Source organism: Rana temporaria, chromosome 2 (assembly GCF_905171775.1).
Source record: "Rana temporaria chromosome 2, aRanTem1.1, whole genome shotgun sequence".
In the NCBI taxonomy this organism is placed as follows: Eukaryota; Metazoa; Chordata; class Amphibia; order Anura; family Ranidae; genus Rana; species Rana temporaria.
This window is the reverse complement of record NC_053490.1, coordinates 102,721,425-103,232,838: the sequence shown is the minus strand read 5'-3', so window position 1 is coordinate 103,232,838 and position 511,414 is coordinate 102,721,425. Positions and strand designations below refer to the sequence as shown.

At 44.7% G+C, this 511,414-nt stretch overlaps 3 protein-coding genes and 1 long non-coding RNA gene across 7 annotated transcripts in view; all 4 read right to left on the bottom strand.

Moving 5' to 3' along the window:
- CSAD (cysteine sulfinic acid decarboxylase) overlaps positions 1 to 60,398 on the bottom strand; it is a 95,766-nt gene extending 35,368 nt beyond the window's left edge. Inside the window, 9 exon segments of the mRNA XM_040340639.1 lie at positions 142 to 221; positions 19,481 to 19,596; positions 22,185 to 22,291; positions 25,973 to 26,063; positions 26,148 to 26,274; positions 28,233 to 28,366; positions 41,823 to 41,915; positions 45,673 to 45,871; positions 60,328 to 60,398. Coding sequence (XP_040196573.1) covers positions 142 to 221; positions 19,481 to 19,596; positions 22,185 to 22,291; positions 25,973 to 26,063; positions 26,148 to 26,274; positions 28,233 to 28,366; positions 41,823 to 41,915; positions 45,673 to 45,724 — 800 coding nt within the window. The 5' untranslated portion in view covers positions 45,725 to 45,871; positions 60,328 to 60,398.
- Positions 60,399 to 77,953: 17,555 nt separating this feature from the next.
- Positions 77,954 to 258,252, bottom strand: LOC120929306 (sterol O-acyltransferase 2-like). 4 transcript variants are annotated; one of them, XM_040340635.1, is made up of 15 exons: positions 257,995 to 258,251; positions 234,905 to 234,954; positions 185,475 to 185,602; positions 167,184 to 167,243; positions 135,322 to 135,429; positions 130,511 to 130,790; positions 128,483 to 128,549; positions 126,603 to 126,687; positions 125,718 to 125,763; positions 111,292 to 111,421; positions 110,877 to 110,974; positions 101,437 to 101,535; positions 101,201 to 101,336; positions 97,299 to 97,444; positions 77,954 to 78,407 (listed from the first exon to the last, which is right to left on the bottom strand). In XM_040340635.1, exons 1-15 carry the CDS (start codon positions 258,074 to 258,076, stop codon positions 78,357 to 78,359), a joined length of 1,566 nt encoding a protein of 521 aa, XP_040196569.1. In that variant the 5' UTR covers positions 258,077 to 258,251; the 3' UTR covers positions 77,954 to 78,356. The 4 variants fall into 4 exon arrangements, with proteins under 4 accessions (XP_040196569.1, XP_040196570.1, XP_040196571.1 ...); XM_040340636.1 differs by lacking the exon at positions 167,184 to 167,243 and having other exon boundaries at positions 257,995 to 258,252; XM_040340637.1 differs by lacking the exons at positions 185,475 to 185,602; positions 257,995 to 258,251 and having other exon boundaries at positions 234,905 to 234,951.
- LOC120929307 lies at positions 225,640 to 230,301 on the bottom strand. The gene is made up of 2 exons (XR_005747364.1): positions 229,973 to 230,301; positions 225,640 to 225,873 (listed from the first exon to the last, which is right to left on the bottom strand). It is a non-coding gene; the product is annotated as an uncharacterized LOC120929307 (long non-coding RNA).
- A 6,969-nt stretch (positions 258,253 to 265,221) lies between the features above and the next one.
- Positions 265,222 to 508,685, bottom strand: LOC120929305 (sterol O-acyltransferase 2-like). The gene is made up of 15 exons (XM_040340633.1): positions 508,472 to 508,685; positions 503,772 to 503,839; positions 474,331 to 474,419; positions 422,379 to 422,438; positions 373,216 to 373,323; positions 362,793 to 363,072; positions 342,393 to 342,459; positions 340,262 to 340,346; positions 337,415 to 337,460; positions 325,663 to 325,792; positions 325,250 to 325,347; positions 308,044 to 308,142; positions 307,812 to 307,947; positions 306,991 to 307,135; positions 265,222 to 265,544 (listed from the first exon to the last, which is right to left on the bottom strand). Exons 1-15 carry the CDS (start codon positions 508,557 to 508,559, stop codon positions 265,523 to 265,525), a joined length of 1,521 nt encoding a protein of 506 aa, XP_040196567.1. The 5' UTR covers positions 508,560 to 508,685; the 3' UTR covers positions 265,222 to 265,522.
- Between the last annotated feature and the right edge of the window lie 2,729 nt (positions 508,686 to 511,414).

Genomic DNA, 511,414 nt, shown 5'->3' with positions numbered 1-511,414 from the left:
GCCTTATGATTATAAATAAAGAAATATAAAAAATTACATTTACAAATAAGTGATAATTTCGTGAAAACCATGAATGGCTGAAACAGCAAACATATATAAGAACCAGTTCCTTTATGAATTTTTATTGGTATTCATTGTTACCTGCTGCTTGTCTTCACAATAATAACATTTTCAGTCCCAATTCCAAGGAATGCTGCACCCTTCTGGATGGAGTAATGACTCTGTAGAAGTTAGATTCAGGTTATGTAATAGAAGGTTTATGATTAAAGTTTTCAAACCACAAGATCTACAAATTAAGAAACATCTGGAGTCATATTATACAACGTATATTAATGAAAAAACTTTTCAAACTATACTTTTATAGATGTTAATATTGAAGCTTAGATATACATGTATATTTACATATATTTATTATACTGTTCATCTATTTCAGTGATAATGTAACAATGCAACTTGATGTCATGTTTCCATTCCCTAATGCCGCGAACACACCATCACTTTATGTGATGGAAAAAAAAAAACTGTTTTAAAAAACGTCAATTTAAATGACCGTGTGGGGGGAAAACGTTGTTTTATGTCTTGTAAAAAACGACATAAATTTTTTTTAAGCATGCTTCAATTTTTGTGTCGTTTTTCAAAATGTCATTTTTTGTTTCACAAAAAATCACTGTGTGTAGCAAAAAACGACGTTTTTAAACCTGCGCATGCCCAGAAGCTAGTTATGAAGCGAGCTTCAATGGAAAAGAGATGGTGAACTTAACCTCGCTTTGCTAGAGCATTGTGAAAAAACGATGGTGTGTAGGCAACGTCACTTTTGAAAGATGAAGTTTCGAAAAAACGTCGTTTTTTACTTCACAAAAAAAAGACTTTTGTTTTCAGCACATAAAGTGATGGTGTGTACGTGGCATAAGAGTCGGTTCACACTGAGGCAACACGACTTCCAGCACGACTTTCAGAGGCAACTCCAACACACACATTCAACATGAACCACAGGCCGATCTGGGGCGATTTACACACAACTTGAAGTCATCTCCAGGACAGGGAATGTTAGAAGTGGCCAATCAGAGCTTCTAAGCTCTTTTGACATCATTCTTCTTCCTGTTTCATTTCTTCTTCCCTGTTCCCTGTTTTTCTGTGTCCAAAATGCTCTCTGTGCGTTACGTAATGCTGTTGCTGGGAAATAATCCACTGGTGTGTTCTATTGTTCCTGTCAGTGATCTACTGTTGCTATAAGGCGATCTATTGTTACTGTCAGCGATCTATTGTTTCCAGGGGATCTATTTATCCTGTCAGGGATCTACTGTTGTCAGAGATCCAAGTCCTGTCAGATCATAGGAGACTGATGGTGTGTTCCAGTATAGAGGAAACACAGATTGGTCTCCTCCCCTTGTGAGTCCCCTCCCTTACAGTTTAGAATCACTCCCTAGGTAACACATTTAACCCCTTATTCGTCCCCTAGGTGTTAACCCCTTCCTTACCAGTGACATTTATACAGGTAATCATGCATTTTTATAGCACTGATCGCTGTATAAATGCCAATGATTCCAAAATAATGTCAAAAGTTTCCAATATGTCCGCCGCAATGTGTCACTCCAAATAAAAATTGCAGATCGCCGCCATTACTAGTAAAAAATAAATAAAAAATAAAGATGCCATAATTCTATCCCCTATTTTGTAGACGCTATAACTTTTGCGCAATTCAATCAATATACGCTATAAGAATACATATCGGCCTAAACTGAGGGAATTTTTTTAAATTGGGATATTTATTATAGCAAAAAGTAATAAATATTGTGTTTTTCTTTCAAATTGTCAGTTTTTTTTTGTTTAACTACTAGCCAACCAGCCACTGTCATTATACGGCGGCAGGTCGGCTCTCCTGGCGAGAGCCCGTAGGCTATACGTCCGCTTTTCGAGCGGCCACTAGGGGCGCTCGCCCTCGACTCCCGTGCGTGTGCCCGGCGGGCTCGATCGCCGCCGGGCACCCGCTATTGCTCGTTACAGAGCGGGGACCGGGAGCTGTGTGTGTAAACACACAGCTCTCGGTCCTGTCAGCGGGGGAAATGCTGATCTTCTGTTCATACAATGTATGAACAGAGGATCATTTTTTTTCCCTAGTGAGGCCACCCCCCCCCCCACAGTAAGATAACCCCAGGGACATACTTAACCCCTTCCCCGCCCCCTAGTGTTAACCCCTCACTGCCAGTGGCATTTTTATAGTAATCAATGCATTTTATAGCACTGATCGCTATAAAAATGCCAATGGTCCCCAAAAATGTGTCAAAAGTGTCCGAAGTGTCCGCCATAATGTCGCAGTACCGAAAAAAAATCGCTGATCGCCGATTTTTTTTTTACGAAAAATATGTAGAAGAAAACGTATCGGCCTAAACTGAGGAAAAAATTTTTTTTTTTATATATTTTTGGGGGATTATTTATTACAGCAAAAAAGTAAAAAATATTGCATTTTTTCGAAATTGTCGCTCTATTTTTGTTTATAGCGCAAAAAAATAAAAACCGCAGAGGTGATCAAATACCACCAAAAGAAAGCTCTATTTGTGAGGAAAAAAAGGACGCCAAATTTTGTTTGGGAGCCACGTCGCACGACCGCGCAATTGTCAGTTAAAGCGGCGCAGTCCCGAATCGCAAAAAGTGCTCTGGTCTTTGGGCAGCAATATGGTCCGGGGGTTAAGTGGTTAATAGCGCAAAAAATAAAAAACACAGAGATGATCAAATACCACCAAAAGAAAGCTCTATTTGGGGGGAAAAATTATCAAAATGTAATTTGGGTATAACGTCGCATGACCACAAATTGTCATTCAAAGTGAGAGAGCGCTGAAAGCTGAAAATTGGCCTGGGCAGGAAGGGAGTGAAAATGTCCTGTATTGAAGTGGTTAAAGATATCTTTGGGTGCTGCAGTTTTGGCCTGTATTATATTTCAAATTAATTGAATGGAGAACTTAAAAAATGCTAAACATCGTAATAAAATGGCAGCAGATGTTAAATCACACAATAATGTATTTATTTTCATTGAATCTGTGTGAATGAGCCATAACTAGTACTTTAAAGGACAAAACTAACTTCTAACAGTAACATTGCCTAATAATATAGTCACAGTATTCACTACTAATGCATTTCCACTTATTTTGTAAAAATGAATAGTAATCTCAGCACATTCGTTCCTTCTATGGATAACATTTTACAGTTGATTTGATTTCAGTCAGAAGAATACATTGAAACCCTGTGACTGTATATTTCTATGAAGAGAAATAAGTTCATTGTTGAGTAAGGTTACTGCAATGCATATGTGATCTGGTTTAATGCTCCTTTGTGAGAGGCTATGTTGACTTCTACAATCCGGGCCATTGTACTGGAGAGGGTGGAGAAATTCCAGTTCACAGAAAGTTGTTATACTCTAGAATGGTACTTTTACTGCCAGCAAACAGAACTGGTCATATTCAGTAAACAGTTTGTGCATGTTTATGGAAAACAGTCAGTTTGGCATGAAAAAGGTAATTTTAGACAATTTCAGCAACATATACGTAGAGCAGTATTAAACCCCAAACCAAAGATTAATATATTGCAGTTTGCCTAACATTAGATGTGGTGGCTGCATTTGTTTGCTTTTATAGGATTTCCCCCCTCTGTTTTCACCTGGTGATCTGGCCATTAACATGCCTCCTGTATTAGAGTGCACCCACTCTAGATGAAGAAGCACAGGCCCAGATAGCAAGCAATTGTTCTGCAAGTTTGAAAATGACTTGCTAAGCTATTGCTAGACTTGCCAGGCTTCACAAGCTTGTTGCACAATTGCAGCAAATCCGCATTGCATGACTCCAGATCAACTTTCTTTGCAAATATTCTGCAAGTCTGCTGCAAGTACTGGTTCAGTTTATGATGTGCAATAGTCATCCCACCACAGGTGTCACTGTGGCTGATTTTACATGCTGTAGACTTGCAGAGCTCTTTCTGTAGACTCACCACTGCAACTTTGCTCTTGCTATAGACTTGCCATGCAAATTTGCTACAAATTGGAAAAAGTGGCAACTGGAACTTGTGCTTCAAGTGCTCTGCAAGTGTACAACTTGCCAGTGAAAATGTGCAGCAAGTTATTAGACTTACAATTCAACACTGCCCACAAATTTGTGACAAGTTATTCTTGCTATCTGGGGGGGGCACCTTTGGACATCAGCATTGTTAGTCTGGGGGGGGGGGGGTGTTAGATGGACTAGCACTAGGGATGAGCCGAACACCCCCCCTGTTCGGTTCGCACCAGAACTTGCGAACACACCAAATTTTCGTAGTGAACTTTAGAACCCCGTTAAAGTCTATGGGAACTCGAACATTTGAAATCTAAAGTGCTATTTTTAAAGGCTAATATGCAATTTATTGTCCTAAAAAGTGTTTGGGGACCTGGGTCCTGTCCCAGGGAAAATATATCAATGCAAAAAAAAGTTTTAAAAAACGACCGTTTTTTTTCGGGAGCAGTGAATTTAATAATGCTAAAAGTGAAACAATAAAAGTGAAATATTACTTTAAATTTCGTACCTGGGGGGGAGGGGGGGTTGTAATGTTAGCATGTGAAATATCGCATTTCCATACATAGAACTGTCCCTGCACAAAGTGTCATTTCTGAAAAAAAGTCTTTTATAAACGGCTTTGCGGCTATAATGAATGTCGGCTCTGGCAATTCAGAGCAAATTCATTCATAAAAAAAAAAAAATAGCGTGGGGATCCCCCAAATTCCATTACCAGGCCCTTCAGGTCTGGAATGGATATTAAGGGGAACCCCGCCGTCAATTTAAAAAAAAATGACTTGGGGTTCCCCCCAAATATCCATTCCAGACCCTTCAGGTCTGGTGTGGATTTCAAGGGGAACTCCACCCCCAAAATAAAAAAAAAATGGCGTGGAGCTCCCCCAAAAATTCACACCAGACCCCTTATCCGAGCACGTTAACCTGGCCGGCCGCAGAAAAGAGGGGGGGACAGAGTGCGGCCCCCCTCTCCTGAACCGTACCAGGCCACATGCCCTCAACATGGGGATATCCTCCCCATGTTGAGGGGGACAAGGGCCCTCATCCCCACAACCCTTGCCCGGTGCGGGGGGCTTAATCAGAATCTGGAACAAAGGGGACCCCCAGATCCTGGCCCTCCCTATGTGAATTGGTAATGGGGTACATTGTACCCCTACCATTTCACGAAGGAAGTGTAAATAGTTTAAAAAAAACACACACACACCGTAGAAAAAAGTCCTTATTAATAAAAGAAAAGAAAAAAAATTCAGCGGTGACACTCGTTCCCGGTTTCCTGCTCCAACGTTGTCTGTATCCAGCGACGGGTGCGGGTGATCTCCGGTCCAGCGATGAGAAGATCCATCCATCCAGAGGCAGCATCGCCGACCTCCTCTCACCGCTGGACACAGCCCAGCGAATGAGCGGCTGAAGCTGTGACATTTCTTATATAGGGGAGACGGGGCCACCCGTCACGTGACCCCGCACCCTCTGACGCACCCTCTGCTACGTCACTGGGGAAGCCCAGTCTTCCCCATTGGCTCCCGCTGCTGTCAATCAAATGCTGTGACAAGGAGTGGGGGGCGGGGGCCGAGTCAACAGGTCTGTGTCAATAGACGCAGACTGGGTGGCTCGGGAGCGAGCAACACAGGTGCCCACCTTCGTCTCCTCTTCTCCTGGCCCCCTTCTTCTGCCAAGTGCCCCCAGAGCAAGCAGATTTGGTTGTACCCAGGCAGGCTTGCTCCTGAGTCACAGCGCTAGCATGTCCATTCACACACAGAGCTGTGGCGCGGCCCACCCCCTCCCTCTCCTGATTGGCTCACTGGTTGTGAATTGCAGCAGTGGGAGTCATGGCTCCCACTGTTGCCTCAGCCAATGAGAAGTGAGAGTCCCTGGAGAGCTGAGGCTCTCATGCACATAATTGGATCGAGGTGGGGCTCAGGTAAGTATTAGGGGTGGCTGGGGCACTGCTGCTCACTGAAGTTTTTTTACCTTCATGCATAGAATAAAAAATCTTGAGCCTTTAGAAACACTTTAAGTATATTTTTTCCTTTTTTACAGGGACACAGTGTTCGGCATATAAAATTTCATTTTTAATAGGTAGGGTGGAGTTCCTTTTCAAGAATAAGCTAGCATGCAGGAATGCCTGTTGGATTCCTAGGAAATATTTGCATTATAATTTCTTTCCCTTCTGCTTTTTATTAGTGGTTAAAGCAGGCATAATGGCGATATTCTTTAAAACAGCGAACAAAACTCCACTAGGTGGCCGAAGTGATCCTTTGTCAAAAAAACAAACAAAAAACAGCATATGCAGCTTATCTATCTTGCAGCCAAAACAATTAACATCCTTATCAAGTATTAATCTTATGATTGTCAAATAATCAGAACACTGAGTACTTTCTTTGGATAAATATCAACAGCTTACATAGCTGGAAGTAGAAGATGCAAACATTGTTTCTACTGCCAGGAAATGCAAAAAGATAGTCAGAAATATATATATATATATATATATATATATATATATATATATAATATATATATATATATATATATATATATATATATATATATATATATATATATATAAATAAATAAAAATGACAAATGACAAGTAATACATCCTTGGCATGGATCTCAGCTGCCCTGTGTACAATGTTGGGCTAGTGAGAATACATACTAGGAAATGACTCCTAACATGTTTCGGACCTTGTAGTCCTTCCTCAGAGGCTTAGGCTGGCTTCACACTGAAGCGTCAGCCGCGGTGACGGTATAGCCACGCTATTTGTAGCGCGGCTATACCATCGTGTTTACCGCGATATTCGGGCACAGCGGTGAGGTTTTAACCCCGCTAGCGGCCGAAAAGGGGTTAATACCACCCGCGTTGCGGCGGTATACCGCGGTATTACAGCGGTATTACCGCGTTTTCCCATTGATTTCAATGGGAAGGCGCGGTATAGGAGCGGTGAACACACCGCTCCTATACCGCGGTAAAGATGCAGCTAGCAGGACTTTTGGAGCGTTCCTGCTAGCGCATCGCTTCAATGTGAAAGCCTTCGGGCTTTCACATTGAAGAGTACAGGGCATGATTTTTCATGCGGTATATCAGCGCTATTTTTAGCGCTGTACCGCATGAAAAATGTCCCAATGTGAAAGGGGCCTTATTGTCATTTGAAAAATCGTGAATGTTCTATAATAAAAATATAATGAACATTAGTACAAATAGTATGTTAATTACAATATATTTCAGTAATGAATTAACCGCTTAAGGACCGCCCACTGTATATATATACGTTGGCAGAATGGCACGGACAGGCATTTTCACATACCTGTACGTGGCCCTTTAAATGCCTGCCGTGTGGTCGCGAGCACGCCACCTTTGGTGCGCTCGCGACCCTGCCGCCTTCCCCGTGAGTCTGACCGCGGGTCCCGCAGACTCGATCACCACGGAGATCCCTGTGATCGTCTCATGGAGGTATAGAGCGGGGAGATGCTTGTTTACACAAGCATCTCCTTGCTCTGTCTAGTGAGAATGACACTGATCTCGGCTCTGTGTACTCGGAGCAGAGATCAGTGTCATGTGACAGAGAGCCCACCCCCCCTACAGTTAGAAACACAAGGCAGTGAACATTTAACCCCTACAGTGCCACCTAGTGGTTAACCCCTTCACTTGCCAGTATCATTTTCACAGTAACCAGTGCATTTTTATAGCACTGCTCGCTGTGAAAATGACCATTGTCCCAAAATGTGTCAAAAGTGTCCGATGTGTCCGCCATAATGTCGCAGTCACAAAAAAAAATCATCGCCATTACTAGTAAAAAATATTTTTATTAAAAATGCTATAAAACTATCCCCTATTTTGTAAACACTATGGGCCAGATCCACAAAAGGGATACGCCGGCGTATCTACTGATACGCCGTCGTATCCCTGTTTCTAACTATGGAACTGATCCACAGAATCAGTTTCTCATAGTTAGGCAGAAGATCCGACATGTGTAAGGGACTTATACTGCGGATCTTAGGATGCAGTACCGCATCCGCCGCTGGGGACATTTCGAGTCGAAATGCCGCGTCGGGTATGCAAATTAGCACTTACGGAGATCCACAAAGCTTTTCAGCTTCGTTTTTTCTCCGTAAGGATTAGTTTGCAAACGCAAAATTAGGGCTGCTTTTACAAGGTGTAAAGTTAGTACACCATGTAAAAGTAGACCCTTCTTTCCCACGCGACGCTGTCATTTTTTTTTAACTTTTTTTTCCCGCCGTATCTTTTTTTTTTTTCCGACGCAACTTTTTTTTACCCGGCGCGATTCACAAAACTCGGCGTAACGTAAAACCGCGCAAAGCACGTCGGGGAAAATGACGTCGGGAGCATGCGCAGTACGTCCGGCGCGGAGCGCGCCTAATTTAAATGGGACTCGCCCCCATGAAATTAGGAACGCCTTGCGCCGGACGATTTTAAGTTACACCGCTCAAAATTTCTAGGTAAGTGCTTTGTGGATCGGCACTTAGGTAGAGATTTTGCGGCGGTGTAACTTAAATGGAAAAAAATATGTTTGCGCCGGGTTTTTGTGGATCTGGCCGATAACTTTTGCGCAAAACCAATCAATAAACTCTTATTGTGATTTTTTTTTTAACCAAAAATATGTAGAAGAATACGTATCGGCCTAAACAGAGGAAAACATTTTTTTTATATATATTTTTAGGGGATATTTATTATAGCAAAAAGTAAAAAATATTTAATTTTTTTCAAAATTGTCGCTCTATTTTTGTATTATAGCACAAAAAATAAAAACCCGCAGAGGTGATCAAATACCACCAAAAGAAAGCTCTATTTTTGGGGAAAAAAGGATGTCATTTTTGTTTGGGAGCCACATCGCACGACCGCGGCAATTGTCAGTTTAAAGCGACGCAGTGCCGAATCGCAAAAAGTGGCCTGGTTTTTGACCACCCAAATGGTCCGGGCCTGAAGTGGTTAACATAAGAATTTTACTTTAAACAAAAAATGCATGTCTACACACATTTAAAAACATTGCAGAAAATTTGATTATACTTACATAGATGAGCAAGTCACTGATAAAAACAACCAGGGGAAGATGTTATTCCTGACTGGATTCCCATGGACTGGCAGATGCAGCTGTAGTGGACCCTGGACGGCACCCGAATGGGGAACGGACCCACGACTGGGGACAGAGGACGAGAGGGGAAGCACCTATCCCAACTGCAAGAACCGAAGGCTAATTGTACAACTCTGCCAAATTGCCGACCACTGAGTAATAGAGTATGGATATTTTCTGCAGAAAAGTGCGGTTGGTATGTCTCTATATAGATGTAAAACAAAGAGAGACAAACAGAGGCCAGTGAGGGTACTATTAAAGCACCATCTTAAGAATCGGTAAGTAACTAAGCAAAATTGATTAACTTCATGTGTTAAACAACGGCCTAAATATGTTGTTAAGTAAAATAAGTACAATCAAAGAAAAAGTAAATTAAAAGTTTGGAGAGTAGTAATATTGTGTTCTGCTAATGTACCTCTCTCTCATGTTCTATATCAGATTGTCCCACATCACCACGGCATCGTTGTGGATGTCTGGGGTGTCTGTAAATATATAGCTAATAAAACAAGCTGATGGCAAGAAAAATCAGCTGAAGTGGGCATGACAGATTGTAGCGCCAAGCATGGATACCATAGTAGCACCCTAGTTTCTGCCAACCACAAATCACCTTTCGAAGAGCCCCTCCCCTACGTGATAAACTTGTGCATAGCGAATATATAAACGAAGAAACATGATCATATAAAACCAACAGGGACGTTCATGTGTGGAAACTGCAACTGTTGTCAGTATATGAACCACTAGAAAAATTTAGATTTACCAAATGGAGAGAAGTTCATATCCAAATATTTTGTGAATTGTCGCACTCCCGGAGTGGTGTACTTATTATAATGCGAGTGCAACTGCTATTATGTGGGGAAACTAAGTTTGAATTCTGGCAAAGAATTTATAGACATCGCCAGTATCAACAAAAAAGATCCTGACCTACCCTCTTGGTAGGCATAGCCGTACAGTGCAAAGTGACAGCATCCCCAGAGTGCAGTTTCTTGCATTAGACCATATCCCTAACAACCCAAGGGGTGGTGACTCAAATAAACTACTCTTGCAGAGTGAATTGAGGTGGATTTTCCACCTCAATGCCACCGCACCACCGGGCCTCAATGTGCGAATTGGGACTTTAGGTGTAGTAGTGTAAATCCTTTAGCAAGATTAATATAAACTACCATATCTATGCATACGCAGTGGCACACATCTCACCTACGGATACACTTGTTAGGACTGTAATTATGTATGCTCGTTTATGCTACATTTGTGTTACATGCTTGACTTTATAATGCAACATTGTCAAGTAACTATTTGTTAATTGAGATTTGATATATTTTTTTCAACAGATTCATTTTTTTTTTATGCCAGAGATTTATTGTAATACTGATAGTTGAGCTTCTCCCTGCTGACCCCCAGGTGGTACCATCTCTGTTGGACTGCCTTTACTGTGGCCGACTGTGTTTCAGAGGATAGATCGATGGGTAGACGGCCTCAATTTTTTTTCTGGGGCTCGAGATTGTGTTGCCCTGCCCCACTGCCCGGCACCCGGGTCTTTTGGTTTCGGTCACCTCTGTGGCCGTACCTGGGACCTCCCTGCCTTTGGGAACCTGCCTTTGAAAGGTTACGTCCTGTTTGCATTCCATTGTGAGGCAAAGACAGGTAGGCCGAACGCGCGGTGGTGCGGGACGCGACTTCGCCCCCATTGGGCGGGCTTGCACCGCGCTTCATCACATCAGGGACTCCCTTTGGCTTCCCATTGACTTGGCGCTACGATCTGTCATGCCCACCACAGCTGATTTTGATTGCCATCATGCAATTGATTTCAGCTTGTTTTATTAGCTAGATATTCACCCACACGCCAGACATCCACAGAGATGCCGTGGTGATGGTGGGACGATCTTATATAGAACATGAGAGAGAGGTACCTTAGCAGCACACAATATTGCTACTCTCCAAACTTTCTTTTACTTTTTCTTTGATTCTACTTATTTTACTTAACAACATATTTTGGCCGTTGTTTAACACATGAAGTTAATCAATTTTGCTTAGTTATCGTATTTATCGGCGTATAACACGCATCCTAACTTTAAGAGGGAAGTTTCAGGAAAAAAACTTTCCACTGCACCCTGCGTATAACACGCAGGCACAGTTTACCCTCTATTTTTAGGGTAAAAAAGTGAGTGTTATACACCAATAAATACAGTACTTATTGATTCTTAAGATAGTGCTTTAATAGTACCCACACTGGCCTCTGTTGTCTCTCTTTGTTTCTACATCTATATAGAGACATACCAACCGCACTTTCTGCAGCAATTATCCATACTCTAATACTCAGTGGTCCGAATTTTGGCAGGAGTTTGTACTCCAATTAGCCTGGAGTTCTTGCAGTTGGGATAGGTGCTTCCCCTCTCATCCCTTCTGACCCCAGTCATGGGTCCGTTCCCCATTTGGGTGCTGTACAGGGCCCACTATGGCTGCATCTGCTAGTCCATGGGAATCCAGTCAGGAATAACATCTTCCCCTGGTTGTTTATATCAGTGATTTGCTCATCCATGCAAGTATAATCTCATTTGCTGCGATATTATCAAATGTGTGTAGACATGCATTTTTTGTTTAAAGTAAAATTCTTATGTTAATTCATTACTGAAATATTTTTTAATCAACCTACTATTTGTACTAATGTTCATTATATTTATATTATAAAACATTCACGATTTTTCAAATAACAATAAGCCTCTGAAGGAGGACTACAAGGTCCGAAACATATTAGGCGTCATTTCCTAGTATGTATTCTCGCTAGCCCAACATTGTACACAGGGCAGCTGAGATCCATGCCAAGGTTGTATTGAGTTTACTTGTCATTATATATATATATATATATATATATACATACACACACACACACACACATATACACACACGCACTCTTTTATCGTGTATTTTCTACCCTTTTGCTACTGCAATTTTATTGTATGTTTATAATAAACACATTTTTTATTATACTACCTGGTCTGTCTTTAAAAATCCAGAGGTGTATTACCATGCCTTTAGCATCAGGTTTTCTCTTTTTCATTAAATGGTACATACTGTAACTTTACTATTGGAGCATAACTTCACTATTGGCTGTCTTTCTTCCTTGGCCACCCGTAAAAATTCTACATTATGTGGCACTCTATGTCACGTAGTGTTAAGAAAAACAAACTGCACTGGTATAGTAACTTAAAAAAATGCTGCAACTCAAAAGTGAAATACACACCAAACAAAATAGAAAATAAAAAAGAAGCTGTGCTAATATTGAATGAGCAAATAAATGTGATCTAGTGAGCAAATAAACTTAATGGTTTGGTTCACAAATATAATAAAAACCCTGCAATATTGAAATAATAAAGGGTTAACAAATATACATGTAGCGCCCCCTTTACTTTCAGTAAGGGCACTACGCTAAAGTTAGTGGGAGAATGAGAGAGATAAGTTGCTCTCATTCTTAATTTAGTTAAATTTGTCTGTCGCCAAATTCTGGATTGTCCTGTGGGTCAGTTTGTGTGTCCAGAGATATGGTCTCATCTCTGGACGGCAGATGGCGCCAGAGGGGATCCAGGCGGAGCCACTTCTTCCCAGCAGCCAATGAGAGGAGTTGAGCCTCGCTGTGCATGCTGGGAGGGGGTATTTCTGTGGCAGAAGCCGTTGTTCTTGGTTGTTCGCGGGTTCCTGGTTCCAGGTGCGGCACCCACCTTTAGGGTGTGCGCACATCGCAGGCCCCACCACTATGGCCTACCTGGCCTAGGGTCGTGCGCAACACAGAGTTCCAGACTCTGGGCCCTCCTGGCCTGGAGCAACTGATGCCACAAAGGGGCCCAGTGACTTACTGGGTCCCCCTTCTACTGAGCAGATCCCAGGCTGTATGCCGTTTGGTGGGGGATCGGCTTGAGGAAAACCCGGAGGCGGGTTATCCAAAAGGGCTTGAACGAACCATCGGGGATCTGGTGACCGGTTACTGACAGGTACGCTGGAACTGTCAGACGGTGACCCTAACGTGACTTATTGGGAAGATTCGCTCTGCTGTTCACATTGTCAGCATTGAGCCTGTGGCATAGGTTTCATCTGACATCGTAATCTAATCAGAGCCAGGCCTGTGGCAGAGGCCTGTTCTTCCCAGCAACCTTAAAGTGACGCTCCGGCTGCCAGGCCTGTGGCAGGGGTCTGTCCGGGGGCATTTCACCCCCTCTGGCTGGAGTGGCGACGAACTGTGTTATTGCAGAAAGCAGGATTGCTTTCCTACTATCCAAGGCCTGATACCGCAAAGTTCCTTTACTTCATCAACCTTTCCTATCTACCTCAAATTGATGTTGGTCGTGTTGGGCCAAGAAATAAAGCATTCAGAAAACCTTATCTACGAATTGGACATTCGCTTATTGCTCTACTCACTAACTTCACCCCTAGACAACACATAGATGTAACTTAATACGCTGATCCCAAATCAATCAGCGGCTCCTGAGGGGGTAACGCTACATACAAATGCAAATAAATGCAATAAACCAAATTAATCTTGTGAAGTGACAAAAAGGGAGCAACCTGTTAAGTGAAACAAAAGTAACCCATTCAGCAGATAGGTGAAAGTCATAAATTATAAAATAATGGTAAGTGAACCAAAAAATACGGAAATAAAAATAAAAGTCTCTTCCATAATGCTTCCCAATTGGGAGTAAATGTTGAAACACCCTGTGAGAAATCTTCTATATTCAAAGGACACATGAATCCACTTCCACATAAATTGAAGGCTTACAAGCTAAACAAGCTGTCAGAGCTTGTGGCTAATACCCAGTCAGGGCCTTTAAATCCTCCTGACACCTCCAGTGGCCAGCGGCCGAGCTTTCCTGAAGTCTTGATGTATTCCCAGCAATCAAGCAAGTGGCCGCGAATGTATCCTCGGGGAGTGAGCTAAGCCCACAAAGAGAAACAAAAAATGTTTGTCATCTGTAAAATCAGGTTGTGTTTTATTGTAAAAAAGTCTGTGCAGACAAACAGACTATGCAGTTACAACAGACTATGCAGTTAAAAGTTACATAAAAACAAGTAAAGCCGGCTGGCAAATAGTACAAACACGCCCGTGCAAGCAGAGCGTGATAACAGCGCGGTGATGTCAGCACATCGCTCCTCCCTACATGTTTTGTCACTAAACGGACGTTGTCCTGGGGCACGGGCGGCGTACTATAAATAGTTCCACTTAAGCCTTGATCTGAGCCATGAGCGGCTGATGCTGTTGACACCATGTTGGTTAAGGGAAAACAAGAGGCCAAAAAGGGTAAAAACATTAATTGTGGAAGGGAATCAATCCTAATTGCAGAGCAGTCATACACTGTTTGACAAAGAGTTGAACACAACTGCCCTAAACAGTGGGCCAAAGGAGGTGAGAATACTCTAAAAAACATAAAGTTCCAAATTGCATATAGCAAACCTGATAACAACTGCGCAAGAATTAGGCGATAGTAAATTGTAATATATACCTAATAGTAATGCCACACTCCCATATTGAGACAATAAGCAATGGCATCACTTGACCCCTTCCCTTTGGTAGGAGTCTATATTGTAAATTTAGTTTTAAGTACTGTGATGCCATCACTTATTGTCTCAATATGGGTGTGTGGCATTACTATTAGGTATATATTACAATTTACTAGCTCTTGTTCATTCTTGCGCAGTTGTTATCCAATTCATTCAGCGTATGATACAGTATTATGTATCTATATTGGATGTTAATTTTTGAATTTCCAATGTGAGTACTTAATTGGACTACCATGCGGGTTTGCCGCATTGTCTGTCCATACATTATCAGTTTATTTAGAATTGTGTTTGTATTTCTTACCATTTATCTTTTGACATAAGAGGCTATAATAATGTTAGTTTTATTGGCCCTAATATTAGCATTCTTCCCTTGGTGACACTCAGTATTGTTACCTAATATTAGGTTCAGGTTTTCTATATGCAATTTGGAACTTTATGTTTTTTAGAGTATTCTCACCTCCTTTGGCCCACTGTTTAGGGTAGTTGTTGTGTTCAACTATTTGTCAAACAGTGTATGGCTGCTCTGCAATTAGGATTGATTCCCTTCCACAATAAATGTTTTGACCCTTTTTGCCCTCTTGTTTTCCCTTAGTCAACAGCATCAGCCACTCGAGGCTTGAGTGGAACTATTTATTGCGGTGCATCAGTACGCCACCCGTGCCCCAGGACGACATCCATTTAGTAACGAAACGCATGGGGGAAGCGACGTGCTGATGTCACTGCGCTGTTCTCACACTCCGCTTGGACGGACGTGTTTGTATTATTTCTTGGCCAGCTTTACTTGTTTTTATGGAACTTTTTGCATAGTCTGTTTGTCTGCACAGACTTTTTTTTACAATAAAACACCACCTGGTTTACCCATGGCGAACCTTTTTTGTCTCTTTTTATGGGCTTAACTTATCAATTTATGTGGTGGTGGATTCACGGTGTCCTTTGAATATTAAAGATTCCTCACAGGGTGTTTCAACATTTACTCCCCGATTGGGAAGCATCATGGAAGAGACTTTTATTTTTATTTCCGTATTTTTTGGTTCACTTACCATTGTATAATTTATGACTTTCACTTATCTGCTAAATGGGTTGACTTTGTTTAACTTAACAGGTTGTTCCCTTTTTGTCACTTCACAGGATTCGATTGGTTTATTGCATTTAATTGCATTTGTATATTTGTTCACCTTTTATTATTTCAATATTGCAGGGTTTTTATTATATTTGTCAACCAAACCATTACGTTTATTTGCTGACTAGATCACGTTTATTTACTCATTCAATATTAGCGCAGCTTTTTTTTTGTACTCGACTGTCACTTGACTGTTCATCAATAGATTTATGCCTAGGCTTCTATTAATGGGCTTGAAGTTTATTAAAAGGACAGGCATGGAAATGTGCACTGGACTCCAGATCTGATAGGATGACTTAAAGGGGTTGTAAAGGTACAATTTTTCCCCCCCTAAATAGCTTCCTTTACCTTAGTGCAGTCCTCCTTCACTTACCTCATCCTTCCATTTTGCTTTTAAATGTCCTTATTTCTTCTGAAAAATCCCCACTTCCTGTTCTTCTGCCTGTAACTCCACACAGTAATGCAAGGCTTTCTCCCTGGTGTGGAGTGTCGTGCTCGCCCCCTCCCTTGGACTACAGGTGAGTCAGGACACCCACTAACACACAGCTCCTTTCTCTAGCTGCAACATAGAGAGCGTCCTGACTCTCCTGTAGTCCAAGGGAGGGGGCCAGCACGACACTCCACACCAGGGAGAAAGTCTTGCATTACTGTGTGGAGTTACAGACAGAAGAACAGGAAGTGAGGATTTCTCAGAAGAAATAAGGACATTTAAAAGCAAAATGGAAGGATGAGGTAAGTGAAGGAGGACTGCACTAAGGCAAAGGAAGCTATTTAGAAAAAAAAAAAAAATTGTACCTTTACAACCCCTTTAATAGTTAAAGCGGAGTTCCACCCAAAAGTGGAACTTCCGCTTAATCCACTCCTCGCCCCCTTACATGCCACATTTGGCATGTCATTTTTTTTGGGGGGGGGAGTGGGGGCTTCAGGAGGAGTGGGACTTCCTGTCCCACTTCCTCCTTCCGCCAAGGGGCTGCTAAGGCGAATAGCCTAATCGCCTTTCTGCAGCCCCTCCCTGTAGGCGATCGCCTGGGACACGTGACAGGTCCCAGGCGTTCGCCTGTCCAATTGGATGGCGCAGCGCTGCTCGCGCATGTGCAGTGACGCTCGCGCATGCGCAGTGGGTGCCCGGCCGTGAAGCTGAAAGCTGTCGCGGCTGGGTGCCCACACTTGGAATGTAGATGCCGGCCGGAGAGGGGGGGAGAGGAGCGGAACGCCGGTCAGCGCGTCGCTGGAACGTGGAGCAGGTGAGTGTATGTTTATTGAAAGCCAGCAGCTACAGTTTTTGTAGCTGCTGACTTTTAATAAACATAAAAAATGACTGGAACACCCCTTTAACATAAGCTTGACTGATCACTGGTGGTTTCCCAGTGTAGGCAGGTGCAGTCTATTTTCTCAACCGCAGGTGGCGCTCAAGCAGCATTGCAGAGGGAGAGGAAGTGAAGACATGGTTCCTCTATGGTTTCTGGGCTACTGGGGAAGTGACCCATGCAGTAGATCGACTTCTGTACAACCTCCCTGCTCATACACAGATCAAAATTCTGCTTGTTCCTGCTGAACCGGACAAATATCGATCCATGTATGGCCAGCATTATGTTTTACTTGTGAAGGTACCCCTTTCCCTTTTTTTTCCTGTATACTGTACCTTACTTTACAATCTTAGTAAAAACAGTTTGAGTGAAAAGGCACCATCATCCCTCCATAATAAGGTGACCAGATTTTTAAATTAAATCCGGGGACATATGGTATTATTCTTTTTTTACTAGTAATGGCGGCATTCAGCGACTCTCTGCCCGTCGCCGCTCGCCAAGCAGCCTGTCAAGTCTTACTCTCCAGGCCCTGGCTACTACTGGGTGGGGAGCAGAGGAAGATCAAGGAGGAAGCGGAGGGAGCGGAGAAGGCAAGGAGACAGGCAGCTGGCTGGCCAGGACTTGAGCCAAGGCAGAAGAACATGCAAGCGAAGCTGAATGGGCATGCGCCCAAAACTGGAGAAATATTCCCTCCGCTCCAACCAGCACATGATCATCAGAAAGGGACACAGATAATGAAAAATAGACACCTCCCCCCAAGCTAAAGCAGGGGTGTGTAATTCAGATTTTTTTTTAATTCTGCACTGACTGTCTTTGAAATTGCCCCAGCCCCTGTTCAAATCCAATCCGGGGACAAAACCGGGGAAAGACTTTGTCCGGGGACAGTGTCCTCAATCCGGGGATTGTCCCCGGAAACCGGGAATGTCTGGTCACCCTACTTCATAATCAATATCCAAACAACTTTACCATAAAATTGGATTTTTGAGGTGCCCACTCATGCACAGTTTATACACAACTAAAATAATTAATTTTTTATTTCTATTAAAGCCATAAAAGAATAAAAAATATATGACAAAGGCATTTAAAAAAAAAAATCACAGTATATTGTTGTCTCTCCCACCCGACGTATTAGTATTTGACTTCCTTGGTTGCATGAATTCAATGCTGGAAATGTTCAGAGGAACCTTTGTAAGTGGGAGATCCACAATTTGTCACAATGTGTTTTGTGGACACCATAAGCCCCCTTCCTCAGGTGTCGTGAAACTATAAACCATAGGTCAATATTTAGTCCAACAATAAAGGTTTAATATCTATCACATACAAATATAGTAAATATCTACTTTTATTAATTATCAAGCCTGTGATTCGGGGCCTGAAAACTACTAAACAACACCATGGGCTGGATTCAGATACAATGGCGTATCTGTCCGGCCGGCGTAACGTATCTCCGATACGCCGCTCTAACTTTGGGCGCGAGTTCTTTATTCAGAAAGAACTTGCGCCCTTAGTTACGGCGGCGTAACGTATGTGTTGCGGCGTAAGTCCGCGTAATTCAAATGGGGATGTAGGGGGCGTGTTTTTTTTAAATTTGTGTTGACCCCGCCTTTTTTTACGTTTTATTTGAACGGCGCATGCGCCGTCCGTAAAATATTTCAGTGTGCATTGCTCTAAATGACGTCGCAAGGACGTCATTGCTTTTGACGTGGATGTAAATTACGTCCAGCCGTATTCGCGAACGACTTACGCAAACAACGTAGAATTTCAAAACTCGGCGCGGGAACGACGGCCATACTTAACATTAGCTATCCCTCATATAGCAGGGGTAACTATACGCCGGAAAAAGCCGAACGCAAACGACGTAAAAAAAAAGCGCCAGGCAGTCGTTCGTTTCTGAATCGGCGTAAATCCAAATTTTCATATTCCTTGCGTAAAACATACGGAAGCGCCACCTAGAGGCCAGCCTGAAATTGCAGTCTAAGATCCGACGGTGTAAGACACTTACACCTGCCGGATCTTAGGGATATCTATGCGTAACTGATTCTCTGAATCAGTCGCATAGATACGACTGGCCGAACTCCGTCGTATCTCTTTCTGAATCCGGCCCATTATGTCCCACTGGAATGAGAACCATGCAGAGACTGAGAGGAGAATTTAAATGTTTTATTTTTTTAGAAAATAAAACTAACAAAATAGTAGGGACCCAGAGAGGAAATAACCTCTTATGAAATAAAATTCCTGCAATGTATACCCTGGTACAGTATGTGATAGATATTAAAACTTTATTACTACACTTCTGTTTCTTGTCTGTATATTTGTACAGAAATAAATGTGTCAGACATTTATAATTCATTAATAATAGTAACAATAATAATAGGTTTGCCTTTATCTCACCTCTTGTGAAGTAAACAGTACCAGTCTGGGAAGGGAATGCAGGCCTTTCTCTTTGCAGTGCGGAAAACGCTGAAATCGAGCAACGTTTATAGCATACATATTGGACATGGAGCCCCCTGCAATAAAAGATTAGAAGTCCTAAAAGCAGGGATGAAACAAGGGCCAGACAAGGTATTCCACTCCAAGCCACCTTCCATACATGCAGGTACATTTATTTATATTCCAGCAATGTGTGCCTGCTCCAGAAAAGGCAATATGGGTGATACTAGCAGCAATGCTAAAGAAGTGCTGTATGTGCAGGAGAGCAGTATGCAGGATATTAAAGTAGACTAGTTACATTTTTAAACTTCATTGGGACGCATGCCTTTACACACTCATGAACTTAAATGGCATCCCAGTCTTAGTCCGTAGGGTTCAATATTGAGTTGACCCACCCTTTGCAGCTATAACGGCTTTAACTCTTCTGGGAAGGCTGTCCACAAGGTTTAGAAAGGTGTCTGTGGGAATGTTAGACAATTCTTACAGAAGCGCATTTGTCAGGTCAGTCACTGATGTGGACAAGAAGGCCTGGCTCTGTTTTTTTTTTTTTTTTAAGTGTATTTTGTGCGTGTACTCGAGAGAGGAGCCGGACTGCAGGAGTTGGGAGTAGGCAGGCCTCCTCCAGAGGCAATCTGCCACCTTTCTCCATGCCCCGGGTGGCAATGGTGGGTGTGTGAGGGGGTCCTCCCACACAGCCCGCCCTACCTGCTCCGCTTTTGAAGCCCAACGGGGCAGAGGGACTCCCTATAAGGGAGTGAGAGGATTAGCACGCTCAACCAGCCCCGTTAGTCCTTCGCCTCTCTTTTTTAGAGACCGCGTGGTCAAAGTGCGTGCATGTTAACCCAATTTCAAGTGCGTGTAAGTGTTGTGGTTTTTGTGGGAGGGGGGTGGGCGTACTAAGCGCAGGCTTACCTCGCATAGCACACCCACCGGGAGTCGGGCTGAGACCACCAAACTCAATTCACATGTAGCTGAGACCGGGATCCGAACCTCTAGCTGCAGAGGTGAGTGGCTTGTCAGCGCAGTGCCAATCGCGTTGAGCCACCGCAGCTCCAGGCCTGGCTCTGTCTTCTAATTCAAACTTGTTCATCCATGTCTTTAGCTCTCGTTCACACTGAACAAATTTGACATGTCAAATTGCATGGCAAATCGTAGCCTGTCCGAATCGGTGCGTCACTGACTTTTTGGCGCTGCACCGATTCCCAAAAGAAGTTTCTACACTACTTTTGGCGACTTCAGGGGCAATTTCAATAGACATCTGTGCATGAACCTGCACAAATGTCTGTCAAATCAACCTCGAAGTCAGACTGAACTCGCATGATTTCAAACCTGCCCTCAGTGTGAACCTAGGCTTATGAACCTTGCTTTGTGCACTGGTCCACGTCATTTTGTGGAGGGGGGATTATGGTGTGGGGTAATTTTTCAGGGGTTGAGCTTGGCCCCTTAGTTTCCAGATTTCAGGCTCTCAACTTTGTGGGAACAGTTTGGGGATGGCCCCTTCCTGTTCCAACATGACTGCACACAGGGCTTTTTCGTTCAGAGAATAGGTGCTGGGACTGCCGCTTTTTGACTCACCCCTTGTCTCTGCCCATATCCACCTCCGAGCACCGTTGCTTGGTTCCATCCCCTACCCAACTCCCAGTACCGCCCTTTTAGAGAATACAGTACCAACTACCAAGTATAATTTTGTGGTTATAGTATTTTATATATAATTAGTTAATAATGACAATAAAATAAGTAAACTAGATCCCCTGCAGCTAGCAACAATAGACCCCCCCCCAACAACAATGGACCACCCGCAACAAAATATCCACTCAGCATCAATAGACCCTCCAGCAGCCAGCAACAATGAACCCCCATCCCAACAGTAGATTCCTCCCAGTAACAATTGCCCCCCCTCCCCAGCAACATAAGCCCCACCTTTAGCAACAATAGATCCCTCCACTAGCAACAATAGACCATCTTGATAAATATATCACCTCCAATGACAATTGACCCCCTTGCAGCCAGCATCAATAGACTTTCCAGCGCACCCCTTGCCATTACATACAGTGTTGGAGGTGCGAAACTGTGTTCCCTTGCGTTCCTGCTGAAAAAAAGCCCTGAATGCGGTCCAGTGCACAAAGCAAGGTCCATAAAAACATGGATGAGCGAGCTTGGGGTGGAGGAACTTGACTGGCCTGCACAGAGTCCTGACCTCCACCTGGATAAATTAGTGAGGAGACTGCAAGCCAGGCCTTCTCATCCACTTCAGTGCCTGACCTCACAAATGTACTTCTGGAAGAATGGTCAAACATTCACATACACACACTCCTAAACCTTGTGGACAGCCTTCCCAGAAGAGTTAAAGTTGTTATGAACGAAGACTGGAATGCCATTAAAGTTCATGTCCGTGTAAAGACAGGATTCCCAATACTTTTGGTAATATAGTGTATGTGTATATACCATGTATCATATATACATAGACTTTCTTTCAATGATATGGTCTTTCTATGTAAACTAAAGACATAAAAATGTAACAAAAAAGTGATCACCAGAATGAATTAAATTAGAAATGCCTAGAACTCTATTCCTTGTTTATGGCTGGCCTAAGAGCTCAGAAACAACATTGAGCAGGACACAGGATTGAATCATAATGATGGTGTACACGTGTTGATTACATTACCTGGGCAAAATATGCCATCTCCTGTATTCCAACCAAGGAAACTTCTCATTGTTCTAAGCACTTCATCTTCCATCAGAACAAACACTGGAGCAACTTCATAGGTGTATCTGCAGAATATATGGACCTGACTGTAATGGGCACAGGCTGACAAAAAGATGAATGTTCATGGGCTGCTATTGGTTAACAGACACCATTCCTTATTGCACACTTTTATTAAATAAGCTTAAGAGTCACAATCAACCCCCCCCCCTCTTCTTCTGATCTTGCCTTTTGCTCTACTTCCCAAACCCCCTATCATATATGAAACTTTCTTAAAAGGTATCGAAGATGCCAGACTTCCTTCATAGGCAAGGTCTTACCTTATCCCAATTCTGATCAGTAGGAATAAGCTTTATGTTTGGGTCGAACATGAGTTCGACTTGAACATTGGCTGTTTGCCCGTTCGCTGAATAGCAAACAATTTGGGGTGTTTGCGGCAAATTCGAAAGCCGCGGAACACCCTTAAAAAGTCTATAGGAGAAATCAAAAGTGCTAATTTTAAAGGTTAATATGCAAGTTATTGTCATAAAAAGTGTTTGGGGACCCGGGTCCTGCCCCAGGGGACATGTATCAATGCAAAAAAGAGTTTTAAAAACGTCAGTTTTTTTGGGAGCAGTGGTTTTAAAAATGCTTAAAGTGAAACAATAAAAGTGAAATATTCCTTTAAATTTCATACCTGGGGGGTGTCTATAGTATTCCTGTAAAGTAGCGGATGTTTCCCGTGTTTTTAACAGTCCCTGCACAAAATGAAATTTCTAAAGAAAAAAAGTAATTTTAAACTACTTGTGGCTATAATGAATTGTCGGGTCCCGGCAATACAGATCAAAGTTAATGAAAAAACGGCATGGGTCCCCCCCCCCCAGTCCATTACCAGGCCCTTCAGGTCTGGTAAGGATATTAAGGGGAACCCTGCGCCAAATAAAAAAAATGGCGTAGGGCCCCCTCAAAATCCATACCAGACCCTTCAGGTCTGGTATGGATTTTAAGGGGAACCCTGCACCAAAAAAAAATGGCGTGGGGTTCCCCCCAAAAATTCATACCAGTCCCTTATCCGAGCACGCAACCTGGCAGGCCGCAGGAAAAGAGGGGGGACGAGAGAGCGCCCCCCCTCCTGAACTGTACCATGCCACATGTCCTCAACATGGGGAGGATGTCCCCATTTTGATGGGGACAAGGGCCTCATCCCCACAACCCTTGCCTGGTGGTTGTGGGGGTCTGCGGGCGGGGGGCTTATCGGAATCTGGAAGCCCCCTTTAACAAAGGGGACCTCCAGATCCCGCCCCCCCCATGTGAATTGGTAAGGGGGGTGGGATCTACCCAAAAAAGTGACAAAAAAAGAAAAAAAAAAACACACACAGCTTGGGACAAGCCCATTAATAAAAAAAAAAATTTCAGTCCCGCAATCCTTCTACGAGTCCGACCTGCCGATACGAACGATACCGCCTCCATAGGAGGCGCCCACTTGAATTATGCGCGAGCCATCTGGCAGCTCTTAAATAACCATGGGCGTAGCCACCCGTGACGTGGACGGGTGATCCCGCGGTGATAAGAGTGCCTTGTCTTGCGCTGACCCGGACCTGGAGTCCTCCCCACTGTCCGAAAGGTACTGGTCCGCATCCTCTGATGCCTCAGAATCAGGGCCCTGGGCCACAACCGGGCCCAAGTCAGAGTCAGAGCTATCCCCAGGAGATGGTGGGGGGAGGGGGCGTTTTTTACCCCCTTTGTGCCCACACACCGCTTCCACCCTGGCAATGAATAATTCCAGGACCGCTGACAAATCTCTCCCAGCGGCTGAGGCTGCGGGATGTTTTAGGATGAATGGTAGAAGGGGCCGGTAAATATGTAATTTACTGACCCCTTTCCTGTCTGATTAAACATAGTGAGAGATTGATACTGTGTGTTTGAGCTTTGGGGTGCACACCCTAATGCCATAGGCTCCGCACACCTATGTGTAAGATAAATATTTCCTGATTCAGCCCCGGAAGAAGTTACTCGCTTCCTGACCAGAGCATTTTTTGCTATACGGCACTGTGTTTCTTTATCTGACAATTGCGAGGTCATGTGACGTTGCACCTAAACAATATTGACGTCCTTTTTTTCCCCACAAATAGAGCTTTCTTTTGGTGGTATTTGATCATCTCTGCGGTTTTTATTTTTTTGCGCTATAAACAAACAAAGAGTGACAATCTACAGTACAGACCAAAAGTTTGGACACACCTTCTCAATCAAAGAGTTTTCTTTCTTTTCATGACTATGAAAATTGTAGATTCACACTGAAGGCATCAAAACTATGAATTAACACATGTGGAATTATACATAACAAAAAAGTGTGAAACAACTGAAAATATATTTCATATTCTAGGTTCTTCAAAGTAGCCACCTTTTGCAGCAGACACATCTCTAGAACTGTTAAGAGGAGACTGTGTGAATCAGGCCTTCATGGTAGAATATCTGCTAGGAAACCACTGCTAAAGAAAGGCAACAAGCAGAAGAGACTTGTTTGGGCTAAAGAACACAAGGAATGGACATTAGACCAGTGGAAATCTGTGCTTTGGTCTGATGAGTCCAAACTTGAGATCTTTGGTTCCAACCCCCGTGTCTTTGTGCGACGCAGAAAAGGTGAACGGATGGACTCTACATGCCTGGTTCCCACCGTGAAGCATGGAGGAGGAGGTGTGATGGTGTGGGGGTGCTTTGCTGGTGACACTGTTGGGGATTTAATCAAAATTGAAGGCATACTGAACCAGCATGGCTACCACAGCATCTTGCAGCGGCGTGCTATTCCATCCGGTTTGCGTTTAGTTGGACCATCATTTATTTTTCAACAGGACAATGACCCCAAACACACCTCCAGGCTGTGTAAGGGCTATTTGACCAAGAAGGAGAGTGATGGGGTGCTGCGCCAGGTGACTACCTCTTGAAGCTCATCAAGAGAATGCCAAGAGTGTGCCAAGCAGTAATCAAAGCAAAAGGTGGCTACTTTGAAGAACCTAGAATATGAAATATATTTTATTTATTTTTATTTTTAGTTTTGATGCCTTCAGTGTGAATCTACAATTTTCATAGTCATGAAAATAAAGAAAACTCTTTGAATGAGAAGGTGTGTCCAAACTTTTGGTCTGTATTGTACATATTTTTGGTAAAAAAATAAATACATTGCAATAAGCAATTGTTTGGTTTTCACAAAAGTTATAACGTCTACAAAATAGGGGATAAAGTTATGGCATTTTAAACTTTTATTTTTTTATTAGTAATGGTGGCGATCTGCAATTTTTATCTTGTGTGCGACATTGAAGCGGACAGATCAGACACTTTTGACACTATTTTGAGACCATTAACACTTATACAGCAATCCGTCCTATAAAAATGCACTGATTACTGTGTGAATGTCACTGACAGGGAAGGGGTTAAACACTAGGAGGCGATCAAGGGGTTAAATGTGTCCCCTCAGTGTGTTCTAACTGTAGGGGGGATATGCTCACTAGAACATGACAGAGATCACTACTCCCGATCACTGGGAGCAGTAGATCCCTGTCATGCTGCTAGGCAGAACAGGGAAATGCCTTGTTTACACAGGCATTTCCCCATTCTGCCACTTCGTGTCACGATTGCGGGCCAATTTTTTAAAATTCAGTACACATTCACTTTAGTTATACAGCATATATTGTAATGGGATCACTAGAGTATACTAAATATATACAGTATATCTCTTATTTTTGGTAAAAACAAAAAGTAGCGGTTGAACTTACTGGCTTGTGTTCAGAGTCTCAGTTATGATTCTACCGGTCAAGGCATAGCGATCTAATCCGGAAAAAAGTTGGTTGAAGAAGCGGGGGTGTGCTGAAATAATAAATGTATATATTATAAATTTATATCCTAATTTGTTGACATTGCAGAACCTTAAAACACAGATTAATGGAGGACCTGTTTTAACGCTCAGTTTAATGATGTCTCTGCAGTATCCTAGCAACACTTCCTTCGATTCTCCATTACTCCTCAGGTTTAAATCCAAAACTTTCTGTAACGCCTCTGGCTCCATCCATTCACATACCTAGAGTTCATAGAAAATGTACCACAGTGGTAAATTGAGATTAGAGTGATATAATGCCACACAACAAACAAATGCTGCTCTGTGCACACCTGAATCATGAGACCCTTCTGTACAAGCTCCGCCCTTTACATAAAAACGATAACTATATTGTGCTATTGGAGGTACTTTGTTCAGACCAACTAGAAAGATTTGGTTTTCTATTTCTTAAGCTGTAGTAAGTCTTTTGACTCTCAATATTCCTTCCACCCCCCCATACCCCTAAAGCTAAATTGTTGTAATAGCAAAAAATGTCCAGAGGTGCTTGGTGCTGCCCCTGATATATCTGTTAGCCCTGATGAAAATACAATCATGTTTGGGGTGTTGATCCTCATTGTTGTGGGGGAGAAAAAACAGTTCATGGAATTTTACTCTGAGCCTTAAAGCGGCGCTCCACCCTAAAGTGGAACTTCCACTCAACGGATTCCTCCCCCCTCCGGTGCCACAATTAGCACCTTGCGGGGGGAGGGGGGACAGGATACCTGTCTTTGACAGGTACCCTTTCCCACTTCCGGGAGTTCGGCCGTGGCCGTGATGCGGCAGTGACGTCACCATGGGGCTCCACTGCCGGGTTCCATTACCTGCAATGGCGGTGGCAGTGTAGCCTTTCGGGTTCGCGCCGGGAACCCTACTGCCGACATTGAGGGACAGCAGGACAGGTAAGTATCCATTTATTAAAAGTCAGCAGCTTCAGTATGTGTAGCTGCTGGCTTTTAATATTTTTTTTTCCCCCGGACCTCCTCTTTAAAGTGTATGTGACCCTAAAATATGGCATTTCAGATATGTGTCTGTGTTTACACGCTCTTTTTGATAAATGTAGCCTGTTGTATTTTTATTTCTTGGCTAGCTGGTAAATACCTGCTCAGCGGTGGCCTGTTCATTATGGGTGCACGGGTGCCGCCCCTAGGGTTGCCACCTTATGCCTTTAAAACCGAACACATATTAATTCTACAGGTTCTGAGACTGATTAAGGTTAGCATTAAATTAGCCTCAGAACTTGCGAAATTCATATGTGTTCCGGTTTAAAGGGATGAGGTGGCAACCCTAGCCGCCCCCCTATCCCTGCGTCCGGCCACCTAATCTACGTGCAGGGCACCGGATGCATGGATTCCAACGGTGGGGGGTTAAGCACGTGCTTAGAGCCATAGACTTCAAAAAAGGGTGGGCTTGGGGAGCAGAGCACCGTGCTTTAAGCCCGCTCAGTTGTGTGCCAAAAGGAAATGAATATTCACTATTGTCACACTGATCCTCCCCTCAGCAAATCAGGAAGCGGGTCCTGAGACCCATCACCCAATTGGCTGAAAGTACAGGTGATCCTATTGGATGCCTAGGAGGAGGAGGGAGGAGACGGACGGCGGAAGCCTCCGTGATGCAGTGGAGGAGGAGACGCGATGGAAGCCGTGGTCCACTACCTGCCACCCGTAGGAGAGCTGCCCACCCGCAACCCAGATGGGGTAAGTAAAGGGCTCGATGACTGACCACCCGCGCGCCCACAGTGGGGTGGTTGTTTGCCACCCCCCCCCCAAAAAACACCAGCCGTCACTGCTGTTGATCAGTAAAAGTTTGTAATTGTCACAAGGAGTCTCTTCCCCCACCTTTTAGAGCCCATGAAGCTCTGCTGAGTCGCGGTCATTTGACCAATGAAAAAAATGGATTTACAATAGCACTTTAGTTTTACTAAAACATGTTGGCTTGTATTACCAATTCACATTGATTAATGAGTTTTTTAAAGAAATGGTTCACATATCCTTTAAGTGAAGTGCCGCCATGACACAGGAGAAGCAAAGGGGTGTGCTTAGCGGAATAGGATCTGACAGATTTATGACATGTTGGACACATTTTGTGCTGTTGAGCTGAAGATGTGGATGTGTACAGTATTGTTTTTTAGGTAGTGGCAGGTTCACTTTAACTACTGTGCTCACCTTATAATCCCTATTAGTGGAATTTTGCACTCCTTCCTCAATTATTATTTTAAAGGCCTCTTTCAGAAATTCATCTGCAGGGTTATCTTGTTTATGTGAATATTCTCCCGCCATCAAAGTCCTTACAGGAAAACCTGTAATTGTAAGACATACAGTATAAACACTACATATATTAAGGGATTGTCCCCTCAGCCCAGGAAAGATACACAGTTCTCCCAACCAAAAAAAAAAAAGGAGAAAAAGGAAAATGGGAATGCAGGAACTGTGCATTCGCTCTGGAGTGAAAAAAATATACATAAAATATATATATATATATATATATATATACCGTATTTGCCGGCGTATAAGACGACCCCCTAATTTTCCAGGAAAAATTTTGGTTTTGGGATATACTCGCCATATAAGACTACCCCCTTCCTACTAGTCTTTCTGGAAGCTGAGGGGTAGCCAGAACCGCTGACAGAAACAGGCTTTTTTCAAATCTCACTTTGCCATTACATTACATTACATGCCTCACTGTGCCATTACATTACATGCCCCCACTGTGCCATCACTTGCCCCCACTGTGCCAACAGTGCCATCACTCTCGTTTTGCTGATTCTGACTTCCAGGCCGGTGACAGTCTCCGTCTGCTGCGAGCGTCCATGATTTGAAAACTGCGCCTTCTCCTCAGACTGTCCTGTGATAGGCGGAACACAAATTTTCCCAGCAGCGCCTCTGTTCTGTGTTCCGCCTATCACGGACGTCCTCTCGTCCGAGGATGAGAAGGCATCTGTGATAGGAGGAACACAGAACAGAGGCGCTGCTGGGAAGATTTGTGTTCCGCCTATCACAGACACTCTGAGGAGAAGGAGTGGCTTTTAAATCATGGACGCTCGCAGCAGACGGAGACTATCTCCGGCGTATAAGACGACCCCCGACTTTGGATGCATCTTTTTGCATCCAAAAAGTCGTCTTATACGCCGGAAAATACGGTATATATATATATATATATATATATATATATATATATATATATATATATACACATGGCTCAAAATTTCAAATCTTCAGCTACTAGTCAGGTCTCAAGGGTTACTCGCCACCAATTGCCCCGCCCGACTTCTACCATGTCCGGCCCCAAATCCCGCCCCTAGACACACCCTCATAAATTATCTCATGAAATGACACTTAAATGTTTTATGCAGAATTAAGTTATAAAAATAAATATTAATAACTTTATCTGTGCCCGTGTCTACCAATGAAGCCCGTGTCCCCAGTGCAGCCTACCTGTGCTGGGTAAGAGAGGAGAGCCGCCGGCGCCGCCTGGTTGTTCAAAGCATGGGGAACATAACAGCTTTCATTTCAGTAGCTGTGTTCCTCGCCGCGAGCTGTCATATACAGCCCCTCCCCCTTGTCTGGGAAATTTTGATAGACAGATCACCCGTCCAATCCTGTAATGGTTGATCTGTCTATCAAAGTGGCCGGACAAGGGGGAGGGCCTGTATATGACGGCGCCCAGCGGGGAACACAGCTATTGAATTGAAAGCCGTTATGTTCCCCGTGCTGTAAACAACCAGGCGTGGTGGTGGCGGCGACTCTCCTCTCTTTTCCCCTAAGATCACTCCCAATAAACCTAGGCTGCCAGCGGCGCTCGCCACCCCCCCCCACTCCCAGGCAGCCCACACTCGCCAGCCCTCAAAATCCACTCGCAAAATGCGAGCAGGCGAGTGGAAATTTTGAGGGCTGTATATATATAGGTCTACTCTGGATGTCCTTGTACATAGAATTAGTAAGGCACCTTAGAACCAGTAGGCCAAGGTAAAGACTGAGGCTGGGTTCACACCGCAGCGGCTCACAGCAGGGGTCCTGTGCGTCTCCATTTATCGCTTCAGGTTCGATTTCAGCCCAATTTTTTGGCTGAATTTGGACCTAAAATGAAAGACACACAGAACTCGCACCTGTGTCGTTACGGAGATTTCTGAACTGGCTCTATAGAGCCAAATTCGCAATAGTGTGAACCCAGCCTGAATCAGAACTCTTATTACTAGTTTTTTGACAGGTTAAACAGATCATGGGGGTTATTTATGAAAGGCAAACCCACTTTCCACTACAAGTGCAAAGTGCACTTGAAATTGCACTGAAAGTGCACTTGGAAGAGCAGTCGCTGTAAATCTGAGGGGTAGATCTGAAATGAGGGGAAGCTCTGCTGATTTTATCATCCAATCACGTGCAAGCTAAAATGCTGTTTTTTATTTTCCTTGCATGTTCCCCCTCTGATCTACAGCAACTGCAGTTCCAAGTGCACGTTCAGTGCATTTTCAAGTGCACTTTGCACTTGTAGTGCAAAGTGGATTTGCCTTTCGTAAATAACCCCTCATGTGTCCATTGTTTAACTATACATTCAGGTGTTTGGCTTGGGTTCTACCCTTCAATTATTTAACCACTGGATGTCCATAGACAAAAAACTCTGTTTTCAGCTACACAAATTTGAATTTAAGTATAAAAACTGTAAGGCCGTGTACACACGGTCGGTCCATCCGATGAGAATGGTCTGACGGACCGTTTTCATTGGTTCACCGCTGAAGCAGACAGATGGTCTGATGTGCGTACACACCATCGTATTCAAAACCGATCGGGTCAGAACGCGGTGACATAAAACAAACGACGTGCTGAAAAAAACAAAGTTCAGTGCTTCCAAGCATGCGTCGACTTGATTCTGAGCATGCGCAGGTTTTGAACCAATGCTTTTGCGTACTAACCATCGGTTTTGTCCTATCGGTCAGCCGTCCATCGGTTCGATTTTAAAGCAAGTTCTAAAACTTTGGTCTAAAGGACAAAAGTTCGATGGGCCGTACACACGGTCGGTTTGGACCGATGAAACTGAACTTCAGTCCGTTTTCATCGGTTTGGTCCGACCGTGTGTTCGCGGCCTAAAGTATCACCATTTCTATACTTGTCATCATCCTAACATCCTACTACATCATTCTTCACCCTCCTAATTTTGAACAGAATACAACAAAATACTTTCATCAGTAAAATGAAGAAGTGATGGAACATTTGTCAGAATATAATTACTGTCTGTGACAGAAATATTTTATATTTCCAAGTCTTTCCAAAAAGTTGGCGGAAGTTGAAGTTCAAAAATGCCAGGTTAAATGTGTGTGAAAGGCATACAAAAGAAACTGTACCAGTATAGAGTATAGGCAATGACTAATTACATTAAGACAGTTAAAATAAAATTGCAAATACAGTAGATATTGCAGATCTTTGATTGGGTACCTTTAAGTGTGTGAAGATTGTGCAGGTAGACGAGGAGTGATGTGTGTAAAAAGGTAGTCTTGTGTGTTAAAAGATGGCCAATGCATTTTTTGGGGTTTGGGCTCTCTCTTCTTCAAGGCTTTGATAGAGTTTGATCTGTTTGACATAGACATACCTCCCAACTTTTTGAGATGGGAATGAGGGACACATCCCCTGTCATGCCCCCTTAAAGGAGAATTGTACAAAAAATTGATTGCTTAAACCCACATGTGTTTTTTTTTTTACCACTTCTATTCCTTTATATCGGCTTTTGGAATTTACAGATGCATCAATTAAGACACTGGATGAAAGGTTTAGCACTGGGAAACACTTTTTGATAGATAAAATGTGCATTTTATATACAACTATGTAGATCAGACCAAAATGAGGGACAAATGAGGAGGAATGAGGGACAGAGGAACATTGTTCCAAATGAGGGACAGTCCCTTGAAATCAGGGACAGTTGGGAGCTATGGACATAGATACTGTAGTCTGTGCCCTAATATGACGATGTTCCAGAGGGGGAAATTTACTAAAATCGGAGCACCCAGAATCTGGTGCAGCTGTGCATGGTAGACAATCATCTTCTAACTTCAGCTTGTTCAATTAAGCTTTGACAATAAAACCTGGAAGCTGATTGGCTTTTATGCAGAGGTGCATGACAGTGTCTATGCTTGCTGTGTCCCTACTAGGTTTTTAAGAAGAAGAGGCAAGGGTAAATCTTCAAATAGGAACACATGCCTTGGTGACACCTAAGAGTGGAATTCTTCCTTCTTTGAAAATGTTTTCTCTCGTTTCCTGTTGCAATTCCAGGACAGGAAGTGAAGGGAAAAATCTTTCAGACAGGACACATTTAGCAAAAAAGTAAATTCTTGAAGGAGTTGAAAGAGAAGAACAGAGAATCCAATCTACCAAGTGGTTCATGTGGGGGTAGTGTTACAGCAGTATAAACCTAGTTGTCTCAGAATGGGGACACATGCCTCATACACACGATCGGTTTTCCCGTGGTCAAAGGTCCACCGGGAAAACCGAGGGGGAAAACCGAGAACCTGCTCGGTTGCTTTTCCCGTGTACACACAGCCGGTTTTCCCAACAGGAAATGCTACGGAAAAGGGAGTAGCCGCTCCAGGTGGGAACCCAGATGAATATCCTCCGTTGCAGACAACTCAGGTGCAGGCAATGCTGACTACTGATGCGTTTCGCACTGAAACTAGTGCTTAGCTTCAGCTTCAGTGTGAAACGCGTCGGCAGTCTGGTTTTATTTTATGTTGCTGTGATTTGTAGTGCTGTCCTTCATTTAATAAAGGCTACAATTTTTTCAGAGTGCGGCTGTCCAGAAATAATTTTTGTTCCTGCTTAGGAAAACTGCTACGACAGCTTTGGTCGGGAAAAACGGCTGTGTATATGCTCCACTGCAGTGTTTCCCATAGGAAAACTGCCAAGCAAAAAAACGCAGAGAATCGCGTTGGGGAAAAAAGAGAACAAGTTCTAATTTTTCCTGTCAGGAAAACTACTATGGAGCATACAAACGGACATTGTTTCCGACCAAAAGAAAACATGGCAGTTTTCCCGTCGGGAAAACCGATTGTGTGTACGAGGCATCAGGGTCAAAAAGAATTCTTAGGCCTTGTACACACGGTCAGTCAAAACTGATGCAAACGGACTGAAGGTCCGTTTCATCAGTCCAAACCGATGGTTTGTAGGCCCCATCGGTCCGTTATTCTTCGGTCCAAAAATTTAGAACTTGCTTTAAAATTGAACCGATGGACGCCTAACCGATCGGTCAAAACCGATGGTTAGTATGCAAAAGCATCAGTTAAAGGTCCACGCGTGCTCGGAGTCGAGTCGAGGCATGCTTGGAAGCATTGAACTTCGTTTTACGTCACCGCGTTCTGAACCAGCTGTATCAAACTGGCAGGTGCGTGGCTTGCTGGCGGAACTTAACCAGAGTCCAAAACCAGGCTGAGGGTCAAGCACAGGCAGGTAAAGTAGTTCCAACACAGCCAGAGGTACAATGTAGAGGACACACAAGGCAAGTCCAGGTCACAGGCAAAAAGGTCAAGGCAAGGAGATAAGAGGCAAAGTCCAGGTCACAGGCTGAGGGTCAAACACAGGAGACAAGTGGAGTCCGTAGTACACGCCAAGGTCAGGTCCAGGAGAAGATCAGCAGAGTCAGAGGCAATACGGGTCACAGCAGATAGTCAAACACAGGAACAAGTTACAGGAAACAGGAAGCTGAAGACAAGCAAGCAATTCCTGTATGCACTTCCTGAGCTTTTATAGACAGCCAGGAAGTCATGTGGTGCGTGAGTGTTTCACTGTCAACTTTGCTGCCATCTAGCGTTCAAATGGAAGTAGAACATGAATCTTCACAATGTGTTTCTTTCTCTGACAGTATCACTGGAATACAGTACCCACTTTCTCAATTCTGCGGAACAGACAAGGAAGAAAAGAAGTTTGGGGGTGTTCTGCTCAGATGGTTACGTGTATACTATAATGGGAGCTGCTGCCTCCACTGAGACTCCTACCTACCTATGAAAAAATCTGGAAAAATAGTGGAGGTGGCGCTGCTCTACAGATGTGTGTTTAAGGGGCTGATGCTTGTGCACCTCTCAAGGTACTCTATTTAATAAAACTAAAGTGTCTAGCATCCTAATTCCAAAAATGATAAGTATTCTTTAAGTAAAGTGACAGGTGTTGAATATATAGTGACTTTAAACATATGTAGCCGGGATCAGACTACAGCTATATGATACTGCAGACTTATCCTCCATTTCTTCACACTGTCTCTGTGTCCCTCTAGTGCTGGGCTCTGATTACATGCATCACATCTTTGAGCCTAGAGGAGAGCAACGTGGGAACTATAGTCTCTTGAGCAGCCATTACTGAACTGTTGAATTATCTATAAACTACACATGCCAGCAAGCCATTCTCTCCAGGGTAGAATTATGGGAGAGGCTTAAAAGGGATCTGCCGTCCAGGCCCACACTCTCTTGCTTGACAGGATCCATCAAGTGACACCGCTACGCAACTTTCTTGGGCAGATTGCAGCTTACCACGCTATCCACAGCATCTGCAGTTCCAGCCCAGGTGAGACAGACTCTGCTCGCCATGTCAGGGGTACCCAGCAGCTTCGCTGACAGCAAAGGTATTGTACAGTCCACTGAATCAGCAGACTGAACAGCCATCTCATCTTGCTTGCTAGAAGAAGGACAGACTTGTATAGTTTAGCGGTTAACCACTGTGGTCATCAGGATTGGTGAGCAGACACATGCCTAAAAATCTAGTTACCAGCCCTTAGCACATCACTTTGAACACTGTATACAGACATCACAGACTCACATTGCCCAGAGGATTTGTCACTAGTCTGGTCAAGGTTCCCTGCATTGATTGCTGATCACTTTGCAACATTTAGGAATTCTTTGCTTCTATGAGCTCCAACTGCCGGTAAAGATAATTGCAAGGCCTTGTATTTGGAACACTGTCTTTTCATTGCGCCTAAAGAGGACAGGTTACTAGACATGTGCATTTGTTTTCGTCTGAATATATTTTCGTCTGAATTTCAGGGATTTTCGTGTTCGTTTTAATAAATAATAACGAACATGTAAGATCCGACATAAACATTTTTTTATTTCCGTTTCGTTGCGACAACAGTTCGATATAGAGAAAGATTCGACATGACGGTGACAATAGCGATCTGTGTCTATTGAACCTGCGGTCAAATGTGCCTAACCCAACTCTATTATTCCAAGATTATTCGACATAGAGAGAAAAGATTCGATATTATAGAGACATGAAGATTCGACGAAGCAGTTAAAAACACATGATCGCCACAAACAGACATTTATGGTCAAATGCTCCATCCATAGGCTATAGAAGAATTCTAATAGTTGATCAAGGATTAGCTGCTTTGGGGAAAGTACAGGGGCCCTCCATGCAGCTGGGGCCCCTGGGCAGTGCCCAGGTGTGCCCTCTCATTAAGACAGCCCTGCTTCTGGGGCTGAAGTGGTTAAACAAACAAATCCTGGTTTCATAATTAAAGTGACAGGTGCTAATTATTTGTGAACAGACCACAGTGTAGGTGAATATGTACAAACCATCAATGATGATAAATATATATGCAATTGATAGAGTTTTTAAGTTACATAAGTTGTCACTTTATCGTGACACTCCAGATCAATACATAAATAATCAAGTACTGGTATTTTTAATCAGTCTATGTATGTTGAAAAAAAATTGTTGAAAAAATGTAAAGCAGCTCCTGATGATGTTGTACGGATGAAACACGTAGGACTGAGCTTTAGCATCATTGCGTCACTTCCTTTTGGTCCGTTGACCACACGAGATCACAGACTTCCTGTTTTACACTGCTCATTGATTTTAAAACAAATGTAAGTGCATTTCTGTATGTTTTCACATGGAATAAAAGAGTTAAAACGTTACTGCACTATGTAATGTCATTTATCTTTGCATATACTGCATACACTGAGATGAAGGGGCTAACTGTATAAAGAAGCAAGGATATATACCAGCGGGGATCTGTGTCCTAAAATACAGCTGTTTGACTTTGAACGTGTGATACCCCCTTGAGGGGAGAACACTCTGGGGAGCACAGAGTTCAGCACCTGCACTTTTATCTGTTTAGAAGCATTGATAAACGGCACCAGTCACTTCAATTTTGAATGTTTGCTTTACTTTTTTCTTTAACAGTTTTTTCAACATATATGGACTGATTACATACCAGGACTTGATTATATATTGATCTGGAGTGTTAAGATAGAGTTTTTAAGTTGCATAGGTTGTCACTTTATCAATTGCATATTTATTTATCATCATTGATGGTTTGTACATAATCACTTACACTGTGGCCTGTTCACAAATAATTAGCACATGTCACTTTATTTAGGAAACCAGGATTTGTTGGTTTAATTTGGATTGACATACTATTGGATTGGCCAGATTCACGTACGGTGGCTTAAAGTTGTGCGTGCATGGGGTATGTAATTTACGTTACGCCACCGCAAGTTAGAGAGGCAAGTGCTGTATTCACAAAGCACTTGCGTCCTAAGTTACGGCGGCGTAGCATAAATGTGCGCCTAATTCAAATTGTGAAGAGGTGGGCGTGTTTTATGTAAATAAAGCATGACCCCACGTAAATTACGTTTTGAACGAACGGCGCATGCACCATCCGTGGACGTATCCCAGTGCGCATGCTCCAAATCACGTCGCAAATAGTCAATGCTTTCGACGTGAACGTAACCTACGCCCAGCCCTATTCTGAATCGACTTACGCAAACTACGCAAACAACGTGAAATTCGACAGCGGTTCCGACGTCCATACTTAACATTGGCTGCGCCATCTTTTTGGTGGATTATCTTTACGCCTGAAAACGCCTTACGTAATCAGCGTATCTTTACTGCGACGGGCGAGCGTACGTTCGTGAATAGGCGTATCTTGCTGATTTACGTATTCTAGGTGTAAATCAGTGTACACGCCCCTAGCGGCCAGCGTAAATAGAAAGCTAAGATACGACGGTGCCGGCGGTCGTATCTTAGCAACATTTAAGCGTATCTCAATTTGAGAATACGCTTAAATATACGACAGCGCAGATTCGGAGTTGCGACGGCGTATCTACTGATACGCCGGCGTATCTCTACCTGAATCTGGCTAAATATGTTTAAAGTCACTATATATTCAACACCTGACACTTTACTTAAAAGATACTTAGAATTTTTGGAGTTAGGATGCTAGTCACTAAGGGCCTGATCCACAAAAGGGATACACCGGCTTATCTACTGATACGCCGTTGTATCCCTGTTTCTATCTATGGAACTGATCCACAGAATCAGTTTCTCATAGATAGGCAGAAGATCCGACATGTGTAAGGGACTTACACTGTCGGATCTTAGGATGCAGTACCGCGGCCGCCGCTGGGGGCATTTCTCGTTGAAATCCAGCGTTGGGTATGCAAATTAGCACTTACGGAGATCCACAAAGCTTTTTTGCTTCGTTTTTTCTCCGTAAGTATTAGTTTGCCGTCGCAAAATTAGGGCTGCTTTTACAAAGTGTAAACTGTTTACACCTTGTAAAAGTATACCCTTCTATCCCGCGTCGCTGTCATTTTTTTTTTTCCCACCGCAACTCTTTTTTTTTTTACGCCCGTCGTGATTCTTAAAGCCCGGCGCAACGTAAATCCGCGCAAAGCACGTCGGGAAAATAACGTCGGGAGCATACACAGTACGTCCGGCGCGGGAGCGGGCCTAATTTAAATGGGATTTGCCCCATTAGATTAGGCACGCCTTGCCATGGACGGATTTAAGTTACACCGCTGAAAATTTCTAGGTAAGTGCTTTGTGGATCAGGCACTTAGGTAGAGATTTTGCGGCGGTGTAACTTAAATGGCAAAAGTTAGGTTACGGACGGTTTTTGTGGATCAGGCCCTAAATTTCGGTAAAGTTCATTAAATAGAGAGGTGCACAAGCATCAGCACCTTAAACACACACATCTGTAGAGCAGCGCCATGCGCGTTATTTTTCCAGATTTTTTAGATAAGGAGGAAGCCTCAGCAGAAAAAAGGCAAACTGTAGATCGGTCTGAGGCCCCGTACTCACGACCAAACATGTCTGCTGAAACTGGTCCGCAGACCAGTTTCAGCAGACATGTTTGGCCGTGTGTTGGCCCGAGCGGACCATTTTGGGACGGATCGGACAGGTTTCCAGCGGACAACTGTTTCCCGGACTTGTTTTAAAACAGTCCGCTGGAAACCTGTCCGCCCGGACATGTACGGTCGTCTGTACAGACCTACCGTACATGTCCTGCCGCCCGCATCCCTCGCATGCGTCGAATGACTTCGACGCATGCGTGGAAGCATTTTTAAGGCGGCCCGCCCACGTCGCCGCGTCATTGTCGCGGCGACACCGCGTCATCGACGCGGCGACACCGCGGACACGCCCCGCGTAATGTTTACGCGCGGGCTTCTGTTCGATGGTGTGTATAGCCATCGAACAGAAGTCCCCGGGCAGTCCCCGGCCAGACATGTCCGATGGAAACGGTCTGCAGACCGTTTTCATCGGACATGTCCTGCCGTGAGTACTCGGCCTAAGATGATCCAACAGAGCCACCAGAGCATCCACTGCAATGACTTTAATGACTAGAGAACACCTGGACCTGGAGACAAACCATTCTTTGTTGTTAAATCTGGAAGCCAAGAAATCCACATCCGGCATTCTCCATCTGTGGCAGAGGTCCCTCAGCACCTTTGGGTGAAGAGACCATTCTCCAGACACTGTTGACTGTGGAATCTATACAGTGGACAGAGCTGGAATGTGACGTTGATGGTTGACATCTGCCACAGCCATGACATTGTCCAACGGTCTCCAGATCACATAAACATACAGTTGAGAGGTGCAGTTGACGGGTTAACTGAATTGCTCATAGCTCCAGTATGTTGTTATGGAAAATAGTTTCCTCCAGTAACCTGCAAGGACAGGGTGTCCAGGATTCCACCCTAGCCTGCCAGGTTGGAATCCATCATACAAATCTTCCTGAGCCCCCAGGCCAAAGACAACCTGAGCATCTGTGTCAGATGCATTGGTAGGTCAAGAGACTATACTTTCTTCTGCTACACAGTAAGAACGTTGAGTTGCAGTGGTCTGGATTTGAGATGGGCAACATGAAAACCTTGAGAGTTGGACAGCTCCTGGACTGCACTGCACTGTGGAGACTTGGGAGAAAAAAGTCAGGAGTTCGTCCTATGGAATAATAATTCTGGACTGAGCAGTATCTAAAAGGAGACCTTAATACTCCAAATGAGTTGAGTCAGTACAACATTTTTGTAGGGCCTGAACAGTGTTTTGGATATTGATTGTCAGTATCTGAGTGGACTGTTCTTTCAGAAGAAGGTCATGCAGAAATCCCACAATGTAAATATATTTTTGAACACAGCAGACCAAGCACAGAGGCTAGCACCTTGCTGAATACTCAAGGTAAAGTAGACAGACCACAGAGGAGGGCAACAAACTTGTAGTATTGTGTGCCCATGGCAAAACACAGGTAGCTTTGATGAGCTAGAAAAATAAAATAATGCAAGTAGGCACGCTTGATGCCCTCAGAGGCCATAAAATCTCGGAAGGAGAAAAACAATGATTGAACTGGTGAATTACATGGCCAATATCTGCACCCAAAGGAAGGTATTAATAAATAACTTTAAATCCAGAGTGGGGTGTATGCTTTTGGGGACTGTGAACAGGTTTGAGCAGAAACCCTGAAACCTTTGTATTTAATCTTTATAGCATCAGCCCCATAGGAGAAATAGCAAAAGACCAAGTAGCACACTCCTGGGCATTTACAACACATTTAAATTTTTTTGCCGTCTGTGCACTGAGAGGTTTGATGAGATACAAGCGCCCCAGCGGCTCTCAAAACACAACAGAAAGGTATTGGATAGTGACAATGCAGTTCCCAGTGAGATAGTTCACATCAGACAGACTTCCCCAGGTGGACATGCTCCCAAGTGATTTCTCAGGGACAGCCCTTGACCTGCAAAGTGCTCTGGGGATAACTAAATAGGACTAGGTACCAGACTAGGTACCAGAAGAGTGCCACAAGCGGAGCCCAGTGTATTCGTCATGGTGGGGTCTGGGTACTGTTTCCAAGGCAATGCAAAGGATCAACCATTCCTAAAAATTGCTAAATAAACTCCCTCGACTTTGCAGCAAATAAAGAATCTTGATAGAAGAAAAAAAATCTTGATAAAAAAATAAATAAATACAAATAATTTTAATAAAAAGGATCTGCTTTCCTCCAAAGAGAAAAGACATCCATTTTCTGAGAACACCCCCAAAAAAACTGAAGCAGAGTTTTACTGGTTGATTAACAGTTCTTTGTTGCTAGTGTTCAATTCTTCTGAAGGTGGCAGTATAACCAAATTGCTTCAGTATTCCTTCTGGCCCTGTGTCCCTTAATAAACAATAAAAAAAGGTTTGGTAAAGTTCATAATGGTTAAACATGTGCTGGTGTTTCATCAGATTAGATGACCTATCAGAACATCTTGCTACACCCCACACTAGTCCACAGTAAGGATGCAGTGAGAAGGCAGAAACCGGACATCTTATTAAACCCACCGGAGTTTTGGATTTTACACTTATTTTTAACAGTAAATAGTGCTTATATAGCGAAATTCAGTATTTTGAAATCCTTCAGACTGTTTTGATGTTGATTTTTCAAAGCAGCTGTGTTCTGTCAGATTAGCAAACCTGTGAGATCAGCAGACTTGCCGCTGTTTTTAAAATTCAACATCTAACAGTCAGACGCATTTTTAAATACTGCATTTCAATATATAAGCTTTGTTTACTGTAAAAATAAGTGTGAAATTCAAAACTCTAGTAAGTGTAACAAAATGTCTGCTTGCCACCTTCTCACTGTATCCATACTGTGGACGAATGCAGGTGTAGCAAGATAGCGGAGACGGAACGTCACTTCCGTTACAAATTCTGACGAAACACCGGCACTGAGGACTATGGGCCAGATTCAGGTACAATTACGTTACGCAGCGGCGGCGTAACGTATCCCATTTACGTTACACCGCCGCAAGTTTACAGAGCAAGTGCCTGATTCACAAAGCACTTACCTGTAAACTTGCGGCAGTGTAACGTAAATCCGCTCGGCGCAAGGCCGCCTAATTCAAATGGGGCGGGCACCATTTAAATTAGGCGCGTTCCCGCGCCGAACGTACTGCGCATGCTCCGTCCGTCAAATTACCCGACGCGCATTGCGCTAAATGATGTCGCAAGGACGTCATTGGTTTCGACGTTAACGTAAATGGCGTCCAGCGCTATTCACGGACACTTACGCAAACGACGTGATTTGTCAAATTTCGACGCGGGAACGACGGCCATACTTAACATTGGCTAGTCCACCTAGAGGGCAGCCTTAGTTTTACGTGGCGTATCTCGACGGAAACAACGTAAAGTTAGAGCGACGGGTAAAGCGTACGTTCGTGAATCACCGTAACTAGTAATTTGCATATTCTACACCGACCGCAATGGAATCGCCACCTGGCGGCCGGCCTAGAATTGCATCCTAAGATCCGACGGTGTAAGTCAATTACACCTGTCGGATCTTAGGGCTATCTATGCGGAACTGATTCTATTAATCAGCCGCATAGAAACGACAATCGTATCTCAGAGATACGACGGCGTATTAGGAGATACGCCGTCATATCTCTTCTGTGAATCTGGCCCAATGTCTATTTGGATGAAGCAAGTAATTTTGTTAAAAAAACATTAGATTTGTTATTTATATTGATTTACCTTTCAGATGCAGGTTATGTCCTTTGATGAGAGGTCTACATATAAATCGGAAAAGATTCATTGGTGTAAAAAAAAAGATCACCAGAAAAATTTCTGTGAGAAATAGATTTAAAAGAAAAGAGGATTTATTGTAGCTGCACTTTTATTGAGGCAACATAAATGATTGCAAGGATTTGTACATACTTTATTACAGACTACAACCTCCTGTTTGTTAGCAGAAACTCTCACCTGCAATTCACTCACTTAATGCTTTCTATTTGCCAACTGCCAAGTGGGAGCGTCAGTCTGCTACATTCACAGTATTAGTTCCTGATGTGGCAATAAAAGGAAAAACTGCTTTCGAAAACCAGTGCACCAAGTACAATGCCTTGAAAAAGTATTCACACCCCATTTTCCACATTTTGTCATGTTACAACCAAAAATGTAAATGTATTGTATTGGGATGTTATGTGATCGACCAACACAAAGTGGCACATAATTGTGAAGTAAGAGGAAAATGATAAATGTTTTTCAATTTTTTTTTTACAAATTATAATCTGAAAAACGTGGCATGCATTTAGCCCCCTTTACTCTGATACCCCTAATTAAAATCTAGGGGGACCAATTGCCTTCAGAAGTTACCTAATTATTAAATAGAGTCCACCTGTGTGTAATTTAATCTCAGTATAAATACATCTGGTCTGTTAGGGAACCTTAGTGAACAAACAGCATCATGAAGACCAAAGAACACACCAGACAGGTCAGGAATATGGGTGTGGAGAAGTTTAAAGCAGGGTTAGGTTATAAAAACTATTGCAAGCTTTGAACATCTCATGGAGCACTGTTCAATCCATCATTCGAAAATGGAAAGCAAAAAGCAGCGTTTTGCATGTAATAGAATTCAATGGGCAATGGAAGAAAAACGCAAGTCCTGAATGTTTGATGCTTTTTGTTGCGTTTTTGATGCTTTTTACATTATGCGGTTTTGGAAGCAGCATGTGATCAAACACCTGCCCTTTAAAAATTAACTACCCAGAATTCCTTGGGAATGAGCAAATCCAGTTTGGGCTGCAACAAACATGGTGAGGACAGAGCATTTGATCAGCCTGGTGAGGCCAAAAACCTATCTGTACACTCCTGCTGATCCCCAACACAAGGATTGTAGAAAATGGGACCAGGGGTGGCTTGAAATTGCCAAGGAGTTGTATCCACAATGGGATAGTTTCTCCAAGAAGCAAGCAGACTTGAAATGTAAGTAAGATTGAAAACGTTTACACACACTTAAAATGTCATGTTTCTGTGATGTTAAAAAATGAGACAAAGAGATAACATTTGAATAACGTTTTCCACCTTAATGTGACCTATAAACTGTACCAATTCAACATAAAAACTTACTTAAATCTTTTATGGGGGAGTCAAAATATAAAACCACTAATAATGTTGTTGTATAAGTGTGCACACCCTCTTATAACCGGGGATGCAGCTGTGTTCAGAATTAAGCAATCACATTCAAACTCATGTTAAGGAGTCAGTACACACCTGCCATCATTTAGGCCTCATTTCCACTGGCGTTTTTACAGCCACGTTTCTGAGCGTTTTTTACAGCTTAAAAACGCCTGTCCATGTTATTCTATGGCTTCATTCCCACATAGGCGTTTTTGAGCTGCAAGTGGCATAGACGTTTTTGAGCTGTAAAAAAAACGCGGGACCAGGGCGTTCTGAAGCTCCAGAGTAGAGCTGTAAAAACGCCAGACGTTAAAAAACGCGCAAAAACGCGCAAAAACGCGCAAAAACGCTCAAAAACGCGACCGCGGCATTTTTTAAGCTGCAGCTCACAAAATAAACATGGACAGGCGTTTTTAAGCTGTAAAAAAGCCTAACAACAGTGGCTGTAAAAACGCCAGTGGAAATGAAGCCTTAAAGTGCCTCTGGCTAACCCCCATGAAACTTTAGTATTAATAAAGGTGGAAAAAGTTAAGAAATTATTTATGTTTGTCTCATTTTTTGACATCACAGAAACCTGACATTTTAGCAGTGGTGTGTAGACTATTAAGATCCACTGTAACTATGCATGTGTCCATGTGCAGGACAAAAATATTTTTGAGAGTTTAGTTTGGTTTAATTAGTTATTTACCTATATTCATTTAAATAAAGTCGCTACATTTTGTAAATTACTTGACGGAGTTAGTGGAATTTTACTTTAGAATTGGGTAAAATTTTCATAAAATTTGGGTAAAATTTTCATAAAATTTGGGTAAAATTTTCATAAAATTCGGGTAAAATTTTCATAAAATTGGGTACAATTCTCTCCAAATTGGGTCCAATTTCCTTAAAATTGGGTCAAATTTCCTTAAAATTTGGTAAAATTCTCTTAAAATTGGGAATTCCGAATTTGTGCAAAATTTCCTGAACTTGTGTAAATTTCTTTCGAATTTGTGCATAATTTCCAGAATTTGTGTAAATTTCTTCAGAATTTGTGCAAAATTTCCCGACTTTTGTATTATTCTGCCTAATTTTGTATAATTATTCAGAATTACCTATAACTTATAATACATTTAAATATAATAGAATACAAAAAAATTAATAAAAAAAAAAAAGAAAATATAAAAAATATAGCCGTTATTCTATTTTTATTTTATTCTATTCTTTTCTCTTATTTTTAGATATTTTTTAGGAGATTCTATTATTATGTTTTAAATTAGAATTACATTTTTATTGACTTGAATTTTTACATTTTGGTAATTGTTTAAATTAAATAATGAATTCAGAGACCTCCAAATGTCCTATTTTCAACCAATTCCTACAAACTTGACTAACTGCACGTGTCTAGTCACTTTCCAGTATCTGTAGCCCCCAAAGTGTAGGAGATTAAAATGTCCCTTTGTTTCTAAAGTGAATAGACTTTTGAATAATGTGTATTCAGCCTGTGGTCCTGCTGGTTCTATCATGCCTCGACCTTTGTCAGTGATGCTTGTAACGGTCAGCATTGCAATGCTTCATGGGACTTGTATTTCACTAACAGCTTGATTACCAAAAATTCAAGTACAAAATAGTATCTTAATGTCAGATACACATTTTTTAATTCATGCAAAAACCTTAGAGCATAGCTCGAAAAATTGAACAAACATAAGCTTAACAAAAATAAAATTCACAATGTTTATAAGATCTGCAAAATTTGATCTATCTAGGCTATTGCATCTAGCTGCCATGGCAGCTGACCTTCTGGAGACATGAAATATGAGCAGAAAGTATCTCAGATAGCAGAACCACTCATGCTGCCCCAAGTGGATCTCATTTCAGCTCTTGTCATGGCCTGATTGGCCTGAGTGTCCTCAAATTGGAACGCGTCATGCTCTCGAATAAAATTATGGAGAGCACAAGTAGCTTTCACAGCCTGTATAGCATGTTTCATTTTTAGATATATTGGTGTGTGCAACAAACGCCATTTGTTAGCCAGTGAGCCGAAAGCACAATCAACAACTCTCCTGGCCTGAGTAAGTCGATAATTGAACACACTTTTTTTGGGGCTCAAAGAGTGGCTTGAAGAGGGTCTGAGAAGGTGTTCCCCTAGCGCAAATGCTTCATCAGCCACAAAGACATACGGCATTACAGGCCCACTAGTTCCAGGGAGTGGCCTATTGGCTGGTATTCCCAGCCTATTTTCTTGCAGAAGATGACCTAAGGTTGAGTGTGTAAATATACTCGAGTCTGAACTTCTGCCGTAGGACCCTATAACTACATATACAAAACGGTAATTGGCATCCGCCAGTGCAAAAAGAACAAATTAAAAATATTTTTTATAGTTGTAAAAGCTGCTGCCACTGCCTACTGGCTTCTGGATGCGTATATGCTTTCCGTCAATAACACCCACGCAATTTGGGAAATTGTACTGCTGCCAGAAGATATCTGCTATCTTTGCCCATTCATCAGTTGTAGGTTTCGGGAAGACCACCTCTTTAAGAACATCCCAAATGATGGAGCATGTATCCTGGATTAGGTAGCTAACAGTTGATTTCCCAATCAAGAACTGAAAGTGCAGACTAGAAATGGAGTGTCCAGTTGCCAGGTATCTGAAATTATAACAAAAATATGTTTTCATTGTTTTGCAGTAAAAGCGTTGCAAACAAGATGGCGAAAGGAAAGGAGTATTAGAAGTGGATCGGCTGCAAAGTCATTCACACCGTACTCCTATGCCAAAGACCTTGAATTTTTGTGATCCATTCTGTAGATGCAAAGGTAATTTATATATAAAAAGGGTATTATTAATCTGTGTTTCTGTCCAATTATTACCTGCCCCCCTAAAAGTAATGTTCTGGTTTGTTTTGTGATTTGCACTCATCAGCGCAAACACAGGAGCATCAAAAAAACAAACAATCTCCAAATCAGCAAAGGGCAGAGATAGCTGAAGAAGAGGAACAGGAGGAGGGGGGGCTGCTGCACCAGTGCCCAATTGTCTCACAACTAAGACGGTCTGGCAACAAACGGTCAAATGAAAAGAGTCTGCAAAAATGTACACTTTATTAAAGAAATTGTCACTGTCCCAAACATGATCTGGTTCAGGTAAGTGAGAACCCTGGCATGGGTACTGGAAACCAACTGGAGATGGCTGCATGCCATGCATTTTGCTCCCCATATTGCTTTTAATACTTATGAATTGTGATCACCTTTATTTATATTTTATAATGTATATTGATTTTTTCATTAAAACCTCTTTATGACCTACACCATTGGAGCCCCCATTTTTTTCTTCTCTTTACATGAATTTGTGGAAGATAAGGTTTTTTTGAGCCCTCTCCAGTTGGTTTTCAGTACCCATGCCAGGGTTCTCACTTACCTGAACCAAAAAATATTATTTTTTTTCAAAATTGTCGCTCTCTTTTTGTTTATAGTGCGAAAACTAAAAACCGCAGAGGTGATCAAATACCACCAAAAGAAAGCTCTATTTGTGGGAAAAAAAGGACACCAATTTTGTTTGGGAGCCACGTCGCAAGACCGCGCAATTGTCAGTTAAAGCGACGCAGTGCAGAATCGCAAAAAGTGGCATTGACCAGCAATATGGTCCGGGGCTGAAGTGGTTAATGATGCTTAAAGTGAAAAAAATGTTTTGAAAAATTCCTTTAAATATCGTACCCGCTGGATGTCTATAGTATGCCTATAGTATGCCTGTAAAGTGGCACGTGTTTCCTGTGTTTAGAACTGTCCCTGCACAAAATGACATTACTATAAGAAAAAGTCATTTAAAACTGCTTTAGGCTTTAATGTAATTTCTGGTCCCTGCAATATGGATGAAAATCATTGAGAATAGCAAAATTGTGAAACAAAGATTGGTGTAAAGCATCAGTGGACAGGAGACACCTCTTAGGCCCCCGAACACACGACCAAACATGTCTGCTGAAACTGGTCCGCGGGCCAGTTTCAGCAGACATGTTCGGTCGTGTGTAGGCCCGAGCGTGCAGGATTCCAGCAAACATTTGCCCGCCGGGCCTTTTCCCAGCGGACAAATATTCCTGGACTTGTTTTAAAACAGTCCGCTGGAATCCTGCCCGCTCGGACATGTACGGTCGTCTGTACAGACCTACCGTACATGTCCGAGCGCCCGCCATCCCTCGCATGCGTCGAATGACTTCGACGCATGCGTGGAAGCATTTAACTGGCAGGCCCGCCCATGTCGCCGCGTCATCGTCGCGGCGACACCGCGGACACGCCCCGCGTATTGTTTACGCGCGGATTTCTGTACGATGGTTAGTACAGAAATCCCCGGCCAGACATGTACAGTGAAAACGGTCCGGCGGACCGCTTTCATCGTACATGTTTGGTCGTCTGTACACGGCCTTACAGTAGAGAATTTCCCCTTCCTGTTGTCTCCTTCCGTTTGCAAGTAGGATTTGAGCCCTAGGTGTGATGCCGCGTACACACGGTCGTTTTTTGTGATGAAAAAAAAACGAAATTTTTAAAAACGTAATTTAAAATGATTGTGTGTGGGCAAAACATTGTTTTTTGTCTTCTAAAAAACGACCAAAAAATAATTCGAACATGCTTCGATTTTTTATGTCGTTTTTCAAAATGTCGTTTTTTTGTGTCATAAAAAATGACCGTGTGTGGGCTAAAACGACGTTTAAAATGACGTTTTTAAACAGGCGCATGCTCAGAAGCAAGTTATGACGCGAGCTTGAATGGAACAGAGTGCCGTCGTACGTGCTGTACGTAACCACGCTTTGCTAGAGCTTTTTGAAAAAACGATGGTGTGTAGGCAATGTCGTTTTTTAAAATGAAGTTTGGTGTGTCTCCCAGCCACCTGGGAGACACACCAAACATGTGGAAGAAGGTGCTCTGGTCAGATGAAACCAAAATCGAACTTTTTGGCAACAATGCAAAACGTTATGTTTGGCGTAAAAGCAACACAGCTCATCACTCTGAACACACCATCCCCACTGTCAAACATGGTGGTGGCAGCATCATGGTTTGAGCCTGCTTTTCTTCAGCAGGGACAGGGAAGATGGTTAAAATTGATGGTAAGATGGATGGAGCCAAATACAGGACCATTCTGGAAGAAAACCTGATGGAGTCTGCAAAAGACCTGAGACTGGGACGGAGATTTGTCTTCCAACAAGACAATGATCCAAAACATAAAGCAAAATCTACAATGGAATGGTTCACAAATAAACATATCCAGGTGTTAGAATGGCCAAGTCAAAGTCCAGACCTGAATCCAATCGAGAATCTGTGGAAAGAACTGAAAACTGCTGTTCCAAAACGCTCTCCATCCAACCTCACTGAGCTCGAGCTGTTTTGCAAGGAGGAATGGGCAAAAATTTCAGTCTCTCGATGTGCAAAACTGATAGAGACATACCCCAAGCGACTTACAGCTGTAATCGCAGCAAAAGGTGGCGCTACGAAGTATTAACTTAAGGGGGCTGAATAATTTTGCACGCCCAATTTTTCAGTTTTTTATTTGTTAAAAAAGTTGGAAATATCCAATAAATTTCGTTCCACTTCGTGATTGTGTCCCACTTGTTGTTGATTCTTCAAAAAAAAAAAATAGTTTTATATCTTTATGTTTGAAGCCTGAAATGTGGCAAAAGGTCGCAAAGTTCAAGGGGGCCGAATACTTTCGCAAGGCACTGTATATATACTGTACATGAAAAGGAAAATACAGTTCTGGGTCCATGTTCTAAAGTGTATGAGATACCCTCAGCTGTCATAGACATAAGGGTAGAATAGAACTTCTAAACATTTTAGATGTTGAAGGAACTCCTAGTGACGGTACATTTCAATAGAAAAATACTTTTCAAGTGACCACATTTGGTTTATGTTCCCTCACTTGCTGTCCCAGTGACAATGTTATCACCAGAGCATAAAGTGAGAAGCATGGGCGGACTGACCATTGAGGCCCTCGGGCACTGCCACTAGGGGGCCCCATCAGGGTTGCCAGGCTCAGTAAAACCAGGGACAGTATGTAAAAATCTGTGTTTTTTTTACATCTGTCCCTGATATGTCTGAAACCGACATGCTTTTGATATAAAAATCCTGAGATTTTAGCTGCCCCGCCTCTGCACTGCCTCCTAGCGTGGTGGCCATCTGTAAGCCCAGGGGCCCCATAATCTTCTATGGCCCCATGAGTTGTCAGTCCGCCCCTGGTGAGAAGGACTGTTTCCAAAAAGAAAAAAAAATATCAATAATAAAGCATGTATTATTTGAATAGGGGAACATTCCAATTGTGAGAGAGGAGGGAAGGTAGGAGTGAATGCAATGATAGTGGGTGGGAAGGGTGAAGTACACTTTACTTGTTTACTGGCAAGCTGCCACCCTGTGGTCGCTGTTTTTACTGCATGAATTATTGTATATTCCCCTTTGTATGATGTAAGTTGCTCTTTCCTGAGTACAGGAAAGACACACTCTGACATCAGGAAATAAATAGTGTAGTCATTGTTTAGGAAGGGGTGTATTTTGGATGTGGGGCCAAAAGGAGAGTTCAGAGTCCAGGATTAGACCTAGCATCAGTGGCATTGCTAGGGGGTGGCTATTGGGGCTATAGCCCTGAATCTGGGGCCCATAGCCCAAAGTCTCTTACCACAGGGGTCTCTGTCTAACCAGCAGGCTTGGCCTCTCTGCAGCCAGGCCGCAGCTGTGGTGAGCGGGCAGGCTGCATGAGAGAGCTGGGCAGGCGGATGAGAGAAGCGAGTGGGCAGACGAGCAGAGATGACATCATCTCTCTCCACCCGCCCTGCATCACTGATCTTCTGCCCTCTATAATGTCGGAGGTGCAGCGGGGAGCAGCGAGATGACATCTCTCATTGCCTGCCCCGCATCATTGTACTCCTGCCCTCATTCAGAACCGACAACTCCCACCTGCCTCTGTGCTAATTGGACCAGTGCTGCCAGCCAGCCACCAATGCAGTGACTACGCACATTTGCTGGCATGGCAAGTGACAATCCACAAATAGTGGCAGGTGACATGGCAAGCGATCATCCACATCTGGTGGCAGGCGACGTGGCATGTGACAATCCACATCTGGTGGCAGGTGACAATCCACATCTGATGGCAAGTGACAATGCACATCTGGTGGCAGGCGACGTGGCAAGTGACAATCCACATCTGGTGGCAGATGATGTGGCAAGTGACAATCTGCATCTGGTGGCAGGTAATGTGGCAGGTGACAATCTGCATCTGGTGGTAGGGGAAGGGGGCAAATGATAATCCACATCTGGTGGCAGGCGACAGTGGCAAGTGACAATCCACATCTGGTGGCAGGCAACAGTGGCAAGTGACAAGCTGCATCTGGTGACAAGCAACGGTGGCAAGTGACACGATTAGGGCTCCCACTGATTCTGTATTATGGTCAGTTGAACCACTTTATTATGTATTACAATGTAACAATAGAAATAATGCACTTCAATCACCCTGACACCATATCAACCATGGTGCCGTGATAATTGAAGCGCCAACACCACATGCGTGTCCCCCCTGGGTTGGTGACTGCTGCTATGGGCTCAGGCTCGGATCTTTTGCAGAGCCAGCAACACCGCTGCCTAGCATTATTGAATTCGGGGTTGGGGTCGATGATTGTGCCATTGACAGAAAATTCAGGGGAAGGGGCACATGGGGGAGGAAATATTATGAGCTCGTTTTTGGACAGGATGAGTTTGAGGAAGTGTTGTGACATCCAGGCTGATATGTTGGTCAGCAAATTAGTGATACTGTACGTGAGGAGACTGATGTTGTGAGCTGAGGGGTAGATAGATAAATTTGGGTGTTGTCAGCATAAAAATTATATTGAAAACCATTGGAGGCTATCAACTGACCCAGGGAGGAGGTGTAGATTGAGAAAAGAGGATATCTAAGAACAGAACATTGGGGGACCCTGACAGAGAAAGGAGAGTAGAGGAGAGGAGGAAGTAGAGTTGTAAGTGACACTGAAGATGCGGTGGGATAGATAGGATGAAGGCCAATAAGGAGCACAACAGAGGCCAAAGCCTTCAATTATGCCTCCTACTGGCCACACTATTCTGACTTTTTATACTGAGGCCTCTAAGCTGTGAATAACCATGTCACTTCAAATCCTTCTGACAAAGAAAAAGTTTATTACGACGATCAATCACTGTGTGCATTGTCATTATATTCATACACAATCTGGATTTTTTTTTTTTAAATGCACTGTATGTTTTTTTTTCATGTATCGCTGGTCTCCCAATGAGTGGGCGCTATTGTAAATTTACGGGGCGTCTGAGCCATAGTTGGGCTCAGACTCTGCTAATTCTATGTAAATTTGTCTCTGTTCTGGCCGTGGTTTTGCTTGGTAGAGATTTCCCCCTGTTGCCTGTAGGTGGCGTTACTACCTTGGGCCCATGTTGAAACTCAGGCGAACCATGGTGTGTTGGGTGGCCCTTTTCGGCAGCAGCCCAGTGGGAGTGGTGCCCTGCTGTGCATGCTGGGGGGACACTTGAGGGGCAGACGCCATTTTCTGGGGTCCTTCGCCTATGGCCCTCCTGGCGCGAGGTGGGTGTGCGTGATTCCAGTCTCAGGACCACGTTGGTCTGAGGCTGTACTTCTATCAGGTAGGCCCAGCTATGCTGACGGGGGCCTATGGTTCTACAAGGGATCCCAAGCTGTCCATCCAAGTGGGGGAAACTTCTTAGCGAAGGAAACCGGGGGAGGACCTGCTCTGAAGGAGACCAAGCAAGGCAAGCTGATGTCTCTGGAAAGGCCTGGTGACCTTGTTAAGGCAAAGGATCCACTATGCAATTTGTCTTACGGCCCGCCGGGTTGGCTTTTTTGCTGTAAGACAGGAAGTTTGGGACTGAAATCATGTGGCAGAGGATTCCTGATTATCCATCCTGTGTTCTCAGACGGTCTGTGGCAGAGACTGTTTCTATACTGTCCGTGCATAATTCCGGCTGCTAGGCCATGTGAGAGGAGTCTATCCGGGTAAGCAATACCCACTCAGGGGTGAGTGGTGAATACTGGAACCTTGAATACTTTTTGTGCATTCTGTACCGTGTTCCTGAACCTTCCCCTTCTCTCTATACTCTCTACTTCCTTCACAAGTTTTATTGGTTTTTCCCTGGGCATTCCCCAGGTTTTGTTGTTATCTGTGTTAGCCTTCCTATGCCACTTACTGCGATTGCCAGCAATAGATGGGGGCGGTGGACACGTTTATGTTTCACCTGTGGTGTTTATATTGGTCCAGCAGTGCACCAGCACCTTTGCGGCCATTGTGCTATATGCTGGGTGTTTGGTGTGCTCCTATACCTTCAAGGAGGGGTGGCTCCCCTTCAGTCCACCTGCCCCCATCTATCCATTAGAATGCATGTGCCTCCACTGTGGGGACACTCATTGTTTAGTGTTAGGACCACAGATTACAGGGTGCCTTGGCGCGGCTCTGTGGCTCACGCATGCGTTTGCAAATGTGTGCGCACAAAACCCCTGTTTTTAACGCATACTGTTAGACAGGTTAATTTGGTTATTCTGCAGGCCGGTCGGTAAGGAGGCTTGGTTTTTCCCTGGGCATTCCCCAGGTTTTGTTGTTAAAGGACTTTTGTGCCTCTGACACTAGGTGGCAGTGGTCGTCAGAATAAGAGACTCTTTAAAATTTGATATGTGGTCTTTGAGAAGGAAAGTTTCCTCTCTTCGGAGATGCAGCTCTGCTTCCTTGTAAATATTTGTGATGTCTTTTTGAAAGGTATATTTTTCTATGCATGTTTGTGTTCTCTTTTAGGTACCAGATCTGCTGTCAAGACCATCGGAGAATGGGGTGGGATTAGACAGTTAGAGAAGGGTGGTAAATTGTCGTGTGTAATATAGAATGTGCTGATGTCTTTTTGAAAATGTGTGCCATTGTTATACTTTGTTTCCTTTCCTTCTTCTCTCCATCCAAATTTTTGGTTCTGGTACCCAACTCTCAAACTTGAGAGGTTGTTGTTTTTCTTGTAGCGGGGGGTGTATGTAGCGCTGGTCTCCCAATGAGTGGGTGCTATTGTAAATTTAGGGGGCATCTGAGCCATAGTTGGGCTCAGACTCTGCTAATTGTAAATTTGCCTCTGTTCTGGCTGGTTGTGCTAGGTAGAGATTTTCCCCTATTGCCTGTAGGTGGCGTTACCACCTCGGGCCCATGTTGGAACTCGGGTGAACCATGGTGTGTTGGGTGGCCCTTCTTGGTGGCAGCCCAGTGGGAGTGGTGCCCCGCTGTGCATGCTGGGGGGGATACTTGAGGGGCAGATGCCGTTTTCCGGGGTCCTTCGCCTCGTGGCCCTCCTGGCGCGAGGTGCGTGTGCGTGGTTCCAGTCTCGGGATCACGTTGGTCTGAGGCTATACTCCTATCAGGTAGGCCCAGCTATGCTATGCTGGCTGGGGCCTATGGTTCTACAAGGGATCCCAAGCTGTCCATCCAAGTGGGGGAAGCTTCTTAGCGAAGGAAACCGGGGGAGGACCTGCCCTGGAGGAGATCAAGCAAGGCAAGCTGATGTCTCGGGATAGGCCTGGTGACCTCGTTAAGGAAAAGGATCCACTATGCAATTTGTCTTACAGTCCGCCGGATTGGCTTAAAGGCTCTTTTGCTGTAAGGCAGGAAGTTTGGGACTGAAATCCTGTGGCAGAGGATTCCTGACTATCTATCCTGTGTTCTCAGACGGTCTGTGGTAGAGACTGTTTCTATACTGTCCGTGCATAATTCCGGCTGCTAGGCCATTGTGAGAGGGGTCTATCCGGGTGAGCCATACCCACTCAGGAGTGAGTGATGAATACTGGAACTTTGAATACTTTTTGTGCATTCTGTACCCTGTAACTGAACCTTCCCCTTCTCTCTATACTCTCTACTTCCTTCACAAGTTTTATGCAGCAAAAATAAAGGCTACAGTTGAAGGTTTTATATCTTGTGTGGACATTGCAATTTCTACAGACTTCCTTTCCTGGACAACGAACTTAGCAGTAATGTGCAAAACCCAAAATCTAAACCAGCAGCTCCTACGGGGGTAGTGCTACATTCACATAGATTTTTTTGTTTTCATTTTTGTATGGCACAATTTTCTGTGATGTTCCCCTTGTAAATGCAAGTTTATATTCAGGTGCCTGAATTAGTTAGTGTCCTTATATTTAAAGTCAGCAGCTACAGTATTTGTAGCTGCTGACTTTTTTTTTAATTATTGCTCTTGCCCTTTGGAGGAGATTTTTCTGACACCTTAAAAGGCAGTGGGGTTACTAAAACTTGTGCAGCTGTGTATTCTGACTCTGATTGTTGTGAAGCGATTTATCCCATGTGAGACCTACTGTATATGCCTGTGCCTATAAGCAGATATAATCACTAAGGACAATCCTCATCAGATAGCTTGAACTCACCAATACCATTTCCATCCACAGAGGTGTTTATTTCTGAACATCAAGTTACAGCAGATGACAGGATACAACAGATGTGGTATTATGTGGTCAAAAAATTATATTGTTTGTAGCTTACTGTGCAGAGTACATGTGTCCTGCTACATGTGGCTTGCTAGTTAAGGTGACCAGATTTTTAAAATGAAATCCGGGGACATATTTTTTCTTTACTAGTAATGGCAACAATCAGCGACTCTCTGCCAGTCGCCGCCCGCCTCACAGCCTCTCAAATCTTACACTTCGGGCCCCGCCTACTACTGGATGGGGAGCGGAGGAAGATCACTCCACCAGGGAAGGCAAGGAGATAGGCAGGTGGCTGGCCAGGATTTGAGACAAGGCAGAAGAACATGCGAGCAAAGCTGAATGGGCATGCGCCCGCAACTGAAGAAATATTCCCTCCGCTCCGAACAGCACATGATCATCAGAAAGGGGCACAGATAATGGGAAAAATACACCCCCTCTATGCTAGTAGGCATGGCGGAGCGGGGGGGTGTAATTAAAAAAAAATAATTTTATTCTGCATTGACTGTCTTTAAAATTGCCCCTGCCCCCTATTAAATCCAATCTGGGGACAAAACCAGGGACAGACTTGGTCCGGGGACAGTGTCCTCAATCAGGGGACTGTCCCCTGAAACTGGGGATGTCTGGTCACCCTATTGTTAGTTGCATCCATTACACAGGAAGTACAATTAGTCAATCACAGGAATAAGGGGTGGAGCATTACATACAAAGGAAGCTTGTCATACATCAGAATATGGAAAAACAAGTGCATTACTACAAAAGGTCACTAGATGGCAGCATGTGAACTAAACATAAACGTCCATAGAAAAATGGTTCAGGGAAACAATATACAGTAAAACCTTGGTTTGCGAGCATAATTTGTTCCAGAAACATGCTTGCTATCCAAAGCACTTGTATATCAAAGCATTTTTTTTACAGGGAATAAAAGAGAAGAGGGGCACCTCTAAGTGTAGTTATAAGTTGCTAAATGTTGTACCTTCATTAAATGTAACCATATTGCTACACTTAGGCCCCGTACACACGACCAAACATGTATGCTGAAACTGGTCCGCGGGCCAGTTTCAGCATACATGTTCGGTCGTGTGTAGGCGCGAGCGGGCCGAATTCCAGCAAACATTTGCCCGCCGGGCCTTTTCCCAGCGGGCAAATATTCCTGGACGTGTTTTAAAACCGTCCGCTGGAATCCTGCCCGCTCAGACATGTACGGTCGTCAGTACAGACCTACCGTACATGTCGGAGCGCCCGCCGTCCCTCGCATGCGTCGAATGACTTTGACGCATGCGTGGAAGCCTTTAAATGGCAGGCCCGCCCACGTCGCCGCGTCATCGTCGCGGCGACGACGCGGACACGCCCCGCGTAGTGTAGTGTTAGTACAACCATCGTACAGAAGCCCTCTGGCAGGCATGTACGGTGAAAACGGTCCGACGGACCGGTTTCACCGTACATGTTTGCTCGTGAGTACCCGGCCTTAGAGGCTCCTCTCTTCTTTTTTTATACTCAGTTGTGACATGACGCTACTCAAGACATCACTTGTATATAAAGTCAAAATGTATTTAAAACATTTTGCTTGTCTTGCAACATGCTCTTAAACCAAGTTACTCTCAAACCAAAGTTTTACTGTATATGTATTCTATGCCCCTTTGGGGTGGCACACTGTGCATGTTAGCTAATCAGCTTCTAACTTCAGCTTGTTCTATCAAGAGTTGAAAAAAAAAAAAAAACTGGAACTATGCAGATCTACACCCTCCAGTTTTAGTAAATCAACCCCAATGTGTTACGAGCATTTAGCTGTCCCTACAAATTGAATCTTAAAGTTATTGTTTGTAACAATTTTTCTCATTTACATTCTGTTATATTTATTATACTGTATATCTGACAATACTATGTAGCACCCTCTAGTGTAGAGTTTGTACATAGTTTTTTTGGTAGTGTAGGTAAATTTAGGCTTGGCTGGTAGTGTATAATAAAGGTAAAAATAATGGAATCCACATATTACATATATTCCAAATCTCTGATACGTTTGTATAAGACGGGATACCTCCCAATAGACACTGTATAACAGATAGAAAGGGGGAGGGGTGGATGAGACAGAGGTCTCAAATATTGTCTTTAAAGGAGAATCAACAACAGGGTCGAATGGAATAATGAAAAAAGCTTTATTGATGAATACATACACAATTCAATATTAAGAATTCCAACTGGGGTGGTGCATGGACCTCCCGAGTAGGACCCGTTCCTCCAATGTAAAGATATCTATAAAGACTGCATAAAAAATAGCAACGTTGTATGATTTAAAAAATGCTATGAGACAGACCAACCGCTTTCAACTGAAAGTAAACACCTCTCAATCTGTATGGTCAGATATCCAGTATATGGAGATGAATGCAGTCCTTCGTTGTAAGAACTGATCTCTGAAAATAGGCACATAAAAATATATGTATGGATAACCCAGCTAGTGTGAATAAAGAAGGGGAGGGAAAAAAAGGATTCAAAAACACATATTTGGTGTGTACAGCTGATCAGTTTGGGGAATATGTCCAAAAGGTACTCAAGGTTGCTGGATGACACCAAATGGTGGTGAAGTGCCCTGGAGCAGATTGCATAATCTCAAATTGATAAAGATCAAGCAAAAATAGTCCTTAGATGCATCCTATGTAAGAAAAGCTCAAACAGGTCCATTCATAAAGGCGTGTAGCTGCCATGAATATACAGGGAATAAAGATCGCAGTCACTGCCAAGCTTAAAGCAATTATCAAACCTCAATATGTCACTTGATTGAATATGAAGTGATTTTGCTGCTTTGGTAGGTAATAGATTTCCCTTGGGTTTATTAGAATGTAGGTTCAGCTTAAAACAACATAGACATTGGAATCTGGGTCAGGGTGAGTGATCCAGGGAGGCTGGATGACTCATAAGGCAGCACCTCTGGTATTTCCCCCTACTTGCTGGAACCTTGGAGAAGTTTCCAGAATAATGGGAGGGAGGTTGGGAGGAGCTGCCTGGAGTGCTGATGAGGGCCCCAGCCAATCCCCAGAAAAATGGTCTGGCAGGTGGCAGGCCCCTCTTAAATACTCAGGGTCAGGCCAGCAGTGGCAGTGAGGAGTTCAGGTGGAAGCTGGAGATGGAGTGCTGAGGAGGCTGTTGGAGGCCCTTGAGGGTAGCGCCCTAGTCCAGGGGTGACCTCGGGACTGGGGCCCACTGAGCAGGCGGATAACAGGTCCATCTATGCTCACTGTGCTAAGATGGACCTGTTAGAGACTACTCTATGGGAAGATTAGATGAAAATAAACCACCTGTCCATTTTCATCTGATGCGATTCGCCCGGCGGATGTAAAATAGAGTCAGGATTGGATCAGATAGCAACGGGTGTCAGCTGACATGTCACTGCTGACATCTGCCGCTCCATAGGAACGAAAGGAGTGAATAGAGACTCTGATCAGGTCCGCCTTAAAAACTGACAGGCAGAGCTGATCGGAAAGGCCAATGCGAAAGGGGCCTAAGTAAAATAATTACTTTATCCCTTTCACGCCGACGGATCGCATATATGCGTCCTCGGCTTTCAGGGGTTATACCGGGATGATGCCTGCAGCCGCAGGCATCATCCCGGTACCGTTGTTTAGAGCGGGCGATCGGCTTTCCAAACATAACAACCGATGCGGCTAAAAGCCGCTCGGTTGTTATGCCGGAGGAGCGGGAGGGGACATCCCCCCCTCCCGCCGCCTCTCGCCGCTCTGACCGGGCCTCCCGTCCCACCGGGAGACCCGATCCACGATCCGGCGCCTCCAGCGTCTCGGCGAGCTCTGAAACAAAGCCGTAAACGGCTTTGATTCAGTGTCCGCATTGAAACCACGGAAGCGGCGTCATGACGTCACTTCCGGGTTTCTCAGATGCCAATGGCGCCGGATTTAAAAAAGTACACAGTATTCAGAATCGCCGTTTTCGGCGATCTGAATACTTTGAAGTGCAAAGGAGGGCTCGGGGGTCTTTTAGACCCCCGATCCCTCCATAAAGAGTACCTGTCACCACCTATTGCTGTCACAAGGGATGTTTACATTCCTTGTGACAGCAATAAAAGTGATCAAAATGTAAAAAAAAAAAAAAAAAAAAATTTAATATTAGAAAAAATAAATAAATAAATAAGAAAACAAAACATTTTTTTTTTAAAGCGCCCCCCTCCCCGCGAGCTTGAGCAGCAAAGAAAGCGCATACGGAAGTCGCGCCCGCATATGAAAACGGTGTTCAAATAACACATGTGAGGTATCGCCACGATCGTAAGAGCGAGAGCAATAATTATAGCACTAGGCCTACTCTGTAACTCTAACCTGGTAACCGTAAAAAAAGTTTAAAGCGTCGCCTATGGAGATTTTTAGTTACCGTAGTTTGTCGCCATTCCACGAGTGCGTGCAATTATAAAGCGTGTCATGCTTGGTATCTATTTACTCGGCATAACATCATCTTTCACATTATGCAAAAAAATTGGGCTAATTTTACTTTTTCATTTTTTTAAAATTCATGAAAGTTAATTTTTCCCAAAAAGTTGTGTTTAAAACACCGCCGCACAAATACCGTATGACATAAAATATTGCAACAATCGCCATTTTATTCTCTAGATTCTCTGCTAAAAATATATATTTAATGTTTGGGGGTTCTAAGTAATTTTCTAGCCAAAAATATGGATTTTAACTTGTAAACACCAAATGTCATACATAGGCATAGGCATGAAAGGGTTAATACTGTGTCATAATTTTGTGTCTGTATAATTGCATTGCTATTCTGAAATAGCCAAACCCAGTGTGTCAGAGGTGTCGGGAGACTTGCAAGGTCAGGTCAATCATTGGGGTCAAATATTTTTAAGCAGCCCCCATGGGGGTAGCGCAACATGCAGATGTGGGCGATGCTTGATATATTGGGGGGGCAGCAAACTAACACCAAACTCCCCCCCGCAGGAGACAGCCAGGAATGCGGCAATCACACCCCCCCCCCCCAGAGTTGGACATTAAAGGTGATCAAACTCCCCTGCCACCAATGGGAGACTGACAGGAATGCTGTGATAGACACCCCCCCCCCCCCTCACAGGGAGACGAACAGGACAGGGGCAATCAGGGCATTTACTTTGGAGTCAGGGGGAATGAAGAGCTGGGCAGTTGATTCTCCTCCTGGACTAACAGGGAGTGTGTCCTGAGACACAATTGGCCAATCAGGTCACAGGAACTGCTTCCTGATTGGCCGGGCCTGATTGGCCGGGCCTTTTTTGAAGCCAATTAGAGCCTCAGGCTCTAATCATGTGCTTAAAAAAAAATCATTAGAATCCATGCTTCCGGCTCCCCCTCATGTAGATTGGGCACGGGCGCTTGGATTAGGGGGGCCCACTACTGGCTACATGTATGTATAGATGGTAAAACAATCCTATGTCACCAGTACAGGAAGCAGAGGGAACACATAAAGCAAAATATAACCTAGCAGGGGATCTAGCTGTTGGTTGCTGTATCCAAAAATAAATGTAAAATTTGCCTGAGAAACTCTTTAACAAGCATCCAGTAAACAACTATGACTACAGACTAGGCCTCGTAGTGACAGTCTAAAGCATGTAAAAAGACAAACAAAAGAGGGTGATATAGTGAACTGAGTCAATGTTACCTGTATGTTGAAGTGAGTGTGTGTCCTGCAGGTATGAGCATACAGCTTCTACACATACAGGAGCAAAGTACAAACATATTACAGGCCTCAATTAGGTGTCAGAGTCCAGAGGTTCGACCTGTCTGTAAATAATCACCAGTGACTTGTTTAAAAAAAATTACACTGTAGATTAGTTTATGTATAAGGCCTGTCGGTCACCAAATGTAAAAAATGGTGGTATTAACGAAGCACGCAAGTCATGTGAAACACGTTACCTTTTCTGCCTTTGCCATATGCTTGTACATCTGTTTTTATGATCTCCTGGAAATAAATTTATTGCATTGAATTGGGAGCGCAGCAGTTCCTTTCGTCTTCTCTACACACCAAATGTAAGACTTAAAGCTCTATGCATTTCTCCCAACTTTAGAACTTGAGAACGAGGGACACTAGTGATAGTGACCTGGCAAAAAAGTGGGAGTGACCAAATTGTTAACAGTTAGAGGGGCTAAAGAGTTAAAGTTAAACAAAAAAACCTGGGCTTCCTTTTACCTATAAATAATGCTTTGCAGACACTCCTAGATAACACCTGATCTCCTATACCCGCACTCCTAGATAACACCAGAACCCTCCTATACCCCTGTACTCCTAGATAACACCAGAACCCTCCTATACCCCTGTACTCCTAGATAACACCAGAACCCCCTTATACCCCTGTACTCCTAGATAACACCTGATCTCCTACACCCCACACTCCTAGATAACACCAGAACCCCCCTATACCCTGCACTCCTAGATAACACCAGAACCCTCCTATACCCGCACTCCTAGATAACACCAGAACCCTCCTATACCCCTGCACTCCTAGATAACACCAGAACCCCCTAATACCCCTGTACTCCTAGATAACACCAGAACCCTCCCTATACCCCACACTCCTAGATAACGCCAGAAGCCCCCTATACACCGCACTCCAAGATAACACCAGAACCCCCTTATACCCCTGTACTCCTAGATAACACCTGATCTCCTATACCCGCACTCCTAGATAATACCAGAACCCTCCTATACCCCTGTACTCCTAGATAACACCAGAACCCCCCTATACCCTGCACTCCTAGATAACACCAGAACCCCCTTATACCCCGCACTCCTAGATAACACCAGAACCCTCCTATACCCCTGTACTCCTAGATAACACCAGAACCCTCCTATACCCCTGTACTCCTAGATAACACCAGAACCCTCCTTTACCCCTGTACTCCTAGATAACACCTGATCTCCTACACCCCACACTCCTAGATAACACCAGAACCCCCTTATACCCCGCACTCCTAGATAACACCAGAACCCCCCTATACCCTGCACTCCTAGATAACACCAGAACCCCTTTATACCCCGCACTCCTAGATAACACCCGAACCCCCCTATACACCCCACTCCAAGATAACACCAGACCCCCCTTATAACCCTGTATTCCTAGATAACACCAGAACCCCCCTATACCCCGCACTCCTAGATAACACCAGAACCCTCCTATACCCCTGTACTCCTAGATAACACCAGAACCCTCCTATACCCCTGTACTCCTAGATAACACCAGAACCCTCCTATACCCCTGTACTCCTAGATAACACCAGAACCCTCCTATACCCAGCACTCCTAGATAACACCAGAACCTCCCTATACCCAGCACTCCTAGATAACACCAGAACCTCCCTATACCCCACACTCCTAGATAACACCAGCACTCCCCTATACCCCTGTACTCCTAGATAACACCAGAACCTCCCTATACCCCACACTCCTAGATAACACCAGCACTCCCCTATACCCCTGTACTCCTAGATAACACCCGATCTTCTGTACCCCCCACTCCTAGACATAGCTCCCAACTGTTCCTGATTTCGGGGGACTGTCCCTGATTTGGAGCAAAGTCCCTCTGTCCCTCCTTACTCCTCATTTGTCCCTCATTTTAGTCTGATCTATATAATTGTAAATAAAATGCACTTTTTATCTTACAAAAACTGTTTTCCCAGTGCTAAACCTTTCATTCAATTTCTAAATTGCTGTATTGTATTGAATTGTTTGTAAATTTTAAAAGTGAGTATAAAGGAAAAGTAGTGGTAAAAAAAGCCCTTGTAGATTTAAAGCGGAGCTCCGCCTTAAAAAAGCCAAAAGCTACAACTACTGCAGCCGCTGACTTCTAGCGGCTGCAGTCCAGCGACGTCGGCAGCCAAAGACGAGCAATCGCTTGTCTCTCGGCTGCCCCCACTGCCATCATCGGTGAGGGAATCAGGAAGTGAAGCGTTGCGGCTTCACTGCCTGATTACCTACTGCGATGAGCGGAAGTTCCACTTTAGGGTGGAGCTCCGCTTTAATTAACCTTTTTTTGGTTAATTTTCCTTTAAGGGGGTGTGGCAGTTTGCATGTCCCATGCCTACATACATTTGTTAGTTGATGTCCCTCATTTCTATCTCAAAATGTTGGGAGGTATGTCTAGATAACACCAGACCCCCTTGTACATCCTGTACTGCTAGAAAACACCTGATCTCCTATACCGAAAAAAACCCAAATGAAACGAAAAAAAAAAAAAAAAAGATTTTTCGGAAATTCGGAAATTTACGAATTTTCGAATTTCGAATTTTCGGAAATTACGAAATTCGAATTTTTCAATTTTTTCGAAAATTGAAAAATTCGAAAGTCGAAATTTCGTAAATTGTAAAAAAATTCGAAAGTCGAAATTTCGAAAATTGAAAAATTCGAATTTCGTAATTTCCAAAAATTCGAAATTCGAAAATTCGTAAATTTCCGAATTTCCGAAAAATCTTTTTTTTTTTTTTTTTTCGTTTCATTTGTTTTTTTTTCGGAAATTCGGAAAATTTGTTTCTTCAGTTTTTTTGCTTTTTTGGAAATCCGAAAATTTCCAGAATTTACGAAAAAAGCAAAAAAACTAATAAAACTATTTTTTTTTCCAAATTTCAGAATTTCCGAAAAAATAATAAAAACCAATGAAACTAAAATAAAAAAAACAAATTTTTCGAATTTCCCGAATTTACGAAAAAAAAAATGAAAATAATAAACGAAAAAAAAGATTTTTTTGGCAGTGCACATGTCTACTAGATAGTATTTAGGAGTACATGGGGTCTGTGGGGACATAGGGTTTGTGTGTTATTTAGGACTACAGGGGGTATAGAGGGGTCTGATGGGGGGCATAATGGTCAGTTGTTGTCTAGGAGTGGGGGTTATAGGAGATCAGGTGTTATCTATAAGTGTAACGGGGTCTAGTGTTATCTAGGAGTGGGGGTATAGGAGATCAGGTGTTTTCTAGCAGTACAGGATGTACAAGGGGGTCTGGTGTTATCTAGACATACCTCCCAACATTTTGAGATGGAAATGAGGGACATCAACTAACAAATGTATGTAGGCATGGGACATGCAAACTGCCACACCCCCTTAAAGAAAAATTAACCAAAAAAAGGTTAATTAAAGCGGAAATTTCGAAAATTGTAAAAAAATTCGAAAGTCGAAATTTCGAAAATTTCGGAAGTCGAAATTTCGAAAATTTCGGAAGTCGAAATTTCGAAAATTGAAAAATGTAAAAAGTCGAAATTTCGAAAATTGAAAAATTCGAAAAGAAAAAATTCGAAAACTGAAAAATTCGAAAATTTAAAAATTCAAAAACTGAAAAATTCGAAAATTCAAAAATTCGAAAACTGAAAAATATCCAAAAAGTATGCAAGATGTCCGGAGGCTCAGAGTGTAAACGGTAAAGGAGAAAAAATGAGGATGCACATAGTGTAATTCTGTTTAAACAATTTACTTGGGAGCAAATAGCAAAAATTTACACTCACATTTCAGTAGACACAAACAGGCATGTATCAAATAAGCAGTAGGGTCAGGATGGAGTACCGACGCGCTTCGATCTCTAGATGTTTGTGTCTACTGAAATGTGAGTATAAATTTTTACTATTTGCTGCCAAGTAAATTGTTTAAACAGAATTACACTATGTGCATCCTCAATTTTTCTCCTTTACCGTTTACACTCTGAGCCTCCGGACTTCTTGGATACTGCCCATGGTCATGATTGGTTGCTATTGGTACCATCTTCCATCATTTACCTTATATTGCATATACAGTGGAAACCCTCAGGCCTCGTACACACGACCGGACATGTCCGCTGAAACTGGTCCGCGGACCAGTTTCAAAGGACAGATCCGATCATGTGTACAGGCTAGCGGACAGATATCCAGCAGACAAAAGTTTCTTAGCATGCTAAGAAACTTGTCCGCTGGAGAGCTGTCCGTCGGACATGTCTGCTGGTTAGTACGTCTAACCAGCGGACCGAAATCCCGCGCATGCGTCGAATTGATTCGACGCATGTGTGAAAGCATTGAACTCGCGCGATAGAGAACGTCGGTGTCGTCTACGTCACCGCGTTGTCTGTCCGCGGGGTTTTCGGTTTGATGGTGTGTACAGTCATCAGACCGAAAATCTCAGAGCGGACATGTCCGATGAAAACGGTCCGCAGACTGTTTTCATCGGACATGTCCCCTCGTGTGTACAGGGCCTCAGAGGTCTATCGTTTTTGTCTACAATACAAGCTGCTTTGGAATCGGGATACCGTTGACCTATTAAGTATATGCTTATTTAGGTCCACTCTCTCTGGTAAGCCTCCAATTTATACCTTTGTTGGTGGATCTACCATCAATTTCTCACCTTTATTTTCCACAACATGTCACTTCGGTTTTGGATCTTTTTGGATTTAGAACTTTACTAAGGGGCAGATTCACGTAGAATTGCGGCCGTGTAACGTAACCCGTTTACGTTACCACACCGCAAGTTTTCAGTGTAAGTGCCCGATTCACAAAGCACTTACCTGTAAACTTGCGGCGGTGTATCGTAAACACGTCCGGCGCAAGCCCGCCCAATTAAAATGGGGCGGGTACCATTTAAATTAGGCGCGCTCCCACGCCGGACGTACTGCGCATGCTCCGTTCGCAATTTTCCCGACGTGCTTTGCGCGAAATTACGGCGGCGCGATGTGTTTGTGAATCGCGACGTGCGTAACGTACTTACGCCGGGAAACAAAAAAATTCAAAAGCGACGCAGGAACGACAGGCATACTTTAACATGGTGGAGTAGTTTTACACTATGTTAATAGCACCCCTAACTTTGCGACGGGAAACTAAGACTTGCGCCGACGTAACGACGGGAAAAACCTTTGTGGATTGCCGTAACTGCTAATTTGCATACCCGACGCTGGAATACGACGCAAATTCCACCCAGCGGCGGCCGAGGTATTGCATCCTAAGATGCGACGGTGTAAGACAATTACACCTGTCGGATCTAAGGGCTATCTATGCAGAACTGATTCTATGAATCAGTCGCATAGATACTCTGAGAGATACGACGGCGTTTCAGAGATACGCCGTCGTATCTCTTCTGTGAATCTGGCCCTTAGATTGTATTTATTTACCACTATTTATGGACTTTTGAGCACTTATGGTGTTATCATTATATGATTATAAGATTTATTTCTATAGTCTCTTTTGTTTGACACATTTATTTACCACTATTTATGGACTTTTGAGCACCTATGGTGTTATCATTATATGATTATAAGGTTTATTTCTATAGTCTCTTTTGTTTGACACATATATTTAGCGCTACACTTTTTGTTTTTGTGTTTCTATGTTTGCAGAATTGATCTAGTTCTGCTGTGTTGGCTGCCATATATATGCTAATTGAGGTAGCGCGGTATTTATATACATACTCTGTATATTGTTTTTTGATATGTAGCAATATGGACTACAATCATAAAGCACTGTACCTGAGCGACATCCCTCTAAAAATTGGAAGGAAAGGAGAGGAAGCTAATTACCTACCCCCAGTTAAGGGGGGTTTCTGACAATAATTAACACTCCCTTCTTGTTTATAGCCCTCAATTTTTTTTTTTTTTTTTAGGGCTGGGAGAATATTTTGGATATTGGGAAAATTGAAGTAAAGTGTGCAGTAGAACACAGATGGGGGTTAAGCTCAGAAATAATGAGGAATTCTAGTGCCTGCCTTTTTCTCCTTTTTTTTTTTTTTTTTTTTTTTTCCTCTGTGTGTATTGGGGATATCCTGAGAATATTTCGCTCCCTTCGCCTTTTTGTATTTTTTTTTTTTTGGAGGTCCTTTTTAGGCCATTTCCAAACGCTGGCTGGTTACTGGTGTTTTAATGCTGGTGTAGTTGGATTTGGGGTAAACGTATTTGGGATATGTTGTGGGTATGCTCATGATTATAGAAGATTAGAGGCCAGAATTGCAAACCAGAAACCAATATAGGATATGATTGGACTCCCCGTCCACCCGTCCACCAAAGGGGGGGGGGGTGGGAATTTTGGGGTTGAATGGGAAGGGTAGGGGGTGGGGAGGGGAGGGCTAGAGGGGAATTTTGTTTTTTGTGGGTTGGATATTGGATTGTATGATATTGTATATATTAGGTCAGCAGGGGTTTAATGGTTAAGAGGCAAATATCATTTCACTAAATGAAGTAGGATAAATGTTACAAGGGGTTTAAGTATCAAGTGGGAACAAGGATGGGTAAGAGTGAGACACGAACAAGTAAGGGAATGGGAATGAGTAAGAGAGGCAGTGTAATAAGGAAGGAATTGATCACACAGGTGAAATAAAATAAGAGGACTTGAGAGCACTTGATTTAGGGAAGATTTTTGACACTAATGTCTAGTATATCTAGACACACTAGAGGATGGGGACAACACAGTCAATAGAGGACTAATTTAAAGGAATGACACGGGGAGGGGGGGGGAGGAATGGGAAGGATTCGGAGGAGGGGGTGGGGAGGGGAAAGGTTAGTGGGAGATGGGGCGAGGGGAGGAAGGGGGGGGGGGGAGGGAAAGAACAAATAAGCAATAAGCAACCGAAAATAGGGATTCTGTGGAGCTAAGGAATAATGTAAAAGTATTAAGATTGCAAGATCGGTGGGCCATGGCAGGGAAAAGGAGATAAGAGAGAAAGAAGTGAGAGGAGGGAAGAGGAGGGATGACAGGAACGACAGGTATATATAGAATGACATGTATGTGATATGTATGTATAATATTGTAAATATGTGGATACCGAGGCTATTGAAGAGGGATTAAAAGGCCCAGATATAAAAAGGCTGTTAGCTGTATAGGAGACGGAGGGAGGGAGACGGAGGGTGGGGAGAGGGGGGTGGACGGGGGGGGGGGGGAGAGGAAATTTTTTTTTTTTTTTTTTTTCTCTCCCTCTCTCTCCTCCCTTCTTGCTCCTCTCCTCCTTTGGTCTGTGTTTCTCTCCTTTTCTAGTGGGGAGAGGTGGGAGACCAAATAGACGAGGGGCACCCGGACCTACGGGAGGGCGCGGTTCTCCTTGTTGCTCATACATCGACCCCCATTAAAGCGTCTCTCCTCCGTGTGGAGGGAAGTCGGAGACGCTAGGTGGAGGGTATTTTTTGGGGTTTTTTTTTTTTTTTTTTTATTTTTATTTTATTTTTTTTCCAGATCTGAGATCCCAGGGGTTAAACCAGATCAGGTCAACCCTTTATTTTTTTTTTTTTTCCTCTCTCCCGTTCTCTTTCCGGGCTTGCCTCTTTTTCCCCCCCTTCCTCGCTCACTTCCTCTCACGCATTCTTTTTGGCCGGGGGGTGGAGACCCCCATCATCTTATTGTATCGACCCCCGATCCCTTTCCCCTCCCAAGAAGAGCTGTGGGGGATAAGCTAGTCAAAATTCCAAAATGTCAAAAATTACGGTAATGACCTATAATGTGAAAGGGCTAAATAAACCGGAGAAACGATCAAAATTAATGGCAGAACTATGGAGAGCAAAGGCACAAATAGTATTTCTTCAAGAGACTCATTTTAAAAAAAATAAAATTCCAAAGCTAGAAAATCACAGATTCCCAAAGGTGTATCACAGTTCCTCATCGTCAACAAAGACAAAGGGAGTGTCAATTATGCTCTCAAAAACGATATTATGGAAAGAGTTAAGCATAATAAAGGAAGAGGAAGGACGCCTCCTTATTGTGAAAGGATACATAAATGAGCAGAAGGTGACCCTGATAAATGTGTACTTGCCCAATGACGGTCAGATAGCAGCATTGGAGAAGTACACAAACAGGGTACAACAGATTATGGAAGGTATTGTAATAATGGCAGGAGACTTAAATATTGCTCTAGATCCTATTTTAGACACATCAAGGGGAACCTCACATCTAGCATATAGCAAACTAAGCAAAGCAAATAGGCTCCTACAAGAAACACAGGTAGTAGACTGTTGGAGGTCCACCCACCCACATGAGAGAGACTACACTTTTTTTTCAGCGAAATATAGAACCTATTCCAGAATAGATTATATATTTGTATCACAAAATTATTTACAGGGAATAGATGAAGTTACTATTGGGTCTTTTTCAATATCTGACCACGCACCTATAAAGTGTACATTGAAATGGGGGGAAGAGGTAGCACGTGAATGGCACTGGAAAATCAATGAGTCCCTTATAAGGGACCCAGAGTATGAGGAAAAGATAAAACAGGAAATGGAGACCTTCTTTGACAATAACGAGGATGGAGAAGTGACCCCAATGTGCATTTGGGAAACACATAAGTGTTATATCAGAGGATTATTGATATCTCTGGGAACACATAGGAAACGAAAGATAGGAGCACAGATGGATGCTCTGATGGGAGAAATCCGTAGACTAGAAAAAGTACACAAAAGATCTTTGGCAATAAAGGTAGAAGAAGAGCTGAGGAAGACACGAGAGGAATTGAACCTAATATTAACGGATAAAGCGAAAGCATCATTAAGAAGGTGTAAACAAGCGTTTTATGAATTTGGCAACAAACCAAGTAAGATGCTAGCGAGAGCTTTAGGTGAAGTAAGAGCCCAAAACCATATAGAGGGTATTAAAACAACGGGGGACAAAATAACGAAATCCCCACAAGAAATTGCTAAAATATTTAGAAACTATTATGTGAGTTTGTACCAAATAGAAGGGGAGCAGAGGATGGCGAAAATGGGGGAGAGGGAGGAAAAAATAAAAGAATACATAGAGAAGTCAGGAATGCCGAAGCTATCAGAAGATATAGGGAGAAGTCTAGAAGGCCCGATAACAGCAGAAGAGGTTAGAAATACGCTTAAGCAGTTAAAACCGGGTAAAGCACCCGGCCCAGACGGATTTACCCTTCTTTATTATAAGACTTTCGCAGAAAAGTTGCTGCCGAGATTCTTAGATGCTTTCAACTCGATACGAGAAGGACAGAAGATGCCAGAAGAAACTCTTATGGCACACATAGCGGTTATACAGAAAGAGGGGAAAGACCCAGCGCAATGTGCAAATTATCGCCCAATATCTTTACTGAACGTTGATCTGAAGATCTTTGCAAAAATTTTAGCAAATAGAATATTACCATACACGCCTAGCCTGATACATCAGGACCAAGTAGGCTTCACGCCAGGAAGAGAAGGTAGGGAAAATACGCAACGTGTGATAAATGCAATCCACCTCTCGCAGTCACATAAAAAGCCCTTAGTATTAGTATCTACGGATGCTGAAAAAGCATTCGATAGGGTTGATTGGAAATTTTTAAAATCTATTATCCAACATATAGGACTGCGGGAGGGAATGCAAAGATGGATTATGAGCAGGGCTCGAGTCCTGCGGGAACGCGTGGGAACGACGTCCCTGCACTTATTTCACAGCGGGAACGTCGTTCCCTTTGCAGGACTCGAGCAGAACCGTGACAGTCAACTGTTATGTGTCAGGCAGCGGCAGCCCCCGCGTGCGCGCTTGCGGCTCTCAGCTGTTTCCAGAACAAAACCCGGCGCTCCCGCTCTGATGTGTGAACACTCACTGTCCAGCTGCAGCCACCCCTCCCCTCCCTTCCGCTCTGAGATCGAGATCATGTCGTCAGTCACAACAAACACTCACCTCTCCCGAGTTCCGCCCCTCCTGTGTGCTCATCCAATCCACCTCCAGCATGTCTGTCACAAGCAGCCTCAGACTTCTCCCGAGTCCCGTCCCTCATGTGTTCTTGTTTGTGAAGGGGAGGTGGGCGGGAAGATTAAAAACAAGCAGCCACGCTGACAATCTGCTAAAGAAACCAGTGAGCCAGCCCATGGGAACCATTCCAAGTGAGCACTTCCACTGACCAGACCCTGCCCTCTCTCCCCCCCCTCTCTCTCTCTCTCTCTCTCTCCCCTCCCCCCTCTCTCCCTCTCTCTCCCCCCCTCTCCTCCCCCCTCTCTCCCTCTCTCTCCCCCCTCTCTCCCCCCCCTCTCTCTCTCTCTCTCTCTCTCTCTCCTCCCCCCTCTCTCCCTCTCTCTCCCCCCCTCTCCTTCTCCCTCTCTCTCCCCCCTCTCTCACCCCCCCTCTCTCTCTCTCTCTCTCTCTCTCTCCTCCCTCTCCCCTCCCCCCCTCTCCCCTCCCCTCTCTCCCTCTCTCTCCCCCCTCTTTCCCCTCCCTCCCTCTCTATCCCCCCCCTCTCTCTCTACCCCCCCTCTCTATCTCCTTGCCAACAACAGTCTATCTCTTGTTTTAACTTCTTCCTTCCCATCATCTGCTGCAACAATCCCCTTTTCTCGTGGCTGCGCTGCGGCTCTGATAAGTCTCGGCTGTGACTGTCTCACACAGCCGAGCAGAGTAAAGCCGCTTCCCCCTCCTCCATGTAGTCTACAAGTGCTGTGTGAGCAGCACGCGCTGATCATATGAGCCGAGGTGTAACGAAAAAGGGCCTTAGGTGCAAGGTCCTGTGTAATGTAAAGGGGTCCAGAAGTGCAGGGTGCTGTGCAATATAAGGGGGTGCAGGGTGCAGTGTAATGTAAGGGGTTCAGAGGTGCAGGATGCTGTGTAATATAAGGGGGTGCAGGGTGCAGTGTAATGTAAGGGGTTCAGAGGTGCAGGGTGCTGTGTAATATAAGGGGGTGCAGGGTGCAGTGTAATGTAAAGGGGTCCAGTGATGCAGGGTGCTGTGTAATGTAAGGGGTTCAGAGATGCAGGGGCTGTGTATTGTAAAGGGGTCCAGTGGTACAGGGGGCTGTGTAATGTAAGGGGTTCAGAGGTGCAGGGTGCTGTGTAATGTAAGGGGTGCAGGGTGCTGTGTAATGTAAAGGGGTCCAGTGGTACAGGGTGCTGTGTAATGTAAAGGGGTCCAGTGGTACAGGGTGCTGTGTAATGTAAAGGGGTTCAGAGGTGCAGGGTGCTGTGTAATGTAAAGGGGTCCAGAGATGCAGGGTGCTGTGTAATGTAAAGGGGTCCAGTGGTACAGGGTGCTGTGTAATGTAAAGGGGTTCAGAGGTGCAGGGTGCTGTGTAATGTAAAGGGGTCCAGAGGTGCTGTGTAATGTAAAGGGGTCCAGAGGTGCAGGGTGCTGTGTAATGTAAAGGGGTCCAGAGTGCTGTGTAATGTAAGGGGTCCAGTGATGCAGTTGTGGAGAGGGGGTACACAGTAGTGACAAAGAGATATTTAAGGATACAGGGGGCACAGTGGGGTGTTTTTTACATTTTACCGTGGGGGGGGGGAGGTGCCAGATATAGGATCCACCCCGGGTGCCAAATGCTCTAGGTACGCCCCTGGTTGCAAGGCACGCCACGTCTGTGTCCCTCAGCGGAGCGGAACAAAGCTACCTCCCCTTCCTCTCTGTTTACATCCACAGAGAAGGAGGAGCCCACGAGCGCAGGACACACACCGCACTGTGTATTGCTGTTCTGAGGTCTGTAAGGGGGGTGTCTGTACTACTGGGAGTCTCTGTACTTGGGGGTTCGGCACCAAGGGGGGTGCCTGTACTGAGACCAGCACGGCCAGCACCCTGAGGCCAGCACAGCACTGATTGTTGACTCAAGGATGAGCCAAGTCTTCAACTCAAGTTGAGCAAGTCTTCAGAACTGTAAGTAAATATATAAGGGGATATATGTGTTAGAAATTCCCTGCAAGGGAAAGATCATCACCCATTGTGGTGATTATTCTGTTAGTTTGACAAGTTAACTTATTTTGTTTTTGCAAACTGGCACTTTACAATAAATGTTGCACTGTATTTTCTGTGAAATATATATGCATATGAGCGTATCATTTTTTTTTTTTTGGTGGGGGAGTGGATTTTGGGTGGGAGTTCCCACACTTTTTTCCCCAGGACTTGACCCCTGATTATGAGCCTATACTCCAGACCAAAAGCGAAAATAAAGATAAATGGCATTATGTCAGAACCCTTCGATATAGGTAATGGGACACGACAAGGGTGTCCTTTATCGCCTTTGATCTTTGTTTTAACATTAGAACCTTTTTTAAGAACAATAAGGCTAAGCACAGATATCAGAGGAATAAAAGTAAAGGGGGGAGAGCAGAAGCTTGCGGCATTTGCCGATGATTTAATGTTTTTTGTGACAGAACCAGTACTATCTCTGCCCCCACTGCTTGCGGAGATAGATAAGTATGGAAAAATCTCAAACTTTAGAGTAAACTATGACAAATCAGAGGCAATGGGGGTAGAGATAAATAATACACAACAACAACATTTAGCGAACTGCTTCCCATTTAGGTGGACGAACTCACATGTAGGATACTTGGGGACTAAAATACCGAAGAAACTAAGCAGAATATTAGAGTTAAATTTAGCCCCGTTGGTAAGACAATTGAAAAAAGACTTACAGAAATGGGACAAGGAGGTGTTTACCTGGTTCGGGAGGATTAACATTCTAAAGATGAATGCAATGCCGAGGTTATTGTACGTACTACAGACACTCCCAACAAGGATACCGCAGGGATTCCTTAAAGGAATCAAAGCGAAGTTTGCAGGATTTATATGGGCGGGGAAACCGGCAAGAGTGAGAAGAGATATCTTAACACTGCCAAAGGAAAAGGGGGGAGTAGGATTCCCCGATCCGCTAGCCTATTACGAGGCAGTTCATCTGTCGAGAGTACTTGACTGGTGCGTTGCGCCAAAGATCAAACCTTGGATCCTCTTAGAACAAGAAATGACGGATATCCCACTGGAGGGGCTATTATGGCTCTCCAAATCGGTCATACCACAGACAGTCAAGAGACACCCAACGATAGGGACGACAATAAGTACTGTTAAAAAAATACTCAAAAACCTAGAGGATGAAACGGAAGTCAACCCGATGACACCAATTCTAGGGAACCCACTGTTTACTCCTGGCCTGAACGATCCAGGATTTGGGAATTTAAAAAATAGAGGTCAAACCAGATTGATACACTTTCAGAGAGAGAATCGGGTAATGTCTAATGAAGAAATAGAAAGGGAACTGGCCGAATACCTAGACCCGTATAGGAGAAGACAGTTAGGGGGATTTCTCAGAACTATTCGAGGACAAATCAGGGTGAGAGAAATATTGACAGAATTTGAGAAAATGTGTCTTAAGAGAGAACCAGTAAGACATTCACTATCCCTGTTCTATTCAATGGTAAACGAAATAAAAGCACCACGAGTAATAGGCTTTATTCAGAGTTGGGAAAGAGACCTAGAGGTAACATTCACGGAAACTCAGAAGAAAAAAATCTTTCAATTTAATCATAAAGCATCAATAGCATCTAAATTCCAAGAAGGAGGATATAAAATTCTGAGCAGGTGGTACAGAACACCGGAGGTCTTAAATCGGATCTTTCCCCAAGTATCAAATATTTGCTGGCGATGTCAGAAAGAAGAGGGAACTCTGCTACACATTTTTTGGAACTGTGAAGGAGTCAAAGACTTCTGGAAAATGGTATCTGAAGTGATAGAAGAAATAACTGAGATAGTGTTGGGGGATGAACCGGCGACATATCTGCTATTAGATTTACCCATGTCAATAGAAAAATTTAAGAGATCCCTAGTGAGACATTTAGTGGTCACAGCCAGATCATGTATCCCGGTTCTTTGGAAGAGCGCATGTTCCCCAAGCAAATCACAATGGATAGCCAAAATTACTGAAATGCAAAGCATGGAAACCCTCACAGCTTCTTTGAGGGATTGGGAGGAGAGGGTGGAAGAGATATGGGCACCATATGTCAGATATAGGACACGGGAGGAGGGGGAGGGGTAGGGGCGAGGAGGAGAGTACATTGGGAGAGGGAGGGAGAGATTTAAGGTTTTTTTTTTTTTTTTTTTTTTTTTTTTTCTTTTTTCTTTTTTTTTTTTTTTTTTTTTTTTTTTTTGGGGCCGAGTAATAGACTTGGGGGAAGGGGGGGGGAGGGGGAGAAGATGGGGTATTAGTGCCTTAAACGGGGGAAGAACACGTCAAAGATGGTAGAAAAGGGAGGAAAAGAGGAAAAGGAGAAAAAGTACTTGGGTAGAAGAGATGTAGAGGAAGAGCGGCAGATAAAAATAGAGGAAATCTAAATAGGAGATAAGATAAACATAAGAATGTAGAGTATGAAGCCGTTTATATTGTTTGATGTGATATGAACCTGTGTTTTAAGGCAATGTGATATGTTGAAAAATGGAAAATAAAGAATTTGAAAAAAAAAATAAAGCACTGTACCTCCCAGTATCTTGGAGCATTGTCTGTCCCTCTAGTGATCAGTGTAACACAGGAGGGGAGGTCAAGGCCTACCACCCAGAGTTCCACCCTCCAACCTGTAACCTGAAGAGCCTAGCTCTGTTGTTTGCTGTTCAGACATCCTTCCAGCATCACTCCGCTCGCCTGTCTTTCGGTGTGTCAAGCTTCACGTCGGGAGATCGAGACATCGGATCTGCTGCACAAGTGTCGCTATACGAGTTCCTGTACGGAAGGCGTAAGATCGGTCTGGTCGCTGTTGCCTAGAATTCAGCAGATCTGTTACCTCCTCTTTGTGACAACGTTTCCCATTATTGGTTCAAGTAAAATACATAAAACCTAAATACACAGAGTTGTCTGATTATTACTGTACAGTGATACAAGGATGTCTGAACCCAGAGTGTCAGATGGGTTGGAAGGTTTACCAGGTCATGGCCATGCAGATCAGAAGGTTATTCTAAGCAATCCTCTAGGGCACAGGTGTCAAACACAAGGCCCATGGGCCGAATCTGGCCCTCACACCTCTCCAGACCTCCTCTGGTCCTCCTCCAGACCCTTACTTTCTGCTTTCAAGAAATGTATCCAGCTTCTTCTCAGCAGCAGCATAAGGTAAGTGGGGTGCACTGTGATGTAAGGGAGAGTGGGGGACTCAACTTCTAATGATGGGGTGGCTCTTGACATCCAATGTAAGGAGAGGGGATGCACTGGACATCTAATCTTACAGATACAACCGGCCCTTTGGAGGGCAATAAATGCTGATGCGGCCCAAAATGAAATTGAGTTTGATACCGTTGCTCTAGGGGGTCGTGCTACACATACATGACCATCTGATGTGTAAATGGTTTACAGTTACACTGAAAGATTTTTCTGTTGTTTTTTACACCTCAGTGGGCAGTTCACATAACCTCCATTTGAAGGTGCATTGGTTGTGTGCTCAATTTAAATAAAATAGTGGATATTCAGATGAACCAACTCTTGTGAAAGGAGGCTGTTGCTTTATGACCTAAATTTATATTTATGATAATGGCACATCTGCATGTTCAGTAGAAGCTGCTGACATATCTAGGGCATAGTAGAACTTGGATCTGAATGCTTCATATTTTAATAATGGCATACCATAGCTGATCATAGGTTCAACTTTGTGTCAAAACCAAGAACAAGCAATCAGGGCCAGATTCACAGACATTTAGACTTGCGCGGCGTATCAGAGATACGATACGCTGCTGTACTTTACTTGGCGTACTTTCAAATCCACAAAGATTACACGCGGTAAGTTACGGCGGCATAGTGTATTTCAAATCGGCGGGTAGGGGGCGGGTTTCATTTTAATGAAGCGCGTCCCCGCGCCGATTGAACTGCGCATGCTCCGTTTCGAATTTTCCCGCCGTGCCTTGCACGAAATTACGTTGCAACAACGTCATTTTTAGGACTTCGACGTGAGTTACGTCAATCCCTATTCACGGACGACTTACGCAAAAAAAGAAATTCAAATTTCGACGCGGGAACGACGGCCATACTTAACATAGCATGTCTAACTATACGCCGCAAAATACCAGCCCTAACTATACGCCGGAAAAACTCGACTACAGACGACGTAAGAGAATGCGACGACCGCGCATACGTTCGTGGATCGATGAGAAAAGCTCATTTGCATACCCGACGCTGAAAACGACGCGAACTCCACCCAGCGGTCGCCGAAGTATTGCATCTAAGATCCGAAGGCGTACAAAGCCGTACGCCTGTCGGATCTTACCCAAATGCTGTCGTATCTTGGTTTGAGGATTCAAACTAAAGATACGACGCAGGAAATTTTAAAGTACACCGGTGTTTCAGTAGATACGCCGGCGTACTTCGTCTGTAAATATGGCCCTCAGTTTTTAGTTTCAGGCCATTGATTGTTCAAGTTTTTAGTCAGAAAACTGTAGTATATTTGAAAGTCAGTTCTAAAAGACACGTTTGTACCTCCATCATTAAGGCTCCTTTCACACGGGCATAGCTCCCAACTGTCCCTGATTTTGAGGGACTGTCCCTGATTTCGCGGCAATGTCCCTCTTTCCCCTCATGTGTCCCTAATTTTGGTCTGATCTATATAGTTTATATAAAATGCACTTTTTAGCTTTCAAAAATTGATTCCCAGGATCCAAATTCTGACAGGGGGTGTGACAGTCCTATGCCTACATATATTTGCTAGTAGGTGTCCCTCATTCCCATCTAAAAATTTTCGGGAGGTATGCACGGGGCTGTCCGTTTTGACAGACTCTGGTTGCCTAGCAGGTATTGATCTGTTAATCTCCGCTAAGCAGGCGGATGACAGGTCTGTCTCCGCTCACTGGGCAGAGACGGACCTGTCAGAGCCCCTCTCTCCTCTATGGGAGATTGAATGAAAATGGACCACCTGTCCATTTTCATCCGATTCCATGCGATCCCCACACTGATGGAAAATAGGGTTTCCATCCATCTGGATTTGGTGGATAGCACCGGATGTCAGTGGACATGTGACCTCTGACATCCGTCGCTCGATAGAGGTGAATGGAGCATCTGTTTATGTCCACCTGAAAAACGGACAGGCAGACCTGATCGGGCAGCATGTGTGAAAGGGTTCTTATCCACAAAATTAAAAAATTATTTATGCAATTGTAACAATAAGGCGTTTTATTTTTTTTCAATTATTTTATTTAACCAGAAGAAGGCAGCTCCAGTTTAACAGGTTGTTAGTACAGAGACAGGTAATGGTACAAGAATATAAATGATATAGACAAATAAACTGTAAATACAAATTAGCATGTATAAAATCTGTATAAAGTCAGCAGATCAATCAATTGAACTTTATCAATGAGAAGAGTACCGAATTCCCATCTAGCCCAAACGGTCACTTGGTATGGACCATTCGGGGAATCACTTGGGGCTACCCATTCCATTCCTTCTTTTTTATACATACTCGAACAAAGAAGAAAATAGCAGGGCAGCTCAACGAACATAAAAATATAAGTACGAGTAAAAGCATCCCAGAATGGTTACCTGACAAATGTGTTCATATTAAAAAGAGAGCTACCCCTTCCTCAGAACGGTATATTATATTATAACAAACATATTCCACAACCTCCATGTTTTAGAATATTTTTCGTGTGTTTGTGTTGCGCTGTGAGGATTGAGTCTTCCATTTTATTTATTTATTCCACTTTGTGGAGCCAAAGACTTACGGTCGGTGGTTGTGTATTCTTCCAGTGGAGGGGTACAGAGGATTTGGCAGCATTCAGAAGATGACAATTAGGCATTTTATTGACACTAACCCCTCAATGATACATGAGGCTTTCTATTAGGTTACTTTTTAAAACTTTAGGTAGGGTACATTGACTAGAAAAAAACATATTTGCTTGCAGAAGTACATTTTTGATTGTTGTGATGTAAGGGATTTTTAGTAATCTGTAGAATAAGGTCCATACATCCAGTCACTGGCAAATGTTTTGCACTTTTCTGTGCATAGAGTGTAAAGCTTACGTATTGAAAGTTCCTAGAAATGTATTTGATTCTTTGGTCATAAGTGGCAGGACCATGAGCGAGGTGTCACAAGTCCCCAGAATGTTTTCTGCAAAAAGAAAATCCACGGATAAATTGATTTGTCAAAGTTATTTGCATTAAATTGACAGTAAACAATATTCTTATTCTCTAAAAAACAAACCATCTATAGAAAATAATTTATACAAATCCACTCTAATGACTCTGTAACCTATGTTTATGAAATTGTCCCTTACTGTGTTTTTCTGCCTCCTTGTAATGCCCTCCTGGATTTCCCAAACCTCTTTTCCCACCAGAGATGTATCTTGGCATAGGCCGACAAGGCCTAGGCCTAGGGTGGCACTTTGCGGGGGGCGGCGTTTCGTGGCCCCCCCCCGCACGGAAAAACCCCCAAACGTCTTCCCAATTCAGAGGCAGCCACCCGCTGAGAATGCTTGCCGTGGAGCTGCCGGCTGCCGCGGTTGGCTTCCGCGGCTGGCTGCCTTTCTGTGTGTCACCGTCAGGTCCATCACGCTGCATACTGTGGGGAGCGACTGAGGCCCCGTACACATGGCCGAGGAACTCGACGTGCCAAGCACGTCGAGTTCCTCGTCGAGTTCTGGGATGAAGCCGCCGAGGAGCTCGGCGGGCCGCCTTCTCCCATAGAACAACGAGAAAATAGAGAACATGTTCTCTATTTTCTCGTCGAGCTCCTCGGCGGCTCCATCGAGCCAAAACTGTACAGACGACAGAGTTTCTCGGCAGAATCCGGGTTTTGACCGAGTTTCTCGGTGAATTCTGCCGAGAAACTCTGTCGTGTGTACGGGGCCTGACAGTGCCGCCCATATAGATCTTAGCTGGTGGATGCTCTGCCTCCTAGCCTCCACGCGCATCATAGCATCTGGTCGGGATGGGAGGAGGAGCAAGAGAGAGAGACAGAAGAACGATGGTGGCCCATGGCGTAAAAATAAAATAAAGTTCAGGCAGCAGCACTCAGATCATCATCGAACAGGTACAAATCGATGAGACAGGCAGTACACACCGCCCCCCCCCCCCTGATGTCTAACGAAGCCCCAAATCCCTGCCCCCCCAGCTTAGTAACTTTTTTAAAATGTGAGTCCAGCATGATTGATGAACCAGTGATTCTCAGCTTGAGTGTGAGTGTTCGCCCCCCCCCCCCCCCAACCCCTACTTATTAACTTCTTCTTTTAATTTAAAGCGGAGGTTCACCCTAAAAACATGTATATAACACTACATTCTGCATACTTCCAACGTTTACAGTATCCTGTTTTTTTGTTTTTTTGCTGTACATACCGTATTATTGCTATTTTCCACCCGGCTGTGTGGGGTGGGGTCATATTTAAATTAGGGGGTGCATGAGTTTAGTCAAGCCTAGGGCAGCACAAAACCTAAATACACCTCTGTTTCCCACCCCTCATTTTCATTTGTTTGGAACAACTAGTGCATGATAATTGCGGTCCTGTACAGATGTACAGTATCTCACAAAAATTAGTACACCCCTCACATTTTGTAAATATTTTACTATATGTTTTCATGTGACAACACTGAAGAAATTACACTTTGCTACAATATAAAGTAGTGAGTGTACGGCTTGTATAACAGTGTAAATTTTCTGTCCCCTCAAAATAACTCAACACACAGCCATTAATGTCTAAACTGCTGGCAACAAAAGCGAGTACACCCCTAAGTGCCGCCGCAACTATGTATCTAAATTGTGCCCAAAGTGTCAATATTTTGTGTGGCCACCATTATTTTCCAGCACTGCCTTATCAGATCACTCTGAAACTATGTCTCTGTGTGCATTAATGGTTCAGAAGTGTTTTCCGGCGCCATAAACTGAGATCGAAGGAACAACTGGGTCATATCTTGGTCATACTGAGCCCCTCCCTTTCAATTGGCGTTGTCAATTTATTTTTTACCTTACCTTGACATATGTTCACGATCGTCTTTATTTTTTAAATCTGTGTGGGGGAAGTATAGATTTGTTAAGTGTTTAGGCAACACGAACAATAGGCTTTGGGAAAGCCTAAATAGTCCTGGGTGGCTATTATACAGTGCTTTGGAAGCACATAGAGCATTTTGGAAACGCACATTATACAGTGCTTTGGAAGCACATGAGGCGTTTTGGAAACGCATACATACCGTGTTTTGGAAACACAAAGGGCCAGATTCTTAAAAGGCTTACGACGGCGCAACGCCATTTGCGCCGTCGTAAGTCCTAATCTGGCCCGGCGTATCTATGCGACTGATTCTTAGGCCTCGTACAGACGGACAGACAGTCCGCTGAAAACGGTCCGCCAGAACGTTTTCAGCGGACATGTCCGCCCGGAGATTTCTGTCTGATGGTTGTACACACCATTAGACAGAAATCCGCGCGTACACGATACGCGGTGACGTGGCCGCGACATCGCCGCGACGATGACGCGGCGACGTGTGTGGCCCTGGAAGTTCAAAGCTTCCACGCATGCGTCGAATCACTTTGACGCATGCGGGGGATGGCGGCCAATCGGACATGTACGGTGAGTCTGTACAGACGACCGAACATGTCCGACGGACAGGCTTCCAGCGGACATGTTTCTTAGCATGCTAAGAAACATTTGTCCGCTCGAAAACGGTCGGGTGGACAAATGTCCGCTGGAAACCTGTCCGGTCGGCCGTACACACGACCGAACATGTCTGCTGAAACTGGTCCGCGGACCAGTTTCAGCAGACATGTTCGGTCGTGTGTACGGGGCCTTAGAATCAGTTACGCATAGATATCCATTAGATCTGACAGGCGTAAGGCTCTTACGCTGTCAGATCTTAGGTGCAATTTTTTTACCCGCCGTTAGGTGTCGCCGACGTCGTTTTCCCCGTCGTCTATGCAAATTAGCTATTTACGCGAGATTCCGGAATGTATGCGCGGTCGACGCAGTGAATTTACGACGTTTCCGTAGCATTTGCGACACGTAAAGTTCCCCCTGCTATATGAGGGGAAACCAATGTTAAGTATGGCCGTCGTTTCCGCGTCGAAATTTAAAAAAGGATGTCGTTTGCGTAAGTCGTCCGTGAATGGCGCTGGACGCAATTTACGTTAACGTCGAAACCAATGACGTCCTTGCGACGTCATATTAGCGCAATGCACGTCGGGAACTTTTAGGGACGGCGCATGCGCAGTACGATCGGCGCGGGAATGCGCCTAATTTAAATAATCCACGCCCCCTACCTGGATCATTTTAATTAGGCGGGCTTGCGCCGGAGAATTTACGATACGCCGCCGCAACTTTACAGGCAAGTGCTTTGTGAATCAAGCACTTGCCCGTAAAACTTGCGGCCGCGTAACGTAAACGAGATACGTTACGCCGCTGGAGTTTTACTCCATTCTACGAGAATCTGGCCCATAGCGTTTTGGAAGCGCAAGTATATAGTGCTTTGGAAGCACACACAAAATGTTTTGGAAACACATAGAGCGTTTTGGAAACGCATATAAATAGATCCTAGACGGATCTCATAGTCCTGGGTGGCTATTAGGGGAAACTTAAATTTAAAGGTGTATACACAAAATAGATTGACACGTTGTTCCGATATCTCAGGTTGCTTTTGCTTATCTTTCTATCACATAGAAGTATACGTATAATCTTGTATAGAGGTATAAGAATATTGTTGGTGCCTGGTAAGTGCCCAGAGTGTGAGTGGACTGTTGGTTTGCTATCACAGTAAATCAGACATATTTTAGAGTATAAGAACATTAATAATGTCTCATAGATGTTCTGAATGTGTTGTGGGTGTACTGTTTTGTTATTATGGTAGTCATACATATTTAATAGCAAGTATACCAGGTGGGTATCGTTCAAGGATGGGTAAGGGTCCATTGTTCCGTAAAGGTAAACCCTGTGTCCAGGTGCTGAAGTTCAACCTACATGTGCCAATTGTTTTCAAGGAAGGGTTAAGAGACTCAGGGGTCAGGTACATAGGAAAGGAAACAACCTTTTAGTTTGCCCCCGGTCACTTTATTATTTAGATCCCTCTTGCATTTCACAAATAATGGGAAAACCACCCCCTATGTTCCCCAAAAGAATGTGCAATGTTTGTACCCCACACTAACGGTACCAGCTCAGCTCTCACATCAAGGGTTTTTGGCTGCAGCAGTTTATGCTGTGGTCCACAGGGGGCATCTTTGGAATCAATGTGATCTTTTTTGTCTGCCAGCCATTCTGACCCCTCCACAGCCCTACAGCCTGACACATGGAATGTGTCTTCAGTCACAAGCAGTTATGGATTGGCTGCCCTGGTAAATAAACATGGGATAGAGGCAGGGTTCACCACAGTTGGTTTTATAATATACCACTTCTTGTTTTACCTGTTACCAAAAGTGTTACCAAAGGCTGAACCTCCCTTCTGGAAATATGAAAGCTTTATCCGGGTGCCCAAGTAAAGGTATCTGAATAGTGCTGAGGTTGTAGCACCCAGATTTGGCCTCCTCGCTATGTTTGTATGCAGGGGACAATTGTAGGACTATGGCAGGTGTCCTCACCAAAAAGAACATGGTGGAGAGCTTTGCCCTGTGTTTTTTTTCAAGGGTGGTCCCAGTTCAGGGTATGCCTCCTGAGCGATGGTGGTATTGGATGGCAACATCATTTACCCTGGGCAGACCAATTACAATGTTACTTAAAGCGGTGGTTCACCCTCCTTAACATCATTCTAGCATTACATTCGGCATCGTAGCGCGAGCTACAGTATGCCGGTCTTACATTTTTTATCCCCGTACTCACTGCGCTATTGCACATTGAAGATTCCGACTCCCGCGGGGAATGCGCGTGCCTATGGAGAGGGAGGATGATTGACGGCCGGCTCTGGCACGTCACACTCCCCGAAGACAGCCGGAGTAGGTCTCGGCTCTTCACGGCGCCTGCGCACAGGCTATGCGCAGGCGCCGTGAAGAGCCAAGCCTATTTCGGCTATTTCCGGAGAAGCGTGACGTGCCAGGGCCGGCCGTCAATCACCTTCTCTCACCATAGGAACGCCCATTCCCCGGAATCTTCAATGTACAATAGCACAGTGAGTACGGGGATAAAAAATGTAAGACCGGCATACTGTAGCTCGCGCTACGATGCCGAATGTAATGCTAGAATAAAAACATTTTTTTTTTTTTTTTTTAATAGGGTGAACCCCCGCTTTAAAATATTCACACCCATGTCTTCTCAAAGATTGGGCGGATATGGAGTTATTCCAAAGGCTGGGATTTTAATGCCTTTTTGGGATTAAATAGGAGAACAGGGTGAGGTAGTGTCACAGCATGACTGTATACACATTGCTTAACGGGACACTTTTCCCAGGTAATTTATGACTTCCACTGTTTTATCTGATGTACACAAGGGTTTTGAAGATTCTGCTGTTATTAGAGTGTATTTGCAGAGTCAGCTACTAGAGCAGCCAGCACACACCCAAATGCCAGTACTAATACCTGGAATAGCACTGCTAGATCATACATTATTAGATCTCCAGACACATACCACAGAGAAAGATTTAAAGGTTTGGGCAGGGGATGACTTGGAAAGAGGGGAAACCATGCATCCCCGCAGCTAGTCCATGCATCTCGCAACTGGTGCGCCTTTGTTTATAGCCCAATACCATGGGGTAGGTCATAGAGGTTGGCAGAACACATGTGAAATTTTACTGAAAGATTTCTTTATCGCAAACCTACCCAGCTTGTTAAAGCATGTGTCACGGTACATCACATGAATCAGGAATAATCCAAATATACCACACAAGGTGAAACATGAACATCTCCCATATCCTACTACACCTTTCACTCATATGTAAATAGATTTCACCCACATGCCAAAGAAAGGGATGAAGCAAGAATGGGTGGAAGCATTCAAAACCACAAGAGAAGACACACAGACAGTAGTGCGCATACTCACGCAGGAAATCATTCCTAGGTGGGATGTCCATTGCAAATAGGAAAGCCACAGGGAGATATTTCCATAAATGGGAGAAAATGTTACCAGTAGTTCTTGCCGAGATCAGAATGACCCTGGTAAAGCCACAGGGTAGTTTCCATTTGAGATTCTTATGGGTAGACCCTTTCCCACCCCTTGGGCCAGAACACCCCTTCTCTAAGGCCCCATACACACGATAGAATCCATCCGCTGAAAAATCCCAGCGAATGGGTTTCAGCGGATAGATCCTATGGTGTGTACACTCCAGCGGATCTTTTTCCGCGGACATTTATCCCCTGGGATGGATTCCAGCAGATAAAATATTTGCTGACATGCTAAACAAATCTATCCGCTGGAATCCATCCCAACGGATGGATCCGCTGGTCTGTATAGACTCACCGGATCCATCCGTCCGAAGGGATCCCCCGCATGCATCGTAATGATTCGACGCATGCGTGGAATTCCTTATATGACAGCGTCGCGCACGTCGCCGCGTCATAATCGCGGCGACGGCGCAACACGTCATCGCCAGAGGATTTCGGCGCGGATTTCAATGCGATGGTGAGTACACTCCATCGCATGAAAATCCGCAGAAATCTTCGAGAGGATTTATCCGCGGAAACGGTCCGCTAAATCCTCTCGTGTGTATGGGGCCTTAGAAGCAGGAGATCTTGATCAGATAAGGGAGGAAAAATGTCAGAAAGTTAATTGAAACTTTAGACCAAGTTGAAAGAAATGTTGCTTGCACATCTCTTCTTTTTGTTCACAAAAACCAACACATTCCTTTGGACCTCCTATCACTAGAAGTCGCGGTGACCCGAACAGCCATCCTAGTGGAGAATTCCCAAGCCTGGATCCATGCCAGTCAAGTAAAAAAGGTCAAGGTGGATTGTGCAAAGCAAGACAAGACACAGATAAAGCTTCAGTTCCAGACCAAGGAGATGAAGCAGGTGTTGTAAATCCTCGAAAAGTGAATACAGCAAAATTACTTTGTTTACTGCTCAGGATTCTGAGAAACCTTGGACACTTCTGGGGCTGACCACACTTTCAGTGTTTCCCCCAACATGGATTATAACTAACTGTATATACCACCCAGAAGATTTAGGTGTCATAAAAGACATCTGTGGAAAAGGAACTAATTTTAGCCACGCTGAAAGACATGCTAGAATGAAAAGAGAAATCTGTGAAAGTTTTACTGACAAAATTTTATTGTCAAAGTTTAAATATGCTTATGCTAGGAAATCAGGATATGACAAATGTTGGATATGTAGTAAATTCCACCCGGGTACCACTAGAATCCTTTTAAGGCTTCACTCCTCTTCTAAAAGGGTACCCCACTTGTTTGTCTTACTGATGTCACAAGAACATTTTCAGACAACACTTTTGTGTTCCAAGCCATGGGTAGAAGCTGCTCCATGACCTGGCCATTGAAAGCATGAGTGCTGCACTCACAGGTCTATGTGAAGTCACTGACTATGAGTGTTACACTTGGGTTCATAATACATCCATTGAGGTCCATGATTATTGTGAAATTATCGCCCAACATAAAAAGGAGGTAAACAAGCTACAACAAGAGGCCAGGGATATTGGCAAAACATGGAGCTCCTTTGAAGCGGGAAGGTTTGGATTTGGTGGCATTTTCTCCTGGCTTAAGGATATCGTGCTTACCATTATAATGATCCTAATCTTCGCAGTTATACTATGCTTATGCTTTCAGTGTTGTATGTGCATAGTAGAACGGGCCCAGCAGCCCCCTAGCGATATACTGCCTTAGGAATGTATATGAAAGCTTATAAGCACATTGAAATAGGTTCTTAAGCACTCTGCATATAGTTATTAGAAATCACATATAAGAGGGGTTGCAACTCTCTGTATTGCTAGTTGTATTACCCCATACCCCATGTGTATATGTAAGCTAGGTCACCATATAATCAAAAGCTGTAGGAATTAATTTTTATGAATGAAGAGGGGATTGAAGGAATATGAACCAATGTGACTCCATCTTAGAATAAGTATCCATCGTAGGGATCATTGCTTAGTCATATAATCTACTGCATATTGTTTCTCATCCACACATATTTAAAGTAAACACTTTGTTTGGGAACAAGTCTAGGTTAGTTTCTTGTTCCGTGATAACATGTGATTTCTTGTTATTGACGCTTGACTATCTTATCACTATTTGTGTCTTTTGTATTCTCAGTAAGATGTTCCATAACAATCTAGCTGTAATATTGTTTACTGTTTCTGTTATATCAATGTAGCGGGGTCATCCTGTCAAGAGTCTAATGACAGGCCATCCCCGCTGGAACTTTATCCACGCCTGTAGATCTGTACAATACCTTTAAGAAGTTATGCATTTTGGGACTCCGAGTAGCGGGAGATATGGACTCCATTGACTCTTAGGAGAAACAGACTACACTTTCCACAATGCCCTGTGTTATTGGAACATGTGACATCTCGGCACAGACTTATGGGGGAGGTTACTTAAGGAAAGGGAGTGGCTGATCTCTCTCTCTCGGGACCTGCATCTTCTCCTCTGCGGAGCTGTTGACTATAGCACAGTCGTGCTGTTAGGCCTGGAGCCTGGGCCTAACTTTTCCGGGAGACCAGCCATCCAGAAGGAAGCAAGACCAATATACCCAGCTCATGTTCCAGGAGATCGGAGAGGCCGTCCAGCTGACAACTGAAACAGTGGAGAGCCTGATGCCGGGATCCTTGTGCTGTGAAGCAGTGATCTAGCAACGCGCCTTTCGAGAAGAACTCAGGCGGATCGGGCCTGTCGGTTGAGAGAGCACATGCTCAACTTCCAATCCTCCCTTATAGACAGTTAACTTAGTGCCACCCTACAAGCCGGAGACACGTGTTTGGCCTCCAGCTGAAACTTAGAGGCCCTCTAACTTTATAGTTATTATACAGAAGTGACTGATGCTGACGAGCGATCAGTTCACCAATGTTGCTGTTCAGGATGATTTGTTTGACTAACTTCTTTTCATCGTATACCATTTGCGGATTATAAATTAACGTGCACCAACTGGCCGCAACGTGGACCTTAGTCTCGAGATGTTCCTTAGCTGGTTTGCAGGACTGCTCGCTAGAGGGAGCTCTCGGGCATAGATTGCTTACACTAGTCTAGTTTAACTGAATGGTACCATTCTTAGCTCAGTTATTTTCATTATTGTCATTACTGATTCCCGCAAGGGCCCTTGCGGAATCATATTGTGCCATTGCATAACAATTGTTTAATTGTGTTTCAACCCATATTTGCTTTCTCTAACCTATATAAAGTAAGCCTATCTTCTTTGGTTTAAATATATTGACTGTGTGGAGTCTATTTTTCTCACCTGGAGGGACCATCCATTAAAGCAGGTAATACTGTTGATATACTGTCATTTCATGTTGTGTGCCTGCTATTGTGACTCCAGCCAAGCAGAGGTCACAATACACCCACCAGGTTTCTGATGTGTCAAGGGAGGGTTCGAGCCAGTTAAATAGGGGTGAGCTAAGCAAAAGAGAGTAGATCCAAAATCAACCAGCGGCTCCTGAGGGGGTAGCAATACACGTGGGGGCTCGTCCGGGATTCTACTTCTCAAACTATCAAATATCCCCTCATACTGAGTCCCACCCTTGCCAAAATCAGCCATGGATGCATCCACTGCAACCAAGTGGTGCATAGACGAAGGTGTTCCTGTGAAGAAAGGCTTAGTGATTGAAGTGCGGGGAGAAGCTTGGAATGAAGAGGAAGTACTCTCAGTCCTGAAAACTTTGTGCCCGGACCAGAGGCTGTGGGTGATGAACTCGTGGGTGGATGATACCAACCCCCACACCTATGCCCTATGTGAATGGGCAAATGGAGTTCCAGACTGTTTAAAGAAACCTAGTGTGAAGACCACCGATGGCACGGAACTCTTTCTGATACAACCTGAACAAGAGTCAGCTGTTCCTTCCTCTTCTAGTACAGTTCCTCTTACTTCTCCTAGTACTCCGGCACCCATGGGGGCCCCAGGGAAAACAGTGAAGGGGTCTGCCAAAGCACCACTTAAGGACTTCAACCCAGAGTTATGTGCTGTCCTGGAGGAAATCGTAGCCCAGTGAAAGAAGGATTCTACAGATTGTCTGATCACAGGATATAGAAAACTCAGAGTCTTCTCCGGGAGACGCCCTGTGCCATCTTCAGAAGATGGCTTTGAGGAATGGATGGATCAGGCCGCCCAAGCTCTGGAAGAGTGGGGAATCCCAGAAAAGAATAAGAAGCAGAGGATCATGGAAAGCCTCCGAGGACCAGCCCTAGAGGCTATACGTAACCCCAAGATTATCTAGATGTCCTACAGAATGTGTTTGGGAGGATTGAAGACATCAGTGAGCTCCGCTGCCAATTGGAGCACTGCTTCCAAAAGAAGGGAGAAAAACTATCTGAATTCGTCAGCCGCCTGGATAAGATTCTGCATCGGATGTTGTTAAAGAAGGAGATAGATCCAAAAAGAAGTGGATAAAACACGCTTCCAACAAGTGGTAAGGGGAGTGTAACGGCTACCCATGTAGTGAGAGGGTCTCAGCCGTTGGAGAAGTCCTTTTCCCTGGCAAGCTGCGATATGCAGGTACCGCCGGTATATCCCATCGAATGCCCTTTCAAGAAACGAGACGGGCTACGTTTGCAGAGTCAAGCAGGACTGATTTTTAATGGTTCACTCTGAGATTTTATACAGTATTCAAGGCACATGAACAATCAAACTGTCCCCACCCACACATCACACCGTGGGGAAGCTTCAATCACCTTCTTTGAGCTAATTATAAACATTTCTTCATTACCAGAACTCAAACACAATGATCTCCTTGAATCAATCAGTCTCTAGACGTTCCGGCACCGAGATCTACTTAACATGACCTGGCCGGGCACATTCCTTTCTCAATAGAATTCAATTAACCTTTAGAACAATATACACTCACAGATCATCACGTTAGCATACACCTGGCAAGAGGCTGTTAACTGGTAATACACAACAGAGCGTCAATTAGCAATTAGCAGTGAAAAAGTCCCTCTACAATTACCCCCTTTGAGCTCAGTAACCAGTCATGCAGTCCTCTGTAGGCAGAATAGTTCGTAGGTCCGTTACAGGGAGCCCAGCCCATGGATCCCATTGTCTTTCAGTTGCGAACCCAAAAGAGAAGCAGGGTGTTGAAGTATCCTGATCTCATCCGGATCATTGGACAGGAGGAGGACCTCCTAGACCAAAAGAACAAGTACCAAGCCACAGAAGCTCCTGCACGAGTGCGTGTCATGGCCACTGAAGACAGTAACCCCCAAGTTGAGCTCTTAAAGACACAAGTGTCTCAGTTGACGGAAATGGTAGCTGCTCTATCCAGTCAAGCAGGATTTCCCCATACCAACCCAGAAGGGATAAAACTGAAAAGCCCGTTCATGGACCTTACAATGCAAAATAAATCAAGAAGGTTTACTTTCTGCTTCAACTGTGGAGGGGTAGGACACGTCAGAGACATTTGCCCCAGCCCGGTCAATGCCTACCAACCGGTGTACCAGCCGGCGGAAAACTTCAGAGGGTCCCGGTGAAGGAGTCAACCGGGAGCCCACCTCTTGTAGACGGCTCCAAAGTGAAACAAGAGACAGAAAGGCTGAAGGGAAAAACCCCTTCAAGAACGCCCCCCAATCCCCGCCCACGTGATTGGATAGGGAGCAAAAGAAGCCCTCGCAAGAGAGGTGTGAGAATACAAGTTGCAGGGGGGAGAGGGAAAGCTACACCTCGAAAGTTCCCTGAGAATTTAGTGGGGCCTTCCCCACTTGTTCCTATTCAAGTAGAAGGAATCTACACCAAGACCCTCCTGGATACCGGAGCACAAGTGACTCTTCTGTACAGAGACTTTTACGACAAGTATCTCTCTCATTTGCCTCTGCAGAAGTTAGAAGAGCTGGAAATATGGGGCATTGGAACTCAGAGTTTCCCTTACCATGGGTATCTACCAATATGTTTGACCTTTGATCCTTCAATAGCTGCAGTCGCAGAGACCTTTGACACCCTGGCGATCATCTGTCCTCGGCCCCCAGGGGCCCATAAGAGCTCCCTCATCATAGGGACAAACACGGCTTTGGTCCAAAGACTCCTGACCCCCTTAACCGAAGCAGCAGGGGCCTCAGCTCAAAGGGTCCATCCAATGTTAAGGAGGGTGTTCACCAGCTGGTGATGGAGAGAAGTGCCCCTGAAGAGGGGGTGGGAAGGATCTGGCGGTTAGGGAGAACCATGAAGATCCTGCAGTCTGGAGAGGTAACCTGCCTCAGGGCCTCAGTCAAACTGACCTGGTCTCAGCCAGGCCCGTTTCTTGTCCTTGAACCCGACCCGGGTGGACCCTCAGAGGGATTGGAGGTGATACCTGAAGTGATCCCATTGAAGGTACTGAAGAAAAATCGTGGATGGGTATCCATCAACATCCGGAATACCACCACCAACCCTGTGAAAGTGCCAGCCAGAGTACTACTAGGCCGGGTGTATCAAGCCACCACCGTTAGTCCTTCCGATCTGGGGGATGGCAAGAAGATGGAAGACTCAAAGAAGAGCCTTCCGCCTGATGGCGCTGAACTTCCGCCAGAGTGGAAGGAGAGAAGGGAAGCTCAACTTGGTAGGTGGCAGAAGATATTTTTGAAGACTTAGTTTGATTCCGGATATGCAAAAAGTGCTACCCACAGGATCCGACTGAGAGAGGACAAGCCTTTCAGAGAACGGATCCGAAGAGTCCCCCTGACGGATTTGGAAGATCTCAGGGAGCAGCTTGCAGAATTGAAAAGGACCGGAACTATCCGAGAATCCAGGAGCCCTTACGCTTCCCCCATAGTAGTAGTAAGGAAGAAAAATGGCTCTTTGAGGCTGTGGATCGACTACAGAACCCTCAACAAGCGGACTATTCCTGACCAGTACACCACCCCTCGGATTGAGGATGCACTACAGAGTCTGTCAGGAGCTAAGTGGTTCAGTATTATGGACCTGAAGAGTGGTTATGGTCTTCTCAACAACCAGAGCCTAGTACTTCGTTCCTGCCCTCATCTGAAGTGACAAGTAGTGGGACACTTCTGCCAGAGGCCCCTGAATTCATACCTCAGAATGTGCTTAACGAAGAATTGGAGGATGATGTTGATTTGTACTCTACAGAAGGTTTCATGGAGGCCTCAAGCCCGCCAAATGGAGACTTAAATAATTCAGGAGATGTGGAATCTGTTGTGTCGGAAACTGAGGACAATGCTGCTCTTCAGAATAGTGAAATAGACCCTGTTCCTTCTAACTCCTTAATGCCTGAAGAACCTAAGGAAAGAAAAGTCATCCACCCTCCAAAGAGGTTGACCTATAGCCAATTGGGAGAGTGTTCTGAAGAAGCTATCCTCACCTCAAAAAGGTCCAATGTTTTGTGTGATCCTCCAGCTGCAAATTTAGCGGAGGATAACCCCTGCTCACCCCCTGACACATCGGAATCTAATACCTTAGTGTTGGTAAACAGTGGACAGGGTAGCCTGCCCATACCCAATGATTGGTGGGAGGATCCCCTGTCCACCCTGTGTCAAACAATGAGTTGTTTAGCTTTGAGCAAAGTTTGTATTTTGTATTTTGAGAAGCATGTTTTAGGATACATACTGTTGCCCTCTTTGGGGACCAAAGATTTCAGGTGGGGGGAGTGTGTAGCGGGGTCATCCTGTCAGAGTCTAATGACAGGCCACCCCCGCTGGAACTTTATCCATGCCTGTAGATATGTACAATACCTTTAAGAAGTTATGCATTGTGGGACTGCGAGTAGCGGGAGATATGGACTTCATTGACTCTTAGGAGAGACAGACTACACTTCCCACAATGCCCTGTGTTATTGGAACATGTGACACCTCCCCATAGACTTATGGGGGAGGTAACTTAAGGAAAGGGAGTGGCTGATCTCTCTCTCTCTCGGGACCTGCATCTTCTCCTCTGTGGAGCTGCTGACTATAGCACAGCCGTGCTGTTAGGCCTGGAGCCTGGGCCTAACTTTTCCGGGAGACCAGCCATCCAGAAGGAAGCAAGACCACTATACCCAGCTCATGTTCCAGGAGAACGGAGAGGCCGCCCAGCTGACAACTGAAACAGTGAAGAGCCTGATGCCGGATCCTTGTGCTGTGGAGCAGTGATCTACCAACGCGCCTTTTGAGAAGAACTCAAGCGGATCGGGCCTGTCGGATGAGAGAGCACATGCTCAACTTCCAATCCTCCCTTTCAGACAGTTAACTTAGTGCCACCCTACAAGCCGGAGACACGTGTTTGGCCTCCAGCTGAAACTTAGAGGCCCTCTAACTTTATAGTTATTATACAGAAGTGACTGACGCTGACGAGCGATCAGTTCACCAACATTGCTGTTCAGGATACTTTGTTTGACTAACTTCTTTTCATCGTATACCATTTGCGGATTATAAATTAATGTGCACCAACCGGCCGCAACGTGGACCTTAGTCTCGAGACGTTCCTTAGCTGGTTTGCAGGACTGCTCACTTGAGGGAGCTCTCGGGCATAGATTGCTTACACTAGTCTAGTTTAACTGAATGGTACCATTCTTAGCTCAGTTATTTTCATTATTGTCATTACTGATTCCCGCAAGGGCCCTTGCGGAATCATATTGTGCCATTGCATAACAATTGTTTACTTGTGTTTCAACCCATATTTGCTTTCTCTAACCTATATAAAGTAAACCTATCTTCTTTGGTTTAAATATATTGGCCCAGATTCAGGTAGATCGGAGCAATATTTGCGTGGGCAAAGAGCAAAGATTTTTCTCTGCGCCCACGCAAATATTTCGATTTGCCCGCGATTCACGGAGCAGTAGCTCCGTAAATTGCGTGGGCGCTATGCTAATTAGCCCTGTGTAAGGGCGCCTAATGTAAATGATCCCGCCGGGGGCGTGAATCATTTAAATTAGGCGCGCTCCCGCGCCGAGCGAACAGCGCATGCTCCGTCGGGAAACTTTCCCGACGTGCATTGCGGCAAATGACGTCGCAAGGACGTCATTTGCTTCTAAGTGAACGTGAATGGCGTCCAGCGCCATTCACGAATCACTTACGTAAACGACGTGAAATTTAAATTTCACGAGCGGGAAGCGCAGCTATACTTTAGCATTGGTTGCCCCTGCTATTAGCAGGAGCAACCTTACGCTAAAGTTGCCGTACGGAAACTCCGTACCTTGCGTGCGCAGGGCCCGCGCAACTTTTGTGAATCGGTGGTAGTATGCAATTTGCATACTATACGCCGATCACAATGGCTGCGCCCCCTAGCGGCCAACGCAAGAATGCAGCCTGGGATATGAAGGCATAAGGAGGCTTATGTCTGTCATATCCTAGGCTGCAGTCGGTGTAACGAGGTTCCTGAATCAGGAGCACTCGTTACACCGGAGCAAGTAAGCCCTTGCGCCGCGCAACCTATGGTTGCGCGGGCGCAAGTGCTTCTTGAATCTGGGCCATTGACTGTGTGGAGTCTATTTTTCTCACCTGGAGGGACCATCCATTAAAGCAGGTAATACTGTTGATATTATGGTGTTTTCATGGTGTGTGCCTGCTATTGTGACCTCAGCCAAGCAGAGGTCACAATACACCCACCAGGTTTCTGATGTGTCAAGGGAGGGTTTGAGCCAGTTAAATAGGGGTGAGCTAAGCAAAAGAGAGTAGATCCCAAATCAACCAGCGGCTCCTGAGGGGGTAGCCAAACCAGTCCTTCAGAACTCTCTTCTATTCATGGAAACCCTTACTCTGCAACTGCAAACAAGTCCCCAGAAGACCGTTCATATTCTACTCTGCTATAGACCACCGGGTCCAAAATCGCAGCTTCTCGCATCAGGAACAGAGTTCATCTCCACTTATACCCTAAACAGCAAACACCATTTGCTGCTCAGGGATTTCAACCTCTGGGCCAACTCCTCACAGGACCCCGTCGCAGACGCCTGCATTTACCACCTGGAAGGATTAGGTCTGCAGCAACTAGTATGTGGGCCCACACATGCTTCAGGTCACACGCTCGATCTCATTTTCAGACAAGATCTGGAAATAAACATTCTGAAAAATGAGCCGTTACCATGGACAGACCACCATGCAATTAAATTCATAATAACCAAAAACGCCCCCTTAACAAAAACGTTAAAACCAGTGACAACGCACTGGACTAGATCTCAGAAGAAGCTCCATTCGGAACTCTTCAAAACTACATTAGGAAACAAAATAAAAACAATCCAACTACATCAAACTGCCACAGAAACACTGGATGCCATAAACACAGCTCTACTACAGTCAGCTGACTTAGTAGCACCCAAACGCAAAACCTGCATCCGGAAAAACTACTCCAGCTGGTTTAACGACCAGCTGTCGTTGCTAAAGCAAGAGCGCAGAAGAGCGGAAGCAGCCTGGAAAATAAGCTCTTCAGAGGAAAACCACACCATCTATAAGGTAATAACAAAAAAATACCACAAGGAAATCTTTAAAGCAAAAAAAAAAACATTTTTCCAATGTCATCACTAATGCCCTAAACCGCCCCCGCAAACTTTTCAATTTAGTAACCCAGACCATGAATTCAGTCTGTCTTGAAGCCCCCAATTCTGATACCCAAGAATTTTGCAATGAATTATCGGAATATTTTGTTAACAAAATTGAAAAAATCTGTGAAAGCATTCAGCGAAACAGTACCCCCTTCACCCCCCCCCCCCCCCCCTTAAACATACGCCCAATACCCACATAAATTTGCCGCAATCAACGAAGTTCACTCTAAAACTTATCTCCATCGATGCCACTAAAAATATCATCGGTACTCTGCGAAATAGCACAGCGCCTAATGATATCATTCCCACTAAACTGCTGAAAGAATGTGCAGATATTCTGGCACCGCCTATCAAGCAGCTTATAAACCAGTCGAAGGAGAATCTTGTCTTCTAGTACTGTTGGACCTAAGCACAGCTTTTGACACGGTAGACCACAAACTATTACTGACTTGGCTAGCTGAAGTAGCCAGAGTCGCGGAAGGTGATCTATCCTGGTTCTCCTCCTTTTTGGAAAACCGATCACAAATAGAGAGTTTGGGACTTTTCACTTCTGAAAAACGCGCGGTGTCATGCGGAGTCCCTCAAGGATCCCCTCTGTCGCTGGTTCTGATCAATAACTATCTCCGCCCTCTCTTTGAAATCATTAGTAGCCAAAAGTTACTTTACCACTCTTATGCAGATGACACACAACTGTACTTTCGCATCTGCAACAAAGTACATCATCATCTCGGTCTAGAGAAATGCCTCTCTTTGATTGAAAATTGGATGACAAAGAGTTATCTTAAACTCAACGGTTCGAAAACAGAACTTCTCCTGTTTCACGCCAATCGAAAGAATCAACATGCAACAACATGGATACCCCCGCCCATTCTGGGAAAAATCATCACCCCTAGCACCAAAGTCAAAAGTCTCGGAGTCATCTTCGACACCTACATGACAATGGATGCGCAAATAGGGTCAGTAGTCAGCGGATCGCACCATCTGCTGCGCCTACTACGCAGACTTATTCCATTTATTCCAAAAGAAGACACAGCAGTCGTGGTGGGAACAATTGTTAACTCCAGACTTGACTATGCAAATGCTCTCTATCTTGGACTCCCAAAGTACCAAATCACTCATCTGCAAGTCGTTCAAAATACGGCCGTAAGACTTGTGACTGGGAAAAAACCTTGGGAATCAATCTCACCTTCACTGAGAACCCTTCATTGGTTGCCAGTAAAATACAGAATTACTTTCAAAGCACTCTGTCTATCGCATAAGTGTATTCAAGGAAATGCCCCCCAATATCTATGCGAAAAACTAAAAGCTCACAACCCCAATCGCATTCTGCGATCCACCAACCAAAATCTACTTTAGATACCCAAAGCCAGATACAAGTCCAAAGGATAAAGAAGATTTGCGGTCCAAGGCCCCAGACTATGGAACGCTTTACCAACCAGCGTTCGGATCAAAGATCAAAACCCATCTCTTTTGAGGACAAAGGAGAAATGGACAACGAGCGCCCAGAGGCGATTTAGTTCGCATGTGCTGCGCTATATAAGTTTCTCACTCACTCACTCACTCATGCAATAATACAGCATTATCAGATCACTCTGAAACTATGTCTCTGTGTGCATTAATGGTTCAGAAGTGCTCTCCGGCGCCGAAAACTGAGATCGAAGGAACAACTGGGTCATATCTTGGTCATACTGATCTCCTTCCCTTCAATGTAGAGCAACAATTCTTTTTTTCAGATCCTCAGAGTTCTTTGCCATGAGGAGCCACGTTGAACTTCCAGTGACCAGTATGAGAGAGTGAGAGCGATAACACCAAATTTAACACACCTGTTCCTTATTCACACCTGAGACCTTGTAACACTAACTAGTCACATGACACTAGGGAGGAAAATGGCTAATTGAGCCCAATTTGGACATTTTCACTTGGGGGTGTACTCACTTTTGTTGCCATCGGTTTAGACATTAATGATTGTGTGTCGAGTTATTTTGAGGGGACAGCAAATTTACACTGTTATATAAGCTGTACACTCACTACTTTACATTGTAGCAACGTTTCATTTCTTCAGTGTTGTTACATGAAAAGATATAGTTAAATATTTACAAACATGTGAGGGGTGTACTCACTTTTGTGAGATACTGTAATTTACAGCAGGTTTTCCACCTAGATTGGTGGTGTTCTTCCCCAGCACACATTTGTATTCACCTGGTTTTACAATTTAGCAATAAAAACAGTTTTCATATGCCCTACTTTGAGACATTACAGAGTTTTGTACCTAAGCCCTAATCCCATATCTGCAGAAGACAAAACCAGATAATAACAGATCAAAGATAAGTATATAGTATAGAGTAAACCTAGTCATCAAGGTTGTATCACTCAAAGTTGAGCTATACTTTGAAATGAAGACTGTGAGTGATTAATGGCTGCTTTTCTTTTATATTATCTTACAAAATAGATACTATTCTGGATTATGCACAATATTGCTTAAATGATAAAAAAAGTCAATGTACCTCTGTGAGTGGACAATGGATCTGTGCATACCATTCCTGACAGTATAGAGAAATCTGGATGCCCTGACCAATGAACAGGGAGGCCCATACTATTATATTGAACACTGGACTTTTTTGCTTGTCATTCATTGCGAAACTAAACAGAACTAAAAAACACAAGAATATACAGAGAGAGATTAGTTATTCACAGTACAAATATTTCTATACATGGCATACTGTATGCAAACCAGAGCAAAAGTAAAAAATTCAAGTCTACTACAACAACCATAGTCAAGCTTATTCAACAAAAAGTTCAGCAACCTGTGGTAACTGATCAGAGTTTAGAGATCTAACTTTAGTTATCTAAAATCTGTTAGCTATGGGTTATTGCCCTTTAGTTTTGCCACCATCACTGAATATGCAAAGATTTAAAAAAAGCGTTGTAGACTCCGCCAACGTCACTTCTGGTTCCTATGGTATATCCAGCCACGCCCTACGCATTACATCACGACACGTGACCTTATCAGTCCCCTGATGAAGTCATGTGTCATGACGTAATGCGCAGGGGGCGTGGCCGGATATAACATAGGAACCGGAAGTGACTACAATGCTCGGTTTGCACTTTATTTGTTCGTTTGTTATACTGCTTTTAAATGTAAGAGCCCATTTGGCCGTTTAATAAATCACTTTATTATACGTTATTACGCTATGGGAGGCTCTTTTTTATCTTTTTATTAAATCTGAAACCAGGAGATCCACATTTAGTTGGAAATCTAGAAAACCATCGGCATCATTGGCGTTCCCTAACCAGCTCTTACATCATCATGAACTCAAGATCCTGGGAGGTTGGGAGTTGGCGTTTGCCCTGGTTTCGTGAGATCGAGAAGGTTTACTATATTCCTCTTTGAGGTAAGCGCTCTGTGAGCATTAAGCATTGAAACAATCACCAAGATTACGCAAAGAAGAATTTTGACACATTACTTTGAAGATTTATATGTGTTTCTTGATTTTTGGTTTTACACCACTTAGAAGAATCACCACTTTGGGATTGTGGAAAAGTGTGGAAGTTTTATTTACATTTTATCCACATCTTTATTACACACTATTTGAGTTATTTGATTGAGTTTAGGAAACTAGGAAGTTACACTGATCATTATTTATTCATATACAATTCTTGTGCACTTGTACACTTTAGATCAAGCAGCATCTTTCGTTCATTTTTTGGTTTATTTATTTAATTAATTAATTTATTTATTTATATAGTTCACTTGGTAGCGTGAGGGATCACACTCCTTTTAAAGTCAATAAACAGCTTGCAGTGATGCCCTTTCATGTTAAATTAGAAACTTGCACTTTTTCCAATGTGGTTGGTGGCAGGGCCGGACTGGGAGTAAAAACCAGCCCTGGAAAAAATGTCATACCAGCCCCATAGCATTATTATACCAGCCCAACATAATAACGTCATTATTTTCTTGTTCATGAAAGGGAAAACCATAAAGCACATTTGAAGAGTGTATTATATATACTGTATTTATTGGCGTATAACACTCACTTTTTTACCCTGAAAAAAAGAGGGTAAACTGTGGCTGCGTGTTATACGCAGGGGGCAGTGAAACTTCCCTCTTAAAGTTAGGGTGCGTGTTATACACCTGTGCGTGTTATACGCTGATAAATACGGTAGATAAGACAGATATGAAAGCACATAGGGCTAGGGATAGATAGATAGATAGATAGATAGATAGATAGATAGATATATCTATCAGAAATTCCAGTTAAGAGTTAAAACCATGCCAGGGGCTGCGGGCATGGTACAGGAGATGCCAGGGGCTGCAGGCATGGTACAGGAGATGCCAGGGGCTGCGGGCATGGTACAGGAGATGCCAGGGGCTGCGGGCATGGTACAGGAGATGCCAGGGGCTGCGGGCATGATACAGGAGATGCCAGGGGCTGCGGGCATGTTACAGGAGATGCCAGGGGCTGCGGGCATGGTACAGGAGATGCCAGGGGCTGCGGGCATGGTACAGGAGATGCCAGGGGCTGCGGGCATGGTACAGGAGATGCAAGGGGCTGCAGGCATGGTACAGGAGATGGTCAGAGAATGCAGACATGGTACAAGAGATCAATGCAGCCTCAACAGTGCCCATCAAATGTAGCCTCACTGTACCCATCATTGCAGCCTCACTGTGCCCATCATTGCAGCCTCACTGTGCCCATCATCGCAGCCTGACCGTGCCCATCATCGCAGCCTCACCGTGCCCATAATGCAGTCTCACAGTTGAACTGATTGGACTACCCATTGTTTTGTATGGGGAGGCGAATATAAACAGACGTGTCCATTTACACCTGCCTGCATCCGCTCTAGCAGATTGGATGACAGTCAGACCGGTCCATAGAGAACCCCACTGAGCAGGTGGATTTGCTTGGCAGAGTCTGCCCATGTGAAAGGGCTCTAAGGGAGAGCTCTGTGGACTGTAATGTAAAGGGAAACTGATGTAAGGGCCAGTTCACACCAGACGCAGTTCCGTACAGTTTTGTGCGTATTTTTTTTGCAGTAAAAATGCATGCACAGTGTTTTCCATGTATTCCAATGGCTCTAGTTCACACCATGCAGTCAGTTTCTGGTGCAGAAACTGACTGCATGGTGTGAACTAGAGCCAACAAAAGCCATTAGAATACATGGAAAAAACTGTGCATGCATTTTGTGCATAAAAAAAGCAAACGGAACTGCGTCTGGAGTCAACTGGCCCAAAGAGGTACTCTTGGAATCCTCACGTAAGGGGGTCTCTGATCAGCAAAGCCCCCACGTACATCAGAGTCCCCCTTTACATCACAGTCCACAGAGGTGTGCTCAGAGGCTGGCGAAATGAGAGGAAGTGGGGGGGATATTTCCCTTACCATAAATGAAGGCTTGGGCCCTGGATTGGTCAGCAAACAAGGCCTACTAGTCTGTACTATACATATACATAGGCTGGCAGAGCATGCTGGGGCTTGTAGTGCACCACACTAGGGAAACCCTAGTGGGCTGCTGTGTTGGTTGAGGGACTCTGGAGGTGACAACACACTCTGTTCAGCCCCATCAATGGCTGACCCACCTGTGTGCTGCTTTCTTTTCATTCACTGAGAAGTTTCATTAGGAAGCAAGGCGATTGGCTGACCTGGAGAGCTGTGGATCCTCTGTGGAGGGTTGCAGCATCCATATTACAAGCTGTCCTTCCCTCCACTATCTACCTGCTGCAGGCTGCTGGAGTTTCTCTTTGGGAAGCACGGAGGAGCTGCAGAGGATTGGAATGTGGGCGGGGCCACAGGGACACACACGAGGGGGGGGGGGTGAGAGGAGAAGATCCTGCTCTCTGTATCCCTTTTTTCTCTCCTGTCTGACGTCCGTTCGAGGAGGGGGGGGGGCGTTCTGTCAGTGTGGGGTCCAAGCATAACTGAAGCCAGCAACCCTGAAGCCACATTACTAGCTTTTGCCCCAACCCCCCCACAGCAGACACAAGCTGGTCTAGGAGGGGGGGGGACTTTTCAAACAGTACCGCGGCCAAAGTCTTCACACAGCAGACACAGGCAGCTCGCAAACACACAGCGGGGGATGCCCGCTGACTCTATGTGAGTGTGACGTGTAGTGGAGGAGGAGAGAGCGGATCGCTGCGCTGCAGCCACAGCTTAGCCCAAAGCAGCCTCAGGGCAGACAGCCTACCGGGAGATGTCCCGGGATCCCGGTAGGCCAGTCCAGCCCTGGTTGGTGGTTTCTGATAAAACCCAATTTATTGGAAGTCATTGGATCCTTAAAAAACACAGGCAGAAGACCCTGCAAGATTTTCACGAACCCAACATAACCCAAACATTAACCTAAAATCCACATTCCTGCCACTTGATACCAACAATACAAGTAATAAAAGGTTAAGAATGACCTCCATCTGTACCTCCTAAAATAGCAAAGAGGCAAAACATAACTGGGTAAAAATACCCAAGTGACATTGTGAAGGCATATTCATGCACAGAAGCGGACAAGAGAAACACGACCAGTGTCACTGCTGAACGAAACTTCTTATTCAGCAGCTGAAAAAAAAAAAAAAAAAGAAGAAAATCAATCACTTGTTTTAAAGATGAAAATTATTTTTATAGGTTGTCTATTTTTGTCTCCCTACCAGGCCCTTACCCACAGAAGGTCTTGGTACACATAATAAAAGAGCCAATCGTGGATTATCACATTCCATGTCCGGTAATAGTTTGAGAATGATGTGGAATTCCACCAGTCCTATATAAACAAAACAACAGTAATAATGAGTAATTTAAGACTGGAGAAAAGAAAAATGCTTGCACTGCCCAATAAATCATACTCTGTCATTTGTTAAAGTACAGGTTAAAGTTAAACAGACAAACCACTAAATACTGTATATACACAGATACGTTTGAATAGGTTTATTGTTTTCCCCCCAGGCCCCCACAAAATTGTAATTCATCACAGCTGTCCTTGTAATTCACAAACACCTCCTCTGATGACAAAGCTGATCATTCTGCCAATTCTCAGTTCAGGTTAAAGGCTAAGTTCACCCAATTTTTCTAAATTCCAATTTCCCTATGTACCATTATACCATTAATGTGTCTCTGTTTCAGAGAAAGTAAAAGCTTTCTTTATGTTCTAGGGCAGGCGTCAGCCACCAGTGTCTCCTATTAAAAGCTCCTCCAGTACTTCCTGCTGTCTGACCCTTAGGCCACGAAAACCTGTTAGAAGGATGGAGTTCAGAAATAGACCTCAATAACACACCCTGCACCTGCCCTCGCCCTCCAAGAGATTGCTCTCGCCCACCTCTGTAGTGAGTACTGTTCTCCCTCTATACACAGCAATCAAATGTTTTGTACCATTATCTTGTATAGATCATTTATGTGGCAGAGTGTGCAGAAGCTAAGCAATCACATAAACGTTTATATGGAGCCTAGGTAATCTGAAAATAAACCTGCCCCCCCCCCCAATTTTTTTGTAAAGCAGAAAAAAATGGGCAAGTGTGTGACTTTGACAAGGGCCCCATTGTAATGTCTAGATGACTGGGTCAGAGCAAATCCAAAACTGCAGGTCTTGTGGGATGTTCCAGATCTGCAGTGGTCAAGACCTACCAAAAGTGGTCCAAGTAAGGGAAATTGGAAAACAGGTAACAGGGTCATGGATGACCAAGGCTCACTGATGCACATGGAGAGAAAACGTTTGCCTGTGTAGTCCAATACAATAGAAGAGCTACTATAGCTCAAACCACTTAAAAGTTGCCAGAACACAGAGTGCATTGCAGTTTGTTTCGTATGAGTCAGGGTGCCCATACTGACCCGTGTCCACAGTCAAAAGCACATACATTGGTATGTGATCATCAGAACTGGAGTACAGAGCAATGAAAAAAGATAACCTGATCTGATGAATCCTGTTTTCTTTCACATCATGTGCATGGCTGGGTGAGTGTCTGCCCCTTACCTGGGGAAGAGACGGCACCGGGATGCACTGTGTGAGCAAGGCAAGCCATCCGAGGTGGTGCCTTTCTTTGTCATGCATTGGATTTCTTCCCTCTGTGTCCTCCACGCACAGACAAGCAAGAATAAATGCAATATAACAATTACAATACAAATCAGATAATCTCCTATAGTGTGGCTCCCTGAAGTACATCAATACAGTGTGCAACTGAGTTTAAAGAAGTTGTGCACAATAGAGATGAAATAAGAAATGTTCATTGGTTCCGGTTATCTTCAGCTAGCCTTTGTTCTTTATACTGCAGTTAATTGTAATCCAATATGCCAAAAAGGGTAGCAGAAGTGAACTAGACTGTAATCTGTTTGAATAAAAACGATAACCAGTGTATGTTCCTCGTTTACTGTGACAATGAAGTGTTAAAAATACTGACTTTATAGACAAAGGGCCAGATTCAGGTAGATCCACGCAATATTTGCGTGGGCAAAGGGCAACGATTTTTGCTCTGCGCCCACGCAAATATTTTGATATGCCCGCGATTCACGGAGCAGTAGCTCCGTAAATTGCGCGGGCGATATGCTAAATAGCCCGGCGTAAGGGCGCCTAATGTAAATGATCCCGCCGGGGGCGGGAATCATTTAAATTAGGCGCGCTCCCGCGCCGAGCGAACAGCGCATGCTCCGTCGGGAAACTTTCCCGACGTGCATTGCGGCAAATGACGTCGCAAGGACGTCATTTGCTTCTAAGTGAACGTGAATGGCGTCCAGCGCCATTCACGAATCACTTACGTAAACGACGTGAAATTTAAATTTCACGAGCGGGAAGGGCGGCTATACTTTAGCATTGGCTGCCCCTGCTATAGCAGGAGCAACCTTGCGCTAAAGTCGCCGTACGGAAACTCCTTACCTTGCGTGCGCAGGGCCCGCACAACTTTTGTGAATCGGTGGTAGTATGCAATTTGCATACTATACGCCGATCACAATGGCCGCGCCCCCTAGCGGACAACGCAAGAATGCAGCCTGAGATATGAAGGCATAAGGAGGCTTATGCCTGTCATATCCTAGGCTGCAGTCCGCGGAGCGATGTTCCTGAATCAGGGGCATTCGCTACGCGGGAGCAAAACAGCTATTGCGCCGCGCAACCTATGGTTGCGCGGGCGCAATAGCTTCTTGAATCTGGGCCAAAGGGTATATAGACCTCAAGCGATTGCTGTGTGAGGCCTGTTCAGAAGTAGATTCACATCCGTGGAACTACAATTATCACCAGCCAGTCTGTATAATTGTTACTCAGCAATACAGTTGATAATTAACACCGCTCACCACTACAACCATCAGATGAATGGATCAGATGGATAAAGGGTTCCAGCCTAAATTCCTTGCCTCTGTATCCCTCTTCCTGTGGAAATGGCTGGCTATCCGGCTTCCCGCTGGGCTAGGTTGCAGATTCTCAGCACTCCCCCTCACACAGACCTCCTGCTGGCAGGTTCAGAATGGCATCCAGAGAGACTGAAATCAGGCCCCACCCACCTTTTTATTTCCTCTCCCAGCAGGGTGTTCTGTGCGCACAGACTTCTGTTACCTGTGGTCCAGATAAACCCTGCTGACAGTGTCACTTCCTTGTTCCAAACTACATGTCCCATGATGCTTCGCTCTGAATTTTCACACAATGGTCCGGATTCACATACATTAGTGCATATTTATGTGGGCGTAGCGTATCTCCTTTGCGCTACGCCGACACAGCGCAGAGAGGCAAGCATGGAATTCAGGAAGCCAGTGCTCCCCAAGCTGCGTCGGCGTGGCTTAGATTTTGAAGGCGTAAGCCGGCGTAGGTGGAAGTGGGTGTGACCCCATGCAAATGATGGTCCAAACGTGGAGCAGTGTTTTACGCCCAGCGTATCATGAACGGAGCATGTGGAGTGACGTGGACGTATGACCGCACCCCTGTGCGCATGCTCACAACTACGCCGGCGCAACTTCCTGGGATACGCCGGCCCACCGGCTTACGCTGAGAGCATAAATACTCCCAGCCATATGCCCATCCGGCGCAAAAGTACATCCTGCTTGTTTCCCCCCCTGAAGCAAAGTACTTTTGTTGAGAGATGGCAGCTGCTAAGGAGAAGAGAAAGAGGAATTTTTCTAAGGAGGAGAGGGCTATCCTGATTTCGGCGTAAGAGGGAGATCCTGGAGGAGATCACCCTGGAGGTCAATGCCCTTGGGCCCGTGATAAGCTGGCCAGCATGAGGAGGCACGCCAGGGGCACGGGAGGAGGACCAGCTTCTGCTCTGCGGTTGACTGATGAGGAGGAGGTCATCGCCAGCTATCTGAAGCGGGAGCAGGTGGAGGGCATGGAGGGCTTTGACTCCGGTGACCAGGCCTTGAGGACAGGTAAGTGTGTTTTATCCCCTATCCGGTGTGTAGCATGTGAGGGGGTGCAAGGGAACATGTGACAAGTGTTGGTCCACCAACATGTGAATGCTTTGTGTCATCCACAGATGTGCTGGAGGGAACGGGGCCATCGTCAGCTGCTGGATGACCCACGCCATCCCCGGAGTAGTGTGCCAACACCTCTCCTTTAGAGGAAGTTGAGGAGGAGCATGGTGACCTGTCTACCTTGCGGAGGATAACATCACCCCTGAACCCTCCCAAACCTCCTCCCCCATCAGGGGAAGCCCCTCAACCTCCTCCCCCATCAGGGAAAGCCCCTCACCCTCCTCCCCCATCAGGGAAAGCCCCTCAAGGGCCTCCCCCATCAGGGAAAGACCCTCAAGGGCCTCCCCGTACAGATGGCCCCAAGCCTCTCCTGACCCCAGGAAGGCTACGCAGAAGACAAGGTGTGTTCCTGAATCCCTACAACAAGGGCTTGCGAGGGAACAGGCCCTCCAGACGCGCCACATGGGTGCTATTGCCTGTGACATGTGCCGTGTTCAGACAGCCTGGCCTCTTCAGCCAAGACCCAGGCTGAATACACAGTGGTTGTGCAGGGCACCGCAGCCACTGTGCAGCAGTGCCTCACACAGCAGGCTGAGCAAAGCACCTCAATCTCTGACAGCCTGCAGGATGTGAGTGCCAACTGCGCTGCTATGGTGACCTGCATTGGGGAGCTGCAGGCCACAACATCAGGCCTTGTGGCAGAGGTGAAGAGCCTGGGAGTGGCTATACAGGCCAACACGGCTGCCATCGAGGCGGAGGGACGGCAGACCAGGCGCCACCACCGGCAGACCACCACCCGCCAGCTGCGGATGCAGGTGCAGACGAACGCTGTGCTCACCCGCATTGCCCTTGCGTTGGAGGGCAGGCAGCCAGCATCTGCCAGGAGGGACAGACCAGGGGATGATCCTCCTCCTGATGCCCCACCCCCCCCACCCAAGGCTCCCCCCAGACAACCGAGGAGCCGGAGCCGTGGCACCATGCCTGGCCCACGAAAGGGCAAATGAGTGCCTTTTTTTTTTTCGGCTCAGATTATGAGCTTTTTTATTTTCTTTGCTCAGATTATAAGCTTTTTATTTTCTTTACTCAGATTATGAGTTTTTTTATTTTCTTTGCTCAGATTATGAGCTTTTTTATTTTGGTTGCTCAGATTATGAGCTTTTTTATTTTCTTTGCTCAGATTATGAGCTTTTTTATTTTGGTTACTCAGATTATGAGCTTTTTTATTTTCTTTGCTCAGATTATGAGCTTTTTTATTTTGGTTGCTCAGATTATGAGCTTTTTTATTTTTGTAGTCAGTAGTGCAGGCTACAGAGTGACTGGTGTGTGAATGTGGGTAACATTCCTGCCAGCAAGGTGTGTCACCTTGGGTCGTCAGGGAGAGGTTATCCCCACGACTGTGTGAATGTGGTATGAATGGACAGCAACACCATTGGGGCCTTGGCGTGGCGTTGCTGCTCCCAAGTCCTGCATGGTGGACTTGGGCTAAACCAATGTGAAGTGGATGTGGTGTGTGTGAGCACAGGTCCCCAGATGGCAAGTCACCTTTTTTTTATTTTTTAGAAAAAAAAAATGTTTTTGATATTTTTAAATTAATTTTTTTATTATTTTTATTTCCTTTTTTTATATATATTTTTCTTTATTTCGTCTTTCTCAATTCGCGGCAGCACCCCCCTAGGCCCATGCCTGAAGCTGTGTAAGGGGCCCCATAATTCCTGATGGCGGCCCTGCCTGGCATGTTGGCATACAGATGTGTTGTCCTGCAAGTGTGGTTGCTCAGCTCGTCCGTAGCGGTGCTGCTGCAGCTGCTGTCCAGCTGACCTGTGCACGTCTGATGCTGAGTTACACCTGCTTTATGAGGAATAACTTTAGGCCAGACGTTGAACTTACGCACACCGCGTGTAGCCTGCGCCGGGCGCACATATTTCGTGAATCGCTGTATCTCCCTCATTTGCATATTTGAATAGAAAATCAATGGGAGCGCCACATGCGTCCAGCGGAAATATGCGCCCACGATACGCCGGCGTAGACAAGTTACGTCGGTCGGATGAAGCCTATTTTCAAGCGTATCTAGTTTTGTGGGCACGGCGCATAGATACGATGGCGCATATTTACACTTACGCGGCGTATCTCGAGATACGTCGGCGTAAGTGCTTTGTGAATCCGGGCCAATGTAAAGAAAAGACACACACATATAGGGCCAGATTCTCGTAGACTGGCGTAAAACAGCGGCGGCGTAACGTATCTCATTTACGTTACGCGGCCGCAAGTTTTACGGGCAAGTGCTTGATTCGCAAAGCACTTGCCTGTAAAGTTGCGGCGGCGTAACGTAAATTCTCCGGCGCAAGCCCGCCTAATTCAAATGACCCAGGTAGAGGGCGTGGATCATTTAAATTAGGCGCGTTCCGGCGCCGATCGTACTGCGCATGCGCCGTCCCTGAAATTTCCCGACGTGCATTGCGCTAAATGATGTCGCAAGGACGTCATTGGTTTAGACGTTAACGTAAATGGCGTCCAGCGCCATTCACGGACGACTTACGCAAACAACGTACTTTTTTAAATTTCAACGCTTGAACGACGGCCATACTTAACATTGACTGCGCCTCATAGACCCAGGGTTCAACTTTACGCGTCGTAAAAGCTACGGAAACGTCGTAAATTCTCTGCGTCGACCGCGCGTTCGTTCGGGAATCTCGCGTAAATAGCTAATTTGCATAGACGACGGGGAAAACGACGTCGGCGACACCTAGCGGTGGGGGAAAAAAATGCATGTAAGATCTGACAGCGTAAGAGCCTTACGCCTGTCAGATCTAATGGATATCTATGCGTAACTGATTCTAAGAATCAGTCGCATAGATACGCCAGGCAAGATTAGGACTTACGACGGCGCAAATGGCGCTGCGCCGTCGTAAGCCCTTTGAGAATCTGGCCCATAGAGTCCAGCATACACTAAAGGGAGCCATATCAATACAGTATAACAATAAAGAAACTGTCCCTTAATCATAAACATAGTAACAAACCTTGGCTACAGAACTATCAGGCCCCGTACACACGACCGGATCTATCCGCTGAAACTGGTCCGACGGACCAGTTCCAGTGGACCGATCCGGTCGCTTGTAGGCCAAAGCGAACAATTGTCCGGCGGATCGGATAGCTTCCAGCGGACAGAAATTGCTTAGCATGCTAAGCAATCTGTCCGCTGGAAACCTGTCCGTCGGACGCGTTCGGTCGTCTGTACAGATTCACCGGACACGTCCGACCGACCACCATCCCCCGCATGCGTCGTACTGAATCGACGCATGCGTGGAAGTGTGGTGGATTAGGGAAAAAATTCCTATTTGATAAGATTGAGCTTATTCTTTTTATTATTAGAATCACTTAAATGTTGCCAAATGTTGCTTTTTTTGTATTCTTATAAGATATATATGCATATGTATGTATGTGTATGTGTTGCAATGCAGATATTGTCGAATATTGATAAAATGAAGAAATAAATGTTTTAGAGTTATAAGTACATCTTAGAACTTTGAATATACAAAGGACATTCAAGAGGAAGCTTCCCCACCCCCCTTGTATTTCCTGGATACTTTCAAGAACAGATGCTGCCATCCTCCATTTCCCCCCCCCCCTCATGTTACAGATGTGCTCAAGCCTCCCCCTTCTACACACTCAGAGGAACTTGTGTGACGTTTGAAAGAAAACCATTAATTTCTGTGACTGAAAGAAACTAAGTCGTGTAGTCTTCTGATTGGACTGGTCAAATCCTTGCAAAGTTGGCCGGGAAATCTTGTGTATTCATTTCGAACAAGGGACTGTACATGTGGTCACAGGAGGGGAGGGTGAGTGGGAGGATTGATGGGTGTTTCTGTTTAATGTGAACCAATCAACTGTAATGCCTTGTGATTCTATGTTTTTTTTTAATAAAGCTGTGGGGGCATAGCTCGCTCTCTTGGCCGTTGACCGTTGGAAGGTGAGCATGTGGTCTGTTCTCTCCATAGATTGCATTGTTTCACCATAGCAATTTGAAATCAGCCGGCAGAAATGGTTAGCCCTGAGTTTGTCAGGAAATTGATTAATGATCAGAAGGTTTGACCTTCCAGGGCCGCCCACGTCGCCGCGTCATCGTATTGTTTACGCGCGGATTTCTGTCTGATGGTGTGTACAACCATCAGACAGAAATCCGGCAGCCGGACGCAGCGGATCTGTCCACTGAAAACGGTCCAGCGGACCGTTTCCAGCGGATAGATCCGATGGTGTGTACGCCGCCTCAGATTTATTTTAGACACCATGATAACTAAGAAATGTGTACTAGGAGATTTGCGGTTTAAGACCATTAAACCAGTAAAATTAAAACAAATTATGGTAATCACTTTATGCGGTCATGTTGACCACCTACAGTAGGTATGTGCAGGGCAGCCATCAGGATCTATTGGGCCCCTTACACAGCTTCAGGCATGGGATGGGCCCCCTGGAGCAGAGAAGCGGGGGGGGGGGGTGCTGCCACCTGAAATTGAGAAGCGGGGGGCTGCCGCGACTTGAGAAGAGGGGGTGGGGCCTTTACAAAAAAAGAAGAAATAAAGAAAAGAAAAATATATATAAGAAAAGGGGGTAGCCATCCGGGGCCCTGGGGACCTCTGGGCCCTTTAATAAACAATAAATAAATATACTGTATATATATATATATATATATATATATATATATATATATACAAATTGTTATTTTTTTTTAATAAAAATAAATTACAAAAAAGGGGGGTTGGCACCCGGGACCTTTGGGCCCTTTAATAATAATAAAAAAAAAAGAAACCTCTGGACCCTTTAATAAAAATAAATACAAAAAAATATATAAAAAAAATGAAATAAACATTTATATAAAAAAAGGGGGGGGGGTTGCCATCCAGGGAAACGCCGATTCACGAACGTACGTACGCCCGTCGCAGTAAGCTACGCCGTTTATGTAAGACATACGCTGGCGTAAAGATAAACCACCAAAAAGATGGCGCAGCCCATGCAAGCGTACGTGAATGGGGCTGGGTGTAGGTTACGTTCACGTCGAAAGCATTGAGCATTTGCGACGTGATTCTGAGCATGCGCACGCATGCGCCGTACTAACGGCCTTCATTTACATGAGGTCATGGTTAATTTAAATGTAGCCCGCTCACTACATGCCTACTTTGAATTAGGCGGGGTTACGCCGGCCCATTTGCGCTACGCCGACGTAACTTACGGAGCAAGTGCTTTGTGAATACTGGCCTTGCCTCACTATGTTATGTCGGCGTAGTGCAAATGGGATGCGCTACGCTGAACTAAAGATGCGCCCTCCTACGTGAATCTGGCTATATCAGACTAAATCCCGACCATACCAAAACGCGGTGACGTAAAACACTACGACGAGCCAAAAAAATTAAGTTCAATGCTTCCGAGCATGCGTCGACTTGTTTCTGAGCATGCGTGGATTTTTCTCCGATGGAGTTCCACACAGACGATCGGAATTTACTATCGTTTTTTTTTTTAATTGGAAAAATTTAAAACATGTTCTATTTTTTTACACCGATGGAAAAAAGTTCAATGGGGCCCACACACAATCGGTTTCTACGCTGAAGAAAGTCCATGGGAAAAAACGATCGTTTGTACACGGCATTACACTTAAACTACTTGATTTATTTGGGCAAAAAACACATATTAGACTTGATAACAGAATAAATGATGAAGAGATGTCACCTGGTAAAACATTCGATCTGCAAAGCGGAGCATCTCTGCGAAAGCATTGTGCCAGCAGTGCAAGAAGCCAAAGAATGCCAGCAGCAGCACAAGGGTACCTGGAAAAACACAACAATTAATCATAGGAAAGTAATCTAAAATCTGAATTTAGACCTTTTGAAGAAAAAAAGAAAAATTTGAAAAATAAGGAAATTAGGTAGTTTAAATTCTGGCAACCTTCACTCTCTAATCAGACATTACCAAATCAGTGCACAAAGAAGACATATGTACAGTATAGAAGAAAATCAAGCATTCTCATTCCTTGTCAGTAGGCCCCATCATGGCCATATGGACTGTCATAAGGGTTTCCACCCCCACTAACGTTCACCTGATTCAAGGCACTAAACAGTTAGAAGGGGGCAGAGATTCTTCTCACCTGGTAGTGTAGCATGAAAGATGGATAACACCAAAGTCTTTACACTGAATGGCTGTTTACTCATGTTGGTGAACACTGGAATACACAGGGTGTCCATGACATAGTAGATGAAAAGCACACAGCCTAGGAACTATCAACATCGAAAAAAATTGTTAGATAAAAATAAACCTAACTTTATAATTGTAGGTAATAATAACAACAACAACAATACAGTATAACACACAATTGTAACAGTTTTGGATTTCCTGAAACTGTTCTGTTACTAGAAGCTTGGTAGTAAGCATTTCTTTGATAGGTTTATTTGGAAATTTCAATAAAAAATTTGATTTCCATTTTGGGGTAGATGGTGTTCCATTTGAGGTATGACCTATCAGTTTTTTGGCACTGCCCAGGCCAGCCATATTTTCTACATAATCACATATAACATCCAGCAGGAGAGGGAGATGGCAGTTTTTAACTTGAATACTAGCTAAATCTTTTATAGACCTGGTGGGTGCATAGCCAGGTATTAGGGGGGGAAATACTTTCTTTGAGATTCCCAAGATGTTAAACTCTACCTATTTTTTTAAATGTGCCCCTTGCAGCTTTATGCCATAATGTGCTAGTATGCATCTTTAAAGAACACTCAGCGAGTGTGCCCTGAATGCAGAGGTACTGTGCATACACTGGTGATGTCATCGCCTGCAACTTACAATCTTCTAAACGATGCAAGTTTTAGATGATATTGTAGGCAACACTTAAATAGCGCTGTGATAGATAGGAGGAGAACTAGGAAAGAGCAGAATCTTTGAGGCCAACGGAATGGAGTTTATTGGGAAGGAGAGGGTGGTCAACAGTATCAAAGGCTGCATAGAGGTCTAGTAGTAGTAAGAGTATGGAGCAGTGACTATTAGTTACCACTTGCAGAAGAGACCACAAAAAGACAGTCCCTGAAAAGGATTACAGAGCTTTGAAATAAATCAATACTTTATACAAAAAGATCAAAAAAATTAAAAATTATGAAAATAGTACGAAATAAAAAAATAATCCTCACCTTTCCTTCTTGGATAAAAACATCTATGACAACCTTGTCACGTTTCCAACGTCCCCATAAACGTCTCTCACACGTCCATACACAGCCAGAGATTGGTTCAGCTCTGGCTCATGCAGTATGCTCAAGTTGTTGCACTACGTGTTCATACAACTTGAATCACTTGAACACAGCTGCAAAGCTATGTTATCACTAGTGGCGTGTGCGTAGCTTTGGGCAGCACCCTGATGCAGGGCAGCTGATAAGGCAGTACAACCAGCCCTGTTGTACCGCGGGCCTGGCCCCATCAGTTCAACAGGGGGGAAGCTTTATAGTTCATTTCTGGCTAAAAAATAAAAGGGTTTTACTAAACCACACCCACACTCCTACTTGCTTTCCATGGTGTAAATAAATTATCCTGGGCCCCATCAAGTCAACAGAGGGGCCCAGAAAATGTGTGGAAATAAAGGCACTTTCTTTCCATTTTCAGGGCGCAGGCAGATAAGCCCACACCACATAATGCACTGCCAAATTGTAGTTATGGCCGTGGTCACTCACTGCTCGTACCATCTCTGGAGGATTGATTAATTTGTACACCACCTCCTCAGTAAGTGCTGTGATCTGAGGGAGAGACATATGTGAGACTGGCAGGTGGCCGAGAGGGCCCAGCAGACCTAAACCGGCAGTGGGTAGTGGTGCACAGCTTCAGGCAAGCGGCGGCACACATTTAACACAGTGACAATGACTACTGTGGAAGGAAGGTACAGTCCCCAGACTCCCCACTGTGTTTATGATCATCATTATGATAATCATAGCACAGCAGGTTCTCCAAGGCTCTTTCCCTGTGTCACATGGCTGTTTGGTGCTGACTTTGTTTATTTATGGCTGTACTGTGTTACAACCATAACAAAGTCAGCACCTAACAGCCATGTGGCACATGGAAAGAGCCATAGAGAACCTGCTGTGCTGTGATCTTAATAATGATGATGATTATAAGCATGAGATGCTACTTTACACTTGTGTTTGGACGGAAGCAGGGCAGTAAAGAACATTTCACCCATGCTTTCCAGTTATGTTTGTCTGTCAGTTCTTTATTTGGACCAGATTGAAAGCTCCATGTAGGTCTACAGGAGTCCGCATGTAAATGGACTTGTGCGGATGCACAATAGCGCATCCGCGTGCGTGCCTGCGAGTGCGCGCGCCTCCTCCAATCCTGGTGCACGGCGCCCTATTTAAACATGGAGTCTGCTTTGTATCAGTGCTGGATCGTCTTCAGCGTGTTCCCGTGTTCCTGCTGCCTATTGTTTGTTTGACCCTACTTCTGAAATACCTGGCTTGCTCTGACCATTCTTCCGGATCCTCCTTGTCTGTCTATCTGCCTCTGCTTATTAAACTGACCTTGGCTCGAACTTTGACCACGGCCCTGCTCCCTGATTGTGTACCCTGCTGCCAGCCTGTTGCTGACTTCTGCTTGTACCTGTTTATCCTACCTGGTTCTCCCTGAACGGATCTGGTGTTCGGTAGCTACTGCTTCTCAGAAGTTCCTGTTCTTCCAAGACTCCACCTTGACCTGCAGGCACCTGCACCCTTTTGTGCCCCTGCATTCCACTCTGGCAATCTATTGCGGCGCTCCCTATTAGGAATGCTTAGCTTGGCTTAATAAAATTATCACTGCTTCACTATCTATGCTTCAAGCGATTACATGGAGTTGGTGGCTTTTGAGGTAAGAGCACACTGAATTTGCAAGGCCCACCTTTGTTATGGTGGACATCATAGCCTTGGAATGACATACTGTTTCGAGCTGCAGTCCAACAAGCCATATTATGTTTAGAATTATAACATCTGTGTTGTGTATATCAATTATGCATCTACAGCATAGATACTAACATTGGAATCTCCATGCCATGATACCGCTTCAGCTGACCACAACCCTAATACCGCGTAAACACGACCGTTTTTAATGTCATGGGAAAAAACAACGTTTTTCTCAACATGATTCTTGTCAAGCCTGCCTTGCATACACACGTGAAAAAAAAATTGTTCGAACAAAGCGTGGTGACGTACAACACGTACGACGGCACTATAAAGTTCCATACGGATGGCGCCACCCTTTGGGCTGCTTTTGCTAATTTTTTGTTAGTAAAAGTTTGGCGAGAGACGATTCTCGCTTTTGAGTCTTCGTGCTATTCAGTCTGTTACAGCGTGACGAATGAGCTATCTCCATTACAAACGCTAGTTTTACCAGAACGAGTGCTCCCGTCTCATAACTTGCTTCTGAGCATGCACATTGTTTTCCCATCGTTAAAGCCTACACACAACCGATTTTCACGTCGTGAAAAACGACGATAAAAATTAGAGCATGTTCTAAATTTTTTATGTTTTTATCCAAGGGGGAAAGAAAGGTGATGGTTAATTTTTATATTTTGTACTGCAAGTGTTTAATAGTATAGTTGCCCAGTTATAGGATCACCCCAGACTAAGGAATGAGCATTCATCAAATGACACCATACTTATTTTCATTTTGTAATTTTGAGTACTGGCTGTTAGTTTTGGCAAGTAGTTAATCATTATGGAATTTTAGTAGGGCAGTTTATGTAGAGTGCTGCAGGTGAAAGCTAGACTGTAAGGGACCAATAAGGTTGTTTTCAGTTAGGTAGGTGCTCAGACGGTTGTAGACTCAGCATTCTAAAAGTTTGGAGGTAAACAGAGCAGGGTGATAAGTCTTAAAGTGGTTGTAAAGGTATTTTTTATTTTATTTTTAAATAACAAACATACCATACTTACCTCCACTGTGCAGTTTGTTTTGCACAGAGTGGCCCCGATCATCGTCTTCTGGGGTCCCTCGGTGGCTGTCTTGGCTCCTCCCCGCAACAGCAGTTCTGGGAAGTGCTCTCCCAAGGGGGTTAGCTTGCGTGTGTACTCCCGTGATACAGTCAGTGGCCATAGCCGCCGACTGTATCACTCGGCCCCCCCCTCCGGCATGCCGCATTATTGATTTGATTGACAGCAGCGGGAGCCAATGTCTGCGCTGCTATTAATCTCCAATAAAGAGCCACCTCAAGCTGGGGAAAACCCATTGCGGGATCACGCCCACGGAGTTTCGTGGCTCAGGTAAGTAAAACGGGGGGGCTGGGGGGCCCGAGAGTGCAAAGAATACAGTGGGTCTCAAGGGAGGAGAGAGAGAGAGAGATAAGAGAGGAAGCTATTTCCAGTGCAACCCCGATACATAGACAAGGCAAAATGCTTTGCTTTCTAGGGTGTCAGTTCACAGCACAACATTGCTGTGGTGTGTGCCTAAAAATCTAATAACATGCAGTACTTTTTGTCAACACAGTGGGTGCACCACAGCATTGCAATGCCAGCGAAGTGAATAGAACCCTGTTGAAATGTCACACATGATTTATTTTAATAATGTTTTGTGAAAGCAAATTGTGCGATGTGCTGAGATGGGTGCATTGGCACTGTGTCTCACAGAGCACACCAGCAGCTGTGCATTCAGCGTGGCTGAATGATAAGTCGGTTTCAATAAGCTTAGAAACACCTGCTGTACATTTGAATTAGAGGGCTTACAGACTGGCCAGCTTCTGCTTTCTATTGAAAATAGCTGGGATTTTAGTGCCTCTGTTTTGAAATTTGAAGATTATTTTCTCCAAAATGCCTATAGCTACAGAGGCAAATGAGGAAATGCTTTAAAATGCTTTTACTGCTGATAGATCCAGATCAGCAGTAAAAGCATTTTAAAGCTAGGAAAGGGGGGGGAGGGAGGGATTGGGGTAGGGAGGGCAGAGTGGAGGGAAAGGAAAGGAAAAAGAGGATATATAAGATTTTAATATGTATATTGTTTATGTATTTATTTATTTTTTGTACTGTCTTGGAAAAATGTCCTCACTAAATTAGAATTTTAAATAAAAAAAATGCTTTTACTGCTTGTCCTGGATATGTAAAAACTTTATTGTGTATAGTTTTGGGCACAGGTCACATTACCTGGAAAAAACAAGAAAATATACAAAGCAAAATAAATATATATTAGCAATACACTTATCTGGGAACAGGGTAGTGTTAGATGCACTAGCAAATAATTTAATTTGATGTAAGCTGTAAGCAAAAATCACATACGGGAAAGATAAAACACTACATTTCAGGAGAGCAAATTTTCCTGCTCTCCAGGACTTAAGCCCCATACACACTATCAGTTTTCCTGCAGGTTTGATTGCATACAAATTGAAACTCTTATGCCGCGTACACACGGTCGTTTTTTGTGTTAAATTTTTTTTTTTTTAAATGTCATTAAAAATGGCCGTGTGTGGGGAAATCGTTTTTCAAAACGTTGTTTTTTGTGTCATTTAAAATGATAGTGTGTGGGTAAAACGACGTTTAAAACGACATTTTTAAACCCGTGCATGCTCAGAAGTTATGACGCGAGCTTGAATGGAACAGAGTGCCGTCGTACGTGCTAAACGTAACCGCGCTTTGCTAGAGCATTTTGAAAAAACTATGGTGTGTAGGCAACGTCTTTTTTTAAAATGAAGTTTGAAAAACGTTGTTTTGTTTCATGATAAGAAACGTTGTTTTATTTCATCACAAAAAACGACCGTGTGTACGCGGCATTAAGGTTTGACCTCATATTAGATGGTTTTGGTAAACCTGAAGAGAAAAACCTGCAGGAAAACTGATAGTGTGTATGGGGCTTTAGACTGGGAGAGAATATTGGCATCAATGGGCACGGAACAGAAATGGGAATTCTTCAAAAAGACTGTTTGTGAACTCATTGCAAAGTATATTCCCATACGTTTAAAAGGCTAAAAATAAAACCTAAGTGGCTCAAAGTTAAAAAAGGTATAAAATATAATTTTTTTTTTTTAAATATAAAAATGAAGGAACACTAGTGTCATTTAAATGTTACAAATAATATAACAGAATATGTAAAAGGGAAATCAAGGAATCAAGGATGCAAAAATTCAAAACGGACGACTGATTTCTAAATATAGTAGGCCAAACCGCCAAAAAATCTTCAAATATATTTATAGTAAAAAGGTGAAGTCTGAGCATGTAGGCCCTTTACAAAATAATCTAGAGTGGGTGACTGGGGACAAAGAGAAGGCTAATTTATTAAATACTTTCTTCAGCTCTGTGTATACAAATGAGCATGGGGGAGCTCATGTCCATAATGGGGGTGGTAGTGACACAGCCCCAAATTCACAATGGCTTAAAAGTGATATGGTCCAGCAATATTTAGACAGAATAAAGGTGGATAAAGCACCTGGGCCTGATGGCATACACCCACGGATCCTAAAATAATTGAGCTCTGTAATTTCAAAGCCATTGTATGAAATTTTAGGGACTCATTAATTAAGGAGACGTCCCCCCGCTCTGGTGAAGCTGACAGGAAGGAGTTTATGGTGGAACTACGGCGGTGGTATCCGATCCTGATAAACCAAGTTTTGAACCGCAGATTGGCGGTGACAGGCCTGCAGTCCCAGTGCCGGGTAGGCACTTTTAAAGTAAGAGGCCATTTGGCTTTCCGTTGTTTTTAGTTGTTTTTATTATTAAAACGTTATTACGCTATCGGCGTCTACCGGTTCTCTTTTTTTGCATATCATCCTTATCTGGAACGCCTGGAAACGAGATTCAATAGTCCATATCCATGTGTGTGTAGGCACAATCCTGCACTAGCCCGTATGACCATCTTTTTAAGTAAAGTGGTCAACAGGCTCTGGTAAGAGCACTTTATATACAAAGCACCTTGGGTGGAAACAAGTGAAATTTGAAAAGTATGGTGGTGGCATTTTCTACTTTTCTCCACTAGGAAGATCACAGCAATTGTCAAGATTCGTTTGGCTTTCTATGCATGCTATTGGGACTCTATTTTTTTATTTTTTTGGTGTTTAACACAGTGAACTTCAGTGTTTTTTGCTTACACTGCAGAGGAATCTGCGTATTCATGCACATTTGTGTGGGACATTTCTGCTGTATATTGATTTATATTGCTTCAATCACTGTTCACATATGCTTTTGGAAACGTATTTTATTATTAATTGTTGCACGTTGTTGTGTGGTATTCCACATTTCACAATCACTATTGTGTGGTTGAGCGCCCGCTACCTTCCATTTTCAATGACAGGAATAGTACCACTGGATTGGCGCAGGGCGAACGTGGTGCCTATATTTAAAAAGGGAACAAAGTCTTTACCAAGTAACTATAGACCTGTTAGTTTAACTTCTATAGTTGGGAAGATACTGGGGAGATTAATAAAAGACCACATAGATGTGTTCTTGCTGGAAAAAAAATGTAAGCAACAGACAGCATGGATTCATGAAAGACAGAATTTGTCAGACAAACCTGATTTCTTTTTATGAAGAGGTAAGTATAAATTTGGACAGAGGGGTGGCGGTGGATGTGGTATACTTGGATTTTGCAAAAGCGTTCGATACAGTTCCCCACACACGGCTCATGTGTAAGGTAAAGTCTACAGCAGGGATATGCAATTAGTGGACCTCCAGCTGTTGCAGAACTACAACTCCCATGAGGCATAGCAAGACTTTGACAGCCACAAGCATGACACCAAGACCCAGAGGCATGATGGGACTTGTAGTTTTGCAACAGCTGGAGGTCCGCTAATTGCATATCCCTGGTCTACAGGATTGGAAATATCAGTTTGTAAATGTATTGAAAACTGGCTAAAAAATTGAATTCAGAGAGTAGTGGTTAATGATTCTTACTCTGAATGGTCTAAGGTTATCAGTGGTGTACCCCAAGGTTCAGTGCTGGGACCCTTACTTTTTAATATCTTTATAAATGATATTGGGTCTGGGATCAAATGTAACATTTCTGTCTTTGCAGATAACACTAAGCTATGCAGTGGAATAACGTCCTTACAGGAGTGTCTCCAATTTATAAGCCACCCTCAATGCTCTGTCTAATTGGGAGACTATGTGGCAGATGAGGTTTAATGTTGATAAATGTAAAGTTATGCACTTGGGGGCTAAGAATATGCATGCATCATACATACTAGGGGAGAACAACTGGGGGGATCTGTAGTGGAGAAGGATCTGGGGGTTTTGGTAGATCATAAGCTCAATAATGGCATGCAAGCTGCTTTTTCCAAAGCGAGCAAAGTCCTTTCTTGTATTAAGAGAGGTATGGACTCCATAGAGAGAGAGATATCATTTTGCCCGTGTTCAAATCATTAGTAAGACCTCATCTGGAATACGCAGTTCAGTTTTGGGCACCAGTTCTCAAAAAGGATATTGGAGAACTAGAGAAAGTGCAGAGAATGGCAACCAAACTGATAAGAGGCATGGAGGAGCTCAGCTATGAGGAAAGATTAGAATAACTAAATGTATTCACTCTTGAGAAGATCCACAGGGGGCATCTTTGGAATCAATGTGATCTTTTATGTCTGCCAGCCACTCTGAGCCCCCCCCCCACTAGGATTCTGACCCCTTCACAGCCCTACAGCCTGACACATGGAACGTGTCTTCAGTCACAAGAAGTTATGGCTGCCCTGGTAAATGAACAGGAACACCACAGTTGGTTTTTATAATATACCACTTCTTGTTTTACCTGTTACCAAAGGTGTCACCAAAAGCTGAACCTCCCTTCCAGAAATATAAAAGATATATCCGGGTGCCCGAGTAAAGGTATCTAAAAAGTGCTGTGGTTGTAGCACCCAGACTTGGCCTCCTCACTATGTTTGTATGCAGGGGACAATTGTAAGATTATGACAGGTGTTCTCGCCAAAAAAAAAAAACATGGTGGAGAGCTTTGCCCTGTGGGGTCTTTTTCCCCAAGGGTGGTCCCAGTTCAGGTTCAGGGTATGCTTCCTGAGCAATGGTGGTAGGGGATGGCAACATCATTTACCCTGGGCAGACCAACTACAATGGTACTTAAAATATTCACACATGTCTGCTCAAAGTTTGGGCGGATATGGAGTTATTCCAAAAGCTAGGATTTTAATGCCTTTTTGGGATTAAATAGGAGAACAGGGTGAGGTAGTGTGACAGCATGACTGTATACACATTGCTCAACGGGACACTTCTCCCAGGTCATTTATGACTTCCACTGTTTTATCTGATGTACACAAGGGTTTTGTAGATTCTGCTGTTATTAGAGTCTCCAGACACATATAAGATTTGAAGGTTTGCGAGGGATGACTCGGAAAAGACCATATATGGACTTTACCTTGAAGAGGGGAAGACAGGACATGATGCACCCCCGCAGCTACTGCATCTTTGTGTATGGCCCAATACCATGGGGTAGGTCATAGAGGTTGGCAGAACACATTTTACTGAATGATTTCTTTGTTGCTAACCTAGCCAAGCTTGTTAAAAGCATATGTGTCACGGTGCATCACATCACATGCAAACATACCAAACAAGGTGAAACATGAGCACCTCCCGTATCCTACTACACCTTTCACTCATCTGCAAATAGATTTCACCCACATGCCAAAGAAAGGGACAGAGCAAGAATAAGTTTTGGTCATTGTGGATGTATTCTCACGATGGGTGGAAGCATTCAAAACCACAAGAGAAGACACACAGACAGTAGTGCGCATACTCACAAAGGGAATCATCCCTAGGAGGGGCTGTCCATTGCAAATAGAAAAGCCATGCAAGGAACTTTAAAAGACTGGTTAGTACACTTACCCTCGATACTATACCAAATCAGAAACACCCCTAGTTCAAGAAATAGACTTTAATGGGAAAGCCCATTCAGAAGAAAAAATGGTACAGGAACCCTAGGCAGGATCCAAACTTATATTCTCTACAGGAAGAGTACGTGAGAGATCTTGTAAGTACACTTAGTGAAAATTATGAAGCCAGTGGCTATCACCTTTCCTCCTTTTTCCACAGATCCGATCTACCGGGTCATACCGGGAGACAAAGTCCTAATAGAACAACTCACAGTGAGAAAACATATAGGACGCGTTTACACCAGCCCACATGAAGTAGAAAAAGGTCTCCAGGCTGTACTTACTTCCCAGGGACCACAATGGATCCGTGCATCCCTAATAAAGACGCCCCCCCCCTTTTCCCCTTCCAACTCCGGAGGCACTGACAGAAGAGCAGAAAGGGAGGGACCAACAAGCCACACAACTGGAGGACTTAATCCAAGGATTGGAACAGGTCACAGTGCAACTACCTTGAACATTGTCAAAGACTGGTCCCCAATTTGCTCCCCCGTTTCAGTCCCAGACCACGTCCAACTCCACATTGGCCCAAGTTGCAAAATATTTTTCTTTGTCACTGATTGTTACATGTTGTGTTCTACTTATTGAAACCCCAGGAAAATTATATTGATTTGCGCTTTTGTTATATATCTGATTGCTAAAATAACCCTTTGCGCTATTGGAAAAATGACTAAACCTCATGTGAAAAGGGGTGAGAATGTCAGCATGACAATGTTGACCATAGAGCAGAAATGGTATAATGAGTGATCGCGTAGGCTAGAGCCTACACAATAAAAGGAGGGATTGAAAGGCTAGAGTTCCCCCATAGATATCAATGCATTGATAGGCTATAGTTCCTCTATACTAATAATGTATTATAAGGCTTGTTAGAGTTCCCCCTTAGTGATTAATGCTTGTATGAAAATGTATCCTTGAGCTTCTAGGTGAAGCCAGGAACCTTGGCTATATTATTATTAGGGATGAGCTTCGAATTCGGCGAAAAACGAACAATTAGAGGTGTTCGCGGCAAATTCGAAAAGCCGCGGAACACCCTGTTAAAGTCTATGGGAGAAATCTAAAGTGCTAATTTTAAAGGCTAATATGCAATTTATTGTCCTAAAAAGTGTTTGGGGACCTGGGTCCTGTCCCAGGGGACATGTATCAATGCAAAAAAAAGTTTTAAAAACAGCTGTTTTTTCGGGAGCAGTGAATTTAATAATGCTAAAAGTGAAACAATAAAAGTGAAATATTACTTTAAATTTCGTACCTAGGGGGGGTGTAAAGTTAGCATGTGAAATAGCGCATGTTTCCAGTACATAGAACTGTCCCTGCACAAAGTGTCATTTCTATAATGAATTGTCGGCTCTGGCAATTCAGAGAGAATTCATTCATAAAAAAAAAACCCTTCAGGTCTGGAATGGATATTAAGGGGAACCCCGCCGTCAATTTAAAAAAAATTACGTGGGGTCCCCCCCAAATATCCATTCCAGACCCTTCAGGTCTGGTGTGGATTTTAAGGGGAACTCCACCCCAAATTTAAAAAAAAAATGATGTGGAGTTCCCCCAAAAATTCACACCAGACCCCTTATCCGAGCATGTTAACCTGGCCGGCCGCAGAAAAGAGGGGGGGACAGAGTGTGGCCCCCCTCTCCTGAACCGTACCAGGCCACATGCCCTCAACATGGGGCCGGCCAGGTTAACGTGCTCGGATAAGGGGTCTGGTGTGAATTTTTGGGGGAACTCCATGCCATTTTTTTTAAATTTTGGGGTGGAGTTCCCTTAAAATCCACACCAGACCTGAAGGGCCTGGAATGGATATTTGGGGGGAACCCCATGTCATATTTTTTTTTAAATTGACAGGGGGGTTCCCCTTAATATCCATTCCAGACCTGAAGAGCCTGGTAATGGAATTTGGGGGGACCCCCACGCTATTTTTTTTTTTTTTTTATGAATGAATTCTCTCTGAATTGCCAGAGCCGACAATTCATTATAGCCACAAGTCCGGTTTTAAAATACTTTTTTTCCTTTCAGAAATGACACTTTGTGCAGGGACAGTTCTATGTACGGGAAACATGCGATATTTCACATGCTAACTTCAAACACCCCTAGGTATGAAATTTAAAGTAATATTTCACCTTTATTGTTTCACTTTTAGTATTATTAAATTCACTGCTCCCGAAAAAACGGACGTTTTTACAAAAAATGTTTTGCATTGATACATGACCCCTGGAGCAGGACCCAGGTCCCCAAACACTTTTTAGGACAATAACTTGCATATTAGACTTTAAAATTAGCACTTTAGATTTCAAATGTTCGAGTCCCATAGACTTTAACAGGGTTCTAAAGTTCGTACGAACATCTGGTGTGTTCGCAAGTTCTGGTGCGAACCGAACAGGGGGGAGTTCGGCTCATCCCTAATTATTATGTCCTAGTCAAAGAGCATAACATTAGATAAGCTGCAGTAGAAACCAGGATCAGTCAGGCGCCCGGAATACAGATTGTTATATTTTACACACGATGTATAATTGTGACGAATATTACTTGTATAACCTAATAACTTAGATATGATTGGCTGGGATAAGGGCGTTCCCTTCTCGTATGATTTGATTATGAACAAGTACGCATTAGAAAATAAAGCTAGTGTGGACATACCATGTGTGCTTGTGGATGTTTTCACTACCAATGCATTGGGGAGCCTCCATACATCCAGATTGTCCTTAAAACCTGGGTCTAGTTGAACCAGCAACCTTACAAGATTAAGGGGGGGGGGGGGGATATGATCAACATGTACACATATATAAGGGGTCCATATAGTGAACTTGGTGTTGAGTTATTCACTTTACGGTCAACACAGAGGACAAGGGGGCCCTTTTTAAGTCTATAGGAAAGGAGATTTCATACATCCATACATCCAGATTTCATACATCCATACATCCAGATTGTCCTTAAAACCTGGGTCTAGTTGAACCAGCAACCTTACAAGATTAAGGGGGGGGGATATGATCAACATGTACACATATATAAGGGGTCCATATAGTGAACTTGGTGTTGAGTTATTCACTTTACGGTCAACACAGAGGACAAGGGGGCCCTTTTTAAGTCTATAGGAAAGGAGATTTCATCTCCAAATACGGAAAGGTTTCTTTACAGTAAGAGCTGTGAAAATGTGGAATAGATTCCCTGCAGAGGTGGTTCTGACAAGCTCAGTAGATTGCTTTAAGAAAGGCCTGGATTCTTTCCTAAATGTACATAATATACAGTAACTGAGTACTAAGATTTATAGGTAAAGTTGATCCGGGGAAAATCCGATTGCCTCTCGGGGGATCAGCAAGGAATTTTTTGGATCATGCTCTGCTGGGGTTTATTGCCTTCCTCTGGATCAACTGTGGGTGTAGATTGGGTATATGGGATTGTATGATATTATTTATTTTTTGTTTGTTTTTCTTATGGTTGAACTGGATGGACTTGTGTCTTTTTTCGACCTGACTAACTATATAACTATTAACTGTACCACGAGAGTCCAGTTTTCCTCCATTTTCTCAGATTTTTCTATTTAGTTTCAGGATGAAGTTACTTTGTTCATTTTTTATCAAGTTGCATTTCAAATGCTAAAGGTTTTACATAAATAAATAAAAGATGACCATTGTAAGCACCCCTGTCAGTTTTAAATGGTTTGTCTCAACCCTCTAACCGCCACTTTTTCTGGACAGCTCAGGTCGTCTGTTAAAGCGGAGGTCCACCCAAATTTTTTATTCAAATACAGGGGGTCCCCAAGTTACAAACAAGATAGGGTCTGTAGGTTTGTTCTTAAGTTGAATCTGTTTGTAAGTCGGAACAGGTACATTTTTTAAGTGTAGCTCCAGACAAAAAAAATATTATATTAGCTTTTTGGATAGCATGGGGAAGGGTTGTCAGCCCTGTAACATTTGTTTTGCTGTCTGTGCCCCTGTTCAGAAGATTTCACCTCACTTTCTGTCCCAATGACCATTGGATATTCTAAAATTTAGGGTTATTAGGGAAACAAGGATTGGTGATAAAGCATCAGTGGAGACACCTTTTTCCTATATTAACTCTTACAGTAGAGAATTTCCCTTCACAGGGGGTAGATTTCCTCTCACTTCCTGTTGTCTCCCTCCGTTTGTAAGTAGGAGTCGTTTGTAAGTCGGATGGACACTTACCCGTCCAGCACGCCCGCGATGTCGGCAGCCGAGGCCGAGCAATCGCTCATCTCTCGGCTGCCCCCGGGGGCAATACTCAGTGAGGGAATCAGGAAGTGAAGCGTTGTGGCTTCACTGCCCGGTTCCCTGCTGCGCATATGCGAATAGCATGGCGCACCCTCACTGGTCCCCGATCTCTCCTGGGACCAGTGTGTTTCCCAGGAGTCAGCCGGGGGGAGGGGGGTTGTGGAAAGGGGCGTGACTCCCATGGGAGTCTATGCCCGGAAGTGGGTGCAAATACCTGTCTTAGACTGGTATTTGCACCCCCCTCCCCCCTGAAAAAAAACGAATGCATGCATATGGCTCATAGTCACTAGTTGTGCATTTCTTCCTTAACAATGTACACAAGTATGGGTTGTATGCACGAATAGTCAGATTAATGTTTATTGAAAGAGGTTATTTTAATTGGATTTGCCAGTTTTGAAAGAGATTTCATATGGCCTTTGTTAGCTATAATTCCTACTTCTAATTTATTACATAACGTTATGCAAGTAAATACATAAAAAATCTATAATTTTCATGTCTTACCTCTGCAAAATACTTGATTACGTATTTCCACCTGATGTATGGGGTTCTGCACAGAGAAATTAATAACAGTGAAGTTCACACGATTCTACTACACTTTAGCCAAAGCATTACAGCACTCATATTATATCACTGGGTACCAAGAGGGCTAACAATAGGAAACAATATTTTTATGGAGCTCTGACAACTATAGTCCTAAAACTAAAACACCCACTGTAGCTGCTAACGTTTACTATTACCTGTCCAGGGAGCCTGTGGTGTCCTCACCCAAGCCGATTCTTAAATTATTAAAGGGGTTGTAAAGGAAAAAAAATGTTTTCATAATAAGCATCCTTTACCTGCAGACATTCCCCTTTTCACTTCCTCATTGTTCGTTTTTGCTCAGAAGTTGCTCTATTTCTTCTCTGTTCTGTTCACTTCCTGCTTGTCTGATTGTTACTCACCACCGTGAAGGGAGGCTTTACTGCGGTGGTCAGTGACGTGCTCGCCCCCTCCTGGGAGCTACATCTGTGCGGCAGGACGCTCTCTACGTGTTAGAGACTTCAAGGAGGTGTGAATTACTGGACGTACTGCAATGCATACTGGGAAATGTAGTTCTTACATGAACGAGCGCCGCAAACCAGGAAGTGAATGAGAGAACAGAAACTAGAACGCCGGAGGTGATATAGATGAAGGAATTTATTAGGTATTTACTCGTTTTTTTAACAGAATCATTACACTATTCTGTCTGTCTACCTTGCAGATATTAATTTTAGGCAAAAAAATGTTTTCCTTTACAACTCCTTTAAGCCCCTTCCACTGTTGGCTCAAATTTTACCACAGCCACAATTCAATGGAGACAAGGGTTGAACATACATACAATGGTTAGGTTATAATAAGGCTTTTTACCTGGGATAGCTGTCTCTATAAATTAGAGTTGGACAGAAGAGGAAATACAGGTAACTGGAAAGTTTTGGCAGTTGAATTTCTTTTTCTGTAAGAAGTACATGGAAGCTATATTAAATTCACATCCATGCGAGCCATACCCTATACCAAAAACACAGCTTTTATATCTGCACCAGTGTTTCTCAACCTTTGTTCAGTCAAGGCACCCTTTAAAATTCTGCACAATGTCGAGGCCCCCATTCTAAAATGGTAAAAACTAAATTAATAGTTTTACAGATGCAGCAACATCCACACATAGGACACCCAACTGTAAAGGTGATTTATTCTTCCAAAGCAAAACACGCCTTTGTAGTATTTCAATGTTTATCTTCCTAGCAGAGCTAATGTGACCCCAGTACTGACAGAAAGGGGCAAGGGAAGGGCAAACAAGGATGATGTGCAGGTGCCTGATGTCCTCTTTATCAACCAATGTCATTGTTCATTAGGAGGCAAGCAAACAGTGGCGGGCGCTCCATTAGGGGCCCAGGTGCACCGCCCCCCTAATCCATGTGCCAGGCCCTTAATCTACATGTAGGGCTCCAGACACATGGATTTCAATGTTTTTTCTTTCTTTTTTTGAAGCAAGTAATTAGAGCCTTAGGCTCTAATTGACTTAAAAAAAGGGTGGGCGCGGGGCGCAAAGCACTGCACCCTGAGCCCACCCAGTTGTGTGAATTAATATTTGATAATGTCTTCCTGCTTCTCCTCTCAGCCAATCAGGAAGCAAGTCCTGGGACCCGATTGGCCAGGGATTCTTAAGACTCTCGGCCAATAGGGTTTCAGGACCCACTTCCTGTGCAGCATGGCCCCGGCTCTTCCCTCGGAAAACTGGAGCAAGGAGCAGCATCGGCTTCCTAAGGTAAGGCCACTGATCGCTGATGTCTGTCTCCCACAGGGGGGCACTGATCACCGATGTCCATCTCGCGCGCGCGGGGGTGGTCATAGTGCAGGTAAGGGGGCAGGTTTGTTTGTTTTGATCCACCTTCTGGTATGTAGGTTTGTATTACATTTTTGGGCAATTTTTAGGAATTTTGCTAAGACACCCCTGAAGAAGTCTAAAGATACCCCAGAGTGCCTGGGCACCCTGGTTAAAAAAGACTGGTCTGCACTGATAAGCACCAAAATGCTTTAAAGTGTTTTTTTCCCCCTGTAGGGTAAAGTCATAATGTGCTAGTATGCATCGCATGCTAGCACATTATGTGAAACTTACCTTGAAATAAAGTTGTTCCAGTGTCGCAATGTCAGCGCTGCAGCCACTTTCATCTTCACCTGTCTTGCTTCCAGGTTTGCGGGCTCTGGCTCTGTGACTGGCTGGAGCCGCGATGACGCATCCGTGCGGGAGCCACACTTCACAATACAGGGTTAGGAAGGAATGGCATTGGTGATGTCACTGGCTCCTAGTAATGTAAATATCTCCAAAACGGTGCAGGTTTAGGAAATATTATACTACCTATAGGTAAGCCTTATTATTGGCTTACCTATAGGTAACAGTCAGTAGAGGAAGTTTACTTCCTCTTTAAACATCTGTGCTATAAAACAGTAGTTCTTCAAGTACAGTTCACCAATTGAACAGAACTTGGGTAGCACATGAAAAAAAAACCTGCATAAGGTGATCTTCTAGTGCTAGGTGTTGGGAGAGGGACAGTTTTATTACCGGGTAAATAGGACCTTTACAAATAGACTATGTATCAGCTTCCTGTAACAAATACAAAATGTGGCATTCTACTTTGGTGGACTGATGAGGTTGGTAGCAGTTTCCATAACAGACTAGAAGAAAGGGAGTTCAGACATCAGAATGGACACATTTGTTTCTTTTTAAAAACAAAAAAAAAGCCCATACTTACTTTCTTTATGTAAAACAGTTGGAACTACCTCTCTTAATAACGAATAACTCTTCATAATCAATCGAGCCTGTATGAAGAAAAAATAAGCTCATATTTAAGGACATAGAACACGTGTCAAACATTTCATGTGGCCCTCGCACCCAGGATTGTTTTTTCAGCTCTGGCCATCCGCTCCCCACTGCCACTTGTAAACACAGAAGCCTTCTCTGTTTACAAGAAGAACTTTCCTCTTGGTGGCTCTCACAGATCCCTGCCTGCCTTGCCCTCATGGCAGAGACAAAGGAGATGCAGATGCAGGTGCAGGTGCAGTGTGCAATGGGGCATCACATGGTAAACTACATTGTGATCCCAGGAAGGGAGTCACCGCTCCAGGTGAGTCTTGTGAGCAATTAAGGAATTGTGATCCCCATCTGTGCCAACCAATGATCTCCCTGCAAGTGAGATAGTGAGGTGGAACCTTCTACATTGTCAAGAGGTACTAGAGCCGGGCCAAGTAGATAAGATGCGAGTAAGCTTCTGGGGGAAGGGGGGGAGGGGGGGGCAAGATAAGGGCTTTGGAGGAAGATGTGTGCAAAGGTGGGGTATAGGGGAAAGTGGTAAAGAGGTCAGAGCTGAAGCGAGGTGGAAATCGAAATCTGTAATCTGAATGTAGCACACTCCTCAACCCTGCATTCTGTACACAGCACACCCCTGAAGTCTGCACTATGCACCCTTGAAGTCTGCACCCATAAACTCTGCACTCACTTTGGGAGCAGTGATTTTAATAATGCTTTAAGTGAAACAATAAAAGTGAAATATTCCTTTAAATTTCGTACCTGGGTGTGTCTATAGTATGCCTGTAAAGTGGCGCATTTGGCGCAAAATTAGATTTTTAAAGGAAAAAAAGTCACTTAAAACTGATCACGGCTGTAATGAATTGTCGGGTCCCGGTAATACAGATACGATTCATTGAATAAACGGCATGGGTTCCCCCCCCCCAATCTATTACCAGGCCCTTTGGGTCTGGTATGAATATTAAGGGAAACTCCAAACCAAAATGAAAAAAATAAATTGTCGGGGTCCCCCCAAATTCCATAACAGGCCCTTCATGTTTGGTATGGATATTAAGGGGAACCCCACACCAATTTATTTTTAAAAATGGCGTAGGGGTCCCCCTAAAAATTCATTCCAGACCCTTCAGGTGAACCCTGCTCCAAAATGTAAAAAAATGGCGTTGGGGTCCCACCAAAAATCCATACCAGATCCTTATCCGAGCACGCAACCTGGTAGGCCACAGGAAAAGAAGGGGACAAGAGAGTGCCCCCCCCCTCCTGAATCGTACCAGGCCACATGCCCTCAACATGGGGAGGATGCAAAGTCTGCTTTACCTTTGCACCATCTTTTTTGAATCACACTGTAATAGTCCTCCTTCATAAACAGCAGCACCAGTCAAGGCCTATATACTGTATGTGCTCTGTGGAAAGGTACATATAGCTGTGTTACCCAAGTATGTACAGCACTAAAGGACACCTTCCACAGCTCCCATTTGCCAATAATAGAGCCTAGACTCTCTGGGATGGATTTACTGAAGCAAATAGACTGTACACTTTTGCAAGTGCGGTTGCTTCAGAGTTTAGGAAATGAAGGGAAGCTCTGCTGACTTCCATCATCCAAATATGTGCAAGTAAAAATGGCTTATTTTTTTTTTCCTTGCAAGTGATTGGGAATTCTATGTGAAATGAAGCTTTGCCACATTTACTAAGCTCTGGAGAAATTGCATTTGTAAAATGCACAGTCTATTTGCCTTTAGTAAATCCACCCCTCTGAAATAAAAAAGCAAGCTATCATGAAAGAAATAAGTAACCACTTATCCACTCAGGGGAGCTATAGACAGGAAAGATTGGCACAGCGTCAATGTATGGCTGATGCCATTTCAGCCAAATAAACCTTTTTAGCCAAAGTCTTTGTGACATACACCTTCTGTCACCATTGTTTATGGGCAATTTTGTTACAAAATGTATGACAATCACTCCTATTTACAGAACTCACTTGTTCCAGAGTTACAATAAAACCTGAAGCTGGTGGCAGCCGAAAATGTTGTGCCACATAGGCAGGGAAAATACAAAGGACACATATCTGTCCCACAAGTAGGAGTATTCCTACAAAGGCAGACAACATGATTTTGTGATTAGATTTGGGATACAAAGACCCCCAAAATACTAGTGCTTTATAAGGCACTAGCAGTGTATATGTAAATAGACAGATCCAGGTCCATGCAACTGTGCCAGGTTGTCCAAAGGCAAAAATGAGAAGGCTAGGGTCAATCAACCTAGAGAAAAAAGAGAGAGAGCAGAGGCTGTAATTACTGGGATCAGTCACATTTCAGTTGTGATTATATATTGTATACATATACTGTAGATGTACTCTCACAGTTTTTGTGATAAATTTATAATAAAAAAAAGAATCCTTATAAAAAAAAAGGTAATATAGACCCCGCCTGGAAAATAGGTCACTTCTGTCCAGTGAATTCTGTCTCAATATAGGTAGGACCATAGAATCCAAGGGAAATGTGGAAACTAAAACTTGGCACTGGAGCAGCAGTTCTAAAGAGTAGAAGCGACTCTGGCTGGCAAAAGGATAAGAGGTAGCTAACACAGTATAACACAGTCATAGTCAAGAAACATCATTTTGTATGAGATGTCTTTATCATCATAAAACATATAAATTAAGTTACAGACTGGAAAGACGGAAATGCAAACCTTACTATGTTTTAGAACGGGGGTCAGCTATCAGTATATCACGGACAGATGACTGATAGATCACGGTCTGGGCTTGCTGACCTGCCAGAGCATCAAACAGAGTGCAATACAGAGAGACTACTTGTAAAGCTGGATGTGTAGTAGGGAGCAAAAGCCCTTATAAGCCGATGCCTCCTCTGTAGTGCTGACCCCTGTCCCATGCGGAGTGATTCCAATTGAATTACACCTCTTATCCTGGCTAGCGGTCTCCAGAGTGGTGCCAGCAGCAGGAAAGAGATCCTCAGGTCAACGGGTGACCACATTTCCAAACTGCCATTCAGGGACACCCTCTCTTCCCAAAAATCAACGTGTGCTGTAACGAATCACAGCACAGTGATTGGACACAAGAGGCGGGATTTATGATTTCTCCAATCACAAGCAGGGGTAATAGTCCTCCTTCATAAACAGAAGCACCAGTCAAGGCCTATATACTGTATGTGTATCCTCCAGGCATTCCCGGCTAGGACAAGTACTGTCAGTGAGTAAAGTGGTGATGTGGCGGCCTTTTTTGGGGGCATCAGATTGGCCCTGGGGGGTGGCTGTGTCAGTTTCATTCCGGGACACTGTATTGTCCTAGAATGAATGTGCCCGGGACAGACCTGCAAAATGCGGGCAATCCGGGACACGTGGTCACCCTAGGTCAGTGTGACGCAATACACTGGACATAATAGTATAGGGCTGCTTTTACACTGATCCATTACGATTTGACAAGTGTACCTGCAGCTTTCCTGCTGATCGGCCATAAACTTCTATTATATCCTGCGGGTTTGGTGCACTTTCTGAATGTGCCCCAAAACTCCTGAATGCAAGATGTCTGGGGAACGTTAGAAAGTCCACCACATCTGCAGGATATAACAGAAGTCTATGGCCAAGTGCAGCTAACCCTGGAAAGTCACAAATGCACTGTGATGTACCACATCAGTGTGAAAACAGCCTTATAGGGGGCTCAGAACAGTAAGTGTTCATTTACATTTTGGGGTTTGACAAAACCCCATAGTGAAGATGTGTTTTTACCACCCCTTCCCCAACTGAACCCCCTTTAGCTGCAGTGGCCAGGGGAGTGCACATGTCACAGCCGCAGCAGGAGTTAGGCCTCGTACCCACGACCGTTTTCCTCGACAGAATCCATTAAGAAACTTGGTGGCAGAGCTTTTTTGGTGAGGAAAACGGTCGTGTGTATGCTTTTCATCGAGAAAACTGTCGAGGAACTCGACGAGGAAAAAAAGAGAACAAGTTCTCTTTTTCCTCGACGGGAGTCTCAATTTCCTCATTGTGTTCCTAGTCGGGCTGGTTTTCGACGAGAAAACACGATCGTGTGTATGCTTAGAAATGCTTAGAAACCCGCGCATGCTCAGAATAAAGTATGAGACGGAGCGCACCTTCGGTAAAAGTAGCATTTGTAATGGAGATAGCACATTCGTCAACGCTGCAAAAATGATTGCATCGTTTAAATGCTGCGCATTTAAATCATCTTTAGAATGGGACAAAAATTAACAATAATTATCTTCTTTTGCTGCTGATATTCACAGTTCTGACTAACTTTTTGAAACCTTTTTCATGCTGATCTCATGAATGTTTTTGAATATTTTATATAGCCTGAATTTTTTTTTTTTTTTTCAAATACAGATCTTAATTTTTAAATATTATTTAATTATTATTTAATTTCTAGTCATCTCCATGTTTTTTTTTGGTGTCATGTTACCACCATTGTAACATTATTGTTTGGTCTTATCTGATCTGTCCCTGTATAATTAGACCTTTTTTTTTTTTTAAGTTAACCTCACTACTCACAAGATACAGTACATTTTTGGTTGGAGGAAAAACACATAGACAAGTATGAACTGTAAACAAAAAATTACCATTTATTCTGGTAAATAATATAAAGTAAATAAATACAAGGCAGCACTGAATAACCTGCTGCCATTTGTGCACTTGTGTGTGGAGACTAAAATTGGGACATTGAGAGGCACATACAGGAGGGAGCTCAATCTGGTCTTGGACTCCCAGAGGTCAGGAACAGCAGCAGGTCAGATAGATGTCCCAAGGTTGTGGTACTACAGCAGGTTGCCTTCTGTCAGACCACCTTGAAGCAAGGCCATCACTTCTTGTTCTTCCTGACAGCCTCCCTTGCTCTGTAACCCTCTCTACAGCCTTCCTTCTCTGCTTGGCTGGAGGCTGTGTCTCTGGGGGTATACTTTTGCCAGGAGGAGGAGAAGAAGGTGGATGAGGAGGAGGTGGAGGAGAAGAAGGAGGAGGAGGAGGAGAAGGAGAAGAACTAGGAGAAGAAGGAGGAGGAGAAGAACTAGGGGAAGAAGGAGGAGGAGAAAAAGGAGGAGGAGGAGAAGAAGAAGAAGGTGGAGAAAAAGAAGGTGGAGAAGGAGGAGGAGGAGGTTGGGAATAAGCTGGTGGGGGAGGATGGCCATGGCTACAAATAACCATGTCCTCTGTAAGTAGCCCCCTCACCCCCTTATTCACCAAACTTATGAGAAGGGGCTCAAATAAGAGGCGTTGGTCCTCGCTCATTTGGCTCATTTTGGCCATTACGAGGGTGCCATAGCCCTCTTCAGGGGTGATTGGCTGCTGGAGGGTGGCCTGTGCCTCTCTAATCAGGGCCAGTGCTGCCTCGCTCACCCTCATATCCCTTCTGCTCCTTCTTGTAGGAGGGTGGATGGGAGGCACCTGGCACCTTGTGCTGCCACTTGGCCCTGCCACCTCCTCTGTGCCACTCACTCCTGCCACCTCCTCTGTGCCACTCACTCCTGCCACCTCCTCTGTGCCACATTCATCATTACATCTACACTGTGGATAGCCTGGTGGTTGCAAGCATGTGTGCACGTTTATCATCAAGCACTGAAGCAGTTTCTGTGGAATTTGATTATCAGTGGAGCACTTATGCACTTTGAAAATCTATGATTGTTATTTCCTTTTAAAAATATTGGATTTGACATATTCTGCACAATTGTGCACTGGACACGTCTTTTTATATTATTTTTTATTATTTATTTATGACACTTTTTATGTTTAATCCCGTGGTGGATTCTATGGGACACCTTCACTGCAGACAGTTTATGGACTGGGTCGCGTTCACCCATGCATGTTATTGAACATTTCTTTTTAAGGAATTTTTTCGTACTATATTTTTATTGAATTTTATTCACTATGTATTTCACATATTATTGCACAATGCACTTTTAGTGGACTTTATTAACTTATATTTATTCACATATAATTATCTTATATTCATATATATTTTATGGTGAAATTATTGCTTAGTATTATCTGAATTTTTCAAGATTATTTATTTGTTTTCACCTTATCAACACTTTTATTGGCACGTTTGTTTACCTGAATAGGTAATTTTGATTATTACTTTACTCCCATCACCCTCAACATTAATTTATTGATGTTGGGCGGTTCTTTGATTACATCTGGAGTGGAACACATTTAGACACACAGGAAGTGGTGGATTTACTTTCTAAGAAATTGCTATTTGTTCGCACTATTTTTGGAAAATATTAATATTTTTTCCACCAACAGGAATTGTTATTATTATTATTTAGTTTTTACATACTGAGGAAGATAGATGCACAGGGGAGGCAGTCTGCCTCCTACCTACTTCATGTCTGTTTACCTGCACTGTCATCATTGTAGGGGCCCCAGAGCATTACTTTGCCCAGGGGCCCATGATGCTATTAAGACTGCCCTGCATGAACAGGCGCCGCAAACCAGGAAGTGAATGAGAGAACAGAAACTGGAACGCTGGAGGTGATATAGATGAAGGAATTTAATAGGTATTTACTTGTTTTTTTTAACAGAATCATTACACTATTCTGTCTGTCTACCTTGCAGACATTAATTTTAGGCAAAAAATATTTTTCCTTTACAACTCCTTTAAGATTGCCTACCCCTGCTTAAGGGCAATCACCATCCAGTACTGTCAGAGAACAGAGGAACCTGAAGAACCTTCAAAAGTACAGGCCCATTTTCACATGCAATTATCCCATTTTCTGAAAACTCTAATAAAAAATTATGGAGATATTGACATTTGAGGAATTCACTAACCTGCCTTGGTCAATGATATCCACAGCTGCTTTACTAATAATAAAAACACAGAAGGCAGCCACAAATATGTTGTAAATGATCTGGAAATGTCCCGCATCCTTCAAGTCACTGGAGAAAAAGGGAAGAAGATACAACACAATTAATGGGTTTACTAGACATACTGTAGCGGACTGTACTAATGTCACATCCTCTGGACTGAATAAAGTAGTGGATGGAGCACATAGGAATAACCGAAAAAATAAGAGAATTATGTTTCAAAAGGACCAACTATAGGTGTGGGCACACCCAAATCACCCCATGTGCACCAAGGTGGTTGATGCTTCCCTGGGGGTATACTGAATCCTACTCTATCCATTCCTTGTCCTACAGATTCTTGGACTATATACAGCCGCACCTTTCTGTGACAGACATGGGTCTGGCTGTTACCCATAGTAATAAGACCTATATTTGACTAAATGGGTGCATTTCCAAGTCTACGGACCAAACACAGTTTTGAAAGGCCTTGGATATACCCCCCCCCCCTTTTCTCATTTTTTTTTATCAGCTGGTGTATATATGGTATATTTATACGTTACTCTGCAATAAACCCTATAGGAAGAAATATTTCCGTTCCTTTGCTACACAATATTTGGCCGCTAGCGATGGTAGAATACCTTTTTCTCTTTCTTCTTCATATGATGAGCCTTGAGGTTCAATCTGGAGTCTCCCATATGGGTTAATTGTGTGCTTAAAAGATAGTGAGACCTGTTATTTTCGATCATCCCCAAGTGTGTCCTGATGAAGCGAAATAGCGAAACACGTTGACTCACAGGGGCTCACTGCTGCCCATTTGGTGTCAACCTTCTGTTCACATCATAGTTTTATGTATCTTTTTGTGTTTAATGTATGTTTTATAACTCTTTTCATCAAAAAAAAAAAACTATTACTTGATGGGTAAAAAAAAGGTGAAACAAATGGAGCCACTGGGGTATGAAGAAGTGTTGGATCGCCCTTCTCAAGGAGAGAGAACGTCATATAGAATATACATGCTACCCTGGGTGCATTGACTGAAAATATCAAGCAGGTTACTGTAGCAGCTCCAGCCATCATGATCGTGTTATCTAACAAATACCCCCTATAATTGTAAAGAAATATACAATAATATAATTGTAATCATCAATAATCAAAAAAACAAATATATAACAATAGTGCATCAACACAAGTGCAGTGCTTAATATTGTCTCTTATAAATAGTCCCAATATGTGCGTTACAGTGAATCTGATATCAAAATCTTCTTAACAGCTGTATTCTTTCTTAAGGTGATATACTTCCGCCACCAAACATTAATATCTTCTGTCATCCAAAAGTGCACAACATATGAATGCGCTTACCAGAAATATCACTTCTTTATTGAAAATGAAAGTCAGATATGGCTTTTAGCAGGATTGTGCCTGCACACATGCTCGATTGACAGGAATGTTCTCAAATGTCTCAAATGCCTCACTCTCAGCGTCCCAGGTTAGATAAAAAAATGAAAAAACTAAAAAAACAAAACAAAAGAATCACTGCTGTGAAAAGAAGACTCCTGCCACCGAATGGAATATAAGGAGGCTTACCGAAACATATGGACCCTATTCAGTTTATATTAAATGGGTCAAACAAGCAGTAGTGTATCAACATACAGAAACAGCTTTGCTACAAACTTCTCCAATTGATCTAATAGTAATCGAAAGGGTTGCTCCACAGCTACCGAAATAAGTGAGGTGAGGCGCTTCAGAGTCAAAAAATCAAGATTAATACTCAGTACATGAATCCAAGGAGAGAAGGTATAAAACTCGACATAGTGTAATACCGTATAAATAATTATTTATTAAAAAAGGTTAAAACACTCACATTTAAGTAAACGTCAACAGGCATTGATAGAACGATGCATCAAATTATGAACCTGGCATAAGCAGGACAATAATGAATATACTAATAACAAATAACAAATGAACCCAGCCTGTTTAGAGGCCCCCAATTCTGACTCACAAGAAGTTTGCAACGAATTATCGGAATTTTTCATTAATAAAATTGAAAAAATCTGTGAAAATATTTAGCAAAAAAAGAACCGTCATCAATCCCTCCCCAAACCACAAATCTAATACCCACATAAAACCACCGCAATCAACGAACTTCTCCCTTAAACCCATTTCCATCGATGCCACGAAAAATATCATCGGTGCGCTGCGGAACAGCACATCACCCAATGATATCATCCCCCCTAAACTGCTGAAAGAATGTGCCGATATATTGGCACCAGCTATTATGCAGCTCATAAACCAATAGTTTCAGGAGGGCTCGGTGCCCACCTTGCTGAAACAAGGTATAATAAAACCAATTAAAAAAAAAACACCCTTGACCCCAAAGATCCAAACAACCGTCGACCCATAACAGGCCTAAATGTTTTCTCCAAGGTATTGGAGAAAGAAGTTGTACAACAGTTACAACATCATTTATACACCCATAAACTACTCGATCCATTCCAATCGGGTTTCCGTCCTGGTCACGGAACAAAAAATGCGCTGCTTAACATATGGGATGACGCTCTCGAGGCAGCAGACGAAGGAGAATCCTGTCTTCTGGTACTGTTGGACCTAAGCTCAGCTTTTGATACAGTAGATCATGGACTACTTCTGACTCGGCTAGCTGAAGTAGCCAGAGTCACGGAATGTGATCTAGCTTGGTTCTCCTCCTTCCTGGAAAACCGATCTCAAACAGTGAAACTGGGGCCTTTCACCTCTGAAAAACGCATAGTGTCTTGTGGAGTCCCTCAGGGATCCCCTCTGTCGCCCGTACTGTTTAACATCTATCTCCATCCTCTTTTCGAAATCATTACTAACCAGAAGTTACTTTATCATTCTTATGCAGATGACACACAAATGTATTTTCGCATCTGCAACAAAAAGGATCATCGTCTCGGACTAGAGAAATGTCTTACTTTGATAGACAACTGGGTGACACAGAGTTATCTTAAACTCAAGGGTTCGAAAACAGAACTTCTCCTGTTTCACGCCAACCGGAAAAATCATCCTGCAACAACATGGACACCTCCGCCCATTCTGGGTACAGCGATCTCCCCTAGCACCGAAGTCAAAAGTCTTGGAGTCATTTTCGACTCCAACATGACAATGGATGCACAAATAGGGTCAGTGGTCAGCGGATACTACGCAGACTCACCCCCTTTATCCCGAAAGAGAACATTCCAGTTGTAGTGGGAACAATTATTAAATCCACACTTGACTATGCGAATGCCCTCTATCTCGGACTCCCCAAATACCAAATCACTCGTCTGCAAGTCGTTCAAAATACGGCCGCTCGACTCGTGACTGGGAAAAAAACATGGGAATCAATCTCACCTTCACTGAGATCCCTTCATTGGTTGCCAGTAAAATACAGAATCACTTTCAAGGCACTCTGCCTAATGCATAAGTGTATTCAAGGTTGGAGGTGAAGGTTGGAGGTGAACCACTTGGCCTTCAGGAGAAAGATAAAAACCTATCTCTTCTGAGGTCAAGGGGGCTCTACACATGGAATCGATTGATTCAGCGCCCAGAGGCGATTTAGTTAGCATGTGCTGCGCTATATAAGTATCTCACTCACTCACTCACTCACTCACTCAATAACCATTTGGAACCCGATCAGTATTAATGACGAACACTTAAAGCGGAGGTTCACCCTAAAAATCATCTATATACCATTACATCCAGCATACTGCTGACATCTACAGTATGCTGGTATTTTTTTTTGTTCGCTGTACTTACTGTCTTATCCTCTTGACCACCGCCCCATGTCAAAAAGACGTCCTCCTTTTTAAAGTTGAATATCTCGATAACGGCAGCAGCTGCTGCCACAACCGAGACATTCATCTTTTCAGGGGGCGGTGGTGTACACGATAACGGCGGTCTCCGCGGCGGATTCGCCGCGAGATCGCCGTAATCGGTGGCGGGAGAGGGGCCCCCCCCCTCCCGCCGCTCTCCCGCGCCCTCCGCCGCTTACTGGAGCCGTCGGTAGCGGCGGAGGGGATCGGATGTGTCCGGCAGCTGAGCGGGGACGGGACTGAAGGAGAAATCTCCTTCACCCGTCCTCATAGCTCTGCTGGGCGGAAGTGACGTCAAAACGTCAGTCCCGCCCAGCCTCTTAAAGAAACATTTTTTTTTTTGTCATTTGAAAAAATGACATTTTTTTTTTTTTTTTTTGCATTTAAGTCTAATTATGAGATCTGAGGTCTTTTTGACCCCAGATCTCATATTTAAGAGGACCTGTCATGCTTTTTTCTATTACAAGGGATGTTTACATTCCTTGTAATAGGAATAAAAGTGATCAATTTTTTTATTTATTTTTTTCAGTGTAAAAAATTATAAAACGAAATAAAAATAAATAAGAAAACCAAAAATTTTTTTTTTAAAGCGCCCCGTCCCGACGAGCTCGCGCGCAGAAGCAAACGCATACGCGAGTAGCGCCCGCATATGAAAACGGTATTCAAACCACACAAGTGAGGTATCGCCGCGATCGTTAGAGTGAGAGCAATAATTCTAGCCCTAGACCTACTCTGCAACTCAAAAAATGCAACCTGTAGAATTTTTTAAACGTCGCCTATCGAGATTTTTAAGGGTAAAAGTTTGACGCCATGCCACGAGCGGGCGCAATTTTTAAGCGTGACATGTTGGGTATCATTTTACTCGGCGTAACATTATCTTTCACAATATATAAAAAAATTGGGCAAAATGTATTGTTGTCTTATTTTTTAATTCAAAAAAGTGATTTTTATCCCAAAAAAGTGCGCTTGTAAGACCGCTGCGCAAATACGGTGTGACAAAAAGTATTGCAATGACTGCCATTTTATTCCCTAGGATGTCTGCTAAAAAAAAATATATAATGTTTGGGGGTTCTGATTAATTTTCTAGCAAAAAAATTTTGATTTTCACATGAAGGAGAGAAGTGCCAGAATTTACCTGGTGGGCAAGTGGTTATAGTTCTTTTCACCCGACTTCCGGGTTCTCACTCCCGTGGGGAATAGGCGTTCCTATGAAGAGGCGTAGTTGATTGACGTGCATGTAAGGCGCGTCACACGTTCCGAAAATAGACGAACTATGACTCGTTTCTATATGGCGCTATACGGCGCCTGCGCCTGCCGTGTAGAGCTGACTGCGCAGGCGCCGTATAAAGCCGAGTCCTAGTTCGTCTATTTTCGGAACGCGTGACGCGCCTTACCAGTCTTTCCACAAAACACCCTTTACCCTTTTATCTGTCCCCCAATTTCCCCCTCCCCCAGCTCGCGAGCATGGACACATTGACTATAATATCGTTAAATGCCAAAGGGCTGAACATTCCCCAGAAAAGAAGAACGCTACTTCATGGTATGCGACGCCTGAGGGCGGACATTGTCCTGCTACAGGAGACGCATTTCAGAGAGGACAAATTCCCTGTACTAAAGAACAGGTACTACCCCACGGTTTACCACTCCTCATACGCCAATGCTAAATTCAGGGGTGTCTCTATACTGATAGCTGCCGGGGTTCCGTGGACACTTGACAATGTACACAGAGACGTTGAGGGACGCTATCTGTTCCTGAAGGGCCAGATTGGGTCAGCAAAGGTTACCCTGGCGAACCTTTATGTCCCAAATGACCATCAGGACGTTGGTGTTTTTTTTTTTTTTTTTTTTTTTTTTTGGGCGCACCATATTCAATAGACGGGCACCAAAATCGCAGAGAAGAGGGGGGCCAGTACACTTGCTTGTGGCTCCGAATACCCTTATCCAAGGCCAAAGACAAAGAGCGGAAAAATTATAGCAACCCTAAACTGTGATAAATGAAACATCAAAAGGCACTGTTTGGTGCTATACGCAACATATATTGTACTCTTTCCACGTTATACCTCAGTATTCACAATATATAGGCGAGTCGGCAGAAAACGTGTTTAAAAATCCCTTGCAGATATAACTGTAAAAGCGTAGTACACAGTGCAAGTAAACAGACCATAGAGCCCTGAAAACCCATAGAAGGAGGTCCTTGAGGTATACGGGCGCTGGAGACCGACAAGAGGGGGGGTCAGTATACGAGTTGGGTGCTCCTAATAGCTCCAAGTCAAGCTAAAGATTAGAAATACTATAACAACTATAAATTAAGATATAAGAAACATCAAAGGGAATTGTCTTGTGCAGTAGACACCAACCACAAGTTCAAACGGTCTTCCCATAGAATCTCTCTAAAGTGACGCAGTTACAACTCAGGTGTGAGGATGACCACAAGGGGAAAAACAGTGAAAGGTGGGGCAATCCCAAAGGTCCCCCGCTTAAGTCAAAGCCCAGGCCCGATGTGTAAATTTGTGATCCATGGGACAAATGGAGATAATCAGCACATAGAAAAACCACCAATTGGTAGAGGAGGCCAAGCAGAAAAAGAAAAGAAAAAAGATAAGAAAAAAGGGCCTGCGAATACCTTGGCAGACTCAGAAATACTCTCAGAGTCACTCTCAGAGATTAGAACAGACCAAGATAGAGAAACAGACAAAGAAACAGACCTCAAACAGGGTAATAAGGAAGAAACGCAGGATATGACACTTTTGCCAACAAAAAGGGAGATGGAAGGCATGTTCGCTGCGTTAGAAAGATCACTCAAAACGCAAATGGAAAAAATGGAGAAAAACATGGGGCATATATTGGAAAGAGTGGAGGAAGTGGAGAAAAAAGTTGACCATAATGTAATCTCATTTAAAAAACTAGAGGATGAAATAAAAGCATTAAAAATAAACCAACGAGAACAGGCGTATAAATTAGAAGATCAAGAGAACAGAGATAGAAGAAAGAATATAAGAATACGCGGTGTTCCAGAAACGACACAAGCCGAGGACCTCCCAGAAATAATAAGAAAAATCTGCAATCCAATTTTAGAGAGAGAAACAACTTCCCCACTCAGAATAGATCGAGCACACAGAATAAGACGTCCTAGGGAGAGAGCACAGGATTACCCAAGGGACATTATTGTGCGTTTTGAAAGTTGGGAAGAGAAAAACCAGCTATGGAGAAAACTGAGAGGGAAGTCGCCGTTAGGATACGATCAACATAATATTCAAATTTATCAAGATTTGTCACAAGAGACGTTAAAACGAAGAAGAAGTTTAAAACCATTGCTAGGTGTCCTGCAGGAGCATAATATTCAGTATAATTGGGGATTTCCAGCGTGCCTAATAGGCAGAAAAAATGGTGTTTCGGCAAGACTGAGGTTTTTGGAGGAAATACCAGAATTTTGTCATAGTTTAGGCATCCCAATACCAAGAAATTATTAGCGTTGATCGGCCGGGGAGGAGGGGAATTGTGGGAGGGGGGGCTGTGGGGGGGGGGGAAATGGGGAGGGTCAACATAGTAAGCTATCGGAGTCGGACCGGGGAGAGGGGAGACCCAGAGAGTGCTTCTTCACCAGTTCCCTAGTATAGGGGGACAGGAGACCGGGCTAAAATAGAACTCCACCTCAGCCTGAGGAGCAAAAGAGCGCCAGGAGCGCCAAATAGAAAAAGCTCTAAAAATGACCAGAAGGTCAGGGATCGAATGGGGGGGGGGAGGGGAGGAGAAAGCCCCAAAAGAAGAACAAGGGGGCAAGGTACAATTGGAAGGGAGGGGGGGGAGGGAGAAGGGAGGGGGGGGAGGAGATCGGGTGGGAAGGGAGAGGGGAAGATTAGAGAGGGGGGGAAAGGGATTCAGATCTGTGTGTCATGCAGTAGGAAAGAACATACATACCCAAGACAGAGGGAAAAAAAAAAAAAAAAAAAATATGACAAACATAAAGTTCTTAACATATAACGTAAGAGGTCTCAGTTGCCCCGAAAAAAGACATATGGTACTAAGAGAAGTTGAAAGGCATTCCGCTGAAATAGTTTTCCTGCAAGAGACACACATAACGCTGGACTCTAATGTCAGATTGTATTCTCGGGCAGTTCCTAGTTGGTACTACGGGGACTCCCCAAAGAAGAGAGCAAAAGGGGTCGCCATAGGAATAGGGAAGAATATCTCCTTTACAGTGGAAGATAGGAAAGTAGACCCGGAAGGTCGTTATTTGTTTCTAAAAGGAGTACTCCAAGGGAAAAAATACACGTTAGCAAATATTTACTGCCCAAACAGCCAACCGCATAAATATCTGAGGGGGATTTTGAATGCCTTAATGGACTTTAAAATAGGACATGTAATACTAGCAGGAGATTTCAATCTCTCAATGGACTATGAACTGGACAGTACATCCGGGGCTCAGAGGCGAAATATTAAACAGCTTAGAATATTAAGAAAAAAAATGCATAGCTACTGTTTAATAGATCCCTGGAGGATTACATATCCAAATAAAAGAGACTACACTTACTATTCCTCCGTACACGGAACATACTCAAGACTGGACTATATATTGGTAGACCATGAGTTATTGGAAGAGGTAGTAGATACTTCGATAGGGGTATCTACAATCTCAGATCACGCTCCTGTTATAGCGGAAATTAGATTCAAAGAAATAGAGCAAAGAAAAGGATCATGGAACCTGAATGAAGAACTTATAGAGGATATAGAGGTAAACAACATAGTGAGAACGGAATTGGATCAATATTTCACCCTTAACAACACACCTGAAGTAAGGGTAGCTACCGTTTGGGAGGCCCATAAGGCATACATCAGAGGGAAATTAATCTCAATAGGAGCAGGGAAAAAAAAGATAAGGAAATTAAACATGAAAAAATTAACAACTGAGCTATTTGAACTGGAGCAAATGCATAAAGAACGAGGAGAAAATGAAATATATCATGAAATTATTGTAAAGAGGACCCAGCTTAGAGATCTGATGAAGGTTGAAACAAGAGACATATTCAAAAATGTTAGAAAGGAGAGATATAAATGGGGGAACAAACCAGGGAAACATTTAGCCAAAATATCCAGGGAAAAAAAAAAAAAAAACTACATCGAAAAAATAAAGAATCAAGACGGCCTTATGAAATATAAGACGTCTGAAATAGCGGAATCCTTTCGGACTTTTTATAGCTCACTATATTCAATAAGAACTAAGGAAACACAAGAGCAAGAAAAGATGAGAAAAAGGAAAATCAGGGAATACTTAGAAGAAGTGAAATTACCTCAAATTTCTCAAAATGACATTGAATCCCTAGAGGCCCCAATAACTCAAGAAGAGGTACATAGAGCCTTCAGGGAAACCCCGTGCGGGAAAAGTCCAGGCCCTGATGGCTTGCCGATCAAATATTATAAAACATTTAGCGAACTCCTGGTTCCAGAGATATGTAACTATTTTAACAAAATAGGAGAGGAAGAAGAAATAAGAAAAGAATCTCTTTTGGCAAATATCTCTATTATCCCTAAAACGGGAAAAGATGGAACGTTGTGTTCCTCCTATCGTCCAATAGCACTGTTAAACGCAGACCTGAAAGTATACGCGAAAATATTAGCAACCAGGATAAAAAGTTTAATGCCGCAATTAATAAACTCAGATCAGGCGGGCTTTGTAGCAGGCAGAGAAGGAAGAGACAATAGTATAAGGACCCTGTTACTGTTACAACAAGACCCAAAAAAGAAACCCCCAGTCGTACTCATGTCCTTAGATGCCGAAAAAGCATTTGACAGAGTCGACTGGGGGTTTATGATGGAAACTTTACAAAAAATAGGCATGGGCCCAAGGTTCATGAAATGGGTAAAGAACCTGTACAGCCACCCGACGGCAAGGGTGAAGGTCAATGGGAGTATGTCATCTGTGTTCAACATGGAAAACGGAACCAGACAGGGGTGCCCGCTCTCACCTCTCCTATATGTAATAGCTTTGGAACCGTTGTTAGCAAAAATCCGGGAAAACCCGGGGATAGGAGGGGTGAGAGTGGGAGATGAAGAACACAAGGTGGCGGCGTATGCGGATGACATACTCCTATATCTGACCAAACCTAGAGTATCTCTCCCTAATGTTATAAAGGAAATAAAAAGATATGGAGAACTTTCAAATTTTAAAATAAACCCGATAAAAACGGTAATCTTGAATCTGGGGATAGAAAAAAAAGAAGCAGAAGAACTACAGAAAGAGTATCCATTCACATGGGAGAAAGAAGCTATAACGTACTTGGGTATAAAAATTACATCTAAAGTTGAAAAACTCTATTCGGCCAACTTTGTCCCCTTAATCAATGACATTAACCATGACCTGAAAAACCTAGCAAAAAAACATATCTCCTGGATAGGCAAGATTAATGCGTTTAAAATGATGATTTTACCAAAGATAACATACAAACTTCAAATGCTCCCAATAAAAATACCGCAAAGCTTCTTTAAAGTAATTAAAACAGTAATTTTGAAATATTTATGGGCAGGTAAAAAGGCTAGATTAAGCTATTCATTGTTGAGCTTGAAAAAAAAAGGAGGGGGGTTGGGGCTCCCCGATATAAAAAGATATTATTTTGCTGTAAACTTAGCTAGGTTGGTAGAATGGACAAACGCACATACACAAAAAAAATGGGTACGTATGGAAGAAATATTAAGTGGGACACTATTAAATAGAAATGTATGGATACCACCGAAAATGAGGGAACTTAGCACGAACACACACAACATAACAAGGAACGTATTTAGGATATGGGACACAATATTGAGACGGGAAAAATGGGAGTATAACTCTCCATTAATCCCATTAGCAGGCACAAATTTTTTTCCACCAGGTAACGGAACACGTTTTGGAAAACACTTAGGGGAGAAAAAATTAAAAGATATTGTTACACGGGGAAAAATTAAACTTAGACAAGAGATAAAAATAGGGGAAGGGGAACAAAGCATGAGTGAATGGGAGTATATGCAGTTAAAACATTTTGTGAGCACACTACCACAACCAATTAGGGAAGACAAGACACTATATCCAATAGAAAAAATATGCAGCATGGACAAGCCCCTGATACACGGTATATCAAAGGTATACGGGATACTAACAGAACTCGAGACCCAGGAAGCATTGCCCTTTTTAGAAAAATGGGAAAGCGACATTGGTAAAAAAATTGATAAAACACAAATGATAGGTGCAGTATATAACCATGCCGCGGACATCACCACCATAGAAGCAAATTATAAATGTATGGTGCGATGGCACATGACCCCATCAAGAATGAATAAGATCCACCCTAGAAATTCAGAGTTATGTTGGAGAAACTGTAAACAAAAAGGAACAACACTACATATATGGTGGGACTGCCCGAGAATGCAGGAATATTGGAAAGAAATCTTGAAATATATCGCAGAAATAACAGGAGAGACGATTCTATGTAGCCCGCTGACCTGTTTGTTTCACGGAACTGAAAAAACAAAAAAACAATATGGAACAACTCTGGTCCCAGTGTTGTTAAACGCAGCTAAGGCTCTGATCCCCAAAAATTGGTTACACCCAAAGAGGCCATCAATTAAAGAGTGGATAGAAAGGGTGGAATATATAGAAGAGATGGAGTATCTTGCCTGCAGAGAGTTAGGAGAAGAGGACAGAAACAGGATGGTTTGGGAAAAGTGGAAAGTGTTCAAATCCACAGAAAAGTTCGTCCAGGGAACGACAGAAGCAGAAAGATGAAAAACCATAAAAGAAGATTGCATGGCACACAGATCCGGGGGGGGGGGGGGGGGGGGGGGGGGGGGGGGAAAAGGGGGGAGGGAAAGGGGGGGGGGAAGAAAGAAAAAAAAAAAAAAAAAAAAAAAAAAGGGGGGAATAATAACGATATGCTAATGTAGTTAGATTCGTCAAGCGGGAAAACACCAACTTAACAGTTTAAAAATGTTAAATCAGTAATATCAAAAAAAAAAAACACAAAAAAAAAAAATATAAACAAAAACCCACGAATGATGCGAAGCCGCAAGAGAGATGCTAAGGGCGGGCGAACCGTGAGCTAGCCTCTCGGCCATATGTGAGCAGAGTCTGACGTGAAAAAAAAAAAAAAAAAAAAAAAAAAAAAAAAAAAAAGGATGGGTTTCTGACGAAACACCTAGACCGCCTGACACGTTTTACAGAGGGACAGCTTATTGTGGGAGGCAACTTTAACATTCCCCTAACGCCGTCGGAGGACACCTCCACTGAACTGTCCTCGACCTCGGGAAAGGTACGCGGCCATATACAGGCGACGCTTCATGCCTCTCAACTGGTGGATACTTGGCGATTATTCCACCCGGGAGAGAGGGACTACACTTTTTTCTCCAGGCCACACCAGTCCTACTCACGTATCAACTACTTCCTGGTCCCACACAGACATTTGTCGGCGGTCAAAGACGCCAAGATCGGTTCGATCACTTGGTCTGATCATGCTGCAATAACACTGGTCTACGCATTGTCAGAGGCCGAGGCGGTGCGGAGGCACCCCTGGAGATTGAATGAGACCTTACTACAGGACCCAGTAATCTTGACAGACGTGGTGAGGGAAATAGGACACTATTTTACCACCAACAGTACCCAAGACAGTAATCTGGAGGTGGTGTGGGAGGCCCATAAGGCCGTCATCCGCAGCATCCTCATCAAACACGGAGCCAGACAGAAAAGACCAAGATCAGAGCAGTTGACGACTTTACTGTCCAAACTACAGGCCTTATAAATGCAGCACAAGCAGACACCAACACGACAGCTGGGGGCTGACCTCGACATCATACGCAAGCAAGTCACTGACATACTGCAATACAAAGCCAAAGCAGCCATTCAGATCTGCAGATGTAAGGTATATGATTCTGGTGACAAATGTGGGAGGATGTTGGCCCAGACTCTTCGCTCACAGAATAAGGCGTCCTACATCCCGCACATAATCACACACAGCGGACAGAAGGTGTCGATCCCACAATCTATCTCCCGGAAATTCAGGGAATTTTACCACACTTTGTATAATTTGCCCCCTACACCCCTAGACCCTGACTCAGACCCATCATCCGATTACCTTACCTCCTCAAACATGCCGACCTTGCCTTCAGAGACCAGAGATCTCTTGGACGAACCCATCACCATGCCTGAACTCCAGGCTGCACTGGGCAACACCAAACCAGGTAAGGCCCCGGGTCCGGATGGACTAACCATCAGCTACTATAAGACACTGCTCCCCTCCCTTGGCTTATACTTGTTATCCCTGTTTAACAATCTCAGCACGGGGTGTCAAATGGAGAAAGGCACATTGCTCCACGTCCTCTGGTCGTGCCCGCGACTTCTGTCCTTCTGGGCAGAGGTTAGGTGGATATCACAAAAATTCACGGAGCGCCCGATCCCTGATAACCCGGCATACTTCCTATTACATGCTAACGATATCCCCACACGAGTCTACAAAAAATCGATCATTCGACACCTTCTGGATGCAGCCAAAGCGTGTATCCTGCTCTGCTGGAAGTCCCTAAATCCACCGACCGTCCCAATGTGGCTACGGAAGGTGGATGATATTAACAAGATGGAAGACCTGATTCTCACAAATCAAGATAGACACGGGTCATACACAAAGACCTGGCAACGCTGGAACATCTTTACTTACTCGGAGGAGGGACAGGCCCTTAGGGGAGCCACTTAGAGCCTCCGACTGGGATCCACCCTCTGAAGGGTATGGACCCGACCTGCTGACCCGATAAACCTGGAGACAGATTTGACAGATACGATAACCCCTGCTCGCGAACTGTTCCCACATCCCCCATACTCCCCCCTCTTACTTTATATCTCCTTCCCCGAACCCACTCCCCTGTGTTTTTCTCTTTCCCCGCTCTCCCGTGATATCTTCGGGAGCTGCTAATACTTTTGTTTCTCTTCTCTCTTCCTAGCACTTCTGTATAATGGAAAAGGGAGGGCGGACCTAGATGTTACATTGCATCCTCTAAGCATGCAGTGGCCGGGTGGCAACACTAGTGTGGCTATGCCACGGATGAGTTTGCAGCATGTATGCTGACAGTCTGGTGCCCACATCGCCTGCAGACATGGGTCTAGCTGAAAATCCGTTGCAATTGTGCAATTTGTTTGAATCAAGGGACATATATGCTTGCCTAGGTTATGTATATGTACTTGTGGGTGTCATCCTGTTTACACTGCTGTTGTGGTCCATGTGGACGCGCTTTCTGTTGTGAATAAATAAAAAATTTGAAAAAAAATAAATAAATACAGCCCATTAATTGTAATGTGCCTATGCACACAGGCACCTAAACCAGCGCCATCTATTCTTAAGTAAAGAAAATTTAAGAAATCTGCATTTTTGGTCAGTAATTTACGCCTCATGTGTGCACGTTTGCGTGCATATTCGCACAGGTTGTCCATTGACATAGACAACATGAGAACAAGCTTCTGCGCATGCGGGGAAATGTGTGCAAATTTGCGCACAAATCATACGAACACATATGTGCGAATATAAAATAAAAGTCTGAAAAAGTAGATGCTCAAACAGGAGTAACGTGTGCAAGAGACCTTAGGGGGGCTGAGGTGGGAGCAGCAGACTAAAGGTAATAAACCTTAAGCCTTTACAACCACTTTTACCCCCTCTGCCTTATCCTGCACATCTGAACATTAACCCCTTAATTACCATATTCCCATTGTCACCCCCCTAGACCAGGGGTGCCCAAACAGTGGCCCAGGTGCCACATGTGGCCCGCGGAGCCCTCTGATGTGGCCCACGACCTCCTGCTCTGGGATGGAATACAATAGAATAGAATACTGTTATTAAAGGTAAGTTTATTACTAAAATCATAGGCCCGGATTCACAAAGCACTTACGCCGACGTATCTCAGGATACGCCGACGTAAGTACAAATGTGCGCCGTCGTATCTATGCGCCGACCCACATACTAAGATACGCCTAAAATAGGTTTCCTTACGACCAACGTAACTTGCCTACGCCGTCGTATCGTGGGCGCATATTTACGCTGGGCGCATTTGCCGCTCCTATTGATTTTCTATTCACATATTCAAATGAGGGAGATACGCCGATTCACGAACGTACTTGCGCCCGGCGCATAATATACGCGGTTTGCGTAAGTCGTATGTCCGGCGTAAAGTTATTCCCCATATATGAGGCGCAACTCATGCTAAAGTATGGACCAGGGAACACAGCCGTCGTATTTTACGTTGTTTACGTAGTACGTGAATAGGGCTGGGCGTAGGTTATGTTCACGTCGTAGGCAGTGATCCGTCGAATCTTAGGGAGTAATTCCGACGTGATTCTGAGCATGCGCACTGGGATGCGTCCACGGGACGGCGCATGCGCCGTTCGTTATTCGTATCTTTATGGCGCTCGGCCCATCATTTGCATGGGGTCACGCCTCATTTGCATTGCTCACGCCAACTCCCACTTACGACGACTTACGCTTTCAAAACCCAGCGTAGATTCGGAAGCAAGTGGGAGCAAGTGCTTTGTGAATACTGTGCTTGCCTCTCTGCGCTGCGTCGGCGTAGCATATATTCGATACGCTACGTCGGCATAAATATGCGCCGATGTATGTGAATCCGGGCCATAGTGTATATATGGGCATATCTGTTCTGCAGTGGTTACTGGGCTGCTTTTAAACTGATTACCTGCACTGAGCCAAAGATTTTTATTACCTGTGAGTTTGTTGTGCTTTCTGAAAGTGCAAAGTGCAGCTTACCTGCAGGAAAGCCACAGGTGAACTGTGCTGCACTCGTGATGCGGGTAAACAACCATGCATCAGTGTGAAAGCAGCCTTAGGCCCCTTTCACACAGTCAGTCAGACCCAATCAGACCCAATCAGATCCTCCATTCACCTCTTAGGAGTGGCAGACGTAAATGGACTTGTGTCTGTTTACAAATGCCTATATACAATCTGATCCTCTAAAAAAAAAGAGAGTAGAGTGGTCTGCCATCCACCCGCTCCGCTCATTGTGGCCACTGACCGGTTACCAAGTCGCTTAAGTGGCCCTCGCTCTTCAAAAGGTTGGGTACCCCTGGCCTAATCCCTCTGTGTATGACCAAGTGCAGTGTTATAGCCCTCTCATTAACAACATGTTTTCTTGATCATACATCACGAGACACAGAGCCTTAATTACTTAATGGGTTATGTAGTCACCACAGGTGATTGGACACTGGCAAACAGAATTAAAATTGAGTTCCTCCCCTATATAACCCCTCCCAATTGGAGAGTACCTCCGTTTTTTCGCCAGTGTTAAAGCGGGGGTTCACCCTATCGACGGGAAAAAAAATAATTTTTTTTCTTTTACCTTTAAATCAGGCATTGTAGCGCGAGCTACAGTATGCCTGTCCCGAATTTTTTCCCCCCATACTCACCTTGTAGTCGTCCATCGAAGATACCGGGGAATGGGCGTGCCTCTGGAGACGGAGGATGATTGACGGCCGGCTCTGGCGCGTCACGCTTCTCCGGAAATAGCCGAAATAGGCTTGGTCTTCACGACGCGTGCGCATAGCCTGTGCGCACGCGCCGTGAAGAGCCGAGACCTACTCCGGCTGTCTTCGGGGAGAGTGACGTGCCAGGGCCGGCCGTCAATCATCCTCCCTCTCCATAGGCACGCCCATTCCCCGCGGGAGCCGAAATCTACGATGGACGACTACGAGGTGAGTACGGGGTTAAAAAAATCGGGACAGGCATACTGTAGCTCGCGCTACAATGCCTGTCTCGATGGTAACATCAAGTACGAGAGGGTGAACTACCGCTTTAAGGTGGTTGTCACGTTCAACATGTGCTAAGAAGAAAAATGCTCTTTTGATGGTCTGGCTGCGGGACCTAGGAGCTATAACCTGATCCATTCCTCGGGCTGATATCAAAGGCCTAAGATGGTTGGTACCCGGGCCTCGTGTTGAGAAGAAACAAGTTTTTCCTGTAATGTCTCTCTGTGGAGGCCTGGGCTTGAGGATCCACACTTTGGTTTACTAATACATACGTGGCACGAAAAGTTTCTGGCAGAGCCTTCTACAGGTCCAGGTATGAGGTTTTCTCTAATAAAACCCTATGTAAACCTGAAGGTTGGCCCAACTTGCCCGCCGTGATGGGTGAAATTTGGAACTACTTTGGTAGCTTTCCTGTGGCGTGGATAAGGTAAGAGGAAGATCATTTTTTATATTTATATATTATCTTCCTGGAGTAGGATGTGTTTCCTGGTTTTCACCACTGGAGGGAGTAAGTGCAACCTGGTTTTTTCTTACATAGCCTCCAGGATACACATGCTCAGTGAAGTCGGTCATAATGAACACCTCCTTAAAGGAACACTAAGGCCCAGATTAACAAAGGAGATACGCCGTCGTATCTCTGAGTCTGGGCGGTCGTATCTATGCGCCTGATTCTTAGAATCAGATACGCATAGATTTCTATTAGATCCGACCAGCGTAAGTCTGTTACGCCGTCGGATCTTAACTGCATATTTACGCTGGCCGCTAGGGGCGTGTACGCTGATTTATGCCTAGAAATATGTAAATCAGCTAGATATGCGAATTCACGAACGTACGCCCGGCCGACGCAGTACAGATACGCTGTTTACGTTAGGCTTTTCCCGGCGTAAAGTTACCCCTGCTATATGGTGGCGTACATGCGGCGTACCAATGTTAAGTATGGATGTCGTTCCCGCGTCAAAGTTTTAATTTTTTACGTCGTTTGCGTAAGTCGTCCGTGAATGGGGCTGGACGTCATTTACGTTCACGTCGAAACCAATACGTCCTTGCGGCGTACTTTGGAGCAATGCACACTGGGATATTCCACGGAGGACGGTGCATGCGCCGTTCGTGAAAAACGTCAATCACGTCGGGTCACAAGTTATTTACATAAACACGCCCCCTGTTCCAAATTTGAATTAGGCGGGCTTACGCCGGCCTATTTACGCTACGCCGCCGCAACTTACGGAGCAAGTGCTTTGAGAATACAGCACTTGCCCGTCTAAGTTGCGGAGGCGTAACGTAAATAGGATACGTTACGCCCGCACAAAAATACGCCGATCTGCGAGACTCTGGCCCACAAGGTTCGTGTTTTATTAGATCAATTGATTGCTGTAAGCAAGAGCATTTAAATATCACTTACCTCGTTTTTCCTTTTGACCTCCAAAATACAGTAATCCAGGTTTGAAAATGCCATTTCCTGTCACTCCTCTTCTTGCTTTCCACCAGCATCTGAGCCGTTATGCATGGTGGAAAGCAGAATGTGCTCACCCCTTCCCTATGACTACAGCCCTGCGTGAAGATGCTCTCTATCCCTCACAGGCATGGAGGCTAAGCCCAATGGGAACTGTTCCCATTAGGCCGTGATGTAGCAAGAATGAATGCGCACCGCAAACCAGGAAGTCAGTGAGAATAACGATTCAGGAGTGCTGGAGGTGAATAAAACAGCTCGATTTCAACAGGTATCAAACTAGTTATAATGCAAAACATTACTTTTTACTTTATCAGCTACTGTCAGACTTTAATTTAAGAGGAAAATATTTTTGTCTTTACAACCACTTTAAGCTGCAGGCTCTGCCACGAACGCATGCAGGGGTCCTCAGATGCCCCACGGTAACGTCTCCTAGGAGCTGTCATGAGTGTGCGCTGGAAACGATCGTTTGCGGGAACGATCGTTTGCGCCAAACGATCGTTTGCGCACCGGAAACAATCGTTCGCGCCAAAAACTTTCGTTTCTAATAGGTGGAGACATGGATATGGGAGGGCCCAAGGTGGTTGCAGTTTCCGTGCTCAATGCAGGACACCTGTGTGCAGGTGCCAAGAGGCTGGTTCAAAAGCCCAGCACGCCAGAGCCTTCTGTAAGCAGCATGGACACAGAGCTGTGGGCTGTAAGCATCCCTGTGGATTGAACCAGGCAAACCTAAGAATCCTACTCGACATCAGGTTGTGCAGTGAGCTGATATGTTTGTGTATTGTAAGACTATAGCACAACAGTGATTGCATTCAGGGCCGCCATCAGGGGGGTACAGGCAGTACACCTGTAAGGGGCCCGAAGGCCCACAGGGCCCCAGATGGCAACCCCCCTTTTTTTTTATTTATTTTTTATTAAAAAAAATATATATTTTTTTAATATATTTTTATTTTATTTTTTTTTAAAGGGACAATTTTTTTCTTTTTTTTTTAGAGGTATGGAGGTCCCCAGGGACCTATGTATATATATTATTAAAGGGCCCAGAGGTCCCCAGGGCCCGATGGCAACCCCCTTTTTTTTTATAATTTTTTTTTTATATTTTATTTCTTTTTATTTAGTTATTTTTTTTATATATAGATTTTTTTTATTAAAGGGCTCATAGGTCCCCAGGGCCCCATGTGGCAAACCCCCTTTTTAATCATGTATATTTTTTTATTTTTGTATATATATATATATATTTATTTATTTTTTTATTAAAGGGCCCAGAGGTCCCCAAGGCCCCGGATGGCTACCCCCTTTTTTTATATATATTTTTCTTTTTTTCTTCCTTTTTTTGTAAAGGCCCCCCCCCCCCCGCTTCTCAATTTGCGGCTATTCTGCCCCTGCTGGCCAAATTACAGGAGCAAGAATTGACACAGTCTGCTTGCTTCGTTCCCAATGCCAAAAAAGGAAGGGGTGTAGCCAGTGCGGCTTCCTTTATTAACAATATGACATCACAAAACATATGCATTCACATTGGTCAGCTCATACAATTCACTCCCATTTTACACGCCCCCCCCATGACGTCTGTTCTTTGCAGACGGCACACATTCTCCTTGTAAGTCCATTTTTGGGCATGCTGCACACATCCTTCTTTCCATGTGGCATAAAAGTCTCCTTGTGTCAAACAGGGATTCCCATTGAAGCCCACAGGGGCAACATTCTCTTCAAACCCATATAAGCTCATACAGAGAGAGAGAAGGAGGAGAGGTCCTTGTGCAAGTCCATATTTGGCATAAACAGTTCTCTTGTCACGAGACACAAAGTTCCTTGTAGCTGTGGCATCCATTCGCTGTGCTATTGCCGCTTTGTGGGAGAGCGTGTGCCCGATTCACCGACACGCGGTTTCTGGGTGAGTCTCTGTGGCACCAGAGAGAGGGCTGGAGCGCAAACAATGGAACCTGCTGGGACGCGAGCGGCGTGTGGGGGATGACGTCACTTCCGTGGACTAGAATGCAACGCGTTTCGATGTATGTGCTGTGATCTACTGAGGATCACAGCTACGGCTCAGAAAAGGAAGACTGATTGTCTGTTCTTTATGCAACAAGGCCCGAAGAAGGGCCAGGCAGCTTCAAGATCCACTATTGCAAGGTGGATTCGACAAGTCATTATTCAGGCCTATGGCTTAGAAAAGAAGATCCTTCCTTTTCAGGTGAAAGTGCACTCGAACTAGAGCAGTTGGTGCTTCATGGGCAGTGCATCACCAGGCCTCCATGGCTCCGATCTGTAAGGCTGCTACTTGGTCTTTGGTCCATACATTTACCAAATTCTATCAAGTAGATGTAAGAGGTTATGAAGATGCCGCCTTTGGGCGTAGTTTGCTGCAGACAGCAGTATAAATCCTCTGGCTCAATAGTGGTCTTATTCTGATCTGTGTCTCCCTCCCCTCTAATTTTAGCATTGCTATGGGACATCTCATTAAGTAGTTAAGGCTCTGTGTCCCGTGATGTATGATCAAGAAAATATGATTTTTTAATACAGCTTACCTGTAAAATCCTTTTCTTGGAAATACATCATGGGACACAGAGCTCCAACCCCTCTTCAGAGTTAATGTGGAACACTTATTGCTTTGCTACAAAAATGAGGTAATCTCTATTTTGGAGGGGTTATATAGGGGAGGAACTCAATTTTAATTGGGTTTGCCAGTGTCCAATCACCTGTGGTGACTACATAACCCATGATGTACTACATCAGGCAGGTTCTCCTAGCCAACTGCTGCAGGAGCATCCAGATCCCAGGCACCCAGGATTTTCCTTCCCCTTTAGCTTCCTGCTTCCCCCGCCACGCACAGAAACCTGCCACAGGTAAGGCCCAGTAAGATCTGGCCTTCACTTCTTCCCCCTACCCTGGGACGGTATGCGGCCGTCCTTATCAGGATAAGCCGCTGCTCCGGCCCAGGCTACGGCCCGACCCCCCCCTCGCGGCCTAACAGCCCCCTGCCTGCTCCCCTTCACCACCCACCCCACCCTTTAAACATCGGGGCACTAACAATCCGCCCCTGATATCGCGGCAGCCGCATCCAGGAAATCTTTTTTCACAAACCCCCCTCTCAAACTCCTCCAAATACCCGGTCACCAAGGACGCCCTGCAGCGCCCCCAGGATCCCCTAGATCCCCTCCTACCTCCCCCTCGGCTGCCACCGTACTAAAGCCCCCAGGCTCGGGCCTAGTCAAGGTCGGCGGCAATCTTGCTACACCAAAGCTATAGTTCCACCACTATAGCTCACCCCCACCTCCCTTCTGCTGCCTAGGTTCCAAGGATTGCCTACCGCCTGTGATCACATGCACAGCTTCAGTCAGTGCAGTGCAGTCAGTGAGGCAGGACGCTCTGCAGCGAGTCTGCTCACTACACCTTACATCCATCAACCCCCCCTCAAACTCCGCCAAACCCCGCGGCCCAGGAGGATCCCTAGTACCCCCCCCAGTTACCCCTGAGCCTCCTGTCACAGACGCTGCAGACCCCCACACTCATAGCCCCTGGCTTGGGCCTGATCTCAGCTGGTGGCCATCTTGGTACACCTAGACTTTGTGTCATTTTTTTCTCCTGACTTCAGGCTTGAGTCTGAAAGCGAGACTCTTCTCCAGGGCAAGAACTGCATTTCAGTAGCTACCGGCGCACGCATCCTAGGAGTAGGACGTGTGGCCCATGGGATGTAGATAGGCCCCCCCCCAGCCTGAACAACTATGGAGAATCGATCGACAATCGACAGTCAAACACTACGCCTGCCTAGCCAAACCAAAGCCCATATTATGCGCTCTGGTCAATACAAGATCAGCAGTAAGACACCGAATAGAAATTCATGATCTCATCCTACAATGCAATTTAGACTGTCTCTTTATTACAGAAAGCTGGCTCACAGCTGACTGTAACACCATTCTCGACAAACTGGTGCCTGAGAACTATCGCATAATAACAGAAAACAGAACAGGACAAAGAGGAGGAAGCCTGGCAGTGATCCATAAGAGTTCCCTCTCGATCACTAAACCAGTCCTTCAGAACACACTTCCATTCATGGAATCTCTCTCCCTACAACTTCAAACAAATCCACAGGAGACCGTCCATATCCTACTCTGCTATAGACCACCGGGTCCAAAATCGCAGTTTCTCACATCTTTGACAGAATTTCTGTCCACTTATACACTAAACAGCAAACTTTTTTTGCTGCTTGGGGATCTCAACCTTTGGGCCAACTCCTCAGAGAATCCCGTGGCCGTCGCCTGCATTGACCACTTGGAAGGACTAGGTCTGCAGCAACTAGTATGTGGGCCCACACATGCTTCTGGGCACACCCTCGATCTTATTTTCAGACAAAATCTGGAAGTAAAAATTCTGGAAAATGAGTCGTTACCATAGACAGACCACCATGTAATCAAATTTATGATTACCAAAAATACCCCTTTAACAAAAACGCCCAAACCAGTGATAATGCACTGGACCAGATCTCAGAAAAAGCTCCATTCGGAGCTCTTCAAAACAATACTAGGAAATAAAATAAAAACGATCCCCTCACATCAATCAGCCACTGAAACCCTGGATGCCATAAACACAGCTCTACTGCAGTCAGCCGACTTGGAAGCGCCTAAACAGAAAACTTGTATCCATAAATACAACTCCAGTTGGTTTAACGACCAGCTATTGTCCCTTAAGCAAGAACGTAGAAGAGCGGAAGCAGCTTGGAAAAGAAGCACTACAGACGAAAACTGCACCATCTACAACGAAACAACAAAGAAATACCACAAAGAAATTTTCCGAGCCAAAAAAAATAATTTCTCCAAGATCATCACCAATGCCCTAAACCGTCCTCGCGAACTCTTCAAGTTGGTTAGTCAGACCATGAACCCAGCCTGTCTTGAAGCCCCCAATTGTGATACCCAAGAATTTTGCAATGAATTATCGGACCATTTCGTGAACAAAATTGAAAGGATCCGTGTAAGCATTCTGCAAAACAGTATCCCCCTCAACCCCCTCAGCAGTCCCCAGCCCAATCACCACAGGAATCAGGCCCAAGTAACAATGTTTACTCTAAAACCCGTCTCCCTGGATGCCACTAAAAATATCATCTGCACTCTGCGAAATAGCACAACGCCTAACGATATTATCCCCACCAAACTGCTGAAGGAATGTTCTGATATTTTGGCACCACCCATCAAGCAGCTGATTAACCAGTCACTCAGGGAAGGCATTGTGCCCTCCCTGTTGAAACAAGGGATAATCAAACCCATCTTAAAGAAACCCACCCTTGACCCCAAAGACCCTGAACATCGTCGTCCCATAACAGGCCTGAACGTTTTCTCCAAGGTAATGGAGAAAGTGGTGGTACAACAGCTGCAACAGCATTTAAACACCCATAATTTGCTTGATCCTTATCAATCGGGTTTCCGTCCAGGGTACAGGACGGAAACAGCACTGCTCAAAATATGGGATGATGCTCTTGAGGCCGCAGACGAAGGAGAACCTTGTCTTCTAGTACTGTTGGACCTTAGCGCAGCTTTTGATACGGTTGACCACAAACTATTGCTAATTCGGCTAGCTGAAGTAGCCAAGATCGCGGAATGTGACTTACCCTAGTTCTCCTCCTTTTTGGAAAACCGATCACAAGTAGTGAAACTGGGACCATTCCCTTCTGAAAAACACACACTGTCATGCGGAGTCCCTCAAGGATCACCTCTGTCACTGGTGCTGTTTAATATCTATCTTCGCCCTCTTTTTGAAATTATCAGCAGCCAAAAGCTGCTCTACCATTCCTATGCGGATGACATACAATTGTATTTTCGTATTTGCAACAAAAAGGATCACCATCTCAATCTAGAGAAATGTCTCTCTTTGATAGAGAACTGGATGACAAAGAGTTATCTTAAACTCAACGGCTCAAAAACAGAACTTCTCCTGTTTCACGCCAATCGGAATAATCAACTGGCAACAAACTGGACACCTCCGCCCATTCTAGGAAAAATGATCACCCCTAGCACCAATGTCAAAAGTCTCGGGGTCTTCTTTGACACCTACATGACAATGGATGCACAAATTGGGTCAGCAGTCAGAGGATCACACCATCTGCTACGCTTATTACGCAGACTAATCCCATTTATTCCTAAAGAAGACATAGCAGTCGTGGTGGGAACAATTGTCAACTCCAGGCTGGACTATGCAAATGCCCTCTATCTCGGACTCCCAAAGTACCAAATCACGCGCCTGCAGGTCGTTCAGAACACGGCCGCGCGTCTGGTGACTGGAAAAAAAACATGGGAATCAATCTCCCCATCATTGAGAAGCCTTCACTGGCTACCAGTAAAAGACAGAATCACTTTCAAAGCACTCTGTCTAACGCATAAATGTATTTGGGGAAATGCCCCCCGATACCTATGCGACAAAATAAAAGCCTACAACCCCAATCGCGCCCTGCGATCCTCCAACCAAAATGTACTCCAAATCCCCAAAACCAGATACAAGTCCAAAGGAGAAAGAAGATTTGCTGTCCAAGGTCCTCGACTTTGGAACACTTTGCCAACCACCATTTGGTTGGAGGAGAACCGCTTGGCCTTTAGGAGAAAGATCGAAACCCACCTTTTCTGAGCTCAAGGGAGCAGTGGTCAAACAAGCGCCCAGAGGCGATTCAGTTAGCATGTGTAGCGCTATATACAGTTTTCACTCACTCACTCACATATCCCGTGATGTATTTCCAAGACAAGGATTTTACAGGTAAGCTGTATTCAAAAATCCTATTTTTTAAATTTCCATACAATTAGATCACACTGATGTGTCCACTCATTTTGAGGTTTTCATACTGTCCTGTCATTTTTATTTGCTATGTTTTATAACAAAGTTATGGAAACGTATTTTTTTTTTCAAAATTGTGGTCCTTTATATGTACACACGTATACATACAGTATCATATATATATATACAGTCCTGATCAAAAGTTTAAGACCACTTGAAAAATGGCAAAAAATCTTATTTTACATTGTTGGATCTTAACAAGGTTCCAAGTAGAGCTTCAACATGCAACAAGAAGAAATGAGAGTGAGACAAAACATTTTCTGAGCATTCAATTAATTGAAAAAAACGATTTAACTGAAACAGGCTGTTTTTCAGCTGATCAAAAGTTTAGGACCACATGCTTTAAAAGGCCAAATCTGTGCAAAGATGTGGATTCATTGTCATTTTCTGTCAGGTAGTCACACGCAGTGGCGTCACTAGGGTTGGTGTCACCTGGTGCGGTAAAATATGGTGTCACCCCCCCCCCCCCCAATAACATTTTTCAAATATTTTTTACCCTACTGTTTGCTCGCTGTTCTCCTTTCTTCCCCTTTTCTCTCTCTCCCTATCCATCTTTCTTGTTCATTCTATCCCTTCTTCTTTCTCTCCATTTTTCTTTGTCCCCTCCCCCCACCTCTCTTTGTCCAGAACCGGAATTCACATCTCAGGAGCCTATAGGCCAGGGGCGTACCTAGAGCATTTGGCACCTGGGGCGGGTCCAATATCTGGCACCCCCCCACATTAAAATGTAAAAACACCCCACTGTGCCCCCTGCATACCTCTGCATCCTTCAATATCGTTTTGTTACTACTGTGTACCCCTCTCCACAACTGCACCTCTGACCACTTTACATTGCACAGCACCCTACATCACTGGACCCTTTATTTTACACAGCCCCTGCATCACTGGACCCCTTTAAAATTACACAGTACCCTGCATCACTGCACCCCTTTACATCACACAGCACCCTGCATCACAGGACCCCTTTACATCTCATAGCCCCCTGCACCTCTGGACCATTTTACATTACACAGCACCCTGCACCTCTTTACATTACACAGCCCCTGCACCACTGGACCCCTTTACATCACATAGCCCTCTGCACCTCTGGACCCCTTTACATTACACAGCACTCTGCACCTCTGGACCCCTTTACATTACACAGCACCCTGCATCACTGGACCCCTTTACATTACACAGCCCCCTGCATCACTGGACTCCTTTACATTACACAGCCCCCTGCATCACTGGACCCCTTTAAAATTACACAGTACCCTGAATCACTGGACCCCTTTAAAATTACACAGCACCCTGTATCACTGGACCCCTTTACATCTCATAGCCCCCTGCACCTCTGGACCCTTTTACATTACACAGCCACCTGCACCTCTGGACCCCTGCATGTTACACAGACCCCCCTTCAGTGCAGACACCCCCTCAGTGCAACCCCCCCTCAGTGCAAAGCCCCTCGGTGCAACCCCCCCAGTGCAAACACCCCCCCTTAGTGCAAACCCCCCTTAGTGAAAACCCCCTCAGTGCAAACACCCCCTTAGTACATCCCCCCCACCCCTTCAGTGAAATCCCCCCAGGTGCAAACACCCCCCCTCCCCATTTAGTACCTCAGATCATCGCATGCAGCGCCACGGCACATGGACAGAAGGTCCCCTCGGCCCCTCCCCCTCTGTACACACAAACAGAGAGGAGTGGGCTGTGCCTGTGTGCCAACTGCCGACCACTGCTAACAGCCGTGGCTGTGAGAGGAGGGGATGGATGGTGCTGCGGTGTCACCCCGCAACCCCCCTCCTCTTGTACCGCGGCGCTCGGCACTCCGATTCCGCGGCGCTCATCGCTGCAGTCGCGGGGGAGAGCCGCCCCCCCCCCCACATGTCAGCTTTTTTTTTTAAATCGGGATGGTGTCACCCCTCTAGTGGGTGTCACCCGGGGCGGCCCGCACCCCCGCACCCCCCTAGCAACGCCTCTGGTCACACATTGTGATGGCAAAGGCAAAAATCTCTCCCTTTTTAAACGTGGTTGGGTTGCTGAACTGCATAAGCAGGGTCTCTCATCAAGACACGATGATCCTCGACCGAAATTAAGGCCCTTACTGGTGCTGACTGCAGCCACATACTCATCAGACGACATTTGAGACTGAAGGGCTTCAAAAACAAAAAACGTCTTCAAAAACCTCATCTCCTTGAACGCCACAGAACTGCTCGTTTGGACTTTGCAAGAGAGCACCAAACATGGGACATTCAAAGGTGGAAGAAAGTTTTATTCTCTGATGAGAAAAAGTGTAACCTTGATGGTCCTGATGGTTTCCAAAGTTACTGGCATGACAAGCAGATCCCACCTGAGATGTTTTCTACGCGCCACAGTGTAGGGGGGCGCCATAATGGTCTGAGATGATTTTTCCTTCAGTGGAACAATGGAGCTTCAGGAAGTGCAGGGGCATCAAATGGGCGCTGGCTATGTCCAGATGTTGCAGAGAGCATTCCTCATGACTGAGGGCCCTCGTCTGTGTGGTAACGACTGGGTTTTTCAACAGGACAACACTACAGTACACAATGCCCGCAGGACAAGGGACTTCTTCCAGGAGAATAACATCACTCTTTTGGCCCATCCTGCGTGTTCCCCTGATCTAAATCCAATTGAGAACCTTTGGGGATGGATGGCAAGGGAAGTTTACAAAAATGGACAATAGTTCCAGACAGTAGATGGCCTTTGTGCGGCTGTCTTCACCACTTGGAGAAATGTTCCCACTCACCTAATGGAAACGCTTGCATCAAGCATGCAGAAACCAATTTTTGAAGTGATCAACAATAACGGCGGAGCTACTCATTACTGAGTTCATGTTTGGAAGTTGGATTTCTGTTTTGGGGGGGTTTAGTTTTTTTTTTGGAGGTGTGGTCCTAAACTTTTGATCAGCTGAAAAACAGCCTGTTTCAGTATATTCGTTGTTTTCATTCAATTGAATGCTCAAAAAATGTTTTGTCTCACTCTCATTTCTTCTTGTTGCATGTTGAAGCTCTACTTGGAACCTTGTTAAGATCCAACAATGTAAAATATGATTTTTTGCCATTTTCAAGTGGTCTTAAACTTTTGATCAGGACTATATATATATATAGATTTTTTAGAGAAAGGGACGTTGTTCACATTGAACTGTTATGCTGCAACTTGTTTAATAAAGTTACATTTACCATTATGAGCCTGGTCTGAAGTCATTCAAAGGGGTACAAATGGGTGCTGGTGTATAAAAAAGTACTTGGGTCTGTAAATTCACTATGGGGTGTAAAGTACCAGCTACAAAAGGATAACTCCACAAGACAAGACGAAAGGAGTAGTTGCTATGGGTTTCCAAGTGAAGGAATAAGTTACAGGCAACCAGTCATTAAGCGTAGTACCTGGTAAGGTGACATGTCCTCCAGTAGCGAGGGGGCCATTGCCTGGCTTCCTCCCCACTGGTCAGTTTCCAGAAATCAGATCCAAACCAGTGTTATGGAGATCAGTGAGATGGCCTGATCACGAGGTGTGGGATGGAAGGAGTTAATGAGCATGCATGAGGTCCACGCTATGTGCTTGGGTGGGGGACCCCATTCTGTTACTGGGATTCAGGTAACAGAGGTATGCTGGGCTGGTGGAGTGAGTGCAGGCTCTGCACATCTCTCCTAATGCAACATACTGTATATTAGTTACAGTGTGTAGTAGAGCTGCACGATTAATCATTAAAAAAAATCACAATCTTGATTCAACCCCCTCACAATCTTAATTTGGCATTTCCACGATTTATGTAACAAATGCAGAGCCTTTCCTTGCTCACAGCAGTCAAAAAAGCAGTTGGCCGATGTTTATCAACAACATGCGCTGTAAGAGATAAAAATAAACAATGGGGTTGATTTACTAAAGACAAATCCACTTTGCACTACAAGTGCACTGTAAAAGCACTTGGAAGTGCAGTTGCTGTAGATCTGAGGGGAAGATCTGAAATAAGGGGAAGCTCTGCTGATTTTATCATCCAATCGTGCAAGCTAAAATGCTGTTTTTTATTTTCCTTGCATGTCGCCCTCAGATCTACAACAACTGCAATTCCAAGTACATTTGCAGTGCAAAGGGGATTTATTAAATAAACTCCATTGCATTGTTCTGTTCTTTTAGAGATCAAAAGGGATGAAATTCGGTCTGCCAATGAAGTCAGTTTAACCACTTAAAGACAAATCCTTTTTCTGACACTAGAAAACTACTTAGAACCCCCAAACATTATAGATTTATTTCAGCAGAGACCCTAGAGAATAAAATGGCGGTCGCTGTAATATTTATGTCACACTGTATTTGCGCAACGGTCTTTCAAGCGCAATTTAAAAAACAAAACACTTCAATTAATAATAATAATAAAAAATAAAAAATAAACAGTAAAGTTATCCCAATTTTTTGTATAATGTGAAAGATGTTGCGCTGAGAATCATAAAATAATCGTGATCTTTAGTTTAAGCAAATAAATTTTGATTATCATTTTATCCAGAATCGTGCAGCTCTGGTGTGTAGTAAGTGACATGTAGTGTCACTTTTCATAGGAACTCTGCACTTTATTACTGCACACAGTGAAATCTCATCTCTAATGCCAGGTATACACGATTAGAAAATCGTACTAAAAATGCTGATTTCGGAGCGATCGTACGATAATCTAATAGTCAGTAAAGACCTTTCGAGAGCCGATCAGGACCGTTCATCTGATATAGTTTGATTGGACAACTTTTTTTTCGTACAGTGTCAAATCGTACGATTTTCATTTAATCAGCCCAGTTGTTCCAAAATGCAATACAAATGCATTACAACACATGACATCACTTCCGAATTTTTATTCTGTTGTACAAGAATTTTCGTGACTTTAGTAAAGTCGTCAGATTCAATCTAAGATTATCATGCAATAAAAAATGGATGATCATTCGACCGATAATCTCATTGTGTGTACCAGGCATTATCAGGGAACTGCCTTAAAGTTAGATTCATCACATGACCGCAGTCTCTGCCTGGTTTGGCATGGATTTTAAGGGGAAACCCCTACGCCGAAAAAACGGTGTGGGGTCCCCCCAAAATCCATACCAGACCTTATCAGAGCACGCAGTCCAGTCGGTCAGGAAAGGGGGTGGGGACGAGCGAGCGCCCCGCCCTCCTGAACTGTACCAGGCTGCATGCACTCAACATTGGTTGTAGTTCTTTGAGGCAGGGGGGGCGCCCTGCGGCCCCCCACCCCAAAGCACCTTGTCCCCATGTTGATGCCGACAACCCTGGCCGTTGGTTGTCGGAGTTTGCGAGCAGGGGGCTTAACAGAATCTGGGAGCTTTTTTAATAAGGGGTCCCCAGATCCCGGCCCCCCACCCTATGTGAATGAGTATGGGGTACATCGTACCCCTACCCATTCACCTAGGGAAAAGTGTCAATAAAAAAACACACTACAAAGGTTTTTAAAGTAATTTATTAGGCAGCTCCGGGGGTCTCTTCCGACTTCTCTGCTCTCTGCGGCCTTTTCTCTGTGCGCTCTGGTTCTTCTCCCGCTGTCCGGTGTCTTCTGCCTGGCTCCTCTGCTATCTTCTGCTCTTTTGCCTGCTCTTTTGCTAGCAGTTGCCCAGTCTTCTCCGTTGTCTTCTTCCGATGTTGACGCAATGCTCTCCCCCCGCTGTAATGTCGTGTGCGCAGTGCGCAACGACTTAGTTTGGCATGGGGTGTGGTCACCGGGGGATGTGATTCGTTGATCCCATTTCTTATGACGTTACCACCCGGAGCATTATGGGACGGTTTGTTAGGCAGCTCCGGGGGTCTATCCCGACTTTGGGGTCTCTTCTGACTTCTCCACTCTCTCTGGCCTCTTCTCCGCGGTCTCTGATTTTTCTCCCGCTGTCCGAGTGGGAGAAGAGCAGAGGGAAGAAGACGTGAAAGAAGAATGGGCAAGCTAGCAAAAGAGCAGAAGATAGCTTAGGAGCCCAGCAGAAAACACTGAAGAGCATGGAGAAGAGGATGGAGAGCGCGGAGAAGTCAGAAGAGACCCCCGAAGTCGGAAGAGACCCCCAAAGCTGCCTAATAAATTACTTTAAAAACCTGTGTAGTGTGTTTTTATTTTTGACACTTTTTTTCCAGGTGAATGGGTAGGGGTACGATGTACCCCCTACTCATTCACACAGGGTGTTGGGCCGGGATCTGGGGGCCTCCTTATTAAAGGGGGCTCCCGGATTCCGATAAGCCCGCAGACCCTGACAACCAACGGCCAGGGTTGTCGGGAAGAGGCCCTTGTCCTCATCAACATGGGACAAGGTGCTTTGGGGTGGGGGGCGCAGGGCCCAAAGCACCCCCCATGTTGAGGGCATGCGGTCTGGTACGGTTCAGGAGGTGGGGCTCTCTCTCGTCCCCGCCCCCTTTTATGAGCAGCCGGGCTGCGTGCTCGGATAAAGGTCTGGTATGGATTTTGAGGGGGGACCCATGCCGTTTTTTTTTATTTGGCGTGGAGTTCCCCCTCAAGATTCATACCATACACAGTGCCTGCTTCTGTCTGGGATCAAAGTCAGATCCTTGTTCATTGAAGTTGGACGCATGTTGGACTTCAAGTAGCAGGGCAAAGTGGGATCCAAAGTAGTATGACTGTCATGTTGTACCAGTGTGAACCCAGCCTGAAACTGACTTAAAGCTTTGCAGATGATTTGGTAAAATTGTGATCTCTTATACAATTTGTAGGCAAAAGCGACAACCCTATAAATGCTATACCTGGTACCATCTTAGCTTTTATTTTTCCGTTTTTGTATACTCGCCATAGGTTCTTAGCTCTTTATCTTTCTACCAGGTTTTCTTTCTTGTTTTTTTTTTTTTGATCCATAATTAGCACAAAAAATGTCTTAAGTCTTTATTAAGAATATTACATTAATACCGGTAGTTCTAATTATCTGACATTGTTACAATATACTTGTAAAAACATAAGTAAAATGTCTTCTGCTCACTAAACGAATATAATAAAAAAAGATTGGAGATATCCACTTACTCCAGCAGGGACATACGATGCACAAATGTTTTCCTTCTTTCAGACATTGATCCCTGGGGTCTAAATCACAAACAGCATTTTAATATAAAGTATATTATGTACATATAAAAATGCAGTGACCTTACATAATAACATAGCAAATGGCAAAAAAAAAGTTTGATTTTGTTTTCTCCTAACTGGATGCCAAATGTGAAAAGAGTAGTTGTTACATCCAGCAGGAAAGGGATTATGGTCGTACAATGTCACAATACACTACTCCCCCCATTAGTGGTCACTAATTGGGAACAAAAAACAGAAAATACAACAGATAACAGGCACTACTTTAGAAGCATCTCCTTGAGGCTTAATTCACACGTTGTACAATGGCAGACGTTTTGCCGCACTGCAAAACCTCAGGGAGATGCAGAAAACAATTGTTTCCTGTGTGTCCCATTCACAATGTAATGCAGTCTGGGGCTGCTCTAAAATACAGACATGTTCCATTTTATCACAGCGCACCGTGCCAAATCGCAAGGCACAGTACAGGAACGCAGTTGCAGACCCCCAATGTACTGCGGATGGTTGGCCCTTGCAACGCTGCTTGCATTGATGCATGCTCCCCACCGACAGCCACTGTGATTGTACACATTAGGAGTCTGTCAGCAGATCATCTGTGTCCAATAACAGCCCACAGCCCTGTTCTAAACAGTATGTTGTGGTATTATTGACAATCAACACAGGGCTCTGTACAGAGAGAGGGATCTTTCTGTTTCTTATCCCTGCAAATGGATCAGAAATACAGAGATATTTAGTAAAAAAACAGCACACATTACACATTATTAGGCACACATTTAACCCCTTGATCACCCTAGGTGTTAACCCCTTCCCGGCCAGTGTCATTAATACAGTGACAGTATATAGTATTATCACTGATTACTGTATTAGTGCCACTGGAGATGTCAGTGCCAGTTAGTCAGTTCCCCTCGGCGTCAGTTAGTGTCAGACTGTGTGCTGCACTTTCACAGTCCCATTATAAGTTGCTTATCACCATAAAAAAAAAAAATCCAATATATTTAGTGCCTTGAAAAGGTATTAATACCCCTTGAAATTTTCCACTTAGTACAACCAAAAACGTAAATGTATTTTATGGGATAGATCAACACAAAGCGGCACATTGTGTTGTGGCAGGAAAACTATAAATGGTTTTCATTTTTTTTTACAAATAAATATCTGAAAACTGTGGCATGCATTTGTATTCAGCTCCTTTTACTCTGCTACCCCTAGCTAAAATCTAGTGGAACCAATTGCTTTCAGAAGTCACCTAATTAGTAAATAGAGTCCACCTGTGTGTAAGTTAATCTCAGTATTAATTCAGCTGTTCTGTGATGCCCTCAGAGGTTTGTTAGAGAACCTTAGTGAACAAACAGCATCATGAAGGCCAAGTAACACACCAGACAGGTCAGGAATAAAGTTGTGGAGATGTTAAAAGCAGGGTTAGGTTATAAAAATATCCCAAGATTTGAACATCTCACAAAGCACTGTTCAATCCATCATCCAAAAACTGTAGAGTATGGCACAACTGCAAACCTACCAAGACTTGGCAGTTCACCTAAACTGACAGGGCTAAGAGAGCATGATGCCCCGAGTGGTTTTCCCGTCGAAAAAAAAAACACTATGGTTTTCCAGACGGAATTCATCTCAAGCCTGCCTTGCACACACACGGTCACACAAAAGATTTGTGAACTTTTGACTGCCAAGAACGCGGTGACGTACAACACTACGACGAGCCAAGAAAATTAAGTTCAATGCTTCTGAGCATGCGTCGACTTGATTCTGAGCATGCGTGTTTTTTTCCTGTCGAAAAGCATACAGACGAACGATTTCCCGCTAGGATTTTTTCCTGATAGGAAAAGAGATCCTGTTCTTTTTTTTTTTTTTCTGGCAGTTATCCTGTGGGAAAAAGTCAGATGGAGCATACACACGGTCGGGAATTCCCGACGAAAGACTCTCATCGCAGTTTTTTTCCGACGAGAAACCAGTCTTGTTTACGGGGCATCAATCAGAGAAGCAGCCAAGAGGCCCCATGGTAACTCTGGAGTAGGGATGAGCTTTGTGTTCGAGTCAAACTCACGTTCGAATTGAACATCATATGTTCGACAGTTCGTCGAAATACGAACGTTACGGGCCGTTCGCGCCAAATTCGCGAGTGGCGTGTCACAGCCCATAATTCACTGCGGCATGGCAGTGCATTGCTGGCTGATGATTGGTCAAGCATGCACTATGACCCCGCAATGCTTGGCCATTCACAGCTTGCAAAAACGGAGAGCCCATTATTGGCCAAAGCCAGGGTGGCTTTGGCCAATTATGGCTCAAGGGGGTTTAGTACATGCCCCACACTATAAAAGACCGCCTTCAGGTCGGCCTTGTGTAGTGTGTTGCAGTGGTTAAGAGGAAGACAGAGAGAGAGAGAGAGAGAGAGAGAGAGAGAGAGAGAGAGAATGTCATTTTTTGTAGGTAGGCTAGTCAGTTAGTTACGTTGTGTCGAGGATATACTGTATATGCATCCAGGTGTTGTGTATATATTTATACACTGTATAGTTTAGCTAGATCCACTCTTCCTAATTTTCTGACAGGCGGCAGGTTATGGGGTAGCTGCAATATTCTCACATGGTGTGTACTGTCTGTGTGCTCAGCAGTGTGCACCTAAAGCTACGGGGTTGTGTGTACTGTCCGTGTCCTCTGCACATTGTGCACCTAATGTAAAGCTGGTGTTTCTCATATTTACTCCTAGATGCAGAGATGTTTTCATATTAATAATACAGGCAGGGTATATTGCTGAAAGTACTTTCACATGGTGTACTGTCTGTGTCCTCTGCAGTGTGCATCTAAAGCTATGTGGTGTGTGTACTGTCCATGTCCTCTGTACATTGTGCACCTAGCGTAAAGCTGGTGTTTCTCATATTTACTCCTAGAAGCAGAGATCTTCTCATATTAATACTACAGGCAGGGTATATTGCTGCAAAGTACTTCACGTGGTGTACGGCCCTGTGTCCTCTGCAGGCCATTAGTATGTCTGGAAGGACAACATGGAGAGGCAGACAGTCACGAGCCTATAAAAGAGGGCAAGCAGGCTCTGCGTCTAGAGGCAACATTGCTGTTCGTGGACACGGTGCATCCTTATCAGGCAAGTGGCCTTGAGACACGCGCGTCCTTTTTTTTCGGCAGCTGGCCATGTTGAGCCACAACATGCCGAAGACTTGGTAGAGTGGATGACCAAGCCGTCCTCATCCTCCTAATACCTCTCTCGCCCAGGCTCAGGGTACTTTGTCTGGCAAAGCAGCTGCCAACGCGGCCTCTTCGAGGAGCAGAGGTGCTCAGTGGCCTCAGTCACTCCTTCCCTAGCTCCACCATGTCCTCCTGAGGAGTCCCCCGAACTGTTTGACCACAGTGTTGGGTACATGCTGCAGGAGGATGTGCACCATTTTGAAGGCTCCGATGATGGTACACAGCTAGAAGAAGGCAGAAACGTGAGCCCAGAGAGAGGGGGTGCCCAAGAAGGACAGCAATCTGGCAGTCATGTTCCCCCAGCTGCAGCATACTGCCAGGTTTTCTACAGTGATGAGGAGGGAGGGGATGATGAGGTCACTGACTCTACGTGGGTGCCTGATAGGAGAGAGGAGGAGGAGGAGGAGGCACATCTCCAACGAAGCAGGATGCCCTCCAGGGGCCAGATTAAGGGCAGCACACCGACTGCATCACAATGCAAAGCTACGCATGTGCAGGGCGCTGCTGTCTCTCAGCATTATTCCAAAAGTTCTTTGGTGTGGGCCTTTTTTGAGATGAGTGCATCAGATCGCACTGCTGCTATTTGCAACATATGTCTCAAGCGTATCTCGCGTGGCCAAAACATCACCCGCTTGGGCACCACATGCTTGACCAGACATATGTAGACCTGCCATGCAGTTCGTTGGCAAGCGTACCTCAAAGACCCACACCAAAGAACAAAGCGGAACTCTCCTGGCTCCTCATCAGCTGGGATGTCCAACCCCACTATACCCTCAGTCCTCTCTGAAGCCTGCACTGATAGGACTGAAGGTGTAGAATTAGGTGTGTCACAGCCAAGTACTTGCGGGCAATCTACTATCAGTACACCGATGACAGATTGTACCAGGCAAATTTCCCTGGCCCAACTGCTGAAGCACTAAAAGAAGTTCTCTCTCAGCCATCCACATGCCCAGCGGTTGAATGCTAGCACTTCAACTGCCGCCTTTTCAGCTGGTAGATTCTTCCCCCTTCTGTGAGTTTGTGGAATGTGCGGTACCTCAGTGGCAAGTTCCCAAACGCCACTTTTTCTCACGGAAGGCGATTCCGGCTCTCTACCGGCATGTAGAAGGCAATGTCCATGCCTCGCTGGACAGGGTGGTCAGTGGTAAGGTGCATATTACCGCTGACTCAACGTCCAGCAGGCATGGACAGGGATGTTACCTATCTTTCATGGCACATTGGGTGACTCTGCTGGCAGCTGGGAAGGACGCAGGACAAGGTACGGTAGTGTTGGAGGTTGTTCCGCCACCACGCCTCCAAAATGCTACTACTGGTTGTGACACACCTCTCTCCTCCACCCCCTCCTCTTCTTATTTCTCTGTGGCCTCTTCCTGTGCTGAATTGTCCTCTGGAAACAATCGGTGCTCCGTAGGCGTTCAAGGGGCTACACAGGTACGCAGGCAAAGAGATGCCATGCAGTGCTTGAGCTGGTGTGCTTGGGGGACAGGAGCAACACTGGGCCAGAGGATCTGTCAGCTCTGCAGGGGCAGGCTCAGAGGTGGTTGACACCATGCCAGCTTAAGCCAGGAATGGTGATTTGCAAAACAATGGCACCAACCTCCTCTCCACCCTGCGACAGGGACAACTGACCCATGTGCCCTGTTTTGCTCATGCCCTTAACTTGGTGGTGCAGCGGTTCTTGGGCAGGTACCCGGGCTTACAGGATGTCCTGAAGCAGGCCAGGAAAGTCTGTGTGCATTTCCGATGGTCATATAATGCCAGTGCTCGGCTGGCAGACCTCCAAAAGGAATACAACCTGCCCAAAAACTGCCTAATCTGTGACATGCCCACCAGGTGGAACTCTACGTTGGCCATGCGGCAGCGGCTGCACACGCAGCAGAGGGCCATTAATGAGTATCTGTGCCAATATGGCAGCAGGACAGTGTCAGGGGAGCTTGTTTTTTTTTTCCCCACGCCAGTGGGCCATGATCTGGAAGCATGCACTGTCCTGTCACCGTTTGAGGAGGCCAAGAGGATGGTGAGCAGTGACAGTGCATGCATCAGTGAGACTGTCCCTCTTATTTACCTGTTGAAGCACACGCTGTGTGGAATAATGGAGAGGGCCCTTGAGGCAGAACAGGGGGAGGAAGAGGAGGACTTCCTTACCTCTAAAGGCCCCCTTTATTCAGACAGTGTTCCTGCTTTCCCGCCTATCACACAGGAAGAGGCTGATGAGGAGGGAGGAGGATTGTGTCAGCCTGGAGGTAGAGCCTAGCACTCAGCATCAGCAGCAGTCTTCAAGGGATCAATTACAGTCCCAAGAAACCCATGGACTTGTACGTGGCTTGGACGAGGTGGCTGCGGATCATGTCGTCCTCAGTGACCCAGAGCACTCGCAAATCTACGTTGTATGGCCTCCTGATCCTGCAAAGCCTGCGGAAGGATCCTCGTATTCGTGCTATCAAGGAGAGGGATCATTACTGGCTGGCAACCCTCTTGATCCACGTTACAAGAGTAAGGTTGCGGACCTGATTTGCCGGCGCAGAGGGAGCAGAAGATGAAACATCTTCGGGAGGCCTTACAGAAAGGTCTGTGAAACGCCTTCCCAAAGACTGGGAGATTACAAAATCCTGGTCCTGAACAAACAAGGCTTCGGTCAGTCACAGAAGGAGCGGTGGAGAAAGTGAGCGTCTGACCGATGCGTTCAGGACAATTTTTTAGTCCGCAGCCCCAAGGTATGACCGGTTCCAGCAACTATCGCCAGCGTCTGTTTTACATGGTGTGGGAATACCTAGGGGCAAGATCAGACTTGGACACCTTTCCCACCGAAAATCCTCTGGCTTACTGGAGTCTTGAGGATGAATCACTGGCCAGAGCTTGCACAGTACGTAATTGAGCTACTGGCTTGTCCTGCATCCAGCGTTCTTTCAGAAATGCACATTCAGTGCTGCTGGAGGCTTTAGTAACCGATCACAGGGTGCGCCCTCTCCACTGACTCGGTCGATCGATGACCTTCATAAAAATGAATCAGGCTTGGATCACCACCAGCTACCAAGCACCTGTGCTGATGTAACTGAATAATTTTTTTTGAAATGTCAGATCCCTTCAAGACTGCTATGCTGATGCTGAGTAGCCTGTTATGCTGAGTGACTATACTTTTCCTCCTCAATGATCATGCTGATATCTTGTAAGAACATTTTGGGTTCTGGGCACCACCACCAGTGGCTAAGGCCCAATTGTTCTGCCCCTGTTTAACAGGTGAGTGTAATTACAATTTTTGATGCAATACTTTGCAGCGGGCTCATTCCTGCACTCCAACTAGAGTATCTGTGAGGGGTTGCAGTGTTGTGGCACCAGCACCAGTGCCTAAGGCCCAATTTTTCTGCCCCTGTTCAACAGGGTGTGTAATTACATTTTTGATGCAATACTTTGCAGCAGGCCCATTCCTGCGCCCACCGAGAGTAACTGTGAGGACTTACAGTGTTGTGGCACCAGCGCCAGCACCAAAGGCCCAATTTTTCTACCACTGTTCAACAATGGCATGTAATTACAATTTTTGATATAATAGTTCACACAGCAGGGCGTTCCAGCGCCCACCAAGACTAACTGTGAGGGCTTACAATGTTGTGGCAACACCAACACCTAGGGCCCAAATTTATGCAGAGTATATACGGCAGGCCCCTACTTTCAAACATCCAACTTACAAACGACTCCTACTTGCAAACGGAAAGAGACAACAGGAAGTGAGAGGAAATCTACCCCTAGGAAGGGAAATTCTCTTCTGTAAGAGGTGTCTTCTGTCCACTGATGGTTTATCACCAATCCTTGTTTCACTAAAAAACCCACATTTTCAAAAAATAATTTGTCATTGGACAGAAAGTGAATTGCAATCTTCTAAAAGATGCACGCATATGTATCGTCTGGGCCTTGATCAGGACGTTCCCGCCTCCGGGCTTTCCTCGTCGGTACGGGGTATACCACGCACATGTGACTCCGCCATATTGTTATTTGACACTGAGAAGGGGCGTGGAATAGATGAAAAAGTCCGTCATGGGCGGGCGAAGAGGGTGGCATTTCACGCATGCGCTGGATATATAAGGAGAACGACGTGACTACGTTGGTTACGCGGAGTAAGGACGAGCGGAAGTGACAACCGACTGAAACAAAGGTAAAAATTGAAAATGGGGCCAGCAGTGGCCTATATAGAATTAAAGGGGAGTCCGCGCTAGGATGTAAATTAATGCTGCTGCACTCCCTAAGGAACCTCAGTGAAGAGATCAGTGAATATAAAAAAGGTTGGGATGATGGCGCTGCAAATTGGATCACCCTTAGGTGTTTCACAGTTCCCTGTATAATCACAGGTGTTGGGTTAATCTGTTTATAGGAAAAGTCCAATCCAATGGACCTCCCTAGTAGGAAACACAATCCTTCAGATACCCTATTTAATGGTGCCAATAATATAGCTGCCTCGGAGAGGTGTTAATGTGGGAGTATCCTTATGCAGGGTCTTTAAACCTGGTACCTCAAAGTATAAATGTCAGATAAAAAACTAGTTGCACGTGTAATGTCAGATGAAGATATAAAGATATCTCTGATTACAAAAACAAAACAAAAACAAAAAATGCGGTCTTCAAAAAGATGTGGACAATGATCTATGTAGGCAGATCTAATTGTCATCTAGTTATAAGTGAATAATTAGGAGTGCTTAAAATAAATAAAAATACCGTGAGAAAGTATATACTTTCTCACGGTATTTTTATTTATTTTAAGCACTCCTAATTATTCACTTATAACTAGATGACAATTAGATCTGCCTACATAGATCATTGTCCACATCTTTTTGAAGACCGCATTTTTTGTTTTTGTTTTTGGTAATCAGAGATATCTTTATATCTTCATCTGACATTACACTGCAACTAGTTTTTTATCTGACATTTATACTTTGAGGTACCAGGTTTAAAGACCCTGCATAAGGATACTCCCACATTAACCCTCTCCGAGGCAGCTATATTATTGGCACCATTAAATAGGGTATCTGAAGGATTGTGTTTCCTACTAGGGAGGTCCATTGGATTGGACTTTTCCTATAAACAGATTACCCAACACCTGTGATTATACAGGGACTGTGAACACCTAAGGGTGATCCAATTTGCAGCGCCATCATCCCAACCTTTTTATATAGTGGCCTATATATACTTGAGTCATGATATCAAGGCAGGGATGGCGGGTTTATGTTGATTGGACCCTTGACCAATTTAATCTTGGGGCCCCCCATGCAATTTTGCTCTCCATCTGCTCTGAGACATCTACAATATATATATGCGAGACTCAAAAACAGATTGTGATTGTTGGACAGAGGTAATTAGCAGTGTATCATCAATGCAGAGGGGCATGATACAGTATATACACATGAATGGTGCCTTGATGAATGCTCTCATTACTTTGGCATATTAATGCCACTTATTTATTTAGATGTAAACAAAGGGTCTGCAGGTAAATCATCATTACACAACAATGGGGCAGAGCTGGGCAGCATTTAGTGGCAGCAGTAGACACTGTGTTTAAAGGTCTAGATTGTGATAAGATTAGGACAATTTGAGCTGACCTAGGGCCAGATTCAGAAAAAGATATGATGGTGTATCTCCTTACATACTGTTTTCTATTGTTCTATTCAAAAAACACCCATTTAGGGTAAAAATATATATTTTACAGTGTTTTTTTATTTGTATGTATTTTATTGTTATTTTAAGTTATTTCCCTATCCACATTTGTTTGCAGAGTACTTGTCATGCTCTTACCAACATTTTGCTGCCATTTGCAGTCCTCTAGCCCTTCCCCTTAGTGTTTTAGAGACATTTTTGTACTGAAAACAATCGGGTCCCCATTGACTTCAATGGGGTTCGGGTTCGGGGTCAAGTTCAGGTCCCGAACCCGGACTTTTTTCCGAAGTTCGGCCGAACCCGTCGAACCCGAACATCTAGGTGTCCGCTCAACTCTAGACTTGATGCTATATTCTGATTAAAAAGTGTTCCTTTTGAGCAGTGTATGTGTGTGTATTTTTTATATGATTGTGATATATTTATTTTATATGTATTTATTTATATTACACACACATTATACTATATAAATATATATATATATATATATATATATATATATATATATATATATATGTACATATATATATATATATATATATATATATATATATATATATATATATATATATATATATATATTTATTTTATACACACACACACACACACACACATTATACACACACATTGTTTAGCATACACCATACAGAAACCTTTGTTTGTATTGTTCTTTCACACAAACCTATACCATAGATAGTGTAACTGGTGTGCATGCATGCATTACCTGTGTCCATACACCTTCCTGCCTGCTGATCACAGCTGCAGAACTGAAAGCTTCCCTTTCTGCTGGATCCAATAGGGGGGAGGGCTGCTGTGACTATCCTGTGCCAAACCCAAAACAGGCTTACTGAAACGTCCACTTGAAGGCAAATTCTCTCTCTGCTATCTCTATGTCGAGTGGACCGGAGATTTCTTGGAACTCTGGGGATAGAGCTGTATAGCTGGTTTCAAGCCTGTTTTGGACTATTTTCAATTACAATTGGTCACGTGTGCTCTGGTAAGCAGTTTGGATGTTTATCTTTAGTGGATTCCTTCTGTTCACACTGCATGCTATAGCATGCAATACATTTGTGTGCAGTGGCGTCTCCAGCTTTCATATTTAGGGGGGCACATGGGGGAACAGGGACAAAAGTAGGGGGCAAAATATAAAACACAATTTAAATATATATATATATACACACGCACACACACACATACATGGGCCCAGATTCACAAAGCACTTACGCCGACGTATAACAAGTTACGCCGACGTAAGTGCAAATGTGCGCCGTCGTATCTGTGCGCCAGACCCACAAACAGATATGCGCCTAAAACCAGGCTACACCCGCCGACGTAACTTGCTTACGCCGACGTAGGTTGGGCGCACATTTAGGCTGGGCGCATAGTGCCGCTCCCATTAATTAGCCATTCAAACATGCAAATGAGGGAAATACGGCGATTCACGAACCTGCGTGCGCCCGACGCAGGCTACGAGAGGTGCGCGTAAGTTGTACGTCCGGCGTAAAGTTAGGCCCCATAAAGGAGGTGCAACCCAGCAACAGACATGCAAAGGTCTGCACCAGGGAACACAAGCCGGCGTATTTTACGTTGGACGTGTGTCTGGCTGGGCGTAGGTTACGTGCACGCTGTACACAGTGATCCGGCGTAGTTTAGGCAGTGGTTCCGATGTGGTTGTGCGCAGGCGCAGGGGGATGCGTCCATGTAATGGCGCATGCGCAGTTCGTGATACGTATCTGTCTGGCGCTCGGCCCATCATTTGCATGGGGTTCACGCCTCATTTGCATGGGTCACGCCCACTTCTACCTACGCCGGCCTGCGCCTTCGAAACCTACGCCACGCCGATGCAGCGTTGAGAGCAATAGCTTGCTGAATGCAGTGCTTGCCTCTTCGCGCTGCGTCGGCGTGGCGTACGGCGTTTGCGTTACAGCGGCGTAATGTGCACCCATCTCTCTGTGAATCTGGGCCATGTATTTCAAGAGGTCTTGTTAGAAAGAGATGTTAGCTGAACATTGCAGCTGCAGGGCTACATGCTCTTCAATGCCACCTATCAGTGCCACCTATCATTGCTCATCAATGCCCCCTACCAGTGCAGCTTATCAGTGCTGTCTATCAGTGCTCATCAATTCTGCCTATCAATTCCCATCAGTGGCACCTTCAGTGCCTATCAGTGCAGCATATCAGTGCCCACCACAGTGCAGCCTATTGTTGTGGAAATTTAATGAAGATGTATTTAATATGTATTGTCATAGTGGCACCCATTGTTGGTTTTCCCGCAGCCCGCTCTAAAAGAGCTGACTGGGGCAGACTGAGACTGGTTGAGATACACTTCCTGATTTGGAGAAGGGTGTTTGTGGAGTGGGGGTGTCGGCCGGCGAAAGGGCCCCTGTGTCATGCACAGATATTCGCCTTCCGGGTGTGTCCACTCTGCAAACGCATTGTCGGTTTAACTGGTGTGCGCTCCTGTCATCTCTCGGTGCCTGATCAACACTGTTTTGTGATGTGAATGTACACCTGCATATAAGCTCCCCTCTTCAGGAATTGGTTATTGTGTTATTACTGTATCGTATTGTTATTGAATTATTACTGTATCATATTGTTATTGTATTATTACTGTATTGTTATTGTATTATTACTGTATTGTTATTGTATTATTACTGTATCCCTGTCGGAAGGGTTTATCATGTGCTGCCAAATTCATTTATGGGCATCTGCTGTGTGGAGCCTCCATGCTGTGTCCTGACTTCCCATGGAGGAGGTCACATGTTGTGACATCACTTCCTATAGTCACATGCTGTGATCTCCTCCAATCAGCTGTGGGCTGTGAAGGCTTTTGTTGTAATAAAAGGAGCCGTGAGGAGCTTGAAAAGAAAATGATGGCGGCGATGGCGAACTGAGAACAAGCTGGTGTCATGGTCTGTTATTGAATGAATGGAAGGGGATGAATGGTGAGTGAAACTTTTAGTTTAAAGATGGATTATTTCATTAAGACGAAATGTGTTACTTTTAGAGACACGATATCTGTCTGTGTGCTCTGCATACAGCCAAATTTCTATGACAAATGGCGGGCCAGGACTTTAGGAGTAGATGAAGCCCCTTTAGGCATCGGCTCAGATGGGGGAGAGTGCTATGTTCCGATGCGTTGGGGGCTCTGCAAAAAAAATAATTTGTCGTCTTTTTGAAATAATGCTTGAAGTTCGATTGTGTGTGGCTGTTTGTGTGCACATGTGAGTGTCTGTTGTTTGGAAGTGTGACCGTGTGTGGTTGTGTGCGCTTGTGAAATCGATTGGATGTGTATGTGTGATTTTGATCATGTGTGAATGTCTGAATTTTGTATATTGTTTGACTGACCAGATTGAGACTGCTTGGAAAAGCTACCTTTGTGTACAGTTTGTGCAGCCAGGCAAGGCTATTCTATTGTGTAAAATGGCTGCCATGTGCCGATTGTTTGGTGTGCCATGAGGCTCGGGTGAGGGTTGACCAGTATGGTGAATAGGTCTGTGTGTCTTTTGACATTACAATTTTCAGAACAGGTTTATGTGTAATGTGTTCATGATCTATGTGAGGAATATAAATGGATAAATTGTGATTTTTAACTTTGTATGGGACCAAGACACATGTCCCACATAAGTGTAAAAGTATTTTAAGAAAATAGTTTTTTTAAGGTTTTAAATGATGTAACAAAATGTGTCGTTCGCGCCAAATTCGAGTGACGCGCCACGGCCCATAATTCACTGCGGCATTGCGCGCTGATGATTGGCCAAGCATGCACTATGACCCGCATGCTTGGCCAATCACAGCGCCGTCAGTACAGGGAGCCGTAATTGGCCAAAGCCAGGGTGGCTTTGGCCAATTATGGCTCAGGGCTTTAGTACACGCCCCACACTATAAAAGGCAGCTAGCAGGGCGGCCTCGTGTAGTGTGTTGCGGCCAGTGGCGGTTCGTCCATAGAGGGCGCTGGAGCGCCGCCCCCTCTGGCTCTCACCGCCACTGAGTGAAATAACATAGATTCATGCATTGCACGAATCTATGTTATTTTCGCCGCTGCCGCTGTTATTCAGATGGTCGGCGCTCAATGTCCGGCCATCTGAATAACACCAGCTGGTTGGCTGTAGGGAAATGTCTATCAAAGCCAACGGCTCTGATAGGCTTTCCCAATACAGCCATCTGGTCCTGGAAGCTTATTCACGGAGCGCACAGACTGTACGCCCCTTGAATAAGATGACAGGCGTCTCAGCCAATCACGTTGGCCGGTTCTGGCTACCTGTAACCTGATTGGCTGAGACGCCTGTCAGTCATCGAGGGCGGGAGAAGACATCGTGGGACGTGGATGCCTGACTCCAGTAAAGGTAAGTGCCGGGCGGGCGGGGGAAAACGCAATTTACAGGGCACAATTAAAGGGCACAGTGGCTGCGTTTAATGGCATGGCACAGTGGTGACAATGGATGGCACATTGGCTGCGTTTAATGGCATGGCACAGTGGTGACAATGGATGGCACAGTGGTGACAATGGATAGCACAGTGGCTGCGTTTAATGGCATGGCACAGTGGTGACAATGGATGGCACAGTGGTGACAATGGATGGCACAGGGGCTGCGTTTAATGGCATGGCACAGTGGTGACAATGTATGGCACAGTGGCTGCGTTTAATGGCATGGCACAGTGGTGACAATGGATGGCACAGTGACTGCGTTTAATGGCATGGCACAGTGGTGACAATGTATGGCACAGTGACTGCGTTTAATGGCATGGCACAGTGGTGACAATGTATGGCACAGTGACTGCGTTTAATGGCATGGCACAGTGGTGACAATGTATGGCACAGTGGCTGCGTTTAATGGCATGGCACAGTGGTGACAATGTATGGCACAGTGGCTGCGTTTAATGGCATGGCACAGTGGTGACAATGTATGGCACAGTGGCTGCGTTTAATGGCATGGCACAGTGGTGACAATGTATGGCACAGTGACTGCGTTTAATGGCATGGCACAGTGGTGCGAATTGATGGCACAGTGGTGCGAATTGATGGCACAGTGACTGCATTTGATGGCATGGCACAGTGACTGCGTTTAATGGCATGGCACAGTGGTGCGAATTGATGGCACAGTGGTGCGAATTGATGGCACAGTGACTGCATTTGATGGCATGGCACAGTGACTGCGTTTAATGGCATGGCACAGTGGTGCGAATTGATGGCACAGTGGCTGCATTTGATGGCATGTAACAGTGGCTGCGTTTGGGCACAGTGAGACTGCAATTTTTTTTTTTTCCTTTGCGCCCCCCCAAAAATTTTGAGCACCAGCCGCCACTGGTTGCGGCACTGGTTAGAGATCAGTCAGAGAGAGAGAGTGTCTTTTTTTTAGCTAGAAAGAGCAGGCAGGCTAGTCAGTTAAATTTACAGTGTGTAGAGGATATATATATACCGTATTTATCGGCGTATACCGCGCACTTTTTTTCCCTAAAAATCAGGGCAAAATCGTGGGTGCGCGATATACGCCGATACCCGCTTTCCCGCGCCGAGTTTGAACACTGCGCCGGCATATAACGAGCGCAGTACCCTTGTGTATAGTCAGGCAGGCTCGGCTCCTCTTGCGCTCACGTCCTGGACGCCCAGGACGTCCAGGACGTGAGCGCGAGAGGAGCCGAGCCTGCATGACTATACACGAGTGTACTGCGCTCGGTATATGCCGGCGCAGTGTTCAAACTCGGTGCGGGAAAGCGGGGATCAAGCGGGGAGGACACCGCAGAAGGACGCCGGACCCAACGAAGAGGACACCCGAAGCCGCAGACGGATGCCGGACCCGACGAGGCCGCCGATGGACGCCGCGCAAGACACCAAAACTGTAAGTACTAAAATGTTTTTTTTTACAGGAATGCGGGTTCACTTTAGGGGTGCGTGCTTTACGCCGGAGCGCGCAATACCCCGATAAATACGGTACATCCCAGGTGTTGTACATATATTTATACACTGTATAGTTTAGTTAGATCGGTTCTTCCTAATTTGTCAGGCAGTTGATTGTGCTAGCTGCAGTATTCTCATTTGGTGTATTGCCCGTGTGCTCTGTAGTTTGCACCTAAAGCTATTTGGTGTTTACTGCACTTGTGCTCAGTAGTTTGCACCTAAACCTACTTGGTGTGTACTGCACTTGTGCTCTGTAATTTGCACCTAAACCTACTGGGCCGGATTCAGATACCTGAGCGTATCTTTGTTCTGGGGGAACGTATCTCCGATACGTTTCACCGCTGTAACTTTGGGCGCAAGTTCTGTATTCAGAAAGAACTTGCGCCCTTAGTCATGGCGGCGTAACGTATGTGTTGCGGAGTAAGGCCGCATAATTCAAATGGGGATGTTGGGGGCGTGTAGTATTTAAATTTTACTTGACCCCGCGTTTTTGACGTTTTTTTTGAACGGCGCATGTGCCGTTCGTGAAACAATCCCAGTGCGCATGCTCGAAAATCCGCCGCAAAGCCTCATTGGTATCGACGTGAACGTAACTTACGCAAAGCCCTATTCGCGAACGACTTACGCAAACGACGTAAAATTTTCAAAATTTCACGCGGGAACGACGGCCATACTTAACATAGGATACGCTGCACATACCCCTCATATAGCAGGGGTAACTTTATGCCGGAAAAAGCCAAATGCAAACGACGTAAAAAAAAAACGCTGGGCGGTCGTTCGTTTCTGAATCGGCGTAAATACTAATTTGCATATTCCTCGCGCAACTATATGGAAGCGCCACATAGCGGGCAGCGAGAATATGCAGCCTAAGATACGACGGTATAAGACACTTACACCAGTCGGATCTTAGGGATATCTATGCGTAACTGATTCTCTGAATCAGGCGCATAGATACGACCAGCCAAACTCAGAGATACGACGGCGTATCAGGAAATACGCCGTCGTATCTCGTTTCTGAATCCGGCCCACTTAGTGTATACTGCAAGTGTGCTCTGTAGTTTGCACCTAAACCTACTTGGTGTTTACTGCACTTGTGCTCTATAGTTTGCACCTAAACCTACTTGGTGTGTTTACTGCACTTGTGCTCTGTAATTTGCACCTAACTCTACTTAGTGTATACTGCAAGTGTGCTCTGTAGTTTGCACCTAAACCTACTTGGTGTGTACTGCAAGTGTGCTCTGTAGTTTGCACCTAAACCTACTTGGTGCGTTTACTGCACTTGTGCTCTGTAGTTTGCACCTAAACCTACTTGGTGTGTACTGCACTTGTGCTCTGTAATTTGCACCTAAACCTACTTAGTGTATACTGCAAGTGTGCTCTGTAGTTTGCACCTAAACCTACTTAATGTATACTGCGAGTGTGTTCTGTAGTTTGCACCTAAACCTACTTGGTGTGTACTGCACTTGTGCTCTATAGTTTGCGCCTAAACCTACTTAGTGTATACTGCAAGTGTGCTCTGTAGTTTGCACCTAAACCTACTTGGTGTGTACTGCACGTGTGCTCTGTACTTTGCACATAAAGTTACTTGGTGTGTACTGCACGTGTGCTCTGTAGTTTACAAATAAAGCCATTTGGTGTGTACTGCACGCGTGCTCTGTAGTTTGCACATGAAGCTACTTGGTGTGTACTGCACATATGCTCTGTAGTTTGCACTTAAAGCTACTTGGTGTGTACTGCCCATGTCCTCTGCAGTTTGCACCTAAAGCTACGCGGTGTGTGTACTGCATTTGTCCTCTGCAGGCCATTATAATGTCTGGAAGGACAACAAGGAGAGGCAGAGTGTCACAAGGGCAAGCAGGCTCTGCGTCTAAAGGCAACAGTGCTGGTCGTGGACACGGTGCATCCTCAGTAGCACGTGGCTGTTGGACACGCTCGTCCTTGTTTTCGGGAGCAGGCTGCGTTGAGCCGCAACATGCAGAAGACTTGGTAGAGTGGATGACCAAGCCACAAGCCGCAACTATATGGAAGCGCCACCTAGCGGCCAGCGAGAATATGCAGCCTAAGATACGACGGTATAAGACACTTACACCAGTCGGATCTTAGGGATATCTATGCGTAACTGATTCTCTGAATCAGGCGCATAGATACGACCAGCCAAACTCAGAGATACGACGGCGTATCAGGAAATACGCCGTCGTATCTTGTTTCTGAATCCGGCCCACTTAGTGTATACTGCAAGTGTGCTCTGTGCTGGACTGTCCCGGGCAATCCAGGACACGTGGTCACCCTAGTGGTGTGTTGATACATACACTGAAGTTGGTGCAAGGGTCTTGTCTCTTCATTCACCATCTCCCTTGGATTCCATCTACTTTCTCAAGTACCGGTATGTTGGATTGTCAAAAATAACTATTTTTTTGTATTGCTGATATAATGCTGATATTATAAAATTATGTGACCATGATTGCAGGCATTTTCCACCTCCCCATGCCTCTGACTAATAATAATATGTCTACCATCTATTATCCCGTATTTATTACCCTAGGTAAGATTGTTAGGACCACTGTTACGTGTTACCCTTCTTCTCCTTCTTGTTATTTACCCCTAACTAGTATCATACCACTATTTATCTTTTACCATAGGTACCCCTAGCCTCTACCTGCTCCTGATGAGTGGAAAATGTCCACGAAATGCGTCGAGCCTACCCCATAGAGGTCATGTCACCTGAATCATGGCTACTACCATGGGCCTTTGAATTATCCGAATCATGTATCTTTCTGTATCATTTATTACGATTTCACACCATTCTTGGATATGTCTCAGATCGCAATGTTACATTGTTTACCATTCTATAATTAGAACCTTTCAGGATCGATCTTTCATGACTCTATCATGCAATCTAACTTACTTATTGATTTACATTGTATACCTACTATGCAAATTTTGCTGGTTGCATCGTTCATCATATGTTACATTGTTTACCATGTTATTATTATTAGACTTTGTCATGAATGATCGATCCTGTCTCTATTATGTACTTTACTAATATTATTGACTACTGTCGATTTTAGTGCCCATCATGGGTTACATTGCTTACTATGTTACCATTGGAACTGTTCAGGATCGATCAGTCATGATTTTATCATACACTGTCAACATATTACCTATCTACTATGTACATTTACCATGCAATATCGCTGGCTATACTGTTCATTATATGTTACATTGTCTACCATGTTACATTTTATTTGTTATGACTGATCGATCATGGTTCCATTATGTATTTTAACACCTTATTGATTACATTATTTATCTATTTATGCTTCTTATCCAATTATGCTATCAATAAACGATTTATTATTTGATTGATTGATTCGTCTTGCCCCAAGTGTTTTGTTTCATATAAAGTCCCAACTTATCCTTATTCCCCAATAGTCCCCCTCCGTTCATGATTGCAGATCACCTTTAATACATTAACATATCCATTGATCTCACCGTTTCTTTATTACAGATGTTGCAGTTTTATCTCCATTCCTGTGTGATTGCACCTTCTCTGTCATGGCTTCATCAAGAAGGGTCCCTAAATGATTGCTTACATCCTCCACAATGTCTGCCTTCACACCCTAGAAAAGAGAGATTTCTCAGATTCTGTTCAAGGCCAACTCCACACACCTTTATTTGTTATTTACTTTTTAAACCCTTAAAGTGGATTTTCAGTTAAAATATGAAGACTTAATAGATTATAGGGAATATTATTTAGAAATATTAATAATGCTGAAACAGTAACTTAAAAAAAAGTACCTCACTACACTTCCTAAGTGTGCCTAGACACTGCTACCACTGACTGATAGTCACAGGAGATTTGGAGAGAGATTTGATGATGTCACTGCTGTGATGCCCACCATTTTTCTTGCTAGCGGGTCTAACACAAGGAAGCAAAAGCCCTGCCTCTATCAAAAATTGCTGCGTCTGCACAGAGACACAATGCAAAACAAGGCATTTTAAATCTGTAAGTTTCCATGCGCAGAGGTCCTCTGAACCTTTTGTATTGAATTATATTTTAACTGCACAAACCGATGGTGCATAATATTAGTAACAATAATAATAAATCAGCTTCAGGCAGACTACAGGCAGTGCTTATGACTTGCCCCAGCCTGCCTTTTTTGTTAGAGCTTCCAAGTACATTTCTTGAAATGCTTACGTCTGTAAGGAGGAGCAGCATGGTGTACTGCAATGTCATGCTTCTGGCTTCCAGCCGCATCGGAAAGTGGCTATGACAGACACCGTTCCAGTATTATGCCTCCACCCCTTCTTATGCTTTGCCATTTAGTGTAAAAAGCAATCTGTGTGTAGCACTACCCCCAAAAGAGCTGCCGGTTTGTTTTGGGCGGCATGTTACCTCGCGTTTCTCCGATGTCTAGGGGTGTTTAGTGAAAATTGTAGTAACGGAATGTCCACGACAGGTGTCTTTTTCTGTGCTCTTTATTACCCAGCCGGGTAAAAACAATAAAACTTGGTGAAGAGTAGAGGTTTAGTAGAAATGAAGATAGCAGATCCAGATGTCAGTAATAGGGAAACAGTCCTCCTCCCACGTGTAATGTCTCTTTCACCACTCCAGCCAGAGTGGGTGTAGCGCACCTGGACAGGCCTCTCTCACCAGCCTGGCAGCCAGAATGTCACTCGAACCTTAGGAAAAAAGTCTCTGCCACAGACCCTCCTGATAATTGAACAGCGGAGATAATCCTCCTTAGCAGACTTTAAAGGCACAGATCAATCTGCGGTACTCCCAAAAAGTACAATTGAAATAATGTTGAATATAAATAGTGATAAAAAATAAAAAGTGAAGTGCTGCACTCAAAAATATAGGAACCTAATATTGGGCTCCAGAAGACATACTGATACTCCGGCGTACTTTCAAATTTGCCGCGTCGTATCTTTAGTTTGAATCCTCAAACCAAGATACGACGGCTTTTGGCTTCAATCCGACAGTAGGGTGACCACGTGTCCCGGATTGCCCGGGACAGTCCCTTATTGTGGAGCTCTGTCCCGTGTCCCGGCTACATCCATTGCGGGACAATACATTCTCCCGGCCGGCCGATGCAGCCGTTCATAGTTCTATATGGCCATGTCTGTCTCCTCTCTTCCTGATTCTCTCCTCTCCCGCCCCACCAACGATTTCATCCTATCAGCAGAGCAAGGGGGCGGGAGAGCTGCACAGTCAGCAGGATTGGAGGAGTCTTTTCACAACAGCTCCTCCCGCCCCCTTGCTTTGCTCTGCTGATAGGAAGGAAGGTAATACTGTAGATGGTAATTGGTTGGAGGATCGAGGCAGGCAGTAAGTTATTCAGTGGATGGAGGTGTAGGTTGGAGATTGCGGTGCTGGCTCCCTGCTAGACGTGCAGCTGTGACTGTGATCTGTGTCCTGGCACTGCTAGTCTCTCGTGACAGAAATGGGGGCGCCGGTCCTCATTCCTCAGGTCCCTCCTAGGTGCTCTCCCCCTCCCCCCTAGCTCTGATCCAGGTCCTTCCAACTGTTCCAGGCTGTGTAATGTTTAGGATCCCCTCTAACACTGTCCTCTGCTCCTCCATTGAACCCTGTGTGGGAGCTCTCTCCTTCCTGTACCTCTCATCTACCCTGCATCCAGCCACCACCCCTCTACTCTACAGAACCCTGCCCCCAATCCATAGTACCCTGCACCCCAACCCATAGTACCCTGCACCCCAACCCATAGTACCCTGCACCCCAACCCATTGTACCCTGCACCCCAACCCATAGTACCCTGCACCCCAACCCATAGTACCCTGCACCCCTCCACAGAACCCTGCACCCCAAACCATAGAACACTGCACCCCTCCACAGAACCCTGCCCCCAACCCATAGTATCCTGCACCCATCCACAGAACCCTGCATCCAACCCATAGTACCCTGCACCCCTCCACAGAACCCTGCCCCCAACCCATAGTACCCTGCACCCCTCCACAGAACCCTGCCCCCAACCCATAGTACCCTGCGCCCCAACCCATAGAACACTGCACCCCTCCACAGAACCCTGCACCCCTCCACAGAACCCTGCACCCCAACCCATAGTACCCTGCACCCCTTCACAGAACCATACAGCCCTCCACAGAACCCTGCCCCCAACCCATAGTACCCTGCACCCCTTCACAGAACCCTGCAGCCCTCCACAGAACCCTGCCCCCAACCCATAGTACCCTGCACCCCTCCACAGAACCCTGCCCCCAACCCATAGTACCCTGCACCCCAACCTATAGAACACTGCATCCCTCCACAGAACCCTGCACCCCTCCACAGAACCCTGCACCCCAACCCATAGTACCCTGCACCCCTTCACAGAACCATACAGCCCTCCACAGAACCCTGCCCCCAACCCATAGTACCCTGCACCCCTCCACAGAACCCTGCCCCCAACCCATAGTACCCTTGCACCCCTCCACAGAACCCTGCACCCCTCCACAGAACCCTGCACCCCAACCTATAGAACACTGCATCCCTCCACAGAACCCTGCACCCCTCCACAGAACCCTGCACCCCAACCCATAGTACCCTGCACCCCTTCACAGAACCATACAGCCCTCCACAGAACCCTGCCCCAACCCATAGTACCCTGCACCCCTTCACAGAACCATGCAGCCCTCCACAGAACCCTGCCCCCAACCCATAGTACCCTTGCACCCCTCCACAGAACCCTGCACCCCAACCCATAGTACCCTGCACCCCTCCACAGAACCCTGCACCCCAACCTATAGTACCCTCCACATAACCCTGCCCCCAGCCCATAGTACCCTGCACTCCTCCACAGAACCCTGCACCCCAACCCATAGTACCCTGCACCCCTTCACAGAACCTGCACCCCTCAATATAATCCTCACTATTGGCTGGCAAGTGACACTGCATCTAGTGGCTGGCTTTGGTGGCAAGTGGCACACAGCATCTGGTGGAAGGTTACGGACGGCAAGCGACAAACTGTATCTGGTGGCAAGTGACAAGCTTAGGATCCCCTGTTTCGGCATTATGGTGAGTTGAAACTATTTTATTTTATATATTACAATATAGTAATAGAAATAATTGGATTTCATCATCTTGACACCATATCAAGCATGGTGTCGGATGATTTAAGTGCTGACATCAGCCATTCACCCGACAAATCACCCGCCACTGAATTCCCTGTCAACCCACAGACTACATTCCTTCCCCTTCCACAAAATCATTCCCCCATGCAAAAAAAGGTTGGGTTGTTCTAAAGCGACAGCACTTTCTCCTAGCACTCTATGAAAAAATATTTTTTTTGGGGGGGGGGGGGGGGTGTGTCCCTGAATGGCAGTTTGAAAATGTGGTCACCCTATCCGACAGGCGTACGGCTTCGTACGCCTTCGGATCGTAGGTGTAATACTTCGGCGCCCGCTGGGTGGAGTTTCCTTGTTTGACCCTTCCCTGCCCTTCTCTCTCAACACTGGGGTCACATTAGCTAAGTGATGGAGAGAAGCTGAAGGAGAGGAGAAACTCTGGACTAGTCAGTACCAGTGTGCAAAAGTGTATTTGCTTTGAAGAATAAATCAGCTCTAAGGATGGGTGTCCTACATGTGTCGATGCTGCCGCATTATGTTAAACTATTAGAATAGTTTTTTCATTTAGTATGGGGTGCCTTGAGACTGTCCATAATTTTAAAGATTGCCTTGAGACTGTCCATAATTTTAACCACTTGCCGACCGCCGCACGACTATTTACGTTGAAAACACGGCAAGGGCAGGCAGATTGGCGTACAGGTACGTCCATTGTAGAAAAATATGTATCAGACTAAACTGTGGAAAAAATATGTTTTTTATATATTTTTGGGGACATTTATTATAGCAAAAAGTAAAAAATATTGTCCGATGGTGGAGTCTTCGCCCCGAGACAATGTTTTCCCAACGTCTCCAGAGAGGTGGCCTGCATTGCCACCTGATGAAGACAACTGGAAGGACCTCCAATTTGTGTTTGTCACAGATGAAGCATTTGGTCTGGAGAACATCTTATGATACATTCCCCCAGAGGTCCCTCACCCCTGAGAAGAGGGTTTTAACTACCGGCTGGCCAGAGCCAGAAGAGTTGTTGAGAATGCCTTCGGATAATGGCCAGCCAGTTCTGGCCTGTTCTTGAGTCCTGAAAGCTATAAAAATGGCGGAGTATAAACTCAACGACATTGTGCTTTCCTGCTGCATACTGCACAATTATCTACGCCAGGAATCCAAACTATGCCCTCCAGCTGTTGCAGAACTACACATCCCATTAGGCATTTAAAAAATCTGACATTACAGACATGACTAGCCATGATGGGAATTGTAGTTCCTGAACAACTGGAGGGCCATAATTTGGAGACCCCTGATCTACGCAAAAATGAACTAAATTATGTGGCCTCATTGGGCCTGAGGCAGGAGTTCCCGAAAGTACCATGACGGCCCTGGAAGCTAGCTGTCCTGGCTTGCCCCCCCCAAAGTGATGTGAGACAAAAATATCTTGAATATTTTACGGGTAGGGGGGCCATTGTTATGCCTGAAAATATGTAATAATTTTTTAAAATAAAATAAAAAGTTTATATCTGAAATCATCTTGAATGTTATTTATTGCTTTTGTTTCTTTTAGCTGTCTCCTACAGTAGGTTCTCCTAGTGCACTTGTGCCAAGTGTTTTTTCCATTATTAATAACCCCTATTGTCACTGTAACAACCAAATCAGGCGCACAGGTGCTTTGCACCCAGGCGCCTGCAGAGGGTAGGGCGCCAAAGTGGCAGAGTTCTCACTCCCTCTGTCATGTATCAGGAATGACCAGAACTGTGTGGACCTGCAACAAAAGAAACCACACACAGAATAGGTAAAAGTAAGTAAGTTTTATTTAAGGTAAATACATATAAATGTGAATACACCACAATACAACAAGTGAACAAACCAAACAACCAAAACAGTGACAGTAACCAACCAGCATATGTAACAAGGGGAGAACCAGAATCGTAGTCCAAGCCAGGCCAGGGATCATTAACTGAGATCAGGCAGATGGGGAACCAGGAATAGACAGACAGGGACAAGAAGGAAGGAATCAGGCTGCAGGGAAAGGATCCAGGGATCAAGAACAGATACATCGGGTTCAGGTATCAGGTAAACAGGCTGCAGGTCAGGGCACGAGGACAATACCAGGGCAGTGTGTGTGTGCACTTGCCGGGTATTTATACTATTACCTGCTAACAAGCTCAGGTGACGCCTGATTGCAGAAGGTAATATCTGCACCACACTCCCAGGATCCATCCGCTGGTGGACGCCAGTACTTGGCCCAAAGATGACAAACACCCAGCAGGTAGAAGCTCCCCTGACAGTTCCAAACTGCTGGTGGACCCCAGTACTGCACGCCAAATGATAGATATTACCAGCGGATGGAACCTTTCCTTACACCCTCCATCTCTCCTTGTTTGTGTCCATCCAGAACTTGTGTTCCTGAGCATAGGTGTTGTGATAGACGTGAAACTAAAATGAAAATTTTATGTTATGATTAGAAATATTAAAGTGTATTCGGTTAATATTTTCTTTAGTATATTGCTTATTTTCCTTGATAAGTTCTATCAGAGATTGTTTTAAAGGGATTTGATGTTTGTGGAAAAGCAGAACTGTTTTCCAAAGTAAGAAGCAGAGGACTTTTCAAAGGAAGCTATCCATTTCCCTTCCCCCTGCATTCCTGGAAATTTCACGTTGGATAAGCAATTGTGGATTCTCTATAGGAAACTGACTTTGCCCATCCCCCACATCCTGACTTTTACAGACCCCAGAAGGAGCCTGTATGACTTTTGGAAGAACATGAAATGGACTTGTGAGGAGAAACCACCCTTCTATATGAATTGACCAATAAAAGACTCACAAGGGTGATGGGGAGGGATTGATGGGTGTGTATTTTGTGACATCATGAAGTCAATAAATCTAAGAGGAGAAGGCCGCCTCCCTCTCCTTTTTCATTCTTTTACAACATTCTCTGTGTGTGCATCTGTCTGTTCTTCTCTTCTCTCATCTTCCTGCTGTGCACTTCAGCTCCAGACCACAAGAAGCTGTGTGTGTGTGTGTGGTGTGTGTTTCGTTTGTCTTTGCTTATTTCCACAGATTATACCAGGGAATCATTACAAATCTAAATCAATTGGCGTCCTCGTGCTTCTTTTGGACTTCAAGGACAGACTTTGTGGACGCACAAGAAACTGGCTGAGAATTGAGGGACCGTCTACCATTGAAAGGGGCGTCATGAACCCCTAAAACACGGTAAGTGCGAGTTGCTTTGGCTCCCTTACACGTGTTACAGGCTGGACGGCCTCTATTCCCATCTAGTTTGGTCTGCAAATTCCGAGCCTTTGAAACAGACGGTATAAATTCTGGTCCGAAGCGAACCCCGCTTGTGCTGATTCACTGCTATTAATTTTTTTTTTTTTTGGTTCTTGCCTGTTTGTATGCTGTGTATGGTTCTGGAAGGGTGTGAGCTGTTTGTGTGGTTCTGTAAGGGGTGTGTGAAATCGGCCTACTAAGTTAAGGTACTGGTCGTGCATCGTCTCGGATTAAGCCGATGTGATAAAGGTGGTGTGCACCGGGAGTGCATGCTGGCTGGGGAATTTGAGCCTGGGCAGCTCTAAGAAGTTAGCTGCGAAGTTTATATGGGTTTGTTTTATTTTTATGCTTGTGAAAATATTCCAAACCTCCTTGTTTTGTTAGATTAATTGGGAACTGGGATTCTGGGGTTTATTTGTGTATGAATGTAGTGAGATATATGTGTGTAGTCAGATATCTCCCATCTGCCTTGCTTTGAATTTCGCGGGGTTTTGCTTACAAAGTTTTCCTGTGTAAGAAAGGTGGGCTGAGCTGGAGGAGTTTGTTGCGTGTGTCTGCTAAGCTGTGTATCTGTTTCTATTCTCGTATCTAAATTGTTTCTTTTCTTGCACTTCTGCCTTTTGTCACAGTTGGCTAAGCAATTAACTCTTGGTCTTTCTAACTAGCATTCTTAACTCCTTCGTCTCTGGCTTCTTGCTCTGCTAACTGTGCTGATTTGTGACCTGAAACCCTATGCCTTTCATCACAGCTGGATACCAATTAAGGGTTTTCTGCCTAGCAGTCTTAACTCTTGCAGTCTGACAGGAAACTTTTCATTTCTGTGCCTTTCCTAGTTAATTTTTTTTGCTGGGATAATCCTTTTGTCTTTCTCAGTATGTATGTGTTTTTATTATGCTGGATAACTGTGTTTGACTGAATAGAATATCTGTTTTTTTTTTTTTTTTTTAATATATATATAAATCGACTGCTTTTGTCGCTGACTTCTGTTTTTAATATCTGGCTGAAGTTTGAAGTTTTTTCTCTCCTCTTTGCTTTGTTTTTACTTTTTCCTTAAACTCCTGATTCCCCCCCTCCGCCATTTTCTTCTTAGATCCTCCCGTCTTCTCCAAATCTTTGCCGCTCTTTTTTCATAGCTCCTCCCCTCTCCACCATTTTCTTCTTAGATCCTCCCGTCCAACCCTTTCTTTGCTGCCTACTACACAGCCCCCTATCTTCCCCTCCCTCTATGTAGCATGCTGATTGTACTGACTGTGCTAGAAGTGATTTGATTGCGTCTAATGGTACATTGTGTCTGTACATATAACTTATGGTGGTCTTTCTTTGCATGCACTTTTCGTTTGGGTTTCTCAACTCTGTGCTGGAATCGAAACTCTTTCTTTCTTATTTCTTTCTCCTTTCTTCAACCCTTTTTTCTTCTTCCCATTGAAATTCATTGATCCCTTTTCCCAATTCCTGTTGGCAAGTGGTGAATGAATTCTTATTATTATTATTTTTGCTGTTTTTTTTTATATTTCTGGGAGTGCCTCCCTGATATATATATACTCCTGCCCCCTCCCTGGTGGGGGATAGAACTGGGTGTGTGAGAATGTGGGAGGTCCAGACCCCTGCATCCTGCCCGCCCTGAGCTCTGCCACATTTGCAAGTTGGAGGATAGCCCCCCTCTTCCCCCCCAGGACGACAACCTAGGAGACAGTTTTTTTTGTAACACAGAGTTTTTTTTAACAAAAGGTTGACTTGGATATTGCAAAACTGTTTCTGTACAATTAAAATTGGGTCTGAATAGGCCTGTTACATTGTACGCTGATTTATCAGATAATTCGATTTAACTAGAAATAATGGGATATTTCTCCTGAGGTTTAAAAAATATGGAACAGACATTTGATGCACATAATAAGCAATTGTTAAGTCTTTATTTTACAGTTAAATCTTCTACAGAGAATTAATTTAGGTGAATTATTCGTCCCGTTTTGTTTTTAACCTTTTAATCGGATAGATGAATGTGTGTTCTGTGGGGACCTGTCCATCTGGGTTGCCCACTTACACTTACACTGACGATGCCATGCACTGTATTTTGACTTGATACATAGAGGCTTTTTGCCAGTTTTGAAATTTATAATGTGATACCCAGGGCCTGTTATTGTCTTTTCGTTTCCCTCATGTTCTGCCCACGATGCTGCTGGAAGCATGGGCCCCGCCGACTGCTTGAGGGCCGTGCCCCTTCTTTCCCCTCACGTTCTGCCCAACTCTATGCCCCGCTGGAGGAAGCATGGGCCTGCCCGGAAGCTTCTTCCCTGCTGAAGGCTTTGCCTCTCGTTCTGAACGCATATGGTGTCGCCTCCTGCCCGCTGCCCGCTGCCCATACTGGATTCTGTGCCCTCCGGCCCACGGGCCTTCTTCTTCATGCCCTCCTTAGTCTGTCCAGGGGGGGGTAACTACAATGCCACTTCGCTGGACAGACGCGTTGGGATGAGAATGATGTAGATGGGAGTGGCAGACCTACCTGAAGGTAGAATCCGCTCATATGCTGTCACGTGTGCCCAGACCTCAATGCCTTGACCTCATGGGGTGCCCAAAAGCGGTAGAGAGAGTGTGTAATCCTGGCGTTCATGACTACAGAAGCTGTGTTCAAAGTCACAAATGAGGGATGAGGAGATTCTGGGTATCACATTGGAACAGTAGAACATTTTACATAGTACATTTAAATGGTTTATTCCACATGCTGTGCCATGCCATCCTCAGGGTTAAGTGGGTAAGTGGCCCCAAGGGGGGAGCATTCAATACATTATCCCTTTCTGAAATCTTGTTTGAGACAGTCTCTAGATTAGATTGTTTATGAGCTATGATTATGTGACCGCTTTTGAAAATAGGTAACTATATTCGTGTACGAGTTTTTCTCACATTTCTGATGTAGTACCGATAATTACCAATATCCCCTGGGTGATGATTAAAAGGTTCCTTCGAAAATATTCTCTGGAGATGAGTGATATGATGGACTGTGCCCAAATCTGAATGAAATTATATATCTTTTTTCAAATACATGGGATTGTGACCACTGGGGTTTGTGGGTTGGAATATCTCAAAGGGGGGTCCTTGTTACATGGGGTAATTAGTTAATTAATGTCAGAGTGTAAAGAAGTTCTTTAATAAGTTTAATTCTGCCTATAAATGTTTATGAATATGTTTACCCCAACAACTGAAAATGTATTATGACATGTCAAAGCATAAATATGGGATTAGAACAAAGGTTTAATGGGAAAATTGTTGATTGAGATTGTGTGAAGAATTGTATACAATTCAGTAAATGGTAAACAACATGGTATTTTATGTTTAACTGAAATCCTACAGATCTGGTTGTAAGAATTAATAAGTTGAGGTTTGAGCAATGTTTACAACAGATTCTAAACTTGGGTTTGGTTTATTATAAGGTTCCCCAGAGAAAAATATTAAAATATGAAAGTTATGTTCAATCTAAAAAACTTTATAAAAAATATTATTATAAAAATTGTAAAAATAAAATTAAAAAAATAAACAAGTGTTAAAAGTTATTATAAAATGACATTTCTGATAAAATATAGATTGTGAGTAATTATGAGTGACTTTATCAGTAGAAAACAATGGTCGGTTCATGCGCAGGGACTGGTCAGTGGATTTCATGAGATTTGTCCTCTAAGCGATCTTTTGTCGCTATTGGAAGTTAAGGAATGTCATGTTATAATGTGGTGTACATGATTTTTGGCAGATGTACAAACCAAATATGTTTTAAAATTTTGAAAAAGAGTTAAAAATGAGAAAAACGATGCAATTCGATTGGATTGTATATGGTCTAAAACTTGTACAATCTGCTCCAAGCATGGGGGGGACAGATGTTTTCCCTTAGAGGTCATTAACAGCAGATCAGGTTACAGGCTGTGGTGGTTTACAGGAGTGAGTGCTAGCTTGAAATCCTACTCCCAGTGTAAACATCCTCAACTTTGCCTAGTTTGAAGGGAAAAATAAATAAATATCAGAGTTTATGTTAAGTAAACTATGGAAGCGTATTATGAGGGTAAATCTTTCTTTAATAATAAAAGGTAATTTGTACACAATCATTGGAAGATCTGAAAGAAAGCCCTTATTAATAAAGTATTATTTTTCTCTTTCTTTTCCTTTCTTTCTTTTTCTCTCTCTCTCTTCTTTTGCTCTTTCTTTCTTTCTTTCTTCTTTCTCTCTCATTCTTTCTTTCTCTCATATGTTACTAAACTGTGGGTTTTTTGCACCATTTGGTTTGAAGAATACCTTACTTTGAGGGTGTCATTTTAAAGAGAATGATAATGGTGTTAATCTGCATAGCTTAAGAAAGTCAGTTAAAATAGTTTAAAAATAAAAATACAATATGGATAGATGATGCAGATGATGATGATTTATGGATTAAAATGTCACTTTCTAGGCTTCAGATTGACGAATGTATTAATGGAAGAATAATTGATCTCTTATATTTGGATCCATGTAGGGGAACAATGAAACTTCTGTATGTTCGTTTATGCTGAAGGCTGCTATGTTTGTTTAAACAGACATGCGACAAGAATATTCATGCTGCATGATCAGTCCTGAAAACTAGGTAATGTAATAAAGTTTCTTTAGGAAATAAAATATTTAGGACAGAGCCCAATATAAAATTAAAATGCTAATGAAGGGAAATATAGTAATTTGGTGGAACGGATGCTTTTATGAAATTTAACTTAGTAATGTAAATGTAGATTGGATAAATTCTGGTTGCTATGGTCAATAGAGGTTTGTTAACTATAAACAAGAATGCATTCCAGTATATTACTGAACACCTAGAGGCCACTTCACAAATGACTTTGTATAAAATTATGGCCTTATACAGGATATTAGGTGAACAAGGGGGGGCATTTAGAATGTCACCTGCGGACAATATTTTGGGTGATAACACATTTGTACTCAAATAGGTATAGCAATTCTGTTTATATTGGTTATGATAATGTTTTGTTATATGGACCATGTCCTCCATTACCGTCCTTGTCTGTTAAGAAATAACAAAGAGAATAAACTGATAAAATATTCATTTCAAGGGGGGGCTGTGATAGACGTGAAACTAAAATGAAAATTTTATGTTATGATTAGAAATATTAAAGTGTATTTCGGTTAATATTTCTTTAGTATATTGCTTATTTTCCTTGATAAGTTCTATCAGAGATTGTTTTAAAGGGATTTGATGTTTTGTGAAAAGCAGAACTGTTTTCCAAATTAAGAAGCAGAGGACTTTTCAAAGGAAGCTAATCCATTTCCCTCCCCCCTGCATTCCTGGAAATTTCACTTTGGATAAGCAATTGTGGATTCTCTATAGGAAACTGACTTTGCCCATCCCCCACATCCTGACTTTTACAGACCCCAGAAGGAGCCTGTATGACTTTTGGAAGAACATGAAATGGACTTGTGAGGAGAAACCACCCTTCTATATGAATTGACCAATAAAAGACTCACAAGGGTGATGGGGAGGGATTGATGGGTGTGTATTTTGTGACATCATGAAGTCAATAAATCTAAGAGGAGAAGGCCGCCTCCCTCTCCTTTTTCATTCTTTTACAACATTCTCTGTGTGTGCATCTGTCTGTTCTTCTCTTCTCTCATCTTCCTGCTGTGCACTTCAGCTCCAGACCACAAGAAGCTGTGTGTGTGTGTGTGTGTGTGTTCGTTTGTCTTTGCTTATTTCCACAGATTATACCAGTGAATCATTACAAATCTAAATCAGTGTGTGTCCGTTCAGAACTGATGTGTCTCTGATCATCACCTGTACTATGTCTGTAGTCTCTGACCATCTCCTTTACTATGTCTGAAGTCTCTGACCATCTCCTGTACTATGTCTGCATTCTCTGATCATCTCCTGTACTGTGTCAGCAGTTTCTGATCATCTCCTGTACTGTGTCTGCAGTCTCTGACCATCTCCTGTATTATGTCTGCAGTCTCTGATCATCTCCTGTACCAAGTCTGCAGTATCTGACCGTCTCCTGTACCAAGTCTGCAGTGTCTGATCATCTCCTGTACTATGTCTACAGTCTCTGATCATCTCCTGTACTGTTTCTGCAGTCTTTGATCATCTCCTGTACTATGTCTGCAGTCTCTGATCATCTCCTGTTCTGTGTCTGCAGTCTCTGATCATCTCCTGTACTGTGTCTGCAGTCTCTGACCATCTTCTGTATTATGTCTGCAGTCTCTGACCATCTCCTGTACTGTGTCTGCAGTCTCTGATCATCTCCTGTACTGTGTCTGCAGTCTCTGACTGTCTCCTGTACTATGTATGCAGTCTCTGACCATCTCCTGTACTAAGTCCACAGTCTCTGACCATCTCCTGTATCATATCTGTAGTATGTCTGGGGGCTCTTTCTAATAATACTCTCTAACAGTAACCCTCTCTGTGTGCATTAGAGAGGCCCCCCTCCAGGTCCCAATAAAGTACTCTGCTTCTATTCCTGTATTTTTTATTATTGTTAAGAGATCATGTAAGGATCCCAGGGTAATGAAGACTTCGTGGGGGAGCATCTCTGTGGTTGAGTCATTGCCATAGAAACATTTGTAAAGGGGAGGAGTTAGTGAAATAACCACGCCCATGTAGGGGCGCCAGAAATATTTCTGCACCCAGGCCCTGTGACCCTAGGATCGGCCTTACACCAAATTATTAAAAACATTGGTATTGAGCAATGAAATAATAAGCCACACATAGTTGAGTATAAAAACTTTTACTCTGTGCACATTTACATGTGCGTTATAAAATGTTTTGGTCAAAAAACAACATATTTGGTTTTATACATTTTTTCCTAATTTTTTTTTGTGTTTTTGCATAAACAGGAAATGTTTTAAAACATAACATACACAACTCTGGAACTTACAAAGTTCAACATTGAAAAACTGAAGGCAATATCAGACATTATAGTGTGTCCAAACTGTCTTGATCTTGCCTTCAGCAGATGGGGCGATGTCACCCCTGAACAAGCCAAATTTTGAAGATGCACAAAAATTGAGATGCTAAATGAGGATTTCCCTCCTGATCCCATGCCTAATGTCAACATGTGCTATATCCCATAACGGGGGATCAATGGATGTGTTTTGGGGGTGCAACCCCTTCCTCCCACCTACTACTAGTTCTAAAGAAGGGGTTACACCCACAAAACACGTACATTGACATCCCCTGATGGCAGATAGCACATGTTGACACACTGGGGTAGATTCAGATAGATTAGCGGATCTTTAGATTTGCGTAATCTATCTGATTTACGACCTGCCGGCGCAAGTTTTTGAGGCTAGTGCTGTATTCAGAAAGCACTTACCTCAAAACTTGCGGCGGCGTATCGTAAATCCCCCGGCGGAATTCAAATTCCGCGGTTAGGGGGCTTCTACAATTTAAATCAGGCGCGTCCCCGCGCCGATCCAACAGCGCATGCGCCGTCCGCGATTTTTCCCAGCGTGCATTGCTCCAAATGACGTCGCTAGGACGTCATTGGTTTCGGCGTGAGCGTAACTTGCGTCCGGACGTATTCTGAATCGACTTACGCAAACAACGTAAAAATTCAAAACTCGGCGCGGGAACGACAGCCATACTTAACATAGGATACCCCTCACATAGCAGGGGTAACTATACGCCGAAAAAAGCCGAACGCAAGCGACGTAAAAAAAAAGCGACGGGCGGGCGTTCGTTTCTGAATCGGCGGAACTCCTCATTTGCATATTCGTCGCGTACAAAAAACGAAACGCCACCTAGCGGCCAGCGGGAGATTGCAGCCTAAGATCCGACGGTGTAAGTCACTTACACCTGTCGGATCTTAGGGAGATCTATGCGGAACCTGATTCTATGAATCAGCCGCATAGATCCGACCGTCGGAACTCAGAGATACGACGGCGTATCAGGAGATACGCCGTCGTATCTCTATCTGAATCCGGGCCACTGTGTGCATCTTCAAAATGTGGCTTGAAGAAAGTAGTAAAATATGTGGAAATAGGGCATAACAAAACAAAAGGGGGTAATTTTGTGTTTCTTTAGATTCGCCCCAATACATCAATCATTCTCTTAAATTTTTGTTTAAGAACATTGATATTATTTTTCATGATGTCTTGTTCCCGACTACACACCATGATTTCCTTGATTAATTTTTGTGCACTAGAACTTGTGAAACGAGGAGTTTCTTGTTCACCAACATGCACATCACCTAAAAACAAAACAAAAAAAACATGTATTATAAATATGCAGACCTACATCTCTTACATGAATCTGTGTTGTCAGACACTGACCTGTTGTGGTGACAATTTCCACCACTTCATCCACCTCTCCTTCCTCCACATCTTCAGGTTGGGGTTCTCTCTGGTCCTGGTGTCCTCAGATGTCCCAAGTCTTCTCTCTCCTATGAGAATGAAACAAAAGATAAACTTAGCATACAGATATTTTAGGCCAGAAATAGGAATATGAAACATTGCTTGAAAGTGTGGTACAATTGTGTGTTTTGGCGGGAGTTCCAAGCTGAAGACATGATTTTTTCCCGCAAGTCTTGAATACTTACTTTTTTTTGGCCAAGTTTCACACATATAGACACCCCAAGTATCCACTGGAGCACCTGAGTGGGACACCCTAAAAAGGTTGCTCTGGTGTCCCACACTGAGTCTAGATGTGTAAACAGCTGCTGAGTGTCCTCTCCTTTACACTGAATCAAGTTTGCATTTCATTCTAGTTACAAATACATCTAGACAACAATGCAATAAACATATTTTTCTACAAATAGGCATGACGAAATGTAGTTGATCCGATATCTACCAAAAACATTGTATGTAGTGGGCGAACTATGTTTACCACGATCGATTACTGTGCCCACTAACATGAGAGTTACCATTTTAAACTGTCCAACAGTAAAGAAAAGCACATGGAGCAACATGCAAGTAATAATCATAATAGGAACACAGGACAAATACGTACTCTTTTGAAGCATTTTCTTGATCCTTCTGTACTGGTCGTGCTCCCTCAATTTCAGGTCTGACCAGCGTTTCCTCTTGGATCGTCGTTCCCCCGAAATTCCTGTACAGACTACTCACAACTTTAGACATGATCTTGGCCTTTCTCACATTAGGGTTGGTGTACGACACATGCTTCCCATCATAGTCAGTCCTCTTTAAGATGTCCACCATCTCCGCCATCTCTACAAAGGACATATTTGAGGCCTTATATCGCCTCCTGGATCAGGACAATTCTTGCTCCGTGCTTTCCTTGTCATTAGTGGTATTATCACGCACCTGCTGTGTCTCTGTCATGTTCCTTTCCCACTGCGACGAAAGAGAAGGGGCGGGGAATATACTAGAAAGAACGTCAGGGGTGGGCAACGTGTGCGGAGATTCACGCATGCGCAGTGTATTTAAAGCTAACACACATGTGTCGTACCTATGCTCTGTGTGCGGAGGAAGGAGTAAGAACCGAATGTGAGACCGAAAGTAACATTTTAACTTGGGTCATCAGTGGCCTATACTGCTTGGAGATCGTGGCCTATATGGGGATAAGATTAGGAGAGTTTAGACTGACATTAGTGTTTTTGTCTTGTGTTTTGTCTTGCAGAAATAATGAATGCAAAAATGACGAATTTATGAGCGAGTTCCTTGACAAGTACAGGGAGCTGCCTGTTTTGTGGGAAACCAAAAACCCCATCCATAAAATTAAAACAACAAGGAAGGCAACGCTAGAGAAACTGCTGCAATTTGTAAAGACGGAGGTCCCCTAAGCAACCATCGAGTTTGTGGACAAGAAAATTGGGAACTTAAGGGGCACATACAGGAAGGAGCTTAATAAGGTCCTGGATTCACAGAAGTCAGGAACAGCAGCAGAGGATGTGTATGTACCCTGTCTGTGGTACTACAATAAATTGCACTTTCTGGATGACCAGCTTGAAGTGGCCATCACTTTCTACCCTTCCCTCCACCCTTCCCTCCAGCTTTCCCTCCAGCCTTCCCTCCAGCCCAGCTGAGGCTTCCGAGGACCAACCTGGGCCTTCCATCCTGGAAGAAGTGGATGCGCCCAGCTGGAGCCACGTATAGTATTTTTCTCAATATTTATTGTCCGAAAATTAATGATATAAACTAAGTGTTAATATTGATAAGAAATTACTGTTTGAACAAAAAGTGTTTTACATATCAATAGACAGTAGTGGTCAAAAATTATTGAGATAAGACTGAAAAATGCTGGGGTCAGAATGACAGTCTTTTCTATTTATTAACATTCAATTTGCAACAGTCATGAGCTGAAAATTGTGTGTGATTGATGAACGAAAAATTTAAATTATGTCCCTTTTTTCTTTTACAAAGTATTTTATTGCGAAACAAATAAATTCAACAGGTTACGTTGACAATGAGATGGTTACATGATACTGAGCATACAGAAAAAAAAGGATCCCAACAGAGGGATGCCATTACTGGCATAGAAACAACACCACAACGTCAAAGTAGTTGAAGTCCATGTGGTGGAGCAGTCATTGCTCCGGATTATAGTACATGGTGAAATAAAATCAAGGCAGATTAGATGCACAACTAAAGTACAAAATAGTACAATCAAAAAGAAAAGAGGCTGCCTATATATGCAAATATATTATACATAAATAGTGGTATGCAACCATTGTAACCATTTAGTGCAAAACATATTTCTTATAATATAACAGCAACTGAGGCATAAGATAGAAATTAGAAAGAAAGGTGGAAGGAATGGAAAGAAAAGAAAGGTAGAGAAGAAAAAAAAAGGAGGGAAAGAAGAGTCCAGTGGGGGATGCAGCGGGAAACCCTTAAATTGAAAGAAGTCTATTGTCGAACATGGGAGATTGGGTTATCCATGGTTGCCATACCCTGAGAAATTTGTTGTGGGTGTCTGAAACAATGGCCGTTAATTTCTCATTGATCATAACTGCTTCAAAACTAAGCACCGGGGACTTCCAGGCTCTCACAATGGTCAGCTTGGTGGCAGAATTATGTCCCTTTTTTATACACAGGAAGAGCTCAACCAGGATGAGGGTCTGGAAAGTGGCAGGCAGGAGGAGACAGGGGGAAATGGCAGCCAGGAGGAGGCCGGGCCCAGTGGCAGCCAGGAGGTGGCCGGGCCCAGTGGCAGCACCCAATCCCAAGTGCCTCCCCTTCGCCTTCAAACAAAAAGGCCCAAGAGGGGTAGGAACCTGGATGAGGTAGCACTGGCCCTCATTCGGGATGCACATGCGACCCTCAGAGAACCCCCCACTGCTCAGGAGGGCTATGCCTGTCTAGTCACTGACAAAATGCAGGAAATGGTGAGGGGCCAACGCCTCCTTTGTGAGTCCCTGATTTTCAAGGCCCTAAAAAAGGGGTTAATGGGTGAATTAATACCAAATACTGACCTTTATGAGTTCGCCTATCCTCCTCCTCCTCCTCCTCCTTCTCCTTCTCCTCCACCTCCTCCACTTCCTCCTCCTCCTCCTTCTCCTCCTCTTGTCACAAGTCCACCTCCAGAGCCACAGCCTCCAAGGAAGCGTGCAGAGAAGGCTGCAGGGAAGACTGCAAGGAAGGGTGCAGGAAGACAAGAAAGTGATGGCCTGGTTTCAGTCTGGTCTTACAGAAGACACAGGCTGTTGTAGTACCACAGACTGGGGACAGATATGTTATCTGACAGACCCACACCGCGAATTGAGGTGTCATTCAAATTAATGGCATCTCAAATTCGCATTCCGCGATTTGTGGTGTCACGACTTGAGGTGTCTTTCAAATGAATGGCATTTTAAATTGTGAGTTCCAAATCTGTCTGCAATTCAAAATTCTTTAGTGTGACTGCAGCCTAAAGGTAATCTAAGGTAAAATAAAAACAAAAAGATAAAAAAGTTAAAAGACAGATGCAAACACTGACAAGCCTTTGCCACTACCCCTACATTGCTACATTGAGCGTACCAGATAACAGGAAATATTTATGTTTTCTGTCAGGTAAACCAAGGACATGGACATGGAGTTCTTACATAAGAATATGGGGAAAAACAAGCCATTGAGAAATATTTCCTTTTAGATGGACCCAGCAATCAAGGGTTCACCCACATATAGTAGAGCAGTAGATGCATGTAAGGCAGGGGTGTCGGATTTTCCGCAGACACATGTTGGATGGCATGCTTTAAAATTTTCCGCAGACAATCTGTTGTCAGATTTTCCGAGAGTCTGTACATGGACAGCCCCATGTGAAAGGGGCCTAATAATTTACAGAGATAGATGTGCTTTTAAGTGGTGCATGATTTTGGTCCCATTTGGGGGGCATACATTTTTTTTACATTAGCAGGTAAATCAATCAAGCATGCTAAGTTAATTTATTGCCTGTCTTCAGCCTTCCAGCTTCTAGCTGAAGTAGCCATAATAAAAGGTAAAGTGCACACTAGAGCTAACAAACCAGGGGCCAAGGAAATCATAAAGCATACCAATAATGCTGCATTACAGCTGCAGACACTTGCAAAGTCTGAGCAACTCAGATTCCATCCCTAGTTCTTGCTCTGCAGAGCTGGTATTATTAAAGTGGTTGTAAAGGGTTTTTACATTCATGAATTCTATGCATGAAGGTAAAAAACCTTCAGAGTTAAGCAGCCTCGCCAATACATACCTGAGCCTCATCTGGATTCAGTGATGTGCACGAGAGCAGATCTCCTGTGTCTCTTCCTTCTCATTGGCTGAGACAGCAGTGAGCCAATGAGGAGAGAATGGGGGTCGGGCTGAGACACACTCCATGTGTGAATGGATACACAGAGCAGCGGCTCGGGAGCAAGCCTGCTCAGGTGCCCCCATAGCAAGCAGTTTGCTATGGGGGCACTTGTCAGGAAACAGGGCTCTAGAAAAATGGTGATCTTTTATGTCTGCCAGCTGCTCTTCTCACATGATGGCCAGCTTGACACATGGATTGTGTTATTAAGTGAAATCATTTATGGATGCCTTAGTAAATGAGCATATGATAGCTTTAGGGTCCACCACAGTTGCTTTAAAATATACTGCTTCTGGCTGATGGTGAATCTTACTGCAAGGCCACAGTAAAAAACAAAAGGGTTATTAAGCGTATTATTAAGCGTAGTTTGTAAGCATAAAGTCCCAGAATCAATAGAGAGTAACAGAGAAACTCCCTTTATAAGATAGATCTTACACAACATTTAAACAAATTTTTCAAATACCCTACTGTCCATAAAGTTTTGATAAAGTAAAAAGGCTTAATGAAATTATGCAAAGCAGAGTAGATAAGTCGATGTCAGAAACTAGAAAACTATGGTCTGAATGTCTGCTAAGATTGGAATGGCGCCTAGGGGAAATACTGTACTTTCTGTACTTTTTTTTGGCATTATGCCATGCACGTCCTTAAATTTTTCGCAGCAGCTGAAGACCTTTTCACAGAGAATGTTGTTGATCTCCAAAGGTTTTTTGACTAAAACTCGTTTTCTCCCCAATTCTAGATTCTAATGCCGCGTACACACGATCATTTTTCGGGTTGTAAGAAACGACGTTTTTCAGGCTCTAGAAAAAACTTGATCATTAAAATGGCCTTGCCTACACATGATCGTGAAAAAAAAAATGCTCTAGCAAAGCACGGTGACGTACAACACGTACGACGGCACTATAAAGGGGAAGTTCCATTTGGATAACACCACCCTTTGGGCTGCTTTAGCTGATTTCATGTTAGTAAAAGACGATTTGCGCTTTTCTGTCTGTTACAGCGTGATGAATGTGCTTACTCCATTACGAACGGTAGTTTTACCAGAACGAGCGCTCCTGTCTCAAAACTTGCTTCTGAGCATGCGCGGATTTTTCACGTTGTTAAAGCCCACACACGACCATTTTTTACAACCCGCAAAACGACAACATTAAAAACGTCGTAAAAAAATAGAGCATGTTTGAATTTTTTTTGGCCCGTTTTTCAGAACCCGAAAAATGCTCTGAAGCCCACACACGATGTTTTGACAACATTAAAAAAAAACTTCATTTTTTACAACCCGAAAAATGATCGTGTGTACGCGGCATAATGCCGCGTACACACGGTCGTTTTCTGCGATGTAAAAAAACGACGTTTTCTGTGAAGTAAAAAACGACGTTTTTGAAACTTCAATTTTCAAAAACGATGTTGCCTACACACTATCGTTTTTTCACAGTGCTCTAGCAAAGCGAGGTTACGTTCACCACGTTTTTCCATTGAAGCTCGCTTCATAACTAGCTTCTGGGCATGCGCGGGTGTAAAAACGTCGTTTGAAACGTCGTTTTTTGCCACACACGGTCAATTTCTGTGAAGTCAAAAACGACGTTTTGAAAAACGACACATAAAATTGAAGCATGCTTCAATTTTTTTTGGTCGTTTTTCAGAAGACATAAAACGTCGTTTTCTCCCACACACTGTCAATTAAATTGACGTTTTTAAAAACGTCGTTTTTTTACATCGCAGAAAACGACCGTGTGTACGCGGCATAACAGTTTGGAAGAATATCAGATTAAAGTCAGGTGACTAGGTGGTTGTTAAAATATTTAGTAGAAAAGGTTTGGAATCACAATACAAAGCCTATTTCACATACTCCTAACAAAACTTGAATGACAACTCACCTGGACCCATGCCAGACACTGCAAACATTTCTTTTCTTTTTTTTTGCAATAAAAGTTTTATTGAGTCAGAAAAAAATCAGGTACATCCTTATATATAGCCATAACAACAGAACTGAATGTATTCATCAAGGGTGTATAACCCTTTCGTGCCTAAGCCTATGTCTGACATTTGTTACTTGCAAGTTCAAATCCTTATTTTTTGCTATAAAATTACTTAGAACCCCCAAACATTATGGGCCAGATTCACAAAGAACTTACGGCGGCGTATCTATTGATACGCCGCGTAAGTTCTATGATACGCCGTCGTATCTTTGTTTTGTAACAACGCCTGAATGTGGGCTAGATCCGACTGACGTACGTGTTAGTACGCCGTCGGATCTAAGGTGCATAGTTATGCTGGCTGCTAGGTGGCGCTTCCGCGTCGAGTATGCAAATTAGCTAGATACGCCGATCCTCTAACGTACATGCGCCCGGTGCATTTTTTTACGTTGTTTACGGAATGCTTTTTTCGGCGTAACGTTACCCCTGCCTCTATGAGGCGTACACAATGTTAAGTATGGACGTCGGGACATCGTTGAATTTTCCATCGTTTACGTCGTTTGCGTAAATTGTTCGCGAATAGGGCTTTGCGTAAGTTACGTTCACGTCAAAAGCATTGACTATTTACGATGTGATTTTGCGCATGCGCACTGGGATACCCCCACGGACGGCGCATGCGCCGCTCGTTCAAAACGTCAATCACGTTGGGTCACGATTCATTAGCATAAAACACGCCCACCTCTTCACAATTTGAATTAGGCGCGCTTACACCGGCACATTTACGATACACCGCCGTAACTTAGGACGCAAGTGCTTTGTGAATACAGCACCTACCTCTCTAAGTTGCGGCGGCGTAGCGTAAATGAGATGCGCTACGCCGGCCTATATATGCGCTGATGTAGGTGGATCTGGCCCTATATATATATTTTAGCAGGGACCCTAGAGAATAAAATGGGTATTGCTGCAATATTTTATGTTTGGGAAAAGACACTTTCATGAATTAACACAAAAACATATAGTAAAGTTTGCCCAATTTTTTTGTGTAATGTGAAAGATGATGTTACACTGAGTAAACATATACCATACATGTCATGCTTTGAAATAGTGCACACTCATTGAATGGCGACAAACTATGGTACCTAAAAATCTCCATGGGCAACGCTTAAAAAAATAAAATAACGGTTACCAAGTTAGAATTACAGAGGAAATCTGGTGCTAGAATTATTGTGCTCGCTCTGACGATCGTGGTGATACCTCACATGTGTTATATGAACAACGTTTACATATTGCTGCTGCGACTTAGGTATGAGTCTTCTTTGCTACGCAAGCTCACGGGGACAGGCGCGCGATTCATTATAGAAATACATGGGCTTGTGAGGAAGAAAAGTTGATTGTCTGCATATGCAGCTGTTTTATAGATTTTTGAGTTTATATTGAATTCTCTTATGTTAGGGTTGTGGTTGAACATCCAAATAAAGGGTTCTAGGGATAGGATAAATAAAAGAGGCGAAAGGGAGCAACCTTGTCTTGTACCATTGCGTATAACTACCGTGTCAGAAAGGGTGCCGTTGACTTTAAGTCAGGCTTGTGGTTTTTGATATAGGGCTGATATCCAAGCTAGCCTACTTAAACTAATGTGCTTACAGGTTTCAAACAGATAGTCCCAAGCATCGAAGGCCTTCTCCGCATCTGTAGACATGAGGAGGCCGTCGATTTCATCTCTTCCAGCACAATGGATCAGATTAAGGGCCTTTGTGACATTGTCACAAGCTTCACGTCCTGGCCTAAATCCCACTTGCTTTGGGCCTATGAGCTTCTGTAATAAATCTCATAGTCTAGTTTTTAATAAAGATATCGGCCTAAAGTTAGTGCAATTGGTGTGATTTTTACCTGGCTTAGGAATCAGCGCTATATGAGCTAAGGTAAACAAGTCTGGGATACTTTGAGGTTGCTTCAAGTGATTTAGGGCTTGTAAAAGGGGAGTCTGTAAAATGTCTATAATTGTCTTATAATAATGTGAAGTAAAACCATCTGGACCTGGGCTTTTGCCTGTTTTAAGGCTTTTGATTGCTAAGGAAAGCTCGTCTACAGTATTGGGAGTCTCCAAGGAGTCCACTTCAGCAGCGGACAATGTGGGCATGCCGCTTTCCTTTCCGGCCCAGCCTATAGCAAAATGACGGTCAAGGGATGGTTCCGTTATCCTGACTGGACGTCATACAGTATGACGTCTTTCTGAATAACAGCCAGCGCACGCCTGCGGGGGCACGCAATGTGGCGATCGGTGGTGTGATGTGTCAGTCTGACACACTGCGACACTGATCTCGATAAAAAGCCTCTGAAGGAGACTCTTTACCACGTGATCATCTTTGTCCAATTACAGCTGATCACGGTGTAAACAAGAAGAGCCATGTATCGGCTTTCCCTTACTCAGGTCTGACAGAAGCAAGAAGAGGAGAGCCGATTGGCAGTTCTCCTGACACTGGGTCTGCGCTGATTCAGCACAGACCCCTGAGGATGCCCACCCAGGACCACCAGAGAAGTCTACCACTGATGACCACCAGGTATGCCACCCATGGCCAGCAGGGATGCCAATCCGTGCCCACAATTGATGCCAATCTCTGCCAAGAAATTATGCCAATCAGTGCCCATCAGTAATGCATATTATTGCCCATTATCAGTGCCACCTCATCAGTGCCACCTTATCAGTGCCTGTCAGTGCAGCCTATCAGTGCACATCAGTACCACCTATCAATGCCCATCAGTGCTGCCTATCAATGCCCATCAGTGTTGCATATTATTGCCCATTATCAGTGCCACCTCATCAGTGCCACCTTATCAGTGCCTGTCAGTGCAGCCTCATCAGTGCCCATCAGTGAAGGAGAAAACGTACTTAATAACAGAAATGAAGAAAACATTATTATTTTTTCAAAATTGTTGGTCTATTTTTTATTTGTTTAGCAAAAAATAAAAACCCCAGAGGTGATCAAATATCAATGAAAGAAAGCTCTATTTGTGGGAACAAATTTATAAAAATTTAGTTTGAGTACAGTGTTGCATGTTTAAAAAAGCGACAACGCTGAAAGCTGAAAATTGGCTTGGGCAGGAGGGGGGAAAGTTTCCAGTATTGAAGTGGTTAAGTGGTTAAAAAAATAGGATGCGTTTTGCCTTAAGATTAAGCAGTGATTGTAGCTGTTCTCTTGTATCAGACAATTCCTTAGCTAAACATTCAGCTTTGGACTGCTTATGCTGGGCTTCAAGTGAGACCCGAAGGAGAAAATGGATGGAGGGGCTGCATGACTAGGAGAGGAACAGGGTCAGGGAATGGTCAGCTAGGTCAGTGGTGGGGCCGGGGGCAGGGGTGTAGACCTTACCTGATTGGAGGCAGAAGTTAGAATGGGCAGGGTCCAGAGGAAAGGGTCTTGCGTAGGGGCCTATTCTTCAACATTCCAAGGAGTGACAACTTCCGGCCCTCCCGCCCCGGTGTTAGGAGTTAGCGCATTGGACAAGTAGTGGGCATATTGGTGTCTCTAGTTTTGAGTGAGTTTGTTTTTCAATTTTTCAATTTTTTTTTTAAATAAAATAAGAAAAAGAGAAAACTAAACACACACAAAAAAAAAAAACTGTATATGGGTGTCATTTACTGACTATTGTATATTGCTCGATTTTGTCACAGCAGTCGGCGGCTCAAGGGGTCTTTGGGGTGTCAGTTAGGAATTACGTATGTAGCACTACACCCGAAGAAGCTGACGATTTCGATTTGAGCCTACCGTTACCTTACTGACGCCATAAAGGAGTTGTAAAGGAAACATTTTTTTTTTTGCTGAAATGACTGTTTACAGGGTATAGAGACATAATAGTTAACTGATTCCTTTTAAAAATGATTAAAAATAGATAAAAATCAATCATATAATGTACCTACAGTTTCAGTTTCGTTTTTGCATGCTGTTCCCTGCTCTGTGATGTACAGAGACTCAGAGCCAATACAGGGCAGTGATGGTTTGTAAAACGAAACTTATTGGTGTTGAGGGGTTTTAGACACACATAAATCACACCTCCTTGATTAGTGACCACAGAGAGAAAGCTCCCATGACTTTTTTCATCAGGAAACAGACAACCAGGAAGTGTTCAGAACAGAGAAGGATTAGAGCAAAAACGAACAATGAGGACATGAAACCAGCACTGCAGTAAGGTAAAGGAAGCTATTTAGCTAAAACAAATTCCTTTAGTGACCCTTTAAGTCTTCCCTTCACTGGAACTAAGGGGCCAAGCAACCCCCTGAAAAACAACCCACACCATAATCCCCCCTCCACTAAATGATTTGGACCAGTGCACTAGGGCTGTAACTAATTATTTTCATAATTGATTAGTTGGCTGCTTATTGTTTTTTTCAATTAATCTAATAATAATAACCCTAAAAGTGATGTGTATAATTTAGTTAATATGTAAAGTTTTCCTTTAAATGAAAAAAAATGAATAAAAAAATCTAATTTTTAATATAAAGAAAAAAAAAAATTAAAGACTGTTTTGCCGATGATTTTCAGACAGAACTGTAATATGTTAAATGCTGGCCATAGAAAAACAATGTCTTCCTTGCAAAAAAAAAAATTTTTAAGAACGTTCGTTGGATTTCCTAATCTTTTGTGGAGTCAAATCAACATTTTTGTTCGACCACAGTGACGGGAAGATTCGAAAGGGGCAGAATAGAAAACTTCTTGGTCAAAGGAATTTTCAGACAATGTACAGTATGTAAATTAAAAAATTGAAGGGGTCGTGGCGCTGTCTGGACTAGAGGCTGGATGTACCAATAGAGAGGTACGATAATGACTTGTATGTGATCCAAAATGAGTGAAATGAATACAAGTGCCTGAGTGTATTAATACGTGAAATCCTAATTGGCATGTACTGTACACTCTAACAAGCATGTGATAAAAACATATTAAATAGTATACAACAAGTGTTGAAAAATGCAAAATAAATCAATAGTGGCACTTGGCCGCAAAGGTGGTCGCCCACTAGGTGAACTACTAACTATAATAGCCACCAGAGGTTATAGTATATGGTGAGAAAAATAAATGAAATCAAATAAAATAAAATAAATTAAATCAAACTTAGCCATGATCGCCTAACAGCGATAGGTGAAATCAGAAAGTACCAACGTAGTGGTGAATAACCAATGAGTGTATAGCACAACAGTGAAAATTGTGGAACTATAAACAAATATAAATATAGATAAATGTAAACGTCCAGTGGCTATGGTACAGCAAAAAGCTCATCAGTCCACATATATGTCAAAAAATAAAAATAAACATAAAAGTAAAAATAAAAGTGTCCGTGAACCGGTGCACCCACTCTGGGTGATAAATCACAAAGTACAATTGTGTGAATTCGCACAGTGCTCCCCCTCCTGGGTCCCTACTCACCGAAGGCACTCGCCCCTGCAGGGGTAAAGTGCAAGTAAGATTACTCTCCAGCAACTGCGATTTCGTCTTCCTGGGTCCTATGGATGCACAGGTTTCCTGGTCTGGATGGCTCCACTTCTTTTTAGGTTATCCGAGAATCCGCCAAGGAAAAAGATAATCTCATAGCGCAGTATGTTCAGAGTAAAAAAGTTTTAATTAACACTGCCAAATAGGCATGTGCAACACAGCAGGCAGTTACAAAAAACTTCTAGAACCAGGTTCCATAAGAGATAAAAAATAAATAAAAGAAAAGAAAAGAGAAGGACAAATTGATAAAAACAAAATAGCAGGCAGCTATCTATGCGATAGCATAAGCCTCCCACCACAGCACTAATAGCCGGTGAATCGAATGTGTCAGCTCCAGCTGGGGAACGGCGTGCGCTCCACTGGAAGACAGCTGATCGGTCCGGGAGTGCGTGTGGGTGTGCGTGTAGCCGCTTTACGCACGTTTCGTATTGATTACGTCTTCTGAAGCGCTTCAGAAGACGTAATCAATACGAAACATGCGTAAAGCGGCTACACGCACACGCACTCCCGGACCGATCAGCTGTCTTCCAGTGGAGCGCACGCCGTTCCCCAGCTGGAGCTGACACATTCGGTTCACCGGCTATTAGTGCTGTGGTGGGAGGCTTATGCTATCGCATAGATAGCTGCCTGCTATTTTGTTTTTATCAATTTGTCCTTCTCTTTTCTTTTCTTTTATTTATTTTTTATCTCTTATGGAACCTGGTTCTAGAAGTTTTTTGTAACTGCCTGCTGTGTTGCACATGCCTATTTGGCAGTGTTAATTAAAACTTTTTTACTCTGAACATACTGCGCTATGAGATTATCTTTTTCCTTGGAGGATTCTCGGATAACCTAAAAAGAAGTGGAGCCATCCAGACCAGGAAACCCGTGCATCCATAGGACCCAGGAAGACGAAATCGCAGTTGCTGGAGAGTAATCTTACTTGCACTTTACCCCTGCAGGGGCGAGTGCCTTCGGTGAGTAGGGACCCAGGAGGGGGAGCACCAGAGCACTGTGCGAATTCACACAATTGTACTTTGTGATTTATCACCCAGAGTGGGTGCACCGGTTCACGGACACTTTTATTTTTACTTTTATGTTTATTTTTATTTTTTGACATATATGTGGACTGATGAGCTTTTTGCTGTACCATAGCCACTGGACTTTTACATTTATCTATATTTATATTTGTTTATAGTTCCACAATTTTCACTGTTGTGCTATACACTCATTGGTTATTCACCACTACGTTGGTACTTTCTGATTTCACCTATCGCTGTTAGGCGATCACGGCTAAGTTTGATTTAATTTATTTTATTTTATTTGATTTCATTTATTTTTCTCACCATATACTATAACCTCTGGTGGCTATTATAGTTAGTAGTTCACCTAGTGGGCGACCACCTTTGCGGCCAAGTGCCACTATTGATTTATTTTGCATTTTTCAACACTTGTTGTATACTATTTAATATGCTTTTATCACATGCTTGTTAGAGTGTACAGTACATGCCAATTAGGATTTCACGTATTAATACACTCAGGCACTTGTATTCATTTCACTCATTTTGGATCACATACAAGTCATTATCGTACCTCTCTATTGGTACATCCAGCCTCTAGTCCAGACAGCGCCACGACCCCTTCAATTTTTTAATTTATTTTCCTTGTGTCCCCTAGGGGATTACTCATTAGGGGGGCTGCAGTCTTCAGCCACACTCACACTTAGTGTGTTTTGAGTTTACTCATATTATTGGTACCACCCTAGTTCTTTGCTCCACCCACACTATTCGCTCCTAAGCGCGGCACCCCCCCCCCCCCACTTCAATGTACAGTATGTGTTTTAAAATTTTATGTTACGACATTCTTTCATTCAGCGATTGTAGAAAGTACAGAATGTAAGGCTTGGTTCACACCTATGCAGTTTGCTTTTGATCCGCTTCTACAGTGCTTTTTGCTGTGAGATTTGCATTTTTGCACATGCGATTTTGCTGCGATTTGAGTTTTGCATTCCTTATGCTTTTTTTTGGCCAACTTGTTAAATTGCCGCAAAAACGCACTACCCTCTTTTTTTTAAGCCTCTCCATTGAAGTCTATTGAACCAAAAAAAAGCATTGTTTTGCATTGAAAAAAGTAATTGACCCTTTCCAAATAAGCAGTGGCTGAAAAAAGCATAGATGTGAACGTGTCCCATAGGAAACCATGTAAAATGAACTGTAGTGCGTTTTTGCAAATAGCACCAAAAAATGCATAGGTGTGAACCAGGCCTAAGACGTTTAGTAGCAGCAGCATGATTTTTCTTTTTTTATCACCTGTTATCATGGAGTTAAAAAAAACTAAAATGGGCCATTTATAGTACAAGACCAGATAATTGCTACTGTAATGCTGCGTACACTTGACCGTTTTTAATGTCATGGAAAAAACAAAGTTTTTCTCGACATGATTCTTGTCAAGCCTGCCTTGCATACACACAATCGTGAAAAGAAAATGCTCAAGCAAAGCGCGGTGACGTACAACACATACGACGGCACTATAAAGGGGAAGTTCCATTCGGATGGTGCCACCCTTTGGGCTGCATTTGCTGATTTTGTGTTAGTAAAAGTTTGGTGACGATTTGCGCTTTTCAGTCTTCGTGCTTTTCAGTCTGTAAGGTTGGATTCACACCTATGCATTTTTTGTGCTTTTTGCATTTTGCTGATTTGCACCACAGTCCATTTAACATGGTTTCCTATGGAACACGTTCTGTAGTGCAAATCTGCAAAATACAGAAAGCACTAAAAATGCCTAGGTGTGAATCAGGCCTTAGGCTGGATTCACACCTATGCATGTTGCTTTTGAGCGATTTAGGAGTGCTTTTTGCGGTGCTTGCCGTGTTTTTTGGCATGCGTTTTTACCACGATTTGCGTTTTTCATTTTGCATTTTTTTAAAACCAATTGGAACACATCACTGCTTGAATCGCAGAATGTCAGGTGACATTTGAACTTATTGCTTCCTCCCTAGTCTTGGTGGGTTTTGCTGCTTAGAATATCCTGGTTTCAATGTTCTTTTTTCTAGCATTAGCCACAGCTACTGCTGCAGTTTTGCTTGAAGAGGAAGCCGAAGAAAAGGAGCAAAGGAAAACAAATTAGATTTTGGGTGCATCCAGTGATTGCTAATAGGGAGCAGAGAGGGCAATTCTGGATAATTTACAACGACCTCAGAGCCCATGAAGACAATTTTATGGATTATACACGGATGACTATTAAAAGGTGAGTTCTTTATTTTGTACCATTACCTACCCCTACTCTGGTTTAGAGTTATGTTAGGTTAGGGTTAATAATCAGGTTAGGGTTAGGTTTAAAATTAGGGTTCTTTTAAATTGTCGGGTTAGGGTTAACATTAGGGTTCTTTTTAATTGTCGGGTTAGGTTTAAAATTAGGGTTCTTTTTAATTGTCAGGTTAGGGTTAGGTTTAAAATTAGGGTTCTTTTTAATTGTCGGGTAAGGCCGCGTACACACGGTTGGTCCAAACCGATGAGAATGGTCCGACGGACCGTTTTCATCAGTTCACCGCTGAAGTGAGCTGATGGTCTGATGTGTGTACACACCATCAGTTCAAAATCCGATCGGGTCAGAACGCGGTGACGTAAAACACACAACGTGCTGAAAAAACTACGTTCAATGCTTCCAAGCATGTGTCGACTTGATTCTGAGCATGCGCAGGATTTGAACCGATGCTTTTCTGTACTAACCATCGGTTTGGACCGATCGGGCAGCGGTCCATCGGTTAGATTTTGAAGCATGTGGGCTATACACACGGTCGGTTTGGACCGATTAAACTGAACCTCGGTCCATTCTCATCGGTTTTGTCCGACCGTGTGTACGCGGCCTAAGGGTTAGGTTTAAAATTAGGGTTCTTTTTAATTGTCGGGTTAGGGTTAAAATTAGGGTTCTTTTTAATTGTCGGGTTAGAGTTAAAATTAGGGTTCTTTTTAATTGTCGGGTTAGGGTTAAAATTAGGGTTCTTTTTAATTGTCGGGTTAGGGTTAAAATTAGGGTTCTTTTTAATTGTCGGGTTAGATTTAAAATTAGAGTTCTTTTTAATTGTCGGGTTAGGGTTAGGTTTAAAATTAGGTTTAGGGTTCTTTTTAACTGCTTGCTGACCAGCCGCCGTATAACTCAGGTCGGCTCTGCTGGGCGAGTGCACGTAGCTATACGTCACCTCGCCCAGCAGCCAATAGGGGCGCGCACGCCCGAAACACACAGCTCCCGGTCATGTCAGGGGAGAAATGCCTGACCATCTGTTCATACAATGTATGAACAGCGATCAGTCATTTCCCCTAGTGAGTCCACCCCCCCTACAGTTAGAACACACCCAGGGAGCATACTTAACCCCTTCCCTGCCAGTGGCATTTTTATAGTAATCAATGCATTTATATAGCACTGATTGCTATAAAAATGGCAATGGTCCCAAAAATGTGTCAAAAGTGTCCGAAGTGTCCGCCATATTGTCACAGTACCGAAAAAAATAAATCGCTGATCGCCACCATTACTAGTAAAAAAAAATATTAATAAAAATGCCATAAAACTACCCCCTATTTTGTAAACGCTATAACTTTTGCGCAAACCAATCAATAAACGCTTATTGCGATTTTTTTTTTCTACGAAAAATATGTAGAAGAATACGTATCAGCCTAAACTGAGGAAAACATTTTTTTTTATTTAAATATTTTTGGGGGATATTTATTATAGCAAAAAGTAAAAAATATACATTTTTTTCAAAATTGTCGCTCCATTTTTGTTTATAGCGCAAAAACTAAAAACCGCAGAGGTGATCAAATACCACCAAAAGAAAGCTCTATTTGTGGGAAAAAAAGGACGCCAATTTTTTTTTTGGAGCCACATCGCACGACCGCGCAATTGTCAGTTAAAGCGACACAGTGCCGAATCGCAAAAAGTGCTCTGGTCTTTGACCAGCAATATGGTCCGGGGTTAAGTGGTTGATTGTCGGGTTAGGGTTAATTGTCAGGTTAGGGTTAAGAGTAATTTAACCCTAAAACATTTTTTTTTGGAAATCTCATGAATAAATAGCCTCAAAGTTGCTGCGTGTATAGGTGACATTGTGCTTGTGGTTTTCTCAATGGCCTTTTTTACCCTCACAGTTTTGATGCTTTGCTTGGATTACTCAGCAGCAGCCTGCAACATCAGAACACATCCTTCAGGGACTGCATTCCACCAGTTGAAAGGCTAATTATTACATTAAGGTAATTCTTTACTTTTTGGTTTATACTTTAACCCACAAAGCGTTAATCAAATGAACAGGCACAGTAAGTGTGTATTTCACAAAATAACTTTATTTTTGAGGTTCCTTTAGAATTTGGTCACAAAAATATAATGTGTAGAATAGCTTCATTCTTTATAAAAAAAAATCATATCACAAAATAAGTAACAAGGTAGTAGGCTCATCCCTATTTCAATATAATAAACACAAATGTAGGTTTCCACCATATGTATTTTAATTATTTAAATAAAAACCACAGAACTAGGATTTTTAATTATAAAATATGGAAAGTAAATGGGTCTTGGGATGCCTCAGGTTGCTGGGAGGACAAAGAAGGAGCACTTTCTCCATAATGCTGTTCCTGAGCAATGCTTGGTGCATTTGTGAAACGGTAAGGTGGCCCCCTATTGCCCACATCTGGTGCTCCAAAACAGGGTCCTGGTGGCCCAAGTGCAGATGGCAGAGGAGGTTGTTGGTGTTCAAGATGTCGCAGTGGTGGTCTAGATGGGTATTGATTTCCTGGTCTGTAATTTTGTTGCATAGGCATCTGGTAGAATAATGGGGAGTTTGGGAAATAAGCATAAGTGGCTGTCAGTGCTGGCTGCAGTGGTAGATTTCTGTCTGTCTGCAAACTGTTCTGGGGACTGGGGAGATATGTTTTTTTTTTTTTTTTTCTTTTCACGTCAGACTCTGCTCACATAAAGCCGAGAGACTAGCTCACGGTTCGCCCGCCCTTAGCGTCTCTCTTGCGGCTTTGCATCATTCGTGGGGTTTTTTTTTTTTTTCTTTTTTTTTTTAAACATTGCAGGTTTAACATTTTTAAATATTTAAGTTAATCTTTTCCCGCTTAACAGGTCTCACAGCCTTCCTTGCTAGCGTAGCATAGTTAATCCCCCCCCCTTTTTTTTTTCCCCCCCCATCCCTTCCCTTCCCCCCCCCTCCTCCCCCCCCCCAGATCTGTGTGCCATGCAATCTTCTTTATGGTTTCTCAGCTATCTGCTTCTGTTATTCCCTGGGCGAACTTTTCTGAGGATTTAAACACTTTCCATTTTTCCCAAACCACCCTGTATTTGTCCACTTCTCCTATCTCTCTGCAGGCAAGGTACTCCATCTCTTCTATATATTCCACCCTTTCTATCCACTCTTTAATCGATGGCCTCTTTGGGTGTAGCCAGTTTTTGGGGATCAGAGCCTTAGCTGCATTTAACAACACTGGGACCAGAGTTATTCCATATTGTTTTTTTGTTTTTTCAGTTCCGTGAAACAAACAGGGCAGCGGGCTACATAGAATCGTCTCCCCTGTTATTTCTACAATATATTTCAGGATTTCTTTCCAATATTCCTGTATTCTCGGGCAGTCCCACCATATATGTAGCGTTGTTCCTTTTTGTTTACAGTTTCTCCAACATAGCTCAGAATTTCTTGGGTAAATCTTACTCATTCTTGATGGGGTCAGGTGCCATCGCACCATACATTTATAGTTTGCTTCTATGGTGGTGATGTCCGCGGCATGATTATATACTGCACCTATCATTTGTGTTTTATCGATTTTTTTACCGATATCGCTTTCCCATTTTTCTAAAAAGGGCAATGCTTCCTGAGTCTCGAGTTCTGTTAGTATCCCGTATACCTTTGATATACCGTGTGTCAGGGGCTTGTCCATGCTGCATATTTTTTCTATTGGGTATAGTATCTTATCTTCCCTAATTGGTTGTGGTAGTGTGCTAACAAAATGTTTTAACTGCAAGTACTCCCATTCACTCATGCTTTGTTCCCCTTCCCCTATTTTTATCTCTTGCCTTAGTTTAATTTTTCCCCGTGTAACAATATCTTTTAATTTTTTCTCCTCTAGGTGCTTTCCAAAGCGTGTTCCATTACCTGGTGGAAAAAAATTAGTGCCTGCTAATGGGATTAGTGGAGAGTTATACTCCCATTTTTCCCGTCTAAATATTGTGTCCCATATCCTAAATACGTTCCTTGTTATGTTATGTGTATTCGTGCTCAATTCCCTCATTTTCGGTGGTATCCATACATTTCTATATAATAGTGTCCCACTTAATATTTCTTCCATTCGTACCCATTTTTTTTTTGTGTGTGCATTTGTCCATTCTACCAACCTAGCTAAGTTTACAGCATAATAATATCTTTTTATATCGGGGAGCCCCAACCCCCCTCCTTTTTTTTTCATGCTCAACAATGAGTAGCTTAATCTGGCCTTTTTACCCGCCCATATATATTTTAAAATTACTGTTTTAATTACTTTAAAGAAGCTTTGCGGTATTTTTATTGGGAGCATTTGAAGTTTGTATGTTATCTTCGGTAATATCATCATTTTAAACGCGTTAATTTTACCTATCCAAGAAATATGTTTTTTTGCTAGGTTTTTCAAATCTTGGTTAATATCGTTAATTAAGGGGACAAAGTTGGCCGAGTAAAGTTTTTCAACTGTAGATGTAATTTTTATACCCAAGTATGTTATAGCTTCTTTTTCCCATGTAAATGGATATTCTTTCTGTAGTTCTTCTACTTCTTTTTTTTCCAACCCCAGATTCAAGATTACTGTTTTTATCGGGTTTATTTTAAAGTTTGAAAGTTCACCATATCTTTTTATTTCCTTTATGACATTGGGGAGGGAGACTCTAGGTTTGGTCAAATATAGGAGTATGTCATCCGCATACGCCGCCACCTTATGTTCTTCATCTCCCACTCTCACCCCCCCTATCCCCGGGTTTTCCCGGATTCTTGCTAACAACGGTTCCAAAGCTATTACATATAGGAGAGGCGAGAGCGGGCACCCCTGTCTGGTTCCGTTTTCCATGTTGAACACAGACGACATACTCCCATTGACCTTCACCCTTGCCGTTGGGTGGCTATACAAGTTCTTTACCCATTTCATGAACCTTGGTCCCAGGCCTATATTTTGTAAAGTTTCCATCATATACCCCCAGTCGACTCTGTCAAATGCTTTTTCGGCATCTAAGGACATGAGTACGACTGGGGGTTTCTTTTTTGGATCTCGTTGTAACAGTAACAGGGTCCTTATACTATTATCTCTTCCTTCTCTGCCTGCTACAAAGCCCGCCTGATCTGAGTTTATTAATTGCGGCATTAAACTTTTTATCCTAGTTGCTAATATTTTCGCGTATACTTTCAGGTCTGCGTTTAACAATGCTATTGGACGATAGCTGGAACACAACGTTCCATCTTTTCCCGTTTTAGGGATAATAGAAATATTTGCCAAAAGAGATTCTTTTCTCATTTCCTCTTCCTCTCCTATTTTGTTAAAATAGTTACACATCTCTGGGACCAAGAGTTCTCCAAATGTTTTGTAATATTTGATCGGCAAGCCATCTGGGCCTGGGCTCTTCCCACACGGTGTTTCCCGGAAGGCTTTGTATATCTCTTCTTGGGTTATTGGGGCCTCTAGAGATTCAATGTCATTTTGGGAAATTTTAGGTAGTTTCACTTCTTCTAGGTAATCCCTGATTTTCCTTTTTCTCATCTTTTCTTGCTCTTGAGTTTCCTTGGTTCTTATTGAATATAATGAACTATAAAAAGTCCGAAAGGATTCTGCTATTTCGGACGTCTTATATTTCATAAGGCCGTCTTGATTTTTTATTTTTTCGATGTAGTTTTTTTTTTTTTTTTCCCTAGATATTCTGGCTAAATGTTTCCCTGGTTTGTTCCCCCATTTGTACCTCTCCTTTCTAACATTTTTGAATATGTCTCTTGTTTCAACCTTCATCAGATCCCTAAGCTGGGTCCTCTTTACTATAATTTCTTGATATATTTCATTTTCTCCTCGCTCTTTATGCATTTGTTCCAGTTCAAATAGCTCAGTTGTTAATTTTTTCATGTTTAATTTCCTTATCTTTTTTTTCCCTGCTCCTATTGAGATTAGTTTCCCTCTGATGTATGCCTTATGGGCCTCCCATACGGTAGCTACCCTTACTTCAGGTGTATTATTAAAGGTGAAGTATTGATCCAAATCCGTTCTCACTGTGTTGTTTACCTCTATATCCTCTATAAGTTCTTCGTTTAAGTTCCATGATCCTTTTCTTTGCTCTATTTCTTTGAATCTAATTTCCACTATTACAGGGGCGTGATCTGAGATTGTAGATACACCTATTGAAGTTTTAACTACCTCTTCCAATAACTCGTGGTCTACCATTATATAGTCCAGTCTTGAGTATGTTCCGTGCACGGAAGAGTAATAGGTATAGTCTCTTTTATTTGGATATATAATCCTCCAGGGGTCTATTAAACAGTAACTATACATTTTTTTTCTTAATATTCTAAGCTGTTTGGTATTTCGCCTCTGAGCCCCGGATGTGCTATCCAGTTGATGGTCCATTGAGAGATTGAAGTCTCCTGCTAATATTACATGTCCTGATTTAAAGTCCATTAAGGCATTCAAAATCCCCCTCAGGTATTTATGTGGTTGACTGTTTGGGCAGTATATATTTGCTAACGTGTATTTTTTCCCTTGGAGTACTCCTTTTAGGAACAAATAACGACCATCTGGGTCTACCTTCCTATCTTCTACTGTAAAAGAGATATTCTTCCCTATTCCTATGGCAACCCCCTTAGCTCTCTTCTTTGGGGAGTCCCCATAGTACCAAATGGGAACTGCCCGAGAATACAATCTGACATTAGAATCCAACGTTATATGCGTCTCTTGCAGGAAAACTATTTCAGCGGAATACCTTTCAACTTCTCTTAGTACCATATGCCTTTTTTCAGGGCAACTGAGACCTCTTACATTGTATGTTAAGAAATTTATATTTGTCATAGTTTTTTTTTTTTTTTTCCGCTTTCGTGGGTATATATATTCTTTCCTATTGCATGACACACAGATCTAAATCCCTTTCCCCCCTCCCTCCCTAATCCTCCCCTCTCCCTTCCTACCCCAACTCCTCCTTCCCCTCCCTTCTCCTTCCCCCCCTCCACCAGTACCTTACCCCCTTGATCTTCATTTGGGGCTTTCTCCTCCCCTCCCCCCCCCCCCATCGATCCCTGACCTTCTGGTCATTTTTTAGAGCTTTTTCTATTTGGCGCTCCTGGCGCTCTTTTGCTCCTCAGGCTGAGGTGGAGTTCTATTTTAGCCCGGTCTCCTATCCCCCTATACTGGGGAACTGGTGAAGAAGCACTCTCTGGGTCTCCCCTCTCCCCAGTCCCACCCCGACAGTTTACTATCTTGACCCTCCCCATCTCCTTCCCACCCACAACCCCCCCCCCCACCGTTCCCCCCCTCCTCCACCAGTCAGCACTAATAATTTTTTGGTGTTGGGATGCCTAAACTATGACAAAATTCTGGTGTTTCCTCCAGAAACCTCAGTCTTGCCGAAACACCGTTTTTCCTGCCTATTAGGCACGCTGGGAATCCCCAATTATACTGAATATCATGCTCCTGCAAGACACCCAGCAATGGTTTTAAACTTCTTCTTCGTTTTAACGTCTCTTGTGACAGATCTTGATAAATTTGAATATTATGTTGATCATATTCTAACGGCGACTTCCCTCTCAATTTTCTCCATAGCTGGTTTTTCTCTTCCCAGTTTTCAAAACGCACAATAATGTCCCTTGGGTAGTCCTGTGCTCTCTCCCTAGGACGTCTTATCCTGTGTGCTCGTTCTATTCTGAGCGGGGAAGTTGTTTCTCTCTCTAATATTGGATTACAGATTTTTCTTATTATTTCTGGGAGGTCCTCAACCTGTGTCGTTTCTGGAACTCCGCGTATTCTTATGTTCTTTCTTCTGTCTCTGTTCTCTTGATCTTCTAATTTATACGCCTGTTCTCGTTGGTTTATTTTTAATGCTTTTATTTCATCTTCTAGCTTTTTAAGTGAGGTTACATTGTGGTCAACTTTTTTCTCCACTTCTTCCACTCTTTCCAATATATGCCCCATATTTCTCTCCATTTTTTCCATTTGCGTTTTGAGAGATCTTTCTAAAGCAGCGAACATTCCTTCCATTTCCCTTTTTGTTGGCAAAAGTGTCATATCCTGCGTTTCTCCCTTATTTCTCTGGTCTAAATCTGTTTCTTTATCTGTTTCACTATCTTGGTCTGTTCTGCTCTCAAGGAGTGATTCTGTGAGTATTTCTGAGTCCGCCAGGGTATTAGCTGGCCCTTTTTTCTTATCTTTTTTCTTTTCTTTTTCTGCTTGGCCTGCTCTACCAGTCGATGGTTTTTCTATATGCTGGTTATCCCCGTTTGTCCCATGGGTCACAAATTTGCACATTGGGCCTGGGCTTTGACTTAATCGGGGTACCTTTGGGATTGCCCCACCTTTCACTATTTTTCCTCTTGTGGTCATCTTTGCGCCTGAGTTGTAACTACGTCACTTTAGAGAGGTTCTGAGGGAAAACCGTTTGCACATGTGATAGGTGTGTACTGCAAAAAACTTTTTGATGTTTCTTATATCACAATCTAAAGTTCTTATAATATTTCTTCTCTTTGGTTTTGACTTGGAGCTATTTGGGGCACCCGGCTCATGTACTGACCTCCCCTCTCCTGCCCGTCTCCGGCGCCCGTATATCTCTAGGACCTCCTTCTACGGGTTTTCCTGGCTCTGTAGTCTGATTACCTGCAGTGTATATAATGCTTTTACCGATGCTTTTACCGATACTTTTACCGTTACGTCTTTTGATGTTTCATTTATCACAGTTTAAGGTTGCTGTAATATTTATGTTCTTTGTCATTGTCTTTAGCTTTACACAAAGGTATTCAAAACCATAGGCATGTATACTCGCCCCCCTCTTCTATCCGACTCCAGTGTCCGTCTATCAAATATAGTGCAAAAAGAGTTCCGTATGTCTTGTACACCAATTAATCCCCATAGAGAAAAAAAGAGAAAGTATCCAAAAAGGGAGCCACCAGAGAAACTATGAGGTTACCGACCTCCTTACAGGAACCCAAAAATACAGTGCTGAACTCATGTCTCTTATGTCACATTTTTTCACATTTTTATGTCACATTTTTTCATGCTTTCATATCAATCCCGATCATTTATCAGTCTCCTCAGGGAGGGGTGTCCCATTTGTTTATTTCTATTTTCTTAATTCTTAAGAAATAGGACGTTTGTACTCACCACTTCGATGGTTAGAGTGCACTGTGGTATGTACTTACCATTCCAATGGTTGTCTACATGAGAGGAGCTTACCATCTACTGTAATAGGTTCCAGGGTTTTCCCCACCTACTATTGTGGCTGTGATGTGATGGTAATGCCAGCCGCAGACTGGGTCCTCTTAGTCTTAGTCTGGGACTGATGCCCCATTTCGCTGGACTGCAGGGCTACAGAGCCAGAGAGCCACCCAGCACTGCGTGTCGCCCCCCCCCCGAGCCCCCCTCCCGGAGCCGCGCGGCACGCCTCCGCAGCGCATTCGCTCGCACTCTCCAGGGACCCGGGCAGATCAGGGAGACGCCACACCAGGACGCGGCACCGCTGCCTGTCAGACCGGAGAATCAGGGGAGACGAGGGAGACGCAGCACCGCCGCAAGCTAGTCAGCCGGGAGAGTCGAGGGAACCGAGGAAGCCGCCCACGTGACAGCCCACGTGTCAGGTAAACAGATCGGGGGAGACCCGTGCTGGTCCGCTCCAGCCAGCAAGGAGCTATGTTCCGAAGAGGGAAGGGAGGTGGAAGGGGGGGCACCGGCGCCCTAGTGGAGGGAGCGGAGGAAGCGGGGGATCCGGTTCTCGCTCATTTCAGCGTGGGTTCGGAGCATGGCTGGGGAGCAGGCATCCCGTCTAGCTACTCCTCCACACTGACCGCGCCATCTCTAGACTCCTCCCTCGATCCCGTGGGGAGATATGTTTTGATGCATTGCATCACAGAAATTTGCATCTCCATTTTCATGGCATCGGGCACCTGGTCAAAATAGAGGACAAGGGTATTGGCAAATTGTTGGGACAGTGACAATTGCTCAGTAAACCAATCAGACAGATCGTTTAATAAAGTGTAATAAAGTGTACATTTTTGTAGACTCTTTTTTATTTGACCGTTTGTTGCCACCCCTCCTCTTAGTTGTGAGACAATTGGGCACTGGTGCAGCAGTCCCCTCCCCCCCTCCTCCTGTTCCTCTTCTTCAGCTATCTCTGCCCTTTGCTGATTTGGAGATTGTGTGTTTGGAGGCTCCTGTGTTTGCGCTGATGAGTCTTCTTCACCAGGTTCATCATCCCAGCAGGTGTCTGTGCTGCAAATCACAAAACAAACCAGAACATTGCTTTTAGGGGGGCAGGTAATAATTGGACAGAAACACAGATTAATAATACCCTTTTTATATAAATTACCTTCGCATCTTCAGAATGGGTTGCAACAATTCAAGGTCTTTGGCAAAGGAGTATGGTGTGAATGACTTTGCAGCCGAACCACTTCTAATACTCCTTTCCTTTTTTTAAATGACTGGTAAAGCTATCCTTGGCGCTTTGCCATCTTGTTTGCAAAGCTTTTACTGCAAAACAATGAAAACATATTTTTGTTATCATTTCTGATACCTGGCAACTGGACACTCCATTTCTAGCCTGCATTTTCAGTTCTTGATTGGGAAATCAACTGTTACCTAATCCGGGACACGTGCTCCATCATTTGGGATGTTCTTAAAGAGGTGTAATTTTCTAGCAAATAAATGATGATTTTTCCATGTAGGAGAGGAATGTCAGAATTGGTCTGGGTGCTCCAGAACGCCTGATGGTGCTCCCTGCATGTTGGGCCTCTGTATGTAGCCACGCTGTGTAAAAGTCTCACACATGTGGTATCGCCATACTCGAGAGGAATAGCAGAATGTGTTTTGGGGTGTAATTTGTGGTATGCATATGCTGTGTGTGAGAAATAACCTGCTAATATGAAAATTTTGTGAATAAAAAATAAAATCTTGATTTTGCAAAGACTTGTGGGAAAAAATTACAACTTTAAAATACTCACAATGCCTCTTTCTAAATACCTTGGAATGTCTTCTTTCCAAAACGGGGTCATTTGGGGGGTATTTGTACTTTTCTGGCATGTTAGGGTCTCAAGAAATGAGATAGGCTGTCAGTACATCAGATGTGATCAATTTTCAGATATTGGCACCATAGCTAACTTTCACAAAGACCAAATAATATACACAAATTTGTACTTATTTTTAACAAAGACATGTAGCAGTATAAATTTTTGCGAAAATTAAGAAAAATTACAAATTTGCTAAATTTTATAACAGAAACAAAGAAAAAAAGTTTTTTTTACAGAATTTTCAGTCTTTTTTCTTTTATAGCGCAAAAAATAAAAAAAACAACGGTGATTAAATACCACCAAAATAAAGCTCTATTTGTGGGAAAAAAAGGTCAAAAATTTCATTTGGGTACAGTGTTGCATGACTGAGTAATTGTCATTCAAAATGTGAGAGCACCGAAAGCTGAAAATTGGTCTGGTTATTAAAGGTGTTTAAGTACCCAGTGGTCAAGTGGTTAAGATACTATTAACCACTTAAGGACCGCCTCCTGCATATATACGTCAGCAGAATGGCACGGCTGGGCACATGTACGTACAGGTACGTCCTGTACTAGTACCCAGCCGTGGGTCGCGGCGCGCTCCCGCAAACCCGGTCTGAAGCTCCGTGACCGGGACCGCGGGACCCGATTGCCGCTGGAGACCCTCGATCGGTCACCGGAGCTGAAGAACAGGGAGAGCCGTGTGTAAACACGGCTTCCCCGTGCTTCACTGTGGCAGCTGCACCGATCGTGTCATCCCTTTTATAGGGGGTCACAATCGATGACGTCACACCTACAGCCACACCCCCTACAGTTGTAAACACACTTTAGGGAACACATAACCCCATCAGCGCCCCCTTGTCGTTAACTCCCAAACTGCAACTGTCATTTTCACAATAAACAATGCATTTTAAATGTATTTTTTGCTGTGAAAATGACAATGGTCCCAAAAATGTGTCAAAATTGTCCGAAGTGTCCGCCATAATGTCGCAGTCACGAAAAAAAAACGCTGATCGCCGCCATTAGTAGTAAAACATTTTTTTTTATAAAAATGCAATAAAACTATCCCCTATTTTGTAAACGCTATAAATTTTGCTCAAACCAAATGATAAACGCTTATTGCGATTTTTTTTACCAAAAATAGGTAGAAGAATACGTATCGGCCTAAACTGAGTAAAAAAATATTTGTTTTATATATTTTTGGGGGATATTTATTATTACAAATATACAAAATTACATTTATTACATAAATATTACAAAAATATTAAATTTTTTTCAAAATTGTCGCTCTATTTTTGTTTATAGCGCAAAAAATAAAAACCGCAGAGGTGATCAAATACCACCAAAAGTTAATAGACCACCAAAAGAAAGCTCTATTTGTGGGAAAAAAAGGACGCCAATTTTGTTTGGGAGCCACGTCGCACGACCGCGCAATTGTCAGTAAAAGCGACGCAGTGCCGAATCGCAAAAAGGGGCAAGGTCCTTTAGCTGCATTTTGGTCCAGGTCTTAAGTGGTTAAAATCAAATTGCCTAATTTGTCTAATTTGCCTAATTTGTACTTGAATTTTTGGTAATCAAGCTGTTAGTGAAATACAAGTCCCATGAAGCATTGCAATGCTGACCGTTACAAGCATCACTGACAAAGGTTGAGGCATGATAGAACCAGCAGGACCACAGGCTGAATACACATTATGCAAAGGTCTATTAACTTTAGAAACAAAGGGACATTTTAATCTCCTACACTTTGGGGGCTACAATTGCTGGGAAGTGACTAGTTAGTCAAGTTTGTAGGAATTGGTTGAAAATAGAACATTTGGAGGTCTCTGAATTCATTATTTACAAGTAATTATTATTACCGAATTTAAACAATTACCAAAATTAAAAAATTCAAGTCAATAAAAATGTAATTCTAATTTAAAACATAATAATAGAATCTCCTAAAAAAATATGTCTAAAAATAAGAGAAAAGAATAGAATAAAATAAAAAGAGAATAACGGTTATATTTTTTATATTTTCTTTTATTCTCTATTATTTTTGTATTCTATTATATTTGAATTTTTTTGAAATTCTGCTGAGTTATAGAAAATTCTGCATAATTATACAAAATTAGGCAGAATAATACAACATTTTGAAAATTTTGCACAAATTCGTCAGAAATGTACACAAATTCTGGAATTTTGCACAAATTCAGAAGAAATTTACTCAAATTCTGGCAATTTTGTACAAATTCAGGACATTTACACAAATTCTGGAAATTTTGCACAAATTCTGAAGAAATTGACACAAATTCAGGAAAGTTTGCACAAATTCTGAAGAAATTGACACAAATTTGGAAAATTTGGGAATTTGACCCAATTTTATGAAAATTTGACCCAGTTTGAAGGGAATTTGACCCAATTTGAAGGGGATTTGACCCAAATTGAAGAACATTTTACCCAATTCTAAAGCAAAATTCCACTAACTCCGTCAAGTAATTTCCAAAATGTAGCGACTTTATCTAAATTAATTTAGGTAAATAACTAATTAAACCAAACTAAACGCTCAAAAATGTTTTTGTCCTGCACATGGACACATGCATAGTTACAGTGGATCTAAATAGTCTACACACCACTGCTAAAATGCCAGGTTTCTGTGATGTCAAAAAATGAGACAAACAAATAATTTATTTTCCTTTTCCTCCTTTATTAATACTGAAGTTTCATGGGGGTTAGGCCCCTTTCACATTCACATCCGTTGCGGATGAAAACGGGACATACATTGGTCCCTATGTGATTGCGGGAGTCAGCGGATGACCATCCGCTGACACCCGTAATCACCCGCCTCCGCAAAGATCTGATTTTTCGGACGGAAGAAAATCCTATTTTTCTTCCGTCTGGCGGATCGGATCGGGTGAACACGGAAATACGGTCCGTGTTCATCCGATCCCCCCCATAGGGGAGAGCGGAGGAAAGACTGGGATTTAACGGAGGATCCCCGCTGAGCTTGACGGACACACGAAGGCTGATCATTACTGATCCGCCCCGTGTGAAAGGGCCCTTAGTCAGAGGCACTTTAAATGATGGCAGGTGTGTACTGACTCCTTAACATGAGTTTGAATGTGATTGCTTATTTTTTAACACAGCTGCATCCCCACTTATACAACATTATTAGTAGTTATTATTTTGACTCCCCCCATAAAAGATTTAAGTACGTTTTTACCTTGAATTGCTACAGTTTATAGGTCACATTAAGGTGGAAAAAGTTATTCAAATGTTTTCTCTTTGTCTCATTTTTTAACATCACAGATGACATTTTAGGTGTGTGTAAACTTTTTCAATCTTACTTACATTTCAAGTCTGCTTGCTTCTTGGAGAAACTATCCCATTGTGGATACAACTCCTTGGCAATTTCAAGTCACCCCTGGTCCTGTTTTCTACAATCCTTGTGTTGGGGATCAGCAGGAGTGTACAGATAGGTTCTTGGCCTCACCAGGCTGATCAAATGCTCTGTCCTCACCATGTTTGTTGCAGCCCAAACTGGATTTGCTCATTCCCAAGGCATCCTGGGTAGTTTATTTTTAAATGGCAGGTGTTTGATCACATGCTGCTTCCAAAACCGCAAAATACAAAACGCATCAAAAACGCAACAAAAACGCATCAAACATTCAGGACTTGTGTATTTCTTGCATGCCCATTGAATTCTATTACATGCAAAATGCTGCTTTTTGCAGGAAAAAAGTCCCAGACCCTTTCCAAAAACGCAGAGGCACAAAAATGCATTGATGTGAACATGTTCCATAGGAAGCCATGTTAAAAATGTTCCCTGCATTTCTGCAAAATGCACCAAAAAACGCGTTAGTGTAAATGGAGCCTTATGCCGCGTACAGACGGTCGTTTTTTGTGATGAAAAAAAAACGACGTTTAAAATCATGAAATAAAACGACGTTTTTGAAACTTCATTTTCAAAAACGACGTTGCCTACACACCATCGTTTTTCCAAAATGTTCTAGCAAAGCGAGGTTACGTTCACCACTCTTTTCCATTGAAGCTCGCTTCATAACTAGCTTCTGAGCATGCGCGGGTTTAAAAACGTCATTTTAAACGTCGTTTTGCCCACACACGGTCATTTTTGGTGAAACAAAAAACAACGTTTTGAAAAACGACACAAAAAATTTGAGCATGTTCGAATTTTTTTTTGTCGTTTTTCAGAAGACATAAAACTAAGTTTTCCCCACACACGGTCATTTTAAATGATGTTTTCAAAAACGTCGTTTTTTTCATCACAAAAAACGACCGTCTGTACGCGGCATTACAGCGTGACGAATGTGCTATCTCCATTTCAAATGCTAGTTTTACCAGAACGAGTGCTTCCGTCTCATAACTTGCTTCTGAGCATGCGCGTGTTTTTCCCGTCATTAAAGCCTACACACGACCGTTTTTCACGAAATGAGAGCATGTTCTAAATTTGTAATGGCCATTTTTCATGTCGAAAAAAATGCTCTGGAGCCTACACACAATCGTTTTTAAAGACCAATTAAAAAAATTGCATTTTTCACTCCATGAAAAATGGTGTGTGTGTAGCGGCATAAGGGATTAATTTATACTGTGAAACAGTGAAAGTAATAATATATATTACTTATATCATATATATATATATATATATATATATATATATATATATATATATATATATATATATATATATATATATATATATATATATATATATATATATATATATATATAATAAGTACACCCAGAAGTAGGATATATGGGCATTAGAACTAGGAGTCAGACATGAAGCTCTATGAAGGGTGGAAGGGAGATATAAATCTTTTATGTTAAAGTAGTACTAATAGCTGAGACTTTTTTTTCCATGAATATAATAATTTTAAATATAATGCACAATACTGGTAAAAGTTTACTTTAAATGTAATTTGAATGCCTTATATTACCTCCAGTCTATCAGCCTCCATCTTCTCTGGGTTCAGATGCTGATCTTCCCTGCACACAGTCTTTAAAGTGATTTTTTTTTAAACAACAAACATGTTATACTTACCTGCCATGTGTAATTGTTTTGCACAGAGCAGCCCTGATTCTCTTCTTCTAGGGTCTCCCACCGCTCCTCCTACCTTCAGAGTGCCCCTATAGCAAGCTAAAAAGTGTAATATAGAGGGCCCATATAGTGAGGTAAAAAAATTCTGACTTTAGAACCACTCACTTCCTTCCCAGGACTACAAGTCCCATGAGGCATTGCTCCTCACACATTCACAGGTTCTCAGGCACTTACTGACATGTATGGATGGTGTACTGAGCTGTATGTGTGTTGCACTGTATATTCTGATATTTAAACAAATAATGCATTCTGTATGCAGGTCAAATAATCGGCTAGCCGATTAATGGATTATGAAAATAGTTGACAACTATTTTCATAATCAATTAGTTGTCGATTAATCAATTAGTTGTTTTGGCCCTACAGTGCACAAAGCAAGGTCCATAAAGACATGGAAGAGCAAGTTTGGAGTGGAGGAACTTGACTGGCCTGCACAGAGTCCTGACCTCAACCTGGTATAACACCTTTGGGATGATTTTGGGCTGAGACTGTGAGCCTCATCAGTGCATGGACTCACAAATGCGCTTCTGGAAGAATGGTCAAACATTCCCATAGACACACTCCTAAACATTGTGGACAGCCTTCCCAAAAGAGTTGAAGCTGTTATAGCTGTAAAGGGTGGGCCATTTTAATATTGAATGCTACGGACTACGACTGGGATGCCATTAAATTTCATGTGCATGTAAAGGCAGGCGTCCCAATACTTTTGGTAATATAGTGTATTTATAAGCAAGTAGGAGCAGGGATTTAATTTAGAAAGCCCTATTCTTTTATTTTGCAGAAATTAACTGTAAAGCTGCCTGGCAACCCCTGTTGAGCTGATGGGGCCGGGCCTGGTACAACAGAACCGGTTGTACTGCCTTATCAATGGCCCTGTAGATGAAGACAAAGGGAGAGAGAACTGTCCCCAGTGGAACCCCAGTTATGCTGACCACCCTGTCTGACACACAGTCTTGCAAATACAAATACTGTTACGTGTCTGTGCCAAAGGTTAATCTGCAAAGCCACAGGATCTGGGTGTAAAGCCTCGTACACATGACCGGTTTTCCTGCCAGGAAAACTGCAGGGAGAGCTTTTGGCTGGGAAAACTGGCCATGTGTATGCTTCCTTGCAGTTTTCCCGACAGGAAAACTGCCGGGAATCCCGGCGGGAAAATAGAGAACCTGCTCTCTATTTCCCGCCGGGATTCCCAGCGTTTTTAAACCCGGCAGTTTTCCTATGGGAAAACACTGCGAGGGAGGATACACACGGCTGGGATTCGCGGCCAAAGCTCTTCCCGCAGTTTTCCCAATGGGAAAACCTCTCGTGTGTACACAGGGAAACTAACCAAGCAGGTTCTCAGGTTTCCCGTTGGGATTCCCGGTGGACTTTATACCGCTGGGAATCCCGGTCGTGTGTACAGGGTTTGAGGCCAATTATCCTATGAACATGTTTTTATGGAATTTTTAATCACAATAAAAGGTCATCCTATAATGAAGAAGCTGCTCTCAACTATTAGGCCCTGCTCACATATCATGATTTTAAAAGCACAATTCACACAAGTTTTCAAATGTCGAGCATAGGGTAGCCCATTCACTTCAATAGTTTTCCCTATGTGTGTTTCTTGCACAAAAGATGCTCAGGGACCAAATGTTGGCCCTGAGCCAGGCATGGTTCTGCCAGCCGTAAAACCTGCCGTGGTCGGAGGTAGAGGGGAAGCTGTCGCCACTAAGGGACCGTCCACGCTGTTACCGGGGACCCCCGTGAGCAGCTGAAGCAAGTACCAGAGCAGTATTCTCACCAACCTGGGATGGTGAAGAATTGGGAAACTTCAGCAGGTGTCAAGCCAGGGATGCAGCCAGCGGAGGTGACGCTTGCAGAGCAGCCTTGTGTGCCAAGCCAGGGACCTAGCAGGTCAGCGGGGTGACGCTTGAGGAGTATCTGTGAGTGCCAAGCTAGGGACCCAGCAGGTACACAAGGGGTGATGCTTGAGCAAGATACTCAGTGAGAAGATTAGAAGAGCTCAGGAGATCCAGTGGCAGTGGATCGGTGGTTCTAGGTGATAGACTGGGAGCTCAGTTGAGTGAAGATCTAAAGAGATTGTGGAGGAAGTGAAAGAGTTCATTGCAACCTTTGTTAGAAACTTTTCAAGATTGTTACCATAGGAGACAGCGTATCTACACATGCAGATGTGGTGTCCATCTGGGTGCCTTTCCCTGCATGGCTGTCTACCTATAGAAGTCTCGGAGTCTGCTAATTGACATTGCAACTACTAAAGGGTGTCCTGGCTGTAACCCTCTCTTCCAAAGTTCTGTTTAAGAGAAAATAAATATCTTTGCATTCTAGAAGTGTCTGGTGCCCATGAATCTACCTTGCACTACACCCACCATGCCTCGTAACCCACTCAGCATAGAAGGATGTCAGTTGTAGGCATGTGCATTTCGTTTCGTTCCGAATCGAAATTCGGACAAATTTTTCATTATTCGGACATTCGGATGCATACGAATTCCCGAATTGCAATATTAATGAATTTACCGAATCCGAACAAACGTTTTCGATTCCGAATCGAAAACCCGTGGACGAAATTCGATCGGAATTAAAAAAAAATAAAAAAATTGATCGAAATTCGAAAAAAAATAAAAAAATATTTAGAATCGAATTTGAAAACAAATTCTATTCGAAAAGAGACTATTTGTTTTCGAATCCAGTCGAAATATTTTCGAATTCGACCGTATTTTTCAAAATTCGGTCGAAAACGAACGAATTACGAAAACGGTCGAAATATTTTCGAATTCGACCGGATTTTCGAAATTCGGTCGAAAACTAACGAATTCCGAAAACGAATTTAACACATGTAACGAATCTAACTTAACGAAATGAATTAAATAACAAATTAAAACGAAACAAAACACATTTTTCCCTTTTGCACATGCCTAGTCAGCTGTTCCTAACGCTGGAGGCCACCATTAGGCCCCAGGGGCCCTGGGAACCTTGCTACATTAGGATAGGGGTTGCCTATGTATAACATTCCCAAGAGTACGAAATGTGTGTTACAATAGTGGTATGGTGTGACCAGGCCCCAAAACACACTTCCTTCATTCTTATATACTTTTCACTGTCATTGATGAGGATGGTCTGACACAAACCATACATAAGAAAGTTAATCAAACATTTAGCCGACCACTTACCTCCATATGTCTTTTCAATTCAGTAGGGCTGTTAATATCAGATTCACCACCTGCAGTATTAAAAACAGCAGTCAGAGACCCAGAATTGGTGCAGCAACCTGTATTCCTTTCCTATCCCCTTCCTTCCTTAGTCCAACCCCATCCTTTCCTCAAAACCAGCAGTGGAAACCATTCAGTCTGGTTATCTCCTCTGTTAAGATCATTTCATTTTTTAAACAAATTTCTCATTTTATTACGGTCAATCCGAGTATGTACATTAGTATTTCTTCGCTGGAACCATAATGTATTCGGGAAAAAAAATGCATTTAGAACAGGAATTGAATAAATGTGTAATGAGTTTGTGTGTAATGGACACAGAACTATTCATATCAGCTTCTCCCTTAGGCCTCGTACACACGACCGAACATGTCCGCTGAAACTGGTCCATCGGACCAGTTTCAGCAGACATGTTCGGTCGTGTGTTGGGCCGACCGGACAATTTTCCGACCGAGCGGACAGGTTTCCAGCGGACAACTGTTTCTTAGCATGCTAAGAAACATGTCCGCTGGAAGCCTGTCCGCCAGACATGTCCGATGGTCAGTACGACTCATCAGACATGTCCTCTGGCCTGAGAACCCGCACATGGCGGCGGAGTGATTCGACGCATGGGTGGAAGCATTGAACTTCCGGGTTTGCGCGCGTCGCCGCGTCATCGTCGCCGCCACGTCACCGCGTCGTAACCGCGTCGTCAACGCAGGAAATTTGGTCTGATGGTGTGTACAGCCATCAGACCAAATGATCCCAGCGGACATGTCCGATTAAAACGGTCCGCGGACCATTTTCATCGGACATGTTGGGTCCTCTGTACGAGGCCTCATTGGCACTTATGATGTTATTGGAAAACACCTTATTGGCTGAATTTGGTCTGAAATTCTACTTTGAACAGTTAATTTTAGCAGCAATTTTTTACAAAAATAAACACATAATGCAAAGGATGGATCATGTATAAAGGGCCTCATAATTCATAGAAACAGAGAAGAGTGACTGCAAAAAAAGATCAAGCGGTCCATTGAGTCTGCCCTTTTTTCTATTTAACATTTTTGTCTGAGAATAGACCTAAGTTTATTCTAAGCAAGCTTAAATTTACTAATGGTACCTATATGGCAATAAATAAAGAGTATTCACGCGCTACTGTGGAACAGCTGAATGACAGTTGTGAAGGGGTTAAGTATGAATCAACTGCTACAAAACACTGAAAGTTAAAACCATGACCTGAGTGTGCATGAATATAAAAAGTAGTGCTGAGCTGTTGATAGATTTAAATGCAAAAGTATAAAAACACACAAGCATAAAAGCAATGATAATAAGTGCAAAGTGCAAAATATTGTGCAAATGGTAAACTAAGTAACGTGCCAAACAATATAATGTCCAAATAGACCTCAAATGCTGAAGAGGTGTATTTCACAATGTGAAATAGTAATGGAAAAAAATTCAAATAGTACAAGTGCAAATAACATCTGCTGTGAAATATGTAAAATAAGCATGAAATGGAATGCAAAGGTGCATTAGGTGAATGTGGTAAATTCCAAAGTGTGATGCAAAAAGAAAAGAAAAAGTCCAAAATGTTAAATCGCACATAAAACGTGATGTCTGCAAGGTGATGGCTTCTTCAGTGCCTTCTACTAAGGTGCAATTGTGCAGAGTGATGGCTCTTCAGTGCCTTCTGCTAAGGTAAATGGATGGCCCCTTATCTCACTGCTGTGAGTTTACAGCATATAAGAAAAGCCTGAGTGTATCCAGTGTAATCCAGCCTGCCTGGATGGTGCCTTGGGTAATCCATGGATGTGGTCCCTGGTTGTGAGGAACGACTGTTACGTCCGTGGTGTAAGGGGTCTCCGGATGCCGTGCATATATGATAGCAGGGAAGGTAAAAGGAATCCCAGGATAGTATAGTATGTTTTAACTACAATTGCGTTTATTGCATAAAAAGTATACAAGATACTCACATTCAAACAGTAAACAAAACATGTGTATCCTATATGGCAATGACCTTAGAGGTTATGGGATTAGGTCCAAATTTTCACAGCTGGTTTATGAATACTGTACCAGACTCCAATGGCACAAATTAAACTGGGAGGGAATCTCTCTGGACCCATTGTCCATAGATCAGGGAATAAGGCAAGGCTGCCCCTTATCCCCATCTTTGTTTGTGCTTCTGGATATGAAGCCTATAGCCCAAGCCATACGAGACTCTGTTGTAATTAAAGGTATTCCAGTCGGGTCGATAATTAAAAAAAAATGGCTCTATACACCGATGACTTGTTTTACTTTTAAATGACCCTGGTTCCTTCCTAAAGGCTGCCCTGTGTTTAATTACATGATTTCATCCCCTTTCTGGTTTAGAAGTAAACTGGAAAAAATACCTTATCCCTTCCATTGATGAGCATGCGCAAGTTGCTGCAGATCCCTCTCTACCCCTTAAATGGACCTCCTCTGCAAAATATGTGGGCATATTGATATCACCTAAAGTTACTGAATATTGCTCTCTTATTAACTTTGTCCCCCTATATTCGATCAGCAAAACAAAGGTAGAAAACATGGCATAATCTTCCCGTCACTTGTAGGGAAAATTAATCTTATAAAAAATCCATCTTATATGTCCTATGCAATACCCCGGGGTGGATTTCACAGAAACATTTCAAGCAATTTGAGTCAGCTATGCTCTCTTTTCTGTGGGGCTCCTCCTAAACTAGATTCAAACTAAATGTGCCCCAAAGGCCCTAAACCCACGGGGTCTGGTCTGTCTAGACCTTCATGCATAATATATTGATGCCCTACTCACCCGTGGCCATAACTGGCTGACAGCGGATGAAACTAATGCTGCTGTGGTACTGGAAGCTGTGTTTCTAGGGTCTTATTAAGCGCATCAAAAACCAATCACAGACATGTGATTCAAATAATGCTAGCAGTTATGTGTGCAAACGGCTGGGGCATGGACCATGCTCTGTGAGACACAAAGGAATCAGACAGCATGGTCACTGCACAAAGCCGTGTGCAAACCAAACCACTGCCATCATTGCAAATCATACTAAATCATGGATCAGATAACCATAATTTTCTTATAGTTATGCTACAGTTTCCATCTACACAGATCTGTCCACATGGAGTCAATTAATGCAGTTGACAAGAAGTGGCCAGTCCCTTGCTGAGGCATAAATGAACATCCTTAAAAGGAGCGTGCAAATCTGCTGTGTCCATATAAAGGTGTTTGTGCCAATGGCCTTCCACCAACGTCTGTATGTGTGAATACGCTCACCTGAGCGCATTACAGCAAAACCGACACTGGGGGACATCTGACAACATACATTTATAGAAATTATCCCCCCCCCCGACTCTGCAAAACGGTTGTGACCGCTGCTATGGGCTCTAGCCTGTGTCGCCTTACCTGATGAAAGGGACTGAGCTATTGAGGACTCAATTGGAGGATGTATTAGAATCAAAGTTTACCTCACAGTGCTGCCACAACGGCTGAGAGATCCTGGCACTAAGAGCTGTGTTCTTTTCCTTCAGAAGCTAACCCAGTGAGGGGTTGACCAAGTCTGTGGCAGAGACTATTGAGCGAATCCTAAGTTCACCAAGTCTGTGGCAGAGACTAATGAACAAATTCTACTACTAAGTCTGTGGCAGAGACTAATGAACAAATTCTACTACCAAGTCTGTGGCAAAGACTTTCTTTTGATCGAGCTTCACACCAGCTGCTAGGACAGTGAGAGTGGGCCTATGCGGTGGTTGTTGAGTCCAGCGTGGAGACAGTTGTTCCTCTGGACCTAGGAGAATATCCGTGATCTGCAAGTAAGATACCTGAGTCCTTCCCATCCCTCTATCTCTCTGTTGGAAAGTTTATTCAATAAAACCCCTGAAAGAGACTTTGGGGCTGATTTACTAAAAGCAATGCGCTGCGCCAGTTCATGGCTTAATTGGCACGCCGGATGAATCCTTAATTAGGCGCATGAACCGGCGCAGCAGCCAGCGCAATGCAATTAATATGTAAAGCCGCTGCCGAACTCCCTTTAGAAGTCTATGGGAGAAATCAAAAGTGTTAATTTTAAAGGTTAATATGCTAGTTATTGTCATAAAAAGTGTTTGGGGACCTGAGTAAACATGTAAACATCCCTTGTAATAGGACTAGTGTGTGAGAGGTCCTCTATATGGAGAGAGGCGGGGTCAATAAGACCCCACATCTGTCCTCCAGGCTGGAAAGCATGAAATCGGAAAAAAACCCACTGATCTCATGCTTTCAGCCGCAATCATGTTCGTTCAGCACAGTGGTGTAGTGGATAGCACTTTCACCTCCCAGCAAAAAGGGTCGTTGGTTCGACTCCCGCCCGTGACACCATCTGCCTGGAGTTTGCATGTTCTCCCTGTGCCTGCGTGGGTTTCCTCCCACAATCTAAAAACATGCTGTAAATCGGATCCTGTCTAAATAAGCCCTAATACGCAGTAGTATATTTAGGTTTTGTTCTGCTCTAGGCCTGACTAAACTTCTGCACCTCCTAATAGAAAAATGACCCACCCCTTCCTGTCAAGGCCACACCCTGTTTTTTTAATGACCCGGCCAGAAATTTTTAGGGGGAGGGGACACACACACTAGTTTTGGGGGGAGGGGGGGCACTGGATTCCCTTAATTTGCATAGTTTTTCTCTCACTTCCTGTTTGGCTATGGGGCAGGAAGTGAAGGCAAATCTCCGCAATTGGACAGGATGGTACAAAATAAACTGACAGGGGCTATATCCCTCCCTCCCTCACTCTACCCATCAAGTGTTGATTATAGTTCTACTTAAAGCACAAATTTCTGATAATTTTATTGAGAGGACTAAGTGTAGCGCTCACCCCCGAAAGAACCGCGGATTAGTTTGGGACCGGCTTTCTAAGTTACCTTCTTGACTTGATCTAGGGGTGACTTCTGTGAGTGTAAGCAAAGAGCAAGTGTCCAGACATAAATTCAGTTTTTCAATGCTTTATTCCAAGGCCCAACCTGGCCAACATCAACATGACACACGACAGAGAAGGTTGATGAGCGTAGAGGAACTTTTAGTATCAGGCCTTGGATATTCAGAGAGAGCAAGCCTGCTCTCAGCAATGATATAGCTCAATTCGTCGCCAACCCTATCAGGGTGGGTAAAGTGCCCCCGGACAGGCAGTTATCTCAGGCCTGGCAGCCGGAGCGTCACTTACAAATCACTGGGAGGAAATAGACCTCTGCCACAGGCCTGACTTAAGGCCTCTGCCACAGGCTGGACAATTTAAGACTGGTGATAAAACAGTTTGAGCAAATCCTCCCAGTTAGTTCAATCAATGTCACCGACTGACAGCTTGAGCATACCTGTCATACGGTGTGGTGACCCGATCCCCGATGGTTCGTCTGGACCTCCTGGACAACCTTTAGTTCTAGGCAGTGGCGGAACTACCGCCATAGCGACCCACGCAGGCGCTATGGGGCCCACAGCCGAGTGGGGCCCGGTGAGGATGAAGAATGTAAGCCGGCTCCAGGGGCGTCGTTAGGGCGTGGCTTGGGGGGCTGGAGCCCCAAATGGGTTCCCGAAAAGCCCTGAGTGTTTGCCGCATCCGAGTACATTGTTAGCCCCGAGCGTCTGGGAGTCAGGACCATCTGATGCCAAAGGTTGCCGAGTGCGGCCGAGTGCCGTGAGCGCCGAGTGTTACCGAGTACGGCCAAATGCCGTACTCGGCGCTGGCGGCACTCGGCCACTTTCGGCATCAGATGGTCCTGACTCCCAGACGCTCGGGGCTAAAAATGTGCTCGGATGCTGCCCCGCCTTCTGGAGTCTGCAGCGCCAATGGCGGGACGTGTGACGTCCATCATAGGCGCTGCAGGCTCCATGGCGGGAATTACAATTCGGCCGCCGCACGGCTCTCCTCGGCTCCTCTGACTGCCAGTGCCTGCCCTGCTGTGACCGCACACCAACTTAAGGCTGAGGCTGCTAAGGTAGGTGACTCAGTGTGCTGTGGAGCCCTTACTGATCTTCAGTTGACCTAAATGAACATACAAGCTGCAATACTGTTCACAATAAGAAATTGTTGTTCACAGAATTACAGGTTTGTGATTAGATTGCTAACATTGCCAGTTTGATGTATCCGTAAGGTGTCCTGTGGGGGGAGAAAAACCCTGTATTCGAGTGAGAATTTTTATTTTTGTCCTTGTAGAAAAAATGGCAAAAAAAATAAAAAATCAGCAGTAATAGTGGCAATGGTAAACGTCATACATTTATCTCTCTACAAACGTATTGAAGATTTCAAATACTGTGTCATTCCCACTATGTGAATCATATATACGGTATTTGTCAGGTATTACTGAAGTATGCTAGCCTAGTCATTTTACTTCAGCCCCAGAAGAATCCCCCCCCCCCCATGTTTGCCTTGTTTGCCCTTTACAAATCGTGAGTATAAAAGAATAAAAGTAGTGCACACAATACTTTGAATTTTGCATTTTATTTATTATATGGTTATTTAAATTTTTGTTTTGCTGTTCAAAATTAATATAAGCTGTTGCTTGGGTACTGTGCCACACAAGTGTAGTAATGTGTTGTTCAATGGCATTAGTTCATTTTTTTTGGAGGGGGGGAGGCCATACAACATTTTGCTATGGGGCCCTGTGATTTATAGTTACTTCTAGGTTCTCCTAGCAAGTCGTTCAAAATACGGCCGCTCGATTAGTGACTGGCAAAAAAACATGGGAATCAATCTCACCTTCACTGAGATCCCTTCATTGGTTGCCAGTAAAAGACAGAATCACTTTCAAGGCACTCTGCCTAATGCATAAGTGTATTCAAGGAAACGCCCCCCAATATCTATGCGAAAAAATAAAAGCCCACAACCCCAATCGCATTCTGCGATCCACCAATCAAAACCGAATCCAGATACCCAAAGCCAGATACAAGTCCAAAGGAGATCAAAGATTTGCAGTCCAGGGGCCTCGGCTGTGGAACGCTCTGCCAGCCACCATCCGATTGGAGTTGGACCACTTGGCCTTCAGGAGAAAGATTAAAACCCATCTCTTCTGAGGTCAAAGGGTTTTTCCCAGGGAAGGGATACAGAGCTCAGAGGCGATTCAGTTCGCATGTGCTGCGCTATATAAGTTTTTCACTCACCCACTCCTGGGCCAATCCCCCATCGCTCAGCTCCCAGCCTAGGATCCTCTCAGCAGAAGGCAGGGACCCAGCAAGTCGCTGGGGCCCCTTTCAATAGTAGGAGAAGGCTCCGCATGGTACATGGTCTCGGCATGGCAGGACACGGTGGCGGGGCCCATGGATGCGCGTACTCCGAAGGTGGGTACCGCACCTGGAACTCGGGCCCCGCAAGCAGAACCCGCCAAAAGTGGCTGCCACAGATATACCCCCCCAGCATGCCCAACGAGGGAAGAACTCCCCTGATTGGCTGCTGGGAGCAGGTGGGTCTGCCAGAATCCCTCTAGTGCCAACTGCCGCCCAGAGGTGTCAACGCACCCCTGGAGCGCAAACTGACCTACAGGACAAATTCTGGAATTGACAGCAACCTGAATTTCCATAATTTGTGAATAGGAGTAAAACGAAGCCTCCCATTCCCCACTAACTTTCGTGTAGCGCCCGTACTAAAGTAGGGGGACGCTACATAAGAAAATATAACCATACCAATAGGCCAGGATACAGTGTTGCTAATATTTATGAATGTGTGTCAGGGAACCCCACAAACACCACCCAATGTTAACCAGTTCCCGACCCCCGCATGTACATATACGTCCACAATATGGCACGTACAGGCACATGGGCGTACATGTACGTCCTTGCCTATTAGCGGGTGGGGGGTCCGATCGAGACCCCCCCCGCCGCTACATGCGGAGGTCGGGTCCGCTCGGGGAGCGATCCGGGACCACGGCGCGGCTATTTGTTTATAGCCGCTCCGTCGCGATCGCTCCCCGGAGCTGAAGAACGGGGAGAGCCGTATGTAAACACGGCTTCCCCGTGCTTCACTATGGCGGCGCATCGATTGCGTCATTCCCTTTATAGGGAAGACACGATCGATGACGTCATTCCTACAGCCACACCCCCCTACAGTTGTAAACACATACTAGGTGCACCCTAACTCCTACAGCGCCACCTGTGGTTAACTCCCAAACTGCAACTGTCATTTTCACAATAAAGAATGCAATTTAAATGCATTTTTTGCTGTGAAAATGACAATGGTCCCAAAAATGTGTCAAAATTGTCCGAAGTGTCCGCCATAATGTCGCAGTCACGAAAAAAATTGCTGATCGCCGCCATTAGTAGTAAAAAAAAAAAAATTAATAAAAATGCAATAAAACTATCCCCTATTTTGTAAACGCTATAAATTTTGCGCAAACCAATCGATAAACGATTATTGCGATTTTTTTTACTAAAAATAGGTAGAAGAATACGTATCGGCCTAAACTGAGGAAAAAAATTTTTTATATATGTTTTTGGGGGATATTTATTACAGCAAAAAGTAAAAAATATTGCATTTTTTTCAAAATTGTCGCTCTATTTTTGTTTATAGCGCAAAAACTAAAAACCGCAGATGTAATCAAATACCACCAAAAGAAAGCTCTATTTGTGGGGGGAAAAAGGACGCCAATTTTGTTTGGGAGCCACGTCGCACGACCGCGCAATTGTCTGTTAAAGCGACGCAGTCCCGAACTGTAAAAACACCTTGGGTCTTTAGGCTGCATATTGGTCCGGGGCTTAACTGGTTAAATAAACAATTTTCTTAATTTGCAAATAAGTATCATCTGCTCATTTTTTGGGGATGTCTGCACCCCTGCTAGGGTTGAGACACCTCACAAATTTTGTCACTTTCTACTTCAAATTCATTCACTTCCTGTCACATAGCCAAACAGGAAGTGAGGGTAAAACCTTACTAATGTATTTTCTTGGGGACACACAGATCAATCTAAATAGTTTCCCATTATGTAAATTGCACTCTAGCATTTTGCTGTGTACACCCCAAATAATTAGGAATCTTGGACTTTGGGTTCCATTTACTAAGGGCAAATCCACTTTGCACCACAAGTGGACAAGCAAGGAAGAAAGGAAGAAAAGAAAAAAAAACTTTGCTTCTGCAGGATTGGATGTTAAAATCATCAGTGCTTCCCCTCAGATTTTCAGCGACTATGCTTGTACTGCAGAGTGGCTTTGCCTTTACTAAACCGAAAACGAACTAATAATTTGGGGTGTACACAGCAGTGCTGGAGTGCAATTTGCTTAATGGGGACACTAGTTAGATTGACCTGTGTGTCCCCAAGAAAAGACATTGGTAGGGTTTTAACCTCACTTCCTGTTCAGCTGTGTGACAGGAAGTGAAGCCAATTTTAAGAAAAGGGACACAAAGCCCAACCCAAAAAAAAACACAAGCAGGGGTTCTAACACTCACTTGGCTTCCTTCAAACACCCACAATTAGAATAGGATTGCCTTGCGCTAGATTTAAGCATAGTGCTGTAAATCAGCACTTCAAGCCTGTACGCCAATACCCCCCCCCCCCCAACAGGCCATGTTTGCAGGTTTTCCTTCATCTTGCACATGTGCTTTAAAAGACAGTCTGGACAGCAATTCTTAATAAGATAAATCCACAAAGCATGTCCTGTCGGAGGTACTTGAGGACTGAGGCTGAGAACCACTGCAGTAAAAAGGAAAAAATGAATACTTACCGTTCTGTATTTTTCCTTTCCTGGTGACTACATGGCAGCAAACATTTCATGCATGAAGGCACCAGGAAAGGAGCTTCGAGACAAAAATCACACCTGTTTTGTTTGGCCAATCAGGCCTATTTCAGCTGCAGCTGTCAAAATCTGTAGCATGAAAAAGTAACAAAAAACAAACTTCAAAATTTGAAAGTAATTTTATTGGTCAACAAAACAAGGAAAGCAAAAACAAACAAACAAAAAAAATCAAACAAAAAAAATATATATATAAAAAATACAAATAAACATAGGTTCATTTGAGACAGTAAACAGAATATGGTTTATGCTTTGAAAATAACAGGATAAATAGACCCACAGACACAGGATTGAAACATTAGTCACAACATCTTGAGAAATATTTAGCAAAATAATGCAGCACAGACAAATACATCAAAGTGAATACTAGAGTTGAGCGGACACCTGGATGTTCGGGTTCGATGGGTTCGGCCGAACTTCGGAAAAAAGTCCGGGTTCGGGACCTGAACTTGACCCGAACTTGACCCCGAACCCCATTGAAGTCAATGGGGACCCGAACTTTTCAGTACAAAAAAACTCTAAAACACTAAGGGAAAGGGCTAGAGGGCTGCAAATGACAGCAAAATGTCGTTAAGAGCATGGCAAGTACCCTGGAAATAAATGTGGAAAGGAAAATAACTTAAAATAACATAAAAAAATAAAAATCTTGACCTAGGAGGACGAGGTCCATATGGAGTGGGAGGTTGAGGATTAGGGGGTTAGGGTTAGGGTTGGCTAGAGGGCTGCAAATGGCAGTAAAATGTTGGGAAGAGCATGGCAATATAATTCTCTCCCTATAAGAACAAGCAGGAACCTTGCCCTAAACTATCTAATGCAGAGTATCTCACAGAAAGAAATGCAGTGCTGCTGCAATATGCAGAGTATCTCACAGGAACAGATGCAGTGCAGCTGCAATATAATTTGTGAAGCAGGACTGACTCCTATATAATTCTCTCCCTATAAGAACTAGCATGAACCTTGCCCTAAACTATCTAATGCAGAGTATCTCACAGAAAGAAATGCAGTGCTGGTGCAATATGCAGAGTATCTCACAGGAGCAGATGCAGTGCAGCTGCAATTTGATTTGTGAACCAGGACTGACTCCTATATAATTCTCTCCCTAAAGGAACAAGCAGGAACCTTGCCCTAAACTATCTAATGCAGAGTATCTCACAGAAAGAAATGCAGTGCTGCTGCAATATGCAGAGTATCTCACAGGAACAGATGCAGTGCAGCTGCAATATGATTTGTGAACCAAGACTGACTCCTATATAATTCTCTCCCTATAAGAACAAGCAGGAACCTTGCCCTAAACTATCTAATGCAGAGTATCTCACAGAAAGAAATGCAGTGCTGGTGCAATATGCAGAGTATCTCACAGGAACAGATGCAGTGCAGCTGCAATTTGATTTGTGAACCAGGACTGACTCCTATATAATTCTCTCCCTATAAGAACAAACAGGAACCTTGCCCTAAACTATCTAATGCAGAGTATCTAACAAGAAAGAAATGCAGTGCTGCTGCAATATGCAGAGTATCTCACAGGAACAGATGCAGTGCAGCTGCAATTTGATTTGTGAACCAGGACTGACTCCTATATAATTCTCTCCCTATAAGAACTAGCAGGAACTTTGCCCTAAACTATCTAATGCAGAGTATCTCACAGAAAGAAATGCAGTGCTGCTGCAATATGCAGAGTATCTCACAGGAACAGATGCAGTGCAGCTGCAATTTGATTTGTGAACCAGGACTGACTCCTATATAATTCTCTCCCTAAAGGAACAAGCAGGAACCTTGCCCTAAACTATCTAATGCAGAGTATCTAACAGAAAGAAATGCAGTGCTGCTGAAATATGCAGAGTATCTCACAGGAACAGATGCAGTGCAGCTGCAATTTGATTTGTGAACCAGGACTGACTTCTATATAATTCTCTCCCTATAAGAATAAGCAGGAACCTTGCCCTAAACTATCTAATGCAGAGTATCGCACAGAAAGAAATGCAGTGCTGCTGCAATATGCAGAGTATCTCACAGGAACAGATGCAGTGCAGCTGCAATTTGATTTGTGAACCAGGACTGACTCCTACATAATTCTCTCCCTATAAGAACAAGCAGGAACCTTGCCCTAAACTATCTAATGCAGAGTAGCTCACAGAAAGAAATGCAGTGCTGCTGCAATATGCAGAGTATCTCACAGGAACAGATGCAGTGCAGCTGCAATTTGATTTGTGAACCAGGACTGACTCCTATATAATTCTCTCCCTATAAGAACAAGCAGGAACCTTGCCCTAAACTAGCTAATGCAGAGTATCTCACAGAAAGAAATGCAGTACTGCTGCAATATGCAGAGTATCTCACAGGAACAGATGCAGTGCAGCTGCAATATGATTTGTGAACCAGGACTGACTCCTATATAATTCTCTCCCTATAAGAACTAGCAGGAACCTTGCCCTAAATTATCGAATGCAGAGTATCTCACAGAAAGAAATGCAGTGCTGGTGCAATATGCAGAGTATCTCACAAGAAACAGATGCAGTGCAGCTGCAATTTGATTTGTGAACCAGGACTGACTCCTATATAATTCTCTCCCTATAAGAACAAGCAGGAACATTGCCCTAAACTATCTAATGCAGAGTATCTCACAGAAAGAAATGCAGTGCTGCTGCAATATGCAGAGTATCTCACAGGAACAGATGCAGTGCAGCTGCAATTTGATTTGTGAACCAGGACTGACTCCTATATAATTCTCTCCCTATAAGAACAAGCAGGAACCTTGCCCTAAACTATCTAATGCAGAGTATCTCACATAAATAAATGCAGTGCTGCTGCAATATGCAGAGTATCTCACAGGAACAGATGCAGTGCAGCTGCAATATGATTTGTGAACCAGGACTGACTCCTATATAATTCTCTCCCTATAAGAACTAGCAGGAACCTTGCCCTAAACTATCTAATGCAGAGTATCTCACAGAAAGAAATGCAGTGCTGGTGCAATATGCAGAGTATCTCACAGGAACAAATGCAGTGCAGTTGCAATTTGATTTGTGAACCAGGACTGACTCCAATATTATTCTCTCCCTATAAGAACAAGCAGGAACCTTGCCCTAAACTATCTAATGCAGAGTTTCTCACAGTATCTCACACAAAGAAACAGTGCTGGTGTAGATTTCTGAAGCAGGATAGTCCTATCTAAATCTCTCCCTCAGATCAGCAGCAGCCTTTCCCTACCCTAGCTAAAGCAGAGTGACGAGCTGTGCTATGTGCCTCTAGCTTATATAGAGGCTGGGTCACATGCTGCACTGGCCAATCACAGCCATGCCAATAGTAGGCATGGCTGTGATGGCTTCTAGGTAAAACAAGTAAAACAAATGGTGATTGGCTGCCCTGCAGCGCATCATTACATTGCCGAACACCGGACCCGAACCCGAACTTTCAGCAAAATGTCCGGGTTCGGGTCCAGGTACAAAAAAAAACAAAGTCCGTACCGAACCCGAACTTTCGGTTTCGCTCAACCCTAGTGAACACCCTTAAAAAAAACATACATTGACAACCTCACAAATATTTCAGGCGAAAATAGCCCCCACCCAAAATAAATAAATAAACCAGTCAAAAAACCCTTGATCAAAAACATATCTGTTTTGCAAAGACATTCGATAAGGACACACACATTTACTCTTGCCAGCCCCCACACACAATCTGGCCTCTTCTCAGGGCAAGTAACAGCTGCTCTATGCAAGCTTTATATAACACAGGCTTGTGTGCTAACGAGGCAATTGAAAACACATGCACAGCCCATGAAACACACAAAACTAAAGTTCAGTCTCTACATTGGGTGAACTTGTAAGTGGGTTCACCTGTTAAGGATGTCCTTAAATTACTAACCCAAAAAACACGCTCTATGATCATGCTCAGAAACATCCAAGTGCTGTTCACACACAAAAAGCAACATAAAAAAATCGAAGTCCCTGGGCATGCCCAGATCACCTGAAATGCAGAGACAAAGCCCTGTCCAAAATGAATCACATCATTCAGCATGCTACAAAATTAGAGATGGGACAAATACCCCCTGGTCCGGGTGGGCAAACAAAGAGCCTAACATGGGCAAAAGTTATACCATAAATACCATTGCAGTCTATGGGAATTGACTTGTTCATTTTGCTAGACCCCACTTGGCTGGCTTATCTTCTAGTAATTGGCCTTAAAATGGGTATGGGGGCCCAGGTCCCACCTAAGGGACATACAGTACCTGCCGCCGTTATTGTACTTTCAGCGTGATCTCATCAATCAGCTCTCTGTAAAAGGGTACTGTAAATCTTGCGCTGGCTGCCTCAATAGGAAAAACACAGGAGAGAGAGCGGCCTCCGTGATGGAGGGGGGGGGGACATGCGACATATGGGCATAGGCAGCACTGGGCAGAAAGGCAGAGGCTCAGAGGCAGAGCTGGCTGGCTGTAGCGGAGGCGGAGCGGTACATCAGAGGCAGACTGGTAGTGGACGGTAACGATGTGACCACAGGTACACAGACAGGTCACACTCACTGCCAGTGGCACTGTGATGATCAGGGACGCACAGGGGATGTTTTCTTTTCTTCCTCCATTCCTCCACCGCTGCTGTGCCAGCGCCTCTAACACTGTACGGAGGGACTCTATAGTGGAGCGGCTGCCTGTTGAGTTAGTTGCTGAGAGGGAGTAGGATCACTGGTGGCCGGGCGCCCTGGGTGATAGTGCCACCGCCTCTCTCCAGTGCACCCTAGGCGGCTGCCTAGTGGTAGCACCGGCCCTGACTCCAAGGCAAATTTTAACCACTTCCGTACCGTAGGATGTCATGTGACGTCCTGGACTCCAGTGGGGGATATCTGAATAATGGGTGCTCCTTTTTTACAGGCGGCGATTGTTCACACCATAAGAACGATCATAGCGGCAGTTCCGCCACTTGATCGTTCTTACAGGCAGCGGGAGGGGACATCCCCCCTCCCACCACCATCCAGTGCTTCTCCGGGCTCTCCCGTGCCTTCAGAGGCCCAGAGAACGAATCGTCCGCTGCCGAATGAGGAGCATAGAGATTTAAAAACATAAACATAAACAAAGCTGCAATCGTGGCTGAAAGCATGAGATTGTTTACTTTTTTTCCTGATCTCATGCTTTACAGCCTGAAGGACAGATGTGGGGTCATAATGACCCTGTCTCTCTCCATAAAGAGGACCTGTCATACACTATTCCTATTACAAGGGATGTTTACGTTCCTTGTAATAGGAATAAAAGTGATAAAAAAAAAAAAGGGACAAAAAAGTGCAAAAAGAAAAAATATTACGTATTTTTTTTTTAAATAAAAATTTAAACGCCCCTGTCCCTAGTAGCTCGCACTCAGAAGCGAACACGCATGTAAGTCCCGCCCACATATGTAAACGCAGTTCAGACCACACATGTGAGGTATTGACGCGTGCGTTAGAGCGAGAGCAATAATTTTAGAACTAGACCTCCTCTGTAACTCTAAACTGGTAAACCTGTAAAAAAAAAAACAAGCGTCGCCTATGGAGATTTTTAAGTCCCGAAGTTTGGCTCCATTCCATGAGTGTGTGCAATATTAAAGCGTGGCAAGTTGGGTATCTATTTACTCAGTGTAACATCATCTTACACATTATCACAAAAAATTGGGCTAACTTTACTGTTTTGTTACTTTTTAACCACTTCAGCCCCGGACCATATTGCTGGTCAATGACCGGGCCACTTTTTGCGATTTGGCACTGCGTCGCTTTAACTGACAATTGCGCGGTCATGCGACTTGGCTCCCAAACAAAATTAGCGTCCTTTTTTTACCACAAATAGAGCTTTCTTTTGGTGGTATTTGATCACTTCTGCGGTTTTTATTTTTTGCGCTATAAACAAAAATAGAGCGACAATTTTGAAAAAAAAATAATATTTTTTACTTTTTGCTATAATAAATATCCCCAAAAATATATATAAAAAAAAACTTTTTTTTCCCTCAGTTTAGGCCGATATGTATTGTTCTACATATTTTTGGTTAAAAAAATCGCAATAAGCGTTTATTGAATGGTTTGCGCAAAAGTACAAAATAGGGTATAGTTTTATGGCATTTTTTTTTATATTTTTTTTTTTACTAGTAATGGCGGCGATCAGCGATTTTTATCGGTACTGCGACCTTATTGCAGACACTTTTGACACATTTTTGGGACCATTGGCATTTTTATAGCGATCAGTACTATAAAAATGCATTGATTACTATAAAAATGCCACTGACAGGAAAGGGGTTAATACTAGGGGGCGAGGAAGGGGTTAATTATGTTCCCTGTGTGTGTTCTAACTGAAGGGGGGTGAGACTGACTTGGGGAAATGACTGATCGCTGTTCATACATTGTATAAACAGACGATCAGGCATTTCTCCCCCTGACAGGACCGGGAGCTGTGTGTTTACACACACAACTCCCGGTTCTCACTCTGTAAAGTGCGATCGCGGGTGCACGGCAATGATCGCGCCCGCCAGGCACCCGCGTCGGGACCAGGGGCGAGCGGGGGACGCTGATCATGAAGGTGAACTCCACACCAAATAAAAAAAAAACGGCGTAGGTTCCCCTTCAGGAGCATACCAGGCCCTTAGGTTTGGTATGGATTGCAAGGGGGAAAACCTACACCGAAAAAATGGCGTGGGGCTTCCCCTCAAGATCCATACCAAACCCTTATCCAAGCTCGCCGCCTGGCCGGACAGGAAAGGGGGTGGGTACGAGCGAGCGCCCCCCTCCTGAGCCGTAACAGACCGCATGCCCTCAACATGGGGGGGTGTGTGCTTCGGGGCAAGGGGCACTGCGGCCCCCCAAAAAATGTAGAGTTAAAAAAAAAAACTACACAGATTTTTAAATTAATTTATTAGTCAGCTGGGGGTCTTCTGCTGGGGCCCCTCCCCCTTTAAGCTCTTTTACATTTGGGGGGCGCCCGGTCTTTGTCATTTTCTGCCAGGGGGGTGGGCGGTCTTCTCCACTGTCTTCTGCCGGGGCCCCCTCCCCTTTAAGCTCTTTTACATTTGGAGGGGGGGCGCCCGGTCTTCATCGTTTTCTGCGGGGGGTGGGCCGGTCTTCTCCGCTGTCTTCTGCCGGGGCCCCCTCCCCTTTAAGCTCTTTTACATTTGGGGGGCGCCCGGTCTTCGTTGTTTTTTGCCGGGGGGTTGGGCGGTCTTCTCCGCTGTCTTCTGCCGGGGCCCCCTCCCCTTTAAGCACTTTTACATTTGGGGGGGGCGCCCGGTCTTAGTCATTTTCTGCCGGGGGGGTGGGCCGGTCTTCTCCGCTGCCTTCTCTGTTCCCTCTTCTGCCGGGCTCCACCGCGGGGCCCGGTCTTCTCTCTTCCCTCTTCTGCCAGGCCGCCCAGGCTTCTCTGCTGTCTTCTCTGTTCCCTCTTTTGCCGGGCTCCACTGTGGGGGCTGGGTCTTCTCCGCTGTCTTGTTTCTTCTTCTCTTCCAGCGATGTTGACAGGACAAGCTCTCCCGCTGTAATGCCGTATGAGTGTTGCGCAACGACTTATATAGGCATGGGGCGTGGTCACCGGGTGACACTACCCGGCGACCCCACCCTTTGTTACATCACATTCCCTTTCTTCAGGAAAGGATGTATGGATTCATTTACTGGATATAGAAAATCATTATTCAATCAGCTTTATGTGTGTATAAAAAAGAAACAGAACATTGTTAATACATCATATTTTACTTTAGTAAATTAACAGTGTACAATTTTTTAACTGCATGACTGTAAGACCGGAAACAGAACGGGTAACCTCCATATGAAAAAACTCCCTACCTCTCCAATTGAGCATAGGAATTAATTCACACGGGGATTTGAACTGTGAGTCGCTACAACCCCGTGACCAGATCCAGTCCAGAGAGTGCCAGATCACCCGTAGGGAGGAATAACGCACTTATCACAAAGACTAATTTTAAAAATACAGGGACAGATCCACAAAGAGAGTACGCCGGCGTATCTACTGATACGCCGGCGTACTTTCAAATTTCCCACGTTGTTTCTTCGAAATCAAGATCCTCAAAACAAGATACGACGGCATCTGGGTTAGATCCAACAGGCGTACGTCTTCGTACGCCTTCGGATCTTAGATGCAATTCTTCGGCGTCCGCTGGGTGGCGTTCCCGTCGTAATCTGCGTTGAGTATGCAAATTAGCCATTTCCGAGGATCCACGAACATACGAGCGGCCATCGCATTCTTTTACGTCGTCTCTAGTCGGCTTTTTCCGGCGTATAGTTAAAGCTGCTATATGGTGGCGTACTCAATGTTAAGAATGGCCGTCGTTCCCGTGTATAATTTAAAACAATTTATTTCGTTAGTCGTCCATGAATCGGGCTGGACGTAATTTACGTCCACGTCAAAACAATGACGTCCTTGTGACGTCATTTAGCGCAATGCACGGCGGGAAATTTAGGGATGGTGCATGCGCAGTTCGTTCGGCGCGGGGACGTGCTTAATTTAAATGAAACATGCCCCTTACTAGCCGCATTTGAATTGCGCGCCATTACGCCACGAGAGATACACTACGCTGCCGTAACTTACGGCGCAAATTCTTTGTGGATTAGAAGCTGGGAACAGTAAGTTACAGCGGCGTAGCGTATCTCACATACGCTGCGCCCATGCAATTGTTTGTGAATCTGTCCCACAGCCTGCAATATATATTATATATTGTCAGACAAATAGATATATGTAGAGCATAAAAGTTCATAACAGGCTTTAAAGCTTAAACTTCACTCGACTCAATCCCACCTATAATTGAATAAGTATACTAGGAGCCTTAAGCGGACCGGAAAGCTATCGTTGTTTTATTGATATAGAGGGGAAGACACAAGCATCTGAAATATCACAGAAATATATGTCAGGGACTATTATAGCCAATTGCATCATATTATTCATAACCTCCTTTCCTGTATGGTCTCACCTGTGTATGTGCCCACACTAACATGCTAGTGCCCGTCCAAAGATCACTTGCACAATCTGCACAGAGACAGAAAAGGAAGAAGGGCACAAGGAGGGGAGAAAAGAAAACGTTGAATACTCAAGGCAGCAAACTCTGCACCACATGCCTGCATCAAGACCAACCCCCCCATAGCACCGATATCTACCTTGAATCTTGTCCGAGCTTTACAGAGGCTCCCAATGATCCCAACATGGCTGTCGCCATGTGGGCTTTAAATAGCTCTCCCCGTTGCGTCAAAATGTGGAGTGTGATTTCATGCCGCGATGACACATTGCGGACGCAAAAAGAGGAGGGTCCGCGTGTCAGAGACTGACACCCAGAAAGCGGAAGTCACAAAAGACATCCGGACCATGACCACTCAGCCTGCTACGGCATAGATGGTGTCTGCACAGAGGGGTCGGAGAGCTGTAAAATGTCCCTCCCCCTAAGTACATGTTGAATGGCCGCGTATCATGCCTCCAGGAAGCCATGACAAGGGGGAAAATCCTCCCTCCCATAGGATGTTACCCAAATGGAAAGGAGGAAAACCCAGTGGACACCCTTGGGCGTCTGTATGGGAATCTGATGGCAAAAGGGCAGGATCAAATCATTGGTGCACAGCAAACCTCAAAAAAAAAAAAAGAAGAGGGGGAAAAAAACACCCAGTTGATCTGTAAATAGGTAAAAACAGCCATGCAAATACATTACATAATTTACATTAAATTCATACACCTCCACAAAGGCACATCATAATATACAGTACACACGGTGTACACATAATACAACATATTATTTGTTATATTTTCCTCCTTTAACGGAGGAATAGCACTGGCAATATTATTCCAAGGGCCATCTCTCGGACATCGAATGAGCGCACACATCCAAGACATCAATAATACCCCAAGACAATCGGGCAGAGGCAAGCGACAGGACGGAAACTCATATCAGGCAATTATCACAACCTATATGGAAACAACAACAAATGAAGAATAATAAATAATATAAAATCCAAAAAGAAAATAAAGAACCATCTAGCAGCCCAGGCATCAGTCACAAGAAAGGCTTGTAGCTGATGTAACAAGTATATCCACCTTGTCTTCAATTGTAGGGGCTTCTTGTCAATGTCACCCCCACGTTCATGTTGAGGTAAATGTTCTTTCCTAAAAGAGCCGTTCCGGCGAAACATGTTGAAATAAATAGACGTACATTTGTATGTGACTCATTGTCAGTAACAGGATGTGTGTACCGATGACCATGATTATACTGTTTTCAATACTTTTATGATATTGTTTTTTCAATAACATATTTGTATATTTTTATACTAAATATGAGTGAATTTTTATGTGACACACCTTAAAAGTCCTATATCTCCAATCACATCCAATTAAAATCTATATTTTTTAAAACAATCTTAATTTACAGCATTTCTTCAAACCTGCCTAAAACTTTTGCACAGTACTGTATATCTCCATAATTTTGTATAACATAAGTAGCGTTTTTCCTTAAGTGAACCCCCCCCCCCCCCCCCCACACACACACACACTACTATATGTGAGAATGGAGTGAGAATAAAATATAGCTAGTACATTTATAAATAAGAAAAAAAATTATGAATAAATCAGATCATACATATTCTACAATCGCAGATAAAAAAAACGTCTGTATTACCCATAGTAATAAGCAATCCAATAGTTTTATACTTTAACATGCACTAGAAAACAGACAGTCATCATCTGACTGGCTGTTAGCAGTGAAGCATCTTCCTTTAGTGAAGTATAGAATCGAATAAACTGCCATGAGGACTACTCTGCTAATACCCTGTTTGCAGCATGTTTAAGGCCGCGTACACACAGTCGGTCCATCCGATGAGAACGGTCCAAAGGACCGTTTTCATCGGTTAACCCATGATGTACCCACTGATGGTCTGATGTGCCTACACACCATCAGTTCAAAAACTGATCGAGTCCAACGGGGTGACGTAAAACACAACGACGTGCAGAGAAAAATTAAGTTCAATGCTTCCAAGCATGCGTCGACTTGATTCTGAGCATGCGCGGGTTTGGAACCGATGCTTTTGCGTACTAACCATCAGTTTTGACCTATCGGTTAGGGGTCCATCGGTTGAATTTTAAAGCAAGTTCTAAATTTTTGGACCGAAGGATAACTGACCGATGGGGCCCACACACGGTCAGTTTGGACCGATGAAACTGAACTTCAGTCCGTTTTCATCAGTTTTGTCCGATCGTGTGTACAGGGCCTCAGAATCTAAGCATTAGAGCAGTGCTAGGGAGTTGAGCATATAGCATATGCAAAGATTTTTCATAATGTGCCCCCTTGATTTTCAGGCGGTACATTAAATATTACTTGGGCTTCTCAACTGATTCCCATCTATGCATTTTCTCTAATGCATTTTCCACTTTAAGTAAAGTAAGTTCATGAAAACATGAAAACGCATGTTACGTATGCTGTTGTCTAATTTTGCAATCCTTTGTATTAGGGATGTCCCGATACCGATACTAGTATCGGTATCGGGACCGATACCAAGCATTTCCCCGAGTACTTGTACTCGGGGAAATGCTCCCGATGCTTCACCCGATACTTGAGCGGGCAGGCAGGGGAGTTGCAAATCTTCTCTCCCCCATGGTCAGTGTTGTCTTCCCCTGTCCGTGCTGCTCTCTCACCTCCCCCCGTCCGTCCGTGCCGTTCTCTCTCCTCCCCTTCCCCCGTCCATCCGTGCCGTTCTCTCCTCCCCTTCCCCCGTCCCGTTCTCTCTTGCCCCCCCCCCGTCCATGCAGTGCTCTTTCCTCCCCTTCCCCCGTCCGTCCGTCCCGTTCTCTCTCCCCGTCCAAGCAGTGCTCTTTCATCCCCTTCCCCCGTCCGTCCGTCCCGTTCTCTCTCCCCGTCCAAGCAGTGCTCTTTCATCCCCTTCCCCCGTCCGTCCGTCCCGTTCTCTCTCCCCGTCCATGCAGTGCTCTTTCCTCCCCTTCCCCCGTCCGTCCCGTTCTCTCTTCCCCCCCGTCCATGCAGTGCTCTTTCCTCCCCGTCCGTCCCGTTCTCTCTTCCCCCCCGTCCGTCCCTGTAGTCTCTCTCCATCCATCCCGTCCCCGTCCGTGCCGCTCTCCCCCCTCAATCTGTCAGGGGGGAGAGCGGAGGTAGGAGCTGCTAAGCCCGGCTCCTACCTTTTCTGAATGAACAGAGTCAGTGATTACCGACTCTGTCCATTCATATAACTGAGCATCGTAACCTCCTGTGTTTACGATGCTTCAGTTTATGAATGGAGGAGCTTCCCTCCATTCATTTCAGCTGAAGCTGCTGAGAAAGGGACTGGGGAATCTGTTTCCCTAGTCCCTTTCTCTGTCTTAAAGGGGAGATGCCAGAGGTCTGTTAAGACCCCTGAAATCTCACCAAAGCCTCCCAACAGGGCTGATTAAAATTAAAATAAAAAATTGCAATAAATATAAAAAAATAAATAAAATAAATAAAAAAAAACACACTGACAATTCACCCCCCACGCCCCCCTAAAAAAAAAAAAAAAAAAAAAAATCACTGTAAAAAAAAAATTGTAAAAAAAAATAGTAAAAAAAAAAAAAATGACTGCCACTGTCACATGACATTAAAAAAAGTATCGGTATTCGGTATCGGCGAGTACTTGAAAAAAAGTATCGGTACTTGTACTCGGTCTCAAAAAAGTGGTATCGGGACAACCCTACTTTGTATTAAATGTGAACGCACGTCATGATAACACAAAGAGAAAAGTTCCCAGCTCCCTAAAAATAAATTTTCCTTCAAACACACATGTGGGCAGGCGCGCACATGTGTGTATGTATATACTGTATATATATATATATATATATATATATATATATATATATATATATATATATATATATATATATATATATATATATTGTAAATACAAGTCCATAATTTCTCCTGCATCTGCTGTCGTGCGGCAATGCACAACAATGGAAATCCCATTATTTTCTATGGTGCCTGTTCCCATCAATGCAACATTTTGGAAAGGTGCAGGTGCTTCTTTTGGTACAGCATAGTGTGTTTTTTGCACTATAGACTTTAACTGGACCACATGAAAAATGCATTTACATGCATTTTTGGCAGGGTTTTGTGTTTAACTATTAGTCTCCATCTCCTGAAGCATGGAAAACCACTACAAAAACACATGATTATGCATCAGCACTAGTGTGAACCAGGCCGATATTTGTCTTCAGTGTGCCGGTAATTTAGTAAACTATTATATGTATAAGAAGCACTGTTGACAGCACAGAATTCATAAATGTGATATATATATATATATATATATATATATATATATATATATATATATATATATATATATAAAACAGACCTAAACACGAGAAGTAATTACCATTTTGTTCTGCGCAGGTTTGGTCTTTGGTGTGGTTCCTGTTCCGTACTGTGGAGTCTGGTGAGTCCTCAGTAGCCGCCATGGTGTTTTACTACAAAGATTGATAGTTAAAAAGTAGAAAAGGTCCTCTAAGCTCAATTTCATTCAGTGAAAGGCTATCAAGCCTCCTATTTCCTTTATTTATTCTCCTTTCTCCCTTCCCCTCAAATGGCCCAGAGTTCTGGCAAGCTTAATCCTGCTGTCAACACAAAATCCAATAACCTTTGGAATTAAAGGGAACTTTGAGCCATGTATGCAAATGATCTGATGCCAAGAAAAAACTAGCAATTATGTGTCATTCTGACCTTACGATCCCAAACTAATCTGATATTTCACTTTCTTCCCTGGAACCTGGTAGACAAACTTAACCACTTTAGCCCTGGAGGGTTTTACCCCCTAAATGACCAGGCCATTTTTTGCGATACGTTACTGTGTTATTTTAACAGACAATTGCGCGGTCGTGCAATGCTGTACGCAAACAAAATGTATGTCCTTTTTCCCCATATAAATAGAGCTTTCTTTTGGTGATATTTGATTACCTCTGCGGTTTAAATTTTTGCGCTATAAACAAAAAAGACCGTCAATTGAAAAAAAATTATATGTTTTACTTTCTGCTATAAAACACATCAAATAAAAAAAATGTTGAAATTGAATTTCTTCAATGTAGGCCAATTTGTATTCTGCTACATGTTTTTAGTAAAAAAAAATCCCAATTAGCGTATATTGATTGTAGGTAAATAGTGTGTAACACCGTGAATTCCTGAGCTAAACAAGTGGTAATAAAGGAATATGTGATGATGAAAAATACTTGATTACTAGAATTAAGGGTTGCACAAGTGCATGTGCCTTTAAAAATGTGAACAAAATAAGAGCGCTACCATATACTATACTAATACATCACCAAAGAAGTTTTTCCAGTGCAACTTCAACTTAATCAGATAGCAGTATAAAGTGCCAATGGGGGAAAAACAAACATCAGTGCAAAATGTGCCCTCTCACTCACCAGAGATCCTGGACTCCCATAACAGAAGTCAGATACGCTTTGAGATGGTGGCTGGGCTTAGTAGTCCCACAGGCTGTGTCACTGCAGCTTGCGTTGTCCTCCCTGAGCCATCAGAAATCCCGGAATCCCATTGGGAATTGTGTAAACATTATGAGGACTGCTGGGCTCTGTGGTTCCACAGGCTGTACGTCCAGCTACAAAAGGTGTTGTTTTTAACAAACCTCCAGGGATGGGTACAAATGGCAAAAGAAGCTATATAGCGTAATTCTGTGTGTTTATTGTATAAAATCAAAAATTCCAGGTATTCCACTCACATTAAAACGTTAAAAGAATGTAAAAACCAAACTGGCCGAACTACCTGCATCTCACCGGCCCGAAATGACGTCACCACCTGTGATCACCTGACCGGTTCCGCTGACGAGTCGTTTTCAAAGGAAAACTATGGCATAGATTTAGGGACTTTTTTTTTTTTTACTAGTAATGGTGGAGATCAACGATTTTTAGCGGGACTGTGACATTGCGGTGGACAAATTGTACACTAAGGCCGGGTACACACGAGAGGATTTATCCGCGGAAACGGTCCGGGGGACCGTTTCCGCGGATAAATCCTCTGGCGGATTTTGATCTCATGGTTGTACTAACCATGAGATCAAAATCCCCGCGGAATTCCGTCCGCGGTGACGTGTCGCGTCGTCGCCGCGATGATGACGCGGCGACGTGCGCGACGCTGTCATATAAGGAATTCCACGCATGCGTCGAATCATTACGACGCATGCGGGGGATGGATTCGGACGGATTGATCCGGTGAGTCTGTACAGACCAGCGGATCAATCCGTTGGACTGGATTCCAGCGGATCGATTTCTTAGCATGTCAAGAAATTTGGATCCGCTGGAAATCCATCCCCGGGGACAAAAATCCGCGGAAACAGATCCGCTGGATCGTACACACCAGGGGATCTATCTGCTGGAGCCGGTCCGCGGATCAATTCCAGCGGATCGATCCTCTCGTGTGTACGGGGCCTACGTGACACTTTTTGGGGACCAGTAACACCAATACAGTGATCAGTGCTAAAAAAAATGCACTGTCACAGTATAAATGACACTGGCAGGGAAGAGGTTAACATCAGGGGCGATCAAAGGGTTAAACGTGTTCCCTATGTGTGAGAAATCTGTGTTCCTGATTAGTAGGAATCACAGATCTCTCTCTTGCTCTGTGACAGAACATCAGGAGCCTGCAGATCATTGCACCACTGATCAGCAGGTGCAATGTGAGGCTCTTGCAGATGCTCAGTACAGCTGTCTGCCCATACCTCTCATACAGGCAGACAGTTACGGAAGTCCAGAAATAATCAATGAACTACTCACCAGCACCCTTTCAGTTCACTGAGAACTACAACTAATCTGCTGCAGTGGAAAATAGGACTTGTAGTTCATGCATTCACAGTACTCTGTGAATGAATAATGCAGCTGTGTAGGCGGAGCCAGTATATATACACCATAGTTTGTAGATGCTTTGCTTATAATTATAACTTTTGAACACATTAATATACACTTATTGTTTTTTGTTTTCTTCCAAAGACATGGAAATTCGATTTTTTTTATCGTATATGTTTTATAGCAGAAAGTAAAAAATATATATTTTTTCTTCCGAAATTTTTCATTTATACATATATAAAAAAAAAATTAAAAACCCAGCGATGATCAAACACCAAAAGAAAGCTCTATTTGTGTGAAAAAAATATATAAATTTCATCTGCGTAGAGTGTTGCATGACGGCGCAATTGCCAGTTAAATTAGCGCAGTCCCGAATAGAAAAAATGCTCTGGACATAAAGGGGGTAAAACCTTCTGGAGCTTAAGTGGTTAAATTACTAACATGATGTCACACGTGTGTATTACAAGCAGTAAAGAAACATTGCATGTAGCAATTTCCACTCTAGTCCAACCTAATTTCCATTTGTTTAAACTGGCCATAGACCTGAGATAAGCATTGCACAATCTATCCAATCTTTTGTTGGATAAGGTTACCATTTATGAGGTTACAAAGATCTCAATTGGTAAACCAGTCGACCTGCCCTCTGAGCACGGTTGATGTAGACTGACCCCTGGAAGATACAGTATGTTTCCCAAAGAATCCAGTGTAGTATGAGACTTATAAAAAATGTGAGCATTGTATTACTTAGACCAGGGCTCAAAATTTGAAGTCACGAGCCACTAGCCAGGCCTTGAAAGTTACTCGCCACCAGTTGCCCCTCCCAACCCAGGACATCAGAGCGGCTGCGGTGGGGCGGTATCGATCAGGAACACCGGCTCTGTAACACAGCCTGCATCTCCGTGACACACGGAGGAGGAGAGAGGGAAGGTGAGAGGGAGGGAGAGAGAGGAACAGCGAGCGAGGGAGGGAGAGAGAGGAATAGCGAGCGAGGGCGGGGGGAGAGGAAGAGAGAGAGGGCGGGGGGGAGAGGAAGAGAGAGAGGGCGGGGGAGAGGAAGAGAGAGGGGGGGAGAGAGGGAGGGGAGAGAGGGATCTCTAGCCCCGTCCCTGTCTGCAGCCTCTCCTGTGTCTGCAGTGCCTGTCTGTAGGAAGCTGTGTGTGATGCTTGGTATGGTACCTTTCATGACAGCAGGATGTTCATGACGGCCAGTAGCAGGCAGGGTCCGTTCTCATTCTGGGTGGGGACAGCGTCCTGCTGTGAGATGGAGTGGTCCCCGAAGGTACTTCCCTAATGGGAGGGGTTATATGGAGGGAAACTGTCTTTAATTGGTTGTGCCAGTGTCTAATCACCTCTGGTGAACATATAACCCATTATGTAATGATTTAAGGCTCTGTGTCCCGTGGTGTACGATAAAGAAATTTATATTCATGTTGATGACACATCTGCATGTTCAGTAGAAGCGGTTGACATGTCTAGGGCACAGTAGAACTTGGATCTAAATGCTTCAAATTTTAATAATGGCATACCATAGATCAGGGGTGGCAAACACAAGGCCCGCGGGCCAAAATCTGGCCTGCAGGGCCTTGTAATGTGGCCCGCACAGCAGCCTCCATCCGTTACCTCATTTTATCTGGCAAATTGGGATCCCAGCAAGAGAAAACATCCCCCCTCAGTCCCGCAAACAGAGCGGAAAATTAGCGCATGCGTGGCCAGTCAGTCTCTGAGCACAGGAATAAACATCTTCCCCATACTGTACTTACTGTGCTGCTCTGTCTCCACCTCTGCCTCCGCCTTGTCTCTGCCTCCACCGCCGCGTCTCCACCCATCTCAGCTTACGATGCCGCTCTGGTCTTCGCCTCCATCCTCTCTCCGTCTCCACCGTCTCCTCTGCTCTGTCTCCACCCATCTCAGCTTACGATGCCGCTCTGGTCTCCGCCTCCTCCTCTGCCCTGTCTCCACCTCCGCCTTGTCTCCGCCTCCACCCCGCCTCCCCAGCCTTCCAGCTTTTTTGGCAGTTTTTTCCCCCATCCAGCGGGCTGCGTCCTGAGGCTTGTGTTAATGAAGTGCGTGCTGCTATACAGGGAGGTACCAGAGCTGGGCCATGAAGGAAGGTAGGAGAGAGTACACATGTGAGGAATTTTTAGGAGCAATCCTGACCCCTGCACTGTGTACGTAGCACAATCCTGACCCCCTCCACTCTGTATGTAGCGCAATCCTGACCCCTGCACTGTATATGTAGCGCAATCCTGACCCATGCACTGTGTACTTAGCGCAATCCTGACCCATGCACTGTGTACTTAGCGCACACCTGACCCATGCATTGTGTACGTAGCGCAATCCTGACTCCTCCACTCTGTACGTAGCGCAATCCTGACCCCTCCACTCTGTACGTAGCGCAATCCTGACCCCTCCAGTCTGTACATAGCGCAATCCTGACCCCTGCAGTCTGTACGGAGCGCAATCCTGACCCCTCCACTCTGTACGTAGCGCAATCTTGACCCCTCCACTCTGTACGTAGCGCAATCCTAACCCCTGCACTGTGTACTTAGCGCAATCCTGACCCATGTACTTTGTCATTATTATTAAAGCCAGTAGTGATTGAATGCAGAGGCAATTATTTATGATAATAAAGAGTAGATGCATAGTCCTATACAACCGGCCCTTTGAGGGCAACCATACTGCTGATGTGGCCCCCGATGAATTTGAGTTTGCCACCCCTGCCATAGATGATTATAGGTTCAACTTTGTGTCTGTAGATATCTGGTTCATTTTATGTACAGCCTCTTCTGAGACCTAACAATTATAGTACTGACCAAGATATACAAATAATTTAGCACATTTTCACATACAGTATATATTTCTATATTACAGTCAAAACTAAGTACAAGCAATCAGTTTCTAGTTTCAGGCCATTGATTGATTAAGTTAAAATTGTAGTATATTTCATAGTCTATGTCAGTTCTAAAAGACACGTATATACCTCCATCATTAAGGCTCCTTTTTACACAGGCTGTCTGTTTTGACGGACTCTGCTTGCTTAGCAGATATTGATCCGTTAATCTCCGCTGAGCAGGCGGATGACAGGTCTGTCTCCGCTCACTGTGCAGAGACAGACCTGTTAGAGCCCTTCTCTCCTCTATGGAGATCAGATGAAAACATCCGCCTTTTCCGTTTTCATCTGATTCCATCTGATCCGCCAGATAGATGTAAAATAGGGTTTCCATCAGTCTGGATTTGGTGGATAGCGCCGGATATGTCAGCGGACATGTGACCGCTGACATCTGTCGCTCGATAGGGGTGAATGGAGCATCCGATCAGGTCCACCTGAAAAAACGGACAGAGGCGGACCTGATTGGACAGCATGTGTGAAAGGGTCCTTATCCACAAAATTAAAAAATTATTTATGATACAAGTTACTTTACTGTAACAATAAGGCATTATATTTTTTCAATTATTTTATTTAACCAGAAGATGGCAGCTCCAGGTTTACAGATCATTAGTACAGAGACAAGTAACGGTACAAGAATCTAAATTATATAGACAAATAAACTGTAAATACAAGTTAGACGTGGAAAAAGATTGTATAAAGTCAGGAGATCAATCAATTAAACTTTATCAATGAGAAGAGTATCAAATTCCCATCTAGCTCAAACGGTCACTTGGTATGGACCATTTGGGGAATCACTCTACCCATTCCATTTTTTCTTTTTTATACATATGATGCCGCATACACACGATAATTTTTCGGGTTGTAAAAAACAATGTTTTTTTAAAATGTCATTGCATGTATAAGCTGCAGGCCCCGTCAAGGCTCTCTGTATACTGCAGTCCTAACTATAACATTGCATTTTAAGTCTCCTCAGTAGGGAGCACATGACTGCTGATGGATAGATAAGGGGCAGGTGATTGGAGGTAGCCCAGCCCTCATTAAAGGGGCAGGAGCACACTGCACACCAGCACATGGAAGCAAAGGTGCCAGTACGCTGCCTGACCACAATGACATAAATACAACAAACACATGCATTTGCAAATGCGTGCAACTAAACCTCTGTTTTTAACGCACACTGTTAGACAGGTGAATTTGGTTGGTTGCTGATTGGTCGGTAAGTTTGAGCCTGGATATTCCATGTTTTTGTATGTATATGCGCCCTTTGCAGCGCTCCTTATTGTATAGACCAGTCATAGGTAGGGGCAGTGACTTTTGTTTGTTGTATTTATGTCATTGTGGTCAGGCAGCGCACTGGCACCTTTGCTTCCATGTGCAGACAGAATTCTCACCGCTCCAGGTGAGCCTCGTGATGATCAGGGGTTGTTGAACCACCAGGGTGCTGGCAATGCGGTAATAGCAAAAAAACAAAAGAACAAAAGCTGGACAGCCGCACTCCAAAATTTTCTTTAAAGAGATGTCTTTATTTTTCAACTGTGCATACAGTCACTGCAAGCCCACAAAAACCAGTAGGGGCAGTGACTTTTGTTTGTTTGTAAGGTAGGGGCGCTCCAACGAACATAAAAATATAGGAGTAAAAGCGTCCCAGAGCAGTTACCTGGCAAATGAGTTCATATTTAAAGGAGAGCTGCCCCTTCCTCAGAACAGATTAGAATATTTTTCGCGTTTTTGTGTTGCGCTGTGAGGATTAAGTCTTCCATTTTATTTATTTATTCCATTTTGTGGAGCCAAAAGACTTACGGTCGGTGGTTGTGTTACTCTTCCAGTTGGAGGGGGTACAGAGGATTTGGGAACATTCAAAAGATGACAATAAGGCATTTTATTGACACTAAGCCCTTAATGATACATGAGGCTTTGTATTAGGTTACTTTTTAATACTTTATATAGGGTACATTGACTAGAAAAAAACACATTTGCTTGCAGAAGTACAACTGATTGTTGTGATGTAAGGGATTTTTAGTGATCTGTACAATAAGGTCCATACATCCAGTCAATGGCAAATGTTTTGGACTTTTCTGTGCATAGGGCATACAATTTACGTATGGAAAGTTTCTAGAAATGTATTTGGTTCTTTGGTCATAAGTGGCAGGACCATGAGCGAGGTGTCACAAGTCCCCAGAATGTTTTCTGCAAAAAAGAAAATCCATGGATAAAGTGATTTGTCAAAGTTATTTGCATTAAAGTGACAGTAAAAAATATTCTTAATCTATAAAAATAAAATCATCTATAATAAATAATCTATACGAATCCACTTTAATGGCCCTGTAACCTATTTTTATGAAATTGTCTCTTTCTGTGTTTTTCTGCCTCCTTGTAATACCCTCCTGGAATTCCCAAACCTCTTTTCCCACCCCTCACTTACATTTGTTTGGAACAAGTAATGCATGTTAATTGCGGTCACGTGCATTGCTCTATTCACATTACAAATTCCATAGTCCATAGTCCCTAGTCCATCTCCGGAGTGAGAAAGAGAAGGTGGCAATGTTCCTACAGACAGTAAGTTTATGGAGAACAAACATAGCCACCGCCTAACAGAAGGTCAGGTCACAGCAGCAAAAAAAAAATACATATTTGAGAATTTGTTACAACATTTCTGCAAAAGACATTGTTTATGACAAGAAAGATGATTGCTAAAAGGTGGATGTCAGTGTTGACTTCAACAGTGAACTGACTGTGGAAGGGAATTTCACATCCTTGCCACTCTTATGCCTAGTACACACGACCGGTCTTCCCGTCGGATAATAAACTGATGGTTTTCCCGACAGAACACCTCTCAGCCTACCTTGCATACACACGCTCAGACAAAAGTCTGGTGAACTTTTCACTGCCAAGAACGTGGTGACGCAAAAGACTACGACGAGCCAAGAAAATTAAGTTCAATGCTTACAGACAAACGGTTTTCCCGCCAGGATTTTTTCCTGATGGGGAAAAAAGAGATCCTGCTCTCTTTTTTTGTCCGGCAGTTTTTCAGTCGGAAAAACTGCGATGGAGCATACACACGGCCGGGATTCCCGACGAAAAGCTCTCATACAAGTTTCCCATCTGAAAAAACGGTCATGTGTACGAGGCATTACAGTAAAGAAACCCTCTATGTAGTTTAAGGTTAAACCCTCTTTTCTTCTCATTTTAATGAATGACCAAGTGTCTTGTTAAACTCCCTTCTGTGAAAAAGTTTTATCCTTATTGTGGGGTCACCAGTACTGTCTTTGCAAATTGAAATCATATCCTCTCTCAAGCATCTCTTCTCCAGAGAGAATAAGTTCAGTGATCATAACTAGGGATGAGCCAAACACCCCCCCGGTTCGGTTTGCATCCAGAACATGCGAACTGACGGAAAGTTTGCGCGAACTTTCGAACACCATTAAAGTCTATGGGACTCGAATGGGAGAAATCAAAAGTGTGAATTTCAAAGGCTAATATGCAAGTTATTGTCCTAAAAAGGGTTTAGGGACCCGGATCCTGCCCCAGGGGACATGTATCAATGCAAAAAAAGTTTTAAAAACTAATGTTTTTTTTGGGAGCAGTGATTTTAATGATGCTTAAAGTGAAAAAATAAAAGTGAAATATTCCTTTAAATATCGTACCTGGGGGGGTGTCTATAGTATGCCTTGAAGTGGCATGTGTTTCCCGTGTTTAGAACAGTCCCTGCACAAAATGACATTTCTAAAGGAATAAAAGTTATTTAAAACTGCTTGCAGCTTTAATGTAATGTTGGGTCCCGGCAATATAGATGAAAATTATTGAGAAAAACAGCATGGGTAACCCCCTCCCCCCAGCCCATTACCAGGCCCTTTGGGTCTTGTATGGCTATTAAGGGGAAACCCCGCACCCAAATTAAAAAAGAAAAGGCGTGGGGCCCACAGGCCCTATATACTCTTCTTAACAGCAGTATACAGGCTGTCCCAAGAAAGGCAGGGACTGTAGGTTTGTTCTTAAGTTGAATCTGTTTGTAATTTGGAACAGGTACATTTGTAAGTGTAGCTCCAGTCCAAAAAATATATTTATTAAGCTTTTTGGATATCCTAGGGAAGGGTTATCACCCCTGTATAATTTGTTTTTGCTGTCTGCCCCTCTTCAGAAGATTTCACCTCACTTTCTGTCCAATGACAAATGGATTTAGAAAATTTGTTTTTTTTAGGAAAACAAGGATTGGTGATAAAGCATCAGTGGAAGAGGAGACACCTTTTTTCCCATATTAAAACTCTTACAGGAGAGAATTTCCCTTCCTAGGGGTAGATTTCCTCTCACTTCCTGTTGTCTTCCTCCGCTTTTAAGTAGGAGTCGTTTGTAAATTGGATGTTTGAAAGTAGGGGCCTGCCCTATATACTCTGCAGAAATTTGGGCCTTAGGTGTTGGTGTTGCCACAACACTGTAAGCCCTCACACTTACTCTTGGTGGGCACAGGAATGGGCCCTGCTGTGAACTATTATATCAAGAATTGTAATTATATGCCCCTGTTGAACAGGGCAGAAAAAATTGGGCCTTTGGTAGTGGTGGTGCCACAACACTCTAAGCCCTCACAACTCTTGGTGGGCGCAGGAATGGCCTTGCTTGAAATATTAGATCAAAAATTACAATTACATGCCCCTGTTAACAGGGCAGAAAAATTGGGCTTTAGGCTCTGGTCATGGTGCCACAACACTGCAACCTCTCACAGATACTCTAGTTGGAGTGCAGGAATGAGCCCTGCTGCAAAGTATTACAGAAAAATTGTAATTACAGAAAAATGGGGCCTTAGGCTCTTTTGCTGGTGCCAGAACCAAAAATGTTATTAAAAGTGTAGCGCTAACCCCCAAAGGAGCCGCTGGTTTGTTTTTGGGATCGGCATATTGAGTTACCTTGATATGGCCCAGGGGTGCAGTTGTAGAAACAAAACAGTGAGCGAAGGTCCAGACAGTGAATAAAGGTTTTTTTCTAACTGCTTTATTTTCCAGCCAACACAGCCATCATCAACATAAACTGGGAAGGACAAGGTTGATGAAAGAGAGAGAGAGAGAGAACCTTGCGTATCAGGCCTGGATATTAAATGGAGCAGTCAGTACTGCTCTGTATAGTACCAATTTGTAAGTCGTGTACCGCATCTTCAGATTCAGCCCTGATGCCATCTTGGAATAGCCACAGTCCTGCATGATGAAATCACCAGCGACACACACGCTCACATGCAGTGCAGCCACTGGTCAAGGTACTGGCAACACTCCATTTCCTTGCCAGGGGCTCATTCCAACCTACAAGTGGAGTCGTGTCTGGGATGTCACAATCCACCATGAGCAGATGTGTGCACCGGTTGTCCCGCAATCCTCCACACGCATGTCCCCACCACATCAACAAACCCACCCATGAGCATCTGCGGCAGAAGGCAATGCAGGATTTCTACAGAATTGCCGGATTCCCACGCACATGTGGGGGCTATTGATTGCCACACATGTGCCACTACGCCCCCCCCCCAGTGCCACAGAGCACATATTACCGCAATCGTAAGCAGTGGCATTCCATTAACGTACAGGGTGATAGCCCGATGCCCAATGCCTCATATGGCACGTCCGGGCCAAACCCCAGGGCAGCCACGACAGCTACATATACCGTCAAAGCACCATCCCAAAGAATTCGAACAGAACGTGTACCAGGGACAGCTGGCTGGTTGGTGAGTGACCGTGTCCAGGCATGACTGTCCGACCCCATGATGCAGACACGGGGTCGGGGCACATCCTCCTGTCTTTTCCTTCCAGGTGGCGGATCACCCCCCTGGTCTGTCACTCCTGGCAGATGCCGGCTGCATGCCCTCCAATGCAAGGGCAATGCGGGTGAGGACAGAGTTGGTCTCCACCTGCATCTGCAGTTGGCGGGTGGTGGTCTGCCGCTGGTGGCGCCTGGTCTGCCTTCCCTCCGCCTCGATGGCAGCAGTGTTGGCCTGTATAGCCTCTCCCAGGCTCTTCACCTCTGCCACGAGGCCTGCTGCTGTGGCCGGCAGCTCCCCAATGGCCAGGGTATGTCGCTCCAGGCTGGCCTGCACATTAGAGCCCAGGTCACCAGATGGTGAGGGACCCCCTGCCACCATGTGCTGCCGCATGGCCTCCAGGGTCTGGGCTTGGTCACCCATGCAGGTCACCATGGCAGCGCAGTTAGCGCTCACATCCTGAAGGCTGTCAGAGATGGAGCTGCTCTGCTCAGCCTGCTGCGTGAGGCACTGCTGCACAGTGGCTGCGGTGCCCTGCACAGCCAATGTGCATTCAGCCTGGGCCTTGGCTGAGGAGGCCAGGCTGTCTGCCACATGGCGCAGGTCACCTGCTAAAGCACCCAGGTGGTGTGTCTGCCGGGCCTTCTTGGAGGGCTCCGGGTACACCCCTGGTCTTTCGTATAGCCTTCCAGGTGGATGGAGTGGCTTGTTCCTGTCCGGACTGGGTAGACCTGGAGGGGGTTCCCCTGGATGGGGTAGCCCTGGAAGGGGTTCCCCTGGATGGGGTAGCCCTGGAGGGGGTTCCCCTGGATGGGGTAGCCCTGGAGGGGGTTCCCCTGATGGGCGGGGAGGTGTCTGAGGGTCCGGGGAATGTGGAAGGCTCCTCATAATAGAGGCATTCCTCTTGGTGGATATCCACCGGCTCCTCCACAACAACCTCTAGAGGAGAGGTGTGGGCACTCCCCTCCACCAATATTATCAGGCTTCCCAGGGGGTCAGGCTGAGGCACAAGATGTTCCGGGGATGGCATGGGTCGGACACCGGCAGACGACGGCCCAGCTCCCTCCAGCACATCTATGGATTTCACAAAACATTCACATGTTGGTGGACCCACACACTTGTCACATGTTCCCTTCCACCCTTTCACATGCTACACACCGAATGGGGCAAAAAAAAAAACACATACCTGTCCTCAAGTCCTGGTCACTGGAGTCAAAGCCCTCAATGCCCTCCACCTGCTCCCGCTCCAGACAGCTGGCGATGACCTCCTCCTCATCAGTCAATCTCAGAGATGAGGCTGGTCCTCCTCCCATGCCCCTGACGTGCCTCCTCATACTGGCCAGCTTATCCCAGACCCGACGTCTCATATCATTTATCTTCTTATTGATATCGTCGGGGGTCCTGGTCTCATGCCCAAGGGCATTAACATCAAGGGTGATCTTCTCCAGGATATCCCTCTTGCGTGCCTTGCTGGTCTTGGCACTGTGGGCACCATGGTGCTACACATCATATTTGGCTATTGCAGATATCAGTATAGCCCTCTCCTCCATAGAGAAATTTCTCTTCCTCCTCTCCTTAGCAGCTGCCATGGCTCAACAAAAGTACTTTGCTCCAGGGGGGAAACAAGCAAACGGATGTACTTTTGCGCTGGATGGGCACATGGCTGGGCGAATTTATGCGCTCGGCGTAAGCCGGTGGGCCGGCGTATCCCAGGAAGTTGCGCCGGCGTAGCTGTGAGCATGCGCACAGGGGTGCTGTCAAACGTCCGCGTCACTGCGCATGCGCCGTTCATGATACGCTGGGCGTAAAACACTGTTCCATGCTCGGACCATCATTTTCATGGGGTCACACCCACTTCCACCTACGCCGGCTTATGCCTTCGAAATCTAAGCCACGCAGACGCAGCTTGGGGAGCACTGGCTTCCTGAATTCCATGCTTGCCTCTCTGCGTTGCGTCGGCATAGCGCAAAGGAGATACGCTATGGCGGCATAAATATGCGCCGATGTATGTGAATCCGGGCCAATATATATATATATATACACACACACATACAAAGCCTGGAATGCATATATATATATATATATACTAAATATACTGGAGCTCACTGAATCAACTGCCTTCTAAATCTACCTAAATGAAATGAAATGACACCGTCTCTCTCTATCTCTCAACGCCGCAACACACTACACAAGGTCGACATGCAGGCAGCCTTTTATAGTTTGGGGCGTGTACTTTATCCCCTTGAGCCATGATTGGCCAAAGACAACCTTTGGCCAATCATGGCTCTCTGTGCTGACGGCGCTGTGATTGGCCAAAGCATGCGGGTCATAGTGCATGCTTGGTCAATCATCAGCCAGCAATGCACTGCGACGACGCAGTGAATTATGGGCTGTGACGGCCCATAAAGTTCGATCTTCATCGAATTATGGGCTGTGATGGCCCATAAAGTTTGATCTTCATCGAACGATCGAACAGCCGATGTTCAAGTCTAACTTATGTTCGACTCGAACTCAAAGCTCATCCCTAATCGCAACCATTCCTCATAACTAATATCCTCCAGACCCTTTATTAGCTAGAAATTATTTGAATATACCTCATGGAGTGGGATTGTGTAGGCAACACAAAAAAGGTTTCAAAATGTATAAAAAATTATATCAATTTATTACAAAAATAGATTCAGCATATACAAAAATATCTCAAAAATTACATGAATGTACATTATACAAATCGTGAATGATGCAAATACTGTCCGGCATACGGTACCATCACCAAATTAGGGAGGTAAGTTGTAGCTGAAAGCCGACGCGTTTTGAATGCTACGCATTCTTCATCATGGCATAAACAAGTATTACATCTGAAGTAGATCAAAAAATAATGTAAATATTAAATACATTCACAATATAACATTGTACTTTCTTCATTTAAATACAGAAACAGCACATATAATAATATACCTTCTTCATCAAACAAAGAAAAAGCACATATATTAGTGAAAAAAATCTCACCTATTGTTTAAAAATTCCGCGCCAAAGGGGGTGGACCAAAATGCCCCCCGATGTCCTGGGACCCAGATGTCTCCTATTGCAGGCTGCACCATACAGAGAGGTCCCTATTTGGTTTCACTCATAGAGTGGATAGAACCAATTGGTTCAATTTGAGTGGCGTTGAAAAACCTATATAAGGGAGATAGAATGAGGAAAAAGCCACCCCAGGGGAATAGGAAAGAGAAACATAAAGTTCTCATCAGTTTGTATAGAAATATGCCAGTGTTAAGCATCAATTCATCGGTTGGAAATTGTATTCCAAGCAGTTCATGAAACTTACCACCAGTGAGTGGGAATCCTGTGTCCAAAATCCAACTAAATCCAGGTAAATCCTGAAAAGGGTTTCTGGTTTCCCCAGGCAGGTTCCCTCTCCTCTTCCCCTGGGGTGGCTTTTTCCTCATTTTGGTCTATATTTGGGGTTGTCTATACCCATCTACAGCATGGGGGACTTACAAGGGGGACAATGGGAGGAGTTAATGACTCAAATAGAGCGGAACTACCAGGGGAAGGAACAATTGGATTCAGATCTGCTTTACCTCTTCTTTAATCTAACTAAAACATTGGAGAAAAAATCAGCCTTACATTGGCATATCCAGTCTATGGAGAGATACATATGTGAACACATCAATCCGATCAGATTGAGGATCCAAATTTTCCTGATACTTGAAAATATCAGTAAAGAATTAAAAGTTAATTGGGAAAGCAGTCTGAATGAATGTTCCAAAAGTTTAATGCAATTGCTACAGAATGAATACAGATTACAACTACAGGTTCTAGATAAAGAAATTGAATCAATATACGCCCGCCTCACACCCCTAAAAACTCTGGATGAGTACATAGGACAGGAAAATAAGCTAAAGGAACATCTAGAAAATTTCAGTAAACAGATTCTTATTAAAAAAGAAAAAAAGTACTGGAGAGATAAGAACGCCTTCTGTGAAGGTAGGGCATACAAATGGAATAAAGACAAAAACAACAAAAAATTTAAAAACACAAATTCTAGAAAACCCAATGTCCAACAGAATGATTATTTGTCCGATGCACCCTCTAACTCTTCCTCATCAGCTTCTTCACATACAAGCCGGGCGTCGGCCAAGAGAAAGGGTCCCTTCTCGAAACATGGGACAGAGGGAGAAGTCCAACAAACCAGCAAAAAATCCACCACGGATTCCCAGGTATCCTTCTCACAAAATGAAAGGGGAGGTAGCCTGGCGAGGAGGGCTTCTAGTGGAAACACTAGGGGTTCCCCCTCAAATAGAGGTAAACTTTTTCCCCGTAAAGACATTGGGCCTATCTCGAAAGTCTCACGTACCCCCTTAGATAATTTTTTGGAGAAGAAGGGGGTGTTATCAACGCCCCCACTTTTCCAAACACAGATGACCATGGATCTGGCAGTAGAGATACCGCAAGAGGAGAACATAATAACATCATAAATTTATCCTCACATTCTCTAACAGCAGTTGAGCAGGAAGTTTTATGTCTTGGACTTTCCTTCTGCCCCACAAATAGTACTGACTCCTTTGAGGTAATCAAGGATATTAACCTATTTGCACGAAGACTTTTTTACAAAGGTCTCTATTACAAACATACAAAACAGGAAGATGAAGTGGCCCCTAATCTCAAAGCGGCTGATTTTAGAGCCTTACGAGACTTAAATCTCCTTTTTCAGGAGAATGCCTCACTTGATGAAGCATGGGAAGAGGAACTGAGGGAGGAAGCTGATGGGGAAATTGAGGAAGGCAATATTTTTAAAATTAAAAACTTTAGAAGGAAATCTAACAAATTTCCTGTCTTGAGTCTTAATCCAGCGATTTCTTTATTTGTCAAACAGGTTTCCAAAGAATTAGAAACGCTAAAAAAGGACAATAATCACAGAAATCTGACCATTGAACAGCAACATGCATTGAAAACCCTTAAAAATAGCCCGAATCTAACTTCATAAGGGCGGAAATGTGGTTCTAATGAACAACATTGACTATGAGAGAATGTGCCTTAAAATCCTGAATAATAGACAATGCTATAAGAAAATCACAGCAGCAACTGTGGATAGGTTCAATGGGGAGTTCTATGAGCTTGTGGACAATTTTTACAGTAATGGCAGTATTATCAAAGATGTCTGGGACTTTATTAGAACACAGCACCCACGACAACCGACCATGTATTCCCTACCAAAGGTGCACAAAAACCTACTGGATCCGCCTGGACGTCCAATCATATCAGGCAATGGATCAATATCCGAGGGTGTCAGTCAAGTAATTGACCACTACCTCCGGCCCCATGTACTTGATCTACCATCTTATACTAGAGATACAATTCATCTTCTTCAGATGCTGGAGGATCTAACCATACCCCCAGATGCTATCCTAGTAACTATAGACGTAGAATCGCTATACAACAGTATTCCGCACAAATTGGGTCTAGAAGCCATTGAGCGGGTACTCAAACAAAGACCAACTACAGATTGGAAGTTTAATCACTTCATCCTTAGGCCCTTTTCACACTACAAAATAAATCCGTTTTAATAATCCGTTTTAAAATCCGTCAGATAATGTTAAAAAACGGAAGTTATACGTCCTTTATAAAATATCATTAAAGTCTATGGGATTTTTTTATGTTCCGTAAAGATCCGTAATAGTCCGTTATAACATACGGACGTTAGTTATAACGGAATATGTGACGGGTCTTGCACTATTTTTTGTAAATTATTTGTCCGTTGCAAGTAACGGATATATTAACGTCCGTTATATTTTAACATTGAAGTCTATGGCACATGGACGTTAGTAAATGTCTCCGTAAATGTCCGTTATGTTAACGGACGTTAATTTTACTGAGCATGGATATTCAGGGGAACCCCGCTGTCAATTTAAAACAAAAATGACGTGCGGTTCCCCCTAAATATCCATAACCAGACCCTTCAGGTCTGGTATGGATATTCAGGGGAACCGCGCCGTCAATTTAAAACAAAAATTACGTGCGGTTCCCGGTAAATATCCATAACCAGACCATTCAGGTCTGGTATGGATATTCAGGGGAACCCCGCCGTCAATTTAAAACAAAAATGACGTGCGGTTCCCCCTAAATATCCATAACCAGACCCATTATCCGAGCACGTTGACCTGGCCGGCCGCAGAAAAGAGGGGGGGACAGAGTGCGGCCCCCCCTCTCTCCTGAACCGCACCAGGCCACATGCCCTCAACATGGGGAGGATGTCCCCATGTTGATGGGGACAAGGGTCTCATCCCCACAACCCTTGCCCGGTGGTTGTGGGGGTATGCGGGCGGGAGGTTTATCAGAATCTGGAAGACCCCTTTAACAAAGGGGACCCCCAGATCCTGACCCCCCCCCCTGTGTGAAATGGTAATGGGGTACACTGTACCTCTACCATTTCACGAAGGAAGTAAAAAGTATTGTAAAAAAACACACTGACACAAAAGAATAAAGTCCTTTATTAAAAAAAAAAACATCACTGTCTTTCCTCTTCATGGTCTTCCCCAGTGACGTAGCAGAGGTACGTCAGAGGGGGCAGGGTCACGTGACGGGTGGCTCTGCCTCCTCTATATAAGAAATGTCACCGCTTCAGCCGCTCATTCGCTGGGCTGTGCCCAGCGGTGAGAGGAGGTCCGGGATGCTGCTGCGCCGGATGGATGGATCTTCACATCGCCGGAGCGGAGATCACCCGACGCTGGATCTTCTCATCGCGGGAGATCACCCGCACCCGTCGCAGGATCAGGACAACGCTGGAAGCCGGGAACGAGTGGATTTTTCAGCGCTGGAGTTTTTTTTTTTTTTTTTTAATAAAGGACTTTATTCTTTTGTGTCAGTGTGTTTTTTTTACAATACTTTTTACTTCCTTCGTGAAATGGTAGAGGTACAGTGTACCCCATTACCATTTCACACAGGGGGGGGGTCAGGATCTGGGGGTCCCCTTTGTTAAAGGGGTCTTCCAGATTCTGATAAACCTCCCGCCCGCATACCCCCACAACCACCGGGCAAGGGTTGTGGGGATGAGACCCTTGTCCCCATCAACATGGGGACATCCTCCCCATGTTGAGGGCATGTGGCCTGGTGCGGTTCAGGAGAGAGGGGGGGCCGCACTCTGTCCCCCCTCTTTTCTGCGGCCGGCCAGGTCAACGTGCTCGGATAATGGGTCTGGTTATGGATATTTAGGGGGAACCGCACGTCATTTTTGTTTTAAATTGACGGCGGGGTTCCCCTGAATATCCATACCAGACCTGAAGGGTCTGGTTATGGATATTTACCGGGAACCGCACGTCACTTTTGTTTTAAATTGACGGCGGGGTTCCCCTGAATATCCATACCAGACCTGAAGGGTCTGGTTATGGATATTTACCGGGAACCGCACGTCATTTTTGTTTTAAATTGACGGCGGGGTTCCCCTGAATATCCATGCGACTTCTGGAGATGGACTTCAAGAAAGGGTGAAATGTTTTTTATTAACGGACGTTAGAAAGGAATGATATAACGGATGTATACGGATATATACGGATAAACATTATCCGTTTTCAATAAAGGAAGAATGGTAAAATATTTATCCGTATGTATCCGTTATTAAATCCGTTAATAAACGTCCGTTAATAGGTGTAATACGGATATTATAAAACGGACATACAATCCATAGTGTGAAAGAAGCCTTATTATGCTGGATTTCATTCTCCAACATAATACCTTCCTTTTCCAAGGCTCCCACTACCTCCAGGTACAGGGTGTTGCTATGGGGACGTGCTGTGCACCCTCATACGCAAACCTGTACCTGGGGGAGTGGGAGCGGGAATTTTTGTTGGGAGAAAATGCATCTATGTGCGCTGCCAACATTCTTGTTTGGCAGCGTTACATAGATGACATTTTTATTGTCTGGGACGGTCAGGAAAAGGAACTCATAGAAATGTTGAGGCTGATGAACATGAACAGCTTCAATCTTTTCTTTACCATGTCATATAATGACATAGAGGTCAGCTTTTTGGATATTCGTATCTTCAAAGAATCTGATGGTACAATTAGCACATCTTTATTCAGAAAAAAAACGGCAGGAAACACTCTGCTTCACGCGGAGAGTTTTCATCCTGAGGTTCTGAAAAAATCTATTCCATATAGTCAGTTCCTTCGGATTAGAAGGAATTGTTCTACGGATGCTGACTTTCAAAAGGAGAGCGATTCCTTATCTGAACGCCTTCTGGTGAGAGGCTATACTAAAACCAGCCTGAAGAAAGCCTTCAATAGAGTGAGAGACACCAATAGACGGTCCCTCATTTTCAAACCCAAAACTGTCGATAACAAAAAGGAAGAATCCAACACTAGAGCTACGATAAACTTCTCCAATGAACATCAAAAAATCAGAAAGACGATCTCCAAGTTCTGGCCTATCTTAACAGAAGACCCAATTTTGAAAAACTTGATTACCAACCAGCCACAGATTACTTTCAAAAAAGCCCCTTCTGTAGGTACGTTGCTAGTTCAAAGCGAATACAAAGGAAATAGCAAAAAAGATCCTTGTAAAACATTTGGCACATATCCTTGTGGAGCATGTGCCCAGTGCTCAGTTATAGGGAAGAGAACCACACTGACACTGCCAAATGGGGATACCTTCTCCCTGAAACATTTTGCTAATTGCAAAACTCGGGGAGTGGTATACCTCATGCAGTGTCAGTGTGGTTCATTCTATGTGGGAAAAACCAAGCAAGAATTGCATAAGCGGATAGAGAAACACATGCACTCTATGCGCATCTGCAACCTTTACCTCCCACTTGGTCTACATATAGCAAAGCATCATGGCTATCACATGCCTAATATCAATTTTACTGTGTTGGACCGTATCCAAATTCCCTTACGAGGGGGTGACTGGAACAAGATCCTACTGCAGCGTGAAATGCGCTGGATTAGGTATCTGAGGGCCACTACACCCCCCGGTCTCAACGAGAGTGAGAGCTTTAGACCTTTTTTGGAGGGATTTTCCTCTGGCAAAACTGACTAGGGTTTCAATCAGGGAAGAATAATTCTACCCCTGTTTTGATCTCCTAGTAGACTTTTCTCCCAATATAATAAAACTTCCCTCTTTACCCCACTTGGGTGGGTTCACTAGACAATTTCATGTTAGGGCCAAATGTAAATATGACACTTAGAAACATGGGGGGTTTTCATATTATTATATATATATATTTTTGGAATTGTGTTTTGCAATTTGTATGTTAATTGACTCAATTTCCCCTTCTGTTAAGAAACTGCATATATGCAGACAAATTGTAGGGGATTGAAGCCAAAATTGTAAATATGGACATTCTGTCCCTTTATTCAACTTGTCTTTGTTTTTCTGTTTTGTAGCTTGGGGATGTGGGACATGGGCCATTTACCGGACGGTGGTGTCTCTATTGCTCATTTGCAAGTTGTTTCCATTTTTTCCCTATTTTTTGACTCATCAGCTGCCAGGGGAGACATTGGGTTCTGTACCCAAATGTCCTCATAACTTGCCATAAGTGAGGCAGCAATACCTCCTTTGGTGAATATAAAAGGCAGCTGTGGCTTTTTACTCCCTATGTGTCTCCCAGTGGTTCCCAAAAGAACTGCAGGAGAACAGTACCTCATAAACCCAGGCAATTTTTCTTTATAATCTAAGCCTGGGCTTGGCCCGTTTTTGCTATTTATTTCAAGCAGTGATTAATGTCACTGCTTGAGTTTTCTACCTCCCCACCACCTTCTTAACTACACCGCTTTGATCAGGCTGTTCTCCCTACAAGCCTGGGCCCTTTTCTAAAATGGCCACTGGGGAACTTCCGGTTCCGGTTGAGATGTCTTCAGACGTCTCATCCATAACCATCCAATAAAATGGCCGCGGCAGCACTTCCGCTTGCGGAAGTGACGCAGATCGATGGGCAATCGAATCCGTTAGCAAGATGGCCGCGGCGTCACTTCCGGTCACGGAAGTGACGCCGATGTATGGAGAATCAATGACGGCGCTTTAATGCGCCTGTCAGGAGCGGCGTTTTTTGAAGGAAGATGGTGCCACGCATGACCAGCTTACAAACAACCATAGGCTGGTACAGTATAATCAGTGCGGCGATTGAGGGGAGGAACACATCACCTGAACAGAGTCAAGGTAGGTACTTAAGGAGGGCCAAGAGGGATATGTGGTGTTATTCCCTCTCCACATTCAGGAGAGCAAGGAGCTATTTTTTACCCCCAAGGGGAACCTGCCTGGGGAAACCAGAAACCCTTTTCAGGATTTACCTGGATTTAGTTGGATTTTGGACACAGGATTCCCACTCACTGGTGGTAAGTTTCATGAACTGCTTGGAATACAATTTCCAACCGATGAATTGATGCTTAACACTGGCATATTTCTATACAAACTGATGAGAACTTTATGTTTCTCTCTCCTCTTCCCCTGGGGTGGCTTTTTCCTCATTCTATCTCCCTTATATAGGTTTTTCAACGCCACTCAAATTGAACCAATTGGTTCTATCCACTCTATGAGTGAAACCAAATAGGGACCTCTCTGTATGGTGCAGCCTGCAATAGGAGACATCTGGGTCCCAGGACATCGGGGGGGCATTTTGGTCCACACCCTTGGGCGCGGAATTTTTAAACAATAGGTGAGATTTTTTTCACTAATATATGTGCTTTTTCTTTGTTTGATGAAGAAGGTATATTATTATATGTGCTGTTTCTGTATTTAAATGAAGAAAGTACAATGTTATATTGTGAATGTATTTAATATTTACATTATTTTTTGATCTACTTCAGATGTAATACTTGTTTATGCCATGATGAAGAATGCGTAGCATTCGAAACGCGTCGGCTTTCAGCTACAACTTACCTCCCAAATTTGGTGATGGTACCGTATGCCGGACAGTATTTGCATCATTCACGATTTGTATAATGTACATTCATGTAATTTTTGAGATATTTTTGTATATGCTGAATCTATTTTTGTAATAAATTGATATAATTTTTTATACATTTTGAAACCTTTTTTGTGTTGCCTACACAATCCCACTCCATGAGGTATATTCGAATAATTTCTAGTACTATGGGATGATGGCAACCACATGCTGTCATATGTGAGTTGGTCTTTTTTCGACCCTTTATTAGCTTGCCCTTCTTTTTAAATGCTCCATTTCCAGTACATCATTCCTGAAGACTGGTGCCCAGAACTGGACAGCATACTCTAGGTGTGGCCGGACCAGAGTACTGTAGAGCGGGAGAATTATTGTTTTGTCTCGGGAGTTAATCACCTTTTTAATGCATGTCAATATTCTGTTTGCTTTGTTAGCAGCAACTTGGCATTGCATGCCATTGCTGAGCCCATCATCTACTAGGACCCACAGGTCCTTTTCCATCCTAGATTATCCCAAAGGTTCTCCTGCCAGTGTATAGTTTGCATTCATATTTTTGCCACCCAAATGCATTATTTTAAATTTTTCTACATTAATTTGTTTAGATCTTTTTGCAAGGTTTCCACATCCTGCAGTTATTGCAATGCTTCGTTTAGTATCATCCGCAAATACAGAGATTGAACTGTTTACCCCATCCTCCAGGTCATTTATAAACAAATTTAATTGGGATTGGTTCCAGCACAGAACCCTGGGGGACCCCACTACCCACCCCTGACCATTTTGAGTACTCCCCATTTATCACCACCCCCTGAACTCACCCTTGTAGCCAGTTTTCAATCCTTGTACTCACCCAATGGCACATGCCAACAAGCCTTATTTTGTTCAGTAAGGCCTCGTACACACGACCGAACATGTCCGCTGAAACTGGTCCGCGGACCAGTTTCAGCAGACATGTTCGGTCGTGTGTACGGCCTATCGGACCGTTTTCCAGCGGACATTTGTCCAGCCGACCATTTTCCAGCGGACAAAAATTTCTTAGCATGCTAAGAAACATGTCCGCTGGAAACCTGTCCGTCGGACATGTTCGATGGTTAGTACACAAAAGCATCGTACAAAAAACCCGCGCATGCTCAGACAAAATGAGGCGACGGGAGCGCTCGTTCAGGTAAAACTCGCGTTTGTTTGTGACATGGCACATTCGTCATTTTAAATATCTATTGTGTCATTTATTGCCTCGTTTTTTTTCTTCGTTCTCTTGCTAGAATAAACCCGTTCTCTTGCTGATGCTATTTAGACTGAGTTGTCCCATACTGAAATGTTACATTTTTTGCTTGTGATGTAAGATTTTTTAAATGTTTGCTAGCCAGATGTTGCATCTTTTTTTGGTCCTCCACATGTATATATTTATGTTCTTTTTAGTTAATGTTGATCTTATATTTAAAATTTTTTTTTTTTGGTTTCAAGTTATGTCAACATTGTGTTTTTTTTTGTACTTGCTAAATTTTTTGATTTCTTTTGTTGGCAAGTTATGTCAACATATATTTTTTGTGGGTGTTTTTTTATTTTTTATGGTTTACCAAGTTGGCACACCAAATGTCCCCCCCCCCCCCCAAGGAGTTTGTGTCCTTTGTAAATGACACATTGTATTTTTTTAAATGTTTGATGCCTAATCACCACAGTATAAAACACAATAGACAAGGTTTTAACGTAAAGAAAAAAGCCATTTATTTTGGCAAATACAAAAATTATAAATAACCAGAACGGCATCACTTGATCAGATAGAAAAATACATGCAGACTTGAAATTCCAACATGATCAAGGAGAAAATGGCAAACCTCAGGAGGCACCATCATGGCTTCAAACTGGCCGGCTGGTCAGTCAAGAATGCACTCAAACAGAAAGCACACCCAAATCCAGCACTACCTGCAAAGAACGCACGACAAACAGATACGAGCGGACAGGACGCCACTGCAAAGGAGAAACGACCTGAAAGCCTGTACTGTTTGTCAACTACGATCCCGCAAGCACACACACTGAACCCGAGAATACGACCTGTAAAGCTCGGAGACTAAAAAGCGCGAATCGGCTCTAACCAAACCTTCGCTAACACGAGGGAACACGTAACTAGCAAAAGCGGAACAGAGGGCGGCGCCGTTGACTTTGGACTTTCCCTTTATAGTGACGTCGTACGTGGTTTACGTGCCCGCGTTATGGTCCGAGGGGATTTTTGTCCGCTGGTGTGTGACAATTCAGCCTTGTCTGCTGGAAACGGTCCATCGGACAGGTTTCAGCGGACAGATCCGGTCGTGTGTACGAGGCCTAAGAGTTTATGGGGAAATGCGTGAAATGCTTTTGCAAAATCCAGATACACCACATTTACGGGCCTTCCTTTATCTAGATGGCAACTCACCTCCTCATAGAAGGTTAATAGATAGGTTTGGCAAGAACGATTTTTCATGAATCCATGCTGATTACTGCTAATGATACCGCTCTCCGTACTAAAATCTTGTATATAGTCATGTTAGGCTAACTGGTCTGTAATTCCCAGGAAAGTATTTTGGGCCCTTTTTAAATATTGGTGCTACATTGGCTTTTCTCCAATCAGCTGGTACCATTCCAGTCAGTAGACTGTCAGTAAGAATAAGGAACAATGGTCTGGCAATTACTTGACTGAGTTCCCCTAAGTACCCTCGGGTGCAAGCCATCTGGTCCCGGTGTTTTATTAATTTTAATTCTGTCCTCTGTTAACCAATACAATATCCTGGCAGAGAAAATTTGTCTGTTCACACTTTTAGCATGTATGGAGGAATCTTTTAAGCTGGATATCCAATAATAGAATTTTGTTCACAATCATTTTAAGAATGTTTGTTTGATTGTCTAATCGTTAATGGGGTCAAATAGATTTTAAAGGAAGATGATGGGACTTTAAAAAAGGTACCAAAATAATAATTGAGCAAAATATGAAAAATTACAAATTTTATTGATCAACATAGTTTCTTTAAAACAACATATACATAAAAAACAAATTGTCTATGCGACACGTGCAACCACTTCTTACTCTACATGTTTCGCTCATAGAGCTCCTTCAGGAGATTTTGAAAGTATTGCAAGGAGTTTTTATTAAATTACTACAAAAGAAACAAAAAATATGAGATATCATGTACTTATACATTGATAATACAAAATCACATTGGGGCAAGCAATTACGCCTGCGCATCCATAGATACGCAGCGTAATTGCTAAGTAGCGCCGGCGTATCAACTTTCTGTATTTAGAAAGCTCGATACGCCGACTGTAGCCTAAGATACGACTGGCATAAGGCTCTTATGCCTTTGTATCTTAGGCTGCATTCTGACGCTGGCCGCTAGGTGGCGTTCCCGTAGTTGTCAGCGTAGAGTATGCAAATTGCATATGAAAAAGAATAGGTACAGCGCAAAAACTGGTGTTGATCGATAATACCTACACTTGAAATATAGGCATGTAAATTAGTGATAAATAGTGGTAGATAGTGACACCTATACTAAAAACATAAGTAGGTATATATATATGAACATATATATAAATATATATATAATAAATTAAACATACATTCTTAATGTGCAAAAGAACAAAAAAATCATGCTAGGTGGAAAGCACTTGAGCTAAGTGAAGTCCAAACGTATATAGTGAAAAATAAATGAATAAAAAGTCCACAAAAAAATGACAATCCAATGTGAGTCAGGTGAGAGACTGAAAGGTATTCAGAGATGTGACACCAGAAATGATCCAAATGGTCTATCCACCAGACAAGCACCCAAGTGGTGAAGTGTTGTAGTCTGCTTACCGCAATGAATGACCACTACAGCGGTCAGTATGGACATAGGGTATCTTTATAGTCTCCCAACAAGACTGGATGGTATGCAATTCACAGATCCTAAATGAAACCTTCAAAAGTGTCTCGGGAGGGAAAAACAAAAGAGAATCCCCATAGCGTGATACTGCTTCAAAGTAGCGATAATTTATTATAACATTTTGCACTTACAGTCTCTCATCTGACTCACATTGGATTGTCATTTTTTTGTGGACTTTTTATTCATTTATTTTTCACTATATACGTTTGGACTTCACTTAGCTCAAGTGCTTTCCACCTAGCATGAATTTTTTGTTCTTTTGCACATTAAGAATGTGTGTTTAATTTATTATATATATATTTATATATATGTTCATATATATATATATATATATACCTACTTATGTTTTTAGTATAGGTGTCACTATCTACCACTATTTATCATTAATTTACATGCCTATATTTCAAGTGTAGGTATTATCGATCAACACCAGTTTTTGCTCTGTACCTATTCTTTTTCATTTGTCTTTAAATTTGTATCTATAATTTTGGTACGTGGCAGCATTTACACATTTTTTCTGCGCAGTGCTTTTTCTAATAGAAAAGTTTTTCCATGCAAATTGCATACTCACGCCGATTCACAAACGTACGCGCGCCTGGCGGTCGTGTTTTATGTCGTTTGCGTTTGTCGCTTTCGTCGTTGCGACGTCCATGCGGTCATTGACCACAATGCACGTCGGGAAATTTTCCCAACGGAGCATGCGCAGTATGTTCGGCGCGGAAACGCGCCTAATTTAAATGATCCACGCCCCCTACGGGATCATTTAAATCACGCGCGCTTACGCCGGCCCCTTTTACGAAACGCCGCCGCAAATTATGGAGCAAATGCTTTGTGAATGAAGCGTAGCTCCAGTAATTTACGGAGGCGTAGCGTAAAAACGGTACGCTGCGCCGCCGTAGCAGTGCGCGCCCCTACCTGAATCTACCCCTCTGTTAATATACTATTGATATATATATATATATATATATATATATATATATATATATATAGCATTTTTTTTTCTCAGCAAGGAAAAGATTTGGAAATATGGGCCAGATCCTCAGCCAGCGGTGCAAATTTAGTTTTTCCTAACTTATGTGATTTAAGTTACGTTGCCCTAAGTTGGTGTCGTAAGTGCCGTATCCACAGCGCATTTGCGTCTAAATGTGCGCCAGCGTAACTTAAATTCAGAGGCGTAAGGCGGGGTTTTTGCAAGTGGGAAGGAAGTGGGCGTGCTTCATTGTAATGAGCCGTGACCCCATGCAAATGAGGCGCCGGCCCTACTGCGCATGCGCGCACGAATCGGGACCTCACTGGGCATGTGCAGAACTTATCTCGGCGCAATCAGTGAGATAGGTAAAAGGCCAAGTGTACTTAGTTTGAGGATCGCCCTGTGTCTAAAAAGCACCACACACACACACTTCCCTTGCTAAAGTATATCCCATTGTTCCCCTTCCATGAGCAATTTGCTTCTGCTCTGTTTGTTTGTGTGTTGGTAAGTTGTGTTTGTGAGAAAAGTGTTTGAGGAGTTGGAGAGTCTAGTTGTTGTTTGTGTTTGAGAAGTGTATTTATTTAATTTGTTTGTTATTGTTTTTGCTGATTGTTTTTTGCTGATTGTTTTTTGGTGTTTGTTTTTTGGTGTTTGTTGGTGCGTGTTTCTTTTTGAATTACTATTAGCTGTGTCCTTGTGTGTTTAGATTTTCTTGATTTTTTTGTGGTATAGATTTTTGTCAGGTTTTTGGGTGTGTATTGTCGATTGTTTGTCGGGTGTGTTTGTTGTTGCTGGGTGGTGTATGAGATGCCCCCTAAACGCAGGAAGCTTAATTTCACCCTGGGAGAGAAGCAAATTCTTGCTCGGGGCATTGTGAAATATGGGCGATTTCTGCATGGCCCTGAGAGCCAGAACACCACCCCGGCCAGGAGGAGGCAGCTTCTTAAAAAGATAACGGACCAGATCAATGCGGCGGGGGGGGGGGAGACTAGGACCCCCGCTGGCATACAGAAAAAAATAAACGATCTGAGAAGCGTCGTCCGGACTAAGATGGCAAGGATCGACGCCCATACCAGGGGCACTGGAGGAGGGGGACCCTGCCCAGTCAGACTGACGGAGGAGGAATGGGCAGTGGCCCAGTGTTTCCACCCACAGCAGGTGGTGGGCCTGCCTGGCTATACGTCAGATGTTCCTAGGAGGACAGGTATGTTTTTTGGTTTATTCTCTGTTGATTAGCATGTGTGGGTGGGGGAAGGGAAGATGTGCCAAGTGTGTGGTTCCTCAAACATGTGATTGTTTTGTGTCCTCCACAGATGGCCAGGAGGTTACACGCCAGGAGGTTCCACGCCAGGAGGTTGGAGGCCAGGAGGTTGGAGGCCAGGAGGTTGCAGGCCCATCGGGCCAGGCTGCAGCACCACCCCCAAGACAGGCAGATGATGAGTCCCAAGAAGGGCAGGATTCCCTAGGGGAGGGGATTGGCCAAACCTACACTCATGAGGAGGTTGAGGGGGAGGAGGTTGAGGTTGAGTGGGAGGAGGATGATGAGGGGGAGGAGGAGGAAAATATGCAGATTGGCCGGGAAGTCCTCCTGGCCACTGATATGATGACCTTTGAGTCTTCCCCTGAGACTACCCCTGAGGCTGGCACCAGTCAGGCCACCATCAGGGGTAGCCCCTCCCACTTCTCCCCCAACAGGCCTCCAGTCACCAGGGTCACTCTCTCCCCTCCTCCAGGCCCGCAAGACTCAGCGGCAGCCAGGGGGACAACCCAGGAGACCGTGGCTGTGGGCGAGCGTCTGTCGGCCAGTGTGGTGAAGGACAATGCCCGGCAGACCCGCATTCTTGGTAAAATTCTGGAAAAACTGACGCAGATGGAGCACAGCCATGGTGAAATGATGGAGGCACTCGGTGATGTGGCCACCAACTCAACGGCGGTCATAACATGTTTGAATGACATACAGACCGCCACAACGCGCGTGGCCCATGAGCTGAGTGCCCTGACCCAGGCTGTGCAGTACAATACAAGGTCTGGCCAGGCCAATGCGGCTGCCCTCACTGCCTGTCTCACTCGCATTGCAGGGGCCATGGAGGGCAGGCCAGCAGGGGCGGCTCCTCCTTCCCCAGCTCAACCCCCCCAGGAGGCTCCTCCTTCCCCAGCTCAACCCCCCCAGGAGGCTCCTCCTTCCCCAGCTCAACCCCCCCAGGAGGCTCCTCCTTCCCCAGCTCAACACCCCCCCAATGGACATCCTCCGCGACGGCGTGGCCGTGGCCGTGGCCGTGGCCGTGCCCCTGCCCGTGCTCGTGCCCCTGCCCGTGCCCCTGCCCAGCCAAGGCGTAGCAATCGCCGCCGCTAAAAAATTTGCTGGGATACTTGTTTTTTTTTGTTTATGCATATTTTTTTTTTTTTTATTTGGTCTTCTGTACTTATGATTTGGTTTATGTGTGTGAATGATGTGTGAATGTGGGGGGGTGGCATTCCTAAGAAATTAAGGTTGTCACCCTCAGTTTTGGTGGAGAAGGGATCCCCAGGACCAGGGAGAAGTGCAATCCCAGGTTCCTGAATGGTGTATGAATGCACAGTGACATAATTGGAGCCGTGGCGTGGCGTTACTGCTCCCAAGTCCCAAGGGGGGGGGGGGGGGGACTTGGATCTAATCCAATTCGATGTGCATGTGATGTGTCTGTGCAAGGAACCACAGTGGTGTGCATTCATGCATTATCATTGTGACTTTATTGATGTGCATTTACAGTGAAAAAATACATACTTATTGTGACATTAATCATGTGCATTTACAGTGAAAAAAAACATACTTATTGTGACATTAATCATGTACATTTACTGGGAAAAAATGCCTTCTGCAAGGCGTCTCCTAGCTGTTGTGCCCTCAGCAGACCGGGTAGAGTTGGTTGGGATAGTATTGCCTGGGTCAGGGTCAGGTCATTACATAAGTCAATATGCAGTCCCCTTCTGAGGGCAAAGTTGTGGAGTATGCAACATGCCCCAATTATTTGGCACACAAAGTCAGGGGAATACAGCAGGGTACCCCCAGACTTATCCAGGCATCTGAAGCGGGACTTCAGAAGCCCAAAGGTCCGTTCAACCACTCCCCGGGTTCGTATGTGCGCCTGGTTGTAGCGTTGCTCTCCTGGGGTTTGGGGGTTCCTGAATGGGGTCATTAGATGAGGTCCCAAGGCATATCCAGAGTCACCTGTAAGGGAAAAGACAGGAGGATATTAGTCATGCATGTGCCCCTTGTGATGTCAGCATCATGGGGGGGACATACCTGACACACATGTCACTCACCAATCAGCCAGCTGTCTCCATACATGTTCTGGTCAAAATCTCTGGAGATCTGTGTCTGCCGGTAAATGTAACTATCATGGCAGGATCCAGGAAATTTAGCACAGACGTGCCAGATGAGGCCATGGGCATCGACGATGACTTGCACATTAATGGAATGCCAGCCTTTACGATTCCGGAACATGTGCTCAGTATCATGGGGTGGTTGTAGTGCCACATGGGTACAATCAATGGCCCCGATGGTGCGTGGAAATCTGGCAAGGTTGTAAAAGTCGGTCATTGACTTTAAACGCTGATCCTCCTGGGTGGGTTTCTGAAACTGATTTCCCATGCGCAGCAGGATTGCAGGGACCACTTGGTGCACACACCTGCTGATGGAGGATTGTGCCATCCCAGCCACGCCTCCACTTGTGCGTTGGAATGAGCCAGTGGCCAGAAAATGCAAAGTGGCCAGTACTTTGGTGAGTGGCTGCAGGGCATGGGAGCGTTGGGTTGGGCTGATAATATCATCCTGAAGTATTGATGTTAATTCCAGGATGGCCTCACGGGTAAATCTGTAGGTGCGGTAAACTTCACAAGCAGGCATGCCAAACAAATCTTGCCGTGGGCGGTAGACCCTCTCCTGTGCCCTCATCCTCCTCCTCTGTGCCCTCCTCCTTCTTTGTGTCTCTATATCAACTAATGCAGCTAGTATCATTGCTGGTCCTGGCATTTTGGCAGAGAGATTTCAGTCCTGAACGTTTGTGTGCTGAGCTCTTCCTGAATGGTGTTGCTTCAGCAGACATTCAGACGGCATGTGTAAAATTAGGGCTGCTTTTATAATGTGTAAAATCCCACCAAAAAACTAACAGGTGCGCACAGGGCGTAATCTACGGCGCACACACTTAATTCTGTGGATCGCCCTATCTCCCTCATTTGCATCTTTGCCTATCAAATAAAGCGGCGTGCCTAGCGTAATTTGCGCACGAGAATGCGCCAGCGTAATATTTTTAGGTAGGACGGAAAAGCCCGAATTTCAGGCGCTTCTCGTTTTGAGGATCGGGCGCAAAGATACACGCCGTGTAAATTTAGAAAAATCGAGTTAAGTCGGCGTATCTCTTTTGTGGATCTGGCCCTATGTTTTTAAATATATATATATGACAAGCTGAAAATGAATGCCTACCGGCTGCTTTTTTTAAAACATCATAAGTCTGTTGCTGATTCCTAGATTTGGATCTTGATTTGGGAGAGAGGGACCTAATGTAACCACAGAGAGGACATAAAAAAGAATAAATATAATTGAAAATATTGGTCTGAAAAAACCTCCTTCCTTTCCCCTTGTTTTTTATGTGGGGATGCGAAGATTTCTATTGACTCAACTTTTTCAACTTTAATCAAGGTAAACTTTATATACCCCTATGATAATATAATATTTTTTCTCCCCAATTCGAGGTTTTTTTTTTTTAAATTATATATTTTTTTCATGTTCTCCTCTATGGTTACATTAGGTCCCGCTCTCCCGAAATTGAGATCCAAATCTAGGAATCACAACAGACTTATGATGTTTTTAAAAAAAAACAGCCAGTACTCGTTCATTATGAGCTTGTCATATATATATAATATATTTAAAACAAATTTCCAAATCATTTTTCTTGTTGAGAAAAAAAATTGCTATATATAATATAATATATATATATATATATAAATATATATATATATATATAATATATATATATATAAATTAACAATGTGATTTTGTATTATCAATGTATAAGTACAAGATATCTCAGATTTTTGGTTTCTTTTGTAGTAATTTAATAAAAACTCATTGCAACACTTATGTGCAAAACACAGAAAAAAAGAAAATTTATTTTGATAAAAAATTCATACATGAAAGTATAAAATATTCACGGATTGATCAGTAACAAATATACCAACAGTAAGTGCACATCTGATTTGTCTCTACATGTTTCTCCAGTTACGGCTTCTTCGGGAGATCTTTTAAATAGGCACTGTATATGAACTAGTAATAAAAAGATATTCCCGCGCTGGCCAAGTCTAAAAGGTGGGGTGCTGCAGCATGCAGTGAAGGTAGTATCAAGACCCAGGTAAGTATAAATGTAGAAGTAGTGCTGAGCTGTGCATAAATAGGTGATAAAGTGCAAATGTGCTCACGTGACAGGTACACTTGAAAGGCAATAAATGAATGGTCAAAATAGCAACAATAAAATATAAATAATCAGCTGCTACAGTATAAACAATGGACTGATAAATGTCCAAATACTGTGAAAAGTGTACCACAAAATAGATGTGAGAATAAATTCATAAAATCTTTAAAATGGCATCATCATGTGACATGTGCAACCATAAATATATATATTCACACTAAAATTCCATACAATTTAATAAAAATGAATTAAAAAAAAACGCAGTGCAAATAATGTCCATAAGATGCAAGCTGGATGGATGGCTGTGTGTGCACAGTGATCAGGGTAAAGGTGCTGGTCCTAGTAGTCAATCTCTGGTATGGAGTGCTACCGATAGGTGGTTGCTGGTTCTCCGTGCAACTTAGGGTATAGGTGTCCCCTTACCTTACCGCTGTAAGGTAACAGCGTATGAGTGTGTCTTTCAATCTCCTGGTGGCTCCCGACGTCTCAGGCTCCGCTGGTATGTATCTTTACTTTTCGAACAAAAAATATATTTGTTTGTGTTTTGCACCTTAAAAGTCCCACAAATCCTTCCTTCTATATATGTATCTAAGGCTAGGTTCACACCACGATTTTACCATCCGATAAACGGACCGTTAAATCGGATGGAATCGTATGTGACAAAATTGTATGTAATCGTATGTCAACATTTTCACTAAAAAATCGGATCCTGATTTTAAATAATGTCTGGGAAAAAGAAGATTTTTGAAGTTATGGATATTCAGGGGAACCCCGCCGGCAATTTAAAACAAAAATGACGTGCGGTTCCCCCTAAATATCCATAACCAGACCCTTCAGGTCTGGTATGGATATTCAGGGGAACCCCGCCGTCAATTTAAAACAAAAATGACGTGCGGTTCCCCCTAAATATCCATAACCAGACCCGTTATCCGAGCACGTTGACCTGGCCGGCCGCAGAAAAGAGGGGGGGACAGAGTGCGGCCCCCCCTCTCTCCTGAACCGCACCAGGCCACATGCCCTCAACATGGGGAGGATGTCCCCATGTTGATGGGGACAAGGGTCTCATCCCCACAACCCTTGCCCGGTGGTTGTGGGGGTATGCGGGCGGGAGGTTTATCAGAATCTGGAAGACCCCTTTAACAAAGGGGACCCCCAGATCCTGACCCCCCCCCTGTGTGAAATGGTAATGGGGTACACTGTACCTCTACCATTTCACAAAGGAAGTGTAAAGTATTGTAAAAAAACACACTGACACCAAAGAATAAAGTCCTTTATTAAAAAAAAAAAAAAACATCCAGCGGTGACAAATCCACTCGTTCCCGGCTTCCTGCATTGTCCTGATCCAGCGACGGGTGAGGGTGATCTCCCGCGATGAGAAGATCCAGCGTCGGGACCTTTCCTCTTCTTGGTCTTCCCCAGTGACGTAGCAGAGGTACGTCAGAGGGGGCGGGGTCACGTGACGGGTGGCTCTGCCTCCTCTATATAAGAAATGTCACAGCTTCAGCCGCTCATTCGCTGGGCTGTGCTCAGCGGTGAGAGGAGGTCCGGGATGCTGCTGCACCGGATGGATGGATCTTCACATCGCCGGAGCGGAGATCACCCGACGCTGGATCTTCTCATCGCGGGAGATCACCCGCACCCGTCGCTGGATCAGGACAACGCAGGAAGCCGGGAACGAGTGGATTTGTCACCGCTGGATGTTTTTTTTTTTTTTAATAAAGGATTTTATTCTTTGGTGTCAGTGTGTTTTTTTACAATACTTTACACTTCCTTCGTGAAATGGTAGAGGTACAGTGTACCCCATTACCATTTCACACAGGGGGGGGGTCAGGATCTGGGGGTCCCCTTTGTTAAAGAGGTCTTCCAGATTCTGATAAACCTCCCGCCCGCATACCCCCACAACCACCGGGCAAGGGTTGTGGGGATGAGACCCTTGTCCCCATCAACATGGGGACATCCTCCCCATGTTGAGGGCATGTGGCCTGGTGCGGTTCAGGAGAGAGGGGGGGCCGCACTCTGTCCCCCCCTCTTTTATGCGGCCGGCCAGGTCAACATGCTCGGATAACGGGTCTGGTTATGGATATTTAGGGGGAACCGCACGTCATTTTTGTTTTAAATTGACGGCGGGGTTCCCCTGAATATCCATACCAGACCTAAAGGGTCTGGTTATTGAATTTGCGGGGACCTCCGTTCGGGTTCGCTCAACCCTAGTAATAAAAAAATCGGGTACGATTTATCGCACAGTCATCCGATTTAGTACAATTTACATTGACCACAATATAAAAAAAAAACGGACACGATTTTAATACGATTTCAAATCAGGACCAAAAATCGTGGTCAAACACGATTTTTGATGCGATTTTAAATCGTATCAAATCGTATGCGGATCAAATCGGATGCACTTGGGGACCTAAATTAATGAATAAACAAAAACCAAAAGGTTGACGCTGCGCTAAATTAAATATTGAATTATAAATGTAAATAGCTGCTAGCACTAAATTGTGTACAACAACTTGGTAACATAAAAAAGAAAAAAACAGTGCAGCGCTAGTGAGTGATATTGTGCTCATATAAATTAATAATAAACAAAAAAAGTCATTCTGGAATAAACTGAAAATATAGCCAGAATAGGAAAAAACATAAAAATGCAGATGGATATATGAAGAAAAAGTCTTAAAAAGCCACGAAACAAAGTTCATATGACTCTATCCAGTAATTTTCCTTGTGAAAGAGAAGTGGATTGTGCAGACAATGTGAAAGACTCTTGATTGATGTGAGGTAAGCTGTCACCAATACACCCGTGAGGAAGGATAAGATTGCCTGCTTACCAGATGAAAAGACTGTTTTGCATCAGTCTAATAGGGCCTGTGGGAAGTCTGGTCTCCCAATACCTTAGCCGTCAAGATAACCACGGTATAGCTCAGCATACAATCCGAAGAGTCATAAACCAAAAAAAAGAGAAGAAGGACCTCTCATAGCGTATAACGTTTAAAAATAAAAGAGGGTTTAATAAAAATTGCACTTACAATTAGGCAATATAAATACAGCATGGATAGCAAAACGTCTCCGATCTCTTGTTCCGATGCTTCTCGCTACTCGGTCAGGAAAACACAGCCGGCGTTCAGGACGGAACGCGATGACGTCACGGCACCCTACGATCGTTTCGTCGCTAATGGACTTCAACGGGGGAGTAAGCCGGATGACTCCCCCGTTGAAGTCCATTAGCGACGAAACGATCGTAGGGTGCCGTGACGTCATCGCGTTCCGTCCTGAACGCCGGCTGTGTTTTCCTGACCGAGTAGCGAGAAGCATCGGAACAAGAGATCGGAGACGTTTTGCTATCCATGCTGTATTTATATTGCCTAATTGTAAGTGCAATTTTTATTAAACCCTCTTTTATTTTTAAACGTTATACGCTATGAGAGGTCCTTCTTCTCTTTTTTTTGGTTTATGACTCTTCGGATTGTATGCTGAGCTATACCGTGGTTATCTTGACGGCTAAGGTATTGGGAGACCAGACTTCCCACAGGCCCTATTAGACTGATGCAAAACAGTCTTTTCATCTGGTAAGCAGGCAATCTTATCCTTCCTCACGGGTGTATTGGTGACAGCTTACCTCACATCAATCAAGAGTCTTTCACATTGTCTGCACAATCCACTTCTCTTTCACAAGGAAAATTACTGGATAGAGTCATATGAACTTTGTTTCGTGGCTTTTTAAGACTTTTTCTTCATATATCCATCTGCATTTTTATGTTTTTTCCTATTCTGGCTATATTTTCAGTTTATTCCAGAATGACTTTTTTTGTTTATTATTAATTTATATGAGCACAATATCACTCACTAGCGCTGCACTGTTTTTTTCTTTTCTAAATTAATGAATGGCAGTGAATGGATCCGTTTTGCCATACAGATTTGTACGATTTTAAAGCTAAAATCGTGAGTAAAAAACGGATGACAAAATCGTGGTGTGGATGCACCCTAACAGGGATGTGGCGCTTTCTAAATTGGTCTTTTCAGCAATCCAGCTCAAAAAAATTATTCTCCTTGCAACACTGTCAAAATCTCCTGAAGAAGCTCTATGAGTGAAACATGTAGAGTAAGAAGTGGTTGTACGTGTCGCATAGACACTATGTTTTTTATGGACACGTATATGTTGTTTTAAAGAAACTATGTTGATCAATAAAATTTGTAATTTTTCATATTTTGTTCAATTATTATTTTGGTACCTTTAAAGCCCCATCATCTTATTTAAAATAAATGTCTTCTCCAAAAGGATGTGGTCAGGGGCGGACTGACCATTGAGTCACTCGGGCACTGCCCGAGGGCCCCGTGCCACTAGGGGGCCCCTTCAGGGTTGCCAGGCTCAGTAAAACCAGGGACAGTATGTAAAAATCTGTGTTTTTTTTACATCTGTCCCTGATATGTCCGAAACTGACATGCTTTTGATGTGAAAATCCAGAGATTTTAGCTGCCCCGCCTCTGCACTGCCTCCTGACGTGGTGGCCATCTGTAAGCCCGGGGGCCCCATAATCTTCTTTTGCCCGGGGGCCCCATGAGTTGTCAGTCCGCCCCTGGATGTGGTACCTTTCGTAGACCTCTCATTTGCCCAATTCCCAAATAAATTGGGGTCAAATAGATGTTTGGTTTTGTTCATAATGATGGGAATCTTTGAAGAAGGATGGAAATGTATTTTGTTTGCTATGCCAACTATGAAGTAGGATCCCTCCAACACAGTACTGTGTTCAAATTTGAAGTGGCAAATTCAGCTACTTCTTTCTGAAGTCATCCAATCAAGAAACCCAAACCTCTTTAACAGAGAAGTATATCCAGAGCTTTTTTGGCCATACTTCTGTGGTGAGTCGACTCATACGAGTACACTTAGGCTGCATTCACACCTGAACGCGGCGTATTTTACAGCGATTTGCAGCGACAAATTGCGGCATTTTGTCCCGCGATTTGCCACGACAAAACGCGGTAAAATACGCTGCGGTAACATACACAGGAGGGGTGATCAACATTGTCGGCTATGGCCGAAAGCCGCCTGAAAAAAAGGTCCGGGACTTGTTTTGAGCTTCAGGCGTTTCGGCGTTCGGCGTTCGGCGTGGAGATGTGAACCATCTCCATAGCCGACAATGTAAAATCACCCCTCCAGCGTATTGCAGGCTGCAATAGTGTCGCGCTACAGGCGACAATACGCCTAGGTGTGAATGCAGCCTAACTCTTGCTCTCATGTAACCCAGAACAGCCAACAGTGGGCTAAAACCTACTGACAGCTGACATCACAGAGCTGCTCCAGGCTCTGGAAGGATCCCAACCATATTGTCGGGATCCACCCAGCTGCCTGATTGACAGCTGGCTCTGGAACTCAGCGTGTGGCTGAGAGCTGCTCCTGTCTCTTCACCAGCCCAGCACTCTGGGGGGGGGGGGCAGTGCAGAGAACGGTGAATGACAGTCACTACTCTCTGCTCTAAGTGGACCAAGTGGACCAAGAACTGAGCGATCAGAGGTCATGTGATCACTCAGTTCTCAGGCTTAGAGTCAGCAGGGGACAGTTGCAGCACCAGTCTAATGCAGTGAGGTTGAGTATGCATGTTTTTTTGTTATATACCCCATACCTTTTCAAGAGTTTGCTCTAGATCAGGGGTCTCAAACTGGCAGCCCTCCAGCTGTTGCAAAACAAGTCCCATCATGCCTCTGCCTGTGGGAGTCATGCTTGTAACTGTCAGCCTTGCACAGCCTCATGGGACTTGTAGTTTAGTAACAGCTGGAGAGCTGCCAGTTTGAGACCCCTGCTCTAGATACAGATTATCAGTAATTTTCCAGAAAACAGCAGATGTACAGTATCTCACAAAAGTGTGTACACCCCTTAAATTTTTGTAAATATTTTATTATATCTTTTCATGTGAAAAAACTGAAGAAATTACACTTTGCTAGAATGTAAAGTAGTGAGGGTACGGCTTGTATAACAGTGTACATTTTCTGTCCCATCAAAATAACTTAACACACAGCAATTAATGATTAAACCACTGGCAACAAAGGTGAGTACACCCCTAATAGTAGCACCCCTAATAGTAGCACATCTTTTGTGTGGCTACTATTATTTTCCAGCACTGCCTTAACCCTCCTGGCCATGGAGTTCACCAGAGCTTCACAGGTTGCCACTGGAGTCCTCTTTCACTCTTCCATGAAGACATCACAGAGCTGGTGGATGTTAGAGACCTTAACCACTTCCATACAGGGCACGTATACACCTTCCCGCCCAAGCCAATTTTCAGCTTTCAGCACTGTCGCACTTTGAATGACAATTGCGCGGTCGTGCTACACTGTACCCAAACAAAATTGTTGTCCTTTTTCCCCCACAAATAGAGCTTTCTTTTGGTGGTATTTGATCACCTCTGCGATTTTTTTTTTTTGCGCAACAACTAAAAAAAGACTGTACATTTTGAAAAAATATTACGTTTTTATTTTTTTGTAAATAAGTAAGTTTTCTCTTTCAATTATGGGCACTGATATGGCGGCACTGATGGGCACAGATGAGATGGCACTGATGGACATCGATGAGGTAGTACTGACGGGCACAGATGAGGTGGTACTGATTGGCGGCACTGGTATGCGGCACTGATGGGCGCTGATATGCGGCACTGATGGGCACTCATAGGCGGCACTAATGGGCACATGGGCGGCACTGATGGGCACACATAGGCGTCACTGATGGGCACATGGGCGGCACTGATGGGCACTCATGGGTGGCACTGATGGGCACTCATGGGTGGCACTGATGGGCACTCATGGGCGGCACTGATGGGCACTGTGGGGTGGCACAGATGGGCACTGTGGGGTGGCACTGATGGGCACTGTGGGGTGGCACTGATGGACACTGTGGGGCGGCACTGATGGACACTGTGGGGCGGCACTGATGGACACTGTGGGGCGGCACTGTTTTCCTTTTGTTGCCAGTCAGTGCCCATTTGTGGGCACTGATTGGCATCTTTATTTTTTTTTCCAGACTTATTTTTTTTTTTTTCAAACTTTTTATTTTTTTTTTCAAACTTTTTTTTTGCCCCGTTTTTTTTTCTTCCTGCCCTTCCCTGGTGGTCCAGGGTGGGCTTCCCTGGTGGTCCATGTGGCGATCCAAGGGGGGGCTGCGCTGATAAACAATCAGCGCGACCCCCCCCTGTCAGGAGAGCCGCCGATCGGCTCTCCTCTACTCGCGTCTGTCAGACGCGAGTGAGGAAGAGCCATCGACGGCTCTTCCTGTTTACATCGTGATCAGCCGTGATTCGACACGGCTGATCACGTGGTAAAGAGTCTCCGTGAGAGACTCTTTACCGAGATCGGTGTTGCGGGGTGTCAGACTGACACCCCCGCAACAACGATCGCCGCAATGCGCGCCCCCGGGGGCGCGCAGCGGCTCAGAATCCTGAGGACGTCATATGACGTCCAGTCAGGATTCTACAACCACTTTGCCGACGTCAATTTGTCATTGGCGGGCGGCAAGTGGTTAAGCTCCTCCACCTTCCATTGAGGATGTCCCACAGATAGGGTTTAGGTCTGGAGACATGCTTGGCCAGTTCATCACCCTTTACCCTCAGCTTCTTTAGCAAGGCAGTGGTTGTCTTATGCCCCGTACACACGATCAGTCCATCCGATGAGAACGGTCTGATGGACCGTTTTCATCGGTTAACCGATGAAGCCGACTGATGGTCCGTTGCGCCTACACACCATTGGTTAAATAACCGATCGTGTCAGAACGCGGTGACGTAAAACACAACGACGTGCAGAAAAAAATGAAGTTCAATGCTTCCAAGCATGTGTCGACTTGATTCTGAGCATGCGTGGATTTTTAACCGATGGTCGTGCCTACTAACGATCAGTTTTGATCTATCGGTTAGGAATCCATCGGTTAAATTTAAAACAAGCTTGCTTTTTTTTAACTGATGGTTAAATAACCGATGGCGCCCACACACGATCGGTTTCGACCAATGAAAACGGTCCATCAGACCATTCTCATCGGTTTAACCGATCGTGTGTACGCGGCATCAGGCTACTTTCACACCGTGGTGTTGCACCGTCAGCGGTAAAACAATGCCATTTTTCTCATTTATATATTCTTCATTGTTTTCTTCAGTACAAAAAATCTGTTTAAAATACATACATCTTTATACATAAAACACAGTGTATGCTCACTATACCCATAGCCCACCCCCCTCCCCCCTTCAACCCTATCATCTTATTTGTACCTCACACACAAACTCTATCCTTACTGCAGTATAATCTTTCTTTCTTTCTTTTTCTTTCTTTTCTTTCTTCTTTCTTTCTTCTCTCTCTCGCTGGGCTAATCTCTAGCTACTGGTCTAGATTTTTCTCCCCTCTCTAGGGTGGACACTCCATTCTACTCAGCTAGGGCTCCCACAGCGTTTTTAAATTGATTAAAATTACCACGTCTAGTTAGATCTACTTTTTCCTTCCACACTGTCGTGTTTATCACAATGACCCATTCCGCTAATGTAGGCGCTTTCTGTGATTTCCAGTTTTGTGCTATCAATTTTCTGGCCTGGAACAGGCACCTTATAACCACTACTGTGATGCTCCTTTGCTCATGCCTCTCCTCTATACAACCCACTAAGCATACTTTGGCTTCCGGTTCCAGAGCAATCCCAAAGGTTGTATTTATGATATCCAATACCTTAACCCAGTATCTATATCATTTCGGGCATTTCCACATCACGTGTATAAGGTCTCCTGTACTTTGACACCTAGGGCATTTGTCATCTAGTTTCCTTCCAAACATATATAACCTCTTTGGGGTGTAATAAACTCTGTGCACTAAAAATAGATGGGATACTCTTTGTGACAGGGAGAGTGACACCGATGTTCCTAGCTCCAATATCTGTTCCCATTGTTCAGTTGGTATAAGGTCTACATCCTCCTCCCATCTTTGTTTATTTTTTCCCAATCTCTCTTCCCCTATAAAACAATGCTATTTTTAGTGGCGCTTTACCATAATTTTTGTGGCACTTTTTAACCCCCGCTAGCAGCCGAATAAAGGGTTAAAAGCACCCGCAAAGCGCTGCTGCAGAGGCCCTTTTGGCTGCGCTGCCAAATGATTTTAATGGGCAGGGGCTGTTTATGGAGCAGTGTGATCACACCACTCCTACATCTCCTCAAAAATGCAGCTAGCAGGACTTTTTTTACTGTCCTGCCAGCGCACCGCTCCAGTGTGAAAGCCCTCAGGCTTTCACATTGGAGTGAAAATGGAAAATTGAATACCTACCTTTCTGTAATTTTCCTTTCCTGGTGCCTACCCATGGCAGCATACCAATGGTCATGGCTCCGCCCCCACTGACCCACAGGACCACGTAACTCTCTCAATAAAAAGAGCTCCCCCCTCAGATAGGCATTCTAGTTACTAGCCCTCAGACCGCAGAGCAGTCCATAAGGGAGGGTGTATGCTGCCATGGGTAGGCACCAGGAAAGGAAAATTACAGAAAGGTAGGTATTCAATTTTCCATTTTCCTGGTGCCTCCATGGCAGCATACCAATGGTCAAATAACTCGCTTTACAGGGAGGGTACTGCTCAAAAAGAAATATATTTAATAACTATAGAGTAGAGCGTTCTAGCAATTTTCTCCCAAAGTCTCTCGATGTGAGGGCTGCCGGGTCAAGGCTATAGTGGGACATAAAGGTGCCGAAGGAAGACCAGCTTGCTGCCCTGCAGATAGTTTCCGGGGAGACCCTTGCCAAGGCTGCCCAGGACGAGGCGACTCCTCTCGTTGAATGTGCGTTTATTGCCTTGGGAATAGGAAGACCACTAGCCCGATAGGTCTTCTGGATGAGTCCTACAATCCATCTTGCCACTGTTGACTTGGAGGCTGCTTTTCCTTTCCTTGCCCCTTTTGGGATGATGAAGAGGCGTTGGTCCTTTCTGAATTCCTGTGTCACCTTAAGATAATGTTTTAAGGATCTGGCTACATCTAGCTCATGCAGGTTTGAGGATGCTTGCTCTCCTTCAAATGTTGGAAGTACCCATTCTTGATTGAAATGAAAGACTGAAGGTACTTTGGGAATGAACTGATGTATTGGCTGTAGTACTACCCTGTCTGGAAAGAATGTGATGTAAGGCTCTTGGGCTCCCAGGGCTTGGATTTCCGACACCCTGCGCCCCGATGTGATTGCAATCAGGAAGGCTGTCTTCCAGGTAATGTCCTCTAGTGAGCAACCTTCTGTAGGAGCGAATGGGGAACGTGTTAGGGCTTCCAGCACAATAGTCAGATCCCACTTGGGATATAGAGATTTCCTGGGCGGGCGAAGTCTCAGAACCGCCTTCAAAAATCTGTCCACCAGTGGATTAAGTGCCCATCTGACATCTGTTAAGGCTGAGATGGCAGACACCTGGACCTTTAGAGTGCTGTGTCCTAAACCTAGGTCTAGGCCTGACTGTAAAAATAACAAAATATTATGAACCTCAGGAAACAGTGGATTGAACTGGTTGGATTCCGCTAGGGTCACAAATTTCTTCCAAATCCTGTAGTAAGTGGTGTTCGTGGAAGACTTTCTTGCGAGCAAAAGGGTTCGGATGACCTCTTGTGAACACCCTATATCCCCCAGCCTCCTCCTTTCAATATCCAGACCCTCAAATCCAGATCTCTGGATTCGGGTGGATGAAACTGCCCTGAGTCAGCAGGTTGTTCTTGAGAGGTAGAGATGTCGGATTGCCCAGGATAGACTGACCAATAGCGGGAACCACGGCCTCCTTGGCCAATATGGAATGATCGCTAGGATGGTTACTTCTTCCTTTGTCAGACGCTGGAGGAATCTCAGAATCAAGGGAGTTGGGGGAAAGGCATATCCCAACTGGAATGTCCAAGGCTGGATCAGAGCATCTGTACCCACTGCTGTCGGACATGGTGCTCTTGAGAAGAACCGAGGAGTCTTTGCATTGAGCGGTGAGGCAAAAAGATCTAATTGGGGAGTCCCCCACTGTTGGCAGATCCTGTTGAAGACCTCTTGGTCTAGAGACCATTCGTTGTTGTTGCAGAACGACCTTGATAGGTGATCGGCTAACTGGTTCTCTGGTCCCGGAATATAGCATGCCCGTATGTCGAACAGATTCTTCTCTGCCCACGAGATTATTGGAGTTACTTCGCTGAATAATGCCCTGCTGTGCGTGCCCCCTTGGTTCTGGACGTAGGCCACCGCCGCACGGTTGTCCATTTGAAGAAGGACCGGTTTGCCCCTGAGAAGAGGTGCTAGATGTAGAAACCCATCCAGGCCGCTCTTAGCTCCAGGATATTGGATATCACTCCCTCCGCACTGAATGGCCACTTCCCTTGAACTAATTTGTCTTGGGTGTGTGCCCCCAACCTAGTTGGCTGGCGTCTGAAGTAAGAATGGTCCATGTATTGGACCTAGGAGTCCGGAGTTAATAGATTGGAGGGTCTTGTCCACCACCATAGACTGGATTTCATCGAAGAGGACACAATTATCTTCTGCTTGAGATGTTCTTTCCCCCATTGGGCTAGGAACCCTAGCTGAAATTCCCGTAGGTGCCATCTGGCCCATTTTACCATTGGGATGCATGAAGCGAAGGAGCCTATGAGGCTCAGACACTCTGACGCTGACATGAAGCGGGAACTCATTGCTCGTTTTACTTTTTGAACCAACATTGGAACCTTTTCCGGTGGAGAGAAACTGATTTCTCCGGGGTGTTGAATAGGGCCCCCAAGTAACCCATTTTCTGTGTTGGCTTTAGCTGGCTTTTCGCTATGTTGATCAACCAACCGAACTGGACAAGGTGCTTAGTACTGTTTGGGTGTGCTCCTCTAAGAGGTCTTTTTTGCTGAGACAAGATTAGAATATCGTCCAAATAATATAGTACTCGTATCCCCTTTTCCCGAGAGGCACTAGAATGGCCCCTAGTACTTTGTAAACGTTCTGGGCTGATGAGATTCCAAACGGGAGGCATTGGAACTGTAGACATAGGGCCGCCCACCTTGAACCGTAAAAATGCTGGAACTGGCTGTTTATTGGAATGTGCAATATGCATCCTGGAGATCTATGGAAACCATCCAGTCCCCGGGCTGGACTGATAAGATTACTGTGTTCAGAGACTCCATCTTGAAGCGTTCCAGTCTGATATACTTGTTCAGTTTTTTTAGATCCAGTACGGGTCTCCATCCCCCGTCTTCTTGGGAATTAAGAAGACGGGAGAGTAGAATCCCGAGTTCATCTCTGAAGCTGGGACTGGTAACACTGCCTTCTGTTGTAACAGTATTTGGATGTACTGAAATAATACTGCCCTTTTCTCTTTGGACGCCGGGATCTTGGTGTCTTGGAAAGAGTATGGAGGAGGGCGAGATTTGAACCTCCAATGTCCCCTGAGGATGGTGGACACCACCCATGGGTCGGTGCACCCTTCCACCCAGACCTGCGCATAGGCCTTGAGTCTTGCACCCACTAGGCTGGTCTGGGTGGCAGGGGAGTCAAAAAGACTTTGGGAATCTCCCACAGAAGTTGTGGGTTTTGGTTTCCCCAACTTAAGGAAAGAAGCTTGAGACCCCTTCCAGCCCCTTCTATAACCCGGGCGATAGGATCTTGAGTCCCTTCCTCTCTGCTGAGCTCCAGGCCTGGGAGCAAATCTCTTCCTTCTGTTTCTATCTTGAGGGATCAGACCACTCTTTCCTCCTGTGACCCTTGAAATTGCCGAATCCATCTTCTCCCCAAAAAGTGCTTTCCCATCATACGGAATGCGACACCACGATTGCTTCGAAGATGGGTCTGCTGCCCATGGTTTTAACCATAGGGCTCTTCTGGCCGTGATTGAATACAACATGGCCCTGGAGGAGCTTCTTAAGACATCTATCGCTGCTTCTGCCATGAAATCTGATGCCAGCTTTAACTCATCTAATGCCTTAATGACTTCCTCGGTGTCTATGCCTGCTCTGAGAGCTGTCTCAATGTTGTCAGTCCACACCCTGGTGGCTCTGGAAACAGACGATAAGGCTACCGCCGGTTTGCAAGCCCCGCCAGTTGCTTGGTACATCTTTTTAAGATCTGCATCGATCCTCCGGTCTAAAGCATCCTTGAAGGAGACCGAGTCCTCTAGTGGTAGGGTCGTATTTTTTGCCAGCCTCATGACTGAGGCATCCACAGCTGGAATGGATTCAAAGATCTTAGCATCCAATTCGGCCAACGGATACAGTTTTTGAAGACGATTAAAGCGACAGGCCTCTTATCAACTTTCTGCCATTCTCCTAGAATGATCCCTTTAATCTCCTCCATAAGGGAAAATTAGACACTCTTTTTGTTAAATGCGGAAAGTATTTTTTTGTTTTGGACGGAGGCTCCAGGCCCTCTTTCCCACTGAATGGCGTCCTTGACTGCCCTTACAAATGGCTCCACCAGACCAAAGTCAAAGGCTGAAATCTCTTCTCATTTGATACCAAGTCCTCGTCCAGGCCCTCTTCCCCCGGGTATGGGGTGGATGGACCCGCGATCTCTTGCTCAGCCGAGGGAGAAGGAGGAGAAGAAGTGCTTTGTGCTGCAGCCAATTCCTGATGGATTCTTTGATAAGGTCTTTATCGAGCTTGTGGACACCTGTTTTTCTGCAGTAGCCTCCAAGAAGCATTGGCCGCAGGCTAACTTGCCTGGCAGGGCTTTTTTCCCACAGACCCAACAGTCATCCCCCTAGGTTTGGAAGAGGACTGGTGGGAAGAACTTCGATGGCTGCTGGAATTGCGGCCTGAAGAGTGTGGATGGCCTGAACTCCTATGGCCTCCTGAGCTTCTGTCACGGGAGGATCTGTAAGATGCGTCTCGTTGCGGGCTGCGGAGACAAAATCCCAGAATAAGGATTTATAGTATGTCTGTGATAGTGCTCTTTTTCTATTACTAATACTTTACCTGTTCTGTAGCAGCCCTTACCTAGTGGAATGTTGAGGATCTTTTATTGGCATGACTATGTCCAGGACAGCTAAGGGCAAATTAAGAATTTCCTATGATTACTATCTGGTTTAAAAAAATAAAAACATAAACAGTCCAAGTCCCCATATAAAAAGACACTGCAAAAAAAAAAAAAAAAAAATAAAGATATATATATAATATATATATATATATATATATATATATATGAGAACACACACACTCCTTTCTTACATACACTGCCCAGTCCAAAAGTACCTTGGCAAGGATCCATATTGCTCTGGTAGAGGAATCCAGCAGGAGACAAGTGCTGGCGATGCTATCCCACTGACAGTCTGCTCTCAACTGAGAAAGACAGGCTGTTTTAAAGTCTTGGGAGTACCAAGATGGCCGCCAAACGCGCAGTGCGCATGCGCGGCCGCGTCGCCGCGGCTCCCCCCCCGAGATGACAAACTGCGTCATGTGACCCGCGCGAAGCGCTTGCAGCTCGTGGGGAGGACAGACGCCGGCGTCCCGCCGAGGAGAGAGACATACAGGCGGTAAGTGGAAAATGCTGGAATCTTTACATAGTGGTAAAGCCCTATTACTGGAGGAGACACCCGGGATGGGAATAGTCAGCCTAAATACCTGAAGAGGAGATAGCATAAGCTCCTGGAGGTAAACAAGTGCCCCAAAAAAAATCCTCAAAAAAAATGGGCTCCTATACTTATCTGGCGCCTTTAGCAGCCCAAGCCATAGGACTCCGTCCTGCAGGAGAGCATGAACCTGCAACGGTTACACCATGGATGGTGAGGTAGGGCTGAAATGATCCTGCGGGATGAGGACAGAAAAAAGAATGCCTATCTGAGGGGGGAGCTCTTTTTTATTGAGAGAGTTACGTGGTCCTGTGGGTCAGTGGGGGCGGAGCCATGACCATTGGTATGCTGCCATGGAGGCACCAGGAAAGTAGCTTTTTTTTTCAGGGCTCTTTGCAGGCTCTATTTTTAGCTCTATAGCGCCTGCAAAGCTCCTCAGTGTGAAAGTAGCATAAGAGGTGTGTTTGGGGTCGTTATGTTGGAATGCTGCCCTGCGGCCCAGTCTCCGAAGGGAGGGGATCATGCTCTGCTTCAGTATGTCGCAGTACATGTTGGCATTCATGGTTCCCTCAATGAACTGTAGCTGCCCAGTGCTGGCAGCACTCATGCAGCCCCAGACCATGACACTTCCACCACCTGGTTGTCTGCAACACATGCTTGACACCATCTGAACCAAATAATTTTATCTTGGTCTCATCAGACTACAGGACATGGTTTCACTAATCCATGTTCTTAGTCTGCTTGTCTTCAGCAAACTTTGCGGGCTTTCTTGTGCATCATCCTTAGAAGAGGCTTTCTTCTGGGACAACAGCCACACAGACTAGTTTTATGCAGTATGCAGAGTATAGTCTGAGCACTGACAAGGGGCCCCCCCCCCCCCCCCCAACCTCTTCAATTTCTGCAGCAATGCTGGCAGCACTCATACATCTATTTCCCAAAGACAACCTCTGGATATGACACTGAGCACGTGCACTCAACTTCTTTGGTCGATCATGGCGAGACCTGTTCTGAGTGGAACCTGTCCTGTTAAACCACTGTATGGTCTTGGCCACTGTGCTGCAGCTCAGTTTCAGGGTCTTGGCAATCTTCGTATAGCCTAGGCCATCTTTTGTAGAGCAACAATTAATTTTTTTAGATCCTCAAAGAGTTATTTGTCATGAGGTGCCATGTTGAACTTCCAGTGACCAGTATTAGAGAATGAGAGTGATAACACCAAATTTAACACACCTGCTCCGCATTCACACTGAGACATTGTAACACTAATGAGTCACATGACACTGGGAGGGAAAATGGCTAATTGGGCCCAATTTGGACATTTTCACTTAGGGGGTGTACTCACTTTTGTTGCCAGCAGTTTAGATATTAATGGCTGTGTGTTGAGTTATTTTGAGGGGATAGCAAATTTACACTGTTATACAAGCTGACAACTCACTACTTTACATTGTAGTAAAGTGTAATTTCATCAGTGTTGTCACATGAAAAGATAAAATATTTACAAAAATGTGAGGGGTGTACTCACTTTTCCACCTAGATTTGTGGTGTTTTTTCCCAGCACACATTTTTATTCACCTGGTTTTAGTCTTAAATTTAACAATACAAACAGTTTGTGTGTGCCCTTTAAGACATTACAGAGTTCTGTACCTAATCCCAGTTAACAATATCTGCATAGGACCAAACCAGATAATACCAGATCAAAGATAAGTCTATAGTATAGAGCAGGGATATGCAATTAGCGGACCTCCAGCTGTTGCAAAACTACAAGTCCCATCATGCTTCTGACTCTGGTGTCATGCTTGTGGCTGTCAGAGTCTTGCTATGCCTCATGGGGAATTGTAGTTCTGCAACAGCTGGAGGTCCGCTAATTGCATATCCCCCGGTATAGAGCAAGGATATGCAATTAGCGGAACCTCCAGCTGTTGCAAAACTACAAGTCCCATCATTGCCTCTGGGTTTCATGCTTGTGGCTGTCAGAGACTTGCTATGCCTCATGGGACTTGTAGTGCTGCGACAGCTTGAGGTCCGCTAATTGCATATCCTCAGTATAGAGTAAACCTAGTCATCAAGGTTGTATCATTCTGACCTATACTTTGAAATGAATACTGTGAGTGATTTATGGCTGCTTTGTTTTTTTATTATCTTACATAATATATACTATTCTGTATAACGCACAATATTGCTTGAATGATAAAGGTTAATAATGTACCTCTGTGAGTGGACAATTGATCCGTGCATACCATTCCTGAGAGTATAGAGAAACCTGGACGCCCTGACCATGAACAGGGAGGTCCATACTATTACATTGAACACTGGACTTTTTTGCTTGTCTTTGATTGAGAAATTTAACAGAACTAAGAAACACAAAAATATATAATAGAGATTAGTTATTCACAGTACAAATATTTCTATACATAATACAAAAGTAAAAAATTCAAGTCAACAACTACAACAACCATAGTCAAGCTTATTCAACAAAAAGTTCAGTAACCTGTGGTAGCTGATCAGAGTTTAGGGATTTCGTTATCTGAGATCTATTTGCTATGGGTTATTGCCCTTTAGTTTTGCCACCATCACTGAATATGCAAAGATTTAAAAAAAGCAAGCAATAATAGTAAAGTATGTTGAAATCGATCAAACTATTTAAGTTTCTCCAAACTAACTTTTGCATTGGGCAAGGATGGTCTTTCCTTGACATTATGCAGTCCCAGTCGGTAGCTTTCCTGGCTGTAGGCTGGCTCCAGGGTGAGTGTACTCAGCTTAAGATATAGAAGTCATGTTAAAGTCATTAAACAGCTTGCGGTGATGTCCTTTCATGTTAAATTAGAAACTTGCAATTGTTCCAATGTGGTTGGTGGTTTCTGATAAAACCTACTTCATTGGAAGTCATTGGAACCTTCAAAAAGCAGAAGACCCTGCAAGATTTTCATAAACCCAACATAACCCAAACATTGACCTAAAATCCACATTCCTGCCACTCGATACCAACAATACCAGTAATAAAAGGTTCAGAACAACCTCCATCTGTACCTCCTAAAATAGCAAAGAGGCAAAACACAACTGGGTAAAAATACCCAAGTGCCACTGAGTAGGCATATTCATGCACAGAAGCGGACAAGAGAAACACGGCCAGTGTCACTGCTGAACGAAACTTCTTATTCAACAGCTGAAAAAAAAATGAAAAAGATAATCAATCACTTGTTTTAAAGATGAAACTTATTTTTATAAGTTGTCTATTTTTGTCTCCCTACCAGGCCCTTACCCACAGAAGGTCTTGGTACACATAATAAAAGAGCCAATCATGGATCATCACATTCCATGTCCGAAAATAGTTTGAGAATGATGTGGCATTCCACCAGTCCTGTATAAACAAAACAACAGTAATAATGGGTAATTTAAGACTGGAGAAAATAAAAATGCTTGCACTGCCCAATAAATCATACTCTGTCATTTGTTAAAGTACAGATTAAAGTGAAACAGACAAACCACTAAATAAAGTGTTGCGCAAACTGTTGACGCTATATAAATCCTGTATATTAATAATAATAAATACTGTATATACACAGATACATTTGAATAGGTTTATTGTTTTCCCCCCACAAAACTGTAATTCTGCACAGCTGTCCTTGTAATTCACAAAGACTTCCTCTGACAACAAAGCTGATCAATCTACCAATTCTCAGTTCAGGTTTAAGGCTAAGTTCACTAATTTTATCTAAGTTCCAGCTTCCCTACTGTATGTACCATTATACCATTCATGTGCCTCTGTTTCAGAAAAGTAAAAGCGTTCTTTATGTTCTAGGGCAGCATAGTTGGCAACATTGTAAAAAAAAATGTAGGGACACTTTTTTTTGATGTAGGCGGGGTCTTATTATAATCAGGGGTGGGGCATGCATTTGTAGGCGCGGCACCAGAAAAAAATGGAAAATGGGCATGGTTTACGTGAGGTAGTGGGTGTGGCTTATATGGGCATGGCTCAAATGGCAGTTTGATTAGAGCAGGGATCCTCAAACTACGGCCCTCCAGCTGTTGTAGAACTACACGTCCCATGAGGCATTGCAACACACTGACATGACTGGGCATGATGGGAATTGTAGTTCCTGAACAACTGGAGGGCCGCAGTTTGAAGACCTCTGGATTAGAGTCTGAGATGACTGAGGGATGGAGAGGGGGAGAGGGGGAGAGAGATGGAGGGAAGGAAAGACATGGAGGGAAGGAGAGACAAGGAAGGAAAGAGAGAGGGAGGGACAGCAGGCCCAGATCCTACACCACAATAGAAATATGTGTATTCCAGAGTCTAACAATCGGCAAATAAGGATAATCCAAACACCTGATGTTAGCGCTTCAATCATTCCGGCACCATGGTTATGGTGTCAGGATGATTGAAGCGCATTATTTCTATTCTTACATTGTAATATAAAATGAAATAGTTCAACTCACCATAATGCCGAATAAGTGCTAGCCCTGAGCGTGTCACTTGTCACGTCGCCTACCACCAGATGTCATCAGGTGCCCCCAGTGGAGTCCCTCCTCACATCTGTGGTGTCCCCAGGCAGCGGAGTCCCTCCTCACATCTGTGGTGTCCCCAGGGAGTGGAGCCCCTCCTTATATCTGTGGTGTCCCCAGGCAGCAGAATCCCTCCTCACAGCTGTGGTGTCCCCAGGAAGCAGAGCCCCTCCTTACATCTGTGGTGTCCCCAGGCAGCGGAGCCCCTCCTTACATATGTGGTGTCCTCAGGCAGCAGAGCCCTCCTCATATCTGTGGTGTCCCCAGGCAGCAAAGCCCTCCTCACATCTGTGGTGTCCCCAGGCAGCGGAGACCCTCCTTACATCTGGGGTGTCCCCAGGCAGCGGAGTCCCTCCTTACATCTGTGGTGTCCCCAGGCAGCAGAGCCCTCTTCACATCTGTGGTGTCCCCAGGCAGCAGAGCCCTCTTCACATCTGTGGTTTCCTCAGGCAGCAGAGCCCTCCTTACATCTGTGGTGTCCCCAGGCAGCGGAGCCCTCCTTACATCTATGGTGTCCCCAGGCAGTAGAGCCCCTCCTTACATCTGTGGTGTCCCCAAGCAACGGAGCCCCTCCTCACATCTGTGGTTTCCCCAGGCAGCGGAGTCTCTCCTTACATCTGTGGTGTCCCCAGGCAGCAGAGCCCTCTTCACATCTGTGGTCTCCCCAGGCAGCAGAGACCTCCTTACATCTGTGGTGTCCCCAGGCAGCGGAGCCCCTCCTTACATCTGTGGTGTCCCCAGGCAGCAAAGCCCCTCCTTACATCTGTGGTGTCCCCAGGAAGCAGAGCCCTTCCTTACATCAGCGTCCCCAGGCAGAGGCGATCTCCTTCATTACAGTGTAAAGTATGTCCCCAGCAGTAGCAGCTAACAGTTCCTTTCACATGTGTTCAGTGGAGAGGGGTGGGGCCGTGCAGCCAATAGGCTTCAGTGTACAGGAGAAATGTCCACTGTACACTGAAGAGAGGAGCCCGATTGACTCTCCACTGAGCACAAGGGGAAATGCGGTGGCCATCTTTTTGTAGCCCAGTGGCCGTTTTTTGCCTAAAACATTTCTGATTTTCCCAGGACAAAAGCTAAATCCTGGAAAATTAATCGGGACGGACTCCAAAAGTCATGATTGTCCTGGGAAAATCTGGACTGTTGGCAAGTATGGGGCAGGCCTCAGCCTCCAGTGTCTCCTATTGAAAACTCCTCCATTACTTCCTGCTGTCTGACCCTCAGGGCACGAAAACCTGTTAGAAGAATGGAGTTCAGCAGATGACCTCATTAACACACCCTGCACCTGCACATAACCATTTATATGGAGCCTAGGTAATCTGAAAAGAACCTGCTCCCCCCCCCCCCTATTTTATTTTTGAAAGCAGAAAAAATTATCAAGTGTTTGACTTTAACAAGGGCCCAATTGTAGAGTGAGGCCCAGAACAAAAAGACAGAGACAAATAGGGCAGGGCCGGGCATGACTGTGTGTCTAGGGTGCACTGAAAGAGTTAAGGGTAAAGAGGGGCGGTGAGTAGGAGCAAGAAGAGCTGGAGGGGGGAGTGGTTATACTTAAGGGAGAGGCGGGGACAGAGGGGGACAGAATTCTTTAGTGAGACTTGGAGGAGGCAGTTTTTACCACCCTCCCTCCTTATGCATTACCTGTTTGTTGTTTGTGTTTTCTTTTGCAGGTGCACAGGCGGATGGTTGTCATGACAGCCAGGAGTGGTGGTATTTTCTGTTGGTCTTTTATGGTGGCAGTAGGAAATGTTATAAAATGGGGGTGGGGGGCTCATCAGTAGTATGTGCCTCTTCAGTGTATTCCAGCTGAAGGTTGGTTGGAATACCGTAATGGTTGCACTGCGGTTGTCTCAGAGCGGACTACATGGCTGGAGGCCTAAGGTGTTAGTTTGGCCCGCAGTGTATTGGTTATAGACGTGGTGGAGTCGGGGGGCTGCCAGAAAAGACCAACAGTCTGTGTTAATGTTGTTATATATATGCTTGATATGTTTGATTATTTTGAGTTGGAGTTTTACCTTACAATGTTTAAATAAATAGGCTGTTGTGGCCATTTTACTTAAAAATTAAGGTGTGGTCTCTTTACTTTTAGAGGTTAAGTATTGGGGTTTAAGTAGGGGGTGGAGTATAAGGGTCATAACTAGATTGATAACTAGATTGACAGCCTTCCGACCGTCGCATACAGCGCGTCACGAGTTGCTGAAAGAAGCCGAACGTCGGTGCGGCTCTATATGGCGCCTGCGCACTGACGTTCGGCTACTTTCGGCAACTCGTGAAGCGCTGTATGCGACGGTCGGAAGGCTGTCAATCAAATAGGAATGCCCAGTCCCGCAGACCATACCCGGAAGCGGTGGAGAACATCTATCTCTAAAACGGTAAGTACTGCATTGATTTAAAAAAAAACACCTGATTGTGCTTCCCGTAATTAGCCTCAATCTAATGTTAAAAATTTGTTTTTCGGGTGAACCCCCGCTTTAAGTGGCAGTCCTCAGAATCACCGCACCAGGAGGTGAGGAGCCTGGGTCCGGTAGCTGATATAGCAGGTAGGGATCAAACAAAAGTGTAGTCAGTAAACAAGCCAAAGTTCAGTAACAAGTGGTTGCAGGTTGGGATTAAGCAGATGCATAGCTAAGGAACAAGTCAAAGGTCAGTAACAAGTGGTAGTGGAGATAAGGACAGCTGCAGGTAAACAAACAAGCAAGATATGGGCTGGAAAGAGCAAAATAATCTTGCAAACAGGAAGTGTACTTGCATAGCTTAAATAGGAAGTTCATGGGAGGAGTTCAAGGTTCACTAGAAACACAGTAAAATAAAAGATTATCCAAGGGTTCAGACAGCATGCTGTCCAGCTTCTCAGGTGGCTCAGCAAAAAGAGCTACTGCTGGACGCAACAGAGGTTGAGGGTTCAGATTCTGTTTCTGGTACAATAAACTGTGTTACATATATTGAATATAATCTAAAAATATCTAAAATGTGGGAAAAAAATTCAAAACACACATCCTCTAAAAATTGCCACACCCTGTGACCATAAATAACACTGTACAATATAATGACAATAATCTTCCACAAACAAAGTAAGAAAATGTATTCAAGAAAATATTGTCTGTTGGCGAATCCTAAATGCACCGTAATGACTTGCTGTTATTCTCTGTATGGCGTAGAAACGACTATTCCCTGCATGCCTGTTGCACAGAAGAACCCATGCAGAAGCAATGGTCTCTCTGCAGAGATCTAAAGCCCCCTAATGTGTTAGCAAGCTCATGTTCCCTGCAGATTGGAGTGCTCTAGCTCTGATTCAACAGAGGACATGAAAGAGACCTTCTTTTCAGCATGCTGGCAGAAGACAGGATGAGGGCCTGGGGGGAAACGTATCGTTGGAGATTTCCCATTTCGGTTTTGATTAAAAAAGGCCCACAATCATTTTGGTTACGTTCCAGAGCGGACCATCCTGAGCTTTTTTCCTTACTGGCGACTGAACCATTTGAAGTGTTGGACTGGATGCAGCAAAAGCCCAGAGGGCATAAACTATAGGAATTATTTTGGTCTCATATAGTAAGGTTAAATAACTGGTGGAGGTTGATGTGGGTTTTGGGGCTTCCCTTTTCGTGTCTCCCCTCTCTCCCTAGCTAATTAGGATCTGAGGATCATGGGACCATTGGGAGACAGAGGTTGGGGGGGGGGGGGTAATATTGTGTTGACATTGTGTTTTGCAGTGGTAATTGGGAACATGGGTATATTAGAGGTGGGGTTTGGGGGTAGGGTGGGGGGGGAATGGGGGGAGGGGGGTAGGGGTAGGTAGGGAGGAAGATAAATAGTTTTTCTTCCTTTTTTGGGGGGGATAGGGTGGGTGGGTGGGTGCGGGTTATTTTTGGGGGGGTGAGTATAGAGTATAGAGGTGAGATCTCCTTTTCTTTCTCCCCCCCCCCTATTTATCTCTGAATATAAAGGAGGGGGACCCCGCTCCTTTTTTTTCACACATTTTGGTACAAAACACAGCGGGTTTGATATACACTGAAGTTATTAAAGTAGGGGATGTAGCAGTCATATATTACACATATTAACACATTTCTACACAAAGATACAATTCTTTCTTCTGAGGGGAATCAGAATGGATTTTTTTTCTTTTTCTATTTTTTTTCTTTTGTTTTTGGAGGGATGGGGGACAAGTATACATAAAGAATCACAGGAATAGATGGGGAAGGAGGGACAAGATAGACTCAAAAGGACACAGAAAGGGTGGATAGAGGGGGGGGGGGTCTCCCCCCCTTTTTATTTTTGTAGGGGCCCTTCTCAGATAGACAGATTGTACAAAGTAATTAAGTGACATACTCAGGAGGATATTTAACAGTACGTCTGGGTATATAACGGGGGAGGGTTGAAAAGGACCTGAGGAGGGAGAGGGCAGGGGAGTGGGTGACAGAGCACTCCTCTTGCTCTCCCTAAGGAGAGGTTGTGTATGTAGATGGAGATAATACCGAAGTACAAAATTCACTGTATGTCTTGAAATAAATATAAGTTAAGAAGTGCTCGGCCTGGTGGAACTGGTACTTAAAGGGGGGCAGGGCAACCACCGCGCTGTGAGGTTCCCTTCTTTTTTTTTTTCCTCTGGGTGGGGGGTGCGCTGCCCCCAATGTGGGTGTACAGCCTCTGGTTTGAGGATTCCATTTGATGTTTATCCATTGTGGGCGCGGTTCTGACCAGGCCGAGATGTCTCTGACGACAATTACAGCTGTGTTCAGGAAAAGGGGAAGGGATGGATGATTTGCAGGAATCTCTTTTTTCTTGTTTTTCCTAATGTTCTAAGTGATAATGAGGTATGAGACAGGAATTATATTGAAGGAAATGGCATAAAAATGGTTTATATAAATGATTGATGAAATATGCTCGAATATTTTAGGGGGGGGGGGTTATGGGAGCACTTGGAGAAGGGAGTGGGAAATGGGTAAAGTAGATGTGAGGTGGGGTAAGGGAATCCTATTTCCCCTTTTTTTTTTAGGGTATAAAGGGGGGGGGTATGAGGGGGGGAGGGTATGGGGAGGGAGGAAAAGGGAGGAGGGGAGTGTATTTTGTGTCCCTTTTATCTTTTAAACTAAAAAATCAAAACAAAAATAGGGAAAGATTGACAAAAGGCCCGAAGGTCCAGGTCAGGGCAAATAAGTAACATAAAGGGACATGGAGAAGTGGATGGAAGGAGCTGGAGGAGGGGGTAGGGATTCTACCCTCAGGGGGCATGCGCAGCCACTTTCCCCAATTAGGATTGCACTCACTGGGGAAAGGAATTAGAGTGCTGAAAGCTAACTGCTTTATATATCGCTGGGGAGGGGGGAGGGGTTACTCCTCTTTCTCTCTCCATTTGATATTAGGTTAGGGTAGGGAGAGGGAGGTCTAGGGGGGCAGGTTTCTTTGAGTGGGTTTTTTTTTGGGGGGGGGGGAGCACCGCTCTCTCTCACGGGGCACTACTTAACTGGTCGAGTTGGTTTTTCCCGAGGGTTGCATTTGAAAAAGTATCTTTTTCGGATTAAGGAATGGAATTCCTATTAATAACATCAATTAATGCGAAGGGACTAAACATCCCAGAGAAAAGGCAGATACTGTTACAGGAACTGAAGAGGACCAGGAGTGATATAGCATTTATTCAGAAGACAGACTTTAGAAAAGGGGGGCTTCCCTTTCTTAAGAGCAGAACCTTCCCGACGGTGTATCATGCTATGAACCCAGTGGGAAAGAGGGGGGGGGGTATCAATTTTAATCTCGGATAAGACCTCATGGTCATGTACAGGTTCCCTTATGGATAGTGGGGGTCAATATTTAATGGTCAAAGGTACGATTGAGGGAATGAAGGTAACCTTGGCTTCCTTCTATGCCCCTAATACACGACGATGTATCCTAAGGAAGTTTTTGGACGAATTAGTGAGATTTCAGGAAGGACAACTGATCATGGGGGGGGGGGGGGGTATGAATATATCCCTTGCTCCCAGTATGGATACTTCTTCTGGTGGATCAGCAGTGCCGGCAGGTATCCGGAAACAGATACTTCAGTTGATACAGAAAGAGAAATTAATAGACATATGGCGACTGACACATCCAGGAGAGCGAGATTATACTTTGTACTCTATCCCTCATAAGATATATTCTCGCATAGATTACTTCCTTATACCGCATAATCATTTGCACGCAGTTAAATAAGTTGGAATAGGGAAAATCACTTGGTCAGATCACGCACCAATATCTCTGAAATATAGACTGGGGGACTCTCGACCCCCGGGGATGACGACCTGGAGGTTGAACGAAAGCCTGCTGCAGGAAAGCCTGCTGCAGGACCCAGCGGTACTGGAGGAGGTACAAAAGGAAGTAAGATGGTACTTTCAGGTTAATGATATGCCAGACTGTGATCTAGGAGTGATATGGGAGGCCCATAGAGCGGTGATAAGGCGTGTCTTGATGAAACATGGGGCAAGGATAAAGAGGGAAAGAGAGGTAAAATTAACATCTCTCCTGACAGACATCTTGCGTCTAGAACTTTTACACAAACAGAACCCGGGTTCGGTGATAGAAAGGGAGCTGTTGACGACACGTCGACAAGTAACTGAATTACTTATTTACAAAGCGAAAAGGGCAATACAGACAGGCAGGACACAGAACTATGAATTTGGCAATAAATGTGGGAAGCAACTGGCTAAGTCGCTGAGGGAACAACAGTTAAAGACCTATATACCAATGATTACAGTGGAAGGAGGGAAAAAAAATGTGTCTACCGAGAGAAATAGCACAGAGGTTTGGTAATTTCTATAGTACTCTGTATAATTTGCAAACAAGTTCCCAGGATCAAAGTGTAATAGAAGGAAACATAGCAACATCAGGTGTTAGGAGTGTGACCCCAGAAGTAAGACAGGAAATGGAAAAACCAATTACTATAGAAGAAATCCAAGAGGCAGTGAAAAGAGGGAAGGGAGGTAAATCACTGGGCCCAGACGGGTTAACTATGCAATACTTTAGACTTCTTCTCCCGATATTGGGACCATTTATGGTCAAATTGTTCAATAGTGTAGGAGATACAAGCTCTTTCCATACTGAATCTTTAAAGGCTGTGATTGCGGTCATACCCAAAGAAGGGAAAGATCCCTCCCAATGTGGGAGCTACAGACCAATATCCTTATTGAACACGGATCTGAAGCTTTTTTTCTAAGATCTTGGCAACACGTATACAACAACACATAACTGACCTGGTCCATAAAGACCAGGTGGGATTTGTGCAGATGCGTGAAGTCCGACACAACACGATTAAAACTTTATATTTAATTCATGTGGCGGGCTCATCCCGAACCCCATGAGTCTTCCTAGGGACAGATGCTGAAAAAGCCTTTGATTGCATAAATTGGCGATTCATATTCCTGGTACTTAGACACATGGGGTTCGGTAACAAGATGATACAATGGATTTAGAGTAATTATACCCTTTCTACTGCCCAGGTTAGAGTGAATGGGGTACTATCTCTACTCTTTAAGTTATCAAACGGGACAATTCAGGGATGTCCGTTATCCCCTCTTTTATTTGTGCTAACTGTTGAGCCTTTACTGAATAGGATTCGATTGAACCCAGATATTAAGGGGGTGAGTGTAGGCGGAGTTGAATATAAGATTTAAGCATACGTGGACGACATGATGTATAGCTTGACTAATGCGATGATATTGCTCCCTATTTTACTCCAAGAATTGGAGCTATATGGGAAATTAGCAAATTTTAAGATCAATTACGCCAAATCTGAGGCTATGGGGGTGTCGATTGCCGAGGAAGAATTGAAGATTCTGAAATCCAATTATAAATTTAAATGGACAAGTTCAGCCTTGACGTATTTGGGAACATTCATCCCAGCGGATCTTAAACAAGTTTACAAGCTCAATTTTGTTCCATTGTTAGCTAGAGTTCAGAGCCTCCTGAATGGATGGCAGAAGGGACTCTATTTGTGGTTTGGGAAGTGTAACATTATTAAAATAAATATCTTACCGAAATTCTTCTACCTTTTTCAGACACTCCCTATTGCTATATCCAAGCAGTATTTCAAACAGATACAAGCCATGTTTAGTAGATTTATATGGGCAAATAAACGCCCAAGAATTAAGGGATCTATATTGTCACTATCAAAACAAGAGGGGAGTGTGGCGGCCCCAGATATATTCAGATACTATCAGGCGGCACTACTGAGTCGTCTGATAGACTGGAGTAGACATGGCGAACAGAAAATATGGCCGGGGTTTGAGCAATCGCAGTATAGTGGCTTGCTCCAAAGAGTGGCATGGTGCTACAGGGCGCTCCCGAAAGAAGTGAAGAAACATCCTTTGATAGGCCCCACACTTCGGATAGGATATGGGCTATTTGAGAAGGGAAAAATTTCAACAATAGACTCACCTCTATTTCCCATTCTGGGGAATCCACAGTTTGGACCTGGTTTGACGAAGGGGCCTTTTGGTAAAATGATAGAGCAGGGACTGTTTCAGGCCTCTCATTTCGTGAAGGAGGGAGTATGGCCTACGATCCAGGAGATGGTGACGGGGACCTATCAATTAGATTTTTGGAGGGCAATGCAAGTGCAACATTTTATGGATACTCTGGATTCACCAAGTAGATATGAGTGGAAGTTAACAAAATTTGAGGGATATTGTAATGGGAGTGGAATGCTCCAATATACTCTTTCTAGAATTATAGAATTACTCAACACACCTGCAGAGGACTTTAGATTACCTTTTTGTTAGCAGATGGGAGGTGGAGCTGGGTAGATCTTTCACAGAAGAACAAAAGAGTAAAATATTACGTAATGTATTTGAATCCTCAGTCAGTGTAAGGGTGAAGGAGATGAACTTTAAGATCTTATCACATTGGTATCGCACCCCTGTGGTTTTAAGTAGATGTTACCCAGAGGTGCCAGATAAATGTTGGCGGTGTGGGAGAAAAGGAGGGACGCTAATACACATTTTTTGGAAGTGTCACAGAATACAGAATTTCTGGAAGGAGGTGAGGGAAATAACGCAAAGGTTTAGTGAAAGGAAGTTACCGGGGGATTGGACTTTCTATCTGTCTTTCTACCAGCTTCTTATACCGTCTAACCGTAATATCTGATTCCTGTAATCAGATATTACGGTTAGACGGTATAAGAAGCTGGTAATCTGCCACCTTTTAAACGCAGCAAGAGCCTGTATTCCAGTAATGTGGAAGCAGTCTTTTATTTTATTTTTTTATTTTATTTTTATTTTTTTGCTAGGTTTTGTTGTTTATTTTGGTGTGGGTGGAATAGGATAAGCAGAGGGGATGGAGAGAAAGCCCCCCTGCCGTGGAGGGGACAAGAGGATGCCCTCACGGGGGGACTAGAAGCCCCAACGGGTATAACGGGGTATGTGAAGGATTATGAAGTATAATAGTAAGGGAAGGTGGGGGCTAATGATGATCATTAACAGGTAGATTTTGTTGTCAGGAAAAGGTATATTACATATAAAGGCAGAGGAGGTTATATGATGTAGGAATTGTATAGAATGAACACTGTCAGATTCATGTAATGAAATGTTTGTTCCCTCTGCTGTTACTTGTTTGTTTGAAAATCAAATAAAGGATGAAATATGAAAAATAATTATTCTATTAGAACTATTAGATTTCTCCTAGACACCATGATAACTGTAAGAAATGTATACTAGGAGATTTTGGTTTTAAAGGGGTTGTAAAGGTTTGTTTTTTATTTTCGAAATAGGTTACTTTAAGCTAGTGCATTGTTGGTTCACTTAAGTTTTCCTTAAATTTCCCTTCTAAATGTTTTTTTTCTTTGTTTTCTTTGTCTGAATTTCTCACTTCCTGTTCCTCCTCAGTAAGGTGTTCAGTAAGCTGTTCTAAATGACTTTCCACCGCTCGGATGATGGTGGAAAGCTTACTGAGGAGAAACAGGAAGTGAGAAATTCAAACAAAGAAAAAAAAACATTTAGAAGGGAAATCGAAGGAAAAGGTAAGTGAACCAACAATGCACTAGCTTAAAGGAACCTATTTAGAAAATAAAAGACGAACCTTTACAACCCTTTTAAGAACATTACACCAGTAAAATAAAAAAAAATTATGGTAATCACTTTATGCGGTCATGTTGACCACCTACAGTAGGTATGTGGTGTGGCAGAAGCATTTTAAACACTAAAGTGACCATAATCATGTTTATTTATTTTGGCCAGGCAATACCATATACAGCATAGATTTCAGCTGTGCATTTAACTGCACTGAATTCCACTTTACGTTAGTCATATTTATACAGATATTGCTCTTATTTCTGGTTGTGAGTGTCACCGGCGCAAAAGAAAATAAATAAATAAATAAATGTGAACTGTGATCTGCTGCAGTACTGTGTGCCCTTAGTGGGGGTCAATAGTGCTCTAAGAAGAAAAATGTTACTGCGCTGATCTAATTATCCAGAGGTATTTAATCTCTGGGAATATGGACATAAGTGAAATATCAGGGCCACAATGTACCCAATCTTAAGTGTGAATAACCTGAATACAAACAATAAAAAATATAAGAAATATATGAGACATACAAATGTGACACAGTGATTCCAAACTTAAATCATATATCTAGATCAGTGTGTCAGCATACAATCCATATGCCACAGTGCTTCTATGAGAAAAATGGCTGTTGCTGCTACTGACCAACCAAATAGTGAAAACAATACGAAAGATATTACAAAAAAATATATTATATATATATATATATATATATATATGTGTGTGTAAAAACCCAATATGCGGTATGCCAACTGCACCGTGAGTTGTCCAATAACCAATATTGGAACAAAATAAAATAAATATCAATAAAAGTGAAATAATTATCAAACAACCATACAAATGTGCAATGTGCTGGCTGCACTTAAAAATAGTCCAAATGACAGGCAATCTTGCTCTTATACAATAGGTTCCAGCAAACACAAGGTTCAATGTTGGTAATGCTGTATACAGGAAAGTGCCGCTATCTCTTCCACCCGACAAAGATGTGCCACCATCACCAATGGTTAAAATCAACACTCACCAGACCCCAGATATTATTAGGCTCCAAAGTGGTGTCTTTTCTTTGTCGGTCAGTGGGTGTTGCCTCCTTTTCCCTTTTACAAGGTGTCATCAATTCCTCAAAAACAAGGGGCTCATCATGGTGTAGTATATTAAAATATGTATTTATTTAAAAAAGGTAAAAAAATATAACACTTACAATATAAAGTGCCTCTGACCGGCACTGAGTGTCTTTGGCAGTGTCAACCGTTAAAAGCCGCTGACCAGCATTTAAGTGGCGTCCTAAGAGGTGTGCTTGCCCCGCTGTGCTCCGCATGTATTGCTACAAGGGGTCCGTGCGCGCTGGTGTGCTGCACCCTCAATGTGTGTGTCCAAACAGCCTCTACGCGTTTCGCTAGTTGCGTCGTCAGGAGAGCTGTGGACACTACTGTTTAGGCTGTATTTATACCCCTGTGGATTCCCTGAAATGCTGCAAGGTAGTCACAGGAAACAGGAAGTCTTCCGGCCACCATCTTAGCTGGTGGTGCAGGAAGTTCCTGTTCCACCATTTTGGTTCCTGGATACCTGGCTTTTTGCCAGTCCTGGCCATTCACAGGAAACAGGAAGTCTTCCGGCCGCCATCTTAGCTGATGGTGCCGGAAGTTCCTGTTCCACCATTTTGGTTACTGGATACCTGGCTATTTGCCAGTCCTGGCTGTTGTTACTGGGTGTCAGCAATAAAAATATAAATATAAATATGCCCAGCAGCCAGGAAGGCTGTATGTGTGGGGCGCTATGTGCGCTGCTACCTCCGTTCGTTTGTGCACCTCCCCCCACCCCCGTGTGCGGGCGCTTGTCGCCCTGTGTGTTATTCCCTGTATTATCGCCGCAACCGGAAGTGCTTGTGCGGCCACCTTGCCTCCGTTACCGGAAGTGTCCGTTCCGCCATTTTGGTTACTGGCATCCTGTGTTAGTCTATGCCTATTTTAGGTAATGGCTAATTCCCCACACAGGATGTAATATTGGTTATTTTAGCTACTGGCAATAGTCCCTGTGTAGCAGTCACCGTCTCTGGTTGACGCTGCCAGGGACACTTTACAAAAAACAACATTTTATCACCTATATTACTGTAAGTGGTCAAAAACTATGTTTACTAAAAGTTTTATTTACTAAAAATTAATCAAACACCATGAGGCCATAAAAAGCAGGAAACAAATACAGTTTTCATTTTTCTGCTGCTATATTTTAACTTTTCTATATAAACCCTTCTCAGTGTATATCATTACTGATATTTTAACCCTATATAATTAATACGCATACTCGTTGGTTTCTGATACTTGATGGTAGGTGATCCATCATCAAGTGATCTAGTGCTGTTTCTTAGATGCTGTTTCTTAAAGGGGAACTGCTCTAATTGCATACATACTAGAAATATTGATGTTATCAACTTATTAATGGAATGCTTAGGGGGAATGAAATGCGGAATACTTAAAACATCAAAAATCTTCCAAAAAACAATTTATATCTAATTCCACATTCATTCCCTTAGGCTTTAATGTGTCCAATCTAAAAATCCACTCAGTTTCGTTCCTCGATGCAGTGGAAGCGGGCTATACCCAAAGGCCAGTTCATCAGAATAAAACGAAATTGTAACTCTATGGCCGACTATCAGACACAGACAAACATCTTAATTGATAGGTTTGCTAATAAAGGTTATGATAGAGGAAGGTTGGAGCAAACTAGATTGGAGGTTGGATCTCTGAACCGGGATGATATGCTAAAAAAGAGAGTAATTGCACCCCCTAAAGAGAATGATGTCACCTTCATAACGGGTTTCAATGCAGACTACAGAGTGTTTGAAGACATCATTAGAAAACACTGGCCCATTATTTTGGGAGACCCACAACTCAGTACAATTTTACCAGCTAGACCAACATTTGTGTACAGAAGAGCAAAGAGAATACGAGATTCCTTGGTTAAAAATGTACCGGACCCACCCAAAAAGATGATATCCTTCCTTGACCAGAAGGGTTTTTATAGGTGCGGAAGATGCAAACCTTGTCGCACCACAAAAGGATCAAGAAAGGTTGACCAGTTTCAATCTCACGCCAATAATGAACAATTTAAAGTGGGTAAACTGATCACGTGCAGCAGCACACACGTAACGTACGTAATAGAGTGCGAGTGTGGGCTGCAATACGTGGGCAGAACCACAAGGAAACTCTCGGTGCGAATGGGAGAACACATTAGAAATATCAAAAAAGGGTATATACATCATAGTGTGTCATTACACTTCAGAAATAAACATAACAGAGACCCCAGTAAAATGAAGTTTTATGCCATAGATAAAATTGAACAGAATTGGAGGAACATAAATTTAAGAAGGGAAGTATCGAGGAACGAAACTGAGTGGATTTTTAGATTGGACACATTAAAGCCTAAGGGAATGAATGTGGAATTAGATATAAATTGTTTTTTGGAAGATTTTTGATGTTTTAAGTATTCCGCATTTCATTCCCCCTAAGCATTCCATTAATAAGTTGATAACATCAATATTTCTAGTATGTATGCAATTAGAGCAGTTCCCCTTTAAGAAACAGCATCTAAGAAACAGCACTAGATCACTTGATGATGGATCACCTACCATCAAGTATCAGAAACCAACGAGTATGCGTATTAATTATATAGGGTTAAAATATCAGTAATGATATACACTGAGAAGGGTTTATATAGAAAAGTTAAAATATAGCAGCAGAAAAATGAAAACTGTATTTGTTTCCTGCTTTTTATGGCCTCATGGTGTTTGATTAATTTTTAGTAAATAAAACTTTTAGTAAACATAGTTTTTGACCACTTACAGTAATATAGGTGATAAAATGTTGTTTTTTGTAAAGTGTCCCTGGCAGCGTCAACCAGAGACGGTGACTGCTACACAGGGACTATTGCCAGTAGCTAAAATAACCAATATTACATCCTGTGTGGGGAATTAGCCATTACCTAAAATAGGCATAGACTAACACAGGATGCCAGTAACCAAAATGGCGGAACGGACACTTCCGGTAACGGAGGCAAGGTGGCCGCACAAGCACTTCCGGTTGCGGCGATAATACAGGGAATAACACACAGGGCGACAAGCGCCCGCACACGGGGGTGGGGGGAGGTGCACAAACGAACGGAGGTAGCAGCGCACATAGCGCCCCACACATACAGCCTTCCTGGCTGCTGGGCATATTTATATTTATATTTTTATTGCTGACACCCAGTAACAACAGCCAGGACTGGCAAATAGCCAGGTATCCAGTAACCAAAATGGTGGAACAGGAACTTCCGGCACCATCAGCTAAGATGGCGGCCGGAAGACTTCCTGTTTCCTGTGAATGGCCAGGACTGGCAAAAAGCCAGGTATCCAGGAACCAAAATGGTGGAACAGGAACTTCCTGCACCACCAGCTAAGATGGTGGCCGGAAGACTTCCTGTTTCCTGTGACTACCTTGCAGCATTTCAGGGAATCCACAGGGGTATAAATACAGCCTAAACAGTAGTGTCCACAGCTCTCCTGACGACGCAACTAGCGAAACGCGTAGAGGCTGTTTGGACACACACATTGAGGGTGCAGCACACCAGCGCGCACGGACCCCTTGTAGCAATACATGCGGAGCACAGCGGGGCAAGCACACCTCTTAGGACGCCACTTAAATGCTGGTCAGCGGCTTTTAACGGTTGACACTGCCAAAGACACTCAGTGCCGGTCAGAGGCACTTTATATTGTAAGTGTTATATATTTTTTTACCTTTTTTAAATAAATACATATTTTAATATACTACACCATGATGAGCCCCTTGTTTTTGAGGAATTGATGACACCTTGTAAAAGGGAAAAGGAGGCAACACCCACTGACCGACAAAGAAAAGACACCACTTTGGAGCCTAATAATATCTGGGGTCTGGTGAGTGTTGATTTTAACCATTGGTGATGGTGGCACATCTTTGTCGGGTGGAAGAGATAGCGGCACTTTCCTGTATACAGCATTACCAACATTGAACCTTGTGTTTGCTGGAACCTATTGTATAAGAGCAAGATTGCCTGTCATTTGGACTATTTTTAAGTGCAGCCAGCACATTGCACATTTGTATGGTTGTTTGATAATTATTTCACTTTTATTGATATTTATTTTATTTTGTTCCAATATTGGTTATTGGACAACTCACGGTGCAGTTGGCGTACCGCATATTGGGTTTTTACACACACACACATATATATATATATATATATATAATATATTTTTTTGTAATATCTTTCGTATTGTTTTCACTATTTGGTTGGTCAGTAGCAGCAACAGCCATTTTTCTCATAGAAGCACTGTGGCATATGGATTGTATGCTGACACACTGATCTAGATATATGATTTAAGTTTGGAATCACTGTGTCACATTTGTATGTCTCATATATTTCTTATATTTTTTATTGTTTGTATTCAGGTTATTCACACTTAAGATTGGGTACATTGTGGCCCTGATATTTCACTTATGTCCATATTCCCAGAGATTAAATACCTCTGGATAATTAGATCAGCGCAGTAACATTTTTCTTCTTATTGCTCTTATTTTGTTGCAGAATGATGAAACTGCTTTTGAAGTTTTTTTCCCACACTTTTACACTTAGACTACATAATTTAAAGCTTAAGTAAACCCATCGATTCAACAGTTTTAAAAAACATTTACATTCCCGGCATGCCGGGAATGCTAACTGCACATTGGCTGTGCTCTCAACCAAATTGTCAAACCATCCAATGGCTGGTGTCATAACTGATCACATGTGCAGCACTATGGCAGTTGAAGATTAAACAGAGGCAAAGATGGCAGCTTCCTTGGCTGAAAACGATAGGAGGGTTTACTTCCACTTTAATTAGGCAAAAAATACATATTAGACTTGATTACAGAATAAATGATGAAGAGATGTCACCTTGTAAAACATTCGATCTGCAAAGCAGAGCATCTCTGCGAAAGCATTGTGCCAGCAGTGCAAGAAGCCGAAGAATGCTATCAGCAGCACAAGGGTACCTGTAAAAACACAACAATTAATCATAGGAAAGTAATCTAAAATCTGAATTTAGATCTTTGAAGAAAAAAAGAAAAAACCTGAACAGAAGGAAATTAGGTAGTTAACATTCTGGCAACCTTCACTTTCTAGTCAGACATTACCAAATCAGTGCACAAAGAAGACACATGTACAGTATAGAAGAAAAACAAGCATCCTCATTCCTTGTCAGTAGGCCCCATCATGGCCATATGGACTGTCATAAGGGTTTCCACGCCCACTAATATTCAACTGATTCAAGGCACTAAACATTTGGATGGGGCAGAAATCCTTCTCACCTGGTAGTGTAGCATGAAAGATGGATAAAACCAAAGTCTTTACACTGAATGGCTGTTTGCTCATGTTGGTGAACACTGGAATACACAGGTTGTCCACGATATAGTAGAGGAAAAGCAGGCAGCCTAGGATCTATCAACATTATAAAAAAATTATTAGATAAAAATAAACCTACATATTATAATTGTAAGTAAATAACAACAACAATTTAACCTCTTTACCACCGGGCTAATTTTTCAGATTCGGTGTTTACAAGACTAAAACAGTTTTTTTTGCTAGAAAATTACTTAAAACCCCCAAACATTATATATATTTTTTTCTAACACCATAGAGAATAAAATGGTAGTCATTGCAATACTTTTTGTCACACCGTATTTGCGCAGCGGTCTTACAAGCGCACTTTTTTTGGAAAAAAATCACTTTTTTTAATTAGAAAATAAGACAACAATACATTTTGCCCAATTTTTTTATATAATGTGAAAGATAATGTTACGCCGAGTAAAATGATACCCAACATGTCACGCTTAAAAATTGCGCCCGCTCGTGGCATGGCGTCAAACTTTTACCCTTAAAAATCTCGATAGGCGACGTTTAAAAAATTCTACAGGTTGCATTTTTTGAGCTACAGAGTAGCTCTAGGGCTAGAATTATTGCTCTCGCTCTAACGATCGCGGCGATACCTCACTTGTGTTGTTTGAACACCGTTTTCATATGCGGGCGCTACTCGCGTATGCGTTCGCTTCTGTGCGCGAGCTCGTCGGGACGGTGCGCTTTAAAAAAAAAAATTTTTGTATTCTTATTTATTTTTATTTAGTTTTATAATTTTTTACACTGAAATAAAAAAAAAAAAATTAATCACTTTTATTCCTATTACAAGGAATGTAAACATCCCTTGTAATAGAAAAAAGCATGACAGGTCCTCTTAAATATGAGATCTGGGGTCAAAAAGACCTCAGATCTCATATTTAGACTTAAATGCAAAAAAAATAAAAAATAAAATAAAAATGTAATTTTTTCAAATGACAAAAAAAAAAAATGTTTCTTTAAGAGGTTTTGACGTCACTTCCGCCCAGCAGAGCTATGAGGACGGGTGAAGGAGATTTCTCCTTCAGTCCCGTCCCCGCTCAGCTGCCGGACACATCCGATCCCCTCCGCCGCTACCGACGGCTCCGGTAAGTGGCGGAGGGCGCGGGAGAGCGGCGGGAGGGGGGGGGCCCTCTCCCGCCACCGATAACGGCGATCTCGCGGCGAATCCGCCACAGAGACCGCCGTTATCGTGTACACCACCGCCCCCTGAAAAGATGAATATCTCGGTTGTGGCAGCAGCTGCTGCCGTTACCGAGATATTCAACTTTAAAAACAGGACGTCTTTTTGACATGGGGCGGTGGTCAAGTGGATAACACACAATTGTAACAGTTTTGGATTTCCTGAAACTGTTCTGTTACTAGAAGCTTGGTAGTAAGCATTTCTTTGATAGGGTTATTTGTCAGTTTCAATAAAAAATTTGATTTCAGTTTTGGGGTAGATGGTGTTCCAGTAGCCTGCTGGCTTTGCAAACATTTGAGGTATGGCCTATCAGGTTTTTGGCTTTACCCAGGCCAGCCATATTTTGTACATAATCACATAGAACATCCAGCAGGGGTGGTAGATGGCAGTTTTTAACTTGAATACTAGCTAAATCTTTTATAGCACGGGTGGATGCATCGCCAGATATTGGGGGGGGGGGGGGGGGGGTAATACTTTCTTTGACATTCCCAAGATGTTAAACTTTACCTATTTTTTTTTTAAATGAGCCCCTGCAATTTTATGCCATGATGGGCTAGTATGCACCTTCACGGCACACTCCGCGCATGCACAGAACACTCAGCGAGCGTGCCCTGAATGCAGAGGTACTGTGCATACACTGGTGATGTCATCGGCTGCAACTTATGATCTTCTAAACGACGCAAGTTTAGGTGATATTTACAGCTCCAAGTTAATATTGAGAGTTAACCAGTGCTTTAGGGGGCTATTTTTGTTTGCACCAGAACTGTTTCTCTTACCATACAAGTCAATGCAAATGTAAAATTAGGTCAAATGCACACTGCAATGAATTCTGCATTATCTCAGAATCAACTGATGTTGAACGCAAATTGCATTTGTAACCCAAAGTCCATCAATGCTGGCTATTAAAGTGCACCTGTGTCCACACTATGGGCAGTAAAGCATTTACATATTCTTACCAAACATAAAAAAAAAAAAAAAAAACAATCAATCTCTAACCTCTCTAGTAGGGATGAGCTTCGTGTTAGAGTCGAACTCATGTTCGACTCGAACATCGTATGTTTGACCGTTCGTCGAATTATGAATGTTTTGGGCCGTTTGCGACAAATTCGAGTGGCGTGTCACAGCCCATAATTCACTGCTGCATTGCAGTGCATTGCTGGGTGATGATTGGCCAAGCATGCACTATAACCCGCATGCTTTGGCCAATTACAGCATGCAAAAAACGGAGATCCATAATTGGCCAAAGCCAGGGTGGCTTAGGCCAATTATGGCTCAGGGGCTTTAGTACACTCCCCACACTATATAAGGCCACCTCCGTGGCAGCCTTGTGCAGTGTGTTGCGGTGGTTAAAGGAGTTGTAAAGGGAAATATTTTTTTGCTGAAATGACTGTTTACAGGGTATAGAGACATAATAGTTAACTGATTCCTTTTAAAATTGATTAAAAATAGATAACAATCAATCATATAATGTACCTGTAGTTTCGTTTTTGCATCTACTTTCGCTTTTGCATGTTATCCTGCCTGTGTGCATGTACAGAGCCATAGAGCAGTGATGGTTTGGAAAATGAAACTAGAATCTCCCAGTACTGTGGTCCTCAGGAAACAGACAACCAGCAAGTGTCCAGAACAGAGAACAATTACAGCAACATCAGAGCTAAAATGAACAATGAGGACATAAAACAAGGGCTGCAGTACAGTAAAGGAAGCTATTTAGCTAAAAAAAATGTTTCCTTTAGTGACCCTTTAAGACAGAGAGAGAGAGAGAGAGAGAGAGAGAGAGAGAGAGAGAGAGAGAGAGAGTGTGCAGGCAGGCAGGCAGGCAAGTCAGTTAGTGTATATGCATCCCGGGTGTTGTATATATATATATATATATATATACACTGTATTGAGTTTAGCTAGATCTGCTCTTCCTAATATACTGACAGGCAGGCAGGTGATTGTGCTAACTGCAGTATTTTCACTTGCTGTACTGTGTCCTCTGCACAGTGTGCACCTAAAGCTACGTTAATACAATTGCTGTTGTTCTCATATTAATACCACAGGCAGTGGCTGATCAGCAAGTATTCTTACTTGGTGTACTGTGTCCTCTGCACAGTGTGCACCTAAAGCCACGTGAATACAATTGCTGTTGTTCTCATATTCATACCACAGGCAGTGACTGATCAGCAAGTATTCTCACTTGGTGTACTGTGTCCTCTGCACAGTGTGCACCTAAAGCCATGTGAATACAATTGCTGTAGTTCTCATATTAATACCACAGGCAGTGACTGATCAGCAAGTATTTTCACTTGGTGTGCTGTGTCCTCTGCAAAGTGTGCACCTAAAGCCACGTGAATTCAATTGCTGTTGTCATATTAATACCACAGGCAGTGACTGATCAGCAAGTATTTTCACTTGTTGTACTGTGTCCTCTGCACAGTGTGCACCTAAAGCTACGTCAATACATTTGCTGGTGTTCTCATATTAATACCACAGGCAGGGATCTGCAAGTATTTTCACTTGGTGTACTGTGTCCTCTGCACAGTGTGCACCTAAAGCTACGTCAATACATTTGCTGGTGTTCTCATATTAATACCACAGGCAGGGATCTGCAGGTATTTTGACTTGGTGTACTGTGTCCTCTGCACAGTGTGCACCTAAAGTTATGTCAATACATTTGCTGGTGTTCTCATATTAATACCACAGGCAGGGATCTGCAAGTATTTTCACTTGTTGTACTGTGTCCTCTGCAGAGTGTGCACCTAAAGCTACCTCAATACATTTGCTGGTGTTCTCATATTAATACCACAGGCAGGGATCTGCAAGTATTTTCACTTGGTGGTACTGTGTCCTCTGCACAGTGTGCACCTAAAGCCACGTGAATACAATTGCTGTTGTTCTCTTATTAATACCACAGGCAGTGACTGATCAGCAAGTATTTTCACTTGGTGTACTGTGTCCTCTGAACAGTGTGCACCTAAAGCTACGTGAATACAATTGCTGTTGTTCTCATATTAATACCACAGACAGTGACTGATCAGCAAGTATTGTCAATATTTGTGCAGCTACATCTCCCTGCAGGCCATTAGTATGTCTGGAAGGACAACAAGGAGAGGCAGAAAGTCACGAGCCGATAAAAGAGGGCAAGCAGGCTCTGCGCCTAGAGGCAACAGTGCTGCTGGTCGTGGACACGGTGCATCCTCATCAGCACGTGGCCGTGGGACACGCTTGTCCTTTTTTTCGGCAGCTGGCCACATTGAGCTGCAACATGCCGAACACTCGGTAGAGTGGATGACCAAGCCGTCCTCATCCTCCTCATGCTCTCTCACCCAGGCTCAGGGTACTTTGTCTGGCAAAGCAGCTGCCCACGCGGCCTATTCTCTCTGCTCAATGGCATCAGTCACTCCTTCCCTAGCCCAACCATGTCCTCCTGAGGAGTCCCCAGAACTGTTTGACCACAGTGTTGGGTACATGCTGCAGGAGGATGCGCAGCATTTTGAAGGCTCCAATGATGGTACACAGCTAGAGGAAGGCAGTAACGTAAGCCCAGAGAGAGGGGGTGCCCAAAAAGGACAGCAATCTGGCAGTCATGTTTCCCCAGCTGCAGCATACTGCCAGGTTTTCTACAGTGATGAGGAGGGAGGGGATGATGAGGTCATTGACTCTACGTGGGTGCCTGATAGGAGAGAGGAGGAGGCACATCTCCAATGAGGCAGGATGCCCTCCAGGGGCCAGCTTAAGGGCAGCACACCGACTGCATCACAACGCAGAGCTCCGCATGTGCAGGGCGCTGCTGTCTCTCAGCGTTATTCCAAAAGTTCTTTGTGGGCTTTTTTTGAGAGGAGTGCATCAGATCGCACTGCTGCTATTTGCAACATATGTCGCAAGCGTATCTCATGTGGCCAAAACATCACTCACTTGGGCACCACATGCTTGACCAGACATATGTCGACCTGCCATGCAGTTCGTTGGCAAGCGTACCTCAAAGACCCACACCAAAGAACAAAGTGGACCTCTCCTTGCTCCTCATCTGCTGGGATCTCCAACCCAACTATACCTTCAGTCCTCTCTGAAGCCTGCACTGATAGGACTGAAGGTGTAGAATTAGGTGTGTCACAGCCAAGTACTTGCGGGCAATCTACTATCGGTACACCAAGCTGCAGCGCCATGAGTTTGTGCAATGTGCGGTACCTCAGTGGCAGGATCCCAAATGCCACTTTTTCTCACGGAAGGCGATTCCGGCTCTCTACCGGCATGTGGAAGGCAATGTCCATGCCTCGCTGGACAAGGCGGTCAGTGGTAAGGTGCATATTACTGCTGACTCATGGTCCAGCAGGCATGGACAGGGACGTTGCCTATCTTTCACGGCGCATTGGGTGACTCTGCTGGCAGCTGGGAAGGATGCAGGACAAGGTACAGTAGTGTTGGAGGTTGTTCCACCACCACGCCTCCAAAATGCTACTACTGGTCATTGTGACACACCACTCTCCTCCACCCCCTCCTCTTCTTCTTCCTCTGTGGCCTCTTCCTGTGCTGTGTCCTCGAAACCAGCGGTGCTCTGTAGGCGTTCAAGGGGCTATGCAGGTATGCAGGCAAAGAGATGCCATGCGGTCCTTGAGCTGGTGTGCTTGGGGGACAGGAGCCACACTGGGGCAGAGGTTCTGTCAGCTCTGCAGGGGCAGGCTCAGAGGTGGTTGACGCCACGCCAGCTTCAGCCAGCAATGGTGGTTTCCGACAATGGCACCAACCTCCTCTCCTCCCTGCGACAGGGACAACTGACCCATGTGCCCTGTTTTGCTCATGTCCTTAACTTGGTGGTGCAGAGGTTCTTGGGCAGGTACCCGGGCTTACAGGATGTCCTGAAGCAGGCCAGGAAACTCTGTGTGCATTTCCGACGGTCATATAATGCCAGTGGTCGGCTGGCAGACCTCCAAACGGAATGCAACCTGCCCAAGAACCGCCTAATCTGTGACATGCCCACCAGGTGGAACTCTACGTTGGCCATGCTGCAGCGGCTGCACATGCAGCAGAGGGCCATCAATGAGTATCTGTGTCAATATGGCACCAGGACAGGGTCAAGGGAGCTTGTTTTTTTTTCCCCATGCCAGTGGGCCATGATCAGGGATGCATTCACTGTCCTGTCACCATTTGAGGAGGCCACGAGGATTGGTAGCAGTGACAGCGCATGCATCAGTGACACTGTCCCGCTTATCCACCTGTTGGAGCACACACTGTGTGGAATAATGGACAGGGCCCTTGAGGCAGAACAGAGGGAGGAAGAGGAGGACTCCCTTACCTCTCAAGGCCCCCTTTATCCAGACAGTGTTCCTGCTTGCCCGCCTATCACACAGGAAGAGGATGAGAAGGAGGAGGAGGATTGTGTCAGCATGGAGGTGGAGCCTAGCACTCAGCATCAGCAGCAGTCTTTAAGGGATCAATTACAGTCCCAAGAAACCCATGGAATTGTACATGGCTGGGAGGAGGTGGCTGCGGATCATGTCGTCCTGAGTGACAAAGAGGACTCCGGACAGAATGCCTTAGCAAACCTACGCTGCATGGCCTCCCTGATCCTGCAAAGCCTGCGCAAAGATCCTTGTATTCGTGGTATCAAGGAGAGGGATCATTTCTGGCTGGCAACCCTCCTTGATCCACGTTACAAGGGTAAGGTTGCGGACCTTATCTTGCCATCGCAGAGGGAGCAGAGAATGAAACATCTTCAGGAGGCCTTGCAGAAAGGTCTGTGCAATGCGTTTCCAGAGACTGGGATGTTACAAAATCCTGGTCCTGGACAACGTGTTGCTAAGGCTTCGGTCAGTCAATGATGGAGCGGTGGAGAAGGTGGCCGTCTGACCGATGCGTTCAGATAATTTTTTAGTCCGCAGCCCCAAGGTATGACCGGTTCCAGCAACCATCGCCAGCGTCTGTTTTACATGGTGCGGGAATACCTAGGGGCAAGAACAGACTTGGACACCTTTCCCACCGAAAATCCTCTGGCCTACTGGGTCTTGAGGATGGATCACTGGCCAGAGCTTGCACAGTATGCAATTAAGCTACTGGCCTGTCCTGCATCCAGCGTTTTTTCGGAACGCACATTAAGTGCTGCTAGAGGCTTTGTAACCAATCACAGTGTGCGCCTGTCCACCGACTTGGTCGATCAACTGACCTTCATAAAAATGAATCAGTCTTGGATCACTGCCAGCTACCAAGCACCTGATGCTGATGTAACCGAATATTTCTTTTTGAAATGTCAGATCCCTTCAAGACTGCCTATGCTGATGCTGAGTGACTATCCTGTTATGCTAAGTGACTATCCTGTTATGCTAAGTGACTATCCTCTTCCTCCTCAATGATCATGCTAATAGCTTGTAAGAACATTTTTGGTTCTGGGCACCGCCACCAGTGCCTAAGGCCCAATTTGGTCTGCCCCTGTTTAACTGGGGCGTGTAATTACAATTTTTGATGCATTACTTTGCAGCAGGGCTCATTCCTGCACTCCAACTAGAGTATCTGTGAGGGGTTGCTGTGCTGTGAAACCAGTGCGTAAGGCCCAATTTTTCTGCCCCTGTTGAACAGGGGCAAGTAATTACAATTCTTGATCTAATATTTCACAGCAGGCCCCGTTCCAGCGCCCACCAAGTGTAACTGTGAGGACTTACAGTGTTGTGGCACCAGCACCACCACCACCACCAAAGGCCCAATTTTTCTGCCCCTGTTCAACAGGTGCATGTAATTACAATTCTTGATCTAATATTTTACAGCAGGGCCCGTTCCAGCGCCCACCAAGAGTAACTGTGAGGACTTACAGTGTTGTGGCACCAGCACCACCACCAAAGGCCCAATTTTTCTACCACTGTTCAACAATGGCATGCAATTACAATTCTTAAAGTGGAGGTTCACACAAAAAGTGAACTTCTGCTTTTTGCATCCCTCCCCCCCCTCCGGTGTCACATTTGGCACCTTTCAGGGGGGAGGGGGTGCAGATACCTGTCTAAAACAGGAAGTTGCACCACTTCCGGGTTCTGACTCCCACGGGAGTCCAGCCCCTTCACGTCACTCCCCCGCTGTCTTCTGGTAAACACTGTACCCAGGAGAGAGCGGGGACCAGTAACGGCGCGCCGCGATACTCGCACATGCGCAATAGGGAATCGGGCAGTGAAGCCGCAAGGCTTCACTTCCTGATTCCCTCACCGAGGATAGCGGCGGAAGCAGCCGAGGACTGAGCGATTTCTCAGCCTCGTCTGCTGACCTCGCAGGTGCGCTGGACAGGTAAGTGTCCATTTTTTAAAACTCAGCAGCTGCTGTATTTGTAGATGCTGGCTTTTAAAAAAAAAAAAATCAGGTTGACCTCCGCTTTATTATAATAGTTCACAGCAGGGCGTTCCAGCACTCACCAAGACTAACTGCGAGGGCTTACAGTGTTGTGGCAACACCAACACCTAAGGCACACATTTTTGCAGAGTATATATGGCAGGCCCCTACTTTCAAACATCCAACTTACAAACGACTCCTACTTGCAAACGGAAGGAGACAACAGGAAGTAAGAGGAAATCTACCCCTAGGAAGGGAAATTCTCTCCTGTAAGAGGTGTCTCCTCTCCACTGATGCTTTATCACCAATCCTTGTTTCACAAAAAAAAAAAACATTTTCAAAAAAACATTTGCCATTGGGACAGAAAGTGAGGTGAAATCTTCTGAAGAGGTGCACAGACAGCAAAACAAATGTTTCAGGGGTGATAACCTTTCTCTATGTTTTTCAAAAAGCTTAAAAATGTATTTTTTGGCTGGAGCTACACTTTAAAAATGTACCAGTTCAAAATTACAAACTGATTCTACTTAACAACAAACCTACAGTCCCTGTCTTATTTGAACCGCCTGTATACTGCTGTTCAGAGTATATAGGGCCTGGGGGCCAGACACCTTTCCTTTTTCTGAGTTGGGTGCGGGGTTCCCCTTAATATCCATACAAGACCCAAAGGGGCTGGTAATGTGCTGGGGGGGGGGGGGGACAGACATGCCATTTTTCTTAATGATTTTCATCCAGAACTTCATTTTCTCGGCTCGTCCTAGCGTTCTTGACGGTCAAATTTTAGTGTGACCGTGTGTATGCAAGACAGCTTGAGCAGAATTCCGTCGGAACTCCGTCGGAAAAACCGTCTGAGTTTATTCCGACGGGAAAACCGGTCATGTGTACACGGCATAACAGCCTGTTCACAGCAGATGCTGGTCTGGCAGCTATTTCCAGTGCAACCCCAATGCATAGACAAATGCCTTGCTTTCTATGGTGTCAATTCACAACACAACATTGCTATGGTGTGTGCTGAAAAAATCTTATCGCATGCAGCACTTTTTGTCAACACAGTGGGTTGCAATGTGAACTACAGCATTGCAATGCCAGCACAATGAATAGAACACTGTTGAAATGTCACACATGATTTATTTCAATTGTGTTTTGTGAAAAAAAAAGCTAATTGTGCGATGTGCTGAGATGGGTGCATCGGCACTGTGTCTCACAGAGCACACCAGCAGCTGTGCATTCAGCGTGGCTGAATCATAAGTCGGTTTCAATAAGCTTAAAAACACCTGTTGTACATTTACATTAGAGGGCTTACAGATGTTGTAATATTAATATATATTGGGTTGCTGCTGGAACATAACTTATATCATCATTATAATAACTGAACATCAATTATCTATGCACCATATATTACTTCGCTACAACAGACTGCCCAGATTCTGCTTTCTATAGAAAATAGCTGGGATTTTAGTGCCTCTGTTTTGAAATTAGAAGATTAACTTCTCCACAATGCCTATAACTACAGAGACAAATGAGGGAATGCTTTAAAATGCTTTCACTGCTTGTTCGGAATATGTAAATACGTTATTGTGTATAGTTTGGGGACAGATCACATTAAGTACCTGTAAAAAACTAAGATATATACAAAGTGAAAGAAATATATATTAGCAATATACAGGCATACCCCACTTTTAAGTACACAACGGGACCAGAGCATGTATGTAAAACGAAAATGTACTTAAAGTGAAACAATACCCTTTTTCACTTCTAGAGTGTAGTGGGGGGTCAGGGACTGTAGTGGGGGTGTCAAGAGCTGTAGTTGAGGTCTCAGGGGCTGTAGTGGGGGTGTCAGGAGCACACTGGAACAGGGTGGGGTATGCTCTCGAAGCTTCAGCTCCTTCTACAGCGGCTGCAAAATGTCTGTACAGTGCTTGTAAGGCACTTTACATACACTCGCAGGTATGTCCTTACTCGCGAGTGTATGTAAAGTGAGTGTACTTAAAGCGGGGTATGCCTGTACACATATCTGGGAAGAGAGTAGTGTTAGATGCACTAGCACATCTAGATTGACTTGACAAATGAAAGCCAAACTCTTGCTAACACTTTTTAATCACTTCAGCCCCGGAAGATTTGACCCCTTTCCTAACCAGAGCACTTTTTACAATTTGCACTGCGTAGATTCAACTGACAACTGCGTGGTCGTGTGATGCTTTACCCAAACAAAATTTGCATCCTTTATTTCCCACAAATAGAGATTTATTTTGGTGGTATTTGATCACCTCTGCAGATTAAATTTGTTGCGCTATAAACAAAAAAAAGAGTGAAAATTTAGGAAAAAAAACAATATTTTTACGTTTTGTTATAATAAATATCTCCTTTTTTAATTCTTCATCAGTTTAGGCCGATATGTATTCTTCTACATATTTTTGGTAAAAAAAAACCGCAATAAGCGTATATTGATTGGTTTGCGCAAATGTTATAGCATCTACAACCTATGGGAAAGATTTATGGCATTTTTATTATTATTATTAGTTTTTTACTAGTAATGGCAGTGATCTGCGATTTTTAGTGGTACTGTGTCATACAGATCGGACACTTTTGACACATTTTTGGGACCATTCACATTTATAGAGCGATTAATGCTATAAATGTGCACTGATTACTGTATAAATGTTACTGGCAGAGAAGGGGTTAACACTAGGGGGAGATCAAGGGGTTAAATGTGTGTTCCCTCAGTGTGTTCTATCTGTATGGGGGTGTGACTGACTAGGAGAGGAGACATATCGTTGTTCCTACTTTGTAGGAACAAACGACATGTCTCCTCTCCCCTGACAGCACAGGGATTTCTGTGTTTAAACACAAATCTTCGTTCCTGGCTCTCGTGCAAACAATTGCGCGTTTGCTGGCGGCTCTTAAAGGGAAACCTGTACTGGGTTTTGCGCAGAGCTGCCATTCTGCCCCCGTAAAAAGATGCAAGCTGGTCAGGACCTGGTTAAGCAGTTACAGAAACATTTTGTATTCCTTTTTGGGATAAAGATTTTACATGAATAAATAAAAGATGACATTGTAAGCACTCCTGTCAGTTTTAAATGGTTTGTCTCAACCCTCTAACTGCCACTTTTGCTGGACAGCTTGGTCTGTTACAGAACATTGAAAAATAATATTATACATTATACAAATAAATACATAAAAAATCTATAATTTGCATGTCCTACCTCTGCAAAACACTTGATTAGGTATTTCCACCTGATGTATGGGTTTCTACACAGAGAAATTAATAACAGTGAAGTTCACACATTTCTACTAAACTTTAGCCAAAACATTGCAGCACTCATATTATATCACTGGGTACCAAGAGGGCTATGTAGTAGAAACAATATTTTTATGGAGCTCTGACAACTATAGTCCTAAAACAAAAACACCCACTGTAGCTGCCAACGTTCACTGTTACCTGTTCAGGGAGCCTGTGGTGTCCTCACCCAACCCGATTCTTGAATTCTTAAGCCCCTCCCACTGTTGGCTCAAATTTTACCGCAGCCACAATTCGCCACAGGGCTGCTGTTTGAAATCACGGGGCCCCATAAGCCTACATGACAGGGCCCCCTAGCCGAAAGTGACTGAGGGCCTAGATTTATCAGTCCCTTTTTCAGCAGCCTCAGCAGCACAGATGAATGAATAGACAACACTCTGAGAGAATCTGTGCCTGCAATAAGACAGTGCAGCCAAACCACCTGCTCAGCAAGTGCCTGGGCCCCCCTTTTGAACTGATGGGGCCCAGACCACGTACAGGAAGGCTGGCTGTACCGCCTTATCAAGGGCCCTGATTCTCCATATCGCTGAGCGCATTGCCTGCTTATTCTCTGCATGCCCAAGGTTGACACCCCTCATTAGGGAAAAAAATATCTACAGCTGTGCACATAGCTGACAGCAGCAGTGTGGGGGTAAAATATTACATATAGAATGTCCTATAGTTAAAGTGGTAATAAAGTATTTTTTACTTGTACCTACAGGTATGCCTATAATAAGGCTAATGCTAATGGAAAAAAGTTGGATGTTTTTTCCGACGGAATTCCGTTCAAGCTTGACTTGCATACACACGGTCACACAAAAGTTCTCGGAACTTTCAAGCGTTAAGAACGCGGTGACGTACAACACTACGACGAGGCGAGAAAAATAAGTTCAATGCTTTCGAGCATGAGTCGAATTGTTTCTGAGCATGCATGTTTTTTTTTCCTGTCGGAATTGCATACAGATGAACGGATTTTCCAATAGGAATTTTTTCCATCGGAAAAATTGATAACCTGAATATCTCCTAAACTTGCACTGTTTAGGAGATATTCACACTGCATGCAGCCAGAAACTTCACCAGCACATGAGCTCTGCCCATGCTGTACCTTCAGAGCTGTGCTGCGGGAGTGACATCATAGTTTCATAGTGGGTGAGGTTGAAAAAAGACACAAGTCCATAAAGTCCAACCTATATGTGTGATTATATGTCAGTATTACATTGTATATCGCTGTATGTTGTGGACGTTCCGGTGCTTATTTAATAGTTTTCTGAAACTATCGATGCTCTCCGCTGAGACCACCTCCTGTGGAAGGGAATTCCACATCCTTGCCGCTCTTACAGTAAAGAACCCTCTACGTAAATTAATGTTAAAGGGGTTGTAAAGAAAACAGTGTTTTCCCTAAATAGCTTCCTTTACCTTAGTGCAGTCCTTCACTTACATCATCCTTCAATTTTGCTTTTAAATGTATTATTTCTTCTGAGAAATGCTCACTTCCTGTTCTTCTGTCTGTATCTCACCACAGCAATGCAAGGCTTTCTTCCTGGTGTGGAGAAAGTCTCTTAAGGGGGGAGGGGGCGAGCAGGAGTGTCAGGACGCCCACTAACACACAGCTCCTTTCTCTATCTGCAAAGTAGAGAGTGTCCTGTTTGCCTGCTCGCTCCCTCCTACCTCAATAGGCTTTCTCCACACCAGGGAGTAAGCCTTGCATTACTGTGGTGAGTTACAGACAGAAGAACAGGAAGTGAGGATTTCTCAGAAGAAATAAGGACATTTAAAAGCAAAATTGAAGGATGAGGTAAGTGAAGGAGGACTGCACTAAGGTAAAGGAAGCTATTTAGGGGGAAAAAAAATTACTTTACAACCTCTTTTCTTCTAATTTTAATGAGTGGTCGCGTGTCTTGTTAAACTCCCGTCCACAAAAAAGTTGTATCCCGATTGTGGGGTCACCAGTATGGTATTTGTAAATTGAAATCATATCCTCTCTCAAGCGTCTCTTCTGCAGACAGAATAAGTTCAGTGCTCTCAACCTTTCTTCATAACTAATATCCTGTAGACCCTTTATTAGCTTTGTTGCTCTTCTTTGTACTCCATTTCCAGTACATCCTTCCTGAGGACTGGTGCCCAGAACTGGACAGCATACTCCTGGTGCGGCCGGACCATAGTCTTGTAGCGTGGGAGAATGATCATTTTATCTCTGGAGTTATTCCCGTTTTTAATGCATGACAATATTCTGTTTTCTTTGTTAGCAGCAGCTTGGCATTGCATGCCATTGCAGAGCCTATCATCTACTATGACCCCCAGGTTCTTTTTCATCCTAGATTCCCCCAGAGATTTTCCCCCCAGTGTATAGATTGCATTCATATTTTTGCCACCCAAATACATTATTTTACATTTTTTTAAATGGCGGCTCAGCCAATCCGACTGCCTGAACATTCAAACTAAGAGAGACAATCGAGTAAAGATGGAAGCCAGTCAGCGGTGACAGCACGCCACTGGAGGGCTTCGTTCTAAGGTAAGTATTTCATAATGTACTAGTATGCGGTGCATAGTAGCACATTATGTTATTGTCTTGCAGTTTTTTTTTTATAAAGTGTGGTTTACTTCCACTTTAAGCATTATGCTTCAAGCTCCAAGGAGCAGTACTTTCATCTGTACAAAAACAGCATAATGTATACCAAACATATATATGCAGATGTACTGTAAATATTACTAGTCCAGTGCAGACAAGGGTTGCACATACACACAATGATTAGGTTATAATAAAGCTTTTTACCTGGGATAGCTGTCTCTATAGATTACAGTTGGACAGAAGAGGAAATACAGGTAACTGGAAAGTTTTGGCAGTTGAACCTCTTTTTCTGTAAGAAGTACATGGAAGCTATATTAAATTCACATCTATGTGAGCCATACCCTATACCAAAAATACAGCTTTTGAATCTGCACCAGTGTTTCTCAAAATTTGTTCAGTCAAGGCACCCTTTAAAATTCTGCACAATGTTGAGGCACCCCATTCTAAAATGGTAAAAACGAAACTAATAGTTTTACATGGGGACATGGTGCTTTGAGGGGTCACAAACCCCCAAAGCATACTCCCAATGTTAAGGGAATGTGGCCTGGTACGGTTCAGGAGGGGGGACGCTCTCTCGTCCCCCCTCTTTTACTGCGGCCTGCCAAGTTGCGTGCTCGGATAAAGGGTCTGGTATGGATTTTTGGGGGGAACTCCACGCCATTTTTTTTATTTGGTGCGGAGTTCACCTTAAAATCCATACCAGACGCAGGTTCCCCTTAATATCCATACCAGACCTGAAGGGTTTGGTAATTGAATTTGGGGGGACCCCCACGCATTTTTTTTTTAATCAATGACTTTCAATGACTTTTCTCTGTATTGCCGGGAGCTGACAATTCATTACAGCCGCGAGTACTTTCAAATTACTTTTTTCCTTCAGAAATGACATTTTGTGCAGGGACAGTTCTAAGCACGGGAAACAAGCACTACTTTACAGGCATACTATACACACCCCCTAGGTACGAAATTTAAAGGAATATTTCACTTTTATTATTTCAGTTTAAGAATTATTAAAATCACTACTCACAAAACTTTTTTTTGCATTGATACATGTCCCCTGGGACCCAGGTCCCCAAACACTTTTTATGCCAATAACTTGCATATAATGCCGCGTACACACGATCATTTTTCGGCATGAAAAAAACGTTGTTTTAAAAAAATGTCATTTAAAATGATCGTGTGTGGGCTTCACATCATTTTTCGAGTTCTGAAAAACGAGAATTTTTTTTTTCGGACATTTTTTTACGACGTTTTAAACAATGTCGTTTTTCGGGTTGTAAAAAATTATCGTGTGTGGGCTAAAACTACGTTAAAAACCCACGCATGCTCAGAAGCAAGTTATGAGATGGGAGCGCTCGTTCTGGTAAAACTATGTAAGGAGTAAGCACATTCATCACGCTGTAACAGACAGAAAATCGTTTTTTACTAACACGGAATCAGCTAAAGTAGCCCCAAGGGTGGCGTCATCCCCTTTATAGTGCCGTCGTACGTGTTGAACGTCACCGCGCTTTGCTAGAGCATTTTTTTAAAACAATGGTGTGTGGGCAACGTCGTTTTAATGCCGAAAAATGATCATGTGTATGTGTAAGCCTTTAAAATTATCACTTTAGATTTCTCCCATAGACTTTTACAGGGTGTTCCGCGGCTTTTCGTATTTGCTACAAACACCCCAAATTGTTCACTCGAACTCGAAGCTCATCCCTACTCCTTATCAACCAATGTCATTGGTCGTTAGGAGGTCAACAAACAGTTGCGGCCGCTCCATTAGGGGCCTCACATTAGGGTCCTCACTGTGCCTCACTGTGTCCATCTGCATGTCCCACTGTGTCCATCTGCATGTCCCACTGTGTCCATATTTCTTGCCTCACTGTGCCAATCTCCCTACCCGATCTGTGTCCATCTGCAGCCTTATGAACTCCGGCGCTTTGATATGCAGTCTAGTCGGCGGTCGTGTAGTGTAACAAAGCCCCTCCTCCTCCTCGTCCCTCGTCTGTGACGGAACACTGACTCAGTTTCCCAGCAGTGAATCAGTGTTCAGCCTATCATGGATGAGGACGAGGAAAAGGCGGGGCTTTGTTACACTGCGTGGCCGCCGACTAGACTGCATATCACAGCGCCGGAGATCATAAGGCTGCAGATGGACACAGTGAGGCGCGGGGCTCGAGTATAAGCTGTGGAGGGCTTTTTTAGCACACAAAAAAAATTGCTGGAAAACTTAAACTTGAGTATATATGGTATCAGCTTCCTGTAACAAATACAAAATGTGGCATTCTACTTTGGTTATAGAAAGTAATCGTTTGTTTCTTTTTTTTTTTTTTTAAACAAAGCTCATACTTACGTTCTTTCTGTAAAACAGTTGGAACTACCTCTCTTAATAACGAATAACTCTTCATAATGAATCGAAACTGTATGAAGAAAAAATAAGCTCAGATTTAAGGACATAGAACATGTGTCAAACACAAGGCCCGCGGGCCATTTCATGTGGCCCTCACACCCAGGTTGTTTTTTTAGCTCTGGCCCTCCGCTCCCCACTGCCACGTGTAAACACAGAAGCCTTCTCTGCTTGCAAGAAGAACTTTCCTCTTGGTGGCTCTTACAGATTCCTGCCTGCCTTGCCCTCACAGCATTAACAAGGAAGATGCAGGTGCAGTGTGTGATGGCGCATTACGTGGCTGCACTGTAATCCCCATCTATGCCAACCAATGATCTCCCTGCAAGTGAGAGTGAGGTGGAACCTTCTACATTGTCAAGAGGTACTAGAGCCGGGCCAAGTAGATGAGATGCGAGTAAGATTCTGGTGGGGGGGTGATGAGGGCTTTGGAGGAAGATGTGTGCAGAGGTAGGGGATGGGGAAAGTGGTGGAGAGGTCAGAGCTGAAGAGGGGTGAAAGTGAGGTGGGGACAGCCTGTGAGCTGAACCCTGCACACTGTGCATAGCACACCCCCAAACCCTGTAATCTGAATGTAGCACCCTCCTCAACCCTGCATTCTGTACACAGCACACCCCTGAAATCTGCACTCCATATGTAGTGCAACCATTAACTTTGCACTTTGTATGTAGCGCACCTATGAACTCTGCACTCTGTGCATAATGCACACCTGAAACTGCACTCCTTACATAGCGAACCCCTGAACCCTGCAATCGGTATGTGCCACAACCCTGAACTCTGCACTATGTACATAGGGCACCCCTGAAACTGCACTCTGAAATAATAAAAATACAGTATGAACTTGATTGTAACAAAAAATACAATATGATTCATAAAGGACGGTGCAAAAATAAAACGTATTTATGCAAAAGTTTATGAACCTAACACAACTGTATTAACACACAAAAAACCCACTAACTGTATAAGTTTGACCTCTGCACTACAAATGTTCTATGTGAGTCCCGTTGGTGACACGACACAGGATGGTACTGCAGTTCTGTGCAGACTTGTGCCAACAACATGTCCTCAGATATTGACTCCACTGCTTCTGTGTTGCGTCACCTCGGTTAGTTCAGGACTCATGCCATTGGGGGGGGGGGGGGGATACATAGAGTTGCCACCTTTTCTTCAAGTCAAACCCAAACACTTTAGTGGCGCACAGCAATTTTCTTTTATAGTATAAACTATACATATATTTTGCTATTGAATAACATTTCTAATCATATCAAGTAAATAACCTGAGTCCCCCTTTATGTCAGAGTCCACAGAGTTTAATTTTTACATCTGAACTCGCAGAGTTCCCCTTTTACATCTGAACTCGCAGAGCTCCCCTTTTACATCTGAACTCACAGAAATCCCCTTTTACATCTGAACTTGCAGAGCTCCCCTTTTACATCTGAACTCGCAGAGCTCCCCTTTTACATCTGAACTTGCAGAGCTCCCCTTTTACATCTGAACTCACAGAGTTCCCCTTTTACATCTGAGCTCGCAGAGTTCCCTATTCATTGTAAGGGGGGACTCTGCAGACTCTGATGTAAGGGAGAACTCTGGGGACTCTAACACAAAGTATTCTCAGGGAACCCTGATTTAAGGGGGAACACTGAGAACTCTGATGTACAGAGAGGATGCTGATGCAAGGGGGAACACTGTGGCCTCTGATATAAGGGGTGCTCTGAGAACCCTGATTTACCTTAGGGTACTCACTCAGAGGCAGGAGAGAGAAGGGGGAGACTTATTTTATAGACAGGGATGGATGGTGATTCACTCACCCCTTGGCAGTCAGCAACCCTCATCCAGATGTATCTGAGGCTGCTGGATTTCAAATTTCCAGCCCTCACTTTCATTTTCTGAGGCACAGTTCCTGGGATTGGAGTGTGGGCAGACACAGAGGGGTGGGGGCGGGAGGAAGAGGTGCAGATCAGACCCTCTCTCCTCTCCCATCTCTGTGTGTGTTTGGGGGGGGGGGATTGTTAGTGCTGGCTTTGGGCAAAGAAAGTGTGACAGCCACTCTCAGCTTAGACAACTACAGCAAGCAACCCTGCAGGGAAGCCAATGTCTGGTATGAATAATGTGTCCGGTTTTCAGACTGTCTGAAACCCGGACGCATGATTCCAAACCCGAACTGTCCGGGTGAATCCTGGACAGGTGGCTACCCTAGGAATACATCAAGTTAGGTCTGGAGGCTAGGGATGAGCTTTGTGTTCGAGTCGAACCCATGTTCGTATGTTTGACCGTTCGTCGAATTACGAACGTTACGGGACGTTCGCGCCAAATTCGAGTGGCGTGTCACGGCCCATAATTCACTGCAGCATCGCAGTGCATTGCTGGCTGATGATTGGCCAAGCATGCACTATGACCCGGATGCTTGGCCAATCACAGCGCACAAAAAACGGAGAGCCATAATTGGCCACAGCCAGGGTGGCTGTGGCCAATTATGGCTCAGGGGGTTTAGTACACTCCCCACACTATAAAAGGCCGCCTGCAGGTCGGCCTTGTGTAGTGTGTTGCGGCGGTGGTTAGAGACATAGAGAGAGAGAGTGTCATTTTTTCTAGGTAGATAGAGCAAGCAGGCTAGTCAGTTAAAGTTACAATGTGTAGAGGATATATATGCATCCCAGGTGATGTGCATATATTTATACACTGTATAGTTTAGCTAGATCAGCTCTTCCTAATTTACTGGCAGGCAGGTGATTGTGCTAGCTGCAGTATTCTCACATGATGTATTGCCTGTGTCCTCTGCAGTGTGCACCATAAAGCTACGTAGTGTGTGTACTGCCTTTGTCCTCTGTAGTTTGCACCTAAAGCTACTTGGTGTGTACTACCCAGGTCCTCTGCAGTTTGCACCTAAAGCTACGTAGTGTGTACTGCCTGTGTCCTCTGCAGTGTGCACCATAAAGCTGCGTGGTGTGTGTACTGCCTTTTTCCTCTGCAGTTTGCACCTAAAGCTACTTGGTGTGTACTGCCCGTGTCCTCTGCAGTTTGCACCTAAAGCTACGTGGTGTATACTACCCGTGTCCTCTGCAGTTTGCACCTAAAGCTACGTGGTGTGTACTGCCCGTGTCCTCTGCAGTTTGCACCTAAAGCTACGTAGTGTGTGTACTGCCTTTGTCCTCTGCAGTTTGCACCTAAAGCTACTTGGTGTGTACTGCCCGTGTCCTCTGCAGTTTGCACCTAAAGCTACGCAGTGTGTACTGCCTGTGTCCTCTGCAGTTTGCACCTACAGCTATGTAGTGTGTGTACTGCCATGTCCTCTGTAGTTTGCACCTAAAGCTACGTAGTGTGTACTGCCTGTGTCCTCTGCAGTGTGCACCATAAAGATACGTGGTGTGTGTACTGCCTTTGTCCTCTGTAGTTTGCACCTAAAGCTACTTGGTGTGTACTGCCCGTGTCCTCTGCAGTTTGCACCTAAAGCTACATAGTGTGTACTGCCTGTGTCCTCTGCAGTGTGCACCATAAAGCTACGTGGTGTGTGTACTGCCTTTATCCTCTGCAGGCCATTAGTATGTCTGGAAGGACAACAAGGAGAGGCAGAGAGTCACAAGCCGATAAAAGAGGGCAAGCAGGCTCTGCGTCTAGAGGCAACAGTGCTGGTCGTGGACACGGTGCATCCTCATCAGCACGTGGCCGTGGGACACGCTCGTCCTTGTTTACGGCAGCTATCCGCAACATGCTGAAGACTTGGTAGAGTGGATGACCAAGCCGTCCTCATCCTCTCTCAACCAGGCTCAGGGTACTTTGTCTGGCAAAGCAGCTGCCAAGGCGTCCTCTTCCCTCTGCTCAATGGCATCAGTCACTCCTTCCCTAGCCCCACCATGTCCTCCTGAGGAGTCCCCGAACTGTTTGACCACAGTGTTGGGTACATGCTGCATGAGGATGCGCAGCGTTTTGAAGGCTCCGATGATGGTACACAGCTAGAGGAAGGCAGTAACGTGAGCCCAGAGAGAGGGGGTGCCCAAGAAGGACAACAATCTGTCAGTCATGTTCCCCCAGCTGCAGCATACTGCCAGGTTTTCTACAGTGATGAGGAGGGAGGGGATGATGAGGTCACTGACTCTATGTGGGTGCCTGATAGGAGAGAGGAGGAGGAGGATGAGGAGGAGGCACAGGCACATCTCCAACGAGGCAGGATGCCCTCCAGGGGCCAGATAAAGGGCAGCACACTGACTGCATCACAACGCAGAGCTACGCATGTGCAGGGCGCTGCTGTGTCTCAGCTTTATTCCAAAAGTTCTTTGGTGTGGGCCTTTTTTGAGACGAGTGCATCAGATCGCACCGTTGCTATTTGCAACATATGTCTCAAGCGTATCTCGCGTGGCCAAAACATCACCCGCTTGGGCACCACATGCTTGACCAGACATATGTCGACCTGCCATGCAGTTCGTTGGCAAGTGTACCTCAAAGACCCACACCAAAGAACAAAGCAGACCTCCCCTTGCCCCTCATCAGCTGGGATCTCCAACCCCACTATACCCTCAGTCCTCTCTGAAGCCTGCACTGATAGGACTGAAGGTGTAGAATTAGGTGTGTCACAGCCTAGTACATGCGGGCAATCTACTATTGGTACACCGATGGCAGATTGTACCAGGCAAATTTCCCTGCCCCAGCTGCTGCAGCGCCGAAAGAAGTTCTCTCCCAGCCATCCACGAGCCCAGCGGTTGAATGCTAGCTTAGCTAAATTGCTAGCACTTCAACTGCTGCCTTTTCAGTTGGTAGATTCTGCCCCCTTCCGTGAGTTTGTGGAATGTGCGGTACCTCAGTGGCAAGTTCCCAAACTTTTTCTCACGGAAGGCGATTCCGGCTCTCTACAGGCATGTGGATGGCAATGTCCATGCCTTGCTGGACAGGGCGGTCAGTGGTAAGGTGCATATTACCGCTGACTCATGGTCCAGCAGGCATGGACAGGGATGTTACCTATCTTTCACGGCGCATTGGGTGACTCTGCTGGCAGATGGGAAGGATGCAGGACAAGGTACAGTAGTGTTGGAGGTTGTTCAGCCACCACGCCTCCAAAATGCTACTACTGGTCATTGTGACACACCTCTCTCCTCCACCCCTCCTCTTCTTCTTCCTCTGTGGCCTCTTCCTGTGCTGATGAGTCCTCAGAACCAGCGGTGCTCCGTAGGCATTCAAGGGGCTACGCAGGTACGCAGGCAAAGAGATGCCATGCTGTGCTTGAGCTGGTGTGGTTGGGGGACAGGAGCCACACTGGGGCAGAGGTTCTGTCAGCTCTGCAGGGGCAGGCTCAGAGGTGGTTGACTCTACGCCAACTTAAGCCAGGAATGGTGGTTTGCGACAATGGCACCAACCTCCTCTCCGCCCTGCGACAGGGACAACTGACCCATGTGCTCTGTTTTGCTCATGTCCTTAATTTGGTGGTGCAGCGGTTCTTGGGCAGGTACCGGGGCTTACAGGATGTCCTGAAGCAGGCCAGGAAACTCTGTGTGCATTTCCGACGGTCATATAAATGCCAGTGCTCGGCTGGCAGATCTCCAAAGGGAATACAATCTGCCCAAGAACCGCCTAATCTGTGACATGCCCACCAGGTGGAACTCTACGTTGGCCATGCTGCAGCAGCTGCACACGCAGCAGAGGGCCATCAATGAGTATCTGTGCCAATATGGCAGCAGAACTGGGTCAGGGGAGCTTGTTTTTTTCCCCACGCCAGTGGGCCATGATCAGGGATGCATGCACTGTCCTGTCACCATTTGAGGAGGCCACGAGGATGGTGAGCAGTGACAGTGCATGCATCAGTGAGACTGTCCCACTTATTCACATGTTGGAGCACACTCTGCGTGAAATAATGGACAGGGCCCATGAGGCAGAACAGAGGGAGGAAGAGGAGGACTTCCTTACCTCTCAAGGCCCCCTTTATCCAGACAGTGTTCCTGCTTGCCCGCCTATCACACAGGAAGAGGATGAGGATGAGGAGGAGGATTGTGTCAGCATGGAGGTGGAGCCTAGCACTCAGCATCAGCAGCAGTCTTCAAGGAATCAATTACAGTCCCAAGGAACCCATGGACTTGTACGTGGCTGGGATGAGGTGACTGCGGATCGTGTCGTCCTCAGTGACCCAGAGGACTCCTCACCGAATGCCTCAGCAAACCTACAATGTATGGCCTCCCTGATCCTGCAAAGCCTGCAGAAGGATCCTCATATTCGTGCTATCAGGGAGAGGGATCATTTCTGTCTGGAAACTCTCCTTGATCCACGTTACAAGAATAAGGTTGCGGACCTTATCTTGCCGGCGCAGAGGGAGCAGAAGATGAAACATCTTCGGGAGGCCTTGCAGAAAGGTCTGTGCAACGCGTTCCCAGAGACTGGGGGTTTACAAAATCCTGGTCCTGGACAACGTGTTGCTGAGGCTTCGGTCAGTCAAAGATGGAGCGGTGGAGAAGGTGGCCGTCTGACCGATGCGTTCAGATAATTTTTTAGTCCGCAGCCCCAAGGTATGACCGGTTCCAGCAACGATCGCCAGCGTCTGTTTTACATGGTGCCGGAATACCTAGGGGCAAGATCAGACTTGGACACCTTTCCCACCGAAAATCCTTTGGCTTACTGGGTCTTGAGGATGGATCACTGGCCAGAGCTTGCACAGTACGCAATTGAGCTACTGGCTTGTCCTGCATCCAGCGTTCTTTCAGAACGCACATTCAGTGCTGCTGGAGGCTTTGTAACCGATCACAGGGTGCGCCTCTCCACCGACTCGGTTAATCGACTGACCTTCATAAAAATGAATCAGGCTTGGATCACCACCAGCTACCAAGCACCTGATGCTGATGTAATTGAATAATTTTTTTTTAAATGTCAGATCCCTTCAAGACTGCCTATGCTGATGCTGAGTAACTATCCTGTTATGCTGAGTGACTATCCTTTTCCTCCTCAATGATCATGCTGATAGCTTGTGAGAACATTTTTGGTTCTGGGCACTGCCACCAGTAGCTAAGGCCCAATTGTTCTGCCCCTGTTTAACAGAGGCGTGTAATTACAATTTTTGATGCAATACTTTGCAGCATGCTCATTCCTGCGCTCCAACTAGAGTATCTGTGAGGGGTTGCAGTGTTGTGGCACCAGCACCAGTGCCTAAGTTCCAATTTTTCTGCCCCTGTTCAACAGGGGCATGTAATTACAATTCTTGATCTAATATTTCACAACAGGGCCCATTCCTGTGCCCACCAAGAGTAACTGTGAGGGCTTACAGAGTTGTGGCACTAGCGCCACCACCAAAGACCAAATTTTTCTACCACTGTTCAACAATGGCATGTAATTACAATTCTTGAAATAATAGTTCACACAGCAGGGCGTTCCAACGCCCACCAAGACTAACTGAGGGCTTACAGTGTTGTGGCAACACCAACACCTAGGGCCCAAATTTCGGCAGAGTATATACGGCAGGCCCCTACTTTCAAACATCCAACTTACAAACGACTCCTACTTGCAAACAGAAGGAGACAACAGGAAGTGAGAGGAAATCTACCCCTAGGAAGGGAAATTCTCTTCTGTAAGAGGTGTCTCCTGTCCACTGATGCTTTATCACCAATTTTGTTTCACAAAAAAAAAATATTTTCAAAACATCATTTGTCATTGGGACAGAAAGTGAATTGCAATCTTCTGAACAGATGCACACAGACAGCAAAACAAATGTTTACAGGGGTGATAACCCTTCTCTATGTTTTCAGAAAAGCTTAAAAATAGATTTTATGGCTGGAGCTACACTTTAAAAAAGTACCAGTTCAAAATTACAAACAGATTCTACTTAACAACAAACCTACAGTGCCTGTCTTGTTTGCACCGCCTGTATAATGCTGTTCAAAGTATATAGGGCCAAAGGGGCTTGTAATGACCTGGGGGGAGTGGGGGAAACATTGTATGGTGTATGTGTAGGGCTTAAATTGATACAATAAATATTAAAACAATTGTATTAAGTAACATAAATAATGGATGCCGTTTTAATGCAAACAATTGTGCAAACAGTCCAGTGTAATCTCACAGAAGAAATGTACAGATTGTGAACCAAAATGTTATAAGTCTATGCATGACCAAAAAGGCGAAAACAACCACCACGTGTCACAAAAATGTGTCTGAAGTTCCAAAGTTGCAATGGAGCAAAAATGGACGTGACTTCTTAAGTGCAGTAAAACAACCCTCCACCAATAAAGATGCATGTAGACTGCGAAGGCATCTTTGGAAGTAATACGTCGTCCAATCAATCGTCAGCAGAAATAGATACGATCGAATATGGCACTGGCCACAATAGTCCACAGCTTGTCCTTAGAGTAATTCAATAATAGAAGGATAGGAAGAAGGATAGAGGAGGCAACATAGCGTAATTCCGTAAAAAATTGTGAGGTTTAATAGGCAGTTGCACTTACATTTGACAAGAAGATACAGCGCGTATATGAATATATAGATGAGGCGGTAGTGGAGTCCTCCCGACGCGTTTCCTGTCAATACACGTCGTCTGGGGTGACCCTCCATTGCAGCCCACTCCAATTTATAGAAATAATGACCCCCATGATGAGAGCCAAGCTCACCCCGTCTCGATGGCATCCTGCACATCTACTTCCGGTATTCGACAAGATGGCGGAGCGGCGTGCGTTCCGGACGTCAATATGATGCGTTTCATGTCTCAGTATGGAAGCGCCGATTGCGTTGCGGACGTCAATATGACGATTACGACGCCGGAAATATAGCGGAGAGGACGTGTGCGCTTCACACCTTTATGTAAAGAAGGTGCTTGTGTTCCACGCCTCGTTCTAACGACAAAGCACTTAGCTGTATGGAGAATCTCTGTCCGGCGGCACTAAACAACGTCCTAAATGTTGTAATAGAAGGGGAGGCAGGCCGAATATATATTTAAATGTGTCACCAGCTAAAAAAAGGGGGAATCATGGCCGAAAAAATCGTATTAGCCATCAGAAATATGTGGGCCATATTGAGGGGTGAATACTAAGGTCACACTCAAAAGTAGCATGCACTCCGACTGGTTGAGAATATCCTCATACTCCTTAGTGGTCTTGGTCTTGTCGGGCGACACTATGGGTCTCCTCAAGGTCACCTCTCTGAATGTTCGTGGTCTAAATGTTCCGAGAAGTGCTCGCAGCTCTTAGCTGACCTGCGCAGAAGTAGAACTCATGTAGCCTTTTTGCAGGAAACGCATTTCCGCAGTGATAGCACTCCTAATTTGAGGAGTGGGACCTTTCCGACGGCTTATCACAGCACTTCTCCGATCTCCAAATCGAAAGGGGTCAGCATCTTGTTGGCTAAATCGGTACCCTGGACATTTGAGGCATTACAGGCGAATGAGCAGGGTAATTTTCTTCTTCTGAGAGGGACGGTGTTTGATGTACGGGTGACCTTTGCCAATGTTTACTTTTCCAATACAGATCAACCGCAGTTCTTACGGAGGCTTCTCCCTGAACTTCTATATTTTGCGGCGGGGATGCTTATCTTTGGTGGGGATCTCAATTTTGTGTTAGATCCCACCCTTGACGTTTCACGAGGTACTTCCCACCTCTCCTATTCGCCGCTGAAGCGTCTGAAGACGGACTTACAGGCTTTGCGCCTGGTGGATCCCTGGCGGCTGCTTAATCCGCAGGGCCGGGACTACACCTTATTTTCAAAAGTGCATCTTACATACTCCTGGCTAGACTACCTGCTGGTATCCCACAAGGATTTACCTAAAGTGGTGTCCACCTCCATTGATATCATGTCCTTTTCGGACCATGCGCCGGTTCACATGACTCTCCATTTGGGGCCGGTGTCCCGATCCCCTCCGTCTTGGAGACTTAATGAAGCTTTGCTTCAATCGGAGGAAACTCGCTCGGAGGTGCTGAATGAGGGGTCCGTTACCAACCCTCTGATGGTCTGGGAGGCCCACAAGGTGGTGGTCAGGGGTACGCTGATCAACATAGGGGCCCGCATTAAGTGGGAGAGGGATCGTCGGGCAGAGGAACTTTTGGTGTTGATTCGCCGTCTGGAGTGTTCGCACAAGGCCAGCTTGCCGCGGGCTACTTTTCAGGACCTTCTTAGGGCGCGTGAGGAACTCCGTACGCTCTTGCACCACAAAACGAAGCAGAAACTGGCTTGGGCACATCGCACCATGTACGAGTTTTCAAATAAGCCCGGGTCTCTGCTGGCCAGGGCCCTACGGGGTCCAAGCACAAAAACGTATATCTGTTATACTTTGACCTCCTCCGGACATAAGTTGAATACGTCCTCAGATTGTTGCATCGGAGTTTCGCTCCTTCTTTGAGGGTCTTTATAATTTAGACAAGCCGTCGGGCATTGACGCCTCAGCTGCTGGCAGCTATACCCCCCAATCGTATTTAGCAGCTCCCGGCATGCCTATGCAAGAAAAACTAGAAGAGCCCATTACGGTGGTTGAGCTGGGAGTAGCTCTGGCCGCCCCAAAACCGTGAAAGGCTCCAGGTCCTGATGGCCTGACTCCAACGTACTACAAAACCTTTTTTGACCTGCTGTCACGACCTCTAATCTCTGCTCTCAACTCTATATGGGAGGGCAATTTCTTCCCTAAGGACACCCTGAGAGCATACATTTCCCTTATCCCGAAAGAGGGGAAGGATCTGTCCCATTGTGGGAACTACCGCCCAATATCGCTCCTGAATTCGGATTTGAAGCTATTTGCAAAAATTTTGGCCAACAGGTTACTCTCGCATATACCGAGCCTCATACATAGGGATCAGGCAGGTTTTGTACCGCTGAGGGAGCCACGAGACAACATCACCTGGGTGGTGAATCTAATCCACGCGGCCAGGACTTCCAAACTGGCCCTTCTCTTGCTGTCCACAGACGCTGAGAAGGCCTTTGACCGCGTGGACTGGTCGATCATTCGGGCCACCCTGGAGCATATTGGCCTTCGGTCCTCTATGCTGGGATGGATACTGTCCTTATACTCCCACCCCTCTGCGGCGGTCAAGGTCAATGAAACAAGGTCTGACTTCTTTGACATTCACAACGGCACGCGGCAGGGCTGCCCACTATCCCCCCTGATTTTCATCCTTACGTTGGAGCCCCTTTTGTGTAGAATAAGGGCGGATGCTGGCATAACTGGGTTCCAGAAATCCTCGGGAACCCACAAGGTGGCCGCATTTGCGGATGAACTGATCTTCTTCCTGACGGATCCACTCACCTCCCTCCCTAACCTGCTTCGCTCTCTCCAGGAATACGGTGCCCTCTCTCTTTTCCAAATTAATTTGGCTAAATCGTCTATTCTCAATATAACGGTGGGGGGGGACGTTGTTCGAAACTTACGCTCGGCCTTCCCGCTGAGGTGGGCATCTGGCCACATCCAATACCTGGAAGTTGACATCACTCCTGATCCCGCCGACCTCTATTGAACTTTGCCCCGCTGCTTCTTCGCTTGAAGGAGGATCTTCTTCGTTGGCACTCCCTCACATTGACGTGGTTTGGCCGTTGCAGTGCTCTCAAGATGACCCTGTTACAGAGTGTCCTGTACTTGTTGCAGGCACTCCCTGTTCGCCTCCCCCTAGGGTTTTTTAAGCAAATAGACTCTATGTTTCGTGACTTTGTCTGGTCCTTTTGTAAGCCCCGCATGAGGCTCCAACTCCTACACCTGGCGAAAAGCAGGGGGGGGGTTGGCCTTCCGGACGTCAAAGCCTATTACAGGGCAGCCCATCTTACCAGACTGGTGGACTGGCACTGCCATGTGGCGGCGAAGCACTGGATGGAGATGAAGGACTTTGGGGGCACGGCCAAAAGCTGGCCTTGGATCACCACCTCTCTGCCAAGGGATCTTATGGCTCATCCTACCTTAGGCAGTACGCTCTCTGTCATTAGAGAGGCCTTTCGGCACTCCACAGTATCCCCGATGCCCTCCCCTATGATTCCGTTTTTGGGCAATCCAGAATTTGAGCCTGGCCTGCGGAATCCCCACTTCGGGCGCCAGGCATGATGTGTCGGCTCCATTTGTGTGACTTTCTTGGACCCGACGGCCAACTCTCTCTTGCAGTAGGGGTGTCTGCTAGGGACCCTCCGTTGGACTTTTGGTGCGGCCTGCAGCTGCGCAACTTTTTGCGTGGATGTCTGCATAGCCGGGGCATCTCCCGTCCTCTCACTGAATTGGAGCACATTTGCCACTGTGGCGAGCCGGTGCGGCACTGTCTCTCGCTTCTCTACTCCTCCCTGACCCAACCAGAGTCTGGATTCATTCCTCCTTTCCTTTCCAAATGGGAGGAGGAGCTCGGCACTACTTTCACTGACACCCAGAGGGATAAAATTCTTTACTTTGCGCAGAAGTCCTCGATTGCCACTAGGGTTCAGGAGACCTGTTACAAAATTATGACCCGATGGTATAGAGTGCCCACTACTCTGCATCGTTTCTTCCCACAGGTCTCCAGCTTATGTTGGCGCTGTGGTGAAGCGGAGGGGATGATGCCACATGTATTCTGGGCCTGCCCCAAACTCTCCCCTTTCTGGCTCGAGGTGGCCCGCACAATCGAGCATTTGACCGGTGTTTCCCTGGAGGGGAACCCGGCGGCCTGTTTGCTCCACCTTTCGGAACGGCCCATCAAGAAATATAAGGCCTTTCTTACCATTCAGCTTCTAAATGCTGCCAAGGCATGCATTCCCCTCTCTTGGAGATCGGAGAATCCCCCGGCAAAGTCCCTATGGTTTGCGAAAATCAACGAACTCAGAAACATGAAAGATCTCACTGCCACTCTGCACAACAGGGAGGAGACCTGGAGACCTTGGCAGCACTTTACTTATACAGATGCCTATCTTCAAGTAGTGGCACAGCCGTTTGAGGTTCGTGGATACATTCCGCTTCCCAGTCGGAGGGTACTACTTTGGTTTTCGCACTCTTTTGTTTCTGTACTTTGCTTTAGCCTCTACCCATGTCTTCTGCCCTCTTTCCCTCCATCTCCCCTTGCCTCCACCCTTGATTACCCCTTGCATCCCTATTTTTTTTTTGTTATCCTTCCCCCCCACACAATCCCTGCCCAGACATGGGTTAATTAGTCAGATGCTGAGAATATCATGGTGTGTATTACCTTTTCATATGTCTCATGTTTGGGCCCACCTGGCCACTGGGTCGCTATGCTTCCCAAATATTTACAAAACTGACAACTGTTACCGTTGGTATGATGTTACGAATACTGCAGTTAGCTTTAAGTCGTGCAAATGCTGATCAGGATGTCTTTGCGGCTCTGCACTTTATTTTTATTTTGGTTTTCTGTTCATCTGCTTTTCACTGTGCAGGGCTGGATTATTCACACTCTCTCTATTATCTTATTGTACGACCATGTTTGTGCATGTTTTTGGATCCTTACCATGTATACTTGCTGTTTGTGGTGATTGTTACCTGTATCTGTCTTTTTTGCGCTAATAAAGGATTGAATTAAAAAAAAAAAAAGTAGCGTGCAAAACCACAGTATGTGTTGACTATTGGTTTAAAAACTTAACAAACATGGTTAAAATGTGATAAGATTGGCTAGTAATAAAAACAATATAAACTCAAAAAGCCATATGGGAAGAAACCCCACTTTAATAAATGACTACATTAATAAAAAACAAAAAAAATCTCTTGCAAGATGAGACCCTAATTGGTTCCAACAAGATAATTAAAAAGAGAAAAAAAATTCCCATATTGAATCTCGTGTAGATATGAGTGTGAGCTGGACTCCCATACAGTAGTGGTAAAAACATTTACAATATTTAATATGTCAAATGGAAATATAAAGGCAGGAGCCTAAATATGTACATATAAATCGTGATGTTTTGCATACAAAAGCAATTTAAATTTAAACATAGAGTTAAAAAGAAAAGAAAAAAAAGAGAAAAAAAAATATTTTTTTAAGAATTAATGTCCCATTCCACATTTAAACCTGACGGACAATGAGATTGAAGCTCGTATATCCAAAAGGTTTCCAGACGTAAGACGCCCCTTGTCATTGCACCCCCTCTCCATGGGGGTATAAATCTGTCAATAATGACAAACTTGGTGCCTGTGGGGTCTCTGTTGTGATATTGTCTGTAATGCCTAGGGACCGTGTGTTTAGTGTCGCCGCCCTAAATAAGAGTGATGTGTTCACCCACTCTAATAGAAAAGAAGCGAATCATGCAACCAACGTATTGCATCCCACAGGGACAAGTAATCAGATATACAACGTGTTTAGTTTTGCACGTACAGAATTGTTTGATCTTATACTGCTTATTGGTCACAGTGGAGGCAAATTGTGTCGTTTTGCGTCTCCCTAGTGCGTTATGTTGACACACCTTAATAATAACGTTTTTTGAAGTTCTGACTCCACATCTGCGGCTGCATAGCCTTTATCGATAAACCTCTGTTTAAGAGTCTCTGCTTGCACCAAGTAGGTTTTTGTGTCCGTACAATTCCTACGCAGTCTAAGAAATTGGCTGCAGGGAACAGAACGGAGCCAGGAATGATGATGGCAACTGTCCACAGGAATAAAACCATTACGGTCCGTCGGTTTAAAGTAAGTCTGGAAATTGAATTTTTTATTGACAATCCCTATTTCAAGGTCGAGATAATGTATCTTACTCAAACTGAATTCATAAGACAAGGAGATACCCCTATCATTCAAATTCAGATTGTCAAAAAATAACTTCAAAGAGTCGGAACTGCCGTTCCATAGGAGGAGGATGTCATCTATATATCTAGCCCACAGGACCAAAGATGGAGTGTCCTGTGCATAGACATCCTCCTCCCACTTGGCCATGAACAGGTTGGCGAGACTAGGCGCAAACTTAGCCCCCATCGCAACACCACGTTGTTGGAGGTAGTAGCGTTGATTAAACCAAAAATAGTTGTGTTTGGTTGCAAATTCTAGGAGTTCTATAAGATACTCACATTGAAAGGGGGCTAACGACTGTTCACGACCAAGAAAATGTTGGACAGAAGCAATTCCTAAATGATGAGGTATGCATGTGTACAGGAAGGCCACATCGGCCGTTGCCATAATGTAGTCCCCCTGCACATCTATGCTTTCAAGCAAGCGTATGGTGTCTCCTGTATCTTTGAGGTACAATGGAGTTCGTCTAACAAGTGGCTGTAAATAATGATCTATGTAACGGCCTATACGTGATGTGACCGAATCTATGCCACTCACAATAGGCCGTCCAGGGGGAAGAGTGGGATGTTTATGGATTTTGGGCAAATAATAAATGGTTGGAATTCTGGGAGCTTTAGGTACTAAAAATGCCCTTTCCTTTTTGTTTAAAATCTTAAGGTCACCCCAAGGCTAGAATTTATGTCAATGGTTGGCTATCGGACCAGATTTCCCTGGAAAGGGGCACGAGGCAGGGCTGCCCCCTGTCTCCACTGTTGTATGCCCTGGCAGCGGAACCCCTAGCTATTGCTATACGGATGAGCCTGGAGGTGATTGGATTTAAAAAAGGTGACACATGGGAAAAGATAGGACTATACGCAGATGACACGGTTCTTTATTTAGCTGACCAGGGCCCATCACTAGCGGCGGCACTAAATATCATAGAGGAAATAGGAAGATTCTCAGGACTTAAAATAAACTGGGATAAATCTAAGGTCCTCCCACTAGATCAGTTCCCTCCATCGAGGTCCCAATCGGAATTACCACTGCAAAGGGTAGCGGAGGTTAAATATCTTGGAGTAATGGTCACTAAGAACTTACAAGACTATGTGTCCCTTAATATAGACCCTCTATTTGTAATTATTAAATCTAGAACCCAGGCCTGGGCGAGACTACCTCTGGGGGTTATGGGAAGAATCAATCTAGTTAAGATGATTCTACTACCCAAAATCTTATACATGATATGGCACGCTCCCTTATATATCCCACTAAAGCTAGCTTGGTCTGTACTTAAGAATCCCACGCTAGAGGGGGGATGCTCCCTGCCAGATGCTCCCTGCCAGATATTCAGGACTACTATATAGCAGCACAACTGTCCCATTTATATCATTATAATAAAACTGAGTCGAGGAAATATGGATCGATGGTTTGCAACAAGCCGGGAAGTGTGTTTCACACTCCCTGCCAGGCGATATTCAGGAGGGGACAGGGAGGGTGTAGGACACCGCAGTTTGGAGCAGGCATGCTAGTACATCACCAAAAGATATGGGACATAGCCCTTAAAAAGCAAGAAAGGTCACATATCCACTCACACACGCCACTATGGGTTAATGGAGGCATGCCCGAACTGACCTCAGTACCAGACTCACAGATCTGGGCCTCGTACGGGGTACTGTACCTCTCTCAGGTCCTAACAGAAAGTGGAATCAAGCCCTTCTCAGTGATGAGAAGGGAATTCTCCCTCCCACAACAATTTCTATTTAGATATCTACAGCTCAGACACGCACTCAGAAAGCAAGTGGCATTAGTGGCGGTGGACCTGGGTGTTCCGCCGGTGCTGGATGTCATATTCGGGGCTGACTCGACCAAACTCATATCCAACTTGTACTATAATATTAGACAGCGTAGGGTAAACAAGATAGTCCAGACAGCGAGAATACAGTGGGAGCAGGACGTGGGCCCTATTGAGACAGAGGATTGGGGGGAAATTCTGGAGGGCGTAAAAACCGCATCCCCCAAGCTATCCGACAGAATGACACAATTATATATAATCCACCGAGCATACCTGACACCACTGAGATTGACAAAGTTCCAACCCACAAGGAGCACACTATGCCCCATGTGTCTATCGGTGGAAGGCACCTTCTTCCATTTGCTCTGGCAGTGCTCCGACATACAGGCTTACTGGCTACAAGTGACGCAATTCCTACATGACAATATGGGATCACCGGTGGGAATGGACCCAAGATTATGCATACTGGGTTTAATACCAGACGTTGAGGTTGACAAATACCAGACCATATTTTTACAAGAATCATTATTTGTCGCAAGAAAAGTGGTAGCTAGGGCATGGCTGCAAGCAACGGCTCCATCCTTACGGGACTGGAAGAAGGAAATAAATGCTGTACTGCCCTATAGGAAAATGATATACAAACATAGGGGCCGCCCACAAAAATTTTCTAATGTTTGGGACCGTTGGCTGGAAGATGGGGAAACGTGTACCGTATAATCCGTGAGTGATAAGGGGAAGGCAGCGGGCGGAGGGAAAGAGAATGACTTCTGAATGTATGTATATGTGATATGGGGTACCTCGTGTAAGATACAGATATGCAGACTGTAATAAAGTTATGTATACCTACCCGGAACGTAATACATTTGCGGATGACCTTGAATTTTGAACACATAAGTTGTAAAACAGGAGGAAATGTAACTCCTGTGATGTATAACCTGTACACCTTAAGCACATCTCAATAAACTTGACTTTTTATGGTTAAAAAAAAAATCTTAAGGTCAAAACCCTTATTGATAAGGCCTTGCAATTGTCTTTTATAAGTGGAAGTTGGATAGTTGGGAATACATCTCAGTTTCATATTGAGATTTGTCTAAAATTACAATGCCGCCCCCTTTGTCCGTGGGGCGGATAACCCAGTCCTTCTGTTCACAAAGGGACTTGAGACCCGTGCTGGACAAAGTTTGTTGATAAGGGCGTTTTTCAGACAATTGGAACAGATCCCTAAGGACTAAATCCTTGAAGATCTTAACGGCAGGGGCGACCGGTACTGGGGGGTTGAAGAGTGATGGATTGGATAATCCGGAATGTACCATGCCTGAAGTGGCTGTCCTGCTATCATTTCTGTGTGTGTTGGAAATCAAATATCGTTGAATATTGACTTTCCGTATATGTATTTCTGAATGTCTATAAAAGGTCCCAAACTTCTTGGGAGGAGCAAACTTGAGACCCTTATCTAAAACAGATTGTTCAGCGTTCGTGAGTACCTTGTTGCTAAGGTTAAAAACACCCTGGCCACTCACACTCTCCTTATCTTTCCTTTTCTGAATTCTCCATCCCCCTCTGCACCCTCTCTTGGGTTTGGACCTTTTTTCCTTGAAAGGTGGTCCTCGTGAAAACCCTGTCCCCCATGAGTATAAGATTGTCCATAATGATATGGTAATTGCTCATAGCCATTTCCCCCATATGATTGGGAGCCTTGGCCCTGATAATTTCTTATGGGGGAAAATCTATTAACAGGTGGGTATGGGGGGTGCGTTGTAATATTGAGGATAAGGATGGTGGGGGTCATAATGCTCCCTGTATGGGACAGGAGAGGCATTATGGACATAGCCACCTCGACTGTGGTAGGGGTTGCGGCCCGGCGTGATGGGAGTTACCCCTAGACTGGCCTCTACCTCCACGTGTGCCCCGATTATTACCTCTCCCTCTACTATGATTGTTGGGGGTATGAGGACTGCGGTGTGATGGTCTTAATTGAGAGGATGATGCATCTTTAATGGCATCAGTGCCAGCCAGTGGCGAAGGCCTCGCTCCAAATTGAGCGGCTAAACCACTGGGGACCATAGATGGAACAGGTAATGATGGTAAACCTGTCACCACAGTGGGGGTAGTGTCCATTGGAGGGGCAGACATAAGTGTTTTCTGCCACCCAAAGACGGCATTGGTTTTGTAATCACCAACATCCCTGGAATATTTTTTGTGTTTTTTAATTCTCTGATCTCGATCTTCCTTTTCCAAATGACTTTGAAGGTTGTACGAGAGAGAATTGTATTCCAGGGAGTCTTTGTGTGTTACAAATGTATCTTTTAACTCTTTGATCTCTTTATCCAAGACTATCAATCGGTTCCCTTTCTTTGAAATTAAGAAACCCAAAAAATTAATGCCTGCTTCGTTGAAATATTTGAACCCTGAATCAAATACGGGGTCACCCTGCAGGGGGTGAACCTCCCACCGAAGACTACGTGGGACCATGTGTTTCGAAATATACTGTTCCAGGAACGCCAGATCCCACAGTATATGTAGTTCAGAGGTCATAATATTTTTAAGTCTTAGAAAGAGACCTCCTAGTTCAGTATCATTTCCAGTGACGGAAAAGACACCATCTAAGTTTACAGTCCTGGAAGCTCTGTAGTCAAATACATCCATTACTAGAATAGCTACTAGATGGACTGGTGAGCTGCAGTAGTGTTTGTTCAAGAATAGAGTGGGGGGAAACCCATGCTATTTTTCTCAATGATTTTCATCCATATTGCAAGGACCAGACATTACATTAAAGCCGCAAGCAGTTTTAAATGACTTTTTTCTTATAGTAATCTTATTTTGTGCAGGGACAGTTCTAAACATGTGCCACCTCACAGGCATACTATAGACACCTAGCAGGTACGATATTTAAAGGAATTTTTCATATTTTTTTTTCACCTTAAGCATCATTAAAATCACTGCTCCAGAAAAAACTACCGTTTTTAAAACTTTTTTTTCCATTGATACATGTTCCCTGGGGCAAGACCCGGGTTCTCAAACCCGTTTTCCGACAATAACTTGCATATTAGGCTTTAAAATTAGCACTTTTGAATTCGAACGTTCGAGTCCCATTGACGTCAATGGGGTTCTAAATGTTTGCGCGAACGTTAGGTCCGTTCGAAGGTTCTGGTGCGAACAGAACGGAGGGGGGTGTTCGGCTCATCCCTACTGGAGGCTAGGGCGACATTGGTGAATCATTCCTTCCTGCATGGCAAAATCCCCCAACCGTGCATATTCCAACACACAAAAAGCCTTCTCTTGCTTGAATGTCACCATCTTGTGTACATAGCACTACACTACGCCTCTGGAGAAGATGACATGAACACGGAAATAAACACACAATAACTTGAGATCTGTCACCTTTACAATTTTATACAATTGGCTGTTTACCATTTTTGTCATGCTCCTAAAGTAAAAACTTGTAGCAAGAGTGACAACAATGGTAAATGGCAATCATCTGTTCTGTCACCAACAGGGCTCACATGAAAAATGTATAATGCAGAGGTAGAACTTGGACAGTTAGGGCTTATTTACACTTGCTTCCACTTTAAGACACATTAAAGCGCCCACCACTTCAACTTGTTTTGATGTGTTTTTGATGTTCCGGTGATGCTTCAATGATGCTTCAGTATGTCCAGTGCCACATTTTGAAACAAGCCCTTAATGTGTCTTTTCATGTTAATAGAGTTGTGTTAATTTTACTTTTACACCATACTTTTTGAATCATACTGTAATACATTCCTCTTAGTCCTCCTTCATAAACAGCAGCATCAGTCAAGGCCTGTATACTGTATGTGCTCTGTGGAAAGGTAAATATAGCTGTGTTACCCAAGTATGTACAGTACACTACAGCACTAAAGGAGACATTCCACAGCTTCCATTTGTCAAAGACTATTCCAGGTGGCATTTAGCACCCATATGACAATCACTCCTATTTACACAACTCACCTGTTCTATGATGACAATGAAACCTGAAGCTGGTGGCAGCTGATAATGTTTTACCACATAGAAGGGGAAAATACAAAGGACACATGTCTGACCCACAAGTAGGAGTATTCCCACAAAGGCAGACAACATGATTTTGTGATTTGATTTGGGATACAAAGACCCCCAAACGACTAGTGCTTTATAAGGCACTAGCAGTGTATATGTAAACAGACAGATCCAGGACCATGCAACTGTGCCAGGTTGTCCAAAGGCAAAAATGAAAAGGCTAGGGTCAATCAACCTAGAGAAAAAGAGAGAGCGCAGAGGCTGTAATTACTGGGATCAGTCACATTATAGTTATAGTGATTATATATTGTATACATATACTGTAGATGTACACTCACAGTTTTTGTGTTAAATAAAAAAAAAAAACACACAGAATACTTATAAAAAAAGTACCGTATTTATCGGCGTATAACACGCACAGGCATATAACACGCACCATAACTTTAAGGTCCCGTACACACGACCGGATCTATCCGCTGGGATTTATCCGCGGATCAGTTCCAGCAGATAGATCCGGTCGTGTGTACGTCCGAGCGGACATTTCCCAGCGGATTAAAATCCAGCCGACGGATTCCCAGCGGATAAAAATTTCTTAGCATGCTAAGAAATCTATCCGCTGGAATCCAGTCCAGCGGACTGATCCGGTCGTCTGTACAGACTCACCGGATCAGTCCGTCCACTCCCATCCCTCGCATGCGTCGTAATGATTCGACGCATGCGTGGAAGTAGGGTCGCGCACGTCGCCGCGTCATCGTCACGGCGACGGCGCGGCCACGTCACCGCGGATGTATTCCGCGGGGATTTCGATCTGATGGTGTGTACAGCCATCAGATCCAAATCCGCCAGAGGATTTATCCGCTGGAAACGGTCCGGCGGACCGTTTCCAGCGGATATCCTCTCGTCTGTACGAGGCCCTAGAGCAGTGGTTCTCAACCTGGGGGTCGGGACCCCCTCGGGGGTCAAATGATGATTTGCCAGGGGTCACCAAATCCTGGACTGTTCATGAAGCCCGCACTGCTCTCCCAGACTTTTTGCAACCACCCAGCAGGGCTGTGGCCACCCAGCTGGGCTGTTTCTGAAGCCCACAGCCACCCACTCAGCCTCTTCACAGATGCCCATTCAGTGCACGGCATGGCTGGGGGGCAGAGACTAGAGGTCAGCTAACTGGTGAGGGATGTGAAGTGGGAGGGGCTGGAGGAGACCTCAGATTTCGGCATAGGTGAGAGGGATAAAAGGGGAAGAAAGGAGAACAAAGAGAGTGTTACATCCTAAAATGTACCATAAGGGTTTTTAATACTGTATGAGGAAGCAATAAATATCCATTAGTTAGGGGTGAAAATTGCTTGTTTTGCCTTGGGTGCTGACCACCCATACTACGAAAATAATTTTACTGTTAGGGGTCCCCACAACTTGGGAAATTTTGTCAAGGGGTCACGACACTAGAAGGTTGAGAACCACTGCCCTAGAGGAAAGTTTCAGGAAAAAAACTTCCACAGCCCCCTGCGTATAATACGCAGGCACAGTTTACCCTCTATTGTTATACGCCAAAAAATACAGTAATATAGACCCTACATGAAACATAGGTCACTTCTGTCCAGTGGATTCTGTCTCAGTATAGGTAGGACCATAGAATCCAAGGGAAATGTGGAAACTAAAACCTGGCATTGGAGCAGCAGTTCTAAAAAGTTCTAAAAAGAGTAGGACTGACTCTGGCTGGCAACGGGATAAGAGGTAGAGAAGGTGCGTGCTTCTAAGTGCAGTATTTCGAACGTTTTTTTGTCTGACACATTAAAAAAAACACTTACAAGATGTAAATGTATAGCAGGCTCATCTGCCAGATATGATGAAGTGAATGTGCATGAGTGCCGACCATTTTTCCTGACATTCTTTGAACCATTAAAATTCGGTCTAAGTGTGTTCATCCGAGCACTAATACACTGCCCAACAAGAACTTTTATTGCTTTTGTGGCTATGTGTGGTGAAGAGATGAGCTTGGGAGTGTTTATTTGGCTATACCGTATTTATCGGCGTATAACACGCACCTTCACTTTAACCACTTGCCGACCGCGCTATAGCAAAAATACTGCTACAGCGCGGTCGAGTTACTGTGACAGGACGTCCCTGGGACGTCCTCGTGCACTTCCGCGTTTGCGCGTCCCCTGGGGCACGCTCGCGGAAGTGTCCGTGCTCGCCGGGTCTAGAAGACCCGGCGCATCACGGATCACGGTAAATTGCCGCGAATCGCGGCTGTTTACCACGTGATCGCTCCGTCAAATGACGGAGCGATCACTTGTAAACAAACCGGCGTCATTTGATGACGCCGGTTCCTCCCTCTCCTCTCTGTACCGTTTGGTACAGTGCGAGAGGAGAGGAGAGGGGGGGGGAGCGCGGGGTGTCAGCAGTGCTGTGGCTGGATCTGTGACAACTGCAGTCACAGATCCAGCCATCCCTCCCAGCTCAGCAATACTCTGCCATACTCTGCATACTCTGCAATACCCCATACTCTGCCATACTCTGCATACTCTGCCATACCCCATATTCTGCCATACTCTGCATACTCTGCCATACCCCATACTCTGCCATACTCTGCCATACTCTGCATACTCTGCCATACCCCATACTCTGCCATACTCTGCCATACCCCATACTCTGCAATACCCCATACTCTGCATACTCTGCAATACCCCGTTACTCTGCAATACCCCGTTACTCTGCAATACCCCGTTACTCTGCAATACCCTGTTACTCTGCCATACCCCGAAACTCTGCCATACCCCATACTCTGCCATACTCTGCATACTCTGCCATACCCCATACTCTGCAATACCCCATACTCTGCCATACCCCATACTCTGCCATACCCCATACTCTGCCATACCCCATACTCTGCCATACCCCATACTCTGCCATACCCCATACCCCATACTCTGTCATACCCCATACTCTGTCATACCCCATACTCTTTCATACCCCGTTACTCTGTCATACCCCGATACTCTGCCATACCCCGATACTCTGCCATACCCCGATACTCTGCCATACCCCGATACTCTGCCATACCCCGATACTCTGCAATACCCCATACTCTGCAATACCTCGATACTCTGCAATACCTCGATACTCTGCAATACCCCGATACTCTGCAATACCCTGCGCAATACTCTGCATTACCCTGCGCAATACTCTGCAATACCCCCAATACCCTGCGCAATACTCTGCAATACCCAAATACTCTGCAATACCCCCAATACTCCGCAATACCCCAATACTCTGCAATACCCCCAATACCCCAATACTCTGCAATACCCAAATACTCTGCAATACCCAAATACTCCGCAATACCCCAATACTCTGCAATACCCCCAATACCCCAATACTCTGCAATACCCAAATACTCCGCAATACCCCAATACTCTGCAATACCCCCAATACCCCAATACTCTGCAATACCCAAATACTCCGCAATACCCCAATACTCCGCATATATAATGTTTTGGGGTTCTATGTAGTTTTCTAGCAAATAAATGATGATTTTTCCATGTAGGAGAGAAATGTCAGAATTGGCCTGGGTGTTCCAGAAAGCCTGATGGCGCTCCCTGCATGTTGGGCCTCTGTATGTGGCCACGCCGTGTAAAAGTTGCACACATGGGGTATCGCCATACTCGGGAGGAATAGCAGAATGTGTTTTGGGGTGTCATTTGTGGTATGCATATGCTGTGTGTGAGAAATAACCTGCGAATATGACAGAAACAAGTTTGTTTTTTGTTTTTTTACAGAATTTTTGGTCGTTTTTCTTTTATAGCGCAAAAAATAAAAAACCCAGAGGTGATCTAATACCACCAAAAGAAAGCTCTATTTGTGTGAAAAAAAGGCCAAAAATTTCAAATGGGTACAATGTTGTATGACGGAGTAATTGTCATTCAAATTGTGAGAGCACCGAAAGCTGAAAATTGGTCTGGTCAGGAAGGGGGTTTAAGTGCCCAGTGGTCAAGAGGTTAAAGTGGAGGTTCACCCGGAAATTTAAATTTTTAGCATTAGATTCATTCTCATTTTGTCAAGGGGAATCTGGTAGTTTTTTTAAAAACAAAAGCAGTACTTACCGTTTTAGAGAGCGATCTTCTCCGCCGCTTCCGGGTATGGGCTGCGGGACTGGGCGTTCCTATTTGATTGACAGTCTTCCGACAGGCTTCCGACGGTCGCATCTATCGCGTCACGATTTTCCGAAAGTAGCCGAACGTCGGTGCGCAGGCGCCGTATAGAGCCGCACCGACGTTCGGCTTCTTTTGGCTACTCGTGACGCGATGTATGCGAACGTCGGAAGCCTATCGGAAGACTGTCAATCAAATAGGAACGCCCAGTCCCGAAGACCATACCCGGAAGCGGCGGAGAAGATCGCTCTCTAAAACGGTAAGTACTGTTTAGTTTTTAAAAAACTACCCGATTCCCCTTGACAAAATGAGCATGAATCTAATGTTAAATTTTTTTTTCGGGTGAACTCCCGCTTTAAGAGGGAAGTTTCAGGTAAAAAAAATGCCCATCTGCAGACCCACCATTGCCATAAATGCAGCCCTACCGTTGCCATAAATGTAGACCCATAGTTGCCATAAATGCAGACCCATAGTTGCCATAAATGCAGACCCACCATTGCCATGAATGCAGACCCACCATTGCCATGAATGCAGACCCATCGTTGCCATGAATGCAGACCCACCATGCAATAAATGTAGCCTTACCATTGCCATGCCTTAACGGCGCATCACGGATCACGGTAAATTGCCGCGAATCGCGGCTGTTTACCACGTGATCGCTCCGTCAAATGACGGAGCGATCACTTGTAAACAAACCGGCGTCATTTGATGACGCCGGTTCCTCCCTCTCCTCTCTGTACCGTTCGGTACAGTGCGAGAGGAGAGGAGAGGGGGGGGGAGCGCGGGGTGTCAGCAGTGCTGTGGCTGGATCTGTGACAACTGCAGTCACAGATCCAGCCATCCCTCCCAGCTCAGCAATACTCTGCCATACTCTGCATACTCTGCAATACCCCATACTCTGCCATACTCTGCATACTCTGCCATACCCCATATTCTGCCATACTCTGCATACTCTGCCATACCCCATACTCTGCCATACTCTGCCATACTCTGCATACTCTGCCATACCCCATACTCTGCCATACTCTGCCATACCCCATACTCTGCAATACCCCATACTCTGCATACTCTGCAATACCCCGTTACTCTGCAATACCCCGTTACTCTGCAATACCCCGTTACTCTGCAATACCCCGTTACTCTGCCATACCCCGAAACTCTGCCATACCCCATACTCTGCCATACTCTGCATACTCTGCCATACCCCATACTCTGCAATACCCCATACTCTGCCATACCCCATACTCTGCCATACCCCATACTCTGCCATACCCCATACTCTGCCATACCCCATACTCTGCCATACCCCATACCCCATACTCTGTCATACCCCATACTCTGTCATACCCCATACTCTTTCATACCCCGTTACTCTGTCATACCCCGATACTCTGCCATACCCCGATACTCTGCCATACCCCGATACTCTGCCATACCCCGATACTCTGCCATACCCCGATACTCTGCAATACCCCATACTCTGCAATACCTCGATACTCTGCAATACCTCGATACTCTGCAATACCCCGATACTCTGCAATACCCTGCGCAATACTCTGCATTACCCTGCGCAATACTCTGCAATACCCCCAATACCCTGCGCAATACTCTGCAATACCCAAATACTCTGCAATACCCCCAATACTCCGCAATACCCCAATACTCTGCAATACCCCCAATACCCCAATACTCTGCAATACCCAAATACTCTGCAATACCCAAATACTCCGCAATACCCCAATACTCTGCAATACCCCCAATACCCCAATACTCTGCAATACCCAAATACTCCGCAATACCCCAATACTCTGCAATACCCCCAATACCCCAATACTCTGCAATACCCAAATACTCCGCAATACCCCAATACTCCGCATATATAATGTTTTGGGGTTCTATGTAGTTTTCTAGCAAATAAATGATGATTTTTCCATGTAGGAGAGAAATGTCAGAATTGGCCTGGGTGTTCCAGAAAGCCTGATGGCGCTCCCTGCATGTTGGGCCTCTGTATGTGGCCACGCCGTGTAAAAGTTGCACACATGGGGTATCGCCATACTCGGGAGGAATAGCAGAATGTGTTTTGGGGTGTCATTTGTGGTATGCATATGCTGTGTGTGAGAAATAACCTGCGAATATGACAGAAACAAGTTTGTTTTTTGTTTTTTTACAGAATTTTTGGTCGTTTTTCTTTTATAGCGCAAAAAATAAAAAACCCAGAGGTGATCTAATACCACCAAAAGAAAGCTCTATTTGTGTGAAAAAAAGGCCAAAAATTTCAAATGGGTACAATGTTGTATGACGGAGTAATTGTCATTCAAATTGTGAGAGCACCGAAAGCTGAAAATTGGTCTGGTCAGGAAGGGGGTTTAAGTGCCCAGTGGTCAAGAGGTTAAAGTGGAGGTTCACCCGGAAATTTAAATTTTTAGCATTAGATTCATTCTCATTTTGTCAAGGGGAATCTGGTAGTTTTTTTAAAAACAAAAGCAGTACTTACCGTTTTAGAGAGCGATCTTCTCCGCCGCTTCCGGGTATGGGCTGCGGGACTGGGCGTTCCTATTTGATTGACAGTCTTCCGACAGGCTTCCGACGGTCGCATCTATCGCGTCACGATTTTCCGAAAGTAGCCGAACGTCGGTGCGCAGGCGCCGTATAGAGCCGCACCGACGTTCGGCTTCTTTTGGCTACTCGTGACGCGATGTATGCGAACGTCGGAAGCCTATCGGAAGACTGTCAATCAAATAGGAACGCCCAGTCCCGAAGACCATACCCGGAAGCGGCGGAGAAGATCGCTCTCTAAAACGGTAAGTACTGTTTAGTTTTTAAAAAACTACCCGATTCCCCTTGACAAAATGAGCATGAATCTAATGTTAAATTTTTTTTTCGGGTGAACTCCCGCTTTAAGAGGGAAGTTTCAGGTAAAAAAAATGCCCATCTGCAGACCCACCATTGCCATAAATGCAGCCCTACCGTTGCCATAAATGCAGACCCATAGTTGCCATAAATGCAGACCCATAGTTGCCATAAATGCAGACCCACCATTGCCATGAATGCAGACCCACCATTGCCATGAATGCAGACCCATCGTTGCCATGAATGCAGACCCACCATGCAATAAATGTAGCCTTACCATTGCCATGCCTTACCATTGCCAGGAATGTAGCACCCCCATTGCCATGAACACAGACTCACCATTGCCATCAGTGCAGCCTGATTGATGCCATCTGCAACCTCGGATGGGACAGGGAGGGGACGGGACGAGTGCCAACACATTACAGACAGCAAAATCTGTTTTCTTGGCGGCCTCTTTAATACAAAGTCCCGCCTCCTATGGTGGACAGAACAGTCCTCCAATGACAGCACAGGAGATGGGACTTCCTATTACAGAGGCTGCCGTGCAAACAGGATATTCACCTGTATGTACGGCACTCGTCCCGCCTCCTCCCTGTCCCCTCCAAGGCAGTCAGCGTGTATATCTTTTGTGGCCCCCCAGCGCTCTGGGATTCGTTGAGGACCACAAAAGATATACATGTCCAAATTACCAGGCGGGCCGTTCAAAACCAGAACACAGGCTGCGATTGGCCTGCGGGCCAGACTTTGGACATGCCTCTCCTAATCGGTTCACAGCATCTCTCCCATCACTGCTGGTCAGCAAGGGGACTCTGAGCCACAGAAACAGGAACCTGGTCTCGGATTGTGATTGTCAGATGAGCCCGCTAAACATCTACATCTTGTAAGTGTTTTTTAATGGGTTAGACAAATAAACTATCTAAATACTGCACTTAGAAGCACCTACTCTCCCTCTTTTTCCTAATATTGACCCTGTAATAATAACACAGTCATAGTCAAGAAACAACATAATTTTGTATGAGATGTCTTTATCATCATAAAACATATATATTAAGTTACAGAATGGAAAGACTGAGATGCAAACATTACTATGCTTTAGAGCAGGGGTCAGCAACCTGTAGATCGTGATCTACCAGTATAGCATGGACAGATGACTAATAGATGGCCTGGGCTTGCTGACCTGTCAGAGCATCAAACAGAGTGCAATACAGAAAGACTACTTGTAAAGTTGGATGTGTAGTAGGAAGCAAAGGCCCGTATAAGCCGATGCCTCTTTTGTAGTGCTGACCCCTGTCCCATGCGGAGTGATACCAATTGCACTGCACCTCTTATCCTGGCTAGCGGTCTCCAGAGTGGTGCCAGCAGCAGGAAAGAGATCTTCAGGTCAGTGTGACGCAATACACTGGACATAATAGTATAGGGCTACTTTCACACTGATGCCTTGGGTTTTACCCACACCTACCTGCAGCTTTCCTGCTGGTTTGCCATAGACGTTTAATATATCCTCCGGGTTTGGGGCACGTTCTGAATGTGCCCCAAAACTCCTGAATGCAGGAGTTTAGGTGCACTTTCAGAAAGTCCACCACATATGCAGGATATAACAGGAGTCTATGGCAAACTGCAGCTAGCCCTGCAACGTCACAAATGCACTGTGCTTCACCCAAGGTGCAGGCAAACTGCACCACATCAGTGTGGAAGCAGCCTTATAGGGGGCTCAGAACGTAGTGTAAGCAAGTGTTCATTTACATTTTGGGGTTTGACAAAATCCCATAGTGAAGATGTGTTTTTACCATCCCTTCCCCAACTGAACCCCCTTTAGCTGCAGTGGCCAGGGGTGTGCACTTGTCACAGCCGCAGCAGGAGTTACACACCTTGTCATGGTTAGTGGGTGTAGCACCTGCCAAGCATGCCCATTCAAGGTAATGAGACCACTCTGCAAGTGCCCTGCATCCTTGTGCAGTACAGCAAACAAGGGGTTAAAGAAGGCAGCGTTGTGTTGCTTTCTCAACACCTGCTTTAACCCCTTTGACCTCAAAGAAAGCATGCAGTTGTGGGTCGCTTGAAGAGTGGCCCCATTTACTTGAAAGGGTCATGATTGGCAGACGGTAGCACCCACCAAAGGCAACAGGGGGCTTAAATCCTGCTGTGGAATGTATACACCTTTGACTGTTGCCTCAGCAGCTAAAAGGGGGTAGGGACTGGGGGCAGTAAACTCAACTGCAAGGTTTTACCACCCCCCACCTTTATATGGGAACAAGCCCTAAGGGTGCTGCTGCGGAATGCACAGACTCATTCATAAGTGCAGTAGGAATTGATGCTCCTCTGAAAAGCAATCAGAGTGTGCTTGACAGGTGGTGAGGAGGTGATATGTTGCCTCCTCGCCACCTGATTTAAACTGTGAAATGCACGCAATTATGACCTGAACGGACGCTCCGTGCACCTCTATGGAGTGACGGATGTCAGTGGTGACATGTCCGCTGACATCCGACGGATATCCAACCTATTTTCCATCCGTCTGGCGGATCGGATAAAAACTGACTCTACGGTCCGTCTTCATCCGATCCCCCATAGAGAAGAGCGGCGCTCTGACAGGTTGGTCCCTGCACAGTGTGCAGAGACAGACCTGTCATTTGCCTGCTCAGCGGGGATTGACAGAGCGATCTCTGCTGAGCAAAACAGAGAATGTACACGGACACGTCCGTGTGAAAGGGTCCTTAAACAGCTGTAAGGAGGTGACACTGGACAACACTGTGCCAGGTGATCTTTGACTTCTTCCATGTTGTTCAGGAAGATCTCCATCTCTTTAAAGTACAACTAAAGGCAAACCATTTTTCTCAGTTTAGGCTTAAGATAGATTGGAGAGGAATCAGTGCCCCCCCCCCCCATTAAGGAGATTCATCCTCTCTATTTGTCCTGATTACCAGTATCATTGAAGGTGAGCATAAAAGAAAATCACAAAATTTGGATTGTCCCCAGAAAATATATAAAGAGGAATATTTCAGTGGGGACACTAGTTCTGGTGACCTTGGAGTATTCCCTTAATTTACAGGGATTTCCTCTCACTTCCTGTTTGGCTATCGGACAGTAAGTGAAGGGAAATCTCCACAATGGCACACAGATGGTGAAAAAAAAATCTAACTCTGGTTTTAACCCCTCTTGCCCTATCTAAAATGAAAAAAAAAAAAGTTTTGCATATAGTTCTACTCTAAAGTTGCCTACCCTGCTTTAGGACAATCCCCACCCAGTAATGTCAGAGAACAGAGAAACCTGAAGAACCTTCAGAACTACAGGCCCATTTTCACATGCAATAATCCCATCTTCTGAAAAATCACAGGAAAAATTACAAATTATAGACATATTGGACATTTGAGGATTTCACTAACCTCCCATGGTCAATGATCTCCACAGCTGTGTTACTAATCATAAAAACACAGAAGACAGCCACACATATATTGTAAATGATCTGGAGATGTCCCGCATCATTCAAGTCACTGGAAAAAAAGGGAAAAAGATGCAACACAATTAATGGGTTTACTAGACATACTGTAGCGGACTTTACTAATGTCACATCCTCTGGACTGAATAAAGTAGTGGATGGAGCTCATAGGAATAACCCAAAAAATAAGAGAACTACATTTCAATGGGGACCAACCATAGGTGTGCACACAGGGTATGCCAGCTGGGCCTGGGCACACCCTAATCACCCCAAGCGCATTAGCATTATTACTCTGTGTAGCGGCCAGAAGATGGTAAAGATCTCCCTTTTAATGGCTCTGCCATAAGCGAAGAAGTAGTGTTTACACACTTCTCTTTCACTGTGCTGGTAGGGAGATCAATGTCCCGTGGTCAAATATATATAGAGACACACACATGTGTTTGAGCTTTAGGGTGCACACCCTAATGCAATAGGTGGCGCACACCAGGGCCATCTTAATAGCATCATGGGCCCCTGGGCAAAGTAATGCTCTGGGGCCCCTACAATAGAGGCAGTGTATGTAAACAGACATCAAGTAGGTAGGAGGCAGACAATCATTCTGTACAGCAAACAGTGGAAAAATACTACATACTGTAAGGGGTTAGCTCGGTAGCGGGGGTGTGTGGCATAGAAAAAACTGGGCGTTTCGCCAACGTCACCTCCGGTACCTCTTGGTGGACTCTATGTAATACTCTTACGCGTATTTGTCACTTCTCGTGACTTCTTCAGGAGTCCTGAAGAAGTCACGAGAAGTGACAAATACGCGTAAGGGTATTACATAGAGTCCACCAAGAGGTACCGGAGGTGACGTTGGCGAACGCCCTGTTTTTCTATGCCTGTTTTTATCACAACAATGTGAGTACCTAATTCAAAAACAGGGGGAAGGGGGATAACATATAGGCACTCACATTAGCCCACATCCGAAATGGTAGTTCAAAAAAGAAGGAGGTTGTACTACACTAGGTAGTGACATGGCGGACTTTCAAAGGCAATCACAGGGACATTACGGGTAATATAAAAATAAATTTAATTACAAAAATATATATAGGTACAAAACAATTTCAATAAATGTTGAGGAAATTACATAAATACATATTATTAGAGCAATATGATCGTCTCGCCGACGCGTTTCGCCTTACGGCTTCTTCAGGACGAGTTTTGAGATTTTATGAGGATATTGCTACTCACATACGTCTGAAAAGAAATACACATTTGTAACATACAAACAACATAGAAACATAATCCAATAAAATATTGAGAGCCGACATGCAACAAAAGACTCGAAAGAATACCAAAAGGTTGGTGGCCGTCCATATCCATCAAGGATCATTGAAATCACGGGTAGACGAGTACCAGGTGATAAGTTGATTAGCTGTTCAAACAAAAATAAATATAAATGACCAAAGACAAAATATAAATGCATATACAGATACCATATGCATATATAGATGCATGCTAATGTGTAAATTTGGGCAAACCTAGATGGGAAAATGAAGGACCTACCCCAATGAGAGGAGGAAATCTCCTGAATGATGTATAGGGGCCACGGCGAAAATAAGTTGCTGGTTCTAAAGTGAAGGGGTAAAATAGAGCCATATGTGACCTGGCAGAGATAAAAATATATACATAGAAACAAAAGAATACTGAATATTCAAGTTATAAAGGCAACCCATTTACCTGAAAATAAAGACAAACGAGCAAAACAGGGACCAGCAAGGCAAAGGGCAGGTGAGGAAAAGCCTGAAGGAAAAGCAGATTCCCATATAAGGCAGTCACACTGCACTGTCCAGCAAAGGACAAACCGGAGGGTTTTTGAAAAGCCTGTATAGAGAGTAATAGCCATGGTCACCAATGAAATAGAATAGTAGAACATAATGCAATCATCTGTGGGAGCCTGGATAGAGAGAAGCAGTTACCTTGCAGCCTTAGAGGTGTGATGTGTCCCGGGGGGGTAGCAGCCTGTGCTCCGCGCCGCATATAACGAATGGGGCTGGCTTTATAAAGGCAATCACTCCTGATTGACGTGTGTCACGTCGGAACGACGCGATGACGTCACACCAAGCGCGCCGGAGTAACCGGCGCATAAACAAGGGAAGAGGGGAGTCAGCTGGTGCACGTCAGATGGATTTAAATGAGCAACGCAGCGCGGCCAATACCAGTGACAGATTTTCTGATTTGCTTCCGTTTGTTTTGAGTTGGTATCGCTATATTGATGACATCTTGCTCCTCTGGACGGGGTCATCCGAAGACCTTTATACGTTCATGAACAAACTAGGCCAGAATGATTATAACTTGAAGTTCACGATGAACTCAAATACGACCGAACTGGCCTTCCTTGACGTAACTATCTACATCTCAGAAGATGGCAACTTAAGTACATCCCTATATCGTAAGCCCACAGCTGCAAATACCATCCTCCATGCCAGCAGTGCTCACCCGAAGTCCCTAGTCCAGAGTATACCGTTCGGACAGTATTTACGACTTAGACGAAACTGCTCAGACGACCAAAAATTTAAATTTGAGGCAGATCTTCTATATACTAGAATGAGAGCAAGGGGATACAGTAAAAAATGTCTAAAAAAAGCATTTGTCAAAGCTAGCGGCAAACCAAGAAGTGATCTTTTATCACGTAGAAACAAACCAACCAACCAAAACACTACTAGAGTAATTACAACATACTCCAACCAACATGTAGAAATACGTAAAGTAATACAGAAACACTGGCATCTATTAACATCCGACCAAGTATTGGCTAAACATATTGGGCCAAGCCCTGAAATCACTTTCAGACGGGCTAGATCGATCCGCGACCACTTAGTCTCGAGTAATTACTCCAGATCTAGTGATAAAAAACGTGAGGTGCCTGGCCTCTATAGATGTGGCGAATGCAATTTCTGCAGGTTCTTGCTAGTAGGTACCGATGTACGACTCCCTAATGGCCAAAAACATACAATCAGGCAACATATTACCTGTCAAACAAAAGGAGTGGTCTATCTAATTCAATGTAAATGCGGCGGCTTCTATGTCGGAAAAACGATAAGACCCTTTTGGAAACGGATCAAAGATCATACCTACTATGCAACCAATGGCCTATTGAACACCACTATGGGCCACCACATAGCATTTAGACATAAGTACGAATCAGACGTATTTAGGTTTACTGCCTTGGAGAGTGTATACGAGGATCCGCGAGGGGGTAATTTTGACCAGCGGGTACTGCAGTGTGAAACACGCTGGATTCATAAGCTACACGCTAACCAATTCCCAGGCCTAAATGATGCCTTAAGTTTTAAATCTTTTTTGACCATTTAAAAAGTTTGCACCACCATTAGCCACTATGCGGGCAAAAAATTTTGCTCGCAAGTGGCTAATTTCTGAGTTTCTTATCCCATCCCTCCTACGAATGCCTATGTGAGTAGCCTACTCCTTTGGCTTGGCTGCCTATGTTTTATTTTAGAAACATGCTGATCCGTATAGAATAATAAGGAATAACGTCCTATGTTCCCGACTGATCTCTCAGAACATATGGACGTTAACATATCGGACAAAAAGGATGACCTAGGAAAAGTCATTCAACACTATTGTTCTATGTATTTTATTTTATTTTTCTTTATTTTTTGATTCTTTTTCAAAACTATTATATGTATGTATAACTATGGATACGAGACACAATAATCTGATCCCAATATCGTTTACCAGGGAACGATTACTATATGGAAATGTATAGCTGTTATAATACTTATAAAAATTTCTGTTTTTAATCCTATTGATGGCTGACATGCAGCTGGGGCCCTGATTTCTGCCATAGTTGGCCGTTTTAGGACAATTCTTTGTCCTGTTTCTCACTTGCCATCTTGTGGCAAAATACAAATACCACACCCACCTCTGATTGTAGCTGTGGTGACCAAATTCTAAAATGTTCTATATACCACATATTAACTTAGTCATACCAGATTATGTATTATTAAGCGAATATAGATGGTGATCTCTTGCTCCTTGCTGCTTCATTATTAAATTTCCCCCATACACTAACACTAGGCCTTATTATCAGTGCCTGCTATCTAAGTTTGTTCCCCTGTTCTTCCTTTTCTTTGTTCCTGGAGCTGGCATGTCTATCTGACTCTTAGCTCTGTTTTCCTGTGCCCAGATATGTGGGCTGACAGGATTTGACACCACGATCGATGTTGCCACGCCCACGGCCTACGCCCAGTCCAGTGTTAATGATGGGATGGGGCGGGCACCTGGAGTCCCGCTGGCTGCCGCCCCTTTGAGCGAACCCGTGCTGCTATTGGCCGCGCTGCGTTGCTCATTTAAATCCATCTGACGTGCACCAGCTGACTCCCCTCTTCCCTTGTTTATGCGCCGGTTACTCCGGCGCGCTTGGTGTGACGGCATCGCGTCGTTCCGACGTGACACACGTCAATCAGGAGTGATTGCCTTTATAAAGCCAGCCCCATTCGTTATATGCGGCGCGGAGCACAGGCTGCTACCCCCCCGGGACACATCACACCTCTAAGGCTGCAAGGTAACTGCTTCTCTCTATCCAGGCTCCCACAGATGATTGCATTATGTTCTACTATTCTATTTCATTGGTGACCATGGCTATTACTCTCTATACAGGCTTTTCAAAAACCCTCCGGTTTGTCCTTTGCTGGACAGTGCAGTGTGACTGCCTTATATGGGAATCTGCTTTTCCTTCAGGCTTTTCCTCACCTGCCCTTTGCCTTGCTGGTCCCGGTTTTGCTCGTTTGTCTTTATTTTCAGGTAAATGGGTTGCCTTTATAACTTGAATATTCAGTATTCTTTTGTTTCTATGTATATATTTTTATCTCTGCCAGGTCACATATGGCTCTATTTTACCCCTTCACTTTAGAACCAGCAACTTATTTTCGCCGTGGCCCCTATACATCATTCAGGAGATTTCCTCCTCTCATTGGGGTAGGTCCTTCATTTTCCCATCTAGGTTTGCCCAAATTTACACATTAGCATGCATCTATATATGCATATGGTATCTGTATATGCATTTATATTTTGTCTTTGGTCATTTATATTTATTTTTGTTTGAACAGCTTATCAACTTATCACCTGGTACTCGTCTACCCGTGATTTCAATGATCCTTGATGGATATGGACGGCCACCAACCTTTTGGTATTCTTTCGAGTCTTTTGTTGCATGTCGGCTCTCAATATTTTATTGGATTATGTTTCTATGTTGTTTGTATGTTACAAATGTGTATTTCTTTTCAGACGTATGTGAGTAGCAATATCCTCATAAAATCTCAAAACTCGTCCTGAAGAAGCCGTAAGGCGAAACGCGTCGGCGAGACGATCATATTGCTCTAATAATATGTATTTATGTAATTTCCTCAACATTTATTGAAATTGTTTTGTACCTATATATATTTTTGTAATTAAATTTATTTTTATATTACCCGTAATGTCCCTGTGATTGCCTTTGAAAGTCCGCCATGTCACTACCTAGTGTAGTACAACCTCCTTCTTTTTTGAATGTGAGTACCTAGTGTATTATTTTGTTTTAATAAACCCATTTTTAAAACGATACTGCACTATTGGCACTTTCATCTCCCTGGGTGCGAGTCACTGTCACTGTCTGGACGTGACTACCGAGAGGGATCTACTTTTTTCAATTACAGTCCATTTTGATGACACCTTATGTGGATAAGACCAGAAAAGTGTACCTGGGTTTTTATGCTGTTACCTTACAGCAGTAAGGTAAGGGGACATCCTCACTTACTCTGAAGAAAACACCGGAAATCACCCCCTTTTATCACGTCACTTTGGCATCTACACCAGCACTTTTATTTTGGATTTTGCCTGCTGCTATGTTTATAGTTATCTGCTGCATGGACATTTAACCTAGTTTATTACAGTCACTGGTGTGCTTTGCACGCTGTACACCTTATTGTGTATCAGTACGTTTGTTATTATGTATTTCACTATATGACACCAGCACTGCCACTTTGTATTACTTCACATTTTTTCAGCTAGCTTTGGCTGCATTGCAGCACATTTAATTTTATATTGATGGTATTTATTTGTATGGTATACCAGTATCATTTTTTATTATTGCCACTCATGATTAGTAGCCAGACTATATTTTCCATATTTTTCCATATATAAGGATTGGCTACACTTCCTCTGCACGTTATCCTACTCCCTATTCACAGCGCAGCACTACCCCTTTATTCTTCATTTGTTCCTGGTTTGATACACTATTTAGTGCAGCAGCTGTACCCCTTCCTTTTCCTTTCCCCCCCACTCTTGTGGTAAGCGCGGTAATACCCACCCCATCACATAACAGGGTGTTCCTCCCCCTTGATAATCTGGGACAGTACAGCTCCTAACCCCACATTTGACGCATCTGTCTGAACCACAAAGTCCCGTGAAAAATCAGGCGAATTTAAAACTGGCTGACTACATAAGGCCTGTTTTAAAGCCTGAAAAGCTGTTTCTGCTTCGGGAGTCCATTTGGTCATGACAGACTCCTTCCCTTTGGTCAAATTGGTCAGGGGAGCAGCCTGTGAGGCAAAATGGGGGATAAAGCAGCGATAATAGACCGCGATCCCCACAAATGCACAAACCTGTTTCTTGTTGGTGGGACGTGGCCAATCCTGAATAGCCTCAACTTTGTTTATTTGGGGCTTGATTAGACCTCTTCCAATGGTATACCTACCCCAGATACTTTGCCTCTTCTAGCCCAAGAGTAAATTTTTTTGGAATGGCTGTAAACCCGGCTTTCCAGATGGAATCCAACACAGCCTGAACTTTTGGTAAGTGTGAGTCCCAATCCTCACTGTGGATGACATTGTCATCGAGGTATGCAGCAGCATAGGCTCGATGAGGCCGAAGGGTCTTATCCATGGTGCGTTGAAATGTGGCGGGAGCATTCTGAAACCCAAAAGGCATCCTCCGATATTGGAAAGATCCGTCTGGAGTTACAAATGCTGTTTTTTCCCTGGCCGACTCTGAGAGAGGTATTTGCCAATAACCCTTGGTCAGGTAAAAAGTCGTCATGTACCGGGCAGTGCCTAGGCGATCAATCAGTTCATATATGCGGGGCATAGGATAGGTGTCAAACTTAGTGATTTGATTCAGGCGGCGAAAGTCATTACAAAACCGCCAACTTCCATCTGGTTTGAGCACTAAGACAAGGGGACTGAACCAATCACTATTTGACTCTTCTATCACCCCCAGCTCAAGCATTTTTTTTACTTCCTGGCGAATTGCCTCTCGCCGAGCTTCTGGAATTTGATAAGGCTTCAACTTGATCTTATCCCCTGCTGTGGTGATAATGTCATGTTCAACTCCGGAGACCCAACCTGGCAGGTCTGAAAACTTCTCCTTATTACGGAGCACAAATTCTTTAACCTCCTGTTGCTGAGTTTTGGATAGAGTCTCGGGGACAGTCAGGTTAAATGGAGCAGAAAATCGGGTAGTCTTAGCGACCAAGGACTCTCTATCCTTCCAGGGTTTCAGCAAGTTCAAGTGATAGAGCTGCTCAGGTTTTCGTCTTCCCGGTTGGCCAATTTTATAATTCACCACCCCCATTTTCTCCAACACTTCATAGGGACCCTGCCATTTGGCTAGGAATTTACTTTCGGCCGTTGGTACCAGCACCAACACCCTATCACCAGGTGCAAAGGAACGGACCTGGGCCCCACGATTGTAAATCCTTTGTTGAGCCAATTGGGCTTGGGCTAAATGTTCCTTCACAATCGGCATCACTTGGGCAATTCTATCTTGCATTTGGGCAACCTGTTCAATCACACTTCGATGAGGGGAACTCTCACTCTCCCATGTTTCCCTGGCAATGTCCAGTAGGCCCCGGGGGTGCCTCCCATACAGTAGCTCAAACGGAGAGAACCCTGTGGACGATTGGGGAACCTCTCTTATGGCAAACATCAGATAAGGGAGCAGATAATCCCAATTCTTTCCGTCTTTATCCACCACCTTCCTCAACATTTGTTTTAAGGTTTTATTAAACCTTTCCACTAACCCGTCTGTTTGAGGGTGATATACTGATGTACGTAATTGAGTTACTTTTAGGAGTTTACAAAGTTCTTTGGTCACCCTAGACATAAACGGGGTGCCATGGTCAGTTAGGACTTCCTTAGGAAGACCCACACGGTTGAAAACCTGAAATAACTCTTTGGCAATGGTTTTAGCAGAGGTGTTTCGGAGAGGAATCGCTTCTGGGTAACGGGTGGCATAGTCCATTATTACCAGGATGTGCTGGTGCCCTCTAGTGGACTTCAGTAAGGGGCCAACCAAGTCCATGGCGATCCTCTCAAAAGGGACCTCGATAATGGGCAGGGGTACCAACGGACTGCGGAAATGTGGCATGGGTGCAGTAATCTGACACACTGGACAGGAAGAGCAGTACAATTCCACTTAGTGATCCCAGGCCAATAAAACCTCTGGGTGATCCTCTCCCGGGTTTTTTCTGCTCCCAAATGTCCCCCAAGAATGTGCCCATGGGCCAGTTCCAAAACCATCTCGGTTTAGGCACTACCAGTTGCTCAATGTTGTCCTCTACCCTCTGTGACACTCGATATAACTGGTCCCTTTCAATAATTAAGTAAGGGAGGGCAACCCTCTCGTCAGGGTTAACTAACTCCCCATCTATCTTCACTACATTCTCCCGGGCTCTTAGCAATGTGGGGTCCCTCAATTGCTCAGTGATAACGTTTTCTCTGTGCACCTCGAGGTCATCAAACCCTATCGGCCGCTGTTCCTCTTCTGAGGTAGCAGGCTCCTCCCTAGGGACTGGTGTTTCCCTTGCTAAGACTGAGAATGGAAACTCAGGAGAATCCTCACAGTTAGGCCCCGTACACACGAGAGGATCCATCCGCTGAAAAATCTCAGCGGATCGGTTTCAGCGGATAGATCCCCTGGTGTGTACATTCCAGCGGATATTTATCCGCGGATATTTCCGATTTCCAGCAGATAAAAATTTGTAGACATGCTTACAAATCTATCCGCTGGAATCGGCACCAGCGGATCGATCCGGTGGTCTGTACAGACTCACCGGATCGATCCGTCCGAACCCATCCCTCGCATGCGTCGTAATGATTCGACGCATGCGTGGATATCCTTATATGATAGCGTCGCGCACGTCGCCGCGTCATCATCGCGGCGACGGCGCGACACGTCACCGCGATGGGAATTCGGCGCGGATTTCGATCCGATGGTGTGTACACTCCATCGGATTAAAATCTGCAGAGGATTTATCTGCGGATACGGTCCGGCGGACCGTATCCGCGGATCAATCCTATCGTGTGTACCAGGCCTTAGAGGTTTCTGGAGTAGATGGTTCAGACTCAGAAGAACCACCTACTGGAGAATTTGGGCAGTCCCAGAGTTCCCAGAATTTTGGGAAATCCCTTCCCACAATGGCGTCATGTGGCAGTTTGGGAACTAAACCCACCTGGTGACACAAGTTACCGAAGGAGGTTTCAAAGGAAACCGTAGTCACCGGATATTCTCGAGTGTCCCCATGTACACAAACTACAGCCATTTTCCTAGGATGTAAGGTTTTTCCCATCACTAGATCACTTTTCACTAAGGTGACCAGGCTACCTGAATCCAACAATACCACAACATCTTTACCATCTAAGCACATTCTATATAAAGGTTTCTCATTTTCCTTTTCTGCAGTGCATGTGGTTGCAAAATGGGACTGTCGTCTCTCTGTTAGAAAGTCACACTGCATGGGTTCATCACCCGCTGGGCAAACCGCTGCTACATGTCCCTCTTCCCGGCAACGGTAACAAATCAACCTTCTGGTCCTCTCCTGTGGGATGGGTGTTCCAGGCCGCTCTCGCCAAACATTAGCAGTAGTCCCGATAATTCCTCTAGTTGCTCCTTGGTCCCTCTCTCCACCCCATCCCTTGATGCAGTCTTACCTATAGGTGGGGAGGGTCTGGTCTTAGGGTGGAAAGTCTGTGCGTCTCTGGTGAAAGAGGACAAATTCTCTGTTGTTAGGTACCTTTCGACCAGGTCTACAAGTTTGTCTGCAGTTTTCGGACCACCATGGTTCACCCATTTCTGCAGGGTGTTAGGAAGAGACCTAAGAAATTTGTCCATGACTACTCGCTCCAAAATTTTTGGTCCGGACAGAGTTTCTGTCTGCAGCCATTTCTTAGCCAAATGAATGAGGTCATACATCTGCGACTGAGGTGGCTTCCTCTGCTGATAACTCCAATTGTGGACCCGCTGAGCATGGACATGCAGGGTTACACCGAAACGTGCCAATATTTCCAATTTTAGCCGATCATAGTGTTTTGCATCTGCAAGCTCCAAATCAAAATATGCCTTTTGGGCTTCTCCAGATAATAGGGGGGCCACTAGTCCAGCCCACTGTTCTTTTAGGCCAACTCTCTCTTTCCGCTGCTCTCTCAAACATGGTCAGAAACATCTCAGGGTCCTCATCTGCAGTCATCTTTGGCAATAAGTGTCTTACCCGAAAAGTCGGTATGTTACTGGCCTGACTCCCAGCCTCGGTCTGCTGTCTCTGAAGCTGTGTCACGATGGCCTCCATTTGCTGCTGGTGTCTTTGTTCCAAGCCTGCAATGCTCTCTTGGTGAACCTTTTGTTGAGCTGCCATGCTCTCTTGGTGAGCCTGTTGTTGAGCTGCGTGAGCCTGTTGTTGAGCTGCAAGGCTCCGCTACAAACCTGCATTTGTCTGTTGTTGATTTGCATTTGCCTGTTGTTGATTTGCATTTGCTAAAGCCAGCTGGTTCAGTATCTGTCATGACCCGGGTTGTATTCGAACCGGGATCTTCCTGGTCTCTTAAACCATAACCTTACCTGTTGTGCTACAGAAGAGATCTAGGCTTTGGGAATGTCCTTACTGTGTTCAACACTACATCATACTCTCTAGCTCCACCTGCTGCCAGCTGTGGACAATTCTCAATCTGGACAGCCTTTAAATAGGAAGTGAGGTCATCACTCAGTGCCCGTTTATTTTGGATTTCTTCCCTGGGTGTTTTGACTTCAGTGATCTTCCTTGTATTGAACTCCTGCCTGATATCCCGACTATTCTACAGCCTGCTGATTTTGTACCTTGCCGCCAGATCGTGAATGACCTTAGCCTGCCTGACTCTTCTCCGGATTTTGATTGTGAACTATTTGCCTGACGACGCTTTGCCTGGATCTCAAGCACACTACTTCCACTTCGGACACTACCTTTTACAGGTACCTTACATAATAAACGGGCCACAATGGCAGTGGACCCTGCTGAGATTGTTAAGGCGATTACACGTCAGGGACAATTGATCGGAGCTCATGAACAGCATCTTTCTTCCCTGGACGCCAAGTTAGATGAACTTTGCACCATGCTCAAATCTTGTTTGCCTGGTTCCTCTGCAACGGTTCAGACTCCGGATCTTACTCCTGCTACGGTCCAACCCGCCTCTTCTGTACCACCAAAACTTCCCTTGCCTGACAAGTTTGGTGGTGATACTGAGGACTGCAGAGGTTTTTTAAATGTTTGCCGTTTGCATTTCCGCAACAACCCTGCGACTTTTAGCAGTTCGTCTGCCAAAGTGACTTTTGTAATTTCCTTGTTAAAGGGGAAGGCCCTGGCCTGGGTCTCTCCTTATTTGGAACGCAACGATCCTGTACTCCAAGATGCTGAAAAATTTCTGGCCTCTCTCCAGATTGTATTTGACAAGCCAGGTAGAGCTTCTGCAGCTGAGTACTCCCTCTTGGACATACAACAAGACACCAGATCTGTGGCACAGTATGCTATTGAGTTCCGTACCCTTGCTGCTGAAACTAATTGGGACTCAAGGGCATTACGTGCAGCCTTCCGAAAAGGTCTTACGGATCGCATCAAGGACGAATTAGTCTATAAGGATCTCCCAGAAGACCTTGAGAAATTCATAGAGCTGTGTGTTCGTCTGGATGTCCGGTACCATGAAAGGTGCCAAGAGAGACTTAGAACCCGCAAGTTTCCTAGGCCAGTTTACCGTTTGGCCCCTAACTTCCAAGCACCACCTCAGCCAGAACCTGAAACCTCTGTTGAACCCCAGACACCTGTGGAACCCATGGAGGTGAGCCGTCTCCACCTAACTGAGTCAGAGAAACAAAGGAGGCGTTCATTGGGCCTATGCCTGTACTGCGGACTTAAAGGACATTTAGTATCTGTCTGCCCCTCCCATCCAGTAAAAGGCAGGGTCTAACCAGTGTTGGAGGAGCTGGCTTAGACCTTACAGGTAGATCCTCCAAGACCAAGATTACTGTTCCGGCTACTATCCATTTTTCTTCTAAGCTTGTTTTCTGTGAGGCTTTTGTGGATTCCGGAGCTGCGGGTATATTCTTGGACTACACTTTTGCAAGAAAGAACAACATCCCGTTTGTTCCTAAGTCTAGACCCCTGAACATTACCACCCTGAATGGACAGCCCTTGGGAGATGGCATTGTGAAATTCGAGACTACGACAATCACCCTGCAGGTAGGCCTCCTCCACAAAGAGGAAGTTGTCTTGTCTCTTATTGATTCTCCGCTTCTGCCTATCATCCTTGGTTACCCATGGTTACAACTTCACAACCCTTCTTTTGATTGGGAAAATGGAGAACTAACCTCCTGGGGATCGTCCTGTCGCCTTCGCTGTTTGTCTCAACCCAAAAGACTTTCTGCTTGCATGTTGGCTCCTGTGACTATCCCACCTACCTTGCCTCGTGAATACCATAACTTTGCAGACGTATTTTGCAAACAAAAGGCAGAGGTGTTACCTCCACATCGTCCTTTTGACTGTACAATTAAATTGATTCCCGGAGCACCTCTTCCCAAAGGAAAGACCTACCCCCTGTCTCTGCCCGAACAAAACTCTATGGAGGAATACGTAAGAGACAACTTGGAAAGAGGTTTTATCCGACCCTCTTCTTCTCCAGTAGGAGCAGGTTTCTTCTTCGTTGAAAAGAAAGATGGGGGCCTTCGACCATGCATAGACTATCGGGGGTTAAATCAAATCACTGTAAAGGACTCCTACCCTTTGCCACTCATTCTTGAACTATTTGATCTACTTAAGGGGGCTGTTATATTCTCCAAGCTAGACTTACGAGGGGCTTATAACCTGATTCGAATTAATGAGGGGGACGAGTGGAAGACAGCATTCAACACTCGTAATGGACACTTTGAATATTTGGTCATGCCATTTGGCTTGTGTAACGCACCTGCTGTCTTTCAACGTTTCATGAATGAAATTTTTCATGATTTCAGCAACCGTTTTGTGATCATCTACTTGGACGACATTTTAATCTTTTCCAAGACTCTTCCAGAGCACATCTCGCATGTGAAACAGGTATTACAACGGCTTAGAGAAAACCATCTTTATGCAAAAATCGAGAAATGCAGTTTCCATCAAAGCTGTATTCCTTTCCTTGGGTACATCATAAGTGCTGACGGTTTCCAAATGGACCCTCAAAAACTTTCCGCTGTCTTGCAATGGCCCCAACCGACCACTTTAAAAGGACTCCAAAGCTTTTTAGGGTTTGCAAATTACTACAGACGCTTCATTAAGAGTTTTGCCTCCATTGCGGCACCCCTTACTGCCATGACTAAGAAGGGTACAAATTGCAAGGCCTGGTCTTCAGAAGCAAAATCAGCTTTCCAGCGATTAAAGGACATGTTCAGTAAAGCTCCAATTCTTCAGCATCCTAATCCTGACCTCCAGTACATTGTTGAGGTTGATGCCTCTGAGGTTGGAGCAGGTGCCGTACTCTCCCAGAGACAGCCAAAGTCTGGTAGAATCCATCCAGTAGCTTTTTTCTCTAGAAAGTTTTCTCCGGCAGAGATGAATTATGATGTTGGGAATCGAGAACTACTGGCCATCAAATTGGCATTGTCTGAATGGCGACATCTTCTGGAAGGGGCTCCCAAACCTTTTACTATCCTCACTGACCATAAAAACCTACTGTATCTTCAGACTGCTAGACGTCTGAACTCACGTCAGGCTCGATGGGCTCTGTTTTTCTCCCGTTTTAATTTTATCCTTTCTTACATTCCAGGGCATAGAAACCAAAAAGCCGATGCTCTTTCCAGACAGTTCGCTTCCTCTGAAGAAGATCAACCAGCCGAGCAGTATATAATCCCACCTCACAAAATTGTCGCACAGATCTCTACGGCCCTTTCCCAACAGCTACAAGAAACCCAGAATCGTGTTCCCCAGGGCTTGAAGATACCACCAGGTCGCCTGTACGTAGCCCCTAGTCTCAGAAAACCTATACTCCTCTGGGCACATGATGGCGTGTTATCCGGTCATCCTGGTGTCACCATCACTCTTAAGACCTTGCAGCGTCATGTCTGGTGGCCTCGTATGAAAAAGGATGTTACTGACTATTTGGCTGCCTGCCCAACTTGTGCTGCTAATAAAGTACCCCGCACATTACCTGCTGGACTGTTACATCCACTTCCGGCACCTCGCCAGCCTTGGACCCATTTGACCATGGACTTCATTGTAGACTTACCCAAGTCCGAGGGCATGACTGCTATATGGGTCATAGTGGATCGCTTTTCCAAAATGTCTCATTTTGTGCCGATTCCGGGATTACCTACAGCGAAAGCACTGTCCACTCTTTTCCTTTCCCATATTGTAAGACATCATGGCATACCTACCAATGTCATCTCAGACCGCGGATCCCAGTTCGTTTCCCGATTCTGGAGAGCGTTCTGCAAGAAACTGGGAGTAACGCTCTCACTCTCTACCTCACATCACCCTCAAACTGATGGTCAAACCGAACGCATGAACCAGACCCTAGAAACCTACCTTCGACATTATGTCAATGCCTTACACTCCAACTGGTCTGAGTATTTGCCTTTAGCTGAGTTCGCCCTAAATTCCCGTTGGCACAGTGCTCTTCATACCACACCATTCTACGCAGCCCTAGGCTATCACCCTCAGACTTTTCCCCTACTTCAGCCTTCTTCTGGTGTACCAGCAGCAGATCAGCGGGTGAAAAATATTCTACTACATTGGAAGAAGATTAGTTTATTACTACGGAAGTCAGCAGGCAAGTACAGGCTTTTTTCTAACAGACGAAGACGCCATATACCTCCATATGTGGTGGGGGACAGAGTTTGGCTATCAACCAAGTATGTGAGACTGAAACAACCTTCTACCAAATTGGGCCCTCGATTCATTGGTCCTTACAGAATCATTGCTCGAGTTGGACCAGTTTCCTATCGCATAAGATTACCTTCTTCTCTCCGGATACATCCCGTGTTCCACGTTTCACTCCTCAAAAAAGCTATTTTCAACCGCTACTCCAGATCACAACAGCTACCTCCTCCTGTTCTTGTTGATGGACAAAATGAGTTTGAAGTCTCCAAGATTCTTGATTCCAGAAGACAGGGCCGTGGCCTTCGGTATCTGGTTCATTGGAAGGGGTATCCTGTCACAGACCGCTCCTGGGTTCCAGCCAAAGATCTGCATGCCCCTTCTCTTATACGAGACTTCCATACCTCGTTTCCCACTAAGCCCCGCTAGGCCCCCGGAGGGGTCCATTGGGGAGGGGGCCCTGTCATGACCCGGGTTGTATTCGAACCGGGATCTTCCTGGTCTCTTAAACCATAACCTTACCTGTTGTGCTACAGAAGAGATCTAGGCTTTGGGAATGTCCTTACTGTGTTCAACACTACATCATACTCTCTAGCTCCACCTGCTGCCAGCTGTGGACAATTCTCAATCTGGACAGCCTTTAAATAGGAAGTGAGGTCATCACTCAGTGCCCGTTTATTTTGGATTTCTTCCCTGGGTGTTTTGACTTCAGTGATCTTCCTTGTATTGAACTCCTGCCTGATATCCCGACTATTCTACAGCCTGCTGATTTTGTACCTTGCCGCCAGATCGTGAATGACCTTAGCCTGCCTGACTCTTCTCCGGATTTTGATTGTGAACTATTTGCCTGACGACGCTTTGCCTGGATCTCAAGCACACTACTTCCACTTCGGACACTACCTTTTACAGGTACCTTACAGTATCTTTTCCATTTTGGGTTTACTTTAACTGCCCGCGGCACTCCACCATGTGTAAGGGATTAGCTCGGTAGCGTGTGCCCCCCTGGATGGGTTCACTACACACAGAACTATACAGAAAGGCAGTTGAAGACGGTTGAAAACAAAGATTTTGGTTTATTCTTCCATCTTGCTGGAAACAAGTGCAAGCATCCAAACAGCATAAACAAAATCAAACATAAAATAAACCCTGGCCACTTGGGGCGTCTACCTTCACCACACAGGAACCTATCTATGGAGTCTGGCATAGCCTACTTCTGGGCCGACACTGCTGGTCATACAGCAGAAAAACAATAGTCTTTTTGATTTTTATCACACATAAAAATCAACAGCACCTCACCTCTTCAGAAGAATTTCTGCTCACTGCTCTCCTTCACTCAAAAAGCCTCAGGATGCAGCAATCAGTAGTAATCCTCTGGATTACTTATAGAGGCCTTAATTGCCTCATTCTGAACAGCTGAAGTTTTCCAACGCCCTTAAATCTTTCTGGCTACTTCTGCAGCCGACACCTGATAATAATTGGTGTATTGTCTAAACAGGGCAGAAATGTATCTCCTGTCTGTGACAACACCCACATATTTACCTGACTTCCTGTCACAACATGTATAGAGCCATGACAGGTCCTCTTTATAATTCTATATACATGTATAGAGCCATGACAGGTCCTCTTTATGTTCCTACATACATGTATTGAGCCATGACAGGTAATTTTACACTCCTATATACATGTATAGAGCCATGACAGGTCCTCTTCATATTCCTACATACATGTATAGAGCCGTGACAAGTCCTCTTTATACTCCTACATACATGTATAGAGCAATGACAGGTCCTTTTTATACTCCTTCATACATGTAAACAACCATGACAGGTCCTCTTTATTCTCCTACATACATGTATAGAGCCATGACAGGTCCTCTTCATATTCCTACATACATGTATAGAGCCGTGACAAGTCCTCTTTATACTCCTACATACATGTATAGAGCAATGACAGGTCCTTTTTATACTCCTTCATACATGTAAACAACCATGACAGGTCCTCTTTATTCTCCTACATACATGTATAGAGCAATGACAGGTTCTCTTTATACATGTATAGAGCCATGACAGGTCCTCTTTATACTCATATATACATGTATAGAGCCATGACAGGTCCTCTTTATTCTCCTACATAGATGTATAGAGCCATGACAGCAGGGCCGGTACAAGGCAGGGGCGGAAGAGACGAGTGCCCTGGACGGTACAATTTGCTGAAGGGAGAGGGGCGCAGGTGAAGTGCCTGCGCTGCTAATAGTTGTACTGTCACATCAGATTTTACGCCGCTGTGCCTGTATGTGGGCGGCTGGGTTACTTGAGGGGCCGGTACGTGAAAAAAAATATGTGACAGACCACTCCCCTCGCACGGGACCACTGAGTTGAATGGGCGGGCCATCAGCTCTCCACAGAACATCGCATCCAGACTTCCTCCAAGCAGCGTGAGTGTTCTCCCTGTCCCTGCTGCTCTGTGAGCTGGTTCCGCCCCCTCCACCTCTTACATCTCTCACTGCAAGTCAGTGCACTCTTATCTCTCCTCATCTCCCTCATCTCATACGTGTTTTTAAGCTGGAGCCATTAGGAGCTGGAGATACTGCAAGCAAGTTCACCAAGAGGTCAGATGCAGGAGGGGGGGTATGTGGAGGAAGTTCGAGCATTCTAAAGTCCAGCCTGGACACTGACATGGCTGGGGGGCTTCTATACATTGAGGGGGGCTGAGACTTCCCTGGACTCCCCCTATTCTGGGAACATCACATATGTGAGGAAGTGCCAGAAACCCAGCATGGGAAAGGGGGAGTCCTGGACATGCATTGCTGGGACCTTATAGTGACTGTGTGGCTATCCCTAATTCAGTGCCACAAGAAGTTCAGATGAATGTGCAAATAACATAAGGAACACCCATAACAGAGATTATATTACAACCAGGGGTGACTCTAGGGGGGGGCCAGAGGGGGCCCTGACCCCCCCTACATTATGCTGTGCCCCACCACGTGCCCCCCATTTTTGTATTTTGCTCGGGCCACCGCTGGAGTAACAGTCTCTCCTGAGAGGGAGAGCGTCCCCAGTCAGCTCTGCGGGGCATTCCTCCCCCTCCCTCTGCTCGCTGACACTGCATAATGCAAGCTCTTACACAACCACAGCCGCCCGATCTGCTACTTCCCCTGCATCCTCATTGGCACGGAGAAGAGCGAGTTGCAGAAAGGACTACATGAGCACTGTGGAGGAGGGGGGGCCCAAGCCTTCATCTCAGTTACTGAAAAAACAGACTGATTTCTCCCATCCTTAGGACAGGAGAACCATCCTGTAAATTCCGAGAGTGGTGACTGCAAGCTGAGCCGAGTGTGAGTCTATAACACTCTTTTACAGCCCAGCGAGTCCAGCCACCTCCCCCCCCACTCTCCTCACATACGAGCAGGGAGGAATATAGCTCCTCCTCCTCCTCCTTTCAGTCCCACCCACACTATCCCGGTGTGCTGTATCTGAAGAGAGGGGATGTGTGGGCGGGAAATATGAAAATCAGCAGCATGTGTGTGAATGATGCCTGAGATTCTAGCCTGGACCGTGGGAAAGTGTGTGCACTGCAGACTGCAGTACACTGTAATCACTGAACTGCCCTATCTCCATCCTTTCTCTCCCCCATCTGTCTCCCTCCCCCTCTCCTGTTCTGTCAAAACACTCACAATTTACTCTCTGTAATGGTCACCACCGTTTACGATATTCCATTCCATCGCCCCACGACAGCTTATCCGACAGTCCAACAGACATCAGACACGACCCATTTAATTTCCCAGAATAACCGGGACAACACAAGCTCTGGTACTGGTTCCAAAATAAATGAATGAATGAATCCTTTAAACATAACTTAGCTTTGTTATATACAGTACAAGCATGTTACAGTTAATCACTGGGACAAAGACACACTCCACCCACACATCACACAATGGGGGGCTTCATACACATTCTTTTAGATAATGACATTCCAATGAGTTAATTACTACTCATTACCCAGACGGTCTGGCTGCGCATTTAGAGGGGTTAATTACTACAGCTTGACAAGTCACATTCCATATCTTAACAGTGTCATTAGCATACACAATGAACAGGTCTTAGGAGCGGACCTAATTAGCACAATGGACACAAAACAGTATTAGCATCACACAATGGAATAGAAGCAGACTCAATTAACACCTCAAAAGCATGTGTCTTCACATTGAATGAAAACACTCTATTGACCTGTCAGAGTCAGACTTTAACAACTTGTAATTTTTCAAGATATCCTGCAAAACATGAATTATTAGTAATGTCCCATCGCATGTAATTTATCATCATCATTTCTCAGTCACCCTATGCCCAAAAGGGGCACAGGATGACCCTAGACCCAAGAGTCATTAGTGACGCTGGCACAGGAGTACCCCCCATCCTTCAAAAGTCTCTGGGTGTCACGGGCCATTCTGTTACAGTTAGGCAGGTAATATACAGTGCAAATTTCTTTCCTACATCCACAGATTTCAGGAAAGAAACTTGCATGATTCCCCCATCAACACAGACAGTGCTGACAGGAGTATTCTCCCGACAAACAGTGATTATAACTAGTGGCTATACAGCAACCACTAGTGATAATCATAAGAGAATCTGCTCATGAATGGTTTAAATCTCAGCCAGTTCCTGCTGAACCAGCTGAGATTTAAACTGTCTATGGCTGGTCTTAGCTCTTAGGCAGCCCATACATTGATCACTTTTTTTCATTTAACTATTAGGTTGAATGAAAAAAAAAAAAAGAAATGATCCAATTCCCCCATCTACACATTATAGGTGGATGGGGGAATCCTCCCAGTGTGGACCAGTGCTGGAATAACCAGAGTTGCTGTCCTGTCCCAGCTATTCACAGCGCTGGTCTCTGTCTCCATGGCAGCGGCGGCAGCACATTGGAACCCAGTGCTGGTTACTTTATGGGGCTGATGTACAGGAGGGCCAGCACAATTTGTTGTTAGAGATGGGCTGGGCATGTTCAAAATTCCACATGCCAGGAAGCCCACACTGCACAACGCTAATCACAGGTAGTGAGACATTTCCCGGTCTGCTGCTGCACAGATCAGGAAATGTCTCACTGCCTGTGATTAGCACTGTGGAGTGCTGGCTTCCTGGCGGGATTGGGCATGTGGGATTTCTTTTTTTTTCATTCAATTTTAAGTTTATTTTCAATAAAAGTACATACATTTGTATTATATCAGCAGTATACAAATCAATAATATACAGAAAACAGTAAAGCAAGTACATTACTTCACATATTAGACATTCCTGTCATAGTAACTGTCCATCACATCTATCCATTTCTCATGTCCTTCACCATACGGTGAGATTAAGACAGTTCATATAAGCAACGGAGAAAAATTAGGTGTAACTAATAATATATAATTAAATAAAATAACAATTTAATATGCTATATGATCCCTTAGGGCTATCATTACCACACAATAAATTATATATAAGAAAAAAAAAAAAAAAAAAAATCCCCATGTGTGTACTAGACCTAAGTTCACGGAACAAATAAAGGATAGGATTTCTGGAGAACAATAACCTCTCCGACACCCCCAACGGGAACTGCCTGTGTCCAAGAGATCAAGCAACCCCTTCAATCCCCCCTCCCTCCCTCTAATAGTTTTTATTAAAACCCACCGGTTTCTATAATCATATATTCTCTAAACCCTCCTCAAACCTAATATCCCCAAAAGTTTGGTGTAATCCTTTAAAAACCTAAACATAGGTAAATACAAATGTTTATAATATATTCTTTTTTTTTTTTTCTTACCTAAACATAACACCCTGAGAATGAGAAATAGTGAGTATTCTATCCTCATAGATAAGACAACGAGAAATAAACACAGAAAAATCAAAGAAAGGAAGAGAAAAGAGAAAAAGAAAAAGATATGGCAGCCTGCCTGCCAATGAACACCATCATCTTCAGGATATAAATATCTTCACAGCCTTCACGGGGTAAAAGATATTCCCATAAATTGCATCCAAGGTTCCCATATTTCATGGAAAAGAGTAGACATATCCAACATGGAACAAACCCTCTTTTCTTGTTCCATGATCCATGTAACCTTTCGTTTCATATACCTGATGGAGACAGTAGTTTTTTTCCACGCAGCTGCAATTGTGATCCTGGCACCCGTCAGAATGTATTGGATGAGTTTTCTAGTAACCTTGGAGGTCTGGGGTAACATTCCGTTAAGTAAAGCAATAGTGGGGGATTGATGTAAGTTACATCCTGTGACTCGTCTTATTATGTTAAACACCTTATTCCAGTATCCCCGTATTTTGGGACATTCCCACCATATATGTACCATAGACCCCAGTCCCTGACAACCTCTAAAGCATAGGGGCGAGGTTGACGGATACATGGAAGCCAGTTTAACAGGAACTAGATACCACCTAGTATAAATTTTTACATTAGCCTCTACAAGGGATATATTCACATATCCATTAATGGATCTAGTATAGTTATTACACCAGTCAGATAAATCCCAAGTGTTATTAAGTTCCTTTTCCCAGGCCAACATATGAGGTAATTTGGTACAATTATTAGCAAGAGATTGATATATGATTGAAATATTTCCCTTCCTGATCAAACCCTGATCACAATTACTTTCATAAGGTGTCAATAATCCAGAGATCGAGTCACTATCCCATAGGCTTTGTGCATAATCATGTAGTTGGGAAAATCTTAGTTTTTCTGAAACAGGAAGATCTAGCTTGGCTATGAAGTGTTTCTCAGGAAGTGGACCTGATCGTGAAAAAAAACGACCTATACGATACAACCCTTTATCATGCCACCATTTGAAAGAATCTATATCAATTTTAGAAACAAAGAGTGGGTCTAAAAAAACGCTTGATAAAGGCCTGCCTTTAGAAATTAGAGAGGGATTGTTTTTAAGTGAATCCCATAAAACTAAGGTTTGAGAAAGAGTCGGAGATAATATAGATGGCCTGTTTTTGGTAGGACTCCACATCAACTCCTCTATCGTTAGATTCGGGGTCGCCTGCTCTTCTATATCTAACCAGTCAGGGCGTTCATGTTTAAGAAAGGTTTCCGATAATTGTGCCAATCTCGCTGATTGATAATACCATAATAAGTTGGGTACCCCCAGACCACCCTGTTCAGGTAAGTTATAGAGAGTGCGAGATGGAAGGCGTGGACCCTTATTGTTCCAAATAAACTTGGTAATCTTTCCTTGAAAAGATTTTAGATGACTTTTAATTATCGGTATGGGTAATGATCTAAAAAGATACAAAAGCCTAGGGAGAAGAGTCATCTTTACCGAGTTAATTCTACCAATCCAACCTATATTCTGAGTACCCCAATCTTTCAAATCTTTCTCAAGTTTTCTATACATAGGGGGATAATTGGCCAAATACAAATTTTGGATGTTGGGGGTCAAATAGATACCCAGGTATTTGATAAAAGAGGTGTCCCATTTGAATCCATAATCTTTCTTCAGTAAAGAAACCGTGGATTCAGAGAGAGAAACATTGAGGGCTCTAGACTTGGCCACATTCACAGTTAGACCTGAAACCATAGAGAATTTGTCTAAAAGAGAATATAATTCTGGTATGGATGTGTCTGGATCAGTTAAAAACAATAAAAGGTCATCTGCAAATAAGGCACATTTATGCTCCTTTTTGGCACATCTAACTCCCCTGATGTTTGTGTTTTCACGAATAGCCATAGCCAGGGATTCCATAACTATTGCAAACACCAGGGGAGACAGAGGACAACCCTGCCTAGTACCCCTATGAATCTCAATAGGTTCCGAAAAAATACCCTGAAAGCGTATATTAGCTTTAGGGTGAGAGTAAAGTGCAGATAAGACTCCAAGAAATTTCGTGCCAAACCCCCAACGTTTCATCACTTCGAACATGAATGGCCATGATACTGAGTCAAATGCTTTTTGAAGATCTATAGAAAGTAGCATACCCCTTTGATTAGTATCACCAGTCCAACCCGAGTTCAAAATAGAGATCAGATCCACAGCCCTCCTAACCTGATCAGGACCTTGCCTTCCAGCGATGAAGCCTACTTGATCTTTACTAACATATTGGCCAATGAAAGAGGACATTCTATTGGCCATTATCTTAGTGAGTATCTTAAGATCGTTATTAATGAGAGATATAGGTCTATAGTTTTCCACCAGGCTATGGTCTTTTTCTGGCTTAGGGATAACCGAAATATAAGCCAAATTAAGTTGCCTGTCTATGGGAACTCCACCGGTCATGTGGTTGAAAAATCTAACCATGTAGGGTGTCAAAATGCTCGAATATGATTTATAATATGCACTTGAAAACCCATCTGGACCCGGTGCTTTATCTAATTTTAGATTTTTAATCACTAACGATATTTCTTCAGCGGATATGGGAGACTCCATTACATCTCTATGAATTTCAGTCAATCGAGGAAGTTTCAGATTGTCCAGAAAATCATCCATTCCCACTGAAGAAAAATCAGCAGCGGATGCATAAAGCTTAGAAAAGAAGTCCTGAAAGGCCTCCATTATCTTCTTAGGATTTAGGGTGAAAGAACCATCACTCATTCTTATTTTAGGGAGAGTCCGTGATTGAAATCTAGGTGATAATTTATGAGCTAGCATTGGGCCTATTTTATCTTTAAATTTATAGAAATTAGCACCAGTCCATTTCAAGTCTTCCCCTGCTTTAGTTGTAAGTACCAAATTCAAGGCAGATCTAGCTGCATCAAGTGCCTGAATTGGAAAGTTAAGAGGATCAGATTTATGTTTTTTACGGAGTTCTAAATAGTTGTTTTCCCGTCTCCTTATGTCCAGGTTCCTTTGTTTCTTGAGGTTAGCGGCCACTTGTATTATTTTGCCCCTGATAAAGGCCGTGTGGGCAGCCCACAAAGTTTCAGGGGATACATCATCTGTATCATTATGCTCAAAATATTCTAAAAGAGATCGCTCAATATCCTTCATTAAGATAGGATCCTTCAAAATAGACCTATTAAGTGTCCAATAGGATATTTTAGGAGAAGTGTCCTCTCTCCTCAGAGACAAATGAACCATCGAGTGATCTGACCATGGAACATCAACTATATGAGACTCAATGGCAGCTGGGATGTGATGGTTAGAGATTAATATATGATCTATACGAGAATATGAATGGTGAGGGTTAGAATAGTAAGTATAATCTTTAGTTTTGGGGTTCAACTCCCTCCAAATGTCAGTCAATCTAGACCAGTGATGGCGAACCTTGGCACCCCAGATGTTTTGGAACTACATTTCCCATGATGCTCTTGCACTCTGCAGTGTAGTTGAGCATCATGGGAAATGTAGTTCCAAAACATCTGGGGTGCCAAGGTTCGCCATCACTGATCTAGACTGATGTAGAATGCGTGCTACTTGCAAACTAATTTTAGTTGGTCTGATGATACCATTAATAGAAGGTTTGGATTTATCCAATCCTGCATCGAAAGCTAGGTTAGAGTCCCCACCCATAAGAACTATCCCCTCCATATATGGACGAAGGGTATCAAGCATCTGTGAAAAAAACTTTTTCTGACCTCTGTTAGGAGCATAATAAGAAATAAATGTGTACAGTCTTCCATCAAGGGTACCCTGTATCAAAAGAAACCTACCTTCCGGATCTCCAAATTCTTTAATCAGGTTAAAATTACAATACCTAGAAAACAGAATTGCCACACCCTTAGTTTTGTTTTCTGCTTTAGCAAGATAAAATAACGGAAAGTGGGCATGCAAAAAGGAGGGGTTATATCATTTAGGAAAGTGGGTTTCTTGAAGGAAAACCACATCTACACGGAGAGACTTGTATACTTGAAAGGCTGTGCGCCTCTTAGTAGGAGAATTCAACCCCTGAGTGTTGTGAGTAACAACACTAAGGGGTTTAGATACATCATTCGATCCAGCCATAAGTCTCAGCATCATCGACGGACAGGCAGGACCATATAGATATCACCAGTAGTTCCGTAAACATGAGCATCGGCAGGCAGGCTGAAGAGAAGAGGAGAATATGAGGAAGAAAGAAAAAGAAATATAAAGAAGAGATAAAAAAAGAAAAATAAAAAAACATAGTGCACAACAAACTATTAGATCGTGCAAGTTTAAATCGTAACCAAGAATGAGGGAAGAGATTGATTCTCCTTCCCTCATTCAAACAAGAAATTTTAGTATAGTCCCATAAAAGGACTATATTCTTACCCATTGGGTCGACAAAGTGTCGACACAAGAGATAAGTTGAGGTTCAATACCTCACCGTCGTCAGTTGTCAACAAACTAAAAGATTACATCTAAAAACAATTTTCAAGAAAAAAGGCATTTTGAATCAGATGATGACCAGAAAAAAAAGGAGAAAAATCCAAAGAAAAACTGTATTCAACCAGGTATTCAAACCCGGAATCTCTTTTTTTTTTTTTTTTCCCCCTTTTTTTTTTTTTTTTTCAAAAAGCATCCGTTAAAAAAAAAAAAAAATTTATCTGAATCAAAGAATAAGAGAAACATTCTGGGTAAGTCTATTCAATATTCAGGGGACTTGGTCACCTCCAATTTTCCTGTATTTGACCTTGTTCCATGGATTCTGAGTCGGACTAGTAGGAGTGTTTCTCTTGGTAGATTGAACTGGAGGTGGAGTGGTGTCCATGGCAGGTTCAAGAGAAATAATTTTCAGGTCAAACAGAAGTCTTTCACCCTCTTGGAAACTATGGATCACATGGTTTCTACCATTATAATTGAATTTTAAAGCGAAGGGGAAAGCCCATTTATATTTGATGTTCTTGTTAATAAGGGCAGACAATAACGGTTTCATTGCTCTTCTTCTCTGAATGGTATATGGAGAAATGTCAGAGAATATTTGTATGGTATTACCTTGATATTGAAGATTCTCCTGTTGTCTGGACCGTTTCATAATGTCCTCTTTGGTGGTGAAATAATGTGGCTTGACCACCACATCCCTGGGCAATCCATCTTTTCTCAGTGGACCTAATGATCTATGAGCCCTATCAATTTCCAATTTTATATCAGGCATAGATGGAAGGAGGATTCTCATAATGTCTCGTATTGCTGAATGAACGTCCATAATGGACTCAGGAAGACCCCTAACCCTGAAATTTTCTCTTCTTGACCTGTTTTCCAAATCGTCAATCTTAGCCTGAGCGGCCTCCAGTTGTTCTTGTAGGAAATGGATATGATCATCATGTTGTTCAGTTTTCGAAACGTTAGTGTCCAATTTATGTTCCACCGAGTCAATCCTGTTGCCAAGACATTGGAAGTCTGCCCTAATATCTTTAGTAATTTTCTCAGCCGTAAGAGCTAGACCCCTTTCCATCATTTCAGAGATCCTGTTATAGAGATCAGCAACATTGAAAGAAACTTCTGGGACATTTTCAGTGTTAACAGTCACTTGTATAGGGTCATGTGAGGGGGAAACCATAGGAGTCCCGTGTTCAGCCATTGTAGGTATTATTTCCTCCCTTACTACAGATGAAAATAAAGCTGAAGTTGTAGTAGAACCTAAGGGAGGAGGTGATGAGGAGGGTGTCACATGAGACGAGAAATGTTCAGTAGACTTAGGATCCACCACAAGCACCTGAGGGCTTGTATGAGGAGGGGTGTCCATATCAAAAAGACACTCCTTGATAATAGAGTTCTTATTTTTTTTTTTGCACTGTTTCCCCTTCATATATAATAAGTGTTATAGTGAATTCGTATCAGCAGGGGTAAAGTTGCTTTATATTGTAAAAGCAATTGTTCACTCCTATATCAGCTCCTATAGGTATAACAGTCTTATAACCCCCATCATACAGTGGGTATTACTTATGTGAACAGACCAAGCCCAGATTTGAGCCTTTACAGCAAGTATTGTGAAAAGTTCAGCATCATAAAAATGCCTCAAATTACTTATCATGCAAGTGTTATATTAGCGGATTGGTTTGTAGCCTTTGTCGACTAACATCGGACGGTTTGTAGGAACACCTCAGCAATTTTCCATAGCAGGGCCAATCATAGGATAATTCCACACTGTATAATACAGACCCTGGGCATCATATCCAGTTGGTAACCAACCTTCGACTACTATTATTAGATTATCATTGCAGTCAGGTAGCCAGTGAACTAAGAATTACCTCAGTTTAGGGAAAAAATAAATATAATAAAAACTCCAAATAGTATAGTATGATACAGTGGATTATGTATGTTTCAGGATGTTTCAGGATGTCACGGTGACCTGTGCATAAAATCCATCCATATTTTATCAGATCCTTACAGTAATTCCACAATATAATGGTCACAAGTCACTACACTCTGAGTTTAAATCACTGAGGCGGATTATGAGAGAAAAGTGGGTAATTTCAGTATTTTTTGCCACAGAAAAGTGTCTATAATATTTACAAATTAGTAAGAAATATGCAGGCCACTAGATGGCGGCGTTACTTCCTTATATATACCTCAATCTCTGTGAACTTAATGTGGTAATATCGGTCTCTTTTCTATTAAATCATAAAAATGTCTCATCCACAGAAAAGGTGAAGCAACACAGAGCCTTAATTAGATAGGATCGATCGTGAGGTAAAACAGTGTGTAAAGCAAGATGGCCGCCGGGCCTCCGTGTGCAGGCCGAGACCGCAGGCCTCGAGTAGCTGAGGGGGAAGGAGATATGCCTCCTGTCGCTTCCTACGGCTAGCTGAGGGGCAGAGAATCTAATCCTAGGTAAGGATGTTCCTAGGTGAGCAAGTAGTTTTTCTTATGGAGCACGCGGAACGCGGAGGGATTACAGGCCTCAGGGAGAAGAAATCCGGCAGTGACCACCGGAGGGGTCGAATCCAACGCTATCGATGACTGTCTTAGTTCCCTGAGCCTATGGCTGTATCTGACTCCCAGCACAAGGTAATGTATCCTGGGTGGACGGAGGGGTGTATACCGCTAACACGGCACCGCGATCCTTACTTGAGTCCGGGGATGTCCGTGCAGCCGTAGGCCTCAAAATGGCGATGACGCCACAGAGTGTAGAGGAGGCCTCGGGTCGCATCCACGGGTAAGTATACCATCAACCGCCTCAATAATGGTATCCTTTTGTGTAGGTATACCTCCTGATACGGTATGGGGCGAATTTAGAACCAAAACGGCAATATCTGTAGCCGATGGTTCCAGATTAGATTCTGCCTCACGGAGCTCATCTAAAAAGCGTCCAACGCCATCTTCGTCCGGCCACGCCCCCGGGCATGTGGGATTTCAAACACATCCGAGCCCATCTCTATTGGTTGTAGACAGTTGAGCTCCTGCAGGTTGCTTAGCAGCAGTGGAGCTTCTCTGACATGCTGATCGGGATGCAATCCAGGTGATGCTCCTAGTCAAATCCTAGTGTTAAATATCAGAGATTTTATTGATCAAAGCCCAACCTTTACAGGCATAGAGCCCACACGGCTGCGGAACATACGTTTTATTTTATATATATATATATATATATATATATATATATATATATATATATATATATATATATATATGTGGTTGTACTCTTGATGCGAATAAATACTGGCCGCGATTCAGATACATTGTAGTATCTTTGAGTGGGCGTAACGCATCTCCTATGCGCTACGTCGACGTAACATTGAGAGGCAAGTACTGTATTCAGAAAGCACTTGCTCCCAAAGTTACGTTGGCGTATCGTAAATGGGCCGGCGTAAGCCCGCGTAATTCAAAGTAGCAAGGCAGTGGGCGTGTTGTATTGTAATGTAGCGTAACCCCATGTAAATGCATGTCCGATCGAACGGCGCATGCGCGCGCATGCTCAGAATCATGTCGCAAATACTCCCTAAGATACGTCGGCTCAATGCATTGTCGACGTGAACGTAACCTACGCCCAGCCCCATTCATGTACGACTTACGCAAACGACGTAAAATACGACGCTGTTCCGACGTTTCCGACGTCCATACCTTAACATGACTTACCCCTGCTTTATGAGGGGTAAACTTACGATGGACATACGCCTTACATAAACAGCGTAGATAAATCCGACGGGCGCAAGTAAGTTTCTGAATCGGCGTATCTAGGTCATTTGCATATTCAACGCGTAAATCTACGGAGGCGCCCTTAGCGGCCAGCGTAAATATGCACCCAAGATACGACGGCGTAAGAGACTTACGTCGGTCGTATCTTGGCAAAATTCAGGCGTAACTGCCTTTATGAATCAGCGCATAGATACGACGGCGCTCATTTGGACTTACGACAGCGTATCTGGAGATACACCGTCGTAAGTCCTTTCTGAATCCGGGCCACTGTGTTTATTAGATCTGACTGGGAGCATTACCTGGATCACAACCTGATCAGCATGTCAACAGAGAAGGTTATACAGCATTACTGCTGCTAGGTGACCAGCTGGGGGCTCAGCTCTCTATAACCAATAGTGCCAGCCTTCCCCTGCATGCACCCATAATGTCACCAGCACTAGGTCCTAATAGACTGTAGCCACTGCCAAGGAGACAGATGCCAGACCAGCGCTGTCAATAGCAGGGACAGGACAGCTGGGGAACCTCACAGGGGCAGAACACCAGGCCCCGGTGGCAAGACAACCTTTGCAACCCTGAAAGTTCTCCCACTGCTTTGGACCCTTATATTTTCTTGGTGTGCTGGTGACATATAGCTCTTGTTTTCTGCCACCCTGGGGGGCCCCAGTATAGTAGGAAGGGAGCTCACTGCAGAACATGTGAAAGGGCCCATTGTGGGATCGTAGTAAAGGGCCCCAGGAGAAATATATATATATATATATAATTGCATTTTATAGTTGGCCCCCCTACTTTTGTCCCTGTCCCCCCATGTGCCCCCCCCCCCTAAATATGAAAGCTGGAGACGCCACTGATTACAACTAAGAACACCAGTGCTGCACATAATTAAAAATGTGCAAACAAAGCAGAATAAACTGATAAAAATAAAAAAATCCATATATACAGATCAAATTTATCAATAAAGTTCAAGTGAATGTGCACATAACAAATAAATATATAAGACGTAACAATCAACAGTAACCTACTGGATATTGCAACCAAAAGCACCAGTGCTGTAAAAAATCAAAGGTCTTGATGTGAGGTCTGAGGTGAGCTGTTAGCACATATGGAGTGATCACACCATCATATATGCATTTCTATCATCACTGGGATCTGTTTCATGTATTTATTTACTTGGACACATTGATGTGGGATGTGAAACACAAAAAAAGGACACGTTATTGATGAACTTTATTATCCTATGAAATTTATTTGGTTTATCTATTTATTCACCATATTTGCACATATTTAGATTTTTTACAGCACTGGTGTAATACCCAGCAGGGGCATCTTATTTGGATATTGCTACCGCATTAATGAACTTTATCTGCATGTGGAATTATCTTGCTTTGTTTGCACAATTTTTTATATTTGCAGCACTGATGCTTTTGGGTGCAATATCCAGTAGGGTATTTTATATATTTGTTATTTGCACATTCAATTGAACTTCATCGATGAATTTGATATATTTATGGTATTTTCCTTTTTATCTATTTATTTCGCTTTGTTTGCACATTTTTATTTATGTGCAGCACTGGTGTTTTTAGTTGTAATATTCAGTAGTGTATTAATGATCTCTGTTATTGATATTCCTTATTTTATTTGCTTATTATTTGTACATTCATCTGAACCTCTTGCAGCACTGGGGTTTTTTTTTTTTCAATTCTTTATTTTAATATTCTTTTCCTTTTCTTTCACAAAGATAGTCAAGATACATCTTTACAAATATACCATCTTATACATGCATTCTACTTATTATACTCTTCAACACTGTTAGTTACTCCTCTCCCAGGTTCCTACTTTATCATTAAGCTTATATTATTTTGATACTATTCTTAGTTATTTCTTTGTGATTTAGCTATCCCTCAGCCTTCCACTACGTACTCCCCTCCCCAAAAGAAAGAAGTAAACTGAAAATATTGGTTTATTCTTAGAATAGTAAAAAAAAAAAAAAAAGAACAAGAAATTACCTCCTCCTCCCCTCTCCTTTCCGTCTCATCCCACTTGCTCCCTGTATGCAACGTAGGGAGCCCAGATCTGCCCATATTTGTCTTCCTGCTCTTTCATACTCATAGTTAGGTTTTTCTAATTAATTGGACTTCTAAAATATTTTTGCCATCCACTGTGCTTTACTTGGAGACACATTACTTTTCCCCCCGGTGTGCCGCGTCATCCGCTGTGATTGACAGCAGTGCCAGCCAATGGCTGCGCAGCTATCAATCCGTCCAGCCTAGCCAATCAACGGCCAGGCTGGGAACCGAAGAGGATCACGTGGACGCGGGGGTCAGGTAAGTAAAACGGGTGTTCGGGGGGGGGGGGGGGGGGCGGTACCGTCGGATGTTTTTTCACCTTAATGCATAGGATGCATTAAGGTGAAAAAACATTTATCTTTACAACCCCTTTAAGTTCAAATATCCTGTTCAGTCTATTAGGTATTTTTGTCCAGAGGTATCCTATATGTGAATATATCAATCTAAAACGCAAAAAAGTTTGATAGCTGCTGTTGTAATACTGTACTCGTCTCAATACCCATTGCTTTCGATTTATTATAGTTAACCTTAAAGTTAGACAGTCTCCCGTACTTATCCATTTCAGTCATTAATGACGGCAGTGACAATGCTGGGAGAGTTATAAAAAACAACATGTTGTCCGCAAATGCAGCCAATTTATGTTCCCTTCCTTTTAAGCTGATGCCCCTGATATCAAGTCAGTCTGCTGGGCTGAATGAAAAAGAAACTCCATAGTGTGTACCAGGCATAAACCTACCCTTTTAAAAAGATGAGGAATGATTATGGATACAGTGGGTGGTTTTTTAGCTGTTTGCTCTTTGTGAACTATAGCTGTTGCTGCATCCAAAATTACCCGCTGTGTTGGATAGAATGTTACCCATTCTGCTTCCTCCATCCCTACGTCACTACTATGTCATGTAGTGGTAGAAGGATCAGCGGGAAGACCCACAGGTGGGACATTTTATCCAAATCACCCTGAAGTGTTGTATGGCATCAGCTGCTGTAGCTAATGAACAAATAATTTTCTTCTCCTCCCTCCATAGGCGACGTTTAAAAAATTCTACAGGTTGCATGTTTTGAGTTAGAGGAGGTCTAGGGCTAGAATTATTGCTCTCGCTCTACCAATCGCGGCGATACCTCACATGTGTGGTTTGAATACCGTTTACATATGCGGGCGCTGCTCACGTATGCGTTCGCTTCTGCGCACAAGCTCGCCACGCGTTTTCTGTCTCCTAACTTTTTTAGCTGGCTTCTAGATTCCAAGCAAATTTGTCAAACCCTGATATACATACTTCATACTCTAATCACACTGGGGTTTTGATTTAGTACCCAATAGGTCTTTTTGTGTTATGCATTTATACACTTTGTTTTATTGACCCGTCTGGATCCGATTGGGGAAGGGGAGGATGCTGAGGGGAGGTTAATTACCAATGCTATTAAATTTCTGTAATATGAAGCATGAGGGGGTTAATGTATTGCCATTGGTCACTGATGCATTGGTGACCAGTGGCAATTAATTAACCCCTTTGTGCATTAGTGGCACCAGCACTCAGTCAAACACCACTTGATATAAGTCCCAATGTGATTAAAGCTAATCGCAGCTACCCATCCTCCCGGGATTTCGAGAAGTGCGGAGACATCAGCTGACAGAGCGACGTGCTGACGTCACCGCACTTCTCGAATTCCCGGGAGGACAAGTAGCTGCGATTAGCCAGTCGGCTTGTTTTGATCCTAAATCGATTAAATGTTTTTCTGTTAAGTGCAATATTTTATACTTTAAAATTACATTTTTAAAGATATTTATGTTAGATATAATCTTTTGGGGCTAGACAAAGTACAGGCAGACAGTCTGTTGTTTCTCTGTGAAAATAACTGCGTCAGGAGCAGGAACTCTTTTATTACTTATAAGGCATAGACAAAACATAAACTCACAAACGTAACACTGCCATCTAGTGATCATACAATGTAGTAGGCACACAGCAATGACATATAGTTGTTGTTGCTCATTAAATACAAACCTTGTATGCTAACACCCCCACTCAACAACTACTATCTATGTCAATCCCATTTCTGATCTAAGATCAACAAATCTGTTTCTAGCTAGTGGCTTTGTCAAAGCATCAGCAATCATTTTTTCCGACTCACAATACACAAGTTCAGTCACTTTCTGATCAACTAAGTCATGAATGTAATGATGTCTGACATCGATGTGCTTGGTTCTTCCATTAATCTTCTCACTTGTTGCAAGCTTAATGCAACCCTGATTGTCCTCAAATAAGACGGTAGGTTCTGATGTTGCTTCTCCAAGATCCTTGAGTAATTGCTGTAACCACACAACTTCTTGACTGGCATAAGCTGCAGATATGTATTTGGCTTCTGTAGAGGACAATGCCACTGACATCTGTTTCTTGCTGGACCATGATATAGGACTGTCTCCCAATTTTAATAAGTAACCACTTGTGGATTTGCGTGTGCTGTGATCACCTGCCCAATCGGAGTCCACATATCCCACAAGGTTTAAATCACCACTTGCTGACAGTTTCAAATTTAAGTCTTTTGTCTGTTTCAGATATCTCATAACTCTTTTGATCGCATTCCAGTCTCTTTGACGTGGTTTATCAACTCGCCTGCAAAGAAGAGACATGCTGGCTGCAATGTCTGGACGTGTAGTGGTTGCAATGTAGAGAAGTGCCCCCACTGCTTGTCTGTATTGTTCATTGGATGTGAGAAGATCATCTTCTCCTTCTAACTTTGGATAGGCTGTATCCATAGGTGTGGTTTCTCTTTTCGCCTCTGTCATGTTGAATTGCTGAAGAATAGATTCAATTTTTGCACTCTGATTCAACAGGAAACTTCCATCTTTCTCACGCTGGATGTCAATTCCAAGATAATATGTCACTTCACCTAGGTCTTTAGTTTCAAAGTGCTCGTTGAGTACTCCTGTTAACTTTGCAATTTCATTGTTGTTTTTGTGAGCAATGATCAGGTCATCTACATAAATTAGCAAATACATCCACTCAGTGTCTACTTGTTTAGCATATAGGCACGGATCAGCTTTGCTTCTTGTAAATCCTTTATTTAGTAGAACTTGATTAATCTTCCGGTTCCATGCTCGAGCTGATTGTTTAAGGCCATAAAGAGATTTATTCAACTTGCAGACAAGATGCTCTTGTCCCTTTTTCAAATATCCTTCTGGCTGTGACATGTAAATTTCTTCTTCAATATCACCATTAAGAAAAGCTGTCTTAATATCGTGATGTTTCACAATCATTGTACACATGGCAGCCACTGTCATTAGTGTTCTGAAAGTACTTTGTTTAGCAACTGGAGCAAAAGTAGCATCATAGTCCTCACCGAACTTCTGTGAGTAACCTTTAGCAACCAGCCTTGCCTTGTACCGACAGACTTTCCCTTCAGAGTTACATTTGGTTTTAAAAACCCATTTACATCCTATGGCATGTTTACCTTGAGGTAGCTCTGAAAGTGTCCATGTCTGGAGATCTTCGAGTGATGTCATTTCTTCATCAGCGGCTTTATTCCATACTTGTTTCTCATGCATTGGCAGTTTCTGCATCTCTTTCCATGAACCTGGTTCAGTTTGAACAGCTCTGCGAGCTATGTAAGATAAACGTTCAGCTGGAACACCTTTATTGATTCTGGTTGATTTTCTGACTGAAGGTATTTCTGGTTCAGATTCAGGTTTTGATTCTTCTGCAGTAATTTCTATTTCTGTGTCACTTTCCTTATTTTCTTGAGTGACTGATGTTGATTCTTTCTCAGTTTGAATAGTTTGTGTCTGTTGTTCAAACTTTGAGCACAAAGAAGTTTCATCAATAATCACACTTCTGTTGACTGTTACCTTGTTCGTGTCTTGATGTAAAATCCTGTATCCTTTTTGAGATTCACTGTACCCCACAAGTACACCTTATTTTGCACATGCATCCCATTTTGTACGTTTTTCTTTTGGAATGTGTACATAAGCTTTACTTCCAAAAAATTTGATGTGTCTTAAATCTGGTTTCCTTTTGTTCCACAGTTCATATGGAGTTTTTGTTGTTGCTTTTCCCGGCAAGCGATTTTGAAGATAACATGCAGTTGTGATAGCTTCTCCCCAGTATGTAGTTGGCATATCAGCATCAAATAGCATGCTCCTCCCACTTTCACACAGTGTGCGGTTCATTCTCTCTGCAACTCCATTTTGCTCCGGGTTATATAGAACTGTTGTCTGGAACATAATTCCATGCTTCCTGAGAATGGCTTGTGTTTTACCACTTGTATATTCTGAGCCATTATCTGTTCGTAGTACTCTGGGCATTCCGCCAAAAATATTATTTACTTGAGCGAGATACTCTTCTAATTTCTCTGGCACATCATCCTTATTGTGAAGTAGAAATACTGTGGTATATCTGGAGTAATCATCAATGAAGGTCAGGAAGTATTTTTTCTTTCCTGGAGTCATAGTTTTCATTGGACCACAAAGATCTGAATGTATTAAGTCCAGAGGTTTTTGAGCTTTGCTGTTGGTCTGCTTGGGAAAAGGTGTCCTTGCCATTTTTCCTTTAATACAGCTGGTACAAATCATTATGTGATCACATGGATTAATCTTAATACCACTTGCATAGTTATTCTCAACTATTTTCTTTATTGTATCAGAATTTCTGTGCCCCAATCGTCTGTGCCAAGTGTGGATGCAGTTTGAATGTTTATCCTCTTTGGCTATTTTAACCATTTCACTGCAGTTCAGCTGATATAGTTCATCTATGATTTTAGCCTTTGCAAGCAAGCAATCCCCTTTTGTTATGACACAACTGTCACCCTGAAATGTGACTACATTGCCTTGGTTAGTGAGTTTCTTTACTGACAAAAGGTTGCTTTCAAGATCTGGCACATACAGAACATTCCTCATATGGATCTTTTTAGTGATATCTGGAGAGATAGGACAGTATAGAAAGCCATCTCCTATTCCCACTGATTTCATGAATTGTCCATTAGCTGTAGTTATCCCTTCTGTTTTGCTTTCATCAAGCTGAGCGAAGAAACTTCGGTCATTTGTCATGTGACTTGTAGCACCTGAGTCCACACACCATGCTTGCACAGAGTTGACACCATTTTTGGATCCGAATGCATACTCCTTTGTTTCTATGACATTCTTAGCTTGTTGCAATGCACTTTGTTTTTGCATTCTAGCTTTCCAGATTCTACAATCTGCTTTTAGGTGTCCTGGTTTCTTGCACACAAAGCATTCCCGCTTTTCTAGCTGCACGTTACTGTGTTTATTTTTGTATTTCGTCTTTAAAGCCGTCTCTGAACACACACTCACATTACTCATGCTTTCAGTTTTGCGCTTGTATTCATGCTGTTACACGTGTCTCATAACTTTCAGGAAGTCCACTTAATAATAGCGCTGCAACATGGAAATCTTTTATCTCTTCTCCAATCCCTCGCAGTCTCTCCACCATCTCTAAGTGTCCTGCATGTCCTGGTCTTTATGTAGCTTAGTCTGATAGAGCTTTCTGATTAAATACAGTTTATTGCTGAGATTAACTCTTTCATGTGCTTTCTGTAACTCTTCCCACATGTCTTTTGCAGTCTGACAGTTACATATATGTATGATTTGATCATCATCTATGCACAGGGAGATTGTGCTCTGCGCCTTCTGATCTCTGTCTAACCACTCCTCTGTGGGCTGTGCAGGTCTTGGTTCATTTATACATTTCCACGTACCTTCTCTTATAAGCAGCATCTTCATCTTGAATTTCCAAGATTGGTAGTTCTGATTCGTCAGATTTGAAATGGAGAACTTTGCTGAGGGGATGGCAGCAGCCATTTCTGCTGTTTGTCTTTCTGTTGCTGTCTCCTGCACTCAATTGCTCTAGCTCACTGTATATGGCTATATCCAGGGGTAATCTGTATTATATCCTGGGCTTCTGTAACATGTCCTGGGCCCATAGCCTGTTAGATATAATCTTTTGGGGCTAGACAAAGTACAGGCAGACAGTCTGTTGTTTCTCTGTGAAAATAACTGCGTCAGGAGCAGGAACTCTTTTATTACTTATAAGGCATAGACAAAACATGAACTCACAAACGTAACACTGCCATCTAGTGATCATACAATGTAGTAGGCACACAGCAATGACATATAGTTGTTGTTACTCATTAAATACAAACCTTGTATGCTAACAATTTACAGTATGGCGAGCAAGCCTTTTGTATTTTAAGGACCAGGGGGGGGGGCGCAGTTTGCCATCTTCGCCCTGGGCACCAAATGACCTTGTCCCAGCACTGCATGACAGGTTCTCTTTATACATGTATAGAGCCATGACAGGTCCTCTTTATACTCCTATATACATGTATAGAGTCATGACAGGTCCTCTTTATACTCCTATATACATGTATAGAGCCATGACAAGTCCACTTTAGTTATCATAATATAAAATAATGAATGTGGTGGCATTTTGGTGGGCGTGGTTTTTTTTTGTTGAGGGGGCAGTATTTCATTCTTGGTACCAGGAAGCACAATGTCTTGGGCCAGCACTGGGGAGGAATATACACATTTGACAATATGCAAGTTCTCTATCTATTCTCTATCTTGCAAAAAAGGAAAATATATTGCCCTAGTTCATCAATCTTAATTTGCGTACAGGTAAACATCACCACAGATCTAACCAGGATGCTGCCCCCCCCCCCCAGAATAGGAGGTGTGTACAGAGTGGTATTGTGTTCGAAAATCTCCCCGCCTCAATTGAGGTATGGAGATATTAGTTAGGTGTGTCTCCTGTAGACAAAGGAGCCCAACCCCATACATTCCATGAGCATAAAATCATTTTTTTTATCTGTGTACTTTTAACCATTGAGGTTCAAGTTTCTATACATCCTGTATAATTTTCCTTTAATAACCCATACCTATTCTCCTTAGTGTACTTTTCCTGTGACATTTTAATGACCTCATGTTGCCTATAAAGACACTTATATTTCTTACATCCCTTTAAAAAATCTTTTGTGCCAAGCATTTCAATCATACCATCTAGTGCTCTCACACATCCCTCTCACCTCCTCTCTGGGCCTATATTGGGGCTTTCTAATGTGACCTTCCCATATATCAATCATATTAAGTGTTATTATCTTTGTTATCCTTGTGTTCAAATGCTCTTCCCTCCCCCCAAAGCAGCCCCACAAACCAAACATGAAAAAAAGGAGGAAAAAACAACAGAAAAACAAAGACACAAAAAGAGAGAACCCTTTGCCATACCCCTTTATAAAGGGTGTATTATGTGCACTGTTCCCAACCTCTTGAACACTACCCCCCCCCCCCCCTCCCTAGTTATTCAAAAATGTGCAATAATGTGACATTAAACTCAATCATAGTGTTAATGAGATTCCAGGGTAAAACAGTCCGACTATTCTACAACCTCCCTTGCAATCCAGTCTACCACTCCCTCCAGAGTGTCAACAAACAGTCTCCCCTAGGGCGTTTATTCGCAGTCTTGCGGGATATAGTAATGCATAAGTCACTTTCAATTGTTGCAATTTGCGTTTTAACCTCCACAAACTTGGCCCTCCGTTTTTGCAGGTCAGGTGAGAAATCTGGGTAGATAGAGACCCTAATACAGGGGTGTTAAACAATTTCATTGTGGGCCGCATCAGCATTATGATTGTCCTCAAAAGGGCCGGTTGTATCTGTAAGATTAGATGTTCAGTGCATCCCCTCCCCTTACATTAGATGTCAAGAGCCACCCCAACATCAGAAGTTGAGCCCCCCACTCTCCCTTACATCTCAGATGCATTGCTTGAAAGCAGAAAATAGTGGTCTGGAGGAGGACCAGAGTAGGGCTGGAGCTCACCTGCAGCTGTAAGAGAGGTGCGAGGGCCACATTAAATGGCCTTGAGGGCTGGATTCGGCCCACGGGCCTTGTGTTTGACACCTGTGCCCTAATACCATTGTAAAGGATATTACCCATTTCTCTAGCTTTATGTAATATAATAACTCTTTCCTTGTATTAACCACTTCAATACAGGGCTTTTATACACACCTCATTACCGGGCCTATTCTGGCACTTCTCTCCTACATGTAAAAATCATTATTCTTTTGCTAGAAAATTACGCAGAACCCCCAAATATTATATATGTTTTTTTAGCAGACACCCTAGGGAATAAAACGACGGTCATTGCAACGTTTTATCTTGCACGGTATTCGCGCAATAATTTTTCAAACGCCCTTTTTTTGGAAAAAAATTGTTTCATGAATTAAAAAAATAACAAAACAGTAAAGCAAGCCCAATTTTTTTGTATAATGTGAAAAAATACGTTACACCGAGTAAATACTGTAGATACCTAACATGTCACGCTTTAAAATTGCGCATACTCATGGAATGGCGCCAAACTTCGGTACTTAAACATCTCCATAGGCAACGCTTAATTTTTTTTTTACAGGTTACCAGTTTAGATGTACAGAGGAGATCTAGTTCTAGATTTGTTGCTGGCACTCTAACGCACGCGGCGATACCTCACATATGTGGTTTAAACGGCGTTCACATATGTCGGCGGGACTTACGTGTGCGTTCGCTACTGCGCATTCGCTACCGGGGACAGGGGCGTTTTAATTTTATTTTTATTCTTTTATTTATTTTTTTACTTATTTTTTTCTTTTTTTACACTTCTTTTCTAATTTTTTTTTTTTTTTTACTTTTATTCCTATTACAAGAAATGTAAACATCCCTTGTAATAGGAATGTGTGTGACAGGTCCTCTTTATGGAAAAATGCGGGGTCAATAAGACCCCGCATCTCTCCTCCAGGCTGGAAACCATGAGATCGGTGAAAAAAATTCACCGATCTCATGAATACTGTTGCTTACTAGCCGCAATCGCGGCTTTGTTTACTTACAGGAAAACCCGGGCGTGACGTCATCACATCGCGCCCGGGTCCTCCGACGGTCATAGAGATGACTGGTGACCATCTGGTCACCAGTCATCTCTATGCTTCCTGCGAGCGCCGGACGATTCTCTCTCCGGGCCCCCGATGGCACGGGAGAGCCCGGAGAAGCACCGGATGGCGGCGGGAGGGGGGATGTCCCCTCCCGCCGCCTGTAAGAACGATCAAGTGGCGGAACCGCCGCTATGATCGTTCTTATGCTGCGCAGAATCGCCGGCAAAACAAAAGGATATCTGGATGATGCCTCTAGCTGCAGGCATCATTCAGATATCCACCCGCAAAGCCCAGGACGTCATTTGACGTCCACCCAGGATGGGAGATCCCATCTGTGGACGTCATATTACAATTGGCGGGTATTGAAGTGGTTAAAGAATTTTTACCAAGAGAGATACTTGCTTGTTATACTCACTGTGGAACCCAAGGGGCTAATCCTGCACATTGTGGAAAAAGGCTGTTTGATCCCATCTTCTCTGATCCCCCCTTCTTTTACTGATCCCAATCTATCTCCTGATAGTACAGAGTCATGGGGGCACTCTGCACATGCTCAGTTTGGTGTGTATTGCTAGAGAGTTTTTTTTCTTGGGAAAGTGCATGTGATCAGCACAGGGCCAATCAGCACTGTCCAGAGGGTCAAGGGTCCTGAAGCCTTATAGGACAGTGTCAAAAGTGTCCGATATGTCTGTTGCAATGTCACAGTCACAATAAAAATAGAAAAACAGATAGCCGCCATTAATAGTAAAAAAAAATAATAAAAAAAATGCCATAAATCTATCCCCCATTTTGTAGATGCTATAACTTTTGTGCAAACCAATCAATATATGCTTATTGCAATTTTTTTACCAAAAATATGTAGCAGAATACATATCACCTAAACTGAGGGAAAAAAATAATGGGATATTTATTATAGTAAAAAAAGTAAAAAATATAGGGCTAGATTCAGGTTGATTGGCGCATCTTTATACCGGTGTAGCGCATCTCATATGCGCTACGCCAACGTAACTCTGAGAGGTAAGTACAGTATTCACAAAGCACTTGCTCCCAACTTTGCGCCATCGTAACGTAATTTCGTCGGCGTAAGCCGGCGTAAGTGTAAGTGGGTGTGACCTTATGCAAATGATGGTCCGAGCGTGGAGCAGTGTTTTACGCCGGCTCAACTTCCTGGGATACGCCGGCCCACTGGCTTACGCCGAACGCATAAATACGCCCAGACATGTGCCCGTCCGGCGCAAAATTACATCCTGCTTTTTTCCCCCCCTGAGCGAGGTAATTTTGCTGTGCGATGGCGGCTGCTCGTAATGGAGGCAAGGAGAGGAGGAAAAGAAACTTCTCCAAGGAGGAGAAATCAATCATCATTGCTGGGATAGTCCAATATGACAAGTACCTCCATGGTGCCCTCAGTCACCAGACCAGCAAGGCTAGGAAGAAGGAGATCCTGAGGGAGCTCAGCCTGCAGGTCAGTGCCATGGGGAATGCGACCAGGACCCCCGAGGATATTCAAAAGAAGATCAATGACCTGAGAAGTAAGGTCCGGGAGAAGCTGGCAGCTATAAGGAAGCATGCCAGGGGCACGGGAGGAGGACCAGCCTCATCTATGCAGTTGACGAATGAGGAGGAGATGATCGCCCAATGCCTGCAGCATGAGCAGGTGGAGGGCATGGAGGGATTCGACCCCGGTGAGCAGTCCTTGAGGTCAGGTAAGTGTGTTTTAGCTCCTATACGGTGTAGCATGTGAGGGGGTGGAAGGGAATATGTGACAAGTGTGTGGGTCCACCAACATGTGAATGCTTTGTGTCATCCACAGATGTGCTGGAGGGAGCTGGGCCATCGTCGGCTGCTGGGCGACCCACGCCATCCAGGGATGAGAGTGCCCATACCTCACCTCTGGAGGAAGTAGTGGAGGAGCATGGGGACCTGGAGGACGTGTTCTACCTCGTGGAGGAAAATCCCAGCATCCCTGAACCCTCCCAACCCTCCTCTCCCATCAGGGAACCCTCTCAACCCTCCTCCCCCATCAGGGAAAGACCCTCACCCTCCTCCACCATCAGGGGAAGCTCCTTAAGGGCCTCCCCATATACACGGCCCCAAGCCTCTCCTGCCCCCAGGAAGGCCACCCGAAACAACAGGGGTGTTCCTAAAGCCATCCAGGACACCCTGGCGAGGGATTAGGCCCGCCAGACCCACCATGTGGGTTCTGTTTCCCGGGACATGCAGCGTCTCGCAGACAGCCTGGCCTCTTTGGCACAAATACCCGACTGTCTGCAGGATATAAGTGCCAACTGTGCAGCTGTTGTGACCTGTGTTGGGGAGCTGCAGGCCACGACGTCACGCCTCGTGACAGAGGTCAAGAGTCTCACAGTGGCTGTAAAGGCCAACACGGCTGCCATCGCGGCGGAGGGGAGGCACAGGAGGCGCCAGCATCAGCAGACCACCACCCGCCAGCTGCGGATGCTTGCAGAGACCACCGCGGTGCTCACCCGCATAGCCCTGGCGTTGGAGGGCAGGCAGCCAGAACCTGCCAGGAGTGGCAGACTTGAGGATGAGTCTCCTGCTGATGCCTCACCCCCATCTGAAGTTGCCCCCAGGCAAGTGAGGCACCAGGCGGAGCCCACGATGGGGCAATTGAATGGCTTTTTTTATTTTGTTGGCTCCGGTGAAGAGTTTTTTTTTATTTATGCTCCGGTGAGGAGTTTTTTTTTTATTTATGCTCCGGTGAGGAGTTTTTTTTTATTTATTACTGCACACGGTCAGTAGTAATGGCTACAGTGTGACTGGTGTGTCAATGTGGGGGTGACATACCTGCCAGTAAGGTGTGTCACCCTGGGTCGTCGGGGAGAAGTTATCCCCACAACCGTGTGAATGTGGTATGAATGGACAGCGACATAATTGGGGCCTTGGCGTGGCGTTGCTGCTCCCAAGTTCTGCATGGTGGACTTGGGCTAATCCAATGTGATGTGGATGTGGTGTGTGTGAGCTAGGGACGACAGTGGTGTGCATGCGTGCATTCTCCTTGTGCCATGAGGAATGTGTGTGTTTAACGTGCAAAGATGCCTACCACCAGGCATCTCCTGACTGCTCTTCCCTCAGCAGACAGGGTAGCCTCGGTTTGGGGGGGGACTGTGTGGTTCGGGGGTCAGGTCGTCACGTATGTCAATCTCCAGGCCCTTTCTCATGGTGTAGTTGTGCAGCACGCAATATGCACCGATGATCTGGCACACAAAGTTTGGGGAATACAACAGGGCCCCCCCGGACTTATCCAGGCATCGGAAACGGGACTTCAGCAGGCCAAATGGGCGTTCCACCACTGCACGGGTACGTATGTGTGCATCATTGTATTTTCTCTCTCCTCTGGTTTCGGGATTCTGGAATGGAGTCATGAGATGGGACCCAAGTGCATATGCCGAGTCACCTGGAAGGGAAAAAGACAGAAGGATGTTAGTCGTGCATGTGCCCCTCGTGATGTCTGCATCATGGGGTCGGACAGTCATGCCTGACTCCCATGTCACTCACCAGCCAGCTGTTCCCGTACACGTTCTGTTCGAATTCTGTTGGGATGGTGCTTTGACGGAATATGTAGCTGTCGTGGCTGGACCCTGGGTGTTTGGCACGGACATGCCATATGAGGCATTGGGCATCGGCTATCACCTGTACGTTGATAGAATGCCACTGCTTCCGTGGCACGGGTGGGGCCGTAGTGCCACATGTGTGCAACCAATGGCCCCCACGGTGCGTGAGAATCCTTCAATCATGTAAAAATCCTGCATTGCCTTCTGCCGCAGGTGCTCATAGGTGGGTTTGATGAAGTGGTGGGACATGCGTGTAAGGATTGCGGGGATAACCTGGTGCATGCATCTGCTCATGGTGGATTGTGACATCCCAGCCACAACTCCACTTGCACGCTGAAAAGATCCACTTGCAAGGAAATGCAGTGTTGCCAGTACCTTGACCAGTGGCTGCACTGCATCTGAGCGATGTGTCTTGCTGGTGATGTCATCATGCAGGGTTGTGGCTAATTCCAGGATGGCTTCAGGGCTGCATCTGAAAATGCGAAACACCTCTGAATCACCCATGCCAAAGACGTTCATGCGCGTGTGGTATATCCTCTCCCGTGCCCTCCTACGTAGCGATGGACCCATTAGTAGTGCTAGAACCACGGCTGCCATGTGTTGTCCTGCAAGTGTGGTTGCTCAGCTCGTTCGTAACAGTGCTGCTGCAGCTACTCTCCAGCTGACTTGTGCAAGTCTGGTGCAGTTACCCCTGCTTTATGAGGAGTAACTTTAGGCCGGGCGTACAACTTACGCGCACCGCGCGTAGCCTGCGCCGGATGCGTGTATGTTTGGGAATCGTCGTATCTCCCTCATTTGCATATTTGCATTGGAAATCAATGGGTGCGCCAGATGCGTTCGGCGTAAATATGCGCCTACGATACGCCGGCGTAGGAAAGTTACGTCGGTCGGGAGAAGCCTATTTTCAGGCGTATCTAGTTATGTGGGTACGGCGCATAGATACGATGGCGCACATTTAGACTTACGCGACGTATCTCGAGATACGTCGGCGTAAATCCTACCTGAATCTAGCCCATAGTGTTTTTTTCAAAATTGTCGCTCTTCTTTTGTTTATATGCAAAAAATAAAAAACGCAGAGGTGATCAAATACCACCAAAAGAAAGCTCTATTTGTGGGGAACAAAAACCATAAAAATCATTAGGGTACAGTGTTGCATGACCGTGCAATTGTCATTCAAGGTGCGACAGTGCTAAAAACTAAAAATTGGTCTGGGCAGGAAGGGGGTGATGCCCTGTATTGAAGTGGTTAATCTCATCATGTGTACCAGGCATCATCAGGGAACTGCCTTAACGTTAGATTCATCACATGACCGCAGTCTCTGCCTGGTCCCGGGCATTGACGAGCATGCTGCACGCGAAAGGTACCCCCCCGTACACAGGCGCAGACCTCATCCACAAACATCCCAGTCCAGTCAAGTGGTTAAACCAGCTTTGTGCAGGTTTAAACAAGCTTTCAACAAGTAGTGCTGAAGCTAAGCCTGATAAAGCCTATTAAAAACTCAGTCAGCACTCCCATTAACTTGTTCTTAGCCTTGCCAACCTAGAGTTGAAGACAGGGCTGGACTGGGACAAAAATGTGGCCCTGCACTTCATCCAGACCGGCCCAGGGCACAACACATCAGGGTACAGTGCACATCAGGGCACGGTACAGAGCTCAGCACATCAGGGTACAGCACATCAGGGTACAGGGCACAGCACATTAGGGTACATGGCACAGCACATCAGGGCACGGAGCACAGGGCACAACACGTACAGGGCACATCACATCAGGGTACAGGGCACAGCACATCAGGGCCCATCACAGCACATCACATCGGGGCACGGGGCACATAGAACATCAGGGCACATAGCACATCAGGGCACATAACACATCAGGGCACGGGGCACATCAAGGCACATAGCACATCAGGGCACGGGGCACATAGCACATCAGGGCACATCAGGACATGGGGCTCAGAGCACATATCACATCAGGGCACAGGGCACATCAGGGCACATAGTACAGTGCTCAGGATACATAGCACATCAGGTCACATCAGGACATGGGGCACATGGCACATCAGGGCACATAGTACATCAGGGCACATCAGCACACAGGCACAGAAGCTATGGATATCAAGTGGGCCGCATTCAGTGTAGCATCAGAGACATATACAAGGCCCAGGACCAGCCACAGTCTGGTGCAAAACCTTGCCCATGCAGTGAGTGTCTGAGACACCAAGGTTGCGGCCACAATAGGCCGCAATGCAGACCCCAGCATGGCAACCATGGAGCGGGTCAGTGCCTCGGACCTCCTATCAGTATGGTCCTTGAAGGCCGGGGTCCCTTCTATAGGGAGAGTGGTCACCTTTTTAACCGGGCAACCGGGGGGGCACTACTGGAGGAGAAGCCCATTTTCTCAAGAGGCTCTCCTCAAAGGGGTACCGAACCACCAGGCGCTGAGGAACTATAAAGGACTTCTGCGGCCTTTCCCATTCCTTATCAGTAAGTCCTCCTACTCCTCTGGATACCACTCGGTTTTACAATATTTAAGTCAATTTTAGAATCATGCTTTGTATCTGAGCTCTATATGGTAGAATTGTAATATCATTGTAAATAGCCTATGTGGACCAGTTATTAACCTGATTTATTTTTGATTTTATGTTTGTAACTGCTTTTATGACATTCCTATAATAAATTAACTTCGTTTTTTTACCTACACTATCGTGTGCCTTCAAAGTCCAATTACTAGTTTCCAGTCCAATCCATTATCAGTAAACTTGTCAAAAAAAAGTACATATAAGGAAAAACCTTCACAGAGCAGTCTGATTTATGTGACCCAAAAAAGACCGAGCCCTCAGAGGATACCTCAGCTGCATTATACTGTACAGCTTAAGGAAGTCCCTTACAGCATTAATAAGCGCACTGACAAGTGCCCTGTTACTGACCCAAGTGAGGAGTCCTCCTCACAAGGAAGGTCCTGGACCCTTTTCACAAACAACACAGAACCAGGGACCTGACAGCCAGGTCCTGGCCTGAGTCAGAGCAGTCCCCAGGGGATGGTGGGGGGAGGGGGCACTTTTCACCCCCCTAACGCCCGCACGTCACTCCAACAAAGTGTCCATGGGAACCACAGGTGCAGGAGAACCAGCTGCCACCTCTGGCATGTTTGGGGAAGAAGAACCAGACACTGGGGCAGATTCATGTACAATGGTGCAGATTTGCACCGGCGTGGTGCATCATTTTTAGACTACACCGGTCCAGCGCGGAGAGGCAGTTAGGTGATTCAAGAAACTTTTTTTGTCTACGATGCCCCAGTGGGGCGGATTTTAGACGGCGTAAGGCGGGGTAAGGCCAAATGGGAGTCACCCTATGCTAATGAAGTGCCGACCGTGGCGCAGGGGTCACGCCGGGGCGCATCTTAGACCGCACATGCGCAGTGACATCCAGGGGTAAATGCCCCAATCTGCACATGCTCAGAACTGCGCCCTGGCGTGACCCCTGAGCTACGCCGGCCCACTACCAACGCCCAGTCCATAAATCAGCCCAGACTTCCGCCCTGCAGGTGCAAATGTATTGAAGCTTTTTTTTTCCAAGCTAGGTCGTTTGCAGTGTGTTGGGCTGGTGATGTCATCCTGCAGGATTCTGGTTAATTCCAGGATGACTTCACGGCTGAATCTGTAGGTGCGATACACCTCCAATTCCCCCATGTCAAAGACGTCAATGCGCGTGCGGAATATCCTCTCCCGTGCCCTCCTACGTGCCCGTCGACGCAATAGTGCAAGGACCACGGCTGCCCCTGGCATGTTGGCACACAGATGTGTTGTCCAGCAAGTGTTGTTGCTCAGGTCATCTGTAACGCTGCTGCTTTAGCTGCTCTCCAGCTGACCTGTGCAAGTCTGGTGCAAAGTTACCCCTGCTTTTATGAGGGGTAACTTGGCGCCGGAATTTTCTGGTCCGCGCACCGGGAGTAGCCTGCGCCGGTCAAGCTTAAGTTGATGAATCGGCCCAACAACCTCATTTGCATATTTAAAACACAAAAACCTTGGCCGCGCCAGATCCGACCAGTGTAAATCTGCACCAATGCCGCGCCGGCGTGGAAATGTTACACCGAGGCGATGAAGTCTATTTGGAGGCGTAATCTGGTTCTCTGGGTACGGCGCAGCGATCCGCCGGTGTAAATCTGCACTTACGCCGCGCATCTCCCAAAAAAACGGTGTAAGTGCTACATGAATCTGCCCCACTGACTCCATAACCAGACAGCTCTCAGGGACCCATACCTGAATAAAGCCCACCCTCCTTGCTGCGCTGACCGGGTGTTACCCAGGGGACTCACCAACCACAGAAGGACACTGTTCAGCGCCGCTGCCTGCCCTCAGAACACAGCGTGTGTGTGAGGAAAAAAGCTGTGAGGTAAAGCTGTAAGCTAAAATTATGAGGAGATCTGTGCTGCGTGCTGTAGAAGCCAGCACTAGAGGCCAAAACCACCTCCAAAATGGCCGCCGGACGCCTCAGACAGAGCAGGGAGCGGCCACAGTAAAATTGCCAACCGCAATAGTAAGCTGCGGCATAGCACGACCACAGCAAAATGGCCGCCAATGGGAATTCACAATAATATAACAGTAGACTACAAAAAAATTTCGCCGGCGCTGCCAAAACACCGCGACGTGGATGAGAAGGCCTCATGAGGCCTTTCTGAGTCAAACACACCCCCACAGAAATACACAGGACCAGACACCCCACAGTCCCCCGGTGGGAAAATGAACCCCCCCACAGGTCCACCCCGGTAGCAGTAGAGCGACAGAGGGAAATATGACAGAGAGCATGGAAGGGAGGATAGGAGGACCCCCAAACCCCAGGAATGCTCAGCTGTACCGACCCGGTATGTCGTTGCAGACCCAGCCTCTTTGCAAAGGTGTGCTCACGCTCGCTGGCTGGACTGAGGAGACTACAAGGATCTACATATATCCAGCCTGTCTCTCAGCCAACAGTTGATAGAAGATTCTTCAAGAATAAAATAAAATGGAAAATTTCCTCAGGGCGCTGGGCCCAAAGGGAGCCATGTGTCCTTTTCATTTGCTAGGCAGAAAGAAACTGAGGCTGCATGCTGCAAGGAGGAGGGTAATGTCCAGACGGACCACCCCCTGGGCGGCGCTGTTCAACTCTGTTAAAGTAACATGTATTTAACTATCTAACATGTTTCTGTCTAGTCCTCTCCTGTGAACAGGAACATAACCCACTTGTCAAGATTTAAGGAGCTGTGTCCGTCCATGGACAATAAGAAAAATTATGATTTTTACATGTAGGAGAGAAATTTCAGAATTGGCCTGGTTGGCAAGTGGTTAATAGTTCGAAATATCAGACATTAACATCTACTTGTAAAAGCATAAGTAAAATGTCTTCTGCTCACTAAACTAATATAATAAAAAAAGATTGAAGATATCCACTTACTCCAGCAGGGAAGCACGATGCACAAATGTTTTCCTTCTTCCAGACATTGATCCTTGGGATCTAAATCACAAACAGCAATATAATGTATTTTAATATAAAGTATATTATGTACATATGAAAATGCAGTGACCTTACATAATAACAGTACATGGCAAAACAAAAAATTTTAGTTTTCTCCTAACTGGATGCCAAATGGAAAAAGAGTAGTTGTTACTAGTGTTGAGCAGAATATGCCATATTCGATTTCGCGATATATCTCGAATATATATTCGAATATTCGAGATATATTCGCTAAATTCGAATATTCGTGATATTTTATCGAAATTAAATGATTGCGATTTTTCGCTATTGCGAATGCGAAAATAATTGCGATTTTTTGATAACTGCGGTAGGAGCACTCTGATTGGCTCAGAATATTCGTGATATTTTATCGAAATATCGCAACATGCGAATGCGATATTTATTGCGCAATTTCGAGAAATGCTGGAGGAGCGCTCTGATTGGCTCAGAATATTCGTGATATTTTATCGAAATATCGCAACATGCGAATGCGATATTTATTGCGCAATTTCGAGAAATGCTGGAGGAGCGCTCTGATTGGCTCAGAATATTCGTGATATTTTATCGAAATATCGCAACATGCGAATGCGATATTTATTGCGCAATTTCGACAAATGCTGTAGGAGCACTCTGATTGGCTCAGAATATTCGTGATATTTTACAATACAAAATAATTGCGAATATTCGGGAAATGCGGAAGGAGCACTCTGATTGGCTCAGAATATTCTTGATATTTTACAATACAAAATAATTGCGAATATTCGGCAAATGCTGTAGGAGCACTCTGATTGGCTCAGAATATTCTTGATATTTTACAATACAAAATAATTGCGAATATTCGGCAAATGCAGAAGGAGCACTCTGATTGGCTCAGAATATTCTTGATATTTTACAATACAAAATAATTGCGAATATTCGGCAAATGCGGAAGGAGCACTCTGATTGGCTCAGAATATTCGTGATATTTTACAATACAAAATAAAAAGTGTTTTGCATTGGTGGTGATTCTTTACTCTATCCATCTGTCACAGCCGTTTGTCAATCAAACACCTTGAAGATTGAACACGTTCATGCTGCATGCTTTGGACTTTTTTTCACTTCACATATCAAAGACATTTTTATGAAAGATTATTTTTCTATTATTGGGACTATATTTCTTTAAATATTTGTTTCACTGTGTATTTCACAAGTTATTTGCGCTTGCTTATTTTATAATTTGCCCACATGTCTTGTCACTAGACATATTTTTTATTCTTGTAGAGCGACTCCATTTTCTGTCTTGTATTAATTTATGTTGTATAACATTTTTGAGTTGCTGCTGTATTCTCCCCTTTTTTAAGGTATGCGCAATTTTTTCCTTCTTACAAAAAATAATAATATCAAACATACAAATATTCATAACATACACATACACAAAGCCCCCCCCTTTTGCATCAGAGACAATCAGAGTTCTCCTACCACAGTTATCGAAAATTCGCAATCATTTTCACATTCGCAATAGCGAAAAATCGCAATTTTTTTTTTTTCAATTTGGCAACATAAAAGGATCGCCTCAGCTTAGCTACTCGGCCCAGGGTCTCTAATCATACCAGCAATGCTTTTAGACGTCGATAGGATGTGATCTGTTTTAAAAATCAAATTGAAAAAATGCGAATATTCGGAATTGCGAATATTTACCGCGAAATTCGAAATATAGCGCGATTTCTCGAATATGCTATATTCGAGTCGAATATTCGCAATGTGAATATTCGTGAGCAACACTAGTTGTTACATCCAGCAGGAAATGGATTATGGTCGTACAATGTCACAATACACTACTCCCCCCATTAGTGGTCACTAATTGGGAGAAAAAAAAAATACAACAGATAACAGGTACTACTTTAGAAGGATCTCCTTGAGGCTTAATTCACACATTGGCCCAGATTCAGGTAGATTTGCCCATTACTTACACATGAGCTGCTCAGCTGAATTTCTCTGGGCTGGAGCAATTTTGCCAAATTGCCACCTGATTCAGGAATCGTTTGTTCATTTAATTTGCTCCTGTTTAAGGCAAAGCTGAGGGCGCAAGGCCGTGCAAGTCAAAGTGGGTGTGCCCCTATGTAAATGAGGAATTTTCGGCTCAGCAGAGGTTTGCGCCGGGCGCGCGCATGCGCAGTTAGAGCGCTGCCGTCTGCGCATGTGTCAAACTGCGCCTAGCATAATTTCAGGGCAAATCATGCTCAGCTGCTTGCATTGACCAAATAAATAGGAGCAGACTTGCGCAGGTTCTTTGCTGAATTTCATCCTGCTTTTTCCTACCCCCCCTGAGCAAGGAAATTCAGCCCATTTTCAAGAGATGGCACCTCCTAAAGGAACCAAAAAAAGGAAGGCAAACTTTGTGGCTGCGGAGATGGACATTTTAATTGCTGCACTCCAGCAACATAAAGAGCTTCTATTTGGTGCCCAGCGGGCAAACACCACCGTTGCCCAAAGGAGGGCTATATATGAAGCCATAGCCCTGGACATCAATGCCCTGGGTAATGAAGAGCGTACCTGGGATGACATCCAGAAAAAGCTCAACGATATGAGGCGCAGGGTCCGGGATAAACTGGCTCTTATAAGAAAATATACCGGTGGCACGGGAGGTGGGCCGCGATGTAATATCCGGCTCAATCAGGAGGAGCAGCTTATTGCCCAAACGTTTGTGCAGGAGCAGGTGGAGGGACTTGAAGGGTACGACTCCACTGTTGGGAACTTGGGGACTGGTAAGTTATTTTTGTTTCATATCTGCTGTGCATCATGGGAGGGGGTAGAAGTGAACATATTTGTGGGTATAAGTGAAGATGGAAGTATTAATTTTGTTTCATATCTGCTGTGCATCATGGGAGGGGGTAGAAGTGAACATATTTGTGGGTAGAAGTGAAGATGGAAGTATTAATTTTGTTTCATATCTGCTGTGCATCATGGGAGGGGGTAGAAGTGAACATATTTGGGGGTAGAAGTGAACATGTGAGCAGTGTGTTTGTCATGAAATACCTCAGCCACCAGATGGCGCTAGCGGCGCATCGGCGCGCGCGGGCACGCGCACCGGCGCGCACGGGCACGCGCACCGGCGGCAACGGCGCACGGGCACGTGCAAACGGCAATTCGGCGCCAAAACAAGGTACTTAAGGCGTCCTGGGAGTCTGGCCCCTTGCTGTCCGGTCTGAAGTGTTTCCTGAACCTGCCAGTACCTGTTACCCCTGCTTGAATCCTGATCCTGATACCCGGCTTGTTCCTGTTGATCCTGTCTTCCGCCTGCCCTGACCTTTTGGCTTGCTCCGACCATCCCTCTGCCTCATCCCTGGTACTCTGCCGCCCGCCTGTTACTGACCCAGCTTGACGACCCCTCTACCATCCTGACCTTCCTGCGTCTGATCGGCTGGTCCAGCTTCTCTCCGGCTTCTGGGACTTGCACTGTCTTCCGGGACTTGTTGCTGCTTGATCTTCCAGACCTCTGCCCACCGGTCTGCTACTTGCCAGGCTGCACCTGCCTTCCAGAGACTCCATCAGATCCTGCAGAAGCGACCAACAGCCCCTGCATCAGCGTCTCTCCAGGCGCTTGTGCGACTCTGCATTTCCGTTCCTCCTGTCTACTCTATCAGGGGTCCCGGAATCAGAGGAGTAACGGCTGCCACTTCCTGCACGTCGGGCTCACCCTCTGAGGTACGTGACAGTACCGGACAGCCATGTCCGAGCCCGCGCAGGGAGTGGATCCTATGCAGGAACTTTGCCGCCATCTTGAGGGACTGACCCAGGCCGTCCGAACCTTACAAGAAGGCTACACGCGTTTGGAGAATCGTGTCCAGGCTCTATCTACTCCCACCACCTCTGCAGCGGCTTCTGGGGCATCTGCTTCCCCATCCGTGATCATGCTGCCGCCCGAACCCAAAGTCCCTATGCCCGAGAGGTTCGCGGGTGAACGTAGTAGATACCGGGCCTTCCGCAATGCTTGCGAACTGTACTTTGCTCTGCAGCCACGGACCTTTTCGTTAGAAGCCACTAAAGTGGGTTTCGCCATCTCACTGCTGTCTGGCGAACCGCAAGCTTGGGCCCATCGCCTCCTGGAAAACAAAGATCCATCACTTGACAATGTTACTACCTTTTTCCAAGCCATGTCTCTGCTGTATGAGGACCCTCACCAGGCCGCCTCCGCGGAGGCCGCTTTGCACGCCCTGCAACAGGGTCGCAGACCAGCAGAGGACTATGTGTCCGAGTTTCGCAGATGGAGCTCAGACACAACCTGGAATGACTCGGCCCTCTGCTACCAATTCCGCGTTGGTCTTTCTGAGCCACTGAAGGACGAACTGGCCCGGGTAGGGGTTCCAGGGACCCTGGAGGCATTAATTAACCTGACCATCCAGATCGATCGGCGCCTGAGGGAGCGCCGAACGGAAAGGACCACTACCCCATCTCGTCCGGTCTGGATGCTGCCACGGGTGCCTCCCGTTTCCAGTATAGTTCCTCCGGTTCCTTCAGCCTCATCTGTTCCTGACACCTCAGAGCCCATGCAGTTGGGTCTCCTCCGTCCTTCCCTGACGCCCGAAGAACGACAACGCCGCAGGGTCAACAACTTATGCCTGTATTGCGGAGAGGCCGGGCACTACGTGAGGACCTGTCCTGCCAAACTTCGTAAGTGTCTGTCCATGTCTTCCGTTCACCTACCTGTTCTGCCAAGTAATTCCGCTCATCTGGCTATTCCTATTCTCTTCCAGCTTCCAGGAGAGTCCATCCAAGTCAGCGCTATAATTGACTCAGGGGCCTGCAGCTGCTTTTTGGACCAGTCTTTCGCCATCAAGCATCGGATCCCTCTTCGTCCCAGGACTACTGGACTCTCTGTTTACCTAGCGGATGGCTCGGTGCTAAAATCCGGACCAGTCACCCGAGAAACCCAGCCTCTACCCACCACCATTGCTGAAAATCACCATGAATTGCTATGCCTAGATGTGATTCACTCTCCCCTGTTTCCTGTCATACTGGGGGTACCATGGCTTCAAATTCACAACCCGCAGATTGACTGGACCACGGGCAAGGTCAGCTTCGGTTCTCTGTTCTGCCGACAGCACTGCTTACAAGTGTCACCTCCTCCTCTGCCTTTACTTTGTATGGACTTCGATATCGAGACCCGTCAATCTGTTCCAGAAGCTTACCACGACTACCTGGATGTTTTCAGCAAGAAGGGGGCTGAGACCCTTCCACCACACAGGGCCTACGATTGCCCCATTGAACTCCTTCCAGGTGCTGAAGTTCCCTTCGGAAGGATCTTTCCCTTAACAGGACTTGAACTAGAGACTTTAAAAACATACATCGATGAAAGTCTGAGGAAGGGGTTCATCCGCCCATCCACATCACCCGCGGGAGCAGGCATCTTTTTTGTGGAAAAAAAAGACCATTCCCTTCGCCCTTGTGTGGACTATCGGGAACTTAATAAGATAACAATTAAGAACCGGTACCCTCTCCCCTTGGTGCCTGAACTGTTTCAACGTCTTGGGTCCGCGGTTGTCTTTACCAAACTAGACCTCCGTGGGGCCTACAACTTAGTCCGCATACGTGAAGGGGATGAGTGGAAAACCGCTTTTCGTACCCGTTTCGGGCACTTCGAATATTTAGTCATGCCCTTCGGGCTCTGTAACGCCCCAGCAACGTTCCAACACTTCGTGAATGACATTTTTAGAGACTACCTGGACCTCTTTGTCATCATTTATCTGGACGATATCCTGATCTTCTCCCCTTCTCTGGAAAAACACCGGCTACACGTCAGGAATGTACTTGAGCGTCTCCGAACCCACGGACTGTATGCCAAACCCGATAAATGCGAGTTCGAACGCTCAAGTATACAGTTCCTGGGGCTTATAATTTCCATAAAAGGCGTTGAGATGGACCCCCAGAAGGTCTCAGCGATTCTTGACTGGCCAGCACCTACGGACCGAAAGGGCGTTCAGCGATTTGTCGGCTTCTCGAATTTTTATAGGAAATTCATCAGAGCTTTCTCCAGCATCATTGCTCCTATAACGGATTTGACCAAACAGACTGCTCGTTTCCGCTGGACTACAGAAGCCCAAACAGCCTTTGAAACCCTGAAGAACTTGTTCACTTCGGCATCCATTCTCAGACACCCCGACGCGAGTTTGCCATACATTCTGGAGGTGGATGCGTCTGAAACCGCGGTTGGGGCAGTTCTTTCGCAGAGACAGGGCCCCAAAGCTCTGTTACACCCCGTTGCTTACTTCTCCCGTAAGTTGTCTGAAGCAGAAAGAAATTATGACGTCGGGGACCGAGAGTTGTTGGCAATAAAGGCCGCTCTGGAGGAGTGGCGTTACCTCCTGGAGGGCGCAGCGCACCCAATTTTAATTTACACTGACCACAAGAATCTCGAGTACCTGAAGGTGGCCAAGAGACTTAAACCACGCCAGGCCAGATGGGCACTTTTTTTTACGAGGTTCTCTTTTCATATCACATACAGGCCAGGGTCAAAAAACACCAAGCCGGATGCTCTTTCCCGCATGTACGGAGATTCAGGGTCTCTCAGTCCCCCTGACACCATCTTGTCATCTGGGAACTTTCTATTGTTACAAAGGGACTTATTACCGCAAATCAGGCAAGCCTCTGCTGGAATTTCCCCTTTATCTGGTTCGGAGCTGCAGTCCAGGGACGGTTTGCTATGGCATCAGGACAAGATCTTCGTGCCCGAGAATCTACGAATTGATGTTCTGAGCTCTTGTCACGATCATGAGTTGGCCGGTCACTTTGGGATACAAAAAACCTCGGAACTTTTGCAACGCACCTTTTGGTGGCCTCAACTTCTGAAGGACTGCAAGGACTATGTGGAGTCTTGCACCACGTGCATTCGCAACAAGGGAAGCAAGCTTAGAGCCTGGGGACTCCTTAAACCGTTATCAGTGCCAGAGAGACCATGGAGAATGATCTCCATGGATTTCATTGTGGAACTTCCCCCATCAGAAGGCTTCACCACTATCTTTGTGGTCGTGGACAGGCTCTCAAAGATGGCACACTTTGTCCCTTTGAAAGGCACACCCTCTGCCCCGGAAACAGCCAAAGTTTTCATCAGGGAAATTGTTAGGCTTCACGGCGTCCCAGCGGACATCGTGTCCGATCGGGGGGTGCAGTTCACGTCTAGGTTCTGGAGGGCACTCTGCAGTAGTCTCAAAATCGGTCTCTCCTTTTCATCAGCATACCACCCACAGTCAAATGGGCAGACGGAGAGAACAAATCAAACTCTTGAGCAGTATCTCCGCTGCTTCTCCTCGTTCTCTCAAGAAGATTGGGTGTCCCTGCTGCCCTTAGCGGAATTCGCTTACAATAATTCTATTCACTCCGCCACCAAACAGTCACCCTTTTATGCCAACTACGGGTTTCATCCTTTGTTCCTGTCTAATTCTATTCCGGAGAGTACGGTACCCGCTGTCCAGGATACTCTAAACTTTTTCAACACAAATAACAGGATCCTGCAGGAGACAATGTCTAAGACACAGGAACGCAATAAAGAGATCTTTGACAGGGGAAGAAGAGGAGAACTCAATCTGGAACCTGGAACCAAAGTTTATTTATCCACTCTGAATCTAAGACTTGCATGTCCCACGAAGAAGCTAGGCCCTAAATTTGTGGGCCCCTTCTCTGTTAAAAGAAAGATAAATGAGGTAGCCTACGAACTTGATTTACCAGAAACCTTTCGAATTCATCCAGTCTTCCATGTTGCTTTGCTCAAGCCGGATGTTCCCAATCCCTTTCCTGAACGAGATACTGGTCCCCCAGAACCGGTATTAGTCAATGGGGAAGAAGAATTTGAGGTAGAATCCATCCTTGATTGCAGGAGGAGACGCAACCAAATTCAGTTCCTCGTTAAATGGAAGGGGTATGGGCCCGAGGAGAATTCATGGGAACCAGAGGACAACATACATGCTGAGAGACTAATCCAATCATTTAAGGACTCGCATCCACTGGAGATGTCTCGATTGGGCATCCGGAGGCTGCCCATTGGAGGGGGGCAATGTCATGAAATACCTCAGCCACCAGATGGCGCTAGCGGCGCATCGGCGCGCGCGGGGCACGCGCAATCGCGGCAATGGCGCGCACGGGCACGCGCACCGGCGGCAACGGCGCACGGGCACGTGCAAACGGCAATTCGGCGCCAAAACAAGGTACTTAAGGCGTCCTGGGAGTCTGGCCCCTTGCTGTCCGGTCTGAAGTGTTTCCTGAACCTGCTAGTACCTGTTACCCCTGCTTGAATCCTGATCCTGATACCCGGCTTGTTCCAGTTGATCCTGTCTTCCGCCTGCCCTGACCTTTTGGCTTGCTCCGACCATCCCTCTGCCTCATCCCTGGTACTCTGCCGCCCGCCTGTTACTGACCCGGCTTGACGACCCCTCTACCATCCTGACCTTCCTGCGTCTGATCGGCTGGTCCAGCTTCTCTCCGGCTTCTGGGACTTGCACTGTCTTCCGGGACTTGTTGCTGCTTGATCTTCCAGACCTCTTCCCACCGGTCTGCTACTTGCCAGGCTGCACCTGCCTTCCAGAGACTCCATCAGATCCTGCAGAAGCGACCAACAGCCCCTGCATCAGCGTCTCTCCAGGCGCTTGTGCGACTCTGCATTTCCGTTCCTCCTGTCTACTCTATCAGGGGTCCCGGAATCAGAGGAGTAACGGCTGCCACTTCCTGCACGTCGGGCTCACCCTCTGAGGTACGTGACAGTGTTGCACCAGCAAACTATTTCGTTTTGGTGTCATCCACAGGTGGTGATGAGGAAGATGAAGCTGGGCCGTCTTCGGCTGCGGGTCGACCCAGCCCATCCATACCAGAGCCAGGGGTACAGTCAGGCCCCATGGACATTCTGTCTATGTTGGTCAAGGAGGAGATCCTACCGGGGCCAAGTATGGAGGAGGAAGTGGTATTGGAGGAGGATTCCTTTTTCCTCATCCAGGAGGACTCTGGCTCCCTCCAGGAGGATACCACCATCCCTGAGCAACCCACCACCCCCCCGCCCAGCACGTCATCCCCCTCCAGGGCTAGCCCCTCTATTGTGGACCCCTCCCCTTCTCCCTCTGTCCGTGCCCGAGCCTCTCCTCCCAGGAAGGCTCAGTCGAAAACGAGGCATATATCCTCCAGCCTCCGTGACGGTCTGCTGGAGGAGCAGGCCCTGCAGACCCGCCATATAGGGGCCATGGTGGGAGAGGTGCGTCGTCTGGCGGACAGCATGGCATCCACCTCCACCTCTGTGCAGCATGCCCTCACCCTGCATGCGGACCGGGACAAACATGTCTCACAGAGCCTGGGGGAAATTAGTGGCAACACCAAGGCCATAGTCACCTGCTTGGTGGCTCAGGAGACCACACCCGCATTATTAAGCAGGATGACAGCTGCGGTGGAGGCCAATACCGCTGCTGTGCAGGCCAACACCGCTGCAGTGCAGGAGGAGGGGAGAATGACCCGCCGTCATCAGCGGGATACCACCACCCGCCAAATAAGGATGTTGGCCCAGACCAACACCATCCTCGCCCGCCTGGCCAACGCCATGGAGGGCATGCAGCCACCACCGGCGAGGAGTGTGGAAGTAGGGGTTGATGATCCTCCCCCCCCCTCAATCCCCACCTCATGCCTCCTCCGCACCACGGAGATTGAGGAGCCAGAGCCGGGGCACCCTTGGCCCAAAGAAAAAAACAAAACAATAATTTAATGTCTACATTTTTTTTTTCAACAGAATATGATTTTTTTATTATTTTTATATATGCTCAGGATATGAGGTTCATTTTTTTTATATATGCTCAGGATATGAGTTTTTTTTTTTTATATGCTCAGGATATGAGTTTTTATATTTATTTGTAGTCCCTACACACGGTGAGGAGTGTATACTACAGTGTGACTGGTGTGTGAATGGGGGGGGGTGGCACTCCTGCTGGAAAAGGGGTGTCACCCTCTGCCATGTGAAAGGTGTATGAATGGACAGCAACATAATTGGAGCCTTGACGCAGCGTTTCTGCTCCCTAATACCATGGGGTATTGTTGGGTCTAATCCAATTTGGGGTGCATGTGTCGGGTGTGTGCTAGGGACTACAGTGCATTATACTTGTGACAAGATCAGGGTGTGTTTAATGTGCAAAGAGACGTTCCACAAGACCATTCCGGATTGCTCTTCCCGTAGTGTTTCTTGGGGGGGGGGGTTGCGTGGTTCGGGGGTAAGGTCATTGCGTAGCTCAATGTGCATGCCCCTTCTTTGAGCTAAATTGTGGAGAATACTACATGCCCCGACGATTTGGCACACAAAGTTGGGTGAATACAACAGGGTCCCCCCTGATTTATCCAGACATCGGAATCGAGATTTAAGGATGCCAAATGTGCGCTCCACCACCGCACGGGTACGTGCATGGGCTTCGTTATATCTTTCCTCTCCTGGTGTTTGAGGGTTACGAAATGGGGTCATCATGTGAGGTCCCAGGGCATATGCAGAGTCACCTGGAAGGAAAAAGACAGGAGGATGTTAGTCGTGCATGTGCCCCTTGTGATGTGTGCATCATGGGGGGGGGGGGCAGTCATACCTGACACCCATGTCACTCACCAATCAGCCAGCTGTCTCCATACATGTTCTGGTCAAACTCGGTTGGGATGGGGCTGTGCCGGTAAATAAAACTGTCATGGCTTGACCCTGGGTGTTTGGCACGGACATGCCATATGAGGCCATGTGCATCCACAATCATCTGCACATTTATCGAATGCCAATGTTTCCTGTTGCAGTAGATATGCTCGAGGAGCCGGGGGGGGGGGGCGTAGTGCCACATGGGTACAATCTATTGCACCCACAGTGCGTGGGAATCTGGCTATTCCATAAAAATCACTGATTGCCTTCTGCTTGTTACCAACTCAAGGATGACTTCAGGGCTAAAGCGAAACATGCGATACACCTCATTATCACTCATCTCAAAAAGGTATTAGCGCCCTCTGTAAATCCTCTCCCGTGCCCTCCTACGAGTCGGCTCAGTCAATATAATATCAAGAACCATAGCTGCCCCTGGCATGTTGGTGCACAGATGTGAGGTCCCAAAAATGTGGGTGCTCTGCTTGTTCAGCTCGTCTGTCTAGGTGCTGCTGAAGTTGCGCGCTCCTTCAGATGACATTTGGCCATCTTTTGCTAACTTGCCCCTGCTTTTAGCAGGAGCAAGTTTGCCCGGGGAAAAAAGCTTGCGCGCTTCTAGCGCAAGATGCGCATCACACGCGCATGTTTCTGAATCATCGGCAGTACCTAATTTGCATATTCGCTGAGGGAATTCCATGAAGGCGCAACTTACACCCCGCGCAAAATTGCGCGAAAATTGCGCAGGAGCAGCTAGGCTGCGTGCGCGGGAAAATGGCCGCATTTCAGGCTTAACTGGTTTATTGAATCAGCCGCAAATTTGCATGGGAGCAAATCAGTACTTGCGCGGCGCAAATCACTCTTGCTCCCGCGCAAGTGCTTCTTGAATCTGGGCCAATGTACAATTGCAGACGTTTTGCCGCACTGCAAAACCTCAGGGAGACGCAGAAAACAATTGTTTACTGTGTGTCCCATTCACAATGTAACGCAGTCTGGGGTTGCACTAAAATACAGACATGTTCCATTTTATCGCAGTGCACTGTGCCAAATCGCAAGGCACAGTACAGGAACAGAATTGCGGACCCTCAGCTCGCAATGTACTGTGGACGGTTGGCCCGTGCAATGCTGCCTGCATTGATGCATGCCCACCCTCCCCCCCAACGACAGCCACTGTGATTGTACACAGTAGGAGTCTGTCAGCAGATCCTGGCCAATGATTCATGTCCGGGACCTGTTGATCATCTGTGTCCAATAACAGCCCACAGCCCTGTTCTACACAGTATGCTGTTGTGGTATTATTGACAATCAACACAGGGCTCTATACAGAGAGAACGATCTTTCTGTTTCTTATCCCTGCAAAGAGATTAGAACTAGAGATATTTAGTAAAAAACAGCACACATTAAACATTATTAGGCACACATTTAATCCCTTAAATCACCCTAGGTGTTAACCCCTTCCCGGCCAGTGTCATTAATACAGTGACAGTGTATAGTATTATCACTGATCACTGTATTAGTGCCACTGGTGATGTCAGTGCCAGTTAGTCAGTTCCCCCATGCGTCAGTTAGGCCCGGTACTCACGAACAAACATGTACGGTGAAAGCGGTCCGTTGGACCGTTTTCACCGTACATGTCTGCCAGAGGGCTTCTGTACGATGGTTGTACACACCATCGTACAGAAGTCCGCGCGTAAACATTACGCGGGGCGTGTCTGCGTCGTCGCCGCGACGATGACGCGGCGATGACGCGGAGACGTGGGCGGGCCTGCCATTTAAAGGCTTCCACGCATGCGTCGAAGTCATTCGACGCATGCGAGGGACGGCGGGCGCCTGGACATGTACGGTAGGTCTGTACTGACGACCGTACATGTCCGAGCGGGCAGGATTCCAGCGGACGGTTTTAAAACACGTCCAGGAATATTTGTCCGCTGGGAAAAGGCCCGGCGGGCAAATGTTTGCTGGAATTCGGCCCGCTCGCGCCCACACACGACCAAACATGTATGCTGAAACTGGCCCGCGGACCAGTTTCAGCATACATGTTTGGTCGTGTGTACGGGGCCTTAGTGTCAGATTTCCCGCTGTGTTTTCGCAGTCCCATTATAAGTCGCTGATCACCATCAAAAAATAAATAAATAAAATTTCCAATATTTTCAGTACCTTGAAAAAGTATTTATACTCCTTGAATTTTCCCCAATTTGTTTGCATACGTAAATGTATTTTATTGGGATTTTATGGGATAGATCAACACAAAACAGCACATCATTTTAATGTGGCAGAAAAACTAAATGGTTTTCAACATTTTTTACAAATAAATATCTGAAAAGTCTGGCATGCATTTGTATTCAGCCCCCTTTACTCTGATACCCCTAGCTAAAATCTAGTGGAATCAATTGCGTTCAGAAGTCACCTAATTAGTAAATAGAGTCCACCTGTGTGCAATTTATTCTCAGTATTAATTCAGCTGTTCTGTGATGCCCTCAAAGGTTTGTTAGAGAACCTTAGTGAACAAACAGCATCACGAAGGCCAAGGAACACACCAGACCGGTCAGGAATAAAGTTGTGGAGATGTTTAAAGCAGGGTTAGATTATAAAACAATATCCCAAGCTGAGTTGAACATCTCACAGAACACTGTTCAATCCATCGTCCAAAAATGTAGAGTATGGCACAACTGCAAACCTACCAAGACACAGCAGTTCACCTAAACTGACAGGCCGGGTTAAGAGAGCATTAGGCCGGGTTCACACTGGTACGACGCGACACTGGTACTACTTTGGATCCGACTTTGCCTTGTGACTTGAAGCCGACATATGTCCGACTTTCAATGAACGGGGATCCGACTTGGATCCCTGCCAATACCAGGCACTGTGTTTGATATGAATCTTGAGGGGGAACTCCATGCCAAATAAAAAAAAACTGCATGGGTTCCTCCTCCAAGAGCATACCAGGCCCTTGGGTCTGGTACGGATTTATAGGGGAACCCCTACGCCAAAAAAACGGCATGGGGGTCCCCCCAAAATCCACACCAGACCCTTATCTGAACATGCAGCCCGGACGGTCAGGAAAGGGGGTGGGGATGAGCGAGTGTCCCCCCTCCTGAACCGTACCAGGCCGCATGCCCTCAACATGGGGGGGTGAGTGCTTTGGGGCAGGGGGGCGCCCTGCGGCCCCCCCGCCCCAAAACACCCTGCCCCCATAGTGATGAGGAAAGGGCCTCTTCCCGACAACCCTGATTGTTGGTTGTCAGGGTCTGCGGGCGGGGTGCTTATCGGATTCTGGGAGCCCCCTTTAATAAGGGGCCCCCCAGATACCGACCCCCCCACTCTATGTGAATGAGTATGGGGTACATCGGGGGTCTTCTTCCGACTCTCCGCTTTTTTCTCCGTGCTCTCCAGTGCTTTCTGCAGGGCCCCTCCACTATCTTCTTGCAGCTCTTTTACTAGCAGGGGGGCCCGGTCTTCTCCGCTGTCTTCTTCCCTCTTTCTCCTGTCCCGATTTTGACTCGTTTAATGTCACAGTCCCGGGGCATGATGGGACTGTGACGTCATACAGGCGGGGTCACCGGGTGACATCACCCGGTGACCACGCCCCATGCCTATATAAATGGTTGCGCACTGCTCACACGGCATTACAGTGGGAGAGCTTGTCGAGTCAACATCGGGACAGGAGAAAGAGGGAAGAAGACGGTGGAGAAGACCGGGCCCCCCGCTAGTAAAAGAGCTGCAAGAAGATAGTGGAGGGGCTCGGCAGAAAGCACCGGAGAGCGTGGAGAAGAGAACGGAGAGTCGGAAGAAGACCCCCGAAGTCGAGAGCGGAGAGTCGGAAGAAGACCCCCGAAGTCGCAAGAGACCCCCAAAGTCGGAAGAAGACCCCGAAGTTGGAAGAAGACCCCCGGAGCTGCCCAATAAATTACTTTTATAACCTGTGTAGTGTGTTTTTTTTCTTGATACTTTTGTCCCAGGTGAATAGGTAGGGGTACAATGTACCCCATACTCATTCACATAGGGTGGGGGGCCGGTATCTGGGGGCCCCCTTATTAAAGGGGCTCCCACATTCCGATAAGCCCCCCGCCTGCAGCCCCCGACATCCAACGGCCAGGGTTTTCGGGAAGAGGCCCTGTCCTTGTCAACATGGAGACAGGGTGCTTTGGGGTGGGGGGCATCAGGGAGTCCCACCTGCCCCAAAGCAGTCACCCCCCATGTTTAGGGCATGCGGCCTGGTATGGAGGGGGGGCACTCGCTCGTCCCCATCCCCTTTTCTGACCGGCTGGGCTGCATGCTCGGATAAGGGTCTGGAGTGGATTTTGGGAGGACCCCCACGCCGTTTTTTCGGCGTAGGGGTTCCCTTTTAAATCTGTACCAGACCCAGGGGCCTGGTATGCTCTTAGAGGGGGAACCCATGCCATTTTTTTATTTAAAATTTGGCTTGGAGTTCCCCCTCAAGATCAGCAGAGAACAAGTCGCATGCCAAAGTCAGATCATGCAAGACGGCGTTCCGACTTTGACCCAACTTCAATGATATTCAATGGAGTGAAGTAGGATCAAAGTCAGACCAAAGTAGTACAGGGAGCATTTTCAAAGTCGGTCCGACATGTGTCGGATCAGTTAAGATGGGTCCCATAGGGAAATATTGATTTTCACACGTCATGCGACATGAGCTCCCAATGTCAGAGCGTTTGTCGAACCAGTGTGAACCCGGCCTAAATCAGAGAAGCAGCCAAGAGGCCCATGGTAACTCTGGAGTAGCTGCAGAGATCCACAGCTCAGGTGGGAGAATCTCTCCACAGGACAACTATTAGTCGTGCGCTCCACAAATCTGGCCTTTATGGAAGAGAAGAAAGCCATAAAAAGTTCAGTTTGCAGTTTGTGAGAAGCCATGTGGGGACACAGCCAGTGTTAATTTCGTTGACTAAAGCATTTTAGTTGACTAAATTAATACTATTTTAGTCTACTAAAATACAACTAAAACAATTGGGATGACTAAATTACGACTAAAACTAAAATGGCGTTTTAGTCAAAAGACTAAAATGGGACTAAAATGCCATTTTAGTCAAAAGACTAAAACTAAATAGAAATTTGACTTCAAAATTTACACTGGTGTGTAGTGCATGTTCATACCTCAATACCATAATAACATATGAGATTTTTCACTCCAGCAGTATATAATGAGTTTGGAAATTGTAGAGAAACGTTCACTAATGCATTACAATTTAATTACACCCATTAGATTTTAGACAACTAAAAACTTAGGAGATTTTAGTCTACTAAAATGTACTCGAGATTTAGTCGACTAAATACGACTAAAACTAAAACAATTGCAAAAGACTAAAATGGGACTAAAACTAAAATAACATTTTAGTTCTAAGACTTAGGCCCCATACTCACGAGCAAACATGTCTGCTGAAACTGGCCCGCAGGCCAGTTTCAGCAGACATGTTTGGTCGTGTGTGGGCGCGAGCGGGCCGAATTCCAGCAAACATTTGCCCGCCGGGCCTTTTCCCAGCGGGCAAATATTCCTGGACTTGTTTTAAAACAGCCCGCTGGAATTCAGCCCGCTCGGACATGTACGGTCGTCAGTACAGACCTACCGTACATGTCCAGGCGCCCGCCGTCCCTCGCATGCGTCGAATGACTTCGACGCATGCGTGGAAGCATTTTAAAGGCGGGCCGCCCACGTCGCCGCGTCATTGTCGCGGCGACACCGCGTCATCGACGCGGCGACACCGCGGACACGCCCCGCGTATTGTTTACGCGCGGACTTCTGTACGATGGTGTGTACAACCATCGTACAGAAGCCCTCTGGCAGACATGTATGGTGAAAACGGTCCGACGGACCGCTTTCACCATACATGTTTGTCCGTGTGTACCCGGCCTAAGACTAAAACTAAATTGAAATTTGCTGCCAAAATTAACACTGGACACAGCAAACATGTGGAAGAAGGTGCTCTGGTCAAATGAGATGAAAATTTAACTTTTTGGCCTAAACACAAAACGCTATGTGTGGGGGAAAACAAACACTGCACATCACCCTGAACATACTATCCCCACCGTGAAAAATGGTGGTGGCAGGCCATCATGTTGTGGGAATGCTTTTCTTCAGCAGAGACAGGGTGACGGGTCAGAGTTGATAGGACGATGAATGGAGCCAAATACAGGGCAATCTTAGAAGAAAACCTGTAAGAGACTGCAAAAGACTTGAGACTGGGGGAGAGATTCACCTTTCAGCAGAATAACGACCCTAAACATACAACCAGAGCTACATTACAATGGAATGGGATTATCAAAGCATATCCATGTATTAGAATGGCCCAGTCAAAGTCCAAACCTTAATCCAATTGAGAATCTGTGGCAAGAATTGAAAATTGCTGTTCAGATGCTCTCCATCCAGACAGAGCTTGAGCTATTTTGCAAAGAAGAATGGGCAAAAATGTCACATCTAGAGATAGATTTGAAAAGCTGGTAGAGACCTACCCAAAAAGACTTGCAGCTATAATTGCACCAATGAGTGCATCTACAAAGTATTGACTCAGAAGGCTGAATACAAATGCACGCCACACTTTTCAATTATTATTTATTTTTTTGAAAAACATTTATCATTTCAATTCCTCTTCACAATTATGTGCCACTTTGTGTTGGTCTATTACATAAAATCCCAATTAAGTAAATTTACGTTTTTGGTTGCAACATAACATGTGGAAAAGGGGAATTAATACTTTTTCAAGGCACTGTATACCATAGTAATGAAATACTACAAAAAGAAAGCCTTATATATATCAATTATATCAATTTTCGTGCAATTGCAGTGAAAAATAGTAAAAAGTAGTGCTGTGTAAAACAGCAAAAAACGGCCTGGACATGAAGAGGGTAAAATCTCAAGTGGTTAAATTGAGATGTATTAAATTAAGATAATAGCCAATCTTTGAAAGCTAGAAGCTTATTAATTGATAAACCACTGCACATATCCTCAAGTTGGACATTTGTCAGAGCATTCAATGACACCATCAAGTCAACTAATTTAATCTGAAAAAAAAAACGTAATTTCGTATATTAAATTTTGTCTTCTCAAATCAACGAAAAATTTTATACATTTTATATATACACACACACACAAATTATTAATTTTATATACGGTATATGTATATATATATATATATATATATATATATATATATATATATATACACACACTGCTCAAAAAATTAAAGGAACACTTTGAAAACACATCGGATCTCAATGGGGAAAAATATCATGCTGGATATCTATACGGATATGGACTGGGTAATGTGTTAGGAACAAAAGAAAGCCACATCGTTTGATGAAAATTAAAATTATCAACCTACAGAGGGCTGAATTCAAAGACACCCTGAAAATCAATCAGTCCATTTTGCTTAAATTTCATTACAGCAACTCAAAAAATGGTACTCAGTAGTTTGTATGGGCCCCACTTGCTTCTATGCATACCTGACAACGTTGGGGCATGCTCCTAATGAGACGATGGATGGTGTCCTATGGTATTTCCTCCCGGATCTGGACAAGAACATCATTGAGCTCCTGAACAGAGTGAGGTGAAACCTGGTGGGGTCGGATGGACTGAAACATAATGTCCTATGTCCTAGGTGTTCTATTGGATTTAGGTCAGGTGAACGTTGGGGCCATTAAATTGTATCAATTCCTTCATTCTCCAGGAACTGGCTGTATACTCTTGCCACACGAGGCCGGGCATTGCCGTGCACCAGGAGGAACCCAGGACCCACTGCACCAGCGTAGGGTCTGACAATGGGTCCAAGGATTTCATCCTGATACCTAATGGCAGTCAGGGTGCCATTGTCTAGCCTGTAGAGGTCTGTGTGCCCCTCCATGGATATGCCTCCCCAGACCATCACTGACCCACCACCAAACCAGTCATGCTGAATGATGTTAGAGGCGGCATAACATTTTCTGTGGCTTCTCCAGACCCTTTCACATCTCTCACATGTGCTCAGGGTGCACCTGCTCTTATCTGTGAAAAGCAAAGGGCGCCAGTGGCAAACCTGCCAATACTGGTGTTCAATGGCAATCAAGCTCCACAGTGCAGGAAGTGAGCACAGGGCCCACTAGAGGACATTGGGCCCTCAGGACACCCTCCTGAAATCTGTTTCTGATTGTTTGATCTGAGACATTCACACCAGTGGCCTGCTGGAGGTCATTTTGTAGGGCTCTGGCAGTGCTCATCCTGTTCCTCCTTTCACAAAGGAGCACATACTGGTCCTGCTGTTGGGTTAAGAACCTTCTACAGCCTTGTTCAGCACTCCTAGAGTAACTGCCTGTTTTCTAGAATCTCCTCCATGCACCTGGGACTGTGCTGGGAGCAGTGGCGGAACTACCACCATAGCGACCCACGCGGACGCTATGGGGCCCGCAGCCGAGTGAGGATCAGGGGGGCCCGGCAGGAACGTCGTTCCCGTTAGCAGCCGTGGCTGCTTACACATACACTGCTCCAGGCACGCTCTGCCAATGAGAGCACACTGCCGAGGGATCTCCTAGAGACTTCACAGCTCTGACACAGCCGAAGGGAGACCGGGGATGCAGAAAATGTCATTTCCTGCCTCTGTGCGTGCCGATTTCTGAAGATGAGGTCAGGTAGGTGGAGAAGCATGGCTTTCTTTGTTGAGGAAGGAGGGGTGAGAATTCCTGCCTGGGGGAGATTCTTTTGGTGGGGAGGTTAAGGAAAGGGGGTGGGTTTGCTTTTGGAGAAGGACCCCCCTCCCCCCCTGTAAGTTTCTTGTAGAGAAGTTTACAGGGGGTGGTTATTGGCAGGGATTTGGTTCTGGGTGGGAAGTTTGTTGAATGAAGGGAGATATTATTTAGCATTAGAAATGAGGGAGATATTTTTGCCTTGAGGTGTGATCAGAGACAGGGGGTTAATATTATGGGGATATATGAGGGAGGGTGGTGTTTTGCAGTGGGGAGTTTTGCTTGTGGGTGGGGGGTTCTTAAGCAGTAGAGGGGGGGGGGATTTTTTCCTTTAGTTCACACTGATGTGGCTCTGCAAGGTGTATTTTGTGTGGGCATTAAGGATGAGCTCCGGCGTGTTCGCATAGAACACGTGCAGAGCCCGCCAGGAAGTCGGCACCCGCGCTGCGCTAATCACAGCCAGTCATTGTCCGATGCTCGGCTGCAGAGATCGGGAAATGTCTGCCTGGCTGTGATTAGCGCAGCGTGGGTGCCGACTTCCTGGCGGGCTCTGCACGTGTTCTATGCGAACACGCCGGAGCTCATCCTTAGTGGGCATGGCAGCCCATTTATACTGTGTGGGCTGCTGTGCCTCCCTAAATACAAAGAAAAGGTCTATAGGACCCTCCACCATTTCTGGAGTCACAGCCCGCACAGGAATCGCAAATGCAGAGCAGTTTCCAGTGTGGGTGTGATTTCTAGTGTGTGCAGCATGCCATTAGGATTAAGGGCCGGTTCATACTGCTGCAATGCGGGAACCCTGCAAATACACTGGGGGTTCCCACATCGCATGTCTCCTGTCGGCAGTTCACACTGCCCCATATGAACTGCTGGGAGTGCCAATTAAAACTTAATGGCACCCCCAAATCAGTTCGCATATCGCAGTGCGATCTGCAAATTCGGACAGGAATTGAATCACATGGGTGTGAACACCCAGGGCTCAAGTCCTGCGGGAACGCATGGGAACAACGTTCCTTTACTTTTTCCACAGCAGGAATGCCGTTCTCATTGTCAAGGTGCACCGACCTCCCCTACCTCGGTCCTCCTATTCCTCCTCCTCCAGGGGCCGCTGTTACAAAGTCCCAGCTCTAGTGATGGGTGAACACTGATCCATTGGCAAATTGAATCAGTGTGATGTAAATTATAGGAGCCGGGACTTTGTTACAGCGGCCACTGGAGAAGGAGGAGGTGGACTGAGAGAGGGGAGGACGGGATCGCGCTGGGATATTCAAATCCCAGATTCAGACACGTGCCAGGCTTCATTGCTAGACACAGATCAGGCTGCATTGCTGCACACTGATCGGGCTGCATTGCTGCACACTGATCGGGCTGCATTTGATGGACACTGGCAAGGCTGCATTGATGGGCACTGGTAAGACTGCATTGATGGGCACTGGTAAGACTGCATTGATGGGCACTGGTAAGGCCATATTTGATGGACACTGGCAAGGCTGCATTTCATGGGCGCTGATCAGGTTGCATTTGATGGGCACTGATCAAGCTGCATTTCATGGGCACTGATCGGGCTGCATTTGATGGACACTGGTAAGGTTGCATTTGATGGGCACTGATCAGGTTGCATTTGATGGACACTGGCAAGGCTGTATTGATGAGCACTGGCAAGGCTGCATTGATGGGCACTGATCAAGCTGCATTTGATGGGCACTGATCAAGCTGCATTTGATGGGCACTGGTAAGGCTGCATTTGATGGGCACTGATCACGCTGAATTGTATGGGCACTGGTAAGGCTGCAATAATGGGGCACTGATCATGCTGCATTTGATGGGCACTGGCAAGGCTGCATTGATGGGCACTAATCAGGCTGCATTTCATGGGCACTGAGGAGTGAGCGGCCCAGGGCCTGGGCCCCACTTTGCACAATCAATACAGGCAGCCTGAGAAGAGGGGCCACATGCCAGCATACTCACTCAGCAATCCCAAACTTACTCTTCTGCACAGATTAACACATGTGTGCAGACGCATTGGGGTAGCAGGGGTCCCACACATTGGAGCCTGCATAGAAATATAGTGCAGAAGGAGTCCCAGTTGTTGCAACTTGTTTTAGAAATTCCCTGCGAGGGAACCATTATCACACAGAGAGGTGTGTTTTATTGTTAGTATAGCATACAGATTAAATTATTTTGTTGTTACATCTGTGCTATATTTATTTGTTTAATGCATGTGAATGTTAGATGTGTCCTCAACTCATAAACTGGCGCTTCACAATAAATATTGCAGTTTATTCATTAAAAAAGTAGTACATAAAACATACATATACTGTGTGTATGTATATATATAGTAATCTCATGTTGTGCAGGGACATTTCTAAACACGTGCCACTACTATAGACACCCAGCAGGTGTGATATTTAAAGGATTTTTCATTTAATTTAATTAAATTAATCATTAAAATCGCTGCTCAAGAAAAAAATACAGTTTTTAAAACTTTTTTTTCCATTGATACATGTTCCCTGGGGCAAGACCCGGGTTCTCAAAGACGTTTTCCAACAATAACTTGAATATTAGGCTTTAAAATTAGCACTTTTGAATTCGAACGTTCGAGTCCCATAGACTTCAATGGGGTTCTAAATGTTCGCGCAAACGATCGGTCTGTTCGAACGTTCTGGTGCGAACCGAACGCTGGTATGTTCGGCTCATCCCTAGACACAGGTCACGCTGTATGGGGCACAGGTCACGCTGCATTGGGCACAGGTCACGGTGTATGGGGCACAGGTCACGCTGTATAGGGCACAGGTCACGCTGCATTGGGCACAGGTCACGCTGTATGGGGCACAGGTCACGCTGTATGGGGCACAGGTCACGCTGTATGGGGCACAGGTCACGCTGCATTGACACTAGGGCGGCTCTGGGGGGCCCCATACAACATTTTGCTATGGGGCCCTGTGATTTCTAGTTACGCCCCTGGCTGGGAGAGACAGCAAATCTGGAAATAGCACGTATTGATGTGCCATCCTGGAGGAGTTTGACTGCCTATGCAACCTCTATAGGATCCAAGTATTGCCTCGTGCTACCAGTAGTGACACTGACCCTAGCCAGATGAAAAACTAGTAAAAACTGTCAGAAAAGATGAGTAGGAAAAAAAATGTCAGGGGCCTCCACCTGTAAAACCATTCCTGTTTTGGAGGTTGTCTCATTGTTGCCCATCTAGTGCACCTGTTGTTAATTTCATTATCAAATCAGCTGAAACTGATTAACAACCATCTCTGCTACTTAACTGACCAGATTATTATCCCAGGAGTTTAATTGACTTGATGCTATACTCTGATTAAAAAGTGTTCCTTTATTTTTTTGAGCAATGTGTGTGTATTTTTTATATGATTGAGATATATTTATTGTATATGTATTTTTTTATATTATACACACACACACACACTCACATTATACTATATATATATACACACACACACACATACACATACGCACACATTATACACACACATTGTTTAGCATACACCATACAGAAACCTTTGTTTGTATTGTTCTTTCACACATTCCTATACCATAGATCAGGGGTAGGCAACCTTTGAGCACAGTGTGCCAAAAAAAATTTTTCAAAGAAATTGGGTGTGCCAATTTTACAACAGAAAATTTTCAACTTCACACTCTCAATCATGAAAATTATTTTTTATAAAGTAAATGCTGTAAATTACTTGAGTATTAGTAAGAAATTATCATCCTGCACTCTCAGGCCTCAGATCACTGTCCCTCCTGCAAATCTGCCCCACCAGGGGGACTTTACTTTTTCCCCACCACTGTAACCCCCTGTACATATGCCCCACCACTGTAACCCCCTGTACATCTGCCCCACCAATGTAACCCCCTGTACATCTGCCCCACCACTGTAACCCCCTGTACAGCTGCCCCACCACTGTAACCCCCTGTACAGCTGCCCCACCACTGTAACCCCCTTCTCATCTGTCCCACCACTGTAACCCCCTTCTCATATGTCCCACTACTGTAACCCCTTGCTCACCTGCTCCACCACTGTAACCCCCTTCTCATCTGTCCCACCACTGTAACCCCTTGCTCACCTGCTCCACCACTGTAACCCCCTGCTCTTCAGTCTCACCGCTCAACCATCTTCTCGTCTGTCCTAAGACTGAACTTATCTGCTCATCTGCCCCACCACTGTAACCCCCTGCTCATGTGTTCCACTGATGTACCTCCTTTATCCTTTGCACCCCTCTGCCCCACCAATGTACCTCCTTTCTCCTCTGCCCCACCACGGTTCCCCCCTGAACATCTGCCCCACCTCTGTACACCCTTTTCTTCTGCACAACCACTGTAGCCCCCTGCTCATCTGTTCCACCAATGCACCTCCTTTCACATCTACCCCACCACTGTGCCCCCCTGCTCATCTTTCCCACCACTAACCCCCTTCTCATCTCGCACAACACAGAAACCCCCCCTGCTCATCTGTCCCACCACTGTAACCCCTTGCTCTTCTGTCCCACCACTGTAACCCCCCTGCTCATCTGCCCCACCAATGTACCCGTTTTCTCATCTGCCCCACCACTGTACCTCCCTGCACATCTGCTCCACTGCCATATCCCCATGCTTTTCTGTCTCACTACTGAATAACCTTCTGATCTGCCCTAACACTGGACTCATCTGCTCATCTGCCCCACCACTGTAATCCGCTTTCTCATCTGTCCCACCAATGTACCTCTTGCACATCTGTCTCACCTCTGTTCCCCCTGCTCTTCTGCCCCACCTCTGATCTCCCTGCTCTCCTACCACACTGCTCTAACCCCCTGCTCATCTGTCCCACCAATACACCTCCTTTTACATCTGCCCCACTGCTCTACCCCCTGCTTTTCTGTCCCACCATTGAACCCCCTTCTCATCTGCCCCACCACTGTAACCCCCTTCTCATCTGGACCAACACCAAACCCCCCCTGCTCTTCTGTCCCACTGCTGAACCTCCTTCTCATCTCTTCCACTCCTGAAATAGGGACAACCCCCCCCCCTAGCAAAACTGCACCCAATCTTTTCCTCATCACAAAAACTGAGGATCGCAGCTACAGCAAAGTTAGAGAACCAATGTTTCCCATCTTTTACAATGTGTGGGGTCACAGTGCCTCCAGTAATCTGCATGCATTACCTGCGTCCATACACCTTCCTACCTGCTGATCACAGCTGCAGAGCTGAAGCCTTCCCTTCTTGCTGGGTCCAATGGGGGGGGGGGGGGGTGCTGTGACTGTCCTGTACCAAACCCAAGACAGACTTACTGAAAAGTCCACTTGAAGGCAGATCCTCTCTCTGCTTTTCTCTATGTCGAGTGGAGCGGAGATTTCTTGGAACTCTGTGAATAGAGCTGTATAGCTGGTTTCAAGCCTGTTTTGGACTTTTTACAATTGCACAGTCACGTGTGCTCTGGTAAGCAGTTTGGATGTTTATCTTTAGTGGATTCCTTCTGTTTACACTGCATGCTATAGCATGGAATAAATTTAGATTCACTAATTGATTGTCTGTGACACTTTTTGGACTGTTATGCACTTTTCATATGTGCGTGGGCACTTTTTTATTTTACTAATTTGTTCTTTCACTAGACAGGATTTTACCTTTTTTTTCCCCTTACATGCCAGGATTCACACTCCGCAAAATCCTTTGTTAGGCCAGTTTCACATTGGAGCGGGAGCCAGGGTGGCGGTATGGGATTCGGCCGCTAGCGGTGCGGTATTAACCCCCGCTAGCGGCCGATAAAGGGTTAATACCGCCCGCAATGCGCCTCTCCAGAGGCGCATTGCGGAAGGTAATTGCCGCGGTTTCCCATTGTTTTAAATGGGAAGGAGCGGTATACACGCCGCTCCTCTCACCGCTCTAAAAATGCTGCTGACAGAAGATTTTTTTTCTCTCCCACCAGCGCAACGCCTCAGTGTGAAAGCCCTCGGGAGAAAAGAGGTGCTTTCAGGGGAGTGGCCGTAGGCTTTATTCAATGGAGGGGAGGAGTGATATATATAGGGGGTGGGGGTGGCGCCACATGCACAGGCAGACGAGTGAGCACAGGAAGGCAGGTTTTTCCCACCCACCCTCCCTTGTTTTGTTTGATGTTGTGTGTTGTGCGTTTGTTTTCTTCTCTTTCAGGTCGGTGGAAGGTTTGTCACGACAGCGGAGGCGGTGTCCTTGGTCTTTGATGGACATCTCCTCACACACCCTAAGCATCAAACATTTTTTGATGCTTGGGGATTTCAACCTCTGGGCCAACTCCTCACTGGACCCCGTAGCCGATGCCTGCATAGACCATCTGGAAGGGTTAGGTCTGCAACAACTAATATTAGGCCCCACTCATGTCTCAGGTCATACGCTAGATCTCATTTTCAAACAAGATTTGGAAATTGACGTCCTCAACAATGAGCCGCTACCATGGACCGATCACCATGCCATTAAATTCAAAATCACCAATAACCCCAGCCCAAAAAAAAAAGACAAAACCGGTGACAACTCACTGGACTAGATCTCAAAAGAAGCTCCACTCGGAACTCTTCAAAACAACATTAGGAAAAAAAATAAAAACAACCCAACAAAAACAAACAGCCACAGAAACACTTGACGCCATCAACAAGGCGCTAATACAGTCAGCTGACTTGGTGGCACCAAAACGCAAAACTTGCATCCGGAAAAACAACTCCAGCTGGTTTAATGATCAGCTGACGTTGCTAAAGCAAGAACGCAGAAGAGCAGAAGCGGCTTGGAAAAGGAACTCTTCTGATAAAAACCACATCATTTACAAGATAATAACAAAGAAATACCACAAAGAAATCTTTATGGCCAAAAAAAATCACTTCTCTAAACCGCCCCCGCGAACTCTTCAAGCTGGTTTCGCAGACTATGAATCCAGCTTGTTTAGAGGCCCCCAACTCTGATTCACAAGAATTTTGCAATGAATTGTCGGATTATTTCATTAATAAAATTGAAAAAATCCGCAACAGTATTCAGTAAAATGGAATCGTCACAAACCCTTCCCCAAATCCCAAACCAATTACCCACTTAAATCCACCGCAACCACCAAAATTCACTCTAAAACCCATCACCATCAATGCCATCAAAATCATCATTGGGACTCTGCGTAACAGCACAGCTCCCAATGACATCATTCCCACTAAACTGCTGAAAGAAAGTGCCGATATACTGGCACCAGCTATCACGCAGCTCATCAATCAATCTTTCAAGGAAGGCACGGTGCCCACCTTGCTGAAACAAGGTACAATAAAACCTATCCTAAAAAAAAAACACCCTTGACCCCAAAGACCCAAACAACCGTAGGCCTATAACAGGTCTAAATGTTTTCTCCAAGGTAGTGGAGAAAGTAGTTGTACAACAGCTACAACGGCATTTAGACACCCATAAATTACTCGACACGTTCCAATCAGGCTTCCGTCCGGGGCACGGAACAGAAACGACGTTGCTCAAAATATGGGATGACGTGCTAGAGGCCGCAGATGAAGGAGAATCTTGTCTCCTGATCCTGCTGGACCTAAGCGCGGCTTTCGACACTGTAGACCACGTACTACTACTAGCTAGGCTAGCCGAAGTGGCCAAAGTCGCGGAAGGTGATTTACCCTGGTTCTCCTCCTTCTTGTAAAACCGATCACAAACAGTGGAACTTAGATCTTTCAGCTCTGAAAAACGTACGGTATTAAGCGGAGTCCCTCAGGGGTCGCCCTTGTCACCCGTATTGTTCAATATCTATCTCTTTGAAATCATCAGGAACCAGAAGCTACTTTACCACTCCTATGCAGACGACAAACAACTGTATTTCCGCATCTGCAACAAAAAGGATCATTCTCTTGGACTAGAGAAATGCCTTACTCTAATAGATAGCTGGATGACATCCAGTTATCTTAAATTCAATGGTTCAAAAACAGAACTTCTTCTGTTTCACGCAAACCGGAAAAGTCACCCCGCGTCAACCTGGACCCCCCCACCCATTCTGGGGAAAACTATCATCCCTAGCACCAAAGTCAAAAGTCTCGGAGTCATCTTCGACTCCTACATGACAATGGATGCACAAATAGGGTCTGTAGTCAGCGGATCGCACCATCTGCTGCGCCTACTACGGCGACTCACCCCTTTTATCCCGAAAGAGGACATTGCAGTCGTGGTGGGAACAATCATCAATTCCAGACTAGACTACGCAAATGCCCTCTATCTAGGACTCCCCAAATACCAAATCACTCGTCTGCAAGTCGTTCAAAACACGGCCGCTCGATTAGTGACTGGCAAAAAACCATGGGAATCAATCTCACCTTCGTTGAGATCCCTTCATTGGCTGCCAGTAAAAGACAGAATCACTTTCAAGGCACTCTGCCTAACGCATAAGTGTATTCACGGAAACGCCCCCCAATACCTATGCGAAAAAATAAAAGCCCATAACCCAAATCGCATTCTGCGATCCACAAATCAAAACCTACTCCAAATACCCAAAGCCAAATACAAGTCCAAAGGAGATCGAAGATTTGCAGTCCAAGGACCTCGGCTGTGGAATGCGCTACCAACTACCATCCGACTGGAGTCGGACCACTTGACCTTCAGGAGAAGGATTAAAACCCATCTCTTCTGAGGTCAAATAGGGTTCCTTTCCCATGGAATGGAAACAGCGCCCAGAGGCGATTCAGTTCGCATGTGCTGCGCTTTACAAGTTTCTCACTCACTCACTCACTCAAAGACGGATCAATCTGGCCAGAGGGAGGTCAGTACAGGTGTTTTCGGTACCGAGATCTCCTTTGTGCCCGGTAGGGGCCGTTCAGGGGTTTTTAGTCATCCGCCTGCAGATGGCTGGATCCTTTTTGGTACATCTGGATGGTTCTCCTTTATCGTGTTTTCAATTTATTGCTGTTTTTAGAAAATGCTTGCGGGGATTAGGGTTGGATGAGAAGGATTTTTCATCTCACTCATTTCAGGTAGGGGCGGCGACGGCGGCAGTCAGATGTGGTATGGATGGGGAGGCGGTAAAACGTATTGGACGGTGGGAGTCAAGGAGGTTTCAGTTATACATGCGGCCTCATCTGGTTGTGGGTCTGTGAGTCAGAAAAGGGGGGGGGTCATAGTAAGGGCTGCAGCTTACTAGTGTTGAGTATTGTTGGTCATGGCATGCTGTTTGTCCTCTTCTATTTCCAGGTTCGGTGGCGGGACTGGTCTGGTCTGGATTAAGGATGAGCCGAACACCCCCCTGTTCGGTTCGCATCAGAACTTGTGAACACACCAAATGTTCGTGTGAACTTTAGAACCCTGTTAAAGTCTATGGGACTCGAACATTTGAAATCTAAAGTGTTAATTTTAAAGGCTAATATGCAAGTTATTGTCCTAAAAAGTGTTTGGGGACCTGGGTCCTGTCCCAGGAAACATGTATCAATGCAAAAAAAAGTTTCAAAAACGGCCGTTTTTTCAGGAGCAGTGAATTTAATAATGCTAAAAGTGAAACAATAAAAGTGTAATATTACTTAAAATTTCGTACCTAGGGGGGGTGTAAAGTCAGCATGTGAAAAAGTGCATGTTTCCCGTACATAGAACTGTCCCTGCACAAAGTGTCATTTCTGAAAGAAAAAAAGGCATTTAAAACCGGCTTTGCGGCTATAATGAATTGTCGGCTCTGGCAATTACAGAGATGATTCATTCATAAAGAAATAAAAATGTGTGGGGGTTCCCCCAAATTAAATTACCAGGCCCTTCAGGTCTGGAATGGATATTAAGGGGAACCCTGCCGTAAAAAAAAAAAAAAATGACGTAGGGTTCCCCGCAAATATCCATACCAGGCCCTTCAGGTCTGGTGTGGATTTTAAGGGGAACTCCACCCCAAATTAAAAAAAAATGGCGTGGAGTCCCCCTAAAAATCCACACCAGACCCTTATCCGAGCACGTTAACCTGGCCGGCTGCAGAAAAGAGGGGGGGACAGAGTGCGGCCCCCCCTCTCCTGAACCGCACCAGGCCACATGCCCTCAACATGGGGAGGATGTCCCCATGTTGATGGGGACAAGGGCCTCATCCCCACAACCCTTGCCCGGTGGTTGTGGGGGTCTGCGGGTGGGGGCTTATCAGAATCTGGAAGACCCCTTTAACAAAGGGGACCCCCAGATCCTGCCCCCCCCCTATGTGAAGTTAAAAAAAAACACACAGACACAGTAGAAAAAAATCCTTTATTAATTTAAAAAAAAAAAATTCCAGCGATGTGAATCCACTGTCTCCTATGCAGCGATGGATGATCTCTCCAGCGACGGATGATCAGCGGTCCGGTCCAGCGATGCAGAAGATCCATCCGTCCAGAGCGCAGCAGGGGAGCTCCACTCTCCGCTGGACACTGCCCAGCGGAATGACGCGCTGGAGCTGTGACATTTCTTATACAGTATAGGGGAATCGGCCACCCGTCACGTGACCCCCCCCCTTCTGACGCACCCTCGTACGTCACTGGGAAAGCCCGGTCTTTCAGGGTCTTTCCCAGTGACATACGAGGGTGCGTCAGAGGGGGCGGGGTCACGTGACGGGTGGCCGCTTCCCCTATATAAGTAATGTCACAGCTCCAGCGTGTCATTCCGCTGGGCTGTGTCCAGCAGAGAGAGGAGCTCCCCTGCTGTGCTCTGGAGGGATGGATCTTCTGCATCGCTGGACCGGACCGCTGATCATCCGTCGCTGGAGAGATCATCCATCGCTGGATAGGAGAGTGGATTCACATCGCTGGATTATTTTTATTTTTTTTATTAATAAAGGATTTTTTTCTACGGTGTCTGTGTGTTTTTTTTTAACTATTTACACTTCCTTCGTGAAATGGTAGAGGTACAGTGTACCCCATTACCAATTCACATAGGGGGGGGCCAGGATCTGGGGGTCCCCTTTGTTAAAGGGGTCTTCCAGATTCTGATAAACCACCGGGCAAGGGTTGTGGGGATGAGGCCCTTGTCCCCATCAACATGGGGACATCCTCCCCATGTTAAGGGCATGTGGCCTGGTGCGGTTCAGGAGAGGGGGCGCACTCTGTCCCCCCCTCTTTTCTGCGGCCGGTCAGGTTAACATACTCGGATAAGGGTCTGTGTGAATTTTTAGGGGGACTCCACGCCATTTTTTTTTAATTTGGGGTGGAGTTCCCCTTAAAATCCACACCAGACCTGAAGGGCCTGGTATGGATATTTGCGGGGAACCCTACGTCATTTTTTTTTTTTTTTTTTACGGCGGGGTTCCCACACATTTTTTTTTCTTTATGAATGAATCATCTCTGTAATTGTCAGAGCTGACAATTCATTATAGCCGCAAAGCCGGTTTTAAATGCCTTTTTTTCTTTCAGAAATGACACTTTGTGCAGGGACAGTTCTATGTACGGGAAACATGCGCTTTTTCACATGCTGACTTTACACCCCCCCCCCTAGGTATGAAATTTAAGTAATATTACACTTTTATTGTTTCACTTTTAGCATTATTAAATTCACTGCTCCTGAAAAAACAGCCGTTTTTAAAACTTTTTTTTGCATTGATACATGTTTCCTGGGACAGGACCCAGGTCCCCAAACACTTTTTAGGACAATAAATTGCATATTAGCCTTTAAAATTAACACTTTAGATTTCTCCCATAGACTTTAACAGGGTGTTCCGCGGCTTTTCGAATTTGCCGCGAACACCCCTAATTGTTTGTTGTTCACCGAACAGGCAATGTTCGAGTCGAACATGAGTTTGTCTCGAACTCAAAGCTCATCCCTAGTCTGGATACTGGGCCATTCCTATGTGTGCTGGGGGGCTCGGAGAGGTGATGTTAGACCAGAAGGCAGGCAGTTGTGTTTTTTTTTCGAGAAAGAAGGCCTGCATTAGGTGGCTGGGGATCCCTGGCATGTTATGGGGTAGGATTGTGCCTAAAGTGCACCGTTATGCGCAAAGGGATATGCCACTTGACGTTTTAGTTCTGCACGTGGGCGATAATGATCTGGGGGTCAGGTCAATGATAGACATTACGCGAGACATCAAGTTTGATGTTGAGTGGCTGATGCTGGAATTTCCCAATGTGGTCATCATTTGGTCGGACATGGTGGCGTGTACGACATGGAGGATGGCCAGGTCGGTTGATGGGGTGAACAGGGCCAGGAAGAAGATTAATAGTAATGTGAGCAGGTTCATGGTTCGGAATGGGGGATTAGCTATTAGACACATGGAATTGGAGCGTGAGACTTGGAGGTACCTGAGGAATTATGGGGTGCATCTAAATGAGGTGGGTATAGACCTGAGGGTTTTGGGGCTACAAGACGGCATTCAGAGAGCGCTTTGGGTGTGGAGGGGCGCCCAAGTGTAAGGTTGTTCCCTTGGGTGCTGTGGCGGGTGTTGGTCTTTGCATGGGAAGGAAGATATTGCAGAAGGAAGAGTTTGGGGAATTATCGTTAGTATGGGTCCTGGTAATAAGGTCAAGGTTAATAGTTGGGGTTAGTTAAAGGGGGGTAATAGTTTCATCTGTTATACAACAGTCAAGAAAGGCCCAGAGCAATGAAATGCAATTTAATCAGTGGAGGGCTGACATGACAGGGTTAACAGGGGAATGTAGGAGAGTGGGAGGTTTGGCTTGTAGGGCAGAAAAGGAGGGGTTAGGAAGTTGATAAAAGGTGGGCCCCAGGGGTGTCTTTAGGGGTGGGCTGGAGCCCCGAATAGGTAGCCAAAAAGCCCAGAGTCTCGGGCATGCAGTAGTTGATTACTAGCCCTGAGCGAGTTCTGCCGAGCAGGGACTATTCTGTTGCCGAGGGTGGCCGAGAGACACAGCAGGTCCTGCCTTCTGGAACCTGCAGCACCTATGATGGACGTCCCACTGGTCCAATCCAGGACCGTGGGACGTGTGACGTCCATCATAGGGGCTGCAAGCTCAGAAGGCAGGAATTACAATGCCGCCCGGGGCGCCATGATGTCACATCCCCGCTCGGTTCAGTGGCTCTCCTCTCCTCCTCGGCTCCTCCTGAGCCTGGCTGCATCTTATGACAGGGTCAGGCACATTGGGCGCGCCAGCGCTGCACCTCACATCCCAGCTTCCTGCTCCGTTCAGTGGCTCTCCTTTCCTCCTCGGCTCTACTCTCCTCCTCGGCTCCTGAGCCTAATTGAGTCCTCTGGTTGCATCTCTACCACGGCTGAGATAGGTCAGTGTTAATGTATGTAGGTCAGTGTTAGTGTATGTAGGTCAGTGTTAGTGTAGGTCAGGTCAGTGATTGTGTATGTAGGTCAGGTCAGTGATTGTGTATGTAGGTCAGGTCAGTAACTGTGTATGTAGGTCAGGTCAGTGACTGTGTATGTAGGTCAGGTCAGTGACTGTGTATGTTGGTCAGTGATTGTGTATGTAGGTCAGGTCAGTGATTGTGTATGTAGGTCAGGTCAGTGTTAGTGTATGTAGGACAGGTCAGTGTATGTAGGACAGGTCAGTGTTCGTTTATGTAGGTTATGTCAGCGTGTATGTGTACTGACACACACGCACACTCACACACACACACGTAGGTCAGGGTATGTGTGTCAGGTAGGTCACCCGGCGCCACTCCACCAACCGCGCCCGCAATACCCCCCCCCCCCCGGTGCCGGCTTGGCATCGGGCTGAAGCCCTTGGTCTTTTTGGCAACTAGCAACGCCCCTGGTGGTCCCTCCCATTGAGAGTCAAGCACAGCGCGGGGGAAAGTAACACCCACCCTCCCTAGTTGTTTGGTTCAGGGTGTTTGTCGTTGTTTTTCTCGTTTCTTTTCAGGATAAGTCAGTGGAACATTGGATGTCGTGGCAGAGGCGGGTGTTGGTCTTTGCAGGGGAAGAAAGATATTGCAGAAGGATGGGTTTTGGGAACTATCGTTGGAATTGGTCCTGATGGTGGTTTCCAGCTAACGGAGGTTAGCTGGGAAGTGGTAATGGGACACTGCGGTCAGTGGTTGTCTCTGAGCCAGCCTGTCGACTTGAGGCCTGTCAATACACTGGGAAGGTACCGCAGTGCAATATGGTTTTCCCACATATGGGTATAAGTTCCTGCAAAGACCAACGCTAAGTTGATTTATAGGTTGATTAACAGATGTATATATAGATATATATTTGTTAAATAAAATAGGGAATCGAGGAGGTTTCAATGTTATGTTCGTCCTCATCTGTTGGTGGGTTTGTAATAGGGGTGGGGGCGAGTGGATAAACTATTTGGTTGCTATGGGTGGTTTTAGTTGCTGTGGTTACAGTGGTGTGCTTGTTTTTTTCAGGTGCGGTGCGGGCACTGGTGTGGAAACTGGGTCAATCATACGTGTTCTGGGGGGCTAAGAGGGCTGAGGTTAGGCCGGAAGGCTGGCAATTGGGGTTTCCTAGAGAGGAAGCTTGCATTCGTTGGCTGGGTGTGCCGGGAATGCTATGGAGTAGGATGGTTCCAGAGGTGCATCGATTTGCGCATTTGGACCGGCCGCCTGACGTCTTAGTGCTACACGTAGGCGGCAGTGATCTGGGAGTTAGATCCATGTTAGATATCACAAGGGACATTAAGTTTGATGTCCTTCGTCTCCGCATGGCATTCCCGGACATGGTCATAGTGTGGTCTGACATGGTGGCTCGTACTACATGGCGATTGGCTAGGTCATTGGAAGGGATTAATCGGGCGCGGAGGAAGATTAATCAGGATATTGCCAGGTTCGTGGTGAAGAATGGGGGGTTGGTGGTGCGCCACTTGGAATTGGAAATGGACACATGGCGTTACCTTCGGGGGGATGGAGTACACTTGAATGCAGTAGGGATTGATATGTGGGCTTTGGGGTTACAGGATGGCATCCAGAGGGCTCTCAGGGTGTGTAGGGGCTCCCAAGGGTAAGGTTTTCACCTTGGGCGCTGTGGCGGATGTTGGTCTTTGCGGGTGAAGGATGATACCTCGGAAAGCAGAGTTCAGGACCTCTCGGTGATATGGGTCCGGATATTGGGATTTCAGATAACGGAGGTTAACTGGAAGTATTGGTTACGGGGCACTGCGGTCACGGGTTGTCTCTGAGCCAGCCGGTCGGCTTGAGGCCAGTCAGTATATTGAGAGATACCGCAGTGCAAGATATGGATATTTTACATGGAGGGTGATAGAGGTTTTCCTGCAGAGACCAACACTAGGAGGACTGATGGGTTATAACAGATGTTTATTATGTTAATTTAAAGGGTCACTAAAGGAAAAACATTTTTTAGCTGAAATTACTGTTTACAGGGTATAGAAACATAATAGTTAACTGATTCCTTTTAAAAATTATTAAAAATAGATAAAAACCAATCATATAATGTACCTACAGTTTAGTTTCGTTTTTGCTGTTGTTTTCTGGTTCTCTGATGTACAGAGACAAAGAGCCAATAGAGGGCAGTGATGGTTTGGAAAACGAAACTGGATTGGTGCTGAGGAGTTTTAGACACACATAGGTAGATTCAGGTAGATGGGTGCATATTTGGGCCGGCGTAATGCAACGTACTTGCACTACGCCGGCATAATCCGGAGAGCAAAGTTGATGATTCACAAAGCATTTGCGCGCAGTGATGTTTTAGCCGGAGCGGTTTCTTGTGCGCATGCGCGCATCTAGGTCGGCCGAACTTCCTGTTGTACGCCGGCCTATTGGCTTGCGTCGAGCGCATAAATACGCCCAGACATGCGTCTGTCAGACGCAAAATTACATCCTGCTTCCCCCCCCTTGAGCTTGGTAATTTTGCCCCTGGCTTCTTAATTTCCCTTTATGATGGCTGCTCCCGTGGCTGCTCCCGTGGCTGCTCCTGTCACCCATAGACAAAAATGTTTTACTGCACAGGAGAGGGCTATTATCATCACAGGGATGGAGGAGTTTCATGAGTCCCTCCATGGCCCTGAAAGCCGGAATACCACACGTGCCAGGAGGCAGGAGATCCTTGAGACCATTGCCACTAGTGTCAATGCCCTTGGCAATGTCCCCCGCCTTGCCAAGCACATCTTAAAAAAGATAAATGATATGCGGCTTCGGGTGCGGGAGAAGGTCGCAAAAATTAATAAGCACAGGACTGGCACTGGGGGTGGACCACCCTGTGATGTCGAGTTGACCCCGGAGGAGGAGCAGATCGCCCGGTGTCTGCACAGGGAGCAGGTGGAGGGTATTGAGGGGTTTGATTCCCAGCAAGAGGGCTTGAGGACAGGTAAGTGTGTTTTATATTTCCTATCTGGTGTGTAGCATGTGTGGGTGGAGGAAGGGAACATGTGACAAGTGTGTGGGTCCCCCAACATGTGACTGCTTTATGTCATCCACAGATGTGCAGGAAGGGGCGGGCACATCTGGGGAGCCACAGGAAGACCCCCAAGATACTGTGGTGGAGGGGACTGTCCACACCACGCCTATAGAGGTGGTGCTGGATGAATCAGTGGATTATCAAGGAGACCATGTTCATGGTTGGGCCCTCTACCACCTCCACCCCCATGATAGGAAGCCCCTCTCCCTCACCCACCAGCAGGGCAACCACCTCCAGGACCTCCCCATACACCCACTCAGTCGCCTCTTCTGGCCCTAGGAAGGCGACCAGGAAGACCAGGGGTGTAGTGGGCGATGTCCAGGACCAGATAGCCCAGGATCAAACCATGCAGACCCGGCATATGGGGGATATTGCCGGCCATCTGCGGAAGATTTCTGAGGATGCTGGTCATCTGAGGGAGGCAGTTGAATAGGTGAGCTGTAACAGCTCGGCAGTAGCCACCTGCATGGTTGACCTGCAGGCCACCACGGCCAACCTTGTAACCAAGGTGGATTGCCTTAGTGAGGCAGTAAAGGCAAACACCACTGCGGTTCAGGAGGAAGGGAGACGGAGGCAGCAGACTGAGAGGGCTAACCTCACCAGACAATTGAGGATGCAGGCCCAGACAAACCTGGTCCTCACCAGGATATCCGCTGCCTTGGAGGCCAGGCAGCCGTCACCTGGCAGGAGTGGGCCACCTGCAGAAGAGCCACCTCCCGAACAACCACCCCCCCAGGCTCCGCCCAGGCAGCTGAGGAACCAATCAGCTGCCACCAGGCGCAGCCAAAGGAAGGCTAAATAAAAGCCTTTTTTTTTTGCTCAGGTGATGAGTTTTTGATTTTCTATTATTGCTCTGGTGATGAGTTTTTTATTTTCTATTATTGCTCAGGTGATGAGTTTTTGATTTTCTATTATTGCTCTGGTGATGAGTTTTTTATTTTCTATTATTGCTCAGGTGATGAGTTTTTGATTTTCTATTATTGCTCAGGTGATGAGTTTTTTATTTTCTATTATTACTCAGGTGATGAGCTTTTTTATTTATTTCTTTGCTCGGGTGATGAGTTCCTTTGATTTCTGCCAGCACACGGTGAGGAGTGCTGCTTCAGTGTGACTGGTGTGTGAATGGGGGGGGTGTCACTCCTGCTGGCAAAGGGGTGTCACCCTCTGCCGTGTGAAAGGTGTATGAATGTACAGTGACATAATTGGAGCCTTGGCGTGGCGTTGCTGCTCCAAAGTCCCGTGCGGTGTACTTTGGTCTAATCCAATTAGATGAAAATGTCATGTGTGTGTGCTAGGGACCCCAGTGGTGTGCATGCATGCATTCTACTTGTGCCATGATTAATGTGTGTTTTTAACGTGAAAATATCTCTTCTGTGAGGCATCTTCTGATTGCGGCTCCCACAGCAGACGGGTTATCCTCAGTTAGGGGGGGATTGTGTGGCTCAGGGGTCAGGTCATCACGTAGATCAATCTGCAGGCCCTTTCTCACGGAGTAGTTGTGCAGAATGCAACATGCCCCGATGATCTGGCACACAAAGTTTGGGTCATACAACAGGGTACCCCCAGACTTATCCAGGCATCGGAAACGGGACTTCAGGAGGCCAAATGTGCGTTCCACCACTCCACGGGTACGTGCATGTGCTTCATTGTATCTTCTCTCTCCTGGGGTTTGGGGAGTCCGGTATGGAGTCAGGAGATGAGGTCCAAGTGCATATGCAGAGTCACCTGGAAGGAAAAAGACAGGAGGTTGTTAGTCGTGCATATGCCCCTCATGATGTCTGCATCATGGGGGGGACAGTCCTGCCTGACACCCATGTCACTCACCAACCAGCCAGGTGTCCCCATACATGTTCTGGTCAAAATCTGTTGGGATGTCGCTTTGACGATATATGAAGCTGTCATGGCTGGATCCTGGGTGTTTGGCACGGACGTGCCATATGAGGCATTGGGCATCGCCTATCACCTGGACATTGATTGAATGCCAGTGCTTCCTATTGCGGTATATTTGCTCTGTCTCACGGGGGGGGGGGGGCCGTAGTGCCACATGTGTGCAATCAATGGCCCCCACGGTGCGTGGGAATCTGTCAATTCTATAGAAATCCTCCATTGCCTTCTGCTGCAGATGCTGCTGGGTGGGTCTGATGAAGTGGTGGGACATCTGACATCTGCTCATGGTGGTTTGTGACATCCCAGCCACAGCTCCACTTGTGCGCTGAAAAGATCCACTGGCAAGGAAATGCAGTGTTGCTAATACATTGACCAGTGGCTGCACTGCATGTGCACGATGTGTCTTGCTGGTGATGTCATCCTGCAGGGTTCTGGCTAAATCCAGGATGGCTCCACGGCTGAATCTGTAGATGCGATACACCTCTGCTTCCCCCATGGCAAAGACGTTCATTCGCGTTCTGTAGATCCGCTCCCGTGCCCTCCTACGAGTCCGTGGACACATTAGTAGTGCTAGGACCACGCCTGCCCCTGGCATGTTGGCACACAGATGTGTTGTCCTGCAAGTGTGGGTGCTCGGCTTGCTCAGCTCGTCCGTAACGCTGCTGCTGTAGCTGCTCTCCAGCTGACCTGTGTCCGTCTGGTGCAAAGTTATTCCACGTTTTTGGTGGAATAACTTTAGGCCTGACGTAACACTTGCGCGCACCGGGCTTAGCCTACGTCCGGCGCACTGTGATTCGCGAATCGCCGTATCTCCGTAATTTGCATATTTAAATAGGAAATCAATGCAAGCGGAAGATGCGTCACGCCTAAATATGCGCCCGGCTTAGAAAAGTTGCATCGGTCGGAGAAAGCCTATTTTCAGGCGTATCTTGTTCTGTGGGTACGGAACAAAAGCGCGCCGGCGCATATTTACACCTACGCCGCGTATCTGTAGATAAGCCGGCCTAACTCTTTCTGAATCTACCTAACAGTAATCACACCTCCTTGATTAGTCACCACAGTGAGAAATCTCCCAGTACTGTGGTTATCAGGAAACAGACAACCAGGAAGTGTCCAGAAGAGAGAGGAATTACAGCAACATCAAAGCAAAAACTAACAATGAGGACATAAAACCAGGACTGCAGTAAGGTAAAGGAAGCTATTTAGCTAAAAAAAAATTCCTTTAGTGAACCTTTAAGAGTTGTTTAATAAATAAGGCTGCTACGGCCTATTTTCCCCAACTTCCGGTGTGGTCTCAAATTAATGAGGTAATGGGTTGGAGGTTGTGGACAAAAGGGGGTTGTGGTAAAAGGAGGTTGTGGTAAAAGGAAGTGCATCTGCAATAGTCAAGCGATTCAGTGATAACAGCAGCGTGGATCGAGGGGAGAATAGGACAGCCGACTTCACAGACTGACATGCCTACAGCTCTGACATGGAGAGTGAGTGGATTGTTTTTAAGCATTTATTTTATTAAAAACTTCCACACCAGCAGCTGCCTGTCACCTCTCTCTCTACCTTTTGATTGCTCTGCAATTGCTCCACCAACCCGCTGCTCCGATCCCCCTGCTGTTCGGGTCCCCCTATGTGCTGGGGCTTAAAAGGAGGCCCCATGGTACCCCTCGTGGCAACCCTACCCCGCTCCTCCGAGGTACACTGGTCACTAAATACTGCACGCATAGCAAGGGGTGGGGCCAGAGCGTCAGTGGAACTCAAGGCCCGGGCTGGTCTTTGATCCAAAAAGAAAGCAGCACTGGCTGCACACCGCTGATGATTTTCAGTGTCGATTTGCGGGCATAACGGGCGGCTCTGCTTTGGGCACCTAACAGTGACAGGGCCCTGGGCAGCTTCCCTGTTTGCCCTGCGGTAAAGGTAAGGTGGACCTTTTCTGGACAGACCTTGTATGTCACATAACTGGGAACTCAGATCATTTTGAGTTAAAGTCCAAACTCCAGTAGAATAGAAAAATTCCCTTTTGCAAAGTGGCCCTCACTCATTTAGTGTAAGGCTCGATTTACACTAATGCGTATTTTGATGCATTTTGCAGAAATGCAGGGAATTTTTTTAACATGAGTTCCTATAGAACACGTTCACATTAATGCATTTTTATGCATCTGTGTTATTGGAAAGGATCAGGGACTTCTCCCACAAAATGAAGAGTTTTGCATGTAATAGACTTCAATAGACCCGCATCCAAAACACGCTTTTACCGTGATCTGTGTTTTGCGTTTTGTGTTTTTTTTAGCTGTACATTCACTGTATATGACTGGTTGCTAAAGAAGAGGGGCCCTTTTACAAGGGGCCCCCCGATCCCAGCCTCCCCCCTATATGTGAATAGGTAGGGGTACATTGTACCCATTCACCACAAAAAAGTAGTGTAGTGTGAAAAAATACAGTAGACAGTTTTTGACAAGTATTTTTTTAAAAATTAGGGCTGGGGAAATTAAAGATAAATTCCTCGATTAATCTTTAATTCTTTTGATCGATCAAAATTCTTGACGTCACCGGACAGCCTGGACAGTGAGACTTACCCTGCTGGATGCAAGTAAACTGCACCCATTGGATTGAGGTACCTTTGTATTTGTGGATAAGCATACCTCCCAACTTTTTAACTTCAGAATGAGGGACACTTGAGGGAGGAAGCGACCGACGGCGCGCTACGTGCACTACAGCAAAAGTGGGCGTGCTCAAACTCTTAACAGTGGGATGGGCTTAATGGACATGGTTGAACAAAAGGTTAATGCAAAATTTGACCTGGGCACCCCCCACAACCAACTTCCACCGCATGCCAAGATACTCCAAGTGGCTAAAGAGACATTTCAGATCTTTATTTACATACTGAGAGGATTATTTTAAAAATAATTTGTATGTCAAAATGTGGACAGTTTCTCCAAAATCTTTTGAATACTCTGGAGCAGGGGTAGGCAACAGCTCTATCTGAACTGGCAGAGGAGTCAGAGGGCCTGGGCAGCAGAAATAAGAGTAACCTGGACAGGGGGGCAGCATGTACAGGAACCAACCCCTCCATTTTCCTCCTGCAGCCTCTGAATGCCATCTCCTCCTCCACCAGATTTCAGCTGTTGCAGAAGGAAAATGGAGGGGGGTTGGTTCCTGTGTATGCTGCACCTCCTGTCCAGGTGTAGGACCTAAATGCAGGGATGCCCAACCTTTTGAAGAGCGATGGCTACTTCAGCAACTTGGTAAAGAGTCATGGGCCACAATGAGTGGAGCATGAAGATGATCCGCTCAGATGGAAGAGGATGTATCCTCTTCTGTTTTTTTTTTACCGGATCAGATTAGAGGTAGGCAAGTGTACATGGACACAAAACTTCTGCCACTCCATAGAAGTGAATAGAGGGTCCGATTGGGCCCACCTGTAAAACAGACAAGCGGACCCGATTGGATTGATCGTATGAAAGGGGCTTAAAGCGGGGGTTCACCCTTAGAGGGCACTTTTCCCCCTTAGATTCCTGCTCGTTTTTACTAGGGGAATCAGCTATTTATTTTAAAATATGTGCAGTACTTACCCGTTTACGAGATGCATCCTCTCCGTCGCTTCCGGGTATGGGCTTCGGGAATGGGCGTTCCTTCTTGATTGACAGTCTTCCGAGAGGCTTCCGACGGTCGCATCCATCGCGTCACGATTTTCCGAAAGAAGCCGAACGTCGGTGCGCAGGCGCAGTATAGAGCCGCACCGACGTTCGGCTTCTTTTGGCTACGAGTGACGCGATGGATGCGACCGTCGGAAGCCTCTCGGAAGGTTGTCAATCAAGAAGGAACGCCCGCTCCCGAAGACCCATACCCGGAAGCGACGGAAGAAGATGCAGCTCGAAAACGGGTAAGTACTGCTCATATTTTAAAATAAATAGCCGATTCCCCTAGTAAAAACGAGCAGGAAGCTAAGGGGAGAATTTTTTTTTTTTTACAAATGGGTGAACTCCCGCTTTAAGGCTGCTTTCGCACTGATGGGTGCAGCACAGTGTACCTGTGGCTTTCCTGTGGTCAGGGCCGGATTAACAAGGGGGCTGATGGAGCTGCAGCTCCAGGCCCCTTTCTCAAGATAGGCCCATTTGCCCAAAAAAAAAAAAAAAATTCAGAAAAAAAAAAGATCGACTTTGGGGGGTTGTAGCTCGACGACCAGAGGTCACAGAAACCCCACATTTGGGGAGTATGCAGTTGAAGACCTACCCCACAACTGGTCAAAATATGGGACGGCTATCATTTATGGTTCCGGAGATACGGGCCTGCTTGCACAGCCTGTCAGAAGCTACATTCAGAGCGGCCAATATAAATACAAGCTGACACACTGCAGCAGACTGATAGGATCACAGTGCTTATAATAATTATTTGTATATTACTCATGGTAATTGGCCCCTTGCCACCCCGGCCAATTCTGACACTTCTCTACTACATGTAAAAATCATCATTTGTTTTTTGCTAGAAAATTACTCTATGGTGGTCTTTGCACTTTTTATGTTGCACGGTATAGAGCTGCACGATTCTGGCTAAAATAAGAATTGCGATTTTTTTGCTTAGAAGATAGATCACGATTCTCTCACGATTCTTGCGGCGTAACATCATCTTTCACATTAAAACAAAAAAAAAAACCTGGATTACTGTATTTTGGAGGTCAAAAGGAAAAACGAGGAACGTGATATTTAAATGCTCTAGCTTACAGCAATCAATTGATCTAATAAAAAACGAACCTTTAGTGTTCCTTTAAGTGGTTAAATTTAGTTACAATGTTAGTTAGTTACAATGTTTCATTTTGTTTACAAACTTGGTAGACTGCCCAGATTTTTTCTTTACACACAGAAGTTTATCCCTTTGATCTAAGAAGGAAGCGTTAGTTACAATGTTTCCTGTTAAAAACTTGGCAGACTGCAAAGATATTTTCACTTGTTATATGAAAGAATCAGCAAACTCTGCATTGGAGATCGTCAGGGGGGTTGAATCGAAGTCACGATTTTTTTAACGATTAATTGTGCAGCTCTAGCACGGTATTTGCGCAGCAATTTTTCAAACATGTTTTTTTGGGAAAAAACAGTTTTATTCATTAAAAAAAACACTAGTTAGTTAAGTTAGCACAATTTTTTTGGTATCCTAAGCAATGCTTTACATTTTTTTTAGGTTACATGTTTAGAGTTACAGAGGAGGTCTAGTACTAGAATTATTGTTCTCGCTCTAAAGATCGTGGCGTATGTAACCTGTGTGTATCTGGCTCTGATACTACCAGTGCCTACCCAGTCACTGACTAATATTTCTCCCCAGCCTGTCCCCACACACCCTCGCACCTGCTGACCTGTGGATGGGGGAATCACTCCTGCAGTGTTATTGTGATGTGCCAGTGAGTACAATGATCAGTATTGCTAACTATAGCTGGCAGCACTGATTGTTTTGGGAAAAACCTAACAGGCTGGTTGTACTCAAGTCAATTAAGAGATTGACTTGTGTAAAACCAGCTAGCCCATTCATAGATTGACTATGGCTGGTCTCTGCATAATTGGCGTAATTTCAATCCATGTATGACCCGCTTAACCACTACGCAGTCCCTAAATATCCTTCCACGCCTGTACATAGTGCTCACTGTCATACTCTCCACACTCCTCTCCTGTACATAGTGCCCACTGTCATACTCTCCACACTTCTCTCCTATACATAGTGCCCACTGTCATACCCTACACACTCCTCTCCTGTACAGAGCGCCCACTGTCATACCCTTCACACTCCTCTCCTGTACATAGTGCCTGCTGTCATAAACTTCTCTCCTGTACATAGTGCCCACTGTCGCACCCTCCACACTCCTCTCCTGTACATACTGCTCACCGTCATACCCTCCACACTCCTCTCCTATACATAGTGCCCACTGGCATACCTTCCACACTCCTCTCCTATACATAGTGTTCACTGTCATACCCTCCACACTCCTCTCCTATACATAGTGCCCACTATCATACCGTCTACATTCCTCTCCTGTACATACTGCCCACTGTCATACCCTCCACACTCCTCTCCTGTACATACTGCCCCATAATACCCTCCACACTTCTCTCTGGTACGTACTACCCTCTGTCATACCCCCACACTCTTCCTGTACATACTGCCCATTGTCATACCCTTCACACTCCTCTCCTGTACATAGTGCCTTTTGCCGTACCATTTGCACTCCTCTCCTGTACATATTGCCCACTGTTAGACCCTCCACATTCCTCTCCCTCACCTGCATATACTTCCCACTTATATACCGTCCATACTCCTCCCCTATGTCGCTTACCCACAAAAACAGTTCTTTAAAATTATACTGAATACCCTCAATGTTACCAGCTCTAGAATGGACACACTTTTGTTAGTTCAACTAAAGGAAATCTCAGTTCTCATATTTGTTCTGCCCCATTATTAGTACTCATTTAATTTTGTGATTACTACTATGATGTATAGAGGAACATCGGGGATCTCAGCTACTCTAAATATAGCACTTATATAAAAAAGTGTCCCTGAAAATATTTTTTAAATGTTGGCAACTGTGCACTTAGGCACTGCCCAAGGACCACTGGGTCAGTAGGGGGCCCCATGAGAGGCTCCTGGGATCCTGTGATAATAAAGCTGTAGTAAACTTTCCTGACATTACTACTTTTTAGAGGCCCTGAGGTAGGTTATGCCACAATGTACAAGTATGCACAGCATATTAGCACATTAGTGTACACTTAAATTTTCAGACTGAGCCCTCCAGTGCTGCGCTGTGATGAATCAGGCGGGGCCTGGGCGCTTCCATCATCACCCGGTCTTCCTTCTGGGTTCTGTGTCTTTGGTCACTTGCCTTGGCCGGGCTGCGTTCATGTCATTCCCACGCATTTATTTATTATTTATAAAAGGCCCCACCAAAATCCTCAGCACCAGGCCCATGATGTTCTTAATCTGGCCCTGCCTGTGGTTTAGTTGCCATAGAATTCTATTATATACTGCAGGTGTGATGGATGTACTTTCTGAAAGTGCACCAAACCTGCAGGTAATAACAGAAGTCTATTGCTCAGTGCAGGAAACTCGCAGGTGTACTGTGCTGCACCTGCGGATCAGTTCGAAAGCAGCCAGTATAGCCAGTGTAGAGAACAGACATGTCCATTGCTGTTTGATTTTAATTAAAAACTGACCTAAATCTTCACTTCGTCAGGATTCCTGCAGGTATGGCTGGCTGCTGCTGTCCTCCAGGGTGGGTATTGCTGGTGGCTGCTGTCCTCCAGGGTGGGTATGGTTAGCGGCTGCTGTCCTCCAAAGCGGGTATGGCTGGTGGCTTCTGTCCTCCAGAGCGGGTATGGCTGGTGGCTTCTGTCCTCCAGAGCGGGTATGGCTGGTGGCTGCTGTCCTCCAGGGTGGGTATGGCTGGTGTCTGCTGTCCTCCAGGGTGGGTATGGTTAGCGGCTGCTGTCCTCCAGAGCGGTTATGGCTGATGGCTGCTGTCCTCCAGGGTGGGTATGGCTGACGGCTGCAGCTGTTGTCCCCCAGGGCGGGTATGGCTGGTGGCTGTGGTTGCTGTCCCCCAGGGTGAGAATGGCTGGTGGCTGCAGCTGCTGTCCCCCAGGACGGGTATGGCTGGTGGCTGCGGCTGCTGTCCCCCAGGACGGGTATGGCTGGTGGCTGCAGCTGCTGTCCCCCAGGATGGGTATGGCTGGTGGCTGTGGTTGCAGCTGCTGTCCCCCAGGACGGGTATGGCTCGTGGCTGCAGCTGCTGTCTCCCAGGACGGGTATGGCTGGTGGCTGTGGCTGCTGTCCCCCAGGACCGGTGTGGCTGCAGCTGCTGTCCCCCAGGACGGGTATGGCTGCGGCTGCTGTCCCCCAGGACGGGTATGGCTGGTGGCTGCAGCTGCTGTCCCCCAGGACGGGTATGGCTGATGGCTGCAGCTGCTGTCCCCCAGGATGGGTATGGCTCGTGGCTGCGGCTGCTGTCCCCCAGGACGGGTATGGCTGGTGGCTGCTGCTGTCCCCAAGGCAGTTATACCCACCCTGGGGGACAGAAAGCCAGCCAGCCATACCCATGCTGGGGGACAGAAGCTGCAGCCACCAGTCATACCCACATGTGGCCCACAGGCTAGTGGCTGAGCACCCATCACATAATGTGACAGGGAGGTGGAATGGGCCCCTGGAGTGTGGGCCCAGCACTATGCCAGTTCGGCGGTCCCTTTATGTCCACAGGGGTCCCACTGCTGCCTGCACACTACAAGTCCCAGCATGTTCAGAACTTACCCCTCCCCATGCTGGCTCCTGTCACTCCAGGGGAAATCCAGGGAAGCCTCCATTTTAATAGAAGCCCCCAGCCCTGTCAGTTTCCTGGACAGTACTGTAGAATGTACTCTAGTCACTCCATCCTCCACAAACATGCTTGCTTGTAGGATCTACGAGGCCAAGAGAGATCAGCAGGGATTGAATTGGAGGTGAGGAGACAGGACCATCTCGTGGAGGGGGTGGGGCCAGCTCACGTAGGAGGCAGGCCAGCTCGCAAAGGGGCGGAGTCAGCTCACGGAGGGGTCGGGGCCAGCCCATGCCGGTGACACACCTCTGCAGAACACCGGAACGAGCTCACGGAGTGCACATCCAGCCAGTTTGTCCACCAATCCCTGGCTGTGCTGGATTATCACACTAATGCCGGTCCTACTGAGCCAGAACTATCACATAATGAACATAATTATGCGAGGAAATTACGCTATAGGGCAGGACAGCGGAACAGAGGTGTGAATGCAGGAAAGTCCCGCCCAATCCGGGGATTGTTGGGAGGTATGGAGCAGGAGGATGCATCAGGCTCCATCAGGGGAAGGGGGCAAAAATAACCATCGTTTTCCTGTCCTAAGCAGTTTTGTGCAGACAATTCTTTGTGTATCGGCAACATGTGTTCTGTGCGAAAGACTGTTCAGTTCTTCAGGGTATATTGTCAATAAAATGCGATCATGTCTGCTTCCAGAAAATGTAAACACTCTGGTATGTCTGTGTGACTGGCTAAAGTGATGCCTACTTGCCTAGGATAAAGTGACTGACAGTCAATATACTAGATATGTTTTATAATTAAAGTTAAAATAACTTTCTATGTTTTTCTTAAAGTTTAATAATAAAAAAATACTTACGTCAGTGCTACAGTTTAAATTTAAAACGTATTTGTGTGAACTGTGAAGTTAAGTCGTGGATTGTGGAAACTAACTAGTGACGGGTGATTGTACATAGTGTATACCACATTTACCACTGACTAATTCAGAGTTGCAATGCAAGGAGATCAGCTAAAAGTAGTTGGATCTGTATGTGCCTTATAATTATTAGTCGATTAATCGATTAAAAAAAAATCGATTGATCGAACACAAAAATTTTAATCAGTAACAGCCCTATTAAAATATCTTCTTCTTCCCCGCTTCTTCCTCCAATCTTCCTCCATCTTCTCCCACAGCTCCTCCGGGCTTCTCCTTCTCCCGCTGCTTCTTCTGCTCGTCTTCTTTCTCCTATCTTGTTTGTCCGGTGGGCTTCTTCCTCTGCCACCGCTCCCGCGGATGACCCTCCTCCAATGCTGCGTTCCTCTGATCTGTCCACGCCGATGTCAAGTAGATAACGATGGGGACGTGGCCATCGAATGATGCCATCCAGAGGCCCTGCCCCCTTGTGCCATCATGGACCCATCATGCCCTGGGCGGTGATGTCACAAGGGGTGGGGCCTCCAGATGACCCCACCCCCATGTTGAGGGCATGCAGCCTGTTTTGGTTCAGGAGAAGGGGGGCGCTCCCTCGTCCCCTCCCTTTCCTTATCTTATGGGCTGCATGCTCGTATAAGGGTCTGGTATGGACTTTGATGGGACACCATGCCATTTAAAAAGAAAAATTGGCATGGGGGTCCTCTCCGAAACCATACTAGACCCAAGGGCCTGGTATGGACCTGGGGGGGACCACACGCTGTTTTTGTTTCACAATTTTTTTAGCCGGCAATTCTTTTTTTCTTACATTCAGCTGTCAGCAGGGAAGCACGCTGACAGCTGATAAAACATCAGTTGTTAAAGATACGGCAGCTGGCTTCCCGGCCCCCTCCTTAGCAACTATATACAGTGTAAAAAAACGTAAATCGTGGCAAAATCGCGGTAAACGCGCATGTCCAAAAAAGCGGCAAGCACCGCAAAAAGCACTGCAGAAATGCTCAAAAGTAACATGCCTCTGCCCAATCAACAAGCCGGCGGCAGGGGAGCAGAGAGATGACATCTCTCACTGCCCGCGCCTGCATCCCTGCAGTAACTTCCACCCTTACTGTGCAGGCAGCAGAGAGATTACATCATCTCTCTGCTGCCCGACTCTGACAAGCAAAACACCACCTTAGTGTCAGGAACTTTGGGGTTAAAAGAATATACGTACAGGTTTTTTTATATTTTACGCATATTACATATTTTTTTCATGTTTTCCATGTCCATGTATATTTAGCAGAAGAAACACCATTTTGTGTCTTAGGTTGAGTCACAGTTCAAAACCTGTGAATAAGGCTTTTTACCAGAATGTCTTTACAAGAGACTGGATGCCTATCTGTGCCATCTCCCAGGTTGTAAATCACAGGTTTAGGACTCCCAGAAAGATAAACAAGATGAAAGGCCTTACACAGCATAACACAGAAACTTTTAGCCAGATTCAGGTACACGTGCCTATCTTTAGGCGGGCGTAGCGCATCTCATATACGCTACGCCGCCGTAAGTTAGAGAGGCAAGTACAGTATTCACAAAGAACTTGCGTCCTAAGTTACGGCGGCGTAGTGTAAATGGGCCGGCGTAAGCACTCGTAATTCAAAGTAGGCTGTAGTGGGCGTGTTGTATGCTAATGAATTGTGACCTCACGTAAATGACGCGCCTAACGAACGGCGCCGTCCATGAACGTATTCCAGTGCGCATGCTCAAAATCACGTCGCAAATAGTCAATGCTTTCGACGTGAACGTAACCTACGCCCAGCCCCATTCTGAATCGGCTTACGTAAACAACGTGAAATTCAACGGCTGTCCCGAAATCAATACTTAACATTGGCTGCGCCATCTTTTTGGTGGTTTATCCATCACGCCTGAAAACGCCTTACGTAAACGGCGTATCTTACTGCGACGGGCGTGCGTACGTTCGTGAATAGGCGTATCTTCCTCATTTGCATATTCTCGGCATAAATCGCCGTACATGCCCCTAGCGGCCAGCGTAAATATGCAGCTAAGATACGACGGCATAGGAGACTTACGCCGGTCGTATCTTAGCAACAGAGAAGCGTATCTCAATTTGAGCATACGCTTAAAGATACGACGACGCGGATTCGGACTTACGACGGCGTATCTACTCATACGCCGTCGTAAGTCTTTATGAATCTGCCTAATAGTATTGTCTTTGTATAGTGAGGCCTGGGGGCTCACCCACTAATAAGCCATCGTATTATATCTTAAATAGTAGTGTTTCTTTATAATGCCTTAACAATATATGTGTATTAGTAATTCATATATAAACCTGTTTAATACCTAGACATTACTAGGGTCCCAAATATAAGATCCTATAATAGCTTAAAAGTATTAGACTGCTTTGATCAAATTTCCAGTATCAGTTCAAAGGAACTTCCCAAAGCATCTGTGCTGACCATAAAACCTTATCTCAATCATAAACTGAGAAGTGGCCGAAATGTCTGGGTTCGTTGTCATTTTGTTTGACATATAAAACAATTTATGATGCTATACCAAGATTCAGGTCACAGGGGGACATAAATCATGATCAACTCGGATTGACCCTATCATGAGGAATAATTCCTTATACACCACTGCCCCCTACAGGTTAATATTGGCATGTTTCAAGATAGCCATATCCTTGGTTGCTAAGGGCAGCTGACCTAACATAGTATCATGTGACATCGCCAGTCACGTGATAGTGAAATACACACCCACTTCTTTGGGGAGATAAAAAGTGAGGACAGACAGGATCTGTGATGGGGGAGATCTGAGGAGGCTGGCTTGATCTGTGGATCTGATCAGGGAGAGGCTGATGGGATCTCGAGGCTGATGGGAGCTGATCTCTGGAGGGCTGATGGCTGGAGCCTGATCTGATCTCTGATCTCTGAAGGAAGCTGGAAGGCAGACATTGACCGCAAACATGTAGCAATAGTTAACAGAAGTCCTTCATTAGGCCTTTCCATTCTCAAACAGGAAGAACTCAATTACTGTTAATGTATAATTTTGATTATTTACCTTTTGGTAATTAGACGATTTTTCACATACACACAACTGAAACCATTTAAATATACTTGGCAAATATAATTTGGGAGTTGGTTATTTCTAACTGCAGTATGAGATAATTATTCCAAATATTAAAGACATACATATTACGTTTGTCTTTGAAAAGCTAAGTGCCAACGATGGTAAATCAGTTTTAGAATGAGGTATGTGAAAATAAATTCTTCCTAAATTTAAAATTAAGCTTGTTTGTATTGCAAAGCTTACACGTACAGTACAGACCAAAAGTTTGGACACACCTTCTCATTCAAAGAGTTTTTTTTATTTTCATGACTATGAAAATTGTAGATTCAAACTGAAGGCATCAAAACTATCAATTAACACATGTGGAATTATACATAACAAAAAAGTGTGAAACAACTGAAAATATATTTCATATTCTAGGTTCTTCAAAGTAGCCACCTTTTGCTTTGATTACTGCTTGGCACACTCTTGGCATTCTCTTGATGAGCTTCAAGAGGTAGTCACCTGGCGCAGCACCCCATCACTCTCCTTCTTGATCAAATAGCCCTTACACAGCCTGGAGGTGTGTTTGGGGTCATTGTCCTGTTGAAAAATAAATGATGGTCCAACTAAACGCAAACCGGATGGAATAGCATGTCGCTGCAAGATGCTGTGGTAGCCATGCTGGTTCAGTATGCCTTAAATTTTGAATAAATCCCCAACAGTGTCACCAGCAAAGCACCCCCACACCATCACACCTCCTCCTCCATGCTTCACGGTGGGAACCAGGCATATAGAGTCCATCCGCTCACCTTTTCTGCGTTGCACAAAGACACAGGGGTTTCTTTAGCTAGCAGATATCCTACCATGAAGGCCTGATTCACACAGTCTCCTCTTAACAGTTCTAGAGATGTGTCTGCTGCAAAAGGTGGCTACTTTGAAGAACCTAGAATATGAAATATATTTTCAGTTGTTTCACACTTTTTTGTTATGTATAATTCCACATGTGTTAATTCATAGTTTTGATGCCTTCAGTGTGAATCTACAATTTTCATAGTCATGAAAATAAAGAAAACTCTTTGAATGAGAAGGTGTGTCCAAACTTTTGGTCTGTACTGTATATATAAGTAGTAGCAAGAGATCTGTTTGTCATTGAGAAGAGATAATACAATGTCAAGGTACAAGCCGCCAGGTTTTAAATACGCCAGGATGATTTAAATAAGGCCTATGAATATACCTTGTCATATAATGTAAATATTATCTGAACATTCAACCATCGCTTATCTTTGATTGTAGAAGCATATCAATTATTTGTTTCATCACGAATTGTACCTGATTTTAATTGTTGCACTATATCTTTAGTTAATAAATATATATATTTTAAATATTCAGTTGTGTTGCTTGTCCTCAAAATAGCACGGATAAAAGAATTTTGATATCTTGTATTGTAGGAAAATTGTATATCTCCCAAAGCACAGATTTACATATTTCCATAAATATAATAATATTTTATAGTTCAGTATAAACATTCTGACGGTATATGTAGGCTCTATGCCGAGATACGTCAATGGTTCTTACATTAGCAAGTGACAATCTGCAAGGTGTGGCAGGTGAGGTGGCAAGTGACAATCTGCATCTGGTGGCAGGCAAGTGACATTCCACAATTTGTGACAGGTGACGTGGCAAGTGACAATCTGCAACATGTGGCACTGGCAAGTGATAAGCTGCATCTGGTGGAAGGTGACGTGGCAAGTGAAACACTCGGGGCTCCCACGGATTCTGCATTATGGAGAGTTGGACCCTTTCATTTTATATTACAATGTAATAATATAAATAATGCGCTTCAATCATCCTGACACCATAACAACCATGGTGCCCTGATGATTGAATCGCTAAACCAGTAATTTCCCTGATAAATTGCCCCCCCAAAAAAATATTTTCTGGTAGTGCCCCTCCCGAGAATAGACTCTGGATCCACCCCTGTAGAGGAGAGCACTGTGGTGTGGTTTGGTGTGTTGATACATACACTGAAGCTGGTGCGAGGGTCTTGTCTCTTAATTTACCATCTCCCTGGGATTCCACCTACTTTCTCAAGTATGTTGGATTGTCAAGAATAACAATTTTTTGTATTGCTGATATAATGCTGATATTATAAAATGATGTGACCATGATTGCAGATCTCCTTTAATACATTAACATATCCATTGATATCACTGTTTCTTTAGTACAGATGGTGCAGTTTTATCTCCATACCTGTGTGATTGCACCTTCTCTGTCATGGCTTCATCACGAAGGGTCCCTAAATGATTGCTTACATCCTCCACAATGTCTGCCTTCACACCCTAGAAAAGAGAGATTTCTCAGATTCTGTTAAAGGCCAACTCCATGCACCTCTATTTAATTTTTTTTTACTTTTTAAACCCTTAAAGTAGATTTGCAGTTAAAATATGAAGACTTGATAGATTATAGAGAATATTATATATTAGAAATATTAATAATGCTGAAACAGTAACCAAAACAAATTACCTCTCTGCACTTCCTGGTATGTGAATGTGCCTAGACACTGCTACCTCCAACTGCTAGCCACAGGAGATTTGGAGAGAGATTTGATGATGTCACTGCTGTGCTGCCCAACATTTTTCTCGCTGGCGGGTCTAACACAAAGAAGCGAAAGCCCTGCCTCTATCAAAAATTTCTGCTTCTGCACAGAGACACAATGCAGAACAAGGCATTTTAAGTCTGTAAGTTTCCATGAGCAGGGCCCTATGAACCTTTTGTATTGAATTATATTTTACCTGTACGCTTCATCGGAAAGTGGCTATGACAGACACCATTCCCAGTATTATGCCTCCACCCCTTCTTATGCTTTGCCATTTAGTGTAAAAAGCAGTCTGTTTATGCCATGGCCCTGTTTTTTGACTGGCAAAGCAGGAGGGAGTGGAATCACAGAACAAGAACTGGTATCTTTCAGAAACACCTTTCTGGTGCAGCTGGGAGCTGGAACCACAATGTTGCAGTACACTACGCTGCAAAAATAAATATACAGAGCATATTATACAATATATTGCAGTGCAATGTACACTTTTTTGTGCATTGAGGTGCCTACTGCAGTGCATTACACAAAATATTCAATACACTGTGAAAAACTAAAATATGCTGAAAAAACAGAACAGTTACTTGGAAAGATGCTGGGTACATCTTTATTGTATGTTTCATACTGCAGCAGTTCATTTGGAACCACTGATCAATGTTTGTTTAGATGTTAACTCTTATCCTATTTCCAAGACAATATGGCGAGCTTGCAACCAGAAAGGGAAATTATAGGGGACCCTGAGAATCCAAAACCAGTGTGTGGGCAGGGCCACCATGCCTGTGTACATGGGGGTACCTTTGCCTGTGTACACGCTCATCAGTGCCCGGAACCAGGCGCACCGTGTTCATGTGAAAATCATCATTATGGTGGTACCTTCTTAGGGATGAGCCATACACCACGTGCAGTAATAAATGTACAGTGTTCCCCGGTGACATGTCTTGTCCCATGCCACTTCACACCTGGCTTTACAAATATTGCATTTGAGGGACAGTGCTGAGCCCATGCCCACCCCTCCAGTTCAGCATACCTCTGCCATCTCACTCCCAGTGACAGAATGGGGTCCCGCCAAGAACAAACGTCTAGAACATACATGCTCTAGATAATAGCTCCTTCTCTCTGTACCATGCGGCCAGGTACATGAGGTCTCTGTACCATAGAATTTGGTCCTGGTTACTTTGAGGAACTGACCGCTAGGGGGAGACGGCCAGAACACTGACCCCCCTTGCTACCAGAGGACCTGTCACTCATGCCAGGTCCCACACTTCTGACCAGCTGCTATTCACTCTTCACTAGTTCCTGGTTACTCATAGTAACTCCATTTCTCCTCTGACTTGTCATGCCAAGTTAACTTTTGTAGTGGTTTTGTATCTTACCTCATATGTGATTTACAGGTTCCTTATCGCACTATGTACCACCATGAACCTCTTGAATAACTTCAGCGGAAGCTCACGAATAGTTCAAGTACTTTACTGAGAATGTCTGTGGCAAAGATAGTACATGTATAACACAGTTCCTATCCTGGCTGGCTAAGTTAAAGCTGCCCAGGTATACCATAGAAAGGCATAAGTCCAATAATGGCATCATCCAAAGCTGGCAGATTCCTCCAAGGCTCCGATATTCTTGCAGGACTACATAACGCAGCAGCCTTTCCTCAGCATTCCATATGCAGGCTCCAGCTCTATAGGGCTCTGCCTTTCCCCTATTTATATGTGGAAGTAAGGCAGAAGGGAAGGACCCAAAAATCCTGGTAAGAGTTATAACACAGTTAACCCCTTCCCAGCCTGGGCAGACTACCTCACTCACTGAAAAAACATTACCACTTGTAGGCGCCTGCCTACAAGCAGCCTAAAGTGGTTGTAAACCCTTACAACCACCTTTTTGCTACAGGTAAGCCTATAATAAGGCTTACCTGTAGCTACCCCGGATATCTCCTAAACCTGCACGTTTCCCCTTCCCTCCCTCTGTCTTTTCTTTTCTGTCTTTTCTCCTTGTGCCTCCCCCCTTTTTACTCCTTTTCTTCATCTCCCACTGCCTCTTGACCTACCACTTGCTATGTATGCTGTATCCGGGTTTCCACCAATATTATACCTTTTATCACAGAGATCTACGCACAATCCCCCTTCTCCGCCGCAGGGGAATTTAGTTGGGTGTCCCGGGTTCGTACATGACTCCTTATTCATTGGGCAAGCCATGTTTGCTACTTATGTATTATATGCTGTAATCTTACTATTTTTGAATCATATTTTGTTTCTATGTTTCTTATTTTATCATTTGTTCCATAGATTGGCTCTCCTGAGGAAGAGGTTTTCCGCGAAACTAGTAGAGAGTAGACCCTGACCAATCTATAAATTGAAAATCACAGATATCTCTTGGGGGCACCCTAAGCATCATTTTTTCCCCTTTTAAAATGTTAACTGTATATTTGTTTTTTATCTGTAATAAACTTTTTTTCAGTACTGAGATAGTCCATTAATTCCCTGGGTGGGAACGATATAGGCTTAGCTTCCGCAAATATTCCCCTGCCCTTACCCACTCCTGTTTTTCTTTAGTAATCCGGATGATGGTACGTTGTTATGAACCATTATGTTTCTTTATGTTAGGCTATACTCCAAATTTCTTCACCATTCAGGATTCAGACGCAGGGGTTCAAACTTCATTCAGCACTCAAATGAAAAACATACTGAGGCACCTGGCTCTCTCTTGTCAGCATTTCCTCTGCTTGCCCTCAACAGATTTAGCAATTATTTCCAGCCCCCTGGGCTCACTGGCTTCCGTAGTCTTCCTGACTGTCAAGGCTGGCCAGCCTTTCCTAGTCCCTGGGCAAAGAATCCCCCTAACACGGGCTGCAGTCTCCCACATGGCAGACAGCTTTCCAGACACAGGTCTGTCTTCATACAGCAGCAGCAGCAGCAGTAACAAGCTGCACACACTCCACCTACCTCAACCCACTGCTCTCACCAGTCCCACGTTATATGGGCTGTGGGCACACAACCTGCTGGCTATCCACAAGACCCAGACACGGGGTTGGAGATCTATCCCACCCAAGTCTCTGAGGGATCTCCAAACTACAGAGCCCCATCCGGAACTAGCAAAACCCGGAGAAAGCTGCCAGAGTAGATTTCTCCTCTCAAAATAACTGCTCTGTAGCCTTGCAGTTATCTGACATACAAACTCTGGCCGGGATTCAGAGAGATTGTCGTATCTTTAGTGCGGTGTAACGCATCTGCTATGCGCTACGCCGACGTAACATAGAGTGGCTCGTACTGTATTCAGAAAGGACTTGCTCCCTTTCTTAAGCCGGTGTAACGTAAAATGGCCGGCGTAAGCCCGCCTAATTCAAAGTAGCAAGGCCGTGGGCGTGTTGTATTTAAATTAACCGTGACTCCATGTAAATAAGTGGCCGAACGAATGGCGCATGCGCATGCATGCTCACAATCACGTCGAATTTACTCCATAACATACGCCGGATCAATGCCTGTGACATGAACGTAACCTATGTCCAGCCCCATTCACGTACGACTTACGTAAACAACGTAAAAATATACGCTTGTTCTGACGTCCATACTTTGCATTACCTGCGCCTAATATAGCAGGGGTAACTTTACGCCGGACGTAAGCCTTACGTAAACGGCGTAGCTAAATCCGACGGGCGCAAGTACGTTTGTGAATCGGCGTATCTAGGTCATTTGCATATTCGACGCGTAAATCTACGGAAGCGCCCCTTGCGGACAGCGTAAATATGCACCCAAGATACGACGGCGTAGGAGACTTACGTCGGTCGTATCTTGGCCAAATTCAGGCGTATCTGGTTTCCAGAATACGCGTAAAGATACGATGGCGCACTTTTGGACTTACAACGGCGTATCTGGAGATACGTCGTCGTAAGTCCTTTCTGAATCCCGGCCTCTGTGTCCTTATATCATCCCTTTCCATAGTGATGGAGCATTGTTCTGTCACTATATATATATATATATATATATATATATATATATATATATACACACATACATACATACATACATACATATGTAGCACTACCTCCGGAGGAGCTGCTGGTTTGTTTTGGGTGGCACATTTACCTCGTGGCTCTCCAAATTCCTAGGGGTGTATGATGCATATAGCGGTAGTAAAGAAATGTCCAAGACAGGTGTCTTTTTCTGTGCTCTTTATTACCCAGCCAGGTAAAAACAATAAAACTTGTGGTGAAGAAGGTAGAGTTGAAAGGAGAAGAAGAATAGCAAATTCAGGCGGAGCAATAGGGAAACAGTCCTGCTCCCACGTGTAACACTTCTTGCGCCACTCCTGCTTGAGTGGAAATAGCTAGTGTTGCTCACGAATATTCGCATTGCGAATATTCGACTCGAATATAGCATATTCGAGAAATCGCGCTATATTTCGAATTTCGCGGTGAATATTCGCAATTCCGAATATTCGCATTTTTTCAATTTGATTTTTAAAACAGATCACATCCTATCGACGTCTAAAAGCATTGCTGGTATGATTAGAGACCCTGGGCCGAGTAGCTAAGCTGAGGCGATCCTTTTATGTTGCCAAATTGAAAAAAAAAAAATTGCGATTTTTCGCTATTGCGAATGCGAAAATTATTGCGAATTTTCGATAACTGTGGTAGGAGAACTCTGATTGTCTCTGATGCAAAAGGGGGGGGCTTTGTGTATGTTTCTGTTATGAATATTTGTATGTTTGATATTATTTTTTTTTGTAAGAAGGAAAAAATTGCGCATACCTTAAAAAAAGGGGAGAATACAGCAGCAACTCAAAAATGTTATACAACATAATTTAATACAAGACAGAAAATGGAGTCGCTCTACAAGAATAAAAAATATGTCTAGTGACAAGACATGTGGGCAAATTATAAAATAAGCAAGCGCAAATAACTTGTGAAATACACAGTGAAACAAATATATAAAGAAACATAGTCCCAATAATAGAAAAATAATCTTTCATAAAAATGTCTTTGATATGTGAAGTGAAAAAAAGTCCAAAGCATGCAGCATGAACGTGTTCAATCTTCAAGGTGTTTGATTGACAAACGGCTGTGACAGATGGATAGAGTAAAGAATCACCACCAATGCAAAACACTTTTTATTTTCTATTGTAAAATATCAAGAATATTCTGAGCCAATCAGAGTGCTCCTTCTGCATTTGCCGAATATTCGCAATTATTTTGTATTGTAAAATATCAAGAATATTCTGAGCCAATCAGAGTGCTCCTTCTGCATTTGCCGAATATTCGCAATTATTTTGTATTGTAAAATATCAAGAATATTCTGAGCCAATCAGAGTGCTCCTTCCGCATTTGCCGAATATTCGCAATTATTTTGTATTGTAAAATATCACGAATATTCTGAGCCAATCAGAGTGCTCCTACAGCATTTGTCGAAATTGCGCAGTAAATATCGCATTCGCATGTTGCGATATTTCGATAAAATATCACGAATATTCTGAGCCAATCAGAGCGCTCCTCCAGCATTTCTCGAAATTGCGCAATAAATATCGCATTCGCATGTTGCGATATTTCGATAAAATATCACGAATATTCTGAGCCAATCAGAGCGCTCCTCCAGCATTTCTCGAAATTGCGCAATAAATATCGCATTCGCATGTTGCGATATTTCGATAAAATATCACGAATATTCTGAGCCAATCAGAGTGCTCCTACCGCAGTTATCAAAAAATCGCAATTATTTTCGCATTCGCAATAGCGAAAATTCGCAATCATTTCATTTCGATAAAATATCACGAATATTCGAATTTAGCGAATATATCTCGAATATTCGAATATATATTCGAGATATATCGCGAAATCGAATATGGCATATTCTGCTCAACACTAGAAATAGCGTACCTGGACAGGCCTCTCTCACTGACCTGGCAGCCAGAGTATCGCTCGAACCTTTAAGGAAAAGTCTCTGCCACAGACCCTCCTGGAATGAATTGGAAGCTTTTGGGAGAAGTCTCTGCCACAGACCCTCCTGAAATGGATTCAGTGAGAAAACCTCTGCCACAAGCCCTCCTGATTGTGATTACGGAGATAAACCTCCTTGGTAGAATTTAGGGTTGTCCAGATACCGATACCAGTATCGGTATCGGGACCGATACCGAGTATTTGCGCTAGTACTCGTACTCGCGCAAATACTCCCGATACCAAAATAGAATACTTTTTTTTTTGTGACATCGAACACAAATTGGATGGCACCATTGGATGGCACTGATAGGTGGCACTGGCATTGATTGAATGGCACTCATAAATGGATGGCACTGATAGGTGGCACTGGCATTGATTGGGTGGCACTGATGAGATGCACTAATAAGCTGCCTCCCTGCACTGATGCACTAATGGGCACTGATCTGCACTGATAGGTGGCACTGGCTAGCTGCACTTTTGGGCACTGGCACCGATGAGCTGCACTGACAGTGATCACTCCTTCAATGACATGTAGTTTTCCAGTACCGTATGCTAAAAAACAGCCCCACACCATGATGTACCAGTTCTTCATAATTCTAAAGAAAATATCTTTGGTCTGTATTGTGGTTTGAAAACGGTCACATGACATTAAAAAAAAGTATCGGTATTCGGTATCGGCGACTACTTGAAAAAAAGTATCGGTACTTGTACTCGGTCCTAAAAAAGTGGTATCGGGACAACCCTAGTAGAATTACGCCTGGATCTCCTACAAGTTGCTTTCAGGTACTGACTGACAGGTGACCAGCCTCCCAGTGTCTGGATACCTCGATCCCCGGTGGTTTGTCGAGACCCTTTTGGATCGCCAGCCTTTCATTGGCTCTCCTCAGATGGACTCCCCACCAAACAGCTATACCGCTTGGGATCTTCAGGATTGGGAACCCAGTCGAAAACAGGAACTCCGCGTAGCACGCACGCCCCGGCCCGGTAGGCCATAATCCCGGGGTACCATGGTGCAGGCACCCTAAAGGTGGATGCCGCACTTGAAGACCCAGAACTAATGGCGTCTTCCCCATAAATACCCAGCCCCCAGCATGCACAGCGTGGCCCAACCCTCCTGATTGGCTGCTGGGGAAGAGCACCCAAACCTTGACTCCACTGCTGCCACCTACTGTCTTGGGGTGGGAAGAGCACCCTAGCAACAACAGAATGAGCCCACAGCACAGCCAAGCTGAGACAGAGACCCAATTTGAACACATTAACCAGATCAGAGTTTAACTAACACCCTGATCTCCCTCTAAATTTAAATAGCATCGGTACTTTGAAGTAACCAGGCACTACACATACATGATTCTGCACAGCAAGGCCACCCTGTAGCAATAAATCTGCTATAGGGCAGTAGCAAAACAGTTGACTTTTCATAATTTGAGAGTAAAAAACAATATTGTAGATGCTGACACACTTATGTCAAATTCACATACCCTATTAGGGCAGATAGCACTTACGATCTATGGCCCGGATTCAGATACAATTGTGTATCTATCGGCGGGCGTAACGTATCTCAGATACGTTACGCCGCCGTAACTTAGGGCACAAGTTCCGTATTCATAAAGAACTTGCGCCCTAAGTTACATCGGCGTAGCGTATGTGGTCAGGCGTAAGCCCGCCTAATTCAAATGTGGATGATGTGGGCGTGTTTTATTTAAATTAATTGTGACCCCACGTATTTGACGTTTTTTTACGAACGGCGCATGCGCCGTCCGTGAAAGTTTCCAAGTGCGCATGCTCCAAATTACGCCGCAAACTGTCAATGCTTTCGACGTGAACGTAACTTACGTACAGCCCTATTCGCGAACGACTTACGCAAACGACGTAATCGACGTAAAATTCAACTCTGGCCCGACGTCCATACTTAACATTGTGTACGCCTCATAGACCCAGGGGTAACTTTACACCGGAAAAAGCCTAATGTAAACAACGTAAAAAAATGGCCGGGCGGACGTACGTTTCTGAATCGGCGTATATACCTAATTTGCATATTCCTTGCGTAAATCGACGGAAGCGCCACCTAGCGGCCAGCGTAAATATGCAACTAAGATATGACGGTATAAGAGACTTAGGCCAGTCGGATCTTAGCAAAATTCCGGCGTATCTTGTTTTCTGAATACAGAAAAAAGATACGCCGGAGCATCCTAGAAGTTACGCGGTGTATCAATAGATACGCCAGCGTAACTTCTTTCTGAATCCGGGCCAGTGTTTTTACAGTTATTGATCTGGCTAACATTTTTTTTTTTTTTTTACATTCAGATTTTTGGTACTTTTATGTTTTTGCTTTTCAAACCAAGGAGTATGAGTGCACTTTTCAGTTGCTAGGATGAATTTCCTCCCCTTCTTAGTAAGCTCAAGGACATTTTGAATCAATGGACACTTCGGCATGACCATACAGTATTGCTGTAATTAATTATGATGTGACATCAGGAAAATTTGTAAGACGGAAACAAACTGCTTGCTGTGCATCCTAGCTACAACTAACAACAGCATGCAAAGAGAACTTGTAATATTGCCAGGAAAGGTTGTCTTGGGACACTGAACTTCACAAGGTACACAACACTGAGGACAGAGTAAGGCTGCATTTACACAACAGCGTTCTGAATCACGGGCAGATTTTCCGTGAATCTGCCCACGATTTGAAATCACCAATGTGTGAATGACAAATCGCGGAACGTGCATTTGAGATGCTATTCATTTGAATGACATCTCAAATCGCGGTGCGGGTCTGCCGCGATTGTAGTGCGATAAAATACACTGCAATCGAGGTAATCCGCATCGCAGGAAGCATGTCGCCCAAAAGAAGCTCATGAACTTTTTTTGGGTGACATGCTTCCCGCGATGCGGATTGTCGTGATTGCAGCAAGTTTTATCGTGCAAGAATCGCGGCAGACCGGTACCACGATTTGAGGTGTCATTGCATTTGTCATTGCACTGACAAGCGTCTCAGCCAATCAGCTTCACCGGTTCTGGTTACCGGTAACCTGATTGGCTGAAGCGTCATCGAGGGCGCAAGAAGACATCGAGGGATGGTGGAAGCAGGATGGCTGACCCCAGAAAGGTAAGTGATGGGCGGGGAGGGGTCATTTTACAGGGCACAGTGGCAGCATTTTACATGGCACAGTGGCTAAAATTGATGGGCACAGTGGTTATAATTGATGGGCACAGTGGTGACAATTGATGGGCACAGTGGTGACAATTGATGGGCACAGTGGTGACAATTGATGGGCACAGTGGTGACAATTGATGGGCACAGTTGCTGCGTTTGATGGCATGGCACAGTGGCTGCGTTTGGCATGGCACAGTGGTGACAATTGATAGCCACAGTGGTGACAATTGATGGCACAGTGGCGATAAATGATGGCACAGTGGCTGTGTTTGATGGCATGACACAGTGGTGACAATTGATGGTACAGTGGCAACAATTGATGGCATGGCACAGTGGCGACAATTGATGGCATGGCACAGTGGCTGCCTTTGATGGGCACAGTGGCTGCCTTTGATGGGCACAGTGGCTGCCTTTGATGGGCACAGTGGCGACAATTGATGGGCACAGTGTCTGCCTTTGATGGGCACAGTGAGGATGCAATTGTTTTTTTTTTCATTTGTTTGCACCCCCCCCCAACAATTTTGAGCACCAGCCGCCACTGCCCCTCACATAAGTCACACTCCCATATCACCTCTCTCACCCTTCTGCTTCTCTTAACTTCTGGAGATATTTTCACAAATCCAGGACCGCCATAAATTACCTTTGGCCAACATACCCAGCACCCTCCATCCTCTAATAGCAGCCGCAATCCACACAATCTCATTTCTATTCCTCTTCAGCCTAGAGCCAGCCTCCCCTTCTCTTGTGCCCTTTGGAATGCCTGCTCTGTTTGTAACAAACTCACCACCTTTCATGACCTATTTATCACAAACTCCCTGAACCTACTTGCAATTACTGAGACCTGGATTCAAGAATCTGACCTTCCTTCTCCTGCTGCTCTCTGCTATGGTGGCCTCCTGTGGACTCACACTCCCAGGCTTAGTGGACGGAAAGGAGGTGGTGTTGGAATCCTCCTATCCCCTCAAAGCACTTTTCAGGTTCTTCATCCACCCCCCTCTCTGTCCCTCTCCTCATTTGAAGCTCACTGTATTTGTTTATTTTCTCCAGTTTTATTGAGAATTGCTGTGATCCATCTGCCTCCTGGACCAGTATCAAGCTTCCTTGACTTCTCTGCCTGGCTACCCTACATTCTCTCTTCTGAAATTCTGACAATAATTCTTGGTGACTTCCACATCCCTGTTAATCGTAACACTCTCGCTACTTCTAAACAGCAAAGCCTAACCTCCTCTTTTGACCTAAAACAATGGACACATGTTTCTACTCACTCTGTTGGCAACTGCCTTGACCTCATATTCTCCTACCTTTGCACTCCGCATAACCTCTCCAATATTCCTTTTCCTCTCTCTCTAATCACCACCTTATTAGTTTTACTCTCTCCCTGTCTGCCTCCACCTTGCCTTCCAACTACAAAACTATTACCCGTAGAAACCTTCACCATTATAACCCTTCTGTTAATTGTTCTGCTACAGATTATCTCCTCGACAAAATCTCATCCTTGTCCTGCTCCAACTTGGCCACTGTCATCCACCCTGGATATCTTTGCCTCCCTCACTACTCACAGAATCAGGCTTCGGCCGCTACAACCCTGGCAGACAGACAATACCAGAAGCCTCAAAAAACATAGCTGCGCTCTTGAGCGTCTGTGGCGTAAAACTAAGTCACAGCAAAATTTCAGCCAATATAAATCTGCCCTCCAAAAATACCATTCCCACCTCCACACTGCCAAACAGACCTACTTTATCACTCTCATTGACACCCTCTCACGCAGTCCCCATCAACTCTTTTCTACATTTACCACTCTACTTCATCCTCCATTACCTCCACCCACTAACTTACTTACTGCCCAAAAGATTGCTAATCACTAGAGATGACCTGGCGGTTCGCATGGCGGTCGGTTTGCGGCGAACTTTGCTCGTTCGCCGAATAGACGGACATCTGGCGATATTCGCGCCCGTCCGCAATTTTACATTGAGAAGAACTTTGACCCATGACACATCCATCAGGTGGTACAGGACAGCCAATTGAGACATTTCAGCACATAGACATACCCCCTACCTTATAAATAGAACTGATCTGGTGGCCATTTTACATTCTGCTTTTTGTCAGTGTACTATTGTTTGGTGGGCAGTATATAGGGGTGTAATACACTTATAATATACTTTCTAATATAGAAAGCATATTATAGTGGATTTGTATTGTGCACTGTGCAAACGATACTGGAAAAAAAGTTTTATAACTGTGTGATACATTCTGCTTTTTGTCAGTGTAGGGAGAAGTTGCTGTGTGGAGCAGGGACAGACCGTAGTGACACAAATCGTTAGCTAACAGGTCCACAAAAGTCCTTTTAAGGACTGGTATAGGTGTACTATTGTTTGGTGGGCAGTATATAGGGGTGTAATACACTTATAATATACTTTCTAATATAGAAAGCATATTATAGTGGATTTGTATTGTGCAGCATTGTGACTGGTGGTGTATTTGGGTACTGCAGAATTTTCTTTTCTGTTTTGCTGCGTTACCTCTGCTACACACAGTGACAAACGTTACTGGAAAAAAAGTTTTATAACTGGTGCGATAAACTAGTGGCCCCCCAAAATGGCCCCCCCACATATACTGCGCTTTTGTCGCAGGGTCATTTAAAAAATGACAGGCAGAGAAAGAGGCAGGCCCTTCCACAGGGGTGGTAGGGGTAGGACAGGAGCACCAGACCGGAGCCAAAGTGGGAAGTGGCACAAGGTGCGTTCGATTACGTCAAAGGACGCACCAGACTTGGTTGAGTGGCTCACCACCGACACCACCACCATATACCCTCCGCTTGAGTCACAGGAATTACTTTCCGATCCATCAGAAGACATTTACGATGTGCAGCCATTCTTGGCATAGGATCAGGAAGAGGAGGTAGCAACATCCGCCACTCAGCAGTCTGACGACAGTACCCAGATCAGCCCATGGAGGTTGGTCCCCGCTGTTGCTGCCTACTCCGAGATCTCTAATGTTAGTGGTGGGGAAGGTGGCGTCGATGATGATGTGTCTACAGACATCACGTAGGTGCCCACAAGAGAGGAAGAGGAGGGGGAGTTCAGAGGGAGAGATGGACCAGCAGATAGGGAGGAAAATGAGGCCGAACTTACATTGCACAGGAGGGACAAACAAGACTGCTAATATATCAGGAGCAAGCCATCAACCATGTACGGTCACATCTGTCGCTCCCAGGATGCCGGCCCATGGCTCCGCAGTGTGGGCTTTTTTTAACGTGTCCACTGCTGACAATAGTGTTGCCACCTGCAGCCTTTGCAGTCAAACGCATAAGTCGCGGTAAGCCCAACACTCACCTAGGGATGACCGCCTTAAGAAGGCACCTGGCCTCCCATCACCGAGCCCAGTGGGAGCAACGCCATCAGAACCCACAAAGCCACACTCCAGGCTCTCATCCTCTATACTCACAATTGTCCCCCACTCCACCTTCCATCATGCCGTCTTCATGTTTTTTTGCAAAAAGGCATGCGTTCCATGGCCCAAATGTTCGATCGTAAAAAAACGATGACCCTGGATAACCCTCTTGCCCAACGGTTGACCGATGGCTTGTCGGAACTGTTAGCCCGCCAACTACTGCCATATAAACTGGTGGACTCGGTGACTTTCGAAAATTTGTGGCCATTGGAACACCACAATGGAAGGTCCCAGGAAGGAAATATTTCTCACAGAAGGGCATCTCAGAGCTATATAGCCATGTTCAGCGGCAAGTGAATGTATCTCTGGCACACAGTGTCGATGCCAAGATACATCTGACCACAGACACGTGGTCTAGCAAACACGGGCAGAGAAGGTATATAACTTTTACTGCCCACTGGGTGAACCTTCTGACAGCCGTCAAGCATGCTGTCAGGTCACCCGTAGCCAGGTGACAAGTGCACCCCGTAGGGGTCAGGGATGCACCACAGGGTGGTGAATCCTATGGCCGACTGCTGCTAGCGGAGACGAAGCGTGAACCTAAGATCACCCAGGGCGCGGAGTCTAAGACCCAGTTTTGTATTCACCAGAGCCCTTGGTGGTAGGGATGGTCTTGGCCGCAACTGGGTCCAGGTCGCGTTCCCGGGATTCCTCAAGTCACACTCCGCAGGGAGAAGGGGGAAGCAGCCAGCAGGACAAACAGTGGTGATGGACAGGCCGAGGTCAGGGCAACAGGCAGACAAGGATAACCGTGGAACATGCAAATAGTCAGGGGCACAGGCAGACAGGGAAGTCGGGGACAAGCCCAAACGGTACACGGAAGATGATCGTAGCACTCTGCAACCAGGAACTAGCAATACACTGCAGACAGGAACTGAGCATAGGAACACTGTTGAACAGCACTGCAGACCTGTAGAGCAACGGTTAATATAGGCTTCCTGGGATGGACTAGGGTGGAGCCATACAGGAAGAGGAAGTGATAAAAAGGGGAACCAGAGCAGGATCTGCCTCTAATGAACACATGGAGATCAGGTAGGCAGACAGGCTTGATGCATATTCATGACAGTACCCTCCCTCTTAAGGCCCCTCCCCCTCCCCAGCCTGGAGCCAGGGCTAAAGGGGAATCCCAGAAGAAACCTCTTCGACAAATGGGGCGCAAAGATCTCAGATGCAGAAATCCAAGACGCCTCCTCAGGACCAAATCCTCTCCAAAGCACAAGGTACCGAAGAACGCCTCTGCGGAGACGAGAATCCAGAACTTGAGTATCCTCATTGACCAGAACCGAAGTAGGGACAGGAGGAGAGGATTTATTGAGGACCAAAGGCCTTTTAGGAATAAGTACGGGCATGAGAGGGTCAACAGGAATCCGAGGAGGATCAAGCAGACCCTTAAAGATGAACTGGGGATTAAGCACAGGACCATCAGACTGGGCAGAGGTCAGAGAAACCCTGAAGTCAGGTTGGTTAGAAGGTGACAGGGCACAGGAGTCAAGCTGGATAGCAGGGAAACCAGCAGAATGCAGAGAGCCCTGAAAACAAGGTAGAAAACCCCATTTGGCCGACGATGGCAATCTATCCAAAGGATGGATTGAGCCCCTTAGACAGGTTGCAGGAGGGCCTGAACAAGAGAAGGTAGGAGGCTCACTGGGCATGGGCTGACCTGGCATAGCTGATGCAGAGGCCGATTGAATAGCATATTCAGGTGTAGTGATTACCCGAATCGCATCACAAGGCGTAGTGACTGCAGAACTCGCAGACAAGTTAGCCTGGCTGTGCGTTTTAGGGACAGTCAACGGTAAACTGGAGTAAATGATCGGCTCAGGTTCACAGACGGGCTCCTCATCCAGAGTGCTACATTGGCTAGAAAGTGCATCAGCCTGACTATTGCAGGACACATTCCGGACATCACTACATGTGGTGGGACGAGCAAAAGATTCTGGAATGGTGGCAACAGGAAGTTTCTCTTTTGGGGCAACCTTGGGTAGGCAAGACGTGGAACAGGAGGGACCCCAAGCCAGGATCTGTCCGGCAGTCCAGTCAATGTGAGGAGAATGGAGTCTTAACCAAGGAAGACCCAAAACGATAGGAGCTGAGGTCTTAGGTAGAACAAGGAAGGATATCCACTCCTGGTGAAGTGTGCCTACTGACATCTTAACAGGGACCGTCTGGAAGCGAATAGGACCCCCCGGGAGAACAGTGCCATCAATCGCCGAGACCACCAATGGTGTGGTGAGGGGCAAAAGGGTAAGTCTCATGGACGATGCGATTTCCCAGTCTATGAAATTGCCAGCGGCTCCGGAATCCAGATATGCCGAGACCGAATGAGAAGAAGCACCAAAATGAAGGGACACAGGAAGAAAAAGACGAGAAGGTGAAGGAGATATTTCTGGATCCAATACTCCACCTTCCAGATGTATTGAACCCGAGCGTTTCTCGGGGCGAAGAGGGCAAGTGTCACGAAAATGACTTTTGCCCCCACAGTATAGACACAGGCCTAGAGTTCTGCGCCTGGCACGTTCCTCAGGGGATAGCCTGGTCCGACCCAGCTGCATGGGTTCCTCAGTTGGCAAGGGATGCTCCACGGGTCGAAGAGAGGGGAGCTCAGGCTGACTAAGGGCCAAGGAATGTTGGCGTCGCTTTTCTAGGGTCCTTTCCTGAAAGCGAATATCGATCTGATTACACAAGGAGATCACTCCGTCCAGATCAGTGGGGATGGTTCTTCCTGCTAGTTCATCCTTCACTCTATCAGATAGGCCATGCAAAAAGGTTGCGACTAAGGCCTCATTGTTCCAGCTCAGTTCAGCTGAGTGGATACGGAACTGCAGAGAATATTGTCCCACTGAACGGGATTCTTGGCGGAGACGTAAAAGGGCGCTGGCTGCTGAAGAGACACGAGCCGGTTCTTCAAAGATATCCGAAAAAGTTTCAAGAAAACAGGCAGGCTAGAAACCACTGGATCATTCAATTCCCACAGAGGGGCAGCCCAGGCTAAGGCCTCCCCGGAGAGGAGAGAAATGATATAGGCTATCTTGGCCCGATCAGACAAGAAGTACTGGGGCAGGAGCTCAAAATGAATAGTGCATTGGCTAAGGAATCCCCTGCAGGCTTTGGAGTCTCCAGAAAAACGGATTGGAGGTGATAACTTCAGTGAATGCGACTCTGCGACTGGTGCAACAGGTGCAGCTGCTGGTTGTACTTGGGGTTGCGGATTCGGGGTTCCCAGCGAGGTCTGAAGCTGATCAAAGCGGGAAGCCAGATCCTGAAGGAAACGCATCACCTGATCCTGATTAGCTTCATGCGTCTCGAGTCTGCGAACAATGCACTGTAATGGATCATCTGCGGGGAGCGGCATGTCGGCCGGATTCATGGCTGTTCAAACTGTCAGGTCACCCGTAGCCAGGTGACAAGTGCACCCCGTAGGGGTCAGGGATGCACCACAGGGTGGTGAATCCTATGGCCGACTGCTGCTAGCGGAGACGAAGCGTGAACCTAAGATCACCCAGGGCGCGGAGTCTAAGACCCAGTTTTGTATTCACCAGAGCCCTTGGTGGTAGGGATGGTCTTGGCCGCAACTGGGTCCAGGTCGCGTTCCCGGGATTCCTCAAGTCACACTCCGCAGGGAGAAGGGGGAAGCAGCCAGCAGGACAAACAGTGGTGATGGACAGGCCGAGGTCAGGGCAACAGGCAGACAAGGATAACCGTGGAACATGCAAATAGTCAGGGGCACAGGCAGACAGGGAAGTCGGGGACAAGCCCAAACGGTACACGGAAGATGATCGTAGCACTCTGCAACCAGGAACTAGCAATACACTGCAGACAGGAACTGAGCATAGGAACACTGTTGAACAGCACTGCAGACCTGTAGAGCAACGGTTAATATAGGCTTCCTGGGATGGACTAGGGTGGAGCCATACAGGAAGAGGAAGTGATAAAAAGGGGAACCAGAGCAGGATCTGCCTCTAATGAACACATGGAGATCAGGTAGGCAGACAGGCTTGATGCATATTCATGACACATGCACCAATGTAGATTTGGTTTTACCACCAAGGATTGCAGGCAGGCCTGCCTCTTCTTTTCCATCTTCCCTCTCCTCCTCGGCTGACTCCTCATTTTCCAATGCTACCGTCTCTTCCGCTGCGCCGCCCAAGATCCCCAGAACCTGTGACATGCCAGGTGAGACGTTGCCATGCTGTGCTGCGTCTGTTGTGCCTGGAAGACAAGAGCCACACTGGTCCTGCACTCCTTTCAGCTTTGCATTCACAGGCAGATCAGTGGCTAACACCGCTCAATTTGACAGTTGGTAAAGTGGTGTGTGTCACGATCGTGCTCGCCAGTGGCAAATTACTAACCGCGACGAGTGTACCGTGATGGGGGTATATGAGGAACTAAAGGAATAAGAAGGAATTTCTACTAAGCATGTAAGACTGGCTGTGATACTTTCCCAGCCCGCACTACCTCTGGTCACCACTAGAGGGAAACTTCACTCCAATCCAATGCATATACGGAAGTAAATTAATAAATAAATAAATATATATATATATATATATATATATATATATATATATATATATATATATATATATATATATATATATATATATATATATATATATAGGGAATATACAAATTAGAATTAAAGTTAAAAAATTGGACATCATATGTGTAGGTAAGCCAGACGCGCCACAGAAATACGCCTCCCCAGCATGCCCCGCGAGGGAAAACTCGTCTAATTGGCTGCTAGGGGAAAGCGGCTCCGCCTGGACCTCTCTGGCGCCACCTGCCGCCCAGGGATGGTGCCTCATCCCTAGAAAACAGTCTAGCACACAGAACAATCCAGATTTGGCGACAGCCAAATTTGACATAATTCAGAATGAGAGTAAATTATCTCTCTCATTCTCCCACTAACTTTAGCGTAGCGCCTTTACTGAAAGTAAGGGGGCGCTACATGCATACCGATTGGCACGTAACATAGACTGAGCACTTAGGCACTAAAATACAATAACCTCTCCAGAGATACGAGTCCTTAGCTTAGCACACAGAAGTCACTTATTAATTTTATCATTTAAAGGGGTGTTCCAGCCTTTTTTTATGTTTATTAAAAGTCAGCAGCTACAAAAAGTGTAGCTGCTGGCTTTTAATAAACAGACACTTACCTGCTCCACGGTTCCAGCGACGCGCTGGCCGGGGCTCCGCTCCTTTCCCCCCCTCTCTGGCCGGCGTCTTCATTCCAAGTGTGGGCACCTGGCCACGAAAAGCTTTGGGCTTCACAGCCGGGCACCCACTGCGCATGCCCGAGCGTCACTGCGCATGCGCAAGCGGCGCTGCGCCATCCAATTGGACAGGCGATCGCCTACAGGGAGGGGCTGCAGTAAGGTGATTAAGCTATTCACCTTACCAGCCCCTCGGCGGAAGGAGGAAGTGGGACAGGAAGTCCCACTCCTCCTGAAGCCCCCACTCCCCCCCCCAAAAAAATGACATGCCAAATGTGGCATGTAAGGGGGCGAGGAGTGGATTAAGTGGAAGTTCCATTTTTGGGTGGAACTCCGCTTTAATATCCCGAAAGTGGGCAGCGCATACAAAGAAAAAAGAGTTAGCAAAAAAGATACAAAAAATACAGAAAGACACAAACTTGGCAATTTGCTATGAAAATAAAAAGGGATAAAATCAGAAATAAACTTTACCTAAGTCTATCCTTTAGCAGAAGCATACTGTAATATGGCACTCCCCAGTGTGGAACTGGCTTTATGGAAGAACCCTGTCCATATCTCAGGCTACTCCGTTTATTGAGATATGGATGTGGGCTAGGTTTTAGCCCTTGGCCAATCAACCGTGGGGGGTGTTCCTGTCTCAGCCCACAAGATGTTTTGTGTTCTGAAATTACCAGGGTCAAATTGGCCCAGAATGGCGCTGATTGCTGGGTCATGGATTGGATTTCCGATACCAGTGCATCAATCCGATTTGCAACCGTACCAATAACTGCTTGCTTGCCGCAATCAGGCGCCATATAACAGTTTTGTGTATTTTTCTAGGATTCTACAAGCCCAACATGTGTACCATCAAAAGGAATTATTTTCATCTCTCTGCCGCTAATATTTTAGCTTTTATGAGACATAAAATAGATTCCTTAGATCTGATGATATAAATCAACGTAGACTTGCGAACGCCCCCTGTGGATCCTTGTAGCCACAGTGACTGGGAGCCCCTTTGAAGACGTCCGAAAGGTGCCAATCTATGTTTACTGAAATGGCAACTTTTATTGGTGTCTAGGTGTCAACTCTGGCCTAGAAACTGGTCCTGTCCTTTTCAAATGCTAATGAAACAACATATATGGCATGACTGATAATGCCTACTATATTTTTTTAATAACCCAGAATAAATCTACCATTACACTATTTCTATAGTTCACATCACATCTCGTTAAGAAAAAACTATCTTGCTCTTACATTTACGTCACATGCGACAACGGTGCCAATCTGCTGAGCACGCTGAAACAGGGCAAAACTACACACGTCCTGAACTTGGTAGTGCAGCGATTCATTGCCAAATACCCTGGGGTCCAGGACGTCTTGCGGCAGGCCAGGAAAATCTCGGGCCATTTCAGGAGATCTTACACGGCCATGGCTCGCCTTGCTGACATTCAGCGGCAACACAACCTGCTCGTCAGACGTCTTATTTGTGACTGTCCTACGCGATGGAACTCAACCTTGTATATGCTTGATAGGCTGCTCCAGCAGAAACGTGCAGTTAACGACTACCTGTACAAACTCTACGGCAGGACAGGTTCTGGGGAGCTTGTTTTTTTTCACCGCGCCAGTGCCTGCTCATGCGCGACTCATGCAGACTTCTGCGGCCATTTGATGAGATCACCAAACTGGTCAGGGTGCCATCAGTGACATCGTACCTTACGCCTTCTTTCTGGAGCGTGCATTGCGTTGTGTCATTGATCAAGCTGTCGAGGAGCAGGAGCAGGAAGATGAGGAAGTCGTAATGCTGGATGAATTCCCAGGGGGGGCTACTCCACCTGAGGCAAGTCAACAATTACAGTCTGAAGAGGAGTCAGAGGAGGATGGTGCCGGGGCGGATAAGGAGGAGCAAGAAGAACATGCTTTAAACCTTTCTGGGATCCCTGGTGTTGTCCGTGGATGGGGGGAGGAGAACGAGGACGACATTATCCTGGATGATGAGCAGGAGCCAGGCCACTACACCGCTTCCAGTTTAGTGCAAATGGGGGCCTTCATGCTCCAGTGTTTTAAGAGGGACCCCCGTATAAAAAGCATAAAGGGCAAGGACCAGTACTGGGTGGCAACGTACTTAAACCCCCGGTACAAACAAAACATGGCGGAAATGTTACCACCATCACAGAGGGCTATCAGAATGCAACACTTCCAGGCCTTGCTTCGAGAAATGCTGCATTCTGCTTTTGCGTGTGCTGGCAGAGGAATTTCCACTCACAGAGAAACAGTTGCCAGTACCAATTCAACAGCGCCTGCAAGAAGAGGGCGGTTTGAAGATGTGTTGGTCACTAATGATATGAGATCATTCTTTCAGCCGACTCATTGACAGCTGTCCTCCGGATCCAGCATCAGGGAACGCCTAGACCAACAGGTGTCGGACTACATCGGGTTAACGGCCGATGTGGATGCACTGAGAAGTGATGAACCCCATGACTACTCGGTGGGCAGGCTTGACCTCTGGCCAGAGCTTGCACAATTTGCAATGGAACTATTGGCTTGCCCCTCGTCCAGTGTCCTGTCCGAAAGGACGTTCAGCGCAGCAGGAGGGGTTGTGACCGATAAGCGCACTCGCCTGGCTCACGACAGTGTTGACTACCTCACATTTCTAAAAATGAATGAGGCATGGATCTTGGAGGAATTCCACACATGTGACCAGTAGACCATGTTTGATTCAAATTCCTCATGACAGGCCACAAATATCCGCCACCACCCATAACAATTCGTGGTCCCTGTCTTAGGTAAATACAGCAACATAAAAGGTCTTTTATGTCCGTTGAATGGCTAATTTTTGGGGCCTGCACTTATTTATCCTGTGAATGCCTAATGTACCTCCAGCCACAGAATACAAAGTTGTTTGCTGTCAGGTGAACGCCTGTGGGCTAATTTTTGGGGCCTGTAATGGGCAGCACTTCTGTATCCGGTGAATGCCTAATGTACCACCAGCCACAGAATACAAAGTTGTTTGCTGTCAGGTGAACGCCTGTGGGCTAATTTTAGGGGCCTGTACTTGGTCGACACTTACTTCTGTATCAGGTGAATAGCTTAATGTACCTCCAGCCACAGAATACAAAGTTGTTTTTGGGGCCTGTAATGGCCGACACTTCTGTAGCCGGTTTTTCTCTTAATACTTCTAGTAGGTCAGTGTCCATGTTGTGGGACTATTTGTGCACAGCTAGTAAGTATTTTGTGGCTGCAAATATGACCTGCAGGTTTTTAATGTTCACCTAACCATTAAAGTCAATGGGGCCCACCGCGAACTTGCGGTTCGCGAACATTTTTGAGAAAGTTTGCGGTTAGCATTCGCGAACCGCCACGTCAGATGTTCGGCTATCACTACTAATCACTTAAAAAATAAAATTGAGACAATACATCTCGAGATCTCCGCTCCACAGATATCTCCCTCACTTTACACTCCCTGTCCTCCTGCACTATTAATACTTCCCTCTTTTAACCCAGTTACTATAGTGGAAGTCGCTAAACTTCTTTCTAACGCCCACCTAACCTCCTGGACCCTGTTCCTTCTCAAATACTACGATCTTCATCTGACTCTATCCTACACTCTTTAACTCATATCTTCAACCTCTCACTCTCTACTGGCATCTTCCCCAACCCTCTAAAACATGCGCTAGTCACTCCCATACCAAAAAAGGCCTCATTAGACCCCACCAATCTTAACAACCCAAGACCCATCTCTTTACTTTTGCCTCTAAACTCCTTGAACGTTTAGTCTACAACCGACTGAGCAACCACCTTCTTGGGAATAACCTTCTTGATCCCCTTCAGTCTGGTTTTCGCCCACAGCACTCCACAGAAACTGCCCTCCTAAAACTCACCAACGACTTACTAACAGCGAAAACCAATGGTCATTATTCCATACTCTTACTCTTGAACCTTTCCGCTGCCTTTGATGCAGTTGACCACCCCCTCCTCTTCAAAAAATTCAATTTGCTTGGTCTCCATGGCTGCATTCTCCATTGGTTAGAATCTTACCTATCTCACCGCACCTTCAGTGTTACTTACAACCAGGGGCGGACTGACCATTGAGTCACTCGGGCACTGCCCGAGGGCCCCATGCCACTAGGGGGCCCCATCAGGGTTGCCAGGCTCAGTAAAACCAGGGACAGTATGTAAAAATCTGTGTTTTTTTTACATCTGTCCCTGATATGTCCGAAACTGACATGCTTTTAAAGTGAAAATCCAGAGATTTTAGCTGCCCCGCCTCTGCACTGCCTCCTGGCGTGGTGGCCATCTGTAAGCCCAGGGGCCCCATAATCTTCTATTGCCCAGGGGCCCCATGAGTTGTCAGTCTGCCCCTGCTTACAACTCCACTTCCTCCTCTCTAACTTCTCTTACCGTTTGGGTCTCCCAAGGTTCTGTCCTTGGACCTCTGCTATTCTAATCAACACATCCTCCCTGGGTCAGCTGATAGCCTTCCATGGCTTACACTACCATTTACATGCTGACATCACCCAAATCTATCTCTCTGCCACTTAGCTCACCCCATCAATCTCCTCACACATCACTGATTTACTAACAGACATATCAGTCTGGTTGTCAAACCACTTCCTTAAACTGAATCCATCTAAAACTGAGCCCTTAATATTTCCTCCCCCACGTGCCTCTTCCCTTGACTTCTTTATCAAGATCAATGGCACATCTATCAGTTCGTCCCCACATGCCAGGGTACTAGGGGTAACCTTAGACTCTGAACTGTCCTTTCAGGCCCACATCCAATCCCTGTCCAAATCATGCCGCCTTAGCCTCCGCAACATTCCCAGAATACGCCCCTTTTTAACTAATGACATCACCAAGCTTTTAATTCACTCCCTGGTCATCTCTCACCTTGACTACTGCAACACCCTACTCATTGGATTACCTTTACATAGACTATCCCCCCTTCAGTCCATCATGAATGCCGCTGCAAGACTCATGCACCTTACCAACCATTCACTGTCCTCCACCCCTCTCTGCCAATCCCTCCACTGGCTCACACTCACCCAAATAAAATTCAAAGTACTAACAATTTACAAATCCATCCACAACTCGGCCCCCAGCTACATCACTAACTTAGTCCCAAAATACCAACCAAAGTCCTCCCAAGACCTCCTTCTCTCTAGCTCCCTTGTCACCTCCTCCCCTGCTTGCCTCCGGGATTTCTCCAGCGCTTCTCCCATCCTTTGAAACTCCCTACCCCAATCTGTCCGACTGTCCCCTAATCTATCCATATTTAGACGATCCCTGAAAGCTCTTCTCTTTAAAGAAGCCTATCCTGCTTCTAACACTGTTTTACTTCCTCCATCAGCTCATCCCCCACAGCTATTACCTTTTGTATCAATTGACCCTCCCTTTTTAGATTGTAAGCTCTAATGAGCAGGGCCCTCTGATTTCTCTTGTACCAAATTGTAATGTAACTGTAATGTCTGCCTTTATTTTTTTAAGCGCTACGCAGACTGTTGGCACTATATAAAACCTGTATAATAAAAAAAAAAAAAAAAAAAAATTATGTTTTCTGTCAGGAAAATCAAGGACATGGACATGGAGTTCTTACATAAGAATATGGGGAAAAACAAGACATTGAGATATATTTCCTTTTAAATGGACCCAGTAATCAAGAGTTCACCCAGATATAATGGAGCAGTAGATGCATGCAAGGCAGGGGTGTCTAAACTTTTTTCAAAGAGGGCCAGATTTTAAGTGAACATGCGTGAGGGCCGAGCACTAATACACTGCCCAACAAGAATTCTCTTGCCTTTATGGCTGTGTATGGTGAAGAGATGAGCTTGGGCGTGTTATTTGGATATACCGTATTTATAACACGCACCTTCACTTTAAGTGGGAAGTTTTAGGAAAAAATCGTACATTTTAAATAAACAACTGTGAATCAAAATAAGGTTTGATGCCCATTAATGCAGCCTAATCAGTGCCCATCTGCAACCTCAGAAGTGCCATGAATGCAGCCCCCACGGTGCCATGAATGCAGAAGCCTCTTATCCTGAATGCAGCGCCCCGATTGACATGAATGCAGACTCACCATTGCCATCAATGCAGCCTGATTCATGCCCATCTGCAGCCTCGGAGGAAACAGGGAGGGGGGCAGAAGGAGTGCCAACAGACATAAAGGAGAAACTCCTGTTTTCTCTGCAGCCTCTTTAACCACTTGGTTTCCAGCCCATAGTCAAAAGACGTCCTGTTTTTAAAGATGGATATCTCAGTAACGGCAGCAGCTGCTGCCACAACTGAGGTATCCATCTTTAGTGTCGACGGTCCTGTACACGATAACGGCGGTCTCCGCGGCGGTATCGCCGCAAGATCGCCGTTATCGGTGGTGGGAGAGGGACCCGCCGCTGTCCCGCGCCCTCCGCCGCTTACCGGAGCCGTCGGTAGCGGCGGAGGAGATCGGGACCGTTCGGCAGCTGAGCGGGGTTACGAGTGAAGGAAAAATCTCCTTCACCCGTCCCCATAGCTCTGCTGGGCGGAAGTGACGTCAAAACGTCAGTCCCGCCCAGCGTCTTAAAGCAACATTTTTTTTTTGTCATTTGAAAAAATGACATTTCCAAATTTTTTTTTTTTCTTGCATTTTAGTCTAAATATGAGATCTGAGGTCTTTTTGACCCCAGATCTCATATTTAAGAGGACCTGTCATGCTTTTTTCTATTACAAGGGATGTTTACATTCCTTGTAATAGGAATAAAAGTGATCAAATTTTTTTTTTTTTCAGTGTAAAAAGTAATAAAATAAATAAAAATAAATAAGAAAAGCGACCCGTCCCGACGAGCTCGCGCGCAGAAGCGAAGGCTTACGCGAGTAGCGCCCGCATATGAAAACGGTGTTCAAATCACACAAGTGAGGTATCGCCGCGATCGTTAGAGCGAGAGCAATAATTATAGCCCTAGGCCTACTCTGTAGCTCAAAAAATGCAACCTGTAGAATTTTTTAAACGTCGCCTATCGAGATTTTTAAGGGTGAAAGTTTGACGCCATGCCACGAGCTTTATTTAAGCATAGCAATCACATGAAGCCATTTATTATCACATCGTTTTTTGGATCTTTTTTAAATCATAATAACATAAATCACCCAAATGCCCTGATAAAATGTTTACAGACCCTGGAATGTTTGGCCTTGGTACAGACACAGAAGGTGGCACACACAGGTTAAAATGGCAATTAAAGGTTAATTTCCTACAATTGTGGCTTTTTAAATCAAAATTAGTGTCTATTTATAAATCGTCAATGAGTTTGTTAGCTCTCACATGGATGCACTAAGCAGGCTAGACATTGAGCCATGAGGAAGTAGAAAATAACAGTCAAAAGACCTGCGTAACAAGGTAATGAAACTTTACAAAGATGGAAAAGTTATAGCATCTACAAACTATGGGATATATACTTTTTTTATACAAGTAATGGCAGCGATTAGTGACTTTTAGTGGGACTGCGATATTGCAGCAGACATTCTAACACTATCACTTTTGACACTTTGTGAGAACCAGTGACACCAGTACACCAATACAGTGATCAGTGCTAAAAATATGCACGATCACTGTACTAATGACACTGGCTGGGAAGGATTAAATGTGTGCCTAACCAGTGTTTGTATGTACTGTGTGTGCTGCTTTTACTACGTAGGGATGAGCTTCGTGTTCGAGTCATTCACGCCAAATTCGAGTGACGCGTCACGGCCCATAATTCACTGCGGCATCGACGTGCATTGCTGGCTAATGATTGGCCAAGCATGCACTATGACCCGCATGCTTGGCCAATCACAGCACCGTCTGTACAGAGAGCCGTAATTGGCCAAAGCCAGGGTGGCTTTGACCAATTATGCCTCAGGGGATTTAGTACACGCCCCATACTATATAAGGCCACCTGGAAGTCGGCCTTGTGTAGTGTGTTGTGGCGTTGGTGAAAGGCAGACAGAGAGAGAGAGAGACAGTGTTATTTCAATTGAGTTAGATAGAGCAGGCAGGCGAGTCAGTTAGCTGCAGTTACAGTGTGTAGAGCAGTGTTCCCCAACCCCCGGTCCGCGGCCCACTACCGGGCCGCGGCACTTCTGCAGCCGGGCCGCGAGCAGGCGGCATGAGAGAGCCCCACATGCGGATCGCGGCACTCTGCCATTCGGACCGCAAGGAGACTTTTCTTCCTCCTGTGTCGCTCATAGAGCCGACAGCGGGAGGCGGAACAATTCTGGGTGGAGGGCGGAGCTGCCCGAGGTTATCAAACAGGCGATTGGCTGCTAGGACTGTCCTTCATCCTAGCAGCCAATCACCTGTTTGTTACCTCGGCCCTCCATCCAGAACTGTCCCGCCTCCTTCCCTGGAATTTTTGTCCTCATACTGTGCCTCCCTCCGATCTGTCCCTAAGTGTGGGGGATGGAACCGAGGACTGTAATGTGTGGGGGACGGAACCGAGGACTGTAATGTGTGGGGGACGGAACCGAGGACTGTAATGTGTGGGGGACGGAACCGAGGACTGTAATGTGTGGGGGACGGAACCGAGGACTGTAATGTGTGGGGGACGGAACCGAGGACTGTAATGTGTGGGGGACGGAACCGAGGACTGTAATGTGTGGGGGACGGAACCGAGGACTGTAATGTGTGTGGGGGGAAGGCTGAGGACTGTAATGTGTGTGTGGGGGGGGGGGGAAGGCTGAGGACTGTAATGTGTGGGGGGGGAAGGCTGAGGACTGTAATGTGTGAGGGGGGAAGGCTGAGGACTGTAATGTGTGGGGGGGACTGAGGACTGTAATGTTTGGGGGGGGGGGGGCTGAGGACTGTAATGTTTGGGGGGGGGAAGGCTGGGGACTGTAATGTGTGGGGGGGGAGGCTAAGGACTGTAATGTGTGGGGGGGACTGAGGACTGTAATGTGGGGTTATGATATAAATAACAGCAGATGACAGTACTGTTAATGGGGGAGCCCAGAGTATGACAACACTACCAGTGACAGGGTGAGTGTGAGCAGGGCCTAGTGGGGGCACTAGCTTCATCTGTTGGGGCCTTACCACATCTGGTGGCAGGCAGCATGGCAAGTGACAATCCACATCTGGTGGCAGACAGCATGGCAAGTGACAATCCGCATCTGGTGGCAGGCAGCGCGGCAAGTGACACACTCAAAGCTCCCACTGATTCTGCATTATGGTGGGTCTAACTTTATTACTACAATGTAATAAATAGAAATAATGCCACTGTATTCAGGTTAGCTATATCCATTCCTGTATTCTCTTCCTAATATACTGACAGGCAGGCAGGTGATTGGGCTAGCTGCAGTATTTTCACTTAGTTTACTGTGTCCTTTGCACAGTGTGCACCTAAAGCTTACCTGAATACAATTGCGGGTGTTCTCATACAAATACAGGCAGGGACCTCCAGTATTCAGTTTTATTGTCCATTGCACAGTGTGCTCCTAAAGCTTACCTGAATACAATTGCTGGTGTTCTCATACAAATACAGGCAGGGATCTACAGTATTCAGTTTTATTGTCCTTTGCACAGTGTGCACCTAAAGCTTACCTGAATACAATTGCTGGTGTTCTCATACAAATACAGGCAGGGACCTACAATATTCAGTTTTATTGTCCTTTGCACAGTGTGCACCTAATGCTTACCTGAATACAATTACTGGTGTTCTCATACAAATACAGGCAGGGAGCTGCAGTATTTTGTTTTAGTGTTCTTTGCACAGTGTGCACCTAAGAAAAAAACCTAATTTGGTGTGCATCAAGCGTAAGGTGATGATACGGATGCACCGGTATTAAATGTGCCACCGCCCCGATATTGTAGAATTGAACTAAGGACTAGTGAGTTGGGCTTTGAAGGCACACGATACAAAAATTTTAGGAAACTAGAAAAATTTATTATAGATATAGAAATATCATAGAAACCGTTATAAATAAACTGTACTGGCGCTACTCTGTTACCAGGGACACACTCAGCTATACACTGTACTGCAACACTAAGGACTTTAACGCCCTTGCCTATTATCCTTTCCATACCCATGGACTAAGGTCAGTTAGGTAGGCGATTATTTAGACAGATTTACCCATCTGTTTTTCTATGTCCGATTAATACACTGTATGCACTAGCTGGGTGTGTGAACATATACCTGGATCAGATTCATTGTTCGTTGCTTACCAGCAATCAACTGCCATACCACCGCATGCAATTTAGTTCTGCTCTTTCTTTATGATTATACTCTCCTATCTGGTTGAAACAATTTCCTTGTGAATTACAATCAGTGATAGGCCAATAAAAGACCGTTCGTTGATTACCACCAATGCGGGATACCCCTTAATGAAATATCTATGCTCCTGAGGAAGCGCTAATTCCATAAGCGCGCAACATGTCGAGCAAATCCTCCTAGTCCTCTGGACAACCATCTGGTCACTTGTGATATAACGTTTTTTATAATTATGCTTTTTATTTTAAGCTTTTTATGTTAGAACTATACAATGTATGTGAACCGTGTGTGGTAAACCAGTTGTCAATTGAACTTCACTTTGTGATTTTTTATTTATAACGGTTTCTATGATATTTCTATATCTATAATAAATTTTTCTAGTTTCCTACAATTTTTGTATCGTGTGCCTTCAAAGCCCAACTCACTAGTCCTTAGTTCAATTCTACAGTGTGCACCTAAAGCTTAACTGAATACAATTGCCGGTGTTCTCATAAAAATACAGGCAGGGACCTCCAGTATACAGTTTTAGTGTCCTTTGCACAGTGTGCAGTGCACCTAAAGCTTACCTGAATACAATTGCTGGTGTTCTCATACATATACAGGCAGGGACCTCCAGTATTCAGTTTTAGTGTCCTTTGCACAGTGTGCATCTAAAGCTATCTGACTACAATTGCTGGTGTTCATATCTTATAAATTGTCAATTTTGTGTAAAAAAAAAAAAAAAAAACTTGTGGAAAAAAAACAACCCCTTCAAGAGACATATGTTGCCTCATAGAATATACCTTGGGGTGTTTGCTTTCCAAAATGGGGTAATTTTGTGGGTAATTACACTGTCCTGGTGCTCCAGGGCCTTCAAAATTGTGATAGGTAGTAATTTATGCTCTTGGAACGCCTGGAGGTGCTACTTGGATGTTGGGCCTCTGTATGTGCCAGACTGTGTAAAAGTCTCACACATGTGGTATCGCCATACTGAGTCAGGGGGAGTAACCGAATGTATTTTGGGGTGTAATTGCAAGTATGCATGTGCTGTGTGAGAGAAATAACTTGTTAATATGACAATTTTGTGCAAAAAAATTAAAACCTTTTACCAAAAAAATAAAAACATTTCCCAAAAATTGTGGGAAGAAATTACAATTTCAAAAATCTCACCATGCCTCTTACTAAATACCTTGGATTGTCTACTTTCCAAAAAGGGGTCATTTGGAGGGTATTTATACTGTCCTGGCATTTCAGGTCCTAAAGAAATGAAATAGGCCATCAGTACATCAGGTGATATACATTTTCAATTATTGACACCATTGACTCTATAACTTTCACAGAGACTAAATAATATACACTTTTTACCAAAGATATGTAGCAATATAAATTGTGGCCCAAATTTATGAATAAAAATTACTTATTTGCAAAATTTTACAATAGAAACAGAAAAAAAAGTGTGTTTTTTTAAAAAAAAATTTTGCTTACATTACAAAAAATAGAAAACCCAGTTGTGATTAAATACCACCAAAAGAAAGCTCTATTTGTGAGAGAAAAAAAATGTTTAGGTACAGTGTAGTATGACTGAGTAATTGTCAAAGTGTGAGAGCTCTGAAAGCTGAAAATTGGTCTGGGCATGAAGGGTTTAAAAGCATGGGTTTAAAAAACAACCAACACGGAACACATCCTAATTATAAATAAAGGGACAAGCATCCAGATGGTCACTAATTCTATCAGATCATTAAAATCAATAATTTATTCACTCACAAGTAAAGTAAAGAGGGAAGCATATCACTGTAAGAGAGGGAGTTCTTGCCGATGGATCAGGGAGTTTGGCTCTGCCGTTATGGCAAGAGGAAACACTGCCACTGGAAGAAAGATGCTGAAGTCGACGGCCTCCACACAGGATTGTTGCTCAGAACTCTTCCTGCTTGTGTCTTTTTGCAAAGGATGATGGGAAATGTGTGTAGCCGGGAGCGGACTACGGTTATCTGACTTTGCGACTGTCTACTACTAGGATTTCCATCACAGACAACATCTCCTGAAGCACAGAAAAAGGCATTGTGGGAGATATAGTTTCCTTAACAACTTCAATACAAGGCACTTCCGGGTATGGGCTGTGGGACTGGGCGTTCCTATTTGATTGACAGTCTTCCGACAGGCTTCCGACAGTTGCATCCATCGCGTCACGATTTTCCGAAAGTAGCCGAACGTCAGTGCGCAGGCGCCGTATAGAGCCGCACCGACGTTCGGCTTCTTTCGGCTACTCGTGACGCGATGGATGCGACCGTCGGAAGCCTGTCAATCAAATAGCCGATTCCCCTAGACAAAATGAGCATCAATCTAAGGTTAAAAAAAAATTTTAGGGTCAACTCCCACTTTATGGTTTGTTAACGAAGCCATATTTATGGCATATTTTTAACTTTGAGAAATAAGAAATTTGTATTTTTTACTAGTACTTTTTGCCAGTGTTAATGCCTTTTCAAAGCACTATGGCCTCAAGTCTATTTTAGGTCATCAATATATTGTTTTGAGGTTTTGGTTGTTTTTGACCACACTTATATTGTGTGTATGGGCAGGCTAGATACTAATTGCTCTTTTTGCAAAAGTGATTTATTAGCAGTCAGGTAACAAGTATTTTCAGAAATAAAAAAAAACGATATATGTTCAGTACTGTGCGAAAATTTTAGGCTGGTGTGAAAAAAATGTTGTAAAATTAAAAATGCTTTCAGACCTAGAAGTGTTAGTTTATTATAATTGATTAACACAATAGAAAGTAAATGAACAGAAGAGAAATCTAACTCAAAGCAATAACTGGTATGACCACCTTTTACTGTATGGTTGGGGTTGTTGTCCTGCTGCAGAATAAATGTGGGACATATCACACGCCTCCATAATGATATGGCATGATGAATACGTATCTGCCTGTATTTTTCAGCATTGAGGGCTCCATTCATCCTGACCAAATCTCCAACTCAATTTGCAGAATCGCAGCCCCAAACTTGTAAAGAACCTCCACCATGCTTCATTGTTGCCTACAGACACTCATTATTGTACCATTCTCCTGCCCCTCAGCAAACAAATTGCTACAACCAAATATTTAAAATTTTGACTCATCAGTCCGAAGTACCTGCTGACATTTTTCTGCACCCTAGTTCCTATGGTTGGGTGCAGGGCCGATCCTAGGGTCACAGGCGCCTGGGTGCAGAAATATTTCTGGCGCCCCCCACATGGGCGTGGTCATTTTTACTAACTCCTCCCCTTTACAAATGTTTCTATGGCAATGACTCAACCACAGAGATGCTCCCCCACAAAGTCTTTATTAACCTGGGATCCTTACATGATCTCTTAACAATAAACAAAATACAGGAAGACAAGCAGTGTACTTTATTGGGTCCTGGAGGGGGGCCTCTCTGATGGACACAGAGAGGGCTTCTGTTAGAGAGTCTGTTAGAAAGAGCCCCCCGACATACTACAGACATGATACAGGAGATGGTCAGAGACTGCAGACATACTATAGGAGATGGTCAGAGACTACAGACATAGTAAATGAGCTAGTCAGAGACTACAGACATAGTACAGGAGCTGGTCAGAGACTACAGACATAGTACAGGAGATGGTCAGAGACTACAGACATAGTACAGGAGATGGTCAGAGACTACAGACATAGTACAGGAGATGGTCAGAGACACATCAGTTCTGGACAGACACAAACAAGGAGGGAGGGGAGAACTCTGCCACTTTGGTGCCCCCACCTCTGCAGGCGCCTGGGTGCAAAGCACCCTGTGCACCCTGCCTAAGATAGGCCCTGGTTGGGTGCATAATTGAGTCGCTTAACCTTGCTTCCACTACAGAGGTATGGCTTTTAGGCCACAATTCTTCCATGAAGACCACTTCTGGCCAAACTTTTCCAGACAGTAGATGGGTGTACCTAGGACTTACTGGTTTCTGCCAGTTCTGTGCTAATGGCAATGCTGGATATCTGTTGTCGAACAGAAGGAAGCATGATGTGTCTTTCATCTACTCCTGCATTAAAGTGATTGTGATTGTAAAGTATCAAGGTTTTTCACCTTAATGCATTCTATGCATTAACCACTTAAGACCCGGACCATTATGCAGGTAAAGGACCTGGCCCCTATTTGCGATTCGGCACTGCGTCGCTTTAACTGACAATTGCGTGCGACGTGGCTCCCAAACAAAATTGGCATCCTTTTTTTCCCACAAATAGAGCTTTCTTTTGGTGGTATTTGATCACCTCTGTGTTTTGTTTTTTTTGCGCTATAAAAATTGGGACAATTTAAAAAAAAAATCCATTTTTTTTTTACTTTTTGCTATAATAAATATCCCCAAAAAATATATTTTTTTTTTATTTTTTTCCCTCAGTTTAGGCCGATACGTATTCTTCTACATTTTTGGTAAAAAAAAAGAAGTGTGAAAGAGGTCTTACTGAAAAGAAGAATCATTTTCAAGGAAGTGCAGCGATTTTCCAGCAAAAGAAAATATGGTATGAATGCACTTCAGTGCTTCAATACAGAAATGTTTGTAACTAACACAGGTACAACAGCAGAGAGCCATGTCCCTGGGAGTGGTGGTGTGTCCATAAAAGGCACAGGAGTGCCACCCCCTCTCTCCTGCACCTGTCAATCACCAATAGATAGATTCATGCATTGCATGAATCTATCTATTGTCGCCGTTGCCACCCCCTATTCAGGTGTCAGGCCCCTTGTCGGGCGCCGGCATCTGAATTACAGCGTTGTTTTTTTTTGTAAGCGCGTAATTAGAGCCGTCGGCTCTAATAGGCATCCTGATTAGAGCCATAGACTTTAATAGGCTTCCAAATTGGTAAACAGCGGTCGCAATGCTGTGCGTTCGCTGTTTACACAGTGTTGTGTCAGGGAAGCGAATAAATCGCTTCCCTAACACTGACCCGCCTCTCAGCCAATCAGGTCCTCGGGTCTGGTTACCCTGTCACCTGATTAGCTGAAGGGATAGGCACTGTGATTGGACACCTATCAGGCCTCCAATCATAACAGAGGACAGGAAGAGGACAGGAGAAGGCATGAGGACTCAGAGCTTGGAGTACATCGCCGAGACAGGTAAGTGCCGATGCATTTGATGGGGCACACTGGCGGCAATTGATGGGGCACACTGGCAGCAATTGATGGGAACAGTGGCGGTAATTGATGGCCACAGTGGCGGCAATTGATGGGCACACTAACAGCAATTAATGGGTACAGTAGCTGCATTTGATGGCACAGTGGCAGCAATTTATGGGTACAGTGACTGCGTTTGATGGGCACAGTGGCTGCGCTTGATTTTTTTTTTTTTTTCAGTTTGTTTGCACCCCCCAAAAAAATTTGACCACCAGCCGCCACTGGTCCCTGGAAACCATGTATTAATTTGTAGCACACTATACTGTAAATACTGCAGTTTCTCCTGCATCTGCTGTCGTGCGGCAATGCCCAACAATGGAAATACCATTCTTTTCTATGGTCCCTGTTCCAATGCAACATGGTGTAGTGCAATTTTTGGAAAGGTGCAAGTGCTTTATTTTGGTACAGCATAGTGTGTTTTTGCACTATATACTTTAACTGAACCACATGAAAAATGCATTCACATGCATTTTTGGCAGGGCATGGTTTAGTCTCCATCTCCTGAAGCATGAAAATGCAAGACACAAACACACTAAAAAAACACATTATTACACATCAGTACTAGTGTGAACTAGGCTGAAATTTGTCCCCGGTGTGCAGGTAATTTAGTAAACTATTATATGTATCAGAATCACCGTTGACAGCATAGCATTCATAAATGATATATATATATATATATATATATATATATATATATATATATATATATATATATATCAAACAGACGAGAAGTAATTACCATTTTGTTCAGCGCAGGTTTGGTCTTTGGTGTGGTCACTATTCCTGTTCCGTACTGTGGAGTCTGATGAGTCCTCAGTAGCCGCCATGGTGTTTTACTACAAAGATTTATAGTTACAAAGTAGAAGAGGTCCTCTGAGCTCCGTTTCACTCAGTGAAAGGCTATCAAGCCTCCTATTTCCTTTATTTATTCTCCTTTCTCCCTTCCACCAAATAGCTGTCAACATAAAATTCAATAACCTTTGGAATTAAAGGGAACTTTGAGCCATGCATGCAAATGATCTGATGCCAAGAAAAACTAGCACTTGTGTCATTCTGAGCTTCTGATCCCAATCTAATCTGATATTCACTTTCTACCCTGTAACCTGGTAGACAAACTTAACTACTTCAGCCCCGGAAGGTTTTACCCCCTTAAAGGGTTTGTAAAGGAATTTTTTTTATCTTAATAGCTTCCTTTACCTTAATGCAGTGCTTTTTTCATGTCCTCATTGTTCGTTTTTGCTCTCAAGTTGCTGTAATTCTTCTCTGATCTCCACACTTCCCGGTTGTCTGTTTCCTGATAACCACAGTCCTGGGAGCTTTCTCTCTGTGGTCACTAATCAAGGAGGTGTGATTACTGTGTGTTTAAAACCCCTCAGCACCAATCAGTTTCGTTTTCCAAACCATCACTGCCCTGTATTGGCTCTGTAGCTCTGTACAGCAGAGACAGGAAACAACATGCAAAAACTAAACTAGAAACTACAGGTACATTATATGATTAATTTTTATCTCTTTTTAATCATTTTTAAAAGGAATCAGTTAACTATTATGTCTCTATACCCTGTAAACAGTCATTTCAGCATACATTGTTTTATTTATTTACAACTCCTTTAATGACCAGGCCATTTTTTGCGATACAGCACTGCATTAGTTCAACTGAGAATTGCACGGTAGTGCGAATCTGTACCCAAACAAAATTGATGTCATTATTTTCCCACAAATAGAGCTTTCTTTTGGTGGTATTTGATCACCTCTGCGGTTTTAATTGTTTGCGCTATAAACAAAAAAAGACAGACAATTTAAAAAAATATTAATATTTTTTACTTTCTGCTATAAAACACATCAAATAAAAATATGTAAAAAATCTAAATTTCTTCATCAATTTAGGCCAATTAGTATTCTGCTACATGTATTTGGTAAAAAAAATAGCATATATTGATTGTAGGTAAATAGTGTATAACACTGTGAATTCCTGCGCTAAACAAGTGATTTTAAAGGAATAATTGATGATGAAAAATACGTGATAACTAGCATTCAGGATTGCTGCTCTAGAATATGCATGTGCATTTAAAAATGTGAACAAGATAAGAGCGCTACCATTATACTATACATCACCAAAAAAATCATAAAATCTCATATCAAATATAAATGACAATATATAAAGTCCATTAATTCCAGTGAACAAATAAATTAATGTATAAAGTTCATGTGAATCCATGGAAGTTTTTTTCCAGTGCAACTTCAACTTAATCAGACAGCAGTATAAAGTGCCAAAAACAAACATGAGTGCAAAATTTGTGCTCCCCTCTGTGTGCCCTCTCACTCACCAGAGACCCTGGACTCCCATAACAGAAGTCAGATATGCTTTGAGAGGGTGGCTGGGCTTGGTAGTGCCACAGGCTGTGTCACTGTGGCTTGCGTTGTCCTCCCTGAGCCATCGGAAATCCCGCAATCCCGTTGGGAAGTGTGCAAACGTTATGAGGACTGCAGGGCTCTGTGGTACTATAGGCTGTATCTCCAGCTACAAAAAGTGTTGTCCTCAATGAACCTCCAGGGATGGGTACAAATGGCAAAATAAGCTATGTAGTGTAATTCTGTGTGTTTTATTGTATAAAAATCTAAAATTCCAGGTATTCCACTCACATTAAAACAATGTAAAACTGGAACCGGAAGTGGCCAAACGGCCTGTGTCTCACCAGTCGGAAAATTACGTCACCCCCTGTGGTCACCTGACCAGTTTTGTCCCAGCCACGGGTCATTTTCAAAGAAAAACTATGGGATAGATTTAGGGACTTTTTATTTTTTACTAGTAGTGGCGCTCAGTACAGCTGTCTGCCCATACCTCTCGTACAGGCAGAGAGTTAATGAAGTCTAAAAAGAATCAATGAACTACAAGAGCGCTCACCAGCACCCTCTCAGTTCACTGAAAACTACAACTCATCTGCTGCAGTGGAAAATAGGACCTGTAGTTCATGCATTCACAGAACTCTGTGAATGAATGATGCAGCTGTGTAAGTGGAGCCAGTATATATACCATAGTTTGTAGATGCTTCGCTTATAATGATAACTTGGAACAGAATTAATTTTGGCCTACATTTATGATGAAATTCGATTTTTTTATCATATATGTTTTATAACAGAAAATAAAAAATAGATTTTTTTCTTATACATATATTACAAAAAAAAACAGTGATGATCAAACACCAAAAGAAAGCTCTATTTGTGTGAAAAAATATATAAATTTCATCTGTGTACAGTGTTGCATGACGGCGCAATTGCCAGTTAAATTAGCACTGTCCCGAATAGAAAAAAATGCTCTGCACACAGAGGTAAAACCTTCTGGAGCTTAAAGGGTCACTAAAGGAAAACATTTTTTTTAGCTGAAATGACTGTTTACAGGGTATAGAGACATAGTGTTGAGCAGAATATGCCATATTCGATTTCGCGATATATCTCGAATATATATTTGAATATTCGAGATATATTCGCTAAATTCGAATATTCGTGATATTTTATCGAAATTAAATGATTGCGATTTTTCGCTATTGCGAATGCGAAAATAATTGCGATTTTTTGATAACTGCGGTAGGAGCACTCTGATTGGCTCAGAATATTCGTGATATTTTATCGAAATATCGCAACATGCGAATGCGATATTTATTGAGCAATTTCGAGAAATGCTGGA

What these genes read in the sequence shown, in the direction of transcription:
- LOC120929306 (XM_040340635.1), bottom strand. Translation starts at nt 258,076, where the DNA reads ATGGCGGCTACTGAGGACTCACCAGACTCCACAGTACGGAACAGGAAC. An exon ending in CATCGTATGTCCCTGCTGGA is followed by an intron (nt 135,430 to 167,183) that starts GTAAGTGGATAT and finishes CTTTTTCTCCAG; the next exon opens with TGACTTGAAGGATGCGGGAC. An exon ending in TCCATTGTCCACTCACAGAG is followed by an intron (nt 78,408 to 97,298) that starts GTACATTGACTT and finishes TTCTTTTTGCAG; the next exon opens with AAAACATTCTGGGGACTTGT.
- LOC120929305 (XM_040340633.1), bottom strand. Translation starts at nt 508,559, where the DNA reads ATGGCGGCTACTGAGGACTCATCAGACTCCACAGTACGGAACAGGAAT. An exon ending in TGTACCAAGACCTTCTGTGG is followed by an intron (nt 307,948 to 308,043) that starts GTAAGGGCCTGG and finishes TTTTTTTTTCAG; the next exon opens with CTGTTGAATAAGAAGTTTCG. An exon ending in TCAATTGTCCACTCACAGAG is followed by an intron (nt 265,545 to 306,990) that starts GTACATTATTAA and finishes TCTTTTTTGCAG; the next exon opens with AAAACATTCTGGGGACTTGT.